This window comes from Bufo bufo, chromosome 2, assembly GCF_905171765.1.
Source record: "Bufo bufo chromosome 2, aBufBuf1.1, whole genome shotgun sequence".
Classification (NCBI taxonomy): Eukaryota; Metazoa; Chordata; class Amphibia; order Anura; family Bufonidae; genus Bufo; species Bufo bufo.
In genome coordinates, this window is record NC_053390.1 from 419,343,495 (window position 1) to 419,920,210 (window position 576,716).

General features: G+C 44.4%; 6 protein-coding genes and 1 long non-coding RNA gene across 10 annotated transcripts in view; 2 read left to right on the top strand and 5 right to left on the bottom strand.

Moving 5' to 3' along the window:
- Window positions 1–19,511: 19,511 nt before the first annotated feature.
- LOC120991568 lies at window positions 19,512–35,544 on the bottom strand. The gene is made up of 3 exons (XR_005776725.1): window positions 35,456–35,544; window positions 34,027–34,029; window positions 19,512–19,627 (listed from the first exon to the last, which is right to left on the bottom strand). It is a non-coding gene; the product is annotated as an uncharacterized LOC120991568 (long non-coding RNA).
- A 47,604-nt stretch (window positions 35,545–83,148) lies between these two features.
- Window positions 83,149–89,947, top strand: ZBTB5 (zinc finger and BTB domain containing 5). 2 transcript variants are annotated; one of them, XM_040417355.1, is made up of 3 exons: window positions 83,149–83,567; window positions 84,879–84,924; window positions 86,802–89,947. In XM_040417355.1, the coding sequence occupies exon 3, from the start codon at window positions 86,806–86,808 to the stop codon at window positions 88,825–88,827; it is 2,022 nt and encodes a 673-aa protein (XP_040273289.1). In that variant the 5' UTR covers window positions 83,149–83,567; window positions 84,879–84,924; window positions 86,802–86,805; the 3' UTR covers window positions 88,828–89,947. The 2 variants fall into 2 exon arrangements, with proteins under 2 accessions (XP_040273289.1, XP_040273288.1); XM_040417354.1 differs by lacking the exon at window positions 84,879–84,924.
- Window positions 89,948–90,596: 649 nt separating this feature from the next.
- Window positions 90,597–133,357, bottom strand: GRHPR (glyoxylate and hydroxypyruvate reductase). The gene is made up of 9 exons (XM_040417356.1): window positions 133,228–133,357; window positions 114,928–115,058; window positions 113,754–113,826; window positions 113,533–113,649; window positions 109,817–109,905; window positions 100,450–100,554; window positions 100,201–100,336; window positions 94,373–94,503; window positions 90,597–90,899 (listed from the first exon to the last, which is right to left on the bottom strand). Exons 1-9 carry the CDS (start codon window positions 133,311–133,313, stop codon window positions 90,778–90,780), a joined length of 990 nt encoding a protein of 329 aa, XP_040273290.1. The 5' UTR covers window positions 133,314–133,357; the 3' UTR covers window positions 90,597–90,777.
- A 2,320-nt stretch (window positions 133,358–135,677) lies between these two features.
- Window positions 135,678–215,459, bottom strand: LOC120989324 (glyoxylate reductase/hydroxypyruvate reductase-like). The gene is made up of 9 exons (XM_040417357.1): window positions 215,258–215,459; window positions 195,178–195,308; window positions 193,523–193,595; window positions 169,894–170,010; window positions 166,163–166,251; window positions 151,303–151,407; window positions 145,304–145,439; window positions 144,412–144,542; window positions 135,678–136,654 (listed from the first exon to the last, which is right to left on the bottom strand). Exons 1-9 carry the CDS (start codon window positions 215,422–215,424, stop codon window positions 136,530–136,532), a joined length of 1,074 nt encoding a protein of 357 aa, XP_040273291.1. The 5' UTR covers window positions 215,425–215,459; the 3' UTR covers window positions 135,678–136,529.
- Window positions 215,460–240,037: 24,578 nt separating this feature from the next.
- LOC120991569 (THAP domain-containing protein 1 B-like) lies at window positions 240,038–261,925 on the bottom strand. The gene is made up of 5 exons (XM_040420352.1): window positions 261,913–261,925; window positions 254,805–254,816; window positions 249,155–249,245; window positions 246,354–246,549; window positions 240,038–242,914 (listed from the first exon to the last, which is right to left on the bottom strand). The coding sequence occupies exons 3-5, from the start codon at window positions 249,220–249,222 to the stop codon at window positions 242,624–242,626; spliced, it is 555 nt and encodes a 184-aa protein (XP_040276286.1). The 5' UTR covers window positions 249,223–249,245; window positions 254,805–254,816; window positions 261,913–261,925; the 3' UTR covers window positions 240,038–242,623.
- Window positions 261,926–262,163: 238 nt separating this feature from the next.
- On the top strand, window positions 262,164–334,522 carry LOC120989325 (myoneurin-like). 3 transcript variants are annotated; one of them, XM_040417361.1, is made up of 7 exons: window positions 262,164–262,240; window positions 288,427–289,572; window positions 294,649–294,818; window positions 323,381–323,507; window positions 326,742–326,850; window positions 328,063–328,336; window positions 334,021–334,522. In XM_040417361.1, exons 2-7 carry the CDS (start codon window positions 288,500–288,502, stop codon window positions 334,029–334,031), a joined length of 1,764 nt encoding a protein of 587 aa, XP_040273295.1. In that variant the 5' UTR covers window positions 262,164–262,240; window positions 288,427–288,499; the 3' UTR covers window positions 334,032–334,522. The 3 variants fall into 3 exon arrangements, with proteins under 3 accessions (XP_040273295.1, XP_040273293.1, XP_040273294.1); XM_040417359.1 differs by lacking the exon at window positions 334,021–334,522 and adding an exon at window positions 328,669–329,484; XM_040417360.1 differs by lacking the exon at window positions 334,021–334,522 and having other exon boundaries at window positions 328,063–328,799.
- Window positions 334,523–572,173: 237,651 nt separating this feature from the next.
- ZCCHC7 (zinc finger CCHC-type containing 7) overlaps window positions 572,174–576,716 on the bottom strand; it is a 161,733-nt gene continuing 157,190 nt past the window's right edge. The window contains exons 7-9 of the mRNA XM_040417362.1: window positions 574,763–574,858; window positions 573,077–573,194; window positions 572,174–572,820 (exon numbers count right to left, since the gene is read on the bottom strand). Coding sequence (XP_040273296.1) covers window positions 572,396–572,820; window positions 573,077–573,194; window positions 574,763–574,858 — 639 coding nt within the window. The 3' untranslated portion in view covers window positions 572,174–572,395. The remainder of the gene's footprint in view (window positions 572,821–573,076; window positions 573,195–574,762; window positions 574,859–576,716) is intronic.

Consider the following 576,716-nt stretch of genomic DNA (forward strand, 5'->3'; position numbering starts at 1 on the left):
TAGGTGCAGGAGCAACACCCCCCCCCCCCCCCCTTTCCTCTCCTAGAGGCTCATTTACATATTATAAAAGTAAGGGTACTTTCACACTTGCGTTTTTCTTTTCCGGCACTGAGTTCCGTCAAAAGGGCTCAATGCCGGAAAAGAACTAATCAGATATATCCCCTTGCATTCTGAAAGGAGAGCAATCCGTTTAGGATGCATCAGGATGTCTTCAGTTCAGTCATTTTGACTGATCAGGCAAAAGAGAAAACCGTAGCATGCTACGGTTTTATCTCCGGCCAAGGAATGTTTTAGTGCCGGATGAAGGTGAAGGTGAAAAAAATAAATGCCCGATCCGTTTTACCGGATGACACCGGAAAGACGGATCCGGCATTTCAATGCATTTTTCTGACTGATCAGCATTTTTAAGACTGATCAGGATCCTGATTAGTCTTACAAATGCCATCATCTGGCATACGTTTTGACGGAACTGCTTGCCGCAAGTGTGAAAGTAGCCTAAGAATTCTACAGTAACGGGGGCACAGATAATCATTAGAATAGCAGAGTTAGGTGCGGCTGACATTAGCACATCGCTAATGTCAGCCAGTCTAATACTGAAAATTCTAGTGACAGAAACCCTTTAAGGTCTTTATACACTTATAAACTAAATAAACAGCAACAGTTTTTTGTGAAATAAAAAATATAGGTGCAATTGGACGTCCCCTGGGTGTGACAAAAACATACTCTATTACGTTGACACACTAAAATATGCTTATTGCGCATGTATAAACTGTAAGAAAAAATTGCAGCAGGTTTTGGGGGGAAAAAGCTGCTCCTACACGTAAAAACAAAGTGAACTGTCTATTTAAGGATCTATGTGCAACACTGCAGCCTGTAATACAGCTCCAGCCCTGGCTGTAACAGACACACAGCACTATCTCACCCTATCCTATCCCTAATGATAAAACCTGATATTTTACTTAGTAATTCAATGAACCTAACTAAATATATCTTCTTCACAATCCCTACAGTGCGGCTTGTGTGTCAGAGACACGACAGACATGTCTGAGCTCACAATAGTGTCTCTGCTTCAGAGCTAATACAGTGCTTGATAGACCCGCCAATATCCTCCCTCCGTCTGGCTGGCTGCAAGGCATTATGGGCAAGTCTCCCGGCCAGGGCCCTGCCTGGGGTCATGTGATTTTCCATCTTTATCTTTCCTGCCTTGCTTCCCTCACTAGTGTACTGAATTTTAAATGTAAAAATGCTGGGTGCTGTTTTGCGCAATTTGCCCGAAGCGAAAGGCCAAAATTTCGCAAATAGTTTACAATCGATTCACTTATCTCTTATAGATATCTGTTTGTTAGATTAATGACTGAACCTTTTCTCATATTTTATCTGGGAAATTGTATAGATAATAGCAGATATGAAAAGGTAATAAATGCTTTCTGTGGGTATGGGCCCTGTGTGCGGAGGAAGAATCCACAGCCGCAGTCACAAACATTGCAGGAGAAGCCTGGCTGTCTGGCCGTGCGGGCAGCAGTCAGGAGGTCTTCCCATTTTCTATGCCCTCCCCTCCCTAGGATTTCCTGTATGATAAGAATGAGGACATGTTTGGCTGCTTTATTATTGAGAGTGAAGAGAGGAATCATAGGCACAGACTTCTAACACACTTAAAAGGTACCTAAACCTCTGTAAAAAATAAAAATAAAAAATAAAATAAGAAGGGGCAAGATCCATACTCCACATGCAGAGGCAAGGAAGTTGCAGAGTGCTCAGAGCAGCACATTTGCTCCTTTCTGTGTGTCTGTGTGTTTTAACAAAGGTATAGTTAAATCCAAAATGTTAAAGTATTTGATTCAGTTGCCACCTTCATTGTGTTTACCTATCAACAATAGCACCTGCTGCAGTGGAAAGTATAATTTATTGCCGCAATCTCACTGCGTACTTATCTATCGACTGTGACATCACTGTGTAGCTGCATTTTGTACATTATCCCAGTACTATGACTAGGATGGCCAGTTGTCCGGGGTCCTCCATACAAAGGCATGCTGCAAAAATAGTATACTTTCTAAAGATGGGAGTCTATGGGCATCATATGCCACTATATGGCTATACAGCGGCATATATCGGCAGTAGATGTTGGGAGGTCCTCTATAAATACACCCTAGGTGGGACATACTCTATAAATACACCCTAGGTGGGACATACATACTCTATAAATACATTATCACGGTCGGCGTGGCTATCACATACGTGACACAGAGGGAGGGAACGAGGAAGGCCCTGCCCAAGTGAGAGGGAAGGTGGTGACCCCTGACTCATCTTGCGGCTGGCACCTGGCTGCCCTGACGTCCCTAGACGGGTTCCTCACCCGTACGCCGATCACGTGCCTAAAGCCCTGGCTTTCCCTGAGCTGAGCCCTAGATAGTGAACAGGGCGGTGGGAACACTAGTCCGCACCACTAGCTCTAAGGGAAAACACCAAGGGGAGGACAGACAACACAGACTCAACATATAATCCCAGGTGGGCGACAACAGGAGACAACAATAAGCCCAACAGGGATCCGGAGGGTAGCACTCTGGAACGACAACCAGGATTCACAACTCCAGTGGGTCAGTATAGATGTCCAGGCAGGAAGCTCTATAACTGGCAACTAGAGAAGTGTGAGGGGAGAATATAAGGAGGTTGGGAGTGGCAGACAAGAAACAGCTGAGGAGGAGAAGCTACGGATCCCTGAGTGAGACAAAAAGGATAGCAAGGCAAACACAGAAAACAATCACTAAGAAACAACGTGATCTTTAGATATAGAGCGCGCAGCCACCCGCTGCGACTTCCTGACCCCGGGTATAACGGAGTCAGACGTGGCTCTTGATACCCTCGTGACAGTACCCCCCCTTTCACGAGGGGCCTCCGGACACTCAGGACCAGGTCTCTCCGGATGAGAGGCATGGAAAGTCTGAATTAACCTGTTGGCGTTTACCTCTGACGCTGGAACCCACATTCTTTCCTCGGGACCGTAACCCCTCCAATGCACCAGATACTGAAGAGAGCGGCGGACCCGACGAGAATCAACAATTCTGGCTATTTGAAACTCCAGATTACCAGCCACAATAACAGGAGGAGGTGGCAGCGGCGATGGTTCTAGAGGTGGAACATACTTCTTGAGTAACGATTTATGGAAGACGTTATGGATCTTAAAAGTCTGAGGTAGCTCCAGGCGAAAAGCCACAGGGTTAATGACGGCTACTATTTTATAGGGACCAATGACCCTTCCCCCCACAGAAAAAACAAGCCCCCCCCTACGGCGAACCTCGGGAGGACGGACCTGATGAGAAGTTCCGCCTAGCTGCATAGGCTCATCTAAGTCAGTACAGGCTGACTGTTGCTTGGGAGAGGTAACCAATTGCTCAGGAATTTTCGATCTCTCCCTAAGACGTCTATCTATTCTGATAGAGAGGGACATAACAGCATCAAGGGAAAGGGGGGTCTCATACAGCGCCAGTGCATCCTTAACCCTTTCAGATAACCCAGAGCAGAACTGACTCCTGAGAGCCGGGTCGTTCCACTGAGTATCCGTAGCCCACCTACGGAACTCTGAGCAATATTCCTCTGCTGACCGATCTCCCTGTAGGAGTCTCCGTAACTTCGACTCAGCCAGGGCGACTCGGTCAGGGTCATCATATATGAGACCCAAAGCCCCAAAAAATCCCTCCACTGACCGAAGAGCCTGAGAACCAGGGGGTAACGAGAACGCCCAGGATTGCGGATCCCCCTGAAGCAGGGAAATGACAATCCCTACCCGCTGTTCTTCATGACCTGAGGAGTAAGGGCGCAACTTAAAATATAATTTGCAGGCCTCACGGAACGTCGCAAATTTGTCCCTTCCCCCAGAAAATCTGTCAGGAAGAGCAACCTTGGGTTCTGTAACAACCTGGTTACCCATAGCAACCGCTGGGGGTGCGGTCTGCTGCATTTGCTGCTGTTGTTGGAGAACAGACGCCTTCAATCCTGCCACCTCCAAAGACAGGCTTTGAAGCTGTTCTGCCAAGGCATCAATAGGATCCATATTGGATTCTAAGTAGAGAAAAAAAAACAACAAATAAAAAATTATATATATATATTTTTTTCTTTTCTCAAAAAGTAAAGGCCAGTTATAATATCACGGTCGGCGTGGCTATCACATACGTGACACAGAGGGAGGGAACGAGGAAGGCCCTGCCCAAGTGAGAGGGAAGGTGGTGACCCCTGACTCACCTTGCGGCTGGCACCTGGCTGCCCTGACGTCCCTAGACGGGTTCCTCACCCGTACGCCGATCACGTGCCTAAAGCCCTGGCTTTCCCTGAGCTGAGCCCTAGATAGTGAACAGGGCGGTGGGAACACTAGTCCGCACCACTAGCTCTAAGGGAAAACACCAAGGGGAGGACAGACAACACAGACTCAACATATAATCCCAGGTGGGCGACAACAGGAGACAACAATAAGCCCAACAGGGATCCGGAGGGTAGCACTCTGGAACGACAACCAGGATTCACAACTCCAGTGGGTCAGTATAGATGTCCAGGCAGGAAGCTCTATAACTGGCAACTAGAGAAGTGTGAGGGGAGAATATAAGGAGGTTGGGAGTGGCAGACAAGAAACAGCTGAGGAGGAGAAGCTACGGATCCCTGAGTGAGACAAAAAGGATAGCAAGGCAAACACAGAAAACAATCACTAAGAAACAACGTGATCTTTAGATATAGAGCGCGCAGCCACCCGCTGCGACTTCCTGACCCCGGGTATAACGGAGTCAGATGTGGCTCTTGATACCCTCGTGACATACATCCTAGGTAGTGGATGATTTAAAACAGGCACCCTCAAACTGCGGCCCTCCAGCTGTTGCAAAACTACAACTCCCAGCATGCCCGAACAGCCTACAGGTATCAGCCTACAGCAGGGCATTGTGGGAGTTGTAGTTTTACAACAGCTAAAGGGCTGCAGTTTGAGGATGCCTGGTTTAAGGGACCACTAAACCCTGAAAAACAAAAAAATAAACATAACCTGCAAAGTAGAGTTTATTTATGGCACTTTCTCCATGGACATCTGTAAACTGCAATTTTTGCAGATCTCCTGCCCTCAGATAAATGCCTTTTTCCTCCCAGCCCCTAAATCTTTGGCTGGAGATTGACTGTGTGCTCTAGCATGGGTGAGCTCACATCATTCAAAATCAGAAGTTCAGGAAGGGGATGGGGCTTAAAGGGGTATTCCAGTAGGTACAAGTAGGGGATAACTATCAGATCGGTGGGGGTCCTAGTATTGATGACCTATCCTCAACACCAGGCATCCCCGCCATTCAGCTGTGAGATGAGGAGGCAGTGCACCATGCAAGCGCCGCTTCCTGGTCATTACACTACACGTCGTCTCCTGTGGAGCAGTGGCGTAGTGTAATTACAAGTACTCGCTCCATTGACCTGAAGACGACATGTATTGTAATGAACAGGAAGCAGTGCTCGCATGGAGCACAGTCTCCTCTTCAAACAGCTGATCAGCGGGGTTTCATGGTGTCAGATATCAGATATTGGTGACTGTAAGGAATATTCTTATCTTTCCCTTACCCCAGGTACAAGACTTCGGTATTCAGCTTGATTTGATTCTTAATCTGGCCAGAGAGAGCGATAATGACACAAGACACACTTCTGTGCAGTTCAAAATCACTCTGCATCTTTATTGATCTCATGAGACATATATAGTCCTAAATGACATGATGTTTAAGTTAACCAGTAACACACATTTTAGCCAGCTACACATTTCAGTTATCTTATTTTATACCAGAGTCCAAGGCTATATGTGATATGTGAGCAAAACCACTTTAGTAGTAGTTATTTTAAGAACTTTGCCCGCTACGTGTTCCTGTGTGCGTAATGTATTAATGTATAGATCATGATGGAATATAAGCTTATATAAAAATAGGCTTTGGACTGTAATAGAATCTATCAATCATCTCTTAAAATCCATTTACATATATCTATATAATGTGTTTTTTTCATTTTGTTCCTTTCTAGTTTTTCCTTAGTTTGCTTATAAGCCTTTAGGTATTTCATATACCCTTCAGGAGTATAATCCTCAGGCTTTGTTGGGGTTGTGTTTGCCTCTTCTACCTCTACCGGAGTATAGAGGAATGTTGAGTGTACCCCTCTTTCGGCCACATTTTTACATATGGTAAGAAGGGAGGACACACACTGTAGACAACAGCAGAGACACACTATTGCAGCGACCACGGCAAGTGCTACTCCTAAAACATACCTTATTGGAAGCGCTCATCTCCACTCCTGCTGCCTCCGGACAGAAAGGGCCCCCCTCCGGCGCTGGGCCCTGCTGACGGCGCCCCCCTCTTGTGTCCTGAGGGATGCGCCCCGTATGGTCGCACCCCTCGCCCGCCTCTAGAATCGGCCCTGAATGTCGGACTGGGGTGCCTAGGGCCCACCAGTAAAATTAATTTTGGGGACCCACCGTACGGATACATTCAAATATTTCCTGCTCACACAGCAGCAAGATGCTACCAGATGATTGAATATGGGGGTCCCTGTAGCAACTTTGAGAAGGTAGGTCCTGGTGAAAAGAGGAAACTGGCAGCTTTCCTTTAAACCTAGAAGTCATCTCAGCTCTGATTGTGTCCATAATAATAAACTGGGGAGTTTCTTTAAAAATCAAGTTTTTATATGAACATAGGCTAAATTAGGTGCTGTACAGTGAATATACTGTATGTCTGTAGTGCAGTAAGTCTACTGTGTTATGTGCCACTTGTGCCGGGGTTGGGAGACTAGGGGCCCACCTTGCTCAGGGGCCCACCGGGGGATTCACCTGTACCCCTGTAGGCCATTCCGAGACTGCACAGACCCTTGTAATATCCCCCTGCTGATCTTAGCCTATATTACGGCTACAACAGTGACTGTTTTCCGTCCCATAAACAATTCTTTACCCGTGTGCCTATATTGCCCCATAGTCCATGCATTTGTAGCCTAAGCACAAGGCAGTTGTGTGGTACTGTATCAAATGCTTTTGCAGAATCTAGCTTTATCACATCAGCCACTCTTACACTGCAAAGCACACCCTCCTTGAGCTGCAAAGGCAGAATAGAATTCCCCAACATTGGCTGATATGCGACGTTTCCACCCGTTGGAACTCCACCCTCCATATGTTCACCAATTATATGAACAGAGAAAGGCCATAAACGATTTCTTGATGATACAGGCAGACAGATGTACTTCACTGTGTATGTGAAAAATGGATGGTTTTTGTACCCAGGAGAGGAGGAGCAGGAGCAAACGGAGGCGCTACAGGGCGATGAGGAAGACGAGGCAGATGACCCAGACACACCGTGGCAGTATGCAGTGGAGATGGAAGCAGGGAGTCCCTCCGAGTCACTTGCGCAAATGGCTTGATGCATGCTCAGTTGCTTGCGTAGTGACAGATGAATTGTCACCATTTGGCAGAGGGATGACTACTGGCTCTCCACCATGTTAGACCCTTGCTAACGGTCCAAAATAGGGGCCTTTTTTCCACCCAGTGAGAGGGAGGACAAACTGAACTACTATCGAGACAGCCTATGTAGGCAGTTGGCAGCTGCCTATGTGCACCATCGCCCATCCTCGTGCAGGTCTGACTGGGGGCAGCCCTCTGCACTCACGTTCCACTCCCATGGCTGCTGGGGGGGGGGCAGGAGCAGTGCTAGCTCCATCAGCAGCAACTTAAGTCTGATGAGCAGTTTTCTTCACCTGCCTAGTGAAGAACCTACTCACCAGCAGCAGCAGCTAGACATGAAGCAGGACCTAAACCAGCTGGTTGTGGCATACTTGGACTGCACCCTGCCACCCCACATCAAAGATCTCTTGGACTTCTGGGAAGCCAAAATTGATTTGTGGCCGCAACTGGCAAAGTTTGCCCTGGACAAGCTTTCCTGCCCGGCCAGTAGTGTGGCATTAGAGCGGGTGTTTAGTGCGGCGAGGGCCATAGTTACCACAAGGAGAACTCACCTATACACCCTAAATGTGGATAAACTGACCTTTGTGCACATGAATCAGGAGTGGATCAGCGAGGATTTCCACACAGCAGAGCCTGATGCATCAGACTAGATCATCCATGGTGCCACACCCAAACTTTGTCAAAAGAGACCTGTTTCTTCTGGTTACCTGCTTCAGATATTATTCTGATACTGCCACCCGCCTGATGCCACACACCTGCTGCCTGGTGCTCTTACTGCCCCCCACAATCTCTCAGCTTGTACTGGTATTGCCCCCCACCTCCCCACTCTGTCACTGGACCACTCTGTGGTCTCCTCATGCTGCTGCCACCTCAACACTCTGTCACTGGGCCACTCTGTGGTGGTCTTCTCATGCTGTTGCCACCTCACCACTCTGTGGTCTCCTCATGCTGCTGCCACATCACCACTCTGTGGTCTCCTCATGCTGCTGCCACCTCAACACTCTGTCACTAGGTCACTCTGTGGTCTCCTCATGCTGCTGCCACCTCACCTCTCTGTTACTGGACCACTCTGTGGTCTCCCATGCTGCTGCCACATCACCACTCTGTGGTCTCCTCATGCTGCTACCACCTCAACACTCTATCACTGGGCCACTCTGTGGTCTCCTGCTACCTCAACACTCTGTCACTTGGCCACTCTGTGGTCTCCTCATGCTGCTGCCACCTCACCACTATGTCACTTGGCCACTCTGTGGTCTCCTCATACTTTTTCCACCTCACCACTCTGTCACTGGGCCACTCTGTGGTGGTCTTCTCATGCTGCTGCCACCTCACCACTCTGTGGTCTCCTCATGCTGCTGCCACATCACCACTCTGTGGTTTCCTCATGCTGCTGCCACGTCAACACTCTGTCACTAGGTCACTCTGTGGTCTCCTCATGCTGCTGCCACCTCACCTCTCTGTTACTGGACCACTCTGTGGTCTCCTCATGCTGCTGCCACATCACCACTCTGTTGTCTCCTCATGCTGCTGCCACCTCAACACTCTGTCACTGGGACACTATGTGGTCTCCTCATGCTGCTGCCAACTCAACACTCTGGGGTCTCTTCTTGCTGTTGCTACCTCAACACTTCTTTCTTTTCTTTTTTTTTCCTCTAGGTCTTTGCCATGGCAGCGTGCACCTGCGCACTGGGAGGTGCTGACTAACCCTCTTTTTTTGCATACCTCAACACTCTGTCACTGGGCCACTCCGTGGTCTCCTCATGCTGCTGCCAACTCAACACTGTCACTGGGCCACTCTGTGGTCTCCTCATGCTGCTGCCAACTCAACACTGTCACTGGGCCACTCTGTGGTCTTCTCATGCTGCTGCCACCTCACCACTGTGTCAATGGACCCTTATTCTGATCTGTCAGAAGGAAATAAAAATGAGACACACAATGGATTCTGTCTGTGTAGCAGCTGTAAGGCCTGTATGACATGGTCCCTATTTTACATCAGAATTGGCTTATGACTTGGTAGCCAAAAGCAGGAGTGGGTACAAAACACAGAGGACATGCAAATATTCCATTCACTTGTCATCTCTGTTTTGGATCTACTCCTGGTTTTTTTTTTTTGGCCTTAGGCTACTTTCACACTGGCGTTTTGGCTTTCAGTTTGTGAGATCCGTTCAGGGCTCTCAGAAGCGGTCCAAAACGGATCAGTTTTGCCCTAATGCATTCTGAATTGAAAAGGATCCGCTCTGAATGCATCAGTTTGCCTCAGTTTGCGCCGTTCAGTCTCCATTACGCTTTGGAGGCAGACACCAAAACGCTGCTAGCAGCGTTTTGGTGTCCGTCTGACGAAACTGAGCCAAACGGATCCGTTTTGACACTCAATGTAAGTCAATGGGGACGGATCTGTATTCTATGACACAATCTGGCACAATAGAAAACAGATCTGTCCTCTATTGACTTTCAATGGTGTTAAAGACGGATCCGTCTTGGCTATGTTAAAGATAATACAAACGGATCCGTTCTGAACGGATGCAGACGTTTGTATTATCTGAACGGATCCGTCTGTGCAGATCAATGACAGATCCGCACCAAATGCGAGTGTGAAAGTAGCCTTAGCAATACTTTTTTTTATATAATTGTATTTTTATTGAAATACAACAAAACAATTCTGATTCAACTGTATACACAAATGTACAAGGTAAAGTAAGCTAAGCAGTACTCATGACATATGCAACGAATGAACATGTACTATAACTTCACATTTTATGTGCAATGTAAATCAAACAAGAACCCATAAAGGTTACATGAGAAACCTACGTCTTGTCGTATTCATAAATATAGATATATAAGAAACAAAAATTAAAAAAGAAAAGTAAGTGAAGAAAAAGAAAGCAATTATCAATGGTGTCCCGGCATATAAGGAACTCTCGTGAAGGAGTTGATCTAATATTAGGGAGTGTGTGGTCTAAACTGAGACCTATTTCAATATAACACTATAGTAACAGAACAAAGAGAGCCATAGACAATACAGACAATGACACATCAGGGGGAGGGGAGGGGGGGAGTACTCCATTCCCTCGGACTCTTCTCATGGTTGCCTAGTAGCCCAGTAGTTGTCCCAACCATCTCAAATAGCATGAAATAGATCTATTTTGTCCTGAAACATTGCAGTCGTATATTCCAGAGTTCCGATTTCCGACACCCTGGTATATAGGTCGGAGACCTTTGGAGGGTCAGGGCGTTTCCAGAAGCGGGAAATAAGGCAGCATGCTGCAGTCAGTACTTGTATTAACAGTTTAAGTGAGTGTTTTTTTATATGTGCTGGGGTGACATTGAGTAAAAAGAATATGGGGTCAGGTGGTATACTGCAGGAAAAAATGTCACTCAGGAGAGTGCTGACTCTGATCCAGAAGGGAAGTATTAGAAGCCAGTCCCAGAAGATATGGTGTAACGTACCCCCATGTGTCCCGCATCTCCAACAGACATTTGCAACTGCCGGGTTCAATCTATGAAGGAAATAAGGAGTATGATACCAGTACATCAGGATTTTATACTGGTTCTTTTGGCAGAGGACTGACAATGAGGATTTTGCTGCTCTCCTCCATATAAGGCACCACAGTGCGTCTGGTAGAGCTCTCCCCAAGTATTCCTCCCATCTGACCATGTCTTTGAATCCGTTCCGGGAAGGGGGTCAGTAAGATGGAGTATAGCTCAAATATCAGCCCTTTCATATGCACCCTTCTTCTACAAAGGTGTTCAAATGCTGTCGGAAGGGAAACATTGAGTCCCGAGAAGATAGATTTGGCAAAATGTCTAATTTGAATGTAGAAATAGTTGGTCGATGGGGGGGAAGGTCATATTTGTTCTGAATAGCTGTGAAGGGTAAAAGGTCCCTAGTGAATAGGTCTACAATGTCCGCATAGCGGCAGATGCCACGTTAAAACCATAGTCTCGTCGCTGAAGTGGTGAGACTTGCTGGGAGTAGTGGATGGTATAAAAAGGAGGTCATAGAAGAATGGCGAGAGACCAGAGGAAACCTACTACTACAGGTCTGCCAAAAGAATTTAGAGGAGGCCATGGGCCCCAAAACATCCCTAGTTAATGATGTACTATATGGAATAGACCATAGCAAAGAATTAGGGTGTACAGGATAGAATATGGTTGCAGTGATGCCCAAGCTGTGATGCAGCGTAACTTGGCTGCCCAATAATAATTGATCAAGTCAGGTACTCCCAGACCACCCTGAGACTTGCTAGACAGAAGTACAGACCTAGGGAACCTATGGCGTCTTTCAGCCCATATAAATCGAAGGAGCTGGGACTGAACAGATCTTAAGTCTTTGAGAGGGACCGGGACGGGTAAGGTCTCAAAGAGGTACAGAATCTTAGGTAAGATTTTAATTTTTACTGCTGCAATGCGGCCTAGGAAGGATAAAGAAAGTATGTGCCATTTGGTAAGGAGATCTCTAATTTCTTTATATATACGTGGGAAATTAGTCCTGTAGAGGTTCGTGTAACGGGGGTAAGGTCCACATCCAAATATCGTAAATAATCCTTCTTCCAACGGAATGGGAAGTTTGCCCGGAGGAAGCCAAGAGTCTCCCAATGTATATTGAGGGGGAGGGCCTCAGTTTTATGGGTGTTAACCCTATACCCTGACAAACGTCCAAACTTTTGTAAAATGGAATGGAGGTTTGGGAGGGAGATATGGAGTTTAGTGAGGGTGAGGAGAACATCGTCCGCATAGAGTGACAACTTAAACTCTTTATCCCCGACCATAATTCCCCTGATATCTGGGCAGGCCCTGATTTTAGCCGGCTAGAAGTTCAATACACATTGCAAATAGTAAAGGGGATAAGGGACATCCCTGCCTCGTCCCGTTGGCTATGCATATTGAGACTCAGCGTGTGGGAGCTTGATTGTCGCTGTAGGGAAGAAGTATAAGCCTCGAATGGCCTGAACAATGGGGCCAGAAAGACCGTGCGCCTTCAAGGTCGCAAATAAAAATGGCCAGCTTAAGCGAGCAAATGCTTTTTTAGCATCTAAACTAAGAAGCAATGTCTCCTCCCCCGAGACATCAAGTCGATGTTCCGTCTCGTGTTGTCACTGCCCTGTCGACATGGGACAAAACCATCCTGGTCTTTATGGATCAATGAGGGGAGAAAGGCGTTTAAACGGGAGTCTAGTATATTAGTAAAAATCTTGAGGTCCGAATTAAGTAGTGCAATGGGCTATAGTTTGAGCATTCGAGATGGTCCTTTCCGGGTTTTGGAATCAATGTAAGATATGAGTGGGACATGGGGGTAGGGTACGCATCACCAGCTAGAAATCGATTAAAGAGTTTTGCCATATGGGGGATCAGTTCTGTCTTAAAGATCTTATAATATTTATAGGAGAAGCTGTTTGGACCTGGGGACTTGCCCTCCGGTAGGTGGTCAATGACCTCCTCTATCTCTTCCACCGTCACGGGTCTATTAAGGGCATTAGCATCAGTAGTCGAGAGGGTGGGGAGGTTATCTGGTCCCTTCATTTGTGGGGAGGTCACTAGTCAGAATATAGAGGGATACATAGTAAGTCAAGACTTGGGGTCATAGTGAACTGTCTCATCCACTCCCTTAACTGCACAGGGACCAGTTTGTTGGGGGCGATTCCTAAGTTGTCTGGCTAACAGCGTGTGGAGTTTATTCCCCCATGCATAATACCGTTGTCGGGTATATAACATTAGTTTGTCAACTCTGCCCAGGGCTATTCAATGTAGGTGGGCTCTGACATCCACTATATGCTTTAGCGTGCGGCGGGTAGGGTAGTTAGGCATTGTCTCCTCCAGGGCATGCAAACGGGACTTCAGGGACCGTACTGTCGCTATCGAGTTCTTTTTTTAGTCTTGCGCCCAAGGCGATACAGTGCCCTCTCATTACCACCTTGTGGGCCTTCCATAGGGAACGTACATCCTCCACTGACCCTTCATTAAGCTCAAAATAGGATTTTAGGTGACCACGTACGGTAGTTCATCTCTTAAAAGTGGTCTCTTAAGGAGGGTGTCATTGAGACGCCAATGACATTGGCGAGTGTGACCGGATCCGGGGTCTATTCCAACCATTACTGGGGCATGGTCGGACCAGGTGATTTGACCCATAGGAGCCCCCTTTAACACACAAAGAGTGGAGATGGTTCCAAAAAAGAAATCAATTCAGGGCAAAGCAAAAGGAGAAGGACTTATCAGTGAGATGATTATTTCGTCAAAGGCCATATAAGGAGTATCGTCGGATTAATTTGCAAAAGTCCCTGGCTAGTTGCTGTTGTGTTGAGTGTAAAGACCTGCCCAGTAAAGCCTGGGACGTGTTCGAGGCATACAAATTGCAAAGCGTGATTGACTGACCTGCAAGTTTACCTCTTAGTTACAGATGGCCTTACTGTTTGCCCGGCGGTCATTTTGCTGCGAACTTTGCTCGTTTGCGGTTTGCCGAACAGGCAAACATATGGCGATGTCCGTCGGTGCCATATTCTTAGCATTGTGAAGAACTTTGACCCATGACACATCCATCAGGTGGGACAGGACAGCCAATTGAGATGTTTCAGCACATGGACACCCCCCTACTCTATAAATAAACCCAATCTGGCAGCCATTTTACATTCTGTTTTTTGCCAGTGTAGGGAGAGGTTGCTGTGTGGAACAGGGACAGACTGTTAGGGACACTAAACGCTAGCTAATAGGGCCACAAAAGTCCTTTTAAGGATTGGTATAAGAATAGTTGTGCTATCGATAGGTGACACATACAAAGGGGTGTGATATACTTATAATATACTTTCTAACATAGAAAGTACTGTATACTATAGTGCATTTGTATTGTGCAGCAGTTGTGTGCTGTTCTCCTGCTATACTGCAGCTAGATAGAGGGACAAACGCTACTGGAATAACTAATTGCAACTGGTGTGATATACCTGTTGCCACCCCCCAAACTTATTGAGGGGTGTGATAGAACATATATTATAGGTATAACATAGAAAGTATATACTATAGTGCATTTGTATTGTGCAGCAGTTGTGTGCGGTTCTGCTGAGATACCGCAGCTAGATAGAGGGACAAATGCTATTGGAATAAGTAATTGCAACTGGTGTGATATACCTGTTGCCCCAAAAAAAACTGATTCAGGGGTGCGATATACCTATAATATACCTTATAACATAGAAAGTATATTATAGTGCATTTGTATTGTGCAGCAGTTGTGTGCAGTTCTGCTGAGATACCGCAGCTATATAGAGGGATAAACGCTCTTGGAATAACTAATTGCAACTGGTGATATATACCTGTTGCCCCCCCCAAAAAAATCTGATTGAGGGGTGTGATATACCTATAATATAAATCACAGAAAGAATGCACCAAACGGATATGCCACTGACTATACAGGCTAGTCATAAATGCAGATATTAAAAGCTGAGACTTTCGCCAATATATTCCTGTCAGGAAAATATCGGAGCCCATCATGCACCACATCACGGTCACTCAGCATGGCAGAGGGTCCTACCACTGCTCTAACTATGGTGTGAACATGGTCTGAAGGTTATGTAATCCAGCTCACAGCCAAGCTTCCACACAACCGCCCAGCAGGAAAACTAGTGCAATGTGAACAAAGCCAGACTGTAAGCCACACCCATATCAGACCATGTGATGGAGGTTAACAGGTGCAAAAGAGTGTTTGAATGCCAGGTAAAGGCACACACACTACATATCAAACAAGACAAAAACACAGAAATATAGTGGCAATTCTGGAGGAGCTGCTCAACCCCTAACACTGTAGCGTGTTTTTCATTGGGGGAGCAGCCCCACCGCATGTGGACCGCAGCAATCGACTATCCCCAGCAAAATATGCATACAATGGAGGATGTCGGCGCGGTCCACATGCACCACAAAGGCATCCTACACAAAATGGAGCATCGTGCGGATGAAAATATAATCATATAAATCACAGAAAGAATGCACCAAACGGATATGCCACTGACTATACTGGCTAGTCATAAATGCAGATATTAAAAGTTGAGACTTTCGCCAATATATTCCTGTCAGGAAAATATCGGAGCCCATCATGCACCATGTCACGGTCACTCAGCATGGCAGAGGGTCCTACCACTGCTCTAACTATGGTGTGAACAAGGTCTGAAGGTGATGTAATCCAGCTCACAGCCAAGCTTCCACACAACCGCCCAGCAGGAAAACTAGTGCAATGTGAACAAAGCCAGACTGTAAGCCACACCCATATCAGACCATGTGATGGAGGTTAACAGGTGCAAAATATACCTTCTAACATAGAAAGTATATTATAGTGCATTTGTATTGTGCAGCAGTTGTGTGCGGTTCTGTTGAGATACCGCAGCTAGATAGAGGGACAAACGATATTGGAATAAGTAATTGCAACAGGTGTGATATACCTGTTGCACCAAAAAAAAAACTGATAGAGGGGTGTGATATACCTATAATATACCTTCTAACATAGAAAGTATATTATAGTGCATTTGTATTGTGCAGCAGTTGTGTGCGGTTCTGCTGAGATACCGCAGCTATATAGAGGGACAAACGCTATTGGAATAACTAATTGCAACTGGTGATATATACCTGTTGCCCCCCCAAAAAAAACTGATTAAGGGGTGCGATATACCTGCTTCCACAAAATACTGATTGAGGGGTGTGATACACCAGCTTTCACGAAATATTGATTGAGGGGTGTGATACACCAGCTTCCACCAAATATCGATTAAGGAGTTTGATTTGCCGGCTTCCAGCAAATACTCATTATTGGGTTCTATATACCTGTTTCCACAAAATACTTATACAGGGTATTGATATACCGGCTTCCACCAAATATTGATTGAGGCCTGCGATACACCAGCTTCCACAAATATCGATTAAGGGGCTTGATTTGCCAGCTTCCAGCAAACACTCATTATTGGGTTCTATATACCTGTTTCCACAAAATACTGATAGAGTGGATTGATACACCGGCTTCCACCAAATATTTATTGAGGCCTGCGATACACCAGCTTCCACTAAATATCAATTAAGGGGTTTGATTTGCCGGCTTCCAGCAAATACTCATTATTGGGTTCTATATACCTATTTCCACAAAATACTTATACAGGGTATTGATATACCGACTTCCACCAAATATTGATTGAGGCCTGCGATACACCAGCTTTCACCAAATATCGATTAAGGGGTTTGATTTTACGGCTTCCAGCAAATACTCATTTTTGGGTTCTATATACCTGTTTCCACAAAATACTGATAGAGTGGATTAATATACCGGCTTTCACAAAATTTTGATTGAGGCCTGCGATATACCTGCTTCCACAAATACTGCTCTTTAATAGGGACTTTGTCACAGGGTCATTTTGAAAATGACAGGCAGAGGAAGAGGCAGGCCATTCCGCAGGGTTGGTAGAGGTCGGGCAGGTGCACCAGGCCGGAGCCTAAGTGGGAAGTTGGAGAAGGTGCGTGCAATTACGTCAAAGGACGCACCAGAGTTGGTTGAGTGGCTCACTCAGCCTTCCGCTTCTGTACCATCTTCATTCTCTGTATAAGCACCCTCCTTACTCTCTGCTGTGTGCACCTCCAAAGACTCCACACCATAGCCCATCCACTCGAGTCAGAGGAATTATTTTCAGATCCATTCCCACACCTTACCGATGCGCAGCCATTCTTGGCATCGGATGAAAAAGAGGAGGTAGCAACGGCCGCCACCCAGCGGTCTGACGACAGTACCCAGATCAGCCTAAGGAGGGTGGTCCCCGCTGTTGCTGCCTACTCCGAGATCTCTAATGTCAGTGGCGATGAAGGTGACGATGATGTGTCGATGGACGTCACGTGGGTGCCCACAAGAGAGGAAGAGGAGGGGAGTTCAGAGGGAGAGACAGAGCAGCAGATAGGGAGAAGAAGCAGGCAGAACTCGCAGCGCATAGGAAGCAAAAAGCAGACTGCAAATGTATCTGGAGCAAGCCATCCACCATGCACGGTCATATCTGGCGCTCCCAGGACGCTGGCACATGGCTCCGCAGTGTGGGCTTTTTTTTAACGTGTCAGCTGCTGACAATAGTGTTGCCATCTGCAGCCTGTGCTGTCAGAGCATAAGTCCCAGTAAGCCCAACACTCACCTAGGAACGACCGCCTTAAGAAGGCACCTGGCCTCCCATCACTGAGCCCAGTGGGAGCAACACCGTCAGAACCCACAAAGCCACACTCCCAGCCCTCCACGTCCTGCCTCTTCTCCTTCTCCTCTCTCCTCCCATTTGTCCTCCACTCCACCTTCCACCGTGCCGTTATTGTGTTCATCGGGCAAAAGGCAGGCTTCCGTGGCCCAAATGTTCGAACGTAAAATGTTGATGACGCCGGATAACCATCTTGCCCAACGGCTGACCGCCGGCTTGTCGGAACTGCTAGCTCGCCAACTACTGCCTTATAAACTGGTTGAAATTTTTGGCCATTGGCACACCGCAATAGAAGGTCCCCGGAAGGAAATATTTCTCCCAGAAGGGCATCCCAGAGCTATATGGCCATGTTTAGCGGCAAGTGAATGTATCTCTGGCACACCGTGTCGGTGCCAAGATACATCTGACCACAGGCACGTGGTCTAGCAAACACGGGCAGGTAAGGTACATAACTTTTACTGCCCACTGGGTGAATCTTCTGACGGCTGTCAAGCATGCAACCCGTGGCACCCGTGTGGATTTGTTGTTACCGCCACGGATTGCACGCAGGCCTGCCTCTTCTTCTCCTCCCCTACTCCATCCTCCGTCTCCTCATCCTGCTACCGCCTCTTCCACTGCTACCGCCTCTTCCACTGCACCCCCCAGCTCCCCAGAACCTATTCTACGTGCCAGGTGAGAGGTTGCCATGCTGTGCTGCGGCTGTTGTGCCTAAAAAGCCAAAAGCCACACCGGTCCTGCACGTCTTTCAGCTCTGCGGTCACAGACCGATCAGTGGATAACCCCGCTCAATTTCACAGTTGGTAAAGTGGTGTGCGACAACGGTGCCAATCTGCTGAGCGCGCTGAAACGGGGAAAAAAGACATGTCCTGAACTTAGTTGTGCAGCGATTCGTTGCCAAGTACCCCAGGGTCCAGGACATCTTGCGGCAGGCCAGGAAAATCTCTGGCCATCTTTGAAGATCTTACATGGCCATGGCTCGCCGTGTAAGATCTTCATGCAAGAAGAGGGCGGTTCGAAGATGTGTTGGTCATTTCGGATATGAGATCATTCTTGCAGCCAACCCATTGACAGCCGCCCTCCGGATCCAGCCTCAGGGAACGCCTAGACTGACAGGTGTCCGACTACATCGTGTAAACGGCCAATGTGGACGCTCTGAGAAGCGAGGAACCCCTTGACTACTGGGTGTGCAGGCTTGACCTGTGGCCAGAGCTGGCACAATTTGCCATGGAACTCTTGGCTTGCCCCTTGTCGAGTGTCCAGTCCGAAAGGACGTTCAGCACAGCAGGCGGGATTGTGACGATAAGCGCACTCGCTAGCTCACGACAGTGTGGACTACCTCACATTTCTAAAAATGAATGAGGCATGGATCTCGGAGGAATTCAACACCTGTGACGACCACGTTTAATTGAATTTCCTAATTCCAGCCCACACATATCCGCCACCACCCAGAACAAATAATGGTCCCTGTCTTATGCTAATACAGCGGCATAAAAGGCCTTTTCTGTCTGGTGAATGCCTAATGTTTGGGGCCACGGAGGAATGCAAAACCTGTGACGACAACATGTTATCGAATTTCAACTATTATGATTAGTTTTTTTTTCCAGAGGGGGGATTTCGTTAGCCATGTTTTTAATCCAATTTTATATTTTTAGTTCTTTTAAACATATGTATTTGACATGTATTTGTACTGGCCTGCAGTAAAATTGATATACAATGACCATCTAATATACCTCCAGCCACATAATCACTTGATCTTTTATGTACGTTGAATGCATAATTTTTGGGGCCTGTAATCTAACTGGTCAACAGTAAAATTGTTATACGGTGACCGCCTAATGTACCTCCAGCTACATAATCACTTAATAATCCAAGGAGAAGAAATAAATGATAGCGGCACTCACCACTTTGCGGCAAAATTTTTCTTTAATTTCAATGAAGATAGAAGTTACAGAGGGCTGGGGCGGACAGTGTGTAGAACGCTGAGTGTTTCGCGCTCCTGCGCTTCTTCTGGACTCTGACAAAGTCGCGCTACCAATGCGCTCATTTAAATGCGTCTACGTTGCCACGGCAACCAAAGATGCTAAAAACATATACCCCGTCCGCTACGGAACGGGGAGGGTAGAAACATATCATTCCCTGACAACCAAATGTACCTGTATCGTGTGCGTGGTCCTCTATCTGTATAAACAAACACTAAGATCATTTCGATAATTTAGTCCCAATGGACCCATAGCAGCGGTGCGGATAATCCACTCTGCCTTGTTTATACAGATAGAGAGTGCCGCTATCATTTATTCCTTCTCTCTGGATTATTGTATGCTTTACTGTGGACTTTCAGATAGCAGAGCACCACTATACATTGCATCACCTGACTGGGTCTCACAGTTTATCATCCCGCACCTGTGATCTGGTACATTATTAGCAGTGCCGCCTCATATTTCTTCGTATACTGTATTTATCCGGTTCTTCAACTTGGGAGGCAGAGCACGCTTCATCACAGTCTGCACGGGTTTAAAAAGACGGGGTGGCTACTGAAGAGGAGATACCCAGTTTGAACATGAGCAGAGAAGGGGCGGACGCGTTTTTCACTGAGTGTAATTCCCGAGACACATTACAATCATTGAGCACCAAGGCTCTGGAAATGCGTGTCAACAATCTTGCTGATAAAGAGGTCCGACTGTTTTGGACAGTAAATTCACTCAAATCATACAACATGAGTGGCAGAGTTCCTAGAGGACTCAGGATCTACAAGGAGCTCCTCCAATATGAGGAGGACGAAAAATTTGCAGCAGAGTGGAAAAATCTACATATGAACTTCTCCTCCCAAATACTGGCCTTGGTAGTTGGTACTAAAACGGGAAGAACAGGAGTACAATAAAATCAGTGAAGACCTTAAAAATGCAAAAAGTGCACTTGCATTAAGATTAACTGAAAACCAAATGGCCACCTTTGAAAAAAGACTTAATAAGAAACTAGTCATTACACAGACTGACATCAAGGAAAAAAGATACATTTTTAAGAGACAAATGCGACTATGATAGTGGAAAAATATTTGACTGGAACAAAAGGAAACAAAGAAGGAGACGTCCGCAGAGGAAAATTAGAAGTGATTATTGGACAACTGATAGTGACTCTAGTATGTCTGATGATACTAATAATACCCGAAGCACAACAGAAAATGCACCCCGTTTAGACGCAGCACAAGAAGGGGAAGGAAAGAGAGAAAGAAGACCAGCGAGGAAATCCTACAAGAAGCATACAGACAGCTTAGAGATAACTCTGTTTATCTAAAGTTAGGGAATGATCCCACCCCGGCCATCCAAGCACAACTCTGTGAGTTGCTGACACGTTATATTGAGGTCGATTTTTTTACGGCACGTATCATGGATCGGCTTGTACCACCATCCCCCAAGAAACCTACATGGTACTTTGTACCTAAAATTCACAAATCACTGACCCAACCCCCTGGCCGCCCTATTGTGGCGGGGATAGAGTCAGTGACTGAACCATTGTCTAAATACCTGGACTGGCTTTTGAGACCGCTCTTGTCTCATGCCCCTACATATTTGCGAGACACCAATGCCTTCCTAGAAGCACTAAAGGATTTCCAGTGGCAGGAAGATTTTAACTTGGTGTCCCTTGATGTGGAAAGCCTCTACACCCGTATACCACACGGGGAGGGTGTACAGGCAGTCATCAAGGTGTTGAGCAAAACTGACAAGAGCTCTATCTATAGCAATGGCCGGACTGAGGGGGGGCGGAGCCCCCTTTAGGGGAGGCCTACATGACTAGGGTTTGGTTTAGTGAGCTGGAGGGGAGGGTGGGTCAGAATAGGGTAGTGGGAGGGCTATAGGTAGGGATGGAGGTTAGGATAGGTAGTTTGAGCTGGGGGGGTGGAGTTAAGGGGTTAAATAGGGTGAGAGGAGGGCCATTTTAGGTTGAGAGAAGAAGCTAGCTTACCGCAGGAATGGAGCAGCTGGAAGCCATGCTGGTGGAGTTGCGGGCGGCAGCGGAGGTGAGGGGCCCAGCGTGGGCTCAGGAGCAGATCCGGACGCTGCTGAGGGGGCCGCTGGAGGCGCCTGTTCTGCCTCCACATCCGGCGTTACGGCCGCGGCGGGCCAGGCCGCCGGCGCGCCTGTCGCCATCGGCTTCCCCCCCTCGGGCTCAGCGCCGCATTAGGAGCCCCTCGCGGGACCCTCCACGTCGGGCGCCTATGACTCCCGCTTCTTCCAGGCCCCGACGTGGGAGGAATCCTCTCGGTAGGCGGAGCCTTGCGGGTGGCCGGTCGCGGCCATCTTCGCCATCATGTGAGGTCGGCGTGGGAGCGGGACCTGGCACTGCGGGCGCCTCCGTAACTCCAGGCACGGAGGCGGCCCCTCGGCGTGGGAGGTCCGTTCGTCAGCGCGGGGCTGCTGCAGGAAGGTCCGTCGGTGGCAGCAGGCCTCAGGATGCCGGCAGTGAAAGCGGCTCCGCCCCCAGGAGTGCGTCAAACCCTGAAGTTAACCCCGGCGTCCCTGGTCCGTGTGGGGCCATGGGACAGGTGACAGCCAGTACCAGGAGCTGTTCTGAGGGGTCTTGCTGCGGGGTGCAATCCTGCCCTGCCGGGAGGCAGGGTGAAGAGGAGCGGTACGGCGTCTTGGTCTATCCGGAAGAGGACGTCCCGGGTCCTAGCGGGATCAGGGGACAGCGAGATGGGGACAGTTCGTCGCGGAGGAGTGATCGTCTGGAGTCCGGACTTGCGGCTGATGGGGACACAGCACCCAGGCAGCCAGGTGAGATTTCGTGGGGACCGCTTGTGCAGGTAGTGCAGGGTGTGGGGGCCGGGGTGGGGGGTGGCTCCCAGTTAGATTTGAGTAGGGGTTTGGGTCAGTTGTTGGGGGGTTTGGCGGGATTGGTGGCGAGTTGGGGTTTGAGTGGGGGGACTCCGTTACAGGCCTGGGGGGTGCACGGTGTGGCTGCAGGCGCGGGGTCGTCGGGGGAGCAGCAGCAGCGGGGGTTGCCGGGCGTGGGGGTGTCGGTGCAAACACAGGCGGGGACGGATGGGGAGGAAGAGGCTGTTCGGGTGGATGATAAAGCGAGAGGGGAGGTTTATGTTTGTTTCGAGGGCCCGTTGGGGGCGCATTTGAAGTCTGAGGTGAGGGAGAGGATTTGGAAGGGGGAGTACGTGGAGATTTTCTCCCTGCTTCCGTTAGAGCGCTTTAATTTGGATAGGGTGCGGAAGGAGGACGGTAAGAGGGAAGAAGAGGAAAAGCGCCGTTATAGGCTGATACCGTGGACGTTTGCAAATTGGCTGCAGGCGTTTGCGATATTAGCAAGTGTGATTGGGGAAAAGGCGCCGGAGGCGTGTTCAGGGTTGTTTTGCTATTTGGACGCAATCGGTGAGGCGTATAGGGTGTACGGGGGGGTTGCATGGTTGCGCTATGACGAGCAATTCCGGCAGCGGAAAGCGGTGCGCCCTGAGATGCGGTGGGACCATAAGGACATCGCCTTGTGGTTGAAGGTTACGGCCCCGGTGCGTGCGGTGCAGCCCTTTCGGGGGGACGGAAGTAGTGGGGGGACAGGCGGTACGACGGTTGCCTCGGCGAGGGGACTGTGTTTTGCCTTCAATGAGGGAAACTGTAGGTTCGGCGCTAAATGTAAATTTAAGCACGAATGTTCCGGTTGGGGAGGGACTCATGGGGCTGCGCGGTGTTTTAGGGGGGGCAGGCAGGCTGGAGCCGGTGGGAGAGGGGGAGATAGTGCTGGTAAAGGGGGTGACGCCGGTGCGGCTGGTAAAGATGCAGGCGTACTTAGATAGGTACCCCAATAGAGAGGCCGCGAGATTGTTGGGTTTGGGTTTTGCGGAAGGTTTTAGAATTCCGTTTGTGCCAGGGGAGGCGGTTTTGCTTAAGAAAAATTTGCGGTCGGCTAGGGAGCATCATGAGGTAGTGGGGGAAAAGTTGGGGAAAGAGGTGCTGCTCGGGCGGATGGCGGGTCCATTTTTGGCACCGCCTGTTAACAATTTGAGGGTGTCGCCGTTGGGGGTCGTGCCCAAGAAGGAGGTGAATAAATTTCGCCTTATCCATCATCTGTCGTTTCCGAGGGGCTCCTCGGTTAACGATGGGATTGACCCGGCAGTTTGTTCAGTAGTATATACGTCATTTGATGCGGCAGTGGGTTGGGTGAGGCGTTTTGGGGCAGGGGCGTTGATGGCGAAGACGGACATTGAGGCGGCGTTTCGGTTGTTACCGGTTCACCCGGAGTGTCAGCATTTGTTGGGGTGTTTTTAGGATGGGGGGGTTTTTGTGGATCGTTGTTTACCCATGGGGTGTTCGCTGTCGTGCGCTTACTTCGAAACGTTCAGCTCGTTTCTGGAGTGGGCGGTTGTGGACTCGTCAGGTTGTGATTCGCTGATTCATTACCTGGACGATTTTTTGTGTATTGGCCCCCCTGGTTCGCGGGTTTGCGCTTTGTTGTTGGAAACGTTGGGCTCTGTTTTTAGGAGGTTTGGGGTTCCGTTGGCAGAAGGTAAGACGGTGGGGCCGGTGACGGAATTGAGTTTCCTGGGCATAGTGATTGATTCGGTGAGGATGGAGTGTCGGTTGCCGGAGGATAAGCTGGAGGATCTGAAAAGTTTGGTGGCAAGGGCGATTCGGGTGAAGAAGTTGCAGTTGAGGGAGATTTAATCGCTTTTAGGGAAGCTTAATTTCTCTTGTCGGATAATGCCCATGGGTCGTGTGTTCTGTAGGCGGTTGGCGCAGGCGACTGCGGGGGTGGTAGTTCCGCATCATTTTATCCGGTTAGGAAGTGAGCAGCGGGCGGACTTACGGGTTTGTAATTCCTTTCTGGACCAGTACAACGGTCGCTCGCTGTTTATGGGGGGAGTGGTGGAGGCTTTTGATTTTGAATTATTCACTGATGCGGCGGGGGGATCAGGTTTTGGGGCTTTCTGTGGCGGTCAGTGGTGTGCTGGAGTTTGGCCGGCGGCTTGGGTTGAATGGGGTTGGGGGCGGAATTTGGCTCTGTTAGAATTGTTCCCCATTGTGTTGGCGGTTTTGTTGTGGGGGGAGCGTTTCCGGGACCGGAAGGTGCGTTTTCACTGTGACAATATGGGGGTGGTTCAGGCGATTAATGGCCTGTCGGCATCGTCGCCGTTGGTGGTGCGGCTGCTGCAGCGGTTGGTGTTGGAGTGCTTGTCGCTTAATGCCTGGGTTGTGGCGGTGCATGTGCCTGGGGTGGAGAATTGTATCACTGACGCCCTTTCTCGTTCGCAGTGGACTCGTTTTCGGCAGTTGGTTCCGGAGGCGGACGCGGTTGGTCTGGAGTGTCCGGGTTGCCTGTGGGAGCTGTTGGAGGAACGTTAATGGGGCTTGTTCGGGCGTCCTTAGCTCCGGGTACGTGGGATCTGTATATGAGGGCTTGGAGAGCCTGGGAGGATTGGTGTTCAGTGTTGGGAGAGGGAACTGAGGAGCCGGAGTTGGCGTTGTTAATGTTTTTGGGTCATGATAGGGAGCAGGGTTGGTCGGTCAGCAAGGTTAATGGTTACATGGCGGGGTTGGCTTTCGGTTTTAAGGCTCGGAAGATGGTGGATGTCACAAAAGCGTTTCTCGTGGTGCATGCGCTGAAAGGGTGGCGGAGAATGGGTGCGGGGGTGGACGGGAGAAGGCCGGTTTCGTTTGGGTTGTTGATTCAGTTGGGGGGTCAGTTGAGGGGTGTTTGTCGGTCAGAGGGGGAAGCACGGTTGTTCCGGTTGGCTTTCTCGCTGGCGTTTTTTGGGGCGATGCGGGTGGGGGAGTTAGTCTGTCCTTCGGTGAGTCGAGCGGGGGGTTTGTTAAGAGGGGATGTGGAGTTGTTTGTGGACAGAGTAGAGTTTGTCATCCGGCGGTCAAAAACGGATACGATGGGGAGGGGTCGGAAGGTGGTGCTTTTCCAGATTGACGGTTGCGATATGTGCCCGGTTCGCTGTTTACGGGAGTATGGGTTGGGGGCTGGGGGGGTGGCGTCCCCCTTGTTGGTCCATGCGGATGGCTCCTTTTTGTCTCGGTTTCAGTTCTCTGCGTTTTTTTCTAAATGTTTGATCCGGGCGGGGGTGGATAGGGAGGGTTATTCTAGCCACTCCTTTAGGATTGGTGCGGCGACGGAGGCTGCTAGGTGGGGCCTGGGCGAGGATGTTATTAGGCGGATTGGGCGTTGGGAGTCGGCAAGGTTTAAGTCCTATGTTCGTTTGGATCGATTATAGTCGAGTGTGCTGGGTTGGTGTGTCAGTGTAAGGTTGTGGTATTGTTCTTTTGTTTTCTTTTGTTGCAGGTGCGGCGCCCGCTCTGGTGTGGATTCTGGGGCATTCGTATGTCTTCTGGGGGGCCGTCCGGGCAGCGGTTCGGCCGGACGGTCAGCAGCTTGGCTTTGATAGAGAGTCTGCGGTGGTAAGGTGGATTGGGAGGCGGGGTATGGTGTGGAAGGGGGTGTTGCCTGAGGTTCACAGGTTTGTGAGGATGGATAGGGCGCCGGATGTGTTGGTGGTCCATGCGGGGGGCAATGATTTAGCGGCAAAACCGATCCGGGAGCTGATCAAGGAGGTTAAATAGGATTTTTTGCGGTTATGGTCATTGTTCCCGGGTATGGTGACTGTTTGGTCGGACATTGTTCCTCGGCAGGTGTGGAGGGAGGCGCGGTCTGTGGATGCGGTGAATAAGGCAAGGGTGAAGGTAAATAGGGCGGTAGGGCGTTTCATGGCTAGGAATGGGGCCGTGGTAGTTAGGCACAGGGAGTTGGAGGCTGGAGTGGGGGCCTATTGGAGGTCGGATGGTGTGCATTTGAATGCTGTGGGCTTGGACATGTGGAGTTTGGCGCTGCAGGAGGGCATTGAGGTGGCCTTGAGGTTGTGGAGGAACGCCCGGAGTTGAGGTGGTCAAGTCCGGGCGTTGGTGGCGGTGGGGGGGGTCCTTGGAGTTGGTCATGGTAGAAGCTGAGGACAATTGGGGGGGCCCCACGGTTGGGGCTGGACTCCCAGGTGGACCGAGAGGTTGTGGTGAATCGAGGGGGGGTCATTCGGTGGTGCCTTCGAGCTGGGCGTTATGGCTGGAGGCAAGAATGGCTCACCCTGGTTCGGCAGCTCGATGTTTTGGGGCTTCAAGGACCTCCCCCCATTGTTTTTTTTTTACAGTATTATGTATGTTATGTTGTATTTGTTATTTAATAAACGGCTGCTGTGGCCATTACATTTCCAGTCGGTGGTCCGTGTTTTATTGGTTATGGGGCTCAATGGTGGGGAAGTGTATTGGTGGAAAAGGGGTTGTTAGAAGTGGGCTATTAAAGTGAATAAGAGGTGGCGAACGGGAATTAACCAATACCCTCGTCATGCACCTTCGTCCAGGAAGCACTTAATTTTGTTCTAGCAACAACGTGTTTACTTTTGGGGGGTGCTGGTACAGGCAGATCTATGGTACGGCCATGGGCACACCTGTGTCTTGCACATTCGCCAATTTATACTTGGCATTCTTTGAAGACCGCTATGTATGTTCCACCTCAAATCCATTCTTGCGGCATATTAAGCTCTTTTTACGGTACGTGGATTATGTCTTTATGGTTTGGCAAGGTTCGCAGCAGGTGTGTGAGGAATTTGTCCAGTTCTTAAATCATCATAATGAAATGAATATGAAATTCACACTAAACTTCGGAGGAACCACTTTGGATTTCCTCGATGTACGTGTAACTATTGACGAGGGCACTTTTGTCACCACCGGCTTCCGCAAACCCACTGCCACAAATTCACTACTTCATTATGACAGTTACCATCCACGTAGTGTAAAAAGAGCGGTCCCCTTTGGACAATTTGTGCGTTTGAAACGCATTAACAGCACAGAAGCAGGGTACACTATGCAGGCCCAGGAATTGAAGGAGAGACTCCTACACAGAGGATACCCAGAATCAGAATTAAACGCAGCGCTAGAGAGAGCAGGCCAATTCACACAGGGTGAACTACTAAAAAAGAAGAAAAACACTTCTAAAAAAAGTGCCACAAATAGGTTCGCATTTGACTTTAAATACAGCCCCTTAGCAGACACCATAAAACAAGTTGTACTTAAAAATTGGGACATCCTCAAGAATGAAGAGGGGCTCCAAGATTTAACATGCAACAAACCTCTTATCACCTTTAAAAGGTGCCATACGATTAAAGATAAGTTGGTGAGGAGTAGACTTAAGGAGAATAAGGCTAGCAATTGGCTCACTGAACGTACACTAATAGGAAGTTATAAATGTGCGGACTGCTCATTTTGTCAATATGCTTTACAGGGCAAGTATTTTTTCTTTGCGGGTATTAGGCATAGAGTTAAGCAATTTACTACATGTAGAACAAAATACGTGGTATACCTGGTACTATGCTCCTGTGGATCCTTCTACATAGGGAAGACAATCCGCCCTATGTATGAGAGATTCAGGGAGCATATCAATTCAGTGAAGTCAGGAAAAGGTTGCCTCAGGCTCATTGACCACATCCGCACTAAACACTATTACAATACTAAATGTCTAAAATTCGCTGCACTTGAACATGTCCCCGCCCCGGTACTAGGTGGAGATAGGGACCGCCTCCTCTTGCAAAAGGAGGCGGAGTGGATTATCCGCACCGCTGCTATGGGTCCATTGGGACTAAATGATCGAAATGATCTTAGTGTTTGTTTATACAGATAGAGGACCACGCACACGATACAGGTACATTTGGTTGTCAGGGAATGATATGTTTCTACCCTCCCCGTTTCGTAGCGGACGGGGTATATGTTTTTAGCGTCTTTGGTTGCCGTGGCAACGTGGACGCATTTAAATGAGTGCATGGGTAGTGCGACTTTGTCAGAGGCCAGAAGAAGCGCAGGAGCGCGAAACGGCCGTCACCAGCTGATCACTCAGCGTTCTACGCACTGTCCGCCCCAGCCCTCTGTAACTTCTATCTTCATTGAAATTAAAGAAGAATTTTGCCGCAAAGTGGTGAGTGCCGCTATCATTTATTCCTTCTCCTTGGATTATTGTATGCTTTACTGTGGACTTTGCAGAAGAAGAAAAAAGATGAACCTTTGGATGGCGCTGTCAGCAGGAGTCGGAAGCAGGTAGGTATTGGTAACAATACTTTTTTATTTTTAGTCAACGCGTTTCAGGGGCGTAGAGCCCCCTTCATCAGGACAGTATATAATATAAAACAACATTCACATGTGGCGGTTATTTAAACTAAAAAAGGCGCGTGAGGCCAAACAAAGGTGGAGCAAGGGGAGGGGGGGGAGCGGGAGTGGGTGTGTATCTAAAACTATAGAGAATTGTCGCCGGGCACTCAGCTGTTTGCTGATCCTTTGGACATATATATAGAATGGATCCGATTTGTTTGTGAAACAAAAAAAAATTAGAGTAATTATATATTACGTTGCTCTGGGATATAACAATACTGTGTGGTTTAAAAATGGGCCGTATTTAGATTGGTTGTGGATGGATCAGTCTAGTTTTAATGATTTTTTGGGTGAATGGAGAACTCTGCATAAAATAGTATAAAGCATGGTGGTAGAAAATACATATATATAATGGGACACCTAAACCCAAAATTATATATATATATATATATATATATATATATATATATATATATAAAAATATATAAAAACATGCATATATATAGTATATAGAAAATACAGCAACACATATATATATAAAAAGGGAAATAAAACAAAATTATATATATGACAATATACATCTCATGTATAATTAAATGGATAAAATGTAATAGATGGTGCAGGTGGTAGTATAAAGCATGGTGGTTATGTTGATTATAGATAAAAGCATATATAAAATATGTATATCTCGAAAGATGAATAAATTATACTATATATTATCATGAATATATGTGTGTACATTCATATACACAAAATTTTCTCATGTATGTATATCAGCACACACATGAAATTCCACCATGATTTATATGAATATATATAAAAAAAATCCTACTGTACATAAAAATCCATGTATTGGTAGATAAAATGGGGGGTGGGGGGAAGGAAGGGGGGGGGTTTGTTAACTGATATGATTAAAAAGTTAGTGGGTAAGGTTTTTTTTGGGGGGGGTTTGGATGGGGGAGAGCAATATCAGGAGATTGACCTGAGAGGAATCGAGGGGGAAAAAAAGAAAAATAGCTACTGATACAATGTTGTAGTTATTTCCTAAGGCTGTATCAATTGTATATCATAGACACAGTATCACAATTGTAGCTAGCAGGGATTTTCTTGGCAGTGATGTAGGACTGCAGATGTTTGTTGCATAAAGATAGAATTGGGAATGTGAATCAGAGGCCGCCCTTAGGCCCGGTCAGGTCCAACATTCAGAAGGGAGTATAAATATAGTAACCTAAAATATAGTAACCTAAAATATTATAGAGTGTTCTGTTCTATGGGGCCCTTGGGTGAGAGGATCTTTTAATGTTCAAGGCGGACTACCAGGCAACGAGGAGATGTTCTTTGAGAATGTTTATACTAGAGGATGGTCTCGTTTATTTCATTCAGCCCTTGGGGCGCAAGGGTATCTAATTGATACATCCAATAGACTTCTCGTCGTTGTAATGTACTGAACCGATTGTATGGGTTTTCTGGTATAAAATCAATTGGTGTGATCTTGATGGGATGTTTTTCTTTATCTGATGTTGAGGCACAATGTCTGGAGAGGCTATGTTTTTGATAATGTTTTTTGATGTTGTGCCTATGTTGATTTAGCCTGCAGTGTAACTCCTGGGTGGTGCGGCCTATGTATTGGAGCCCGCAGCTACACTCGATTAAATAAATTACGTAACTAGACTGGCATGTCAGATGGTGTTTTATCATAAAGGTGGTCCCATTCTTATTGGACGAAAAATGTGTGCATTTATTGGTTATGGTTTTGCAGCATAGGCACCGACTCTTTCCACATTTGTAGCTGCCTAGTTTTTTGGGGGGGAACTGTGGTCCAGCCGAGCTGGCTTTTTTATGTTGTTTCGGCTTACTGGGCGCGAGTAGGTTCTTAACCGTCGGGGCTCTCCTGTAGATCATTCTAGGTTTAGGGGGCAGGTGTTTGGCGAGGTATGGATCCTGTAATAGGATATGCCAGTATTTAGAAAAAATTGTACGTATATTATTGTTTGATGTATTGAACTGTGTAACAAAGTTTATATTCATTTCTGTATGTGTCCCTTCTCTGTTTGCGGGCTGTAGGCAGGTTGCTTGTGTGTCAGTGATGGTTCTACTGTAGGCGTTTTTTATAAGTTTCCTTGGGTAGCCTTTCTCGATAAAACGTTTTTTGAGAATTTTTGCTTGGTTTTTAAAAACACTATCAAGGGTACAGTTTCGCCGGATTCGTTTGTATTGGCTATATGGAATGTTTTCCAACCATTTTTTATTATGGAAACTTGAAAAATTGATATAACTATTTGTGTCGATGGATTTGAAGTATGTTTGAGTGGCCAGTTGATTATTTTGGGTGGAGATAATGATGTCTAAAAATTCGATCTCACTTTTACTGTATTTCGGGGTGAATTTAATTCCCCAACCTGTGTTGCTTATATTATTGCAGAACTGTAAAGCAGTATTCTCATCACCGTCCCATATGATGAAGACATCATCAATGTACCTTTTGTAGTATACGAGTTGTTGGATATGAGGTGTAGTGTTTTGGATGTGTAGCCTTTCAAATTCCCCCATAAAAAGATTTGCGAAAGATGGCGCTACTTTCGTCCCCATAGCGGTACCTCTGCGTTGATGGTATATTACGCTATTATAGATAAAAAAGTTGTTCTCTAAAATGAAGCGGAGACTGTCTATAAGAAAAGTTACTTGGGGTGGTTTTAGGGTGGGATCTCCCTCTAAAACGGTTTTTATACACTGTATGCCCAGGTTGTGTTGAATATTAGAATAGAGGGCTGTGACGTCCATAGTGAATAGTGCGTATGAGTCTTTCCAGGTGATGTCTTTTAGTTCCCGAATTAGCTGACTAGAATCGTGAAGATAGCTGGGTAGTGTGCGCACATATGGTTGGAGGAAAAGATCTAGGTAGTGTGATAGGTTACTTGTGGCGCATTTCGTGTTTGACACAATTGGTCTGCCAGGCGGGTGTGTTGAATTCTTGTGTATCTTGGGAAGGTGATAGAAATAGGGGGTGCACGGGGCTCTTGGCATTAGGAAGTTTTTTTCTTTTTTGTTTATATAATTTCTATCATGGGCGTCCTTTATTATTTTTATGAGATCCTTATTGATACCTGGAAAGGGATTTTCTGACACTTTTTCGTAATAGGTCGTGTCGTTGAGGATATTTTTTGCCTCCTTCTCATAGTCCGCAAAATCTTGGATGACTATCCCACCCCCTTTGTCTGCTGGGCGGATAATTATATTTTCATTTTCACTGAGTTTTTTCAGGGCGTTTTTTTCCGGTTTACTAAGATTATCTTTTCTATTGGGCATGATTGGTATGGTAGTCATTTTTTTGATATCAAAAGATATAAGGTCAAAAAAAGTGGGGATATGGTGTCCCTGACTATGAAGGGGAAAGAAATTGGACTTTGGTCTAACGTCTTGGTGTGTAAATGAGGATAATTCTGTCTCCATTGGTTGGTCTATTTTTTCTTTAGGGGGGAATTTGGTATGTTCAACCTCAAAATGCCTTTTGATTGTGAGATTTCGCCTAAATTTCTGTATGTCTAAGAACAACTCAAAGGGATTAACATTATTGAGGGGGCAGAAAGATAGTCCCTTCTCAAGGACTTTAGTTTCTGTTGCAGTCAGTATGTGGGAAGAAAGATTAAAGATTTTTATGGTGGAGGTGGTGGCATGTTTATTTTTTTCTAATGCCTGGACGATTTTCCTTTTTTGGGTGCCTCCCCTACAGCCTCGTGTTCTAGTTTTCTTTTTCCAGGGATTGGTCTGAAGTATTGTGTGATCTGGTGAGCAGCTTTTTGGTGGTCTGGGAGGTGTGGAGGAGGCTGGGCCAGACTGACAGGAGGTGGGGTAGTTTTGGCATGCCCTAAAAAAGGTACTAGCGCGGAGGGGCCAGAATGTGAGTTGTCTATTGTAATGACCTGATTTTTTGCTGCTGTGGTTGCAAATGGTGATGTGTCATGCGTGGTGAGGTTACACAATGAAGAGATGTCCGTGGGGGGACTATCTATGGAAAGTGTTGGTGTACGGGGGGTGGGGGAGAGCGGATTGGTGCGTGTGGTGGGCAGAGGGTGGGGGGCCGGCCAAGGCACCAGGGGCTCTTGGGTGAGACTGTACCCTTGAAACTGTACCCTTGATAGTGTTTTTAAAAACCAAGCAAAAATTCTCAAAAAACGTTTTATCGAGAAAGGCTACCCAAGGAAACTTATAAAAAACGCCTACAGTAGAACCATCACTGACACACAAGCAACCTGCCTACAGCCCGCAAACAGAGAAGGGACACATACAGAAATGAATATAAACTTTGTTACACAGTTCAATACATCAAACAATAATATACGTACAATTTTTTCTAAATACTGGCATATCCTATTACAGGATCCATACCTCGCCAAACACCTGCCCCCTAAACCTAGAATGATCTACAGGAGAGCCCCGACGGTTAAGAACCTACTCGCGCCCAGTAAGCCGAAACAACATAAAAAAGCCAGCTCGGCTGGACCACAGTTCCCCCCCAAAAAACTAGGCAGCTACAAATGTGGAAAGAGTCGGTGCCTATGCTGCAAAACCATAACCAATAAATGCACACATTTTTCGTCCAATAAGAATGGGACCACCTTTATGATAAAACACCATCTGACATGCCAGTCTAGTTACGTAATTTATTTAATCGAGTGTAGCTGCGGGCTCCAATACATAGGCCGCACCACCCAGGAGTTACACTGCAGGCTAAATCAACATAGGCACAACATCAAAAAACATTATCAAAAACATAGCCTCTCCAGACATTGTGCCTCAACATCAGATAAAGAAAAACATCCCATCAAGATCACACCAATTGATTTTATACCAGAAAACCCATACAATCGGTTCAGTACATTACAACGACGAGAAGTCTATTGGATGTATCAATTAGATACCCTTGCGCCCCAAGGGCTGAATGAAATAAACGAGACCATCCTCTAGTATAAACATTCTCAAAGAACATCTCCTCGTTGCCTGGTAGTCCGCCTTGAACATTAAAAGATCCTCTCACCCAAGGGCCCCATAGAACAGAACACTCTATAATATTTTAGGTTACTATATTTTAGGTTACTATATTTATACTCCCTTCTGAATGTTGGACCTGACCGGGCCCAAGGGCGGCCTCTGATTCACATTCCCAATTCTATCTTTATGCAACAAACATCTGCAGTCCTACATCACTGCCAAGAAAATCCCTGCTAGCTACAATTGTGATACTGTGTCTATGATATACAATTGATACAGCCTTAGGAAATAACTACAACATTGTATCAGTAGCTATTTTTCTTTTTTTCCCCCTCGGATTCCTCTCAGGTCAATCTCCTGATATTGCTCTCCCCCATCCAAACCCCCCCCAAAAAAAACCTTACCCACTAACTTTTTAATCATATCAGTTAACAAACCCCCCCCCCCTTCCTTCCCCCCACCCCCCATTTTATCTACCAATACATGGATTTTTATGTACAGTAGGATTTTTTTATATATATTCATATAAATCATGGTGGAATTTCATGTGTGTGCTGATATACATACATGAGAAAATTTTGTGTATATGAATGTACACACATATATTCATGATAATATATAGTATAATTTATTCATCTTTCGAGATATACATATTTTATATATGCTTTTATCTATAATCAACATAACCACCATGCTTTATACTACCACCTGCACCATCTATTACATTTTATCCATTTAATTATACATGAGATGTATATTGTCATATATATAATTTTGTTTTATTTCCCTTTTTATATATATATGTGTTGCTGTATTTTCTATATACTATATATATGTATGTTTTTATATATTTTTATATATATATATATATATATATATATATATATATATATAATTTTGGGTTTAGGTGTCCCATTATATATATATGTATTTTCTACCACCATGCTTTATACTATTTTATGCAGAGTTCTCCATTCACCCAAAAAATCATTAAAACTAGACTGATCCATCCACAACCAATCTAAATACGGCCCATTTTTAAACCACACAGTATTGTTATATCCCAGAGCAACGTAATATATAATTACTCTAATTTTTTTTTGTTTCACAAACAAATCGGATCCATTCTATATATATGTCCAAAGGATCAGCAAACAGCTGAGTGCCCGGCGACAATTCTCTATAGTTTTAGATACACACCCACTCCCGCCCCCCCCCCTCCCCTTGCTCCACCTTTGTTTGGCCTCACGCGCCTTTTTTAGTTTAAATAACCGCCACATGTGAATGTTGTTTTATATTATATACTGTCCTGATGAAGGGGGCTCTACGCCCCTGAAACGCGTTGACTAAAAATAAAAAAGTATTGTTACCAATACCTACCTGCTTCCGACTCCTGCTGACAGCGCCATCCAAAGGTTCATCTTTTTTCTTCTTCTGCAACTTACTTCTCCCCGACGAACGCCTCCAAGGCACGGGGCTGGAACCTAGGCAGCAGCGCAGGCACCCCGCACGCTGATCGGGAAAATCAGCACAAGCTTCATATAGGTGTTGTGACTCTTCACAACATCTTCTGGTAAGAGTTTTTTATCTATCTCTTGCACCTATTACGAGACAATACCACACATGAGGCGCTGCCTCCTATCTCTCTTTTATCTTACTGTGGACTTTCAGATAGCAGAGCACCACTATACATTGCATCACCTGACTGGGTCTCACAGTTTATCGTCCCGCACCTGTGATCTGGTACATTATTAGCAGTGCCGCCTCATATTTCTTCATATACTGTACATAATCACTTAATGTTTTCTGTCCGGTGAATGAATAATTTTTGGGGCCTGTAGTCCACTGGTCTGCAGTAAAATTGATATCCAATGACCGTCTAATATACCTCCAGCCACATAATCACTTGATGTTTTCTATCCGGTGAATGCCTAATGTTTGGGGCCTGTACTCCACTGGCCTGCAGTAAAATTGATATTCAATGACCGTCTGATATATTTCTAGCCACATAATCACTTGATGTTTTCTGTCCGGTGAATGAATACTTTTTTGGGCCTGTAGTCCACTGGCCTGCGTTCGCGAATCGACCTGGCCGATGTTCGTCCATCACTACTCTTAGTATGATATAGCGCCCCTGCGGATCTAATATTGAGGACTCAATTCTGATGGGGCAATGGGTTAATATAAGAATGGCAACTCCCGCCTTACAGCGAGAATGGGTGGCTGAGTATGACGTGGGATATAGGTGAGATGCAAAGCGAAAGGAAGAGATTTCGTCGAAGTGGGTTTCCTGAAGAAACACAATGTCCCCTTTGAGGGATTTCAACTCCAAGAGCAAAAGTCTCCTCTTGGTGTTGGAGTTGAGTCCCTTGACATTTAGGGTCATACACTGCACCATGTTAGTGTAGGAGGGAGTGATGTGCAGGGAGAATACAGCTCACCAGTATTCACAGAAATTAATTCTGAGTGTTCCTTGTTCGTTAGTCGCGGAGCTTCACGTCTTATGAATTCTCGTCCAATGCCGAGGTCAGAGTCCGTAGGTGTTTTGATCGAGGAATGTGAGGTAGCTAGAAAGGGATGTGGAAACAAGAGGGAGAGAAGACAGGACAAGACAAGACTCGAAAAAAATAAAAAATAAATAACTAGCAGTGATTGACAATTCCCAGGGACTTGTTTCCCTGCCAGAGGCAGCTAATGGGGCCTCTTCTGGGGTTGTAGTGTCAAAGGTCAACTGACCGAGGTTCCTTGTGGATCAGATACTGACTAATAAGAACTTCTAAAGTTAACCGGTGCTCAGGGGGGCCTGCACCATGAAAGTAAAAACAAAATAACATTATATAAGTGGCTGGCTAAAAAGCAAAAAGTTATAACAAATAGGAGCATAAGTGGACGGGATGTCCGCAACAATAGAAGAAGGCGGGGTCCGCGTGGATAGGGATAGGCCCGCATTCAGGCCTGCTCTTCTCTTCCTACACGGGGCGGTGGTGGCACAGGAGGTTCAATCTCCCAGTCTGTCAGTGTAGGTACAGGAAGTCCCAGCGTCTCACATAAAGGGTGTAGGTCTGAGAAGGAGTGGAGGGTTGCTGTCTTTCCTTGTTGGTGTGCCGACAAGGCAAACGGAAATCCCCAGCTGTATGCTTTTTGACAATCTTGCAGCAATTTAAGGAGAGGCTGTAGGTGTCCTCGTTTTTGCAGGGTACTCCAGGAGAGGTCAGGGAAGAGCTGCACGGGGGCCCCGTCAAATTTAAAGTTGCATAGAGTCCGGGCCTTTGACATAATGGTTTAAGTTCCCTATGGGCCCTGTCCAGCTTGATTGTCACGACTGTGACTGATCCAGACAGGTCTGGGAGGAGAAGGTCGCAGCGACTTGCTACTCGCGATAGCTTGTGAGTTTGCTCCGTGGTTCAGGGTATGTCATCCGGGTTTTGCCTTGTGAACCTTTTTGTCCTGACTGGGAGGTTGTAGGCATCCTTCTCAGGTGAGTCCTATCTGCCACTCCCAGCTACTATATTAGTTTCGGTTTCACTTGCAGTCATTGCCAGATATAGTCCTTACTTCCAGTGCTATTCTGACCTTTGAAGGAGATCGTTTGACGGATCGCCTTCTCTGCTCGTGACTGGATAAGTCTATCTCTGCTGTAGATTGTTTGTTTGTTTGTTGCTGTCTTCCCCTGTTGTTCTCCTAGACATGAGTGATGGAGACTAGTGCTCCCATCTGCCTTTCCCCAGTCTAGACTTGTTAGGGTGACTGAGGGTTTAGGCATCCTGCTCGCCACACGGGTTCACACCCCGTCTAGGGTATCAGGGCAGACAGGTGCCAGCTTAGGGTTAGTCAGGGGTGGCCATTCTATTTCCCATCCGTAGATAAGGGTCCCCCTTCCCCTCTGTCTGGTGCGACACGACTGCTGCTGGGATAGCGGTCGTGACAGTATATCTGGCCTTTTATTTTTTTCTTCTTTTTTTGCTTGCTGTTTTGCTTTGTATTTTTTCTGTTCCACTATGGATCCGGTTACGGTTTTGGCGAAACAATTACAGGGGTCATCCCTTGAAGTGGCAGGATTAAAAGCAACAGTGCTGCAGCAGCAGCAGCAATCCTTGGGTTCCACCGTTGCTACGGGAAACCAAGGTACTCCTGAGCCAAAAGTGGCTTTACCTGATAGGTTCTCAGGAGGGAGAGACCAATTTGTAACCTTCAGAGAAGCTTGCAAATTGTTCTTCAGGTTACGCCCTAGATCCTCCGGCGGTGAGGAACAACGGGTGGGCATTGTAATTTCTCTCCTGCAAGGAGATCCGCAGGCTTGGGCTTTCTCCCTACCATCAGACTCTCCGGCCTTACGATCAGTGGAGGAGTTTTTTGAAGCCCTGGGTCTCATATATGATGACCCGGACAGGGTCTCACTGGCTGAGTCTAAGCTACGTAGACTTCGGCAAGAGAACCGGTCTGCTGAACTATATTGTTGCGAATTCCGTAGGTGGGCTACTGATACATTATGGAACGACTCGGCCCTTCGGAGTCAGTTCTGCCAGGGGTTGTCTGAAAAATTAAAAGACGCGCTGGCGGTATACGAGGTCCCTGGGTCTCTTGAGGCTGCTATGTCTCTGTCCATAAGAATCGACAGACAACTCAGGGAGAGACTATTAAATTTTACGGAGGCCTCTATAGGGCAGGGATCGGTTTGTTATGACCCAGTCGAACCAATGCAAATAGTGGGCGCCACTAGACGGGTGAATCCTCCTAAGGTCCGCCGTAGGTCAGAGGTTTGTTTTCGTTGTGGGGGGAGGGGTCATTTTGTAAAGGTATGTCCCTCAGAACCCAAGAGACCACAAACAAAGGAGCAGCCGGAAAACTAGAGTCCCCAGATTGTGCGAAGGATAACTGTCTGGGCGTATTCGTTTCCTCCATACGTATGTCTCAGTTTTTGTTGTCCGCTACCGTTGAGGCGGGCAATAAGACTGAGATCTGTTCCGTCTTTTTGGACAGTGGGGCGGGGGTCAACTTGGTGGATTCACGGTTTGCTCAGGCTCTGGGTTTTACTCCGGAACCGGTACGCAGAACTATTCCTGTTTTTGCCATCGACTCCTCCCCTCTTACTCAGAGAGAGTTAACTCAGATCATCCATAATATCCATCTGCAGGTAGGGGACCTCCATAAGGAGCATATCTCTTGTTATGTCCTGGACGGTCTTCCGGCTCCTATGGTATTGGGGCTTCCCTGGCTGGTGACTCACAATCCAGTGGTGGATTGGCAGGCTGGGGAGGTTGTGGAGTGGAGTGAACATTGTAAAGACAATTGCTTGAGTAGTAGGTGCTCTACACTCTCTGTAACATCTTTACCTGCCTTTCTGTCAGATTTTATGGATGTGTTCTCTGAGAAGGGTTGTCAGGGGTTACCACCTCATCGTCCATATGATTGCCGGATTAATCTATTACCTGGGGCAAAACTACCTAAAACCCGGTTATACAATCTTTCCAGCCCGGAGAGGAAGGCTATGCAAGATTATATTTCGGAGAGTTTGGCTAAGGGACACATCAGACCCTCTTCTTCACCCGTGGCTGCAGGGTTCTTTTTCGTTAAAAAGAAAGATGGGGGGCCTGCGTCCTTGCCTGGATTTCCGGGAAATAAACCGGAATAATAGCGTTCAGGTGTCCGCTTGCTGAGCGGAGCGGAGGCTGAACGCCGCCAGACTGATGCATTCTGAGCGGATCCGCGTCCACTCAGAATGCATTAGAGCTGGACGGATGCGTTCGGGGCCGCTTGTGAGCCCCTTCAAACGGAGCTCACGAGCGTACACCCGAACGCAGGTGTGAAAGTAGCCTAACCTGGTTCGCATCAAAGAGGGGGATGAGTGGAAAACGGCTTTTAATACTCCGGAAGGGCATTATGAAAATCTGGTCATGCCATTTGGTCTTACTAATGCGCCTGCGGTGTTCCAACATTTTGTCAACGATATTTTTAGTCACCTTATCGGGAGATTTGTTGTGATATATCTTGATGACATCCTGGTCTATTCCCCGGATCTGTATACACATAAGATCCATGTGAGACAAGTGCTGCAGATATTAAGGGCCAACAAATTGTTTGCTAAATTAGAGAAATGTGTGTTCGCCGTAAAAGAACTGCCATTTCTGGGGTATGTGTTGTCAGATTCAGGTTTCCGCATGGATCCAGAGAAAGTCCGGGCGATTATGGACTGGGATCTGCCTGAGAACCTGAAGGCATTGCAACGCTTCCTGGGGTTTGCCAATTTTTATAGAAAGTTTATAAAGAACTATTCCTTGGTGGTCAAACCACTGACGGACATGACCCGAAAGGGATCCGATTTTTCCAAATGGTCACATGCAGCCAAAACTGCCTTTACATCTCTGAAGGAGAGATTCACCTCGGCCCCTATTCTTGTACAGCCAGATGTCTCGCTTCCTTTTATTGTAGAGGTTGACGCATCAGAGGTGGGGGTGGGAGCGGTACTATCTCAGGGCCCGTCCCCTGGTGAATGGCGTCCGTGTGCTTTCTTTTCGAAGAAATTGTCTACTGCAGAAAGGAACTATGATATTGGCAACAGGGAACTTTTGGCTATTAAGTTGGCCTTTGAGGAGTGGCGTCATTTTTTGGAGGGGGCGGTTCATCCCGTCACGGTGATTACTGATCACAAAAACTTATTATATCTGTAGTCTGCTAAACATCTCACCCCTAGACAGGCTCGGTGGTCGTTATTTTTTACTAGGTTTAATTTTGTAATAACCTATCGCCCGGGGGCAAAAAATACTAAGGCGGATGCATTGTCTCTAAGTTTTCCTGGAGGGGGTGATGTTGATGTACCAGAGCCCATTTTGCAAAAGGGGGTGGTGGTCTCTGCATTACACTCAGGTTTAAAGGGGAGGGTGTTAGAAGCTCAGGGGGACGCCCCGGCCTCCTGCCCCTCAGGTAAACTGTTTGTGCCAGAAAATTTACACCTGGAGATACTAAAAGAACACCATAACTCCACACTGGCAGGACACCCAGGTAGTAAGGCAACCTCTGAATTAGTGTCTCGTCGGTTCTGGTGGCCTAAGTGGCGCCAGGAGGTGTGGAATTTTGTGTCTGCATGTGCTACCTGTGCTCGTTCTAAGGTAGATCATACTCGTCCGGCAGGGCGTCTTTTACCTCTGGCCATCCCCAACAGGCCTTGGACGCACCTATCAATGGATTTCATTACGGATCTACCAGTATCAGCGGGGAAGACTGTTATTCTTGTAGTTGTTGACAGATTCAGTAAAATGGTGCACTTTATTGCTCTTGCCGCATTGCCTAATGCTAACACACTGGCTCAGGTTTTTATTGACTACATCGTGAAGCTTCACGGGGTCCCTTCCGATATTGTTTCGGATCGTGGTACCCAATTTGTTTCTAAATTTTGGAAAGCTTTTTGTTCTCGTTTAGGGGTTCATCTGTCGTTTTCTTCATCTTTCCATCCACAGTCCAACGGTCAGACTGAACGTACCAATCAAAACCTAGAGACATATTTGAGATGCTTTGTTTCCGAAAATCAGGAGGAATGGTCATCTTATTTACCGTTAGCCGAGTTTGCCATTAATAATCGTCGTCAAGAATCCACCGATAAGTCACCATTTTTTGGTGCGTATGGTTTCCATCCTCAGTTTTGTACGTTTAGTGAGGGGGGGCCGTCTGGGATTCCCGAGGAGGAACGATTTGCGTCTTCACTTTCTTCAGTGTGGCAGAGTGTGCAAGAAAGTTTGAAGAGAATTGGTGGTAGATACAAACGTGTGGCTGATAGGAAGCGCTCTGAAAGTTCGGACCTTGGGGTGAATGACTTGGTGTGGTTGTCTACCAGAAATATCAAGTTGAAGGTTCCCTCGTGGAAATTAGGTCCGAGATTTATTGGCCCTTATAGGGTAATTAAGATCATTAACCCGATGGCTTTTCGTCTGGAGCTACCTCAGACTCTAAGGATCCATAATGTCTTCCACAGATCTCTGCTTAAGAGATATGTAGAACCTCCTGAACCATTGCCACTACCGCCTCCACCGGTGGTTGTTGATGGCAGTCTTGAGTTTCAGGAAGAAAAGATTGTTGATTCACGATATGTTCGCTGCTCTCTTCAGTACCTGGTGCACTGGAGAGGTTATGGTTCCGAAGAGAGAATGTGGGTTCCAGCATCAGAGATAAAAGCGGACAGACTCATTCGGGCTTTTCATAGCTCCCATCCGGAGAGGCCTGGTTTTGAGGGTCCGGTGGCCCCTCGTAGAAAGGGGGGTACTGTCACGACTGTGACTGATCCAGACAGGTCTGGGAGGAGAAGGTCGCAACGACTTGCTACTCGCGATAGCTTTTGAGTTTGCTCCGTGGTTCAGGGTATGTCATCCGGGTTTTGCCTTGTGAACCTTTTTGTCCTGACTGGGAGGTTGTAGGCCTCCTTCTCAGGTGAGTCCTGTCTGCCACTCCCAGCTACTATATTAGTTTCGGTTTCACTTGCAGTCATTGCCAGATATAGTCCTTACTTCCAGTGCTATTCTGACCTTTGAAGGAGATCGTTTGACGGTATTGCTGTGGAGCTTTTGTCTGGCGTGGACTGTCGTTATTGGGATCGCCTTCTCTGCTCGTGACTGGATAAGTCTATCTCTGCTGTAGATTGTTTGTTTGTTTGTTTGTTTGTTTGTTGCTGTCTTCCCCTGTTGTTCTCCTAGACATGAGTGATGGAGACTAGTGCTCCCATCTGCCTTTCCCCAGTCTAGTCTTGTTAGGGTGACTGAGGGTTTAGGCATCCTGCTCGCCGCACGGGTTCACACCCTGTCTAGGGTATCAGGGCAGACAGGTGCCAGCTTAGGGTTAGTCAGGGGTGGCCATTCTATTTCCCATCCGTAGATAAGGGTCCCCCTTCCCCTCTGTCTGGTGCGACACGACTGCTGCTGGGATAGCGGTCGTGACATTGATCTTGTGCGAGGGTGGCTCCCCTAAGATTATTGTAACTGGGAGCCCGCGACGCGCTTGCTCCCTGCAGCGCAGCCGGCATCCTATCCCTGAGGAGGAGTGAGGACGCAGCCGGTGTCCTCGTCTCCATTGTAACAAGGGGGCAGGGGGGACCTGACCGCGTGACCGGCGTCTTTCATCCCCTAGACAACGAGCAGGGGGGGAACTGAGCGCCGATGGCAATAAGTCAGCACTCAGGTGTTTAGATCTGATGGACATGGGTCACGTGATGCTGGCCACGCCACCTGACCCATCAATTAGACCTATTTAAACAGGTAACCTGCTGGCCACCGGTTGCCTGTGATTGGTCTTATTACCTCACTAGCGTTCTCTACATGTGTGACTTCGTTTGCTTGACTTTGGCTTGTATTTCACCTTGACCTGGTGTCATCCCTTGTACTGACGTGATCTCTTGGCTCCTGACCTCGGCTTGTATTGACTTTGATTTTGTATTACCCTTTGTGCCTGTGTTACCTCCTGGCTCTTGACCTCGGCTTCTAGTTCTTCCTGTTGTGGTACTTTCCCAGCCTGGGAAACTTTGCTTCTGTTTCTTCTGTCTTTGTCTTTTGTTTTCTTCCCTCGCTATTTCCTTCCTTTTGGCCTGTACGTACGTAAGCTAGGGACTGCCGCCCAGTTGTACCCCGTCGGTTAGGACGGACCGTGCAAGTAGATAGGGATAGAGGAGTGGGTGGAGTTTAGGGCTGCACTTATCCCTACCTTTTCGTGACAATTATATTAAATATAGCTTCCAAAGTGACAGAAAGGTCCTCATCCCCAGTTGCCTCCGGGAGACCTCGGACTCTAATATTATTCCTGCGGCCCCTATCATCCAGCTCCTCCAAGTGCCGACCCATATCCCTAAGAGCCGCTGTTTGAGATGTTACAGACTCGTGAAAGGCGGATATATACTTTCTGGTGTCATCATGCGCACTTTCTAATGACCACATTCAGCTCTCCTCCTGAAGAAGTTTTACTGCGAAACGCGCGTGGAGGGGAAGCCCGCCACATACACTTAGGTATGTTATTAATGTATCTGGCATTTCAATGTATTATATATAGGTTTTATGGATCTGTTAGTGGCCAAGTACACATGTATTTTGGAACGTCATTATTATGAAGGAATCAGGCCCCACAGTCATTTAACCTGGATAAGCATAGATTACTCTGTTGTTTACATTTATAATATGGTTGATGCCAAAAACACTGACACTTCTGAGTACTAAAACGGTGATTGAAGGTGATTGTATGTGACGGGACTTAGCAGTCTCCCTACAGTGACTTATGTATTTATGATTTTTTAGAAAACTTAATAAAGATTGTAACATTTTAAAGGACTGTAGCAGTACTCTTTAGTCTTTGGTGATGTATGTTAGTTAAATACAGTAGTCCAGTTACCAATAAGTGTGATTTATAGTGGATCGATTGTGGTATTAATTAGCACTTTCTAATGAGTCCACTCGGTCGACAATATGCTTTATATCAGTGCGAACTGCAGCAATCTCTACCCTGCAAGCTCCCTTAACTTCAGATATAAGCATCCAAAAGTCTTCTTTTGTAGGGAATTGGCTGGGGTAATTCTCCAAGGGTTGTGGGGGCTCAGGGGCAGCATGAGGAGACATAGCAGCCAGTGGAGGAGGACTTGGTGAACTATCCCAGGCGTCTATGGTGAATGGGGAGCTGCTGTGTACATTAGCCAGGGCAGGAGGGGTGCCCTTAGGAGGGGCAGACCAGGAGTCCCCAGAAAAGGCCATGGGTGGTCTCTGTGAGGAGGGTGGGGGAGCTGTGTTCTGCAGGGTAAGTAAGGGCACAGTACCTGCATCCGCAGACCCTTGCTGAGCGCCGTCTTCTAGGGCCGCCATATTAACCCCCAACTTCCTGGATGCGGCTAGTGCGAAGTCCCGCGCTGCGTAGGAGAGCTCCTGTCCAGTCCTCGGGGGTGCCTCCTCGGTGGTGGTGAGTGGCACGTCCCCCTGCTCTTGTGGATCTTCCCGCGCTCCCGCTCGAGCGCTTTGTCTGGGCGGTGAGAGGGAGCAATGGCGGGAGGTTCCTTGCAGCGTGGAGAGCCTCGCGGGGAGCACTGTCCAGGGAGCCCGCGTCCAGCACTCTTCAATTGTCCTGGGCGGTGAGAGGGATGGGGAGGAGGAGAGGACCTTCGGACACCAGTTTTTTTTTTCCATTAGAGCAAAATTGAAGGTGTCGCTGGCCAGAATGCGGTGGTGCAGGCGGGAGCTAAGCACTCAGGCGGCCATCTTCAGCCTTAGCAAAACTGATGGATTACTGACCAAATGCTGACCGAGTGAAGGCGGATGCTCAACAGACAGGATCCGTTTTTGGGGGGTTATTGTTCTGATGGATCAGAAGAAGGGCAAAATAATCAGTGACGTTAACACAAACTTACTGCTGACATCCTCTCCACTCTGTCGGGGGGCTCTACTTGTATAATCATTTATTAGAACAGGGTCTATAGAATCAGCTGACGGTGTAAAAGGAGTGCGCTCTTTCACGCTATAGTAGGATCTTGGGCCTCTGCACGGTTCTTTATACCTGGCGCTAACATAGACCTGTAAGGCTGAGTTTACACTTGAGTTATTTGGTCAGTTTTGCCCAAATAAGTGGTGTGAATTGATTCTAAGAGCGACACTTGTCATCTGAGTGTCATACTGACTCACAGTATTATTTCACTACCACAGCAGACTCCCTCCTGTTACTGCAAGGCACAGTGTTCTACACCACTATACAGGCATGTACAAGTCAATTGGGGTAATTTATTATTAGTATTTTAGACACCGGTCTTAATATCCCTATAGCTGGCAGTGGATCCGCCTGAGTTATGTAGAGGCACCGGCCTCTACATAATTTCAGCAATCCACCTCTGCTGTCTTACATTTAGACCATTTTCTATGCCTAAACCAGCCTTCCCTGCCCACACCACGCTCACTTTTTTAGACCCGGCGTGAGCAGGGAAAAGTTGCAGATTGCTGTGCAAAGGACCTTTGTTTTGCAATCTGCGCCAGAAATACGCCTAATATAGGCGTATTTCTGGTTAGTAAATGACCCCTAATATTTTTACTACGTAACTAGGCAAATTTACAATTCAACTGTATGTATTACAGCTGGTACTGTGTATATACTACAGCGGGTACTATATATGTAGAATGGTTGGTAATATGTATGCACTACAGCTGGTACTATGTATGTGCTATGGCTGGTACTATGTATGTACTACAGCTGGTACTATATATGTAGTATGGCTGGTACTATGTATGCACTATAGCTGGTAATGTATACAGTATGTATGTACTACAGCTGGTACTATGTATGCACTACAGATAGTACTATGTATGTACTACAGCTGGTACTATATATGTAGTATGGCTGGTACTATGTATGCACTACAGCTGGTAATATATATGTAGTATGGCTGGTACTATGTATGCACTACAGCTGGTACTATGTATGCACTACGGCTGGAACTATATATGTAGCATGGCGGGTACTATGTATGTACTACTGCTGGCACTATGTATGTACTACGGCTGGTACTATATATGTACTATGGCTGGTACTATGTATGTACTACAGCTGGTACTATGTATGTACTACGGCTGGTACTATGTATGTAGTACAGTTGGTACTATATATATAGTATGGCTGGTACTATGTATGCACTACAGCTGGTACTGTATATGCATGTACTACAGCTGGTACTATGTATGTATTACGGCTGGTACTATATATGTAGTATGGCTGGTACTATGTATGTACTACGGCTGATACTATATTTATACTATGGCTGGTACTAAGTGTGCATTACAGCTGGTACTATATATGTAGTATGGCTGGTACTATGTATGCACTACATCTGGTAATGTATATGTATGTACTACAGCTGGTACTATGTATGTACTACAGCTGGTACTATTTATGTACTACAGCTGGTACTATATATGTAGTATGGCTGGTACTATTTATGTACTACAGCTGGTACTATGTATGTACTATGGCTGGTACTATGTATGCACTACAGCTGGTACTGTATATGTATGTACTACAGCTGGTACTATATATGTAATATAGTTGGTACTATGTATGTACTACAGCTGGTACTACATATGTATTATGGCTTGTACTATGTATGTACTACGGCTGATACTATATTTGTAGTATGTCTGGTACTATATATGTACTACAGCTGGTACTATATATGTTGTATGGCTGGTACTATGTATGTACTACAGCTAGTACTATATATGTAGTTAGGCTGGTACTGTACTATGTATGTACTATGGCTGGTACTATGTATGCACTACATCTGGTACTGTATATGTATGTACTACAGCTGGTACTATGTACAGTATGTACTACAGCTGGTACTATGTATGTACAATGGCTGGTACTATGTATGCACTACAGCTGGTACTGTATATGTATGTACTACAGCTGGTACTATATATGTAATATAGCTGGTACTATGTATGTACTACAGCTGGACATATACTATTATACATGTGTTGTATCCTTGGATACTATATATCCCCACACAATGTATCTCTCTCCATTTAACAACATGGATAACATTTAAAGGGATTCTGTCACCAGTTTTCAACCCTGTCAGCTAAACATATGCTGCTGATCAGGGCCTCATCACGATTCCTAATGTGTGCTTATAAATGTCATCTGTGGGCTTATTTAGCTAAAAAACAGCTTTTACTAACCTGTCAGTCAAACAAATAAGGTGCCCAAGAGGATGTGAAGCGATGCCAGGTGCCGGCTGCACCCGCCGCCGTTTGTGCCCAGCGCCGCCTTTCCGGACTTCTGCGCCACCTCCTAATCCTCTGTGCCGCCTCTCGCTCTCCCTCCCTCCCCCTCCTCCTGCTGTAAGATCTCGCGCATAAAGGGGTTGAGCGAAGTGCCGGCGCATGTGCACTTCGCTGTAAGAAGCCAAATGGAGAAGTCCGCACGGGCGCATCAGGCAGAGGCCTGTGCGCACGCGCGAGATCTTACAGCAGAAGGAGGGGGGAGGGAGGGAGAGCGAGAGGCTGCACAGAGGATTAGGAGGCGGCACAGAAGTCCGTGAAGGCGACGCTGGGCACAAACGGCGGCGGGTGCGGCCGGTACCTGGCATCGCTTCACATCCCCTTGGGCACCTTATTTGTTTGACTGACAGGTTAGTAAAAGCTGTTTTTTAGCTAAATAAGCCCACAGATGACATTTATAAGCACACATTAGGAATCGTGATGAGGCCCTGATCAGCAGCATATGTTTAGCTGACAGGGTTGAAAACTGGTGACAGAATCCCTTTAAGTCTTAGGGAGCTAATCTGGGATATTTTGTAAAGTGAGTGCTATGGCAGGCGCAGCACTATGAAGTGCCTTTTGCACTGTGGCATTAGAAGAATTTTGATATCTCTGACTTTTAGTCTAACCAGACTGTCTATTACTCTGTAATTCCTCTAGCACTGTTCTATGGAAACAGTAGGTTTAAAGAGCACACCAAATGCTTCAAATAACTTCTTTATTAACTTCAATTTTTCTTCATATAACACTGCCGCCTCCGTAGCAGATAGTCCATGTACAAAACACGTGTTGAAAAGATATCACAAAATGGCGGTATGCATAAGATGGTGGTTCAACTGTTCAATCTTATCATTCAACAATAAATGGTGGATATATTTCTCTCTTGAGTATCTGTACTCTCACTTTAAGTTATTTAAGCACTTTATGATCTCTCTGAGAGGTACAGGGAGTGCAGAATTATTAGGCAAGTTGTATTTTTGAGGATTAATTTTATTATTGAACAACAACCATGTTCTAAATGAACCCAAAAAACTCATTAATATCAAAGCTGAATATTTTTGGAAGTAGTTTTTAGTTTGTTTTTAGTTTTAGCTATTTTAGGGGGATATCTGTGTGTGCAGGTGACTATTACTGTGCATAATTATTAGGCAACTTAACAAAAAACAAATATATACCCATTTCAATTATTTATTTTTACCAGTGAAACCAATATAACATCTCAACATTCACAAATATACATTTCTGACATTCAAAAACAAAACAAAAACTAATCAGTGACCAATATAGCCACCTTTCTTTGCAAGGACACTCAAAAGCCTGCCATCCATGGATTCTGTCAGTGTTTTGATCTGTTCACCATCAACATTGCGTGCAGCAGCAACCACAGCCTCCCAGACACTGTTCAGAGAGGTGTACTGTTTTCCCTCCTTGTAAATCTCACATTTGATGATGGACCACAGGTTCTCAATGGGATTCAGATCAGGTGAACAAGGAGGCCAAGTCATTAGATTTTCTTCTTTTATACCCTTTCTTGCCAGCCACGCTGTGGAGTACTTGGACGCGTGTGATGGAGCATTGTCCTGCATGAAAATCATGTTTTTCTTGAAGGATGCAGACTTCTTCATGTACCACTGCTTGAAGAAGGTGTCTTCCAGAAACTGGCAGTAGGACTGGGAGTTGAGCTTGACTCCATCCTCAACCCGAAAAGGCCCCACAAGCTCATCTTTGATGATACCAGCCCAAACCAGTACTCCACCTCCACCTTGCTGGCGTCTGAGTCGGACTGGAGCTCTCTGCCCTTTACCAATCCAGCCACGGGCCCATCCATCTGGCCCATCAAGACTCACTCTCATTTCATCAGTCCATAAAACCTTAGAAAAATCAGTCTTGAGATATTTCTTGGCCCAGTCTTGACGTTTCAGCTTGTGTGTCTTGTTCAGTGGTGGTCGTCTTTCAGCCTTTCTTACCTTGGCCATGTCTCTGAGTATTGCACAGCTTGTGCTTTTGGGCACTCCAGTGATGTTGCAGCTCTGAAATATGGCCAAACTGGTGGCAAGTGGCATCTTGGCAGCTGCACGCTTGACTTTTCTCAGTTCATGGGCAGTTATTTTGCGCCTTGGTTTTTCCACACGCTTCTTGCGACCCTGTTGACTATTTTGAATGAAGCGCTTGATTGTTCGATGATCACGCTTCAGAAGCTTTGCAATTTTAAGAGTGCTGCATCCCTCTGCAAGATATCTCACTATTTTTGACTTTTCTGAGCCTGTCAAGTCCTTCTTTTGACCCATTTTGCCAAAGGAAAGGAAGTTGCCTAATAATTATGCACACCTAATATAGGGTGTTGATGTCATTAGACCACACCCCTTCTCATTACAGAGATGCACATCACCTAATATGCTTAATTGGTAGTAGGCTTTCGAGCCTATACAGCTTGGAGTAAGACAACATGCATAAAGAGGATGATGTGGTCAAAATACTCATTTGCCTAATAATTCTGCACTCCCTGTATATCTGAGGTCTAACTAATAGTTCTACTTGCAGTTAGCAGTGACAATTTGCAGATTGGTTGAGTATAATCTGGTATGGTTGTATGCAATTTGGATTGCAATATGGAATTTGAATTTGGATTGTGAACTTTGTAGCAATTGGATGCAATATGCAATTGGATGCAATATGAAATTTGTAGCTTGCAATTTGTATTTGGTGGAACTGTAAGTATACACATATATAACTGGTTCAGTATACAGTTCTAATCACAATACTAACAATATGAACATTATATAACTGATTTAAATACCTATTTTGGCCTCTTGTTCCCATAAAACTGGACTCTGACTGAAACTGTGTGTCTGTTCAGCTCCTCTCTCTAGTGAGTAATGATTCCAGCAGCTCCTGCTAGGGGGATTCCCAGACAGGCTGTGTGTGAGGCTGGCTGTGATTGGTGAAAACTCTTGCTGTGTGAGAAACTGGCTGTGATTGGTCTACACTTCTGCCCAGCAACAACAGATTAACACTATGCTTTGTGTTGTTTCTGCTGTGTCACTGAGCTTACCTTACATTACAAAATGAATCTTAAAGGGAACCTGTCACCAGTTTTATGGTGTCCTAACTAAGGGCAACATAAATAAGTGACTGATTCTCTTAGCAAAATGCTGGGTCACTTTCTTTAATTGACCCAGTCAATCTGCCAACATCTTGAATTGAAAAGTTCCAGCTCATAATGATAAGTCCTAAATATTCATGAGCTCCTGACTCTCCTCGCCTACCTGCTGCTGATTGACAGTTATTTTCCATATAAATCAGCAGCAGGTGGGCAGGGGAGTGGCTATAGCTCTGAATAAAAAAAAACACTGGACTCACTGACGTCACGCTGGACTCAAATCAGCTCATTAGCAAGCGGCATGTGGCATCTTTGTGTGTATATTATGAGGTAACCATCTGTCACACCAGTAAGTGAATACATCTAAGGTACTTTTTAGTAGTTAATGATTGTATATAATTAGTGAGATTATAATCAAATATCCACATGACAGGTTCCCTTTAAAGGCATATTATCTTTTTCTGCTTCTGTGAACACAAAATATAACAGTTATATGACATCCAAAACATGATGTCACAGTAAATAACTCTGCATTTGTCTTTAACACATAAACATAGGAACTGCATTAAGGCTATTGGCAGGTTTAGCTGTATACACATATAAGGCATATTAGCAAACTAGGACAGGCCAGCTACAAGTGCTATTATTTTTCGCTCACAAAGCCTCCAGCACCCCTACCCATGAACCCCGATCACTCCCGCCACTACACTACTTCCACATAAGCCCTTGTATAATTCTGCGTCTGCTCAACGCATTTCTGTGCCCCCTGATTTTATGTTGCCCTGTCATCAGGAGCAGAAGAATTAAAGTACAAGGTTACGTGAGCGCTGCACGCCCATACACTTGGCGTGTAGCAGCAGTCAGAACAGAAGAAGAACGCTGCACGCCTCTGATGGTGGGTGTGCAGCAACAATAATGTGCAGCCTTCGGCGCTGTATTGGCTGTAGCGCGGCCGCAAATAGCCGCTGCTTATATAGATGCAGCCACGCCCACAGGGCAGAGCCAGAGCGGCTGGGAGTGAGTGCTTGATGAGGAGTGGTAAGTCCTCTATCCTCCCTGCCTTCTGTATATAGCGATGTGCCCCAGTGGGTACATGTTAGTTGGCATCACGTAGCTTAACTTTTTTAGGAATAACTCCTCCTATATCGGATTATCAATTCAGGAAAAGAAGGGGCACATTAAACATACTGGGGACATAGATGAATTTACAGATCATTAACATTTCTAAACGTCCCCTGAACCAAACAGAGATGGATTTATTATGTAAAGGCCTCTCATTTGTCCCAGACTGCCACTTTAACCCGTTAAATTGGGTAAAAGACCTGAATCTTTTTGTCAGAAAGCTAAAATGGCGCACGTTCTTCCTCACAAATGATAAGGAACAGTGTCAGAAATTAGGCATTGAACCAGAGGAACTGCGTGATGTTAGGCTTCTTGCTGACCTCCTTGAAGAGGGGGAGAGAAAATTAGGTTAAGGTCCTTTTACGGACCTCAGATTACGGAAGTTTCAGAACAATTAAACGTAACTGTACCATCAATCCATATGTTTTGGTCCTGTATGGAACTGGAGCATTTCTGGAGTGCAGTATATAAACAAATTGAAGGTAGTTATGAGGTTACCTTACCGAAAAGTGCCCTGCGCGTCCGCTGATCACAAATTAGCGGTTAACAAATTACAATATGTTGCTCGTAAAGCCATTGCTATGCATTGGATACAGCCAACCCTTCCATCTGAATCTGAGTGGATAAATATGGTTAATCATATGGTATCCATGGAGAGTGGTATTTTCTATTAAAAAAGGTACGGTGCAAAAATTCAAGAAGCAGTGGCAGATGTGGATGGCCGGACTTGGACTGATGCATATATGGAATGGTATGGTGGTTAGAGGGTTTGGAGAGTCAAGGTGAGGAGCACACAAGTTGGAGTAACTGTACCAACAATCCATATGTTTTGGTCCTGTACGGAACTGGAGCATTTCTGGAGTGCAGTATATAAACAAATTGAAGGTAGTTATGAGGTTACCTTACCGAAAGTGCCCTGCGCGTCCGCTGATCGCAAATTAGCAGTTAACAAATTACTATATGTTGCTTGTAAAGCCATTGCTATGCATTGGATACAGCCAACCCCTCCATCTGAATCTGAGTGGATAAATATGGTTAATCATATGGTATCCATGGAGAGTGGTATTTTCTATTAAAAGAGGTACGGTGCAAAAATTCAAGAAGCAGTGGCAGATGTGGATGGCCGGACTTGGACTGATGCATATATGGAATGGTATGGTGGTTAGAGGGTTTGGAGAGCCAAGGTGAGGAGCACACAAGTTGGAGTAACTGTCACGGATGGTGTTGCAGAAAACTGGAAGTTATAAATAAACATCCGACTGACTTGATCCCAAACTAAGGAACATATGGGTGAGCCCTATAAAACCCCTAGAGCTCTCCCTGACTGCTTTGCCCATGCAAAGATCTTTATGATAGATAAATGCATGCCCTCGTACCTAGACTGAGTGACACCTGAAAACCTTATAATAGTGAGGGGACACGACCACCGGCTCTCTGCACTTAATACGGAGGGAGTCAGGGTCACCTAGAATCAAGCCAGCACGGAAACACAAATAAAGGAAAAGACTTATCTGAGGAACCAGCAGTTGCAGCCTCTTGCAGTGAACACAATTCAGGAAGTAGTATAAACCGCAAAGTGAGGCAGTATGGGAGGGAATATAAAGGGAGGCAATCAGTGTAAATAGATGACAGCTGGGAGAAAGAAAAGAGATGACAAAGTGAAACCAAAACAAAGAACATCATGCAAGAGGTACAGAAGAACGTCTGCCACAGCTTCTCAGAGAGCTGGCGGTGACAGTAACGTTTAGAGGGATATTGAGTAATGATTGTGTTGTAGCATTTTTTTCTTTACTGAGGGAGTGTTCACACGGAGATGGGGGTATGGGATTGGAGGGATGGGAAGGGTATTGGGTAGTTCTTATTTGTTAGATAAATGATAATGTGCGTCTCTGTAACTGACGTTGCTATTCTGTCCATGATGTATATTCCTGCATGTAGCGGGATCCTGTTTGATGTTTACTGCTTTATTAATGCGCTTATTTGTTGTATATTAAACTTTAATAAAGAATAAATAAACTTTAAAAATAAAAATAAAATGTACCAACAATGAACAATCTTGAAAATGAAGCCAGAGAATTAAAACAGTTCCTGGCAAAGAATTACCCAAAAAAGTATTGGATAGGTCCCTAGATAAAGTCAGGGCCATGAACAGGAACAGTTTCTTCACAGCTACGAAAAGGGAAACAAATTTGGAGGATAATCTTCGCATTATACTACCATTTCATTCACAATATAAGAGGATTGAAAAAATAATTAACAAGCACTGGCATCACCTCTTAAGAGATAAAATTATAGGATCTATATTAACAACCACTCCCCAAATAGTACAGTATATACCAAAGCTCCCAACCTAGGTTTAAAGATTGTGCCAACCATAAAGAAAAAAACTGTGGGAATAAAACTAATTGGCTATCCTTAAGGCCTCTTTCACACGGGCGTTGCGGGAAAATGTGCGGGTGCGTTGCGGGAACACCCGCGATTTTTCCGCATGAGTGCAAAACATTGTAAGGCATTTTGCACTCGCGTGAGAAAAATCGCGCATGTTTGGTACCCAAACCCGAACTTCTTCACAGAAGTTCGGGCTTGGGATCGGTGTTCTGTAGATTGTATTATTTTCCCTTATAACATAGTTATAAGGGAAAATAATAGCATTCTGAATACAGAATGCATAGTAAAACAGCGCTGGAGGGGTTAAAAAATAAAATAAAAAATGTAACTCACCTTAGTCAACTTGATCGCGTAGCCCGGCATCTCCTTCTTTCTCCTTTACTGAACAGGACCTGTGGTGAGCATTAATTATAGGTCAAGGACCTTTGATGACATCACTCCAGTCATCACATGGTACGTCACATGATCTTTTACCATGGTGATTCACCATGGTAAAAGATCATGTGACGTACCATGTGATGACCGGAGTGACGTCATCAAAGGTCCTTGACCTATAATGAATGCTCACCACAGGTCCTATTCAACAAAGGAGACAGAAGGAGATGCCAGCTACGCGATCAAGTGGACTAAGGTGAGTTAAATTTTATTTATTTTTTTAACCCCTCCAGCGCTGTTTTACTATGCATTCTGTATTCAGAATGCTATTATTTTCCCTTATAACCATGTTATAAGGTAAAATAATAATGATCGGGTCTCCATCCCGATCGTCTCCTAGCAACCGTGCGTGAAAATCGCACCGCATCCGCACTTGCTTGCGGATGCTTACGATTTTCACGCAACCCCATTCACTTCTATGGGGCCTGCGTTGCGTGAAAAACGCAGAATATAGAGCATGCTGCGACTTTCACGCAACGCACAAGTGATGCGTGAAAATCACCGCTCATGTGAACAGCCCCATAGAAATGAATGGGTCGGTATTCAGTGCGGGTGCAATGCGTTCACCTCACGCATCGCATCCGCGCGGAATACTCGCCCCTGTGAAAGGGGCCTAAAAAGCTTCTAGAAATGTGGTAGATGCAATAACTGCAAAATTACAAATTTCCCTAAAAAAATCGTAGAAATACATTCAACACAAAATTATTTCCATTATGTAATTAAGGATAATCTCACTTGTGATTCAACTGATGTACAGTGGCGTACATATAGAAGTAAGGGCCCCATAGAAAGGATCAAACCAGGCCCCTCACACAGGACAGAAGGGTTTCTGCCTAAACCCTTTTCAATGACCCTTGGGCCATTTTTCCATTGCTTCATTTGCTAAAAGTTGTTCCTTTTGAGTCCAGACCAAGTAGCAGAACACATCACGAATATCAAAAATAGATTTGAACATCATTCTGTGTCAAAACATTTTAAGGATTATCACAACAAAGACCCCACCCAACTTACCTTTGCAGCCTTTGAAAAGATCAAAAGATCATGGAGAGGAGGCAATCGCATAGCCAATATGTCTAGAGTGGAGTCAAGAAGAATTTTTGAATTCGATACCATGATCCCTTCAGGTTTAAATGCAGAAATGGAACTGTTCGGATTATTGTAGAAACGGGATGGGTGCCACTCAGGGATGGGACATCGAGGTCTGGCTGTTTACCAGCACCTCTATCTCCCCTCCCTGGAAGGCCCCCATCCCCATACATCATCTTCTTTTTTCTTTACATGTGGGAAATACACCTATAAATAAAAAAATTAAAAAAAATAAGGAGAGAGGAATGAGAAGGAAAGAGAAAAGAGAAATGGAAAATACAGCCATTTATTAATAATATTTAATCTATTAGTACAAGGTATCATTAGAAAATAAGGTACAATCTCTCAGATACCTATTCATCCTGTACAGCTATCATTATACCAAGTGTGCATATTTCATTAATAGAATACATTGAAAACACAAAATGTCAAATACAGTCATTTATTAATAAAATTAAATTTATTAGTATAAGGTATTATTAGAATTGAGGCATAATCTCTCAGTAACCTATTTGTCCTGAGTAGCTATCTGTCACAGGTAATTGTATTGAATTTTCCACCAAATAGATGACAACGAAGAGGACAATATTTCCTCTTCCAGTATACCAGAAGTCTCAGTACCAGAAAATGTGCCAAACTGCGGATGGAACCCATATGCTCCGAAAAACAGCGACTTATCAGTGGACTCCTGCCTACGGTTATTTATGGCAAACTCAGCCAACGACAAAAATGAAGACCACTCCTCCTGATTCTCGAGACAAAACATCTCAAACAAGTCTCCAGATTCTGGTTAGTGCGCTCAGTCTGTGTGTTCAACTGAGGATGAAAAGCCGAGGAGAAGGACAATCGGACCCCCAGGCTAGTACAGAACGCCTTCCAGAATATGGAAACAAAGTCCCCCTATCAGACATCACATCAGAGGGAATATAATGTAGCTTCACGATGTTATCGACAAACACTTGTGCGAGAGTTTTGGCATTAGGTAAACCTGATAATGCTATAAAGTGTGACATCTTGCTGAAACGATCAACAACCACCAGAATCACAGTTTTCCCTGAAGAATTAGGCAAATCTGTGATAAAGTCCATGGGCAAATGAATCCACGGTCGGGACGGGATAGACAACGGAAGTGTCACAGTCGTTACCTCTGGCTGTGACCTTCTGTCTATGCTCTCGCTGCAGCTCCGTTCCTGTGTGTTATTTAGGGTTCTTTGTGGGTTAACTCCCCTGTGTGCCTATTAGGAGTTAATCCTCTCTGTCTGCTCCATGGGTGTGGCCTCTCTGCTGCACCCATGGAACCTGTATATAAGGCTGAGGTTTCCTCAGTTCTGTGTCAGCTCTCCTGGTGTGTGTTGTCTTGTCCTGCTCCTTGTTTGTACTCACTCTCCCATGCTCCTGACCCATGGGATCCGTGTCTGTCTGTGCTCTGTGGGTTTCCTACTTGTTCATTCCCGTCCTCTTTCCTGTGTTTTGTTATCTGTTCTGCCAGTTATGTTTGTTATGTTTGCCTATGTACCGCCGGTACCTTCTGGTACCTGTTGTCCGTTTGCTCCTGTTGTCACTGTCTAGTTCACGCTCCAGAGTGGACCCTGGCAACTCCCTGCGGCAAAGCCTAACCCTACCATCTGGGGCCCTAGTGAATACCAGGAGTTGCTTAGTCACGCCCCTCTGGAGTATTACTAGACAGTGGCGCAGTGGGGGGTTTTCTCCCACTGTGCGGACGGTATATAGAGCTCTCAATTTTCCCTGTGTTTCCCTCCTTGGATTCTGTTTGTGCAATAAACTCTTGTGTGTCTGTCAATAAACGAAAGTTTGTGACTCTGTGAACATTTTCATGTGATTTTTCGTGTCGATTTTTCCATCTCGTCTTATTGAACGAAAACCCAGACGAAAGTCTATATGAAATTTTGGGAATATATTCATAAGAATTAATTGCAGAGCATTTGAGAAAATATATGGACTGCATCGATAAGTTATAGCATATATATGTGTGCTGTTTCGCCATTGAGATGTATCAGATATCCACAAGGGTATTTATTTTAACTATTGTGATTTACAACAAACAATATGTTTATTTAGATAGTAGCTATAATTCATGTGCAACATAGCCGCCTGCATACCAGCAGAGTAGGCTATACCAAAGAAATATCCAGGGCACCTGCAACCCTTGCAGATACCTGTATATATCAGTATCTGCAATAAGGAAAGTTGAGCAACATTGGAAGTAACTGAATCTACTGTTTAATCCATTTTTATTTTTGTTATTTTATTCCATGTGCATTTTTATTGTATTTTATCAGATACAGTTATAATAAATTGTTTAGACTCCGTGAGGCTCTGCATGTATGAGTGTGGCAATCTTCTATTGACAGTTATTTAAATTGAAAGGGTGAATTCACAGATTGTGCACCTCCCGTGTCTGTAGGGTTAGTGAGCTATTTCCAAAGATATTTTATCTTGAGTGTCTGTACCTGTTTTCCGTTTGTTTTTGCTTGACGACGCAGAGGTCTCTCCTGGGACCTCCAACTCGTGACAGAATGAACAAGTGAACTTTCACAGAGTTTTGTGTTCTGTTTTCTGCTTAACTGTGGTGTGTGCTTTCTGTTTTTGTTTACCTCTTCATGGTGCCTTTAGGTATCGGATTTAGTTGCCTTGGTGTACTGGCTGCGGTGTTTTCCGTGTATGCTGGTTGCCAGGGGCGACGTCCGGTGTAGCCTTTTTAGCTTGCAGTTCTGCCTACGGCCGTGTTTTCCGTTATCGGCGCAGGTATCTGCTTCTGGTCCTGGTCCTCCGGAAGGGGGTGTCAGCATGTCTGACCAATTAGTCCTTGGCAGACATGTCATTCTCCGGAGGGAGAGTGGAGGGGGAGGTATTAGCACGCTGCAGTCCACCTCGACATGTGAGGCAGTGTAGGCTGGCTGCATTCCTCTTGGCGTACTGGCTACGTTTACCGTGTAGGCTGGTTGCTAGGGGCTGCGTGCTGGCTGCGGTCGTAGTATGTGTTCTGCTTGTGTACCTCTGTACCCCTTTGATTCTGATTTTCTTTGTATTCCAGTCTGGTTCCCGTTCCTGGTCCCACTCCTCCGGAAGGGGGTGTCAGCATGTCTGACCAATTAGTCCTTGGCAGACATGTCATTCTCCGGAGGGAGAGTGGAGGGGGAGGTAACTTCTTGGTGCGGTTCACTTGACGTGTATGCCATGTTGGCTGGCTATCTTCCCCCTGGCGTACTGGCTGCGGACCCTCCGTGTAGGCTGGTTTTCAGGGGTTGGTCTGGTTGCGGTCGTCGTGTATGTTCCTGCCCATGTACCTCGTCACCCTTTTGATTTCTGTCCCCTTGCCTGGTTCTGTTTGGTTTGTTGCCCCACTTCCTCTCGTTTTCTGTTTGGGGGAGAGGGGGGGGGCGGCTTTGAGGGGTGGGAGTGTCACAGTCGTTACCTCTGGCTGTGACCTTCTGTCTATGCTCTCGCTGCAGCTCCGTTCCTGTGTGTTATTTGGGGTTCTTTGTGGGTTAACTCCCCTGAGTGCCTATTAGGAGTTAATCCTCTCTGTCTGCTCCATGGGTGTGGCCTCTCTGCTGCACCCATGGAACCTGTATATAAGGCTGAGGTTTCCCCAGTTCTGTGTCAGCTCTCCTGGTGTGTGTTGTCTTGTCCTGCTCCTTGTTTGTACTCACTCTCCCATGCTGCTGACCCATGGGATCCGTGTCTGTCTGTGCTCTGTGGGTTTCCTACTTGTTCATTCCCGTCCTCTTTCCTGTGTTTTATCTGTTCTGCCAGTTATGTTTGTTATGTTTGCCTATGTACCGTCGGTACCTTCTGGTACCTGTTTTCCGTTTGCTCCTGTTGTCTTTGTCTAGTTCACGCTCCAGAGTGGACCCTGGCAACTCCCTGCGGCAAAGCCTAACCCTACCATCTGGGGCCCTAGTGAATACCAGGAGTTGCTTAGTCACGCCCCTCTGGAGTATTACTAGACAGTGGCGCAGTGGGGGTTTTCCTCCCACTGTGCGGACGGTACATAGAGCTCTCAATTTTCCCTGTGTTTCCCTCCTTGGATTCTGTTTGTGCAATAAACTCTTGTGTGTCTGTACCTGTTTTCCGTTTGTTTTTGCTTGACGACGCAGAGGTCTCTCCTGGGACCTCCAACTCGTGACAGGAAGTAGATATCCTGAAGGCTGAGTATGTGTCACCTTGGCACGCACACAAGTCTCACAAACTGACACATAGCCCTCAATACATTTACGCAATCCTGGCCACCAGAATCTCCGGGAAATGAGATAAACCGTGTCCTGTAAGAACAGTACTGTGATGTTCTTGAAACACCTTGGATCAAACAACTTCCCTGGAGGACAAGAATCAGGTGCATCTTCCTGGGCCTCCAACACCTCTGCCTTAAGTTCAGGATAAAGGGCGGATACAACCACCCCATCAGCTAATATTGGGCCAGGATCCTCCGAATCACCCCCTCCCTCCCGGGAAAGCTTTGACGTTCTTAACCCCAGGGCCGAAGGTGACAACAAAATTAAATCTGGTAAAAAACAATGACCATCTAGCCTGCCTTGGGTTCAGATGTTTAGCCGACTCCAGATAAGCCAGATTTTTGTGATCAGTAATTACCGCAATGGGATGAATCTCTCCTTCCAACCAATGACGCCATTCCTCAAAAGCCAACTTAATGGCCAGCAACTCTCTATTACCTACATCATAATTTCTTTCAGCAGTGGAGTGTTTTTAGAGAAAAAAGCACATGGGCGCCATTTGCTAGGAGAAGGACCCTGCGACAAGACTGCTCTAACCCCTACCTCGGATGCGTCAACTTCCACAATGAATGGCTGTGACACATCAGGTTGCACCAGTATAGGAGCAGAAGCAAAACATTCCTTTACCGCTGAAAAGGCATGTAATGTCTCATCAGACCAGACTGAGAAATCCGCACCTTTCTTAGTCATATCTGTTAATGGTTTAACAACAGTCGAGTAATTAGTTTTTTTTTTACAGTAGTAGTTGATGAACCCCAAAAATCGCATGAGCGCTTTCAGATTTTCGGGTCGATCCCAATCCAAGACAGCACTGACTGTTTCCGGATCCATACGAAAACCCGAAGATGAGAGTAGGTAACCCAGGAATTGCACTTCTGAAACCGCAAATACACACTTCTGCATCTTAGCATACAATTTATTCTACCTTAGGATCTGTAAGACATGTCTTATGTGATCCTGATGCTTCTCCATGTCGGGGGAATAAATTAAAATATTCTCCAGATACACCACCACAAACCTGCCCACCAGATGATGAAAGATGTCATTGATGAAATGTTGAAAAACAGCAAAAGCATTGGTCAACCCAAAAGGCATGACCAAATTCTCAAAATGACCTTCAGGGGTAATTAAAGGCCGTCTTCCATTCGTCCCCGTCCTTGATCCTTACCTGATTATATGCCCCCCTCAAATCCAACTTAGAGAGCACCTTGGCGCCGACAATCTGACTGAACAAATCTGGGATCAAAGGAAGGGGATAGGGATCACGGACAGTAATGCGATTAAGCTCACGGAAATCCAGACATGGCCTAAGAGTTCCGTCCATTTATTTAAAGGATAACTGTCATGTTTTCATCAAAAAATCTATTTTAGCATATGATGCTGCTGCAGCAGCAGAATTATGCATAAAGCAATCTTTAGTTTCTACACATACCACCGTTTTCCCCTTAGTTACGGCTGTCTTGAATCCTACAATATGAGGATCTTCTCAAGATGGCTCCTCTGCTAGTTCTCTGAGGCCAAAACTATCTTCCCTTACTTCCTATACACACTTGCTGTAGCCAGCAGTTTGCTGCCAGCCAATCAGATTAGATAACTAAAAGACACGCCTTCTCACTCTGAAGCCTAATGCAGGCATCCTGTGTGAAGGACCGCCCCTCTGTATTCTGTTTACATTAAGTTGGGAGACAGATGAGCTTTAGCAACGGTCTTTTAAGGGAGCAGTGGAAAGGGACAGGAGACATTAATGAAAGATGTTATTATAAGGTAATTACAGATCTTTTAGCAATCATTGACAGACTAACTCAGGTATACATGCCTAGCTCTAATAAACTAGCAAATAAAAAAAATATGACAGTTATACTCTAACAAAGAAGAACCCTGCAGCCACTGGTGATTTGGATGGTCTAATATGACCTTTAGCCAAACTCTCGGTGATATATTCTCGCATGGCTACTCTTTCGGGTTCAGAAAGATTATACAACCGAGACTTGGGCAATCTAGCTCCGGGAATAAAGTTGACGGGGCAGTCATACTCCCGATGTGGAGGTAACTCCTGGTCTCCACTTTTAGAGAATACATCAGAAAAATCAGAAATAAAAGAAGGTACTATTTTGGTGGTTAAAACAGAAAGCGAGTCCCTGAGGTGCTGGCAAACCCTGATTGGCACCAGTAGTTCCCCCTTTCACCGCCCAGTCTGGAGTTCGGGTTGAGACAGCTCAGATCGGATCGGCACTTAGGGTTTTTTGAGCTGTTCTTGACTGCGGAGCTCTTGGACTTAGTCGTGGCAGAAACAAATCGGTATGCCACTCAATTTATAGCCGCCAACCCGGGAAGCTTTTATGCCCAGTCTTTCCGGTGGAAACCCGTCCAAGTTTCCGAATTTAAAACTTTTCTGGGCCTTCTCCTCAACATGGGCCTGACAATAAAGCATGAATTGCGGTCATATTGGTCCACGAACCCAATTCATCACATGCCCATGTTCACTGCTGCCATGTCCAAGACACGATTTGAGACCATCCTGCGTTTCCTGCACTTTAGTGACAACAGCACCTGTCATCCCAGAGGCCACCCAGCTTTTGACCGGCTCCACAAAATTCGGCCCCTCATAGACCACTTCAACCAGAAATTTGCAGATTTGTATACCCCTGAGCAAAACATCTGCATAGACGAGTCCCTTATACATTTTACCAAGCGCCTTGGCTTCAAACAATACATCCCAAGCAAACGCGCCCGGTATGGGGTCAAATTGTATAAGCTCTGTGAAAGGGCCACAGGCTATACGCACAAATTTCGAGTCTATGAGGGTAAAGATCAGACCCTGGAGCCAGTCGGTTGCCCTGACTATCTGGGGAGCAGTGGGAAGACAGTCTGGGACTTGGTGTCATCCTTATTTGGCAAGGGGTACCATCTTTATGTGGACAATTTCTACACAAGTGTGCCCCTCTTCAGGCATTTGTTTCTAGAACAGATTGGCTGCTGTGGCACCGCGCGACCTAGTCGCCGGGGCTTCCCCTAACGGCTCATTACCACCCGTCTTGCAAGGGGGGAGAGGGCTGCCTTGTGTAACGAAGAACTGCTCGCGGTGAAATGGAGAGACAAGCGTGACGTTTACATGCTCTCCTCCATTCACACAGACACGACAATCGAAATTGAACGAGCAACTGGAGTCATTGAAAAGCCCCTCTGTGTCCACAACTATAATTCGCTCATGGGAGGGGTGGACTTCAATGACCAGATGTTGGTTCCTTATTTACTTTCCCGCAGGACCAGATGCTGGTATAAGAAGGTGTCTGTATACCTAATTCAATTGGCTATGTACAATAGTTTTGTTCTCTACAGTAAGGCTGGGAGAACAAGATCCTTCCTCAAATTTCAGGAAGAGATCATCGAGAACCTCCTGTATCCAGGAGGTTCCGTGGCCCCAACCACCAGTGTAGTGAGCCGTCTACACGAGCGACATTTCCCCAATGTCGTTGCTGGTACCTCAACCCAAGCGCCACCCCGAAAAAAATGTCGTGTCTGTAGCAGGAGTGGAATAAGGCGTGACACCCGCTATTTCTGTCCTGACTGCCCTGACCACCCTGCCCTATGCTTAGGAGAGTGTTTCCGGAAGTACCACACACAGGTACACTATTAGTATAGGGATTGCGTGACATAGGACAGGCATACAGGGGTCTTAGGGCCCTTTCACTCACAGCTGCTGCAAACCTCTCCTTTCACCTGGGACAAAGTGCATAATGTACTTCGCCACATCTCTGGGCGATTTGCGCTTTGCACAATGTCCCATGGGGAAGGAGAGGTTTGTCCTATAAAGGTAAAAAAAAAAAAATCACAGGTAAGCAAAAAAGTTAATGTTCCAAAAGTTCAATAAAGTTTAGAAAAGTTAATGTTCTGTTTCAAATGTTATATAAAGTTAATGTTAATAAATTGATTGCGTTGCGGCCTGTTTTTTTTTTTTTGGTTTTGTTTTTTTACCTTCTAGGTGGACCAACCGATCAACCAGCTGCAGCACTGATGTGCATTCTGACAGAAGCATTGCGCTGCTGTCAGATTAGGCTACTTTCACACTAGTGTTCAGAGCGGGTCCGTCTGATGTCTGCTCAGACAGATCCGCTCCTATAATGCAGACATTTGTATCCGTTCAGAACGGATCCGTCTGCATTATAGTTTAAAAAAAAAACTAAGTCTGAAAGTAGCCTGAACGGATCCGTCCAGACTTTACATTGAAAGTCAATGGGGGACGGATCCGTTTGAAGATTGAGCCATATGGTGTCATCTTCAAGCGGATCCGTCCCCATTGACTTCCATTGTAAGTCTGGACGGATCCGCTTGCCTCCGCACGGCCAGGCGGACACCCGAACGCTGCAAGCAGCGTTCAGGTGTCCGCTCGCTGAGCAGAGCGGAGGCTGAACGCTGCCAGACTGATGCATTCTCAGCGGATCCGCGTCCACTGAGAATGCATTAGGGCTGGACGGTTGCGTTCGGGGCCGCTTGTGAGCCCCTTCAAATGGAGCTCACGAGCGGACACCCGAACGCAGGTGTGAAAGTAGCCTTACACAAAAGTCGGTGTATGCGGCGCTGCAAGACGAGATTTCTCCTCTGCAGTAAAAAAGATACGTTTGCTGAGGCTTATGAGCTGAGGGGCGGTGTTCATATGCTTTGGCAAACACTTTGTATATAAAAAAATAATAATAAATTCCGGCAATGATTTATTCATCCACATCGATTGATGTGAATGGAGAAATCGGGTTTGTCAGGGCATACGGGCTGAGTGGGTTTGGATGTTGGGCGGAGCTCCTATGTCCTGGCAGACGCCTTTCCCCTCCTTTTTTTTTTTTGGCAGAGATTTTGTCATCCACATTGATCGATGCGAATGAAGAAATCTATGCCGTTCATTTTTTCTTTCAGCCCAGAGGCTGAACGGAAAAAAAAAATTACCCGTATGCTCAATATAAGGAGAATAGCAGAAACTCCTAATGCTGGCCATACATGTAATGATTGCGGAGACCCTCAAATGCCAGGGCAGTACAAACACCCCACAAATGACCCCATTTTGTAAAGAAGACACCCCAAGGTATTCGCTGAGAGGCATATTGAGTCCATGAAAGATTGAACTTTTTGTCCCAAGTTAGCGGAAAGGGAGACTTTGTGAGAAAAAAATGAAAAAATCATTTTCCGCTAAATTGTGCCAAAAAAAAAAAATTCTAGGAACTCGCCATGCCCCTCACGGGATATCTTGGGGTGTTTTCTTTCCAAAATGGGGTCACTTGTGGGGTATTTATACTGCCCTGGCATTTTAGGGGACCTAAAGCGTGAGAAGTAATTTGGAATCCAAATGCGTAAAAAATGCCCTGTGAAATCCTAAAGGTGCTCTTTAGCATTTGGGCCCCTTTGCGCACCTAGGCTGCAAAAAAGTGTCACAAATGTGGTATCGCCGTACTCAGGAGAAGTTGGGCAATGTGTTTTGGGGTGTCTTTTTACATATACCCATGCTGGGTGAGAGAAATATCTCTCTAAAATGACAACTTTGCATAAAAAAATGGGAAAAGTTGACTTTTACAGAGATATTTCTCTCACCCAGTATGGGTATATGTAAAAATACACCCCAAAACACATTGCCCTACTTCTTCTGAGTACGGCGATACCACATGTGTGACACTTTTATGCAGTCTAGGTGCGCAAAGGGGCCCAAATTCTAAAGAGCACCTTTCGAATTTCACAGGGCATTTTTTACGCATTTGGCTTCCAGACTTCTTCTCACGCTTTAGGGCCCCTAAAATGCCAGGGCAGTATAAATACCCCACAAGTGACCCCATTTTGGAAAGAAGACACCCTAAGGTATTCCGTGAGGGGTATGGTGAGTTCATGTAAAAAAAAAATTTTTGGTCACAAGTTAGTGGAATATGAGACTTTGTAATAAATAAATAAATAAATAAATAAATAAATCATTTTCCGCTAACTTGTGACAAAAAATAAAAACTTCCATGAACTCACTATGCCCATCAGCGAATACCTTAGGGTGTCTACTTTCTGAAATGGGGTCATTTGTGGGGTGTTTCTACTGTCTGGGCATTGTAGAACCTCAGGAAACATGACAGGTGTTCAGAAAGTCAGAGCTGCTTAAAAATGCAGAAATTCACATTTTTGTACCAAAGTTTGTAAACGCTATAACTTTTGCGCAAACCAATAAATATACACTTATTGCATTTTTTTTTATCAAAGACATGTAGAACAATAAATTTTGAGAAAAATTTATATAGAAATGTAGTTTTATTTGAAAAATTTTACAACTGAAAGTGAAAAATTTCGGTCAATTTCGACTAATAAGGAGGTTTAAGCTAGGGAAGCTGAGGTGGTTAATTTGGATTATACTTTGTACTCAATACATATATGTCTATTTTTTATGGTTTAGTTATGGTTTTTGTTCTATTTTTGTTCTATAATTGAAACACTATATATCTGAGCTGAGTTTGATGTATATGATAGGGCTGCAATGATTAACCCCTTAAGGACTCAGCCCTATTTCACCTTAAGGACTTGGGCATTTTTTTCAAATCTGACCAGTGTCACTTTAAGTGCTGATAACTTTAAAACGCTTTGACTTAACCAGGCCATTCTGTCACGAGTTGGAGGTCCCCGGAGAGACCACCGCGTCGTCATGCAATAAACGGATGGAAATCAGGTACAGACACATAAGAGAGTTAATTGCACAAACAAAACAGGGAAGGCAGCAGAGACAAAACATGAGCTCTATGTACCGTCAGCACAGTGGGAGAAAACCCCCACTGCGCCACTGTCTAGTAATACTCCAGAGGGGCGTAACTAAGCAACTCCTGGTTTTCACTAGAGCCCTAGATGGTAGGGTTAGACTTAGCCGCAGAAAGTTGCCAGGGTCCACTCTGGAGCGTGACCTAGACAGTGACAGCAGGAGCGAATGGACAACAGGTACCAGAAGGTACCGACGGCACATAGGCAAACATAACAGGGCAAATAATAACACAAGCAGGAGTTCATGCAAGGGAGCAGGAGTGGCAATGAGCAGAGAAGGACTTGCTCCACCAGTAGTAAACTGCATGGCCTTGTCATGCCACTCTGCTGCAAAGGCTTGCTGAACACAGACATATGAATACAAAACAGGGCAACTAATAATACAAACAGGAGTTCACGCAAGGGAGCAGGAGTGGCAATGAGCAGAGACATCAGAATAAACACAAAGTAACTAAAACATAACTGGCAGAATAGAAAGACAGGAAAAAGGACGCAAATGAACAAGTAGGGAAACTCACAGAGCACAGACAGACAGACACAGATCCCATGGGTCAGCAGCATGGGAGAGAGTACAAACCAGGAGCAGGACAGACAACACACACCAGGAGAGCTGACCCAGAACTGAGGAAAGCTCAGCCTTAGGCCTCATGCACACGAACGTTTTTTTTCACGGTCCGCAAAAACAGGGTCCGTAGGTCCGTGATCCGTGACCGTTTTTTCGTCCGTGGGTCTTCCTTGATTTTTGGCGGATCCACGGTCATGAAAAAAAAGTCATTTTGGTGTCCGCCTGGCCGTGCGGAGCCAAACGGATCCGTCCTGAATTACAATGCAAGTCAATGGGGACGGATCCGTTTGACGTTGACACAATATGGTGCCATTTCAAACGGATCCGTCCCCATTGACTTTCAATGTAAAGTCCGGAGTCCCTTTTATACCATCAGATCGGAGTTTTCTCCAATCCGATGGTATATTTTAACTTGAAGCGTCCCCATCACCATGGGAACGCCTCTATGTTAGAATATACTGTCGGATATGAGTTAGATCGTGAAACCTCATTTCCGACAGTATATTCTAACACAGAGGCGTTCCCATGGTGATGGGGACGCTTCTAGTTAGAATATACTACAAACTGTGTACATGACTGCCCCCTGCTGCCTAGCAGCATCCGATCTCTTACAGGGGGCCGTGATCAGCACAATTAACCCCTCAGGTGCCGCACCTGAAGGGGTTAATTGTACTATCATATCCCCCTGTAAGAGATCAGGGCTGCCAGGCAGCAGGGGGCAGACCCCCCCCCCCCCCCCCTCCCCAGTTTGAATATCATTGGTGGCCAGTGCGGCCCCCCCCCCTTCCTCCATTGTAATAAATCGTTGGTGGCACAGTGTGCGCCCCCCCCCCTTCCTCCCTCTATTGTAATAATTCGTTGGTGGCACAGTGTGGCCCCCCCCCCCCGCCCCCTTCCTCCCTCTATTGTAATAAATCGTTGGTGGCAATCATTGGCCCCCCTCCCTCTATAGCATTAACAACATTGGTGGCCAGTGTGCGGCCTCCCATCTTGCGCCCCCCCCCCCCCCCCCCGATCATTGGTGGCAGCGGGTTACTAGCAATAGTACAAGATTCATACTTACCTGGGAGCTGTGATGTTCGTGTCCGGCCGGGAGCTCCTCCTACTGGTAAGTGACGGTTCATTTAGCAATGCGCCGCACAGACCTGTCACTGTCACTTACCAGTAGGTGGAGCTCCCGGCCGGACACGAACATCGCAGCAGCAGGTAAGTATTAATCTTCTACTATTGTACTATTGCTAAGTAACCATGGCAACGAGGACTGTAGTAGCGTCCTGGTTGCCATGGTTACCGATCGGAGCCCCAGCGATTAAACTGGGACTCCGATCAGAACTCCGCTGCCACCAATGATGATGGGGGGGAGGGGGGGGGGAGATGGGAGGCTGCACACTGGCCACCAACGTTGTTAATGCTATAGAGGGGGGGGGGGGGGGGGCAATGGGGGGCGCACACTGTGCCACCAACGATTTATTACAATAGAGGGAGGAAGGGGGGGGGGGCGCACACTGTGCCACCAACGAATTATTACAATAGAGGGAGGGGGGGGGTGCCGCACTGGCCACCAATGATATTCAAACTGGGGAGGGGGGGGGGTCTGCCCCCTGCTGCCTGGCAGCCCTGATCTCTTACAGGGGGATATGATAGTACAATTAACCCTTTCAGGTGCCGCACCTGAAGGGGTTAATTGTGCTGATCACGGCCCCCTGTAAGAGATCGGGTGCTGCCAGGCAGCAGGGGGCAGTCTTGTACACAGTTTGTAGTGTATTCTAACTAGAAGCGTCCCCATCACCATGGGAACGCTTCTGTGTTAGAATATACTGTCGGTTCTGAGTTTTCACGAAGTGAAAACTCAGCTTTGAAAAAGCTTTATGCAGACGGATCTTCGGATCCGTCTGTATAAAAACTAACCTACGGCCACGGATCACGGACACGGATGCCAATCTTGTGTGCATCCGTGTTCTTTCACGGACCCATTGACTTGAATGGGTCCGTGAACCGTTGGCCGTGAAAAAAATAGGACAGGTCATATTTTTTTCACGGCCAGGAAACACGGATCACGGATGCGGCTGCAAAACGGTGCATTTTCCGATTTTTCCACGGACCCATTGAAAGTCAATGGGTCCGCGAAAAAAAACGGAAAACGGCACAACGGCCACGGGTGCACACAACGGTCGTGTGCATGAGGCCTTATATACAGGTTCCATGGGTGCAGCAGAGAGACCACACCCATGGAGCAGACAGAGAATTAACTCCTAATAGGAATACAGGGGAGTTAACCCATACAGAACCACAAATAACACACAGGAATAGAACTTCAGCGAGGAGCGCCGAATGAGCAAGAACGGAAGGTCACAGTCAAAGATAGTGGCTGTGACACATTCTGAGATTGTTTTTTCGTCACATATTGTACTTCATGACACTGGTAAAATGAAGTAAAAAAAAAAATCATTTTTATTTATAAAAAAATACCAAATTTACCAAAAAATTTAAATAAATTGCAAATTTCCAAGTTTCAATATCTCTACTTCTATAATACATAGTAATACCTCCAAACATAGTTATTACTTTACATTCCCCATATGTCTACTTCATGTTTGGATCATTTTGGGAATGATATTTTATTTTTTGGGGATGTTACAAGGCTTAGAAGTTTAGAAGCAAATCTTGAAATTTTTCAGAAATTTTCAAAAACCCAATTTTTAGGGACCAGTTCAGGTCTGAAGTCACTTTGCGAGGCTTACATAATAGAAACCACCCAAAAATTACCCCATTCTATAAACTACTCCCCTCAAGCTATTCAAAACTGATTTTACAAACGTCGTTAACCCTGTGGGTGTTCCACAAGGATTTATGGAAAATAGAGATGCAATTTCAAAATTTCACTTTTTTGGCAGATTTTCCATTTTAATAATTTTTTTCCAGTTACAAAGCAAGGGTTAACAGCCAAACCAAACTCAATATTTATGGCCCTGATTTTGTAGTTTACAGAAACACCCCATATGTGGTTGTAAACCGCTGTACGGGCACACGGCAGGGCGCAGAAGGAAAGGAATGCCATATGGTTTTTGTAAGGCAGGTTTTGCTGGACTGGTTTTTTGACACCATGTCCTAGTTGAAGCCCCCCTGATGCACCCCTAGAGTAGAAACTCCAAAAAAGTTACCCCTTTTTAGAAACTACGGGATGGGGTGGCAGTATTGTTGGTACTTGTTTAGGGTACATATGATTTTTGGTTGCTCTATATTACACTTTTTGTGAGGCAAGGTAACAAGAAATAGCTGTTTTGGCAACGTTTTTATTTTTTGTTATTTACAACATTCATCTGACAGGTTAGATCATGTGATATTTTTATAGACCAGGTTGTCACGGATGCGGCGATACCTAATATGTATACAATTTTTTTATTTATGTAAGTTTTACACAATGATTTCATTTTTGAAACAAAAAAAATCATGTCTGAGAGCCATAGTTTTTTCAGTTTTTGGGTGATTATCTTAGGTAGGGTCTCATTTTTTTGTGGGATGAGATGCCGGTTTGATTGGCACTATTTTGGGGTGCGTGTGACTTTTTGATGGCTTGCTATTACACTTTATGTGATGTAAGGTGACAAAAAATGGTTTATTTAGCACAGTTTTTATTTTTTACGGTGTTCATCTGAGGGGTTAGGTCATGTGATATTTTTATAGAGCCGGTCGATACGGATGCGGCGATACCTAATATGTATACTTTTTTTTATTTATGTAAGTTTTACACATAACAGCTTTTTTAAAACAAAAAAAATTATGTTTCAGTGTCTCCATATTCTGAGCCATAGTTTTTTTTATTTTTTGGGCGATTGTCTCAGGTAGGGGCTCATTTTTTGCGGGATGAGGTGACTGTTAGATTGGTATTTTTGGTGGGCAAACGGCCTTTTTAAATCGCTTGCTGTTGTACTTTTTGTGATTGTTTATTTAGCACAGTTTTTATTTTTTATGGTGTTCATCTGAGGGGTTAGGTCATGTGATATGTTTATAGAGCCGGTCGATACGGATGCGGCGATACCTAATATGTATACTTCTTTCCCTGTTTCTTACCAAATTTTTTTTAACTTTATTTGGGGAAAATTACGTTTTTGTTTATTTTTACTTGAAACTTTAAATTTTTTGGGGGGAAAACTTTATTTTTTCAACTTTTTTTTCACTTTATTTTTTGTCCCACTTTGGAAATTTAACTTTTGGGGGTCTAATCCTTTACAATGCATTCCAATACTTCTGTATTGGAATGCATTGGCTGTATGAGTTAGTTCTCATGCACACGACCATTGTTGTGTTCGGTTCCGCAAAATGGGGTTCCGTTGTTTCGTGATCCGTTTCCGTTTTTGTTTCCGTGTGTCTTCCTTTATTTTTGGAGGATCACCAGACATGAAGGAAAGTAAAAAAAAAATCTAAGACAGGTTTGCCATGCAAATGATAGGAAAAAAAAACGGACGTGGATGACAATCTTGTGTGCCTCCATGTTTTTTAACGGTCCCATTGACTTGAATGGGTCCACGAACCGTTTTCCGCAAAAATAATAGGACAGGTTATATTTTTTTGACGTACTGGAACCACGGATCACGGACGCGGATGACAAACGGTGCATTAGCCGAGTTGTTAACGGACCCATTGAAAGTCAATGGGTCCGCAGAAAATCACGAAAAACGGCACAACAGACACGGAATAAAACAACGGTCGTGTGCATGAGGCCTAATACTGTGTGTATTACTCATACAGGGGGCTGGATCTCACAGGCTCGTCACCGGAAGGCAGTGCGATGCCTTCCTTGGGCATCGCGCTGCCTTCCATGCCATCGGGTCCCCCTACAGCCGCATGGGGACCCGATGGCACCGCCGATTGCCGCCGCAAACCGCAGGTAAAGCCGCAAACCGCAGGTCTGAATTGACCTGCGGTTTGCTGCGATCGATGAAACGGGGGGGTCACATGACCCCCCCCCGGCGTTGTGACAGGATGCCCGCTGAATGGTTTCATCGGACATCCTGTTCCTATTTACCCCCGCCGTGCCGCAATCTAGTTTTTCAAGTTATGACGTACCGGTACGTCATGGGTCCTTAAGGACTCGGGAAACATGCCGTACCGGTACGTCATAAGTCCTTAAGGGGTCAATCAAAGTTATCGATAATATTCGATAACAGGATTCGTTGTCGACGAATCCCGTTATAGAATAATCGGCCGATTCGTTGCTAAGCGGGCGGTCAGGTGCTATGCCTGTGGGTCCTTAACCGGCAGTAACTTTTACTTGAACTTTAAATCAGCCCATCTTTATTACCTCACAATGAAGCTCCGGTAACAGGTAGAGCGGGCGGCGGCGTAACATCACTTACTCATGTGACGCGCCTGCTCCGCCTGCTTCATTCATAAAGTGGGCAGAGCAGGCGCGTCATGTGAGTGAGTGACGTTAAGCCGCCCGCTCTGCCTGTTACCGAAGCTTCATTGTATTTGTAAGGCAATAAAGATCATAGCGCTGATTTAAAGTTTAAGTAAAATTTACTGCCAGTTAAGGAATACTCTTTAGATATGAATACTGATGTGAGCAGTGGGGCTGGTATATTGGGAGACACTGTTATGGGGAAAATCTGTGGATGACACATATAGAATAAGATGCTATATAGTCTCATCCATAGATCCCCCATAGCAGTGTCATCCACAGATCCCCTTCCCCATAACAGTGCACAGATCCCACTCCCCATAACAGTGCCATCCACAGATACCCCTCCCTATAACAGTTCCATCCACAGATCCCCCTCCCCATAACAGTGCCATCCACAGTTCCCCCTCCCCATAACAGTGCCATCCACAGTTCCCCCTCCCCATAACAGTGCCATCCACAGTTCCCCCTCCCCATAACAGTGCCATCCACAGATCCCCCTCCCCATAACAGTGCCATCCACAGATCCCCCTCCCCATAACAGTGCCATCCACAGTTCCCCCTCCCCATACCAGTGTCATCCACAGATCCTCTATAATAGTGTCATCCACAGATCCCCCATAACAATGTGTCATCCACAGATCCCCTCCATAACAGTGCCATCCACAGATCCCCATAATAGTGTCATCCACAGATCCCCCATAAGTGTCATCCACAGACCCCCCTCCCCATAACCGTGCCATCCACAGATCCCGTCCATAACAGTGTGTCATCCACAGATCCCCTCCATAACAGTGCCATCCACAGAGCCTCCATAACTTGTCTTTTTTACATTGTAATGCAAAATTTTTATAATTATGTAACTCCTAAATTTGTTTTAATAAGGCCTTTGAACATAATTTTTCAAGTAAAATCATATAAACCCCTTTTTTTTGTCATTTTGGTGTTTTTCCTGATTAATCGATTAAATTATCGACAACTAATCGATTATTCAAATAATCTTTAGCTGCAGCCCTAGTATACGATAACCAAGGGTCGCTTAACTCTTTTTGAACATTTGATTGATATAATCCAGTTTGCATTTTTACGTAAACCTAGATTCACAATAAACACTCCCCTTCAATTAAGGAATACCTTTAAAAATAATTTGTGAACATGTTCACTATCACCCACTGAGGAAGGAGCACGAAGCTCCGAAACGCGTCTGGAAATAACCACACTGTTGGTGAACATCGAAGTGGCCACTTTTCATGGAAAGCTTTGGTGTCACTGAAGCAGATCGTTTTTTACCTAAATATTGGCCTTATCTATAAGGAAACAATACACGGTATTAGACACGATGCTTGTAAATATCCACTTAAAGAGGGTCAGCGGCCGGTCTAACCAATAACCTTAGACACGTGGCATTAAAGTTAATAAGCCGACACAACTTCAGCGCCCACAACTAACATAGCCACGTGGGAAGCTGAGAAACAGCGATCCGGCAAAGTCCAGCGCCCGCATCACCGCAGTCACGTGGGAAGCCGAAAACAGCTCAGCCTGCACTACTTAGGGCACTTTCACACTTGCGTTGCTGGATTCTGGCAGGCAGTTCCGGATCCGGCAATCTGTATGGAAACGGAAACCATTTGTAGACGGATCCAGATACGGATCCGTCTCACAAATGCATTGCAATACCGGATCCGTCTCTCCGGTGTCACCCGGAAAAATGGATCCGGTATTTTATTTTACATTTTTAAATTTTAATACCAGATTCGGCACTAATACATTCCAATGGAAAAAAAAATCCAGATGCGGCATTGCGGCAAGTGTTCAGGATTTTTGACCGGAGAGAAAAATGCAGCATGCTGCGTTTTTTTCCCCGTCCAAATACCGTAAAAAGACTGAACTAAAGACATCCTGATGCATCTTGAATGGATTGGTTTCCATTCAGAATGCATTAGGGTACTTTCACACTTGTGGCAGAGGATTCCAGCAGGCAGTTCCGTCGCCGGAACTGCCTGCCGGATCCGGCAATCTGGACGCAAACTGATGGCATTTGTCAGACAAATCCGGATCCGTCTGACAAATGCATTGAAATACCGGATCTGTCTCTCTGGTGTCACCTGGAAAAACGGATCCGGTATTATTATTTTTTTGCATTTTTAAAGGTCTGCGCATGCGGTCCGTTTTGCCGGAACACTTAATGCCGGATCCGGCACTAATACACTTCAATGTAAATTAATGCCGAATAATTCCGGCAAGTGATCAGTATTTTTGGCCGGAGAGAAAACTGCAGCATGCTGCGGTATTTTCTCCGGCCAAAAACATAAGAGGGACTGAACTGAAGACATCCTGATGCATCTTGAACGGATTGCTCTCCATTCAGAATGCATTAGGATAAAACTGATCCGTTTTTTTTCTGGTATTGAGCCCCTGTGACAATACTCAATACCAGAAAACAAAAACGTTAGTGTGAAAATACCATTAGGATAAAACTCATCAGTTTTTTTCGGTATTGAGCCTCTAGGATAGAACTCAATACCGGAAAACTTTGACGCAAGTGTGAAAGTACCCTTAGATGGCCGCACCATCAAAGCCTGAGTTTGGATTTACAGCTCCTTCACCATTCCAAAGGATTGGTAACGTACAACTAAATCAGTTACATTACGTTACAATTCATTGTATTATAGATTTAATTGAGACATTGAGTATCTGTCACGGAACCATGAACCAGACGTACAACAAGAGATAAATGAAAATAAGAAGGCTTTATTGAAAATAAAGCTGTAAAGCAAAAGTCCAAACGGATGGTGAAACCGAGCAGAGTCTTTGCGAAGCCAGAGGTCAGGAACCAGAAGGGTAGTCAGACGAAGCCAGGATCAGGAACCAGAAGGGTAGTCAGACGAAGCCAGGATCAGGAACCAGCAGGGTAGTCAGACGAAGCCAGGATCAGGAACCAGCAGGGTAGTCAGACGAAGCCAGGATCAGGAACCAGAAGCAGCAGCAGTCTTAGAAGCATGTGTACACAAGAGGACCAAGCAAGGAACTGAAGCCACAGACCTCCTATATATATGAGCTAGGCATCCAGCTCCTCCCAGGGGAAGGAGGAGCCGCAGGGTGGAAGGCTACAAGAAACCCAGGACCCAAGATGGCCGCCAGCACATGTCAAACGAAGGAGAGCAGCAAGCAGGTAAGACCATGACAGTACCTCCCCCTCAAGGGCCCCTCCTCCGCGGAGCACAAAACGGTTTCTGAGGGAAGCGTGCGTGGAAGGCTCGGAGCAAGGCAGGAGCATGGACATCTGCGGAGGGAACCCAGGAACGCTCCTCTGGACCATAACCACGCCAATGGACCAAAAACTGCAACCGACCGCGGACCAGGCGTGAGTCCAGGATATTGCTCACCTCATATTCCTCACGATTGCCCACTTGGACCGGACGAGGCCGAGGAACCGAGGAAGTGAAACGATTACACACCAGTGGCTTCAACAGGGAGACATGAAACACGTTGGAGATCCGCATGCCAGGAGGAAGCGCAAGGGCATAGGCTACCGGGTTTACCCTGCGAAGCACTCGGAAGGGACCAACAAAGCGAGGCGCCAGCTTGGGAGTGGGCACTCGAAGGTTGAGGTTGCGGGTGGACAACCATACACGGTCTCCGACCTGGTAGGAAGGAGCAGGCGCTCGTCTGCGATCAGCCTGGAATCTCTGGCGCTGCGCAGAGACCTCAAGGGACTTCTGGATCTGTACCCAAGAAGCACGTAGGACGGAAAGGTGATCCTCCACAGCCGGAATATCCTGGCGAGAGAATACCTCCGGTAACACGGCAGGTTGGAACCCATAATTGGCCATGAAGGGAGACGTCCCAGAGGAAGAGTTCACCGCCGTGTTCCTGGCAAACTCAGCCCAAGGCAGGAGGTCAACCCAATTGTCTTGGTGATCGGAGACATAGCAACGAAGGAATTGCTCCAAGGCCTGATTGGATCGTTCTGCGGCCCCATTGGACTGAGGGTGGTAGGCCGAGGAGAAGGAGAGATGAATCCCCAACTGGGAGCAAAAGGCGCGCCAGAACCTGGACACAAACTGACTCCCCCGATCCGACACAATCTCCTTAGGCAAACCGTGCAACCGGAAGACCTCCCTGGCAAAAATCGTGGCCAACTCTTGTGCAGAGGGTAACTTCTTGAGAGGAACACAGTGGCACATTTTGGAAAACCGATCCACAATCATGAGAATGACCGTATGGCCTCGGGATGCAGGGAGGTCCACAATGAAATCCATCCCCAGGTGTGACCATGGGCGCTCCCCGGTGGCTATGGGTTGCAGAAGGCCCAACGGAAGGTGCCGAGGGGACTTACTCTGGGCACAAACGGAGCATGCCGCTACATATGCGGCGATGTCGGAACGTAGGGAAGGCCACCAGAACAGACGTGAAACAGCCCAGGACAGCTGATTCTTTCCAGGATGCCCCGCGGTCTTGGAGTTATGGTAGGTTCGCAACAACCGAGTGCGCAACTCCTCAGGCACAAAACATCTGCCGTTGGGTCTCCCAGAGGGAGCACCAGATTGAGCCGCCAAAATCTGCTCACCCAGGGGAGAGGTCAGGCTGGTGCGAATGGCGGCCAGGATCTGATTCGGAGGTATGACCGAAGTCGGAATCGACTCCTCCCTGGACAGCTCGGAGTACTGCCGTGATAAGGCATCCGCCCTGATGTTCTTGGAACCGGGTAGGTAGGAGACCACGTAATTAAAACGTGACAAGAACAGAGCCCATCTGGCCTGACGTGGTGTCAATCTCTTGGCCTCAGAAAGGTAGGTCAGATTCTTGTGGTCCGTCAGGATGAGAACCGGAACCACCGAACCCTCGAGCAAGTGCCTCCATTCTTTAAGGGCCTGCACGATGGCCAATAACTCCCTGTCACCAATCTGATAGTTGCACTCCGCGGAAGACAGTTTCCGGGAGTAAAACCCACAAGGAAGCAGAGGACCCTCTGGTGTTCTACGCTGAGACAGAAGGGCGCCTACTCCCGTCTCAGACGCGTCCACCTCGAGGACAAAGGGCAACCCAGGGTTGGGATGCGACAGAATCGGAGCCGACACAAAGGCGGACTTTAGGGCCTCAAAAGCTCGGATGGCCTCGAGCGGCCAGACCTGGGAATTACTGCCCTTCCTGGTCAGATCCGTGAGAGGCTTGGCCAGCATGGAAAAGTCCCTGATGAACTTCCGATAATAATTGGCGAAGCCCAAAAAGCGCTGCAGGGAACGAAGACCACTGGGCTGGGGCCACTGTAAGACAGCCGAAACCTTCTCAGGATCCATGGAGAACCCCTCAGCGGAAATGATGTAACCTAAGAAGGTTACCTGGGATCGGTGAAATTCGCATTTCTCAAGCTTCCCGAACAGCTTGTTCTCTCGTAACCGTTGCAACACTCGTCTGACATCCAGAATGTGGGCCTCCATGGATTCAGAATATACCAAGATGTCATCCAAATAGACTACCACACACTGCTGCAACAGGTCACGGAAAACATCGTTGATGAATTCCTGAAAGACTGCGGGCGCATTGCACAACCCAAAGGGCATAACCAAGGATTCATAATGACCGGTCCTGGTGTTAAACGCGGTCTTCCACTCATCGCCCGCCTTGATCCTTACCAGGTTATATGCCGCCCTCAGGTCGAGTTTGGTAAAGACCGTGGCCCCTTTAAGGCGATCGAACAGCTCGGAAATCAAGGGTATCGGGTAAGCGTTCTTGATCGTGATGCGATTGAGACCCCTGTAATCGATGCAAGGCCTCAACTCACCGCCCCTCTTTTTCACAAAGAAAAATCCAGCCCCTGCCGGGGACGAAGATTTGCGAATGTGTCCGCGTGAAAGCGCCTCCCACACGTACTCCTCCATGGCCTCATTCTCCGCTACCGACAGTGGATAGACTTTGCCACGAGGAGGAACGGCACCAGATTGTAACTCTATGGCACAATCGTATGGGCGGTGCGGAGGTAGGGCAACCGCGCGCACCTTATCGAATACATCCCGGTACTCCTCGTATTCAGGAGGCAACAGAGAGTCCGAGGAAGTACACAGCAACTTGACAGGCCCATGGATGCAACTAGCCCCACACTGCGGTGACCACGAGAGGATCTCGACCGATCTCCAATCGAAAGTCGGATTATGCTTCTGGAGCCAGGGGTACCCCAAGACCACCGAGTAGTGTGGAGACGAAATAACCTGGAGACAGACCGACTCTCTGTGAACGGCACCAATGGCTATCCCCACTGGAAGGGTCTCATGAGTCACGTGTGGCGGCAGAAGGGGTCTGCCGTCTATCGCCTCAAGAGCCAGTGGGGAACCTCGAGCCTGCAGAGGAATGGAATTGGCGGCAGCGAACACACTATCAATGAACAAACCACCAGCACCAGAGTCCACCAACGCCTGGGTCGTCACCGAGCCCCCGACCCAGGAGAGGACAACAGTGATCAGTGGTTTGTCAACACGGGAAACCGGGGACGAGGAGACTCCACCCAAGATCTGCCCCCGACAGGATCTCAGGGTACGAGCGTTTCCCGGACGGTTCGGACATGCCAACCGAAAATGCCCACCGAGACCACAGTACATGCATCGGCCCTCGCGTCTCCGGAGTGCCCTCTCCCCCTCTGACAGGCGAGCAAACCCCAGCTGCATGGGTTCACCCCCAGACAAGTCATCCCCAGGAGGCGTGGGAGGAGAGGGAGGCACGGGTGGGACAGCAAACGTAGGCACCAATCTGTTAGAAGACCTCCGCAGGTTCTCCTTAAAGGAAGGTCTCTCCCTGAGTCTGGTGTCAATCAAAATCAGGAAAGAAATAAGAGACTCGAGCTCAACTGGTAGGTCCTTAGCTGCAACCTCATCCTTCAAGGCATCCGAGAGACCATGAGAGAAAGCAGCGACCAGAGCCTCATTATTCCAGCCCACCTCTGCTGCCAGGGTACGAAACTCAATGGCGTATTCAGCTACGGATCGTGAACCCTGTCTGATGGACATAAGGAGCTTCGCAGCAGAGGCAGCACGAGCCGGCACATCGAATACCTTCCGAAGAGAAGCAACAAAACCGGAAAACTCGGCAACCACCGGATTGTTGTTCTCCCATAAAGGGCTGGCCCAGGCCAAGGCCTTGTCCGAGAGCAGCGAGATCAAGAAGCCCACCTTTGATCTCTCAGTAGGAAAGGCATGTGGCAGCAACTCGAAATAAATGCCCACCTGGTTAAGGAAACCTCGGCACTGAGTTGGCTCTCCCCCAAAGCGCTGTGGAAGAGGGGCAGAACCGGTCATACCCCGAAACACCGCAGGCGCAACAACAGGTGTCGGGGTAGACTCTGGCGCAACAACCGGAGCGGCAGTAGGAGCGAGCCCAGGAGCGACAACCGACCCATCGGCAACGGGAGCGAAATGAGCCGTGCGTTCAAGCAGGGTTTGCAACGCCACAGCGAACCGACCCAACAGGTGATCCTGCTGATCAAGTCTGGCAACCAGCGTGGGTAGCGAGGATGGCCCTGTACCGTCAGAATTCATGGCTTGGTCCTAATGTCACGGAACCATGAACCAGACGTACAACAAGAGATAAATGAAAATAAGAAGGCTTTATTGAAAATAAAGCTGTAAAGCAAAAGTCCAAACGGATGGTGAAACCGAGCAGAGTCTTTGCGAAGCCAGAGGTCAGGAACCAGAAGGGTAGTCAGACGAAGCCAGGATCAGGAACCAGAAGGGTAGTCAGACGAAGCCAGGATCAGGAACCAGCAGGGTAGTCAGACGAAGCCAGGATCAGGAACCAGCAGGGTAGTCAGACGAAGCCAGGATCAGGAACCAGAAGCAGCAGCAGTCTTAGAAGCATGTGTACACAAGAGGACCAAGCAAGGAACTGAAGCCACAGACCTCCTATATATATGAGCTAGGCATCCAGCTCCTCCCAGGGGAAGGAGGAGCCGCAGGGTGGAAGGCTACAAGAAACCCAGGACCCAAGATGGCCGCCAGCACATGTCAAACGAAGGAGAGCAGCAAGCAGGTAAGACCATGACAGTATCCTTGTAGTATAATCAAATTGAGGACAGAACAGCAAGCTCGTTCTATCAATTACATTTAATAATGCTAGCTATATAATAACAACAAAGAACTTCTTTTACAAAAATAATACCAAAGATACCTAATTCAATACAAATATACTGATGTCAGTGGAACTGAGAAATACATTGGAACGATTATAATAAGCTCATTTGGATTTTCAAGACACTTATCATATCTCAATACTAAACTGGTCAAATATAAGAACATATATTAACAAGTGGTTTACGTTTATGATACTATATATATATATATATCAATTTTATCTTATTATATAAGGACGATATGTATTTATTTCTGGTATAAATTATGTGATGGTATAAAATAGGTATAATATGTAATTATTAGCTATATATAGTGATGAGCGAGCTCGGGTGTTCGGCCCGAACACATTGCTATATTCATGTGCTCGAGTGCTCTAAGGAGCACAATGGAAGTCAATGGGAGAACGCTAGGCACCCCTTGCTCGGAAAAGAAGAGGGTGTCTGGTTCACAAAAAAAGGCTAGAAATTGATGGAAACCAATAGAGGGTGCTATTGAGTTATGAACAGCGCCATCTATTGGTTTCATAGTATTCTGACAAGAATATTTGTCTTGTCATAAGACTGTGAAACCAATAGAGGGCGCTGTTCATAACTCAATAGCGCCATCTATTGGTTTTCATAGTCTTATGACAGCTGAAAAACAAGGCAGATTCTGCTCATTTGCATGTCTTTCCCATATGCCCATGTTTATGCAAATTCGTTTTAACATGACAAAACTGTATAGAAAGGTTATTGAATATTATGTTAGGACAATCAGAAAACTTTTTGTCTCCCTAATGATATTGATCTAGGTGTGCAGGTCCACCCAAGCCATCCAACAGATGCAAAATAACTTTAAGATTTACTGGTTCTCAGTCAGATGAGAGCTGGTTTAGAATATCTGATAGTGTACAAAGCTGCCATTGTAAGATGTACTGGCTTTTATCTGTCTTATGAACATATTGATGGCTTGCATATATATGACACATACCTGATGTGTGGTTGTCTATTGTATGCTATACATAATAGAAGACTAGGATGCATCTAGTTGTCTTTTTAAAGCAGTTTCCATAAATTTCTAACTTTTTTTTTTTATAAATCAGATACTCTTTTCTGAGCAAGGAGTGCCTAGGGTTCTCTCATTGATTTCCATTGTAATAAATTGTACTCAAGCACCTGAATTATTCGGCCAAGCCGAGCATAGCTGCTTGCTCATCACTACCTATATATTCTCTAAATCTCGTCTATTATCTAATCGATACCATCATTTGCGATCATATATTTATTTCTATTTTCAGTATTTTTTTTATTATTGCCTACCTATTGGGATTACTGGTGTTATTTGATGTGATTTTTTTTTTTTACTTTTTTTTATTGATTTATCTATATATGTACAAATTGTAGTAAATAGGTTATAAGCGTATATTTATAAGCCAATTCCCTCCAACTCTCTTTATATCTATAATTATTTATCGGCAGCGGGTGTGCACCTAAGGCCTCATGCACACGACAGTCTTTTTTCACTGTCAGTGATTTGACTTCAGTGGTCTGTGTCCGATTTTGCTTCAGTTGTGTTTCCTTGTGTCTTCCTTTTTTTTAATGTCTGACAGGGAGAAAAAAAGGAAGGTTAATGAAAAGTGTAATTTTATTGCATCAAGGTCTTGTAGAAAAAAACGAACATGGACGCGGACACGGATGACATACCAGTTGTGCATCCGTTTTTTTTTGACGGACCCATTGACTTGAATCGGTCCGTCCTCCGTTTTCCACTGACAAGAATAGGACGGATATATTTTTTTGACGGACTGGAATCACGGACGCGGAGAAAAAACGGAGGACTATCAGTTTTTTTTCACAGCTCCATAGAAATGAATGAGACCTCCGCTAAACTGTGAAAAATGACGGAACGGATGCGGATGCACACAACGGTCGTGTGCATGAGGCTTAATCCATAGATTCGGAGTGGGTGAGCCGCTGCAAGTCAACGGTTCTATTTACTCTTTTCTTCTAATACCTGCCTTGTTCCAGTCCTCTTCAGAGAAATTTATGAAAATTGACAACCGGGTGTTACCAGTTGGGGGCGTGTCCCTACACACAGACACTGTCCAATCAGTGCTCACACACCTCTTTGACAAAGCATAAAGGTAACACCCAGTTTTCAATCTTTTTTCATCCATTATAAGAACTCTTAACAGAAAAACAGCAGCCTTGAGAGAACAAGTGCCGCACAGGCGTGTGAGGAGCAGCACTCCGCAGTGTGAGGAGCAATGCGACGCACCGACCGGCTCTGCAGCATAAAGAATTAGACCTGATGACAGGAGGGGCGTGGCGACTACAGCACCGGGTGGGCGTGGTCTAACCTCCTCCTCACAATGGGCCATTGATATGGAGAAGCGCGCACACGCGCCAGGCGTGGCCATTGGATGCGGCTCTGTCTGTGAACGCATGACATGGCTGTGCAGCCAACCTTGCGTTTGTTTACTTGACACAACCGGCGACAACGACGCGAATTCCACTATCGCGGGAGCGCGCAAGTACCGAGCGGACAACAAGTGTAATCTCGCGAGCTCCCGAGACCAATCAGGGAGCGGCGTCGTCCCTGGCTGTCAGTGAACGGGAGGAGGAGGTCGCGCTGTCTGGAGCGCTGGTGTCTGCGTTCGCTTCCCGCCTCCCGCCGGCTCTCCTCCCCCTGTCTGCTGTGCTCTCCCTCCCCGGGTCGCTCGTCACGTCCGGTAGCCGGAGGTTGTGGAGGAGGCCGCGGCCAAGAACAGCAGCACCGGGGGAGCCGTGAAGCACAAAGAGGCCGCTGTGTGACCGAGGCCCTGGGCCTAAGACACAGGTGAGACGTGCCTGGGGTGACGCCTCCTGCTACCCAGAGCTCTGCCCCCTCCAGCCCCGTTATATGTTTACATCTCATGTATGTACATTGTGTGTAGTGGGTCATGTATGTGCTTGTAGAGATCATGGGTCATTTACATGTCTATTGTGTGTACAGGGGGTTATGTATGTGCTTGTAGAGATCATGGGTCATTTACATGTCTCATGTATGTACATTGTGTGGGGGGTTATATATGTGCTTGTAGATATCATGGGTAATCTACATGTCTCTTGTATGTACATTGTGTGTAGTGGGTCATGTATGTACTTGTAGAGATCATGGGTAATCTACATGTCATGTATGTACATTGTGTGTAGGGGGTTATGTATGTACTTGTAGAGATCATGGGTAATCTACATGTCATGTATGTACATTGTGTGTAGTGGGTCATGTATGTACATTGTGTGTAGGGGGTTATGTATGTGCTTGTAGAGATCATGGGTCATTTACATGTCATGTATGTACATTGTGTGTAGTGGGTCATGTATGTGCTTGTAGAGATCATGGGTCATTTACATGTCTCATGTATGTACAGGGGGGTTATGTATGTGCTTGTAGAGATCATGGGTAATCTATATGTCTCTTGTATGTGCATTGCATCTAGTGGGTCCTGTATGTGCTTGTAGAGATCATGTACACATATAGTGTAGCCGGGATCAGTGGGGCTGACGGATGTAGTATGGCAGTGTTCACATTTGTGTTGCAGGATTGTGTCTGTTATGTTAGGACTGATGGCCCCCACTGTTAGAAGTAACATTATTCTAAAAGGGACTTCAAGAGGTGACAGACAACAGTGGAGTTCGGATTGTCACAGAAAATAGCGCTGCATGCTGCGCAGTGTATTTCCAGTAAAGATAGTCACATGTCCATCAATGATTTCTTTCCATTGTTTTTTTGTTTTGTTTTTCCCCCCACAAAACTCCCCATGCTATTTTTAATGTGGTGGGTCCGCTCACTGCTTTAGCCCCATTCGATATCATGTCCTTTCTTGGTGCGGTTTATCAAATCCGTGTGGAAATAACCCATGGTGGTATGGGCAGCAGCAAAGCCTGACAACAATAGGAGGCGGATTCTGTGTGGCACTTATATAGCGCTACTATATACAGACATTAGCATCCAACTGACCCCAATGGGGCTCACGGACCCCAGCGCTGCAAGGCACCAGTGCTAACCACTGAGCCACCGTTCTGCCCACAAAATCCTAAGGCTAACCTGCATATGTTGTGCATTAGGCCCTTTTTTTTTTTTTTTTTTTTTTTTTTTTTTTTGCAGAAAAACCGCAGCACCAGCAAAGTGAATGAGATTTGACAAATCCCAGGTACACTATGCATATTTTTTTACATGTGGGAACTGACCTTCTGTGCGGATGTTAATATCTGCAGCATGACAATTGTGTGATTCTGCACCTTCTGTAGAGGGGTTTCCCCCTAGACTTCAATGGTTGTTAACAAACAGAAAATCCACAATGAATAATGCAGATTCTATGCATACAAATCCGATTTTTTTAAAATTTATTTTTTGCCTCTGATCTTGTCACATTTTCCATGCCAGAATCGGCACCAAAAAATAACTCCAAACAGCTTCCCATTCATTTTAATTAAAAACAGTATATATTATTTTTTCTGGTGCGCTTCATACTGTGCTGGAAAAAAGAAGCATCATGCCCTGTGTGTGCATCTCCCATTGAAATGAATGGGAAGTGGCAATAAAAACACAACAAATGCGGCGTACTCGTGTGCGGTTTTTACTGTGGATCCGAGCCAAAAGCTGCAAGCTGAAGATGCAATTTTGAAATAAAGTATACCCCCCCCCCCCCCCCCAAAAAAAAAAAAATGGGGCAAAGAAACTGGTTTAGTTGCCCATCTATTTTCTCTCATTGTGATCGCTGTGGATAGTTTTGTTTCTTGGCATAGAGGTGCCAGTCTTGTAGCGATCCTTTAGCGCACATATTATCTCTGTGGGGTTCCATCATGAATGGAAATGGAGTATTATACACTCAGTATGATTTTCATCTTCAGTTTCCCATCTGTGATTTGCTCCATCATCTGGTAAAATGTGGGGCTTTTTAAGACACAGGGTTGACAAAAAACAATTGCGAATAGCACGTAGTGCGTTTTGCCTTCTGTGGTTTAGTCATTTCCTCTGATCTGTCCTTTCCTTGAAGCGGCCTGCAGCTTTTTGTGGCAGTTCCTGATGCCAGAAGGGGGTTGGAAAGGAATGAGAAATATGAAGAAAGCACTAAACTGCTTCCTGGATCCTATTCTGGCTTTGGTTCAAAAAAACTGCCCAAAAAGCGGTGTATGCTACCATCCTTAGGCTTATTCCCACATTAAAAAGGTATTTAAGCACAAAAAACTTTCCCCAGTCTGTATTTTTTTTTACAGCATGTGAAGCCTGGGGAAGGTTTTTTTTTTTGTTTGCCCTGGCTTACCCCTAAAAATAGTTTTTTTTGTTCTATTGTACTGTTACGTCCATCCATTGACAAAGCAAATGCTGTCCGATACTTGTCTACAAAATGCAGACCATTCTAAAGTTAATGGGTCAGCAAAAATGCGTATGCAACACGGACTGCATCTGTATTTTGCAAATCCACGTTTTGCGAACCTCAAAACTGATCCAGTAGCGTGCATGGGAGCAAAGACTTAGGCCCCATTCACACGTCTGCAATTTCTGCGGAACAGAATTGCGGACCCATTCATTTCTATGGGGCTGCACGATGTGCTGCCCGGATACGGAATTGCGGACCCGCACTTCCGGGTCCACAATTCCGTTCCCGAAAAAAAAAATAGAACATGTCCTATTCTCGTCCGCAATTGCGGACAAGAATAGGCAGATTCTATTAGTGCTGGCGATGTGTGGTCCGCAAAATGCGGAACGCACATTGGCGGTGTCCGTGTTTTGCGGATCCGCAAAACACGCTACCGACGTGTGAATAGAGCCTTACTCTCACATTATAGGGGTTTAAAAAAAAATAAGCAGAATGTACACGCACCTCATCTGTACTTCGCCACTGCCATTCCACCAGTGCCTGGGTCCTCCCTGCACTCCGGATCCTTGTTTTATTATATTAGTATTGTGCCTTTTGCAATATTTTTTTTTATTTCTCAGAATGTAATGTTTTTTTTGCTTTTGAACATCCACGACATGCACCTCGCCTAAAGCTATGTACTGACTTTGCATTTCCTTTTTTTCTAGGAACATGGATTTTCCTGGACATTTTGAGCAGACATTTCAGCAGCTCAATTACCAGCGTCTCCAGGGCCAGCTTTGTGACTGTGTAATAGTCGTGGGCAGTAGACATTTTAAAGCTCACCGCTCTGTGTTGGCCGCATGCAGTACTCATTTCCGCGCTCTATTTACTGTGGCAGAGGGTGACCAGAGCATGAACATGATCCAGCTGGACAGTGAGGTGGTAACATCTGAAGCCTTTGCGGCCCTGATTGACATGATGTATACATCCACTCTTATGCTTGGGGAGAGCAACGTGATGGATGTCCTACTGGCTGCATCTCACCTCCACCTGAATTCAGTAGTGAAAGCATGTAAGCATTATCTCACGACGAGGACATTGCCCATGTCTTCTCCAAATGAGAGATCTCAGGAGCAGAGTGCAAGAATGCAGAGGTCTTTCATGCTTCAACAGCTGGGATTGAGCATAGTTAGCTCTGCCTTAAATTCCAACCAGGGTAATGAAGATCAGTCGCCGCAGCAACAGAATTCGATGAGCTCCTCAGTTCGGAATACTATGGTTGAGCAGAGGGCCACCTTTCCAATAAGAAGGCTTCATAAAAGAAAGCAAACCTCTGAGGAAAGGGCTAGACAGCGCATGAGGACCTCCATTGAAGAATGCCTCATAACAGATGTTACCAATGAAAGTATTCAGTCGATGGTTAATTCTCGTGAAGAATATTTTTCTCCTGATTCTATCAAAATTGCAGACAATTTAAAATCGGATTCTGCCCCTGACAACCAGGAGGATGGTGCTATCATATTTGATCAGTCATACAGTAACCAAGAAGACACACAAGTGCCCAGTCAGTCCGACAATGGTGGGGAAAACCTCATTTCAATGACATCTCAGACGGCCTCTGAAACGGGCTACGGCCAAGAGTCCTGTAATAAAACAATATATACTTCTGAGACTATTACAATAGATGAGAAAGACCACATGAGAGTTATTGTTAAATCTGAGCCTTTGAGCTCCCCGGAGCCCCAAGATGAGGTCAGTGATGTAACATCCCAAGCAGAAGGGAGTGAGCCTGTTGAAGTAGAAGGCGTTGCAAACGGTGAAAAGATTGAACTGAGCCCAGAAAGCAGCGATCGTAGTTTCTCCGACCCTCAGTCAAGTACTGATAGGGTGGGAGATATCCATATACTGGATGTGACTGCTAGCTTAGAGCACAAATCCTCTTATAGCATTTCTAATTTTCTTAATAAGAACAGAAATGGCAGCCTCAGCTTAAGTCAAAACAGCGATGATAACATTCCCAACACAACCAGTGACTGTAGAATGGATGGAGAGGTGTCCTACCTTATCAGCCCCGAGTCCGGACCCAGCGGTCATTCGTCTAATATGATGTCTCACATGGATAACCCTTTCGGTGATGGGCCTGACTCTCATTTTGCTCGTCCTATGCAGGATGTAATGAGTTTACCCTGTGTTCAGTCCTCTAACTACCGTGGAAATGACCCGTTTGGAGTGGAATTCCCAAGGTCCGGGTTAGGACTTCACTCTATGTCAAGATCTATCATGGGCAATGTTAGGGGCCGCGCATTTAACTTACCAAATTATCGCCGCATTGCCCCCAAAATGCCTATCGTAACATCAGTAAGGAGCGCTCAGCTACAGGATAACCCTTCCAATTCGCAACATATGATGAACGGGTCAAATTCCTCATATGATAATGGGAACACTTCCCAACAGGGTCCACCACAGTTGACCAGGGCTTCTGCAGATGTTCTGTCTAAGTGCAAGAAAGCTCTCTCCGAGCATAATGTGCTGGTGGTAGAGGGGGCCCGCAAATATGCCTGTAAAATCTGTTGTAAAACCTTCCTGACTTTAACAGACTGTAAGAAGCACATCAGAGTACATACCGGTGAGAAACCGTACGCCTGCCTGAAGTGCGGCAAACGCTTTAGTCAGTCCAGCCATTTATATAAGCATTCCAAGACTACTTGCCTGAGGTGGCAAAACAGTAATCTTCCCACAACGTTGCTTTAACTTTAGCACCACTTCTGCAAGACCAGTTGATCTCATGTTGTGTGATGTAGCAGCATCTCCTCGTACTTATCTAAAGTAGAAAGACTCAGCGTGTGTTGTGAACGAACAAGCAAATGACTTTTGGACAAAGTATCTGGTCTTGGAAGGGAAAATCCCCTCTCCTTGAGGTGCAAGTTCTTCATTTCTTTATGTATGTTTTATGTAAACTGATACCTGAATACTAACATACTGTTTTACCAGGCATTTCTGTACAACCATGTAAACCTATAATGCAGCTGAATGCATTTTTAGCCATTTTTTGGTAAGTATTGTTTCCTTCCTTCAAGTAAGTTATTGAAAACTACGTTTTTCAATTGAAGACAATATTTAAGTCCTTCCAATAAAGGATCTCCATTGCCAGTGTGTTTACTTGTGCGCTATAGCCTCTGTGGTTTCACTTGAGGACTTTTATTTTAATAGATGCAAACAGAAAACAGACAATTGTTCATGATGTATTTAATAAGTCTTAAACACTTCTATTCTCACCCCTTACAGGGATTCTCTGAGAATCATGACATTTTAGCAACTGCCAGCAGCTTGCCTCTCTAAGCTGAGGATTCATACTTGCCTGCTCCCGTTTTTTTTTTTTTTTTTTCATATTTTGCACCGTTTACATCCGGCACAACATGGGCTTCAGCAGTAAGGTGCCACTTGTGGTCATGTTACCGCTAAAGACAGTCATTGGCTGCAGCAGAGCATTTGACCATGCTGCGCCGGATGTGCAGGGAGTGGAGTATGGAAAAAAAAAAACACGCAAGCAGCGTGGAGCAGGCAAGCATGCATCCTCAGCTTAGTGAGGCAGGTTTATTGTGACAACTAAGAATATGTTTTGGGCCTCTTTCACACAAGCAAGTTTTCTGTCCGGGTGCGATGCGTGAAATGAATGCGTCGCATCTGGACCCATTCACTTCAATGGGTCTGTGCACATGAGTATTGTTTTTCATGCAGCATATTCTAGATTGTGTGTCTTTCCTCAGCCTGTGACCCATAGAAGTGCACGATGCAGTGTGTTTTACGCTGATGGTTGTTAGGAGATGTTAGATGCAGAATGTTATTCTTTACGCTTGTGAATGCATGCAATCCAGATGGGGAAAAAAAAAAAAAAACTGACTGAACTTGCATGAAAATCCATAGTTTTTTTTCCTGAACAGATCCAGACACAATCCATAATCGCTTTTGTGGAAGAAGCCTTAGGAGAAAGAATCTGAAACCAGGACAGGCCTGTAAAACCTGTTATGTTTAGGAATTATTAAAAGTGGTCACCTAATAACGGCAAAGGTACTTTTAACCACTTAATGACCAGGCGATAGGAAACTGTAAATTATGCCTTATTCACACAGTCAGTGATTGGAGGCCAAAACCAGGTGCAGGTCTATCCCTTATACCTTATGTCCATGGAGGCTCCAGTTTTAGTTTTGGCTCACAATCAATGATGGAAATCCCTGACCAAAACACTGATGTGTGAATAAGGTACGGATGCACGTTTGTGTGCAAGAGGCCTAACAGCTTAGTTTGTGAACCTGTTTAATAAGGGTCCATTCACACGTCCGTATGTGTTTTCCGCAAAACACGGACACCGGCAATGTGCATTCCTCATTTTGCGTACCGCACATCGCCGGCACTCTCATAGAAAATGCCTTTTCTTGTAAATTTAAGGTGTTTTTTTTCTTGTAAATTTAAGTTTGAAAATTGCGGACAAGAATAGGACATGTTCTATTTTCTTGCGGATGCGGACAGCACATTCTGGCCCCATTGAAAATGAATGGGTCTGCACAATTGCGGAACGGATGCGGACCCATTTTGCGGACGTGTGAATGGACCCTAAAGCTACAGATAGTTACTAAAAGTCATTACAGAAACGCGCTGCATCCAGTTGGTCTCTTTGTATACTTGTCTATATTTCATACAGCTTCAGATCTTGAGTTCACTAGGCATCTCCTCCCCAGCCAAGCCTTTCAGTAGATTATTTACCGCAAGTACAGCCATTGTGTTCCGTGTACTGTAGGTAGCACTTCCAATATGGGGTAAAATAACTGTAAGCATAAAAAGATTAATCTGCTTATCCTCAAGAATATATGTAATCTTTTAACTATCCACACATGAACAGACATCACAGATTTAGTGCGCAGTGCAGGATTAGAAAAACATGGCTACTTTCTTCCAAAAACAGCACCACACCTGTCTTCAGGTTGTGAGTGGTATTGCAGCTTAGCCCCATTCACTTCAATGGAGCTGAATTGCAATACCAGACACGATCCATGGATGGGTGTGGTGCTGGTATTTAGAAGAAAGACATATTTTTGTAATCCTGGACAGTTACTTAAAAAAAAAAAGTTAAAAAGCAGGGAAGGTGTTAAAAAAATTGCCCCATTCAAGCCAACATGGTTCAGACTCCCTGCCACAAGACTTATAGATTAAAAGTTATGTTTTAGAGGTATTATTCTGCAGTGACCCAGTTATTTTATCTTAACCCCTTCCCACATTATCATGTACATGAGCGAATGTGGCTCCTTGCCGCATCCTCATGTGCATGTACGTGATGGGATCGGGCGGGTGCAGGACCCGATCCGCAGCACGGGTCCAGCTGTTACTGATAGCCGGACTCCTGCTTTATCCGCCAGCATCGGTGTGTGCGGTGATGCCGGCGGATTAACCCTTTTACCTGCGGCAGTCAGCGCTGACCGCGGCACGTGCGGAGTATACAGAGGGAGGGGGCTCCCTCTGACTCCATCGCCCCCCCGCGCTGGCAGGGGGTTGATGGTTGCCATGGCAGCCCCGATGCCTGTGTAGCATCGGAGCTGCCAACCTACGGAAGCCCAGGAGATCCAGCATGAGCGCTGGGTCTCCTAGGCAACTGTCAGCGTCTCACAGTGTGAGACACTGACAGTTCAATTCAGTACAATACAGAATGTATTGTACTGAATTGAAACGGATTAAACCCTGAAAAGATGAAAAAAAATTTAAGTTTCAAATAAAAAAAAATAATAATAAAAAAAAGCATCCTTTTTCCAAAATAGTGTAAAAAAAAAATGAATGTAAAAAATAGGGAACAAAGTAGACATATATCGCCGTGTCCGTATAGACCGGCTCTATAAAAATATCACATGACCTAACCCCTCAGGTGAACACTGTCAAAAAAGCAAAATAAAAACTGTGCTAAAAAAAAAATTTCTCTGGTCAACTTACATCACTAAAAGTGCAACACCAAGCGATCAAAAAGGCGTATGCCCCCCAAAATAGTACCACTCTAACCATCACCTCATCACGCAAAAAATGAGCCCCTACCTAAAACAATCGCCCCAAAAAAATAAAAACAAATATGGCTCTGACTATGGAGACACTAAAACAATTATTTTTTTCAAAAATATTAGTGTATAAAACTTTAATTAAATAAAAGTAGACATATTAGGTATTGCCACGTCCGTAACGACCTGTTCTATAGAAATATTACATGATTTAAACGCCTCAGATGAACACCAAAAAAAAAGTGTAAAAAAAGACATTTTTGTCACCTTACATTACAACGCACCCCAAAATCGTACCAATCTATCAGTCATCTCATCCCGCAAAAAATGAGACCCTACCTTAGACAATCGCCCAAAAAAAATAAAATAAACTATAGCTCCCAGAATATGGAGACACTAAAAAAACAAAAAAAATTTCAAAAATGCTTTATTATGTAAAACTGAAACAACCAAAAAAAAGTAGTCATATTTGTTATTGTCGCGTCCGTAACAACCTGCTCTATAAAAATACCACATGATATAACCTGTCAGATGAACATTGTAAATAACAAAAAGTAAAAACGGTGCCAAAACAGCTATTTTTTTTTTTTATTACCTTGCCTCACAAAAAGTGTAATATAGAGCAACCAAAAATCATATATACCCTAAAATAGTACCAACAAAACTGCCACCTTATCCCATAGTTTCCAAAATGGGGTCATTTTTGGGAGTTTCTACTCTAGGGGTGCATCAGGGGGTCTTCAAATGTGACATGGCCCTCCAAAAACCATATGGCGTTCCTTTCCTTCTGCGCCCTGCTGTGTGCCCGTACAGCAAATGGGGCGTTTCTGTAATCTACAGAATCAGGGTAATAAATATTAAGTTTTGTTTGGGTGTTAACGCTTGCTTTCAAATAAAGAGGAGAAATTCAGCTTCCAAACAACGTGTTCAAACTTTAATAAATAAGTGCTTAAAATCCAACATGTATATCCAAGTCTACGCATTTCAGATCATTCCATACAGATCCTTACTCATTTGAACACGTTGTTTGGAAGCTGGATTTCTCTTTATTTGAAATTGTTCATCGCTTAGTTCCCGGCGTATGTCCGTGTCTATCTCCAACACAAGACCAGGTGAGCCTCAACAACCCTTTTCACGGATTAACCCTTATCTTTGTTACTGGAAAAAATAGATTAAAATTGAAAATCTGCCAAAAAAGTGAAATTCAGAAATTTCATCTCCATTTTCCTTTAATTCTTGTGAAACACCTAAAGAGTTAACAAAGTTTGTAAAATCAGTTTTGATTAACTTGAGGGGTGTAGTTTCTACAATGGGGTCATTTATGGTCGGGGTTCCACTATGTAAGCCCTACAAAGTGACTTCAGACCTGAACTGGTCCTTAAAAAGTGGGTTTTGGAAATTTTCTGAAAGATTTCGAGATTTGCTTCTAAGCCTTCTAACATCCCCAAAAAATAAAATGGCATTCCCAAAATAAATGAATAACTATTTTGGAGGTATTACTGTATTATAAAAGTCGAAAAATTGAAATTTGATAATTTTTCCAGATTTTTGGTAAACTTGGTATTTTTTTTTTTTATAAATAAAAATGAAATTTTTTGACTGAATTTTACCACTGTCATGAAGTACAATATGTGACGATAAAACAATCTTAGAATGGCCTGGATAAGTAAAAGCGTTTTAAAGTTATTACCACAAAGTGACATGTCAGATTTGCTAAAAATGGCCTGGTCCTGAAGGTAAAAACTAGCTTGGTCTTGAAGGGGTTAATTACCTTTTATTATTCAGTGACTTCTTACAAGCAAATTAACACCCTTTTACATGGGCCAAAGAGTGGGTCAATTATCGGGAACACATGTTTCTATAATTGCTCGTTCCTGTTAACTGGCCGATGTTTATGTGGCACATAGTCAGCAGCACATCACCCTGTATAAATAGGAATGTGCTGTCAACAAACTGAATCTGTAAGGGATGAGTTATTATAATAGTGGTCGTTCATCCCCATACAGTGAGGATGACTGCTGCATGTAAGTGCAGCTCACGCGAGCAGGCAATGCACGGTTTGTTCCCGATCACTGCCCCGTGGATTGGCCCATGTACACAGCTCCTTATTCCCAATTTGGAACTACATCTGCCACACTAGAAACTAAAGATGTTGGCGATGTCTACTTAACTCCTATAAACTGTTCTAAAGACTAGCACTACAGTTTATAAAAAAACACATTCTTAAGTATTGCCACATATAACAGGTATAAAAACATTACCACAGTTTTTTAGGTTGAGAAGCGGGTGGTTTGTTGGCAGTGGTTCAGGAGTTGTTACATCTAAACCAGCGGCTGCAATCTGCCCAGTGACCAGGGCCTGGTACAAGTCTTCTTGGTTTACAACAGAGCCTCTGCAAAGGGTGTCCACAAAGTATTAGCATGTTCATGGTCTAAAATTTACAGACTCTAACATTTCCAGAATTAGGCAAAGACTGGGGTGGATGTTTTTTTTTTTGTTATATAACTTCCATTTAAACTGTAGTTTTATGTGATATCATTGCCTACCTAGAAGTCCTCCACTACTATTACTAAATTATTTAATCTATTCTCGGTATAGGTCATGAATTTCAGATCAGTGCCAATCAGGGATTTTAAGAGATTGTGGCACTCATGCAAGCGCTGCATCCTCTTTTCACTGCGAGCAGTCTACATTGTAGTGGTGATGCAGTATAATTACAGCAGTTTATCCCATTCGAGGCGCAATTACACTGCACCACCACTATGACGTACACGGTGTGCAGGTAAACACTGAAGAGAATGCAGCTTGAGTGCTGCGGCCCTTCAAACAGCTGTGCAGAAGGTACTGAGAGCTGGAGCCATCATCATATATTAATGACCTAGTCTGAGGAAGTCCGAATAAAAGTCGATGTGAGATGCTGCTGATACAGTCTGCATTTATCTAGCCTGAGGATGGGTCATCAGTATTGTGAAACTGGAATACCCCTTTAAGGGTCTATTCACACGTCCGTATGTGTTTTGCGGATCCGCTAAACACGGACACCGGCAATGTGCGTTCTGCATTTTGCGGACCGCACATCGCCAGCACTCTCATAGAAAATACCTTTTCTAGTCCACAAGCAATGGATGTCATAGTACAGGCTCAGCCATGCATTAAATTAGAGTGGCTGATGTGTGATACTACTTTTCCCTCTGCGGCTGGGGAGCTGGACACACTACTGATAAAGCTTCTTTCTTTGGAGAAAACAATGCATATTTGGGATAGCCCTTTTATTGAAATAATTAGCTCTGGAAAACTTCTCATTTTAATGTACAAAAATAGCTTGGTAGCATGCATCAACACTTCTCTGCATAATGGGAACTGGGGCAGGAAAAACGTGGAGTTGTTACCCTAATCAGACAACTTTTTTTCTTGCTGAAATCCTTTCTCCCCTTTTATGTTTTTTCTTGTAAGAACCGGTATGTTAATCCTTTACATTCTCAACCAACAAAATGTGAAAGTTCAGGTTTGTGTAAAAATATCTCTCATCCAACTCCCCCACTCACATTTTAACTTGGGAAGTAGAGTGGAGACGAATGGAGGAAGCAACTTTAAAAAATGATATGAATAACTAAACCAGAAAAAATATCTATATATAGCAAACACCTTGCACTAAAAAAGTGCCCCTATATACTGCAAAATTGGCTGCAACTGGAAGGGGACTGAATTTAATTTATTTTTTATTTTAGTTGTGTTCATTCTCCTGAGATGATAAAAATGACCTGGTCATGAATATAGGCCAAGTCTTGAATTTATTCCTACCAAGACGAATTAAAGGGGTTGTCCAAGTTATATTTATTGATGACCTATCCTCAGGATAGGTCATTAATATCAGATCGGCGGGGGTCCGACACCCGGCACCCCTGCCGATCAGCTGTTTAAAGAGGAGGCGCGCGCCGTGCCAGTGCTGCCATCTCTTCACTGTTTACCTTCTAGCCGTTGCATCTGCAGTGGTGAGCAGGTGTAATTACACCCAAGCCGTCCCATTAAAATGAATCCTGAGGATAGGTCATCAATAAATATAACTTGGACAACCTCTTTAAGGAGTAAGTGGCTCTCAATTTAAAGGGGTTTTCTGGGATTAAACTTTTATGTTCCATTAAACATGCCCTCCCTGTGTTCACAGCCCTGCAATGCCTTTCCCTGCCTCCATTGATGCCCCCTCATCCTTGACTTGTTACCCCCATTGTGTTAGATGCCACTTGGCTGAGGTATGGGCCTCTATTAGCTGTCTCTGTGTACACAGGACGGAGAGACAGCTGACTGTAATGGTGAAGCAGGGAGACATCTGCTCCCCGCTTCACCAGTCACCTAAGCAGCCGGCGCGCCTCAGGAGTAGCATGATGTAGTGTCACACATCACGCTGTTGGTCTATGTAAAAGGAGCAGTGCCGGCTGGGAATCGGCTGTGCAGGAGCGCCACGATGTGAGACAGTTCACACATACCTCAGGCACGCAGCATTCAACAGTGTGTTACTACACCGTGGGGAAAACAAGTGAAGGATGAGGAAGGCGTGCACATACACAGAAGCAGAACCCCAAACGTGACATCACGTCGACGGGTAGTGCAGCATGTGACCCATCAACGTGATGCCAGCAAGACAAAAAAAAGGTCACATGATTGGCTTGTAAAGTGAGCAAAGGAGACAGAATAGGTAATACAACCATATTAGATGTGTGTTAGTATGGGCAGGACATGTTTAATGGAACATAAAAGTTTAATCCCGGAAAATCCCTTTTATTTTATGGAGAATCATAATCTATATGCTAAAATTAAAGAGATAAATGGAATAGACGGCTCTACTGTTCAAGCAAATGGTAGAGGTGCAGATACTGCTAGACCTGACTCACCCAGTCAGAGGAGAATAAAGCTGAAGAATTAGGATAAGCAGGCACACTCTTATTTGGGTCAATCTATTATATTTTATTTATAGTATTTAAATATTTAAAGTGATTGTATAGTAAAAAATCAACTAAGATCTTGAGTGTATAATATACGTGCTGGAAAGGTCATAGAATAAATGGTTCAAAAAATGATGATAAAGTGATGGTACAAAAAATAAAGATAAAAAATATAAAGATAAAAATAATAGATATATGTCCTTTTTAATAGATGATAAAATTGTAGAAAATAATTTAAACGTAAAAAATTGTAGTGGTGAGTGGGTGATCGCCACTAAACAGTCGCCACTGGGTAGAGGATAAATTATGCGCTTATTATGGTGGTTCTTCTTAATCATGGAATAGTCTTTCATAAAAAAGTAGCCGCTGAACAGCGGATGGATGGTGCGCTTTATATGTTTATGTCTCCATAGAGTGGTCTTTCATAAGACAGTGGCCGCTGGGCAGAGGATAAATATTGCGCCTTGTGTATTTATGTCACTATATATAAAGAACTGTCTTTCATAGATCAATAGTGATATATATATATATATATATATATATAAGTCTGTTGTTCAAGGCTTCAAAATATGTGACAGTATGTATAATGATCTCTGTATTCCTTGTGCAAGGCTGTGGGAGAAAGGGATGCTCTGGCTACAGAGGTCACTTACCCTTCACCCAGGAGTTCGACAGCGTGCCTCGTGGCTGCCTAGGACGCCAGGAGGCGTGGTTCGCACGTCTGGAGTGTGACGCGGGCGGTGACGTGATCGCAGTCTTTCTCAATGCTTGTTCAGAGCGATCCTTTTGCTCTGGTTGAAATGATGCGCTGTAGTTAGGGAGAGACTCAGTAAGGGAGAGACTCCTGAAACGCGTTTAAGAAGCAGAGGATTGCTAGAACACTAACTACAGCGCATCATTCCAACCAGAGCAAGAGGATCGCTCTGAACAAGCTTTGGGAGGATCGCGATCACGTGACTGCCCGCGTCACACTCCAGACGCGCGAACCACGCCCCCTGGCGTCCTAGGCAGCACGAGGCACGCTGTCAAACTCCTCTGAACGGCGCTGGATTCAACACACCTTCCCAGGAACCGCCGACCATCATTGGAGGACCTGACAACAGCGCTGTGTGAAGGGTAAGTGACCTCTGTAGCCAGAGCATCCCTTTCTCCCACAGCCTTGCACAAGGAATACAGAGATCATTATACATACTGTCACATATTTTGAAGCCTTGAACAACAGACATATATATATATCACTATTGATCTATGAAAGACTGTTTTTTATATATAGTGACATAAATACACAAGGCGCAATATTTATCCTCTGCCCAGCGGCCACTGTCTTATGAAAGACCGCTCTATGGAGACATAAACATATAAAGCGCACCATCCATCCGCTGTTCAGCGGCTACTTTTTTATGAAAGACTATTCCATGATTAAGAAGAACCACCATAATAAGCGCATAATTTATCCTCTACCCAGTGGCGACTGTTTAGTGGCGATCACCCACTCACCACTACAATTTTTTACGTTTAAATTATTTTCTCCAATTTTATCATCTATTAAAAAGCACATATCTCTATTTTTATTTTTTTATTTTTATTTTTTGTACCATCACTTTATCATCATTTTTTGAACCATTTATTCTATGACCTTTCCAGCACGTATATTATACACTTAAGATCTCAGTTGATTTTTTACTATACAATCACTTTAAAAATTTAAATACTATAAATAAAATATAATAGATTGACCCAAATAAGAGTGTGCCTGCTTATCCTAATTCTTCAACTACATGCTAAAATTACCAACATAAATATCTGCAATCTAAAAAAGTATATGTATATTAGGGATCGACTGATTATGTATATTAGGGATCGACTGATTATCGGTTTTACCGATATTATCGGCCGATATTCAGGATTTTGACTGCTATCGGCATCTATTTTGCCGATATACCGATAATGTATGGGGAACACAGATCGCGCTGCTGACAGCGCTCTCCGTGTTCCCTCAGCAGCACAGGGGAGAAGGAAGCAGTGTCTCCTCCCCCTGTGATGCCGCCAATGAAGAGACAGATGAGGAGGGGAGGGGCTGTGGCCACTGCGCCACCAATGATGTTAACTTACTCATTTATTCCAATTGAACAGGAGGCGGGAGCTGGCTGCAGAATCACATAGCGGGCTCCCGACCTCTATGAGCGGTAGCTACGATCCGCGGTAGTTAACCCCCTCAGGTGCCGCGGATCGCAGCTACCGCTCATAGAGGTTGGGAGCCGGCTATGTGATTCTGCAGCCAGCTCCCGCCTCCTGTATATGAATAAATGAGAGATTTATCTTCATTGGTGGCGCAGTGCGCCCCCCACCCCCCGTATTAAAAATATTGGTGGTGCTGTGCGCCCCCCCCCCCAGTATTAATCATTGGTGGCAGTGGCCACAGGGTCCCCTCCTCCGATCGGAGCCCCAGCAGTGTAAGCCTGGGGCTCCGATCGGTTACCATGGCAGCCAGGACGCTACTGAAACCCTGGCTGCCATAGTCAGTAACCTTGCTGCTGTGTGCACAAAGCACAGAGCAGCAGGGACAGTGTGAGATCCTAGTCACCCTGATAGAGATCTATCAGGGTGAATAGGACAAGGGTTCTAGTCCCTAAGGGGGCTAAAAGTTAGTAAAAAAAAAACACAAATATTAAGTATAAATGAAAAAGAAAGATTTACAAAAAAAACCAAAAACTACACATTAACAATAAACATTCATTTTCAGCAGATTTGTGTACGATTTTTTTATTTTTTTTTTCAAAAATGAAAATTCACAGAATATCGGTATAAATTATTGGCTATCGGCCTGAAAGGTCACAAATTATCGGTATCGGCCCTAAAAAAATCAATATCGGTCGATCCATAATGTATATGCTGAGTACAGTATTGTAGTAAAACGTTACCAGTCTTTATGCCACATACATTTTAGAGGATTTGGTCTAAACCAATGGTTCCCACTGCTAACTTGGAAAGCAGAGTGTAGACGACTGAAGGAAGGAACATATAATGCTGTATACTACCGCTTACTATACTAACTTAGTTATATGTAAAGTCTGCTTGGCCAAGAGACTGCCTGTAGTTCAGGTAGTGAGGTAAGCTAGCAGGCAAAACAGTTAGCTGTACGAACTTACCGACTTATGTTAATAAAAACTGAGGTTTTCTTCATCCTGCTAAAAAAATCCTTGTTGCACAACCCCTCTGTCTCAGGGGTTAAAGAGCAGGAAACAATGACAAAATCGGAATCCTCTGTAAGTTTTTCATGAGAAACTAAAAATATTTGAAAAAAACAGGATATTGGTATTTTCAAGCCCATTGAGAGCCAAGACCAAAGAAGAAAATTGTCCCATAGAGGGAAGAAAGATAAACTGTAATACAATTACCATATTCAGCATTAACCTCTGCAGCACATTCAGGTCGAGGCCGACGTCCTGTGTACAAGAACTTTTTCACTCCAAAAGGTTTAAGGCGTTGGGCAATAGCCAAACCTAGGGAGGGAGGAAGGAAACAAATTATACGTTCTTATTTTAACCTCTTCCCGACATCTGCTGTACATGTACAGAGCAGCGAGAAATGGTCATTGTGACACGCTAAGATGGTTGCCGTCTCTGGTAGCTGGACATCTTTACTAATTGCCCAAGGGGTTTCACGACCACCAATCACTGCGATTAGCCGGTCAATTCTGACCAGCCGGCCACAGCATTCTCACTGGAAAAACCAACGAGGGGGCTGCAGGTGACCTAACATGGAGGTGATTTGTGCTGTCCAGGAGGAGGACTGAAAGATTTTATTGTCAGGACCCCCTCATTAGTACACTGCTCAAAAAAATAAAGGGAACACTTAAACAACACAATGTAACTCAAAGTCAATCACACTTCTGTGAAATCAAACTGTCCACTTAGGAAGCAACACTGAGTGACAATCAATTTCACATGCTGTTGTGCAAATGGGATAGACAACAGGTGGAAATTATAGGCAATTAGCAAGACACCCCCAATAAAGGAGTGGTTCTGCAGGTGGTGACCACAGACCACTTCTCAGTTCCTATGCTTTCTGGCTGATGTTTTGGTCACTTTTGAATGCTGGCGGTGCTTTCACTCTAGTGGTAGCATGAGACGGAGTCTACAACCCACACAAGTGGCTCAAGTAGTGCAGCTTATCCAGGATGGCACATCAATGCGAGCTGTGGCAAGAAGGTTTGCTGTGTCTGTCAGCGTAGTGTCCAGAGCATGGAGGCGCTACCAGGAGACAGGCCAGTACATCAGGAGACGTGGAGGAGGCCGTAGGAGGGCAACAACCCAGCAGCAGGACCGCTACCTCAGCCTTTGTGCAAGGAGGAGCACTGCCAGAGCCCTGCAAAATGACCTCCAGCAGGCCACAAATGTGCATGTGTCTGCTCAAACGGTCAGAAACGGACTCCATGTGGGTGATATGAGGGCCCGACGTCCACAGGTGGGGGTTGTGCTTACAGCCCAACACCGTGCAGGACGTTTGGCATTTGCCAGAGAACACCAAGATTGGCAAATTCGCCACTGGCGCCCTGTGCTCTTCACAGATGAAAGCAGGTTCACACTGAGCACATGTGACAGAGTCTGGAGACGCCGTGGAGAACGTTCTGCTGCCTGCAACATCCTCCAGCATGACCGGTTTGGCATTAGGTCAGTAATGGTGTGGGGTGGCATTTCTTTGGAGGGCCGCACAGCCCTCCATGTGCTCGCCAGAGGTAGCCTGACTGCCATTAGGTACCGAGATGAGATCCTCAGACCCCTTGTGAGACCATATGCTGGTGTGGTTGGCCCTGGGTTCCTCCTAATGCAAGACAATGCTAGACCTCATGTGGCTGGAGTGCGTCAGCAGTTCCTGCAAGACGAAGGCATTGATGCTATGGACTGGCCCGCCCGTTCCCCAGACCTGAATCCAATTGAGCACATCTGGGACATCATGTCTCGCTCTATCCACCAACGTCACGTTGCACCACAGACTGTCCAGGAGTTGGCAGATGCTTTAGTCCAGGTCTGGGAGGAGATCCCTCAGGAGACCGTCCGCCACCTCATCAGGAGCATGCACAGGCGTTGTAGGGAGGTCATACAGGCACGTGGAGGCCACACACACTACTGAGCCTCATTTTGACTTGTTTTAAGGACATTACATCAAAGTTGGATCAGCCTGTAGTGTGTTTTTCCACTTTAATTTTGAGTGTGACTCCAAATCCAGACCTCCATGGGTTAAAAAATTTGATTTCTATTTTTGAATTTTTGTGTGATTTTGTTGTCAGCACATTCAACTATGTAAAGAACAAAGTATTTCAGAAGAATATTTAATTAATTCAGATCTAGGATGTGTTATTTTTGTGTTCCCTTTATTTTTTTGAGCAGTGTATATACATGTAGGGAACGGACGGAGTGGCTACCAGGCTTGGCCTGAGAGAGCTATCTCGACTAGCTACATTAGTAAGGGGTGCATGGGAGGACCCATTAAAACATTTGCTGTAGGGCCCAGTCACTTCTACTTATGCCACCAGCAGGAATGCTTTTCTTTTCATGCCCTTCTTGGCACAGTGTGCAGGAAGCCGCGATGGCTAGTGGCTTAGCTCCACTCAATGGTGCTAAGCTGTGAGTGGGTTCACGGCCTTAAAGGGCTTCTGTCACCCCCCATTGTGCAATTTTCATTAGCCGACATTAGCTATTTGCTAATGTCTGCTGAGTGCAATCATACATGCCCTACCTTTGTCTGTGGCTTATTTCTTGTAAAAATCATACTTTATCATATGCAAATTTCGTCACTACCAGCAAGTTGGGCGTGTCACAATCCGCCACGTGAACATGCCCTTAGGACAAAGGGGATGTTCTTGTACTGACCATATTTTACGGTAACAGCAACTCCCCTGCTCCTGTAGGAGGTACCGCTACACCCAAGCCCCATGGCCTACAGAACGTACATGGTAGTTGTTGATTTTTAAGACAACAAAGCTATGGTACCAAAAGCTGGTCATCCACACAATAGAGATAGCACTGTGCTATTTTGAGCTGCAGGCTAGATGGGAACATTCTTCAATTTCAAGAGATGGTGATCAAGGCTCTAATTTTTGGAAGCCAAAGAGAAGAGTGACCCAGTACTTCTAGAAGTGGCGCCACCCATATTGTACCCGGACAAGATTTCCCTGGTGAAGTCCCTCAACAGCAAAGAAAGGAAGGAACTAAAAATGATGCAGAGTCTGTTTCAAAAGTGGGATACAAAAGAACGCCATTTGTTATTGTGAGATCTGCCCTGAAAAACCTGGCCGTACATAAATAGTGCAAAGTGTACCACATCCATTAATTATTAATCTTCCGGGAGTTTGATACTAGTGAGGGACTGGGCATAGCTGCCGGAGCACGGCGGCCTCCTCAAAGTGATGATCTGCCGAGCGTTGGATCATCACCAATCAGTTATTGATGACTTAGGTCATCAATATGAAACTCTCGGAAAACCCCTATCACTTTTAACCAATCACTGCACATTAATTTCAGTGAAAAAAATACTCACTACATCCCTAGATAAATTACTTGAGTTTCCAAAAGGGGGTCATTTCTTGGGGGTCTTTCTGCAATTTTCAGCCAGTGCTGTGTATTACCAACTTAGATCTCAAATGCACATGGCACTCTTTCACGTCCAGTTTAGGGCTGCATGTAGAGTGTTTCTATGATGAGGAAACACAGCATAAGGGCTCGTTCACACAAACGCATGAAGCCCGTGCTGTGTTCCGCAATGCACGGGCACCTTCCGTTGGGTAGGCGCATGGGTATCGCAGACCCATTCACTTGAATGGGTCCCCGATCCCTCCGTTCCGCAAAAAGATAAAGCATGTTCTATCTTTTTGCGGTGCGGAGGCACGGAACAGAACCCCAGAAAGCACTCCGTAGTGCTTCTGTAGTGTTCCATTTCGTGCTTCCGTTCCGCATCTCCAGATTTGCGGACCCATTGAAATTAATGACAACGGAACGGTGCTGGTGTATTGCAGATTCGCAAATGCGGTCCGCAATACGGGAACAGGACACCAACGGTCATGTAAACGAGCCCTAATAGAGAGCTGACTTTTCACAGTGGCACAAGTTGGGCACTAAAATGACATATCTATATCCACTGCATATTAACACCTGTGGTCTTAAAATGCTAATGGCACAAATAAATTCCCTGAGGGGTGGATTTTCTAAAATAGTTTTTCACTGTAAGGGTACATCAGGGTCTCTGCAAAAGCAACATGGTGCCCAAAAACCATTCCAGCAAAATCTGCCCGCCAAATGGCACTCCTTCAGAACCCTGCATTGTGTGCCCATGACAGTTTAGGCTACTTTCACACTTGCGTTAGGAGCGGATCCGTCTGGTGTCTGTACAGACGGATCCGCTCCTATAATGCAAACGCTTGCATCCGTTCAGAACGGATCCGTCTGCATAACAGTTTTTTTCAGATCTGATTTTTCACCTCGTGAAAACTCAGATCCGACAGTATATTCTAACACAGAGGCGTTCCCATGGTGATGGGGACGCTTCAAGTTAGAATATACTAAAATAACCGTGTACATGACTGCCCCCTGCTGCCTGGCAGGTGCTGCCAGGCAGCAGACCCCCCCTCCCTCCCCTGTATTTAACTCATTGGTGGCCAGTGCGGCCCCCCTCCCTCCCCTGTATTTAACTCATTGGTGGCCAGTGCGGCCCCCCCCCCCCCTCCCCTATATTTAACTCATTGGTGGCCAGTGCGGCCCCCCCCCCCCCTGTTTTTAACTCATTGGTGGCCAGTGCGGCCGACCCCCCCCCCTCCCCCCCCCCCCGTTTTTAACTCATTGGTGGCCAGTGCGGCCGCCCCCCCTCCCCTCGTTTTTAACTCATTGGTGGCCAGTGCGGCAGGCCCCCCCTAATTAAAATCACCGACCCCCCATCATTGGTGGCAGCGGAAAGTTCTGATCGGAGTCCCAGTTTAATCGCTGGGACTCCGATCGGTAACCATGGCAACCAGGACGCTACTGCATTCCTGGCTGCCATGGTTACTTAGCAATTTTAGAAGCATTATACTTACCTGCGATGTCTGTGACCGGCCGGGCGCTCCTCCTACTGGTAAGTGAAAGGTCTGTGCTATAAGCAATGCGCCGCACAGACCTTTCACTTACCAGTAGGAGGAGCGCCCGGCAGGTCACAGACATCGCAGGTAAGTATAATGCTTCTAAAATTGCTAAGTAACCATGGCAGCCAGGAATGCAGTAGCGTCCTGGTTGCCATGGTTACCGATCAGAGTCCCAGCAAAACTGGGACTCCGATCGGAACTCTCCGCTGCCACCAATGATGGGGGGGGTCGGTCATTTTAATTAGGGGGGGGGGGGGGAGAGGGGGGGCGGCCGCACTGGCCACCAATGAGTTAAATACAGGGGGGGGTCTGCCTTCTGCTGCCTTAAAAACAGGGGGAGGGGGGGCGGCCGCACTGGCCACCAATGAGTTAAAAACGGGGGGGAGGGAGGCCGCAATGGCCACCAATGAGTTAAAAACAGGAGGCGGGGGGGGGGGGCGGCCGCACTGGCCACCAATGAGTTAAATACAGGGGAGGGAGGGGGGGGTCTGCCCCCTGCTGCCTGGCAGCACCTGCCAGGCAGCAGGGGGCAGTCATGTACACAGTTCTTTTAGTATATTCTAACCTGAAGCGTCCCCATCACCATGGGAACGCCTCTGTGTTAGAATATACTGGCGGATCTGAGTTTCACAATCTAACTCAAATCCGATGGTATATTCTAACATAGAGGCGTTCCCATGGTGATGGGGACGCTTCAAGTTAAAATATACCATCGGATTAGAGAAAACTCTGATCCGATGGTATATTAATAGTGACTCCTGACTTTACATTGAAAGTCAATGGGGGACGGATCAGTTTGCAATTGCACCATATTGTGTCAACGTCAAACGGATCCGTCCCCATTGACTTGCATTGTAAGTCTACTCCGCACGGCCAGGCGGACACGAAAACGCTGCAACCTGCGCTCGGGTGTCCGCCTGCTGAGAGGAACGGAGGCCAAACGGTGCCAAACTGATGCATTCTGAGTGGATCCGCATCCACTCAGAATGCATTGGGGCTGTACGGATCCGTTCGGGGCCGCTTGTGAGAGCCTTCAAACGGAACTCACAAGCGGAACCCCGAACGCAAGTGTGAAAGTAGCCTTACTAGCACATATGAAAATGCATAACACATAGTGGGTGCTTTTTCTCCTATTACCCCTTATGAAAATGAAAAATTTGTTTTTATAAAAACATTTTATTGGGAAAAATATATAAATTTATTTTCACAACCCAGTATTTATAAATTCTATTAAACACATGTGGGATCAAAACCCTCAGTACACCCTTAGGGCTTATGCACACGAAATCTGCAGTCCCCAAAACACGGGCAACACCCGTGCGGATTCCGCAGACAGATCCAGACCCATTCAACTCGAATGTGTCTGTGATCCGTTCGCACTGCAAAAAAGCTGTGCATACACTACTCTTTAGTGGTGCGGGGACACAGAAAACCTGTGTCTCCGTTGCGCACCGGACCTTCCGGATTGCGGACTCATTCAATTGAATTGGTCCGCATCTGTGTCGTGTGGTGCACACGGCTGGTGCCCGTATATTCTGGACCTGCTGTTTGCGGGCCACAATACGGCAACGGCCGTGTGCATGAGCCCTTGCATAAATTCCTTGAGAGTGTAGATTCCAATATGGGGTCTTTTGAGGTGTATTTCTCATGTTTTAGCTTATCAAGGGCTCTACAAACTTGACATTGACAGAACTGAATTGGTCCTTAACACCCTTTAAGGGGGTTTCTCAATGGCTTTAACTACCACATTTTTTGCCGCATAAGACACCCCCCCCCCCCCCAAATTGGGGGGAAAAAAACGTCACTGTGTCTTATGGGGCGAATACTAATGAGTGCTTCCATTATGGAAACTATCATTAGTACCGGGAAGCGGTGAAGGCTCTGTACTCACCGCTTCCTGGTCCTCTGCTGTCGGCTGTGCACAGCGTGAGGGCGCTCTGTGACCTCACGCTGTGTGCGTCGGGTCACAGCTGACGGCAGGAAGAAGACAGAGCGCTGGCGGTGAGGAGCGGCGGCGTCCGGAGCAGGAGAGGTAAGTGGATTTTTTATTTTGTGATCTGAGGCTGGTCAAATATGGCTGGGGGCTGATCTGAGGTCTTTCACATTGGGGTCTGAGCTGAGGTCTTATTAACATTGGGGGTCTGATTGGGGCTGTGGTCTGATTAACAATGGGGGTCTGAGCTGAGGTCTAATGAAAAATATTGATTTCTTCTTGTCCTCCTCTAAAAAGCATCTTATAGGGGGGAAAATACGGTAAATTTTATGTTTCAGCTAACCTTTTTGTCTGACAACAGTTTTTAGTCTTCCCTCTTACAGGACTGTTGATTGAGTATTATTGTTAAGTGTTCACTATGTCTAATACACTCACCTAAAGAATTATTAGGAACACCATACTAATACGGTGTTGGACACCCTTTTGCCTTCAGAACTGCCTTAATTCTACGTGGCATTGATTCAACAAGGTGCTGATAGCATTCTTTAGAAATGTTGGCCCATATTGATAGGATAGCATCTTGCAGTTGATGGAGATTTGAGGGATGCACATCCAGGGCACGAAGCTCCCGTTCCACCACATCCCAAAGATGCTCTATTGGGTTGAGATCTGGTTACTGTGGGGGCCATTTTAGTACAGTGAACTCATTGTCATGTTCAAGAAACCAATTTGAAATGATTTGAGCTTTGTGACATGGTGCATTATCCTGCTGGAAGTAGCCATCAGAGGATGGATACATGTTCTCATTCTGTTTACGCCAAATTCGGACTCATCAGACCAGGCAACATTTTTCCAGTCTTCAACAGTCCAATTTTGGTGAGCTCGTGCAAATTGTAGCCTCTTTTTCCTATTTGTAGTGGAGATGAGTGGTACCCGGTGGGGTCTTGTGCTGTTGTAGCCCATCCGCCTCAAGGTTGTGCGTGTTGTGGCTTCACAAATGCTTTGCTGCATACCTCGGTTGTAACGAGTGGTTATTTCAGTCAACGTTGCTCTTCTATCAGCTTGAATCAGTCGGCCCATTCTCCTCTGACCTCTAGCATCCACAAGGCATTTTTGCCCACAGGACTGTCGCATACTGGATGTTTTTCCCTTTTCACACCATTCTTTGTAAACCCTAGAAATGGTTGTGCGTGAAAATCCCAGTAACTGAGCAGATTGTGAAATACTCAGACCGGCCCGTCTGGCACCAACAACCATGCCACGCTCAAAATTGCTTAAATCACCTTTCTTTCCCATTCTGACATTCAGTTTGGAGTTCAGGAGATTGTCTTGACCAGGACCACACCCCTAAATGCATTGAAGACAATTAACAGACTTTGAAAAATGCAGAATAGTGGAACTTCAAGAAGTTGGGTGGTCCATCCATCAAATTTCATCAAGATTTGGATAAGAAGTTTCTGTAGTGCATCATGGATGTCAACAATGGTCAGAGGAGGGCACTCACACAAGTAGAGAGGATTCTGGATGGTCAAGGCAGATAGATGCATGCCAAGATCACCATATAAGAAGAGCTGCTGTATCTCAAAGGACAGCCAGGACATCACAAATCAGTTCTGCAGTAGCTTCTGCGGCAACCACCCAACCCAGAAGTAAGTCTCTTTGAAGCAGGACTGCATTCACACACTCCTTTCGCTTGTTTGCCAGTATGCTCTTATCATCGCCTAGAGCGCCTGCACTGGTGCCGCAAAAGAGCCCATTGGAGGCATGAATGGCAAATAATAGTATTCAGTGATGAAAGCAGGTTCTGCCTTGGAACAGGAGGGTGGGAGAGCACATACTGTCATCACGAGTAGTGCGAAGACACACAGGACCGACAGCACATGTCATGATATGAGGCCTTTCCCATCTGGTATTCAAAGGGAACACTGACTAGCCTTCGGTATGTGCAAGACCTCATGGAACCAGTCCTACTTCCTTTTTTGTTCTCAAGATACATAAATGGGGAGATTTATCAAACTGGTGTAAAGTAGAACTGGCTTGGTTGCCTATAGCAACTAATCAGATTTCACCTTTTATTTTCCAAAGCAGTTGTGAAAAATGAAAGGTGGAATCTGATTGGTTGCTATGGACAACTAAGCCAGTTCTACTTTACACCAGTTTGATAAATCTTCCCCTGCCCACTCACACACTGCCCGCAGTACTCTTATGTCCTTTTCAGGGTAACCAGCAGCTCCTCTGGCCAGCTCGATAGCCAGATCTTTCTCCCATCGAGAATGTCTAGGACTGGATGTGGCAAAAGATCTCCCATGCACAGCAGCCAACAACCACCTTGGCTAAACTATGGGTCTAAATTGAAAGAGCTTGGAATGACATACCACAGGAGGATATCCAGCATCTGTATGACTGTTATACCAGAGTGGTAGCATGTGTCACAGCAAGGGGAGATGCCACCCAGTAATGTGACCCTGCCTCAACATATACCCTGCTGCAGAACCCAAAATGGTGCACCACCTCGGCTGTGAGATCATTGACCAAGCACCTCTAGCAATTTATACTTTGTCAATCTCAGGTCAATTGCATTAAGTTTTCCAGGTGTTCATTTTCAATTTCTGCTAGTGTATATGCAATCAAAAATTCAAATTCACTCATTTATATTTAGAGTACAGTGTCAAAACATTACCAGTCTTTATGTCACATATGTACATTTTAGAGGATTTACCTATTCGGCCTAAACCAATGATTCCCACTGTGCTGTTAGATAGTCCGTAGCCACACATCCACATTGGTGACCATGACTTCCATCCTCCACTTAAAGAGAAATCACAACGATAATTAAAGGTGTATTACAGTTTCAGCAACACAATTTCAGTTATTTTCCAATATACTTTTTGTATCAATTCCTCATGGTTTTCAAGATCTCTGCTTGCTTGATTTTCTTGGACATATGATGATTGGGATGAGCGAATCGACTTCGGATGAAACATCCGAAGTCGATTGACATAACAGTTCGTTCCAATACTGTATGGAGCAGGAGCTCCGTACATTATCAGAATGTATTGGCTCCGATGAGCCGAAGTTATTGCTTTGCGAAGTCTCACGAGACTTAGCGTAATAACTTCATAAATTAATTTGTACTGTAAAAAAAAACATTTCCCGAACTCGGATTCGGTTCGAGGTGGTAATAACTTCGGCTCATCGGAGCCAATACATTCTAATACTGTACGGAGCTCCTGCTCCCTACAGTATTGGAACGAAGTTTTATGCAAATCGACTTCGGATGTTTCATCCGAAATCGATTCGCTCATCCCTAATGATGATCATACAGGTGCACTAAAATTTCTTAAATGTACACACAATTAAGATGCAACAGGGTGCACTTTCCTATAAAGCACAACCCACTTAGCATTATAAACAAGGGGTTTACAAGCTTCTGCCAAAGCTAATAAGATTATCGGATGCCCATAATGAGAACATCATCCTAACACTTTACAAATCACTAGTCAGACCACACATAGAGTACTGTGTACAGTTCTGGGTAGGGGTGGGCGATATAGGCGATATGCAATATAAATTTGTGCCACGATATGGATTTTGTGCATATCTCCGGACCACGATATGACCACGGAGCTACCCGGAAGTGATGTAGCTGCACCGGAAGTCACGTGGACGCGTTGGAATCAGCTGGAGGAGGGGGTGTGCGCGCTGCGCAAGCGCATTCGGCTAAAGTATAGTAATCTGGCAGAACACCCCCTCCTCCAGCTAATTCCAACGCGTCCACGTGACTTCCGGTGCAGCTACATCACTTCCGGGTATAGACTTGTCCGGGTATAGAAAAGTGGCAGAACACCGGCCATATCCGGCCCCTATGACTGCACGCTGCGATCCGCCGCAATTAACCCCTCAGTTGAGGGGTTAATCGCGCGGATCACAGCGTCCTGTCAGAGGTCGGGTGCCGGGAATGTTCTTCAGTCTCTGCATTGGTGGCAGTGGGCAGTTCCGATCGGAGTCCCAGCAGTGTAATGCTGGGTCTCAGATCGGTTACCATGGCAGCCAGGAGTCACGCTACTGAAGTCCTGGCTGCCATGGTATGTTAGTGAGCAGCATTAAACTCACGTGCGCCGTGGCCGCCGGTCGCTCCTTCTTCTGTCTGTGCGGCACATTGCTAATGCTTATAGCATTAGCAATGCGCCGCACAGACCTATGAGAAGAAGGAGCGCCCGGCGGCCACGGCGCACGTGAGTATAATGCTGCTCACTAACATACCATGGCAGCCAGGACTTCAGTAGCGTGACTCCTGGCTGCCATGGTAACCGATCTGAGACCCAGCATTACACTGCTGGGACTCCGATCGGAACTGCCCACTGCCACCAATGATGGGGGGGGGGGGGGGACCCTGTGGCCACTGCCACCAATGATTAATACTGGGGAGGGAGGGAGTGGGTTTCAGTTACCAGAGGGGGCTGATAAGAGGGAGAGGCTGGGGGGCACATGAGTGGCTGGGGGGCGGATCAGAGGCTGGGGGGCACATGAGAGGCTGGGGGGCACATGAGAGGCTGGGGGGCACATGAGAGGCTGGCTGCCATGGTCAGCTCCCTGCTGTTGTGTGCACAAAGCACAGGGCAGCAGGGAGAGTGTAAAGTCCTATTCACACTAATAGAGCTCTATTAGGGTGAATATGACAAGGGTTCTAGCCCTTAAGGAGGCTAATAGTTATTAAATAAAAAGTAAAAAAAAAAAAAAAAAAGTTTAAACATCCCCCCCAAATATAGAAAACAATATATTGCGATATATATCGCATATCGCACATGCTTAAAATTATATCGCAATATAGATTTTTGGCCATATCGCCCACCCCTAGTTCTGGGCTTCTGTGAACAAGGCAGACATAGCAGAACTGGAGAGGGTTCAGAGGAGGGCAACTAAAGTAATAACTGGAATGGGTGGACTACAGTACCCAGAAAGATTATCAAAATTAGGGTTATTCACGATTAAGGGAAGATCTGATAACTATGTATAAATATATCCGGGGTCAGTACAGAGATCTCTCCCATCATCTATTTATCACCAGGACTGTGACTGGGGACATCCTCTGCATCTGAAGGAAAGAAGGTTTGTACACAAACATAGAAGAGGATTCTTTACGGTAAGAGCAGTGAGACTATGGAACTCTCTGCCTGAGGAGGTGGTGATAATGAGTTCACTACAAGAGGGGCTTGGATGAATTTCTGGAGTGTAATAATATTACAGGCTATAGCTACTAGAGAGGGGTCGTTGATCCAGGGAGTTATCCGATTGCCTGATTGGAGTTGGGAAGGAATTTTTGTTGCCGAAAATGAAGAAAATTGGTTTCTACCTAACAGTTTTTTTTTTTGTCTTCCTCTGGATCAACGTTTCAGGATAATAGGCTTAACTGGATGGACGGACTTTTTTTCAGCCTTACAAACTGTTATTTTTTCCTCTCAGCATTTCAAAATCCATAACTTTTTTACTTTTGCATTCACATAGCTGTATGATGGATTTTCTTCTTTTTTTTTTTGGCGTAACAAGTGGTATACTTTCTAACGGCACTATTAAGTATTCTATAGGATCTATTGGGAAGCTGGAAAACAATTATTAATGGGTGGAACTGTACAAAAAAAAATATTTTTTGCATTCACTATGCGTTAGAAATTTCCTTCATTGTACATCGCTTATACCAGTGATGGAGAACCTTTTAGAGGCCGAGTGCCCAAACTGCAACCCAATACCCACTTTTTTATCGCAAAATGCCATAAATGGCATATTGGTACACCATAGACCTTTTCCAGGGTGCGACTGCCCACTGAGAGGGCTCTGATTGCCGACTCAAGCCATAGGTTCGCCACCACTGGCTTATACCATAGACTGCAATAGCATACTGTTGCAGTCAATGGTGCTATGATCATAGTAGGCAAGGATTAATAAAACCTCTACCATGGTAGGCCTGGTTCTAATCTAATCTTCTCACAAGCTGCCCATTTGATCATCGGATGGTATCGGAGAGGATAAATGTCCATGATCTGAGTTCTCTCCGATCACTGTCACTGCCGGCTGATGTCTGTTGTGTAAATGTAGAACAGCAGAGGCAACCACCAGCAATGGCGTCTGTTCAGCTCCTGAGCCGACACCATATTTAAAGACTCAACATCCGCTGTACATGTATGCTGAATGTCACCAATGGGGTTAAAAGTGCATAAAGTGGACAGCAACCTAGTGAACACCAAACAGGCTCACGAGGCTCTATGGACACGTTTGCCTAGGAAATATAAATGAACACACAGAATTCAATGTAAATACAGCCCAATTGTCCAATTATTCAGCTAAATAAATCGTAACGAAACAAACTGCAATCTGTAAACCAGTCACAGGTTCCCAAAGCCATGTTGGATGAGTGGCATATTGTTGTAAATTGCTTACCTTTTAACTTCTTGTATAGCTTCTGGCAGGCGACGGCAGGTGGCTAGCAGTAATGCTACGCTCAGTTCTGCTGTAGCCTCAGTTAGAACATCCGGAGTATAACCCACTCTGATACCTCTGTAGTAGACAAAAATCCTAGTTATCTCAGTGTTACCATCCACAAAAAGGAAACATCTCAAACCAAAACCTTAGTACACATCTTCAAATTACAAAGTACATACCGCTTTTTAATTTCATCCATTGCTAGGTGGTCAAAACCAACAGATAATGTACTGATAACCTTGAGGTTTGGCCCTACAAATTGTAACAGAACAGCACTGTGTTTAGTATTGTACTTCACAGATTGGAAATAGTCAAGATACGCAGAATAACTATGAATATTGAACATACATGCTGAAGAATAGATTGCCCATGCTGCATGAATACCACTGGACTAAGGGGTGGTGTTAAATGCTTTCTGACATCCCATTCGCCACCTAACATTATTCTGCATGCAGCGTATTTGTATGGCAGAAGGCCGTAATTCTACCTGAAACCTGCCGAAAACCCAACAGATCCCGGTGAACGGGGATCCAGCATGCTTTGCTATGTCTAGCTATCTCCCCCCCCCAGAACAGACTACTAGAGCTCAAAGCCATGTCATTTTTACACAATTACACTGATTTACTAATCCCGTAGACAGTGGTGTAAACTGGTGCGGCTGTTAATGCGGCACATGAAGTAGTCAGTTATGGGCAGCAGGTCATGCTGTGTACACACACAGTACAATCTGTATGAGGACAAGTGATTGCAGTACCCATACATGCAAATGCAGCTCTTACCTCCACTGGCGAGCAGGCAGTAGTTCCTTCCCGATAATTGCCTGCTCAGTCAGTGCCTGTAAATGCAGCTCTTACCTCCACCGACGAGCAGGCAGTAGTTCGTTCCCAATAATTGCCTGCTCAGTCAGTGCCTGTAAATGCAGCTCTTACTTCCACCGAGCAGGCAGTAGTTACTTCCCGATAATTGCCTGCTCAGTCAGTGCCTGTAAATGCAGCTCTTACTTCCACCGAGCAGGCAGTAGTTACTTCCCGATAATTGCCTGCTCAGTCAGTGCCTGTAAATGCAGCTCTTACCTCCACCGCCAAGCAAACAGTAGTTACTTCCCAATAATTGCCTGCTCAGTCAGTGCCTGTAAATGCAGCTCTTAACTCCACTGACGAGCAGACAGTAGTTCCTTCCCGATAATTGCCTGCTCAGTCAGTGGCTCAGGCTGGAAGAGAAATCTGGTGCATGGCTACACACTTCTGTCACCAACAGAATCTGATGCCAGAATTGTGGAGCAAAATGTTGCATCTTAGTTCACGCCCTTTTCCCCACTATATTCCATTTTCACACTACACAATCAAAACTTACCAGCAGTGTCTAAAACCTCTTTATCGATGGATTCTGATAAGAGACAAAACAAGCCATGGACCCCGGCAACTCCTTTCAACAGCTCTGCCCTTGGCACGGGATCATCTGAATCCCACTGCTGGATGGTACAGCTAGAAGATAAACGTGCTCATAAAGATCTAATATGCTGGCTGCTGAAAGGTATTTCACTTCCATTGTCACTTAAAAGGGTTCTCCCATGAGTAATGTAAAAAATGAAAATCCGACATCATATAGTACAAGACAATCTCTTTCTAATAAAGCTAGAACCAGCCCTGTACCTCACACGGATCCAGAGATCTCCCCATTCAATGCTGCAATTGCTCTGCTAGATTTATTTCAGGCTGGCAGCTCAGGGGGTGTGTCCTTAATCAGGGGGTGTGTCTGTTCTGCTGTAGCCTGAACTAAGCCTGTGCTTCCATCTCACTGAGCAGGACAGAGAAATTAGAAAAAGAGCAAAAAGCAGGAGGCGCTATACAGATAGATTTCAGTGACTAACTCAGTAGGTATACTACATTTTTAATTACAAGCAATTACAAAGGTATTCAGATCCAGGTGCTGGTTTGAAAACGGTAGAATATTATTTGTGGGACATCCCCGTATAGATAATCGTTTATAGAAGACCTGAAAAAATCTTATGCAGGTGGAGAAGCTAGAAAAAGCGAAAGCGTATGGCTGGGTTATACAAGGTTACAGTGCAACTGGTGCTATGGTCCACAACAGGGTTCAGCAACCTTCTGCACTCCAGCTGCTATGAAACTACAACTCCCAGCATGTAAACATGCTCTGCTCTCTTCTAACTCCCACAGAAGTGAATGAATCCTTTCTGGGAGCTGGGGTGCCGGGGGTTGCTGATCCCTGGTCTACAAGCTTATAGGGGAACCCACTCTTTTAGAACCCCCAAATGTAATTTATACCTCTACCAAGCCTGCTATAAAGACAGGTGAAGCATTCTACTGTAGAATGATTGATATGTTTGAAAAGAATCTGTGAGAAGCCTGACATCAGTTTGCCTTCTGTACTGTAAGGTCCAGATTCCCTGTACACCCTGGATGGGGAATCACTGGTCTATGTCGGGGGTTTAGGCTGTGCTCACACACTCTAGTTGGAGGACAGTCCAGAACATATGCCATTTACTAGATTATACTTCTCTTGCTTAAGGATCCAATCTGAAAAAAAAATATGTATTATTTACACTTGTTCCCAGTAATTTGCCCAAAAATCGTGCAGTGTAATCTGGGCTTAAGTGGTGACATTTCCTTCCATCCTGCATCCTATTCAAAAATGTAGAGAACGGAGCTTATTGGTTATTACTGCCTCCTGTCCCCCAGTTATAGGCGCCCTGCAATAACCAGCAAGCACTTTCCCTTACCAGCACTGTAATCCACTGGTTAACCCTTTAATGACCAGGCTGAAAAGGCATAAAAGGGTATTCCCATCTTGGACATTGGGGGCATATGGCTAGGATATGCCCCCAATGTCTGATAGGTGGGGGTCCCACCTCTGGGACCCCCACCTATACTTAGAACGCAGCCTGCAAAGTGCTGTAAGCCCCATAGAAGTGAATGGACCGGTAGCTGTGCTTCCGCTGTGTTCTTCCCATTTATTTCAATGGGACTTCCGCGCTCGGCTATTTTCGGCAGTCCCATAGAAATGAATGGGGGGTTGGCGCGCATGTGCGGTGCACCCTCTGGCCCTTTGCGGGCCCAGTTCTAAGTATAGGTCCCAAAGGTGGGACCCACACCTATCAGACTATGGGGTGTTGTGCCTTTTCAGAAGTGTAAACAGTTATATCTACTTATTCTAGCTATGAGGAAAAGTGTAAACAGTTATATCTACTTATTCTAGTTATTATAAATAGTTTATAATCACTATTTTTATATGAACTTCTGGGAATTAGACTTCGTTTAGAGGAAGTTGTGTTTTTGTAACCAATAGTCAATCGTCATTTAGACTGTTAGAAGATACACGCCACCCGTGGTAGTAGAGGCTAGGGTAGGGCGATATACCGGTATCACGATATACCGCGGTATTAAAAAAAACGGCGATATGGCCGTTTCCTAAATACCGCAGTATTTCGTGACGTCATAGAAGCGGTCATGTGCGCTGACCGCTTCTAAATCTGCGGCCGCCCGCCCCAGCATGAACCGATACGGGACATTTGCAGAGTACTTGTACTCGTGCAAATGTCCCCGATACCTGCTGGCCGCTTGCGGCGGCGCTCTCAGCAGTTCAGCCGGCGTGGGGGAGGGACGGAATTCTGTGACTCGCATTCCCTGCACTCGACCTCTGAGAGGACGCTGTGATCCGCGCAATTAACCCCTCATGTGATCACAGCGTCCTCTCAGTGGTCGGGTGCCGGGAATGTGGGCAGTGCCCCCCTCCTCCCTCCTTCCCCAGTATTAATCATTGGAGGCCACAGGATCGTCCCCCCATCATTGGTGGCAGTTTGCAGTTCCGATCGGAGTCCCAGCAGTGTAATGCTGGGGCTCCGATCGGTTACCATGGTAGCCAGGATGCTACTGAAGCCCTGGCTGCCATGGTATGTTAGTGAGCAGCATTATACTCACGTGCATCGTGGCCGCCAGGCGCTCCTTCTTCTCATAGGTCTGTGCGGCGCATTGCTAATGCTATAAGCCTTAGCAATGCGCCGCACAGACAGAAGAAGGAGCGCCCGGCGGCCACGACGCACGTGAGTATAATGCTGCTCACTAACATACCATGGCAGCCAGGGCTTCAGTAGCGTCCTGGCTACCATGGTAACCGATCGGAGCCCCAGCATTACACTGCTGGGACTCCGATCGGAACTGCAAACTGCCACCAATGATGGGGGGACGACCCTGTGGCCTCCAATGATTAATACTAGGGAGGAAGGAAGGAGGGGGGGCCCACTGCCACCAATGATGGGACGACGACCCTGTGACCTACAATGATTAATACTGGGGAAGGGGGGGGGGGGGCCCACTGCCACCAATGATGGGGGGATGACCCTGTGGCCTCCAATGATTAATACTGGGGAGGGGGGGCCCACTACCACCAATGATGAGAGGATGACCCTGTGGCCACTGCCACCAATGATTAATACTGGGGGGGGCGCACTGCCCACTGCCACCAATGATGGGGGGGGGGGGGGGGGAGACCCTGTGGCCACTGCCACCAATGATTAATACTAGGGGGGGGGGGGGGGGGGAGTTACCAGAGGGGGCTGATAAGAGGGAGAGGCTGGGAGGCACATGAGGAGCTGATCAGAGGCTGGGGGCTGTTTTTTGGACTTTTGGTTGGTCAGTGGTCACAAAATAAATATGTTATTTATTTAATTGTTATAATTGGTATCGGTGAGTACTTAAAGGGGTTATCCGAGTTATGGGAAAAAAAATAAAACCTAACAAAATTAATCAGGATATACATATACATTAGTCAAGCTTGATTTTTTGAAAAAAGAACGATCTTTACACCTTTTCTAGGTTCTGTTATTGCTGTGTTTACATGCAGCAGTAACAACAATGACTCATCTCTCCCTCATGAATATTTGTGGGAGGGGTTGATCTGACATTCTCCTCACCCTGCTCTGCACATAATGGCACTGTTTAGGGGGGAGATCTGTGTGGATGGCACCGTTTAGGGGAGGGGGGATCTGTGGATGGCACTGTAGGGGGATCTGTGGATGGCACTGCCTGCCATCCACAGACCACAGATCCCCCTACAGTGCCATCCACAGATCCCCCTCCCCGACGCTCACAGCAGCAGTACTAATCATTCACTTCATTTTTCAATGCAGAGCTATTTTATTATTATTTTGAAATCTATGAGTCTCTGACTCTTACTTTGGCTGAGCTCCGGTAACAACAGCAGACAGTGCAGGCAGCGTTCATTCACTGACGTCACGCGCCTGCTCCGCCTAGTGGGAGGAGCAGGCGCGTGACGTCAGTGACAGTGAGTGAGCGCCGCCCCCCGAACTGCCTGCTCTGCTATTACCGGAGTACAGAGCCAAGAATGCAAGTAAAGAGCTCACTACAGCGCCCTGTATATTCTAACCCCCAGGCAAGCGTCCCTGTCACCATGGGAACGCTTGGGGGTTAGAATATACCATCGGATTTGAGTTTTTTACGATCTCACTGAGCTCGAAAAACTCAGATCCGATGGTATATTCTAACCAGGCAAGCGTCCCCGTCACCATGGGAACGCCTGGGGGTTAGAATATTTTATACCATTGGATCTTCTGACTGTTACTCTGCTTGGCCAGCTCGGGGCCCCAACCAGTTCGGGGCCCCAAGCTATTGCTGGTTTTGCCTGGCATGATGATCGCGCATATGCGATCACCTATTAGCCGAAGGGAGGAACTTTGAGGTAGCCGCGGCACAAGTGAGGATCGCGCATGCGCGATCAACTCACAGCCGCACGGACTGTAATCCAGAGAGGTGGGGGCGTGGCCAAGGCTGATGACGTTCCGTTTACATGGCTTAGTCACTCCGACAAGCAGAGAGCTCCATGTAAACGGAACGTCACAGCTGATGACGTGGGCGGTCACATGACTGTTTAGTGTAGCAGAGAAACGGCACAAGATCGGTACTGCAAGTTATTTAGGAAAACTAATGTATAGGGGAAATAAAGCCATAGAGAGAAATTAAGTTAACTCGGATAACCCCTTTAAATAAGAGTATCGGTACTCGGTCTAAAAAAAAAAATTGTATCGGGACATCCCTACTATAAATGGCCACTGCCGCTTGATCCTAATAGGCGCACAGCCACTGCTCCAGGCGCCCGAACATTTCCTTTTCTCTCCCTGAAGAGCCAGGTTTTTACCTGGTGAAACGCGTCGGAGGAGGACACAGATCATATCAAGTAGGGAGGTAAGAGCATAGGGACATTTACTCTAGGCCCGAGGTTCCTGAGGCTGGGGGTCGTCCTTCTCAGGACGAGTGCCCCGACTACAGCCAGTGAGGCTACTCCATTGACCAGACTAGGCCAAGTAGGGTTAGCATACAGGGAAAGTTTACTGGTCCATCCAGGCCCACTTTCCACTTGCAGCAACTATCCCTTACAGTCTCTCCAGCAGGCCCTACCCTATTAATAGAGTACCTATCCTTCCTTCCCTAACTAGGCAGGAATTCACTAGATTCCACAGTCTCATTTATTTTATATATGAAATTAAAAGTTAAATCTTAATTTAAATACAATAAGGCACACTCAGTACAAGCTATATACATTTTGAGACTACTGAGGATTACTTATGAGAGGGTCTACCTATACTTAGACACCAATCATAAACGTATTGAATATTTACAATACCCATATAACGCTAATGGCAGGCTTCCTGTCTGCAAGTCCAAACCTGGAAGCGTGGGCCACAGAGGCTAAAAGCGTGTTTTCAGACACTGACTACATCCAGACTCACTCGACTACCAACATTAAAAACGTGTTCAAAGATCTAACAGGAGCATATAAAGACCTAATTGTATCATGGTGGGAAATACAATCTCTGGACCACTACCTTAAAGAAAACATTGTTCCAAAGGGGCTAAGAATTAACCTGACCCCTGCAGATAGACTGAGAAATACAAGCCTTATCAAAAAGTGGGAGGAGGAAGCCACAGCCAGCTCTCACAGGTTTATGCGCCTGCTTCTTGAGGAAGAAAAACTCAACCTTGACTGCAAGCAGAAAAGGGTGGATAACCTGAGAGAGCAGGCTCTTAGATTTAAAGACGAGGCCCAATTCGCCATCAAAGAGGAAACTCTGCAAAACACTATTGAGAGGTTTCACTTTACCTTTAGAGAACGTAAGCATCAGCAATACGTACGAGACTCAACAGAGTTTAAAGAAAACAGAGCTTATCTCTTCCTGAGCAAAACTCAACATAAAGAAACACCTAGTGAGATCTCCTCCTCAGAAGCAGAGGGATCTGAAAGTGAACAAGGCAGAATAAGAGGAGGCAGAGGACAGAGATACAGAGGGAGAGGGGGCAGGGGGAGACCCAGAATAGCTAGGAATACCTACGGGGAAAGCTATCAAACATGCAACACGGCAGGACCTTTACCTGCCCACTCATCTTCAGCTGCATCATCCTCTACTTTTTTGGCCCAGGCCCCCACACAGATGCCTTATCAACTAAGAAACAAAGTGTAGGGGGACACCCAGTGAACACACTAAACAAGACCCAAATCATCAATCTTTCATCCCATAACATGTCCTCCAGTGACATATCCCTCCTAAGCAAAGGCTTGTCATTTGTTCCCACAGTAAAACACGATACGTTTGAATGGAGCAAAGATCTAGCCCTGTTCACACGTAAACTACTGTGGCACAAACATTTCTGCCTACAGGACCGTAATATACTGGAAGAGCTTAACATGAACCCCCGAGAGCTGGAAGCTACACGCACTCTTGTAGAACTTATGGAAGAAGGAGATAAGGATAGAGCAGAGGGTCCATTCACTGAGTTAAAACTAAAAAGTACTCAGATGCCACCACCTCTACCAGACTCTAGTGTGTCCATATTCTACAAATTAGTATCAAGGGACCTTGAATCAATAAACATCACCAGGGGGGCATCAAACATGAACAATGAAGAATATCAAGCCTTAATCAGTCTAGAAAAAGATCGCAATATAATAATAAAACCGGCAGATAAAGGGGGAAATCTAGTCATAATGGATCAAGATGCATATAAAAATATGTGCCTAGACATCCTGCAGGATAGGGGAACCTATGAAATCCTATCACAGGATCCTGGACCACTTTTCCTCTCAGAACTGAGAGAAATACTAAACCAGGGACTAAGAGAAAAACTAATTGACCAGACAGAACTAGATTTCCTACTTCCAACATACCCGGTCACAGCCACATTCTACTCCACACCCAAGATCCATAAGGGCACTATACCCCTTAAAGGGCGTCCAATAGTGTCAGGGGTAGGAAGCCTAGGGCAAAATATAGGCATTTACGTGGATAAAATCCTAAGACCATTTGTGGAAACACTGCCATCATATATAAGGGATACTTCTGACCTATTGCTGAGACTGAGTGGTGTATGTATAGACAATGAAACCATGTTTGTGTCCATTGATGTTGAGGCTCTATATAGCTCGATCAAACACGATTTAGGCCTCAAGGCAGTGGAAAGTTACCTATCTATGAGAGATAAAAGACGATCCAGACACAATCAATTTGTGCTGGAGCTCCTGAACTTCAGCCTCACTAAGAACTGTTTTGTCTTTGACAACCGCCACTACCACCAGCTCAGGGGCACAGCGATGGGAAGTTCCTGTGCGCCTTCTTACGCTAATTTGCTCCTGGGCTGGTGGGAGGCCAATGTCATTGGTTCAGAGAAAATGGAGAAGTGGCAAGACATAATAGTTCTATGGCTGAGGTTCATCGACGATGTCTTTGTATTGTGGAGAGGGACCGAAGACTCTTTTGCGGAGTTTATGGAGATAATCAATGACAATGCTTTAGGTCTAAGGTTTACATCTGAATCTAGTCACGATTCACTACCATTCTTAGATGTACTCATTGAGCGAGGCCAAAGCAATAACATAGTTACCTCTGTCTATCGCAAAAAGACAGCTACTAACAGTCTACTTCGCTGGGAGAGCTCCCATCCCTATGCTCTACGTAAGGGCATACCAAAAGGCCAGTACCTAAGACTTAGGCGTAATTGCTCCACCATGAGCAAATTCAAAAGTGCAGCCAAGGACCTACGGTATAGATTTAGGGAAAGAGGATACCCAGACGGAGTACTCAGGGTAGCATATGAAGCAGCATGCTCGGAGAATAGAGACATGCTCCTCATACCCAAGAAAAGTAGGCTGGAACCTATTATGCCCTCAAAAATGACTCGTATCATAGGGACCTTTGATGATGCTCATCAGGAGGTCAGAAGGATACTATCTAAACACTGGGATATCCTTAGGACAGACCCGGATCTGGAGGACATGATAGGGCCATACCCTATGATCACCTATAGAAAGGGAAGAAGTCTCAAGGACAGACTAGTTAACAGCCACTACCAGCCTCCCACCAATCCTGGCAACTGGCTGTCAAGGAAACCCTTGGGTACCTACAAGTGTGGGAGATGTAGGGCTTGTAGCCAGGTGCTCAGGACCAAGACCTTCACGTGCTCACATACAGGCAGAGAGTATGTCATACGTGACTATGTGAATTGTCTAACTACTGGTGTAGTGTACCTGGCACAGTGCTCCTGCCCCCTTGACTATGTAGGGAAAACAAAAAGAGAGTTCAGGCGACGGATTAGAGAACACCATAATGACATTGAAAACAACAAAGATACGTCAGTGGCACGTCATATCAACCTCTGTCATGGCGGAAATTCTGACTGCCTCAAATTCATAGGTATCCAACAGGTGCCCAAGCCCAGGAGGGGAGGAGACTGGGACAAAATGATTTTGAGGGCAGAAACGAGGTGGATATACAAAATGAAATCAGTTACTCCAAATGGCCTAAATGAATACCTTTCTTACAAACCGTTCCTATGATGTGTGGAAGATGTACGTGTATGTACGTCTGGGCATTTGGCACATGCATGTACACGTTTATATGTACACACATATGTACTCCACATACCTTCACATTCACTACTCTGCCCAGTAATATATAAAGACAATATATACCTCTGATAATCCAGAATAGATACCTGTATGGTAGTCAGACATATATCCATCCACTTTTGACATGTTCTCCGATGTAAGGGTCTATTTACCCTGGAGAGCATGCCAATGGAGATAGTATAATGTCCTGAAATATAACACCAGACTAAGATCAGCTAGGGACGATGTAATGTCTGTCTGTATCATTGCTAATGACCTCTTCTCAATCTAATCTCATTTAGCCCAAGATGACACATAGTCAGCGCGAACCAGCATCTTGCAACACAGTGAGCCGGCCGGGGACACGGCGTGAGATCCCCATGACAACTAGCCACTCCCCAGTACCATGTCACTTCCGTCTAGCAGCGGAGAGCAGCGAGACCGCCGAAGTAAGTAAGCGGCACCGAGCTGAATCCCCGCCACGATCTGACAGGTACCTGGGAGGGAGGGCCACCATACAATGCGCAGCCCACAACCTGACCGATTGGTCAACTAGATTAGAGGTGGAGCGGGACGCAGATAAAAAGACTGAACTACATTACCACATTGCCACTGCCGCTTGATCCTAATAGGCGCACAGCCACTGCTCCAGGCGCCCGAACATTTCCTTTTCTCTCCCTGAAGAGCCAGGTTTTTACCTGGTGAAACGCGTCGGAGGAGGACACAGATCATATCAAGTAGGGAGGTAAGAGCATAGGGACATTTACTCTAGGCCCGAGGTTCCTGAGGCTGGGGGTCGTCCTTCTCAGGACGAGTGCCCCGACTACAGCCAGTGAGGCTACTCCATTGACCAGACTAGGCCAAGTAGGGTTAGCATACAGGGAAAGTTTACTGGTCCATCCAGGCCCACTTTCCACTTGCAGCAACTATCCCTTACAGTCTCTCCAGCAGGCCCTACCCTATTAATAGAGTACCTATCCTTCCTTCCCTAACTAGGCAGGAATTCACTAGATTCCACAGTCTCATTTATTTTATATATGAAATTAAAAGTTAAATCTTAATTTAAATACAATAAGGCACACTCAGTACAAGCTATATACATCCCTACTATAAACCACTCGTTCTGGTACAGAATTAACCCTGTAATGTTTTTGTTGTTACTAGAAGTCAATTGACTAGTTACAGATACCGGAAATGGTGAAAAATGACATATAAAAGTATAACAATTAACGTCTCCTTGTGGCTGCCCCCATACAGTATAACGTCTCCTTGTGGCTGCCCCCATACAGTATAACGTCTCCTTGTGGCTGCCCCCATACAGTGTAACGTCTCCTTGTGGCTGCCCCCATACAGTGTAACGTCTCCTTGTGGCTGCCCCCATACAGTGTAACGTCTCCTTGTGGCTGCCCCCATACAGTGTAACGTCTCCTTGTGGCTGCCCCCATACAGTGTAACGTCTCCTTGTGGCTGCCCGGCTGCCACCATACAGTATAACGTCTCCTTGTGGCTGCCCCCGTACAGTGTAACGTCTCCTTGTGGCTGCCCCATACAGTGTACATCTCCTTGTGGCTGCCCCCATACAGTGTACATCTCCTTGTGGCTGCCCCCATACAGTATAACGGCTCCTTGTGGCCGCACCATACAGTATAACGTCTCCTTGTGGCTGCCCCCATACAGTGTAACGTCTCCTTGTGGCTGCCCCATACAGTGTACATCTCCTTGTGGCTGCCCCCATACAGTATAACGGCTCCTTGTGGCCGCCCCATACAGTATAACGTCTCCTTGTGGCTGCCCCCATACAGTGTAACGTCTCCTTGTGGCTGCCCCATACAGTGTACATCTCCTTGTGGCTGCCCCCATACAGTATAACGTCTCCTTGTGGCTGCCACCATACAGTGTAACGTCTCCTTGTAGCTGCCCCATACAGTGTACATCTCCTTGTTGCTGCCCCCTTACAGTATAACGGGTCCTTGTGGCTGCCCCCATACAGTATAACGTCTCCTTGTAGCTGCCCCATACAGTGTACATCTCCTTGTGGCTGCCCCCTTACAGTATAACGGCTCCTTGTGGCTGCCCCCATACAGTGTAACGTCTCCTTGCGGCTGCCCCCATACAGTGTAACGTCTCCTTGTGGCTGCCCCCATACAGTATAATGTCTCCTTGTGGCCGCCCCCATACAGTATAATGTCTCCTTGTGGCCCCAAGTGTTTTTTTCTTCTAAATGGGCATTTATCGCGATATATATCGTTATCGCGATAAATTTCTTAATATCGTTATCGTGGGAATATTTTTGATATCGTCCAACCCTAGTAGAGGCTTCATTGTATTTCTTATCTGAACATAAATTCCACAACGTGAGAAGTGTCAAGATGTTCCTCCGAGTCTATATTATAGTTGGTTCATGTATCAAAGTTTGTCCCTCAGCTCTGAGATGAGGCTTCCAGATGTCAGGTATGTGTAGTGTTGAAGATATCAGGCATGTATGAGTTAACTCTTAATGGTATGATGCTTATAGCTTATACAACAGTGCCACCTAGGTATGAGCAGGTAACAATACACCAGTAGCAAAAGTGCATTCTGGGTAGTGTTATAATGTCACATTCCTTATCAATGTACACGCCTATCCGACAATGATTGGAGAGTTCCAAACTAGGAAGGTGTCTTTATCTGATAAGTTTTTGGTTAAGAAACCACATATCAAAAGGTAGAAAAAAAGAAAGAAAGAGGAGGAGGAAACAAAGAAAAAGAGTCGGGAAAAGGATCTCGATTATCAGAAAAACTCTTGAGAGCTGACTTCCCCGAGACTCTGCCTATCACCTACCTTCTCGGGTAATGTATGATTTTTATGCGTGTGTAGTATTGATAAATTAGTTGACTTGATATATAGCCACATTCCCGCTTATTGCAGTGCTATAGTGTTAAGGTGCTACATCAATATTGATGCTGTTCAGTTACGATGCATATAACTGAATAAAAGATCTAATATTGATACCACAAGCAAACTTCTCTGTTGGGAATCTTTATATTCCCTAGTTTGATATCAAGCCGATAAATTTATAAGCTTTATTGCAATACTACCAATACAATCTGAGATTGGTCATAGTTTTAGCAGAGCAAGGGCTCGTATCTGTCATTTTCTTGATTGAATTTCTGTGCATAATCAATTGATTGGATATGTCTCATAATTGAAAAAACAGTATTGCATAATATTCTTGTGTTGGTTGAATAGTGTTTTGTTGGCACCATCTAGTGGAATTCTGGGTACTGCATATCACTGTGTATCATTGAACTTTGCATTGATTAATTTTTTATTGTATTTTAAATTATTGTATAATAAATCATTTATATTTTTGCATAGATGCTTGTACCCTGTTCTAACTGATTGCACAAAATAATTAGGTCCTCGATCGAACTCTTTTGAGGTGTTTATATGTCCACCTCGCAGATCAATATCATTTGAATAATTTTTCTTTTGATCCATTAGTTTATTTTTATATAGCATTTGCTTTATATCCCCAACAGGGGGCATATCCTAGCAATATGACCCCAATGTCCATGATCGGAATACCCTTTTATGCCTTTTCAGCCTGGTCATTAAAGGGTTAACCAGTGGATTTCAGTGCTGTTAATAAGACCTTACAGGGAAAAACAGCCTCCTGTGGAGGCTTTGCACAAAGCAGAGTTGATCAAGGTCTACTAAGACCCAGCAGCACTGCTCCCAAGACACCCACTCCTGCCTTAAGTCCTCTAAGTTGCAAGATGGGGCCTCCATGGGTCGGACTTGTTTTACCAGCACATCCCACAGATGCCTGACTGGGCTGGGGAGAACCTGGAGACCAAGTCAACATCTTGAACTCTTTGTTGTGTTTCTGAACCATTCCTGAAGAATTTTTGCAGTGTGGTAGGGTACATTTATCCTGCTAAAATAGGTCACTAGCATTAGGGAATACCATTGTCATGAAGGGTTTACTTGGTCTTCAGCCAAGGTCGGTGGGTAGTACATGCCAAAGTAACATCTGCATAAATGCCAGGTCAAAAAAAGGACCCAAAACAGAAAATTGCCCATAGCATCATCATACCTCTGACAGTATGTCTTCTTATAGTGCATCCACCCATACCTGATCGTCCACATGATAGAAAAGAAAATGTGATTAATCAGACCAGTCTATCCTCTTCCTTTGATCATGTGTTCTGATGCTCATTGAAGACTACTTTGCAAGTGGAAAGGGGTCAACATGGGCACTCTGCTGGTCTATGGCAGGGGTGGGCAACCTGCTGCACTCCAGCTGTTGTGAAACTACAATTCCCAGCATGCTCCATTTATTTGTATGAGAGTTTTGTGAAGAGCAGAGCAAGTATGCATGCTGGGAGTTGTAGTTTCACAACAGCTGGAGTGCTGCAAGTTGCCCACCCCTGGTCTGTGGCTACCAGACTCATCTGCAGCAAGCTGTAACGCCCTGCATGTGCTGGCACCTTTCTCTTTGTAGCAAGCAGTAACTGTTTCTGCAATTTGTACTACAGGAGCTCTTCTGTGGTACCGGACCTCCATACGCATCAATGAGCCTTGGGTTCCCCCAACTCTGATGCTGGTTCACCAACTGTCCTTCCTTGGACTACTTACCATACCACCCTGCGACAGGTGCCATTGTCATGAGATAATCAAAGTTATTCACTTCACCAGTCAGTGACTTCAATGTCATGGCTGATCAGAAAAATGATTATTGTGCTGCACACTCCTGCCCTATAATGATGGATCCTGAAAGAAGACACCATGACACCACTGTGAACAGGGCTGGTTTTAGGCACTGCCTTTTCACTCAAGATAGTACACTGCTCAAAAAAATAAAGGGAACACAAAAATAACACATCCTAGATCTGAATTAATTAAATATTCTTCCTAAATACTTTGTTCTTTACATAGTTGAATGTGCTGAAAACAAAATCACACAAAAATTAAAAATGGAAATCAAATTTTTTAACCCATGGAGGTCTGGATTTGGAGTCACACTCAAAATTAAAGTGGAAAAACACACTACAGGCTGATCCAACTTTGATGTAATGTCCTTAAAACAAGTCAAAATGAGGCTCAGTAGTGTGTGTGGCCTCCACGTGCCTGTAGGACCTCCCTACAACGCCTGTGCATGCCCCTGATGAGGTGGCGGACGGTCTCCTGAGGGATCTCCTCCCAGACCTGGACTAAAGCATCTGCCAACTCCTGGACAGTCTGTGGTGCAACGTGACGTTGGTGGATAGAGCGAGACATGATGTCCCAGATGTGCTCAATTGGATTCAGGTCTGGGGAATGGGCAGGCCAGTCCATAGCAGCAATGCCTTCGTCTTGCAGGAACTGCTGACAAACTTCAGCCACATAAGGTCTAGCATTGTCTTGCATTAGGAGGAACCCAGGGCCAACCGCACCAGCATATGGTCTCACAAGGGGTCTGAGGATCTCATCTCGGTACCTAATGGCAGTCAGGCTACCTCTGGCGAGCACATGGAGGGCTGTGCGGCCCTCCAAAGAAATGCCACCCCACACCATTACTGACCCAATGCCAAACCGGTCATGCTGGAGGATGTTGCAGGCAGCAGAACGTTCTTCACGGCATCTCCAGACTCTGTCACATCTGTCACATGTGCTCAGTGTGAACCTGCTTTCATCTGTGAAGAGCACAGGGCGCCAGTGGCCGTTGCCAATCTTGGTGTTCTCTGGCAAATGCCAAACGTCCTGCACGGTGTTGGGCTGTAAGCACAACCCCCACCTGTGGACGTCGGGCCCTCATATCACCCTCATGGAGTCTGTTTCTGACCGTTTGAGCAGACACATGCACATTTGTGGCCTGCTGGAGGTCATTTTGCAGGGCTCTGGCAGTGCTCCTCCTGTTCCTCCTTGCACAAAGGCAGAGGTAGCGGTCCTGCTGCTGGGTTGTTGCCCTCCTACGGCCTCCTCCACGTCTCCTGATGTACTGGCCTGTCTCCTGGTAGCGCCTCCATGCTCTGGACACTACTCTGACAGACACAGCAAACCTTCTTGCCACAGCTCGCATTGATGTGCCATCCTGGATAAGCTGCACTACCTGAGCCACTTGTGTGGGTTGTAGACTCCGTCTCATGCTACCACTAGAGTGAAAGCACTGCCAGCATTCAAAAGTGACCAAAACATCAGCCAGGAAGAATAGGAACTGAGAAGTGGTCTGTGGTTACCACCTGCAGAACCACTCCTTTATTGGGGGTGTCTTGCTAATTGCCTATAATTTTCACCTGTTGTCTATCCCATTTTCACAACAGCATGTGAAATTGATTGTCACTCAGTGTTGCTTCCTAAGTGGACAGTTTGATTTCACAGAAGTGTGATTGACTTGGAGTTACATTGTGTTGTTTAAGTGTTCCCTTTATTTTTTTGAGCAGTGTATTTTTCATGGTGTTTTTTTAGTCTTTTTTCCCCAAGAACACAGTGGCCAGATGGTACTTTAAAGTCTATATTAAAATATGTGAAGTCTACATACAAAGAATTTTAGCTTGTTGATTTGTATATTTCTGGGTCAATGGAGTTTTTCTCAAAATGCAGCATGCTCTGGGTACGTATGAATAATTCCCCTCATGATAAATCTCCCAGTTTCTTTACGAAGGCTAGTTTCATACCTGCAGTTCTGGCAGAAAACTGCCTGCCGGAATGTGGCCGATCCAGCACTGCCGGATACAAAGGGAATGCCCGCCGGCCCCATTAAGTAAAATCGGGTCTGTTAGAGATGCGGCCGCATTCCGGCAGACAATGTGGAGAATCGGCCGGACACAAACTGCTGCACACTGCGGTTTGTGTCTGCCCAATTCCCGGCATTGTCTGCTGGAACAGCATGCCGGAAATCACACCGGAGGTGCTGAGCCTTAGGGGACGGACACACGGTCAGGCTTCCCAATGCAGTTTTTGAAGCCAAAACCAGAAGTGAATTAAAAATTGAGAAGTTGTATTTATCTCTCCTTTTATGATCCACTCCTGAATTTGACTTCCAAAACTGCATTAAAAAAACCTGACTGTGTAGCCGTACCCTTGGTGAACACATTGGGGAGATTTATTCGGGTATTATTAAGTTGATGGCTACTTTCTATATCTGATCGGTGGGGGTCTGATTCTCCGCACCCTGCTGATCAGCTGTTCTGCAGCTTCTCTGGCACCAGAACTACACAGCTCCATCCATCGTGAGGTGGTTACTGCTGGACTCCGTTCACTACACAATGGGGGTCATTTACTAAGACTTTTCTGTAAATTTTACAACAATGTTGCTGCAGCACCTAATTTATGACAGAGTGTGGGCCTCATCATAAATGAGGAGCATCTTTTCCAGCAAGCGCACTGACTAGCAAATCCACAGCAGCAACTGCAACTAAAATGAGTAAATTTGCCAGTCCCGACCCCTCCACTCCATCCCTGCCACTTCCTCATCACTCCTTTGTGGTGAACACGGCGCTTAAAAAGTTGCAAAAAAGGGGTCGTGTGACAAATTTACACCAAAAAGGTAAATGACCCCCAATGGATGTAGCTACTACAGAACAGCTGATCAGTGAGGGGCGGTGTGATCAGACGTTGATGGCCTAACCTGAAGATGGGCCATCAATATAAAAGTACTTAAAAACCCTTTAAAGGGAACCTGTCACCAGGATTTTGTGCATAAGGCCTCTTTCACACGAGTGTGTCCGGATGCGTTGCCGCGCGAGTAGGTACGCAATTGCAGTCAGTTTTGACTGTGATTGCGTTAAGATGTTCAGTTATTATCGCGCGGGTGCAATGTGTTTTGCACGCGTGTGATAAAAAACCGACTGTGGTACCCAGACCCGAACTTCTTCACTGAAGTTCAGGTTTGGGTTAGTTGTAGTGTAGGTTGTATTATTTCCCCTTATAACATGGTACAATAGGGCTGGAGGGGTTAAAAAATAATAATGAACTCACCTTAATCCACTTGTTCGCGCAGCCCCATTCGCTTCTATGGGGCCTGCGTTGTGTGAAAGACGCACAAAATAGAGCATGCTGCGATTTTCACGCAACGCACAAGTGATGCGTGAAAATCACCGCTCATGTGCACAGCCCCATAGAAATGAATGGGTCCGGATTCAGTGCGGGTGCAATGCGTTCAACTCACGCATTGTACCCGCGCGGAAAACTCGCCCGTGTGAAAGGGGCCTAAGGCTGAGGACATGGGTTGCTAGATGGCCGCTAGCACATCCGCAATACCCAGTCCCCATAGCTCTCTGTGCTTATATTGTGTAAAAAAAAAACGATTTGATACATATGCAAATTAACCTTAGATGAGTCCTGTCCCTGAGAAGAGTCCAGCGTGAAGGAAACCCGCATCCTCAGAATCTCCTCCTTGCTCCCCGACATCAGAAAGCTAGAGCGCCGTAATCTTGCAATGCGCGAGCTAGCGCATGCGCAGTGTCGTCATAGTGTTCCTTTCCTGTGCTGGCATCAGCCTCAGGAAATGAACTGCGCATGCGGCGCATCGCGAAATTACGGCGCTCTAGCTTTCTGACGTTGGGGAGCAAGGAGGAGATTCGGAGGATGCGGGGCGGTGCTGGGCTCCTTCACACTGGACTCATCTCTGAAGCATGGAGGAGACAGGACTAGTGTTGAGCGAACTTCTGTTTTAAGTTCGGCGTCTAAAGTTCGGCTTCCGGTTAGCGGAGAATCCCGATATGGATTCCGAATTCCGTTGTGGTCTGTGGTAGCGGAATCAATAATCGGCCATTATTGATTCCGCTACCACGGACCACAACGGAATTCGGAATCCATATCGGGATTCTCCGCTAACCGGAAGCCGAACTTTAGACGCCGAACTTAAAACAGAAGTTCGCTCAACACAAGACAGGACTCATCTATGGTTAAAGGGGTTCTACAGTTTGTTTTAACTGATGATTAGTGTTGAGCGAACTTGTGTTTTAAGTTCGGCGTCTAAAGTTCGGGTTATCGAAGTATCCATAACGGGATACTTCGATAACCTGAACTTGAACTTTAGACGCCGAACTTAAAACACAAGTTCGCTCAACACTACTGATGATCTATCCTCTGGATAGATCATCAGCATCTGATCGGCGGGGGTCCGACACCCGGGACCCCCACCGATCAGTTGTTTGAGAAGGCAGCGGCGCTCCTTAGGCATATCCATAAATGTCTGACAGATGCAGGTCTCACATAAGACCAAGAGCTATCTCCATAACTGTCACCCCCAACCTGGTGAGGTGAGGGACCTGTATTTATCAGACATACATGGCATAACTGTGTAACCTGGGAATGCCCCTTTAGGGCTCATGCACACAACCGTATGTATTTTGCAGCCCGCAAAAAACGGATCCTCAAAAAATACAGATGACGTCCGTGTGCATTCGGTATTTTGCGTAACGGAACAGCTGGCCCCTAATAGAACAGTCCTATCCTTGTCCGTAATCCGTTTTTTTTTGGCGGAATGGACACACGGAAACAGAATGCACACGGTCTGTGTGTCCATTTTCTGCCCTCCGTGTTTTATCCGTATCTTGCAGAATACGTTTGTGTGCCCTTAACATGATGCCAGGTCATCTCAAAGTCACAAGACTCTGACATGCCCTGCAGACACGTGCCCCAGATGCCAGGCGCGTGACTAGTGAAGTATAATGAGCATATGTATGTGTGTTCAGGCTGGCAGCTTCCCCCAAACAACACATATAAGGGCGCATGTCCATAGCATTACGACTGGCATAAGTGCCACTTACTTTTCGGCTTGGGCTAGCAGTTTTTGCCCTTCTGGGGGCAGCCTCCTACTTACGAACACCTTCATTATTCTCTGTGCTGCTTTCATTGCCAACTATGACAAGCATTGAGCGCGCCAGAAGGAGGAGCCCTACTGACTGGAAGGAGGCCAGCCGCACGGCGTTCCCATAGAATGAGGCGGCAGCGCCACCTAGTGCATATTCGAGGCAATGCAGAGAGACGGTGGGATCCCACAAAGAGGGAAATCTTGTCATTTTTACACCGAAATCATTTCTGCATTATTTTTGTTCTAAGACGTGAGCCTGAATAACGTATTATATATATTACTATATATTATTACTATATACTATTATATATTATTACTATATATTATCTATTATCATATATTATTACCACATATTATTATATATTATTACCACATATTATTATATATTATTACTATTTATTATTATAGATTATTACTATATATTATATATTATTAATATATATAATTATATATTATTAATATATATTATTATATATAATTAATATATCTAATTATATATAGTAATAATAACTATATCTATTATTACTAATAAAACTTGTGCATAGATTCTCCCTTAATATTGTACTGATTATGGTATCCTTTGCTAACAGACAAAAAACACATAACTTAGAATCAATGGTAAAGTGTCCTCTTCTTTTTGTTCTAAGTGTTTGCTCATTTTTTCCATAACTTGTTGTAATTTTACCTATTGTTTCCCAAATGGGAAAGCGTTACAGAATATGTTGGCGCTATATAAAAAAAAAAGTTATTAGCTATAATTAAATGCAGAGGTGGGTAGCTAAATTCAAATAATTCAGCATATAAATAGCAAACATCTTTATCTGATTTTATTGTGCAAACAATATTCAGTGACGGATCAAGTGAAGATCATGCCCCAGTGGATTATTTAATTTTTTTTAATTACATTTCTTAACATCTGCTTATATTTTTAGTGCTATAAACACTACAAATGGGGAGTAAGCAATGATTACAGACAAAATTCTTGATTAGTTGTGATTCTTTACTGCAAAGCTCTAGAAGTTTCCGCCTTTTATTGTATGTTCATATGGGCAAAATCCATCATGGATTCCACCAAGCAAAAGTTGACAGACCCCTCACATGGCTGGACGTGCGGAAGGAAGCAAATGTATCTGTTCCCCAACGCTGGGTTCCAGCTACTTCACATTGGCAAACTCCCTGTTGGAGGTGGTCACATGGCCGTTGCAGCCCATGGCAGCAATGTATCCCTCATAGCCACGTGACCCAGTGACATGACGAATGTCACCACTGCAGCCAGCCAGGATGAACAACCTCTTTAAGGGAGGTCTGGCTGAAAAGCCTTCTAAAGTTGGACAACCTCTTTAAAAGAACATAAACAGCCTCCTATTGACTTCAATGTAAAAAACAAACAAAAAAACATGACCATGTGCACATTGGGGGGGGGGTCTGTCACTGTTTTCAAATCCAACTGAGAAGTAGATTGTTACTTCTTACAAGCAGATTTTGGTAATTTTCCCTATTGAAGTGGATGGGGAAAGGAAATAGCTAGCGTTATTTTACACATTTACACCACCAAAAATGCACTTTCTCAGGCCTCTTGCACACACCGGGTCCGCAATACACGGGACACTAGCCATGTGCATTCCCAATCACGGAGATGCGGTGCGGAACAGAACAGAACCACGGAACGGAAGTACTAATCAGTGCTTTCGTGGGGTTCTGTTCCGTGCTTCCGTTCCGCAAAAAGATAGAACTTGTCCCATCTTTTTGCAGAACGGACGGATCGCGGACCCCATTCAAGTGAATGGGGTCGCGATCCGCATGCAGCTGGACCACGGTCGGTGCCCGTGCATTGTGGACTGCAACGTTCGTGTGCAAGAGGCCTCAGAGGTAGATCAGCCTACTGATCTGCCACTGGTTTGGCTCACATAGTTTTTACCCGTGTGACCCTTAGCCTAAGGCCTCTTTCACACTGGCGTGTGCGGCCCGTGGTCGTGCTGCGGCCCGCAAAATGCGTGCCGCAATGCACGAGCACAGTCCGTGGGGCAGCCGCAGCGGATCGCGGACCCATTCACTTGAATGGGTCCGCGATCCGGCCATTGCGTAAAAAAAATAGGACATGTTCTATCTTTTTGCGGGACGAAACCCCACGGAAGCACTCCGTAGTGCTTCTGTAGGGTTCCGTTCCGCACCATTCCGCATCTCCGGATTTGCGGATCCATTCAAGTGAATGGGTCCACATCCGTGATGCGTTATGCCAACGGAACGGCGCCCGTGTATTGCGGCCCGCAATACGGCAACGGGCCGCACACGCCAGTGTGAAAGAGGCCTAAGGCTTCAAACTTTGAGGCCTATTTGCAACTGGTTCACCTATTCAACACACCCAGGGGTGTCAACATGGAAAAAGTTACTGCAGGTGCCTAGTGCCAGTTTATAGTAACCGGGCACCAGGAAACTAGCCGATCACCTTGAATGAAGAATGATGGACATACATCTTAGGTCTGTTGGACCTCCCAAGTTGCCTCCAGAAAATACTCCACAGGTATCCTCCTCTCTATGCTGACAGTTGGTGGGTGGTATCTTCAAGTAGGCAACATGGAGAATTAAAAATACACTTATGGTCTGCAACAAAGCGTAAGTGTATGGCGAGAGGTGCGGAGATATGAGCCAACTCCCCATATGAGTCATCCTCCTCCAATGCAGCAGCCAGTGACTGACCCACCGGGCAGATTGCAGGACTGTCGTTCTCCACATCTACCATTTATGGCCAGAAATGTGGAAACACCCCTTTGATTGCATGAAGTGAAAATGATAATTACAAACCAAATTAAGGGTAAATTCACACACATTTTTGCTACTGTCTCCTTTATTAACTAACTGGAGCTTGCAGAATTCCATGTGGTTTATGGAACGGATTTCCAGTTGCGCAAAGTTCTGCAACAAATCTGCTGAGTGTGAATATACCCTAATTGTCCTTCAAATTATTTAACACGTACTGTATTCCGGTCTAAATGAAGGTCAAATGCTGTTTTTAGGACAAAAGAAGAACAAATAGAACAATTGCCGGCAGAGACCTCTGTAATGTCAGTGCAGTAAATGTAATGCTTTAGTTCAAGCTTTGCGTTTGCTTAGATGAAAAATTAGACATCAGTGTAACATATATATAGTTAATTAGTGTATATATATATATATATAGTGAGAACGGTTATTCAGTCTCATTACTGCAAGTACAGCCACATGCTTGCTGGATGCCACACTTAGAGAACCCACTACTCTTCGTTAATTCAGTGGTACTTCTTTGGGCATTGATTCTCCTTTCAGTCCTGCTAACAAGTTGTTTGCAGCAAGGGCCGCCATGGCATTCCTTGTTTCCACAGTGGCACTGGCAATGTGGGGAAGAATGACTAGAAAAGAAAGAGACGCTGAGTCAGCTGTGCTTTACTGGAGAAATCTGATGTCCATATACCTGACAGAGTCCATCCTATAGAACAGAGGCGACTGCATAGTCGTGTGGACTCCCAGTGTTCTGTATGTTGTCAGCTATGTGGGGTGTGAAGCAAACAGTCATAAAATAGTTAATAAGCAAGAGCATATGTTGGGGGGTTAAACAGATTTCCCCCAAATAAGGCCGCTTTCACACAGTAAAGCCTCATTCACAGGTCCGTGTCCGTGCTCAAATCCGTGAGCAGGTGGTCAGTGAAGCGTCCGTGTGTCAGTTTTTTGCTGTCCGTGTTCCATCCGTGTTTCACTGACACTGAACAGCTGAAAAATAATTTTCAAAGCATCTCTTCTTAATGATCCCTGAAATACGGACCCACAGACCCTGCTAAAACACTGATGTCTGAATGCACACATTAAGGCTACATGCACACGACTGTAGGTTTTTTGCAGTCCGCAGATTGCGGATCCGCAAAAAAAAACCGGATGAAATTTTTTTGCGGATCCATTGTAACAATGCCTAAAACAGACAAGACTAGGACATGTACTATATTTTTTTGTGCTGTTCGGTGTGTTCGCATTTTTGGCAGACCCATTGAAATTAATGGGTCCACATCCTATCCGCCAAAAAAAAACGAATGGACACGGAAACAAATAACGTTTGTGTGTATGTAGCCTAAGGCACCTTTCACACGGGCGAGTTTTCCGCACGGGTGCAATGCGTGAGGTGAACGCATTGCACCCGCACTGAATCCGGACCCATTCACTTAAATGGGGCTGTGCAGATGAGCTGTGATTTTTACGCATCACTTGTGCATTGTGTGAAAATCGCAGCATGTTCTATATTCTGCGTTTTTCACACAACGCAGGCCCCATAGAAATGAATGGGTCTGCGTGAAAATTGCAAGCAAGTGCGGATGCGGTGCGATTTTCACGCATGGTTGCTAGGAGATGATAGGGATGAGCAGCCCCATTAAAGTCTAATCACTGGATTATTTTCCCTTATAACATGGTTATAAGGGAAAATAATAGCATTCTTTAATACAGAATGCTTACTAAAATGTGGCTTGAGGGGTTAAAAAATAAATAAAATTAACTCACCTCATCCACTTGTTCGCGCAGCCGGCATCATCTTCTTTCTTCTTCTTTCAGGACCTGCCAAAGGACCTTTGATGACATAATCGATCTTCTATCTTCATTCAGCATGACCTGCGCTGACGTCACCACGTGGTGAGCGCGATTACGTCATCAAAGGTCCTTTTGCAGGTCCTGAAAGAAGAAGAAATAAGACGATGCCGGCTGCGCGATCAAGTGGATGAGGTGAGTTAAATTTATTTTATTTTTTTAACCCCTCATGACACATTTTAGTAAGCATTCTGTATTAAAGAATGCTATTATTTTCCCTTATAACCATGTTATAAGGGAAAATAATAAAATCTACAGAACACCTAACCCAAACCTGAACTTCTGTGAAGAAGTCCGGGTACCACATTCAGTTTTTTATCACGCGGGAGCAAATCCGGGACGCCCGTGTGAAAGAAGCCATAAGGCCTACTGCACATGACCGTATGGTTTTGCGGTCCGTTTTAAACTAAACAGTTTTTCAGTTTTTTTGTGTTTCCGTTCCCCTTCTGTTCCGTTTTGCCGTTCCGTTTTTCTGTGGGGTTTCCGTTTGTGATCCGTTTTTGCGGAACGGAAACAGAAGCATACAAGAATGTTTAAACAGTAAGTACATTATAAAATTGGGCTGGGCATAAAATCTTTAATAGATGGTTCCGCAAAAACAGAACGGATACGGAAGACATACGGATGCATTGCGTAAGCATTCCGTTTTTTTTGCTGATCCATTGACTTGAATGGAGCCACGGAACTTGATTTGCGGGCAATAATAGAACATGTTCTATATTTGAACAGAACGGAAATACGGAAACGGAATGCATACAGAGCACCCGCAAGAGGACTAAAGTGAATGGGGACGTGTGCTGTCCGTGGAGAACATGTACAGCACACGTCCGTGAAACACTGACGTGTGAATGAGGCTTAAGTGTGCTGCCACATGTTCAGGTTTTTTGATGCAGCGAAAACCAGGAGTGGATTCATAAAAGAGAAGTACGGTAATATCTGCCTTTTTTTATCCACACCTGATTTGGGCTTCAAAAACTGCATAAAAAAACCTGAACGTGTGGCAGCACTCTCAGGCCTTGTTTACAATTCTGTGTCAGTGGCGCGTACGTCTGGGAAGATGTCCATGAAGGATCCGTGGTAGGTCCGTGTGTATGTTTTTACGATCTGTGTGTCATCTGTAAGTTGCTCAGCTGAAAATTAATTTCCAAAAAATCTCCTATTAGTTTTCAGTGAAAAATGAATGCACCATGGGTGACATCTGTGGTGTCTCTTTTCACAGACCCATAGACTTTAATGGACGTGCTTTGTCCGCATTACGGATCAAAGTAGTGCATGTCATCGTGTACTGAGATGTGAACAGACACATTTAAATCAATGGGTATTTGTGCTGTCAGCAGAAAATGCCGATAGCACACGCCAGTAAAAAACGGAAATGTGAATGAGGTCTCAGTGTTTGGTCAGTGATTTCCATCAGTGATTTTGAGCCAAAACCAGGTGCAGGTCCAAAACACGGAACAAGTACAAAACTTTCCAGTATGGCTTATCTCTCTGGTTTTGGCTCACGATCACAGATTGAAATCACTGATCAAACACGGACCAAACACTGACTGTGTGAAAGCAGCCTAAGGCCTCATGCACACGACCGTTTTTTTTTGCGGTCCGCAAAACGGGGTTCCGTTTTCCCGTGATCCGTGACCGTTTTTTCGTCCGTGGGTCTTCCTTGATTTTTGGAGGATCCACGGACCTGAAAAAAAAGTCGTTTTGGTGTCCGCCTGGCCGTGCGGAGCCAAACGGATCCGTCCTGAATTACAATGCAAGTCAATGGGGACGGATCCGTTTGACGTTGACACAATATGGTGCCATTTCAAACGGATCCGTCCCCATTGACTTTCAATGTAAAGTCAGGAGTTAATATACCATAGGATCGGAGTTTTCTCCAATCCGATGGTATATTTTAACTTGAAGCGTCCCCATCACCATGGGAACGCCTCTATGTTAGAATATACTGTCGGATATGAGTTAGATCGTGAAACCTCATTTCCGACAGTATATTCTAACACAGAGGCGTTCCCATGGTGATGGGGACGCTTCTAGTTAGAATATACTACAAACTGTGTATATGACTGCCCCCTGCTGCCTAGCAGCATCCGATCTCTTACAGGGGGCCTTGATCAGCACAATTAACCCCTCAAGTGCCGCACCTGAAGGGGTTAATTGTACTATCATATCCCCCTGTAAGAGATCAGGGCTGCCAGGCAGCAGGGGGCAGACCCCCCCCCCCCCATCCCCAGTTTGAATATCATTGGTGGCCAGTGCGGCCCCCCCCCCCTTCCTCCCTCTATTGTAATAAATCGTTGGTGGCACAGTGTGCGCCCCCCCGCCCCCCCCCCTTCCTCCCTCTATTGTAATAAATCGTTGGTGGCACAGTGTGCGCCCCCCCCCCCCCCTTCCTCCCTCTATTGTAATAAATCGTTGGTGGCACAGTGTGCGCCCCCCATCGGCCCCCCCTCCCTCTATAGCATTAACAACATTGGTGGCCAGTGTGCGGCCTCCCATCTCCCCCCCCCCCCCCGATCATTGGTGGCAGCGGGTTACTAGCAATAGTACAATAGTTAAAGATTCATACTTACCTGTGAGCTCGATGTTCGTGTCCGGCCGGGAGCTCCTCCTACTGGTAAGTGACAGTTCATTTAGCAATGCGCCGCACAGACCCTGTCACTTACCAGTAGGTGGAGCTCCCGGCCGGACACGAACATCGCAGCAGCAGCCAGCAGCAGGTAAGTATGAATCTTCTACTATTGTACTATTGCTAAGTAACCATGGCAACCAGGACTGTAGTAGCGTCCCGGTTGCCATGGTTACCGATCGGAGCCCCAGCGATTAAACTGGGACTCCGATCGGAACTCCGCTGCCACCAATGATGGGGGGGGGGGGGGGGGGGATGGGAGGCCGCACACTGGCCACCAATGTTGCTAATGCTATAGAGGGAGGGGGGGCCGATGGGGGGCGCACACTGTGCCACCAACGAATTATTACAATAGAGGGAGGGGGGGGGGAGGCCGCACTGGCCATCAATGATATTCAAACTGGGGAGGGGGGGGGGAGGTCTGCCCCCTGCTGCCTGGCAGCCCTGATCTTTTACAGGGGGATATGATAGTACAATTAACCCTTTCAGGTGCCGCACCTGAAGGGGTTAATTGTGCTGATCACGGCCCCCTGTAAGAGATCGGGTGCTGCCAGGCAGCAGGGGGCAGTCTTTTACACAGTTTGTAGTGTATTCTAACTAGAAGCGTCCCCATCACCATGGGAACGCTTCTGTGTTAGAATATACTGTCGGTTCTGAGTTTTCACGAAGTGAAAACTCAGCTTTGAAAAAGCTTTTATGCAGACGGATCTTCGGATCCGTCTGTATAAAAACTAACCTACGGCCACGGATCACGGACACGGATGCCAATCTTGTGTGCATCCGTGTTCTTTCACGGACCCATTGACTTGAATGGGTCCGTGAACCGTTGGCCGTGAAAAAAATAGGACAGGTCATATTTTTTTCACGGCCAGGAAACACGGCTCACGGATGCGGCTGCCAAACGGTGCATTTTCCGATTTTTCCACGGACCCATTGAAAGTCAATGGGTCCGCGAAAAAAAAACGGAAAACGGCACAACGGCCACGGGTGCACACAACGGTCGTGTGCATGAGGCCTAACATTGATTCCATATTTAGTAAAGGTTTCATAAGTATTCCAAAGAGGCTTGTTGGGCCCGTCTTTCTAGCATCAGTGGGGTTCCTAATGAACTTTTGGTTGATAAGATATTAATGTTTATAATGGGAAAAACTCCTTTAGGCCTCATGCACACGACCGTTCCGTTTTTTGCAGATCTGCAAAAAACGGAAGCCGCCCGTGTGTCTTCTGCAATTTGCGGAATGGAACGGGCGGCCCATTGTAGACATGCCTATTCTTGTCCGCAAATCGGACAAGAATAGGACATGTTATATTTTTTTTGCGGGGCCACGGAACGGAGCAACGGATGCGGACAGTGCTCGGAGTGCTGTCCGCATCTTTTGCGGCCCCAGTGAAGTGAATGGGTCCGCACCCGAGCCGCCAAAACTGCGGCTCGGATGCGGACCCGAAACAACGGTCGTGTGCATGAGGCCTTATTACCCAAACCTGTGCTGTTGTAACTTTCATTAATGCAAATTATAATTGTCCATGCCTAACAGTATGTACATTATGAATCATACACTGCACAGCGCCAGGCATATCATGGGCATGACAATCAGAATATTTCAGACGGCTGCTTGAAGATAAAGAGCACCAGTCAGTAGGACCAACCCTATAAAATCTGGAATACTGCCTGGTAAAGTTTATTCTGCTGTTCCCTATAAAAAAAAAAGACTTTTACTCTTTGTGCAGACGAGGACTTCAGCGTGCCAAGGGGCGGCGCCTAGCCCTCGGTGCACCACAACTCCTCAGCTTCCCAGTGCTGACGGTGCACTGAAGACCTAGTTTGCATAAAGACTAAAAGTCTTTTTTCTCAGGAACACTGCAACCGATTTTTCACAAGACAGGTATCATTTTAATCAGCAGGATCATCATCATATTACGTACTATATATACTTCAGGGATCAGCAATCTCCGGCACTTCAGTTGTTCTTAAACTACAACTCCCAGAATCCTCCTTTCACTACGTTGGAAGTTCCAAGAACACCTGAGTACGTGTGCATGCTGGGAACCGTAGTCTCACAACAGCTGGACTACCAAAGGTTGCTGATCCCTGGTATACATACAGTGCATTCGGAGAGTCTTCAGACCCTTTCACTTTTTTCACATTTTAGTTATGTTACAGCTAAAATAAAAAATAGTTGTTTTCCCCCATCATTCTGCACTCAATATCTCATAATGACAAAGTGAAAACTAGAATGTTCAAAAATTTTTGCTAATTTATAAAAAAAAAGAAAGAAAATCCTGCACTGACATAAGTATTCAGACCCTTTTCTCAGCACTTTTACCCACAATTACAGCTTCCAGTCTTCTTGGGTATGATGCCACAAGGTTTGCACATCTGGACTTGGAGATTTTCTGCCATTTTTTGGTACAGATCCTCTCAAGCTCTGTCAGGTTGGATGAGGACTATTGGTGGACAGCTATTTTCAGGTTTCTCCAGAGATGTTCAATTGGGTTCAAGTCAAGGCTCTGGTGGGCCATTCAAGGACATTCACAGGGTTGTCCTTAAGCCACTCCTATACTTTGCTCCATTCAGCTGTCCCTAAATTTGATCAGTCTCCCTGTCCCAGCTGCTGAAAAACACCCGCACAACATGATGCTGTCACCATTGTGCTTCACTGTAGGCATGCATGGTATTGGGCAGTGCCTGGTTTTTTCCATATATGATATTTATAATTGAGGCCAAAAAGTTTAATCTTGGTTTTATCAAACCAATGAATCTTGTTTTTCACAGTCTGCAAATCCTTTAGGTGCTTTTTTTTGCAATCTTTCATGTGTCTTTTACTGAGGAGAGGCTTCTTTCTGGCCACTCTGCTATAAAGCCCAGATTGATATAATGCTGCAGTGATGGTTGACCTTCTGGAAATTTCTCCCATCTGCAAACAGGATCTTTGGAGTTCAGCCAGAGTGACCATTGGGTTCTTGGTCATCTTTCTTACCATGGCCCTTCTCCCTTGGTTCCCTCAGCCCTAGGAAGAGTTATGGTTGTTCTGAACTTTTTCCATTTAAGAATTATGGATGCCACTGTTGTCTTGGAAACTTTCAGTACAGCAGAATTTTTTTATACCCTTCTCCACATCTGTGCTTTCAAACAATCATGTCTCTGAGCTCTACAGGCAGTTCTTTCCTCCTCATGGCTTTTTGCTGTGATATGAATTGTCAGCTGTCCAATCAACTGAATTTACCAACTCCAGTCAAGGTGCAGAAACATCTCAAAGATGATCAAGAGAAATGGGAGGCCCCAGGAGCTAAATTTCAAGTGTTTATAGTTAAGAGTCTGAATACCTACGCCCCTGCAAAATTTTAGTGTTTGAGTTTTAATAAATTTGCGAACATTTCTAAAATTCACTTTTCACTTTCTCATTATGGGGTACTAAGTGCAGATTGATAGGTCAAAACTTGATTTTTTTTTATTTTAGCACAAGGCCGCAATGTGAAAAAAGTGAAAGGGTCTGAAGACTTTCCGAATGCACTGTAGTTTAATAGAGTTGATCCTGCTTTGCAGGTGCTCTTTAAAGGCTATGTCGACATTCACAACTAGTTTTATTGCTTCAATATATTTGAGATAAAAATGAACTGTACAAATGAATTTGATTAAAAGCGTCCTACCATTTTGTACCTATATCTTCTGGATATGCTAAGAGGGACTTTTTAACTGATGATTATACCAAGGTGAACTGGAATGTATAGTATCATTTATAGTAAAACACATTCCAGTAGATCAAGAATGGTCCTACCAAATTATTAAGCCCTATTATCGCCCCCAGTCATGTAGAATTAATTAAATGAAAGTGAATGCTCGGAGTTCTGATTTATTTAACATATTTCAATTCAAAAGAATGTAGATTTGAAATATGGCCAGAGAATACATACCACAGTTTTTGAGTGTGAAGAGAGGATGATCCGTAGGAAGCGGCTCAGGTACTGTTACATCAAGACCAGCAGCTGCAATCTGGTTAGACGCCAAGGCCTGATAAAGATCCTCCTGGTTTACCACAGCTCCCCTGAGTAGAGAAGAAGCTTTGTTTGTGTAGGATCAGACAAACATGGCTGTTTTTTCTCCAAAAAACAGTAGTACACCGGTCCACAGATTGTGTGTGGTATTTCAGCTCTGCGTTATTTACTTCAATGGAGCTAAGCAGGGATACCAGACACAACCTGTGGACAGAGGTGGTGCTGTTTCTGGAAGACAGCAGCTGTTTTTGTAATCCTGGACAAGCCCTTTAATACGTCATTTTAGGTCCTACACAAATCATTTTGGTAAGCAATATTATTAGGGTTACATCTAGAATTTTTGTTGCAAGACTTTTTTGATAGAGTAATCGAAACCTTAAAGGCAATCTGTAACCCCAATTTTGGACCATTATCTGCAGTAATACATGATTAGTACTGTAGATATGGAGTCCAGATCACAATTTTTTCTTTTCCTACTGCCCCTTGTTACCCCCTGTCGCTGCTTAGAGCTGCAATGAAATACATTGTCAGGACTGCTGTGGAGTCCTCTCCACTATGTTAGAACAGCACAGCAGTCCTGATAGGTTGAAGTGCTGACAGCATAAATTGACATGTGTGGTTTGAAAATCCACACCGCAGGTCAATTTACACCGCAGATTTTTCTCGCAGTCAGAGGAAGATTTTTTCATATCTCATCCACTTTGGTGGTACTATAAAATGCCGTAGATTTTCCGCACACAAATCCATGACGGCAAATCTTCAGCGTTTATGTCATGACAGTGCACATGACCTCTTTTATCATTCGTATCACCTGCTTGTATTTATGAAGATTGCGCTGCTTTTCATGTTGGAGAAGAGCTGTTTATTGCAGATCCCATGCGTTTCAGGTGTCAATGCACAACACACCAGAAGGAAATCGGACTGCTTGGCCAGTTCAAGCAAGGAAACTGTAAAAGTAACACAGTAGACTCAGTGCTTACTAATTTGCAGAGCTGGAAAAAGCATTGTTTCCTTTAGGGGACATTGACACGTCTGTAGTGTATTGCGGATCCGCAATACACCTGGCCGGCACCCCCCATAGAACTGCCAATTGCGGACAAGAATAGGACATGTTCTATTTTTTTGCGGAGCCGCGGCCCGGAAGTTCAGGGCCGCGCTCCGGAAATGTGGATAGCACACTTGTGCTCTCCGCATCTCTTCCGGCCCCATAGAGAATAAATGGGTCCGCACCGGTTCCCGATATTGCAGAACGGTTGCGGAACCCATTTGCGGACGTGTGAATGGACCCTTAGGGTACTGTCACATGATTAGCTGCAGTGCCGTACACCTGCATGTCAATGTGCATATCATTGACTCTGCGACGTGCAGCCAATCACTGTCCTTAGAGGTAGACCACTTAGGACAGTGATTGGCTGCAGTGGTCATGTGTCATATACTGACACATCACCTCTGCTCTTTGTAATCAAGCAATGACAAGAGGACCGGACCAGCCCCGCAGAGGTTGGCACTAGAGGGGGTGAGTATAAAAGATGATTTTTTTTATTTTTATTTTAGACTATTGCAGATCTAGTCCAAGATTTGTAATCATCACTGACACCCCTTTTAATTGCGAATGAATTTTAACATCTAGTATTCAAATGCATAACTTAACGTTATTGGTCCCTGATGTAAAGTGTACAACAGGGCCCTGGGATTTTACATGCAGTTTAATGTACTGGTTATGGGTTGAATCTGCCTTAGACACCAGTTACCAGGTACAACTGCACCCTCTTCACCTCATACACTAAGGCCTCGTCCACATTTCCGTGTCAGTGAAAAAAAGCGGACGTGTTTCATCCGTTAAGATGTCCGTGAAGTATCTGTGGTTGGTCAGTGTGGCCGTTTTTACCATCCGTGTGTCATCCGTAATTCACTGACTTTGCTCAGCTGAAAATTTATTTCCAGAGAATTTCCTATTAGTCTTCAGTGAAAAACGGGCACAACACGGATGTCTGTCAGTGATTTTCACGGACTCATGGACTTCAATGGGCATGCTTGGTCCGCATCATGGATCAAAGTGGTGCATGTCCCCGTGATTTTTTAACTAATAAAATTCTGAAATGTGAACATACACATTTAAATTAATGGGTATGTGTGCTGTAAGCGGAAAATGCGGACAGCACACGTCAGTGAAAAAACGTAAATGTGAACGAGGCCTAAGGGTGACCTCATACGCAGCGGATTTTGTTGCAGAATCTTCCACAACTGAAAATCAGTTCCATTCACCTGAAATCCATGTGCTTGCTGCCCCATTCAAATAAGGCCTCATGCACACGACCGTTGTGTGCATCCGTGGCCGTTGTTCCATTTTCCGTGATTTTCTGCGGACCCATTGACTTTCAATAGGTGCGTTGAAAACTCGGAAAATGCACCGTTGTTCATCCGCGGCCGTGATCCGTGTTTCCTGTCCGTCACAAAAAAATATGACCTGTCCTATTTTTTTGACGGACAACGGTTCACGGACCCGTTCAAGTCAATGGGTCCGTGAAAAAACACGGATGCACACAAGGTTGGCATCCGCGTCCGTGATCCGTGGCCGTAAGCTACTTTCACACAGACGGATCGCAGATCCGTCTGCATAAAAGCTTTTTCAGAGCTGAGTTTTCACTTCGTGAAAACTCAGATCCGACAGTATATTCTAACACAGAGGCGTTCCCATAATGATGGGGACGGTTCAAGTTAGAATATAATAAAAACTGTGTACATGACTGCCCCCTGCTGCCTGGCAGCACCCGATCTCTTACAGGACGCTGTGATCCGCACAATTAACCCCTCAGGTGCCGCACCTGAAGGGTTAATTGTGCGTATCATAGCCCCCTGTAAGAGATCAGGTGCTGCCAGGCAGGAGGGGGCATACCCCCCTCCCTCCCCAGTTTTAAATTCATTGGTGGCCAGTGTGCCCCCCCTCCCTCCCCTGTATTACATTCATTGGTGGCCAGTGCGGCCCCCCCTCCCTCCCCTGTATTACTGTACATTCATTGGTGGCCAGTGTGGCCCCCCTCCCTCCCCTGTATTACTGTACATTCATTGGTGGCCAGTGGGCCCCCCCTCCCTCCCCTGTATTACTGTACATTCATTGGTGGCCAGTGGGCCCCGCTCCCTCCCCTGTATTACTGTACATTCATTGGTGGCCAGTGCGGCCCCCCCTCCCCCTCCTAATTAAAATACCTCACCCATCATTGGTGGCAGCGGAGAGTTCCGATTGGAGTCCCAGTTTAATCGCTGGGGCTCCGATCGGTAACCATGGCAACCAGGACGCTACTGCAGTCCTGGTTGCCATGGTTACTTAGCAATTTTTAGAAGCATTATACTTACCTGCGATGTCTGTGACCGGCCGGGCGCTCCTCCTACTGGTAAGTGATAGGTCTGTGCTATAAGCAATGCACCGCACAGACCTTTCACTTACCAGTAGGAGGAGCGCCCGGCCGGTCACAAACAGCGAAGGTAAGTATAATGCTTCTAAAATTGCTAAGGAACCATGGCAACCAGGACTGCAGTAGCGTCCTGGTTGCCATGGTTACCGATCGGAGTCCCAGCGATTAAACTGGGACTCCGATCGGAACTTTCCGCTGCCACCAATGATGGGGGGGGGGGATTTTAATTAGGAGGGGGAGGGGGGGCCCACTGGCCACCAATGAATGTACAGTAATACAGGGGAGGGAGGGGGGGCCAACTGGCCACCAATGAATGTACAGTAATACAGGGGAGGGAGGGGGGGCCGCACTGGCCACCAATGAATGTACAGTAATACAGGGGAGGGAGGGGGGCCCACTGGCCACCAATGAATGTACAGTAATACAGGGGAGGGAGGGGGCTGCACTGGCCACCAATGAATGTAAAGTAATACAGGGGAGGGAGGGGGGCCCACTGGCCACCAATGAATGTACAGTAATACAGGGGAGGGAGGGGGGGCCGCACTGGCCACCAATGAATTTAAAACTGGGGAGGGAGGAGGGTGTGCCCCCTCCTGCCTGGCAACACCTGATCTCTTACAGGGGGCTATGATACACACAATTAACCCCTCAGGTGCGGCACTGAGGGGTTAACTGTGCGGATCACAGCCCCCTGTAAGAGATCGGGTGCTGCCAGGCAGCAGGGGGCAGTCATGTACACAGTTCGTAGTATATTCTAACTTGAAGCATCCCCATCACTATGGGAACGCCTCTGTGTTAGAATATACTGTCGGATATGAGTTTTCACAATCTAACTCAAATCCGATGGTATATTCTAACATAGAGGCGTTCCCATGGTGATGGGGACGCTTCAAGGTAAAATATACTATCAGATTGGAGAAAACTCTGATCCGATGGTATAATAGGGACTCCTGACTTTACATTGAAAGTCAATGGGGGACGGATCCGTTTGCAATTGCACCATATTGTGTCAACGTCAAACGGATCCGTCCCCATTAACTTGCATTGTAAGTCAGGACGGATCCGTTTGGCTCCACATGGCCAGGCGGACACCAAAACGACTTTTTCCTTCATGTCCGTGGATCCTCCAAAAATGAAGGAAGACCCACGGAAGAAAAAACGGACACGGATCACGGACCTACGGACCCCGTTTTTGCGGACTGCAAAAAAAAAACAGTCGTGTGCATGAGGCCTAAATGGAACTTATTTTCAGTTGAGGAAAATTCGGCAATAAAATCTGCAGCGTGTGAAGACACCCTTATGCTCCGGAAAAGCAGGCGACTAATAAAGCAGGGGTCTTTCTCCAGTTTTTTTCTACTGATACATCTCTGTATATTAACGTTAGAAATGAAGTACACTACAGTTGATAATAGAAAGTATATTACTAATATTAAAGGGAGTCTTTCACGCCGATTGACCCTATTAACCTATTAACAGACTTATGTCCACGGCATCCCCCCTATTAAAACTGTTCTTACCGTTAGTTCCCTGCTAGCATAGTTCGTCCGAAAAACATGATGCTGTGATCACGGCAAGAACGTAAGTTAGGCCGGGGCCGGCGCATGCGCACGGTAAACTGTGATGCCCCGGCCAGACTGTGGTCATTCAATGCGCACGCGCCGATATCGCGGTCATCGGCGCATGCGCGGGATTACGGACAGTAGGAGGAAGGATAGAGAAGAGACCAAGGGCGGGCAGACGCGGCGGATGGGCGGGCAGAAGCGGAGGAGGGGGAGTGAATTGGTATGAAAATGACCCAGGGGCCTGGGCACCGGCCGTTGTAAGGCCGCCCCTGGGCACCTTCACAGCCTAATTTGCATACTGAAATAAAAGTGTTTTTCGGACGAACGATGCTAGCAGGGAACTAACGGTAAGAACAGTTTTAATAGGGGGGATGCCGTGGACATAAGTCTGTTAATAGGTTAATAGGGTCAATCAGCGTGAAAGACTCCCTTTAAAGATTCCATGCTTCTGATAATCTTCATCAGAAAAATCATATTGAATAAATAGAGGTATTTTCATTGTAGTAACTGCTTTCAGTAAAAGAAGAAATGGGAGGATGTATAAATATTAAAGGGGTTTTCTGACATTTTAATACTGAAGACCTACCCTCCGGAGAGTTCATCAGTATCTGATTGGTGGGGGTCCGCCGATCTTCTGTAAGCGCTGTGGTCTTCTCACAGCTTACCAAGCACAGCACTGTACATTGTATAGCAGCTGTGTTTGGTATAGATTCATTTCAATGGGGCTGAGCAGAAAATCTGCAGTGTTTCATCTGGAAATCTGCAGCATTTGATTGCAGAAATGCTGCCAATTTGACAAAAATTTCGCTCATTGCATTGGAAAGGGCTAAATCCACAGCATAAATTGACATGCTGCAGTTTTAAAATCTGCACCACAGATCAATTTCTGCTGCGTTTCTGATCATTTCTACTGGTACTGTAAAATGCTGCCGATTTTCTGTGTGCAATTCTGTGAATGAAAATCTGCAGCTTTTCTGCAATGTTTGAAGTACCCTATGGGGTTTTTATAGGCTTCCTATTAAAGGGGTTGTCCAGGCTCAGAGCTGAACCCGGACATACCCTTATTTTCACCCAGGCAGCCCCCCTGAGGCTAGCATCGGAGCATCTCATGCTCCGATACGCTCCCTTGCCTTGGGCTAAATCGCGCAGGCCAAGGGCTCTTTTGTTTACAATAACACACTGCCGGGCGGTAACTTCCGCCCGGCAGTGTGTTCAGTGTCGTCACCGGCTCTGATGGGCGGACTTTAGTGCTGCCCTAGCCGTTTTACTAGCTAGGGAAGCGCTAAAGCCCGCCCATCAGTGCCGGTGACGTCACCGGGCTTCCTGGCAGCCCCATGGAGAGCCCAGTTCGTCACCGGAACTCCTAAAAATGCCTTTGCCCTGCACGATTTAGCGCAGGGCAAAGGAGAGCATCGGAGCATGAACTGCTCCGATGTTCTTGTCAGGGGGGCTGCCTGGGTGAAAATGAGAATATGTCCGGGTTCCGCTCTGATCCCGGACAACCCCTTTAAGCCCTACTGCAGGTACGGCATAATAGGCAGTTTCCTATGGCAGGCCTGGGACTCTTCATAAGGATGCGATTTCACAGCGTATTACTGATTGGAGGTCAGAGGGTGCTCCTCACTGTGTCTTACCTCTCAGATGCCATGGTCGCTATTGACTGGGTTAAAGGACTAGGATCAGAACTGTATTACACAGCTGCCCCCTGCTGCATATGGAGTGGGCTCAGCCTGTGAGCCTGCTCCATATATGCCTCCGGCACTGCTTACATATATTTATGTAGAATAGTTGGAAAGGGCATAACATACAATTATCATTCTAGAAGCCACTCTTACCATATTCAGCTGAGATCTTTTGGGCTAGTTCATGTCTAGGTGCAATATCATTGTATATGAATTTGCTGACACCAAATGGCTTCAAACGATGTGCAATGGCTTCACCTACAAGAAATACACAGTAAAGAAAATATTTATTTTACCATTATTGCTCCTATCTTCTGATCTGGGCTGTGGTCACATGACCATGTCCATACGGCTATTTCTGATTTCCTGTGATGTTATGTCCATGGGCGTGTCAAAGCCAGTGTTAGGGGAGTGTCTATGTAACTAGCTGGGTTCGAGGAGCTATAAACTAGCTGGGTGTTTTTAAGGGACGTGTCTATGTAACTTGCTGGGTGGGAGGAGATATACACTAGCTGGGTGTTTTTAGGGGCGGTAGAGAAAGAAGAAGTGCATCTTGGGTTTGGTTGGATACAGCAACAGGAAGTGCTACATACAGGATGGAGACAAACCGGAGTGATCTGGTAAAACTGAGTCAGGAGAGTCCAAATTGAAAAAAAAAAAAAAGCATGAGGAAAATGTACATAAGGTAAGCAACTACATAGTAATCCTGGAAAACCCTTTTAAGGACAGATAATACTTCTCTTTTTGTATCCACACCTGGTTTTGGCATCAAACACTGTATCAGAAAAACATGCAAGTGTGTCCATACCCTAAGTCTCTGGGATTGTGGATTCATTGACCGCATTGTATGTCTGTATCTATCATGTCCATGAAGTCATGCCTACATAGCTCTCTCGTAAAGAAACAGCAGCACTCTCTTGTCTTCAATATCCAAAGGTTTATTCACCCAAGCAATGCGACGTTTCGACCTGTGTGGTCTTTCTAAAGCAACTAACATTTTGAACGAAATCAAATACATATACCCTCTCAACAAGTCACATGACTCAATTGAGTATGCTAATTAGCTATTACAAATCCAAGATAAGCCCCACCCCTTTCTGTGTTCCCCAACAGTGTAAACTATTTATCATCTTATCCAAATCATAATCCTACTTAGTACATAATCTGTTATCACAAATATTAAAAATAGTGCTTACTATTGTCTCCGATGAGTTCCTGGAGGACATATCCCAGAAGAGGCCTTCATGTTAAAGTTCATGATATGGAAGAACACGCTCCATCTGGCGTTCCTCTAGTCTTAGGGCGCATGCATACATTCATTCCATAGGGGGGACGTTCCCCACACTGTTCATGGGCGGGTCGTTACCCTCCCCTAAAGAACCACTCTGATACCCTGGTGGGCACACCCCCCCCACATTGGATATATGGGGAGGACATACCCTTCACGGGCACCTTACAGTCAATTCACGGTGGGCGTATCTTCCATATTACAAGAGGACCGCCCCACCTATGTATCAACCACAGCTGACTAGCCTAGCCGGGTGGTTGGGCTGCCCGTCCCCGGGCTAACCCCCTAATCTCAGCCAGGCCGCCCCATTCGAACTGGCCCTTTTATACACCTTATAGGTAATGGGCTAAGTAAGTCCACCGAGAAGGGGTACATGACACAAAATTCCAATCATGGTATAGACTACAGGGACCATGTATTATAGAACAATAGTTCTCAGTTACTTTTTGGCCACAATAGAACCAAAATGGTTACGGACCATATTGGTTGTCCTTATAATAAAGGTCTATACGTGTGCCGGGCGCGCATGCGCAATGTGCACGTTTGGACGCCGGGACATACGTTCGGTTTCCATGATACCTGCCGGGGACACTCTGAGCAGGCGCCATGGGACGATGCTAACGCCGTATTGAACAGGCGAAGGCGCGCATGCGCCCTAAGACTAGAGGATCGCCAGATGGAGCGTGTTCTTCCATACCATGAACTTTAACATGAAGGCCTCTTCTGGGATATGTCCTCCAGCAACTCATCGGAGACAATAGTAAGCACTATTTTAATATTTGTGATAACAGATTATGTGCGACAATGTAGAGAAGATATAAAAAGACGTGCGGCACTCACCAAAGTTGTAAATGTGTATCTTCTTTATTATTCCTTCATCGGAAAAAGTTACATGCGGGACGCAGGAGATAACAGATTATGTACTAAGTAGGATTATGATTTGGATAAGATGATAAATAGTTTACACGGTTGGGGAACACAGAAAGGGGTGGGGATTATCTTGAATTTGTAATTGCTAATTAGCATACTCAATTGAGTCATGTGACTTGTTGAGAGGGTATATGTATTTGATTTTGTTCAAAATGTTAGTTGCTTGAGAAAGACCACACAGGTCGAAACGTCGCATTGCTTGGGTGAATAAACCTTTGGATATTAAAGAGACAAGAGAGTGCTGCGGTTTCTTTACTAGTCTATTCATGTTTGGGGGAGTGCAGGACTGACTCCCAACACGGCTGGCACCACCACATTAAGGAACGGTAATTTATTACTATTTTTTCCGTTGTGCTGCTACACTTTGTTTTTTCTATTACATAGCTCTCTCCTCATGGAGACAGAATTTGCAATTACAAACGCAAAATACAAATGCAATAGCACTCTGCAACCAGCATTCTGCCCTGCCTCTATGCTGGATGAGGCATTGGTGTACATTTTGGCCAAAGCATAATAAGCCACTCACCACGTCAAGGTCGCCTCTATGGAGTGGTCCCTAACACTAGTTCCTACCTGTTTATGGGCCATGACAGCCACACAAAGTCCAGGGAATGCAGGTGCAGGCTGGTGAACCCTCGAATTTAATAACCTGTACATTCCTTTATAGCAGCAGTTACCTATGGCAAATGTTCCCTATAGCTGCCAATAAAATGTACAACACTGAGAAGAGATTTTGGTCCATTCCTCCATGCAGATGTGTTTCAGGTCATCAATATTTCTGAGATGCCTCGCATTCACATACATCTTAAGGTGATGATGCCACAGCAATATGGTTAATGTAAGGGCCCTTACCCTCTCCTGTAAAATGTTTTGATACACTTTATAATTCATTGTTTTATCAAGGATCTCAAGGGGTCCAGGCTCTGTAGCAGAAAAGCCTCCACCATGCTTCATAGTTGGGATGAGGTTTTGATTCTGGTAATCAATGTTATTTTTCCTCCACGCACAGCGTTGTGAAGAAAGGAAGATATAGCTGTCCAATAAAAAATGTTTGACCAAAACTTCCTGAATGTTCCACAATGTTTCTAGGAAATATTTTATAGACAGATGAGACAAAGGTGGAACATTTTAGCACAAATGCACAGTGCTATGTTTGGAGGAAAAAGAACACTGAACACCAATACCAATACCTCATCCCAACTGTGAAGTATGGTGGAGGGAATATCATGGTTTGGTGCTGCTTTGCTTCCGCAGGGCTTGGACACCTTGAGACTATTGAGGTAACAATTCATTCTAAGGTGTAGCATAGCATTTCACAGGAGAATGTAAAGACAGAAGTTCATGACCTCAAGCTGAAGAGCAGGGCCGCACCGCCAATTAGGCGAGGTGAGGCGATCGCCTCAGGCGGCGTGGCCCTGGTGACAAGTGGGGGGCGGCGGCAGGGCACAGGTAGATGAGCGCTTCTGTCATGATCCCTACTCAATAGGTCACGTCACTGGGGTGAATTATACTAGTGAGCTCATCAAGTTACCACAGAAATTCCCACCCCTATTCTAGATGACGGAATTATGCTTACTTACTCCCCTAGATTCTAACACCCCAATATTTTCTATCACAATAGCTGCCACCACCTTTACTATAAGGCAATAGGGGCCTATACTCAGATTTCTCTCAACCCAAATTTAACACAGTAACACAGGTTATCTATATGGGACGTAAAATCCTCTGAAACACTACTGGTAACGTTATTCCCTCCGAAAGAGCAAGTTCTATAAGACCACAAGGAAGGGACTTATTAATGTTTAAATTGAATACACAATAGTGCAGTGCAATACAAAAAGAAAGTGTCAGATAAAAGATAAAAATATACATACAATAACAATGCAGTAAAACAGATAAAATAAAAGGGGTAAAATACAGAATATTGGCTTACTGAGATGCAGCAGTTATATTCCGGCTGTGGGGACAGTTGAAGATATGGGCACTCACTTCAAATGATGTGGATCCCCAAAACGGCTGAACATTACCTGTTCCCAAACACCCATTTTTATCCCCCCCTCAGCCAAGGGGTGGGCTGTGAGGGAACCTCCGTCCTTTCGGTCCGGCCTTCTGGGACTTCTGATATTATTCAGGTTTCTGCCCAGCCTTCCCAGAAGACTGACTGAGGTGGCAAAATGAATCACGGCGATTCCTCGCTGTATGACAGGGACTGCAGGTACAGGTATGATCCCATAATCTGAGTCGCTAGACAGCCACATGTCTAGGGTGGCTGTGCATTTTAAGTATCCCCCTCCCAGGTCTTCATTAAGATGCCCAAATGGTTTGCAATTAGCAGGCCAGTGCTAAATGGGGGCTTCCTCTGAGAATGTGGAGTGTCTCACCTAGTCTTCAGACGGGCTGGCATCTAGAGGTACAATTTGTATTTACTTAATAGATCCACAGCCACTGCTATACAATCAGCTATTGATAATACATTTAGGAAAATATGAAATCTATCTATCTATCTATCTATCTATCTGTCTATTTACCTTGGATTTCGTTACAGCTTCCATTGTGGAAGCGCTCATCTCCATAGTCATCTGTATCGCCATCCTCAGGACAGCAATACAAATGGATGCTGTGGGGCAGGGGAGAGGTGTCTCCCTTCCCCGTTCCTCTGATAGGCTGCAGGCACTATGACGTCATTGCATCGCCTGAGCCGTACAGCATGGGACACAGGCCGGAAGAGGCCTGCATCGCATCACTGCCAGTCTGATGAAGGTGAGTATGTGAGTTTATTTTTTTTAAATGTTACAATACAGGAGAGGAGCACTATGGGGGCACTTGTTACTGGCACATGATTGGGGGGGAACTTGTTACTGGCACATGATTGGGGGGCACTTCTTACTGACACATTATTGGGGGGCATCTATGGGGGCACTTCACACTGGCACATTATTGGGGGCATCTATGGGGGCACTTCTTACTGGCACATTATTCAGGGGCACTTCTTACTGGCACATTATTGGGGGTCATCTATAGGGGCACTTCTTACTGGCACATTATTGGGGGGCACAATGTGGGCACTTTTTACTGGAACATTATTGGGTGGCACTATGGGGGCATCTATGGGGGCACTTCTTACTGGCACATTATTGGGGGGCACTATGGGGGCATACACTGAGGCCACAAAGAAGGGGTATTTTAAATGGTGGGCACTATGGGGGAAGAGGGAGAAGGAGCACTATGGGGGCATCTACTGAGAAGGGGTATTTTATATGGGGGCTCTGTATAGGGGCATTTTGTGCTGGGACACATTATCATGGGTACTATGGGAAAGAGGAGTACTATTCGGTCATCTACGGGGGCACTAAGAAGGGGTATTTTATACTTGCAAATTATGGGGGACACTGAGGGCATCTACTGGGGCACTATATAGGGGCATTTTATAGTGATACATTCTGGGGGGCACTAGGAGGAAAGGGGCAGAGGAGCACTATGGGGAATTTACTGGGGGCACTATATAGGGGTATTTTATACTGGCACATTATATGGGCACTGTGGGGACATTAGCTCAACTGGGAGCATTAAAAGGGGGTATTTTTTGCACTGGCACACATTATAAGGGGGCATTTTTTGTACTGTCACATAATAAGGAGAATTATTACTACTGGGGAGCATTATGGTGGGCTTTATTACTACTGGGGGTCTATGGGAAACATGATTAATATTATGGGCACTATGGGAACATTATTACTTCTGAGGAACAGTGGGGACATGTTTGGGGCACTTTAGGAGCACTATTACTACCATGTATGCTCTATCAGAGAATTATTACTATAGGTGGGACTTTTGGGAGCACTATTATTGTGGGGGCACCTTGGCACAGTATCAGCTTACCACAATTATTTTTGGGGGATGTTATGTTTACACTATTAGTGTCAGGGGCACTATTTGTTGGGTGCAGTTATTTATAGGACACTTCATGCCAATAATTATTGAAGGGCACTATCTGTGTGGTACTAGTATTATCAGGGGGTTTATCTCTTTCTGCAGTATAGTATTGGAGAGCACAGCGGCACAGTATTGAGGGTGGTAGGATGATTTGTCCAGAAGATGGGAGAATAATGGAAAAGTAGTAAATAAAGATTTTTTTTGTCAAACTGCAGAGATGAGAAATGGCTGAAAAATGGTGGTCTGGTCTGAAGGTCTGAAAGGAGAACATGAGGAAAGAGAACATCTACATCAAAGGAGACGTCACTGGATGTAAGAGGTATGTGGCGCTGTATTACTGTGTATGTTCTGTAGTGATATATGTAATTTTAGGAGGGAAGGGGTTAGGTTGAGAATTTGGTATGGATGGGGGGCGCTTTTTCAATTTTTACCTCAGGCAGCAGAAAGGCTAGGTGCACCCCTGCTGAAGAGACATTGGGTGAAGCAAGACAGTGTCCCAAAGAACACCAATAAATCAACTAAAGAATGGTTGAAAAAGAAGATTTGTGTTTTGCAATGACCAAGTCACAATCCTGACTGTAACCCTATCGAGATGCTGGTGCATGAGCTAAAGTTGGCTGTGCACGCAAGATATTCCAGAAATATTGGAAGACATTTGCAGGGATAAATGGTGCAAAATTACTCCTCAACATTGTGAAAATCTCATTTGCAGTTGCAAGCATTTTGAAATAGGTGCCTGTTGCTCAAGGGGCATGTTATTAAACTGAAGGATCCGGGGGGCGTGGCTAGGCTGCTGAACGAGATGGCTGCTTGAGTACAGAGCTCCTGCACCTCAGCGACTATAACCTTGCCTGCCTGCCTTTGATCATACTACAGTACTACCTAAATTGTTCCCTTAGATGAACAACACCCCCGGCGACATCATGGGGAAAACGAAAAAGCATTTGCAGAAGCTGCAGGACGGCAATCTGGAGAGCTACTTTGACTGGGGAAAATTCAAAGATGGCGCCGACGACACTGACAGAGCGGCACTAAGTTCACCGATAAGTGCAATGTCACCAGCACATCCTGCACGGTCGCCCTCCCCACCGGACATCTCCGACAGCACTGTCCTCTTGCATCACTCACCTCCGTCTCTTCCACCGACACCGGAGGAGGCCAAAGCTACAGGACAAGCTCACCACAGGATTCAAGATGGCGCCCGTCCTCCTGCTCAGCGGGACCAGCTGCCTAATCCTCCTCACCCCAACTGCATATGGGACACACCGGGTGCAGAACCCAGCTGAGTGAGTACACCTCAAGTGCCAATACTACCCCAGATCCCTTCCAACTGCTCCCCATCTCTGACAAGCCAGTCACTGAGGATTCCTTAAAGAATATGCTATTAGCTCTGAAATCCTCTTTACAGACGGACATAGCAGGGCTGATTAACCCTCTCACTGCTAGACTGCAGAAAGCAGAAGAGAAAATCCAACATGTGGAAACAAAGATGGGCGATTTTGCTTTGTCCCAGAATACTATTATAGACGCCCACAACACCTTAGCTGATGAGCTAGAAGCCATTAAATTAAAAATGGCGGACCTAGAAGACCGCTCTAGGCGCAACAATGTAAAGTTCAGGGGTATTCCTGAAGAAGTTGCCCCTCAGGAGTTGCAAACTTATTTAAAGGGTTTAATAAAAGCACTCCTACCACAGATTCCTACACCGGACATGATTATTGACAGGGCCCACAGGCTTCCTAAGCCCCAACACCTGGGTCCGAATGTCCCGAGTGATACTTTGGCGCGCATTCATTTCTTCCACACCAAAGAGGCACTTATGGCTGCGGCGCGTAACATGAACTCACTACCTGCTCCGTATCAGAAAATTAAGCTTTTCACGGACCTCTCTATGGTCACCCTTCACCGGCGCAGATCACTGCTGCCCATCACGACAGCCCTCCGGGATAATGATTTCCCTTATAAATGGGGTTACCCCCTGAAGATTCTTGTCCGGAAAAATGGACAGACCCATGCTATTAAAACCCTAGAAGAGGGGAAACAGCTGCTTCATCTGTGGCAAATCCCACTATCTTCAAATACAGCGGACACAGACCCTGCTTCCGTATCCTCCAATGCCGCCCCTACAGCGGTGGGCTGATAACCCTGGATACCCCCGCAACAGAAGACATCATCTACAGCAGGACTGACACAAGGGTGAAGCTCTGATCACTCTTCCCCCTTGGCTTCCTTGGGACATTATATTCGGGCATCTCAAAAGCATCCTATGGTTATGGTGCAGGCCCTCTGATACCTCGTCTTTTTTCTTCTTTGTTTAGTTCACTTTGATTCTAGCACCGAACTCTCGCCTTACCTATATTTAGATGGTTACCACTGTCTCGTTTATTGCATACTAAGATTTAGACGGCGATCTCCGTCTTATCTGTCTTGTTTGTTATCTTACCCACCCTCCCTCCTTCCTCCCTCTCTTTCCCTCACTAGTGCCTAGTAATTGTAATCTTACGATTTGATATTGCATACTTTTACTGTGTACTTTTATCTTTGCAGGAGTTGGGATAATTGTACTCCTTTGACATCATGGGCCTCAAGATTATGTCCCTTAATGTCAAGGGCCTTAATTGTCCTCAGAAAAGGTCCTACATGTGGAAAGAGGCTCTGACAGCTAATGTTGATGTTTTATGTATTCAGGAGACTCACCTACTACAAGCAGACGCCGATAGAATACGTCACCGCCTGTTTCCTAATGTTCTGCATTCCCACTGTGACAGGAAGAAGAGAGGTACCCTGATTGCTGTCAAAAACACTGTTGCCTATACTCCCATCAAAACCAAAATTGACCCAAACGGTCGCTATATTATTCTAGTTTGCTCCATCAATAACATTACATATACACTAGTTAACTTATATGCCCCTAACTCCAGACAATTGACATTCCTACACAAACTGATGCGCAATGTGAATAAGCTCAAACAGGGGAAAGTAATCCTCTGTGGGGATTTTAATACCGCTTTACAACCTGACATTGATTCCACATCTCCTGCAAGGAGACTTGATAAAGGAGTTGCCTCCTTCCTGTGTTCTGAAGGCCTAAGGCTACTTTCACACTAGCGTTCGGGTGTCCGCTCGTGCGCTCCGTTTGAAGGGGCTCACGAGCGGCCCCGAACGCATCCTCACGGCCCTAATGCATTCTCAGTGGAGGCGGATCCACTGAGAATGCATCCGCCTGGCAGCGTTCAGCCTCCGCTCCGCTCAGTGAGCGGACACCTGAACGCTGCTTGCAGCGTTCGGGTGTCCGCCTGGCCGTGCGGAGGCGAGCGGATCCATCCAGACTTATAATGGAAGTCAATGGGGACGGATCCGCTTGAAGATGACACTATATGGCTCAATCTTCAAGCGGATCCGTTCCCCATTGACTTTCAATGTAAAGTCTGAACGGATCCGCTCAGACTACTTTCGCACTTAGAAAATTTTCTAAGTTTATAATGCAGACGGCTCCGTTCGGAACGGATGCGAACGTCTGCATTATAGGAGCGGATCCGTCTGATGACACATCAGACGGATCCGCTCCGAACGCTAGTGTGAAAGTAGCCTAAACGACGTATGGAGAGCCCAACATAGCCTAGAGAGGGACTTTACCTTCTTCTCCCCGATACATATGACATACTCAAGGATAGATATGTTTATGGTGGACCATTCCTCCCTACTCCACACAATATCTACCAAGATTAGTCTTATTAAATGGTCAGACCACGCCCCGATTGCTATTACCCTTGAGGAACAGTTTCAATCTCCAAGAGCCCCTATTTGGAGAAATAATGCATTTCTCTACAATAACCTGAAGCATGTTTTGGAACTTTCCACTCATTTGAACGAATACTTTCATTTTAACAATGGATCAGTTTCAAACCAATTTGTCTTGTGGCAAGCCCACAAAGCGTTTATACGGGGATCTTTGATTAAGCTGAACTCCACAGTAAGGAAACTTAGAGAGCGAGATATTACACAAACTCTAGAACACATTGCCGACCTAGAGGCCACAAATAAACCCTCCCCCACTCCCCAGACTTCTAATGAACTTAGGCTCGCACGGAATAAACTTAGCAGCCTACTACTCCAAAACTACCATAAATCCCTTTTAAGGCTTCGATCCAAATTTTATTCCCAAGGAAACAAAGCGGGCAGACTTTTAGCACAACAGTTAAAGGCCCAGCAATCAAAGTCAAGAATCTCCCATCTGATACACCCTACCACTAAGGCGAAATTAATAGATCCCAGAGACATTGCCAACCAATTTAAATCATACTACCAAGCGCTATACAACCTAAGGCATGGATCAGCAACCTTCGGCACTCCAGCTGTTGTGAAACTACAACTCCCAGCATGCTGCTTTCACTTCTATGGGAGTTCAGAGAACAGCCAAGCATCATGTGCATGATGGGAGATGTAGTTTCACAACACCTGGAGTGCCGAAGGTTGCTGATCCCTGACCTAAGGGATGACACTCCACTACCTGAGAACTACTCTGCTTTAGTAGAGGAGTTCCTCTTGCAAGCGTCCCTTCCTACCCTTTCCCAGCCACAATTACAATCACTTAACGCTCCATTTTCAATCACAGAAATCAAGAAAGTGATCACATCCCTCCCATTAGGCAAATCCCCTGCCCCCGACGGACTTTCTAATGAATACTTTCGCCACTTCCAACATATCCTGGCTCCTTACATGTTGGAATTATTTAGCGCAATACAAGAAGGACACTCTTTCCCCCCAGCCATGCTAGAGGCACTTATTGTCACCATCCCAAAACCTGGCAAAACACCAGATGTACCCCAGAATTTCCGACCCATCTCATTGCTTAACTCTGACGTTAAAATTTTTGCCAAAGTCATCGCTAACAGATTAGCTCCTCTCCTCCCATTACTGATCCACCCGGACCAAACCGGGTTTGTGCCAGGCCGACAAGCTTCTGACAATACCAGGCGAATTGTGGACTTATTCAATTACGCTGAGATGCGTGCCCTCCCAATGCTCGCGATCACATTGGATGCGGAAAAAGCGTTTGATCGCCTGCATTGGGACTATGCATTTTCGACACTCCGCCACATGGGTTTTTCAGGACAAATATTACAAGCCATCCACTGCCTATATTCCTCTCCCTCCGCGAAAGTTTGGGTCAATGGAGTACTGTCAGATTCATTTGGGATCACTAATGGATCTAGACAAGGGTGCCCCTTATCACCCCTATTATTTATTTTAGCATTAGAACCTCTAGCACAGACTATAAGAAACTCATCTTCAATAGCAGGGATGGAAATAGGGGGAAAATCCCATAAAATCACTCTCTACGCGGATGACATCATTCTCACTCTAACTGACCCCATCAACTCATTAGACACAGCCCTTAGAATGATCTCACACTATAGCTCCCTTTCCTACTATAAGATTAACAACACTAAATCCCAAGCACTGCCCATTAACATACCCCAGGAGGAAAGGGCCACCCTACAATCTTCCCATGAACTAGACTGGCAATCGTCAGAGATCCCATATCTAGGAGTAAAGATTACTTCACCTTGTTCCCTTCTTTATGATAGGAACTATCACCCCCTTTTAACCACTCTATCGCGCGACTTGACTAGCTTCGCCATGAAGGCATTGTCTTGGGTGGGTAGAGTAGCTTCTTTCCAGATGATGACCCTCCCCAAGCTCATATATATATTCCGCGCCCTACCGATCCCGGTCCCTGCAACATTCTTCAAAAAGGCACAGTCGATTTTGGGCAAATATTTCTGGGGTCCGACCAAACCCAGAGTAGCACGAGCATTATTGATTAAGAAAAAATATGCTGGAGGATTAGGCCTCCCTGACATTAAGGACTACTTCAGAGCCATAACACTCTCATTTGCTCGGGAATGGTGGATCCCTGACAATACAAAAGCCTGGATTCAGATTGAGTCCCACACAATCAAACATGCTACCTTAAAAGATTACCTGATCCACTCGTTATGGAACCCTTCCAAATTACACAATGAATTATTGACAGTACGGCATGTTGGCAACTTATGGTCCACAATTCACAGAGCGCAGGCAAACTCCAAATCCACCCTATTATCCCAAGCAGACATAAGCGTACTGGAACTCAGCATCACTGACATCAATCTGACAGTTTGGCGGAGAAAGGGGATCATCTCCTTATCCCAAATAATGACAGATGACTGCCTACTTCCCTTTGAATCACTTCACAGACTATTCGCATTACCGCACACAGAATTCTATAACTACTTGCGAATACGACACTTCATTGCAAACATTAAACAATCTCCCCCTTCAATAAATTCTTGCATTCTAAGACTATTTCAATTCCCATCCCTCTTCAGAAGACACACCACACGATATATATATGACATATTAGGAGACAAAACTACGTTCACTAAGACCTTACCTATAAAAAATTGGGAAACTGAGCTAGGGAAGACCTTCTTAGATGATGATTGGAACCTGGCTATTGGATTTCTGGCGTCTAATTTTAAATGTGTCACCCATTATGAGGCAGGGCTTAAGACCCTATTACAATGGTACCTCACCCCACAGAGACTACACACAATCTACCCCTCCTCCTCCCCACATTGTTGGCGAGGTTGCGGCGTCAGGGGCTCCTTACTTCATATTCTGTGGGATTGTCCGATACTCACCCCCTACTGGCACAGTGTTTTTGACTTGATATCGGGGCTGGCAACCCAAAAGATTAAACCTATTCCGGAGCTAGCTCTCTTGTTTCTGGGTATACACACTATCCCCCCGGTATTTAGGAACATCACAGGACATGTTTTACTTAGCGCTAAGCTGATTATTACTCGTCACTGGAAGCAACCAACCTCGCCGACCTTGGCTGAGGTCATACAAGAGGTTAACTCGTCGTGTAGATATGAAAATTCAATATTTTGCATGACTATTTCTCCTAAATCCAAGCAACTTACCTGGGGTCCTTGGCTCCACAACCCTAACTACTCACCCTAAATTTTAGATGACTATATACCACTCAATGCTGAAAGACATCACCAAATGTTACTTAAAGACCCCTCCTTCCCTTCCCCCTTTCTCCCTTCCCCCCTGTTCCCCTTGATTGTTATGGTCTTTTGTTGTAGACCTTAATATACTATGTTTATACTACAACAATCATATACATATTACGCTTTAGGAGCAAATCTATTGTATAAGCGTGTACAAATGCTATCTTGATTGAGAACTATCAGATGTATGACTTTATTGTTATGCTTTATTAAAATACCAATAAAAACGATTTACTCTAAACTGAAGGATCCATTTATATTTAATCAATGTGGTCAAGAAATTACATGAACAGTAAAACTGTTGTGTGCTATTGTAACGCCCCAGAGGAGCATTACCACTTCTGCACTCCGCTAATATCTTCTATGGTTAACCACGTGTCATCCTATGTATTTATTTCCAGGTCCTGCATAATGTGCATCTCCTATTTTGCATCTGTTTGTTTTTAAGTGTAATATACATGGTTTACCAGCAGGTGGCAGCATAAACAGCAGAGCTACAGGTGCATAGAATGGAGCTTTCTCTTACTTTCTAAAACCCCCCTCTGTGGTGTGGTGGGCGTGTCCCACTTGCTGCAGGAAGGGTGGAGTTCTAGTGAGAGTTAGTGCAGTTCAGCTTCCCCCTCTAGGGGAAGGTACAGTTTACCCAAGGGGTTAGGTATGCAGCAGGTGCATGTCCCTGTTGGACAAGCCCTGGCTAGGCCAGCTGGAGCACCTTCAGCTCGGCTGGACATGGAGGCAGAAGCATGAAGCCTCAGAGTAAAGTGTTCCCTGGACAAAGCTAGAGACATACCAGATTACAAAGTGAAGTACAGCATAAAGAAGAAGCTAAGTTCTATAGCCAGCCTGTCAGCAAAGCAGAACCAGAGAGCAAAAGACATAGCAGAGAGGAGTTTGCCTGCCACAGTTCATGCTAATGCCTGCTGGAACCAAGACAAAGTTTGAAGACTGTTTCTGATGAACATTTATGCGAAGTAAAGCTGCTGTTCAACTATACACTGGACTGAATTTATTTCTCCATCCCCTTCATCAACAATCCCCCTTTTCATTGCTGCGGAGCCAACGCCTGGGGTTCCAGCGTATCCAGGTAGGAGCACCGTGAAACATGCACCATCTTTAAGGGACATTCTAGGCTACCATACACCACTCTGGCATTCCCACACCTGGGTACCATCTACTACTTCACTAAAAGGGGCCCTGTGCCCTTGTTGCTTCATTGCAACTGGCGTCACGACAACAAACACTTATCCCATATTAAAGGGACCCCAGTGTGGACTGTGCCTCCGCTGCACTATTAGTTTAGTTAGATTGTTTGCCTAGAATTAGGTACATTTTTCTTGGGTACCTTCATAGTAAAAATGTTGGTATTTACTGCTATAGCAAGTGACATTTAACACAGGGATGCCCGACTTGCAGTCCTCCAGCTGTTGCAAAACTACAACTCCCAGCATGCCTGGACAGCCTACAGCTATTAGGGCATGCTGGTAGTTGTAGTTTTGCAACAGGTGAAGGACCGCAGGTTGAGAATCCCTGCTTTAACAGATAACTGGCTGAGCAAAAAAAAAGAATAATTACTGTATATTTGCTTCAGTCCATAATGCTCCATTTAGTCCCCAGTACGAGGCTTCCATGGTCATAAATTGAGGTGACTCCAACAGAGAGGATACAGAATGATCAATAACAGGCATGGATCATAGTAATGTTGTGGACTGGTTGAAGTCTTTAAAATAGTAATAGTTTGTTTATTTGCTTAAAATTTGTTAAAAATTTATTTTGTTACCTTAGATATATTACTCACCAATTCGGCCCATTCCAAGGATTCCAACAGTACTACCAGAGAGTCCACTTCCGCACATCCATAGGGGTTTCCATGTGCCCCATCCCCCACTAAGTAAAAAAGTCAAAAGGAAGCTAGTGATCTCTAAATTAAATTAAAATTCAGTGCAAAAAATGGTGGAACCTAAATGATACACAGCTTCTTGTGTTATTACAAGCAACATGGGCTCTACCCATTGATTTCAATAAGGGGCCAGTGAGAATGATCGGCGTACATCATCCCATCCAGCCAGACTATATTTAAAGGGGCAGGAAATTAATTCTCCTGCCGGAAAATGTGGAAGCCACTAGGCACGTCCACACGGTATCAATTTGAAGCTGAAAAATACAGATCTGATTTTAAAAGTCATTAGCCTCTGAAATCCAAAATGCTTTTTAGTGTATTCCTTTTTCTGCCGCATTTTCAGCTGCATAAGTGCCTGCAAACTACTTATCAAATGGCAAATAAGAATATTTGGGGTATATTTAGGAAAAATCAGCTTCTAAAATTCATCAAAGAAGCTACATGCTGCTTCTTGAAGCCTTTTTGAAAACAGCAGTTCATAATTCCCATTGTTTTTCTGTGGGAACATGGCCTCAAAGGGAAACTGTTTTAAGTCTGCTTTACATACACTGAACAAAAATATAAACTCAACACTTTCGGTTTTGCTCCCATTTAGCATGAGCTGAACTCAAAGATCTGAAACATTTTCTACATACACAAAAGACCCATTACTCTCAAATATTGTTCACAAATCTGTCTAAATCTGTGTTAGTGAGCTCTTCTCCTTTGCCGAGATAATCTATCCCACCTCACAGGTGTGGCATATCAAGGTGCTGATTAGACAGCATGAATATTGCACAGGTGGGCCTTAGACTGCCCACAATAAAAGGTTTCAGATCTTTGAGTTCAGCTCATGCAAAATGGGAGCAAAACCGAAAGTGTTGCGTTTATATTTTTGTGCAGTGTATATCAGTTGTTTACATATCCCAGCTATTTCAGGCCGGGAGCCGGACACAACATATACATGTGCACCGATCCAGCATCTGTACACCAATAGTGCCAGACAGAAAAACTGAGCATGCAGCGTTTTCTGTCCGGCGCTATTTGGCATCACAACTGATGCCCCAGATGTATGAGAACGATCCCACAGAAAACTATGTGATCAGCGCTGGCTTCAGTTCTACTTCATGCCAGAGGGGAACTAAGAGATCACAGGCATATGTGCAGGGGGCCTTACCAGAGAACCCCCCTTGCCAAACCACTGTCATGGTTAGATAGATGAAAAGACGCTGATTTTGAATATGACATTTTTATCTTAGTATTTACTGGCATCTGCAAAGAGTCTGTGTGCTGTATGCTAATGCATACTGGGGACCCTAAGCCCAGACATACAATGGAGAGGACTCCTAAACATGTCATTTCATAGACCTATTGCAGGCTGACTGCGGGACAATCAGAGAAAAATAAAGAAAAATGAGAAGATAAAATGACTAAAATTACCAGTATTTGGAATCAGTGTTGTTTCACCTATCCAGCAACTACTGGGGGTTAAATATGGTGACAAATTCCCTTTAAATAATATGTAAGATACCCCCCGGATGTATATGTTTACATGAAATAGCTGGTATAAAGGCAAGACAAATTGCTAAATTTAAAGATGTAATGTCATGGGACAGGCCATAGAAATGTCAAGTTTCCTTGTATGTTGCTGGTACAACAAGACAAATCTGGCAATGCTTTTGACATATTCGGGAATTATATGTTTAAATGTTTTTTGGGGGATTTGGAATATTGATGGTCTATCCTCAGGACAGGCTATCGGTATCCGACCATTGGGAGTCTCGGCACCCTCGCTGATCAGCTGTTGGGACTGCTTCTTTGCCAGTTCTACTTTACACCAGTTTGATAAATGACCCTAAATGTGTTTAGTATATTTTTTATACAGTAGGCTATTTAAATCTGTATGTCTAGAACAAAGAGACTTTATAGCTGAGTCTAAAATATGCTCTGTATATATCACAATGGTTGGTGTTAGAATTAGTCGTGGCCAAAAGTTTTGAGAATGACACAAATATTAGTTTTCACAAAGTTTGCTGCTAAACTGCTTTTAGATCTTTGTTTCAGTTGTTTCTGTGATGTAGTGAAATATAATTACACTCACTTCATACGTTTCAAAGGCTTTTATCGACAAATACATGACATTTATGCAAAGAGTCAGTATTTGCAGTGTTGGCCCTTCTTTTTCAGGACCTCTGCAATTCGACTGGGCATGCTCTCAATCAACTTCTGGGCCAATTCCTGACTGATAGCAACCCATTCTTTCATAATCACTTCTTGGAGTTTGTCAGAATTAGTGGGTTTTTGTTTGTCCACCCGCCTCTTGAGGATTGACCACAAGTTCTCAATGGGATTAAGATCTGGGGAGTTTCCAGGCCATGGACCCAAAATGTCAACGTTTTGGTCCCCGAGCCACTTAGTTATCACTTTTGCCTTATGGCACGGTGCTCCATCATGCTGGAAAATGCATTGTTCTTCACCAAACTGTTGTTGGATTGTTGGAAGAAGTTGCTGTTGGAGGGTGTTTTGGTACCATTCTTTATTCATGGCTGTGTTTTAGGGCAAAAATTGTGAGTGAGCCCACTCCCTTGGATGAGAAGCAACCCCACACATGAATGGTCTCAGGATGCTTTACTGTTGGCATGACACAGGACTGATGGTAGCGCTCACCTTTTCTTCTCCGGACAAGCCTTTTTCCAGATGCCCCAAATAATCGGAAAGAGGCTTCATCTGAGAATATGACTTTGTCCCAGTCCTCAGCAGTCCATTCACCATACTTTCTGCAGAAGATCAATTTGTCCCTGATGTTTTTTTTGGAGAGAAGTGGCTTCTTTGCTGCCCTTCTTGACACCAGGCCATCTTCCAAAAGTCTTCGCCTCACTGTGCATGCAGATGCGCTCACACCTGCCTGCTGCCATTCCTGAGCAAGCTCTGCACTGGTGGCACTCCGATCCCGCAGCTGAATCCTCTTTAGGAGACGATCCTGGCGCTTGCTGGACTTTCTTAGACGCCCTGAAGCCATCTTAACAAGAATTGAACCTCTTTCCTTGAAGTTCTTGATGATCCTATAAATTGTTGATTGAGGTGCAATCTTAGTAGCCACAATATCCTTGCCTGTGAAGCCATTTTTATGCAACGCAATGATGGCTGCATGCGTTTCTTTGCAGGTCACCATGGTTAACAATGGAAGAACAATGATTTCAAGCATCACCCTCCTTTTAACATGTCAAGTCTGCCATTTTAACCCAATCAGTCTGACATAATGATCTCCAGCCTTGTGCTCGTCAACATTCTCACCTGAGTTAACAAGACGATTACTGAAATGATCTCAGCAGGTCCTTTAATGACAGCAATGAAATGCAATGGAAAGGTTTTTTGGGGATTAAGTTAATTTTCATGGCAAAGAAGGAATATGCAATTCATCTGATCACTCTTCATAACATTCTGGAGTATATGCAAATTGCTATTATAAAAACTTAAGCAGCAACTTTTCCAATTTCCAATATTTATGTAATTCTCAAAACTTTTGGCCACGACTGTACACATATGTAGCCTGTTTCTTGAAACCATGGGAATCTGAGTGGTGTGAACTGGAATACAAGTTAGATTATGATCATTTATTGCTGCCCTCTATATAAGCTTGCTTATATCACCTCCTTGCTTCATCCACAGCCTCAATTAGCCTTCGAGATGTCGCTAGCAATAGCGCCACTGTAAGTTCAGCCACAGCTTCTGTTAAAACATCTGGGGTAAATCCAACTCGAATGTCTCTGGGGAGTAAAAGGTTCAAGATTAAAAATGACAGAAACTTGAATCCAACCCAGCCCAAAATGTCTAAGTGCCCGAAATGTAATCTGGATAATACAGATCTCATGGGCTATGGTCTTGTCTGGAAACAGTGAAGTACTGGTTGATTAGATCCCAGCTCAAATGTCATCTGGGCTCCATTAGTACCTGAGCTATTTTTGTTTCATGTTCACCCTGAGGGCCGTGTGGTACCATCTTTGCTTCACATTGTGTTACTAGCGGCGAAAAGGTGCCTCCTTAGGGAATGGCTACAACCACATGCTCCATCGGCATCTGATGTCCTTCACCAAATTAAAATATGCTTCACTATGGAGAGGGTTGAGACTGAGCAACAAAGGGGGAAATACTCAAAACATTGAGAGACGGAAGGAGTTTATTAGTGCTGTGCTTTTGGACGCTGACATAAGAACACTCATGCAACCCTTCATCACTTCTGAGTGGTATCTTCTGGCAAAACTAGAGAATACTCTGGGGAGGCTGCAGGTGGATTTAGGGACTTAGATAAGACGATTGCTACATCGGTGTGTGTGTGTGTGGGGGGATTTTATTTAGGTTACTAGTTGGACCTTTGTATTTATCTTTTCTCATGCTGTATCTGTTCTGATATGCTATGTAATAATTGGCCGACTCTTCATCAACAGTGGAATAACATTTAATCACAAGCATATAAATATATAACATACATATAACCCAGATAAAACACAAATAACTAAAATCTGTTGAAAATAGACTCTGTATATACTGTTATTTATCATACTATAAAATATAGTCACGGTCCCTGTTCATTGACAGTGTGGAGCTCTCACTCTGTCAGAAAGTATTTGTGTTACACAGCAATAATCACAAATATTAGCAAGGTATCCTGTTCGTGTTCATTTATTGGAGATCACATTCACATTTGATTGGCCCCGATCTTATTGTGGCTGTTTTAAAACTTGCAAAGTTACCAATTGTCATATAAAGCACGTAGTTGTTATTTTAAGTTCCTATTGTTGTTGTTCATTGGCACAGTTCCATAACTGGTGTAGATGATAATATATGATAATTTGATAGGTAGTGATATTGTTCACTTACCGAGATTCCCAGATTGTTATGGATTTCAATAGTACTTTATACATACATGGCTTTAGTTATGTAGATTGCTCTGTAATTCAAGCCGCTTGTATTCGCGCTCTGTGTGCGTGTTGGTGCCAGCACCCGATAGCTGGCGTTTGCGCGTTGGAAGTCTTGAGAAGCTGATGGTGTTTCGTGGACGGCTGGTTTAATCATTAATGCAGAAATAAATTGATAATTTAATCTTTGCTGTGTTTTGCTCTTTCCCAGATGCGTTTTGAAACCAGTACAGGTTTCTTCCTCAGTGGGCAAAAAAGTAATAAAGATCGGGGACAAATTAGCGATTTATATAGAGATGACATTCATCATTCATCTAGATCGGGCCGGTGTTATTATCAAACTCTGGACTGGACTATTAAATGTTTGTTACTCATTAAGCTTAGTTTAGACATTGCAATTTTCATGCACAGACTCTGTTTAGCAATTTAGCATATCATGCTCCCATATATATATATATATATATATATATATATATATATATATACACTGCTCAAAAAAATAAAGGGAACACTTAAACAACACAATGTAACTCCAAGTCAATCACACTTCTGTGAAATCAAACTGTCCACTTAGGAAGCAACACTGTGTGACAATCAATTTCGGATGCTGTTGTGCAAATGGGATAGACAACAGGTGGAAATTATAGGCAATTAGCAAGACACCCCCAATAAAGAAGTGATTCTGCAGGTGGTGATCACAGACCACTTCTCAGTTCCTATGCTTCCTGGCTGATGTTTTGGTCACTTTTGATTGCTGGCGGTGCTTTCACTCTAGTGGTAGCATGAGACGGAGTCTACAACCCACACAAGTGGCTCAGGTAGTGCAGCTTATCCAGGATGGCACATCAATGCGAGCTGTGGCAAGAAGGTTTGCTGTGTCTGTCAGCGTAGTGTCCAGAGCATGGAGGCGCTACCAGGAGACAGGCCAGTACATCAGGAGACGTGGAGGAGGCCGTAGGAGGGCAACAACCCAGCAGCAGGACCGCTACCTCCGCCTTTGTGCAAGGAGGAACAGGAGGAGCACTGCCAGAGCCCTGCAAAATGACCTCCAGCAGGCCACAAATGTGCATGTGTCTGCTCAAACGGTCAGAAACAGACTCCATGAGGGTGATATGAGGGCCTGACGTCCACAGGTGGGGGTTGTGCTTACAGCCCAACACTGTGCAGGACGTTTGGCATTTGCCAGAGAACACCAAGATTGGGAAATTCGCCACTGGCGCCCTGTGCTCTTCACAGATGAAAGCAGGTTCACACTGAGCACATGTGACAGACGTGACAGAGTCTGGAGACGCCGCGGAGAACGTTCTGCTGCCTGCAACATCCTCCAGCATGACCGGTTTGGCATTGGGACAGTAATGGTGTGGGGTGGCATTTCTTTGGAGGGCCGCACAGCCCTCCATGTGCTCGCCAGAGGTAGCCTGACTGCCATTAGGTACCGAGATGAGATCCTCAGACCCCTTGTGAGACCATATGCTGGTGCGGTTGGCCCTGGGTTCCTCCTAATGCAAGACAATGCTAGACCTCATGTGGCTGGAGTGTGTCAGCAGTTCCTGCAAGACGAAGGCATTGATGCTATGGACTGGCCCGCCCGTTCCCCAGACCTGAATCCAATTGAGCACATCAGGGACATCATGTCTCGCTCTATCCACCAACGTCACATTGCACACAGACTGTCCAGGAGTTGTCAGATGCTTTAGTCCAGGTCTGGGAGGAGATCCCTCAGGAGACCGTCCGCCACCTCATCAGGAGCATGCACAGGCGTTGTAGGGAGGTCATACAGGCATTTGGAGGCCACACCCACTACTGAGCCTCATTTTGACTTGTTTTAAGGACATTACATCAAAGTTGGATCAGCCTGTAGTGTGTTTTTCCACTTTAATTTTGGGTGTGACTCCAAATCCAGACCTCCATGGGTTGAAAAATTTGATTTCCATTTTTAATTTTTGTGTGATTTTGTTGTCAGCACATTCAACTATGTAAAGAACAAAGTATTTCAGAAGAATATTTAATTAATTCAGATCTAGGATGTGTTATTTTTGTGTTCCCTTTATTTTTTTGAGCAGTGTATATATATATATATATATATATATATATATATATATTTCCTTTGTGTACCATCAACTTGTTTTCTTATATATTACATGTTACCTAGTTCAAAATAAAGTATGACTTCTTTAAAGTTAATAATTCCTCCGAGATCCCCATATGTATCTATTTAGACATATTGTGCTATGTTGTTTTATATTCTAAGGTCCCAATCCACTTAGTCGCAATGGCCTTTGTCCTGTTCAGACCCTGCGGTTAATGAACAAAAAAACTAAGAAAAAATGTCTTTATTTTATTTTTATCCTATAGCTATCTATTTTATATAACTTCCACCACCATATATATATAGTGGATAGAGGACTTCATCACATTGAGTATGTCCCTTTGCCGTTCTATTCCACATTGTATAGTACACGGATATATCATTCCCCAGCGACACGTCATGTAAACCTACCAACGGCCCCTTTACAAAAAAACAAATACAGTTGCATGAATTATAGTTTACAAAAAAACAAATACAGTTGCATTTCCCACTTGAATGAATTCACTTTCGATGTTATGATGGTTGTTTTCCTATCAAATTTGGTGTTTCCACAATTGTGGCATATACCACACCTGTAAAATCCTTTGAGGTTTTCCCATGGTGTCGTTATGGAGCTTTCCTTTCGTCTACCTATTGGAGGGGCTATTTGTAGTCCTAAATTAGGAGCCCTAGTGTATATTATAGGCGGTCTTTTTGGGAGAGTTGTCGCTAGTACCTTGTCTTCTTGTAACAAGTGCCAATGTTTATTTATGATGTTGGATATCTTTTTATATTCCACATTAAAGGGTAATATTATTTTAGATGATTCCTCTATCTCTTCACTTGTTCGTTCTTTTGTTTAAAAAAATTTTTTTCTGACTAATTCTATTACTTTATTCAATGAATTATTTAACAGAGATAGAGGATATTTTTTCTCTAAAAATTGGGCCTTCAAGGACTCTACTTCTTTTTCAAATTGTATTTCTTGTGTACAATTTATTTTCAGTCGACGAAACTGACTGAATGGTACGTTTAACAACCAGCGGGGTAAATGACAACTGGTGTTCAAAATTTTCTGGTGAGTGCTGCATGTAAATTTCAGTTCCTTAACTTCAATATATAAATCTAAGAATTGTATTGATTCCTTACTGATACTAGATGAAAATCTTAAATTAACATGGTTATTATTTAATCCTTCTATGAACTGAATCAATTCCTCCTGTGTGTCTTGCCAAATTAAAATAATATCGTCGATATAACGTCCTCAGAGCACTAGACTCGTCCCCAGTCTAGGTGTTATCTCCTCCTGTTCCCAAGCGGCCATGAATAAATTAGCGTAACTGGGGGAGAATCTGGTGCCCATGGCGGTCCCGGTCTTCGGTAAATAATAATTGGATTTAAAATAGAAATAATTGTAAGAACATATCTTATGCTATCTGATATGAATCGAATTTGTTCCATTCTTAAATCATTCTTCTGAATTAATATTTTTGAAATTTCCTGTATAACTTGTTCATGGTTAATGCTAGTGTATAACGAACTGACATCCAATGTTGCCAGAATCCAACCCGGTTTATATGACAGATTTTCAAACAGTTGTACAACCATTGAAGTATCTTTTAGGCAGGAAGGAAAATCATTGACATATGGCTGTAAAAAATGTTCCATAGTTCCAAAACTATCGGTCTGCCTGGTGGATTTATTGAATCCTTATGCACCTTTGGGATAAAATAGAATATTGGTAATTTTTTGGGGGTACCCAATACAAAATCATACTCAGTTTTATTTATAAACCCTTTTTCTTTAGCCTTCATACACATACTTTTCAATTATTCCTCATATTTTTTATTGGGGCTTCCTTCAATTTCAAATAGGTACTTGTATCCGATAACTGTCTAATACATTCTTCTTCGTATTTATCAGTATCTATAATCACGATTGCTCCGCCTTTGTCAGCAGGACGAATGGTGACTTGTTGGTTACCCTGAAGCTCTTTCAGTGCCTGAATTTCTTCCTTAGTTAGATTGTTCTTCTTTTTGTTTTTAATCTCCAGCTTTGTAATATCAGCTTCCACTATTACCTTAAATGCCGATAATACCTTTCCCATTTCCTGTTTAGGATACATCTTCGATTTTAATTTTAAATCCACATGTTTATATATAAATGGAGATTTTGGGTTTTTTGTAAACGGGCCGTTGGTAGGTTTACATGACGCAACGCTGCCCGGCTGTTTTACCAGCGCAGCGAGGTGTCGTGCATCCTCCCACCAACTCCAAACCAGCACACTAACAGTGGTCGAGAAGAAGTCTGATGTGTACTCTACTTTAATTAATACTGAGGTTAGTTTTGATATAGTTTATTATTTTTTGACACAGTTCATTTTTAAATTAATTTTTTTATTTATTGTTGATTTTGTATTTTATTTTTAAATTTAATTTTTATTTTTATTTGCCATGGAAACCCCAATGTTTAAACGAAATATAGATAAATAAGATGGTGGAATAATATATCCGTGTACTATACAATGTGGAATAGAACGGCAAAGGGACATACTCAATGTGATGAAGTCCTCTATCCACTATATATATGGAGGTGGAAGTTATATAAAATAGATAGCTACAGGATAAAAATAAAATAAAGACATTTTTGCTTAGTTTTTTTGTTCATTAACCGCAGGGTCTGAACAGGACAAAGGCCATTGCGACTAAGTGAGTTGGGACCTTAGAATATAAAACAACATAGCACAATATGTCTAAATAGATACATATGGGGATCTCGGGGAAACTATTAACTTCAAAGAAGTCGTAGTTTATTTTGAACTAGGTAAGGCTACTTTCACACCTGCGTTCAGGTGTCCGCTCGTGAGCTCCGTTTGAAGGAGCTCACGAGCGGTCCTGAACGCAGCCGCCCGGCCGCAATGCATTCTCAATGGAGGCGGATCCACTGAGAATGCATCCGCCTGCCCGCGCTCAGCCTCCGCTCCGCTCAGTGAGCGGACACCTGAACGCTGCTTGCAGCGTTCGGGTGTCCGCCTGGCCGTGCGGAGGCGAGCGGATCCGTCCAGACTTACAATGTAAGTCAATGGGGACGGATCCGCTTGAAGATGACATCAAATGGCTCAATCTTCAAGCGGATCCGTTCCCCATTGACTTACAATGCAAAGTCTGAACGGATCCGCTCAGGCTACTTTCATACTTAGAAAATTTTCTAAGTTTTAATGCAGACGGATCCGTTCTGAACGGATGCGAACGTCTGCATTATCGGAGCGGATCCGTCTGATGAAACATCAGACGGATCCGCTCCGAACGCTAGTGTGAAAGTAGCCTAACATGTAATATATAAGAAAACAAGTTGATGGTATACAAAGGAAATATGTATGTGTATATATATATATATATACAGTGGATATAAAAAGTCTACACACCCCTGTTAAAATGTCAGGTTTCTGTGATGTAAAAAAATGAGACAAAGATAAATCATTTCAGAACTTTTTCCACCTTAATGTGACAAAACGAACTAAAAATTTTTAGGTAGAGGGAAGAAAAAATATAAAAATAAAATAATATGGTTGCATAAGTGTGCACACCCTTAACCACTTAAGGACCACAGGTTTATACCCCCCTAAAGACCAGGCCCTTTTTTACAAATCGGCACTACACTACTTTCACCGTTTATTGCTCGGTCATGCAACTTACCACCCAAATGAATTTTACCTCCTTTTCTTCTCACTAATAGAGCTTTCATTTGGTGGTATTTCATTGCTGCTGACATTTTTACTTTTTTTGTTATTAATCGAAATTTAACGATTTTTTTGCAAAAAAATGACATTTTCCACTTTCAGTTGTAAAATTTTGCAAAAAAAACGAGATCCATATAGAAATTTTGCTCTAAATTTATAGTTCTACATGTCTTTGATAAATAAAAATGTTTGGGTAAAAAAAAAATGGTTTGGGTAAAAGTTATAGCGTTTACAAACTATGGTACAAAAATGTGAATTTCCGCTTTTTGAAGCAGCTCTGACTTTCTGAGCACCTGTCACGTTTCCTGAGGTTCTACAATCGCCAGACAGTACAAACACCCCACAAATGACCCCATTTCGGAAAGTACACACCCTAAGGTATTCGCTGATGGGCATAGTGAGTTCATAGAACTTTTTATTTTTTGTCACAAGTTAGCGGAAAATGATGATTTCTTTTTTTTTCTTTTTTTTTTCTTACAAAGTCTCATATTCCACTAACTTGTGACAAAAAATAAAAACTTCTATGAACTCACTATGCCCATCACGAAATACCTTGGGGTCTCTTCTTTCCAAAATGGGGTCACTTGTGGGGTAGTTATACTGCCCTGGCATTCTAGGGGCCCAAATGTGTGGTAAGGAGTTTGAAATCAAATTCTGTAAAAAATGACCTGTGAAATCCGAAAGGTGCTCTTTGGAATATGGGCCCCTTTGCCCACCTAGGCTGCAAAAAAGTGTCACACATCTGGTATCTCTGTATTCAGGAGAAGTTGAGGAATGTGTTTTGGGGTGTCTTTTTACATATACCCATGCTGGGTGGGATAAATATCTTGGTCAAATGCCAACTTTGTATAAAAAAATGGGAAAAGTTGTCTTTTGCCAAGATATTTCTCTCACCCAGCATGGGTATATGTAAAATGACACCCCAAAACACATTCCCCACCTTCTCCTGAGTACGGCAATAACAGATGTGTGACACTTTTTTGCAGCCTAGGTGGGCAAAGGGGCCCATATTCGAAAGAGCACCTTTCGGATTTCACAGGTCATTTTTTACAGAATTTGATTTCAAACTCCTTACCACACATTCGGGCCCCTAGAATGCCAGGGCAGTATAACTACCCCACAAGTGACCCCATTTTGGAAAGAAGACACCCCAAGGTATTCCGTGAGGGGCATAGTGAGTTCATGGAAGTTTTTATTTTTTGTCACAAGTTAGTGGAATATGAGACTTTGTATGAAAAAAAAAAAAAAAAAAAATCAGCATTTTCCACTAACTTGTGACAAAAAATAAAAAATTCTAGGAACTCGCCATGCCCCTCACGGAATACCTTGGGGTGTCTTCTTTCCAAAATGGGGTCACTTGTTGGGTAGTTATACTGCCCTGGCATTTTCCAGGGGCCCTAATGTGTGGTAAGTAGGTAAATGATCTGTGAAATCCTAAAGGTGCTCTTTGGAATGTGGGCCTCTTTGCCCACCTAGGCTGCAAAAAAGTGTCACACATGTGGTATCGCCGTATTCAGGAGAAGTTGGGGAATGTGTTTTGGGGTGTCATTTTACATATACCCATGCTGGGTGAGAGAAATATCTTGGCAAAAGACAACTTTTCCCATTTTTTTATACAAAGTTGGCATTTGACCAAGATATTTCTCTCACCCAGCATGGGTATATGTAAAATGACACCCCAAAACACATTCCCCAACTTCTCCTGAGTACGGCGATACCAGATGTGTGACACTTTTTTGCAGCCTAGATGCGCAAAGGTGCCCAAATTCCTTTTAGGAGGGCATTTTTAGACATTTGGATACCAGACTTCTTCTCACGCTTTGGGGCCCCTAGAATGCCAGGGCAGTATAAATACCCCACATGTGACCCCATTTTGGAAAGAAGACACCCCAAGGTATTCAATGAGGGGCATGGCGAGTTCATAGAATTTTTTTTTTTTTGGCACAAGTTAGCGGAAATTGATATTTTTAATTTTTTTCTCACAAAGTCTCCCGTTCCGCTAACTTGGGACAAAAATTTAAATCTTTCATGGACTCAATATGCCCCTCACGGAATACCTGGGGGTGTCTTCTTTCCGAAATGGGGTCACATGTGGGGTATTTATACTGCCCTGGCATTCTAGGGGCCCTAAAGCGTGAGAAGAAGTCTGGAATATAAATGTCTAAAAAATTTTACGCATTTGGTTTCCGTGAGGGGTATGGTGAGTTCATGTGAGATTTTATTTTTTGACACAAGTTAGTGGAATATGAGACTTTGTAAGAAAAAAAAAAATAATAATTCCGCTAACTTGGGCCAAAAAAATGTCTGAATGGAGCCTTACAGAGGGGTGATCAATGACAGGGGGGTGATCAATGACAGGGGGTTGATCAATGACAGGGGGTTGATCAATGACAGGGGGGTGATCAATGACAGGGGGGGTGATCAATGACGGGGGTGATCAGGGAGTCTATATGGGGTGATCACCACAGTCATTGATCATGCCCCTGTAAGGCTTCATTCAGACGTCCGTATGCGTTTTGCGGATCCGATCCATCTATCAGTGCATCCGTAAAAATCATGCGGACATCTGAATGGAGCTTTACAGGGGGGTAATCAATGACAGGGGGGTGATCAGGGAGTCTATATGGGGTGATCACCACAGTCATTGATCATGCCCCTGTAAGGCTTCATTCAGACGTCCGGATGCGTTTTGCGGATCCGATCCATCTATCAGTGGATCCGTAAAAATCATGCGGACGTCTGAATGGAGCTTTACAGGGGGGTAATCAATGACAGGGGGGTGATCAGGGAGTCTATATGGGGTGATCACCACAGTCATTGATCACGCGCCTGTAAGGCTTCATTCAGACGTCCGGATGCGTTTTGCGGATCCGATCCATCTATCAGTGGATCCGTAAAAATTATGCGGACGTCTGAATGGAGCTTTACAGGGGGGTAATCAATGACAGGGGGGTAATCAATGACAGGGGGGTGATCAGGGAGTCTATATGGGGTGATCACCACAGTCATTGATCACGCCCCTGTAAGGCTTCATTCAGACGTCCGGATGCGTTTTGCGGATCCGATCCATCTATCAGTGCATCCGTAAAAATCATGCGGACATCTGAATGGAGCTTTACAGGGGGGTAATCAATGACAGGGGGGTGATCACCACAGTCATTGATCATGCCCCTGTAAGGCTTCATTCAGACGTCCGGATGCGTTTTGCGGATCCGATCCATCTATCAGTGCATCCGTAAAAATCATGCGGATATCTGAATGGAGCTTTACAGGGGGGTGATCAGGGAGTCTATATGGGGTGATCACCACAGTCATTGATCATGCCCCTGTAAGGCTTCATTCAGACGTCCGGATGCGTTTTGCGGATCGGATCCATCTATCAGTGCATCCGTAAAAATCATGCGGACATCTGAATGGAGCTTTACAGGGGGGTGATCAGGGAGTCTATATGGGGTGATCACCACAGTCATTGATCATGCCCCTGTAAGGCTTCATTCAGACGTCCGGATGCGTTTTGCGGATCGGATCCATCTATCAGTGCATCCGTAAAAATCATGCGGACATCTGAATGGAGCTTTACAGGGGGGTGATCAGGGAGTCTATATGGGGTGATCACCACAGTCATTGATCATGCCCCTGTAAGGCTTCATTCAGACGTCCGGATGCGTTTTGCGGATCGGATCCATCTATCAGTGCATCCGTAAAAATCATGCGGACGTCTGAATGGAGCTTTACAGGGGGGTGATCAATGACAGGGGTGTAATCAATGACAGGGGGGTGATCAGGGAGTCTATATGGGGTGATCACCACAGTCATTGATCACGCCCCTGTAAGGCTTCATTCAGACGTCCGGATGCGTTTTGCGGATCCGATCCATCTATCAGTGGATCCGTAAAAATCATGCGGACGTCTGAATGGAGCTTTACAGGGGGTTGATCAATGACAGGGGGGTAATCAATGACAGGGGGGTGATCAGGGAGTCTATATGGGGTGATCAGGGGCTAATAAGGGGTTAATAAGTGACGGGGGGGGGGGTGTAGTGTAGTGGTACTTGGTGCTACTTTACTGAGCTACCTGTGTCCTCTGGTGGTCGATCCTAACAAAGGGGACCACCAGAGGACCAGGTAGCAGGTATATTAGACGCTGTTATCAAAACAGCGTCTAATATACCTGTTAGGGGTTAAAAAAAACACATCTCCAGCCTGCCAGCGAACGATCGCCGCTGGCAGGCTGGAGATCAACTCTCTTACCTTCCGTTCCTGTGAGCGCGCGCGCCTGTGTGCGCGCGTTCACAGGAAATCTCGGCTCACGCGAGATGACGCCTATTGGCGTTAGTGTGACCTGGCAGCGCCGCAGAAATGACGCCTTTAGGCGTTAGCGTGACGGTAAGTGGTTAAACTAATACTTTGTTGAAGCACCTTTTGATTTTATTACAGCAACTCACATTTTGACTTGGCAAGATTTGCCCATTCTTCTTTGCAAAACACTCCAAATCTGTCAGATTGCGAGGGCATCTCCTGTGCACAGCCCTCGTCAGATCACCCCACAGATTTTCAATCGGATTCAGGTCTGGACTCTGGCTGGGCCATTCCAAAACTTTAATCTTCTTCTGGTGAAGCCATTCCTTTGTTGATTTGGATGTATGCTTTGGGTCGTTGTCATGCTGAAAGATGAAGTTCCTCTTCATGTTCAGCTTTCTAGCAGAAGCCTGAAGATTTTGTGCCAATATTGACTGGTATTTGAAACTGTTCATAATTTCCTCTAGCTTAACTAAGGCCCCAGTTCCAGCTGAAGAAAAACAGCCCCAAAGCATGACGCTGCCACCACCATGCTTCACTGTGGGTATGGTGTTCTTTTGGTGATGTGCAGTGTTGTTTTTGCACCAAACATATCTTTTGGAATTATGGCCAAAAAGTTCAATCTTGGTTTCATCAGACCAAAACACCTTTTCCCACATGCTTTTGGGAGACTTCAGATGTGTTTTTACAAAATGTAGCCTGGCTTGGATGTTTTTCTTCGTAAGAAAAGGCTTTCGTCTTGCCACTCTACCCAAAAGCCCAGACATATGAAGAATACAGGAGATTGTTGTCACATGTACCACACAGCCAGTACTTACCAGATATTCCTGCAGCTCCTTTAATGATGCTGTAGGCCTCTTGGTAGCCTCCCAGACCAGATATCAGATCAGATCAGATATTATCATCTACACCAGTTATGGAACTGTGCCAATGAACAACAACAATAGGAATTTATGATAACAACTACGTGCTTTATATGACAATTGGTGACTTTGCAAGTTTTAAAACAGCCACAATAAGATTGTGGCCAATCGAATGTGATCTCCAATTAAAGAACACAAACAAGATACCTTGCTAATATTTGCGATTATTGCTGTGTAACACAAATACTTTCTGACAGAGTGAGAGCTCCACACTGTCAATGAACAGGGGACCGTGACTATATTTTATAGTATGATAAATAACAGTATATACAGAGTCTATTTTCAACAGATTTTAGTTATTTGTGTTTTATCTGGGTTATATGTATGTTATATATTTATATGCTTGTGATTAAATGTTAGTACATTGTTGATGAAGAGCCGGCCAATTATTACATATTTTACTGAGTTAGCTAGGTGGTATAGCAGGCTGAGCTATATTCCGGTGAGCTCCCATATTTGTATTATTTTTTATCTGTTTTGATATGCTGCTTATACTGTGCAGTATTATGTATGGTCTGTTTTGTATGTTCTCCAATGAAAATAATATTAAAATAATATGACAGAAAAACCACAAACACTTATCTTGTCCTAATTCTAATAAATAATTAAACATGATCATCTCAAGATAATGCTTTCTGGTTGTTCTTCTTTATGTTCTTCTATACCAGCAAGCTGCCTAAGTGTAGACAGGTTTTGTGAATTCTATAAAAATAAAACTGCAATTCCGAATGCACATTCGACAGAACTGTACACCAATAGCGATATAACTGCAAGGCCAAAGAATGCAGGGAGACAGAGAAAGTGGCTTCCTAACATGTTGACTAAGGCCTCATTCACCCGTCCATGTCTGTGATGACATCTGTGACAAGACAGACAGTGGTTCATCTGTGAAGATGTCCGTGAAGAATACATGATTGGTTTGTGTGTCTGTTTTTTGCCCTCCGTGTATCATCCATATTCTATGGACACTGCTAGGATGAAAATTAGTTTCCAGAGAATCTCCTATCAATGGTCCATGACAACCATGGACCAAACACAGACGGCATCTGTGTTGTGTACATGGTTTTCACAGACCCATAGACTATAATGTGTGTGAGGGATCCGTAATCACAGACAAAATAGGCCATGGTGTCACCAGAGACCCACAGTCCATAGAAAATCACTGATGTGTTATACACACATTAATGTCTATGATGCACTGATGTGTGAAAGAGGACTTCTGTATCACTCATTCACATTAACCCTTTAAAAAAAAATCTAATGATTTTTTAATATGTGCTAATTAAACCTCTTTGACTTTTTTTTTAAAAACTCTTTGGTGTTTTTTTTTTTTTACCCTTGGAATGATTTAAAAAAGGGACTTTCATTTATAGCCCATCACCCTGTGTTTTTGCAGTCTTCTTTAGAACCTGAAGTGGGTCTTAAATGGAGCATTATAAAGAAAAGTTGTGTTCACTTTTTTTTGGGAACCAAACTCAAAACATGCAGTAACTGTACTAACAGTTCATCACATCCACACTGCCTTTGGGGGAATTTATCATGATGATAATATTTGAAGTCAGTTTTGTTTGAGTCTGCTTTGGTATACAATGTTGCATTTTTGTTAAATTTGGTAAATCCCCCCCACACCACTGGAGGGAGTTTGAGACTTCTAAATATGTCTCAGTGATAAATCTGGAGCGAAGCTAATTAACATAGCTAACCACACTCACTTTTCCACCTACTTTTCACAACTGGAGTGAGTGGTATAAAAATTAGCAAATTTGCAAATTAAAATTTTTTGCTTAAAGGGGTTGTCCGGGTTCAGAGCTGAACCCGGACATACCTCCATTTTCACCCCGGCAGCCCTCGTGACTTGAGCATTAGAGCAGTTTAGGCTCCGATGCTCTCCTTTGCCCTGCGCTAAATCGCGCAGGACAAAGGCATTTTTTGGAGATCCGGTGTCATACCGGGGCTCTCCATGGGGCTGCCAGGAAGCCCGGTGATGTCACCGGCACTGATGGGCGGGATTTAGCGCTAAAGCCCGCCCATCAGAGCTGGTGACGTCACCGAACACACTGCCAGGTGTGTTATTGAAAACAAAAGAGACCTTGCCATGCACGATTTAGCATGAGATGCTTCGATGCTAGCCTCAGGGGGGCTGCCTGGGTGAAAATAAGGGTATGTCTGGGTTCAGCTCTGAACCCAGATAACCCCTTTAAGTAAGCCCAAAAAGTCAGAAATCCCTTTATTGTAACTTTTCAAAGCCAGAATTCGGGAAAGCAGGACGTGATAAATTCCCACTTACAGTGTGTATTACAGATTTTGTAGACATTGTGGGGGGCATTTATCAACCCCTAATGCCACAATATTGGTGCCATCTTTCCAAAAAGTGGGCAGAACAGGCTGGGGAGTGGGTGGTACAGAACCAGGCATACCCAGCCAGGTACATTTATTATAATCAATACCAGTAAACTGGTATAGATTATACCTGAAATGTACACTAGTTCCCTTTCTGGGGTAGATTATAGTTCTGATGTACGGATCTGCACAGGGGCCATAATGTGCACAGGGGCCAAGTAACAAGCTGGTCATAACAAATGTCTCTCTGAATGCTGAAGTCAACTGCACTCAGTTTTCAACAGTATCACAACTGCTTTGTGACAGCACCCTTATACACAAATTAGAGAGTGTTCCTAATGGTCCCTTTACACGGGACGGCGATCTAGCAGATTGTCTGGAAGGAAGCGTTCCTTCCTGACAATCTTCTGATTGCTGGTGGAGGAGACCTATTCCCGGTGGTCCACAAAACCCTTCATTGCATCCTGCATGGAGCTAAGTATCACACTTAGTATCTCAATTGGTTTATCTGTTTTTGTATTGAGATCACCCCCTGATGAACCTAGAAGGTTCTAGGTGAAATACGTCGGGACTTTGTTTCTCCTTTGAGAGAGTGTCAGTGGCATCCATTCATTGGGATAACCATTGACACTCTATATGTAAATATCTTCCCCAGCCAGGGTGTATTAGGGACCGGATAGTACTAGGTTCGGGGACAGGGAACCTCCACCATCAGGGGGTTGCCCTGGGCTAAGTAGTCTATAGGGCAACTAGGGTAAGTCTGGTCTGCCCTGCCCTCTTGTTAAGACCTTGGTCCCTCCCTTTGAATCTATCCTGTCACTACGAATGTCTTCATAGGGGTTAAATCTTCCCTGTAAAGAAATTCCAGTATTTGCAGTGCACAATTTAATGGTATATATATACCTATACCCTTTCCATTATAATAAAGGTATTTTTAAAAGTCACTTTCTTTAGTTGATAAAATTCCCTTTGAAATTAATGTGACAGAGTATCTAAGTTAACCGCTTTACGTCCGCCCATAGGATATAAACGTCCTATGGGTGGACCTCTATTTCTGAAAGCACGTTTTAAAACGTCCTTTCAGAAATAGCAGCTGCACGCTAATCGTGCAGCTGCTGATCGGGTTGCCCGCTGTCAGTGACAGCAGGGCAACCCAGAGAGGAGGCAGGCACAGTGCCCAGGTGTCCCTGCCTTCAGGATCGCTGCAGACACAGCGCTCACCGAGATCTGTGTATGCAGAGAAGGAAGCCCTGCTCTGAGGCTGTACAGCGCTGGATTGCTGCTGTACAGTCTCTCTAGGGGTGTATTTGTCCTGTAACTGGGGCTACTATGTCAGCCCCAGTTACAGGAGAAATCAACTGTGAAAAAAAATAAAAAGTGAAGTAAATGTCCCCCAGAGGTCTTGTATGACCTTATGGGGGACGAAAAGTGTAAAATAAAAAAAATAAAAATAAAAGGTTGAAAATAAAAAAATAAAAAAAAGTTTCACATGTAAAAAAAAAAGTCCCCAAGTAAGGAATGAAAAAAAAATGTTAAAAATAGAAAAAATAAAATAAAATAGACATATTTGGTATTGCCGCGTCCGTAAAAACCAGCTCTATAAAAATATCACATGACCTAACCCCTCGGGTGAACACCGTAAAAAAAAAAAAAAACTGTGTCAAAACAAGCAATTTTTGTCACCTTGCATCACAAAAGGTGCAACACCAAGTGGTCAAAAACGCGTATGTCCCACAAAATGGTACCAATAAAACCGTCACCTCATCCCGCAAAAAATGAGCCCCTACATAAGAAAATCTCTCAAAAAATAAAAAAAACTATAGCTTTTAGAACATGGAGACACTAAAACATCAGTTTTTTTGTTTCAAAAATGCTATTATTGTGTTAAATTGAAACAAATAAAAAAAAGTATACATATTAGGTATTGCCGCGTCCGTAAAAACCAGCTCTATAAAAATATCACATGACCTAACCCCTCGGGTGAACACCGTAAAAAAAACAAAAAAAAAAACTGTGTCAAAACAAGCAATTTTTGTCACCTTGCATCACAAAAGGTGCAACACCAAGTGATCAAAAACGCGTATGTCCCACAAAATAGTACCAATAAAACCGTCACCTCATCCCGCAAAAAATGAACTCCTACATAAGAAAATCTCTCAAAAAATAAAAAAAACTATAGCTCTCAGAACATGGACACATTAAAACATAATTTTTTTGTTTCAAAAATGCTATTATTGTGTAAAACTTTAATAAATGAGAAAAAGTATACATATTAGGTATCGCCACGTCCGTAACAATCTGCTCTATAAAAATGTCACTTGACTGAACCCCTCAGGTGAACGCTGTAAAAATAAATAAATAGAAACTGTGCTAAAACAACCAATTTTTTGGTCACCTTGCCCCATAAAGTGTTATAATGAATGATCAAAAAATTATATGTACCCAAAAATAGTACTAATAAAACTGGCAGCTTATCCCCTAGTTTCCAAAATGGGATCACTTCTTGGGAGTTTCTACTGTAAGGGTGCATCAGGGGGCTTCAAATGGGACATGGCATCTAAAAACCATGTGGAGTTCCTTTTCTTCTGCACCCTGCCGTGTGCCCATACAGCAGTTTATGACCACATGTGGGGTGTTTCTGTAAACCGCAGAATCTGGGTAATAAATATTGAGTTTTGTTTGGCTGTTAACCATCGATGTGTTAAAGAAAAAAATTGATTAAAATGGAAAATCTGCCAAAAAAGTGAAATTTAAAAATTTGATCTCCATTTTCCTTTAATTCTTGTGGAACGCCTAAAGGGTTAACAAAGTTTGTAAAATCGGTTTTGAATACCTTGAGGGGTGTAGTTTCTACAATGGGGTCATTTATGGGGGTATCCACTATGTAGGCCCCACAAAGTGACTTCAGACCTGAACTGGTCCTTAAAAAGTGGGTTTTGGCAATTTTCTTAAAAATTTGAAGAATTGCTTCTAAACTTCTAAGCCTTCTAACGTCCTAAAAAAATAAAATGACATTTCCAAAATGATGCCAACATAAAGTAGACATATGGGGAATGTTAAGTAATAAATATTTTATGAGGTATCACTTTCTGTTTTAAAAGCAGAGAAATTGAAATTTAGAAAATTGCGAATTTTTTTAAATTTTTGGGTAAATTTGGGATTTTTTCATAAATAAAGGTGAAATATTTTGACTCAAATTTATGACTATCATGAAGTACAATGTGTCATGAGAAAACAATCTCTGAATGACTTGGATAAATAAAGGCGTTCCAAAGTTATTACCACATAAAGTGAGATATGTCAGTTTTGCAAAATTTGGCCTGGTCAGGAAGGGGGCAAATGGCCCAGATGGCAGGTGGTTAAAAAATCCTAATGTATGTGGAGACTGCTGCATTTACATGTACCAATCTCCTCCAAAGTATGGGGAGGAGCGATCACTAATGCTATTGCTCTTCCCAATACTGTCTGATTGTTTCCCAGCAGCAGATCGTGTTAAGGGTCCATTCACACGTCCACAAAATGAGTCCGCATCCGTTCCGCAATTATGCGGAACAGTTGCAGACCCATTCATTTTCAATTGAGGACAAGAAAAGGCATTTTCTATGAGAGTTCCGGCGATGTGCGGTCCGGAAAATGCGGACCGCACATTACCTGTGTCCGTGTTTTGCAGATCCGCAAAACACATACGGACGTGTGAATGGACCCTTACACAGCACGATCTCCTACTGGGAAAAGATGATCTTTTGTGCTGCACAAGAGTTACAATTACCCTATGAATGAGCGTCTTGCTCGTTCATCGGCTAATCGCCGTGCATTTACACCGCCAGATCATCGCTAACGAGCGTTACTAGTAATGCTGGTTAGCAATGATCTGTTCAGTTGTCGGCCTGTGTAAAGGGTCCTTAAGACATAACGAGGAACAGATTTTTCTATAATGCTGTGTTTTCCTGGTGTCAAGAGTATCTGTAAGAACAAAATGATTTTATTCAGTAAAAGCCATGTGCCTTCTAATATATTAAATGACTTTGATTGGGCCATAAATCAACTTAAGAGATTGTTTAGAAAAGGAAAGGGAGGGACTGGAGAAAGAGCCGTCAGACAACTGGTCTGATGGATTTTACCAGGAAAAGCATTCTGCAGCTGGCTATGTACTGTGAAACAAAGAAGCTGGAGAGGCTAAACAAAACAACATGTTTAACTCCTTCTACCTCGGGCCAGTTTTCACCCTCCTGTCCGCTGCCAGGCCATTTTTTCCAAATGTGACATGTGTCACGTAATGTGGTAATAACTTTTTCTCGTGACACATTGTACTTCATGACAGTCATAAATTTGAGTCAATATACAGTACAGACCAAAAGTTTGGACACACCTTCTCATTCAAAGAGTTTTCTTTATTTTCATGACTATGAAGGCATCAAAACTATGAATTAACACGTGGAATTATATACATAACAAACAAGTGTGAAACAACTGAAAATATGTAATATTCTAGGTTCTTCAAAGTAGCCACCTTTTGCTTTGATTACTGCTTTGTACACTCTTGGCATTCTCTTGATGAGCTTCAAGAGGTAGTCCCCTGAAATGGTCTTCCAACAGTCTTGAAGGAGTTCCCAGAGATGCTTAGCACTTGTTGGCCCTTTTGCCTTCACTCTGCGGTCCAGCTCACCCCAAACCATCTCGATTGGGTTCAGGTCCGGTGACTGTGGAGGCCAGGTCATCTGGCGCAGCATCCCATCACTCTCCTTCATGGTCAAATAGCCCTTACTTTCAAAGTTTTCCCAATTTTTCGGCTGACTGACTGACCTTCATTTCTTAAAGTAATGATGGCCACTCGTTTTTCTTTACTTAGCTGCTTTTTTCTTGCCATAATACAAATTCTAACAGTCTATTCAGTAGGACTATCAGCTGTGTATCCACCTGACTTCTCCTCAACGCAACTGATGGTCCCAACCCCATTTATAAGGCAAGAAATCCCACTTATTAAACCTGACAGGGCACACCTGTGAAGTGAAAACCATTTCAGGGGACTACCTCTTGAAGCTCATCAAGAGAATGCCAAGAGTGTGCAAAGCAGTAATCAAAGAAAAAGGTGGCTACTTTGAAGAACCTAGAATATGACATATTTTCAGTTGATTCACACTTGTTTGTTATGTATATAATTCCACATGTTCGTAGTTTTGATGCCTTCAGTGTGAATCTACAATTTTCATAGTCATGAAAATAAAGAAAACTCTTTGAATGAGAAGGTGTGTCCAAACTTTTGGTCTGTACTGTATTTCACCTTTATTTATGAAAAAATCCCAAATTTAACAAAAATTTTGAAAAATTAGCAATTTTCTAAATTTTTATTTCTCTGCTTTTAAAACATAAAGTGATACCTCATAAAATATTTATTACTTAAAATTCCCCATATGTCTACTTTATGTTGGCATCATTTTGTAAATGTCATTTTATTTTTAAGAAAATTTCCAAAACCCATTTTTTAAGGACCAGTTCAGGTCTGAAGTTACTTTGTGGGACTTACATAGTAGAAACCCCCCATAAATGACCCCATTGTAGAAACTACACCCCTCAAGTTACTCAAAACTGATTTTACAAACATTGTTAACCCTTTAGGTGTTCCACAAGAATTAAAGGAAAATGGAGATTACATTTCTAAATTTCACTTTTTTGGCCGATTTTCCATTTTAATCCATTTTTTTCTTTAACACATCAAGGGTTAACAGCCAAACAAAACTCAATATTCATTACCCTGATTCTGCGGTTTACAGAAACACCCCACATGTGCTCATAAACTGATTTAAGGGCACACAGCAGGGCGCAGAAGAAAAGGAGCGCTGTATGGTTTTTTGAAGGCAGATTTTGCTGGACTGGTTTTTAGATGTCATGTCCCATTTGAAGCTCCGCTGATGCACCCTTACAGTAGAAACTCCCAAAAAGTGACCCCATTTTGGAAACTAGAGGATAAGGTGCCAGTTTTATTGGTACTATTTTGGAGTACATATGATTTTTAATTGCTCTATATTACGTTTTTTGTGAGGCAAGGTAACAAAAAAATGGCGCCGATTTTATTTTTTATAACATTAATCTGACAGGGTAGATCATGTGCTATTTTTATAAAGCAGGCTGTTACGGACACAATGATATCAAATATGTCTACTTTCTTTGTTTGTTTGTTTCAGTTTTACATAATAAAGCATTTTCAGGCCTTGAAAAGGCCTACCTGAGAAGAGTCATGGTTATTCCTAATCTCCTACTCTCCCCTCCCCCCTGCTGATGATTGGCAGTTGTCTCCTAGAGAGAAAGAGAAAACTAGGTTTAAGACTGTCAGTCATCAGCAGGTGGGCAGGGAGAGCAGGACTTCATGAGTAACCATGACTCTTCTCAGGTGGCCTTGACTCTTTTCCAGGCCCAGTCTGCAATGATTGTGATGTTGGTTATCAGCAACCACTTACTTATAACTTATAAATGACAGACCGATGAAATCAACTCGCCTGTCTCTACTTTATGCTTCCATTAGTATGTGCAGCATAAAGTTGATGACAGGTTCCCTTTAATTACTGCAGCATGGAACACGTTTAGCCTAATGTATCAAAACCGTCTAAGGCCTCATGCACACGACCGTATTTTTTTGCGGTCCGCAAAACGGGGTTCCGTTTTCCCGTGATCCGTGACCGCTTTTTCGTCCGTGGGTCTTCCTTGATTTTTGGAGGATCCACGGACATGAAAAAAAAAGTCGTTTTGGTGTCCGCCTGGCCGTGCGGAGCCAAACGGATCCGTCCTGAATTACAATGCAAGTCAATGGGGACGGATCCGTTTGACGTTGACACAATATGGTGCCATTTCAAACGGATCCGTCCCTATTGGCTTTCAATGTAAAGTCTGGAGTCCCTTTTATACCATCGGATCGGAGTTTTCTCCAATCCGATGGTATATTATAACTTGAAGCGTCCCCATCACCATGGGAACGCCTCTATGTTAGAATATACTGTCGGATATGAGTTAGATCGTGAAACCTCATTTCCGACAGTATATTCTAACACAGAGGCATTCCCATGGTGATGGGGACGCTTCTAGTTAGAATATACTACAAACTGTGTACATGACTGCCCCCTGCTGCCTAGCAGCATCCGATCTCTTACAGGGGGCCGTGATCAGCACAATTAACCCCTCAGGTGCCGCACCTGAAGGGGTTAATTGTACTATCATATCCCCCTGTAAGAGATCAGGGCTGCCAGGCAGCAGGGGGCAGACCCCCCCCCTCCCCAGTTTGAATATCATTGGTGGCCAGTGCGGCCCCCCCCCCTTCCTCCCTCTATTGTATAATTCGTTGGTGGCACAGTGTGCGCCCCCCCCCTTCCTCCCTCTATTGTAATAAATCGTTGGTGGCACAGTGTGCGCCCCCCCCCCCTTCCTCCCTCTATTGTAATAAATCGTTGGTGGCACAGTGTGCGCCCCCCCCCTTCCTCCCTCTATTGTAATAAATCATTGGTGGCACAGTGTGCGCCCCCCATCGGCCCCCCCTCCCTCTATAGCATTAACAACATTGGTGGCCAGTGTGCGGCCTCCCATCTCCCCCCCCCCCGATCATTGGTGGCAGCGGGTTACTAGCAATAGTACAATAGTAAAAGATTCATACTTACCTGGGAGCTGCGATGTCTGTGTCCGGCCGGGAGCTCCTCCTACTGGTAAGTGACAGTTCATTTAGCAATGCGCCGCACAGACCTGTCACTTACCAGTAGGTGGAGCTCCCGGCCGGACACGAACATCGCAGCAGCCAGCAGCAGGTAAGTATGAATCTTCTACTATTGTACTATTGCTAAGTAACCATGGCAACCAGGACTGTAGTAGCGTCCTGGTTGCCATGGTTACCGATCGGAGTCCCAGCGATTAAACTGGGACTCCGATCGGAACTCCGCTGCCACCAATGATGGGGGGGGGATGGGAGGCCGCACACTGGCCACCAGTGTTGTTAATGCTATAGAGGGAGGGGGGGGCCGATGCGGGGCGCACACTGTGCCACCAACGAATTATTACAATAGAGGGAGGGGGGGGCCGCACTGGCCACCAACCTATTATTACAATAGAGGGGGGGGGCCGCACTGGCCACCAATGATATTCAAACTGGGGAGGGGGGGGTCTGCCCCCTGCTGCCTGGCAGCCCTGATCTCTTACAGGGGGATATGATAGTACAATTAACCCCTTCAGGTGCCGCACCTGAAGGGGTTAATTGTGCTGATCACAGCCCCCTGTAAGAGATCGGGTGCTGCCAGGCAGCAGGGGGCAGTCTTGTACACAGTTTGTAGTGTATTCTAACTAGAAGCGTCCCCATCACCATGGGAACGCTTCTGTGTTAGAATATACTGTCGGATCTGAGTTTTCACGAAGTGAAAACTTAGATCTGAAAAAGCTTTTATGCAGACGGATCTTTGGATCCGTCTGTATGAAAGTAACCTACGGCCACGGATCACGGACACGGATGCCAATCTTGTGTGCATCCGTGTTCTTTCACGGACCCATTGACTTGAATGGGTCCGTGAACCGTTGTCCGTCAAAAAAATAGGACAGGTCATATTTTTTTGACGGACAGGATACACGGATCACGGTCTCGGCTGCAAAACGGTGCATTTTCCGATTTTTCCACGGACCCATTGAAAGTCAATGATCCGCGAAAAAAAACGGAAAACGGCACAACGGCCACGGATGCACACAACGGTCGTGTGCATGAGGCCTAAGGCTGCTTTCCCACAGTCAGTGTTTGATCAGTGATTTTTATCAGTGATTCTGAGCCAAAACCAGGTGTGGGTAAAAAACACAGAACAGGTGCAGATCTTTCCCTTATGTCTGTGTAGGCTCTGCTTCTGGTTTTAGCTCACAATCACTGATCGAACATTGACCGAATACTGTTTGAAAGCAGCCTAAATTCAAAAATGTTCATCTTGATTATTGCATCCACACAATAATTTCAAATATTTCCATATATTGAAAATCTTACCTTTTTTTAATTTCATCCAATGACAAATGGTCATATCCCACAGACATGGTGCTGATAACTTTTAAGTTTGGACCTGTTGAAGTAAAGCACTGACTTAAGTTTAAAGGAGTTGTGCCAAGTTTTTTAAGTTATCCCCTTAGGGATGATAGGGGATAACGAAATAATCAGTTGGGATCCAACTGGTGGGCCCCCCACCGATCCTGAGAATCGGTGTCCCATTCCCCTCTTCTAATGGATTGGCAGATCGAGCATGCCCCTGCCACTCTATTCATTCTCTATGGGACTAGCTGGAGATAGCCAAGTCCTGATACCTTAACTTTAACCATTTGACTGCCCTAAACCACCATTAACCCTTTAATTGCCCCAGACCATCAGGTATACTGACAGTAATCCTGTTTGCAGAGTCACTCTGCAATACATTGCTAACTCTAGTCAAGGACGTTGCCCCATCTTCTTGGGAGACAGTGAGTTACACTGTGTAGTATACTCAGAGGCTGATTTGCAACGTACTCCATCAGGAAAATTCCCTGCTACTGTATGAAAATGAATTTAGGCAGCCACTATTTACATGTCCTCATTGCAGATTGTAACCTCGCACAGAAGCCATGTCTGTTGTGCAAAAAAATAGAACAGGCTCACGCACACGAAAGTATTTTTCTTCCGTTCCATTTTTTTACAGGTCCATATACGGAGCCATTCATTTAAAAAACGGAAATGACTTAGTGTGCATTTGATGTCCATATGTCCGCATGTCCGTTCCGCAAAAAATAGAACATGTCCTATTTTTGTCCATTTTGCGGACAAGGACAGGCATTGGTACAATGGATCCGCAAAAAAAAAAGATGCAACACGGACATCACATGGATGTCATCAGTTTTTTTGCTGATCCGTGGTGTTTTGCGGACAGCAAAATACATATGGCCATGTGCATGAGCCCTTTGTCATCAGTATTTTCAGATTTAAGTAGTGAATTAACCCCTTAAGAACCGGGCCTATTTTCGTTTTTGCATTTTTGATTTCTCCTCCCCACATTCCAATAACCATAACTTTTTAAAATTTCGGTCATCATAGGGTCTCAATACAGGGAAAAAAAAGCTTCAGTTTTATCCACATTTATTGTCAATAGGGACAAAACGTAACAGAACAGAATGGAATGCTCCAAAATGCAATCCGTTCTATTTGGTTGTGTTCCCATACCGGAGAGCAAACCGCAGCATGCTGCGGTTTGCTTTCCGTTCTGGGATGCGGAGCAAGGCGGATCCATCATGACCCACAATGCAAGTCAATGGGGACGGATCCGTTTTCTCTGCCACAATAGAAAACGGATCCATCCTCCATTGACTTTTAATGGAGTTCAGATGGATCAGTCTTGGCAATGTTACAGATAATACAAGAGGAACATATGCAAACTGTTGTAATTCCTACACCGTTTACCTGATTTGGATATAAAGACCCTCAAATTAAAGCTGGCAGTCTGCAGGTAAAGCACATCTTGTTTGTTTCATTTAAAATCCATTGTGGTGGGGTATAGAGCCAAAAATGTTACAATTGTGTCTATGTCCCAATATTTATGGACCTGACTGTAGATGTCATAACATGTTGTTAGGCTTTAATCCCACCATCTTCCAAGGAAAGGGCATTAACAAAAATCCTACCTGCAGCATCTAGTAACTCCTTGTCAATCTTCTCGGTCAAGAGACAGTACAATCCCTGAATTCCAACAACCTTCTTGAGAAGTTCAGAGCGTGGTACAGGATCATCAGAGTCCCATTGCTCAATATCGCAGCTGGCAGTAAAAATAACATATAAGTCAAAATAAATTCTACAAAGTGTATGTCAAATATGGGGAAAACCAAACAAGTTCTGCTTAGGCTAGGTTCACATCCGTGGTGGAGTTTCCAATGGGGGCTACTGTTGCAGATTCTGGCTAAAATGCAGGACAAAATAGAGCAGCATGAAGGACCAACACCACTACAGAAACCTGACTGACATCAATATGGTCAGTGGGATACATTGGGAGCCATTGCTGGCTGTCATACTTTCTTTTTCTTTTACTTTTTTGCTTTTAGGCCAGAACAGAAATTTTTTAAATATGCTGGAGATGTGAACCTTTGCCTGCAGTAGTCACATCTAAAATGAAATAAAAAAATAATCAAATCAATAGTTAATGGCCCTCGTGTATGAATATAAGTGCAGACCTAAATTGGACCAGTTGCTTATAGCAACCAATCAGATCTCTTCTTGCACCTACCAGTACAAAACCTAGGACCCCTGTGGTTCTTTTCAACAAACATATCTCTGTACAAAACACCATGGTGATTTAAAGGATAACTGTAATTTTTTTTAATTTTATTTGCTAGTTTATTAGAGCTAGGCATGTATACCTGAGTTATCCAAATAGTGAGAGAGAATTAAGGCGGCACTCACCCGACTTGGTATAAAATAAGTCTTCTTTATTGCTTCAATAACTCACCCATCCAGATAATCCATGTGCAACTTAAAGATCTTCTCCAGAAACATATAGGAGGTGGAGTACTCCCCCAAAAAATGATGGATAAGTTATACCCATTGTTCCCATCAAAACCTTCATGGTATTTTTTACCTAAAGTACATAAGTCACTGGACCAACCTCCAGGCCGCCCGATTGTGGCAGGGATTGGTTCTGTGACAGAGCCCCTGTCTAAATACATAGATTGGTTACTGAGACGATCGTTGAGTAGTATACCCTCATATCTACAGGACACCAATGATTTCCTCCTGGCGCTGAAAGATTTTCAGTGGCAGGAGGGTTTTATTTTGGTGTCATTAGACGTAGAAAGCTTATACACCCGCATACCGCAGACTAGGGGGGTGAGGACAGTGATGGAAGTACTCAAGGGTACGGATAAGAGTAGCCAGTATTGTGAATTCATTAAAGAGGGACTGGATTTTATTTTACCTAACAATGTATTTAGGTTTGGGAACCAATGGTACTGATAAAAGGAAGGTATGGCAATGGGGACCCCGGTCTCTTGGACATTAGAAAACATCTATCTAGCGAGGTTAGAAGATAGGTTTGTATTCTCGATTAACAACCCATTTTTATGTCATATAAAATTGTTTTTGAGCTACATCGACGATATATTTATGGTATGGTCAGGAACAGAGTCACAATGCAAAGAATTTGTCTCCTATTTAAATACCATAAATTATATTAATATGAGATTCACAAGTGTTTTCGGGGGGAACACCCTAGAGTTTTTGGATGTGTCTGTCAGGGTGACAGGCCACAGGTTGGTAACAAGGGGCTATCGTAAGCCCACCGCGACCAACTCCTTGCTGCACTACGACAGCTTGCATCCTATGAGTGTTAAAAAATCAGTCCCTTATGGTCAATTTATAAGATTAAGGAGGATTAATAACACAGATGAATATTTTATGCTGCAAGGGAAAGATCTTAACCCCTTTGGGACACAGCCTTATTTCACCTTAAGGACCAGGCCATTTTTTGCAAATCTGACCAGTGTCACTTTAAGTGGTGATAACTTTAAAACTCTTTGACTTATCCTAGCCATTCTGAGATTGTTTTTTCGTCACATATTGTACTTCATGACACTGGTAAAATGAAGTCAAAAATATTAATTTTTATTTATAAAAAAAAAAAAAAAATGTAGTAAAAATTTGTAAAAAATTGCAAATGTTCAAGTTTCCATTTCTCTACTTCTATAATACATAGTAATACCTCCAAAAATAGTTATTACTTTACATTCCCCATATGTCTACTTCATGTTTGGATCATTTTGGGAATGCCATTTTATTTTTTGGGGATGTTACAAGGCTTAGAAGTTTAGAAGCAAATCTTGAAATTTTTCTGAAATTTTCAAAAACCCAATTTTTAGGGACTAGTTCAGGTCTGAAGTCACTTTGCGAGGCTTACATAATAGAAATCACCCAAAAATGACCCCATTCTAGAAACTACACCCCTCAAGGTATTCAAAACTGATTTTACAAACTTTGTTAACCCTTTAGGTGTTGCACCTCATATGTGGTCGTAGACTACTGTACGGCCACACAGTAGGGCGTAGAGGGAAAGGTGCGCCATATGGTTTTTGGAAGGCAGATTTTGCTGGACTGGATTATTTACACCATGTCCCATTTGAAGCCCCCCTGATGCACCCCTAGAGTAGAAACTCCCTAAAAGTGACCCCATCTAAGAAACTACACCCCTCAAGGTATTCAAAACAGATTTTACAAACATTGTTAACTCTGTAGGTGTTGCACAAGAGTTATTGGCAAATGGGGATGAAATTTGAGAATTCAATTTTTTTGCCAAATTTTCCATTTTAACCCATTTTTTCCACTAACAAAGCAAGGGTTAACAGCCAAACAAGACTGTATCTTTATTGCCCTGACTCTGCCGTTTACAGAAACACCTCATATGTGGTCGTACACTACTGTACGGCCACATGGCGGGGCGTAGTGGGAAAGGAGCGCCGTGTGGTTTTTGGAGGGCTGATTTTTATGGACCGGTTTATTTACACCGTGTCCTGTTTCAACCCCCCTGATGCACCCCTGGAGTAGAAACTCCCTAAAAGTGACCCCATTTTGGAAACTACGGGATAAGGTGGCGGTTTTGTTGGGACTATTTTTAGGTTACATATGATTTTTGGTTGCTCTATATTACATTTTTGTGAGGCAAGGTTACCAAAAATTTTAATTCTGAAATTTCATCTCCATTTGCCATTAACTGTTGAGGAACACCTAAAGGGTTAATAAAGTTAGTAAAATTAGTTTTGAATACCTTGAGGGGTGTAGTTTCTTAGATGGGGTCACTTTTAGGGAGTTTTTACTCTAGGGGGCATCAGGGAGGCTTCAAAAGGGACATGGTGTCAATAAAAAAGGCCATCAAAATCGGCCTTCCAGAAACCATGTCGGTCCTTTCCTTTTGCGCCCTGCCTTTTACTGATACAGCAGTTTACGATCACAAATGTGGCGTTTCTGTAAACTGCAGTATCAGGGTAATAAATATTACGTTTTGTTTGGTTGTTAACCCTTGCTTTGTTACCGGAAAAAACGGATTGAAATGGAAAAGTGCCAAAAATAGCTGTTTTGGCACCGTTTTTTTTTTTGGACCGTGTTAATCTGGGGGGTTGGGTCATGGGGTATTTTTATAGAGGAGATTCTTACGGACGCGGCGATACCTAATAAGTCTACTTTTTTTACAATTATTTAGGTTTTAGACTATATTATCCGTTTTGATACCAAAAAAATCTTTTTGTATCTCTAAAGTCTAAGAGTCTTTTTTTTTTTTTTTTTTTTTTTTTTAGCCGATTATTTTATGTGGGGGCTCATTTTTTGCGGGATGAGAGGACGGTTTTATAGGCACTATAAAAAAAATTGTCCTTATATCTTACCAGCAACAGGTTTCCAGTGGTAAGGGCACGGGTCTCACCCCTGGGGATAGGTACCTAGAGGGGGTGGGCAGGGAGGCCGCATTGATTTTTCCGCATGGTCCCACAAGCGGACGTGAATCTGGCGGCGAGGGACTGGAACAAGGGGATACTAGTATAAAAGTTATCCACGTAAAGATGGTAACCCTTATCTAGCAGTGGGTGCAAAAGGTCCCACACAAGTTTCCCGCTAACACCCAGAGTGGGGGGACATTCTGGGGTTTGAATACGGGAATCTCGCCCCTCGTACACACAAAACTTGTAAGTATACCCTGAGGTACTCTCACAAAGTTTGTACAGCTTCACGCCATACCTCACCCGCTTTGAGGGAACATACTGGCGGAAAATGAGTCTCCCCTTGAAAGCAATGAGAGACTCATCAACCGCGACCTCCCTTCCAGGTACATAGGCCTGTACAAATTTGGCCCCAAAGTGATCGATGACCGGCCGTATCTTAAACAGACGGTCATAGGCAGGATCACCTCTGGGGGGGGGGGGACATGCTGCATTATCTGAATAATGCAGGCATTTCCGGATGGCCTCAAACCGGGAGCGTGTCATGGCCGTACTGTAAAGTGGGGTCTGGTAGAGGACGTCCCCACTCCAGTAATGCCTGACACTAGGTTTCTTGACTAGGCCCATATGCAGCACGAGGCCCCAAAATGTCCTCATCTCAGCTGCACTGACCGGCGTCCAGCCACCAAGCCTAGCCAAAAAGGAGCCCGGGTGTTGAGCAACGAACTGTTGGTCATTGTCACAGCCAGACAGTTGAGAAGCTCTGACAGGAGCCTTTCAGATCCTCCTCCTTGAATTTCTTTGTTTTGGTTTAGTTTCTCATCTCGTTAGTCTATCTCAGCTGTCATGCTGTTGGACTGATTGCTGCCCTTTAAGTTCCTCCCCAGAATGCAGTAGTGTGCGGCTTATACAACTTCCTGGAGTGTGTGTGCATGCTGTTCCTTGTTCCCAGTCCACAGTCCCCAGTCGTCTGCAAGATAAGTTCTGTTTATGTATTTATGATTTTCTGTTTTCTGGATCCAGGTGACCCTGACTCCCTCCGTGTCTGTGTAGGGAGCCGGTGGTCGTGTCCCCTCACTATTGTAGGGTCTTCAGGTGTAAGATAGTCGAGGTACGTGGATATGCGCCCATCCACCTTTGGGGTGGTCGCATAGGCTGAGCAATAAGGGAGAGCGGCAGGTCTCTTGCAGGGGTCTCCCCTTTTGTTCCTTAGTTGTGGATCCAGTGAGTCATTGTTTATATTATTGTCTTGTTTCCTGTACACCATCCGTGACATTATAAGCCGCCAAAACCGTCTCAAGCATGGATCCGGTTTCACTTTTGGCTGAGCGCTTCCAGGGTCTTTCATTGGAGGTAGCTGATCTCCGTAAGACTTTTTCTCAGTTTCAAGTGACCGGTTCAGCTTGCGTTCATGGAGTTTGTTCTGAGCCTAAGATCTCGCTCCCGGATGCGTTCTCCGGGGGTAGTGAGTATTTTGTGCGTTTTAGAGAGGCTTGCAAACTCCATTTTCGCCTTCTTCCCCATTCCTCTGGTGATGAAAAACGGAGGGTGGGGATCATTATATCGCTGCTCAGGGGTAACGCTCAATCCTGGGCCTTTTCGCTGCCGGAGGGGGCACGGCCCCTCCGTTCAGTGGATGAATTCTTTTTAGCCCTGGGTCAGATATATGATGATCCGGATCGTATTGCTCTGGCTGAGTCTAGACTACGTCTGTTATGCCAGGGTAAACAATCCGCAGAGATATACTGCTCAGAATTTCGGAGATGGGCAGCTGATACTGGTTGGAATGATGCTGCACTCCGAAGTCAATTTTGCCATGGTCTTTCAGAGAGATTGAAAGATGCATTTGCCTTTCATGAGAGATCTACCTCCTTGGATTCTGCTATGTCTCAGGCCGTTCGTATTGACAGGCGTCTTAGAGAGAGAGGAGAGATCTCTCCTTCCTGTCATACTCAGTCCCGGGACAGTGCAGCGGTCTTTTTCTGTGCGCAGGGGTCTCAGTCGCTGTCAGCCCTTTCTGAGCAGGAGCCCATGCAGCTGGGGTTGATTGCCTCTGACGATAGAAGATTCAGCCCGCATGGGAGGGTTTGTTTTTGTTGTGGAGGTATAAATCATTTGGCAAATGTTTGGCCCTCTAGGAGATTCAGGCAGTTTTCTGGGAGTAATAAAGAAACTAAAAGGAAAAAATCTTTTAAAAATGTTCCGTCTGTTACTATTGGCAGGGTTGAGGCGGAAATTGAAGGTTTTCCGTTTGCTTGTAGTTCCCGTTTTGTCCTGCCTGCTAGGGTGGCGCTAGAGAGCAAAAGCATTTTTTGTGAGATTTTTGTGGATAGTGGAGCAGCTGTCAATCTCATTGATAATCAATTTGCAATAACTCATGGTTTCCCGGTATGCACTTTGGGAAAGGATATTCCTGTTTTTGCTATTGATTCCGCTCCACTTTCTCAGAAATCATTAAAGGGCATAGTTCACAATATCCGTTTAATTGTCAGTGATGCTCATGTTGAGGATGTGTCATGTTTCGTCCTTAGCGGTTTGCCAACTCCTCTAGTGTTGGGGCTACCCTGGCTCACTAAACATAACCCCACCATTAATTGGCAAGCGAGGCAAATAAATGGTTGGAGTGACTTTTGCAGAGAGAATTGCCTCATGACATCTGTTTCTGAGGTTTCTACTAAGACTGTACCACCTTTCCTCTCTGAATTTTCGGATGTCTTCTCTGAGAGTGGAGTTCAGGATTTGCCCCCGCACAGGGAGTACGATTGCCCAATTAATCTCATCCCAGGCGCCAAGCTGCCTAAATCTCGTTTATACAATCTTTCCCAACCTGAGAGGGTCGCTATGCGTGCTTATATCTCTGAGAGTCTGAGAAAAGGACACATACGACCCTCAAAGTCACCTGTTGCCGCTGGTTTTTTCTTTGTTAAGAAAAAAGATGGTTCTTTAAGACCTTGTCCGGATTTCAGGGAGCTGAACAGTATCACTATTCGTGACCCTTATCCGCTTCCTCTGATCCCGGACCTGTTTAACCAGGTTGTTGGGGCTAAAGTCTTTTCCAAATTAGACCTAAGAGGGGCATACAACCTGGTCAGGGTCAGAGAAGGAGACGAATGGAAGACGGCTTTCAATACCCCTGAGGGCCATTTTGAGAATTTGGTTATGCCTTTTGGTTTGATGAATGCCCCAGCCGTTTTTCAGCATTTCGTGAACAGCATTTTTTATCATTTAATAAGAAAATTTGTATTAGTGTATTTGGATGACATTTTGATTTTTTCTCCTGATTTCAAGACTCATAAGGAACATTTACGTCAGGTCTTGCTCATCCTGCGGGAGAATAAATTATACGCAAAACTGGAAAAATGTGTGTTTGCGGTTCCAGAAATTCAATTTCTGGGGTTTCTTCTCTCCGCTTCTGGTTTTCGCATGGACCCCGAGAAGGTCCGCGCTGTGCTTGAGTGGGAGCTTCCTGAGAATCAGAAGGCGCTGATGCGTTTTCTGGGCTTTGCCAATTATTACAGGAAATTTATTTTGAATTATTCCTCTGTTGTTAAACCACTCACTGATATGACCAGAAAGGGGGTAGATTTTTCTTCCTGGTCGGTAGAGGCGCGTAAGGCCTTTTCTAATATCAAGGAGAGTTTTGCTTCCGCTCCCATCCTGGTACAACCTGATATTTCGTTACCCTTCATAGTTGAGGTTGATGCTTCTGAGGTAGGGGTGGGTGCGGTCTTGTCTCAGGGTTCCTCTCCTGCCAAATGGCAACCGTGTGCCTTTTTCTCAAAGAAACTCTCCTCCGCAGAGAGAAATTATGATGTGGGAGATAGGGAATTGTTGGCCATCAAGTTGGCTTTTGAAGAATGGCGCCATTGGCTAGAGGGAGCCAGACACCCTATTACTGTGTTTACTGACCATAAAAATCTGGCCTACTTGGAGTCAGCCAAGCGTCTGAACCCGAGACAGGCCAGATGGTCTTTGTTTTTTTCAAGGTTTAATTTTGTTGTCACGTTCTGCCCTGGGGTTAAGAATGTGAAGGCAGATGCCCTGTCACGTTGTTTTCCGGGAGGTGGGAATTTTGAAGACCCGGGTCCCATTTTGGCTGAAGGTGTGGTGGTCTCTGCTCTTTTTCCTGAATTGGAGGCAGAGGTGCAGGCAGCCCAGTCAGAGGCTCCTGATCTTTGTCCTCCTGGGAGGTTGTTTGTGCCTCTCGCTTTGAGACACAAGATTTTTAAGGAACACCACGATACGGTCCTTGCTGGGCACCCGGGGGCAAGAGCCACACTGGATCTCATCGCTCTGAGATTCTGGTGGCCTGCGCTTCGTAAGTCGGTTGAGGGTTTTGTGGCAGCTTGCGAGACTTGCGCTCGTGCCAAAGTCCCTCATTCACGGCCATCAGGTCCTCTCCTTCCCTTACCCATTCCTTCCCGTCCTTGGACACATCTGTCCATGAACTTCATAACGGACTTGCCTCGTTCCTCGGGGAAGACTGTGATTCTGGTGGTGGTGGACCGTTTTAGCAAAATGGTGCATTTCATCCCTTTTCCTGGTTTGCCCAATGCTAAGACGCTGGCGCAGGCATTTATTGACCACATTGTCAAATTGCATGGTATTCCTTCAGACATAGTCTCTGATAGGGGCACGCAGTTTGTTTCCAGATTCTGGAAGGCTTTCTGTTCTCGCTTGGGGGTTCGGTTGTCATTCTCTTCTGCTTTCCACCCGCAGTCGAATGGCCAGACAGAGCGCGTCAATCAGAATCTGGAGACATATCTGCGCTGTTTTGTGGCGGAGAATCAGGAGGATTGGTGTTCTTTTTTGTCCCTTGCTGAGTTTGCTTTAAATAACCGTCGTCAGGAGTCCTCTGATAAGTCACCATTTTTTGGTGCATATGGGTTTCATCCGCAGTTTGGGACTTTCTCGGGAGAGGGGTCTTCTGGTTTACCTGATGAGGACAGATTCTCCTCGTCTTTGTCATCTATTTGGCAAAAGATTCAGGATAATCTAAAGAGCATGAGTGAGAGATATAAGCGTGTGGCAGATAAGAGACGTGTGCCTGGTCCGGACCTGAATGTTGGTGATCTGGTGTGGTTGTCTACCAAGAATATCAGATTGAAGGTTCCCTCCTGGAAGTTGGGTCCTAGGTTTATTGGGCCTTACAAGATCCTGTCTGTCATCATTCCTGTTGCCTACCGTCTTGATCTTCCTCAGACTTGGAAGATCCATAATGTTTTTCATAAGTCCTTATTGAAACCTTATGTTCAACCTATTGTGCCCTCGCCTTTGCCTCCTCCTCCGATTGTGGTTGATGGAAATCTTGAATTTCAGGTCTCTAGGATTGTGGATTCTCGTCTTGTCCGCGGTTCCCTCCAGTACCTCGTTCATTGGGAGGGTTATGGTCCTGAGGAGAGGATGTGGGTCCCAGTGACGGACATTAAGGCCTCTCGTCTCATCAGGGCTTTCCATAGGTCCCATCCTGAGAAGGTGGGCTCTGAGTGTCCGGAGTCCACTCGTAGAGGGAGGGGTACTGTCACAGCCAGACAGTTGAGAAGCTCTGACAGGAGCCTTTCAGATCCTCCTCCTTGAATTTCTTTGTTTTGGTTTAGTTTCTCATCTCGTTAGTCTATCTCAGCTGTCATGCTGTTGGACTGATTGCTGCCCTTTAAGTTCCTCCCCAGAATGCAGTAGTGTGCGGCTTATACAACTTCCTGGAGTGTGTGTGCATGCTGTTCCTTGTTCCCAGTCCACAGTCCCCAGTCGTCTGCAAGATAAGTTCTGTTTATGTATTTATGATTTTCTGTTTTCTGGATCCAGGTGACCCTGACTCCCTCCGTGTCTGTGTAGGGAGCCGGTGGTCGTGTCCCCTCACTATTGTAGGGTCTTCAGGTGTAAGATAGTCGAGGTACGTGGATATGCGCCCATCCACCTTTGGGGTGGTCGCATAGGCTGAGCAATAAGGGAGAGCGGCAGGTCTCTTGCAGGGGTCTCCCCTTTTGTTCCTTAGTTGTGGATCCAGTGAGTCATTGTTTATATTATTGTCTTGTTTCCTGTACACCATCCGTGACAGTCATACAGGTTCATCTGCTCCACCATTAGATTTACCAGTTGGTCACTGAAAAAATGACTAAAAAAGTCATATTCAGTGAAGCCCACTGTGGAAATCTGGATTCCTGGTTGGCCTAAAAAATCAGGAATCACAGGCTCAAATCGCTCTGGGGTACACCAGACAAGTTCACCGGCAGGGGGCTCCGGTGGATTTAACTGGTGGGCTGGAAAACTAGTACGAGCCCCAGAGCTGCTCGTACTAGGATGGGCCACAGGGTCCCTAACATGGCAGTCCCCTTGCTCCGCCTGACGGTGTCTCCGCCGCCTTGGGGGCTCATCATCATCGCTAGATGATGAGGAGGACGCGGATGACAACAGGAAAGTGGGGTCATCCTCGTCCTCACTGGGACTCTCGGAGTCGGAGGCAAGCTGGGCATATGCCTCCTCGGCCGAGAACGTCCGGCGGGCCATAGGGGAGTGTGTGTCTGCGTGTGTATGTGCGTGCGTGTAAATCATTATTTGGTGTGCGTGTGTGTGGGGCACGTGTGTTCACATACTCACCCTAAGCCTAACGGACAAAAAAAAAAAAAGACTAACTACAAAAATGTGAAAAAAATGTGAAAAAAATGTAAAAATAAATTCAAAACAGCTGATCAACCGTCCGAAGTTGATCAGCGGTGGGGTGTGCGATGCGCTAACAGTGGCCGGAGGTTAAGAGTGCCGACCACAGTCAGCGTACGCACAAAAACAAAAAACAAAAACAAAACCGCCTGCGCCCCCCCAAAAATGGGGGGGGGGCAGGGGGGCAAGCAGCAGCACCCCTGGGGGGTCTAGCGTCACACAGCTGTGCTGTGGACCCCAGACACCCTACTTAGGGTGATGCAAGAAAACTTTTTTTTTACCACTAACTTTCCCTTTATTTTCCCTGCCTAACCCAACCTTTACCTATACTTTCCCTAATTACCTGCTGATAAAGATGGGGGGTGCTGGGGCACAGATCGGGTCCTGGGGGCAAGGATGGGTGCTGGGGCACAGATGGGGTGATGCTCCACACGTGCAGGCAGCGCTCCTCTCTCCTCGGGCTCCGGACACAAAAGGAGGAGGAGAGGAGCGCTGCTATCATTTGAATCTCCCGCCGGCCCGCCCTGCTACCAATCAGAGGCGATCCTGAGAGGTGATGTCACCATCACCACTCAGGATCGCAGGATGGTGATTGGTGGGGTAAAATCACACCACCGATCACCATCCTCTTCCGGGTTATCGGGTCCTCAGAGACCCGAATAACCCGGAAACGCAGAAAAACGCAGGTCTGAATTGACCTGCGGTTTTCTGCGATCGCCGACATGGGGGGGGGGGGAAATCTAGCCAAGGTGCCTGCTCAATGATTTGAGCAGGCACCGGGGGGGGGGGCAAATCTAGCCAAGGTGCCTGCTCAATGATTTGAGCAGGCACCGGGTTCCGATCACCGCCCGCCGGGCAGTGGTGATCGAAACTATACATGACGTACCTGGTATGTCATGTGTCCTTAAGTACCAGGACAACATGCCGTACCGGTACGTCATGTGTCCTTAAGAGGTTAAAGAATGTCTTAAAAAAAGGGGTTACCCCACAAAGATACTAGATGAAAAAGTCACTTACCTTTACCCAAGGAGATCTCCTGAAAAGGAGGAATAAAAATGTAAATGGAAAAGGAAGAGGGGAAAAAGAAAAAGAAAAACGATTTACCTTCTCATTTAGGTATAGTCCGATGGTTGACATCAGTCGGAAGACAATATTTAAAAACTGGGACATCTTCAAAAAAGATACTACCGTAGTCTTCAAGAATTCACTTCTGCTAAACCCATTATTACATTCAGAAGAAGTCACACACTAAGAGATCGTCTAGTAAGGAGAAGGATTGTTGAGGATAGACCCGTCACTTGGTTAAAAGATACACGACCAGTAGGTAATTACAAATGTGGCAAGTCTGTCTTCTGTAGCTCTTACCTCCAGGGAAAGGCATTGAAGTTTGGAGGATTAAATCACAAAGTAACGAGTTTGATTACATGTAGAAGCACCTATATGGTATATTTAGTGTTATGTCAGTGTGGCCGTTTCTATATAGGTAAGACTATCAGAACTTTATACGAGAGGTTCAGAGAACACATAACTTCCATTAATACAGGCAAGGGATGCCCCCGTTTGATAAAACATGTTAATGAAGCACATGGGGGAAATCCGAGAAACCTTAGATTTGCAGGGATAGAGACAGTTCCCCACCTCCCTCAGGGAGGAGATAGACATCGGGCATTATTAAGACAAGAAGCTAGGTGGATTATACGGTCAGGAGCAATGGGCCAGTTAGGACTTAATGATAAAAACGACATGAGTGTATTTTTATGAGTTATATGTAATGTTCTTGCTGATTTTATGACATAGCGTTACTATCAAGGGTTAACACCACGGAGATGGGGAGACGCAGTCTAGCGTCGTGAGGTCAGTGGCCAAGAAGAAGCGTGGATAGCGTGAAACGGCCGTCGCCGCAGTGTTACTGTGTGAAATGCATGTCCGCCCCTTACCTTCTGCTTTTATGTGAGTTTTTGAAGCAATAAAGAAGACGTATTTCATACCAAGTCGGGTGAGTGCCGCCTTAATTCTCTCTCACTATTTGGATGTTTAAAAGAGTATTGTGGGAAGAGCACCGCCTGCTGGATATACACCTGAAAACGGAGATTGCTGTACCTGGTAATTGTTATCAGGAACTAGAGTAGTGCCATCCTGCTGTTGACTTCTCATAATTTGCATGTATACCTGAGGTAGTCTGTCAATGATTGTCAAAAGATCTGTAATTACCTTATAATAACAGATTTCATTAATGTCCCCTGTCCCTTTCCACTGCTCCCTTAAAAGACCGTTGCTATGGCTTCTCTGTCTTTCTTTTAGTATAAACAGAAGACAGAGGGGCGGTCTTCCACACTGCATGCCTGCATTAGTCTTCAGAGTGAGGAGGCGTGTCTCTCAGTGATCAAATCTGATTGGCTGGCAGGGAGCTGCTGGCTACAGCAAGTGTGTATGGGAAGTGAGGGAAAGCAGTTTTGGCCTCAGAAAACTGGCAGAAGAGCCATGTTGAGAAGGTCCCCATATTGTAAATGTTTAAACAGCCGTAACTAAGGGAAAAACTCAAGGAAAACAGTGGTATGTTAAGAAACTAAAGATTGCTTTATGCATAATGCTGCTGCAGCAGTAACATATGCTAAAATTGATTTTTTTTTTATGAAAACATGACAGTTACCCTTTAAGTGTGAATCAGAAGAACCCTGGGGGTTCTGGGTGTTGAGGCTGTCATATGGATGGTACAATACAGCCTAGAACAAATACATATTTTACTATATAAACACTGTAAACATGTCTATTTTCTTGTTTATGAAAAAATGTCATCATCAGGTTTCCAATCATTAGGATTAGCTACACTACAGCATATCATGGGAGACCTTTAAAACAAATTACAATAAGATTTACATTAGAAGTGAGGGTTCATGCACACAACAGGCTGTGCATGAGCCGTTTATTTAAAGGAGTTTACTGGGATTTTCATATTGACAGCCTGTCCTCAGGATAGGTCATCGATATGTCATCACTTGGGATCAGACTATTAGCACCCCTGCCGGTCAGTTCTTTAAAAAGGCCACAACGCTGCATGAGCACTTAGGCCTCTTCCTAGGCCAGTGACCTCACATTCATCGGTCACATGACCTAGGCGCAGCTCAGTCCTATTCAAGTGAGTGGGGCTGAGCTGTAATGCCAAGCAAAGCCGCTATCCATTGGACAGCGATGTGCTTGGTAAGCTGCGAGGAGGCTGCAGCGCTCATCGGAGCTCCGGTGAGTCCGGCTGCTTCCTCAAACAGTTGATTGGTGGGAGTATCGAGAGTTGGACCCCTGCTGATCTAACATTGATTATCTATCCTGAGGACAGGTCATCAACATGAGAATCCTTTTGGCTCATACACAGAGCCATATACAGGTGCAGACAAAGTGTAAACTCTCAATCAATAATTAACTGTGCTTTCACCTTAATAACACAGTCTCGCAGATAAACCTGTGGCCTCATCTCAGCAACATATTAACAAAATTTTACCTAGCATCGGACTTTATACATTGCTGCTGGAGGGTAACAAACCCATTCCCATGTAGCGTGATGTTTCTAAGGCCTCATGCACACGACCGTGTAGTGGTATCCACATACCAAGGATTTGTAAAGTACAGATACCTTCCATATGTACTACACATTTTTCTCACTCCCATCAATGAAAATTACTGTTCTTAGATACAATGGCCTCAGAATACAATATTTTCAACTTACAATGGTCATTTCTGGGCCATCATAAGTCGAAACCAGATTCAACATACAATATCTCAGACTCAGATCCAACCAATCAACGTGGCCATTTCACTGGCAAAAGTACCTTCATTCCAGCATGTGTCCTCTTTCTTTTATTCAACTTTTCATTCAGATAAAAAAGCGATTTTTCTGATATGCAAATGAAGTCTCAAGGTGCCCAGAGGGGCGTTATTACTCTGCTCTAGTGCCCAGTAACGCCCCCCTGAAGTGCCCAGCCCGCCTTCCTTCCAAGCCCAGCATGCCTCCTAAGAAATAAATGTACTCCCACATACTTGCCGAACGGCGCCGCCCCCTCCACTACGTCATTTAATTTATTCATTGCACCATCGTGCTTCCTCCTCTCTTGGCCTACAGCGCCGCCCCCTCCACTACGTCAGGTAATTTATTCACTGCACCGTCCTTGCTTCCTCCTCTCTTGGCCTCCGAAATCCCGCGCAGGCGCCGTATCGCTGAGTGCCTGCGCCTGTGTCACAGGGCATGCGCCGAACCCAGTGACGTAATCAGAGCGCTGTTGCCTTTAGGAGCAGGAGTATCGTACAGGCGCAGGCACTCAACGATACGGCGCCTGCGCGGGATTTCGGAGGCCAAGAGAGGAGGAAGCAAGGACGGTGCAGTGAATAAATTAAATGACGTAGTGGATTTAGTATGTGGGAGTACGTTCGGCAAGTATGTGGGAGTACATTTATTTCTTAGGAGGCGTGCTGGGCTTGGAAGAAAGGCGGGCTGGGCACTGCAGGGGGGCATTACTGGGCACTAGAGAAGAGGAATAATAACGCCCCTCTGGGCACCTTGAAGCTTAATTTGCATATCAGAAAAATCGCTTTTTTATCTGAATGAAAAGTTGAATAAAAGAAAGAAGACACATGCTGGAATGAAGGTACTTTATTGCACATTGCTATGTTAACGGTTTTATATGGTCAAAATAGGTGACAGATTCCCTTTAAAACACAGCAGATTTTCCACATGCAAGTCCACATAGTTTACACCACATGTGGCTGCACCTTTAGGCACATTTTCCAATAGTGTCGTATAAAGGACAATGACAAAACAAGACAATGTTCATCAAAAATGGGCATACTAGACACACTTCTTTTCTTTTACTCACATCATTTATGTTATACATATATTCCAGTAGCGAAAACAGCAATAAGGAAATTTAGTACAAACATCACTATTTTATTTTATAAATTAAAAAAAAATACTTGGGGGGGGGGTGGGGGAGGAATTTTTCGAAACTGGCTTAAGTTACCCATAGCAACCAATTATATTCTACTTTTCATTTTCCAAAGGAGCTCCGAAAATTGAAAGGTGGAATCTGGTTGCCATGTGCAACTAACCCAGTTTTCCTTTACGCCAGTTTTGATAAATCTGTCCCTTAGTTTCCATGACTGTCGGAGAAAGTACAAACGCTGTGCTCGGCAGTCCTATAGAAGTGAATGGAGAGGTGGCCATAAAGCACACCACTCCTCCATTCTCATGAGACCTCAGATCTTGTGATCACTAGGGGTTCCAGTGGTCGCATATGGTATAAGTACTGTTAGTGGGATAAACCCTGAAAGTTAGGCTTGGTAGATGTAGCATTGTATACTGCTGGGTTGTTTTCCTTTTGTATGTGCTGGGTTTAAAGTGTAACTCTGTAAATGCATTGTATTACTTATGTTGATCTGGGAACTGCAACATTAACGGGGTTGTCCGGGTTCAGAGCTGAACCTGGACATATCCCCTTCTTCTCCCACTCATGAAATGCTGTGCTGTATCCTGCAGGGCGAGGGCTTTTTTGTTTACATTTTTACACTGCTAGGCAGAGGCTTCCTTTAAGAATGCATTCATAATGCTACTGACTTCAGACCTGAATTTTTTCAATAATACATGCAAGTGAGTTGTTCAGAATAATTAAAACGCAAATGACAGGTAGCAGTGTGTTAACAAACAACTCACCTTTTAAAACCCCCTTTGTTCCAGCGCAGTGGCTCCAGGTGGTCCCAGCCAGTCCAGCACTGTTCTTACACACATGACTGTAACATGATTGGCTGCAGCAGTCTTGTAACCAAGAACAGGACCGTCACTACTGGTCCAGCGGTTACATAAAAGTAGCATACCCACAAAAATTTTTATTCTCTGACCGGTTAGAAAGGTACATGATGTAAACTATAGTGAAGGTAATCTTCTTACCAGTGACTGTATTTGTGAGTTATAACCTCCCTTCTGATGCTCAGCTGTGTCATGTGACCAAGTCTCTGACTCTCCAACTGACATAGCATCTTATGTGTGGACAGGAAGTCAGTTTCTTTATGTATTTCTACGGAAGCCTCATTGTCAGTCTCATAGGAAAGAATAGAGAAGTAACTGGCTTTCTGTCCTGTGTCGGTTGGAGATCAAAGTGTTGGCCACATGACATAGCTGAGGATCAGAAGAGAGGTTATAGCTCATGAATACAATCACTGTTAAGAAGATTACTTTCACTACAGATTACATCATGTACCTTTCTAACTGGTCAGAGAATAAACATTTTTGTGAGTGAGTGCTTCTTTAACCCTTTCTACCTTGGAGGTTTTTTGTTTTTGCGTTTTCGTTTTGCGCTCCCTGCCTTCCTAGAGCCATAACTTTTTTTATTTTTCTGTTCACAAAGCTGTATGAGGGCTTGTTTTTTGCGGCACAAGTTGTACTTTCCAATGCCACCATTTAATATTGGATACAATGTAGTGGGAAGTGGGAAAAAAATTCCAAATAGGGTGGAATTGCAAAAAAAAAATCAATTCCGCCACAACTTTTTTATTTTATTTTATTTACGACATTCGATGTGCAATAAAGCTGATCAATAACTTTCATTCTACAGGTCAGTACGAATCCGGCGATACCTTATATGTATAGTTTTTCTTGCGTTTTGATAGTAATAAAATAATTAAAAAGTCGGAACAAAATCTGTTTTATTTTCTCGTGGCCATATTTTGACCCCTATTACTTTTTTATAATTATGTGTACGGAGCTGTATGGGGGCTCATTTTTTGCAGGGAGATCTGAACTTTTCAGTGATACCATTCTAGATGGAAGCACGGACTACGCTGGGAACAAGCATAACAATGTATGAGGAGAAAAAAGAACAAAATCCAGCTTCTAAAAAGTGACAGCCTTTATTCCAAGTGCTCAGTAAAAACCATACGCGTTTCGGATCATGTTGCTGTGATCCTTACTCATGACAAAGTGGAAATGCAAACCTGGGCTATTAAATTAAAACATATTAAAATAATCCATAAGGAATGAGGGGATCAATAATGTAATATCAAATCATGTTTGCTATTCAGACCTGCAGGCATACAGGATCCCATTTGAAAAATCCAAAATAACTCCCTGTTCAAAAGCTTGCGTTTGTAATCCCCACCATTATTGGGCGGATTAACCCTCTCCATGCCTTGAACAAGGAGGCCTGTAGTATTTGTACCTGCTATCACTTCATGCAAATGGCTTCTTCAGTTTTTTCCACAGCTAATGAACGTACTGTCACCGCCAGTTCTGTGAGAAGGTCTGGCAGACGTCCTTCTCTACCTCTTGCATGATGTTCTTTGTTTTGGTTTCACTTTGTCATCTCCTTTCCTTCTCCCAGGTGTCACCTATTTAGACTAATCGTCTCCCTTTATATTCCCTCCCATACTGCCTCACTTTGCGGTTTATACTACTTCCTGGATGAAGTGTTCACTGCTGGAGGCTGCTGCTGCTGTTTACTCAGATAAGTCTTTTCATGTATTGTGTTTCCTTGCTGGCTTGATTCTCGGTGGCCCTGACTCTGTCCGTATTAAGTGCAGGGAGCCGGTGGTCGTGTCCCCTCACTATTATAGGGTTTTCAGGTGTCGCACAGTCTTAGGTACGTGGGCATGCAATCGTCTACCATTGAGACCCTTGCATGGGCATAGCAGTCAGGGAGAGCTCTTAGGGTTTTATAGGGCTCACCTATATGCTCCTTAGTTTGGGATCAAGCCAGGACGTTTATTCATAAGTTCCAGCTATCTGCAACATCATCCGTGACAAGTACATTGCACTACGAATGATCTTAAAGTAAGGATACAAAAGCATTTGTCCGACATTCCTGATTTTTGTATGCAGTATGTCTCAGCCGTTAGTTTACATTATGCAGCTGTCCACCAAGGAGATACTACAGGCCTCCCTTTTCAAGGCTTCAAGAGAGTTACGCTTGTTCCCAGCGTAGTCCATGCTTCCATCTATAATTAATTCAGGTTAGCGCAGCTAATCGCATTTCTCTTTTTGTTCATTCTGGAGTGTGTATGACTTTTTGATCACTGTTTATTTCATTTTCTTTTAGAAAATGAGGTGACCAAAAATGGTGAATCGGCCATTTTGACGCTTTTTCCGTTTCGCTGTTTGCCGTATGGGGAAGATATTTTTATATTTTTATACTATGGGCGTTTTCACACATGAGGATACCCATGATGTGTATTTTTTTCTTTTTTTAGTTCTTTTATTTTTATTTTGGGGAAAGGGGGGTGATTTAACTTTTTATGTTTTTTTTTATTATTTTTAAAAACTTTCTTTTTTTTTTACACTTTTTTATAGTTCTTATAGGAAATTATAACAAGCAATCATTAGATTGCTAGTCTCATAGACCCCAATGCATTAGCATTGGAGTCTATGAGAAAATTGCTAGTTACCTATGAAGCTCTATTACAGGCAAGGGCTCCATAGAAAATACTATGCAGCAGCCTCCTGTCATTCACAAAGACAGGGGCTGCTGAGCACAAGCACCGACATCTCCGATCACCGCACGGGGGAGCTGGAGCATCACCGGAAGCACGCGCTTCCGGTGTTTCGTGCGCTCAGATGCCATGGTCAGGATTGACCACAGCATCTGCAGTGTGAAATGTCTGCGATCGGCATTACCGCCGGTTGCGGACATTAGCCGCGGGTGTCTGCTATAAGACGCTATGGCGTCCACTCTGCCCAGGAGAAGGTGCCATCTTTAAAGACCCGGCCAGCGCCGTACTAGAACGTCACTGGTTGGGAAGGGGTTAAACATATTTAATATCTTAATTGTGCATTTTTACCGTAAAGACACCCTGTCACCACTAAATTCAGTGCAGTCTGTAGTCACCATGTTATAGAGCAGGAGGAGCTGAGCAGACTGATACATAATTTTGTGGGAAAAAGTAATGCTTGCTATTTATTTATTTAAACCTCTCCTTTTTTATGCATTGGAGTGATGTGGGTGGACCTACTCGGTGATCGACAGACTTCCCCGTATGCTTAGGCCTCATGCACACGACCGTTCCGTTTTTTGCGGTCCGCAAATTGCGGATCCGCAAAACACGGAAGCCATCCGTGTGCCTTCCGCAATTTGCGGAACGGAACAGGTGGCCCATTGTAGAAATGCCTATTCTTGTCCGCAAAACAGAGAAGAATAGAACATGTTATATTTTTTTTGCGGGGCTAGGTAACGGAGCAACGGATGCGGACAGCACACGGAGTGCTGTCCGCATTTTTTGCGGCCCCATTGAAGTGAATGGGTCCGCACCTGAGCCGCAAAAACAGCGGCTCGGATGCGGACCCGAGCAAGGCCTAAGTCATGCACACTTAGCTGTCAATATCACAGAGTGACACTACCCACATGATCCTGAGCATAAAAAAGCAGAGTTAAGTGAGTAAATTATTTTAAATTAAGCTTTACGGAATCTTTTCCTACAATCTGCTCAGCTCCTCCTGCTGTATAACATGCCGTCTGCAGATTGTACTGCATTTTCTTGGTGACAGGTCCTCTTTAACAAAATCCTTATTACAAAATCAGATTATGTAAATGACAATAATGAATAATGATGGCAAGCAGAAACATACATAGCACTTTCATCGATATAATAGCACATTTTGGCTCACCATCCTGACTGACGGAGAATCTTCATACCATCTGGTGGAATCCTTCTGGTCACGTAAACCTTTGGGAAGTGTTTTCCTGAAGCCTTCATTGCTTGGGACCTACAACAGGTGTGGAGATCTACAACTAATGTCCTGAGAAGAACCTTCAAATGACTGGAAATCCACATTACATGTCCTATGATATTAACACGATTTCCAGAGGACTTTGGATCTCACTTTTGCCGAATGACCAGGTTTGGGGGCTTGAGTAAACAAGTGGGAGGATAGTGAATTTTGTAGCCAATGAATATTTTCCATGTGCCATGTACTCTCCCGACCTCTTTTCAGCACTGGTAGATGATTAATCAGTTATAGAACACAAGTCTGTTACAGTCCTAATTCTTTCCTGTAATATACAAGGTATATCTTGTAAGATGGGTGAATACTTTGTATGTAATGCATAGGTAAAACATTTTAAACAAGATTTCTTATGATATGTCCAAAAGAAAATGGTACTTGGTGTCCTGGTAGAAAGTCCTAGAAGTGTGCTCTAAATTGTCTATCAAATAGAGTTCCTTGCACCTTCTGGTTCTTGAGGGTGCCTTCACATATAGCCAAAAAATACACACTGAGATCCACAGGTGTGTATTTTTAGGGTCATACAGATTTTGGTGCTGTTCTTATGGTGGGTTTTGATCTAGATTTCATTGCAGAAAATGATTTCCCATTGAAATCTATGGAGAAATTGGGCTTCACAAAATCTGAACGGACGCACAGAATTTTAGAGTAGACAAATTTTAACTCCATAGGAATACATGGGGAACTTTTTATAATGTGGATTTTCCTGCAAAGGCATTCTAGCAGGTGTAAAGGCTCCCTAACCTGGAGATATAGAAATATTATCAGATATCAGAAAACCCTACAAACAGTAGTCTCACATCCTCAAGTCACCACGCATTCACTATACTGGCTATTGTATAGTGGGACTGCATGCCTCAAGTACCCTCGATATCTTACCTTCAGATCTAATGTAAAAGCCATGTGCATGGACTCTGTACTGTGGCACATACCGTACATTACCTATTAGTGCAATTCAGTGGCGTCTCTAGCTTTCAAATTTTGGGGGGGCACACTGGGGGCCAGGACAAAAGTAGGGGGGGCAGCTATAACAACGATACATTTACACAAGTATGCTTAGAAATGCTGCAATACTTTACCCAATACCTAAAACCGCAACAGGGAAGAAAAGTCTAGCTGTCTGTGGATGACACTTTTATAGAGAGGGGGATCTGTGGATGACACTGCTATGGGGGGGATCTGTGGATGCCACGTACCGTATATAGCATCTTATGCTATATGTGTCATCCACAGATCCACCCCATGACAGTGTCATCCCCATTTCCCCCTCCATAACAGTGTCATCCACAGATCTCCCTCCCCGCCTCTCACAGGAGTGTACATATATAAAATAAACATATTTTACATGAACACTTACAGTTACTTGGCTTGGCCCTTGGGGATCTCGGACACCACTTCAACACTTTGGCCGGGGGCTCGGCGGAGCTGATGTTGTGTTTTATCCTAATGAGAAAGATTTCATAATAAGGATTTGGAGAAGGGGCAGAGGAATAGCAGAGCAGGGAGAGGCTGGTCCTGCTACTAGGGGGTCATACCATGGGGGAGTAATAAAACCCACCATAATGCCCCCCAGTAGAAATAATTCTCCTTATAATGTGCAAAACATACCCCCTTATGCCCCCAGTTGAGCTAATGTCCCCCATAATGTGCCAGTATAAAAAACCCCTATATAGTGCCCCAGTAAATGCCTCCATAGTGCTCCTCTCCCCCCTTCCTGCTAGTGTCCCCCATAATGTACCAGTATAAAATGCCCCATATATCGTGCCCCAGTAGATGCCCTCAGTGTCCCCATAATTTGCAAGTATAAAATACCCCTTCTTAGTGCCCCCGTAGATGACTCCATAGTACTCCTGTCTCCCCTTCTCCATAGTACCCACCATAATGTGTCCCAGTATAAAATGCTACTGTACAGAGCCCCCCATATAAAACACCCCTTCTTTGTGGCCTCAGTAGATGCCGCTATAGTGCCCACCAATAATGTGCCAGTAATAAGTGCCCTCAATAACGTGCCACTGCCAGTAACAAGAGCCCCCCAATGTGCCAGTAATAAGCCCCCCATCACGTGCCAGTAATAAGCCCCCCATCACGTGCCAGTAATAAGCCCCCCAATGTGCCAGTAATAAGCCCCCCATTACGTGTTAGTAATAAGCCCCCCCATTACGTGCCAGTAATAAGCCCCCCCATTACGTGCCAGTAATAAGCCCCCCCCATTACGTGCCAGTATTAAGCCCCCCCATCATGTGCCAGTATTAAGCCCCCCCATCATGTGCCAGTATTAAGCCCCCCCATCATGTGCCAGTATTAAGCCCCCCCATCATGTGCCAGTATTAAGCCCCCCATCATGTGCCAGTATTAAGTCCCCCCCATCATCATGTGCCAGTATTAAGTCCCCCCCATCATGTGCCAGTATTAAGTCCCCCCCATCATCATGTGCCAGTATTAAGTCCCCCCCATCATCATGTGCCAGTTTTAAGTCCCCCCCATCATGTGCCAGTATTAAGTCCCTCCCCCATTGTAATAAGCCCCCATAATGTGCCAGTAACACTATTGTAAAAAAACAAACAAAAAAACCCCACTTATACTTACCTCAGTGTCAGCGATGCGATGCAGACTCTTTCTGTGTCCCGCGCTGTAAGGCTCAGGCGGCGCGATGACGTCATCGTGCCGCCTGCGCCGGCCTCTGATAGGCAGGCACGCCCCTTTTAACAGATACTGTAGTAGATCACCTGCAGTCCTATGTAACACCACTGATAACACAGTGATAACTGAGTACAGATAATGTAGTAGATGGGTGTGAGGCCCCAGAATTCAGAACACACACAGTGTGACCTGAAGTCTGGGGCCGAATGCGGCAGTGTGGGCCATATTCTCAATCTCCTCCCCCAACCCTACTGTGAAACAGATATGTGCATGGACATTATTATTACAGTATATCGCCCCATACCTGTTACATCCAGTGACGTCTCCTGTGATGTAGACTCTCCTCGACGTCTTCATTCAGAGATAAGACCGCCATGATACTTTCTTTCAGCCGCTTCTCGTCTCTGCAGAGTTTCACCGAAATTTTTTTAGGTTCCTCACTTTACTCTCATCCTCTCCTTCCTGGTGTCTCAACAACTCATCCTGCTGCCCCCCAATACTGTGCTAGAGCCAGATAGTCCCCCATTCCTCATAATATTATTTCCCCTGTATATTATAATGGCCCCCTCTTTGTTAATAATACAATAGCCCCCTCTTTGTTATTAATATAATGTCCCCGCTTTATTATTAATATAATGTCCCCCTCTTTGTTATTAATATAATAGCCCCCTCTTTATTATTAATATAATGGCCCCCTCTTTGTTATTAAAGAGGGGGCCATTATATTAATAATAAAGAGGGGGCCATTATATTAATAATAAAGAGGGGGCCATTACATTAATAATAAAGAGGGGGCCATTACATTAATAATAAACAGGGGGCCATTATATTAATAATAAAGAGGGGGTCATTACATTAATAATAAAGAGGGGGCCATTATATTAATAATAAAGAGGGGGACATTACATTAATACTAATGTATTGGCCCCCTATTTATTATTAATATAATGTCCCCCTCTTTGTTATTAATATAATGGCCGCCTCTCCCCTCCTCTCACCTAATTACACAGGGTGGGACTCTGCACTCAGGGACAGTCACTCACTCTGGGTCGCTTGAATCACTCTCTGCCTGGAGTCTGGACTTCAGTTCTTCATCTTCATTCATGCTCCGGCTACTGGCTCTGCACTCACTGCCTTTCCTGCCTGGAAGGTGGGCGGAGCCTATTTTTAGGGTCATACAGATTTTGGTGCTGTTCTTATGGTGGGTTTTGATGTAGATTTCATTGCAGAAAATGATTTCCCATTGAAATCTATGGAGAAATTGGGCTTCACAAAATCTGAACGGACGCACAGAATTTTAGAGTAGACAAATTTTAACTCCATAGGAATACATGGGGAACTTTTTATAATGTGGATTTTCCTGCAAAGGCATTCTAGCAGGTGTAAAGGCTCCCTAACCTGGAGATATAGAAATATTATCAGATATCAGAAAACCCTACAAACAGTAGTCTCACATCCTCAAGTCACCACGCATTCACTATACTGGCTATTGTATAGTGGGACTGCATGCCTCAAGTACCCTCGATATCTTACCTTCAGATCTAATGTAAAAGCCATGTGCATGGACTCTGTACTGTGGCACATACCGTACATTACCTATTAGTGCAATTCAGTGGCGTCTCTAGCTTTCAAATTTTGGGGGGGCACACTGGGGGCCAGGACAAAAGTAGGGGGGGCAGCTATAACAACGATACATTTACACAAGTATGCTTAGAAATGCTGCAATACTTTACCCAATACCTAAAACCGCAACAGGGAAGAAAAGTCTAGCTGTCTGTGGATGACACTTTTATAGAGAGGGGGATCTGTGGATGACACTGCTATGGGGGGGATCTGTGGATGCCACGTACCGTATATAGCATCTTATGCTATATGTGTCATCCACAGATCCACCCCATGACAGTGTCATCCCCATTTCCCCCTCCATAACAGTGTCATCCACAGATCTCCCTCCCCGCCTCTCACAGGAGTGTACATATATAAAATAAACAACCAGCCTATGGTCATATAAAAACTTGATAGATTATTTAAAAAAAACTCCCTAGTTTATTATTATGGACACAATCAGAGCTGAGATGACTTCTAGGTATGGAGGAAAGCTACTAGTGTCCTCTTCTCCCCAGGACCTACCTTCTCAAAGTTGCTACAGGGACCCCATATTCAATCATCTGGTAGCATCTTGCTGCTGTGTGAGCAGGTGAAATCTGACTGTATCCGTACAGTGGGCCCCAAAATACATTTTACTGGTGGGCCCTAGGCACCCCAGTCCGACACTCTGTAGGTACTGTGCCATCAGTATTACACGCAGTTGCAATTCATCGCCGTCTACATGACTGTGCAGGGCACCAAGATTCATAGCTAATCCCTTCTGTTAGCTGTCGAATTACTGTTGTCAGTATTACAGGTCAAGAAAAGCGTCAGGTCTAATTTATCACTATGGACTTAACTGTGCAGTGCACCAAGATTCAAGTCGTCAGCAGAAGTGGCAGTAACAGTATGCAGTGGCGTAGCCTGGGGGGGAAGGGCGGGGGAGACGTTGCCCCGGGCGCAAAATTGCAGGCGGCGTGGCCCTGGTGACAAGTGGGGGGCGGGGCCAGGGCCAGGGCACAGGGAGATGAGCGCTTTCATTGTGGAAGCGCTCATCTCCATAGTCATCTGTATCGTCGTCCTCAGGACAGCGATACAGATGGATGCTGCGGTACAGGGGAGAGACGTCTCCCTTCCCCGTTCCTTTGATAGGCCGATGACGTCATCGCGCTGCCTGAGCCATACAACGCAGGACACAGGCCGGAAGAGGCCTGCATCGCATCGCTACCAGCCTGATGGAGGTAAGTATGTGAGTTTATTTTTTATATGGTACAATACAGGAGAAGAGCGCTGTGGGGGCACTTATTGGCACTTGTTACTGGAACAAGATTGGGGGGCATCTATGGGGGCACTTCTTACTGGCACATTATTGGGGGCATCTATGGGGCACTTCTTACTGGCACATTATTGGGGGCATCTATGGGGGCACTTCTTACTGGCATATTATTAGGGGCCATCTATGGGGGTACTTCTTACTGGCACATTATTGGGTGGCACTATGGGGGCATTTCTTACTGGCACATTATTGGGGGCACTATGGGGGCATATACTGAGGCCACAAAGAAGGGGTATTTTTAATGGGGTCACTATGGGGGAAGGGGGGAGAGGAACACTATTGGGGCATCTACTGAGGCCACAAAGAAGGGGTATTTAAATGGAGGGCACTGTATAGGGGCATTTTATACTGGGACACATTATGGTGGGTACTATGGGGAGGGGGGAGAGGAGTACTATGGGGTCATTTACGGGGGGCACTTAGAAATGTTCTGAATTCTGGAGGCTCAAACCCATCTATTACGTTATCTGTACTCAGAGAGTTATCACTGTGTTATCTGTGGTGTTACGTATGACTGCAAGTGACATTTACTACATTATCTGTAAAAAGGGGCGTGGCCACAGGTTGGGGGGCGCAATACTTGGCATGCCCCAGGTGCTGGCAACCCACGCTACACCACTGACAGTATGCGCCAAGATTCGTAGCTAATCCCTTCTGTTAAAGAAAAGCATACAGCGCCCTTCAGTAAAGCAAAATATATATATATGGCGCCCCTGCAGGAGATGTGTCTAAATGGCTTATTAGTGGAACAAAATTGAACAAAATAACGAAATGAAGGATGAGCCAATAAAGTAGTGGAGAAAAAAATGTTCTTTTAATGCATGTTGTGGCAGTTCACAACATTAAAAAATCCCTTCTGTTAGCTGTTGAATCACTGTGCGTCAGTATTTCAGGTCACTGTTACCGTCAGTTTATCACCATAGACTTAACTGTGCAGTGCCCCAAGACAGCAGCAGCAGTAAGCATGACAAAACTGGCCTGATGACAGAGTGGGAATGGTGGGAGCAGCAGCTGTGGACCCATGACAGAGTGGGGAAGGCGGCAGTGACAGTGACAGTAGTGGCCCCATGACAGAGTGGGGATGGTGAAAGCAGCAGTAGTGGCCCCCTTACATAGTTGGGATGGTGGCAGCAGTAGCAGTAGTGGCCCCATGACAGAGTGGAGGAGGTGGCAGCAGCAGTAGGGGCCCATAACAGAATGAGGACATTGGCGGCAGCAGCAGCAGTAGTGGCCCCATGACAGTGTGGGGATGGTGGTGGCAGCAGTGGCAGTAGCCCCATGACAGAGTGGGGAAGGTGGCAGTGACAGTTACAGCAGTGGCCCCAGGACAGAGTGGAAAAAGGGGGGGCGGGGCAGCAGTGGTAGTATTGTTAAAATCACAGTTTATTTTTCTGTTTTTCTGATCCGTCAGAAGAACAGAAAACAAAAAAACTATCCTGTATTTTGAGCATCCATAAAGCCTCTTTCCGACAGTCAGTATTTGAGCAGTATTTGTAAGCCAAAAAAGGAGTAGGTCCAAAACAGAGATAAAATGTAATGAAATTATTTTCAGCTCATCTGTATTTTGGACATACTCCTGCTATTGACTTACATATTCTGACCAAATACTGACCGTATGAAAGAGGCCATATAGATGCTCAAAATATAGGATTCTTTCTGTTCTTCTGACAGTTTAGAAGAAGGGAAAAATAAACTATGATGTCAACACGGACCAAACAGAAACAATGGTGGCCCGATAACAGAGTGGGTATGGAGGCCAACAGCAGTGGCAGTAACAAGGACAATAGTGGCCCTATGACAGAAATAGGGAGGAAGGGGGGCAACAGCAGTGGCATAAAGCACAAGATGGTGGCAGATCACATTAGTAGCAGAACCCAACAACAGCAATTTAATAGCAAGGCCCAGTGGCATGCATATCCTTGTTTAAAAATCTAATGTGGATAGCCCGTAGTCATCCCTCTCCCGAATCCTGACAAAGCGGCTGTCAGTAAACATCTGGTCATTTGCGTAAGGAACTTGGAGGGACTCCCTGCCTCCATCTCCACTGCATACTTCCATTGTCTGTCAGGATCATCTGCATTTTATTAATTGTCTCCCTCCAGCATCTCGCCTGTCGCTTGGGCAAATAAACCACTTAGTTGTGTATAGAATTCCTGGGCGTTTATGTCCTCCTCGTCCTCAACCTTGTAAGGGCTTAGTTGGCAGTGAGATGTAGGTGCCAAGTCTTCTGCCCCCTCGCCAATCAGATTTGACAGCATCCCCTCTAGGACATGAAGAAGTGGAATGACATCATTCATTCCGTAATTCTACTGATAAATAGAGTGGCTTCCTCAAATGGCACGTGTCACGCATGAGCTGCCACTGGCTAACGTGGAAGTTACACTGGGGAGTAGACATGCTGCATTAAGAAAACGCTGACTGCCTTCCTTTGCAGCTTACATGGTTAGAGTAGCTGAAGTGCATGTACAGTTTCCTGGACCTTTTTAACATCTCTTGCAGTTCAGTGGAAGACTTGAGGAACTGGGTGACAATGAGATTGAAGACGTGCGCCATGCACAGAGCATGGGTCAGCCCTCCCTGACACAGCACAGACAAACTGTTCTTCCCGTTATCAGTAACCATGGTTCCTATCTCCAGTTGCCAAAGAGACAGCCAGTGCTCAAATTCTTTATTGATGACACTTAGCAATTCCTCCCCGATGTGGCTCCGCTCAACCAGGCTGACCAGAGGCAGAACTGTGTGACAATGCCTAACTTTGCATAGGTGATATGCTGGAGGACCATAGTTGCAACTCCATGCGTCAGCGCTGAACTCTGCCAGACACAGAGAGGCCCAAGGACTGTCTCACCTTCTTTTCAACGTACGTGTGCAGGGCTGGTACAGCTTTTTTAGAAAAGTAATGCCAGCTTGGGACTCTCCACCTTGGCTGGGCACAAGCCATCAGTTCTCTGAAATGTGCAAAGTCAACTACATGAAAATAAAGGGACTGTAGTACCAGCCTTGGTGATCGATTGCTGTCAAACCAAGTGACAAGGAGTAGGAGGAGCATCAGGAGCTAAACATGAAGTTGAGTTGATGGGAAGGAACAACAGCTTCTTTCTGCTGACGTTGGCAAGCCTTGACTGCTGGACAAGAGATGCGGGCCTGTGGGAGATGCAGTGGTTGCTGCATCAAGCTGTAAGACTAAATAAGTGGCACGATTTTCCTACGCCACTTTATGGTGACGCTCCATGTGTTGATGACGCCAGGCTGTCATGCCAACATTAGTACCCTGGCTGCATCTTACCTTCTGAGGTGAGGGCAGAGAGGCAATTCTTGGGCCATTCCAACTAAGCATGGTGTCAGAGAAACCCACCGATTCTTGGCTGTGTGTTTTTGTTGTCACCTAAGATGATGTTGAAGAGCGAATCAACCATTCCAGTACAGCTAGATTGTTGGTCAAAACACAACTGCTGGATGACAGTGGCAGCTCTGGCCTGTTGCTACAGCTGCTGCTACCACCAACCCTTCTTTAGCTGCTACTTATGCCGGATACAACAACATTTTTGTCACTGCCCATTCCTTTTGAGGGCACAGTCAACTGTCTGTTGGCCATAGTGTACAGTAACTGAATCAGTAAATGTAACAAATTAAGTATGGATGGCGCAGCAGGTGATCAAGAAAAATGCGGCAATATATTAGACCGCCTGTTAAGACTAAGTCTGACACACAGTAAATATATATAACAGATTAAGTATGACTGGCGCAGCAGGTTAAGAAGATAAATGTGGCAATATATTAGACTGCCTGTTAAGACTGAGTCTGACACACAGTAAATTATATATATATATATATAAAGATTAAGTATGAATGCTGCAGCAGGTGAACAAGATAAATGCGGCAATATATTAGACATCCTGTTGAGAGTGAGTCTAACGCACAATAAGTCTATGTATAACAGAACAAATGAAGTATGAATGGCGCAGCAGGTGAACAAGATAAATGTGGCAATATATTAGACTGCCTGTTGAGACTGAGTCTGGGGCACAGTAAGTCTACGTATAACAGATTAAGTATGAATGGCGCAGCAGGTGAACAAGATAAACATGGCAATATATTAGACTGCCTGTTAAGATGGCAGTACAGACCAAAAGTTTGGACACACCTTCTCATTCAAAGAGTTTTCTTTATTTTGATGACTATGAAGGCATCAAAACTATGAATTAACACATGTGGAATTATATACATAACAAACAAGTGTGAAACAACTGAAAATATGTCATATTCTAGGTTCTTCAAAGTAGCCACCTTTTTCTTTGATTACTGCTTTGCACACTCTTGGCATTCTCTTGATGAGCTTCAAGAGGTAGTCACCTGAAATGGTCTTCCAACAGTCTTGAAGGAGTTCCCAGAGATGCTTAGCACTTGTTGGCCCTTTTGCCTTCACTCTGTGGTCCAGCTCACCCCAAACCATCTCGACTGGGTTCAGGTCCGGTGACTGTGGAGGCCAGGTCATCTGGTGCAGCACCCTATCACTCTCCTTCATGGTCAAATAGCCCTTACTTTCAAAGTTTTCCCAATTTTTCGGCTGACTGACTGACCTTCATTTCTTAAAGTAATGATGGCCACTCGTTTTTCTTTACTTAGCTGCTTTTTTCTTGCCATAATACAAATTCTAACAGTCTATTCAGTAGGACTATCAGCTGTGTATCCACCTGACTTCTCCTCAACGCAACTGATGGTCCCAACCCCATTTATAAGGCAAGAAATCCCACTTATTAAACCTGACAGGGCACACCTGTGAAGTGAAAACCATTTCAGGGGACTACCTCTTGAAGCTCATCAAGAGAATGCCAAGAGTGTGCAAAGCAGTAATCAAAGCAAAAGGTGGCTACTTTGAAGAACCTAGAATATGACATATTTTCAGTTGTTTCACACTTGTTTGTTATGTATATAATTCTACATGTGTTAATTCATAGTTTTGATGCCTTCAGTGTGAATCTACAATTTTCATAGTCATGACAATAAAGAAAACTCTTTGAATGAGAAGGTGTGTCCAAACGTTTGGTCTGTACTGTATATAAAGATTAAGTATGAATGTTGCAGCAGGTGAACAAGATAAATGCAGCAATATATTAGGCATCCTGTTGAGACTGAGTCTGACGCACAGTAAGTCTATGTATAACAGAACAGATTAAGTATGAATTGGCGAGGCAGATGAACAAGATGCACAGGGCGATTACACTCAGTCTGCACTGTCCCTGCAGTCTCCCTATTCTCTCAAAAAACTCTCCCTACGATATCCTTGCACTCTCCCTCGAATATTCTTTTTTTAACTGGTTGTAGTAACACTGTCCCTATCGCATTCGCGCTTGTCACATGTTTCCCTAAGCGCAGCTCACAGTGAAATGGCGAATGAGGCTTTTATAGGGCTGTGACATCACAGGGGATGGCTAACTGCGGATTGGTTGGCTGCTAAGCATTTTTTTGTGATCTTGTGTTCCTGGGCTTCTTACTTTCACTTTTTAACAAGTGTAGCCGCCATTTTAGGGGGAAAATGATTTGTTGCCACAAAGGTTGAGGAAATTCAGATTTGTTTTGAGGGAATAGCAGAGGGAATAGTTGAGTCTCCCTGCAAACTACAGACTGACAATTGCTGCAGTCTACTTTGTGAATGCATCTAAGCTACCGACTATAGCTTGGCAACAGATTGAAGACTGAATTCGGGAGATGGGAGAGATTCAGATAATAATATTACGATATTACTATGAACTATTATTAGTATATACACTAGCTAATAACTGCAAATACAAACAACATGTTGTTATAATAGTTTCCTGTTTCATCCATATTGCAAGAGGCATAGTAACCATTCTCAATATTAGTATGCCAATGAGAGCCTCTCCTCGGTAATTATAGGCCAGCCATGTGCTTCCAAAGATTACATTCTGTACAAAGCGGTTTTTGTGATGGATACTATGGCAAGCATCCATGTGGCAACAAAATAATCACAATGGAAGTTAATGCTGTTATTGGCTTTTCTTACTTACTGAAACAAGAACAATTACAATTTTACACTTGTAAAACATAAATATCCTACATGTTCCCTTGCGATCTGCATGGAACTATGGCGCTCAACATCGTTTGTCAGGGTTTTCCACTTTCCATGATACAAACAATAACATTCAAGTGATTTATTCATGTTTTCCAGTGGGCCACGTAATAATTACAAATGAACAAAATGAGTGCAATAATCAAAATGTATGATTTTCAGTCACTTGATGCTATTACAGAAATGGTTTAAAGTTTCCCTTTATAGGTTCTGTTTGCAATTAACAGTTGGAATCGTTATTTTGCTGTTGCCAAAAAAAAAGACAACATTAAGAAGATGAAAATCCCAATTGGCCCTTTGCTGTATTTTTTTGCCTACTAAATATATAGGGGCACATTTATTAACAGCTTTGTGCCACTTTGGTAGAATAAAAAAGTCACAAATTTTGGTACATACTTCTTGACTCCATTTGAAAAGTGTCATTAAAAGTGGGCGGGGTTAACCAGGAGGAAACGGGGTCACCATTGGTCCTACAAAAGTATTATTAATGGTGATAGAAATTGGAACAAATCTACAAATGCAAGTGTCAAAGTTACATTTCTGTCATTAGAACAGCAGAAAATGCACACACACACACACACACACCTTTTTTTCTTCTTTTTTCTTTCTTCCTCTTTTTTTGTTCCTTTTTTTCTTTTTCTTTCTCTGTATTTATCCTGGTCTCCTTTGTGGTACTATATGGCTGGTCAAACTTTGACTGTCATACCCTGATCTTGTCAATAGTCTCCACACTCCTCCCCGTTGTTGCATGACAGCTAAGGCTACGTTCACACAAGCGTTTTTACTGGATCCGGCAGGGCTCCATTACTGATAATACAGCCGTCTGCACCCGTTATGAACGGATCTGGTTGTAATATCTATAACATACACAAGACCGGATCCGTTTTCTATTGTGTCAGATAGTGTCAGATAAAACTGATCCATCCCCATTGACTTGCATTGTGGGTCATGATGGATCCGTCTTGCTCCACATCCCAGGATGGAAAGAAAACCGCAGCATGCTGTGGTTTGCTCTCCAGTATGGGAACACAACTAAACAGAACGGAATGGGGAGACCCTCAACACTGGAAAATAGAAACGCTAGTGTGAAAGTAAGTGAGCTCCAAAGCAGTTTGAGCAGTTTATATCTTACTGCCTTTATCAGGCCTTATGTTAGCCTAAATAAGTTATGCTTATTCCTTGCTATATCTGCATTTCTCTTGTGAAAACCTAACAAATTACACAGGTTTTAAAAAAATAAATCAATTTGGCACATTAGTTTAAGACTGGTTTAAGAAAAGAAATGCATCTCCCCCATAGAGTCATAAAATTGGGCAAAAAAAATAAAAAAACATTGTGGAGAAAATCAAGTCCTGGACTCCTGAATTCTGTCTTCAAAAAGTCAGAAAGAAATTGTGAGGATATAAAGATGCAGAGAGGGTCGCTCCCATATTGACTGACCCTGATCTCATCTAATCAAAGTGAACACCCTAATAGTTGTGCCTCGACGGGATCACAATGTTCTTTTCGAACTCGTGACCACTCATCGAGTGAAACTTCTGCTGAGGAGCAGCTAAAAATCCTCCTCACAATCTTATGGGGACCAGCTTACCATGACTAGGGCGGCCAACATGGTGCCTGCATCTTCACCTCCTTCACCACAACTGTCTCCATCTCCAAGTGAAGATGGGCTAGCACCAAACACTACAATTGAGGGCTCATTCACATGACCGTATCTGTTTTTGCGGTCAGCAAATTGTGGATCCAGAAAACACGGATACCAGTCGCCTGTGTTCTGCATTTTGCAGATCGGATTGTTATTCTCCTGTGTAGACATGCCTATTCTTGGCCGCAATTACAGACAAAAATAGGACATGTTCTATCTTTTTTGCGGGGCCACGGAATGGAAGTACGGATGCGGACATCCACGGTGTGCTGCCCTTTTTCTTGGCCCATTTGAGATGAACGGGTCCGCATCCGCCCCGCTATTTTGAAATATACGGTTGTGTGAATGGGCCCTGAGTCAGACCTGGGCAGTAATGTTATGGACTATAAATAACCTAGCCATAGGAGTGGCAAAAGACACTGGAACACCCAATCCAGACATCTTTGAGCAAACTATAGGCTGGTATCTCATACTTTTGCACATGTGGAGGATGTAGAGCGAAGATTAACTGAGCTGGAAAATTTCAGTGAGAATCTGTAGGACAAATTGCAATTGGTCAAGAAAATGTAAAATTAGGAGACAGAATGGAGGATATTGAAAATAGGTTTTGTAAAAATACGTGCAGTGGACCTGTCGGAGAGCATTAAGGCGTCTGAGTTGCAAAGTCTTTGTGAGAGCTTCCCGATGCCCTAGGACACTACTGCACAGTGTAGAGAGTCCATAGGGCTCTTTCACATCTGTATTTAGCTTTCTGTTCTTCTGATCTGTCAGAAGAACAGAAAAAAAAAAAATCCTTTAGGCCTCATGCACACGGCCGTTACGTGCATTAATGCACGGGCAACATCCGTGCAGCAGGCCAGACCCATTAAACTTGAATGGGTCTGTGGTCTGTCCGCACAGCAAAAAATATGACATGTCATATTTATTTGCGGTGCGGAACAACGGAAAGAAACACCACAAAAGCACTCCGTAGTGCTTCCGGTGTTCCGTTCCGTGACTCCGTTCCGCATCTCCGGAATTGCGGACCCATTCAAGTGGGTCCGCATCCGTGATGCGTGGTGCACACGGCCGGTGGCCGTATTGCAGCCCGCAAACGGCCGTGTGCATGAGGTCTTATTTTGAGCATCAGTTATGATCAGTTTGTGTTACTTCCGTGAGAGATCAGTTATTTTTGATGGGAGAAAAAGTCCTGCATGCAGTGACACAAACTGATCATAACTGATGTGCAAAAAAAGATGGATCAGTTATTTTTAGTGCAAATTGATGCTAATGGAGCATAACTGATGTTCAAAATAAAAGATTCATTTATTCTGTTCTTCTGACAGATCAGAAGAACAGAAAGCTAAACAGTGATGTTAAAGAGCCCTTAACGAAAGCCAGGGGTGGTGCATGCCTCTGTAGGGCACCCATGCTCACTGCACATGTCCGGATCGCGGGAAGTGCAATGAAGTCTTCTGCGCTGTCGCGAGATTTCCCTCTGCTAGCGCTGACCTCAAGACACATCACGTGGCAGTGTGATACAAGCAGAGGGGAGGTCTTAGAGAAGGATATGGGTTGGAGAGCGGGAAGATGAAGTGTGACTCCCCTCATCCTGACCAACGCCCCAATGACTCCATCAGTTTCCTTTTGCTGACGTCAGATACAATTTAAAAGGAATCAATGGAGGATTTTCCATCGTGTCTTTTCTTCACTTTTACCCCACAAATAATTTTTTTCTTGTCTTTCAGTACAATATATGGTAAATGACATGGTGCTATTAACAGTAGGACTTGCCTGCAAAAAATAAGCCCTCATATGGCTATGTGAACAAAAAATGTAAAAAGTTGTGGCTTTAGGAAGGTAGAACAGAAAAACCAGAGAATGAAAAAACTAAAATTAGGCCCTGTCCTAAAGGGTTACCCCATCCCCCCAAGCCCTGCAGGACCTGTTGGGTGAAGCATACTTACCTGCTTCCTAACACTTGGTTTCAGCTCTCAGGCTCCAGCGCAGTCATCTCTGGTAAAGACAGGGGTCATGCGGGATGAGACAGAGATGACGTGTTCCCCCATGCAGTCTTTGGTTACATGCCGCTTAGAGGACATTTACAGCTTTGTCATTGGGTGTAGCAACTCACATGACCACGTCTATACCGAATGTTGACATGTGCCGCTGGACGGTAGGAGCTGGAACCAAGCATCGATGAGCTGGTAACCCCTTTAACCATTTTTTACTCCCCGCCCTTCCAAAGCCATAACGTTTTTATTTTTTCATTCACATAGCCATATGAGGTCTTGTGTTTTGCGGCAAAATATGCACTTTCTAATGGCCACCATCAATGTGGTGGGAAGTGGGGAAAAAATTCCAAATGGCATTCCACAGTATTAGTTTTTTTTTACACCGTTTCCTATTTGCTAATTTTTCCTTTGCATAGCCATATTCTGACCCCCATAACTTTTTTACTTTTATGTGCACGGAGCTGTGTGAGGAAATTTTTTGCCGGATGATCTGTACTTTTCATTGATACCATTCAATTTAGTGAGAGGTGAAGTAACCAAAATAATGGGCCATTTTGCCTTTTTTTTCGCTTCGCTGTTTGCCATATGGTATAAATATTTTTTTTAATATTTTAATAGTATGGGTGTTTGCGCACACTGTGATGCCCATGATGTAAATTTTTATTTTGGGGAAAGGTGGCTGATTTTAAAAATATATAAAAAATATATATATATAAAAATTTAAAACTTTTTTCTTTTTTACACTTTTTAATAGTTCCCCGACGGAACTATAGCAATCAATCATTAGATTGCTTCTTTCATAGATTTCAATGCATTAGCATTGGAGTCTATTAAAATAAGGGCTCCTGCATACGACCATTGTCAGCTGGTGCCCATATTGCGGCCTCCCAAACAGAGGGTCTGCAATATACAGGCACTGGCCATTTGTTTACCGCATGACAGATGCAGACCCATTCACTTAATTGGATCCTCAATCCGGAAGGTGCGGTGCGGAACGGAGGCACGGAACCCCACGGAAGCACTACGGATGTGGATCACGGACCCCATTCAAACAAATTTATTGTCCACAGCACAGGCCTGGCCGGCACACGAGCAAAGCATAAGTGTCACGAGTTGGAGGTCCCAGGAGAGACGTCTGCGTCGTCAAGCAAAAACACACAGCAATACGGTACAGACACAACAGAGTTTATTGCAGAAACAGAATCCAAGGAGGGAAACACAGGGAAATTGAGAGCTCTATGTACCGTCCGCACAGTGGGAGAAAAAACCCCACTGCGCCACTGTCTAGTAATACTCCAGAGGGGAGTGACTAAGCAACTCCTGGTATTCACTAGGGCCCCAGATGGTAGGGTTAGGCTTTGCCGCAGGGAGTTGCCAGGGTCCATTCTGGAGCGTGAACTAGACAGTGACAACAGGAGCAAAACGGACAACAGGTACCAGAAGGTACCGACGGTACATAGGCAAACATAACAAACAGGCAACTAAAAATACAAGCAGGAGTTCACGCAAGGGAACAGGAGTGGCAATGAGCAGAGAAGGACTAGCTCCACCAGTGGTATACTGCGTGGCCTTGCCCATAGCACTCTGCAGCAAGGGCTTGCTGAACAGAGACATATAACATAAACAGGCAAATACACTGCTCAAAAAAATAAAGGGAACACAAAAATAACATCCTAGATCTGAATTAATTAAATATTCTTCTGAAATACTTTGTTCTGCTGACAACAAAATCACACAAAAAAAAAAAAATGGAAATCAAATTTTTTAACCCATGGAGGTCTGGATTTGGAGTCACACTCAAAATTTAAGTGGGAAAACGCACTACAGGCTGATCCAACTTTGATGTAATGTCCTTAAAACAAGTCAAAATAAAGCTCAGTAGTGTGCGTGGCCTCCACGTGCCTGTATGACCTCCCTACAACGCCTGTGCATGCTCCTGATGAGGTGGCGACGGTCTCCTGAGGGATCTCCTCCCAGACCTGGACTTAAGCATCTGCCAACTCCTGGACAGTCTGTGGTGCAACGTGACGTTGGTGGATAGAGCGAGACATGATGTTCCAGATGTGCTCAATTGGATTCAGGTCTGGGGAACGGGCGGGCCAGTCCATAGCATCAATGCCTTCATCTTGCAGGAACTGCTGACACACTCCAGCCACATGAGGTCTAGCATTGTCTTGCATTAGGAGGAACCCAGGGCCAACCGCACCAGCATATGGTCTCACAAGGGGTCTGAGGATCTCATCTCAGTACCTAATGGCAGTCCGGCTAACTCTGGCGAGCACATGGCGGGCTGTGCGGCCCTCTAAAGAAATGCCACCCCACACCAATACTGACCCAATGCCAAACCGGTCATGCTGGAGGATGTTGCAGGCAGCAGAACGTTCTCCACGGCATCTCCAGACTCTGTCACATGTGCTCAGTGTGAACCTGCTTTCATCTGTGAAGAGCACAGGGCGCCAGTGGCAAATTTGCCAATCTTGGTGTTCTCTGGCAAATGCCAAATGTCCTGCACGGTGTTGGGCTGTAAGCACAACCCCCACCTGTGGACGTCAGGCCCTCATATCACCCTCATGGAGTCTGTTTCTGACCGTTTGAGCAGACACATGCACATTTGTGGCCTGCTGGAGGTCATTTTGCAGGGCTCTGGCAGTGCTCCTCCTGTTCCTCCTTGCACAAAGGCGGAGGTAGCGGTCCTGCTGCTGGGTTGTTGCCCTCCTACGGCCTCCTCCACGTCTCCTGATGTACTGGCCTGTCTCCTGGTAGCGCCTCCATGCTCTGGACACTACGCTGACAGACACAGCAAACCTTCTTGCCACAGCTCACATTGATGTGCCATCCTGGATAAGCTGCACTACCTGAGCCACTTGTGTGGGTTGTAGACTCCGTCTCATGCTACCACTAGAGTGAAAGCACCGCCAGCTTTCAAAAGTGACCAAAACATCAGCCAGGAAGCATAGGAACTGAGAAGTGGTCTGTGGTTACCACCTGCAGAACCACTCCTTTATTGGGGGTGTCTTGCTAATTGCCTATAATTTCCACCTGTTGTCTATTCCATTTGCACAACAGCATGTGAAATTGATTGTCACTCAGCGTTGCTTCCTAAGTGGACAGTTTGATTTCACAGAAGTGTGATTGACTTGGAGTTACATTGTGTTGTTTAAGTGTTCCCTTTATTTTTTTGAGCAGTGTACAAGCAGGCAACTAAAAACACAAGCAGGAGTTCACGCAAGGGAACAGGAGTGGCAATGAGCAGAGAAGGACTAGCTCCACCAGTGGTATACTGCGTGGCCTTGCCCATAGCACTCTGCAGCTAGGCGCGCTGCAGCAAGGGCTTGCTGAACAGAGACATATGAATACACACAAGGTAACTAAAACATAACTGGCAGAACAGATAACAGAAAGACGAGAAAGAGGACAAGTAGGAAACCCACAGAGCACAGACAGACACGGATCCCATGGGTCAGCAGCATGGAAGAGTGAGTACAAACAATGAACAGGACAAAAACACACACCAGGAGAGCTGACCCAGAACTGAGGAAACCTCAGCCTTAGGCCTCATGCACACGGCCGTGTTCCGCGGCCGAGAGCGGTGCGTGGTAACCCGCTGGGATTCCTGCTGACAGCAGGAGCGGACGGCGTCATTGGTTGCTATGATGCCGTGCACTTCATGCCGCCGCTGCACTACAGTAATACACTCGTATGATCTATACGAGTGTATTACTGTACAGTAGCGGCGGCATGAAGCGCACGGCGTCATAGCAACCAATGACACCGTGCGCTCCTGCTGTCAGCAGGAATCCCGGCCGGGTTACCATGGACCGCTCTCGGCCGCAGAACACGGCCGTGTGCATGAGGCCTTATATACAGGTTCCATGGGTGCAGCAGAGAGGCCACACCCATGGAGCAGACAGAGAGGATTAACTCCAGATAGGAACACAGGGGAGTTAACCCATAAAGAATCACAAACACACAGGAACGGAACTGCAGCGAGAGCATAGACAGAAGGTCACAGCCAGAGGTAACGACTGTGACAATAAGCACTTACACTAAGTTTCTATGGAGCCCTGCCACAGGCTTCCTATAGGAGCTAATGTTCGGCAGCCCTGTACCACTCCTGAGTACAGGGGCTGACGCACACACACACTCCTGCTCCCCTGATTCTTGCCGGGGGGAGCCAGAGTATGGCCGGGAGCGTGTTCTCCTGGTCTTTAACTTTCCAGATGCCGTGGTCACATTTGACCACGGTATCTGAAGGATTAAATGTATGCAATCAACAATAACATTAACGTGATTAGTCCCCAATTAGTTTAAAACAGCAGGCACCCGGTGGCTATGGTCCCACTCCGCTTGCGAGCGGCGCAGTTTTTAAATGCCGAATCAACGATGTAAACGTACGTGGGGTAGTCGGGAAGAGGTTAAGGTAGTCCTATCCCCGCAGCAGTCTCTGAGGCCGTACCGTCATAGGATTTTTAAGGAAATCCAATTACCAGTGACCAATAGTTATACCATAATATATATTTATTGAGCACACATAAACACCTCTTACAAGTCAACACAGTTGGAGACTGAACATGTATTTGTCATTTACCTTTAATGAAATTTGAGCATACAACCAGACAGCTAAATTAACTTCAGACATTAGAGAGGTCAATAACAATACAGTATATATAATACACTTTTGAAAGGCTAATACTTGGGTTTTAAATATAAAAAAAAAAAATCATTACATGTCATCTTATTTCCATTTGTAGTCCAATACTCTTTTCAATCTGAGAATGTAGAATTATTTCTAATAAGTTCTTCTTCATCGCGAGTATACTGAACTTTACTCACATAATGCTGTGACTACAGTTTAGCAGACGCGCAGTGAGATGGGAATACATAGCATCACAAATCATTATGTTCACAGAGGAGCAGTGTTCAGTCTGGGGAATACAGCTCCCATATGGAGTGCGTTTCCTGGACTCAATATGCTTGTGTGAAACTGGCCATTAGCAAACTTAGCAAAGTACTAAATGGAATGGGTGGACTACATTACCAAGAAAGATTACCACAATTACTAAGCTTAGAAAAAAAGTAGATGAGACCTAACAGCTATATAAAAATATATCAAAAGGTCAATAAAGAGATCTCTCCCATCATTTATTTATATCCAGGACTGTGACAAGGGGACATCCTCTGCATCTGGAGGAAAGAAGGTTTCTCCACCAACATAGAAGAGGATTCTTTACGGTAAGACTATGGAACTCTCTGCCTGAGGAGGTGGTGATGGGGAGTTCACTAAAAGAGTTCAAGAGGGGCCTGGATGTATTTCTGGAGTGTAAGAATAGCTCAAGTTATGGTTACTAGATTTTAAAGTCGAGTTATTGATCCAGGGAGATATTTTGACTGTGAGATTTGGAGTTAGGAAGGATGCTTCTAGGTCATTTTGCCTTCTGGATCACCTTCGCAAGATAAGCCTGATTTCACAACACTGGTGTTTATTAGGGTATATGCAAGCGGTGCGTATTACCCACAGATTTACAAGTACCAGTTAAGTAGATGAGATTTAAAAAATCTGATGTACACGGTGTGGAAATTTTCAGCACGGAAATGGACATGTGGTGTGGATTTTGACGCCCGCAGCATGTCAATAGTTTGTGTGGATTTTCAGTACAGATTTCGACCCTTGTAATGCAAGGGTTGAGATCTGAGGCAAATCCCTATTCAAATCTGCAAGTTATGCACGCAGAGTTTGGTGCGAATATGCAGCAAAAGCAGCACAAAAATCAGCATAAACTACACTGCTGTGTGCATATACCGTTACGGAATAAACACGCAGTAATGTAGTTTGCACAGATTTTCTTGAGGTTTTCACACCAAATCGACATGTGCTAGTTGTAGATTTTGATAAGGATTTTCCTGAGATCATCCCCTTTTCATCGCCATTGAAATTCTGCACAAACAACTGACATACTGAAGACTTCGAAATCCACACCACAGGTCAATTTTCACACCCTGTACATGAGATCCTGAAAATGTCACCAATTTAGCTAGTATTGTATTACGCTGAGGATTTTCTGCAAGGAAAATCTGAACATAAAACATACCGTGTGAATATACCTTTAGGTGTTTTTGGTGCATTTGTTTTGCAGGTGTTTTTAGGCAAAAAAATAAAAAATAAAAAGCCAACTCCAGATGTAATATGAAAGTCTATGGGAAATCTTAAACACAAGACAAACAGGCATTTTCTTGTCATGCCGTTTTTACCCTTGAGGTGTTTCTTTTATGTGAATGACATTTTTTTCCAAATTGTTTTTGTAGGCTTTATTTCGCAGTTTAAAAAATTTTAAAATAAAAAAAATAAGCAGTGTTTCAGTTTTTTTTTTTAATGCCGTGTTTGACTTTTCTTCTAGAACATGACAAAGAGGAAATTACATTACATGGGGCACATACCAAAAAAAAAAAAAAAAAAAAAATTGACATGCAAAAAACTGTATCTCATCTTATATCCAGACTACTGTTGCTTTTGTCAGAGTGTATTTCCGGAAGTCCCATAGCAGCGAAAGGAGAACGCAGCCAATACAGTGCTCTCCTTTCACGGCAAGGCCCCATTCTTCAGATAGGAGCAGGTCCCACACCCATTGGACAATTTTGGCTTATTCTAATCAGTATGCCATAAATGTCCAGATGGGACAAACCCTTTAAGTGAATGGTGATAAGCTGCAATACTATACTCACAGACTACCTACACACACACACACACACACACAAACAAAAGCAGCCCAGTTTCTATAAAAATATATATTTTTAAAAGTCTGCTTTCTTTCCCCCAATCTCATACAACTGCTTTAAATTTTGCATTATCCATTACCAGTGCTCTTTTTTTTTGTTCTGTGACCTCTAGATTGGCTGCCAGCTTCTAAGGCTTATTTCACATGAGTGATATGGAATGAGTCAGGGTCTATTCAGGAAAAAAAATGATGGTTTTGCACACGTTTAATTAGTTTCATCTGCGATTGCATTCAGTCTTAGTTTTTTCAGCGCAGCTTAAATCAGTTTTTGATGGATTTTCCCACGCAGATGAAGGAAAAAAAGAATATTCATCAGTGAAAAATGAATTGCATCTGGATGCCTACCGTTTTTTTACGCAAGCCCCGTTTATTTCTATGGGGCCAAAAATTCTGTAATTTTTTCCTGAAAGCAGAGAAGATCAGGGCTAAAACAACGCTTATGTGCACAGACCCATTTAAATGAATAAGTCAGGATTTAGTCCGGATGCTATGCGTTCACTACACGCAATGCATCCGGCTGGGAAAACTCCCTCATGTGAAAGAGGCCCAAGACTACCCGTATGCGCAGTGGAATTTGGCAGAGAAACTGGGAAGCAGCAAGTAAGAGGGAGGAGGACTAAAAGGAGATCACCAGGTACTTTAACTATACATTCCTCATATGAAGTAAAAGTTTTATGAAGAACATTATGAAAAACATTAAAGTGGCGATTTATCATAATAGGACATCAATTTTGCTTTGAGTTTGCATTGCCAAAAGTTGTGCCAAATTTATCAAAATGGTCCACATTGCTTGATAAACTTGGCAGATCTTTAAAGTGAACCTATCACTGGGATTTTGTGTATAGAGCTGAGGACATGGGTTGCTAGATGGCCGCTAGCACATCCACAATACCCAGTCCCCATAGCTCTGTGTGCTTTTATTGTGTAAAAAAAAACCTGATTTGATACATATGCAAATTGACATCAAAGAGTCATATCTTACTTGTGTGGCCAGAGAAGAGTCATATTTTCAAGCTCTGACTCATCCCAGGTTAATTTGCATATGTATCAAATAGTTTTTTTTACACAATAAAAGCACACAGAGCTATGGGGACTGGGTATTGCGGATGTGCTAGCGGCCATCTAGCAACCCATGTCCTCAGCTCTATACCCAAAATCCCGGTGACAGGTTCCCTTTAACCCTAACAGTTTTGGCATTTTGTTTACACCACATACTGGAGAATGTGATTTTTATTCGGCAGTGATAAATCTGGAGTAAAACTAAGCGACATAGGAAACCACACCCAATTTCCAAAATTGTGGTGACAAAATGCACCAAATTTTATAAAAGTTGTAACAAGTCAAGTCAGAGTTATGGAGTGCAGTGCGTGATAAATTGCCTCTATATATCCCCAAGTAGTAAAGCTTATACACGTCAATGAATCACAGAGAACATGGACAGATCACGTATCCAGTGATTTGAAGGATTTATTCACACATCCTTGGAAAAACAACGACATGCAGTATTTTAGTCCATGATACGGACCAAACGCTCCCATTGAAGTCTATGGGGCGGTGAAATCCACAGACAGAAAAGTGATGGGATTTGTGTTCTTTCAGTGGTCTTTACGGACCATTGGTAGGAGATGCTCTAGAAATCCCCTTTTCAGCCTAGCAATGCACATGGAATATGAATAACATATAGACAGCAAAAAAAAAAAAAAAAAGACACACGGACCAACAATGAACCGTTCACAGACATCTTCATAGATGAAACACTGACAGGCTTGTCAGGGACAAGGATGTGTGAATAAGTCCTAAGTCAGGGCAGACAGAAAATACACTGCTCAAAGATGTATTAATTATGTATACAAATTTGTTTTATATACCCAAGACATTCAAACAAATTAATAATTATTAAAAGAAAAGGAAAAACAAAACAAAACAACAGCTTTAACCCCCTAATAGTCACATTAAAATTGGAAAAAAACCTTCCCAAAAATGTCACTTTTTTTATTGTAGATTTTGAATTTAAAGGGAACCTGTCACCAGGATTTTGTGAATAGAGCTGAGGCCATGGGTTGCTAGATGGCCGCTAGCACATCCGCAATACCCAGTCCCCATAGCTCTGTGTGCTTTTATTGTGTAAAAAAACTGATTTGATACATATGAAAATTAACCTTTGATCAGTCCTGTCCCTGAGATGAGTCCTGTCCCTGAGATGAGTCCAGCATGAAGGAGCCCAGCACCGCATCCTCAGAATCTCCTCCTTGCTCCCCAACGTCAGAAAGCTAGAGCGTCGTAATCTCGCGATGCGCGAGCTAGCGCATGTGCAGTTCGTTCCGAGGCTGATGCCAGCACAGGGAAGGAACACTATGACGACACTGCGCATGCGCTAGTTCGCGCATCGCGAGATTACGGTGCTCTAGCTTTCTGACGTTGGGGAGCAAGGAGGAGATTCTGAGGATGTGGGGCAGTGCGGGGCTCCTTCATGCTGGACTCATCTCAGGGACAGGACTCATCTAAGGTTTATTTTCATATGTATCAAATTGGTTTTTATACACAATAAAAGCACACAGAACTATGGGGACTGGGCATTGCGGATGTGCTAGCGGCCATCTAGCAACCCATGTCCTCAGCTCTATACACAAAATCCCGGTAACAGGTTCCCTTTAATGTCTGAAGTAAACATATCTGGTGCACACCTCCGGGGACACAACGTAAGTGCATCTTAACTAATTGTAGCCTCAAGGACCAGTAATATTTTCCCCCTCTGTGTTCCAGTGGACATAACTATTTTTTTCTTCAATTTAGCTGTAAGAGACCTTGAATTTAGCATGAGGAGTTGTACGTTTTCGTTTAACTCCATTTTGGATTATATAGTGTATAAATAACCATTTTATTTTTAGAGTGGAAAATTTAAAAACAGCAATTTTAACATTATTTTGTGGGAATTATTTTTACAGCATTCACCATGTGGTAAAAGGACTATGAAAACTTTATTCTGTGGGTCAGTAGGATTATGACTGCCAAATTTATATAGTTTTTATTATCATATTACTTGCACAATAAAAGCACTTGTATGTGTGTCTCTGTATTCCAAGACATTTCGTTTTCTGAAAACATAACTATGTGAAAGCTAATATATTAGATTCCTCTCTAGTAATAATTATTGCTATTACTGTAGCATGTTGGTAAACATCTCGGTCATGGGGTCAATAAATGGCTTAAATTGGCGCAGATGGGTGACTAGATGGGCAAGCACTCATCTTCTCACTCCTTTCCTGGATAAAAACAAGACCCCCATATGTAACAGAAAAAAAATGCTCTCTGACAGAGGAGAGGGGGATAGGTAGCATGTACATAAGTCATGTTAGCTTCCCCCTGGGGGTCACGAGAAAGCATGTTTTCCCCTACTAGTGCAGGCTGTCGGCTTTCCCACTGCCCCACTCTCCTCCTCCAGGCTGGCTGAGGTTACAGCCAACTGAAGTGGGAGGGCTGCTTTAACCCTTCCTATCTTGGGCTGTGTAGCAGCTAGAGATGCAGGCCTGTTTTTGTTTGAAAGCTGACAATCTAAGCTTTAAAACAAGCCCATAGCATTAGCTGCTATCGGTAGGGAGTTATAACCTTTACATACCTAATTGGCAGCGAAAGCAGTTGAAACCTGCTTTCATTTTCAGCTGCGGTCACTTCTGACCCGATTTCTAAAGGCTATATCTCGTGATGTAGAGGAGATAATACTGTGATCCTGTCTTATTTTAAACCAGCCCTCCCCCCTCACCATGCTGCTCGGGCTGAACTGTTAAGTCCTTTTCCAAAAAGCCTGGTAAAACTATTAGGGGGTTTAAGGCAATGTCCACATTGGCATATGTTTTTTTTTTATTGATCCAATGCATCTACAATAGAACATGTAGCAACTGGCCCTGATTTATGGTCTTTTCATGGTGGGCATGCAGGTCCAGAACTTTTGGCATCACTGCAGAAATACTCCTGCAATCTAGCAGGAGCAGGTCAGGTCCCCCAACTGTCAGAGACATTTTCCCAGCATACATAGCGCTCAATTAGCACTATGCAGTGTACAGAGGAAATTACATGATTGCTGGGGGTCTCTGACATAACAGAGCTGCTGAAGACACAAACAAGCTCTGTCGGTGTAATATTCCTGCAAAAAGGAATGTTTTTCCCCATAAATACAAATTAAAAAACAAACAAAAAGCCCACTCCAACCTAAACAGTTGCCATAACCTCTCAGTTCACACAAGACTATAAATACATATTATTTATCAAACTGATCGCAAATTAGGGAAGCCAATTTTATTATTTGTGCTGTCAAATTGCAACTTTTAAAATATATAACTAAATTGATTTTTTTAATCCCAAATAAAACTAAAAAACAAAGAAAATAAAAATTTCTCTAAAAAAACAAAAAAAAAACAAACACATTCATAAACAGCCCTATGTTTATGCAGCTAAATAATTATGGTAGCCCAGAGCTTAAACCGCCACATATACAAAAATCTCAAGCTTCTATACATCTCCCTAGGACCTAGAGACACAAAACTGTAAGAAATTTTTCAACAAGCAAGGTTGATCCAATTTTCATGTTGGATACTTTGGACAATTATATAAAAATTTAACCTATGCTTTCACTGAATTAAATTTATCAGACATTGATTTTTTTTCCCGATACCACCAACTGCAAACATTGCAGGCCCTAAAAATCACACCTTGAAGCCCATACACTTTTCTCACTCTGCTGTCTGGGAAACCGAAGACAGAAAAATATTCTTGACTCTTTCCACTATTCACATTTTAGGCTCTGTTGTTCATTGCCGGTTTCATGGTACACAGTACTGCTTAAAAAAGGAGTTTAAAATGCCTTTACTTGTAAGATATATTTTTTAAGATGTATCCTTCTTCACACAGCCAAGATGGAAAACGTGGTTCAGAATCCATTGTAGCAGCAAAGGGGCATTATTAAATGGAGATCATGGAAATTAAACACTATATACCATTTTCTTTACTCTCCTTGAAGAAGCTTGACAGGTTGATCCACAGCGCAAATATTAAAGGGATAAAAAGTATAAAAAACTCTGTAAACACAGCCTTACTATGGCGCTTTTTCAACAAATGCATACAGATACATTTGAAACAGAGTATCAACTTTAACACTTTGTAAGGACAACTGAAAAATGGAATTGTCTCTACACGGGATCTTCAGTTAAGTCAAGTGACTGAACCTTGAATTTCAGCCTCCTGAACTTCTGCTGGGTGATCTTCAGCCTTCTTTTGACATTGTGAAGACTGCTTAAAGCTTCATCAAGCCTCCTTTTTAAAGCCTTAGGACTGTCTGTAATACAATAGTCATGTTCCACTGTAACACGTTTGTTCACAGGGTCTGGAGCAGGTGTATCCACGGTTATTGAATGAGTTGGAATGGAAAACTTGTCCTCAACATCTTCAAGCACTGGTGCAAAGATTTGTGATTTTCGATCCTGCAAGCAATAAGCAAAGATACAGAATCTGTGCTGAGTACTGAAATCAGAATACATGAAGAAACCTTTCATTTTAATTGGTGGAATAACATGTCATGGGACAGACACTAACATACATCTTAGTTAAATGGTCACTAACCTTTCAACAAACTTTTCATAAGGGAATAGTAAATACGAGTGAACATAAGAAACTTTGAAATGTATCTCATCAGAAAAAAAACGATTACACTTAGGGTAGGTTGACATGGGGTGCACTTGGTAGTTGTATGGGTGCCTGGCATGAGGTGCAGTAGTGCAATGGGTAGCGTATGGTGTGGTAGGAGTCAGAAGATAAGGCTCAAGGCAGAAGAATAAATACCAGAGTGCAAAATAAAAAATTCTAGTACATCCAACAATAATCGGTACACAGTATAAGGTGGCAAAGTAGCAAATAATGTCACTCTTCGTATGGTATCTTGCTAAAGTCTCTCTCTAGAATCTCTGGCAAGCAACTGTAATCTGGCAATTACAGCTGTAGTGCCCACAGCGGGATACAGGTTTTAGAGGCACATCACACAAATGTGATGGTGTTGTAACTGTAGTTTCTCACAAGGAGCAAAGTCTGGTTAGCTGAAGTCACAGTTACCTTGCTGACTCCTATGCTTTAGCCATGCAGATTCCGAGTTCTTGTCCTTCTGTCTTTCTTGCTGCAGCAGAAGCAATAACCTCCACAGAGATCAGTTAGTCTCTGGATCCTGAGACCTAAGGAGAAGGAGCACATCGACTTTCTTCCTCCCTAGTCTACACTAGAACCCCTCCTCTAGACAGGAAGCAGGACCAGCCCACTCCTGCCAAGAGGGGATGAACAGGGTGGTTAAAACTGTCCCCGACAACCACATACCAGGTCACGCTGAGTAATCTAGGCTCTTTCACATATTTAATATTCATAGTGGTTCTAATTGCTTTTAACAATATATCCAGATCTGCTTCCAGAAAACAGGGATGGTCAGCTTCTCCTTAGTCAGAAAAACAAGAGTCTTCAGAGTATATGTCATTCCCAAAGAAGGCTTCTTCCTCTGAACTGCATACAGCTGTATTATATACTTCTGAGGATGTACATGGGGCACCCCTATTATGCTTCATCTGCTTTAGAGAACTCCATAATTCCATCCTAAACACAGATTTCATAGCCTTATAAAAAAGCAAGGCTCTTTAGCTATAGTTGTATCAATCAAGGACTGGCACAGCATCTTGTCGGCTACCAGATAACTCAGTTTTACACAAAGCACATTTTTTATTCTCGTTTTTGGCTTCCCCTTTTTTTAGCCTTAGTCCTGGAACAAACAATCCTAGACAGTCAGCATGATGCACCAATATTGTTTACTGACCACCAATACAGTATTTTGTGAGATAGGACTATGTTTGTTAAAGGCAGATATACAAAAATTTAGAAAATTTCTAATTTTGCAAAATTTTCTATAAATTTTTGATTTTTTTAAAATAAATAAAAACAAAATATAGCAACCGAGATTTGCTGCTAACAAAGCACAAGGTGTCATGAAAAAAAACCTCAGGAACGCTTGGATAAGTAAAAGCATTTCAGGGTTATTACCACAAAGAGCCACGTCAGATGAAAAAAAATGGGGCTGCATCCTGAAGGCCAAAATAAGCATGGTTCTTAAGGGGTTAACTCTGTCTTCGCATTTTTGCTATTCACCGGTATATGTCATTTTAATGCGGTTTTCTGTTAAGTAATAAAGCTGATGTTATTTAATGTGAAGTGGGTCTACTGAATGACATTTCTTCTAGCTGGTTTTGCTACCAGGAATATGTCCACATGCAGGATAGCTGATGCTGATAGATCCAATAATGGATTTATTTGTATTTTATATACTATGGCTAGATGTACAAGCACATTCTTTTTACGATCGTATGAGTCTACAAGTAACCATACTAAGCCTGACGGGAAGGGAAAGGCAAGACTATCCACTAGGCCAGGGATGCCAAACTCGTGGCCCTCCAGCTGTTGCAAAACTACAACTTCTATCATAATCAAATAACCTACAGCTATCAGGGCATGCTGGGAGTTGTAGTTTTGCAACAGTTGGAGGGCCTTAAAGGGGTTTTTGGAGATTTAAATGCTGAGGACCTATCTTCAGGATAGGTCATCAGTATCTGATCGTGGGGGTTCGACACCCAGGACCAACACTGATCAGCTTTTTGAGAAGGCATCTGTGCTCCTGTGAGTGTCCCGGCCTTCCCACAGCTTTTCCTAGGCCAGTGACATCACGTTCATCTGTCATGTGGCCTAGGTGCAGCTCAGCTCCATAGAAGTGAATGGGGCCGAGGGTGATACCAAGCACAAACGCTATTCAATGTACGATGCTGTGCTTGGTAAGTGCTCACAGGAGCACTGGTGCCTTTTCAAACAGCCGATCAGCAGGGGTCCCGGGGATTGGACCCCCACGGATCAGATAGTGAGGATAGGTCACCAGTATTAAAATCTCAGAAAACCCTTTGAAGTTTGACATCCCTGCACTAGGCAGTACAAACAGCTGCCTCTTACATGTCAATAGCGTTATACTATGTTCAACAGGTAGACAAACAGAAATTTACAGTTTAACTTTAGTTCTGTACCAAGTTAAACACCTGAAAATTCTATACATCAAGGTGGTCATTCATCAAACTGGTGTAAAGTAGAACTGGCTAAGCTGCCCATAGCAACCAATCAGGTGCCACCTTTCATTTTTGACAGCTCCTTTGGGAAATGAAAGGTGGAATCCAACTAAGCCAGTTCTACTTTACATCAGTTTGATAAATCTCTCCCTAAGTGTTTAGTTATAGCTTTAAATATTTATTCGCTTTCTAAGTCTCTAAAAGTGTCTGTTTTTTCAATCATCTTCTACAACTAAACTTGATGTCTCCATCTTTGTATGTAACACAACCACCCTCCATAGACATCAAGGCTGATGCCTGGAGTTTTACTTGACTGTCCTTTCTGCCCTACATTCAATCCACTGGCAAATACTTCCCCCTTCTCCTAAAAGACATTTCTCATATCTGTCCCTATCTTACTGTTGTAATAATGAGCTGGAGTAGGTTTCAGTCTGACGCACAGACTACCGGAGGAGGCATTTCATTTATGACAAGGCACAGGCAGTGCCCATGAAGACTGGTAGCATATCCTGGTCTTGATAAATCAGGGCCTATGCACCTACTAGTTCACTCCTTCCATTCCATTTAGACTGAAAGACTTATCGGAAGGGTCTTCTCTGCTTCTGTCTCATGGTTTATCGATTTGTTTGATTACTTGTGTGTTACTTCCTTATTGTAAAGAACTGTGCAATATATATGTGCTATTAACATTTGTAGGAAGACTGTAAAAATCTAACTTTTCATTTTAGGTTTCTTGGTATGTATATTGGTTTGTTTGATGTGTTAGGTAAAAACTATTACATACCTTTCTTGCTTTCCCAGGGAAAGCAAACACAGTTGGCACAGCATCCACCCTCAGCCGAATGGTCTGACCAGTCCTGTCAAAGCAGCATTCCTCAAAATGGTCAGAGCACAGAACAGCTTTTGAAGATGGTTTAAAGGTATCACGTCGCATGTTTGTTACCCATTTTTTCAGAATTTCTGGCCGTCCATGTGGAAACCTAAAAAAATATATACATTTTAAAAAATTATTTAGCGGTCAGTTGCACTAAGCAGATATTCTGCAGATTTAGGAGAAATAATGGGGAACTTCTTTGAAAGCTGAAGCTAAAAGATTATACAATATTAATATGACTTCCTTCTACCAGAAACAGTGAGGCACCTGTTCATGAGTTGCATGTGGTATTGCAGCTCAGCTCCACTGACATAAAGGTGGCTGAGCTACAATACCAGACAATCTGCGTAAACATGCAGATCTCACACATGACTCCATTTCTAAAGGCTGCATCTCTGGATGTAGAGATCCTTCTTTTTTTTTTTTTAAGCTTAGATTGTCAGCTTTAAAACAAGACTCACATCTTTAGCTGCTATACAGCCTGAGATATTCCAGGTTAACCCTTTCGCTACCAGCACCATACATGTACGGCACTGGAGCAATAGGTAAACATGGCGCCCGCTCACACGTGCAGCAGTTTGAAACAGTAGAGACCTGCCGCTAATTACCGCGATCGGCAATAATGCCGATCGCGGTAATTAAAGCCTTTAGATGCCGTGATCTGAACTGTAGCTCCCCACAGCCGTCAGCACTCATGCAGCCCCAAACCATGACACTCCCACCACCATGCTTGACTGTAGGCAAGACACACTTGTCTTTGTACTCCTCACCTGGTTGCTGTGACACACACCTGACGCCATCTGAATCAAATAGGTTTATCTTGGTCTCAGACCACAGGACATGGTTCCAGTAATACATGTCCTCAGGGTCCATTCACACGTCCGTGGTTTATTGCAGATCCGCAATACACCCGTCCGGCACCCCCATAGAACTGCCTATTCTTATCCTCAATTGCGGACAAGAATAGAACATGTTCTATTTTTTTCGGAAGCCGCGGACCGGAAGATTGGGGCCGTGCTCCGGAAATGCGGATGCGGACAGCGATTGGCCAGCACTCTGGAGCTGGCCAATCGCAGCGCTCAACGCATAGCCTGGGAGAAAAAATAAATAAATTGCGATTGGCAAGCGCTACAGCCTGGGAGGAGACGCCGGCAGGCTCCACCCAGTTGAGCCAAAAATCTGAAGATACCGGAGCCTATACCGGGAGAACGGAGCGGCGCCCAGTGCAGGGAGATCCCTGGGCGCCGCTCTCCATGTCTGTATGCTTAGTTTAGATTTTTTATTGTAATGAAAGGTCCTCTTTAAGTATGATTTTTTAATTTTCTTATTTAGGTCTTATTTGTTCTTGTCAAAACTGCCCTGGCTACCAGAGGTGCAAAATTTCCAAACACCCCTGGTAGTGAAAGGGTTAAGGCGACTTTCACACGGTCAGTATTTAGTCAGGATGATTCATTGACATCTGTAAGTAAAAACCGGAACTGGGTCCAACACAGCAGAGGTATTATTGTTTTTCTCTCTGGAGGTTCTACTTGAGGTTCTGGCTAAAAATCACTGATGTAAAAGACTGACCAAATACGGAACGTGTGAAAGTGGCATTAGGATCCATTCACACGTCCGCAAAATGGGTCTGCATCCGTTCCGCAATTTTGCGGAACAGGTGCAGACCCATTAATTTTCAATGGGGCCGGAATGTACTGTCGGCATCCGCATTTGCGGATCCGCAAAAAAATAGAACATGTCCCATTCTTGTCCGCAATTGTGGACAAGAAAAGGCATTTTCTATGAGAGTGCCGGCGATGTGCGCTCCGCAAAATGCAGAATGCACATTGCCGGTGTCCATGTTTAAGGCTAATAAATACGAAACTCTATGCAAATTTAAATAAATCGCTCTGCACTTATTAGGTTGTACCTGCAGCTCTGAATGGATAGCTGACCGTTGACGGGCAGAAAGGAGCAATTTGCAAGTTACCACCCATTTGTATATAAGGTGGAAGTCGGCCTGTAAATACTTTGTTTTAACTGCTTAACGCAAAATACTGTACATGTACATCATTTGTGTATGTGACGTATGGAGCACGCTTACAAGCTAAGCCCATTCAATACACGGCATGTGCTGGCTGTATAATACAGTTGACACCCACTGGATGACTCTGATCTGGTTCATTAAACCCTTCCGATGCCAAGATCAATAGCGACTGAGGCATCTGAGGGGTTAGGCAGACAAAAGCGCTTTATACTTTGATCGCTCTATACAGATGAATGAAGATTTTCACAGGTATAATTTAATATATATAAACAGTGTCAGCTAAAACTGTTGATAGAAAATCCACTTGATGGGGGATGTGTGTTAGGTGGGAGTACAAACCGCCTGGACCACCACTGATCACAAGAATGCTCCCATAGGAAAGGGTTGGGAGCTCATCACAGCCTGCTGCATAAGAAACTGGCATAAGTTACACCGGCCCCTAGCTAGCATAGATTTGAGTTTCTGGCACATGGACTGCCAGAGATGTACCGAATTTATTAAGAGGCATCTTGCTCCAGTGCACAGAGGATCAAGACTGGCATATGGGAATGTCAGTCTAGGTAAATGCCCCCCACTGTTCTTGTGATTAGTGTGACCCCAGTGGTTGGATCTCCATGACCTGTCGTCCCCTATACAGTGGATAGAAGATAACTGAATTATTACTTTGCATCAATGTTTTACATACCGGTGAAATGACTTGCCACATCCACGGGTCTGTCGGCTTGTGCAATTGATGGCAGCACATGCGGGCATTGTTAGATGCCATATAAAGCAACCTGCAATGCAAATGTAAAAGACACTCAACATTTAGGCATAGTAAGACTTTTTTTATTTTATAGGATTTGAGGTTAAACAGATATGTACTGAGGGAAAGAATACCAATAATTAAAACACATGCAGTTAAAAAAAAAAAAAAAAAAAAAAAAAAATGAATGCAGGATGCATGTGACGTTAAAGGGGTTGTTCACACAGCGTCTTTTGAAAGCTGAATTTGGTGTCACTGAGCGGCTGCGCTGAACCTGCAAAAAAAACGAAGTTTATGGCCACAACTACCCCAAGAAAGCCTACCAACGGACATTATGGCCACATCCTGATGAGCTCTTCTCCTTCATTGCCAAAGGTACACTGCACAGACCCCTTTTCCTTTCATTACCTCTTCTTACAGATTCCTTCCTCCTGCTGCCTCCCCTGTTATCTTGTCTCTGATCTCACTGGATATTACCTTATCTTGTATATCTCAAGACTCATTGTGCTACATACCATCACACTTCTCATCTGGCTCCTCACATCTCCTTTAAATGACTTACAGCACTGAGTGTCTCTTTCTTTGATCAGTTATTTCCATCAGTTATTACGGAAAACGCACAATATAGAACATGCTGCGATTTTCACGCAACGCACAAGTGATGCGTGAAAATCACCGCTTGTGTGCACAGCCCCATAGAAATGAATCGGTCAGGATTCAGTGTGGGTGCAATGCGTTCACATCACGCATTGCACCCGCGCTGAAAACTCGCCCGTGTGAAAGGGGCCTAAGGTACTATAATGAGTATATTTAGGACAAAACCTGGGTAAGGTATTATAATAACTAAATTAACTAATGCCAACCAAGGCAATGAGACCTATCTTGACCCAGGTATTACTTAAAACTTCACTTTTATTTCTGAGTATACTAAAACCTAAATCGCAATAGGTAAATGAAAAAATGCTTGTCTTTATTAATTTTCTACAAATCAAAAGCCTAAAGTTAAAATTACAGTCTCAACTTCACAGGAATGGACTTGATGATTGAGGAGGACCGGGAGAGTGCACTATCTCCCACCTTCTCACTGACAGATCACAGTGTCGCAGTCTGCAGGACTGATATTAGCTCTGCTTCTGCTGTCCGTGGCAGTGTAAAGCAGAGGGGACTTATGCGACGTCAACCCTCCATAAAGGGAGAACAAGGACTCCCATACACACAGCTAATCAGCTAAAAATTAAAAAGCCAAAAGTACCACAGTACCGGCAAACACTCTAAGGCTACATTCACACGTCAGTATTTTTCTATATCCCGAAGAAGAAGTGAATATATCCCGAAGAAGAAGTGAATATATTTCTATATCCCGAAGAAGAAGCGAATAAAAGTTTATAAAATAAAAATTAAATTTCCAGGAACGGAATCCGCATAAAACGGATGACATACGTAATGACATACGAATGTCTTCCGTTTTTTTGCGGATCCATTGACTTTGTATTGTACCAGGATCCGATTTTTGCGGAAAAGAATAGGACAAGTTTTTTATTTTTTCGGACATGCGGAACGGAACAACGGAAACGGACAGCACACATTGTGCTGTCCGATTTTTTCCAGGACCCATTGAAAATGAATGGGTACAGAACTGGTCCAGATCTGTTCCGCATAAAACGGAACAGATCAGGAAAGAAAAAACGGACCCTTAGGCCTCTTTCACACTACCGTTTTTTTTTTTTTGTTTTGCGGTCCGTTTTATGCGTTCCGTATACGGTCCGTATACGGAACCATTAATTTCAATGGTTCCGCAAAAAAAAGGAATGTGTTCCGTATGCATTCCGTTTCCGTATTTCCGTTCCGTTGAAAGATAGAACATGTCCTATATTTGGCCGCAAATCACGTTCCGTGGCTCCATTAGGCTCCATTCACACGTCCGCAAAATGTTCTCGCATCCTTTCCGCAATTTTGCGGAAAGGGTGCGGACCCATTCATTCTCTATAGGGACGGAATGTGCTGTCCGCAAAGTCAATGGGTCCGCAAAAAAAACGGAACACATACGGAAATGCATCCGTATGTCTTCCGTTTCCATTCTTTTCTGAACCATCTATTGAAAATGTTATGCCCAGCCCAATTTTCTCTATGTAATTACTGTATACTGTATATGCCATACGGAAAAACGGAACGGAAAAACGGAACCGAAACAGAAAAACGGATCCGTGAAAAACGGAACGCAAAACACTGAAATGGACATACTGTAGTGTGAAAGAGGCCTTAGATGTATATCATAATTGATTGATTACTGTGCTACTATACTAGTCCTTTCGGACAGCCACTGCCCCCCCGACATGTTTCGCCAGATAACTGGCTTCTTCAGGGGAAATGCTGCCCATTTCCCCTGAAGAAGCCTGTTATCTGGCGAAACATGTCGGGGGGCAGTTTGTTGTTTTAATGTGCGGTCTCCTTCCTCAGTGTTTAAACTGTGGCTGTCCAAAAGGACTAGCATACTAGCACAGTTATCAATCAATCAATTAAGGCTTTTGATTTGTAGAAAATTAATAAAGACAAGCATTTTTTCATTTACCTATTGCGATTTAGGTTTTAGTATACTCAGAAATAAAAGTGAAGTTTTAAGTAATACCTGGGTCAAGATAGGTCTCATTGCCTTGGTTGGCATTAGTTAATTTGGCCTAGGGTACTTGCGACAGAGGATCCGGCAATCCTGACGCAAACTGATGGCATTTGTCAGACGGATCCGGATGCGCAGACCGGAAAACCGGATCCGTTTTGCCGGAACACTTAATGCCAGATCCGGCACTATTACATTTCAATGGAAATTAATGCCGAATCGGGCATTCCAAAAAACGTAAGAGGGACTGAACCGATGCATCCTGAACGGAATGCTCTCCATTAAGAATGCATTAGGATAAAACTGATCAGTTCTTTTCCGGTATTGAGCTCCTGTGACGGAACTCAGTGCCGGAAAAAAATAACGCTAGTGTGAAAGTACCCTTAGCTGCCTACGATATCCTCTGTCTCTTTCCTTTTCCTTTTTTCCATGTGACCTTCACTGTACATAGAATTACATATTGAATACATACTTACAGATTCCATTGAAAAAGGTCGTTTGGGAATTATTTAGTGGCTAATGTAATATATTTATCTGGATATGAACTACGTAATATAGTATATTAGTAGGATGCACAGGATAGTTTGTCCACCAAACAGGGTGCTCTCAGTCCCGCAGTGTCACCCCACTGCTGAAATAAGGACAGAAAATTTATACAAAAAGACTGGGCACACCTATGATATTGGGTCACTAACTTTATTTAATATATTTAAAATACATTGTTGAATAGAGTGTATTAGAGTAAAATATCTGACACAATATTGCTGGCAATTTCAAAAGGGTAGTGACTCGAGGACGTGATTGGGTTATTTATCCCCCGTGACTGTCCACATTAAAAATTCTCCCAGCGTAAAACCACAGATTTATCAGTTATAATACGTCCAGGGGTAGGCGCATACCATTAATTAATCCTTGATAAATATGATAAATACAATAAAAAATAGAAAATATATAATAAAAAAGCATCCAATAAAATACATTAATAACATACACCAATAAATTAGAACCGCATGATACACCAGTTGAATTTGTGCTAGATATTAGTATAAACACGGCATAAAGCAATCAAATATAGCCGTATCCTTCAATGTTAGCAGCATTGATGGCAACCAAAAAAAACAATCCAAATCCCTTGGTCAATATAAGTTAGTGATAATGATTTGCTATGAGAATTTGTAATAGCTCAAATTCATTTAAAATGTTTGTTGGACAGTGCAGGTGACTCAAGAGTAAAGTTTGCAATATTGTCCCCACAATTGGGCAGCAATGTATAGCTTTTAAATCTTCTGATATTGTCCCCAATATTAGGCAGCAGTAAGTAGCTTTTAAATCCTCTGATCGGACTTATATAGTAGTGAAATTGTAGCGGGCAGAGTCCTGCTATGTTACTGGCCTGGCGGCGTCCCACTTCAGGTCAGGATTAAGCATATAACAATGACACCGGCTTTTAACATTAAGCAATATTGTGTCAGATATTTTACTCTAATACACTCTATTCAACAATGTATTTTAAATATATTAAATAAAGTTAGTGACCCAATATCATAGGTGTGCCCAGTCTTTTTGTATAAATGGATATGAACTACACCGTACTTGTATGACACTATTGTGATTAAAAGCATCTAAAACGTATACTCTACGACATGTAGGGTTGTTGCGATACCAAAATTTTGATTCGATTTCGATACCATAAAAAAGTATTGCGATACCATGCGGAAAAAAATAAACCATCAAAAAAGCCACGTGCATTCCGCATTTTATGGAACATCCGGGACATAATCGAACAGTCCTATCCTATTTTTGGGGGGGGACAAGGGGGCAAAAAAAATGGCTAATCGTTATGGTGTTCACCGCATAGGAGATTTTTTTTATATTTTGATAGTTCGCAATTTTTTGGGCGTGGCGATATGTAATATGTTTATTTATTTATTGTTCATATATTTTATATGTAAAATTGGGAAAGGGGGTGATTTATACTTGGTGGGGGTTTTTTTACTTTTTTTTTTTTAAAAACTTAATAACCATTTTCCCCTTTAGGGGCTAGAGCCTGGGATCTTTTCATCCCTTGTCCTATTCCCCCTAATAGAGCTCTATCAGGGTGAATAGGACTTTACACTCTCACTGCTGCCCTGTGCATAGTACACACAGCAGCAGAGAGATTACCATGGCAGCCAGGGCTTCAGTAGCGTCCTGGCTGCCATGGTAACCGATCAGAGCCCCAGGATTACACTGATGGGGCTCTGATCAGAAGCTGCAACTGCCACCAATGAAGAGGGGTGACCCTGTGGCCACTGCCACCAATGAAGAGGGGGGACCCTGTGGCCACTGCCACCAATGAAGAGGGGGGACCCTGTGGCCACTGCCACCAATGACTTTTTTTTTGTATTGGGAGAAGGGGCACACTGCGCCACCAATGAAGAGAACTAACATTTAATACAAATACAGGAGGGGGTGCCAGCTGCAGAATCACATAGTCGGCACCCGACCTCTATGACAGGGCGCTGCGATCCGCGGCAGTTAACCCCTCAGGTGCTTCTGCTGAGGAGAACATGGTGCCCCTGAGAGCGCCGTGTGCGACATGATCTCTGATACTAGGCTGCGCAGTAGAATCGATACCGGTACAAAAAGTATCGATTGGGTATGGATAATTCGATACCCGCTACAACCCTAACCACATGTTCTTATTCTTGGAAAAGGTCACAGAAATAAACCACAGCTGCAATAAAACCAACTGAAAGTGGTTTCTTCACGGCCATCCGGTGGTTTTGGTGCAGAATTGTGGCAAAATTCAGCTGTCAAAAATGCTGTGTAAAGGACCCCTAAGACATACTAGAAACATCACATAACATCCGTTAATGGATTTTGACACCCATTAGGCTGTGGTTTTGCCACAGATTTCAACATGTACATTGAAAAGGTTTGCCAGGTCCGAGAAGACCTAAAACTATTCAACGGCCATTAAGTAAGAAAAGTCACCCTTTGGAGTGCCTGCAAAAAAAAATAAGAGGGAGATTTAGCAAAACTACTACAAAGGAATCCCCCAAATCAACCAATCAGATCACTTCTTTCATTTATAAAAGGACCTCTGAAAAATGAGAGCTGGATTCTGAGTGGTTACTCCAGTTTCCTCTTTCACATTCCAAGCACAACTGTGAATCATTGGGTTTTGATCAGTGTTGGGTGCGGCCCTAAAGGAGCACTTTAAAATGGCCACCAGCAACCTAGAATGTCACCACTTTCAGAGCTGCCTCACTACACTGCTTTGCAATAGATGGTAATGATGTGATCATGTCTATGATATGCCATCATGGCTGAGCAGCCTGACAGGAAACCTTACCAATATGTAATAAGGGCCAGAGTGCAGCACCCTGCAGCAATGTTCTGCACTCCAGCTGTTGTAAAGCTACAATTCCCAGCATGCGCCATTCATTTCTATGGGAGTTCTTGGAAGAGTAGAGCAAGTATGCATGCTGGGAATTTTACGACATCTGGAGCACCAGAGGTTGCCTACCCCTAGTGTAATGTGTAGTGAGACCCAGCCCTACCCCTAGGGAGCTCTTCAAGTAAAGGCAACCAGTCCAGGCTGCTGGTGGCCATTTTAATTCATTCGATAACTCCAAGATGACTCAATAAATCCTACCATGTGCCCATACACCAGCCTATGTCCACATGTATGGCATTTCCGTACCCAGTAGAACCTGCCTATCAATTCAAGAAAAGTGGTGTGAGCGTCACATGGCACCACGTACTGGGCACTGAAATGCCTCACCTGAGGGGCAGAATTTCCAAAATAGGGTCACTTCTCGGGGTTTCCATTCAGGATTTCAGCCCATAGCCTCTACAGTTGTCAGCACAAGCTGCGTAATCCCCACATTGGGCTTCAAATGTGCATGGTGTTCTTTTACTCCTAAACCCTGTTGTATGTCCAGGAAAAAGATTAAGGCCACATGAAGGGTATTTATAAAACCAAGAAGCACAGCAGTATTATAAGAGGGCTTGCTTATTACAATGGCATACACCGGGCACAACAAATTGAGCACTGAAATGACATATTTGCGTAAAAATTGCAGTTTTCACTTTGAACCATCTGCTGTAAATAAATATTTGCAAAACACCTGTGGGGTTAAAATGCTCACTACACCCCTTGGTAAATTCTGTGAGGAATGTGGTTTCCAAAATGGGGTCACTTCTTTACTTCACCTCAAGCCTCTACAGTTGTCGGCCGGAGCTGTATAAATTCCCAAGCTAGGCCTCAAATGCACATGGTGGTTTTTATCTTCTGAACCCTGCAGGGCGTCCAGACAGCAGTTTCCGACCACATATAGGGTATTGTCGTACTATGGAAAAAGCATGTAACAAAATGTGTCAGCCTTTCTCCTATTAGCACTGGTGAAAATGAAACATTTGAAGCTAAATGTACATATCATTGAAAAACAAATTAATTTTTAATTTCACATTTCATTTAGGGCTGCAACGATTAATCGACTATCGATAATATTCGATAACGGGATTCGTTGTCGATGAATCCAGTTATCGTATAATCGCCGATTCGTTGCTATACTTTACAATGAAGCTCCAGTAACAGGCAGAGCGGAGGGCGGCGTAACGTCATTCACTCACGTGACGCGCCTGCTCCGCCTCCTTCATTCATTAAGTGGGCGGAGCAGGTGCATCACGTGAGTGAGTGATGTTACGCCGCCGCCCGCTCTGCCTGTTACCTGAGCTTCATTGTAAGGTAATAAAGATGCGCTGAGTAAAGGTTACTGCCAGAATAGTCTGCTGTGAGCAGCGGGGCCGGGGCTGTTATGGGGAGGGGAATCTGTGTATGGCACCGTTATGGGGAGGGGGGTCTGTGCATCGCACTGTTATGGGGAAGGGGATCTGTGCACTGTTATGGGGAAGGGGATCTGTGCACTGTTATGGGGAAGGGGATCTGTGCACTGTTATGGGGAAGGGGATCTGTGGATGACACATATAGCATAAGATGCTATATAGTGCCATCCACAGATCCCCCTCCCCATAACAGTGCCATCCACAGATCCCCTCCATAACAGTGCCATCCACAGATCCCCTCCATAACAGTGCCATCCACAGATCCCCCCCATAACAGTGCCATCCACAGACCCCCCATAACAGTGCCATCCACAGATCCCCCCCCCATAACAGTGCCATCCACAGATCCCCCCCCCATAACAGTGCCATCCACAGATCCCCCCCCATAACAGTGCCATCCACAGATCCCCCCCCCATAACAGTGCCATCCACAGATCCCCCCCATAACAGTGCCATCCACAGATCCCCCCCCATAACAGTGCCATCCACAGATCCCCCCCCATAACAGTGTCATCCACAGATCCCCCCCATAACAGTGTCATCCACAGATCCCCCCCATAACAGTGCCATCCACAGACCCCCCATAACAGTGCCATCCACAGATCCCCCATAACAGTGCCATCCACAGATCCCCCCCCCCATAACAGTGCCATCCACAGATCCCCCCCCATAACAGTGCCATCCACAGATCCCCCCCCATAACAGTGCCATCCACAGATCCCCCCCCATAACAGTGTCATCCACAGATCCCCCCCCCCATAACAGTGCCATCCACAGATCCCCCCCATAACAGTGCCATCCACAGATCCCCCCCATAACAGTGCCATCCACAGATCCCCCCCATAACAGTGCCATCCACAGATCCCCCCCCATAACAGTGCCATCCACAGATCCCCCCCCATAACAGTGCCATCCACAGATCCCCCCCCATAACAGTGCCATCCACAGATCCCCCCCCATAACAGTGCCATCCACAGATCCCCCCCCATAACAGTGCCAATTTTATAAAACACTTGTTGGGTCAAAGCACTTACTATACCCCTTGATAAATTTCGTTATGGTCATTTTTAGGGATTTCCCCTGTAGCAGTACCTCAGGGTCTCTTTAAATGTGACAAGGTTCACAAAAACTAGTCCAGCAAAATCTGACCTTCCTTTCTGAGCCCTGCTGTGTGCCCATACAGCAGTTTATGACCCCATATGGAGTGTTTCTATAAACTGCAGAATTAGGCCTCCTGCACACGACTGTTTTTTTCCCCCGTTTACTGGCCGTTTTTTGCGTTCCGTATATGGTCCGTATACGGAACCATTAATTTCAATGGTTCCGCAAAAAAAAAAAAAAAAAAAAAACACGGAATGTACTCCGTATGCATTCCGTTTCCTTATTTCCGTTCCGTTGAAAAATAGAACATGTCCTATTATTGCCCGCAAATCACGTTCCGTGGCTCCATTCAAGTCAATGGGTCCGCAAAAAAAAGGAATACATACAGAAATGCATCCGTATGTCTTCCGTATCCGTTCCGTTTTTGCGGAACCATCTATTGAAAATGTTATGCCCAGCCCAAATGTTTCTATGTAATTACTGTATACTGTATATGACATATGGAAAAACGGAACAGAAACACAATGGAAACAAAAAACGGAACAACAGATCCGTGAAAAACAGACCGCAAAACACTGAAAAAGCCATACGGTCGTGTGCAGGAGGCCTTAGGGTAATAAATATTGCATGATCAAAAAAATTATATTTACCCAAAAATAGCACAAATTAAAACGTCTACTCTTACCACAAAAATTTACTCCTAGACAAGTCGATTGGCAGAGAAATAAAAAAAAATGGCTTTTTTTTTTAAATGCTTTATTATGTAAAACTGAAAAAAAAATATATATCGACATATTTGATATAGTTGCATCCGTAACGCTATGCTCTATAAAAATAATACATTGTCTTTCCCAGTGGTGGTGAACCTTTTACAGACCGAGTGCCCAAACTGTAACCCAAAACCCACTTATTTATCGCAAAGTGTCAACACTGCAATTCAATATGAATACCAATATAGTATATCTTCCATGTACTTTATCATTTAGCTATAATATCCTGCCTACATTCAGTGCGCTGCCTGTGCTGTTCATAGTGCGCCCTGCGCTGCCTGTGCTGTTCATAGTGCGCCCTACGCTGTTCATAGTGCGCCCTGTGTTGTCCATAGTGCGCCCTGCGCTGATGAATGGCAGGAAAAGTCTATGGCATATTGGTACACCATAGACTTTTTCCATGGTGCGGGTGCCCACAGAGAGGGCTCCGAGTGCCGCCTCTGGCACCCGTACCATAGGTTCGCCACCACTGGTCTATCCTGTCAGGTGAATACTGTAAAAAACAAAAAATAAAAATTGTACCAGAACAGCCATTTTTTGTTACCTTGTCTCACAAAAAGCATACTATTTACCAATCAAAAATCATATGTACCCAAAATAGTACAAATAAAACTGTCTCCTTATCCTGTAGTTCTCAAAATGGGGTGACTTTTTGGGGTACATCAGGGGGTCTTCAAATGCAATTGGGAACTTAAAATAATCCCAGTGAAATCTGCTCTCCAAAATCCATATGTTGCTCCTTCCCTTTTGCTCCCTACCGTGTGCCCATTCAGCAGTTTACGACCATACACTCACCTAAAGAATTATTAGGAACACCATACTAATACGGTGTTGGACCCCCTTTTGCCTTCAGAACTGCCTTCATTCTACGTGGCATTGATTCAACAAGGTGCTGATAGCATTCTTTAGAAATGTTGGCCCATATTGATAGGATAGCATCTTGCAGTTGATGGAGATTTGAGGGATGCACATCCAGGGCACGAAGCTCCCGTTCCACCACATCCCAAAGATGCTCTATTGGGTTGAGATCTGGTGACTGTGGGGGCCATTTTAGTACAGTGAACTCATTGTCATGTTCAAGAAACCAATTTGAAATGATTCGAGCTTTGTGACATGGTGCATTATCCTGCTGGAAGTAGCCATCAGAGGATGAATACATGTTCTCATTCTGTTTACGCCAAATTCGGACTCTACCACTTGAATGTCTCAACAGAAATAGAGACTCATCAGACCAGGCAACATTTTTCCAGTCTTCAACAGTCCAATTTTGGTGAGCTCGTGCAAATTGTAGCCTCTTTTTCCTATTTGTAGTGGAGATGAGTGGTACCCGGTGGGGTCTTCTGCTGTTGTAGCCCATCCACCTCAAGGTTGTGAGTGTTGTGGCTTCACAAATGCTTTGCTGCATACCTCGGTTGTAACGAGTGGTTATTTCAGTCAACGTTGCTCTTCTATCAGCTTGAATCAGTCGGCCCATTCTCCTCTGACCTCTAGCATCCACAAGGCATTTTCGCCCACAGGACTGCCGCATACTGGATGTTTTTCCCTTTTCACACCATTCTTTGTAAACCCTAGAAATGGTTGTGCGTGAAAATCCCAGTAACTGAGCAGATTGTGAAATACTCAGACCGCCCGTCTGGCACCAACAACCATGCCACGCTCAAAATTGCTTAAATCACCTTTCTTTCCCATTCTGACATTCAGTTTGGAGTTCAGGATATTGTCTTGACCAGGACCACCCCCCTAAATGCATTGAAGCAACTGCCATGTGATTGGTTGACTAGATAATTGCATTAATGAGAAATAGAACAGGTGTTCCTAATAATTCTTTAGGTGAGTGTATATAGGGTGTTTCTGTGAACTGAAGAATCAGAGTAATAAATATTGAGTTTTATTTGGTTATTAACCCTGGCTGTGTTTCAGAAAAAAAAGGCAATTCTGCACATAACAAAAAAATAATATTATTTCTAAATTTTGAAATTTCACCTCCATTTTGCTTCTATCCTCTAGATAGGTCATCCGTTTCTGATCAGTTGGGGTCTGACACCTATGAACCACGCCGATCAGCTGTTTGATAAGGCACTAATGCTCACAATTCACTTCAATAGGGCTGAGCTGAGTCTAGGCCATGTGACATCCGCGAGAAGGCCGCGGTGCTATTACGAGCGCAGGTGACTTCTTAAACAGCTGACTGAGTGCCGGACTCCCTCGGATCACATACTGATGACCTCTATCCAGAGGGTAGGTCATCAGTAGAAAATCCCTGTAATTCTTGTGGAACAACTAAAGAGTTAAAGGGAACCTGTCACCGGGATTTTGTGTATAGAGCTGAGGACATGGGTTGCTAGATGGCCGCTAGCATATCTGCAATACCCAGTCCCCATAGCTCTGTGTGCTTTTATTGTGTAAAAAAAACGATTGGATACATATGCAAATTAACCTGAGATGAGTCCTGTCCCTGACTCATCTCACGTACAGGACTCATCTCAGGGACAGGACTCATCTCGAGTTAATTTGCTTATTTATCAAATTGTTGTTTTTTTTTACACAATAAAAGCACACAGAGCTATGGGGACTGGGTATTGCGGATGTGCTAGCGGCCATCTAGCAACCCATGTCCTCAGCTCCATACACAAAATCCCGGTGACAGGTTCCCTTTAACGTTTGTAAAATCAATTTTGGTTACTTTGAGGGGTGCAGTTGCTAAAATGGGGTGATTTATGGTTCTACAATGTAAGCCCCCATAAAGTGGCTTCAGAACTGAATTAGTTCTTAAAAAAGTGGGTTTTTACATCTTTAAAAATTGCTTCTAAATTTCTAAACCATCTAACGTCCTAAAAGAATAAAAGTGACGTTTACAAAATGAAGCCAACATAAAGCAGACATATGGGGAATGTCAATAACTAATTTATGAGGTACCACTATCTGTCTCAAAAGCAAACATTTGAAAAATGTGATTTAGTAAATTTGGGATTTTTATTTATTTATTAGAAATAAAAGTAACACCATATTACCACTAACATGAAGATGTGTCATGAGACCCTCTCTGAATGGCTTGGATAAGCAAAATCGTTACAAAGTTATCAGCACAGAAAGTGACAGATGTCAAAATTAGGCTGTGCCAGGAAGGTGAAAACTGGCTGGGTATGGAAGGGGTTAATAGATGGATTTGTGATGTGGGGGGGGGGGGGGGGATAAAAGACGCATTTATCAGAGCCTGGTGCATGGGAAGATGCAGGGCTGTGTGCACACTAGCCAGATGAATACATTCTACACGACTACAGTTTCATCACTACCAACATAGCCCACACATCCTACTACACATTACATATGATACCTGTACAGGGGCCCGGACTCGCTGCCCCCAGGCACAGCTAACTCACCTCCGCCACAGCTGCCACAAGCTCGAATTTGAACAATCGCTTTCCCCCTGTATTACAACGAGAAATTGAATTCTAGGGAGCATCGGAGCAGGGTCAGGGTGTACCAAAATGGCGCCCGAGATCAACTAAAAAAGACCCAAATGAGACAGCAATGGCGTTACGAAGTCACGTGAAGAGACCAGCCAATCAGCTTTTCTTGCGACGTCACTCGGCAAAATACACGTTTTTTTCCCCCCACCAAACTTTATTTACAAACACGTTCTGGAACAACCTCCCACCTGATGAGGTCAGAATGTCTAGGGTGGGAGCGAGGCTGCAATGAACAGAGGTGAGTCTGTAACAGAGGCTATGCCGTGTGTACTTACCGTGTGTGTGGCGCTGCTGCTGTTCATATGCGTCTGAGTAGTTTACACACGGTATTCTATGTACAACTAGGTTTTTCCTCAAGAAACTCCATGCTTCTCAGGATTTAGCCATGTAAAAATATTTGAGAAATGAATAAAAGGGGGTATTTCATGGCGCCCATTGTTTTCTCTTTAGACTGCTTTCTGCAGGTTGTTGACAGAATTGCCCTGCAGCCAATCAGATTCCTGCTCTCTTTTTTTGGGGAGGCCGGTTGGAAAGTGAAAGTGCCGGCCTGATTGGCTGATATATTGGTGTCAGTGCTCCTTATTATTGTCTTTGATATAGGCTACTTTCACACTTGCGGCAGAGTGATCCGGCAAGCAGATCCGTTGCTGGAACTGCCTGCCGGATCAGGCAATCTGCATGCAAACGGAAAGCATTTGTAGACGGATCCGAAGTGGATCCGTCTTACAAATGCATTGCAAGAACGGATCCGTCTCTCCATTTGTCATCTGGAGAAACAGATTAGTTATATATTTTTCACACTTTTACCGATCTGCGCATGCGCAGACCGGAAGGATGGATCCGGCATTGCGCACTAAAACATTTCAATGTAAATTAATGCTGGATCCGGCAACTGATCCGGAATTTTGGACGGAGATAATACCGTGGTATTTCCTCTGTCCAAAACGCCGTTCAGTGACTGAACTGAAGACATCCTGATGCATCCTGAACGGATTTCTCTCATTCAGAATGCATGGGGATAAAACTGATCAGTTCTTTTCCGGTATTGAGACCAAAGGACAGAACTCTATGCCGGAAAAGAATAACGCTAGTGTGAAAGTACCCTAAGGGTACTTTCACACTTGCGTTAAACTTTTCCGGTATTGAGTTCAGTCCTAGGGAAAGAACTGATCAGTTTTATCCTAATGCATTCTGAAAGGAGAGCAATCCGTTCAGTATGCATCAGGATGTCTTCAGTTCAGTCACTGTACGGTTTTTGGACGGAGATAATACCGCAGTAGGCTGCTGTATTTTCTCCGGCCAAGATTCCGGAACACTTGCCCGAATGCCAGAACCGGCATTAATTTCCATTGAAATGTATTAATGCCGGATCCGGTATAAAGTGTTCTGGTAAAACGGATCCAGTTTCCAGAACTGCATGCGCAGACCTTTAAAAATCTGAAAAATAATAAATACCGGATCCGTTTTTCCTGATGACACTAGTGAAAACAGATCCAGTATTGCAATGCATTTGTGAGACGGATCAGGCTCCTGATCAGTCTGCAAATGACATGCGTTTGCATACAGTTTTCCTGATCAGGCAGGCAGTTCAGGCAACTGAACTGCCTGCTGGAATCAAACAACGCAAGTGCGAAAGTCCCCTTAGGGTACTTTCACACTTGCGGCAGAGGATTCCGGCAGGCAATCCTGACGCAAACGGATGGTATTTGTCAGACTGCTCCGGATGCGGATCCGTCTGACAAATGCATTGAAATACCAGATCCGTCTCGCCGGTGTCATTTGGAAAAACGGATCCGGTGTTTATTTATTTTTGCATTTTTTAAAGGTCTGAGCATGCGCAGACAGGAAAATCGGATCAGTTTTGCCGGAACACTTAATGCCGGATCTGGCACGAATACATTTCAATGGAAATTAATGCCGGATCCGGCATTCTGGCAATGCTGCTGTATTTTCTCCGGCCAAAAAACGTAAGAGCGACTGAACTGATGCATCCTGAACAGAATGCTCTCCATTCAGAATGCATAGGGATAAAACTGATCAGTTTTTTTCCGGTATTGAGCTCCTGTGACGGAACAATACTGGAAAAGAATAACGCTAGTGTGAAAGTAGCGTTAGCTGCCTACGATATCCTCTCTCTCCTTCTTTTTCCTTTTTTCCATGTGACCTTCACTGTACATAGAATTACATATTGAATACATGCTTACAGATTCCATTGAATAAGGTCGTTTGGGAATTTAGTGGCTAAAGTAATATATTTATCTGGATATGAACTACACTGTACTTGTATGACACTATTGTGATTTAAAAGCATCTAAACGTATACTCTACGACATGTAGGGTTGTTGCGATACCAAAATTTTGATTCGATTTCGATACCATAAAAAAGTATTGCGATACTCGATACCATGCAAAAAAGTTAATAAAAAATTAAATAAAACGGCAAAAAAGCTGCGTGCATTCCGCATTTTATGTAACGTACGGCCCATAATCGAACAGTCTGATCCTATTTTTTTTGGGGGACAAGGTGACAAAAAAATGGCGAATCGCAGATTTTTATTTATTTTTTCTGTTACGGTGTTCACCGCATAAAATATTTTTTAAAATATTTTAATAGTTCGCACTTTGTGGGATGTGGCGATATGTAATATGCTTATTTTATTGTTTATATATTTTATATGTAAAATTGGGAAAGGGGGTGATTTATACTTAATATTTTGTTTTAAACTTTATATATTTTTTCCTTTTTATTTGATAACTATTTCCCCCTTAGGGGCTAGAACCTGGGATCTTTTGATCCCTTGTCCTATTCACCCTAATAGAGCTCTATCAGGGTGAATAGGACTTCCGGCAAGTGTTCAGGCATGCTGCGGTATTTTCTCCGGCCAAAAAACATAAAAGGGACTGAACTGATTCATCCTGAACGGATTGCTCTCCATTCAGAATGCATGGGGATAAAACTGATCAGTTCTTTTCCAGTATTGAGCCCCTAGGACGGAACTCAGTGCCGGAAAAGAATAACGCTAGTGTGAAAGTACCCTTAATTATACTTTTCACATTTTAGAATTATAAATAAACTAGCAAAACAAATAATAAATAAATGGAATAGTCCTTGAGTTGTCCTATAAATTCCCATTGTAATGTGAGCTGAATCGACACAAGGTACCTAAAGCACACTTCACCTTCCATAAAACACAACCCAAGCTCAACTAACCTATTTCAATCAAAAAAGTTTCTAAGGGCTCTTATATGCCACTTTTTTCATTTTAGTTAGGGCTCACGCACACGGCTGTTGTTGGCCAGTGCCTGTATTGTGGTCCGCAATATACTTGAATGGGTCCGCAATCTGGAAGGTGCGGTGCGGAACGGAGGCATGGAACCCTACGGAAGCACTACAGAGTGCATCCGTGGGTTTTCTGTCCATGCCTCCGCACCGCAATATGTTCTATTTTTTTGCGGTGCGGACAGATGACTGACCCATTCAAGCTGCATCCGTCTGCACCAGCCACACAGATGGTGCCGGTGCATTGAAGACTGCAATTTGTGGTCCCCAACGCACGGAACGGGCGGCACACGTTTCACCGATACACAGGCTTCTGTAGAAAAATAAAAAAATGCATCCGTTTTGTCTATTTTGCAGTTTTGCCATTTTCTTTGTTTTGTTTACTGGATGGGAAACTACAGATATCTGAGCAGGCAAAAAAAACCTGATGTTGCAAAATGGGGTAAATTTTGGTGGGTTTCCACGGTACTTTAGGGTCTCTTTAAAGGAAATGTGTCACCAAAGGTTTTATCTGCTAGTTAAAACCAGATAGTAACACACAGCCTTTTTTTCTAATCCGTTTTTATTTTCTGATTATAGATTTATTGAAGGGGTTGTGTCACTTCAGCAAGTGGCGTGTATCATGTAGAGAAAGATAATTGTGGCGAAACCAACCTCGCCACTGGGTTTTGGAGAGGCCTGTTTACCAGCCTCTTGCCTCAGGATTATGGCCCATACTAACTTTTTAAAGGAGAAGACAGACACAGCTTAAATCTGTCTTTGGAATGGTATTTTGTTATGTGAGGGTACCCAGATAGCCCATTTTATTGTATTCGTGTATTCTGAGTGCCATTCACCTAATGATATGCACTCAGACTTGAGCTATCTGGGGCTATGTTAAATGTCTGTGTTTGCTGTGGGGGTGTGACATTGGGTGTTTGGGTGGTGATTTCTGTCCTATTGTCTCCACATGTGTATTGGCGATTTCCCTTTGTCCTGAGAGATAATTGAATTGCTCCTCAGGTGTCTCCAGGGCAGAGAGGAGGAAACCATGATGCATTGTGGGGATGTGTTGTGTCTGTGTATCCTGAGTGCTACGTATCTGTCCTGTGTCACAGTCTTCCTTCTGGTCCCCTAGGGGCGTGTCCACCAGATGGGGACCTGCATAAATACGGGCGGGTAGCCCTCAATAAAGTGTTTCTGTTTTATACCTTCATGAAGTCTTGGCTCATGTTTGGGGGATGGAATAACTACACTCTTGGGGATTGCTATATCACAATACTCCCCTGAGTATAAGTTCTTGTAAGAGCTTGCTCCTGGTTCCTGTCTCTGGATTTAGGAGAGGTTCACCCACTGGAGCCTTGTCGTAGGTCCAGGGTGGGTAGGAGACGGCGAGACCTCCACCAAGCTTCGGCGGTTCGTGGGGTCTGCAGTGCTGACGGTGTCAAGTGGAGTGCTTGGAGTCCTCTGGAAGCACTAGGAGCAACTATCGACGGAGGTACCCGGTCAGGGTGCTAGGCGTTCCGTTACATTGGTGGCAAGCAGGCGGATGGCGTCCTAGTGCGAGGAGAAGCAGCTCAGAGACACTGGTAACCTGTGGAGTTACAAATTGAGGGCAACGCTAGCACTCGTGCAGCGCCCCTGGGAGCCTAGGTATCCAGCGACTTGGCGCAGACAAGTATGGAAGGCTCTGAAGATGACTGGCTGGCCGAGGTGAGGCAGCGAGTGGCCCAGTATGGAAATAATGTGTCCATGGATATATACCAGGCCATCTGGAACCAGGTCACAGCCAAGCGACACGCAAGGATGGAACGAGAATTCCGACTGGCGAAAGAGAGAGAAATTGCCCAGCGGAAGGAGTGTTACAGCAGCCGAGCAGAGGCTGCATCCGAGGAGGTTAGCAGTCTCCCCCTGAGGCGGCCAGAGGAACCCGAAGTAGGGGTCCTCATAGACTGCTCCTGTGAGGAACCACAACAGGCAGGTGGAGACGGGACCGAGGTCTCTTCACCGGGATGCTGGGCAGCTGGCCCAGACCCTCAACAGCAGCCGGAGTTGCCAGGTGTGGACGCAGGTGGTCCTTACTCGCAAATGTTGAGGGACCTCACAGACTGGTCCTGGGAAGACCCACAGATGGCAGGTGGAGATGGGACCGAGGTCTCTCTACCAGTCCTACAGGGATGCTGGACGGTCGGTCCAGATCCCCAGCCATCTCCGCAGGGATACCAGGAGGAGGAGGTAAGCGAGCCCTCCCCTTCCCAGCTACTTCCCAACCGAGTTCTGGGGGCAGGGGATGAGCCTGCGATACCCACTGATCTCTCTCCCCAACCACAGGGGGACAGCACCCCTAACTCCGATGGTGCAGATGGGACCGCGGTCTCTGCCCCAGGCCTACCGGGATGCTGGACGGCCGGTTCAGATCCCCCACCAACCCTGCAGGAATGCCAGGAGGAGGAGGAGGTAAGCAATTCCTCCTCCCCACAGCCGATCTGCAACAAGGTCCTGGGGATAGGATTCCCTGACCACATCCCAGCGGAAGAGCTGGCATCTGGGCAGAGCGCAGTCGGCCTCTGGCCTCCCCTATCCTCTTATCCAGAGCTTGACTCCCCACAGGCTACCCCAGCAGAAGAGCTGGCATCTGGGCAGAGCGCAGTCGGCCTCTGGCCTCCCCTATCCTCTTATCCAGAGCCTGACTCCCCACAGGCTACCCCAGCAGAAGAGCTGGCATCTGGGCAGAGCGCAGTCAGCCTCTGCCCTCCCCTATCCTCTTCTCCACAGCCGATCTGCTACAAGGTCCTGGGGATAGGATTCCCTGACCACATCCCAGCGGAAGAGCTGGCATCTGGGCAGAGCGCAGTCGGCCTCTGCCCTCCTCTATCCTCTTCTCCAGAGGCTGACTTTCCACAGGCTACCCCAGCAGAAGCGCTGGCATCTGGGCAGAGCGCAGTCGGCCTCTGCCCTCCCCTATCCTCTTCTCCAGAGCCGGACTTCCCACAGGCTACCCCAGCGGAAGAGCTGGCATCTGGGCAGAGCGCAGTTGGCCTCTGCCCTCCTCTATCCTCTTCTCCAGAGGCTGACTTTCCACAGGCTACCCCAGCAGAAGCGCTGGCATCTGGGCAGAGCGCAGTCGGCCTCTGCCCTCCCCTATCCTCTTCTCCAGAGCCGCACTTCCCACAGGCTACCCCAGCGGAAGAGCTGGCATCTGGGCAGAGCGCAGTCGGCCTCTGCCCACCAAGTACCTACAGCTCCAAGCTAGAGAGCAACAAGGAAGCAAGGAGTAGCAGATGCCCCCTCAACAGCTGGGGACATACAGAACAGAGCCAGGCCCCAAAATTCAACAGGTCCAGTATTGGGTTGTGGGTGGACTGCCAGACTAACTCAGATACCGACCGGCATGAGGTCAGGTATCTGGTTAGTTTTCCCTGGGAGGGGGAGATGTGTGGCGAAACCAACCTCGCCACTGGGTTTTGGAGAGGCCTGTTTACCAGCCTCTTGCCTCAGGATTATGGCCCACACTAACTTTAAAAGAGAAGACAGACACAGCTTAAATCTGTCTTTGGAATGGTATTTTGTTATGTGAGGGTACCCAGATAGCCCATTTTATTGTATTCGTGTATTCTGAGTGCCATTCACCTAATGATATGCACTCAGACTTGAGCTATCTGGGGCTATGTTAAATGTCTGTGTTTGCTGTGGGGGTGTGACATTGGGTGTTTGGGTGGTGATCTCTGTCCTGTTGTCTTCACATGTGTATTGGCGATTTCCCTTTTATCCTGAGAGATAATTGAATTGCTCCTCGGGTGTCTCCAGGGCAGAGAGTAGGAAACCATGATGTGTTGTGTCTGTGTATCCTGAGTGCTACGTATCTGTCCTGTGTCACAGTCTTCCTTCTGGTCCCCTAGGGGCGTGTCCACCAGATGGGGACCTGCATAAATACGGGCGGGTAGCCCTCAATAAAGTGTTCCTGTTTTATACCTTCATGAAGTCTTGGTTCATGTTTGGGGGATGGAATAACTACACTCTTGGGGATTGCTATATCACAATACTCCCCTGAGTATAAGCTCTTGTAAGAGCTTGCTCCTGGTTCCTGTCTCTGGATTTAGGAGAGGTTCACCCATTGGAGCCTGGAGCCTTGTCGTAGGTCCAGGGTGGGTAGGAGACGGCGAGACCTCCACCAAGCTTCGGCGGTTTGTGGGGTCTGCAGTGCTGACGGTGTCAAGTGGAGTGCTTGGAGTCCTCTGGAAGCACTAGGAGCAACTATCGACGGAGGTACCCGGTCGGGGTGCTAGGCGTTCCGTTACAATAATACAAAGCACTTACTAATGTATTGTCATTGTCCATATTGCTTCCTTTGCTGGCTGGATTCATTTTTCCATCACATTATACACTGCTCGTTTCCATGGTTACGACCACCATATATCAAGAAGGGGAAAAGAAAGAGATAAAACTTAACTTTTACTGATATTAATAAAATTGATGCACTGCACCAGATAATAAACACAAACAAGACCATACAAACCCCTGGAATACGATGTAATAAGCCCAGTGACCCAATGGGTGATCAATATTGGGGCACAAATCACGTTGCAATGTAAAAATTGGTAAGTTCTTACCAATCTTGAAGTGCCTCAGCAAGGAAAAATGCGGTTCCACTGCATATTCAGGTGGCTAGTGAACTCCTGTATGAGATTAGTAGGGTATTCGTAGCCCCTTTCCCTCATCTAGGGTTTATTAGGGTCATTGGTTCCGGTTGCCTATCTATACAGAGCACTCGCCCTGAAAGGGACGACCCCGTCCGGATACCCGACACTAAACCCGGGTGGTATCCCTAACAAATCCTATAAACATATCCCGACGTGCCACGTTTCGTCTGATAACTTGTTAGGGGAAACATAAAAAAATAGGGTATCCTCCAGAATTCAAATGCAGGGTATATAGAATATATAATCCCAAGTCAGGCCTGTCAGGCAATGACCCAGTGAAAAATATAAAAAATAAATGGAGGGGTCTCTGGACCTTAAAGTCAAAGGACAAAAAGTGCGCTCCTCATCCCCTCGTCCAAAGCATGCCCGCCAGTGGGTACGGGCTGCAAAACGCCTGACAGCAATGTTTGGCGTCTGCTGCGGCAATTTAAAAGGCCGCACCAAGCGCGCCTACTCCCAAGGAGCGCCTTACCGGTCATGTGAGTGGAACGCGTGATCTCCGTGTCACATCACATGGGACATAGCACGGGGTCATGTGAGGCGGAACATCGAACATGGAGATAAGCAGGCCTGGTGCCTAGCAACCAGGACGCCCAGTGACTCACAAAGACGTCCTGGTTGCTGCGAAAGGGCATTATCAAATTGCCTTCAAAACAGAATATAAAAAGGAGCTTCTTGGGCTACTTTCACACTAGCGTTTTAGTTTACCGGTATTGAGATCCGTCATAGGGGCTCAATACTGGAAAAAAAATGCTTCAGTTTTGTCCCCATTCATTGTCAATGGGGACAAAACTGAACAGAACGGAATGCTCCAAAATGCACTTTGTTCCGTTTAGTTGCGTTCCCAGACCGGAGAGCAAACCGCAACATATTGTAGTTTGCTTTCCGTCCTGGGATGCGGAGCAAGATGGATCCGGCATGTCCCCTAATGCAAGTCAATGGGGACGGATCAGTTTTTTCTGCCACAATAGAAAACTGATCCGTCCTCCATTGACTTTCAATGGAGTTCATGACTGATCCGTCTAGGCTATGTTAAAGATAATACAACCGGATCCGTTCTGAACGGATGCAGATGGTTGTACAGTCCTGATCAAAAGTTTAAGACCACTTGAAAAATGGCAAAAAATCATATTTTACATTGTTGGATCTTAACAAGGTTCCAAGTAGAGCTTCAACATGCAACAAGAAGAAATGGGAGTGAGACAAAACATTTTTTGAGCATTCAATTAATTGAAAATAACGATTAAACTGAAGCAGGCTGTTTTTCAGCTGATCCAAATTTTAGGACCACATGGCTTTAAAAGGCCAAATCTGTGCAAAGATGTGGATTCATTGTCATTTTCTGTCAGGTAGTCACATGTTGTGATGGCAAAGGCAAAAAAACTCTCCCTTTTTGAACGTGGTCGGGTTGTTGAACTGCATAAGCAGGGTCTCTCACAGCGCGCTATCGCTGCTGAGGTGGGACGCAGTAAAACAGTCATTTGGAATTTCTTAAATGATCCTGAGGGTTATTTCATCAGCACTGAGCCGGAGGATCCAATTGGCTGTCCGTCAAGACACTGGACGATCCTCGACCCAAATTAAGGCCCTTACTGGTGCGGACTGCAGCCCCATAACCATCAGACGGCATCTGAAACTGAAGGGCTTCAAAAACAAAAAACGTCTTCAAAGACCTCGTCTCCTTGAACGCCACAGAACTGCTCGTTTGGACTTTGCAAGAGAGCACCAAACATGGGACATTCAAAGGTGGACGAAAGTTTTATTCTCTGATGAGAAAAAATTTAACCTTGGTGGTTTCCAACGTTACTGGCATGACAAGCAGATCCCACCTGAGATGTTTTCTACGCGCCACAGTGGAGGGGGCGCCATAATGGTCTGGGGTGCTTTTTCCTTCAGTGGAACAATGGAGCTTCAGGAAGTGCAGGGGCGTCAAACGGACGCTGGCTATGTCCAGATGTTGCAGAGAGCATTCCTCATGACTGAGGGCCCTCGTCTGTGGTAACGACTGGGTTTTTCAACAGGACAACGCTACAGTACACAATGCCCGCAGGACAAGGGACTTCTTCCAGGAGAATAACATCACTCTTTTGGCCCATACCTTTTTATTCTGTAGGTTTCCTGTCCCTGGAGGCAGATCCTCTCTCTGTGGTGCTGTCGTGGGGTCTGGAAAATCAGATTACCGGTATTCTTTGACCTCCAAAGGTTTGTATTATTTTTTTTGTATTAACGCAAGAAAAATTATGCAAGTGTAGTATCGTTGTAACCGTACTGACCTGGAGAATGAAGATAACAAATCAATTTTAACGCATATTGTACAGTGTAAAAAAAAAAAATAATATATATATTACAGTGCTGCCCATAATTATTCATACCCCTGGCAAATTTTGACTTAGTTACTTTTATTTAACTAGCGAGTAATTTTTGTGACTGGAAATGACATAGGTGTCTCCCAAAAGATAATAAGACGATGTACAAGAGGCATTATTGTGGAAAAAAAACATTTCTCAGCTTTTATTTACATTTGAGCAAAAAGTGTCCAGTCCAAAATTATTCATACCCTTCTCAATAATTAATAGAATAGTCTTTATTGGCTATTACAGCAATCAAATGCTTCCTATAATTGCAGACCAGCTTTCTGCATGTCTCCACAGATATTATTGCCCATTCATCTTTAGCAATGAGCTCCAAATCTTTCAAGTTGGAGGGTCTTCTTGCCATCACCCTGATCTTTAGCTCCCTCCACAGATTCTCAATTGGATTCAAGTCTGGACTCTGGCTGGGTCACTCCAAAACGTTAATGTTGTCTTCTAACCATTTCTTCACCACTTTTGCTGTGTGTTTTGGGTCATTGTCATGCTGAAATGTCCACTTGTGCCCAAGGCCAAGTTTCTCTGCAGACTGCCTGATGTTGTCGTTGAGAATCCTCATGTGTTGCTCTTTTTTCATGGTGCCGTTTACTGTGATTAGGTTCCCTGGTCCATTGGCTGAAAAACACCCCCAAAGCATTAGGTTCCCACCACCATGTTTGACAGTGGGGAGGGTGTTCTTTGGGTTGAAGGCTTCTCCTTTTTTACGCCAAATGAAGGAAACATCATTGGGACCAAACAATTTCAATTTTTGTTTTATGTGACCATAACACAGAAGACCAGAAGTCTTCTTTGTCCAGATGAGCTTTTGCAAAAGCCAAGCGAGCTTTTGTGTGCCTTATCTGGAGAAGTGGCGTCCTCCTTGGTCTGCATTATGCAGTGTCCGTTGGATTGTCTGCCTTGAGACATTGCCACCAGCAGAGCACAGATTCACCAGGATGGCCTTGGTGGTGATCCTTGGATTCTTTTTCACCTCTCTAACCATCCTCCTGGCCAGCACAGGTGTCACTTTTGGCTTCCAACCACGTCCTCTGAGATTTTCCAAAATGCGAAACATCTTGTATTTTTTGCTCAAATGTAAATAAAAGCTAATAAATGTTATTTTTTCCACAATAATGCCTCTTGTACGTTCGTCTTATTATCCTTTGGGATACACCTACCGTATGTCCTTTCCCGTCAAAAAATTACTTGCTAGTTGAATAAAATTTGCCAGGGGTATGAATAATTATGGGCAGCACTGTGTGTGTGTGTGTGTGTGTGTGTATATATATATATATATATATATATATATATATATATATATATATATATATATATATATATATATATATTATATATTTTTTTTTCCCCAATTCTACCCCATTTGGATTTTTTCCACTTCCTACTACATAGTATGCAACCATCAATGATGCCATTAGAAAGTATAACAACTTGTCCCGCAAAAAATAAGCCCTCATAAGGCTATGTGAATGGAAAAATAAAAGTTAGGACTATGGGAAGGTGGGGAGTGAAAAACTAAAATGCAAACATGGAACATCCCAGGGTCGTTAAGGGGTTAGGAAGTCTATGGGCCTATCTCTTGACTGTCTTCTCTCTCCTCGTTCTAGCGATCGGTGTGGTCCCAGCACTCGCATGACATATTGAATGTTTTCTGAAAACTCTGACCCATTAAATAAGGAAACAAGGTGCTTCTGATATCTGTGGAGTGAGCAGATGCCTCATCTGCTGGCAGCTGGCCCATGATGTCATGCCCTGACCAGCCTATCGGGATTTTACTCTGGTAGTGACAATGGTCAGTCTGCCCCTGAGTATATTGCCATACATCTGTCTGTCATCAAGGAACCCCAGCAAGCCATGTTTTTACTGATTTCCTCAATTTTACTGGTGTGATTTGATTAATTTAACTCTACCAATAATTAGCACATTGGGAAATCCTCAAGATATGGCCTGTTGGAGCTTCTTGAGGGCATGCTGGAAAACACTGACCTAGAGTGTGACAATGCTGTGACTATCATGATAGCCCAGTAAAGATCTGACATTTCTGTCACACTCAAAATTAACCCTGCCCGTGAGCCATATGTCCTGGAGCGGCATACATCGTGCGCAAGGGAGCGCACAGCATCATAGGTAATATCATATGAGTGCGGGACAATAGCCCTGCGGGTGGCCCGAGGCGCACAGCATCATAATAACCTATGCTGCTGTGCGCTCCCATGAGCACGATGTATGCTGATCCGGGACATATGGCACGCTCACGTATGTCTCTGAGGGCATACGGTCGTGTGCATGAGCCCTTACTCTGATCAGTGTTTTGGTCAGTGATTCTATCAGTGATTATGAGCCAAAACAAGGATTGGAGCCTCCATAGAAATAAGACGTGTACCTGTTCTGTATTTCGTTCCACACCTGGTTTTGGCTCACAGTCACTGATGGAAATCACTGACGTGTGAATGAGGCATAATAGATTATTTGGGATTAATAAACTCTACCTGAGAATTTAACAATTGATCTTTCACATCTATATTTCTCTTTTGTATGAGGCCACTAGAGGGCACAATAACTGTATGTTCGTTTGTGTAGTCCACAATCTTGCCGTATGATTTCATAGATCAGTGGTCTGTGTACATGCCCGTTGTAGGCCTCTGTGGATTCACCATTTACAAACATTTTTGAACATCTGTTAATGACAGCATTGCTTTGCTTGGTAAAAGTCTGTATTTGTAACTATCATGGTTACTTATATTACATGTAATAGTTTTGTGCCTCTATGTTTTGAATATTATAGGAAAGGCGAAAAGCTATAGAATAGTAGTATGTATTTCCAGCTTTGGGAGTTTCTATAAAACCCATGTGAGAGGGCCTGGCTTGGATTAGAATGGGCTGGACAGGTCCTTACTGCATTGAGTCACTGTAGGGCAGTGATGGCGAACCTTTTAGAGGCCGAGTGCCCAAACTGCAACCCAAAACCCACTTATTTATCGCAAAGTGCCGACACAGCAATTTAACCTGAATACTACAGTCCAATACTTCTATGTACTTTATCATTTAGCTGTAATAGTCGGCCTACATACAATGCGCTACCTGTGCTGTTCATAGTGTGCCCTGCATAGAGCCTCCTGAAGAAGCACTAGCGAAACGTACATCGAGGAGTACGCTTGTCAGAGAGAGCCCACACATAGACCACTGGACATCGGGTAGGTGAGCAACTTTGATCGATTTGGTGCATCCATTCTGAATGTATATTGAACATGCATTGAAAATTGTATCTACTCAGATAGGATGCAGCCTCACACATGAATGTCATTTATGCTCGCCATAGACCCATGCTCGACTTGCTCCATATCAAAAGTTATCACAGTATTATGGCTAGATATAGCCCTCAATAAGATATGCTAATCTAGATTCCAGATATAGGGTGTTTTGAAAGTGATTGCAGCAAGTCAAGCAATTTAATCTACCCACAGTGGATACATTGTGGACCATCTCTTCTAAGCATGCTGTATGGTCTCTACATTTATGTTTGTATGTATTTTATGTCGCAATAAAATTCAATTTTATTAGGTAAATACGTGTACCGATTCTCTTTGTTGATTTATATATTATGGAGGTACACCCTTGTTAACACAAGGCTGTTTTGATCCAGTTGAAGTATAGATTGGTATGCCTTAGACTTTTTCCAGGGTACGGAGTGGTGTAAAGTATGCCGCCACTGTAAACGTGTTCTGTGTATTAATGAATTGTGCTTCTATATCTGGCAAACTAATGGACAAGTCTGGGTTTTGCAAATGTCCGTTACATTCCTGACAGCATTGTGCCAACCGTAAAGTTTGGTGGAGGAGGGGTAATGCTATGGGTTTGTTTTTCAGGGGTTGTCCTAGGCCTTTTAGTACCAGTGAAGAGAAATCTTAGTATACGACATTTTGGAATATTGTATACCAACTTTGTGGGAACAGTTTGGGGAAGGCCCCTCTCTGTTCCCTCACAAAGCAAGGTCCATAAAGGAATGGTTGGGCGAGTCTGGTGTGGAAGAACTTGACTCTCCAACACAGAGCCCTGAACTCAACCCCATTGAACACCTTTGGGATGAACTAGAATGGAGATTGCAAACCAGGCCCTCTTGTCAGTGTTTGACATCACAAATCTTCTTCTGGATGAATCGGCAAAAATTCCCAAAGACACTCCAAAATCTGGTAGCAAGCTTTCCCAGAAAGAGTGGAAAACGTTTTATCTGCAAAGTGGGAACCAGCTCCATATCAGTGCCATGGATTTAGAATGGGAGATCATGAAAGTTCCTGTAGTTGTAATGTGTAATCTCAATACTTTTGTCACTATAGTATAGCTCCTTTGTTTCTGCAGTACCCAAGGTGGATTGTTATATAAGTGAGATATACTCTTGTGTCTATACACAATATAAAAAAGTGAACTCCTTTCTTCCTAGACCTCGTTAAGTATTTTTCCCTGATCCGGAAATACTATCCAAGGAAGTACTCTGTCTCATTTTGTATTCTGTTTATCGGGTGAACATAAAATGTATTCTGCCAGGTTATGCTGAAGGAATGAAGGTCAGAAGATATGGTATTTTCAAAGATTTATTTCAATATGTCATTTTGTATTCTGTATTTTGTATTCTATGACAGGGCCATGCTCCTGCTGTACCATCCAGTTCAACAGGATGGCAGATTCAACATACAGACTAGCGCCTTTGACCTCTAGTTTGGGAAGCTATGCAGTGTCCACTGGTTTAAATATGTTTTCCAGGGTACTGTATAAGAAACGTCAAATTACACGGTTTACCCAAAACAGTTTGATCAACACTTGTGGACACACAAGTTTAAAGGAAAGATTTGTACATCTCCTGTATTTTGGACCTTCTCCTGCCTTTGGGTACAACCACACAGCGCAGATGAAACACAGCCACACTGCAGTCTAGTACCGTGCAGCTGTACAGGCCAAAGCTGGCTTCTGTACGACCAATAACAATGCAGACTGACTAAACACTGAAGTCCTCATCAGTAGGTTAACAAGAGTCAGCTGTGGCCTGTACAGCCGCGCGGTACTTGACAGCAGTGCAGCAGCATTGTAGCCGCGACATAAGAAAAAACTGAACAGAACTGGTGGGTAACCTTAATTAAGACTTAGCTTTTAATACATCATTAAAATACCCAAAAAGGAAGCAGAAGGTCACCCGCCAGGGTGCAACACACTTGTCACAAATCACTCAGTGGTGAATGAATACAATGATATATTAGTGCCAAGAGAACTAGGAGGGAGAGGGGGGTGGGAGGGGAAGGGAAAACTGGGTCTATTCCTTCTAGTAAACCCTCCTCTATTAGTGCTCCACCTGGGGATCAACAAGCTGACCCTAAACAGGGCGATCCCACTGCGTGTCTACTTCCTCCTAGTATATCAATAGGGGTCCCTACGCCGCGCCATTTGACTGCCCAGCTTCGTCGAGGAAGGGAGCAAGCGAGGGAGCTAACACCTGGCACAATAAAGGATACACTGAGAAAAACTACATAAAGCAATTAAGCAGGTGTGTATATATAGTCCTGCCCAAGCACAAACATATAGATATGCACACGATAGCAAGCAGTGTATAGCTATATCCCAGTACCACTCTGCCCGACGCGTTTCATTGGCATGAGGCCAACTCATCAGGGGACTTGAATTAATAAAATACAGCAATGAAATAGCAAAAAATAATAAAGTGCAAAAAACTTGTGAAACTTGGCTTACCAACAACGGCAGAGGCTCCATCTGGTCAATCTATTGGAGTACTTTGTCCTCATGGCACATCCCTCTACTTTCTCTGAAGCTGATAGTCATCCAGCTGGGCTGCCGCGACATAACCAAATCCAGCCGCGACATACCGACAGTGTGTGGTCGTACCCTTTGGCTTAGGGCTCTTTCACACTTGCGTTGTTCTTTTCCGGCATAGAGTTCCGTCATCGGGGCTCTATGCCGGAAGAATCCTGATCAGGATTATCCCCATGCATTCTGAATGGAGAGAAATCCGTTCAGGATGCATCAGGATGTCTTCAGTTCCCGACCGGAACGTTTTTTGGCCGAAGAAAATACCGCAGCATGCTGCGCTTTTTGCTCCGGCCAAAAATCCTGAACACTTGCCGCAAGGCCGGATCCGGAATTAATGCCTATTGAAAGGCATTAATCCGGAGCCGGCCTTAAGCTAAACGTCGTTTCGGTGCATTACCGGATCCAACGTTTAGCTTTTTCTGAATGGTTACCATGGCTGCAAGGACGCTAAAGTCCTGTTTGCCATGGTAAAGTGTAGTGGGGAGCGGCGGAGCAGTATACTTACCGTCCGTGCGGCTCCCGGGTCGCTTCAAAGTGACGTCAGGGCGCCCCACGCGCATGGATGACATGATCGCATGGATCAAGTCATCCATGCGCATGGGGCGCTCTGACATCATTCTGGAGCGCCCCGGGAGCCGCACGGACGGTAAGTATACTGCTCCCCCACTCCCCACTACTACTATGGCAACCAGGACTTTAATAGCGTCCTGGCTGCCATAGTAACACTGAACGCATTTTGAAGACGGATCCGTCTTCAAATGCTTTCAGTTCACTTGCGGTGTTACGGATCCGGCGGGCACCTCCGGCAAATGGAGTACACGACGGATCCGGACAACGCAAGTGTGAAAGAGGCCTAAGGCAAAATGCTGATCACAAGGGTGGCCTAAAATGGATGGTCTCATTCTTACTTTAGTAAAGGGGTGGCATAGAACATGGCGTAACATCTCAACACAGGAGTGTTCGATACACCAAATTTTCAGATATCAGCGTCATTTGATACATTTGGCTCAAAGTACAGCAACCTACACTCCTAAGGGTACTTTTACACTTTTTCTTTTCCGGCATAGAGTTCCGTCATAGGGGCTCAATACCGGGAAAAAACTGATCAGTTTCATCCCTATGCATTCTGAATGGAGAGAAATCCGTTCAGGATGCATCAGGATGTCTTCAGTTCAGTCACTGAACGGCGTTTTGGACGGAGGAAATACCGCAGCAAGCTGCGGTATTCTCTCCGTCAAAAATTCCAGATCAGATGCCGGATCCGGCATTCATTTACATTGAAATGTATTAGTGCCGGATCCATTTTTCTGGTCTGCGCATGCGTAGACCGGTAAAAATGTGAAAAAAATATATAACTGATCCGTTTCTCTGAATGACATGCGGAGAGACGGATCTGTTCTTGCAATGCATTTGTAAGATGGATCTGCATCCGGATCAGTCTACAAATGCTGTCCGTTTGCATGCAGATTGCCGGATCCGGCAGGCAGTTCCGGCGACGGATCTGCTTGCCGGATCACTCTGCCGCAAGTGTGAAAGTAGCCTTAAACTGACTTTAATATTGCCCCTCATGATAAACCTCTCCCAGTCTTAATTTTGTAATACTGACTCAGAAATGCTTTTTTTTTTTTTGTAAAAATCCCTATCGCTGTTTCTCAGATTAAGGGCTCATGCATACGACCGTTGGGTGTTTTGCGGTCCGCAAATTGTGGATTCGCAAAAAATGGATACCGGCCACGTGCATTCCACATTTTGCGGAACCGAAGAACTGGCCCCTAATAGAACAGTCCTATCCTAGTACGTAATGCGAACAATAATAAGACAGGTTCTACTTTTGTGGAACGGCCATGCAGATATACGGACATGGAATGCACATGGAGTCATTTCTGTTTTTTTGCGGCCCCATTGAAGTGAATGGTTCCGCATACGGACCGCAAAAAACTGAACGGACACGGAAAAAAAATACGTTCGTGTCCATGCACCCTAAGACATTTAATAAGAACAATGTTTAACATGCCTGTCCTAATCTACCCCCTCCTGGTGTCGGATGCGCCACAATTATTAACCCCTAATATACATCGCTGTGGTGAGTTCCCAACATGCACCGTAATAGTATGATGCTCTGATCGGGTGAGCACATGAGACAGATTCTTTTAAAAAATTATTTTATTGTGTAAATAATAGTGCACACTTACACACAGCACATCCTGACACTGTTGGGACACAGCTTGGCGCCCAGAGTAGACCAAGAAGCAGGGACTAATACTGATATTTCCGCGCGAGTGCAAAACATTGTAATGCATTTTGCACTCGCGTGAGAAAAATCGCGCATGTTTGGTACCCGAACTTCTTCACAGAAATTCGGGCTTGGGATCGGTGTTCTGTAGATTGTATTATTTGCCCTTATAACATGGTTATAAGGGAAGCTAATAGCATTCTGAATACAGAATGCATAGTAAAATAGCGCTGGAGGGGTTAAAAAAAAATAAAAAATGATTTAACTCGCCTTAGTCCACTTGATCGCTCTGCCGGCATCTCCTTCTGTCTCCTTCTTTGCTGATTGTAGGAACAGGACCTGTGGTGACGTCACGCCGGTCGTCACATGGTCCATCACATGATCCATCACCATGGTAAAAGATCATGTGATGACCGGAGTGACGTCACCACAGGTCCTGTTGCTCCACACACTAAGATGAAGACAGAAGGAGATGCCGGCTCCGTGATCAAGTGGATTAAGGCGAGTTAAATTATTATTTATTTATTTATTTTTAACCCCTCCAGCGCTATTTTACTATGCATTCTGTATTCAGAATGCTATTAGTTTCCCTTATAACCATGTTATAAGGGAAAATAATAATGATCGGGTCTCCATCCCGATCGTCTCCTAGCAACCGTGCGCGAAAATCGCACCGCATCTGCACTTGCTTGCGATTTTCACGCAACCCCATTCATTTTTATGGAGCCTGCGTTACGTGAAAAACGCACAAAGAGGAGCATGCTGCGATTTTCACGCAACCCACAAGTGATGCGTGAAAATCACCGCTCATGTGAACAGCCCCATAGAAATTAATGGGTCGGGATTCAGTGCGGGTGCAATGCGTTCAACTCACGCATCGCATCCGCGCGGAATACTCGCCCGTGTGAAAGGGGCCTAACTCCTGCTCCTACTGTAATAATGAGCGCTTCCATAATGGAACCATGCAGTGTGCCTGTACAGCAGTTTATGACCACATATGTTATGTTGCCGTATTTAGTAGAAAATGAGAAAAAAATTGCGAGGTCCTTTTTCTCCTGTGACCCATTGTGAAAATGAAAAAAAAATGTAATTAAATCTTAAAATTTATTTTAAAATGTAATTTTCATTTTCACAGCCAAGCGTTTCTAAATTCTATTAAACACCCTTGTGGTCAAAGAACTCACTAGACCCCTCAATAAATTTGTTGAGGGATGTAGTTTATAAAAAAGTGGTTAGTTTTTTGGGGTTTCTCCTGTAGGGGTACAGCGCTCCAGACAAAAAAAAAATATATCAAAGAGCCATTGGCTCCTAATCTGAAAAATTTAGGAGCCAAAATAAATTTTTAGTCGCCAAATTTAAAATAAATATATTTACGGTATGATAAAAAAAAAACATGTCTTACCTAGGGTTGTTACGATACCAAAATTTTGGTTCGATTTCGATACCATAAAAAAGTATCGCGGCTGCGTTTGTATTCAGGCATAAACTATATTCATTGGTGGCGCAGTGTCCACAGCCCCTCCCCTCCTCCCTGCTATCAGTCCATTGGTGGCAGCAGCGGAACAGGGGGGGAGGGACTGCCTCCTTCTCCCCTGTGCTGCTGAGGAGAACATGGCACGCGCTGAGAGCAGCGTGTGCCATGTCGGTGCAACTCGCGTGTGTCTGCAGGATAAAAGCCCGTTCTTGTTAAAGAGGCAGAACAGCGGAGGGTCTAGGCGCAAATGGCGACAAGACTACAAAGTCTTATCATCATTTTGCAATTCTAAGTCGCATTGGCGACCATTTTGGTCGCCATCTGGAGCTCTGGGGTACCTCAGAGTTTCTTTACATGGCGCCTGAAAACCATTTCAGCAAAATCTTCCCTCCAAAAGCCATATGGCGCTCCTTCCCCTATGATCCCTGCGATGTGGCCATACAGCAGTTTACAGAAACACCCCTCATGTTGTTGTAAACTGCAGAATCAGGGTAATAAATATTGAATTATATTGAAATATTGTTTGTTGTTAACTCTTGCTGTTACAAAATAAAATGGATTAAATTTGAAAATCTGCAAAAAAAAGTTACATTTTGAAATTTCACCTCAATATTCCTGTAAAGGGGTTGTCTCATCTCAAACATATCCTAGTCATATGCCCCCATTGTCTTATAAGTGTGGCTCCCACCTCTGGCCCTGTACCTATATCGGTAATGGAGCCCTGCAAAGTGGTGGCTGGAGGAATCCGGTCCGGCCACCACCAAGCGCTCTACCAATAGAAGTGAATGGGAGCGCACCGCGTATGACGGGCCACTGCTCCCATTCACTTCTGTGGGCCCGACGGAAATAGCCGACTATTTTCGGTGGACCCATAGAAAATGAATGGAGGGTGGCTGCACATGCGCAGTGCACCCGCCACCACTTTCGGGGCTCCGTTCTCGATATAGGTGTGGGTTCCAGTGGTGGGACCCTAGCGATATGCCACCATTATCTGAGATGAGACAACCCCTTTAATTCTTGTGCAGCATGTAAAGGGTTAATAAAGTTTGTAAAATCAGTTTTTCATAACTTCAGGGGTGACATTTTTAAAATAGGGTCATTTATGGGTGGTTTCTATTATGTAAGCCCCTCAGTTACTTCATAACTGAATTGGTTGTTAAAGTGGTTTTTGGAATTTTAGTTGAAAATGTGAAAAATTGCTTCTAAGCCTTCTAATGTCCTAAAAAAATAAAATGACTTTTACAAAATGATGCCAACATAAAGTAGGCATATGGTGAATGTTAATAACTATTTTATGAGCCATCACTATCCGTCTTAAAAGCAGAGAAATTCCAGTTGACAAAATAGCTAATTTTTCAAAATTTTGTATAAATGTAGAATTTTTTTTAAAACTGAAAACATATCGACTCAAATTCACCACTAACTTGAAGTACGATGTTTCATGAGAAAACATTCTTAGGCTGCGTTCACACGGGCGAGATTTCCGCGCGGGTGCAATGCGGTAGGTGAACGCATTGCACCCGCACTGAATCTGGACCCATTCATTTCAATGGGGCTGTTCAGATGAGCGATGATTTTCACGCATCACTTATGCGTTGCGTGAAAATCGCAGCATGCTCTATATTCTGCGTTTTTCACGCAACGCAGGCCCCATAGAAGTGAATGGGGTTGCGTGAAAATCGCATGCATCCGCAAGCAAGTGCGGATGCGGTGCGATTTTCACGCACGGTTGCTAGGTGACTGTCTATACACTGTATTATTTTCCCTTATAACATGGTTATAAGGGAAAATAATAGCATTCTGATTACAGAATGCATAGTAGGTGATCGATTGAGGGTTAAAAAATAAAAAAAAATTAACTCACCTTCTCCGTTTGTTCGCGTAGTTCTCCCGGTCTTCAGTTCTTTAAAAAGATGAACTATGGGCTAAAGGACCTTTGATGACGTAAGATCACATGCTCCAATCACATGGTCCATCACCGTGGTGATGGACCCTGTGATTGGAGCATGTGATCTGACGTCACCAAAGGTCCTTTAGCCCATAGTTCATCTTTTTAAAGAACTGAAGACCGGGAGAACTACGCGAACAAACGGAGAAGGTGAGTTAATTTTTTTTTATTTTTTAACCCTCAATCGATCACCTACTATGCATTCTGTAATCAGAATGCTATTATTTTCCCTTATAACCATGTTATAAGGGAAAATAATAACATCTACACAACACCGAACCCAAACCTGAACTTCTGTGAAGAAGTTCGGGTCTGGGTACCACAGTCGGTTTTTTATCACGCGCGTGCAAAACACATTGCACACGCGCGATAAAAACTGAACATCGGAACGCAATCGCAGTCAAAACTGACTGCAATTGCATTCCTACTCGCGCGGGTTTGCCGCAACACACCGGGACGCATCCGGAACTAATCCGGACACGCTCGTGTGAACCCAGCCTTAGAATCCCTTGGAAAATAAATGGACATGAGGAAAGAGGGGAGATAAGGAGCAGGAAGGAAGTGTTTAATAAATGAATGAGAGATGAGTGAAATCCCCGATATGAGATCATGAAATCTATTTTTTCTGTAGAAACCATCAAGACAACCAAGGGGGGAAGGGGGGTGCGGAGGGAATGGGGGTGGGTTATAACTTGCCTTTATATATGTATGACATGAGAAAAGAAACAGGTTAAGGATAGATTCCTGATGATTATTGATAATTGCGTAGCAGATGTTTGTGCGTGTTTCGGAGGTATCGTTGTCTATGTTTTTTGATTCTTGTCTGTTGTCATGCTTTCTTGAATTTTTGTATGCTGAAAGGGAAAAATAAAAATATTCTAAAATAAAAAAAAAAGAATCCTTTGGAAATGTAAAAACATTCAAAAGTTATTACCACATAATGTCTGAAGGAGTTGAGAAGCACATACTTCTTAATAATTAGCTGGAGTAGATCTAAATCTAGGCGCAGACAACCAGAGAATGCGGTTAATTTATGAGAAGGCCTCTGCTTCATCATAAATTAAGCACATCCTCCAGAGGCTTATATCATAGACCAGCATAAGAGTGGTACTGTCACGGATGTTCCTGTGACAGGTGGCAGTAGATCTGTGAGACTGGCAACACGTGGTTTGATCTGTCATGTTTTCTGTTTGGATCAAATGACGTCTCTGTTTCTGGTGCTTGCCACACCTTCTTTCCCCATGTGTGGCTATTATGGTCATTTAACCTTCTCTATTTATTGTTGTTTCTCCCACTATGCTATGTGGTTTATAGCTTCAGTTTGAGTTGTGCATAGCTGGTGTGTGGATCTTGACTGAGTTCCTGGTGCTGCCATAGACATTTGAAGTTAAGTGTTTTTTCTTTCCCTTTTGTATTTTGTTTGGGTTATTTTGTGTGTTGCAATTCCCTGCCATTTGTATTAAGGTCTGAGGGAGACTCCTGTTCGCCCTTCCTTTTGGGGGAACAAGTTGTCTCAGTCCTGACATTAGTACCAGGGTTCTTTAGGGTGAGTTAGGACACTAGGTATTCCTGTGTATGAACTTGCTTACTTCTGGGGTCTGTTCATACTGGTAGTTAGTCAGGACTTTGATTAGGGTTTTACTAGGAGGTGACAATAACCAAAAAGGGAGCTCACTGGAATATAACTCGGTCTCCTATACCACCTGGCTTCTTAATATAGTTAATGATAAATGGACGGTTTTAGTTAAAAATTAATCCACATTTATTATTACCTAAAATACATGTATGGTACCTTACGATACTAATATAAAAAAAAATACATCAGGTATAAGCAAATAAATACAATGTATAAGATCATCCAGTAACGGTCCCTCTGTAAGTATATTGTGCGGAGCTCTCGCACTAAATAAAAAATCAAATGTTCCACAGCAGAGTAGATGCAGTATTTTAATTATGCATGCTTTTTTTATTGTAATGTCCTTGGCAGATTTTCAATTGCCACTTTTTAGACTGCTACTAGATATGGTATGTAGCGGTATTCAACCAGTTAAATTATTATTGTTTGGGTTGGCGGCACTGTTATAATGCAAGGTGTTCCAGCAATACGTCCATATGTGGCTACCTACTCCTTATCAAGTGCGTATCAATTATGGAGTGGTTACGCCACCGTCGTCTGACTCATCCACCCGGTTGTATAGTTGATACAGACGGTAGTTTGGTAAAGTATATTATTGGCTCCTTACCAGGTCTGTCGTTGCCCGCAATGTTTAAAGGGACACTGACAGGCCCAATAAGCATAATTAGCTGTATTTATGCATGCACAGGTCTTCCATTGAGTATTAAAAACATATAAGTCTAACCCCTGTCCACCTTATGAATACTGCAAAATGATGGCGTTTCAGCTTCACTTCTGCCCAGCCAGCCACCCCCCAACCGCCGTTTTGAAGCGCCGCCCAGCTCCTCAATATTCACTTCACTGGGCGACTTCTGCTGTCCCCGACGTTCCAAGATCCGGCGCATGCCCAATAGAAAGCTATGGGCATCGGACTCCATTTCAGCTTCAGCGCATGCGCCTGGCACCCTCACCCTCTGCTTCTTTGAGGCCGCTTCAGCCTCTGCGCCTGCGCCGGCCACTCTTCTGAGCAGCGCTTCAGAGCGCTGCTCTCAAACACATCTGAAGGGGTTAATACAGCAGAAGCCACCCAGCGAAGTGAATATTGAGGAGCTGGGCGGCGCTTCAAAACGGTGGTTGGGGGAGGCTGGCTGGGCAGAAGTGAAGCAGAAAGACGAGCGATTACATCAGGTTATAAAACATCATTTTGCAGTATTCATAAGGTGGACAGGGGTTATACTTATGTTTTTAATACTCAATGGAAGACCTGTGCATGCATATATACAGCTAATTATGCTTATTGGTCCTGTCAGTTTCCCTTTAATAGTACGTACATGGCTGTATTGTGCTTCGGGATATCTTGTGAAGCACCTGTTGATTTTCTTACGTAGGTGCTAGTGCCGGCACTAACTTCTAACGTACGTTGTCTCCGTGGATCGGGTTTTTAATTGTGGGATTCCCGCTGCAGAAAATCGTACTCTGTGTGAACTACTGTGTTTTCAATCAGCAGACGTGTTTTGAAACCGCTGGGGTTTCTTCCTCAGTGGTTAAAAATATAATGAAGATGAGGGACATAAAAAAACATTACCTATATAGTAATCATGTGACCTATAAAATCAGGACCGGACTGCCTCAAATAGGGATTGATATATGAATCTGGACTGGACTATGTTTCGTCTTAGCATTCGCATTCTGTTCAGACAATGTGGTAATGGGGTTACGCCTTTTTATATAACTCCTTCCTTTTTATAAACTGCATTTACAACCTACATATATCTCATATAGAGCTACAGACTAAACATTCCTTAATATATCTTGTATAGTATATTTCCATCTTGTTTTGATCGTATACATTTGTTCAGACCTTATATTATATTGCCGTCGGCATACTGTTTATAATTCAGCCCCTATACTACAAGTACAAGCAAAATATACAAAGTATATGAAAATAATAACTACAAAAAATTAAAATAAAAAATGAAATGTAATAAAAATAAATAAGTGAAATAGTGATCCATAGCATATATATATATATATATATATATATATATATATATATATATATATATATATATATATATATATATATATATATATTTATTGATAGAAGATGGAGGTCGTGCCCTATGATCCTTGCTGTCCTGGGGCCAGTGGGAGGATGCAGGACACGTCGCTGCGCTGGAAAACAGCCGGGCAATGACATGTCGTGTAAACGTGCCACCGACCCTATTCTAGAAAACCAAAAATCTATTTCTGCATTGAGTCCCCACTGTGCCAGCGATTCAAATTCGTATATCATTCTTGATTCGTATCTAGACATTTTGGAGATTAAATCTCCTCCCCTCCATTCCCTTTTTACTGATTGAATAGCCGCATATTTTAAACCTGCTGGATTCCTGGCATGATATAAATTAAAATGTTGTGAGAGTATGTTTCTCATGCCCTTTTTTAATATTATTGATGTGTTCCGCGATTCTGGTCTTTAATGATCTTCCTGTACGTCCCACATACTGTTTACTCTGCTGTGGAACATTTGATTTTTAATTTTGTGTGTGAGCTCCGCTCGATGTACTTACAGAGGGACCGTGACTGCATGATCTTATACATTGTATTTATTTATTTATTTTCTCTTTATTTATTGCTTATACCTGATGTATTTTTTGTTTATATTAGTATTGTAAGGTACCATACATGTATTTTATGTAATAATAAATGTGGATTCATTTTTAATAAAAACCGGCCATTTAACATTTTACTAGGAGGGGTCTATCTCCTTTCCCTAGTTTTCAGGCCTTATTCCCTCGCCCCTTTTCCTCCTATGTTCGGTGTGGTGTTTCCCTCCCACACCCGAACGGACAGGTACCTTGTTAGCCAATTATCTGATGTCAAATGCTTTTACACTATTCCAGACGTATGCTTGATAACCTTGAAGTTTTCTTTATATACAAAATCGGACATGTAGTAAAGTTTGTATGACACAAATAATTGAAATTTGGTTATTTTCTTTCTTTCCTGTAGGATTATTGTTTGTGTTAACTGACTGACAGTCTTCTATTCCATCCTCTTGAAATTGAGCGGAAAAAAAGACGGGATGGACCCTACATCTTCAGAAGCACATGGGTGGTCTATTCTCCAGAAACTAAATGAACAGAAGTCCATGGGCCTTTTTTGTGATGTCTCCTTGATGGTTGAGGGTAAAATATTTCTTGCCCATAAAAATGTTCTTTCAGCTTGTAGTGAGTATTTCTACGCAGCACTAAGCAGAAATGAGCAGCAGCAGTTTTTAGTTCTAGACAATGTTAGTTTGGAAGGTTTTAGTCATCTTCTAGATTTTATATACACCTACAAAATCCCTACTTGTCATGTCCAAGACTTTATGCAGGCTGCTCAGCTCTTGCAAGTTAGTCTCCCGCTCACAGTTCAAGTGGTCAGTGTACCCAGCAGTCCACGTAACGGTAGTCCAAAAGAAGAAATCTGCATCCCAGATGATGATGATTATCGTGTGCCGACTCAGGATTCAGAGTTGAGAGATACTGAGAGTCAACCAAAACGCGAGAGAAGCCGACAGGATAACCTTCAAAGTATTAGCAACAGTCTGTATAAAGGGGAAAGAAGACGGTTGGAAACCATGACACAGATAAAAGACAATGCAATGGTACACAAAAGGCCAACATTTTATAAAGAAACATATGTGGTTCGAAAGCCTGGATACTTTATGAGGACTCAACTTTCAAAGAGTGGAAGGTTGGGGAGAGAAAGTCCTGTGGATGACTGTATGGATAACTCCTTTATTAACACAGGTTATTCCAGACAGGTGCCTATTACAATTCACAATGATGGTTCTTCAGAAGAAGCAGATGACGAAGCAGCAGATATTTGCATTGATTTATGTGATGAGCCTGATACACCTGATAGTTTAGAACCAGTGAAGAACTTGAGATTACGTGGTGAGTCACTTAAACCCAAGATCTTCTCTACTGTAGTTGGATTGGAGAATTCAAATGTGATGGAAAGAGTCAATGGGAGTGAAAACCTTTCTGAAGTAGTCCACAAATGTGACAGATGTGAACTACTACTGACTTATCCAGAATTCTTAAATCACCAGGATGATCCAGGAGTAAAAATTCTCCAGTGCAGTTTTTGTGAGAAACAGTTCAATTACAGGTGAGAGCCATGTATTTTTGTCAGTTATGTTGATCTGTTGATATGATTATGGACATGTGTTGTGTCTTACTTCCTACAGGCTGTTAAAAAAAAATGTTACCCATAAGGCGAAAAGAGGATTTCACCACCAGGGTGTTGCTAAATCAACATGGCAAAATACCAGTTTAGCTCTGCTTACACGTTTTGAACAAAGTCTATAAAGGGTTGGCTCATATCAGATATTGATGGTATATCTCTCTCCATAGCAGGACCCCTAAAGCAAACATAGAGCAGCCACGCATGCACAACCTCCCTCTGTTCACCGCTATGAGTTCCAAAAATAGCCAAGCACTAGTTTGTCTACTACTGGCAGTCCCAGAGCAGTGAATGCAGTGGTGGCTGTGCTTGCTTGGTGCCCTCTGCATTCACTGCTATGGGACTTCCGAATACAGCCAAGCGCGTTAACTCTGCTGTTTTCAGAACTCCCATAGCAGTGAATGGAGAGCACACTGCACATGTTTTTCTTCCCTTCAGGGGCCACGTCCTGGAGATAGGTGTGAGCCCACCTCTGGAATCTGGTCCTATCTGACATTAATGGCATATCCTATTGATATGCCATCAACGTCTGAGATGCGCCAACTACTTCAAATATTGAAGTTATAGTAAAGGGTTGTCCAACCCATGATTTTTTTTATTTTTAATGATCTGTTTTACAATTAATAAGTACTCACCTTACCAATTCCCTGTTGCTCCCATGCCAGTCACCCGCTGGTCTTTGTTTACAAGTGATGACCTGTTGTGCTGACACGTGACCAGTGCAGTCAGTCACTGGCTCTAGCACTTACATATTGACACCACTGAGGTTACTGCTGCAGCCAGTGATTGGCTGAATATGTCATTGTTGGAGCAAGGTGAACAGAAAACGGTGGGGATTGTCGTAGGAGTGACAGGGTTTTACTCGGGATCATATAAAATTGGTGCAATTAAATATTTAATTGTAATTAAATCCTCCTTTTACTATTTGCTACTTTGGGACCTTGTGTTCTGACCATCAAAGCACAGGCATTCTAGTCCATGCTGTGTGGAATGGGGAGTTGACTATACCTGCTTGTACAAATGTTACCTATGTGGCAAACTGAATCAGTAGTAGAATTAGCCATCCTCTGCACTTCAACTCTTCCCTAAGAAGCTAAGGGGGAGATTTATCATAGACCAGCGTTTTACACCAGTCCCCTGCACTACCAGAAGATGCACTTAATTTAGAATAAGACGCATGCCTTATCTTGAATAAGGCGCATCCTCCGGCAGCCATTTGCGGCCGAAAAAGCATAAATTAAGAGAATTGGGCTGGGCCTGCTGGCTACTGATGACCTATCCTTAGTAGGGCTGCAGCTATTGACTTTTTTGTAATAGAGTATTCTGTCGATTAATCCAACGATTAATCGAGTACTCTAATAACAAAAAACTAATTAAAATAGTATTTTTCTTTTTATAAACTCAGTGCCACCAGCTTCCACCCAGTGCCATCATTTCCCCAGAGCCAGTGAAATAAAATACCTTTCCTGTAGGGGCGCCGCTCCACGGCTCGTCCATCTTCTCTGCGCTCTGCACTGTCGTCCTGATGTCGCACAGCGCCAGGTCATAGTGAACGCTTACGTGCACTATGTCCTGACGATGTGTCAGGAGGACAGTGCAGTGTGCGGCGGGTGACCACGGATCAGTGAGTAATAGCAAGCTCTTCACTCCCGCTTCGTGGTCACATGACACAAACAAATCCTCAATGCAAAAAACTTGCATCGAGGATTTTTTGCGTCGAATTACTCGATTCAATCGAGTTATCGTTTCAGCCCTAATCCTTAGGATAGGTCATCAGTTCAAAAAATCCTGGAAAACCCCTTTAATGCTTTAGCACACGAAGACACGTTGGACAGTTGTATGCTTCTAACTTTGTGGAAACAGTTTAGGGAAGGCCACTCTGTTTCAGCATGACTATGCCCCAGTGCACAAAGCAATGCCCATAAAGACATGGTTGAGTGAGTTTGGTGGCGAAAAACTTCACTGGCCTGCACAGAGTCCTGACCTCAACCGCATCAAACACCTTAGGAACAACCACTTGGACCTAACACAACTTCAAAGCCCAGTTAAAACATGGGTGCCCCATATTTGGACTGAACACGATAGTAGAAACGCCTAAATGATCATAGCTAAAAGGGTTGCCTCAGAGTGTGCACTAATGTACTCAACCCTCTGTCAAAATTGCTAAAACATTAGGCAGAAGTGTCTGATATATTTAAGATAGTTTGAAAGGTTTACAATGCCTGGTCCTCTTAAAAGGACATTATACCCTGCCTGGTAAGACAAATATTAATAGAGAACCTAGCAATACTTTCCACCAAGTTCTGCAGATTAAGAACAAGTTAACACGGATACTTAAACATCTTGCTCCCTTCCTATTTGGGTGATATATGTCAGTTTGATGTAAGGCAAGAATGCATCTAAGAAACAAAGCCTTTAACATCTGGGGATTGTGAATCAAGGTGCTCAAAGCACCTTGCGTCCCCTGGTGGTGAGTTTGAACCGCGCACCACCGCCCATTTACCATGTGCTTTTAATTAGATAGCTTGTACAGCTGTATTTGCCCATACTGCAGGCTCACAGCCTTAGAGAGGCATGTGTAGGATACAGCTGGGTACTACTTTGCCCAGATTGTAGGCTGTAAGCCCAGGAGAGGCATGTTAGAGTAGGACCCATCTGATTAGAAGCCACCTTGTCGTCTGGTAGATGAGCCCGACATCTGTTTGATCAATTATATGCGCAAAGAGCTTCTAACTGCACTTGCAGTAAGTATGGCCACCAAGCAGCTATTATTCTTTCAGTGTTTGCTTATATCTTTGTGCAATTGACTAGCAGTGTGCTGTTACCTGTAGTTCTACTAATCCAATGGTGCTCAAAGCTTGTCACCTGAGAGAGGGGCCTGAAGTTACTGGCTGGCACACCCACAAGATGCTAAAGTAAGAGCAGCACATAACCATCACGCATGGGCTTTGTAAAATAATTATTGGGATCTTGGTCCAAGTCTATCGACAAATTATTACAGATAAAAATTCTGTGATGAGAAAAAATACCTCCTAGCATCAAGCACAGAACGATTACATTCTTTTAAGTTCATTGCAATTGGCTTTTGTCTCCTTTATAGGCCATGTGACTGATAAGACTTCACAGGGCTAAGAAGAGGCCTTAGCACTCACTGGAACGCCGCAGCCTGTTCAAACAGCTGATTGGTGGGGGTGCTGAGAGTACTCACTGATGTCACGTGACGTGCCTGCGCCGCCTACTTTATGAATGAAGTAGGCGGCGCAGGCACGTGACAACAGGATCGGGAATTAAAGTTTAATAATATAAAAGGTTTAGGCATTAAGGAATTGAGTGAGCGGCGGGGCCGGAGTACAGTGACCGCACCGACCCCGCCGCATTTGCATGACACCGGCCCCTCCTCCCTCCCCCTCCAGCTGATATATCGGAGTCTGCGATGCTGCAGCATCGCAGACTGCGATGTAAAATGGCAGCATTCGCCCCATAAGACGCAGAGGCATTTTCCCCCTACTTTTGGGGGGAAAAAGTGCGTCTTATGGGGCGAAAAATACGGTACTTCTTTTTGGGTTAAAGCTTGTCTATTTTTTTTTTTTTTTTTTTTTTTTTTTTTTTTGCACCTCAGCCAAAGTTTTTCTATTACAACATCCAGCCAAATTCTCTGAAAAAGCCTTTTCATCATGTCCCTATTAGCTTTGTACTATTTTACTTTGGCTGTCCTGTTGATATGTCTTGGTTAAAGAAATTCTGCTTCAATCACATTTTCTTGCTAATTGATTTATGATGCTTGTTAAATGTGTACCTCTTCATTTTAAACATCTAATTGATCTTTTAATTTCACAGTTGAGCAATTGTCGCATTGGTATCATTCTGAGTATTTGAGGCTGGTTTGAAGATTTGACTCGTAGAAACGCATTTACTGAGGTCTCTTTTCTGAATAAGTCAGCAGTTATTGCCTCATTACACATAAGATGTTGATGCCAAAATATTTTGTTACAGCTATATTTAAGTTTAAAGGGTTTGTGCAGTGGCTTAATATTGATGACCTATCCTCAGCATAGGTCATCTCCATTTAGTTCACCATTATCAGATCAGTGGGGGTCTGGGACAGCCTCTTTCTTGAATAGTAACGATATGTTCATCTGTCATGTGGTCTAGGCTCAGCACAGTCCCATTCTAGTAGCACAGCCACTAACCAATGCACAGCACTGTGCGTGGTATGCTGTGAGGAGGCTGCAGCACTCGCTAGAGTGCCATAACCTCTTTTCAAACAGTTGATTGACGGGGGTACTGGGAATTGGACCCACAACGATTAGATATTGATGACCCATCTTAATGTTAGGCCATCAGTATCAGAATTTTGGACAACCCCTTAATAAAGCGCTAAAAAATCTGAATCCATAGCATTGCCTTGCCAAATAAACAGAATGTCATCTGTAAGTCTGGCCACATACCTTGAATGTTGCAAAGATGTGGAGGACAATGGAAGAGCAGTGACTCCTATCAAGACCTTGATGTACATGCAGTCTCTATAGTCGCAGACACAGAGGATGATGGAAAAGCTGATGGGCCGAACTAGTTAGAGGTATTAGCTGGAGATGAGACATTGTTGCAGAATTCAGTGTGAATAGCAAAGTCAGCGTCAAGCCGATTCAGTAACAGAAAATCAGAGAAATCGGGAAACACAATACCATGGGGGCCAAAACAGTACTTGGCCTGATTTGCCTGCTTCATTACCAGTTTTTGTTGCATCATTTGGCTTTGAATAACTAAGACGTAACCAAACTGTGTGTTACAGAAGAGAGATTTTCTTCAAAACTAGACTAAGTAGAATGGACGTTGGGTTGCTGAATGTATGCACGAAGTATGCATTCAGATGGGGATGATGAAGTAAAAGTATGTTACTGCAAATGCAATACCACAGCAAATTTCTGTTCTAGTATCTTTTATATTGTGGCATGGTTTATTCACTTTTATAAATTGTTTCTTTTCTTGCTCACTTTAAAGTTGTCAGCTGTCATTGCACCAGTCAAGCCACCATGACAAGAAGTTTTACCAATGTGACCAATGTGGGAAAGAACTAACTACACTGAAGAAGTTACATGACCACATTGCTTACCACTCTGATGCCAGGCCTCACAAATGCCAGCTTTGTGACAAGGCATATAAAGTAAAAAGTATGTATTCCTTGAGAGCTGCATTTACCTTATGTCCTGTGTTTTATTACTTGTACTATATATGGAAGAAATGTACATATGTGCTATAGCACAGGGATCAGCAACCTCCGGCACTCCAGCTGTTCTGAGACTACTACAACAACTTTCCCTTCTGTGGGAGTTACAAGAACAGCCGAGTAGGTTTGCATGCTAGGAGTTGTAGTTTCACGGCAGCTGGAGTGCCAAAGGTTGCTGATCCCTGATATTGAAGATAGTTTGTTTCTATAATATACTATTACACTACTCACAAAAAGTTAGGGGTATTTGGCTTGTGGGTGAAATTTCAGGATGAACCTAAAATACACTCTAACCTTTTCAGGTGAACTTAATGTGACTTTCTCTAAACTTTTGTATGCACATGTCTAACTTCAATTTTTCAGTACTTTTTGCACAACCTGCTGTATTTTAAGGAGATTAGCGGCAAAATTCACAACAGGTGTTTGATCCAAGAATCGCCTGAAAATTTCCTGGTTCAATTAGAATTGGTATTTAAACAGTCGTCCTCATCATGCTGTTAACATTTTGACATCATGAGACTAAGACGCCACCTTACAATTGATCAACAGTACCTCGCCTTTGCGAGGCTTCAAGCAGGGTGTTCTCAGATGGAAGTGGCCACTGAGCATAAAGTGTCAGTGTCATCAAAAGGTTGCAACAGAGATACAGAGAGACTGGAAGAGTCACATAAAGGCATAGAAGTGGACATCCTTTGGCCACATCCCACACTGATGACTGACTGCTTCATTGTGAACAATGCCCTGCGGAAAAGGATGATGAATGCCACACAACTCCAGGCATATTTAAGGGAGGTAAGAGGCACCCAAGTGACCATTCGAAACCGTTTACATCAGCGTGGTCTGGGTGCTAGACGACCTGCAAGAGTACCTGACCACAGGCATCATCATCTTGCATGGGCCAGGGAGCATTTATTCTGGACGAGGGACCAGTAGGCCTCAGTGCTGTTCACTGATGAAAGTCGATTCACGCTGAGCAGAAATGATGGCCGCCAATGATGTTCGAGACATCAAGGAGAGTACTGTGCATCAGCCACTGTTGTCACCAGACTGCCCTACACTTTCTGAATGGTACAGTAATATGCTCATACTACTTGAATAACATCATTAATCCAGTCATTGTGCTTCTACATGAACAACACATGCCTAATTTCAACTTCATGGACTGGCTGTGCTGTGACTGCGCACAACGTGAAAACGTTGGCTCTCTGTGACATCACACTGTGCGGTGTTGGGGCACAGCACATGGCATGAAGACCAGGAAGCGCACGGGATGTTAGGAGCGGCGGCGTCCAGAGCAGTAGAAGTAATATGTAATATATATATATATATATATATATATATATATATATAATTATTTTTTTTTCTCTCTGATCTGAGGTATGCTTCACAAGGGGGCTTATTTACAAGGACTGCTGATCTGAGGTCTGCTTAACATGGGGGCTTATTTACAAGGTCTGATCTGAGGCCTGGTTCAAATGGGGGTTTATTTACAAGGTCTGATCTGACGTCTGGTGCAAATGGGGGCTTATTTACAAGCAGGTCTGATCCAAGGTCACATGGGGGCTTATTTACATAGAGGTCTGATTGAGAGTCTTATGACAACTGGGCATCTGATCTACGGTTTGATTGGCGGTCTGATCTGAGGTTTGAATAGGGGCCTTATTAACATTGGGAGTCTGATCTGAGGTCTGATTGGGGGTCCTATTAACATTGGGGGTCTGAGCCGAGGTCTGAATGGGGTCTTGCTAACATAGGGGCTTTGATTGGAGGTCTGAGCTGCGTTATGATGAAAAATATTTTTTTCCTCCTCTAAAACCTAGTTGCGTCTTCTGGGCAGGTGCGTCTTATAGGGTGAAAAATACGGTAGTTATTTATAGCAATAGTATCCACATTAACTAGATTTGGTGCCATCTTTTGCTCATGGCCATTTATGTCGCCATCTGCTGTTGAACTAGGTAGATTACACTTAATCAGTTACAAAACAAGGAAATGGGAATACACATTTTGCAGGCCCTGGAAATCAATACAGGGGATGATATTAGGTTAACCATAGGAGATAGTAGAGGGGTGCAGAAGGTGGTAATGCACCTCTGGGGCATTACAATTGTATACATAAATATTAAGAAATCGAATGGATTTCTATTTCCAAACATGTTAGCGAAACAAGCAGAATATATGGCACACCATACAAAATCTGCTATGTCCTCCTGGAGCATAAAGCTGGCGTATTAGGTTGAACGACTGAGAACCTTGGGAGATGGCTTTGAGTTTTAGGATTAGTTTAAATGATTTTATAATTACATTTCCATTCTCTAATGACTGCAGTTTAATTTAGTTCCTGCTGCATCCCAATAGAACATCTGTGCAATGCTAGGAGTGACTCTGTGGCAGTCAGTACAGTTTTTGCAGTTCCATTTAAAAAGGAATATAAAGAGTGGCAGTATGCTGACAAATACCTATAAAATAAGATGGGAGATTAGAAAAATAGGTGTACTTGTTTTTCAGTGTGGCATTTCACTTTGACTGGTATACTTTTAAAGAGGACATTATACAGTTTATCTGGGAATCTAGAACTTATGAATCTATTTAAAAAAGCAATCCCAAGTTTGAGGCTGTTCTATTGCACCCTATAAAACTGGCAAGCCACAAAATCTTTTACTGGTTTCAGCCTTTTGCTTTTTTGGATTATTGCAGAATTGAACTCCTCATAAGTGTTTTATTTTTTGTCAACGAACCTGTGTCAGGGCTTGAATTTTGCAGAACAAGCTACTTTTCATTGGTACCATTCTGGGAGTACATGCACTTTTTATGCCGTTTTTGTATTACCTGAAGGCAAGGTGACCAAAAACAGTCATTCTGAAATTATTTTAGCTTTCTGTTGGCAGAACAGCCTGCCGGAGAGGCAGCTGCAGGTGTGAAACTAGCCTTATTTTTCTGTTCTTGTGACGAATCAGAAAAATGGAAAGCTAAACATTGATGTGAACACGGCCTTATACAGAATCTTTTCACACAAAACTATACTATATCAGTCTGCTCAGCTCCCCCTGCTCTCTGCAGTTTGCACTACATTTTCATGGTGACAGGTTTTCCTTAAAATGTAAAAAAATAAATAAATGTAAAAAAAAAAAGCAAACGTAAAAAGAAAAAAATTCACAAGTTCCCTTTACTAAAAAAAAAAAAATCTGTCCTTGTAAAGCTAAAATAGGGGTTTTGTTTGTAGTGTTATAATGATGTAATATATTACACAATGTACACATGGTCGATATCCCCACGCACAGGACAATTACAGGATTCATTTTTTGTGTACATATTATTTAGTGAACAAACTGTCTGTCTGAAAACATAGTTTTAAAAAGAAGGAAAAGTGTTTTTTTTTTTTGTTTTGTTTTTTCCTGTTTCTGACTATTTGTCCCTGAATAAGATCTGTCAAATTAATTTATATCCAAACAGAGTGACCTTATAAAAACATATAAAAACATATTCTGCTATAAAAGTATACAACCGGGTGCAAGTGGATTCCTACACAGTTGGCTCCTATTACTGTTGACTGTGTGTGTGTGTGTGTGTATATATATATATATGCAGAATTATTGGGCAAATGAGTATTTTGACCACATCATCCTCTTTATGCATGTTGTCTTACTCCAAGCTGTATAGGCTCGAAAGCCTACTACCAATTAAGCATATTAGGTGATGTGCATCTCTGTAATGAGAAGGGGTGTGGTCTAATGACATCAACACCCTATATTAGGTGTGCATAATTATTAGGCAACTTCCTTTCCTTTGGCAAAATGGGTCAAAAGAAGGACTTGACAGGCTCAGAAAAGTCAAAAATAGTGAGATATCTTGCAGAGGGATGCAGCACTCTTAAAATTGCAAAGCTTCTGAAGCGTGATCATCGAACAATCAAGCGTTTCATTCAAAATAGTCAACAGGGTCGCAAGAAGCGTGTGGAAAAACCAAGGCGCAAAATAACTGCCCATGAACTGAGAAAAGTCAAGCGTGCAGCTGCCAAGATGCCACTTGCCAACAGTTTGGCCATATTTCAGAGCTGCAACATCACTGGAGTACCCAAGGTGTGCAATACTCAGAGACATGGCCAAGGTAAGAAAGGCTGAAAGACGACCACCACTGAACAAGACACACAAGCTGAAACGTCAAGACTGGGCCAAGAAATATCTCAAGACTGATTTTTCTAAGGTTTTATGGACTGATGAAATGAGAGTGAGTCTTGATGGGCCAGATGGATGGGCCCGTGGCTGGATTGGTAAAGGGCAGAGAGCTCCAGTCCGACTCAGACGCCAGCAAGGTGGAGGTGGAGTACTGGTTTTGGCTGGTATTATCAAAGATGAGCTTGTGGGGCCTTTTCGGGTTGAGGATGGAGTCAAGCTCAACTCCCAGTCCTACTGCCAGTTTCTGGAAGACACCTTCTTCAAGCAGTGGTACAGGAAGAAGTCTGCATCCTTCAAGAAAAACATGATTTTCATGCAGGACAATGCTCCATCACACGCGTCCAAGTACTCCACAGCGTGGCTGGCAAGAAAGGGTATAAGAGAAGAAAATCTAATGACATGGCCTCCTTGTTCACCTGATCTGAACCCCATTGAGAACCTGTGGTCCATCATCGAATGTGAGATCTACAAGGAGGGAAAACAGTACACCTCTCTGAACAGTGTCTGAACAGTGTCTGGGAGGCTGTGGTTGCTGCTGCACGCAATGTTGATGGTGAACAGATCAAAACACTGACAGAATCCATGGATGGCAGGCTTTTGAGTGTCCTTGCAAAGAAAGGTGGCTATATTGGTCACTGATTTGTTTTGTTTTTGAATGTCAGAAATGTATATTTGTGAATGTTGAGATGTTATATTGGTTTCACTGGTAAAAATAAATAATTGAAATGGGTATATATTTGTTTTTTGTTAAGTTGCCTAATAATTATGCACAGTAATAGTCACCTGCACACACAGATATCCCCCTAAAATAGCTAAAACTAAAAACAAACTAAAAACTACTTCCAAAAATATTCAGCTTTGATATTAATGAGTTTTTTGGGTTCATTGAGAACATGGTTGTTGTTCAATAATAAAATTAATCCTCAAAAATACAACTTGCCTAATAATTCTGCACTCCCTGTATGTATATGTATATATATATATATATGTGTGTGTGTGTATGTATGTATGTATGTATGTGTATATGTATATATATATATATATATATATATATATATATATATATATATATATACACACACACACATATAAGCAAAAAACATAATTCTCTGTTCATATAGCCATGCAAGGGCTTATTTTTTGCGGGGCAAGTTGTGTTTTTTAATGGCCCCCTTTAATTTACCATATCTTGTATTGGTAAGCAGGAAAAAAATTCTTTGTGGGATGAAATTTAAAAAACAAAACATAATTCCGCCAAAGTCTCTTGGGTTTTGGTATTACGCCGCTGTGTGCTAAAAATGACATGACGTCCTTATTCTGTGGGTCCGTACAATTATGGCGATACTAAATCTGTATAGTTTTTATTTTGTTTTACTACTTGTAAAGAAAATAAAAACATTTGAAAAAATTATTTTCTTTACATCACCATTTTCTGACAGTTGTTTTATATGTCTATCTACAAAGCTCTATGAGCGCTTGTTATATTTGAGGGGACAGTGTGACCAAAAAAGGCAAATTGTAGATTTTTATTTTTCATTATAGCATTGACCGCATAAGAAAAAACATTTTTTGATAGTTTGGAGATTTTGGGACGCAGCAATACATGTTATTTTAATTTTTATTGTTTTTTATATATATATAAAATGAGAAAGGAGGTATTTGAATTTTCTTTTTTACACTGAAGCTTTTAGTCTCCTTAGGGGACTTTTAGTCTCCTTAGGGGATCTTGTGATCACTTGTCCCATGGAGTGCAATAGAATACTATTGCTGCCTATGGGATTCTGACAGCCTGCCTTAGAAGCTATGCCGTGCGCACGGTTTTCAGGCAGTTAGCTAGACAGGCCTGGGAACTTTCACAAGGCCCAGGCTGTCATGGTAGCTGATCTGAGCCCTGCGATTTGCCCACGGAGTTCCGATCAAAAGGCAGAGGTAACATTGCCCTCTGCCTAACTCCTCAGATGCTGCAGTCACTATTGACAGTGGCATCTAAGGGGTTCAATGACTGGGATTGGCATCATCTCCAATCCCAGTCATTGCGGCTGGGTGATGGCTGTATAATATATCATGTGAGCTTGCTCCATACAACCCCTTAATGTTAATGATGTACATCTATGTGATTATGCGTTAAAGGGGTTATCTGAGTTATGAAAAAAAATAATATAGCACTGAATATCTGATATATAACTGAGCTAAGCAAGTTTTATGCAAAAAAAATATATATATTTCCTCATTTCCCTGGTTCTTTTCTGGCCTTTTGTTTACATGCAATAAAAACAATCTCTGCCCCTCCCCCTGCTCTGCTAAGGGAGTGAATACAAGAGCTGCCCTGAGTGACCTGTCTGCCGGCTGGGAGACTCTGCAGCTTGTATGTGTAGGACTAAAAGTCCCAGCTGTATAATGACACTGCTAAGGGAGTGGATACAAGAGCTGCCCTGAGTGCTGGGAGAAAACAGCAACTTGTAAGTGTAGAACTACAAGTTCCACTTATATAATGACACTGCTAATACACACAGGATCTTCCCCCTACCTGTAATGCTTTGCAGAACTTCTCTTTCAGCTCCTGTGCCCAGCATTTGTCTCCTCACTGCCTGCAGCTACACAGTAAACACTTCAGCCCTGAGTCTGTGCAGCTGAAGGGGTTAAGATTCCTAGGATAGAGCACACAGCCAGCAGTGAAGGGGGCGTGGCCAGCACAGTGACGTTTTGTTTACAGGCTAACGACCTTTATCAGAGCAGGGAGAGAAGCTGACATCACAGGTCATGTGACCCTCAGTGAAATCTGAGAAACCAGCCACTGGAGATAAAGTGAGTGAATTGGAAAGCGGATACATTTGCCCAGTTAGGAACATAGAAAGAACGAAAAAATAACTCTGATAACCCCTTTAAGGGTTTATGAACAGGTTCCCTACTTGGCAGACAAAGTCCATTCACCCTTGACAATCATAACCACTTTTTCTAGCCTTGTCTTATCTCTGAGTTTGTTGCCCAGATGTCTTCTTTTTTCAGCAACACATGCCCACACTGTGCCCTAATTATAATAGTACTATACACTGTTCCCCCTAAATATAATAGTCCTGCTCATTGAACCTCCTGAATATCCTGCTCCCTGTAAATACCACACTTCGTAGCCACTGAATAGCTTAACACCGAGTCCTGAAAATAATAGTGCTACATAAAATGCTTTGAATAAAATAATGCCACACATATTGTCTCCTTTTAAAGGGCATATGTCAGCAGGATCAACCAAACATAACGCTTAGTAGGGATGGTCCTTCTGAGTAAAAGCATACCTTTGTTTTATAAATCTATTGGGCTGTTGAAGGTGAATCAACTTGGATGACTATGCAAATTAGGTTTTAGTACACCCAGGGGCTGGCCTGAGTCCCTTAGATCATCCGCTGTGTATCAGTTACCACTCCCCACAATTACTGGGTCTGGCCCAATAATTCTGGATCTGCGTGGTAGAATTACACCATCAGCATAAGCTGAGTACATCTGATTAGTCCTCCTCCACACAGAAGAGGGAGATGCTTAGCTTATAGATGTCCACTGCAATGGGGAGGATTGTGACCTTTGCCGAGCATTTGCTTCCAGATGGAGGATGACATTATCAGTACATGTGCAGTAGATGCCAGTAGTGTAAATCTGTGGCTCAGGTGCTGGATTACGGTGGTGGGCGAGATAACTGGCCCTGTCAATCAAGAGGTAAGGTGGGAAGGAAGTTAATTCACAATGGAAGAGCTAAGGTGCACCAAGGGCTCAGCCTTGTCTCATGGTACACCGAACACTTCATTGGCATAATCATTAAGATTTGTGTTCCTCGCAATTGAACCATTGGATTTACATAACAAAGGTGTGCTTTTTCTCAGCAGAATAAACCCTACTAGGCATTATGCCCCTTTAAATAGGATTGTTCCTGAAGACAAGTGCCCTTTAAATAGTGACAGGCAGCACTCTTTTGCACTTTTCAGTACCATTATCACACGTATTTGAATATGGGAAGAGGGGCAGGTTGGCATCCCATTTCTTCCCAGTTCTATGAACTGGTTGTTGTTTCAGATCCAGTTTGCATTAACTTTAGGGAACTTGCTGTATCCCAGCCCTTACTACTTTCCCTTTTATGTACTTCCAAGAGGCAGGGTGTAATAGGAGTCTCAACTTAGAAGGTGTTGGGGCTTCACAAGACCCCTAGCTGCCATGAGATCTGCTTGAAACACAATAATTACCTTGTCGGGCGATCAGGGGACAGATAGAGCCCCCTCCGTTCAACCGCTCCAATGTCGAGTCAATAGCAATTGACTGCTGCATCTGAGAGGATAAATGGCCAGATTGGAGTTATCTCTGCAGCAGGCAAGTGTCGTCTGTAAAACACAGCTTGCACCTGCACGTACAGAGCGAGCTCGTCTTCTGAGTCTGCTCAGTACACTCCTCAGGCACCTGTAACGTAAATTTACATCAGGGCGTGCAAAGGAGTTAGGCTAATTTCAGATGAGCGTGTCCACTGCTGGAAACACGATCTATGTGGGACAGTGATTTTCCATTATGGACATTGCTCCTTTCATAGGACTGCAGAGCATTATAATGATTTATAATGCTGGTTATCCCTGCCTCACCTTGAATCTACTGAATTATACCGACCTAATGCCACCAGTACAGTGCAATATATCCGAAGTCAAGCAGAGACACACTGCATTATAAATCATAACAATGCCAGTATCCATAACAGGAAATCATACTCCCACACAGAGCGTGTTTTCCGCAGTGGACATGCTCATCTGAAATTAGCCTTAAAGTGTTTTTCTTTTTCTCATATGTATCTTTACTGATACTGTATAGCTGCAGTTATTGAAGATGTCGGCTAAGCTTTTCAGCTTCCCTTTTCTTATGTACAACTTGACAGAAAATGAATAAACATTTGTGGTAATGTGTTAAGCCTCCCTCTAAAACTCAGTGATTTTGATTTAATGTCTCCGTACTTGTTCTCTATTCAAGGATTCCCAGGATGCAGAATTGTAATAGATTCGGAGACACACAGAAAAAATACCTCTTTTACATTGCTTTGGAAAAGCAGTCCAGCTTTACATGGCAAAGGGCAATTAGACACAGTCAAATATTGTCCAGGTTAAAGACTATTTATTTTCCCACATCTGTCAGTGTAATCTTTTTTTTTTCCTTGCCTATTTAAACAATAATTCATTGTTATACTCTGGCTGCTTTTTGATATTTAAGAATTAAATTTGCTTTGGTAATGAACTGAGAAGTTAATAATCATTTTGCATTGCAAAAAAAGGCAATTACAGGCTGTCAAGATGTTTAGTGTCGGAGTTCATCTGAGTACTGCAGATGTCTTAGAAGAACATTTGGTAGGTGAAAGGGTGAATTCTAATTAGAAATAAAAAAAAAAGGTTTTGCTTCAGACATTATAGAGTCTCAAAGACAAAGAAAGCACCTACCCCTCCCCAGTCCATTTGTCAATTGCATGGTATACGGTATTTATTTGTCATGAATGCAGTTCTTTAAACCTGCGGTTTGGGCATAGGAAAGAATCTGCTCCCTCTGTGTAATTCTGTGCAAATGGTGAAGGAAGTAAAATTCAGAGGAATTCCCCTCTCTAGTTTCTTATATGGCTCTCTCATGGGACTTTATATGACAGCCTCTTCTCGTATTAGAAATTGAAGCTGTTGAAGACACCACATCCGGACCTACAACCAAATAAAATGCCAAGTGTTTGTCTGGTTTCTAAGTAGTATGCTCTGGAAATGCTACTACTCGACTTAGAAAAATGCCTGCTTTTTGACCCATCAACACCAACTGCAGCATTACATGTTTGAAGGGGATCTGTTGTTTTTATATTGGTAAAGAGATAGAACTTTTGTTTGCATTTAAGGCTACTTTCACACTAGTGACCGTGTGCCTCCGGACTGCTGCTCCGTCCCCATTGACTATAATGGGGGCGGGGGCGGAGTGCTGGCGAGGCACGGCAAGAGGCTTCTGGAATAAAACTACGACATGTCCAACATTTTATTCCGGCAGCCTCTCGACGGAACTCCGCCCCCATTATAGTCAATGGGGATAGGGCGGCTTGTGTGAAAGTAGCCTTAATCTTTGTGTTTTTTGCAATTTAGTCTGTGTGGGGTGAATGGTGGGGAGTTTTGTTTCTAACCCTCGTCCATGTAGAGATGCCTACACTTTGTAACAACCAATACATACCTTTTCCCTCTCCAACTTTGTTTGGAGACCCATGAGGTATATCTGTCATAAAATCTATAATGTGTGAAATATTTTTTCTTAATATACTGTATAGGGGATTTGTTTTATTTGGAAGTCTCAGAGAATTCTTAGAGAATTTGTCACATCAAAACCCCCCTTCCCTCCAAACTAGTGGTTTGTAGTGTAAGTGGCGAAGAGTCTTGTTATGTAATTTATATCTTCATACTCCCTTTCATTCCGATGCTGTGCTCCAACAAACCAGCAGTAAAATGCATTGAGAGGACTCCTGAGCTCATGCACATAATGGAGAGGACTCAGAGGAGTCCTCTCAATGCATTTTACTGCTGGTTTGTCAGAGCACAGCATCGGAATGTGAGTATGAAGATAAAAATGAAATAATAAGGCGTCACTTATACTGTACACTGCTTACTCTATTTTGGGGGTGTTTTGAAGCTGACAAATTCCCTTTAAATAAGTGGGTCTGAGTTGCAATGCCAGACACATTCCATGGACAAGAGTGGCACCGAAAAACATATGGATCCTATTGAACAAATAATTTGTATACACAAATAATTTGTATATACAGCCAGGTCCATAAATATTGGGACATCGACACAATTCTAACAGTTTTGTCTCTATGCACCACCACAATGGATTTGAAATGAAACAAACAAGATGTTCTTTAACTGCAGACTGTCAGCTTTAATTTGAGGGTATTTACATCCAAATCAGGTGAACGGTGTCGGAATTACAACAGTTTATATATGTGCCTCCCACTTGTTAAGGGACCAAAAGTAATGGGTCAATTAGCTTCTCAGCTGTTCCATGGCCAGGTGTGTGTTATTCCTTCATTATCCCAATTACAATGAGCAGGTAAAAGGTCCAGAGTTCATTTCAAGTGTGCTATTTGCATTTGGAATCTGTTGCTGTCAACTCTCAAGATAAGATCCAAAGAGCTGTCACTATCAGTGAAGCAAGCCATCATTAGGCTGACAAAACTAAACAAACCCATCAGAGAGATGGCAAAAACATTAGGCGTGGCCAAAACAACTGTTTGGAACATTCTTAAAAAGAAGGAACGCACCGGAGTGCTCAGCAACACCAAAAGACCTGGAAGACCACTGAAAACAACTGTGATGGATGACTGAAGAATTCTTTCCCTGGTGAAGAAAACACCCTTCACAACAGTTGGCCAGATCAAGAACACTCTCCAGGAGGTAGGTGTATGTGTGTCAAAGTCAACAATCAAGAGAAGACTTCACCAGAGTGAATACAGAGGGTTCACCACAAGATGTAAACCATTGGTGAGCCTCAAACAGGAAGGCCAGATTAGAGTTTGGCAAAAGACATCTGAAAAAGCCTTCACAGTTCTTGAACAACATCCTATGGACAGATGAGACCAAGATCAACTTGTACCAGATGGGAAGAGAAAAGTATGGAGAAGGAAAGGAACTGCTCATGATCCTAAGCATACCACCTCATCAATGAAGCATGGTGGTGGTAGTGTCATGGCGTGGGGATGTATGGCTGCCAATGGAACTGGTTCTCTTGTATTTATTGATGATGTGACTGCTGACAAAAGCAGCAGAATGAATTCTGAAGTGTTTCGGGCTATATTATCTGCTTATTTTCAGCCAAATGCTTCAGAACTCATTGGACGGCGCTTCACAGTGCAGATGGACAATGACCCAAAGCATACTGCAAAACCAACCAAAGAGTTTTTTAAGGGAAAGAAATGGAATGTTATGCAATGGCCAAGTCAATCACCTGACCTGAATCCGATTGAGCATGCATTTCACTTGCTGAAGACAAAACTGAAGTAAAATGCCCCAAGAACAAGCAGGAACTGAAGACAGTTGCAGTAGAGGCCTGGCAGAGCATCACCAGGGAGGAAACCCAGCGTCTGGTGATGTCTATGCGTTCCAGACTTCAGGCTGTAATTGACTGCAAAAGATTTGCAACCAAGTATTAAAAAGTGAAAGTTTGATTTATGATTATTCTGTCCCATTACTTTTGGTTCCTTAACAAGTGGGAGGCACATATGCAAACTGTTGTAATTCCTACACCGTTCACCTGATTTGGATGTAAATACCCTCAAATTAAAGCTGATAGTCTGCAGTTAAAGCACATCTTGTTCGTTTAATTTCAAATCCATTGTGGTGGTGTATAGAGCCAAAAATGTTGGAATTGTGTCAATGTCCCAATATTTCTGGACCTGACTGTAACTGGATGAGAGATGAGAAAATCAATTCATGCTAATCAAAAAAGACTTCGGGTGGCGGCGCATGACCAGTTACTACTTCAGTAGCAGCAGCAGAGCCTATGCACGTACGCCTATACCCGGAGCAGTGGCACAGGCACAAGAATGTCAGGGCCAGGTAAGATGACTGGCGCTGTCACTCAAGAAGTTGAGTAGCCCCTTGCTGCTCAAGATGTCTTTTTGTTGAACTAATAAATTTATATGAATCGATTCACTTAACTCTAAACATTTAAAAAAAAAAATTGGGAAACTTGTCACTAGGTTTGAGGCCTTTGGCTGTGCAGGCATGCTGGGAGGTATAGTTTTGCAACAGCTGGAGGCACGCTGTTTGGGAAACACTGCTCTAAAGCACCACATGTTTCGCCAGCTGCTCTGGTGTCTTCAGAGGATCGGGCAGGGAGGTGGCCGGATATTTTATAGCTTCCTACTGTGATGTCATCTCTATTGTCCTATCATAAGTGGCTTAGCTTCTACTGGTCTATAATTTCTTATTAGCGCTCCTATTGGAGCTGATGCTTTGTCTCTCCTCCCATAATTACCTCCTCCTCCTTTTTATATATCGTCCCCACTTCTCACGTTATCTCTACCTAAGTTGCCACTTATGATAGGACAATAGCGATGACATCACAGTAGGAAGCTATAAAAGATATGCGCCACGCCCATCTAACGCTCACTGCCCGATCCCCTGAAGACTCCAGAGCAGCTGGTGAAAAATGTCGGGGGGCAGTGTTTGAGGGACTTTTTTTTTTAGCACAGAAGTGAGGCCAATATGTTAGGGAGGAAATTATTAACCTTATGTGGTAGAAAGAAAACAAATTTAGGGAACAAGAGCCTGGAGCCAGCGCGCAGCTACCAGACTCTTACCACACTTCTACAGTACTAAAGGCAATAAGTACTGAGATATAACGAGGCGACGCACTGATAATTTTAAAGGGAATTTAATGGTCTAGAAAGGAATTTAATAATCAGTTATTAAAAGTTAAGCTTACCAGAGATGTCTCACAGACTCATCTCAAGCAGCATTGGACATATGCGCTCTGCACAAATGAAGCAGAGGATGGTACACCTCATTACACCATGCAAGTGCAGGGAAACAAGATATACCGTCTTCTGCATTATTTTGCCTGGCTGTTTTACTACATAGTGCAGAAACTGCTGGTTTTGCTATGGACAGGTTTGGAATGCTAAACCCCAGCTACATAACAACATGCAGCTTGTTTGGTTGCCCCAAAATGTGGTGACAAATTCCCTTTAACTCTGAATATTGGATTCAGACTTCTATATAAAACAGAGCACTGACCCCTAATACAGTTGTTTAAGGAATACCCCTTTAATGTTTATTAAAGGGGTATTCTGGTAGGTAAATGTTATCCCCTATCCATCCGCTGGGACCCGATCACGAGAATGGGGGCCCAATACCCTCTGCAGGCACCCTGCTGCTCCCTTGAAATGACCGGCGGAGATGGCTCCATTCATTTCTATGGAAGTCCCAGAGATGGCTGAGCACTGTGGTCATAGAAATGAATGGAGCAGGCAGGCGCATGTGCGACCTGCCGCTCCGATCAATTCAGGGGAGCAGCAGAGGACACCTGGCCCCCATTCTTGTCATCGGTGGGGGTCTCAGGAGTAGGACCCCCACGATCTGATAGTTATCCCCTATTCTGTGGATAGGGGATAACTTTTACCTATCGGAATACCCCTTTAGACTATGCACTAGAATTATCTATTTTTTTTAACCAGTTGAAAGAAAAGGTCCACACAAAACAAACTACTGAAGTGTGCATCAGTTCCATCAGTCCTGTACTTCTTGTCAAAAATAACTGAAACCTGATGGAAATGATGCAGACTGAGCACACCTGATGCTCAAAATAAAATGAATCATTTTTCTTTTATTTATTTATTTGTGTTCATCTGATATCAGAAGAACAGAAAGCTCAACACAGATGTGAAAGAGCCCTTAGGCCGCTTTGATATGTCAGTGTTTGGTGATTTCCATCGATGACGATGAGCCAAAACCATGTGCGGGTCATAATAAAGGGTAGGTGAAAATCTTTCCATGACACCTTACCCCTGCTCCCTGATACGCCTGTCAGCAGGGCTGGTTGCTGTGGCAACTGAGTGACACCTACAATACTGTATCCCTAAGTGAAATAGATAGCAATGAAAAAAAAAACAATATGGTATCATGGAAAGTAAGATCATCATTTGAGGCAGTACTAACAAACTCTGAGTAGTCACATCTATAGATATACATAGCAACATTCTATAAATGGTGTAATATAATTATATTGCATAAGTCTGGTATGATGAGCAGCAGATTATTTATTAAAGTAAATGAAATAATACATAGGATGTGATATAAGGAGTTAGTAGCAATATGCAAGAAAATGCCTGGGGATAAAATGCAAAACTCTGGCAAGAACTCGCCATACAGAAGAGGACTAAAGGTGAAATTGGTATAGTCGTCTAGGAAAGCTTATAAATCATAGAAGGGTAGGACATTCCCAGGGATTAGTAGGTAAGTAGAATGCATAGAAGACACTTTCCGATGGCAGGGATCATCAGGTTTGTGGAAAAAGGAAATATGAATGAAGGCAAGAGAATGAGAAGAAGAAAATTTAAACAATGTTTCAAACTAACAAAACTACAGTGGACCAAATTCCCTATTTAGGCAATTGGGGTAAATTGTATGTAATTAATGTATCCAAGTATCCAATATAATGCTCTTTTGTTACAATATATGTACAGGTACTGCCCCAGCAGGCGTTAGGCACATGTTCTAGAACCTGGAATTGTAGTTGGGTGCGATGGTTGGTGATAAAGTGATGTGCTGTTGGTAGCTCCAGGCGGTTACATCTGATAGTAGATTTGTTTCAAGATGCAGTCACGCACACACCGGGTTGTCTTATCCACGTATACAAGACCTTACAGACGTTTGATCAAGTAAACTAATGATCTCTTGTCAGGACTGTAGCTGTACCATATTCTTTCCACTTTGTTATAATGATGCCCAGCGGGTTGGTCAAAGGTTGAGATTTTTATTTTATTTTTTATAACCCAGTCCTGATCTGTACTTCTGCACAACTTTGTCTCTGATCTGTTTGGCAAGCTCATTGGTCTTCACGGTGCTTGTTTAGTAGTGTTGTGGACTCGGGAGCCTTACAGAACAGGTGTATTTAGACTCCACTCATCTGACAGATCATGTTACACTGTTAGACTGTTCCTGTACCTCTATAGACGCACTGATGCTTCGTTAGCGCCGCAAGTTCATCCGCTTTGTTTTGGAGCAATCTTACATTTCCCATGATGATGGAAGGGATGGTGGGTCTGTTCCTTTTCCTCCGGTCCCAACGTCCTCTTCCAGCCCTGGTCCCGTGTCTCTTTCTCCTTAACTTGCAGGGAATATCATCTTGTTGTGTAATAAATGACCCAGCGAAGCTACGGAGCGCTAACAGCTGATCCCTGCTGTAAACAATAGCAGCTTGATCGCTCACTCTCTCGCCAGACACAAAACCCATTAAAAAAGAAAATATAAAACTGGGTTGACCAAAATGTAGTCCACTCCATCTTGTCACTAAGCAAAAACTAAGTAACAAGTAATTAAACATATACACAACAGGTCTAAAAAAGAAGTAAAAAAGGAAAAACTGAAGAATGAATGGAGTTGCTGAAATAGGCTGCCTGCAGGAGCGGCGCCTCTGTGTGTTTGTTAAATCTCCGGGTTGTGTCTCTGACAAGCTGATCTGCAGTACGGTACACCACAGGAAACTGTGCTGGCACCATTCCTCTTCACCCTCTACACTGCAGACTTTTCCATCAACTCCCCAGGCTGCCATCTACAGAAGTTCCCTGATGACTCTGCCATAGTCGGCCTTATCGCAGGTGAGGACGACTCAGAGTACAGACAGGGGACAGGATTTTGTGGACTGGTGTCAGCGGAACCAGCTCCAGATCAACACGGGCAAAACCAAGGAGCTGGTGGTGAATTTCTGCAGACACAGGCCCTCTGCTTTTGGTTCCGATGAATATACAGGGAATGGACATTTAGGTGGTGGAATTTTTTTTATAAGTACCTAAGTATTCACCTGAACAATAAACTGGACTGGAGCCATAACACTGATGCTCTTTTCAAAAAGGGTCAGAGCAGACTCTATCTGTTGAGGAGACTGAGTTCCTTTGGAGTGCAGGGGACGCTCCTAAAGACCTTCTTTGACTCAGTGGTGGCATCAGCCATATTCTATGGTGTGGTTTGTTGGGGGAGCAGCTTATCTGTGGCTTAAAGACAGAGATTAGATAAGCTGATTAAGAAGGCCAGCTTCTGTCCTAGTTTGTCCCCTTGATCCAGTGCAGGAGGTGGGTGACAGAAGAACTCTAGCAAAATTAACATCACTGTTAGACAATGTCTCCCACCCCATGCACGAAGCTGTTGTGGAGCAGGAGAGCTCCTTCAGTGACAGACGTCTGCATCCTAGGTGCACGAAGGAACGTTATCGGGGGTCCTTCCTCCCAGCAGCGGTTAGGCTTTATAACCACCACTGTTCCCAGAAATCCAGTAGTGAATTCTGTGTTATGTTTTAATTGTATTTTACTCTTTAATTTCTAATTACTCTTATTTTGCTCCTGTTGTGAATGTGATTGCTGTTAGGCCAAAATGTCCCCACTTAAGGACAATAAAGGGTTCTTCTTCTTCCTTCTTCTTTCCTGGCTCACCAAGAACAGGCCACTTTTGCTTGTAAAATAATTAAAATCAATACAGAAAAAGAAAGTATATTACAAAAATTTCATTGACAGTTGAATTTTTTTTTTCTTTAACCACTTAAGGACCACAGGTTTATACCCCCCTAAAGACCAGGCCCTTTTTTACAAATCGGCACTCCACAACTTTAGCGGTTTATTGCTCGGTCATGCAACTTACCACCCAAATGAATTTTACCTCCTTTTCTTCTCACTAATAGAGCTTTCATTTGGTGGTATTTCATTGCTGCTGACATTTTTACTTTTTTTGTTATTAATCGAAATTTAACGACATCCATATATAAATTTTTCTCTAAATTTATTGTTCTACATGTCTTTGATAAAAAAAAAAGGTTTGGGTAAAAAAAAAATGGTTTGGGTAAAAGTTATAGCGTTTACAAACTATGGTACAAAAATGTGAATTTCCGCTTTTTGAAGCAGCTCTGACTTTCTGAGCACCTGTCATGTTTCCTGAGGTTCTACAATGCCCAGACAGTACAAACACCCCACAAATGACCCCATTTCGGAAAGTAGACACCCTAAGGTATTCGCTGATGGGCATAGTGAGTTCATAGAACTTTTTATTTTTTGTCACAAGTTAGCGGAAAATGATGATTTTTTTTTCTTTTTATTTTTTTTTCTTACAAAGTCTCATATTCCACTAACTTGTGACAAAAAATAAAAACTTCCATGAACTCACTATGCCCATCAGCGAATACTTTGGGGTGTCTTCTTTCCAAAATGGGGTCACTTGTGGGGTAGTTATACTGCCCTGGCATTCTAGGGGCCCAAATGTGTGGTAATGAGTTTGAAATCAAATTCTGTAAAAAATGACCAGTGAAATCCGAAAGGTGCTCTTTGGAATATGGGCCCCTTTGCCCACCTAGGCTGCAAAAAAGTGCCACACATGTGGTATCGCCGTACTCAGGAGAAGTTGGGGAATGTGTTTTGGGGTGTCATTTTACATATACCCATGCTGGGTGAGATAAATATCTTGGTCAAATGCCAACTTTGTATAAGAAAATGGGAAAAGTTGTCTTTTGCCAAGATATTTCTCTCACCCAGCATGGGTATATGTAAAATGACACCCCAAAACACATTCCCCAACTTCTCCTGAGTACGGAGATACCAGATGTGTGACACGTTTTTGCAGCCTAGATGCGCAAAGGGGCCCACATTCCTTTTATGAGGGCATTTTTAGACATTTGGATCCCAGACTTCTTCTCACGCTTTAGGGCCCCTAGAATGCCAGGGCAGTATAAATACCCCACATGTGACCCCATTTTGGAAAGAAGACACCCCAAGGTATTCAATGAGGGGCATGGCGAGTTCATAGAAATTTTTTTTTTTTGGCACAAGTTAGCGGAAATTGATTTTATTAATTTTTTTCTCACAAAGTCTCCCTTTCCGCTAACTTGGGACAAAAATTTCAATCGTTCATGGACTCAATATGCCTCTCACGGAATACCTTGGGGTCTCTTCTTTCCGAAATGGGGTCACATGTGGGGTATTTATACTGCCCTGGCATTCTAGGGGCCCTAAAGTGTGAGAAGAAGTCTGGAATATAAATCTCTAAAAATTTTTACGCATTTGGATTCCGTGAGGGGTATGGTGAGTTCATGTGAGATTTTATTTTTTGACACAAGTTAGTGGAATATGAGACTTTGTAAGAAAAAAAAAATAATTTCCGCTAACTTGGGCCAAAAAAATGTCTGAATGGAGCCTTACAGGGGGGTGATCAATGACAGGGGGGGTGATCAGGGAGTCTATATGGGGTGATCACCCCCCTGTCATTGATCACCCCCCTATAAGGCTCCATTCAGATGTCCGTATGTGTTTTGCGGATCCGATCCATGTATTCGTGGATCCGTAAAAATCATACGGACATCTGAATGCAGCCTGACAGGGGGGGTGATCAATGACAGGGGGGGTGATCAATGACAGGGGGGGTGATCAGGGAGTCTATATGGGGTGATCACCCCCCCTGGAAGGCTCCAGGGAGACGCCTGTATGTGTTTTGCGGATCCGATCCATCTATCAGTGGATCCGTAAAAATCATGCGGACGTCTGAATGGAGCTTTACAGGGGGGTGATCAATGACAGGGGGGTAATCAATGACAGGGGGGTGATCAGGGAGTCTATATGGGGTGATCACCACAGTCATTGATCACGCCCCTGTAAGGCTCCATTCAGACGTCCGTATGCGTTTTGCGGATCCGATCCATCTATCAGTGGATCCGTTAAAATCATGCGGACGTCTGAATGGAGCTTTTACAGGGGGGTGATCAATGACAGGGGGGTAATCAATGACGGGGTGATCAGGGAGTCTATATGGGGTGATCACCACAGTCATTGATCACGCCCCTGTAAGGCTCCATTCAGACGTCCGTATGCGTTTTGCGGATCCGATCCATCTATCAGTGGATCCGTAAAAATCATGCGGACGTCTGAATAGAGCTTTACAGGGGGGTAATCAATGACAGGGGGGTAATCAATGACAGGGGGGTAATCAATGACAGGGGGGTAATCAATGACAGGGGGGTGATCAGGGAGTCTATATGGGGTGATCAAGGGTGAATAAGGGGTTAATAAGTGACGGGGGGGGTGTAGTGTAGTGGTGCTTGGTGCAACATATTACTGAGCTACCTGTGTCCTCTGGTGGTCGATCCAAACAAAGGGGACCACCAGAGGACCAGGTAGCAGGTATATTAGACGCTGTTATCAAAACAGCGTCTGATATACCTTTCAGGGGTTAAAAAAAACACATCTCCAGCCTGCCAGCGAACGATCGCCGCTGGCAGGCTGGAGATCCACTCTCTCACCTTCCGTTCCTGTGAGCGCGCGCGCCTGTGTGCGCGCGTTCACAGGAAATCTCGGCTCACGCGAGATGACGCCAATCGGCGTTAGCGTAGCCTGGGGGAGCCGCCGCGATGACGCCTTTCGGCGTTACAGTTGCGGCAAGTGGTTAAAGTACACTTTAATGTTTTAAACATAAGTAAACAGCTGTGTGTGTTGTATTTTCCGTATTCTACTTATATGTCCAACTTTATCCTCTTTCGACCCTCCGCCATACATGGACGGAGGAAGTTCGATCTTTAAAGATGGCACCTGGAGCGGAGCAGGTGCCATAGTTGCCAATGCCTGTTTTAGAAATGTGTCGGCAGATAAGAACCATTTGGCCCATCTAGTCTGCCCAATATACTGAATACTATGAATAGCCCCTGGCCCTATCTTATATGAAGGATGGCCTTAAGCCTATCCCATGCATGCTTAAACTCCTTCACTGTATTTGCAGCTACCACTTCTGCAGGAAGGCTTTTCCATGCATCCACTACTCTCTCAGTAAAGTAATACTTCCTGATATTACTTTTAAACCCTTGCCCCTCTAATTTAAAACTATGTCCTCTTGTAGCAGTTTTTCTTCTTTTAAATATTCTCTCCTCTTTTACCTTGTTGATTCCCTTTATGTATTTAAAAGTTTCTATCATATCCCCTCTGTCTCGTCTTTCTTCCAATCTATACATGTTAAGGTCCTTTAACCTTTCCTGGTAAGTTTTATCCTGCAATCCATGTACTAGTTTAGTAGCTCTTCTCTGAACTCTCTCCAAAGTATCAATATCCTTCTGGAGATATGGTCTCCAGTACTGCGCACAATATTCCAAATGAGGTCTCACTAGTGCTCTGTAGAGCAGCATGAGCACCTCCCTCTTTCTACTGGTAATGCCTTTCCCTATACACCCAAGCATTCTGCTAGCATTTCCTGCTGCTCTATGACATTGTCTGCCTACCTTTTAAGTCTTCTGAAATAATGACCCCTAAATCCCTTTCCTCAGATACTGAGGTTAGGACTGTATCATTGATTTTATATTCTGCTCTTGGGTTTTTACGCCCCAGGTGCATTATCTTGCACTTATTAACATTTACACTTTAGTTGACAGATTTTTGACCATTCCTCTAGTTTTCCTAAATCCTTTTTTATTTGGTGTATCCCTCCAGGAACATCAACCCTGTTACAAATCTTTGTGTCATCAGCAAAAAGACACACCTTACCATCGAGGCTTTCTGCAATTTCGCTGATAAAGATATTAAACAATATGGGTCCTAGACAGTGGCGTAACTAGAGTGTTATGGGCCCCAGTGCAAACTTTGGATCGGGCCCCCCCTCTCCCCCCCCCATTTTTACAAAGAAACGGCAGATTTTCTTACTAATGGCTCTTTCCCGTGCTGCTAGTCCGCTGTGTGAATGAGAGCCAAGCCCCATTCCGGACAGCAGAGACACGGAGCAGTAACATGATTGATAATGCTCCGTGCCTCTCTGTGACCTTTTTACTACAAAATCACAGTGAGATAAAGTTGTCACCGTGATTTTGTAGCAAAACGATCATAGAGAGGCAAAGAGCATTATCAATCATGTTACTGCTCAGTGTCTCTGCTGTCCGGAGCAGGGCTTGGCTCTCTTTCACACAACAGATTAGCCACACGGGATCCGCTCGTGTTAAAGAGCCCTAAGCCCATGGCTACACTCACCCAGTCCTAATAAAATCTGGTCCTACCTCATCCAGGGTGTCGCTGGCGTCGGTGTGATGTCCGCTGGATCCAGAACAAGGTCCCTGTGGTGATAGAGAAAAAAAGAATAATCATATAAGGAAGGGATGGTGACTGCCTCTGTGAAACTACCAGTAGGGGGCGCTGTGCTGGCCCGGTAGACTGAGCTATGCCAATGTATAGCAGGGTAATTTAGGACATTTCCCCTAAGTGCAACCACACAGTACTAATGTCCACATTGTGGCCCCTCACAGTACTAACGCCCACCTTGTGGCCTTTCACAGTAATTAAGCCCACCTTGTGGTCCCTTCACAAAAGTTTGGTCCTTCTTGTGGCCCCTCACAGCAGTTATGGCCGCCTTTTTTCCTGTCACAGTAGTTATGCCCAGATATGTGCCCCTCACAGTAGTTATGCCCAGATATGTGCCCCCTCACAGTAGTTATGCCAGATATGTACCCCCTCACAGTAGTTATGCCAGATATGTACCCCCTCACAGTAGTTATGCCAGATATGTACCCCCTCACAGTAGTTATGCCCAGATATGTGCCCCTCACAGTGGATATGCCCAGATATGTGCCCGCTCACGATGGTTATGCCCAGATATGTGCCCGCTCACAGTAGTTCTGGCCAGATATGTGCCCCCTCACAGTGGATATGGCCAGATATGTGCCCCCTCACAGTGGATATGGCCAGATATGTGCCCCCTCACAGTGGATATGGCCAGATATGTGCCCCCTCACAGTGGATATGGCCAGATATGTGCCCCCTCACAGTAGTTATGCCAGATTATGTGCCCCTCACAGTAGTTATGACCAGATATCCTACAGTGGTTATGCCAGATTATGTGCCCCTCACATTAAATATGCCCACATATGTGCCCCTCACAGTGGTTATGCCAGATTATGTGCCCCCCCTCACAGTAGTTATGCCTTCATATGTGCCCTCTCATAGTTATGCCTTTATATGTGCTTCCCTCACAGTAGTTATGCCAGATATGTGCCCCCCTACAGTGGTTATGCCAGATTATGTGCCCCTCACATTAGATATGCCCACATATGTGCCCCTCAAGTGGTTATGCCAGATTATGGCCCCCCCCCCCCTCACAGTAGTTTATATATGTGCCCCCTCATAGTTATGCCTTTATTTGTGCCCCCCTCACAGTAGTTATGGCAGATTAGGTGCCCCCTCAGTAGAGATGCCCACTTTTGTGCCCCCTCACTCTAGTTGTGCCCATCAACCCCCCCCCCCTTCCCCTTTGCCCCCAGTCTGCAGTGTTAGGAAAAGAAAAAAAAAAAAGAATAAAAACACATACTTACCCTCTTCCCTGATGTTGCGCTGCCACACTCACATCGCACTGCTGGCTGTACTGAAGGCAGTTTCCCGGGCCTTCAGAGCTCCTCCCACAGCCAGCAGCGCGATGTGCGGCCAGCAGAGGGAGCGCTAGAGCTCCTGCTTCACTGATGATCTGGAGACAGCCCGGCAGTGACAAGAACTGCCGGGCCGAGTGTATGTGAATGAGTGCGCGCGTCCCCCCTCTTCATCCTCCCCCTCTCTGCGCAAAACCTCCCCCACCTTGCGTCATATTAAACATGTAATGGAGTGCCCTGACAGGGCCCGACATTGTCACTGTACTTCATGCCGGGCCCTGTCACAGCGCTTCATTACATGTTAGTACAGCGGGCCCCCTCCCCCCGCCGGGCCCGGTCGCAGTCGCACTCCCTGCGACCGCGATCGTTACGCCCCTGGTCCTAGAACAGATCCCTGAGGTACCCCACTGGTAACAAGACCATGGTCTGAATATACTCTATTGACTACAACCCTCTGTTGTCTGTCCCTCAGCCACTGCCTAATCCATTCAACAATATGGGAGTCCACGCCCAAAGACTGCAATTTATTGATAAGCCTTCTATGTGGGACAGTATCAAAAGCCTTACTAAAGTCTAGATAAGTGATGTCTACTGCACCTCTGCCATCTATTATTTTAGTCACCCAATCAAAAAAAATCAATAAGATTAGTTTGACATGATCTCCCTGAAGTAAACCCATGCTGTTTTTAATCTTTCAATCCATGGGATTTTAGATGTTCCACAATCCTCTCCTTAAGTATGGTTTCCATTAATTTCCCCACTATTGATGTCAGGCTTACTGGCCTATGGTTGCCTGAATTCTCCCTACTACCTTTCTTGTGAATGGGCACAACATTTGCTAATTTCCAATCTTCTGGGACGACTTCTGTTGCCAGTGATTGGTTAAATAAATCTGTTAGTGGTTTTGCTAGTTCACCGCTGAGCTCTTTTAATAGCTTTGGGTGTATCCCATCAGGCCCCTGTGACTTATTTGTATTAATTTTAGACAGCTGACTTAGAACCTCTTCCTCTGTAAAGACACATGCATCAAAGATTCATTAGTCTTCTTTCCTAACTGAGGTCCTTTTCCTTCATTTTCCTTTGTAAAAACTGAACAGAAGTATTCATTGAGGCAGTCAGCTAGTTCTTTATCTTCTTCCATATAACTTCCTTTTGTTTTTAATTTTGTAATTCCTTGTTTTAGTTTCCTTTTTTCATTTATGTATCTGAAGAATGCCTTATCGCCTTTTTTTCACTGACTGAGCTAATTTCTCTTCTGCCTGTGCTTTAGAAGCTCTTATAACTTGTTTGGCCTCTCTCTGCCTAATCTTATAAATTTGCCTGTCATCCTCCGTTTGCCTGTCATTCCTAAATGCTATCTTTTTGTTTTTTAATGATTTTGGCCACTTCTGCTGAGTACCACAGTGGTCGCTTCCTTTTTTTGCTTTTACTGACAAGCCTAATGCAATTTTCTGTTGCCTTCAATAGTGCCACTTTTAAGTAGTCCCATTTCTCCTGGACTCCAATGAAACTGTTCCAATCTGATAGGGACTCGTATACCACTAATCTAATTTTAGAAAAGTCAGTTTTTCTAAAATCTAAAACTTTTGTTTTTGTGTGGTGTGATTCAGTCACTGTACTTATAGTAAACCACACTGACTGGTGATCACTAGATCCCAAGCTTTCCCCTACAGTAATATCAGATACAAAATTCCCATTTGTGAATACTAAATCTAAAATGGCCTCCTTCCGGGTTGGCTCCTAAACTACTTGCTGTAGAGATAATCCCAGTAGAGAATTTAGAATATCTGCACTCCTGGCAGAACTAGGTATTTTGGTTTTCCAGTTTACATCAAGAAGATTGAAGTTTCCATAATGATAACTTCCCCCTTCAATGTCATTTTAGCTATTTCCTCAACTAGTAGATCAACTAATTTTTTTGACTTGGATAGGTGGTCTATATATCACACCTACACGAGTCACTTATGATTATCAAGCTGCAAGGTAACCCAAACTGACTCTAAATTGTTCTCGCTAACTTGTATCAGTCATTACTCCCATTGAACCACGTCTCAGTAACAGCCACTACATCTATATTCTCAGATGCCATTATAGCCTCAAGTTCATTGATCTTATTCCCTAAACTGCGAGCATTTGTAGACAAGAATCTCAGCTTGTCGTTTCTTAACCTTTGTGCAACTGGCATCTTCTGGCATTGTTCGGGGGGCAGTTGGACTGCTGGATTATCACTCTTTTGCCCCCCTTTCCTAGTATTTGCTCCTTAGCAAATACTTGGAACTATTCACCAAGGACATTCGTTTCCTTGAGAGAAAGATGCAAACCATCTTTCTTGTACAGTTCTTTTCCATTCCAACAAGAGCTAACATGAGACACAAAGCCAAACCCTTGGTTCAGACACCATTCACCAAGCCATACATTGAATTCCTTAATGCGCATCTTCCTGTCATGCTGAAGGTTATGCACAGGCAAAACTGCAGAGAATGAAACAGTTGATGCAACCTCCCATATATCCTTTCCAAGTGTGTGAAAAGCTTCTTTCACCTTTGAAACCTCATTGCAAGCCAGATCATTTGTCCCAAGATGGACAATACCATCCACCTCCCTTTCCTGCTTTGCTTGCCTAACAATATTAAAGGGTTTCTACCACTTCGTTTTCACATAATCAGCTTTCAGACACTAGCGATCCGCTAGTGTCTGCTCTAACAAACAATCCTAATATAATAGCTTTTGGGGCAGCCGTTTCTCTAAAAAAAGAACTTTTATTGATATGCTAATGAGCCTCTAGGTGCTATGGGGGCGTCATTAGCACCTAGAGGCTCAGTCTACCTTCACAAAATGCCGCCGCCCAGCGCGTCCCTCCAGCCCGCCCATCTCCTCCGGAATGCGATCCTCCCTGTGAGCGTATGTATTCGGCGCATGCGCCGTGAATGTCTGACTGCTTCCCTGCTCAGACATCTCCACTGCGCCTGCGCCGATGACGTCATAGTGCTCCGAGGAACAGGCGCAGTGGAGATGTCTGTGCAGAAAGCGGTCAGACATTCACTGCGCATGCGCCGAATACATACGCTCACAGGGAGGATCGGCGGGCTGGAGGGACGCGCTGGGCGGCAGCATTTTGTGAAGGTAGACCGAGCCTCTAGGACAGGCATGCTCAACCTGCGGCCCTCCAGCTGTTGTAAAACTACAACTTCCACAATGCCCTGCTGTAGGATGATAGCTGTAGGCTGTTCAGGCATGCTGGGAGTTGTAGTTTTACAACAGCTGGAGGGCCGCACGTTGAGCATGCCTGCTCTAGGTGCTAATGACGCCCCCATAGCACCTAGAGGCTCATTAGCATATCAATATAAGTTCTTTTTTTAGCGAAACGGCTGCCCCAAAAGCTATTATATTAGGATTGTTTGTTAGAGCAGACACTAGCGGATCGCTAGTGTCTGAAAGCTAATTATGTGAAAACGAAGTGGTAGAAACCCTTTAAGGATCCGTCGTCTATCCCTGCTAGCGGTAGCACCAGGGAGACATCCCACAACACCATTCTCCTCAAACTTCACACCTCTTATGATGGAATCGCCCACCAACAGCTGCTTACTATCAGTCCTCACTTTCTCCTTTTTGTCTTTGGCTGCAGTCTTGCATACTTTAGGCATGGGAGATGATTGTTCCTCATCCATTGTGCTTGAGCCATCCTCCATGTTGCTCTTGCACTCTGAAAGTGCTGCAAATGAATTATGGAGAGCCACAGACTGTGGGACATGTCTTCTATCCACAACTCTCAGTCTACCAGAACCTGCAGTAACCCATCTTCCATTTCTAGGGGGCCTCTGTGGCAGTGGCATTGCAACGTTCTCAGCCTGAGTTTGTTTGTTTAACGGTTAATTTACAAATCTCAGATTTCAAAAATGCGCTTTCCTGCTGCATTATGGAGAGCTGTCTACAGATCAGACAGTATCCAAACCTCCGAAGAGTGGAACCTGAAATAAAAGCACAACAATTCCTGCACAGAACCAGGTCTGCCATTGTAAAGAGGGGAAAGATTTTAAACAAACAAATATTACTTGTTTAGATTGTATCCACCTCCAGATTACCTCCTGAATATCTCCAATGCACTTATAAAATCAGCACTTGGAAAATTCAGCAAGCTATAATTAGGCAAGCTAATACCTTGTTGCTATATATACACACACACTCCCACAAAAACTCCTCCCCCAACAGCAATTTAACACCTTACTCGCCTATGCTCATTTGCAATCAGACAATAGTGACAACCTGTCTAACAAATTCCTTACCTGTTTTGAAACAGTGTCTGAGTATCCACCAGAAACACCACTGAAGTTCTGCTACAGTGGAAAAGCTCTGAGTTAGACTAAGTTAGTCTCCTGAATATCTCCAATGCACTTATAAAATCAGCACTTGGAAAATTCAGCAAGCTATAATTAGGCAAGCTAATACTATGTTGCTATATATACACACATATTACTCAGCAGACACTCAGAGCTAATGTCTGTGATCCCTCCTAAAGGCATCGAGCCTACCACAGTGACAGTCCTTATGGTGCCCTGCCTGTGGCAGGGCTCTATCGGAACATAGACTGTAGTGGTAATTCATTGCAGTCTATGGCCAAAGCGATCTAATGATTGCATGTTCAAGCCACTCAAAAAAAGTGTGTAATTAAGTAAAAAAAAAGTTTTAAAAAATATTTTTAAAATCTATGATTCAAATCATCTTACTTTCCCCACAATAAAAATAGGTATTAAAAATAAAGATAATTTGCACCAACATGTCCCAAAACGCCCCTACTATTAAAATATACTTATACTTATCCTGCATGGCGAAAACTTTAGCTGAAAGTAATCAAAATGTCCAATTTACAATTTTTTTTTGTCACTTCGACTCAAAAAAATTCAATAAAAAGTGATCAAGAAGTAATACACACTACAAAATGGTAACAGGTTGCCCCTAAAAAAAATCCTTTCCTCACAGAGCTCCGAAGGTGTAACTATAAAAAAAATTATGGGGGTTAGAGTAAGGCAATGCAAAGTTATTCTTTTAATTATTAAAACACAGGAAAAACTATAAAAAAAAAATAATTGGTATAGCTGTAATCAGTATGATTACAGCTATACCAATTATTTTTTTTTTATAGAAGAATGAAGGTAGTTTATGGTTGTATAAAATTTGCTGTAATTTGTGTACAATATCTTTTCAACTTTTTTTTGTTCAGATGATCTCACTCAGCACATTCGAACAAAGCACATAGAGGCGTCAACAGGAAAACCACCACTGCTCCAACTTTGTGAATTTTGTGGCCAAGCCGTGAAGCATTACAAGAGCCACAAAATCTTTTGCAGGTACTGTAGAATTATCTATACTCAGACTCATTAAAGTGTGGCGGTATTAAAAAGTTTTAATATTTAGTTGTATTTGTTTTAAGTGCCATTAATTCCATGGATCTGTACATCTAAAAAGGCTATACGTACATAATATTAAACAATACAGGTACAGGTATAATAAACATGAAATCATTAACAGACTGATACAGTGGAAGAGAGGAGCCTGCCCACGAGGGCTTAAAATCTACAATAATATTAATGTTAACTGGTCACCTCTACTGAAAATGTATGCCTGAACCTGATGCCATCACCCAACAGTAATCCCCACTCTGAATGCACAGGCTCATGCAAAGTTATCTGCACCACTCTATTTAGTACAAAAGTATGAAAAATAAGTAGTTTTTTCATTTTGTGTCACCCCTATGGATAGTAAGACCTTGCGAGCAGGACCCTCAGTCTAAGGGTCCATTCACACGTCCGTTTTTTCTTTCCTGATCTGTTCCGTTTTTTGCGGAACAGATCTGGACCCATTCATTTTCAATGGGTCCTGGAAAAAAACGGACAGCACAATGTGTGCTGTCCGTTTCCGTTGTTCCGTTCCGCATGTCCGTTTAAATATAAAACATGTCCTATTCTTTTCCGCAAAATTCGGATCCTGGTACAATACAAAGTCAATGGATCCGCAAAAAACGGAAGACATTCGGATGTCATTATGTATGTCATCCGTTTTATGCGGATTCCGTTCCTGGAAATTACATTTTAATAATTTTTTTTTTTTTTTAAAAGAAATCCAAACAACTTTTTATTTGCTTATTGAAATTTATACATGTTTCCATTTTTTGCGGATCCGCAAAAAACGGATGACATACGGAAACATTTTCAGGAACAACGGATCCGCAAAAAACGGACCGAAAATCGGGATATCGAAAAATACTGACGTGTGAATGTAGCCTAAGGCTGAGTTCACACGGGCGAGATTTCCGCGCGGGTGCAATGCAGGAGGTGAACGCATTGCACCCGCACTGAATCCGGACCCATTCATTTCTATGGGGCTGTGCACATGAGCTGTGATTTTCACGCATCACTTAAGTGTTGCGTGAAAATCGCAGCATGCTCTATATTGTGCGTTTATCACGCAACGCAGGCCCCATAGAAGTGAATTGGGCTGAGTGAAGATCGCAAGCATCCGCAAGCAAGTGCGGATGCGGTGCGATTTTCACGCACGGTTGCTAGGAGACTATCGGGATGGAGACCCGATCATTATTATTTTCCCTTATAACATGGTTATAAGGGAAAATAATAGCATTCTTAATACAGAATGCATAGTACAATAGCGCTGGAGGGGTTAAAAAAAATTTTTTTAAAAATTAAACTCGCCTTAATCCACTTGTTCACGCAGCCGGCATCTCTTCTGTCTTCTTTGCTGTGTACAGGAAAAGGACCTGTGGTGACGTCACTCTGGTCATCACATGGTCCATCACATGATCTTTTACCATGGTGATGGACCATGTGATGACTGGAGTGACATCACCACAGGTCCTTTTCCTGTACACAGCAAAGAAGACGACAGAAGAGATGGCTTAAGGGATTAAGGGGAGTTAAATTTTAATTTTTTTTTAACCCCTCCAGCGCTATTGTACTATGCATTCTGTATTAAGAATGCTATTATTTTCCCTTATAACCATGTTATAAGGGAAAATAATACAATCTACACAACCCCGATCCCAAACCCGAACTTCTGTGAAGAAGTTCGGGTTTGGGTACCAAACATGCCGATTTTTCTCACGCATGTGCAAAATGCATTACAATGTTTTGCACTCGCGCGGAAAAATCGCGCATGTTCCCGCAACGCACCCGCACCTTTTCCCGCAACGCCCGTGTGAACCCAGCCTAAGTGTTACAATTGTATATTAGCCTGTAATTCTTTGATGTCTAATTAGTTTTGTTACATATACCCTCTAAATTGTAAAGTGCTCTGGAACTATATAAATTATTATTTTTTAACCCATTCCCCACCGTTGTCGTACATGTACTGCAGAAGTCAGTTCTTTAAATACGGTGCCCACTCGCAAGCGCAGCAGGTGCTGTTTTAATATGGTGATACGAAGAAAAATTGCAAAGATGCAAAGTTTAGATTTTTTTTCAGGATTAAAACACAAGAAAAGCTATATAAATGTGGTATCGCTGTAATAATACTGCCCCATTAAATTAAGGTAACAGGTCAGTGTTACCGCATAGGGAACGCTGTCATAACAAAAGCCATAAAACTGTGTCGGAATTGTTCTATTTTTTTTTATTTTTTTTTTTAAATCTGCCCCATTTGGGATTTTGTTCCGGCTTTTCACTACATTGAATGCAACAGTAAGTGGTGTCATTAGAAAGTACAACTTGTCCCGCAAAAAAAACAAGCCTTCATAGGGGTATGTGAATGGAAAAATAAAAAAGTTAGGGCTCCAGGTACATAGGGGGTGAAAAACAAAAACAGAAGAAATTGGAACTGGGGCTGAATGAGTGAAAGGAGTTTCCTTCAGTGGCCTGTCCTTAAAGGGTTGACCAATTTCCCATGACATTTGTTTTTTTTAAATGCCATACACATTCATGTATGCTCCATACGAGAATACATGACTATATACTATTTTCCAGATTTCCTAATTAAGGCTCCCAACTGCCCCGGTATCAGTGAAGTAAACATACTCTATCGTCCTATGCATCCATGGGCTTCAAGATGGCAGTGCTGCCTCCTCTGGCTATTCCTGGGTACCTGTAATTCAGCGCAGGTACCTAGAAACAGCTCAAGGAAGTGGCGCCACAATCTTTCAGCAAATGGATGCCGAGGTTTACTTGTAAGTATGTTTACTCCACTGATACTAGGGAAGCAAAGGGCCTTCATTAGGACAGCGGGGGGGGATAGTATACAGTCATGAATGCTTGTATTAAGTATAGATGACTGTTTGGCATTTTGAGAAATGCCATGGGAAATGGGCCTACCCTGTAATAATAGTCCATTGAAGCTTGATCAATGGGGTCCAACACCTGGTAGTCTTCCAATCAGCAAAAGAAGGGTTTATGAAGAGTGCAGAATCTGCAGATTTTATCAATGATATATCAAACATAAGTTGTAAGATGGGCACTTAAAACTGCCCATGACATTTTACCAAAAATGCATCTTATTATGTAAATGTATATTATTGTATGAATTGCTAGTTTTTTTTACTGTCATTTATTTTTCCCTTATGCCAACCTGCTTTACAGTGGAGTGAAGAAATTTAAGTGTGACTTTTGTGTACAGTCTTTCCATCGGATCTCAGAGTTAAAACGGCACACATGGACACATACCGGAGAACTTCCATATCGCTGTAAAGTAAGTAAGCCAAATGGTAAATGTTGACAAAATTCTGTGCCATTACTTTCATAATATATCTTTCGTAGCGCCCCTGCATAAACATATGTACTTCAGTACTGGGTGCCAGAAGGGGCACCAAGAGGCCAGGTTCACCGTTACCAAAAATATTTAGTTACATGGCTAGGGCCGAAAAATCTTGTTAAGGCTACTTTCACACTAGCGTTCGGGTGTCCGCTCGTGCGCACCGTTTGAAGGGGCTCACGAGCGGCCCCGAACGCATCCGTCTGGCCCCAATGCATTCTCAGTGGAGGCGGATCCACTGAGAATGCATCCGCCTGCCAGCGTTCAGCCTCCGCTCCGCTCAGTGAGCGGACACCTGAACGCTGCTTGCAGCGTTCGGGTGTCCGCCTGGCCGTGCGGAGGCGAGCGGATCCGTCCAGACTTACAATGTAAGTCAATGGGGGCGGATCCGCTTGAAGATGACACCATATGGCTCAATCTTCAAGCGGATCCGTTCCCCATTGACTTACAATGTAAAGTCTGAACGGATCCGCTCAGACAACTTTCACACTTAGCAAATTTTCTAAGTTTTAATGCAGACGCATCCGTTCTGAACGGATGCGAACGTCTGCATTATCGGAGCGGATCCGTCTGATGAAACATCAGACGGATCCGCTCCGAACGCAAGTGTGAAAGTAGCCTAAAAGAGAAACAAACCAGGACTCTGCAGACTGCTTTGTAGCTATTAGACGGAATTCCCAAAGTGTAATCCATAACCCACATATGTATCTCAAAGTGCCAACTCAGAAATTTAATCCGACTACTACAGTCCAATCTAGTATATCTTTCCTGTACTTTATCATTTAGCTGTAATAGCCGGCCTACATTCAGTGCGCTGCCTGTGCTGTTCATAGCGCGCCCTGCACTGATTAATTGCAGGAAAAGTCTAAGGCAGGTTGGTACGCCATAGACTTTTTCCAGTGTTTGGGTGCCCACAGAGAGGGCTTTGAGTGCCGCCTCTAGCACCCGTGCCATAGGTTCGCCACCACTGTACTAGGGTATAGCCGTATAGCAGGCCGTTACTATAAAAAAAAATATTATATATTGGCATTAAAAAGTTTCTCCTTTGTGAACCTACAGTTTAAATAATGGCTTTAGTTCCCCTAAAAATCTGACCTAGTCAGTGGATATCATACATATCTTGCTATTTGTTATATTTTTTTATTGCAGATCTGTGGGAAGGGATGTAGACATCCAAGTAACATGAAGAAGCACATTCGTACTGTTCACAAAGCAGATATGCGGGTGCAAATCAACAGAGAGCATGCATCTCCAAGATTCTTCAAGAACAGGAGGCCAGCAGCTAAATTTTCAGGGCATGTGCTCCCACAGGTTCTTCCTTCTAATCACTCATTGCCAGTTCCTGCCTCTACTGGGGATCACAACATCCAGACAGACTCCTCCGTATCTCCAGTATCACTTTCCTACATCTCCATCTTTACAGGTGATGAAACTGCAACCAGTGATTTTTCTCTGCGTAATTCACAGAACACGTCCCCTCAGACTGCTAGGTCTTAGTAATGGCAACTTCATTACTATTGTTCCTGTTTTATGTCTACTAAAAATATTGATTTCTGAGGACATTTTATTCCATTCATTATTCCAGGGCATTATCCAACACCTTGTGCTGCATACTGTGGGAGGAAATCTGGGACTTCTGTTATGATCGTGGGAAAGGATATTGTCAAAGAATATGTTCACTGCTGAACAGCATTTTATAGTTTATTTATTGATGGAATCTATATGGTAATCGTGTTAATATTGCATTTCTTGCAGTATCAAGTCTTACCTTGAGTCATACTCCAGAGCTGTATTCACAATTCTGCAGTTGCAAATATTTAAGATCAGTTATGCAATTTGCTGAGTTAGCAAAGTGCTTTACTCTAAGTATTAGCATAAAGATGACGTTTCCTACAGTACAAGCTTGGTGCAGACATGGAAATTCAGAATTACAGTATATACTGTACTTGTTTACATCTAGAGATAAGCAAATCGATTAGTCTCATCAGGAGTTCTTCACCTGCTGCTGAACATGCTTCCTATGCCACTTGATTGACTTGCCTGACCCTAAGAATCTTGCGTCTGCGCTGCTGCTTTGAATGACTGCACAAGCGCATAGGCTCTGCTTCTGCTCCTGGAACAGCAGAAGCAGAGGAAAGAAACTTGGCAGTCATGGTCGGAAGAGGGAGAGGCCACAAGTCTCATCGGACTAGACTCCCCTTGCACCACTAGCGCAAACTGCAAGGATCGCCCGGTCAGTACTGATAAAGTACTGAATGTTAGTCCAGAGGTGGCAGCCTGCTGGAATCAGTGGGTCTGTCACTATACCCTGCTGCCCTCAGTGTCTATAAAATGAAACACCCCCTTTGCAATTTTTATGTTTCGTTGTGTAACATTATACTACAGTGAATATAATAAGACTTTTTAACACCAATCAACAGGAATAGATTCTTTATTGTTGTAGTGAAACTACAGTTGCATCAAAAAGTAAGTGAACCCTTTAGAATTATCTGGATTTCTGCATTGATCACTAATAAATATATCCTGGTTGTTATCGAAGTCAAAATTTTAGACAAACACAATCTAACTAAACTGTTCATATCTCCTTGATCACGTCCCCAGTGCAGGGAGAAAAAGCAAACCCTTGAATTTAATAACCTCTAGACCCCCTTTAGCAGAAATCAACTCCACCGAATATTTCCCATAGCTACAAATAAGATTTGTACAACATGGAGGAGTAAATGTATTCATCAATATTTCTGGGTACCTTGCATACACTGCTCTCTTAAGGTCATGCCAGAGCATCTCAATAGGGTTAAAGGGTTTGTCGGGGTTCAGAGCTGAACCCGGACATACCCATAATTTCACCCAGGCAGCCCTCTGATGTTAGCATCGGAGCGTCTCATGCTCCGATGCGCTCCCTTGCCCTGGGCTAGATCGCGCAGGCTAAGGGTTCTTTTGTTTACAATAACACACTGCCGGGTGGAAACTTCCGCCCGGTAGTGTGTTCGGTGACGTCACCGGCTCTGATGGGCGTGCTTTAGCGCTGCCCTAGCCGTTTTACTGGCTAGGGCAGCGCTAAAGCCCGCCCATCAGTGCCGGTAATGTCACCGGGCTTCCTGGCGGCCCCATGGGGGAACCCGGTTCATCACCGGAACCCCTGAAAATGCCTAATGCCTCAAACCATGATTCAAACCATAATTCTCTCTTCATCATGCTTCATAGTTGGGATGTGGTTTTGGTCTTGGTGTACACAGCGAAGCTAGCAACTGCTCTGAACATTGCCTTTACCAACATTTACACTACAACTACTCAAACACGTGAAACACCTCAACGGCATGTTAACCCCTTAATGACCACCAATACTTAGACATCTTTTTATAGCAGTGGCTGGAAAAAATATTTTTTAATGGAAGACTAAGAAACCTCTGAGTATTTGGTATCATTAAACTATACAATTATCATGTTATTTATAGCACACTGTGAACATTGTAAAAAAAAATGTCAAAATGGCTGTTTTTGCTAATTCACCACCCCAAAAAAAACTGAATTAAGTGATCGAAAAGTCTCATGTATCCCAAAATAGTACTAATTTATGTAGATAATGTAGAAAGAAAAAAGGTTTGGGTCTTGGAGTGTGGTGATGCAAAAACATATTTTTCTGATCTCTCCAGTCCAGAGAGATGGTGCAATGCATCCAGACAATTCACAGCACAAGTCCAAAAATTGGTTTGATCCTTTCAAAGGGACCTCACTGAAAAAGGTATCTGTCAGATTGGGAACATTCTGGTTAGACAGCTGTTTCCTTACTGTTTGGAGAAGAAAATTGGTCACAGAAGATATTGGACTTGAAGGGAAATGGCCTCAAAGGGGTGTTCTTCTGGGGAGGTTTCACTGTATATAAGGAATCGGCACAGAATGAGGTTAAAAAAATGGTGTTGAAGTGAGAACATTCATTTTACGTTCTGTTGTATTAATGGTGCCAGTGGTTATGAATAGAGATGAGCGAATTTCCGGTTATGAAATTCGTTTGCGATTAGTTAACTGGTAAAAGGTGAATTGCGTTATTGATTCCGTTACTACGTTATGCAGGACAGTCCTCTCCTGCATAATGTAAATGGGATGGATCCGTTATGCAGCCCATAGACTTCTATTATGACGGAATGAATAACGTTATGCATTCCATCATGCAATTGCGTTATGGTCCGTGGTAACGGAATCCATAACGCAATTTACCTTTTACCAGTAAACTAATCGCAAACAAATTTCATAACCTGAAATTCGCTCGTCTCTAGTTATGAACCGAAAAGTTGTTGTACAGTATTTCTTGTATTTTTGCACTTGGCGTACAGATCTTGGGCAGCAGTTATGTAATATCATGATTTAGTTCAACATATTGGCTGAACGTAAATATGCTTAAAGGGGTTTTGCAAGAATGGGGAGATGGTGGGTTTTGTTAAGGGAAGTTTAATTACTAGCTTTCCAGTCCTGGCTCCTGGCTCCTTCTCCTCTCGGCCTGCAATGCTCCGCTGGGCTCCCTAGCTGAAAACATCTGGTTTGACGTCGCCTACAGCCAATCGCTGGTCGCGGCAGTGACCAGATCTCCTTGTATCATATGACCATTTGTCATGCATTGGTTTAGAGCCGGGAAGCAGGTAAGGCTACTTTCACACTAGCGTTTTTGCTGGATGCGGCAGGGTCCAGCAAAAACGCTTCTGTTACTGATTATACAACTATCTGCATCCGTTATGAACAGATCCAGTTATTTTATCTTTAACATACCCAAGACGGATCCGTCATTAACTCCATTGAAAGTCAATGGGGGACGGATCGGTTTTCTATTGTGGCAGAGAAAACGGATCCGTCCCCGTTGACTTGCATTGGGGGTCATGCCGGATCCGTCTTGCTCCGCATCCCAGGACGGAAAGCAAAATACAACATGTTGCGGTTTGCTCTCTACTCTGGGAACGCAACTAAACTGAACGGAATGCATTTTGGAGTATTCCGTTCAGTTCAGTTTCGTCCCCATTGACAATAAATGGGGACAAAACTGAAGCGTTTTTTTTCCGGTATTGAGCCCCTATGACGGAACTCAATACCGTAAAACTTAAACGCTAGTGTGAAAGTACCCTAAGTAAGCTTCCCTTTACAGGTTCGGCCAAGTGTGTGTGTAGGAAGGGAGTTGCCAAAACCCCTCATTCTTGCACAACCTCTTTAAAGGGTTGTCTGGGCCCTGAAAAAAATATAGGATGCCTGGGCGACTTAAAAAACAAACCAAAAAAAAACAAAAACACACCTGCTGGAGTCATGTCAGCTTCTGCACGAACTAGCATGGATCTGTGTAAAAATCTCACATGAACATTAAAGTTCCATAGATATTTAGAATTCTACAAACAAAAAGAAGGCCAGCAGCACACCAAGGTTTTCAACAAATTGTGAAGTTTATTCCTCCAGAGTCAGCAGCGACGTTTCAACAGCTTGTTGCTGTCTTTCTCAAGCTATGTGAAAGACAGCAACAAGCTGTTGAAACGTCGCTGCTGACTCTGGAGGAATAAACTTCACAATTTGTTGAAAACCTTGGTGTGCTGCTGGCCTTCTTTTTGTTTGTATACTACATTGGATCTCGGTGCTGATTCACACTGGCCTGACTTTGCACCCGCCATTGACAGAGTGCTGCATCCTCATTTTTTCATATTCTATTTAGAATTCTAGATAACCATATGGATAACCGGTCAGTAATTTTTCCATTTTTCGTTTGTTTTGTTTTACCTTCCAGGAGCCATAACTTTTTTATGTTTCTGTTCACATAGCCATATGAGGATTTGTTTTTGACCAGCCAAGTTTTACTTTTTAATGTCACCATTTAATTTTGCGCGTAATAGTAACCTGGAAAAAAAAACTCTAAATGGGGTGGAATTAGAAGAAAAAAAGCAATTACATCATTGTTTTATGGGTTTACTTTTTGCAGCATTGCCTGTTCAGTAAAAATGACATTTTAACTTTATTCTGAAGGGTAGTACTACAATGATGTCACACTTTAAGGCTAAGTCTACACGACGATATTTGTGGCGCGACATTTTGTTGCACCAATATCGCGCGACAATTTTTATAATGATAGTCTATGGTGTCACACGCAACTGTCGCAGTGCGACACCATAGACTATTGTTATAAAAATTGTCGCGCAACAAATGTTGCAGTGTAGTTGTGCCCTATCTGTCGCGCGACACATGTCGTCGTGTAGACCAAGCCTTATAGTTTTTCTTGTGTTTTAATGCTTTTAAAAAAAACAACTTTTAAATGTTGTTCTTGCATTTCCATATTCTGACATTCTGACCACCATAACGTTTTTATATTTACATCTTTGGAGCTGTGTGAGGGCTAAATGTTTTTGTGGAGGCCTTCTATATTTTTCATTGATACCATTTTGGGTTGTGTGTGACTCTGATCACTTTTTATTCACTTTTTTGGTGGGAGGTGAAGCATTCAAAAAACAGCGAATTGGCCATTTTTATTTTTATTCCTGTTACATCATTCACCATTCTGGCATTTTTGGACATGGCAATACCAATGATCTTTATATTTGTAAATATTTTAACTTTTTATTACCTTTTATTTTTAGTTCCAATATTATGGTTTAATAGGAACTTTGCTATGACAGGCCTTGGGGAGGGGACAACTAGTAAATGACCATGCTTATATCTACAACTCCCACAATGCCCTGCTGTAGGCTGATAGCTGTAGGCTGATCAGGCATGCTGGGAGTTGTAGTTTTGCAACAGCTGGAGGGCCGCTGGTTGAGCATGCCTGGTTTAAAGAGTACCAGCAGAAAATGTTGATTAAATATAGTGCAGTTAGAAATTGTATGCCTTAGGCTGGGTTCAGACTAGCGCTTCAATCTCTCTTCTGCTCCATAGTAGAGTAACAAAAATTTCCTTTAGAAAATCTGACATTACATGAATAACTGCATTGATTTCTACTAAAACATGGTCTCGTAGTTATGTCACAATTATAGACAAACACAATCTAACTAAACTAATGACACACGAGCAGTTTTACCATCCATGTCTTTTACTGAGCACATTGAGCAAACCTCTCCAATGACCAAACGTGAATTTAATATCCTGTAGGACCCGTTTAAGAAGCTGGAGCCTCCACCAGACATTTCCTGCAGCTGCAAATAGGATTTGTACGTAATTGAAGTGGAATTATGGACCATTCCTCCCTGCAAATGTATTTAAGTTCATCAGTATGAAATTAATACATAGTGTAAATGTTTGTATTTTACTCATCAGTGGTAACTATTTTAACTATGGCTAAAATAATCATATTTTCTAACTATTATGTGTGATGTTAAATTTACAGTGTTTTTGATAACACTTTGAAATAATTTATAGTGTTTGTGTTCTTTCTGGTCAAAACTGCCATGGTGATTGCATATCTGATTTTTAAAACTATTTTAATCATCTTGCCTCAGTCTAGATTGTTGCTTTGTATTATTGAAAATGGAAGTGTTACATGTGCTTTTGTACAGTATGTTGTACTATAAATGGGGATCACTCAGTTTTCTTCATACATAAAACTAAGTGAATTGTGTTTGGCATTCACAGATTTGATAAAAGTATTCATCCCCTTGGACAATTCTGTGTTTTATTGTATAACATTGAGTAACCGTGCATTTAAAGGATAGGTGATACATTTATGAACACTGGGGGTCCGACTGCAAGGATCCCCACTGTTCACGTGACTGGGGGTAGTGTATCCCCTATTTGCATTGAACAGTGGTGACGCTTGCATGTTAACATACCATTCAGTCTCAGTTCAGAATTGATAAAGCTGGCAGATAGCATTGGCTATCTGTCAGGTCCATGGACAGTGAATGCAGCAGTAGTGCACATGCATTACCACTGCTTCGATCAAACGGGGAACCCTCATCCTGTAATTGGACTTAGTCACACTCGTCAACAGAAAACTGCTCTGTATTGTATAACTAAAAGGAAATTCCTACAGATTACAATTATTAATGCAAATAATTGAATGTATAACTTAGTCCCCATTACTTTCTCACCATTTTCAGTCTGTGGACCAGTACCAGGCCGTGGATCATCTTGTACTGGTCCGTGGGGAACACCGGAGTTGAACGGCAGGGACGAGAACTATTGGCTTCTGTGCCCCTCCATTTACCCTTATAGGCTGAAGGCCACTAGGCCTGAGGCCTATAATGCAGTGCTAAGGTGCAGGATGGTCGCAATGACATCATCGCGACCTGCTGCGCCGGGTATCTGGTGGCATGATAACATTGTCACGCTGCCTTTGACAATGATGTTCGCGACTGTCTGTACCATAATGCAGGCGGAAGAGGCCTGCATCACAGACAGCTGGAGAGAGGTATTTATTTTATTTTTTGTGAACTAGTGTGGGCACTACGGGGGAGGGGTTGGTGCATTATTTACTGGGGGGAGGGGCTACATTTAAAGAGACCACTACTTGGAAGCGCTATATTTATAGAGGCCACTACTAGAGGGTCCACTATTTGGGAGAACTATATTTAAAGAGGCCACTACTAGGAGGCATTATATGGAAAGAGGCCACTATTGGGGGGGCACTATATGTAAAGAGGCCACTACTGGGGGGCATTATATATGAAGAGGCCGTTGCTAGGGGCATTATATGTAAAGATGGCACTACTGGGGGGCATTATATGTACTGGGCCATAAATGGGGATGATTACTAAGGGGCATAAAAAGAGGCATTAATACTAAATAGGTGTGTTCAATTATGCAGAAACAAGTATTCAGGAGGTGTCATCAGAGTCATCTGTGCAGGACTGAGGAAAAAAAAGGGAAGGGAATGAGGAGGCATCACCTGTAAGCCACTGAGTGGAGGTCTAAATGGAAGTATTAATTATTGTGTTTGGTTATGTGCGTGCCCACCAGTCCATGGGAAAATTGTCTTGTATGAAATCGGTCTCTGGTACAAAAAAAGGTTGGGGACCAATAACCTAAATGATGAAATGCTGAATATTCCTAGGCGTTCTATATAATGCCTAATGGCAAACTGACAAAGTACTCGCTTTGACACACAGCTACAGCGCCATAAAATCGCCCCTATACAGCAACAGCGCCATTACACAGGGGAGAACAAAACTGGTCTTTTTTGTTTTTCAGTAAGAAGGTTCTGTTCTTTTATTTTATAAAAAGTTTAGTTTCTTTAGGACATATGCATTTCTTCTGTGCACGAACAAGTGACAAACTATGAAGTGCTCTTGTGTGAGAGACAATTACCAGTAAGTGCAATTCAAAATGCTATTCTAGCCTTCCTAGTTGCAAGAAGTGAGGAAAATACTGATCTTTCTCTAGCTTAATATTTTAATGTATGTACATTATATACAACTAGACATTAAGCCCGTTACAATAACGGGAGCTAAAACATTAGTGCATAAACATTAGTAGGAACGGTCTATATTAAATGGCACTGGCACTGACTGTTGGCTGTGGCTGGTGGCCGAGACTGTTGGCTGTGGCTGAGACTGCTGGCACTGACTGATGGCTGAGACAACTGGCACTGACTGGTGGTGCTGTGACTGGTGGCTGAGACTGCTGGCACTGTGACTGGTGGTTGGTAGCACTGACTGATGGCTGAGACTGCTGGCACTGTGACTGGTTGCTGTGGCTAATGGCACTGACTGATGGCTGAGACTGCTGGCACTGTGACTGGTTGCTGTGGCTAATAGCACTGTGACTGATGGCTGAGACTGCTGGCACTGTGACTGATGGCTGAGACTGCTGGCACTGTGACTGATGGCTAGTGGCACTGACTGGTTGAGTCTGCTGGCACTGTGACTGGTGGCACTGACTAATGGCTGAGACGGCTGGCACTGACTGGTGGCTGAGACTGCTGGCACTGTGACTGGTGGCCGAGAAAGCTGGCACTGACTGGTGGCTAAGACTGTGATTGGTGGCACTGACTGGCTGAGACAGGTGGCACTGACTGGTGGTGCTGAGACTGCTGGCAGCGACTGGTGGCTTAGACTGCTGGCAGCGACTGCTGTCTGTGGCTGAGAGGGCTGGGACTGTGCGGCTGTGTGATGCACGAACAGTAATGGCGGTGCTCCGACGTGGAGAGCACACCATAACCTGCGAGCGGTGGCGGTGATTGGCAGGTGCGGGAGGCGTGCAGAGCGCCGTGTGATGATTGGTCAGTGCGCCGTGCGGGCTGGTGTGGGCGGCATGGTTGCATGTGGGGCGCGCTGGTGTGGGCGGTGCAGGCGTCGTGTGGAGCACCATGTGTTGACTGGGCAGCGTGCCGCGCATGCGCACTTCAATTATCAACACACATGCAAAGATACGCAGCCCTGAGCACGTGTTAAAGCAGCCCTAAATTAGGGCATTTTAGATACACTCTGGTGTTCCAGATCATTGTACCCCCCCAGGGGTTAATATCCACGCGTGGCTGAGAGACTGAACACTGACACAGAAGTTGGTCAAAGCAATCTCTAACTTTATTTAAATCAGGTAAGCCGTATTATACATCTTCAAAAGAGGGCAGTCCTCACTGAGGCTTAAACATTGTTTCATTGGTCAAAAAGGAAGAAGAGATAAGAGAGAGGAGATTATTCACCTGCATTTGCGCAGTGAATACTACTTTGGAATGTGAACTAATGTAAACATCTCGTTACCATCGCCATTTTGGAATGGCTTCTATTCTAACAATAATACTGCATACGTCATATGTGACACTTCAAAGAGGTGCTTCTCTATAGGCAGTGAATAATATATATCATCAAGCCATATGATTGGTCTATGCATCTCCACCACACTCTATGGGACACCTGCAAAAAGATGAGAAATCAGACACTGCCCGCAGCACTTTGCCCCCCCTTCTCTTCTACAGTCTTGAAACAAAGAGAGGGGTGGGGGGGAAGGCACTTGAAGAAGAAAAAGTTTAACTCATTACAGTCCTAGATATACAAATATAGAATAAAATTCACACATCTTTAACACACGCACACAGGGCTTTTATTGTAGTAGATATACACCCTCTATAATAAAATCCCTGTGTGGGTGCGCGTCCGTGCGTGTGTGCCGATTTGAGTGAAGTGTGCATGCGTGCTGTTCACAGGCAGGGAGCATTACACACGTATTACACTCCAACTCCATCACTGTACACATATTACACTCCAACCCCCATCATTACACTACAGCCCTCATTGGAGTGTAATGATGGGGATTGGAGTGTAATATGTGTGTAATGATGGGGGTTGGAGTGTAATATGTGTATAATACACTATATATAATTCAGGATGTGAAGGGTGTCCGGTGAAGGATACGCTGTGGCAGGCGGCAGTTGCAGGACCCGGATCCTGGGGTGTGAGTCGGCTGCAGACGAAGTTGGAGCTGGGCACAGCAGCAGGCCAGCGCGCAGGTGTGGGCGGTGCGTGTGTTGATTGGCCAGCGTGCCGCGCATGCGCACTTCATTAATCAGCACACACGCACGGATGCGCACACACAGGGATTTTATTATATGTAGATGTCTAGTTAAAGTATATAAAAGACTGAAATAACACAGACATTACAAAATTAGTCTAAATTTTATCCTAGGTATTTTATACAGTGTGTGCGTTTCACACATTGCCCGTAACATATGGAAGGATACACCTCTGAGTACAATTAAGTAATTATGTAACTGAGATTGAGCGGCTGTAAATCTGCCTGGAGCAGGTAATTTTAAGAAACTATGCAAAATGGGAAGTAGTGATACCAAGAAATCTATGACAAGAGAATGAGTGGATTGAAGCCTTCATAGCTGAGATGTTTGCTTTATGAGCAACGGCAATGTGAAGCCCATGTTTACCAATAGATTTAAAAAAATTGGTTTGAATGCTTTGCCAAATTTTTCCCAAAAATTCAGTTTGTTCTGAATTCGTCACGAAACATGTTGAATCGGCTATATTCCGTCCTGCAGGGAGAGTATCTCGGTGTACATCACTGTGCATTGCAGCAACATGCATAGCTAGTTCTTTCTGGTAAGGAAACAGTTACTGTGCGTAAGTATGACAGGCAGGTCACATACAATATATGGATGTGCGCATTGGCGTGTGTCACTTTTAGGCTCCATTCTTAATTATTTGGTCAGTTATGGGTCCAAAACACAGAACAGGTACAGATCTTTTCATAATACCTTATATTAGAGTAGGATTGGCTCCTGATTTCGGTTCAGCATACAGTACCTGCTGGAATTAAATGACCAAATAACTAAAGTGTGAACTCAGCCTTACAGGCCAATGTTTGCATAGTGTTTAATGTACTTAACCATGCAGTGGCCAGATTTACTAGTTATCCTGTTAGCCACTGATTCTACTAAATTCTTGAAGAGCGGTCTCATCTCACGGTTTGTGGGGTCCACATTGATTGATAAGGTATTGTGTTACGCACGGATTGTGCTATAGAGTGAAAGAGTGGTCTCATTTTACACCATCTGCTGTTTTCACATCGATTATTAGAGAAACTGTTCTGTTACCTACTGATACAAGTAGTGGCCCCATGACAGAGTGGGGACGGTGTCAGCAGTAAGTTTGTGTTGACGTCAGTTTATTTTTCCCTTATTTTGATCGTGACAAGAACAACCCAATCCTGTCTTTTGAGTATCCACCTTCATACGGTCAGTATTTGTTCAGTAGTTTTAATTGTAACTGTATTAGTAAGGCAAAAACAGGAGTGGGTCCTAAACAGAGATGACATGTGATGTAAATATTTGCATGTCTTCTGTGTCTTGGACCCACTTCTGCTTTTGGCTTCCAAATCATGATCAAATCCTGATACAAAATACTGACCATGTGATAGAAGCCTTATAGATGCTCCAAAGACCAGATCCATTGTGTTTTTCATTTTTTGGTTCTTCTGACGGATCAAGAGAACGGTAAAATAAATTGTGATGTCAACAAGGCAAACAGGGACACTAGTTTGACCACAACAACAGACTGGTGAGAGTGGCAACAGCATGGGAAGTCAACACAAGGGCTCAGTCACATAGTGACACGGATGTTCCCGTGGCAGGTACCAGGAGATCGGAGAGACTGGCAACTCGTGGGTTAAATTGACACGTTCACTGTGGATCTTATTGTGTCTGTGTTTTGGTGAATGCCACACCCCTTGCTTCAGGTGTTGCTTATTGGTAATTTACTTTTCCCATAAGTAGCCGCTTCTCACTGTTGAAGGTGCGGTTTATAGATTTTCTTCCTGCCTTCTAACTAGCTGGTCTGTTGTACTCTGCGGTGCTTCTGGAGTTGCCAGTTTTCTACTTTCAGGTAAGTCTTTTCTTTTTTGTTTTGTTTTGTGTTTGCTATATTCCCTGTTGTTTGTATCTGGGCCTGAGACAGAGACTTCCATTCCTCCATCTGTGGAGGAATGGGTTGTCTCTGGTCCTAACCTCATTCCAGGGCCTTATAAGGATATAAGGGCCTAGGTATCCACCATATGATTATTCCTACCTTCAAGCTCTATTCATATTGATAGGTAGTTAGGGCCCGGATTAGGGTTGTTTTAGGAGGTGACCTGTTCCTTTCCTAGTTTCCAGGCCCAGTTACTGTTCCTCTTCCTTCCTGTGTTTAGTGTGGAGTTTTTCTCCCACACTGATCGTGACACATAGTGGGGAGAGAGGTAACAGCATGAGGAGTCAACACAGTGGCCCATTCACAAAGTGGTAAGGGTGGCAACAGCATAAAGAGTTATTATAGGGGCCCAGTCACAGAGTGGGGGGGGACAGCACAAGATAGTGGCAGTAGGAGAAGATGGCATTAGGGGTGTGGCATCAGGCGGGTGGCTGCATCAGTATAGTGGCCAGAATTAACAGGCCATTTTTTATGTTCTGGTGTGGCAGCACACTGTAGTCAGAACATTACTGCTAGAATGATCTAATCTGATGCATCAGGAACTGATGTGTGGAAATCCTGGCTGATCCATGCCTCATTCATCTTTATAAGGGCTCATGCACACAAACGCGTTTCTTGTCCGTGTCCCTTTGGGTTTTTTGCGACCCTTATGCGGAACCATTCACTTCAATGGGTCAGCAAAAAAAAATAAAAAGAACATCCTATTATTTATTTTATGCACTTATATAGCGCTGATATTCCGCAGCGCTTTACAAACGTTACCATCATGCTGTCCCCAATAGGGCTCACAATCTAAGTTCCCTATCAGAATCTTTGAGTATTCTCATCCGTTTTGCAGATAAGGATAGGCATTGTTACAATGGATCCGCCAAAAAACTTATGCGATACAGATGTCACACGGACGTCATCCGTATTTTTTGCGGATCCATGTTTTGCAGTCCGCAGAATACATAGTCATGTGCATTAGCCCTAACGGTTAATCTCTTAGCATTAGGCAAGTTCTCTTTGGGATAACTATGCCCTATGTCGGACTAAACACCTGCTTCTTGTCCTGCTGCTGCTGCTGTCTGGTTTCTTCAGTAGGCAGGTGAAGAAACATGCTTATTAGAGACTGGAGACTCAAGTTACTGCTGACAGACCTGGTGCTGCTCCTACCCCCTCACCCCCCTCCAGCAGTCATGGCAGTGGAGCGTGAGCACAGAGGGTCTCCTTGGTCAGACCTTTGTGAGGATGGGCAATGGCGCACATAGGCAGTGACCAACTACATGCAGGATGTCCTTATAGTAATTGAGTTTATCATCCCTCTCAGCAGGTGTAAAAAAGGACCCCATTTTAGCCCAATAGCGAGGGTCAAACATCGTGGAGAGCCAGTAGACATCCCTCTACCGAATAGCAATAATGCTGTCACTACGCAGGCAACTCAGCATGCATGTGGCCATTTGTGCAAGGGACTTGGAGGGGCTTTCTGCCTCCATCTCCACTGCATACTGCCACAGTCTGTCAGGGTCATCTGTCTGGTCTTCCTCATCGCACTCCTGCTCCTCTTCTGTCACTTGTACAGATAAACCACCTAGCTCTGTATACATTTGCTCCTCCTCTACCACTTCAGGACTTAGATGTCCATGATATGTAGGTGCCACGTCTTCTGTCCCCTGGCCAGCCAGATTTATCAGCACCTGCTCCAGGATGTGAAGGAGTGGAATTACATCATTCATTCTGCAGTCCTGGCAACTGACAAATGAAACAGCCTATTCAAAGGACCTGAGCAAATGGCGGGTGTCACGCATGAGCTGCCACTGGCTAACGTTGAAGTTACCCAGGGGAGTACCCCTGTCCGCCTGAATTATCAAGAAATCGCTCATTTGCCTTCCTCTGCTCATATAGTTGGCCCAACATGTGGAAGGTGGAGTTCCAACATGTGGAAACGTTGCATATGAGGAGATGTTGGGGAATGCTATTCTGCCTTTGCAGCTTAGGGAAGGTGTGTTTTGCTAGGTAAGAGTGACTGAAGTGCATGCAGTTTCCTGGCCATTTTCAAGACTTGTTGCAGGTGGGTGGAAGATTAGGTGGGTTACAACCAGATTAAAACTTGTGCCATGCAGGGTGCATGGGTCAGCTCTCTTTGACGTGGCGCCGATAGAATGTTCTTCCATGGTTTCGATCTTCAGTTGGTGAAAAGATAGCCAGCATTCTATTTCTTAGTTGATGATGTGAAGTAGTTCCTCCCTGGTGGGACTCCGTTCACCTAGGCTGGCCAGGTGCAGAAGAGTGAAACCGCCGTGCTCTGCATAGGTGATATGCTGGAGGACTCTGAAATGTGCCTACAGTAGATGCTGAGGACAAGGTGTAGGATGAGGAGGACTGTAGTTCCAGAATTACAGCATAAGAACGCAGAGGTGGCATTCCCATCACCAAGTTGCTGGTGTGCCTGGGCAGGAACTACATTTACCCAGTGCGCCAGGAGCATGTTCAGCTTCTGCGCTGTTGGGTGAATGCACGCACACTTATCTTTTTGCAATCGCCTTGGTGATCGATTGCTGGTGAAATACATGACAAAGAGGAGCAGCATCAGGATCAGTAGACGATGGGAAAGAAACACAGCTTCCATCTGCTAGGGTGGTAGAGCCTTGACTGTTGGAGAAAAAGTGCGCGGCCAGTTGAAGATGCAGCAGTTGCCGCGTTAAGTTGTTCAACTACATTAGTGCCACGGTTTTCCCAGACCATTTTATGGTAACACTCTGTGTTGACACAGGACCGTGGTGCCAACATTGGCACCCTGGCCGTGCATCACCTTCTTCCCACAGATCCTACACATGGCCAGGCTGACATCCTCTGGTGATTTGATGAAAAATTCCCACACCAGCGACTGGCATTTTACCCCCACAACTCAGTGCTGACTGGCTGCCGCTGCCTCTATGAAGCCATGCACTGCTAGTTGTTTCCAGACAGGTAGGCTCCTGAGTAGCAGACGGTCTGCCCTGGGGACATTTGGCTCCAGATCTCACACTGTTGCCTCCCTGCTGGCTCATGGCCATGCTTGTACCCTGCTGGCTCAGCTGCACACTGTCACCTTGCTTCTGTCTCATGGGCAAGCTGCCACCCTCACTGACTGATGATGATGATGATGATGAAACACCCTCTTCACCCGGGTGTGATTGGTTATATCATCATCCACTACTGTCTGTTCCTCCTCCTTATGTCACTCTCCCCAATCTCATGGCCGCGTCCATGACCACTTGGAACACCTGCTCCCATGCAACTTGCATGCCTAAAGGAGGAAGCAGCAGACCTCTCTTCCAAATGTTGGCTGGGCAGTAGCTGCTAAATATCCTCAATAAGCTCATCCTCACTGAAAAGTGAAGCAGAGCTGGCAGCATACAATAGTTCCTAAGCAGAAGGAGCAGAAAAAGAAAGAGGCATGTTCAGGACAGGTGAGGGCATAGAGCTTGTTCCTGGGCCATGCCAACTAAGTGTGGTGTCAGAAGAACCCACCGACTCCTGGCTGTAGGTGTCTGATGTCAGTTAAGAAGATGTTGAAGACCGAGTCAACCAAGCAAGGACAGCTGGATTGCTGGTCAAAACACCACATCTAGATAGCAATGGCAGCTCTGGCCTTTTGCTGTGGCAGATGCTACAACCCCCCCCCCCCCCCTTCTGCTGCAACTGCCGGCTCCAGCGACATTTTTGTCACTGCCCGTTCCCTCAGAGGGCCCTGGCTCCTGTCTGTTGGACATACTCACCTAAAGAATTATTAGGAACACCATACTAATACGGTGTTGGACCCCCTTTTGCCTTCAGAACTGCCTAAATTCTACGTGGCATTGATTCAACAACGTGCTGATAGCATTCTTTAGAAATGTTGGCCCATATTGATAGGATAGCATCTTGCAGTTGATGGAGATTTGAGGGATGCACATCCAGGGCAAGAAGCTCCCGTTCCACCACATCCCAAAGATGCTCTATTGGGTTGAGATCTGGTGACTGTGGGGGCCATTTTAGTACAGTGAACTCATTGCCATGTTCAAGAAACCAATTTGAAATGATTCGAGCTTTGTGACATGGTGCATTATCCTGCTGGAAGTAGCCATCAGAGGATGGATACATGTTCTCATTCTGTTTACGCCAAATTCGGACTCTACCATTTGAATGTCTCAACAGAAATCGAGACTCATCAGACCAGGCAACATTTTTCCAGTCTTCAACAGTCCAATTTTGGTGAGCTCGTGCAAATTGTAGCCTCTTTTTCCTATTTGTAGTGGAGATGAGTGGTACCCGGTGGGGTCTTCTGCTGTTGTAGCCCATCCGCCTCAAGGTTGTGCGTGTTGTGGCTTCACAAATGCTTTGCTGCATACCTCGGTTGTAACGAGTGGTTATTTCAGTCAATGTTGCTCTTCTATCAGCTTGAATCAGTCGGCCCATTCTCCTCTGACCTCTAGCATCCACAAGGCATTTTTGCCCACAGGACTGCCGCATACTGGATGTTTTTCCCTTTTCACACCATTCTTTGTAAACCCTAGAAATGGTTGTGCGTGAAAATCCCAGTAACTGAGCAGATTGTGAAATACTCAGACCGGCCCGTCTGGCACCAACAACCATGCCACGCTCAAAATTGCTTAAATCACCTTTCTTTCCCATTCTGACATTCAGTTTGGAGTTCAGGAGATTGTCTTGACCAGGAGCACCCCCCTAAATGCATTGAAGCAACTGCCATGTGATTGGTTGACTAGATAATTGCATTAATGAGAAATAGAACAGGTGTTCCTAATAATTCTTTAGGTGAGTGTAGTGTACTGTAACAGTAACTGTATGTGTAAAATAAGTTATTCAATGTCATTGTGGACACCCTAATAGCAGTAGTATTAGGCTACTTTCACACTAGCATTTTTACTGGATCCGCCAGGGTTCAGCAAAAACGCTTCCGTTACTGATAATGCAACCATCTGCATTCGTTATGAACGGATCCGGTTGTATTATCTTTATCATTGCCAAGACGGATCTGTCATGAACTCCATTGAAAGTCAATGGAGGATGGATCCGTTTTCTATTGTGGCAGAGAAAACGGATCCGCCCTTATTGACTTGCATTGGGAGTCATGCCGGATCAATCTTGCTGTGTTGCAGTTTGCTCTCCGTTATGGGAATGCAACTAAACGGAACGGAGTGCATTTTGGACCATTCTGTTCTGTTCAGTTTTGTCCCCATTGACAATGAATGGGGACAAAACTGAAGCGTTTTTTTCCGGTATTGAGCCCCTATGACGGATCTCAATACTGGAAAACTAAAATGCTGAAAGTAGCCAATTTAAGAATCAAGGCCTATTGGGATTGCATATCTAAGAAACTTGGTGGGCACCCCAATAAATGTAAAAATAAACCGCTTATTCACCCCAATTTGAGAAAAAAGGCCTAATGGAATTGATTATCTATTTAACAAGGTGGGCACTCCAATAACAGTTAAATTACACAACTTATTCACCCCAATTTAAAAAATCAAGGCCTAATGGAATTACCTATGAAACAAGGTGGGTAACCCAATAACAGTAAAAATAGCTTATTCACAGAAATTTCCTGAATCAAGGCCTAATAGAATTACGTATCTATAAAACAAGGTGGAAACCACAATAACAGTTAAATTACACTACCCACAAAAAGTTAGGGATATTTGGCTTTTGGGTGATATTTATGGAAAAAGTTAATGCTATCATAAAAATAGGGCATTTAATTAGAAGCATGCAATGGTGATTTCCTCATCTCAAACAATTTATTGAAATAAAAGCCAACAACAGTGGTGGGTATACCCCCACAAAAAATGTCATTGTCTCAATAACTTGTCATGTGGCCTTGAGCATCAATTACAGCTTGACAACAACATCTCATGCTGTTCACAAGTTGAATTATTGTTTGCTGAAACATGGCATCCCACTCTTCTTGAAGGGCGGCCCTCAAGTCATTGAGGTTCTGGGGTACAGAGTTACGAGCCTCTACGCGGAAACTCAATGGGATTCATGTCTGGAGAAAGTACAGGCCACTCCATTTACGGCACCACAGTCTCCAGCAGCCATTCCCTAATGATAAGACCTCGATGAGCTGGCACATTGTCGTCCATGAAGATGAAATTAGGCTTGTGTTGTTCATGCAGAGGTACAATGACTGGATTAATGAGGTAATTCAAATTAGTATGGGCTTGTCACTGTACTATTCACAAAGTGTAGGGCAGTTCTGTATTGACTAAACACACCTGCCCACACTAACACCACCACCACCAAAGGCTTGTCTAGTGACAACAGTGGCTGATACATAGCACTCTCCTTGACATCTCCAACATTGTTAGTGGCCATTATTTCTGCTCAGCATGAATCGACTTTCATCAGTGAACGACACTGAGGCCCACTGGTCCCTTGTTCAGCAATAGATGCTCCCTGGCCCATGCAAGATGATGACTCCTGTGCCTGGTGGTGTGGTCAGCTACCCTTGCAGGTCGTCTAGTATGCATACCACGCTGATGTAAACAGTTTCAAATGGTCTGACATGACACTTGGGTGCCTTTTATCTCCCTTAAATGTGCCTGGAGTTGTGAGGCATTGTTAACAATGAAGTGGTCATCAGTGTGGGATGTGGCCAAAGGATGCCCACTTCTATGCCTTTCTTTGACTCTTCCAGTCTCTCTCTGTATCTCTTTTGCAACCTGCTGCTGACACTCTGTGACACTCTAAGCTCAGTGGCCACTTCCGTCTGAGAACATCCTGCTTGAAGCCTTGCAATGGCGAGGTACTGTTGATAAATTATTAGGTGTTGTCTTCGTCTCATGATGTCAAAATGTGAACAGCATGATGAGAATGACTGTTTAAATACCAGTTCTAATTGAACCAGGAAATTTATTGGGTGATTCATGGATCAAACACCTGTGAATTCTGCCATTAAGCTCCTTGTTAGAGAACAACAAGTTGTGTAAAAAGTACTGAAACATTAAACAGTTGGACATGTGCATTCAAAAGTTTAGAGAAGGTCAAAATAAGTTCACCTGCAAAGGTTGGACTGCATTTTAGGTTCATCCTGAATTTTCACTATGTACACTACTACTCCCCAATTTAGGCGTAATAGATCTGCTTATCTATTTAACAAGGGGGACACCCCAGTGACAGTTAAATTACATTGCTTATTTAACCCAATTTTAGAATTAAGGCCTAATGGGATTGCTTATCTATGAAACAAGGTGGGCACCCCAATAACAGTAATAATAGACCACTTAGACAGCCCAATTTGAGAATCAAGGAGAAATGGAATTACTAATCTATAAAACAAGGTGGAAACCCCAATAACAACCCCAATTTGAGAATTAAGACGTTATAGATCTGCTTATCTATTAAACAAGGTGGACACCCCAATAACAGTAAAAATACAGCTTATTCACCCCAATTTGAGAATCAAGGTGTAATAGATCTGTGTATCTATTAACCCCTTCCCGACTGCAATCCGTTTATATGCGTGCTATTTGCACATACCCCGTGCAGCTAGCACGTGTAAAAACGTCAAGCCAGCTCTTTTAATCCAAGCGCTGCAAAACGGATCGCGGCAGTGAAAAAATGCCCGTGCCAGGCTCTGATCTGCGCTCTGCAGATAAGAGCCTGAAATCAGGTAATGTGTCCTCGTGCCCCCCGATCTGTGCCCCCTTCCTGTGCGTCTCCTGTCCCCGCCTGCCCCTGATGCAGTTCCCCCTGCCCCCATCCATATTCATGCAGCCTGTCCCTGATGCAGCCTGCCCCCTCCCCGCCCCATCCTGTCCCCATTTGCTCCTGCCCCTCAATGCTGGCCGTACCTTCCCCCTCCCCCTTTCTTGCGCTGCCCCCTGCCCTTTGCCCCCGATGCGGTGCGGTCCCCCTGCTGTGCGGTCCCCCCAAAATAGTACCAATCAAACCGTCACCTCATCCTGCTAAAAATGATACCCTATTTAAGACAATCGCCCAAAAAATAAAAAAGCTATGGCTCTCAGACTATGGAGACAGTAAAACATCATTTTTTTGGTTTCATAAATGCTATTATTATGTAAAACTTAAATAAATAAGAAAAGGTATACATATTAGGTATTGCCACGTCCGTAACAATCTGCTCTATAAAACTGTCACATGACCTAATCCCTCAGATGAACACTGTAAAAATAAATAAAAACGGTTCCAATTTTTTGGTCACCTTGCCCCATAAAGTGTAATAATGAATGATCAAAAAATCCTATGTACCCAAAAATGGTACCAATAAAAACCTCAACTCTTTCTGCAAAAAAACGAGCCCCTGCACAAGACGATCGGCAGAAAAAAAAAAAACATATGGCGTTCAGAAAATGGACACACAAAAACATAATTTATTTTTCAAAAATGCTTTATTATGTAAAACTGAAACAAACAAACAAAGAAAGTAAACATATTTGATATCACTGCGTCCGTAACAACCTGCTCTATAAAAATAGCACATGATCTACGCTGTCGGATGAATCTTGTAAAAGAAACAAAAAAAAAACTGTGCCAAAACACACAAAAAACGTAATATAGAGCAATTAAAAATCATATGTACCCCAAAATAGTACCAATAAAACTGGCACCTTATCCCCTAGTTTCCAAAATAGGGTCACTTTTAGGGAGTTTCTACTGTATGGGTGCATCAGGGGGGCTTTAAATGGGACATGACATCTAAAACCAGTCCAGCAAAATCTGCCTTCCAAAAACCATACGGCGCTACTTTTCTTCTGCGCCCTGCCGTGCGCCCTTACATCAGTTTACGACCACATGTGGGGTATTTCTGTAAACCGCGGAATCAGGGTAATAAATATTAAGTTTTGTTTGGCTGTTATCCCTCAATGTGTTAAAGAAAAAAATGTAATAAAATTAAAAATTTGCCAAAAAAGTGAAATTTTTCTTTTCTTTTCCTTTAATTCTTGTGGAACACCTAAAGGGTTAGCAAAGTTTGTAAAATCCGTTTTGAGTAACTTGAGGGGTCTAGTTTCTACAATGGGGTCATTTATGGGGGGTTTCCACTGGGTAAGCCCCACAAAGTAACTTCAGACCTGAACTGGTCCTTTTAAAAAGTGGGTTTTGGAAATTTTCTTAAAAACTTTAAGAATTGCTTCTAAACTTCTAAGCCTTCTAACGTCCTAAAAAAATCAAATGACATTTCCAAAATGATGCCAACATAAAGTAGACATATGGGGAATGTTAAGTAATAAATATTTTATTAGGTATGACTTTCTGTTTTAGAAGCAGAGAAATAGAAATTTAGAAAATTGTGAATTTCTCAAAATTTTTGGTAAATTTGGGATTTTTTCATAAATAAAGGTGAAATACAGTCCTGTTCAAAAGTTTAAGACCACTTGAAAAATGGCAAAAAATCTTATTTAGCATGGCTGGATCTTAACAAGGTTCCAAGTAGAGCTTCAACATGCAACAAGAAGAAATGGGAGTGAGACAAAACATTTTTTGAGCATTCAATTTAATGAAAACCACGAATAAACTGAAACAGGCTGTTTTTCAGCTGATCAAAAGTTTAGGACCACACCTCAAAAAAACTCCTTAACCCCCCAAAACAGAAATCCAACTTCCAAACATGAACTCAGTAATGAGTAGTTCCGCCGTTCTTGTTTATCACTTCAAAATTTGTTTCGGCATGCTTGATGCAAGCGTTTCCATGAGGTGAGTGGGAACATTTCTCCAAGTGGTGAAGACGGCCGCACGAAGGCCATCTACTGTCTGGAACTGTTGTCTATTTTTGTAAACTTCCCTTGCCATCTGTCACGACCCTTGGTCATGGTCGTGACTCCTGTAACCGCATGCAGTTGCCTGCGGTCTTGGTGTTGTTGTCAATCACAGGTGAGGGCTATAGTATGTTGCCTCACCTGTGGTTGCCGCTGGCAACATTTTGTATGTGGCAGCAGAGCAGCTTGAGCGGTGCTAGGCAGCTTGCTGCAGTAGGCATGCGGTTGCACCTGGCAACCCCTCTTTATAGGTGTGCCTTTTATCGGTGTGCACGGGGTGTTATACGTGTTGTGTGCACTTCCCCTTTAAGTTGTTGTTTTCCCTTCCCTGGTGTTGGAAGGGTTAACTTCCTTCCTAGTGTGTGTGTGCACTGGGTGTGTCTGACTGTGGGTGTGGCTACTTGGCCCTATCAAGCCTCAGTGAATAGCAGTAGTCAGAGAGGGTGCTTCAGCCATGCTTGCTGGAGACATCTTCCTGGTTACTTACCATCTGCCAGTGAGGGCCACCCTGGTTGTCATAAACGTTATGTCTGGTGTTAGTTTATGGTTTATCTGTTATTGCAGCATATGGTTTACTGGGTTCCCGTGTGATGTCTGTTGTGTGCTGTGTCCTTTATGTTGGTTGTTGATAGCAGCACTTGCACGTGGGTTCCAGGTTGTGTGTCTGTAGCAGGTAAGTGTGGTACTTGTCTCACTTACCTGTCATTGCCATATGTCTGTTTATGTTTCCCCTTTCTATGTACCTTGGCCAGTGAGACTCCTGTTCCTCCGTATCTAGGAGGAACGGGTAGTCTTACCCTGCTCCTATTCCAGGGCCACCCTGAGGGCGAACAGGAATATCAGGTTCCGGAGTATGAGCCCTCCTACCTTCAGGGATGGCTCATACGGATAGGAGACAGGGTCAGAGTTAGGGATGTGTAGGAGGTGACCAGCTCCCTAATTCTCTGTCCTGGCCTTGCAGCGACCATCTCCTGATACCGCACGGCTGATGGTTTTCCCCATCCTCAGCCGTGACACCATCCATCCCCAAAGGTTCTCAATTGGATTTAGATCAGGGGAACACGCAGGATGGGCTAAAAGAGTGATGTTATTCTCCTGGAAGAAGTCCCTTGTCCTGCGGGCATTGTGAACTGTAGCGTTGTCCTGTTGAAAAACCCAGTCGTTACCACACAGGGGCCGTTTGTCATGAGGAATGCTCTCTGCAACATCTGGACATAGCCGGCGGCTGTTTGACGACCCTGCACTTCATGAAGCTCCATTGTTCCACTGAAGGAGAAAGCACCCCAGACCATTATGGCGCCCCCTCCACTGTGGCGCGTAGAAAACATCTCAGGTGGGATCTGCTTGTCATGCCAGTAACGTTGGAAACCATCAGGACCATCAAGGTAAAAAATATTCTCATCAGAGAATAAAACTTTCTTCCACCTTTAGAATGTCCCATGTTTGGTGCTCTCTTGCAAAGTCCAAACGAGCAGTTCTGTGGCGTTCAAGGAGACGAGGTCTTTGAAGACGTTTTTTGTTTTTGAAGCCCTTCAGTCTCCGATGCCGTCTGATAGTTATGGGGCTGCAGTCAGCACCAGTAAGGGCCTTAATTTGGGTCGAGGATCGTCCAGTGTCTTGACGGACAGCCAATTGGATCCTCCGGCTCAGTGCTGAAGAATTTTTTTTGGGTCTTCCACTTGACTTTTTTGTTCCATAACCCTCAGGATCATTTAAGAAATTCCAAATGACTGTCTTACTGCGTCCCACCTCAGCAGCGATGGCGCGCTGTGAGAGACCCTGCTTATGCAGTTCAACAACCCGACCACGTTCAAAAAGGGAGAGTTTTTTTGCCTTTTTTGCTACAACGTGTGACTACCTTACAGAAAATAACAATGAATCCACATCTTTGCACAGATTTGGCCTTTTAACCCCTTAAGGACTCAGCCCTATTTCACCTTAAGGACTTGGCCATTTTTTGCAAATCTGACCAGTGCTGATAACTTTAAAACGCTTTTACTTACCCAGGCCGTTCTGAGATTGTTTTTTCGTCACATATTGTACTTCATGACACTGCTAAAATTGGGTCAAAAAAGTGAATTTTTTTGCATAAAAAAATACCAAATTTACAAAAAAAAAATTAAAATTAGCAAATTTCTAAGTTTCAGTTTCTCTACTTCTGTAATACATAGTAATACCCCCAAAAATTGTGATGACTTTACATTCCCCATATGTCTACTTCATGTTTGTATCATTTTGGGAATGATATTTTATTTTTTGGGGATGTTACATAGCTTTGAAGCTTAGAAGCAAATCTTGAAACTTTTCTGAAATTTTCAAAAACCCAATTTTTAGGGACCAGTTCAGGTCTGAAGTCACTTTGCGAGGCTTACATAATAGAAACCACCCAAAAATGACCCCATTCTATAAACTACACCCCTCAAGGTATTCAAAACTGATTTTACAAACTTTATCCCTTTAGGTGTTCCACAAGAGTTAATGGCAAATGGTGTTAAAATTTCAGAATTTAGATTTTTGGGCAAATTTTCCATTTTAATCCATTTTTTCCAGTAACAAAGCAACCCTTGCTTTGGCTGTTAACCCTTGACAGCCAAACCAAATGCTATATTTATCGCCCCGAATCTGTAGTTTGCAGAAACACCCCATATGTGGCCGTAAACTACTGTACGGGCACACAGTAGGGCGTAGAGGGAAAGGTGCGCCGTATGGTTTTTAGAAGGCAGATTTTGCTGGACTGTTTTTTTTTTTTTTACACCATGTCCCATTTGAAGCCCCCCTGATGCACCCCTAGAGTAGAAACTCCATAAAAGTGACCCCATCTAAGAAACTACACCCCTCAAGGTATTCAAAACTGATTTTACAAACTTTGTTAACCCTTTAGGTATTGCACAAGATTTAATGGAAAATAGAGATACAAATAAAAAATTGGCAGATTTTCCATTTTAATATTTTTTTTCCAGTTACAAAGCAAGGGTTAACAGCCAAACAAAACTCATTTATGGCCCTGATTCTGTAGTTTACAGAAACACCCCATATGTGGTCGTAAACTGCTGTACGGGCACACGGCAGGGCGCAGAAGGAAAGGAATGCCATACGGTTTTTGGAAGGCAGATTTTGCTGAACTGTTTTTTTTGACACCATGTCCTATTTGAAGCCCCCCTGATGCACCCCTAGAGTAGAAACTCCAAAAAAGTTACCCCATTTTAGAAACTACGGGATAGGGTGGCAGTTTTGTTGGTACTAGTTTAGGGTACATATGATTTTTGGTTGCTCTATATTACACTTTTTGTGAGGCACGATAACAAGAAATAGCTTTTTTGGCACTGTTTTTTTTTTGTTATTTACAACATTCATCTGACAGGTTAAATCATGTGGTATTTTTATTGAGCAGGTTGTCACGGACGCGGCGATACCTAATATGTATACAATTTTTTTTATTTATGTAAGTTTTACACAATGATTTCATTTTTGAAACCAAAAAAATCATGTTTTAGTGTCTCCATAGTCTGAGAGCCATAGTTTTTTCAGTTTTTGGGTGATTATCTTAGGTAGGGTCTAATTTTTTTTGTGGGATGAGATGCCGGTTTGATTGGCACTATTTTTGGGTGCATATGACTTTTTGATCGCTTGCTATTACACTTTTTTACGGTGGTCATCTGAGGGGTTAGGTCATGTGATTTTTATAGAGCCGGTCGATACGGACGCGGCGATACCCAATATGTATACTTTATTTTTATTTATGTAAGTTTTACACAACGATTTCATTTTTGAAACAAAAAAAATCATGTTTTAGTGTTTCCATAGTCTAAGAGCCATAGTTTTATCAGTTTTTGGGTGATTATCTTGGGTAGGGTATGATTCTTGCGGGATGAGATGACGGTTTGATTGGTACTATTTTGGCGTACATGCGACTTTTTTGATCACTTTTATTACCTTTTTTGGGAAGTAAGGTGGGCAAAATTTCCATTTTCTCATAGTTTTTATTTTTATGGCGTTCACCGTGCGGGGAAAGTAACATGACCGTTTTATAGATCAGGTCGTTACGGACGCGGCGATACCTAATATGTGTAGTTATATTTAATTTTTTTTATTTTTATTCAGTGATAAATGTTTTTTTTTTTATCTTTACTTTTTTCACTTTTTTTTTACATTTTTTTTGACCCAGACCCACTTGGTTCTTGAAGATCCAGTGGGTCTGATGTCTGTATAATACAGTACAGTACACTATATAGTGTATTGTACTGTATTTTACTTACACTTTGTCTGAACAGATCTATGCCTTTAGCACAGATCTGTTCAGCACCATGGACAGCAGGTTGCCTGAGAAGGCGTCCTGTTGCCATGGGAACCTTCCCTGTCTGCGTCGATCGGCGATACGGGGGGGTCACTGAATGATTTCAGCCGGCATCCTGTTCGGATTAACCCCCGCAGCTCCTCAATCTCGATTTACCGTGTACCGGTACGCCCTGAGTCCTTAAGAATTCGGGAAATAGGGCGTACCGGTACGCCCTAAGTCCTTAAGGGGTTAAAGGCATGTGGTCCTAAAATTTTGATCAGCTGAAAAACAGCCTGTTTCAGTTTAATTGTTATTTTCAATTAAATGAATGCCCAAAAAATGTTTTGTCTCACTCCCATTTCTTCTTGTTGCATGTTGAAGCTCTACTTGGAACCTTGTTAAGATCCAACAATGTAAAATATGATTTTTTGCCATTTTTCAAGTGGTCTTAAACTTTTGATCAGGACTGTATATTGACTCAAATTTATAACTATCATGAAGTACAATGTGTCACGAGAAAACAATCTCAGAATGGCTTGGCTAAATTAAGTGTTCCAAAGCTATTACCACATAAAGTGACATGTCAGATTTGTAAATTTTGACCTGGACACTGGGGCATCAATGACCCTTGGTCATGAAATGGTTAAACAAAGTGGGCACCCTATTAACAGTTACATTACACTACTTATTCACTGCAATTCGTAATCAAGCCGTAATAGATCTGCTTTAATTTGAGAATCAAGGTGTAATAGATCTGTATATCTATTTAACAAGGTGGACACCCCAATAACAGTTAAACTATGCTACTTATTCACCCCAAATTGAGAATCAAAATGTAATAGTTATGTGTATCTATTTAGCAATGACAGTTAAATTAGACAGCTTATTCACCCTAATTTGAGAAGCAAGGAGTAATAGAATTAATTATCTATTGAACAAGGTGGACACTGTTCAATTAGATAGCTCTGGGCAGGGATTGATGCAAACTGAACTGTCTCGTAAGGATCCTTTAAAGAGGACCTTTCACCGATTCTTACCCTATGAACTAAGTATACATACATGTGGAGCGGCGCCCGGGGATCTCACTGCACTTACTATTATCCCCGGGCGCCGCTCCGTTCTCCTGCTATGTCCTCCGGTATCTCCGTTCCCTAAGTTATGGTAGGCGGAGTCTGCCCTAACGCTGGCCAATTGCATTGCAGAGCTCACAGCCTGGGAGAAAATAACCTCCCAGGCTGTGAGCTCTGCGCTGCGATTGGCCAGCGCTAGGGCAGACTCCGCCTACCATAACTTAGGGACTGGTATCTCCGCCTACTATAACTTAGTGAGCGGAGATACCGGAGGGCATAGCAGGAGAACGGAGCGGCGCCCGGGGATAATAGTAAGTGCAGTGAGATCCCCGGGCGCCGCTCCACATGTCTGTATAGTTAGTTCATAGGGTAAGAATCGGTGAAAGGTCCTCTTTAAGCTTCAGATTACACAGCCTGCACTGTCCCTGTACTTTCCCTATGCTCTCCCTACAGAGTGTAAAAACTCTTCCTATGATCTCCCTACACTGTCCCTGCAGTCTCCCTATCCAAGATTCTACAATTCAAGCTTTGATAAACACTTTCCCTAGCACTTGGCACATCTGTCCCTATGCTCAGTTTACTGTAAAACCGGGCGGGATTAGGATTTTCATAGGGCTGTGACATCACAAGGGATGTCCATCTGCTGACTGGCTGGCTGCACTACATTATGGGTGATCTCTTGTTCCCAAGCTTGCTTTCACTTTGTAACACATGTAGCCACCATTTTGGGGGGGGGGGGGGGGGGAATTACCACAAAGCACCAGGAAATTGGTATTTGTTGCAAATCAAGTTTTTCCTAAACTTAAGATCGAATTCCACTTCAGATGCTTCGATTTGCTCACATCTTGACTAATTTATAAGGAAAGGTAGGTTCAAACAGCAGTTCCCAGTAGGATGCAGACAAGCCACCAGTGTTGGACTGGGGTGCCTAGGGCCTACCAGTAAAAGTTATTCTGGGGGCCACTGTAAAGCTCATGCAAATATTTGTATGTAGTGCAATCACTCTACTGTGTAATGCACCACTTGTGCAAGGGGGAAGGGGGGGGGGGACAACTAGGGGCCCATAGGGGATTGACCTGTTCCCCTGTGGACTAGTCCAAGCCTGCAAGCCACAATGTTATATGAGGCACGACGCACAAGTGCAAAATACTGATGAACATAACTAGTATACTAGTAGAATTTCACTTAGATGAGGCTTCTATAAGGTTACAGTCACATGGTCATGTATAGTGTATCATGCCTGCCTATTGGTCACACCCATACCATTAGCTCATTAGTAGGGTTGAGCGAACCCGAACTGTAAGGTTCAGGTTCGTACCGAACTTTAGGATTTTTGGACCCCGAACCCAAACTTTTCAGTAAAAGTTCGGGTTCGGTGTTCAGCTATTTTATGGCGCTTTTTGAAAGGCTGCAGAGCAGCCAAATCAACAAGCGTTTAACTCTGTGCCCTTAGAAGCCATCACAGCCATGCCTACTAATGGCATGGCTGTGATTGGCCAGTGCAGCATGTGACCCAACCTCTATATAAGCTGGAGTCACGTAGCGCTGCACGTCACTCTGCTGTTACTAGTGTAGGGAGAGGATGCTGCTGCTGTGAGGGAGAGAATAGGAAAGAATCTTTAATCAGAAGTGCTTGTTAACTCAGCGATCTACCTAGATTTAGTTTTGTGGGTGCAGTGCACAATCTTTTTACCCCGCCCTGAGCCCAGTAACACAGAAAAATAACTTTTATCCATCTGTTAGTTAGGTGGGCGGCGGCGGCCATTTTATGCAAGCTCAGTGCACAGCACAGATGCTTTTGTGACATTCAAATCCAAGCTTGAAATACTGCAATAATAATCTGGGTTTAAAAAAACACCAATTTTTGGCAATATCCTACATCTGGTGCCTTTGCAGCATTTGCAGTGAAATAGAAGCTTGCAATACTTCAATAATTTTCTGGGTTTAAAAAATAACCCATTTTTTGCAAGACCCTACATCTGGGGCCTTTGCAGCATTTGTCAGTGTGAAATCCGATCTTGAAATACTGCAATAATTTTCTGGTTTTAAAAAACACCCATTTTTGGCAATACCCTACATCTGTTCTATTATGTTATTAAAAAAACACCAATTTTGGGCCAAATACTAAATTTGCGGCCTTGGCTGCATCTGTCAGTGTGAGATACAAGCTTGAAATACTGCAATAATATTCAGGGTTTAAAAAAAACACCCATTTTTGGCAATACCCTATATCTGGGGCCTATGCTGCATTTGTTAGTGTGACATACAAGCTATAAATACTGCAATAATATTTGGGGTTTTAAAAAAACACCCATTTTGGGCAAAAAACTAAATTTGCAGCCTTTGCTGCATCTGTCAGTGTGAGATACATGCGTTGGATACTGCTGTTCTATTCTGTTATTAAAAAAACACCCATTTTGGGCCAAATACTAAATTTGCAGCCTTGGCTGCATCTGTCCGTGTGAGATACAAGCTTGAACTACAGCAATAATATTCTGGGTTTAAAAAAACACACATTTTAGGCAAAAAACAAAATTTGCAGCCTTTGCTGCATCTGTCAGTGTGAGATACACACGTTAGATACTGCTGTTCTATTCTATTCTGTTATTAAAAAAACACCCATTTTGGGCAAGATCCTAAATTTGAGAAATATGAGGAGAGCGTCAAATAAGGGACGTGGTCCCGGTCGTGGTGCTGCTGGTGGAGCTCCTGTTGCAGGGAGAGGACGTGGTCGATCTGTGCCAGCTATAAGCACAAGTGAGACACCTTCCTCAGGTGCGAGTAAGCAACAGAACCTTCAGCGTTATTTGGTCGGGCCTAATGTGGCTCTACGAATGGTGAGGCCAGAACAAGTACAGGCGATAGCAGATTGGGTTGCTGACAGTGCCTCCAGTTCCTTTACATTGTCTCCCACCCAATGGGGTTCGGGTTCCGGGTCAAGTTAGAGTCCCGAACTCGAACTTTTTTGTGAGGTTCGGCCGAACCTGTCGAACCCGAACATCCTGGTGTCCGCTCAACTCTACTCATTAGATATAACATTGTGGCTTGTCTTCAAGCTTTTATATTTTGGCATTAGGGCAGTGCCCAAGAATCCATGTTTGAGAGGGAACTCACAGACCCTCTCATCAATTGATGGGCTCTTTTTAAAATTGAAGTGGAGGGCTTGCAAAAGAAAAAAAGTTGAATGCAATTGATAAATGCTCTTCAAATCCATTTAATTAACCTAAATCAAGTGTATGATGGTTATAGTGGTTGTCTGCATACCAGATGCATCATCTATACCTATTTGTACTTTGGGTAAACCACGGATCTGCAAAAAGCAGAAGCCGTCCGTGTTGCCTTCCGCAATTTGCGGAACGGGCGCAGGCAATATAAATGCCTATTCTTGTCCGCAGAGCGCGGACAAGAATAGGACATGTTATATTTTTTTTGCGTGGCCGCGGAACTAAGCCACGGATGCGGACAGCACAAGGAGTGCTGTACGCATCTTTTGCGGCCCCATTGAAGTGAATGGGTCCACATCCAACCTGCCAAAACGGCGGCTCGGATGCGGACCCATACAACGGTCGTGTGCATGAGGCCTAAAGAGGAGAGCAGTGACAGAGAAATTAAACTTTCCACGCCTGCTCACCTTGGCACTGCCATTAGAATTAATTAGGTTGTTACCCTACACCTGTGCACTACTGGTATTCGCAGGTACTGTATCAGGAGCTCTGGGGAATATGATTTATGGTGGATTCTTCCCTAACTTATTTCTGTGTATCATTAATAGGAGAATATTTGGGAACTGCTTGGTAACTTTTACTTTTAAATATGTGCATTGACCATATCATTCTACCTCTTCTGATTTATTTTTTTGTGCTATGTAGAACTGTGATTTATTCCTACCACTTTAGTTTGTCTTGACATGAATATATTTTATCTTGCTGTTGTTCCTTTTCTGTTACATTGTTGCTCAGTAGCATATCACCAAACTGCAGTGTGCTACAACATTTGTCTTGTTTCATACACAGCCATGAAAAGATTTTGACAGGACAACTGCTAATGAGCTGTTTGTATCACTTTACTTGTACATGGTCTCTTGGATTTGATGGGTTATTTAACTGTGTCCAGATTAACGGCAGTGCAGTAATTGACATGAAGTGTAATGAGGTGTATGTATGAAATACCTTGTACTGAATAGCCAGGCATCTCATTGCCCTGTTTGTACGCATAAGATAATAACTAGCGTGAATGCATAATTATGTTAGACTAAAATTCTGTGCAGAAGTCTTAGAAACAATTTATACAGGATCATTAATAATAGCTGCTAAAGGTGCTCAAACCTTGTAAATCAAGATTACCGTACACTCCCAGAAAAATAAATATGTCCTGCTTGTTGCTGCCACTAGTGGCCAATTTCAGTATAGCCAATATTGAAGTTAAAGGAGCTCTATGCAGATGAGCCTTCAAATCCACTGCAATAAAAGTCACTGGCCATACAAATGATGTTTTTTTTTTTTATCGAGACTTTTATTTATTACTTTCTTAAAGGAAATCTGTCACATGGATTATAACTACAGTGCCTTGCAAAAGTATTCACACCCCCTTGACTTTTTTAGTATTTTGTTACATTACAACCTTAAATTCAATGTTTTGTTAATCTGAATTTTATCAGAACACAATAGTCTAAGTTGGTGAAGTGAAATGAGAAAAATATATAAATAAAACGATTGCTTAGAAATAGAAAACAGAATTGGCATGTGCTTAAGTATTCACCCCCTTTGCTAGGAAGCCTATAAAATGCTCTGGTGCAACCAATTACCTTCAGTAGTCACATAATTAGTGAAATGATGTCACCTGTCTGCAATCTAAGTGTCATACTATCTGTCATTACATATACACATCTTTTTTGAAAGGCCCCAGAGGCTGCAACACCTACTAAGCAAGAGGCATCACTAACCAAACACTGCCATGAAGACCAAGGAACTCTCCAAACAAGTAAGGGACAATGTTGTTGAGAAGTACAAGTCAGGGTTAGGTTATAAAAAAATAAATAATAATATCCGAATCTTTGATGATCCCCAGGAGCACCATCAAATCTATCATAACCAAGTGGAAAGAACATGGCACAACAGCAAACCTGCCAAGAGACGGCCACTCCCCAAAACTCACGGACCGGGCAAGGAGGGCATTAATCAGAGAGGCAGCACAGAGACCTAAGGTAACCCTGGAGGAGCTGCAGAGTTCCACAGCAGAGACTGGAGTATCTGTACATAGGATGACAATAAGCCGTATGCTCCATAGAGTTGGGCTTTATGGAAGAGTGGCCAGAAGAAAGACATTACTTTCAGCTAAAAACAAAAAGGCACGTTGTGAGTTTGCGAAAATACATGCTGGAGACTCCCAAAATGTATGGAGGAAGGTGCTCTGGTCTGATGAGACTAAAATTTAACTTTTCGGCCATCAAAGAAAACGCTATGTCTGGCGCAAACCCAACACATCACATCACCCAAAGAACACCATCCCCACAGTGAAACATGGTGGTGGCAGCATCATGCTGGTGGATGGGACTGAGAAACTGGTCAGAGTTGAGGGAAAGATGGATGGTGCTAAATACAGGGATATTCTTGAGCAAAACCTGCACCACTCTGTGCGTGATTTGAGGCTAGGACGGAGGTTCACCTTCCAGTAGGATCATGACCCCAAACACTCTGCTAAAGCAACACTTGAGTGGTTTAAGGGGAAACATGTAAATGTGTTGGAATGGCCTAGTCAAAACCCAGATCTCAATCCAATAGATATAGAGCTGTGATTGCCGCAAAAGGTGGCTCTACAAAGTATTGACTTTAGGGGGGTGAATAGTTATGCACATTGACTTTTTCTGTTATTTTGTCCTATTTGTTGTTTGCTTCACAATAAAAAAAAAAATCTTCAAAATTGTGGGTATGTTCTGTAAATTAAGTGATGCAAATCCTCAAACAATCCAGGTTAATTGCAGGTTGTGAGGCACCAAAACACGGAGAAAGTCAAGGGGATTGAATACTTTTGCAAGGCACTGTAATAAAGTAAAACTATTCCCATGTAGAACATAACACCTCCTTCACTGATGTACCTTCCATTTGGCGTTTCTTGTTTTCTATCTTGTGAAAATCATCTTTGTATGATATGCAAATTGGGCAGTAAGGTGTTCAGAGGGGCATTATTTTCTTTCAATGGTGCCCAGAAACACCCCCATCCAGGAATATAGAATGAGCAGCAGTCCCAAAATTCAGAGTTAGTCCCTTCTCCAGTAAAATCAAAAGAGTACATACATATGGGTCCACGCTAAACTGGAATGGGGAGTTTTTTCATAAGAGGCAGTCTTCACAGAGATTTCGCAGCTTCACAGATGCATCCCCGGTATATGGTCTCGATATCAACCAGCAAAGCGACTTCCTTCAAGAGGAACAGATCATAGTGCAATACTCGAATCTTCTTTAAAAGGTATAATTTATTGTACTTACAATAAGACAACTTGCATATAGCGTGTAAACTTGCCCGACCCGAGTTTCGCCTTCTCTTCGTCTGGGGCATCACAATCAAATCCACCCGAACTCTGATTTAAATAATCCCTGATCACATGAGCTTAGGATAACAACATGTAATTTCCGGTTTTCCTGAATAAAAATTAATAAAATCACAAAATGTTCTCATATATAAAAATTTAATTAAAATAAAAAAAAACACGGCATATATTCAAAACTTACAGCGATAAATGTAGAAATCACTCTGTCACTAGCACAATCCCCACTGTCATCGCATAGCATATATACATGCACTAAAGCGACAACATTATCGTGAATCCGCCAGTTAGTACCCTGTACTCAAAGTGTATACAGATATTCCGGTTCGGGCGGTGGGCAGTACAATGCCTTGCCCTGTGTGATTATTCAAATATATGTATATAAAGGATATGGAAATATAAATCTTCTGCAGCTACCTTAAAACACCCAATATAACCCCTTTACCTTATACCATCTATTACCCCCACCCTCTACCATTCACGGAGGAAACCTATGAATACTAAAATGATAAACTAATGGACTGATGTTATATTAATCCATGCTGACAGCTTTCATGTCCCAATCAATATTGAGGCCTTTGGGATGTAGCGTATTTAATTCATAAATCCACTGTGCTTCCCTCTTATTTATTTGTTTCACCGCATCCCCACCTCTCCAATTTTTGTGTACGTGTTCACCACCCACAAATCTCAGTCCTGCAGGATTTTTTGGGTGAACTTTTTTGAAATGTGCGGATACGCTGTGTTTCAAGACCTCTTCTTATGTTTCCAATATGTTCGCTGATTCTAATTTTGAGTTTCCTCAGGGTTCTGCCCACATATTGTAACCTGCAGGGGCACTCCAACACATAAATTACCCCTGCAGACTTGCAAGATAGGTGTCCTCTCACTTTCATTTCTTTTTGGCTGGAACATGAAAATATTACATTTTGTGTCCTGCATTTCTTATCTGCCATCAATCTATTTTTGCAGCCGGAACAGAAACCACACCACACAAAATTATTCTTGGTGGTGGCCTTAGTCTTTATCTTCAAACACCCGGAAATGACATGTTATCCTAAGCTCATGTGATCAGGGATTATTTAAATCAGAGTTCGGGTGGATTTGATTGTGACTCCCCAGACGAAGCAAAGGCGAAACCTGGGTCGGGCAAGTTTACACGCTATATGCAAGTTGTCTTATTGTAAGTACAATAAATTATACCTTTTAAAGAAGATTTGCGTATTGCACTATGATCTGTTCCTCTTGAAGGAAGTCGCTTTGCTGGTTGATATCGAGACCATATACCGGGGATGCATCTGTGAAGCTGCGAAATCTCAGTAAAGACTGCCTGTTTTGAAAAAACTCCCCATTCCAGTTTAGCGCGGACCCATATGTATGTACCCCCATCCAGTGCCCAGCCTCCCTCCAGCAGATCCCAAGCACGCCTCTCCTGTGCTGAGACTCCACATCCCCATCAGCGCTGTTGCCGCCCTTCCCCCCGCTATGTCACTGACGCGAGGTAACCCCGCCCACAATTGCCTTCAGGGGGTAGGACGGCAACGGCGCTGATGAGGATGTGGAGTCTCAGCCCAGGAGAGGCGTGCTTGGGCTCTCCTGGAGGGAGGGCCTGGGTACTGGATGGGGCATTCCTGGGCACCATTGAAAGAAAATAACACCCTTCTGGGCACATTACTGCCTCATTTGCATATCATACAAAGATGATTTTCACAAGATACAAAACTAGAAATGCCGAATGGAAGGTACATCAGTGAAGGATGTGTTATGTTCTACATGGGAATAGTTTGACTTTATTAGTGATAATTAGAGATGGGCGACTTTTTTAAAAATTTGATTCGCTGGTTCGCCAATTTTTTTGCGCCGAATTACATTAAAAAACTGTTATTTCCTGGCTGCAGAGAGCCTTTATAGTGGTGTAGAACACTGTGCCTTGCAGTAACACACATAGGGAGTCTGCTTTGGTAGTGAAATAATACTGCGAGTCCATATGACATGCAGATGACCGATGTCGCTCTTAGAATCACTGCACACTTCACTTATTTGGGCAGTCACAGGGCCAAAAATAACCAAATAACTCAAGTATGAACTCCGCCTTATAGGTCGATGTTAGTGCCAAGAAGAAACGCACTCCTTTTACACTGTTTTCAGCTCATTCCACATTGATGTCAACAGAACCTGTTCTTTTAAACGCTTATACAAGTAGAGCCCTATAACAAAATAATAGCAAAGACAGGTGCACTCTGCTGTCTTACTAAACCTTCAAACTGATTTTAAAATTTAGAGATTAGCCAACATGTCCTACTGTGTAGGACATGTCTGAGCCCGAGCACCGCGCCAAGGTTTCTCAAGTAGCTCGGGACCTAACACTCACCTACCTGTGCCATGTGGGCAATACCAGGAGCCAGTGGGCAAATTACAGGAGCATGAGGCCGACTCACAAACAACTCACTAGTTACCTCCAGCATGTGACCATGCTAGCAATGTGAGGAGGGAGGAGTCTGCGAGTCCCACTCAAGACTGGCTGATATGGCCCAGGCCTCGCAGGTGCACCTAAATGTAGCCTGTAGATGGAAAGCAGGCATATTTAAATTGGAGTTTATACACCTCCAGGCATCTCTATATATACAAACTGAAAAGAATGGCGTGGTATTAAACAGGCAGGAAGTGCTCAAACCCACATGCAGTTGTGCATAGATATACAGGGGAGCAAATTCTGCACTTGTGTACCGTTGCTAATGACGATCCCCAGCAAAAATGCATACAGTGGAGGATGCTCGCAGCGAACCACAAGTACCACAATAGACATCCTAAGCAAGATAGCAATTATGTGGATGTGATAATCAATATAACAAAATAATAGCAAAGACAGGTGCACTCTGTGGTCTTACTTAACCCTCAAACTGATTTTAAAATTGAGAGATTAGCCAACATGTCCTATATATAACAATATAACAAAATAATAGCAAATTTGCCCACTGGTGCCTGGTATTGCCCACATGGCACAGGTAGGTGAGTGCTAGGTCCCGAGCTACTTGAGAAACCTTGGTGCGGTGCTTGGGCTCAGACATGTCCTACACCGTGGGACATGTTGGCTAATCTCCAATCAGTTTGAGGGTTTAGTAAGACCGCAGAGTGCACCTGTCTTTGCTATTATTTTGTTATATTGATTATCACATCCACATAATTGCTATCTTGTGTAGGATGTCTATTGTGGTACTTGTGGTTCGCTGCGGGCATCCTCCACTGTATGCATTTTTGCTGGGGATCGTCATTAGCAACGGGCCACAAGTTCAGGATTTGCTCCCCTGTATATACACTGCGTGCAGAATTATTAGGCAAATGAGTATTTTGACCACATCATCCTCTTTATGCATGTTGTCTTACTCCAAGCTGTATAGGCTCGAAAGCCTACTACCAATTAAGCATATTTGGTGATGTGCATCTCTGTAATGAGAAGGGGTGTGGTCTAATGACATCAACACCCTATATCAGGTGTGCATAATTATTAGGCAACGTCCTTTCCTTTGGCAAAATGGGTCAAAAGAAGGACTTGACAGGCTCAGAAAAGTCAAAAATAGTGAGATATCTTGCAGAGGGATGCAGCACTCTTAAAATTGCAAAGCTTCTGAAGCGTGATCATCGAACAATCAAGCGTTTCATTCAAAATAGTCAACAGGGTCGCAAGAAGCGTGTGGAAAAACCAAGGCGCAAAATAACTGCCCATGAATTGAGAAAAGTCAAGCGTGCAGCTGCCAAGATGCCACTTGCCACCAGTTTGCCCATATTTCAGAGCTGCAACATCACTGGAGTGCCCAAAAGCACAAGGTGTGCAATACTCAGAGACATGGCCAAGGTAAGAAAGGCTGAAAGACGACCACCACTGAACAAGACACACAAGCTGAAACGTCAAGACTGGGCCAAGAAATATCTCAAGACTGATTTTTCTAAGGTTTTATGGACTGATGAAATGAGAGTGAGTCTTGATGGGCCAGATGGATGGGCCCGTGGCTGGATTGGTAAAGGGCAGAGAGCTCCAGTCCGACTCAGACGCCAGCAAGGTGGAGGTGGAGTACTGGTTTGGGCTGGTATCATCAAAGATGAGCTTGTGGGGCCTTTTCGGGTTGAGGATGGAGTCAAGCTCAACTCCCAGTCCTACTGCCAGTTTCTGGAAGACACCTTCTTCAAGCAGTGGTACAGGAAGAAGTTTGCATCCTTCAAGAAAAACATGATTTTCATGCAGGACAATGCTCCATCACACGCGTCCAAGTACTCCACAGCGTGGCTGGCAAGAAAGGGTATAAAAGAAGAAAATCTAATGACATGGCCTCCTTGTTCACCTGATCTGAACCCCATTGAGAACCTGTGGTCCATCATCAAATGTGAGATTTACAAGGAGGGAAAACAGTACACCTCTCTGAACAGTGTCTGGGAGGCTGTGGTTGCTGCTACACGCAATGTTGATGGTGAACAGATCAAAACACTGACAGAATCCATGGATGGCAGGCTTTTGAGTGTCCTTGCAAAGAAAGGTGGCTATATTGGTCACTGATTTGTTTTTGAATGTCAGAAATGTATATTTGTGAATGTTGAGATATTATATTGGTTTCACTGGTAAAAATAAATAATTGAAATGGGTATATATTTGTTTTTTGTTAAGTTGCCTAATAATTATGCACAGTAATAGTCACCTGCACACACAGATATCCCCCTAAAATAGCTAAAACTAAAAACAAACTAAAAACTACTTCCAAAAATATTCAGCTTTGATATTAATGAGTTTTTTGGGTTCATTGAGAACATGGTTGTTGTTCAATAATAAAATTAATCCTCAAAAATACAACTTGCCTAATAATTCTGCACTTCCTGTATATATGCACAACTGCATGTGGGTTTGAGCACTTCCTGGCTGTTTTTTATACCACGCCATTCTTTTCAGTTTGTATACAAGTAGAGCCCCCCCCCCCCTCCCCGACAGAGTGGAGAGGGTGTCAGCAGTAAGCTTGTGTTGACGTCACTGATTATTTTGCCCTTCCTCTGATCCGTCAGAACAATAACCCACAAAAAACGGATCCAATCTGTGGAGCTTATGCCTTCACTCGGTCAGCATTTGGTCAATAATCCATCAGTATTGCTAATGCCAAAAAAACAGTGGATCCAAAACAGAGATGACATGTGAATGGAATATTTGCATGTCTTCTGTGTTTTGTACCCACTTTTGCTTTTGGCTATCAAATCATAAGCCATTTCTGATTGGACCATACACGCCTTACAGCTGCTACACACAGAGGATCTGTCAAATTTTTCCTTCCTTCTGACAGATCAGAAGAAGGGTCAAATAAATAATGATGATGTCAGCCAGGCCGAAAGGCAAACTAGTGGCCTAGTCATGAAGTGGGGAGAATGGGAACAGCGTGAGAAGTCTACAGAGTAGCCCTATGACATAGTAGTGGTGAGGTGGAAGAAGCATGAAGAGGCCACAGAGTGGCATAATGACAGTGTGGAGGTGGCAGCAGCATCAGGAGGCCACAGAGTAGCACAATGACAGTGTGGAGGTGGTGGTAGCATCAGGAGGCCACAGAGTGGCACAATGACAGTGTGGAGGTGGCAGCAGCATCAGGAGGCCACAGAGTGGAAACTTTACGGGTCATACAAGAAAGACCCTTCATCAGGCCACACTGTAGCGCTGTAATGGGGCATGCCGGCGGCCCCATTACAGCGCTACAGTGTGGCCTGATGAAGGGTCTTTCTTGTATGACCCGAAACGTTGCTTAATTATGACCGGCTGAATAATAACAAATTCACTGATTTCACAAGCATAAACGGAGTGCTGTCTGTCTCTGTAAAAATGTAAGTTCGAGTTCCTGAGGTGGAGCCGGGAATAAACTTAGACGTGCACCCGGAAGTGGCCGAACTATAGGTCTGTGCTGTGACCCGGCTAACTAAGACAAGGTAACATAGTGTGGAGGAGGGTGGCAATACCAGTACCAGCTGAAGATGGTGGGTGATAAAAGGAGCACTTGGCATCAGATGTGTGGAATCAGGCGGGTTGCAGCATCAGAATAGTAGCTGAGGCAGTTAGCCAGAAATAACCGATCTCTTTTGTCAAAGTGTTGGTGTGGCACCATGATGATCTAGTCTGATGTATCAGGCATTGGTGGGTGGAAATCCTGGCTGATCCACGTCTGATTCATCTTGACAAAGGTCAGTCTCTCCACATTTAGGGTGGACAGGTGAGTTCTCCTTGGGGTAACTATGGCCACCGCCGCACTAAACACCCGCCCTGATGCCACACTACTGGCTGGGCAGGACAGCTTTTCCAGGGCAAACTCGGCCAGTTGCGGCCACAAATCCAGTTTGGCTATCCAGTAGTCCAGCGGATCTTCAATGACTGCTGGCAGGGTGCACTTCAAGTATGCCACCACCTGCTGGTTCCGGTCCTGCTCGATTTTCAGTTGTCGCTGAGAAAGCCAGGATTTGATTTCTTGCTGAAGGACACGGAGCAGTTCCTCCCCTGTCTGACTCCATTTGCCCAGGCAAACCAGGTGCAGAACAGCGTGAGAGTGATGAAAGGGGTCGCACATGGCTTGTATACACTACATGTCTCCAACTTAATTCTTGGATCTCTACATGAAAAAAATTGTATTTGGTGTAAATCGTATGAGGGCATAGTTGGAGACATTGACTTCACAAGAGATACAGAGCGGCGGAGCGTGCTATGAAATAAAAAATTTCACCACTACGTAATTCGGCCCATACAGCAAAAGGAGGTGTACAATCACCCGTACATTTTTCAAAAAAAAGCCAGTGTCACATAAAGAATTTCACCACTATCTAAGTCGGTCCATACCGCAAAAGAGGTGTACAATCACCCATAAATTATCCGGAAAAAAAAAGCCAGTGTTACATAAAGAATGTCACCACTAAGTAATTCGGTCCATACCGCAAAAGGAGGTGTACAATCACCTATACATTTTCCAAAAAAAGCCTGTGTCACATAAAGAATTTCACCACTAAGTAATTTGGTCCATACCGCAAAAGGAGGTGTACAATCACCCATACATTTTCCCCAAAAAAGCCTGTGTCACATAAAGAATTTCACCACTAAGCAGGGGCGTTGCTAGGATAAAACATTCGGGGCCTGGGACCCTGATGTTTTGTCCCAGGCCCCGAATGTACTGCATGCCAGGTAGATAAAACTGTATTGCCGTCCTCAGGGCGGCAATACAATTGAATCTAATGCACTGCAAGATCTGAAGGACCTTTGATGACATCGCAGGTCATGTGATCAGTGCAGAAAGCAGCGTTTGAGAAGGACCTGCGATGATGTCACCATCATGTGACAGGTGCAGAAGGGGACGGCAGTGAAGAGGAGAAGAAGCTGTAGTGATGTCTGTATATGAGGAGAGGTAAGTGAAGGGAGAGGCAGAGCAATGCTGGGAGTTAGGGTTATTTACCTGGGACTGTATGTTATAGCTGAAGGGAGGGATCATCGGACTAAATGTTTAGTAGTGATGTTATTTACATGGGGCTGTATGTTGATTGCGGCTGTGGGAGGGGGTGACGTTATTTATATGGGACTGTATATTGGCGGTGGCTGGGGAGGGAGTGATGTTATTTACATGGCACTGTATATTGATGGTGGATGGGGAGGGAGTGATGTTATTTACATGGGACTGTATATTGATGGTGGCTGGGGGACGGAGTGATGTTATTTACATGGGACTGTATATTGATGGTGGCTGGGGGAGGGAGTGATGTTATTTACATGGGACTGTATATTAATGGCGGCTGTGGGAGGGAGTGATGTTTACATGGGACTGTATATTGGTGGTTGTGGGAGGGAGTGATGTTATTTACATGGGACAGTATGTTGAAGGTGGCTGTCTGAGGGAGTGATGTTTTTTACATGGGACTGTATGTTGATGGCGGCTATGGGGTGGAGTGATGTTATTTACATGGGACTGTATGTTGAAGGTGGCTGTGGGAGGGAACGATGTTATTTACATGGGACTGTATTTTGGAGGGGGCTGTAGACAGAGAGGGATGGTATTTACATGGGACTGTATATTGTAGGGGGCTGGAGAGATGGTGTGATGTTATTTACATGGGACTCTATGGCGGAGGGAGGGAAATAGTGTTATTTACATGGGACTGAGGAATTATAATTTGTGAGGACACTAAGAGGAGGAATATAACTACAGGGGGCACTTCAGGGGAGAGCATTATAACAGGAGGGGGCAATATACATACTGGGGGCACTGTAGGGGCATTTTAAATCCAGGGGACATTAGGTGTTCTTATTACTACTGGGGGCTCTAAAGGAAGGTCTTATAGATCCGCCATATTTCTACAAAGAGCACTATGGGGGCCTTATTAGTACTGAGGGGTCTGTGAGGGCATTATTAATACTGGAGGGCTCTTCTACCCTTCCACTAATGGAGGCACTCTTGGGGAGCATTATCACTGTTGGGGGCACTGTAGGGGGCAGCATAACTAAGATGGGCATTCTAGAAGGGAATTACTATTGGTGGGACTACGAGGAGCAATATTACTATGGGGGGGGCTATCTTTACAGCACTCATTTTTCTTCAGGATAGTATTTGGGGGTATTGGGAAGCACAGCGAGCAGCAGGAGAACACTGTGGGGACTTCAGATTGGGGGATGATGATAGAAAAGTGAGGAAGCTAAGATGTCTGTGTGTCACACTCTGCAGAGACAAGGCAGCTGAGAGAAGTTGTCAGGATTAAGTAACAATGACAGAGAAGATCTACATCAGAGGAGACGTCACCTGGGAGGCCCTGGATGTGAGAGGTACTGTATGTGCTGCTGTATAGCAAGTACAGCAAAATGTGATGTGCTCGGGGAGGGTCGACTTCTCCGGGAGTACGGAAAACATGCCAAGAGGTGGGCTGAAAAAAACTACAGCATGCTGCAGTTTTATTCCAGCCGCCTCTCGGCATGTTTGCCATGCTACGGCCGGATCTCCGGCCCACCCCATTATAGTGAATGGGGCCGGAGCGGACTTTCGGCGGCACAGTGCACTAGCGGTAGCACGCATCCAGAAGGCTGCTACCCCGCAGGAACAGCCTGCAGGAGAAAGCTACCGCAAGTGTGAAAGTAGCCTTAGAGAATTGGGCCATATTCATTGGGGCTTGGGCCCCGGATCCTTTGAGACCCTAGCAACGCCTCTGCCACTAAGTAATTCGGTCCATACCGCAAAAGGAGGTGTACAATCACCCATACATTTTTTTTTTTTTTAAAAGCCAGTGTCGCATAAAGAATTTTACCACTAAGTAAGTCGGTCTATACCGCAAAAAGAGGTGTACAATCACCCATACATTTTCCCCCAAAAAGCCAGTTTCACATAAAAAATTTCACCACTAAGTAAGTCGGTCTATATCGCAAAAGGAGGTGTACAATCACCCATAAATTTTCCAGAAAAAAGCCTGTGTCACATAAAAAATGTCACTGCAAAAAGGGCTTTACCACATATAACTGCACCACTGAACAGCAAGAAGGCCCTTAATTTGTTCAACTTTTACACTACACAAGGCTTTTCAACATATACTGTAAGTGCAACGCTGAACAACGAATATATTTTCTTTTGCCTACGGAGTCCTTTTGTTATGGCTTTGCACAGGGAGCAAGAATGTTACGCACAATTCTGATGGATCTCCTGATCTTAAGAAACTGACTTGGACTCCAAAGCAGAGGCTCTCCTGTCATGTCTTGTGTGCTGTGGAGATTGAATGCAGACAGAGAGCAGATAAAAACACATGAATGTTTTCAACTTACTGAAGCTGCTTGATTTAATTGTGAATAGCTGGTAAGGCAAAGTCTGCTGGTGTGTTGTCATCAGTGTCTTCATTATGTTTACTGCAGGACCCACGATGACGTAATTCGGTCCATACAGCAAAAGGAGGTCTACAATCACCCATCAATTTTCCCAACCAAAGCCTGTTTCACATAAAAAATTTCACCAATGAAAGGATAATGGAATTTGGTTAATACAGAAAAAAGTCTACAATCACCCATCAATTTTCCCCAAAAAAAGCCTGTTTCACATAAAAAAAATTCACCACTACGTAATTCGGTCCATACCGCAAAAAGGGCTTCACCAAATATAACTGCACCGATGAACGGCAAATAGGCCCTTATTTTTTTCCACTTTTACACAAGCCTTTCCTACATATAAGTGCAACGCTGAACAGCGAATATATTTTTCTTTTGCCACTAATATACAGCAGACAGGGCTTTAGAATATATAACTGCACCGCTGAACGGCAATTAGGCCCTCATTTTTTTCTACTTTTACATAACACAAAAGGCTTTTCAACAGATAAGTGCAACGCTGGACGGCGAATATATTTTTATTTCGCCACTAATACACGGCAAACAGGGCTGTAGAATATATCACTGCACAGCTGAACGGCAATTAGGCCCTCATTTTTTTCTACTTTTACACTACATAAAAGGCTTTTCAACAGATAAGTGCAATGCTGGACGGCGAATATATATATTTTTTATACTTACGTTTTTTATTAATAATTCCAAGTTACACTCACAACTGTAACATCACATGAAATTGCCATTATATTTACGATTCACACAGGAATCCAACAATACACAAGGTTTATTTTGCAAACTCTAAGTCTTGCCAAAGACCCAACAAAAATCATTCTATTAGAGAAAGAAATAACAATAGAACTATAAAGAAAAAGGTACATATCTTTGAGTGATTTACAGTAGCTTAAAGTGGCGGGTTGCTCGACGGGGGGATAGTGTGGAACATTTCATATACGGTAACTATATAACCTGGCTTAGAAAATTTAATCCATAGTTCCCATTTAGAAATTAACTCAGACCAATTATGAGTACGGACAACATAAAGTTTTTTCCATTTCAAAGTTTGCCTGCACAGAGGAGACCAGTTCGTCGCGAGTCGTCAACGGCGAGCTAGATTTCAATGTTTTTAGCAATCATCGCTCTTGCTGCTAAAATGATTTGACCACAGACTGTTCTGATCTGTACCGGTAACTCTGCCAACCCCACAAAGCACAAGGCTAGAGACGCTGGTTAGGAATCCGCCAACCCACAATGCGTTTGAGAAGAAAGAACACCGCTTCCCAGAAAGTAGATATAATAGGGCACTCCCACCAGACGTGTTTATAGGTGCCTACTTGACCACAATTTGTAGGGTATGAGTTTGTAGGGTATGAGTGATTAATTTTATGGATGTGAGCAGGTGTAAGGTACCATCTTAACAATATTTTAAATGCGATCTCCCAATGAGAAGCGCTCTTGTATACTTGTTTCACTATAGGAAAAACTGAGAACACATCCTCCGTAGCATGTGTATCCCCTAGCTCTTCTTCCCATTTAAGTATTGTTGTCGTAGGCATTATAAAGGTGTTGTAAAATTGGGTGATTCCTTTTATGGAAGGCCTAATAAATAATTGTGAGAATCAGTTAAAGCATGTCTAACCCTCAAGTATTTATAGAAATCTCTTTTTGAGATGTCATATTGATTAGTTGAATTTTCAAAAGAACACATGACTGTGCCTTCGAAAAGATGTTGGATTGTAGAAATGGCAGCCATCACCCAGATATCCAATTGAATATCAGGGATCCATACATTCAAATAATGCAACGGAAGGTTCCTTACTGACAATTTGGCCAGTGGACCCATAAGTGGCAGTAGGTTTTTCCAAGCTATACCTGATGCTTTGATACTAAGGAGAGGTTGTTGGTCTCTCGGAAGTTTTTTCGGTGGTGCAAATTGAATAGCGAGATAAGAGGAGTAGAAGACACAAACCTTTCTATTTCCTCTACCTATGGACATCTGACGAAGTACCTACCTGCTCCTTGTGACCTCCTCCTGTACTAACCCATTACATGTGGTTATTTAAGTGAGGCCCTCTTAAGAACTGGTAAGACCTTTCCATTTCTTAATTACTTGATTCCCTACTATCTCATAGGTTCCAGATACTAGGGATCACATGGTCCCTCCACCATAGGCCCTTGTGTAAACCACCATAGGCCTAGGGAGGACGACACCTGGGTTGGTGCGCAGCGCTACACACGAGGCGCAACCCTCCAGGGGTCTTGTCTGTCTTTTTGTGTTTTTTGTTTGTAAGGGGTCTTTTACTCCCTCCCTGGGAGAATAGACACATTAAAAGCTAAGTTTTAAATTGTTACTGCTCCCCTTCTTTGCATATACTTTACCTTCCTGAGCGGTACCTAGGCGAACTGCCCCTGCAGTCAAATATCCTGGGAAGACACCATTTATATTTTTCTACTATTTATCTCTAGGGACATGGCGGGTTTTCTTACGGCCGGCCTGGATAGGAAGACATGGTTAACAGAGGCTAAAACAATATTTTCAGATCAGTCCTTTACCCAAAAGAAATATACCCCTACACTTAACGGCGCCTTTTCAGAACTCACTCGCATTTATAAGGAACACATTAGCTCCTGGTGGGAGTTGCAGGGGTTAGAACACTACATTAAACAAGGAATAGTGCCCCGGGGTCTCCGTATTTCCCTCGCACCAGCGTATCGTATCAGGAACCCAGAACTCCTGGTGAAGTGGGAAAAGGAAGCAACCAGCAGCTCCCTTAAGTTTATGCAACTTCTCATAGACGAAGAAAGGGCCATACTTGCGCGGTTGGACATAAATTTTGTGGAACAGATAGAGATTGTCAAGAAATTCCACTCTGATACAGAATTCAGCATTAAGGAGAGTCAACTGCAAAATACAATAGAGCACTACCAATACCATCTTAAGGAGCGCAAGCACAAGCAGTTCACTAGGGACCTACAGGACTTCAAAGATAACAAGGTATACTTGTTTCTTACGAATCCAGGTACGTCCCAAAAAACTGATCTGTCCTCCACTGATACGGAGGCCTCGGATACTGACAGGGATAGATACCCCAGGAATAGAGGTCGGGGAAGGGGTGGCTATAGAGGCAGGAGACGGGGAGGAGGTAGATACAACACGGGCCAATTCTCAAATCAATCACAATGTCCCCCCTCTACCCAGTCGCCCTCCTCTACACAGCCCTCTTCCTCCTCTTCTTTTTTAGAACAAGGGACACATTATCCGCTGCGCAACCGAAACCCCACGTTACACAACGCGTAAGATCGGAAGACGACAGGCTAGTTATCAACTTGTCCTCTCGCCCCCTGACCACTAAGGAGAATAGCCTCCTGAGAAAGGGACTCTCCTTCGTTCCGACCCAAAAGTATGACGTTTTCCGTTGGCTCAAGGATCTCCACCTGTTTGCCCAGAAGCTGAAATGGCACAAGCACTTTAGAGTTAAAGATCATAAAGAAAGTCGCGAACTGGGCATCCCGGTGGAGATCCTTGACGATGTCCATCTTTTATACAATTTGGACACGGTACCCGCTGATTTGGAAGGGAGAGGTCCCTTTACAAATCTTAAGAAGAAGAGTACCAAAATGCCCCCAGTAGGTGAAGTTTCATGTATAGACGTCTTTATTAAGCAAACCGTAGCTGAACTCTGCTCTCTTGAATCCACTGCTACTAGGTTTAACTGTAGCAGAGAAGAAAGGGACATCATTAATTCACTTGAGGGTGATAAAAATATAGTCATAAAACCATCTGACAAGGGAGGAAACATTGTCCTCATGGACACTCTAGCATACAAATCAATGTGCTTGGCCATCCTGAATGATAAAGAGGGCTATGAAACTTTGCAGACTAACCCCACGCTGAGATTCCAGGGCGAACTATGTGCGATACTTGCTAGTGCCAAGACTGCCCAACTCATCAATGGAGATTAATTTTAATTCCTATATCCCCCCCATCCGGTGACAGCAACGTTTTACTGTCTTCCCAAAGTCCACAAGGACACTACACCGATGAGGGGACGCCCCATCGTGTCAGGAGTGGGCAGTCTTTCACAGAATGCGGCCATCTATGTCGACCGTCTCCTTAGACCATTTGTGCAAGCACTGCCCTCCTATATAAGGGATACTGGGGATCTTCTAACTAAACTGGAGGACATCTGTATAGAACTCGATTGGCTCTTGGCGTCAATTGACGTCGAGGCGCTATACTCCTCCATTCCCCACGACAAGGGCCTGGGGACTGCCGCACACTTTCTAAGAGCAAGGGGGTGCCAGCATTCGGCACATAGCGACTTCGTCCTGGAGCTCCTGCAATTTGTCCTCACCAGGAATTTTTTTCTATTCGATGGCCACAAGTACCACCAGCTCAGGGACACGGCTATGGGCAGTTCTTGTGCGCCCTCATATGCCAACTTGCTCCTGGGCTGGTGGGAGGAGACAGTGGTGTTTGGAGACACGCCTAGCGAGTCTACCAGACACGTTGCTCTTTGGTCTCGCTACATAGATGACATTTTCATTCTGTGGAGCGGGACCGAAGGGCAGTTTGACAGCTTCGTCCAAGAGTTAAACATCAACTCTTTTGGACTGAAGTTCACCTCCTCCATTATGAGGGATAACCTTCCCTTTTTAGATATCGCTATCTCTAGGGATGATGTGGGCGGGTTAAGGACAACGATATACCGCAAACCAACGGCAACCAACTCACTATTGAAGTGGGACAGTTGCCACCCTGCGCCACTCAAACGTGGAATCCCCTTTGGTCAATACATTAGTCTTAGACGTAATTGTTCTGAACTCAGTGAATTTAAACAACAGGCATCCATCATGAGAGCTAGGTTCTTAGAACGTGGCTACCCAGATAGAATACTGAAACAAGCATATGAAAAGGCCATGGGACGTAGTAGAACTACTCTTCTATATCCCACCACACCCTTTAATACAGACTCAATAAAAACAATAAGGATAATTGGCACCTTCGACTCGGCCGCAACCCAAGTAAAAGGTATTCTGGGTCGCAACTGGGAGACCCTTTTGATGGACCCCGACCTAGCCGAAATCCTGAGCCCGCACTCCTCGGTAACATTCAGAAGGGGGGCCAACCTAAGGGACAAATTAGTACACAGCCACTTCAGTCCCGCTGCGACCCAAGGGACATGGCTGGACAGAAATACTATGGGTTGCTATAAATGCGGCCACTGTAGCTTTTGTGAATGGTTGGTCAAGGGCAAATCCTTTGCGGCGAACCCTCCGGACAATGCCCACATGATCAAACAGTTTATTAACTGCCGCAGCGTAGGGGTGATATACCTACTTAGCTGCGAGTGCGGCCAACGCTTTGTGGGCAAAACCCGGAGGGAACTCCGCAAAAGGATGAGCGAGCACTTAGGAGATATCCGTAATGGACACGCCGGTAGCCAGGCACGTTCTTTCGCTACACGGTGGCCGTACTTCCGCCATTAAGTTTATGGGAATCGAGTTGGTGAATAAACCATTTCGGGGGGGGGGGGGGGGGCAATTGGGACAGACTGATCCTTCAGCGTGAATGCTGGTGGATCTTTAAACTTAATACATCCCACCCCCATGGCCTGAACGAACAACTACATTTCGGCTGCTATATTTTCCTCACTACATATTACTGCACCGGTCATGTGCAGTTTTATTCATAGTGTTTTACTTATTTATCTGGAGTTTGTAATACCATGTCCTCTTGGTTAGCTGCCTGTCTTTTTCCCCTTTCAGGCTAGTTAGTACTTTAGCCCACCAAAATGTCCCATTTTGTCGCACAATCGAGGGGTCAATCTCTCCCCTTCTGGGGATGAGTTGTGTAGTAGCTACTCGGTCTATAACCCTATTTTTCTTGTTCAGCTCCACCCCCTCTATCTGCAGTCTGTGCTGCAAGTGGCGCCTCGTACTGGGGCGGCTTGAGGATCTCTAGTCAACTCCCCCCTGAGTTGCGCCCATCGGGCGGCACCCGGTAGGCGTGATGACGCGGCTGCGTCACAATAGGTGCCTTCCTCTCGGCCTTACCCGCTATCGCCGTGTCTCTTGGCGCATGCGCCCTGTGGGAACGCCGCACCCCCGTTTGGCCCGATCATGTGACTTGGTCCGGTCACGTGGGGCAGCGTCATACATGGCGCAGGCGCACTGACCGGCGTCTCTCCCTTTCCTCTCATTCAAATACAGCGCGCCCCTGCACATATGTCAGGCGTGCAGTCTGTGACGGACGACGTGGTGAACCTCCATGCCGCCAACTCTGGACATTGGGTGACACCGCTCCAGTAGTTATGTGAGTACTTACTCGCACCCACCATTATGTGGGCAGCATGGGCACTTAGACTTAGATATTCATTTATACTGTTTTTGTCTATGTTTCTCTATAGGTACACCATCTCACATGCCTCACACTGTCAATGGTCTATTTTGATGTGGAGTAATTTCTCTGAATAAATACCCCCATATATTTGCTACACTGGGATACCTAATACAGTGGCAATAATTAGACTGACAGGAGCCATAACACTAAGCCCCGTGTCCCCTGATGACTTATGGGGCCTTTGGCTTAAATAAGTGTACTTAGGATATGTTATACTAAAGAAACGCGTCGGGACACGCTTACATATCATTAGACACACACTTTATTGTGCTTACTTTCTTCACTTTATGGTTTTTGAGACTTATGTAACTCAATATCTTTACCGGCCTTGATATATAGCATCCTGCCCTTAGTCACCCTGTGATAGGGTTACCTAGGGATTCCATATCAGGGCAAGGTTCCGGACGGGGCCACCCCTTGCGGGGCACGGACCCCGTGTTAGGTCACTAGGGCCAGGTTAGGTCAAGTAGGGAGGTACTAGGGTTAGTTTCTTTTCTGAGGCTACTCTAGTACTCGGCCGTCTGGATACCTCGGATGTCTGTTTTCCTCTACCTATGGACATCTGACGAAGTACCTACCTGCTGCTCCTTGTGACCTCCTCCTGTACTAACCCATTACATGTGGTTATTTAAGTGAGGCCCTCTTAAGAACTGGTAAGACCTTTCCATTTCTTAATTACTTGATTCCCTACTATCTCATAGGTTCCAGATACTAGGGATCACATGGTCCCTCCACCATAGGCCTTTGTGTAAACCACCATAGGCCTAGGGAGGACGACACCTGGGTTGGTGTGCAGCGCTACACACGCGGCGCAACCCTCCAGGGGTCTTGTCTGTCTTTTTGTGTTTTTTGTTTGTAAGGGGTCTTTTACTCCCTCCCTGGGAGAATAGACACATTAAAAGCTAAGTTTTAAATTGTTACTGCTCCCCTTCTTTGCATATACTTTACCTTCCTGAGCGGTACCTAGGCGAACTGCCCCTGCAGTCAAATATCCTCGGAAGACACCATTTATATTTTTCTCCTTTCCAATTCCACCCATCTCTTATCACTATCTCTCACCCACCAATAGTTTGATTGAGTAAGTATAGAAACATAGAAACATAGAATGTGTCGGCAGATAAGAACCATTTGGCCCATCTAGTCTGCCCAATATACTGAATACTATGGATAGCCCCCGGCCCTATCTTATATGAAGGATGGCCTTGTGCCTATCCCATGCATGCTTAAACCCCTTCACTGTATTTGCAGCTACCACTTCTGCAGGAAGGCTATTCCATGCATCCACTACTCTCTCAGTAAAGTAATACTTCCTTATATTACTTTTAAACCTTTGCCCCTCTAATTTAAAACTGTGTCCTCTTGTGGTAGTTTTTCTTCTTTTAAATATGCTCTCTTCCTTTACCGAGTTGATTCCCTTTATGTATTTAAAAGTTTCTATCATATCCCCTCTGTCTCTTCTTTCTTCCAAGCTATACATATTAACCACCTCAGCCCCCAGTGCTTAAACACCCTGAAAGACCAGGCCACTTTTTACACTTCTGACCTACACTACTTTCACCATTTATTGCTCGGTCATGCAACTTACCACCCAAATGAATTTTACCTCCTTTTCTTCTCACTAATAGAGCTTTCATTTGGTGGTATTTCATTGCTGCTGACATTTTTACTTTTTTTGTTATTAATCGAAATTTAACGATTTTTTTGCAAAAAAATGACATTTTTCACTTTCAGTTGTAAAATTTTGCAAAAAAAATGACATCCATATATAAATTTTGCTCTAAATTTATTGTTCTACATGTCTTTGATAAAAAAAAAATGTTTGGGTAAAAAAAAAATGGTTTGGGTAAAAGTTATAGCGTTTACAAACTATGGTACAAAAATGTGAATTTCCGCTTTTTGAAGCAGCTCTGACTTTCTGAGCACCTGTCATGTTTCCTGAGGTTCTACAATGCCCAGACAGTACAAACACCCCACAAATGACCCCATTTCGGAAAGTACACACCCTAAGGTATTCGCTGATGGGCATAGTGAGTTCATAGAACTTTTTATTTTTTGTCACAAGTTAGCGGAAAATGATGATTTTTTATTTTTATTTTTTTTTTCTTACAAAGTCTCATATTCCACTAACTTGTGACAAAAAATAAAAACTTCCATGAACTCACTATGCCCATCACGAAATACCTTGGGGTCTCTTCTTTCCAAAATGGGGTCACTTGTGGGGTAGTTATACTGCCCTGGCATTCTAGGGGCCCAAATGTGTGGTAAGGAGTTTGAAATCAAATTCTGTAAAAACTGACCAGTGAAATCCGAAAGGTGCTCTTTGGAATGTGGGCCCCTTTGCCCACCTAGGCTGCAAAAAAGTGTCACACATCTGGTATCTCCGTATTCAGTAGAAGTTGGGGAATGTGTTTTGGGGTGTCATTTTACATATACCCATGCTGGGTGAGATAAATATCTTGGTCAAATGCCAACTTTGTATAAAAAAATGGGAAAAGTTGTCTTTTGCCAAGATATTTCTCTCACCCAGCATGGGTATATGTAAAATGACACCCCAAAACACATTCCCCAACTTCTCCTGAATACGGAGATACCAGATGTGTGACACTTTTTTGCAGCCTAGGTGGGCAAAGGGGCCCATATTCCAAAGAGCACCTTTCGGATTTCACTCGTCATTTTTTACAGAATTTGATTTCAAACTCCTTACCACACATTTGGGCCCCTAGAATGCCAGGGCAGTATAACTACCCCACAAGTGACCCCATTTTGGAAAGAAGAGACCCCAAGGTATTCGCTGATGGGCATAGTGAGTTCATGGAAGTTTTTATTTTTTGTCACAAGTTAGTGGAATATGAGACTTTGTATGAAAAAAAAAAAAAAAAAAAAAAATCATCATTTTCCACTAACTTGTGACAAAAAATAAAAAATTCTAGGAACTCGCCATGCCCCTCACGGAATACCTTGGGGTGTCTTCTTTCCAAAATGGGGTCACTTGTGGGGTAGTTATACTGCCCTGGCATTTTCCAGGGGCCCTAATGTGTGGTAAGTAGGTAAATGACCAGTGAAATCCGAAAGGTGCTCTTTGGAATATGGGCCCCTTTGCCCACCTAGGCTGCAAAAAAGTGTCACACATCTGGTATCTCCGTACTCGGGAGAAGTTGGGGAATGTGTTTTGGGGTGTCTTTTTACATATACCCATGCTGGGTGAGAGAAATATCTTGGCAAAAGACAACTTTTCCCATTTTTTTATACAAAGTTGGCATTTGACCAAGATATTTCTCTCACCCAGCATGGGTATATGTAAAATGACACCCCAAAACACATTCCCCACCTTCTCCTGAGTACGGAGATACCAGATGTGTGACACTTTTTTGCAGCCTAGGTGGGCAAAGGGGCCCATATTCCAAAGAGCACCTTTCGGATTTCACTCGTCATTTTTTACAGAATTTGATTTCAAACTCCTTACCACACATTTGGGCCCCTAAAATACCAGGGCATTATACCTACCCCACAAGTGACCCCATTTTGGAAAGAATAGACCCCAAGGTATTCCCTGATGGGCATAGTGAGTTCATGGAAGTTTTTATTTTTTGTCACAAGTTAGTGGAATATGAGACTTTGTATGAAAAAAAAAAAAAAAAAAAATCATCATTTTCCACTAACTTGTGACAAAAAATAAAAAATTCTAGGAACTCGCCATGCCCCTCACGGAATACCTTGGGGTGTCTTCTTTCCAAAATGGGGTCACTTGTGGGGTAGTTATACTGCCCTGGCATTTTCCAGGGGCCCTAATGTGTGGTAAGTAGGTAAATGACCAGTGAAATCAGAAAGGTGCTCTTTGGAATATGGGCCCCTTTGCCCACCTAGGCTGCAAAAAAGTGTCACACATCTGGTATCTCCGTACTCGGGAGAAGTTGGGGAATGTGTTTTGGGGTGTCTTTTTACATATACCCATGCTGGGTGAGAGAAATATCTTGGCAAAAGACAACTTTTCCCATTTTTTTATACAAAGTTGGCATTTGACCAAGATATTTATCTCACCCAGCATGGGTATATGTAAAATGACACCCCAAAACACATTCCCCAACTTCTCCTGAGTACGGCGATACCAGATGTGTGACACTTTTTTGCAGCCTAGATGCGCAAAGGGGCCCAAATTCCTTTTAGGAGGGCATTTTTAGACATTTGGATACCAGACTTCTTCTCACGCTTTGGGGCCCCTAGAATGCCAGGGCAGTATAAATACCCCACATGTGACCCCATTTTGGAAAGAAGACACCCCAAGGTATTCAATGAGGGGCATGGTGAGTTCATAGAAATTTTTTTTTTTTGGCACAAGTTAGCGGAAATTGATATTTTTTATTTTTTTCTCACAAAGTCTCCCGTTCCGCTAACTTGGGACAAAAATTTCAATCTTTCATGGACTCAATATGCCCCTCACTGAATACCTGGGGGTGTCTTCTTTCCGAAATGGGGTCACATGTGGGGTATTTATACTGCCCTGGCATTCTAGGGGCCCTAAAGCGTGAGAAGAAGTCTGGAATATAAATGTCTAAAAAATTTTACGCATTTGGATTCCGTGAGGGGTATGGTGAGTTCATGTGAGATTTTATTTTTTGTCACAAGTTAGTGGAATATGAGACTTTGTAAGAAAAAAAAATAATAATTCCGCTAACTTGGGCCAAAAAAATGTCTGAATGGAGCCTTACAGGGGGGTGATCAATGACAGGGGGGTGATCAATGACAGGGGGGGTGATCAATGACAGGGGGGGTGATCAATGACAGGGGGGGTGATCAATGACAGGGGTGGTGATCAATGACAGGGGGGTGATCAGGGAGTCTATATGGGGTGATAACCACAGTCATTGATCACGCCCGTGTAAGGCTTCATTCAGACGTCCGGATGCGTTTTGCGGATCCGATCCATCTATCAGTGGATCCGTAAAAATCATGCGGACGTCTGAATGGAGCTTTACAGGGGGGTGATCAATGACAGGGGGGTAATCAATGACAGGGGGGTGATCAGGGAGTCTATATGGGGTGATCACCACAGTCATTGATCATGCCCCTGTAAGGCTTCATTCAGACGTCCGGATGCGTTTTGCGGATCCGATCCATCTATCAGTGGATCCGTAAAAATCATGCGGACATCTGAATGGAGCTTTACAGGGGGGTGATCAATGACAGGGGGGTAATCAATGACAGGGGGGTGATCAGGGAGTCTATATGGGGTGATCACCACAGTCATTGATCATGCCCCTGTAAGGCTTCATTCAGACGTCCGGATGCGTTTTGCGGATCCGATCCATCTATCAGTGGATCCGTAAAAATCATGCGGACGTCTGAATGGAGCTTTACAGGGGGGTAATCAATGACAGGGGGGTGATCAATGACAGGGGGGTGATCAGGGAGTCTATATGGGGTGATAACCACAGTCATTGATCATGCCCCTGTAAGGCTTCATTCAGACGTCCGGATGCGTTTTGCGGATCCGATCCATCTATCAGTGGATCCGTAAAAATCATGCGGACATCTGAATGGAGCTTTACAGGGGGGTGATCAGGGAGTCAATATGGGGTGATCACCACAGTCATTGATCATGCCCCTGTAAGGCTTCATTCAGACGTCCGGATGCGTTTTGCGGATCCGATCCATCTATCAGTGGATCCGTAAAAATCATGCGGACGTCTGAATGGAGCTTTACAGGGGGGTAATCAATGACAGGGGGGTGATCAATGACAGGGGGGTGATCAGGGAGTCTATATGGGGTGATAACCACAGTCATTGATCATGCCCCTGTAAGGCTTCATTCAGACGTCCGGATGCGTTTTGCGGATCCGATCCATCTATCAGTGGATCCGTAAAAATCATGCGGACATCTGAATGGAGCTTTACAGGGGGGTGATCAGGGAGTCTATATGGGGTGATCACCACAGTCATTGATCATGCCCCTGTAAGGCTTCATTCAGACGTCCGGATGCGTTTTGCGGATCCGATCCATCTATCAGTGGATCCGTAAAAATCATGCGGACGTCTGAATGGAGCTTTACAGGGGGGTAATCAATGACAGGGGGGTGATCAATGACAGGGGGGTGATCAGGGAGTCTATATGGGGTGATAACCACAGTCATTGATCATGCCCCTGTAAGGCTTCATTCAGACGTCCGGATGCGTTTTGCGGATCCGATCCATCTATCAGTGGATCCGTAAAAATCATGCGGACATCTGAATGGAGCTTTACAGGGGGTTGATCAATGACAGGGGGGTAATCAATGACAGGGGGGTGATCAGGGAGTCTATATGGGGTGATCAGGGGTGATCAGGGGCTAATAAGGGGTTAATAAGTGACGGGGGGGGGGGTGTAGTGTAGTGTAGTGGTGCTTGGTGGGACTTTACTGAGCTACCTGTGTCCTCTGGTGGTCGATCCAAACAAATGGGACCACCAGAGGACCAGGTAGCAGGTATATTAGACGCTGTTATCAAAACAGCGTCTAATATACCTGTTAGGGGTTAAAAAAAACACATCTCCAGCCTGCCAGCGAACGATCGCCGCTGGCAGGCTGGAGATCAACTCTCTTACCTTCCGTTCCTGTGAGCGCGCGCGCCTGTGTGCGCGCGTTCACAGGAAATCTCGCGTCTCGCGAGAGGACGCGTATATGCGTCCAGGAGGAATGAATCAACCACCTCCAGGACGCGTCTGTGCGTACAGCGGTCCGGAGGTGGTTAAGGTCCTTTAACCTTTCCTGGTAAGTTTTATCCTGCAATCCATGTACTAGTTTAGTAGCTCTTCTCTGAACTCTCTCTAGAGTATCTATATCCTTCTGGAGATATGGCCTCCAGTACTGCGCACAATACTCCAAGTGAGGTCTCACCAGTGTTCTGCACAGCGGCATAAGCACTTCACTCTTTCTACTGCTTATACCTCTCCCTATACATCCAAGCATTCTGCTGGCATTTCGTGCTGCTCTATTACATTGTCTTCCCACCTTTAAGTCTTCTGAAATAATTACTCCTAAATCCCTTTCCTCAGATACTGAGGTCAGGACTGTGTCAAATATTCTATATTCTGCCCTTGGGTTTTTACGCCCCAGGTGCATTATCTTGCACTTATCCACATTAAATTTCAGTTTCCAGAGTTCTGACCATTCTTCTAGTTTTCCTAAATCCTTTTCCATTTGGCGTTTCCCTCCAGGAACATCAACCCTGTTACCTATCTTTGTGTCATCAGCAAAAAGACAAACCTTACCAGCGAGGCCTTTTGCAATATCACTTATGAAGATATTAAACAAAATCGGTCCCAGTACAGATCCCTGTGGAACCCCACTGGTAACATGACCTTGTTTTGAATGTTCTCCATTGACTACCACCCTCTGTTGTCTGTCACTCAGCCACTGCCTAATCCACTCAACAATATGGGAGTCCATGCTCAATGACTGCAGTTTATTGATAAGTCTTCTATGTGGGACAGTGTCAAAAGCCTTACTAAAATCTAGATATGCGATGTCTACTGCACCTCCACCGTCTATTATTTTATTCACCCAGTCAAAAAAATCTATAAGATTTGTTTGACATGATCTCCCTGAAGTAAACCCATGTTGTTTTTCATCTTGCAATCCATGGGATTTTAGATGTTCCACAATCCTATCCTTTAATAGGGTTTCCATTAATTTGCCTACTATTGATGTCAGACTCACTGGTCTATAGTTGCTAGATTCCTCCCTACTACCTTTCTTGGGAATGGGCACGACATTAGCCAATTTCCAATCTTCCGGGACGACTCCTGTTACTAATGATTGGTTAAATAAATCTGTTAACGGTTTTGCCAGCTCACCACTAAGCTCTTTTAATAACTTTGGGTGTATCTCATCAGGCCCCTGTGACTTATTTGTCTTCACCTTAGACAGCAAACTTAGAACATCTTCCTCTGTAAAGATACATGCATCAAACGATTTATTAGTCATTCTTTCTAGTGGAGGTCCTTCTCCTTTTTCTTTTGTAAAAACTGAACAGAAGTATTCATTAAGGCAGTCGGCGAGCCCAGTAGTATTTCCTAAGGTCTGGAATACTCATTCCCCCTTATCCCATTGTATAGTCATTGTAGAAAATGTTATCCTGGGTTTTCTACCAGCCCAGGCACAATCAGTGAGCAATTTTTGAAGGGACTTGAAAAAAGATTCTGGTACGGGGACCACTACCATGCGGAAAACATACACTATGACCGGCAACATCATCATCTTGACAACTGCCACTCTACTTGACACAGCTTTTTGAATCCAGAGGGGAAACATACCAGGCTGGTGTAGTGAGCTGCATTTATATTTATATAAGGAGATATATAACGCGAGTTTGACCGCGACGCGTGGTTGATTAAGTGTGGTTGCGTAAGTGTGTGACTTAAGATTAAGTGACTTTAGATTCAGGGACTTCAGTGGGGGACTGCAATTAACCTGTTTCTTATTACTACATTGTATTGTATTTTTTGCTTTTGTGGTGTAATCCCCATTTAGTATGAGTTGCACAATTGACAACGCAGTCCAGTGCACATCTTGCATGATGTATGCAGTCCTGGAACAGCCGTTCAAGGGTGTATATCTTTGTTCAAATTACCCGTTTGGAATCGCTAATCGAGTCTCTAAATGGGCAAGTTGCAACACTGAGAGGCATTGACAATTTGCAAAAAAGTTTGCTTCTCACCGAGCAAGCACTCTTTGGGGTAGATGAGGGGGAGGGTGACAGAGAGGAGGCTGAGGAAAGTGAGGTAGCTAGCTGGGTAACAGTTAGAAAGCGGGGTAGAGGGAAGAGTGCCAGGGAGGCTAGCCCTCATCTGACACACCCCAACAAGTTTGCACGTTTGGCAGATGAGGTGGATGTCAGTCCAGGGACGGCACTGCCGCAGCCGGACACTTCCTCTGCCAGTCAGGGGAATGTTAGCTCCGGTAAGCAGGGGACCAGGAGAGCAGGGCAGGCCAGACAGGTGCTGGTAGTGGGAGACTCAATTATTGGGGGAACAGATAGGGAAATCTGTCACAAAGACCGTGATCGCCGAACAGTGTGCTGTCTTCCTGGCGCTAGAGTTCGACACATCGCGGATCGGGTTGACAGATTACTGGGAGGGGCTGGAGAAGATCCAGCGGTCATGGTCCATATCGGAACCAATGACAAAGTTAGGGGTAGATGGAGAGTCCTTAAAAATGATTTCAGGGATTTAGGTCAAAAGCTTAGGGCAAGGACCTCAAGGGTAGTATTTTCCGAAATACTACCTGTACCACGGGCCACACAAGAAAGGCAGCGGGAGATTAGGGAAATTAACAAGTGGCTCAAGAACTGGTGTAGGATGGAGGGGTTTGGGTTCCTGGAGAACTGGGCCGACTTCTGTCGGCTACAGGCTCTATCGTAGGGACTGGCTGCACCTCAATGGGGAAGGGGCAGCTGTGTTGGGGAAGAAGATGGCTAGAAGGTTGGAGGAGTGTTTAAACTAGGGACTGGGGGGGAGGGTAATTACACTATAGAAGGGGAAGATAGTGCAGATAGAGACCGGGGGCAAGGTAGTGGGACTGGGGGAGGAATGGAAGGAGGGACTAGAACAGTTCAGAAGGAAAGGTGTAGGGTAAAAAATATACATAAACCTCTCAAATGTATGTATACTAATGCCAGAAGCCTGACTAATAAAACTGGTGAACTGGAATTAGTGATGTGTGAGGAGGACTATGACAAAGTGGGAATAACTGAGACATGGCTGGATGATAGCTATGACTGGGCGGTTAATGTACAAGGTTACAGTCTGTTTAGAAAGGATCGTCAAAACCGGAGAGGGGGAGGGGTTTGCCTTTATGTAAAGTCCTGTCTAAAGCCCACACTCCGTGAAGATATAAGTGAGGGACATGAACATGTGGAGTCACTGTGGGTAGAGATACATAGAGCTAAAAACAACAATAAATTACTAATAGGAGTTTACTATAAACCACCTAATATACCAGAGTCCACAGAAAATCTACTACTAAACGAGATAGACAAGGCGGCAAATCATAATGAGGTGGTTATTATGGGGGACTTCAACTACTTAGATATAGACTGGGAAACTGAAACTTGTATATCTCATAAAGGAAACAGATTCTTGGCAATAACCAAAGACAATTATCTCTCCCAACTGGTTCAGGACCGACTAGAGGGACGGCCATACTGGACTTAGTATTAACCAATAGACCTGACCGAACAACAGACATGCAGGTTGGGGGACACCTGGGAAATAGTCCTCAAAAATAAAAATACAGCCACAAAATGGGATATCTTTAAAAACATCCTAAAATCTCATTGTGAGAGGTACATACCGTATAGGGATAAAAGGTTAAGGAACAAAAAGAAACCAATGTGGATAAACAGAACTGTAAAGAAAGCAATAAATGACAAAAAGAAAGCATATAAAACACTAAAACAGGAGGGTAGCACGGAAGCACTGAAAAACTATAAGGAAAAAAACAGAACATGTAAAAAACAAATAAAAGCGGCCAAACTAGAGACCGAGAGATTAATTGCCAAAGAGAGTAAAACTAACCCTAAAATGTTCTTCAATTATATAAATGTTAAAAAGTATAAATCTGAAGGTGTCGGCCCTTTAAAGAGTAATGAGGGGGGAGTCGCAGAGAGCGACGAGGAGAAAGCAAAGTTGTTAAATAATTTATTTTCTCCACTGTATTCACTGAGGAATATAAACTGTCAGATGAAATGCTGAATGTTGAAATAAATTCGCCATTAAAAGTGTCCTGTCTGACCCAGGAAGAAGTACAACAGCGACTTAAAAAGATCAAAATAGACAATTTGCCAGGACCGGATGGCATACACCCCCGTATCCTAAAGGAATTATGTAATGTCATAGCCAGACCCTTATTTCTGATATTTGCGGACTCTATACTGACAGGGAATGTCCCACAGGATTGGCGCATGGCAAATGTGGTGCCAATATTCAAAAAGGGTCCAAAAACAGAGCCTGGAAACTATAGGCCGGTAAGTTTAACATCTGTTGTGGGTAAACTGTTTGAAGGTTTTCTGAGAGATGCTATCTTAGAGCATCTTAATGGAAATAAGCAAATAACGCCATATCAGCATGGCTTCGTGAGGGATCGGTCATGTCAAACTAATTTAATCAGTTTCTATGAGGAGGTAAGTTCTAGACTTGACAGCGGCGAATCAATGGATGTCGTGTATCTGGACTTCTCCAAAGCATTTGACACTGTACCACATCAAAGGTTAGTATATAAAATGAGAATGCTCGGACTGGGAGAAAACATCTGTATGTGGGTAAGTAATTGGCTCAATGATAGAAAACAGAGGGTGGTTATTAACGGTACATACTCAGATTGGGTCACTGTCACTAGTGGAGTACCTCAGGGGTCAGTATTGGGCCCTATTCTCTTCAATATATTTATTAATGATCTTGTAGAAGGCTTGCATAGTAAAATATCAATTTTCGCAGATGACACTAAACTGTGTAAAGTAATTAACACTGAAGAGGACAGTATACTACTACAGAGGGATCTGGATAGATTGGAGGCTTGGGCAGATAAGTGGCAGATGAGGTTTAACACTGACAAATGTAAAGTTATGCACATGGGAAGGAATAATGCAAGTAACCCGTACATACTAAATGGTAAAACACTCGGTAACACTGACATGGAAAAGGATCTAGGAATTTTAATAAACAGCAAAGTAAGCTGCAACAAACAGTGTCAGGCAGCTGCTGCCAAGGCCAATAAGATAATGGGTTGCAACAAAAGGGGCATAGATGCCCGTGATGAGAACATATTCCTACTACTTTACAAATCATTAGTCAGACCACACATGGAGTACTGTGTACAGTTCTGGGCTCCAGTGAACAAGGCAGACGTAGCAGAGCTGGAGAGGGTCCAGAGGAGGGCAACTAAAGTAATAACTGGAATGGGGCAACTACAGTACCCTGAAAGATTATCAAAATTAGGGTTATTCACGTTAGAAAAAAGACGACTGAGGGGAGATCTAATTACTATGTATAAATATATCAGGGGTCAGTACAGAGATCTATCCCATCATCTATTTATCCCCAGGACTGTGACTGTGACGAGGGGACATCCTCTGCGTCTGGAGGAAAGAAGGTTTGTACACAAACATAGAAAAGGATTCTTTACGGTAAGAGCAGTGAGACTATGGAACTCTCTGCCTGAGGAGGTGGTGATGGTGAGTACAATAAAGGAATTCAAGAGGGGCCTGGATGTATTTCTGGAGCGTAATAATATTACAGGCTATCGCTACTAGAGAGGGGTCGTTGATCCAGGGAGTTATTCTGATTGCCTGATTGGAGTCGGGAAGGAATTTTTTATTCCCCTAAAGTGAGGAAAATTGGCTTCTACCTCACAGGGTTTTTTTGCCTTCCTCTGGATCAACTTGCAGGATAACAGGCCGAACTGGAGGGACAAATGTCCTTTTTCGGCCTTATGTACTATGTTACTATGTTACTTGACCAGGACAACAGTGGCAAAGAGAATCTGCTAATCATATTAGATATCTTCGACAGCAGCGGGGTGTAATTTGCTGAGTACAAGTCTTTGCTAGAATTGGTCAATGTGATCCCCAGGTAAGTAAAGCCTTTGTCCTGACAATTAAAAGGATATTGGGAGGTGAGTTCCGACCGTACCGAAGGGTCCACACCAACCGTAAAGGCCTGGGTCTTAAGTTAAGCTTATAATATGAGACATTTTGGAATATGTTGATGATCTGTTGCACACCTGGGAGTGATCTCTCCGGATGGGACAATGACAAAATGACGTCGTCCGCATATAATCCTAGAGTATGCGAAGTGCCCTTATCAAAAATGCCTGAAATATCGGGGGTATGCCTGATCCTTTCTGCCAAGGGTTCCATGAATAGGGCGAAAATTATGGGGGACAGTGGGCATCCTTGTCTTGTTCCATTAGAGATACTGAAACGATCTGACAAGAATCCTGAAGTGAATACTTTAGACGAAGGGGAGGAGTACAAAGCTAGTATTGCAGATTTAATGAATCCCTGAAAGCCAAACTTATCCAGTGTGGCCGAGGGATATCCCCAGTATACCCGATCGAACCCCTTCTCTGCATCCAACACCAGAAACAGAGAAGGCGTCCGAGTGCGCTCAGCCAACTGAACCAAATTGATGAACCTTCTTGTTCCGTCAGAGGCCTGTCTTCCTGCTAAAAATCCCACTTGATCTGGATGAATCAGGAGTAGAATGTATTTCAGGAGGCGAGTTGCGAGTATTTGTGCATAGATTTTAACGTCTTTACCCGATTTAGGAAGGGTAACTACATGGGCCATAAGCATCTCCTCCGGAAATTTAGTATCTGCGGCAGCTTTAAGTGTTGTGCTATCATGAGGGAGAAATGCTTATAATAGGCATTGGTAAACCCATCTGGTCCTGGAGCTTTATTTAATGAATGATAAGGATTTGATTGCCGATTTCTTCACTTGTGAAAGGGCCCGACCTGTTCTGAGGATAAATGAGGTAACTGGACAGAATCCAGAAAGGAATTAATGGCTTTCCCGGTGGGTTGTGGGGTATGTTCATCTTTTTGTAAGTTATAAAAGGATTCATAGAATTGCTTAAATTGATCTGCTTTTAGTCTAGGGTCTGTAATTTTGTTACCTTTTTTATCCAACAGACGATTGCGAGATGAAGCTGTAGCCTGTCTAAGACACTGTCATGTCCTGCTCAGACTATGTACGGAGGTCTGCCAGATTAGTAGCACGTATCTAGTCATTTGTTTTGTTTTGGAGTCGTGCTAGATCCACCTCCCTTCAGGTGCACTGGGTGGGGTCGTTGGTTTAAATTACTCCCCTCCCAGTGTTCTGTGCGGGTTATAGCTTCTGTCAGGCTGTGGAAGCAAGGAGTGAAGGATTTGCTTTTCCTGCTCAGATAAGATAAGTTGGTTTCTGATTTCTTTGGTTTGCTGTCTAGGCTGTTTGTGTGTCGCCTGTCCCCTCCTGGTTCTGAGGGAGCAGGCTGCCCTTTTTCCCCTTTCACCATCTCAGGGATTCTAGGGTATTCTCAGCCCAGGCACGAAGACACATTATTCCCACCTTTAGGGTCTGAATGTGGGCAAAGCAGAATAGGGAGAGCAATTAGGGATTTGCTAGGAGTTGACCTTATCCCCAGCTTCTCGTCTAGAAAACTTGTTTGTTTAGTTATCTGTGTATCTTATATCCTGTCTGCCGTGACATTATAACCCGCCATACTTTGACTGCCATTACTCAGCGGTTTTGTGATGGCGTCAATTGATGCGCTAGTTGACTGCATGCAGGGATTATCTCTAGAGGTTGCGGATCTACGTAGTTCGGTCACACGGTGTCAGAATGCTCTGGCATCAGGTGCAGGTCAAATTTGTGGGGAGCCTAAAGTCGCTCTTCCTGAGAGATTTGCAGGGGGTGCGGATGATTTTATCCCCTTTAAAGAGTCATGCAAGTTGTATTTTCGGCTGCGTCCATCTTCGTCAGGTGGGTTGGTATAATCATTTCTCTGCTTAAAGGGGAAGCGCAATCCTGGGCCTTTTCTCTGCCGCCCGGTTCTCTGGCCCTCCGGTCGGTGGAAGAATTTTTCAAAGCCCTGGGATTCATTTACGATGACCCAGATCGGGTCTTGATGGCGGAATCTAAATTGCGTAATTTATTACAGGGTGAACATACTGCAGAGGTTTACTGTGTTGAGTTTAGGAGATGGGCTACAGAGTCAGAGTGGAATGACCCCGCGTTACGTAGTCAGTTTTGTCAAGGGTTATCAGAGAGGTTGAAAGATGCCCTGGCTTTTCATGATTACACGGATACTTTAGAGAATGCTATGTCTTTGGCAGTACGGTTAGATAGACGTATTAGAGAGAGGTGTAAGGCTCCCTCTGCGCAAGGGATCCCTTCTGTGAGTGGTTTCGTCTCACCTGCTTCCCAGGGTGATATTACATATAACTCTGGGGTGGGGGAGGAACCCATGCAGCTGGGTCAGATATCTTTCCATTCCGGTAGTAGAGACTTTAGGAGATTGCATAAACTATCTTACTACTGTGGGAAAAGTGGTCATTTTGTTTTTGCTTGTCCTTTTGTTAAACTGCATGATGATAAGAAAGAGAAAAAAAAAACGTCCTGACTCTTGGTAGCGTGAATGGAGTGGTGGAGCAAGCAGGTATGCAAGCTCCCTGTAATACTAGTTTTCTCCTTCCAGCTATGGTGGCGCTAGACTCAAGACATTTTTTTGTTGATGTATTCATTGACTGTGGTGCTGGGGTAAACCTTATTGACTTTCTTTTTCTTCAAAATCTGGGTCTAAGTACTTGCACTTTAGAAAGAGAGATTCCGGTTTTTGCAATTGATTCCTCCCCTCTTTCTCAAAGGAGTCTCACTCATATTGCTCATGGTATTCAGTTAAGGGTGGGTGATTCACATGTTGAGATTATGTCTTGTTTTGTCATGAAGGATTTGCCTGCTCCTTTAGTCTTAGGGTTACCGTGGTTGACAAAACATAACCCAATTATAGATTGGCAAGCAAGACAGATCATTGTTTGGAGTGAATTTTGTTCGGATAATTGTCTTGGCACATCTATCTCTGGTGTGTCCACTACGGCTCTACCTCAGTATCTCTCAGATTTTGCGGATGTCTTTTCGGAGGGTGGGGCTCAGGAATTGCCCCCTCATCGTGACTATGATTGTCCAGTTAATCTCATCCCTGGGGCTAAGTTGCCAAAGTCTCGGCTTTACAATCTTTCTCAACCCGAAAGAGAGGTCATGCGGAAGTATATCGCCGAGAGTTTGGCAAAAGGTCATATTAGGCCATCTAAGTCTCCGGTGGCAGTAGGTTTATTCTTTGTAAAGAAAAAGGATGGATCGCTGAGACCTTGTTTGGATTTCCGGTAATTGAACCGTATTACGGTCCGGGATCCGTATCCCCTTCCTTTGATCTCTGACCTTTTTGATCAGATTGTTGGTGCCAAGGTGTTCTCCAAGTTGGATTTGAGAGGGGCCTACAATCTGATCAGAATCAAGGAAGGAGATGAGTGGAAAACGGCCTTCAATACGCACGAGGGTCATTTTGAGAATCTAGTTATGCCTTTTGGGTTGACGAACGCGCCAGCGGTATTTCACCGATTCGTCAATGACATTTTTCATCATTTGGTGGGGAGGTTCATGGTAGTTTACTTGGATGACATTTTTAATTTACTCTCCTGATCTGAAGACCCATCAGGATCATGTGAGACAGGTTTTGACGATCCTTCGGGAGAATAAATTATATGCCAAATTGGAGAAATGTGTGTTTTCTGTGCAGAAGCTTCCGTTTTTGGGATATCTGCTTTCTGACTCTGGTTTTCGTATGGACCCCGAAAAGGTCCGGGCGGTTCTGGAATGGGACCGACCAGAGAATCAGAAAGCTTTGATGTGGTTTTTGGGGTTTACTAATTATTATAGAAAATTCATTTTGAACTATTCTACCATTGTAAGACCTCTGACTGATATGACTAAGAAGGGCGCCGACGTCTCTGTCTGGTCGGATGAGGCATTGCAGGCCTTTTCGACTATTAAGGAGTGTTTTGCGTCTGCTCCCATTCTGGTGCAGCCCGATGTGTCTCAGCCATTCGTGGTGGAGGTTGATGCATCAGAAGTGGGGGTTGGAGCGGTGCTGTCGCAGGGTTCATCTCCTGGCAAGTGGGTCCCGTGTGCTTTTTTTTCCAAGAAGCTCTCGGTCGCCGTGAAGAATTATGATGTCGGAGATAGAGAGTTGCTGGCCATCAAGTTGGCCTTTGAGGAATGGCGTCACTGGTTGGAGGGGGCGTCCCACCCCATTACAGTATATACGGATCATAAGAATTTGGCTTACCTGCAATCTGCCAAGCGTCTGAACCCTAGACAGGCCAGATGGTCACTGTTTTTTACCAGGTTCAATTTTGTGGTTACCTTTCGCCCGGGGGTTAAAAACGTCAAGGCAGATGCGTTGTCTAACAGTTTTCCTGGGGGATGTGATTCAGAGGATCCTGCTCCGATTTTGGCTGATGGGGTGGTGGTCTCCGCTCTGTACCCCGAATTGGAGATGGAGGTGTTGGGAGCCCAGGAGGGGGCTCCTGGTTCTTGTCCCCCAGGGAGGTTGTTTGTTCCTGAAGAACTGCGATACAAGGTATTCAAGGAACATCACGATACTGTCCTTGCTGGACATCCTGGTGGTAAGTCCACCTGTGACCTTGTGTCCCGGAGGTTCTGGTGGCCCGGGTTACGTAAGAGCATTGAGGATTACGTGGCAGCTTGTGAAACCTGTGCACGGTCAAAGGTTGCTCATACTCGACCGGCTGGTTCACTTCTTCCTTTGTCGATGGACTTTATTACGGACCTGCCGAGTCCCTCCGGGAAAACAGTAATTTTGGTGGTAGTTGACTGTTTTTGTAAAATGGCTCACTTTATATCGTTAACTAGTCTGCCTAATGCCAAGACTCTTGCGCAGATTTTTGTTGATAATATCGTGAAATTGCATGGTATTCCTTCGGATGTGGTTTCGGATAGGGGCACGCAGTTTGTCTCCAGGTTTTGGAGGGCGTTCTGCTCTCGGCTTGGCATTCAACTTTCGTTCTCTTCGGCTTTTCATCCGCAGTCGAATGGACAGACAGAGCGTACTAATCAAAACCTGGAGACCTACTTGAGGTGCTTTGTGGCTGAGAATCAGGAGGACTGGTCCTCATTCTTGTCCCTAGCAGAGTTTGCTTTGAATAACTGTAGGCAGGAGTCCACGGGTAAGTCGCCATTTTTTGGCGCATACGGTTTTCATCCTCAGTTTGGTACCTTTTCTGGGACTAGTTCCTCTGGGATGCCAGAGGAGGAGAGATTTTCTTCTGCCTTGTCTTCTATCTGGCGGAGTATCCAAGTGAATTTGGAGAAGATGGGTGAGAGGTATAAGCGAATGGCTGACAAGAGACGTGTGACTGGTCCGGACCTGTGTGTGGGTGATCTGGTGTGGTTGTCCACTAAAAATATTAAACTGAGAGTGTCATCTTGGAAACTGGGTCCAAGATTTATTGGTGCGTAGAAAATATCTGTGGTGATCAATTCAGTAGAGTTTCAGCTGGATCTTCCGCAGACTTGGAGGATCCATGATGTGTTCCACAGGTCTTTACTGAAAAAATTTGTGAAACCGGTGGAACCATCGGCATTGCCTCCTCCCCCTGTTCTGGTTGATGGAAATTTAGAGTTCGAGATCTCCAGGGCTCCTGACTCTAGAGTTCTTCGGGGTTCCCTTCAGTACCTGGTACACTGGAGGGGATACGGCCCTGAGGAGAGGATGTGGGTTCCGGCGCTAGATGTCAGTGCCAGCCGACTGGTGAGGACTTTTCACAGTTCCCACCCGGATAAGGTTGGTCCGGGGTGTCCGGAGGTCACCCGTAGAAGGGAGGGTACTGTCATGTCCTGCTCAGAGTATGTACGGAGGTCTGCCAGATTAGCAGCACGTGTCTAGTCATTTGTTTTGTTTTGGAGTCGTGCTAGATCCGCCTCCCTTCAGGTGGGGTCGTTGGTTTAAATTACTCCCCTCCCAGTGTTCCGTGCGGGTTATAGCTTCTGTCAGGCTGTGAAAACAAGGAGTGAAGGATTGGCTTTTCCTGCTCAGATAAGATAAGTTGGTTTCTGATTTCTTTGGTTTGCTGTCTAGGCTGTTTGTGTGTCGTCTGTCCCCTCCTGGTTCTGAGGGAGCAGGCTGCCCCTTTTCCCCTTTCACCATCTCAGGGATTCTAGGGTATTCTCAGCCCAGGCACGAGGACACATTATTCCCACCTTTAGGGTCTGAATGTGGGCAAAGCAGAATAGGGAGAGCAGTTAGGGATTTGCTAGGAGGTGACCTTATCCCCAGCTTCTCGCCTAGAAAACTTGTTTGTTATGTTATCTGTGTATCTTATATCCTGTCCGCCGTGACAGACGCTTAGCTAAAAAGGCACCTGCTTCATTGTTATGTACATAACATTGCATTTTTAATTTTTTTAACCACTTCAACTCCGGGCCTGTTTTCAACTTCCTGCCCAGGCCATTTTTTGCAAATCTGACATGTGATACTTTATGTGGTAATAACTTTAAAATGCTTTTACTTATACAGGCCATTCTGAGATTGTTTTCTCGTCACATATCGTTCTTCATGACAGTGGTAAAAACGAGTAAAAAATGATTCATAAAAAAATACCAAATTTACCCAAAATTTGGAAAAATTTGCAAATTTTAATTTCTCTACTTTTATAATAGATAGTAATACCTCCTAAAATAGTAATAACTTTACATTCCCCATATGTCTACTTCATGTTTGGATAATTTTGAAAATGACATTTTATTTTTTGGAGACGTTAGAAGGCTTAAAAGTTTGGAAGCAAATCTTGAAATTTTTCGGAAAATTTCCAAAACCCACTTTTTAAGGACCAGTTCAGGTCTGAATTCACTTTGTGAGGCTTACATAATAGAAACTGTAACGGATCTCCTGGCACCCCGACCGGGTACCTCCGTCGAATGATGCTCCTAGCGCTTGCCGAGGACTCCAAGCACTCCACTTGACACCATAACCGCCACAGACCCCACGAACCGCCGAAGCTTGGTTGAGGTCTCGCCGTCTCCTACCCACCCTGGACCTACAACAAGGCTCCAGGCTCCAGTGGGTGAACCTCTCCTAAATCCAGAGAGCAGGAACAGCTCTTACAATAGCTAGTAGTTATAGCCAGGGGAGTATAGCAAATCTTCAGCATATAGCAATCCCCAGTGTCGATCAGTTACCCAAACACCAGCCTCAACATGCTGAAGGGTAAAACAGGAACTCTTTATTGAACACACAAGCATTGACTTATACACATTTTCCAACAAGGTTACCACCCACAGGGTTTTGTAAAAACCAACGAATAAACACGTACAATACAGTAAAACACTCCCACACAAAATCCTCCCCTCTGCCTGTGATACAATTACCCTACATGGGTTAATGTCATCATCACAGGCTGGAGAATACACAATGTCCTCTGTCCTGGAGACAACCGAGGAGTAATTCAATTATCTCTCAGGACAAAGGGAAATCGCCAATACACACATGGAGACAATAGGACAGACATCACTGCTCAAATATACAATGTCCCACCCTTTACAGTACACATAGATATTTAACATATCCCAAAATGGCATGAATTAGACGAGGGGTTCAAAAGTTTAGCATGGGCTGATGAGAGGGCCCATAATCCTGGGGCAAGAGGGTGGCAAACAGGCCCCTCCAAAACCCAGTGGTGAGGTTGGTTTCGCCACAGAAACCATCCAAAAATGACCCCATTTTAGAAACTACACCCCTCAACGTATACAAAACTGATTTTACAAACTTTGTTAACCCTTTAGGTGTTCCACAAGAATTAATGGAAAATGGAGATGAAATTTCTGAATTTCACTTTTTTATGGCAGATTTTACATTTTAATCCATTTTTTCCAGTAGCAAATCAAGGGTTAACAGCCAAATAAAACTCAATATTTATTACCCTGATTCTGCGGTTTACAGAAACACCCCACATGTGATCGTAAACTGCTGTACGGGCACACGGCAGGGCGCAGTAGGAAAGGAACGCCATATGGTTTTTGGAAGGCAGATTTAGCTGAACTGGTTTTTAGATGCCATGTCCCATTTGAAGCCCCCCTGATGCACCCCTACAGTAGAAACTCAAAAAAGTGACCACATTTTGGAAACTACGGGATAAGGTGCCAGTTTTATTGGTACTATTTTGGGGTACATATGATTTTTAATTGCTCTATATTACGTTTTATGCGAGGCAAGGTAACCAGAAATTTTTTGGCACCGTTTTAATTTTTTCTTTTTTCAGCGTTTACCTGAGGGATTAGGTCATGTGACTTTTTTATAGAGCAGATCGTTACGGATGTGGTAATACCTAATATGTCTACTTTTTCTTATCTATTTAAGTTTTGCACAATAATAGCATTTTTGAAACCGAAATAATAATATTTTAGTGTATCCATAGTCTGAGAGCCATAGCTTTTTTTATTTTTTTTACCGATTCTCTTAGGTAGGGTCAAAATTTTTGCAGGATGAGGTGAAGGTCTGATTTGTACTATTTTGGGGGGCATACGCCTTTTTGATCACTTGCTGTTGCACTTGTTATGTAAGGTGACAAAAATTGCCCTTTTTTTACACCGTTTTTTTATTATTTTTTTTATGGTGTTTATCAGAAAGGGTGGATCATGTGATATATTTATAGAGCCGGTCATTATGGACGCGGCGATACCTAATATGTGTGGGCTCTGTTTGTTTTTTCTATTTTTTATTATAAAATAAGGGGAAAGGGCGTTTTTTTTCTTTTTTACTTTATTAATTTTATTACTTTATTAAATTTATTTACTTTTTTTCTTTACTTTATTTATGATGTTCACTTTTGGGGGTCTGATCCCCTCTGCAATGCATTACAATGCATCTGGATTGTATTGCATTGCCTGTTAGTGCATGACACTGAGTGCATGACACCCGTAGAAGGCAGTTCCCGATGCCGTGCAAGGCATTGGGCAGCCTCTGCACAGCATTGGGTCCCTGCCGAAGCAGCGCGGGGACTCGATGTGATCACTCACCCGACACAAACCCCTTCTATGTCACGGTCAGCGCGGACCGCGGCATAGAAGGGGTTAATCCGCCGGCATCGGCTTTTACAGCGATGCCGGCGGATACAACAGGGGCCCGGCTACCATGGACTGCCGGGCCCCTGCAGTGATATTGTGCGCACCGCTCCGGTGCCCGCGCGATTACTATGACGTACTATTACGTCAAATTGCGGGAACGCAGTGGTTCCCATGACGTAGTAGTACGTCATAGGTGGGGAAGGGGTTAAGAAAGTATTCACGCTGGGATGCAAGGATTACTTGTAGGCGCTTTCTAAGGGTACTTTCACACTAGCGTTTTTCTTTTCCGGTGTTGAGTTCCGTCACAGGAGCTCAATACCGGAAAAAAACTGATCAGTTTTATCCTAATGCATTCTGAATGGAGAGCATTCCGTTCAGTATGCATCAGTTTAGTCCCTCTTACGTTTTATTGGCCGAAGAAAATACCGCAGCATGCTGCAGTTTTCTCTCTGGCCAAAAATCCTGAACCATTGCCGGGATCCAGCATTAATTTTCATTGAAATGTATTAGATCCGGCATGCGCAGACCTTTAAAAATGCAAAAAATAAAAAATACCGGATCCGTTTTGCGGGACACCGGAGAGATGGATCCGGTATTTCAATGCATTTGTCAGACGGATCAGCATCCGGATCCGTCTGACAAATGCCATCCGTTTGCGTCAGGATTGCCGGATCTGCCTGCTGGAATCCTCTGCCGCAAGTGTGAAAGTACCCTAAGATCCCTCAAGGTTATGGAATGAGAGGCGTGTATCGAGGCTTTATTTAGGGTTTCAATTTGATGAATACTGGAGAGAATATCATTAATCTCCTGGTTACGTTTCTTCTTCATCTGTGCACAGCACTGGATGAGAGTACCTCTCATCATTGCCTTGTGAGCATTCCACAAAATCTGGGGATCCATATCGGGGGTTGTATTAGTTTCAAAGTATGAAACAAGAGCTGACCTCAGTCTTTCTCTATAGTCTGGATGGGTAAGTATTACATAGTTTAGGTGCCATTGGGATGGGAGAGGCGACGAGAATTTTTCCAATAACGTGAGAGTAATAGGGGCATGATCAGACCACGTGATAGGCATAATATTAGAGGAGACTACTTGAAGTAGGAATATTTTATTCACTAGAAAATAGTCGATCCAGGAATATGAATGATGGGGAGAAGAAAAAAAGGTATAGTCACTACCATGCTGACAACGCCACACGTCATAAAATCCCTCTTCTGTTAGAGACTTTGCAAGTGAGGAGAGATGCCTCCCAGGAGCAGTAGTATCCAACTGATTATCCAAAATGGAGTTAAAATCCCCTCCCACCACTAAAATCCCTTTGCTCACCGACTCTATCCTGGACCAGAGAGACCCCCAGAATCTTGGTTGGTGTCTGTTGGGAAAATACACATTAAAAAGTGTATATGTAACATTACTTATATCACAGATTACCCCTATATAACGACCATGTGGATCCACTATTGTGTCATGTAGCGAAAAGGCTACAGTATTTTTAATCATTAAGGCTACCCCCTTACGCTTGGCAAGGCAGGAAGCCATAAAGATATGAGGTAACCTCCTGTTCGTGAATTTCGTTTAATGGAAGTGAGTTTCTTGTAGGAATAATATCTCACATCAGAGATTTCTGGCTTCCTTCCAGACCATACTCCGTTTGAAGGGACTATTAAGACCCTTCAAATTCAAAGAGGCATTAGTTACTACCATATTAGAAGCATATAGTATGGCGCCCTTGTTTCCCTCCTGCGAGCAGCCGTGCCAGCCCATATCACTTCCAAAAAGAGAAATGCAAAAATCTGAAAAATAATAACTAGTAGCATAAACTATTACTGAGAACCATCTTGCATAGCTCGCCAGTCTGAGACCAAATCTAAGCATCAAGGGGGGGGGGAGAATATCAGTCCCACAGAATATTTGGTGAAACGGTAATTAGAAACCTAAAGAGAAAAAAGAAAGAAAGAACACAAGTTTGTGTTGGTATCATCACAGACCCAGGCCTTGGGTCCCCTCGGCATAATTTTTGCATCCCGGCTTTTGTCTGACCGGAACTGTGGACCATTCGGCCTTGATTGTGGGCGCCGGATGATGGCGATAGTGTTGGGGTAATGTTCTTCCATCTTGCAGGTTCCACTTCTCCACAACTTTCATGCCCTCTGCCGCTGAAGAGATAATCGTGGTTGTTCCGTTCCGCGAAACCAGAAGCTTAATTGGGAACGATACTTGATATTATGTTCCCTGAGCAACTTAGCAACCGGGAGGAATCTGCGAGCTTGCAACGTGGCTGCTGATAAATCAGGAAACAAGGAAAGGGCAGTGTAAGGCGGTGGAAATGAGACGTATTTGCGTGCCTCAAATAGAATAAGCTCCTTAACATGGTAAAAATTTACTCAATGTACCAATGTGTCTCGCGGAGCTTTTCCTGGAGCTGCTTTAGATTTGGGGATCCTATGCGCTCTGTCCAGAGTGAGATCCATAGGGGTCAGATTGGGCACTAAGGTTTGGAAAAGGCGTTTAAGATAGTCCATAAGTTCAGTTGTAGAGAATTCCTCTGGAATGCCCCTAATTTTAATGTTGTTACGTCTGGACCTGTAGCTTTGGTTTTGAGCCATTTGACATCTTCTAAGGCATTATGCGCATCCACCAGCTCGTTGTGTGTGTTATAAAATTCTGCCATTTTACATTCCAGGTGGTCAGTACGTTCACCTATGGCAGAGATGTTGACTTGAAGTTTCCGGATGTGGGACGAAACAGATATATTAATTCCATTTTGCAATAGAAAAAGTGTCCAGTGTAACTGGAGCTGAGGACGCTGGAAATTGAGAGATATCATATTGAGGCAATACTGTAGAGATTATTTCCTAATCACTTTTCACATAGCTCTTTTTCTGTTAGGAGACAAAGATGGCGAAAGTTGCGGATCTCCTTTTCCCACTTTCTTCACCCTCTCCCCTCTTTATGAGGAGATTATCCTGTGTCAGAGAGGAGAAGGCGTCATCTCCTAGGGGGTCTGTGTTTGATAAAGTAGGGCTCGTGGGATGCGGTGAGGGTGCCGCTGATTCATTTTCTTCTACTCCGAAAGGGTCTGCCTTTTTTTTGGTCGATTTAGACCCTCTATTCATTTTTCCAGCCCCCTGGTTTGCGTGAAAGCCCTGAAAACGGTCCTCAGCTATATCCGAGGTGCTGCATGTGTCCAAGATGGCCCCTAAGACGGGGGATTAATATTCTATGTTTGCCCGCGATGCCTCTGTGCTTGAAAACAGCTCTTGCAGTTATTAGGGAGTGGGATTAATGCTGCTCTGACCTCCTCACCTTAACCCACGTTGCTCCATGTCTCCCCTGCACGATGAGCCGCCTGGATGCGCGCAGTGATGTGGGAGCGCTGCCTCGTGGTCAAAATGTCCCTCCCGGCCCGCCCACAGCAGTGCCGTTCTGGAGGTCAGATTCTGTAGTTGGTATGGAGCTGGAGTGTCAGCGCTGGGTCCCGCTGCTTAATGCTGCGCCTTCCTCCTCACCTCGAGCCGTGCAGCACCGGATCCCCCTTACACGCTGAGCCGGCTGTGTGCGGGTGGCGATGTGGACGCGATGTCTCCAGTGCACGCCCGATAAAGGAAGGATCTCCAAAAATGTCCCCCGACTCAGGATGAGGTAATTTCCCACTATGAGGTGCTTTACACCGGTTTCTTGTGCTGTGAGCCGCTGTATTCTATCTGTGGCTAGAAGAGCTGAGGACTAGGCAGCCATCTTTCTCAGCAGCCCGGCCCCGTGTCCCCGGCGAATATATTTTTATTTTGCCACTAATGCACGGCAAACAGGGCTGTAGAATATATCACTGCATTGCACAAGGGCAAATATATTTTTCTTTTGCCACTTATGCACAGCAAAAAGGGCTTTACAACATATAACTGCACCACACAAGGGCAAATAAGACGTACTGTAGAATTATTTCCTTGTAATAAACCCTGTTAATGGCTGTATCAAACAGCACTTGCACCCCAATAATAAGAACAGTTTGCTGGAATTACAGAGCTGTATAATGGCAATTTGCATCCCCAGTCAGTGTAGCAAGGTGTAATAGGATTTTATTACACGACACGGAGGCTCCTATTGCTTTTGCTTTCTCTTTCTTTACTAAAACTCACAGCAGCAAAGAAAAAAGCATCAATCAAACTGATAACCATGGCAACAAGCTCCTCCCCACTGTGCCTGTATAATAGTCTCTGGCTCTGTTGACTCCTCCTCTTTCTTTGCTGCTCCTCTCACAGATAAGTACTGTTTTTTTTCCATATATCTGTGGGGGATATTATTCTGACAATTGCGTTTGTTTTACTGTGATATTCAAGTTATCGGTTCTGTGATAGCTTAACCTCCTTGTGCTTGGGGGGGTTTTCCCCCCCCCTCCGCTCTGGAGGTAATATATATTTTTCCTTTATAGGTGTTTTATTTATTTGGCTTCCCTTTCCCCTTATTAGGGTTCAGTCTCCCCGTTTTTTCCCTCCCTGCTTGGCGTTTTTATCTGCTTTGCGGGCTCTTAGCCCTTACCTTGTCTGCGCCGCTGGTGCTCACAGTTTCTCCTCAGACGGCCGAAGTCTCGCGCGATTTCGGCCGCCATTTCGTCTCCTTCCTGCTGCGGCGTAGTTTCGCGCTCTCTGCGCTCAGAAACGCCGAGATCTCGCGAGATTTAGCGGGATTTCGGCCGTTTCTTATCTATGAACACCGGGATTTACTTCTGTCACACAGCATAGATACTGTCTGCTCTCCGGACCCTCATATTATAAAATTTCTTATATATTCTTATATATTCTTAACAATTAGCTTCTCCTTGCCCAGTACATTACCTGGGGAGTGATTAATATTAACTTTACTGAGGTAAAATAGCTTTCCTGTTGCCCCATTTTACATCATGTCTAGGGACAACGTACATGGGAGTAGCCCTGTCCCTGAGGGTTTGCATGTTACCCCTCATGTCCAGGAATCAGATACCATTTATTCTGAGGCGCAGTCCTTAGCGATTCAACGCTCTGTGGCTGCTGCTATTCAGACCGCTATGGGATCCATGTCCTCAGCCATTTCCAGCTCCATCTCTGAGGCCCTTATGGCTCATCCTTCCTCCTCAAAACCTGAAAAGGGGTTACCTGCCTCCAGAACCAATATGACTGGTGGAGTAATAGCCACCCAAGATGGCGCGCATCATTCGCGCAAGAGAGCCTACGCCCGCCAGGCAGAAAAGGCGAGGCAATGGAAATGCGCCAGAGCGCAATTTGAGAGTGGTTCGGTTTCCGAATCTGATGAGGAGGCTCTGTACCAGTCTTCGGACTTTATAGATATGGAGGAGGAGGATTCTTTGGATACGGACCATCCGGGTCCATCCTCAGTACCTAATACACTGCCTACTGCATCCATTGAGGTTCCTCTGGAATCCTCGGCCATTTTGGATCCCGCGGGTAAACCCCTTTTTGACCCTGATGCAATCCATCATCCGAGGTCGGCGGAGTGGCTCCCATCTCCCCATGTGGCCAAATACCTAGAGGCCCGTGTGCGCCAACCCCTTTCTAAGGAGGCGCGTAATAAGCTAAAAGCTGAATGCCCCAGACCTATTATTCCCAATAAGGTCTGTGAAACGCCCGTAGTAGATCCGAAAATGTGCCAATTCCTATCAAAATCGGGCTGGAACCCTAGAAAGGGCCTTGAATCGGCCTTGAAGTCCTGTCAGGACAAATTATTGGACCTTTTGGGCCCACTTACAAAAATATTTGAACTGGCGGAGTCGGCCAGAACCCAGAATACTCTGGTGGATCCGGAGGAACTCCGGGGAAACTCCGGGGATGGGTACAACGTGCCGTGTGCATCACGGGTAATGTGAATTCCTCACTCTCTATCGAGAGAAGAAAAGCAATCCTTTTCAAAATTGAACCTAAGCTCTCTAATTTAGCCCTGACAGAAGCAGGTAAAGAGGCTCAAGGATTGCTATTTGGAGATACCTTCATTAAGGATCTGTCCCGATATGTAGGAGCCTTTACTGCCCTTTATAAGGCTCAAACATCGATGAGGCGAGTCTTCCAGGGACGGGTCTCTAACAGGGCCGGCAGCTCTAGGGGCCGCCTGTCCGGCCGTTCATCATACCAGACCCGGGGTTCGGGTCGAGGCTCCTTCTCCTATCGTCCCTTCAACCAGGAATACCGACAGCCGCCCACCTTCTTCCCCACCCGCGGATCTTCATGGCGTTCACGTGGAGCCAGAGGTTCATCTTCTAGACGCCCTTTCGGTAAGTCACATACCAATGTCTTCTTTGATTCCTTGGGTGGGGGGCAGGCTCTGTCTTTTTTCCCATGTCTGGTCAACCATCACGGCCGATCCATGGGTCCTTGCTACCATCCAAGGGTTTCACATAGAGCTGGTTTGCTCCCAAATCCAGATCCCTCACCCATATCCTGTGATTCTCTCGTCCTCAATGCACCTGCTATTACATCAAGAATTGACTGCACTATGTCAGAAAGGCGCCATAGAGCGAGCTCCCTCCTCATCCGAGGGTATCATAAGCAGTGTGTTCCTTGTGGCCAAAAAAGGAGGCCAGATGCGACCCGTGATCAACCTCCGGGCATTAAACGCCTTCGTGCGATACCGGCACTTCAAGATGGAGGGCATTCATCTCCTCAAAGATATGCTCCTCCAAGGAGATTGGATGGTCAAATTAGACCTGAAAGATGCCTACCTGACAGTTCCGGTTGCCGAATCGTCCAGGGATCTCCTTTGCTTCCTCTGGGACGCGGAAATTTGGAGATTCACATGCCTACCCTTCGGCCTCTCCTCGGCCCCTTGGTGCTTCACCAAGATTCTGCGCCCAGTTATATCCTACCTCCGAGCTCGGGGGATTCGTCTGATTATATATCTGGACGATATCCTCATCATGGCCCAGGACCCTTCAGTCCTTCTTACGCATCTACAATGGTCCATGGATCTGTTGTCCCAGTTGGGATTCCTACTCAACCTGGAGAAGTCGTCACTGACTCCTGCCCAATCCATAGAATTCTTGGGCTTCACTATCAATTCGTCCACAGTGTCTCTCAGCCTTCCAACTGCCAAGGTTCGTGCCATCCGCAAGGAACTTCTTCATACTCTGTCTCTCCAGCAAGTTCCTCTGCGGCATCTTGCCCGAGTCATAGGCCTCCTATCCTCGTCAATTCAAGCAGTATTTCCGGCTCCCTTACACTATCGCTGCATGCAGCGTCTCAAGATTACTCACCTCCATGCGGGAGCATCTTACGCAGATTTAGTCACCTTGGACGAGGACACCAGAGAAGAACTAACGTGGTGGATCCACAACTTGGAGACCTGGAACGGGAAGGCATTATTGGATCCCCGACCGGACTTCACTATAGACTCGGATGCCAGCCTTCTCGGCTGGGGTGCTTACTGCGAGGGTGTAATGACCGGAGGACCTTGGTCACCAGAGGAATCCAAGCTCCACATCAACGCCTTAGAACTTCTGGCGGGTTGTTTTGCAGTTCGCAGTTTTGCGAGCGGCTTATCCAGAATTTGCGTCAGACTACGGATGGACAACATTTCCGCAGTTCGATATGTCAATGCCATGGGAGGCACACATTCTGCGGTCCTATCCAGATTGGCTCGGGACTTCTGGACATTCTGCCTGGCCAGAGAAATCACAGTTACGGCTGAGTATTTGCCAGGACTCCACAATACTCACGCAGACTGGAGCTCACGTTTCCTGTCGGACTCGGGAGATTGGAAGTTAGATTGCACAGTATTCTCATCCATATCCTCCCGTTGGGGTCCATTCTCTTTAGACCTCTTTGCGTCCCGTTTGAACGCCCAACTTCCACGCTTTTACAGCTGGCGTCCGGACCCGGACGCAGAAGCAATCGATGCGTTCCTCCAGGATTGGACCGGCCACCTCGCATACGCCTTTCCCCCATTTGCGATGGCATCTCGAGTTTTGTCTCAGATCCGCCGTCAGGGAGCGGATCTTGTACTCATAATTCCATTCTGGCCCACACAATCCTGGTTCCCTCAACTCATGGAATGTCTGATCCAATGCCCTCTACTTCTTCCGGTCTTTCCAGACCTCTTGTTGGATCCAGCAGGTTTAGGACACCCTCTCATCATCAACGGCTCTCTTCAGCTCCTGGCATGCAGAATTTCAGGGAACCCTGGGACATCGCTGGAATTTCGGAAACAGCTAGACGTCTATTGGACGAAGCTTGGGCACCGGGAACCAGACGAGCTTATCGATCAGCCTGGAGGTCTTGGACTGATTGGTGCCTGGCTAGACACCTGGATCCCATTTCAAGTTCTGTAACGGAAATTCTTCAGTTTCTTGCTTCACTTTTTGAAGAAGGAAAGGCTTACCGTACCATCAATTTGTACCGTTCTGCCATTTCCGCATTTCATCAAGGATTTGGCGGGTGTCCCGCTGGTCAGCACCCTCTAGTTTGCAGACTTCTCAAGGGTTCCCGTCTCTCTCGCCCTCCCAGGCCTCGTTTCTCTTCCACTTGGGATGTCTCTTTGATCCTTTCCTTATTTTCCTCATGGCCCTCTAATACGGACCTCTCCCTCCGTCAACTTGCAGCCAAACTGGTCTCTTTATTCTGTTAATTTCTTGCAAGAGAGTGTCAGACTGTCGCGCTTTGGATCACGACGCTCGTTCTTTCACTCCTGATGGGGTCGTGTTCAACATCACACGTCGCACCAAAACCAGTATTCGGTCGGTCTCATACCCCAGTTTCCCAGATTCTCCTGCTCTTTGTCCAGTGTTATGTCTTCAGGAATATGAGGCTCGTATGGCCTCTCATCGTTCCATGTCTTCTCCTGAGCTTTTTCTGTCCTATCGGCGTCCTTTCCGTCCAGTCTCCACGATCACATTAGCCCGTTGGGTGAAATGGGTTATGACATTAGCAGGAGTGGATACTGCAATCTTCACTGCTCATTCCACTAGAGGAGCCTCTGCGACATCTATGGCACTAGCTGGAGCGCGTTTGGAGGATATTATGAAGATGGCGGATTGGTCTCGTGTATCTACGTTTCGTGAGTTTTATTTCAGGCCTACGGTTCATGTTTTTTTCTTCTGTTGTAGGTCAGCTTTAAACTCGCAATAGGAGCCTCCGTGTCGTGTAATAAAATTACATGATTTTCCTATTTTATGACGTAAAGTCATGATTTTATTAAAGACACGGAGGCGAGTATTGCCCCTCCCATTTCATTTGCCCTCCCTGAGTCTTTTCTGTTTATACATTATCTACTAGTCTTTTTACATTATTCTCTCATCATCTGATTATGCGATATATTCATTACTGTACATTAATGACGATATTTTGTGAGATATTAGGATGTTTTCTACCTTTATCTTATTTCTTTTCATAGGTTAAATATACTGTCTTCTGGATACGGATGGTGTTTGATCTTCCGGTTTCTGTCTTCCATTGAAGAGTAGAATTGTTTTTCCGTTGGATTACAGTTTCCGTGGTTGGAGAAGTTGGTTCTAGCCTTCAGAGTTATAGACATCAGTCGTCACCAAAGAAAGAGGAGGAGTCAACAGAGCCAGAGACTATTATACAGGCACAGTGGGGAGGAGCTTGTTGCCATGGTTATCAGTTTGATTGATGCTTTTTTCTTTGCTGCTGTGAGTTTTAGTAAAGAAAGAGAAAGCAAAAGCAATACTCGCCTCCGTGTCTTTAATAAAATCATGACTTTACGTCATAAATAGGAAAATCATGTAATTGTTTCTTATTAGCCAGTCAGTAACCTCCCCTACTGAACCCTGTTCTACACAAATTCTGTGGAACGATTCCTCCCTATCCTTTCCCTGCACTCATAAATCGTTTTTTTCACCACAATAAAGTCTTTCAAAGCACTGTCCCTAGCGCCTGTAGACGTCTCTTCCTGCACTAAGTACACTGGAAAATGGCTGAATCCAAGATGGCTGAGGCTATTTATAGGGCTGTGACATCACAGGGCTGGCTGGCTGCTGATTGGCTGCATGCATGGCATTATGGGTGATCCCGCCTTCCTAGAGTTCCTTTCTCCATGTCCTCACACGTGCAGCAGCTATTTTAGGAAAAAATGTCACTCGTTACCACGAAGCGCAAGGAAATTCGCCTTTGGTGCGAAACAAATTTTTCCTGAAATTTGGAACTAATTCCACTTCGTCAGCTTCGATTAGCTCATCTCTAGTGATAATCCATGTGACAGATTCCCCATAATGCTGGGCACATTTGAAAATTCCTAGTGGCATCTGTCACTAGGGGGAGCTTACTGGAAACTGATATATGCAGCTCCCAATTAAGGGAATTGTATAAGCCTGTATGTAGTAAGCTCTCTCTAGTGGCAGCTACAGGCAGACAGAACTTTGCCATAACTTTTTCATGTATAAAGTGAATCATGTGATTGGAGATCAGCACAAGAAAAGTTCCAAACCTTAGGAATATATATAGTACATTTTGTCTGTGGACCCCCCTAATCTTATGATCCCTTGGACAGAGGCTGATCTGCGCTGACTAAATAATTGTTGCTTTATCCAGTATTGTAGATTATTTCTCTTAACTTTTAATACATGTAAAGTAGTGTTAGAAAGTTAACTTAAAAAAAGAAAATAAATCACAAAATCTTAACTATATTTCCATAAATGCAATGCACTGGATATACTACACATTCAATTCAAATCAAAGCAATAACAAATGTATCCAGTTTGTGTAAATCATTTACAGAAAGTAAAGAAAAAGGCATATTAGACTGTTCAAAAAATAGCAGTGCCAGCATTTTTCAAAAATTTTATGTATAAACTGAAAAAAACTTTGAGATTTCAGTTTACTTTGAATTACAGAACTAATGCTGTCATAACCATTGTTTCTGAGAACTGCTTGATATCTGTGCTGTATGGAGTCGACCAACTTCTGAACAGGTCCAGGACTACATTCCACAGTTCTACATTTTTTGGGTTTTGCCTCATAATCCACATTTTTTATACAAAACATCCCCATACCATGATTTTTGCACCACCTTCATAGTGTACTGTGGCTTGAATTCACTGCTCAGGGGTGTATGACATGCTGTCTGCGGCACTAAACCCAAAAGTACAATTTTGCTTTCATCAGTTCATAGCATGTTGCACCCTTTCTCTTAGGGCTAGTCAATGTGTTCCTTTGAACCTACTCTGAAACTTTTTTTAACAGGACTCTGTGGGAAGTTTTTTCTGATAACTTGGCTTCACGTAATCGTCTTCTGATTGTAGCAGTACTCACTGGTAACTTCAGATCTTCTCTGCTCATTCTGGAGCTGAGCCTTTGCCATTTTGGCTATTCTTCGAAGCATTCCGACAATAGTGCCCCGCCTTCTCCAGAGTTTTTCAGGTTTTAGTTGCCACTTCAAGGCATTTGAGGTCATTTTAGCTGAGCAGTCTATAATTTGCTGCATTTCTCTATATGTTGTTTCCTCTCCTATCAACCTTTTAATCAAAGTATGCTCTTTACCAGAACAATGTCTGGAACAACCCATTTTCCCCAGTAATTCAGAAGGAAATACACTATAGCCGACATGTGCAACTATTATTTTGAGCACGCCCATTTCAATAACTGATTCTGTTACTCAAAATGAGCTGCATGCCTGTCCTATATGTTGGATCTATTTTTTCCTATTATTCTACTACATCGATAAGTAAATAATTTTCTAGGTAGAAACATCACTTCTACCAAAACAGTGATCAGGTTAAAAATGGACATTTTTTTCAACACTACTATAATACCCTGAAATCAGAATGTTTTATATTATAACATTGCTTCCTAATGTTTTGGAGCTTTAGAAAAAAAATTCTACATATATGCCCAATCCATATCCTCTAGGTGTGCACAGAGTACATTTTCTCTGTGCAATATGAGTGTCCTTTTCTTCCTTATATAACCAAACACCCATTGGAACTAGTATTATCAGGCAGGACCATGACCCCAGGACTGAAGCTTAGTCCTTTATTTATTCATACTATGTATGCATCCTACAATTCCTCCAACAGCGTACATCAACTGTGACCCTGAGACATTGCTCCTCTCTGGAGACCAGAGTGCTTCTCAGTCCCAGGCATCTCTGGAGTGAAGACTGACAGGTCTTTAAAGATGAAAAGAAATATATACAAAACAGAGTGGAATAATATTTCTTGAATTTTTTAATAAGGTTAGATTGAGGCTGTCACATTTCATGTGTGATTTTGGATTGAAAGGTAAAAAGAAACCATTTCATTGTTTACAACCAGATATAGTGAAATTAAGGAAATTTAAGACATCCAAACCAAAATGTTTTATTTAAGATGGTCAATGACACTGTGATTTATAGGCACTTTTTCGACATGATTTCTGATAAAAGGCTGTTCTGTAGTATTTTACTATTATTGGCCTAAATCCCCCGCATCTGTACCTTTGCAATGCAATGTAGTTAAATCATGGCAAGATGTATGTTGAAGCTGTAAAAGTATCAAGAACATTTGTTGAACTGACATTTGAATGTAGCAAGTAAGTTCCAGCTATGAAGAAAATATGTGTGGTGTATAGATTCTGTTGTCCTACAAACATGCTCTGCACTGAGCACCATTACTGGCAGGAACACATATTGCTGTTCCTTCCTGTGTAAGCACTGCTAAAACCTATGCATAGCAAAACAGTTCAGGATACCCTGCACTGATATACTATGCCAGGCTTTAGCAGGAGCAGGAAAAGCCTGGTTTAGCACATCAGTCAGCCCCACCGTATTGACTCCAAGTGTTGCATCATAGCTTCAAAGTTCCCTTTAGATGGGACCAATGTCAACATTTCAGGAAATTCTTATCAGCAACAGGTTTGGTAGCTGGGAAATAATAGAAGACTTGTAGCTTGCCTGAAGTCAGGGACCTTAGGTGTTAAGCTTTTCCTCCAGTGGAGGAAGAAGAGAAGGTCAAAGATACCCTGCTTGACAGATTCAAGAGGACAGCGAGAGTGCTGGTAAAGCCAATCCCAGGGTTGACCACAGAGGAGGCTGAAATAATCTACAGCACTTAGGTTCTGACATAGATGTGAGTGCCAGTAAGATTCCGTCCCAGAACCAAAAGAGGGAGAAGGTGGCAGAGTGTAGGCAGGAGCCTGAGTGAGGAGCTGACTTGGTTTAGAAAAAAAAAGGGGTCCCCCTTGGGAACATCTGCAGACTGCTAACACAATGCGCTTGGTCTAGTGGTCTCTCTGAGCGACTGTGATACCCTATTTGGGACTGGGGTGGTGATGGTTTAGGCCGGGGATCTGCCTCTGCAATGGTAGGAATCTTCGTGAGCCTCATACTGCCCTAAGAAGGAATCTAAGCAAGGCCACATCTGCAAGAGTTTTTTTTTTGTGCTTTTGAATAGTATTATCTGTCGGTGTACAAGCAAGTGTACCTTTTATTCATAACATAGCTGTCTGCTCCCTTCTCAGAATACTGTAATCATGTGATGCATTTCTGCAGTTATAGTTTCTTTTTACATTTAGTCAGATGAGGCAGAGTTTACATATAGAATTGGCAATTAGTGCCTTTGATAGACTGTTACGTTCTATGTTTTTCTGTTGGGATTTCTACAATAACTTTTTTTTTAAATTTCATTTTGACTCTTTGGATATATTTTGGATTTATTCATTAAAGGGGTTATCCAAACCCTGAAATGCCCCCACATATGCCCAGGCCCCTCATATACAATGTACTTACCTTGCCCCCTGGCACCCGCATCACTTCCGAAGCGCGCACGGCAGACGCTGGTTCTCCCCGTGCACGGATGAAAACATCCGGCTAGCTGGACCCCTGCTGTATGCGCCGGCATTGGGGAGAACAACGATGCTGGCACATTAACCCTTGCACTGCCACAGTCAGCGCTGACCGCGGCACGTGCAGTATCCTGCCGTGTGCGGGGTGTCCATCGGGTCCCCGCGCTGCTGTGACAGTGACCCAATGGCTTGCATGGCAGCCCGATGCCTTCCTAAGGCATCGTGGCTGCCATCCCTGTCAGCCTGTGAGATCCAGTCCCGTGGATCTCACAGGCAGGAAGGCTGTAAGTTTATTACACTGGTAATACACTTACAGCCAATGCATTACAATACAGAAGTATTGTAATGCATTGTAAAGGGGATCAAACCCAGAGTAGGACAAAAAAAAAGTAAAAAAATAAGTAATAAAATAAAGTTTTAAAAAAAAAAATTAAGCTTCAAGTAAAAAATAAATTGTGTCTTTTTCCCAAGATAAAGTTAAAAAACTCAAAAAAATAAGGAAAAAGAGAAAAGTAGATCTACCAGCTCTATAAAAATATTACATGATCCACCCCACCAGGTGAATGCCGCTTGGTGAACACCAAGCGATCAAAAAGTCGTATTTACCTCAAAAGGGTACCAATCAAACCGTCATCTCATCCCGCAAAAAATGAGACCTACCTAAGGCAATAAGCCAGAAAATAAAAAATATAGGGCTCTCAGAAAATGGCAACACAAAAACAAGATTTTATTCTGTTCAAAAAGGCTTTCACTGTGTAAAACTTAACAAAAATAAAACTAATAGACACATTGGGTATCGCCGTGTCCGTAACAACCTTCTATATAAAAATATCACATGACATGGCCCCTCAGGTGAATGCTGTAAAAAACGAATTTAAAAAACTATGCCAAAACAGCAATTTTTTTCACCTTGCCTCACAAGAAGTGTAATACCAAGCAATCAAAAAGATTTATGTACCCCAAAATTGGTACCAGTGAAAACGTCACCTGATCCCGCAAAAAATTAGCCCCCACATAAGACAATCACTTAAAAAATAAAATCCAATGGCACCCGCAAACCAATCCATCAAAATCTGTGCTGCAAAAGCCATATGGTGCGCCTTCCGTTCTGAGTCCTGCCATGTTCCCCATAGCCAGTTTACCATCACATATGGGGTGTTGCCGTTATTCAGGAAAAAATGGGTAACAAATTATGGGGTGCTTTTTTCTCCTGTTACCCCTTGTGAAAATAAAAAATTTGGGGCTAAAGCAACAATTTATTGGAATAAATGAAAACTTTTCATTTTCACTGCCAAGGGTTTCCAAATCCGTAAACGCTTAGGGGGCGGTCCAAGTGGTCAGTACCCCCCCCCCCCTTATATATTCTTTACGGGTGAGTTTCAAAAATGCGGGACAAATTTTTGAGTGTTTTCACTGTAGGCATAGGTCAGGGTCTCTTCAAAGACAAATGGTGCCTAAAAACCATTCTAGCAAATCTGCCTCCAAAATCCATAATGGCGCTCCTTTCTTCTGACCACTGCCCCATCCCATAGAGCAGTTTACCACCACAATATGGGGTATTTCTGTAACCTACAGAAACAGAATAATGCATATTGAGGTTTATTTTGCTGTTAACCCATGCTGTGTTGCCCTGACCACCCTGATTAACATAAATATTACCAAGAAAATGAAATTTAGAAATTTCACCTCCATTATTCAAGTTTTGAATAATTTGAGGTGTGTAGTTTCTGAATGGGTCATTTATGGGTGGCTTCTGTTAGGCCTAATTTACTCTCTCGCCCCTAACGTGTGTCACTGACACATGATTTCAGTGATCAGCTTGATTAAGTCTAACCGGTACGGGAGACTGAAGAAGATAGACCACATGAACACATGTCTATTCCAATCCAATCTGGTTTATTCACAACTTGCAAAACAGTTTTACTAGAGGGGGTGAGCTTCCTTTACATCCAATCATATGTTAGCATTAGTATATTGACCAATAGTATGGTCACACATAAGCTCTCTGCATTAACATAATAGCTGACTCATAGTAACAGCATTTGACAATCAGGTATATACACATGGGCTAGCATACAGTTGAGCAGATGGCCTTTTATGGTAGGAAGGCTGTTCAAACTTACAACCTAAGGATGTATGGATTTCATGAAACAGTTTAAGGAAGTGTCTCACATTCATAGGGGGAAGGGAGGTTTTGTTAGTGCACTAACCAAATGTAATACACGTGCTAAATGAGACAAAATGGAGTCACATATATCATTCAAATCCCTATTAGAACCTTATATATATATATATATATATATATATATACTATATGGTTCTTTCTCTGCTCTTCCTTGGTTTGCTTATAGCCTTTAGGTATTCCATGTACCCTTCAGGAGTATAATCCTCAGGCTTTGTTGAGGTTGTGTAAACCTCTTCTACCTCTACCGGAGTATAGAGGAATGTCGAGTGTACTCCTCTTTCGGCCACCTTTTTGACATATGGCTAGAAGGGAGGGCACACAACTGTAGACAACAGCAGAGACACTCTATTGCAGCACCACGGCGAGTACACTCCTAAAACATATCTTGTTTGACCCAAAGTCAGGTATTCAGCCAAAAAGCCAGTCCACCGACCTTGGTCAACATTCTGTTTTATATGTTTTCTCATCTCCTCTAATTGGCCTATTTTATCTTTTATTCCACGGAGTGATCTAATAAATTGAAACAACACATCCCTGCGAACGCTGAGCATCCTTACACCATGTTGGAACAATAAATAGTCAATAGTTGCCCTATTCTGCAAGATAGCCTTTTCATACGATTGTATATCCAGCAGCATATCTTGCAGACTGCACTAGTGACATTTATCTGTTTTACCATAAAACAGGCAAGTTTTGATATTGTCCTGTGGTTATATATGGCCAACCATGGTACCCCTATCAAAGATACCCCTAAACTATATATTCTGATCTAGAGAGGAGATTACATTATAATCACAATTTTCTGGTAGCTGTAGGGAAGTGTCTCTCGTTGTTGTCGTGTCTGCATTGCTGGAAATAGTGGTATCATTGCTAATGTCTGCCTGGTATTGTACAGGGTCCCTTGTTATATTGGACCGGTATGTATGTGTAACTAGTATTCCCACAGGCCAATACCCATCCTGTTGGTAGAGGTACATGTTTGTCTAGGGATGGTATGTTTTTGTAATATTACATTGCATATTCTTTCTGATATTATCTTTTTACAATTACCTAAATCTCTATCACAAATATTTGGCTTAATCTATTCTGCATTTTTGCTTGTATGCAGGGAGGCAATAGTGTCTCATCACAGGTGAAGTATAACATATTTCTGCTGCTGTGACAAGACCTGTAATTACTTCTATCTATTACTCTGCAGATTCTCATATGTAGGACAGTCATAACAAGCATGATAAGGATTTACATATCCATATTTAACATCATGATCCTCCATATCTGCGTCATTCCATTGGGAACGTAGGAGCCCCGACCATACATCTACTGGGGTGGGGACGCTACCAGACATGTCTCCAAAATGTTAGATGCTGATAAAGTGGTTGGAGACAAAAGTCAGTTAAGTTCAGAGTTTTGGCCAGGTACAGCCATAAGTTCTCCTTTGTCTTGCATAGACTGTCTTCCCCTCTGCATTCTGTTTCCAGGTATATCTGTCTGTTCCACAGCCATGGGACAGTAAGTAGGAGACACAAAATTACAATTATTAAGGCACTACATCTCAGCCATCTCGAGGAATTTCCCGACTGCGGTCATCTCGTTGGGGGTCAAGGCTGTCTGCCTCCGTTAGTACCCCTCCTGTTTCCTTCTTCGAGGCTCAAGGCTGTCTGCCTCCGTTAGTACCTCTGCGGCCTCGTTGGAGGTCAGGGCTATCTGCCCCCGTTAGTACCTCTCTTTTCTTCACCACCTTAATCCTTGTGGCGTGGATCCACGTGGGCGATTGTTCAGTGAGGGACCGCTGTTCTGGTGATCACGAACTACCTCGGTGGGTTGTCCGTAGGTGAAACTTCCTGGTTCCTTTCCTTCTTTAAGATCTTGATTCATCACCTGGTCGCCTATCCGGAATGGACGGGTTGATTTCCTGTGAAAGAGAAGGAGACTTACAAGCCACTTTTTCTTCAGTTTTACTGAGGACTTTGATCAGATTAGTACTTCTCTCTGATCAGGTCCAAGTCCCCTTTCTGCACCACCAGGGGGTGTCTTGCCCATGGTGTGGGGAAAGGCCTACCCATGAGTATCTCAATGCTGTTTATGTCCTACTCTGTGGAAATGTGCTACTTAAGATGGAAGCACTGTGTTGGGGAATGCATAACTTCCCCTCTTCGCAGACTAATCCTATCTCAGGATTTTTCTGCAATACTGGATAACACCAGTCTTGCTGTTCCTGCTCAGTGGCATACCACTGAAAATCAGTAAGCATTTGCAACATCTCGGTGGTTGGAGGTGCCAAACATGGCATCTCCCAATGGTTATACAAACCTGTGAGGTTGCATTTGGCCACTCATTTCGCCACCTTAACTGCCAGCGCATTGCCCTGTGAGACATGATCCTTACCATCTGCTGCCGTGAATCCTCTCCTCTGCCAGATCATATCATGGTCCCACACTACCCCATGTGTGTACCTACTTCTCAGTATAAATGGTGACAGGTCTATCAGCATGTAGAATACATGTCCTAGTGAGTGCAATGAGCTCAGCTGCCAGCTGTGTTGAGTGCGGATGTCCTTGAGTAGGCCTACAACATCATGGTGTGCAAAATGGTGTAATGTCACATTGTGAAAGAATTTGTCAACTCTACCATCATAGCACAGGCTGCAAGAGAACACAGACATGCCGGCATCCCCTGGACAGAGGTGGGCATTACCTTTGAGAAAAATACACAAGGACGCAACTTGCTCCGTTTTTCTTGTGTCAGTACACCCGCCATGGTTTTACAATTTTGGCGTGCAAAACATGTGGAAGGGCTATTATAGTCAGGGAGGCCCAAGCCCTGGGCTCGACATGAGTAAACATTTCAAATAATCAAATGCATTGTACATTTCAGAAAACCATTTAATCAAATCTGGATTCCATCCAGAGTGGCTTGCCTCAAAACATTGTCAATAGTGGGAGCAATCAGTAATCCATTGTCTACGTTTAATCATACAAGGAAGATAACATTTCTTTCCTGGTGTGCGGGGCGACCAAACCCGCAATAGACTGGACTCTTTCTGTGCTGATTCTCCGTTCACCTTTTGTGAGGACAAAGCCAAATATTCAACCTGCATTTTACACCATTGCATTTGCTTAAGTGTCACTTTTGTGACAATCTGACACCATTATAACAGTGATAAACCATCCTGACAACCATATAACAGTGATAAACCATCCTGAATGCTGGCCTCCGCTGACATGCTACACAGTAATAAATCATCGACATATTGCAGCAGCACAGAACCTTGGGGGATGTACCATGACTCTAACATCGCTTGGAGGACTATGCTGTACACTCAGGTGAATCAGCTAACCCTGGGGCATTTCTGCACCAGGTCAGTTGGCGTTCTGTCAAAGGAAAAAGCAAAAAGTAGTCTGGTTATCTTATCAACTGGGATAGAAAAGAAAGCATTTTTCAGATCTATCACACTGAACCAAACAGCGTTCTGCTGGAATGCAGATAATAATTAAGTGACATCAGTACAACAGGGGCTATAGGCACAATGATGTTGTTGATGGCCTTAAATCCTGTACAAAGCGGGTAACACCATCTGCCTTTGTCACTGGATTCACGGGCGTGCTGTAGGTGAAATCACCTCTTCCAGGATTCCCTTTTGTAGGAATTCCTTTATCATTGGCCTAAGCCCATCAAGTTTCTCTTTTTACAGCAGGTATTGTTTCTGGAACACTGAGATGACACCTGGTTTCACAGTAGCTGTGTAATGTGTGCAATCCATTAATCCTGTGTCATATTCATTTGAGGACCATAATGCAGGGTTAATGTTATTCTGGGTGGTCCTGTATGTTTGCAAGAATCAGTGGCACTGGTGTAGAGACTGGAATGAGACCTGAGTGTACTCTTATGTCTGATTCTTTGCTGATACCTGCAAGTTAAGCCTAATGAACAAATCTCTCCCTAATAGGCTGACTGGGCAATCTAGTATAAAGCTAAATACATGACATGATGTATTCCCTGTCCATGGTTTCTACTGGTAAGGAATCTGTTCTGTATGTCCTTGTCGAACCCCATTTATTCCCATAGAGGGCTCACATTTCCTTCCTCCCATTCTGAATCACCTAAGACCACCCCTTTTAGTGGACGCTTTGGTCTGTCTTCTGTTCTGCATTAGTATCTTAGCTGTCCATACGAGCAGAGCTCTGATGTTAAGCACAACACTGAACATGTAACATGTAACTGCAAACATTGAAACAAACAGATCTGACAATACAGACATGAACACACAAAGGCCCCATAAAACTTTTCATTGAAATAAAAATGTACAGCTTGATCAATGCTGTTGGTTACCAATAAAACCCAAAAACTTCCAAGAAAATAAAATAAATTCTTAATGCGCCATTTTATATGAAAACAAATACCATACTCCATACGCATCATATACATTTTCAATGTACTCATCTTCACAAAACAGCTCATAACCACGCCCTTACACATAAATATGAATTGCACACACACTCTGCTACGTACATACAACTCAGAGCCACACCCATTCACATTCCACTGAATCATGTATCTTTCACCCAATCACCCAATCTCTTTGGTTACATCCCAAAACTTGCAGCACAGACAAACACAGCAATTGCTGATGGTCTGTCGCTGTAAAACAATATACATGTTAATCATACAGTCATTTTGTTAAAATTAACAAATCATCTTATATGCCATGTAGTTTTTTTGGTTTAGTGTTATACACATCGTTACTTATTCTATATAACTAACCCTTCCCCCATTTCCTCTGCCTTGCGTCTCCTATTTCAGGAGTGTTCAAACAGGGGAAGTAAAGCAATACATCAAGGACATTCAGCTGTCTCACATGTTTCTCAAACTTTTACTCATATCTGAATAAGGACTTAAAATGGGTGCAACCTTAGATTGATAGGAGTGGACACTTCCAATTAGCATCATCACTGCAGGCACATTTTAAACCATCGGAACATACAATTTGGAAAGATACAATTAATACTGGAGCCCTGTCTGGAATATCTTATAGATAACACAGGTTAGTATCTTCACATTGCTGCTTATGCATTACCAATTAGCAGCCCCCTCCCCCCCCCAACCCCATATGAAATTCCTGAGCAGAGGAGGGGGGTGAGATGGGAGGGAGTTCTCTCTGAAAACACATCTCAAACAGGACAGGAAGAAGTTCTTGTAGGACTACAAGTGACATTTTGGAATGTGGTGGGGGGAGGGATGCCTCATGGCAACCTTTGTTCTCTATAGGATTCAAAATCCTCCATCTTGAAATAAGAAATGCTGCTCATTTCATTTCTCTAACTTCAATTATCAATACACTTATGCATTAACTGTCCATCTTTTAGTGCTGTAATCTCTAATTCTAGGACTATAAATCGTCACTATTTAAACACACACAGATCATTAGGGCAACAAAACTTAACCAGTTCATTTCTGAACGTTTAACACAAGCCCTTTCTAATTGCAAACACTGAAACACTTTTTCCCTTGCCATGAATTAACTTCCTGACTCTGCTGTGTCTTGTCACTCACTATAGCCCAATTGTCTACTCATGTGTTAACTAGGAAATAATTTGTGGGACTAGACCGTGCAACAAAGTTTACATGTTGGCAGTGATAGAAACAGAATGATTTCAAAGCGGGATGCGACCGTAAACTTACCACCCGGCCAACATCTCACACAGACAGATAATCTTAATACTTCTAAAATACTTATACTATATATACATAAGAGTTAATTCAAGCTTGTATCCTTCTGTTCCCGGAACAGATATCCTTAGTGCACTATCTAACGATACGGACTCAAATGAGCCTCTTACAATCAACATTTTACAACGATATGGACTCAATGATATGAGCCGCTTACAATCAACAAGCTCCCTGAGCTTTTGCGCGTGTCCCAGACATCGCAATTCACCGAAATCATAAATAGATGGTTCGACTTACTTGGATGAGATTTTGGTCATTGCTCCAGGTCCAAGCAGGACAAAAATTGATGTCTTTCACTGTAGACCTGAAGAGTTGACCCTCCCAATCCCGGACTGAGTCCCCAGATCTGTTAGGCCTAATTTACTCTCTCGCCTAACGTGTGCCCTGACACATGATTTCAGTGATCAGCTTGAATTAAGTCTAACGGTACCGGAGATTGAAGAAGATAGACCACATGAACACATGTCTATTTCCAATCCATTCTGGTTTATTCACAACTGGTCAAACAGTTTTAATAGAGGGGGTTGAGCTCCTTTACATCCAATTCATATGTTAGCATTAGTATTTGACCAATAGTATGGTCACACATAAGCTCTGCATTAACATAATAGCTGACTCATAGTAACAGCATTTGACCAATCAGGTATATACACATGGGCTAGCATACAGTTGAGCCAGATGGCCTTTTATGGTAGGAAGGCTGTTCAAACTTACAACCTAAGGAATGTATGGATTTCATGAAACAGTTTAAGGAAGTGTCTCACATTCATAGGGGGAAGGAGGTTTTGCTGTATGCCTATCCAAATGTATACACGTGGCTAAATGAGACAAAATGGAGTCACATATATCCCATCAGCTTCCATTACATAAGCCCCTCAAAATTACTTTATAACTGAATTAGTGCTCAAAAAAATTGTTTTGGAAATTTTGTTGAAAATTTTAAAAATTGCTTCTAAACTTCTAAGGCTGGATTCAGACCTGAGCGTATTTGATATGCGCGTTTAACGCGCGTTTTTATGCGCGTTTTTATGCACGTTTTTTGCAATAGTAAACGCGCGTTTGACGCGCGTTTGTGTGATTGACTGCAGTGTCCTATGGCCACAAACGCGTGTCAAAACGCCCCAAAGAAGCTCAAGAACTTGTTTGAGCGTAGGGCGTTTTCAGCGCGTTTCAAACGCGCTGTAAAAACGCTCAAGTGAGAACCAGGGGCCATAGGGAAGCATTGGTTTTCATGTGTTGAGCGTTTTACAGCGCGTTTGAACGCGCTGTAAAACGCTCAAGTGTGAACCCAGCCTAAGGCTACTTTCACACTCGCGTTTGGTGCGGATCCATCATGGATCTGCACAGATGGGTCCATTCAGATAATATAAACGTCTGCATCTGTTCAGAATGGATCCGTTTGTATTATCTTTAACATAGATCCGTCTTGAACACCATTCAAAGTCAATAGAGGACGGATCCATTTTCTATTGTGTCATGGAAAACAGATCCGTCCCCATTGACTTACATTGTGTGTCAAAATGGATACGTTTGGCTCAGTTTCATCAGACGGACACCAAAATGCTGCAAGCAGCATTTTGGTGTCCGCCTCCAAAGCGGAATGGAGACGGTACGGAGGAAAATTGATGCATTCTGAGCGGATCCTTTTCTATTCAGAATGCATTAGGGCAAAACTGATCTGTTTTGGACTGCTTGTGAGAGTCCTCAACGGATCTCACAAACGGAAAGCCAGAACACGAGTGTGAAAGTAGCCTAAGCCTTTTAACGTCCTAAAAAATAAAATTACATTTACAAAATGATGCCAACATAAAGTAGACATATGGGGAATGTTAATAAATAAATATTTTATGAGGTATCACTTTCTGTTTTAAAAGAAGAGAAATTGAAATTTAGAAAACTTTGAATTTTTCAAAAATTTTGGTAAATTTGGGATTTTTTCATAAATAAAGGTGAAATATATTGACTCAAACTTATGACTGTCATGAAGTACAATGTGTCACAAGAAATCAATCTCAGAATGGCTTGGATAAATAAAAGCGTTCCAAAGTTATTACCACATAAAGTGACACATGTCAGATTTGCAAAATCAGCCTAGGATTTAAGGCTCTGTCTGAAGGGGTTAACATGTGCTTTTTTGTATTATTTGAAAACAGCATTCTATAGCAGAGGACATTTGAGGCTATTGTGCTTATGCTTGATTTCCACCCTGGCTTATTCTGTAGCTTGAGGATCCTTTCTGACATTATCTTATTGGAATATACACGACCACCGCAACACTTGGGTATTTGTCGCAGGCGTTTTGGGAATTTGACTTGGGTGCCATCTTTGCCACTGTCTGTGCTTATCTGCCAAACAATGGTGCACAATTCCATTTATGATTTTTAATTTACCTATTATATTTACAGGTGTATGCTATGTGTAAAGTGTTTATGATCATGCCTACAGTGACCCCTGTTGAAGCCACGCTTGTTGGCGATTTGTGTGTGGCTTTGCACCAGGCCCTCACTCCTGCAGGTCCAGCAGGAGTGAGGGCCTGGTGCAAAGCCACACACAAATCGCCAACAAGCGTGCTTCAACAGGGGTCACTGTAGGCATGATCATAAACACTTTACCACATAGCATACACCTGTAAATATAATAGGTAAATTAAAAAATCATAAATGGAATTGTGCACCATTGTTTGGCAGATAAGCACAGACAGTGGCAAAGATGGCACCCAAGTCAAATTCCCAATACGCCTGCGACAAATACCCAAGTGTTGCGGTGGTCGTGTATATTCCAATAAGATAATGTGTTTGTATTTCATCTTATTGCTTGTTACCTTCCTATTGTCACGGTATATTTAGGTATTATTTAGGTGCTGATTGTCTGTATCACTTTCCCTTATCATATAGTGGGACTGTTCGAAGGGTTTAAGGGCCCTGTAAATGGGCAGAGAATGCTAAAGATAATCGCTATTAGTCTCATAGAAATGGTCGTTGGCGATATCTGGCAGCAAAATGTTCGTCCATCTGGTAATCCAATGGTTTGTGCACATGAAAATTCATTGTTTTCCGGCAGCAGATCGTGCTGTGTAAACACTATTTGAAGCTGGCAAACGAGTCAGTGTGGGGAAGAGCGATAGCAATCATTCCTCTCATACACTGGAGGAGATTGCTTTATGTAAATGCCTAGTCTCCTCCACCAGTGAGCAAACAGATTGTTGGGGGAAGGAACACTTCCTTCCTGGCAATCTGCTGCTCTGTCATCCAATGAAAAGGGACCTTAGGCTTATCATGCTCTCCTCCCTAGTGTGTTGTGTATTTAGTGTTAACTTTTCTAGTTCTTGTTTTTATATTTGCGTAATAATGGTTTATATTTTGGGCATTTATTTTGGAGTGTTCACTGTCTATACACCTCTTGTGTACTTAAAAATATGGTTTCCCTTGGTGTGGTTGATTGCGCACCCTACTGCATCTGTGGGCAGAGCTCTAGTTTTTCTAAGTACCATTTTGAGGTACAGATGCCTTTTTGATCATTTGTTCAATTTTTTCAGCGGCAAGGTGACAAAAAATACAGAGATTTTGCGTTCAGGATAAATATGTTTAATAGTATATTTATATTTAATAGTTTGACATTTTCTGAAGTAGTGACACCAATCACCGCATTTTTCACTTTATAAGACACACTTTCCCCCCCCCCCCCCAAAGTGGGGGGACAGATAAAGCGAATCTGTCAAAAATCAAGCAGGCCAGCAGTATTACAGGGTTGCAGGAGCTTTTAATTAGCCTACTCCTGCGATTTAAGTGGGGGCGGGAGACGGCAGTTAAGCATCATTGAAGCTGAATGCGCCAGCCCACTTATCATAGTATGCAGCTGCTGTTGCTAGGGTCCACTCCATAGAAGAGGTAGGGGAGGAGAGCCAGTTCTCCTTCATCCCTGCACTGCTTGCCTGCACGTTACGTCTGATTGGTGGTGTGTGCCAGCGGAAACTGCCGTCTCCACCAATAAGCTTACCCCCTCCCCCCCAGTCCCCTTCAGACCATGAGCAGGACCTGGACTCTGCTTTACATCCTGCTTCTCAGCCCGCTGTGCTCCAGCACTTATCCAACTCTCCGGGGTGCCTCACCTCTTGCTTGGCCTCGTCGTGCCCGCTAGCCCCGCAGAATAGACCAATGTACTGCATTATATGGATGTAGTTTATAAAAGATGAGGGGAGTTATAGTGTACTTAAAAGTGTGTCATCCGTAATCCCCCCATAACAGTGAAACTATTATTGTTATATTATTTATTAAATAATTAGCACACCCTTTTTGGTATCAAAATTCCCCCCCCCCCCCCCCTATTTTTCCTACTCGAAAATAGTAAGCGGCTCTTATCATCAGGTGAGTCTTATAAAGCGAAAAATATGATATGTCTTTTTTTTTACATTTGTTTAGAAATGTCTAATTTGTAAAAGGTGATTTGAATGTTTAATCATTTTTAAATTTTAATATTATTTAAACCATTTTTAATTTGTTGATGCCCTATAGTGGACTTGAACATGCAATAGTAGACTGCAATAGTATACCATTGCAGGCAGGGCTTGACAGGCAGTTTGCTATGGAAGGCCTAGGAGCCTTCACATCTGAGAGGTTACATGACTAGGATTTGGAGTTCTCTGTTCTTGGTCATTGCGACCTGCTAAATACACCCCTTGAGCACCTTGGTCATATAGTTACTTCAAGTTGTGTAAACGGGTTAAGTTTGTAAGCAGACACCTCAGTGTATTCTTAATGTGATCTAGCCACCTAGCCAGATTGCATTTTTTTGCTACATTAGCCACACAATCAGATAATGCAGAGATACATGATTTCTTTGTGTCTTTGTAAACTAAATTCAATATTTATAATCCAAACATAAAGTTTGTTATCAAAGGATTCTTGATCCACAGCTGTCATCCCAGGACAGGGAAGAATGAGTGTTATCTTGAAGGCCATGTTGCCACTTACTGTCACTCAGCTTCTCGTTCACCTAGTAATGGTGCAGGCATGGTTGAAAATACAGTAAGTGCTGTGACCATTTGGCAAGACACGTTTCTTAAATGAGTACCTCTTAGTAGGCTCCTTTATCTGGTCTTTACAAACATTACCCATGATGACTGAGCCCAGATCAGGTATTGGGCAAACAGGACATCATGAGGTCCATTGATTTGCAGATGTACTTTTTATAACAGTGCAAAACAATAATAAAAGAACATTCACCACAGTTCCTTCTCCTTATGCAATGTGCTCTCCAGCAACTGCAGACCAATGGTCAGAAATCCAGGTTCAGAAAGCCAAATCTGGAGCCTTTTGTTAAAATCATCCAACTTTTATTTCATCTTCTGAATAAAATTAGTGGTACAGTAGAAGTTCACCCAAACCTATGCGTTTTGGACTCCTGTAGTCCTTGTACACGTACATGCAAAAAGGGTTACACCCATGCACCAGATCACTCCTGTTTTGTGGTACATAGATTAAAACCAGTCATTACAGAATCTGTCATTACAGAAAAGGAACCCAATCCAAATCATTAAAGCTTTCCCCACAGGTGAATATATAAGAGAAAAAACAGCCCGCAGCACGGCAGATACTTTTTTTGCAACATGTAATGATTATAAAAATATATATATATATATATATTATATATATATATTGTAGGAAGGCGCAAGGGGCCGTCGTTGATGAAAGGTAAGTGTCACTGAGTTCCTGGGCCTCGTGAGGTAAGAGACGGTAATTTCAAGGGTCAGCGGCAGCTAGTGCTGATTGACACTGTTTGCTGTTAGTATGGCTGTAAAGCTGATCCGGGCCGGCTCTTACTGGGAGTAGCCAAGTGCGGGTGGGTGGCTTCTCCCACGTTCCAGGCCGGGTCTTTAACTGGCCCCTATATCAAACCACCGGCCAGCAGTCTCAGCTGGGTGTGGATTACTCCTCTCTGACAGTGGAGCGCTGTCAGTCTCTTGGTTTTTTGGGATCTGAAAACTTGTGCCCGTGCAAAAGGGCTGAGAAACGCCTGCTGGGAAACAGGCCCTAAAGCCTGCTGTGGACTGCGGGTGGAGAAACTGCTGACCAGGTGAAGGCATTTGTTCTGTGGACTTTTTATGGTGTGAACAAACACTAAGGCCTCTTTCACACAGGCGTTGCGGAAAAAGTGTGCGGGTGCTTTGCGGGAACACCTGCGATTTTTCAGCGCGAGTGCAAAACATTGTAATGCGTTTTGCACTCGCGTGAGAAAAATCGTGCGTGGTTTGGTACCCAAACCCGAACTTCACAGAAGTTCGGGCTTGGGATCGGTGTTCTGTAAATAGTATTATTTTCCCTTATAACAGGGTTATAAGGTAAAATATAGCATTCTGAATACAGAATGCATAGTAAAACAGCACTGGAGGGGGTAAAAAAAATTAAAAATCTTTAACTCACCTTAATCCATTTGCTCGCGTAGCCGGCATCTCCGTTTGTCTCTTTTACTGTAATGGACCTGTGGTGAGCATTAACTATAGTTCAAGGACCTGGATGACGTCACTCTGGTCATCACATGGTACGTCACATGATCTTTTACCATGGTGAATCACCATGGTAAAAGATCATCTGACGTACCATGTGATGACCGGAGTGACGTCATCCCAGGTCCTTGAACTAATGTAAATGCTCACCACAGTCCTATACAGTAAAAGAGACAAACGGAGATGCCGGCTACGCGAGCAAATGGATTAAGGTGAGTTAAATGATTTTAAATGATTTATTTATTTTTTAACCCCCTCCAGTGCTGTTTTACTATGCATTCTGTATTCAGATGCTATTATTTTCCCTTATAACCATGTTATAAGGGAAATTAAATAATATCGGGGCTCCATCCCGATCGTCTCCTAGCAACTGTGCGTGAAAATCGCACCGCATCCGCACTTGCTTGCGGATGCTGCGATTTTCACGCAACCCCATTCATTTCTATGGGCCTGCGTTACGTGAAAAACGCACAAAGAGGAGCATGCTGCGATTTTCACGCAACGCAAAAGTGATTGCGTGAAAATCACCGCTCGTGTGCACAGCCCCATAGAAGTGAATGGGTCGGTATTCAGTGCGGTTGCAATGCGTTCACCTCCCGCATCGCATCCGCGCGGAATACTCGCTCGTGTGAAAGAGGCCTAAGACTGCAAACCGTTACTTTTTGTTTTTCCTTATGTGTGAAATAAACACATGAACTATTTAAGTTAAAGGACTTTGTGGTTGGCCTCTGTACTGCGTCCGCAAGGCCTGTCTACAGAGCAAATCTCCACAATATATATATATATATATATATATATATATCTCAAGAGGATACAAAAGATGGATGCTTGATGTAAGAAAAGACAGCTAGACGCAGGTCACACTGTCCGTTATTGCAGGACGCATCAGCGAAACCTAAGGAGATGGAAAGGAAGAAACGTTTGTTTTCCCTACAGCTTACAGTAATAACTTTAAGGCGATCAAGACCATTTTTTAGAAGTATTTACTAGTTTTGTGCCCAATAATGTGAAATGTGTGCAAACATGAAACAACTCTGGGTGATTAGGCTTTCGGTCCATTCTTTCCAATCTCTAGTGTCTAAAAAAAAAATATGGTTTAGCCAAAAAGGTTTTTTTCAGGTAGGAGGAAATAAATATAATGTATGTCCATATGTTCACAAAACTAGTACCTTTTTGCAATGCCAGCAACAGCAAGCAATATCAAAATGGAGACTTCATGAACTGAAACACAGATCATGTGGTCTAGAAAATAGACTAAACTTTTTGCAATAAATCGTATGTGGGATGTACCACAAGAAAATTAAAAGTTCACATAGCTGAGCATGTTGCTGACATTGCAATGATAAGAAGGGCTTGCATCGGGTGTGGCAAAGCACACATAATGGATCTTTGGGAGGTTCTAGGTTCTGTGGAATAGAATGGTGTGGTGTATAAACCCCTGAGAGGGGGTAATCATAATAAGACGTTTAGGTCGAGAAGCCTTCTGGATTTTATGTCTGGATAGTAGATTTCCTATGGTTCTAAACTATAAAACAGATTTATAACTTTTTCAATAAAGTGTCTTTTTACCTGTCTTTTTATGCCCCTGTTCACATTGTTGGTATATCAGCCACACTTCAACATCCATTTCATCTGATGCCTCATATGTTTCTTTACTTGTACAGACAGATCTTGATCCTTATGTCCTCTGTTCACACTGCTTGTGCTTCATTCACACTTTAAATATGTATTTTATCTGATGCCTCATGTGTCCCTCTATTGTAGTGACAAATCCAAAGCCATATATCCCTGTTCACAAAAAAGGAGGGGGTCTGAGTGTAACCCTTTTTGCTTTTAAATGGCATGAACAAGTATTAAGTATTATACAGTGAGCAAGGACTAAAGAAGGAAACGCGTAGGTTTATGGGTAAACTACTACTGTACTGCTAATTTTATACAGAAGATGAAATATAGGTTGGATGATTTTAACAAAGGCTCCAGATTTGGCTTTCTGAAACTGGTCTGCGGTTGTCGGACTGTACTTTTTATACCCTCAGAATGCCTTGAAGCAATTAATTATTCCCAAAAAGGAAGTCATGGTGGAACTAATGGGCTCCCTGCTGCTGGAAAAAAAAGGGCTTGATTTTCTGGGCATCTAAACTTCTTGCCCTTTAAATTCTATCCTGCAAATTGTCTCTTTACCTGATAGTAGACATGAAACCCTGATCATATCCAATACTCAAACCTGGGAAAGACCTGACGGACTATGGATTGTACAGGCTTTTTCATTATTGAATAGTGATATAAAATTCATGACTAAGGTCCTGGGTCACTGTCTCTTTTGAGTATTCCTAATATAATACATGCTGACAAATCGGGCTTCGTGCCTGGAAAAGGAGTATGGATATAATTTGCATAGACTCTATACCAATCTCTCCCTCACTCATGATAACTTCAGTATGTGCACTGTAGTCTTTATTGACCAAGCCGAGGCTTTTGATTCAGTAGAATGGGAGATATCTTTGGGCTGTAATGGGCTGCTTTGGTTTTGGTCCAGTATTTCTTCAATGGTTACAGGCTTCTTTATGCTTCACTTGTTACTATGTCAGAGCTAATACCCACATATCTGATGTTTCTTTTAGGGTAGAGGCACACAGTAGGGTTCCCCGTGTTTCCTGCTTTATTTGCTATAGCCCTTATAACTTTGTCTATCCAGGTTCGGGCATCCACAATTATTCATAAGCTTTAAATTGGGAATTAATGAGGACTAGGGGTGGGCGATATAGGCGATATGCGATATAAATTTGTGCCACGATATGGATTTTGTGCATATCGCCTATTTCGCCGGACCGCGATATGACGACGGAGCGGTAGTGAATGATCGCCGCTCTCTGCGCGCACCATGTTCTCCTGAGCCGGCACAGTGGAGAAGGAGGGAGTCCCTCCCTCCCCACTAGAGGCGGCTGGCCGCTGGCCACTAATAAGAACAGAGGAGGAGAGAGGGGGAGGGACTGTGGCCACTGCGACACCAATGAATGCCTGAATACCAACATAGCGTTCATGTGCCGGCCATATCCCGGCCCCTATGACTGCACGCTGCGATCCGCTGCAATTAATCGTGCGGATCACAGCCGGTTAATCGCGCGGATCACAGCCTCCTGTCAGAGGTCGGGTGCCGAGAATGTTCTTCAGTCTCTGCATTGGTGGCAGTGGGCAGTTCCAATCGGAGTCCCAGCAGTGTAATGCTGGGGCTCCGATTGGTTTACCATGGCAGCCAAGAGTCACGCTACAGAAGACCTGGCTGCCATGGTATGTTAGTGAGCAGCATATACCCACAGTGGCCCGTGGCCGCCGGTCGCTCCTTCTTCTGTCTGTGCGGCGCATTGGCTAATGCTATAAGCATTAGCAATGCGCCGCACAGACAGAAGAAGGAGCGACCGGCGGCCACGGCGCACGTGGGTATAATGCTGCTCACTAACATACCATGGCAGCCAGGACTTCAGTAGCGTGACTCCTGGCTGCCATGGTAACTGATCGGAGCCCCAGCATTACACTGCTGGGACTCCGATCGGAACTGCCCACTGCCACCAATGATGAGGGGGACCCTGTGGCCACTGCCACCAATGATTAATACTGGGGAGGGAGGGGGGGTTTTGAGTTACCAGAGGGGGCTGATAAGAGGGAGAGGCTGGGGGGCACATGAGAGGCTGGGGGGCACATGAGGGGCTGGGGGGCTGATCAGAGGCTGGATGGCGGATCAGAGGCTGGGGGGCAGATCAGAGGCTGGGGGGCAGATCAGAGGCTGGGGGGCAGATCAGAGGCTGGGGGCGGATCAGAGGCTGGGGGGCACATGAGAGGCTGGCTGCCATGGTCAGCTCCCTGCTGTTGTGTGCACAGGGCAGCAGGGAGAGTGTAAAGTCCTATTCACCCTAATAGAGCTCTATTAGGGTGAATATAACAAGGGTTCTATCCTTAAGAAGCTAATAGTTATTAAATAAAAAGTAAAAAAAAATAAAAAGTTTAAACACCCCCCCCAAATATAGAAACAATAATCGCGATATACACTGCTCAAAAAAATAAGGGGAACACAAAAATAACACACTCCTAAATCTGAATTAATTAAATATTCTTCTCGAAATACTTTGTTCTTTACATAGTTGAAGGTGCTGACAACAACATCACACCAAAAAAAAATAGAAATCAAATTTTTTAACCCATGGAGGTCTGGATTTGGAGTCACCCTCAAAATTAAAGTGGAAAAACACACTACAGCTGATCCAACTTTGATGTAAGCCCTTAAAACAAGTCAAAATGAGGCTCAGTAGTGTGTGTGGCCTCCACGTGCTGTATGACCTCCCTACAACACCTGCGCATGCTCCTGATGAGGTGGCTGACAGTCTCCTGAGGGATCTCCTCCCAGACCTGGACTAAAGAATCTGCCAACTCCTGGACAGTCTGTGGTGCAACGTGACGTTGGTGGATAGAGCGAGACGTGATGTCCCAGATGTGCTCAATTGGATTCAGGTCTGGGAACGGGCGGGTCAGTCCATAGCATCAATGCCTTCGTCTTGGCAGGAACTGCTGACACACTCCAGCCACATGAGGTCTAGCATTGTCTTGCATAAGGAGGAACCGCAGGGCCAACCGCACCAGCATATGTTCTCACAAGGGGTCTGAGGATCTCATCTCGGTACCTAATGGCAGTCAGGCTACCTCTGGCGAGCACATGGAGGGCTGTGCGGCCCCTCCAAAGAAATGCCACCCCACACCATTACTGACCTAATGCCAAACCGGTCATGCTGGAGGATGTTGCAGGCAGCAGAACGTTCTCCACGGCGTCTCCAGACTCTGTCATGTCTGTCACATGTGCTCAGTATGAACTGCTTTCATCTGTGAAGAGCACAGGGCGCCAGTGGCGAATTTGCCAATATTGGTGTTTTCTGGCAAATGGCAAACGTCCTGCACGGTGTTGGGGCTGTAAGCACAACCCCCACCTGTGGACGTCGGGCCCTCATATCACCCTCATGGAGGTCTGTTTCTGACCGTTTGAGCAGACACATGCACATTTGTGGCCTGCTGGAGGTCATTTTGCAGGGCTCTGGCAGTGCTCCTCCTGTCCTCCTTGCACAAGGCAGAGGTAGCGGTCCTGCTGCTGGGTTTTTGCCCTCCTACGGCCTCCTCCACGTCTCCTGATGTACTGGCCTGTCTCCTGGTAGCGCCTCCATGCTCTGGACACTACGCTGACAGACACAGCAAACCTTCTTGCCACAGCTCGCATTGATGTGCCATCCTGGATAAGCTGCACTACCTGAGCCACTTGTGTGGGTTGTAGACTTCGTCTCATGCTACCACTAGAGTGAAAGCACCGCAGCATTCAAAAGTGACCAAAACATCAGCCAGGAAGCATAGGAACTGAGAAGTGGTCAGGTCACCACCTGCAGAACCACTCCTTTATTGGGGTGTCTTGCTAATTGCCTATAATTTCCACCTGTTGTCTATCCCATTTGCACAACAGCATGTGAAATTGATTGTCACTCAGTGTTGCTTCCTAAGTGGACAGTTGATTTCACAGAAGTGTGATTGACTTGGAGTTACATCGTGTAGTTTTAAGTGTTCCCTTTATTTTTTTGAGCAGTGTATATTGTATATCGCACATGCTTAAAATTATATCGCAATATAGATTTAGGCCATATCGCCAACCCTAATGAGGACCATGTAGCTTTATATGCTGATGATACTTTTCTTTTTCTACAAGACCCACAGACATCTTTGACTGTTGTGCATACTATTTTTATACTTTTTGGGTCCTGTTCTGTTTGGATCCTGTACAGTGCTTTTGACGCCTTTTGTTACAAGCAGGGGGTGGGGAAACAGGCTGAAGCTGTGTCAAATAGGAATACACTGAAACTCTTGCAGAGTGAATTAGGGGACAGAAGTTCTACGATCGTTCTAAGATCTTATCACTTTACATTGCCCATACTGAGGACTTGAGCAGTGCAAGTGCAATATGAAACTACTCCCCCTCTGTCTCTACAAAGTCAAAAGCAAGACGGGAAATGTAGGCTACATTAAGGGAACTATAACAGAGGGCAATAAAGAGCCAACATGGCAGACAGCTCATTAATGGCATATTGACTAGCCTTATGTGTATGCCTTGTGAATATCAGTTTTACTTTTCTCACTGGCGTTTTGGTATCCGTTTGTGAGATCCGTTCAGGGATCTCACAAGCGGTCCAAAATGGATCAGTTTTGCCCTAATGCATTCTGAATGTATAAGGATCCACTCAGAATGCATCAGTTTGGCTCCGTTCCACCTCCATTCCGCTTTGGAGGCGACACCAAACACTGCTTGCAGCGTTTTGGTGTCCGTCTGACGAAACTGAGCCAAACGTTTTCACTGACACAATATGGCACAATAGAAAACGGATCCGTCCCCCATAGACTTTCAATGGTGTTCAAGACGGATCCGTCGTGGCTATGTTACAGATAATACAAACGGTCCGTTCTGAATGGATGCATGGGGTTGTTTTATCTGAACGGATGCGTTTGTGCAAATCCATGACGGATCCGCACCAAACGCGAGTGTGAAAGTAGCCTAAGTCGCTACTGCACTAAATATGCTTGTCCCAGTGTCAAAATCAATATCTTTACACATTTTCTACAACAGAGGCTTTGTTCACATCAGTGTTTTATTTTCATTACTCTGCTCAGTTTTAGGAGCAGAACAGAAAAAAAAATGTCAAATTCCTAAAATGAAGGATGCAAACAGAATCCAAAAGACCCAATTCATAATAATGGAGTATGTCAGGTATCCGTCAAAGGGGCCCTACATTTTACCTGACCAAAGCAGAGCAGCATGCTGTGCAATTTTGTCTGAGATTTTTAACGGTTAACGGAAGCAGCAACTAGATGACTAATAAAATTTCCAAACAAAGCCTACCTTAACAGAATTACAGTATTTCATCAATTTAGGACTATACAAATGATTTGACCAATTATTATACGATAAAGTCAGATTATGAAGTAAGAGTAGATAAAGTCATTCTGCATTTCAATTAGTACCGCATGAGGATACCAGCTGGTATTCCTGAAACTTAGCATCTGTTCTTTGAAATTAATTGGACCACACTCACCACTGTGCACAGATGAAAATGTAAATGTACACTAGCTTTTAATGAAAGCACACATTATAATTACCATAAACTGAACATCCAACATAGTGAAAATGATTCCAATATCATCCTTTACCTGCAGCAACTTAGAATGATAACATCTTATTCCAGTGGTGAAGTGGGCAACAAGGTCTTCTTTAGCAGTTGCTGAAATGTCCTGATATCGGTGATGTGATGTATGCATAACCTGTCGGGGGAACTTGAAGACTAGAAATGAGGAACACTGGTTTATCTGTAAAGGGGCAGTTCAATCAGATTTTATCACATATTAACAACCTATATGTGAATATTCTATGTAACTTTTTAATAAAAGAAAAGTGCTTTTTTTGTTTTCTGTAAATGATTTTTACAAAGTTATGGGGCACATATCTTGCCTGAACAGCATTTACACCATGTTTTAAATTAACTGCACATGCCATTGTTGCTTGTTTTTCCTAAACAGTCAGTATGTGCAATGATTTTTTTAAATCCTCCACAGTTCTATTACAATATGGATGTTATCGGTTGAAGGACTCATAACCACAATGACTTTAGTTATATATTAAAAAGAACACAAAATATGTTGTCCTAAATTATTATGCAGAATTCAGTTTTTGAAACCATTCAATGTGTCATAATTATATTCATATATTTTCCAACAGAAATCTGTGATTTGCTGCTTGCACAGATAATTTAGCAAATAATAATACAACTTTTTAAATCAAAAAGTTTATACGTCCAGATCAAGTTACATATGAATATATGTGCCCCTCTTTGAGAGTTTATTTTAACAACTCTCATCTCATCCATCGATTAGAAGATGCCAGTATTGCCTTCCTGAGCTGCTGGTTTGAGGTGTACTGATGGCAAAATCTTATAGATTTTCCTTTTAAGGATGCGCCACAGGTACTTAATAGGACTGAGGTAAGGAGATGATGGTGGCCAAAACATGATTTGATCTCCTTTTATGCCCTGGCACAAAATACTCAGTTAGGAACTCCTCATATGTTTCATTTTGACAACCTCAGGGAACCTAAAGAGACCTACCACTATCTCTTACCAGTATTCAGCCAAATCATCACTCCGCCTCCTTCTTGGTGATGTCACAGTCTTGTAGGAATTGGGGTGGCCGCTCACCAGCCATCCAGAACAACAATCCATCAGGACCATCCAGTGTAGCATTCATCAGTGCTTGAAAATTTGTGTTCATGTATTTCTGAGCCCCACTGCAAAACGCTTCTCTTTGTGTGCTTCGGATTGGGGTGGTCGAACTACAGGTATATGCACAACTGCAAGTCTGTGGAGGATCCTGCATCAAGAATTGTGTGCAGGCATACCTAGAACAATTGATGCTGTTTTGAAGGCAATGGGTGGTTTAGGATCCTGCAATAAGAATGCTTTCAATAATAGAAGTATTAATAGTTTTATTTAGTGAATGAGCAAAAGAGAAATCTAAATCAGATCAATATTTGGTGGACCACCCTTTGCCTTCAAAACAGCATAAATTCTTCTAGGTATGCTTGCACACAATTCTTGAAGGAACTCTGCAGGTTGTAACAAATATCTTATAGAACTAGCTACAGATCTGTGGATGTAGGCATGCTCAAATTCTTCTGTCTCTTCATGTAATTCCAGTCAGACTTGTTGAGATCAGGGCTCTGTGGAGGGCCATATCATCACTTCCAGTAATCCTTGTTCTTCTTACACTGAAGATAGTTCTTAATGATAATGGGTATGTGTTTGGGGTCATTGTCCTGCTACAGAATAAATTTGTGACCCCAATCAGATGACCCACTGATTGTATTGCAATATGGATAAGTATATTCTATATTTCTAAGCAGATACAGAACAAAGGCAACATTGGGGGTCTGTATAAGCAATGGTCAACCATTGAAACCTAGTGAGATAGATGAAAGACACATCATGCTTACTTCCCTTGAAGATGTCCAGCAGTGCCATCAGCTCAGAACTTGCAGAAAACTTGTGGGACCCTCTTATACCAATCCACTGTTTGGAGAAGTCTGGTCAGAAGTGGTCGTCATGAAAAAGCCACATGGTGGAAAAATTGTAACAGTTTTTTTGGGGAAAAAATATAGGCCCAGTTGAGATCCTCTGGCTGTGACCAAACTGTGTACCAAACCTGTGACATGTCATAGTTTGAATAGGCTTCATAAAAAAATATGGAATGGAAAACGATAGACTCTTTCATCCATGAATGAGAATGTGGGTGGCTAAAGTAGAGCAAACAACAGTAGCAGCACAGTTGGCATCATCCACCCGGCCAGTAGTAGTACCAACAGACCACAGTTCTCCTTTGCTTCTAGTAGGTGACAGGTTATTACTGAGGACAAAGGGGATGACCATTGTGGATTGGATGGCTCACTCATCCTTTCAGTAACAGCGGGATGATGTTGATGTCAACTCTGAGTCTTACACTGTGCCTTTCAGCCAGGGTTCACTGCATTTATCCTGCTCCTCCTCCTTGAGGCCCCAGAAAAGCCTTTAATTTGCATCATCACTCTCTCTTCGCTGCCCTCTCCTGGTGGGCGCCATTTGTGTTTCCTTAGAAAAGACAACACTCCATGCACTATGGAAGATACTCAAGAGAGTCTTCCTGTTGTTGAGTTGTGTGAGAACAGCAATTGGACTGCCATGAGGAAGAGGTTCCCTTGGAGGTAGGGGACCCGATGACTCAAATGCATAGCTGCACTGGTCGTGGTGGTAGTAGCAGTGGCACTTATAGCCATGGTGATGATGGTAGGGGCACTGGTAGCCGTGGCAATAGTGACACTTGAGGAAAATACAGAGTAGGGAATCATGAGGGGAGCCAAGTAGCCCATGATGACATATAACAGCGTGAGAAATGTGGCAGAGAGGGTAAGGACTATGATGATGATGATTGTGTATTTGACAGGACCTGGGAACCGAATCATGTTGCTTGAGGAGGGAGGCGACATTAGAAGGAACATGGTGGCTGTGGCGACAATAAAGAGCAGAGGCAATGTATGGCCAAAATATCCAAAAAACTGCCAGGGCCAGATCTGCTTTTATTGTGGTCAGCTTGGGAAGTAGTGATTATACCGCTGATACCCTGAAAGGGTGATATTTGAATATATATATATATATATATATCCATAGAAAAGGTCAGGCAGCACTCCTTCATATGCAGCTGTAGTTGTATGGGTGCCCGCGGCAGTCCCCCGATGCAGGACAGGATTAATAACAAAGAAAATCCGCAGCACTCCTTGAAGTAAAAAAATGTGCAATTTATTCACACATGTCAAAAAGGACACCGTTTCGGTTCTCTCACAGAACCTTTCTCAAGTCAAGTGAACATAAAAGTGGCATGGTGCATGTATAAATACATCTTTACACTCGTGACCAATTAATTCATCAGCCAATACAGCAACAGTGCACTCCCATTCCTGGGTGAGCTACAATTCATATAATTAACTCCACATGTTAACATACGCACCATACTAAAGAAAATTGAGCTTAAGTGGATTTTTCGGCTGGATACTTTGAAACCTAAAGGGTTAAAATGTCGAATTTAGGGTGACAGGAGGAATGGTTAGCTAATATCCAGTCTATAGGGCTTGTGATCTGATGTTGTCCACATTCTGTATATGGTGAATTTCAATGAAGCTACAGGGATATGTCTATGTTTATACATGACACATTTGTATGCATGTACTGTTTGAATTATACCCAGACTTTATGCCTGTGCCGGGTAATAAGTAGGAATGATAAAATATAGGGAGATATGGAGGTTAATAGTATTGCCCAAATATATGCCCGAAACTAATATGGCGGATATAGACCTGTGGTGGGGCGCGGACGAGGAGTCAGCGCGCTGACGCATGCTTGATGTGCGAGGTGGACGTTGACGCGATCGATCGGGCGTCACCACGTTGGTTTTCTGCCTAGGGGTGACGCGTGAAGGTTATGTACTGCGTCACAAGGGAAGTGGGTTAGATACATGCGCACTAAGGAGCAGTAGACGCGGATGAGTGGCGCGCTCCCATACAAGCACGGACGCCTTCTCCCTATACTTTTTCTCCATCAAGTTCCCGGCAAGGTATTATAGTCAGGTTTTTTTAACTGCACTGTTCACTTTATTATATGCACTTTTGTACACTTATGATTATTGATCACCATTGAAGGTATCACTGATATGCACTGACATTTGCTGGTGCGTATGTTAACATGTGGAGTTAATTATATGAATTGTAGCTCACCCAGGAATGGGAGTGCACTGTTGCTGTATTGGCTGATGAATTAATTGGTCACGATGTAAAGATGTATTTATACATGCACCATGCACTTTTATGTTCACTTGACTTGAGAAGGTTCTGTGAGGAGAACCGAAACGTTGTCTTTTTGGACATGTGTGAATAAATTGCACGTTTTTTACTTCAAGGAGTGCGCGGATTTCTTTGTTATATAGATATATATATGTGTGTTATATATGTCTATATATACATATACAGTCAGGTCCACATCGATCCAATACTAACATTTTTGGCTCTATACACCACCACAATGGATTTGAAATGAAACGGACAAAATGTACTTTTAACTGCAGACTGTCAGCTTTAATGTGAGGGTATTTACATCAAAATCAGGTGAACGGTGTAGGAATTACAACAGTTTGCATATGTGCCTCCCACTTGTTAAGGAACCAATTACAATGAGCAGATAAAAGGTCCAGAGTTCATTTCAAGTGTGCTATTTGCATTTGGAATCTGTTGCTGTCAACTCTCAAGATGAGATCCAAAGAGCTGTCACTATCAGTGAAGCAAGGCATCATTAGGCTGAAAAAAACAAAACAAACCCATCAGAGAGATAGCAAAAATATTAGGCGTGGCCAAAACAACTGTTTGGAACATTCTTAAAAAGAAGGGAACGCACCGGTGAGTCTCAGACACCACCACAAGACCCGGAAGACCACGAAAAACAACTGTAGTGGATGACCAAAGAATTCTTTCCCTGGTGAAGAAAACACCCTTCACAACAGTTGGCCAGGATCAAGAACACTCTCCAGGAGGAAGGTGTATGTGTTCAAAGTCAACAATCAAGAGAGACTTCACCAGAGTGGAATACAGAGGGTTCACCACAAGATGTAAACCATTGGTGAGCCTCAAAAACAGGAAGGCCAGATTAGAGTTCGCCAACGACATCTAAAAAAGCCTTCACAGTTCTGGAACAACATCCTATGGACAGATGAGACCAAGATCAACTTGTACCAGAGTGATGGGAAGAGAAGAGTATGGAGAAGGAAAGGAACTGCTCATGATCCTAAGCATACCACCTCATCAATGAAGCATGGTGGTGGTAGTGTCATGGCGTGGGCATGTATGGCTGCCAATGGAACTGGTTCTCTTGCATTTTTTGATGATGTGACTGCTGACAAAAAGCAGCAGGATGAATTCTGAAGTGTTTCGGGCAATATTATCTGCTTATATTCAGCAAAATGCTTCAGGAACTCATTGGGACGGTACTTCACAGTGCATATGAACAATGACCAAAGCATACTGCAAAAGGCACCCAAAGAGTTTTTTAAGGGGAAAGAAGTGGAATGTTATGCAATGGCCAAGTCCAATCACCTGACCTGAATCCGAGTGAGCATGCATTTCACTTGCTGAAGACAAAACTGAAGGAAAATGCCCCAAGAACAAGCAGGAACTGAAGACGTTGCAGTATAGGCCTGGCAGAGCATCACAGGGATGAAACCCAGCGTCTGGTGATGTCTATGCGTTCCATACTTGCTGTAATTGACTGCAAAGGATTTGCAGCCAAGTATTAAAAAGTGAAAGTTTGATTTATGATTATATTTTTGTCCCATTACTTTTGGTCCCTTAACAAGTGGGAGGCACATATGCAAACTGTTGTAATTCCTACACCGTTCACCTGATTTGGATGTAAATACCCTCAAATTAAAGCTGACAGTCTGCAGTTAAAGCACATCTTGTTCGTTTCATTTCAAATCCATTATGGTGGGGTATAGAGCCAAAATTTTTAGAATTGTGTCGGTGTCCCAATATTTATGAACCTGACTGTATGTGTATATACATGTATACCTAAGTGCCCCTAGGTTGTGTGGATATATAATCCCCAGGCTTTGTAATATATAAATATATATATATATATACAGTACAGACCAAAAGTTTGTACACACCTTCTCATTCAAAGAGTTTTCTTTATTTTCATGACTATGAAGGCATCAAAACTATAAATTAACACATGTGGAATTATATACATAACAAACAAGTGTGAAACAACTGAAAATATGTCATATTCTAGTTCTTCAAATTAGCCACCTTTTTGCTTGATTACTGCTTTGCACACTCTTGGCATTCTCTTGATGAGCTTCAAGAGGTAGTCCCCGAAATGGTCTTCCTAACCGTCTTGATGGAGTTCCCAGAGGATGCTTAGCACTTGTTGGCCCTTTGGCCTTCACTCTGCGGTCCAGCACCCTAAAACATCTCGATTGGGGTTCAGGTCTGGTTGAGGCCAGGTCATCTAGTGATGTTGAGGCCAGGTCATCTGGCGGCAGCACCCCATCACTCTCCTTCATGGTCAAATAGCCCTTACTTTTAAAGTTTTTCCCAATTTTTCGGCTGACTGACTGACCTTCATTTCTTAAAGTAATGATGGCCACTCGTTTTTCTTTACTTAGCTGCTTTTTTCTTGCCATAATACAAATTCTAACAGTCTATTCAGTAGGACTATCAGCTGTGTATCCACCTGACTTCTCCTCAATGCCACTGATGGTCCCAACCCCATTTACAAGGCAAGAAATTCCACTTATTAAACCTGACAGGGCACACCTGTGAAGTGAAAACCATTTCAGGGGACTACCTCTTGAAGCTCATCAAGAGAATGCCAAGAGTGTGCAAAGCAGTAATCAAAGCAAAAGGTGCTACTTTGAAGAACCTAGAATATGACATATTTTCAGTTGTTTCACACTTGTTTGTTATGTATATAATTTCCACATGTGTTAATTCATAGTTTTGATGCCTTCAGTGTGAATCCACAATTTTCATAGTCATGAAAATTAAAGAAAACTCTTTGAATGAGAAGGTGTGTCCAAACTTTTGGTCTGTACTGTATATATATTCATCCTAGTTATTATGCTCTTCCCACCTTACATGGGTGTGTGTGATGCCATGGTGTATTTCTCATTTACACCTTGGGCAGGAATTCCTTTGATTCCTTTGTCTGTACAGATCCTGAGCCCTCAGGGGCCGACTGGCAGTCATCTGTTACAGTCTGAGTGCATGCATTCTGTCACATGCACACAATGATGTCATATCCCGACACCTTAGGTTGAGGAGGGGGGAGGTGGTTTGCTTTTGGGCCAAGCCAGGACAAAGGCTCTTTTTCTTGGGACTGGCCAGAAACAGGGACACACATGGGAGAGAAAGAGATGGAGCTGAACAGCTCCATGAAGGAAGAGAGGGCAGAGCAGCCCCACGTGCCCCTGGAGATGGCTGAGTAACCCTTTCCCTCCTGCATTGCAGTGCCACATACCCTGTGTCTGCAATTAACCATTTCCCTCCAGCATTGCAGTAACCCCTTTACTGCTGCCACCAATATTAACCCATGAGGTACCCCTAATACCCCTGCCCTGATTTACCCCTATTCACCCCTGGCCTGTATTGTGTTCCCTGTAGTATATCTCTGGCCTGCATCGTATATTAACCCTTGCAGTTCCACTATTGTGTTTACCCCGTAGGGACAGAGTGTGTTGCCAGGTTGGGTGGGATGCTGGTATAAGTACCGTATGTGTGTATGTAAATGTAATGTTTAGGTAGATTTGTGGGGTGGAATTGTGTATTGTACTGTGTGTAGCGTAGTTTAGGATTGTGTTTATTGTAGTGCTATTGTATTGCGGTGTGTGCGTCTATATGTATATATATTTATAACCATTGATATATATAGATATAGCGGAATGTTAGACTTCTATATTTGTACTGTGTTATAAATATTTTATTATTCATTATACAGTGTATAGTGGTTTTGGTCGCCACCCGTAGTAATATCGTAGTAGCAGCAATAGTCGCATATAGTTCAGTAAATAGGTAAGGTAATAGAGTTTGTTCCTTTTATAGTATAAATAGGTGGAGTCATCACTAGACGACTCACGTCTATTTATGAATATTAATTATTGATATTAACCAAAATATCAATAATTAATTATTCCTTTAACATAGGCTCATGGAGTATTTAGTGTTAGGTCCTGTCCTTAAGAGATCGCCTTGACAACCGCGGACAGGCACAAATAATTTGTGCAAAATATATTTGCCAAGATCTCACATTTACAACACAGCATTAGCATTTTATATTCCTACAGTGACTATGGCACTGAAAGTGTAGTTTTCTTTCTCAATGCACCTTGATTCCTTCCCTTGTCCCCGAAAGACAGGCCTGGAGAACTTATCAGTGACACATGCAGTATGACGTCAGTAACAGTTCTATTTATCCCTTGCCGTACAGGGCCCTTATATACATTCATGCATACATACAAGAACAGCTGCAGCTCTCATTATAATAATGCTGACTAGGAACATTTCCTTATACAGACAGAAGGTCAATGTAAATATAGTCACCCTTTAATATGATGTCACTAAACCTCCTATCCTTCATACAGATCATACAGCTCAATCTATTTAACCCTTCAGGCACTATTGTATTTACTTTATTATTTGTGTTTGCAGAGTGCTGTTGCATTGTTTGTTTTTTGCTAGATTGGAACAGTGTCCGACACTGGCCCAGTATGATATAGCTGTACTTTACTGTCCAGACTCCAGTGTTATCTCAGAGAGGGTATTCAGTGTGGCAGGTGACATTGTCACACCAAAATAGACAAAATTGTCCAGTGCAATTTTACAAAACATCGCACTATTACGACTACCCCTACACAGACACACATCTATTGCCTGTCTGTTAGCCTCCACACTGTGCTGGCTACCGCTACTATTGCTGCTATTATTACCTTTTACACAGTCACATATCCCATGCCTTGTAGATTTTGTTCCACATCCACATTGTACTGCTGCTGTTTCCCAAAAAAAGGATCATTTTTGGATGCTGATTCAGAACAAGCTACTGCTTCATTCAATACTAGCGTGTGTATGTATAAGCACATGCAGGTATTTGTCCCCATTAAGTCATAATTTTTTAATGTTTTGTTCAGAACAAGGTACTGCTTCTTTCTTTAACTAGCGTGTGTGCTTATAAACACATGCAGCCCTCTGCCCCCTCTAAGGCACAATTTATGGACCGGTTGTTCAGAACAAGCCACTGTCTTTTTCAGATACCACCATGTAGGTTTAAAAAACCGACTGGCATTTGCCCCAATAGGGACAAGTATAAAACATTTTTTAATTAGAAAAAATATGAATTCTCAGAGTGTCCTACACCAATTTTCAAGCCAGTTGGAGCACATTTGATTCAGCTAGAATCGATTCAGAACCAATATAATTTTGAAGGATTCATTAGAATCGGACTCAAAACTATTTAAGAAATTTGCTCATCTCTAATTAAGATCTATCTTCAGCATAACGAAGAGCAAGGAGTCCTGGAAGTAATGATACAGCCCTTCCAAAGCCCTGATCTCAACATCATCAAGTCTGTCTCGACTGCATGGAAACAGAAGGATTTCTGAGGAAGCCTACATCACAGAGATCTGTGGTTATTTCTAAAAAATGTTTGGCACACCTTCCTGAAAAGTTCTTCAAAAACTGTGCAAGTGTGCCTGGAATCTTTTATACCCCCCTGCATGCACAATGAAATCTGTGAAAATTTTAGGAATTTACTGTAGGATCTTGGATATTAAAAATCACCAAAAATAAAAAATATATATACTCAACATAAAAACTTGACAAACAATAGTTATTCTCTGATGACACATTCCCTTTAACTTCCTCTGTCTGGAATTTTAGCACAGTACACAGTCTCACTTATACCCTCTGCAGTGCTCCAGACTAAAAAAAATACCTAGTAACCATTGGCTCCTGAACTGAAAAATTTAGGAGCCATAAAAATTTTTAGTCACCAAACCGAAACCGAATCGAAATTTTGGTATCGTGACAACGCTACGCCGATCAGATTGGCGTAGGGTTGTTTCAATACCAAAATTTTTTATTCGCTTTTCGTCAACATCAAAAAGTATAGCGATACTCAATACCACGCGAAAAACAAACCCCAAAAAAAGCCGCGTGCATTTCCAGCTGTAAGTTTGCAGAAGTATGATGTACCATTTATCCAATCAAGGATATGGTGACTATTAAAGGTCAGATTATATCCTCTAATATCAGGGAAATTGAGTCCTCCACATTCCCTTCTCAGCTTCAACTTCCCCAAAGAAATTCTTGGTCTGTTTCCCTTCCATATAAACCTGATAAATCCTCGTTCTAACAGTTGGATGTCCGCATGTCTTAGTAGTGGCATAGTCTGAAGGGGATACCATAGCTTGGATATATATATCATTCTGAGCAGGTGACATCTCCCCACCAAGGAAAGGTGGCAATCCATGCCACCTGTCCAAGTCACTAAGTATTTTAGAGATCGGAGGGAAAATTCAACTAAGGTTATAATGTAGTAATGAGCGAGCATGCTCAGCCGAATACCTGTTCGGCTCGAGCATCGCTATGCTCGGCACATGGCGGTACTCGGCCCGAGTACCACATGTGCCGAGCAGCATGCTCGAATCTCCTCCCCGCACGTTTTGTGGCTTCTAAGCAGCCAATAAACGTGCAAGTAAGTAGTGCCATCACTGATAATGCCAGTATCCCTGTTGGCTGCTGGAATTACAGTGATTGGTTGGCTGGAACGCGTCATTGGGTGCTATATAGCACCCGATGACGCGGGTTCGGCTCATTGCGAGTCAGGGAGAGCTGCGCTTAGGAAGGGACAGATAGTATAGGGAAATTGTTATCCGCAATATATTCCACTGAATAACGTTTCAAAGACCCAAAAGTCCTTTTAAGGACTATTGTGTATGGCGGCAGCAATTTAATTGTGCAAAGTTGTACAAATTTTTTTTTTAATACTTTGCGAAATAGCGATTCTTTTGCTATATAGAAGGTGTCTGCAGTGACTTGTGACATCTGTGCAGCAATACCTTCTGTGTGTCAGGGGCAGAGATAGAAAGAATATTAGTGAAAACAATAATTTTTTTCCCATAATCCACATTTTTGCTGTCAACGGTGTAATTGTGTGATCTGCGCTTCAACACCTTGTGTGGTGTCACACCCAGATATAGTAAAAAATGTAAATATAAACTACATCACTGTCTGTAACCGCAGATTCCAATAATCTGGGCCTAAAATAGTGTCCATAATCTGTGGTGTTCTGTGACATATACAGTACGCCATCCGAAAACTGTTTCTTTAGGGCAAATTCCAATAATCTGGGCCTATATAGTGTCCATATTCTGTGTTTTCTGTGACATATACTGGTCCTGCATCCGAAAGCGGTGTCTTTAGCAGACGGGTAAAACAATCTGTGCCACATCTAGTGACAAAACCATTAATATGAAGAAGGGCGAGCACTAAGGGACGGGAAGTGGCGTGATGCTGATGGTGCATGCAGAGGCCGTGGCCCTGGGCGCATGAAACCGTACCCAGCTTCATGTCCAATTTATCTGGGCGCGCAGGACAAGACTGTCCAAGTCAGACCAGTGCGAACAGTTGGTCGTTGGATTGCTGAAGATAATGCTTCTAGTCGGTTAAGCACCACCCTCTCTTCCACCAAGTCCATCTCTGTAGCCAAGAGTTTGGTTAACCGAATCCTCTCTCTGATCATCCTTCCTCCCACCATGGAGAGGCTTGCCAAACGAGTGATCCCACACTCGGATATTCCGAGGAGCTCTTTCCAGCGCTACTATTACATTTGGCCCTCGCAGCTAGCACGCTTGAAGAGGGACCTGAGATATTGTGCCCTGAATCCCAACCTCTTGAGCCTTCACAGTCTCAAGAAGATGACGGTGGTGAACGGCAATCATTCGTTCACAAGCTGGATGATGATGAGACACAGTTACCATCACTGAGGTTGTGGTTAGGTCAAGTCAGGAGGATGAGCAGAATAAGAAAGTGGAAGAGGAGGTGGTTGACGATGAGGTCACTGACCCAACAAGGAAGGTGAAAAGCCGAGCGAGGACAACAAGTACAGAGGGGAGGGATCCGTAGCACCACAACAGGCTGGAAGAGGCAGTGGGGTTGCAAAAAGGAGAAGTCGGCCCACACCAAACAGGCCGGCAACCGTTACACCGAGCACCCCTATGCGTAAATCTACATTGCCAAGGGGTAGGTGTTCTGCAGTATGGCGCTTTTTGAGGAAAGTGCAGACGACCAAAAGTGGTAGTTTGGCAACCTGTGCCGTACCAAAATGAGCTGTGGCGTGAACACTAGCAACCTCACCACCACCAGCATGATCCGCCACATGGCCTCCAAGCACCCTAATAAGTGGGCCGAATGCCTGGGTCCACAATCTGGGTCTGTGGGTCACACCACTGCCTCCTCTTCCCCTGTGTTACGCACTGCTGGCCAATCCCCTGTTGAAGGCGCAGGCCCGGATGCCCCTCGCCTTGCACCTTCGCATGAACCATCAGCAACAACATCCACTTCCCTGTCCCAGCGCAGTGTCCAAATGTCCATAACACAGTCATTTGAACAGAAGATCAAATACCCACCCACAGGCTATAGCACTAAATGCGCAACTTTCGAAATTACTGGCCCTTGAAATGTTACCATTTAGGCTTGTGGACACTGAGGCCTTTCTTGGCCTGATATCGGCGGCTGTCCCTTGTACGCAGTCTCCAGCCGCCACTATTTTTCACGGTGTGCCGTGCCCGCCTTACACCAGCATGTGTCCCAGAACATCACCCGTGCCCTGACCAACACAGTTACTGTTACAATTACTTTTATATTCAAATTAATCACTTTTGCCCAGTCCATTTTTTCGGGGGTTACAGTCTCCCTCCCGACTGCCTTTGAACGCCTTTGTAGGGAAGGGGTACATGCGAAGGGTCTAATTTCTGAAATCTACTCCATATTGCTGACCCCCTTTCCTGAGCAGGTCCAGAGACACTCCTACATGGTACGGTGGGAGGAATACTTGGGGAAGACCTTACCGGACACACTTTGGCGCCTTATATGGAGGAGGGCAGCGAAATCCTCAATGTCGGTGCTACACCAGGAGAACCAATATAAAATTTTGATGTACTGGTATCACACTCCTGACCTCCTCCATAGAATGAACCCAGTAGATCCAAGAGAGTGCTGAAGGTGCGGGTTACAAGGGGTACATTTGCCCCATATCTTCTGGGACTGTCCCAAGATACGCTTCCTACTGGACTGAGTTAGGCACCCTTCTGAGTGATATTTTTTGCAGTGGAAATCCAGCCTGACCCTCTGTCCTTCCTGCTTAATGTGGTTCCTCGCTCAGGTTAAAAACACTCACTTAAGTTATTACTAATGATACTTACGGCAGCCCGTTGTCTAATACCCCGATGTTGGAAAAGCCTTGAACCACAAGGGTCTCCGATTTGTATGCTAGGGGTGACAGAGGTCCGAACACTGGAATACTCCACAGCTATGTTTCAGGACAAAAGTGCACTCTTCAATGCCATATGGGATCCCTGGGACGACTACTGGGCTACAAGACATCCTTAGAGATCTTGCGAGAATGATGTGTCTCCCCCCTCCTCCCCATTGTGTCTTTGTCTTTGTTGTTTGTCTTGTCTCTTTGTTATTAGTTTGACAAAGCATGTCTTCTTGAGAGGCATTGGGCTCTTGGGTCCTTGGGGTGCCCTCCCACTGCCTGCGGCCTTCCTGTTCTGAGATATACTGCTCAATGGTCCTATTACTGGACTGATTATAGACAGACATAGTTTATTCTTTTTCTGTGCACTTTATTGCCAAATTATTGCTCGACATTTCTCTTTCTATCATTGAATGCTATTAGTGCTCAGTTACTGTGAATACGATGCTTTACATGTTTTACCTCTTACTTTGTACTAATGTGCATGAATCTGTTGTGGATATGCTTTGTCATTTCTTTACTCTTTAATAAATATACAATTATATTAAATAAAACATGGTAGGCGCAGAAAAGAACATCGAAAGTTGATAGGGAAGATATTAAAATGGATCGTGGACGTCACGGGGACGTGCGATCAGGCAGAAGGTTATCTGGAGTCAACAAAGCGGCAGCAGGGCCTCTCCTGTATAACGTTTCCTCATCCAAAATACCGCAGTGACATTCCCTGTAATTTTTTATTACTCATTCCAATAACAGGGCATCTTAGGAGTCCTGTATTATTATTTATCGTCACTACCTCCCAAGTCGGGAGTGGGTAATTGCCGTGCGCCTGCTGCCTTCCTTGCAATTTTGTGCTTAATAACTTGACCCACCCTCTCTGGGTGGTTCACAATTTGGAAAAAAAAGGGGGCAAGGCAACAACAGCCAATCAGATTTCAGCTATTGACCTCCCTTGGATGTGGTATCCCTTTCCTCAAGCTCCCTCTCCGGCATCGAACCCTGAGTTCCCCGTTACCTGTGATCACCATGGTAGACACAGAAAAGAACAGCGAAAGTTGATAGGGCAGACATCCAAATGGATTGTCACCGTCACGGGGACGTGCAATTGCCCAGAGGTTATCTAGAGTCACCAATGCGGCAGCAGGCCCTCGCCCCTAATGTTTTAGATGGTCAGATCAGCAGGCCCTTGCTCCAATGTTTTTGAGGGTCACCAGCAGGCCATCAATAATAATTTTTCAAGACTGTGTTGATGCCCTCCTTTATGTGTAACAAAGGATGTTTTGGAGTGCCGGTTCCTTGTAATTTGTGGCAGCCCTTTCACTTAGTGCATAGGCTTTATGAGTGTAGGAGTCCCACTACCTGAACAATAGTACCACAAACCAAAATAGCAAGTTCTACCAGGAGTACAGATATTCTAAATTCCCTACTGGGGTTATCTCTACAACAAGTGGTCGAGGAGCCAACCCGGAGGGAGGCCATTCTGGATTTGGTATTCACAAATGGGGATTCGGTATATGATGTAATTGTAGGCGAAACCTTGGGATCTAGTGATCACCAGTCAGTGTGGTTTAATATAAGAACTGTGAAAGAGTCCCACCACACAAAAACAAAAGTTTTAGATTTTAGAAAAACAGACTTTTCAAAAATGAAATTAGTCATAAATGAGTCCTTATCAGACTGGAACGGAGTACATGGAGTCCAGGAGAAATGGGACTACTTAAAAGGTGCATTATTGAAGGCAACAGAAAATTGCATTAGACTTGTCAGTAAAAGCAAAAAAAGGAAGAGACCACTGTGGTACTCAGCAGAAGTGGCCCAAATCATTAAAAATAAAAAGCTAGCATTTTGTAATTATAAAAAAACCCAGAGCAATGAAGATAAGGAAATCTACAAGATTAGGCAGAGAGAGGCCAAGCAAGTTATAAGAACTTCTAAAGCGCAGGCAGAAGAAAAACTAGCTCAGTCTATGAAAAAAGGGGATAAGACATTCTTCAGATATATAAATGAAAAAATGAAATTAAAACAAGGAATAACTAAATTAAAAACAAAGGACAGAAGGTATGTAGAAGAGAATAAAGGGCTAGCCGACTGCCTTAATGAATACTTCTGTTCAGTTTTTACAAAAGAAAAAGGAGAAGGACCTCCACTAGAAAGGATGACTAATAAATCATTTGATGCATGTATCTTTACAGAGGAAGATGTTCTAAGTTTGCTGTCTAAGGTGAAGACAAATAAGTCACAGGGGCCTGATGAGATACACCCAAAATTATTAAAAGAGCTTAGTGGTGAGCGGCAAAACCGCTAACAGATTTATTTAACCAATCATTAGTAACAGGAGTCGTCCCGGAAGATTGGAAATTGGCAAATGTCGTGCCCATTCACAAGAAAGGTAGTAGGGAGGAATCGAGCAACTATAGACCAGTGAGTCTGACATCAATAGTAGGCAAATTAATGGAAACCCTATTAAAGGATAGGATTGTGGAACATCTAAAATCCCATGGATTGCAAGATGAAAAACAACATGGGTTTACTTCAGGGAGATCATGTCAAACAAATCTTATAGATTTTTTTGACTGGGTGACTAAAATAATAGACGGTGGAGGTGCAGTAGACATCGCATATCTAGATTTTAGTAAGGCTTTTGACACTGTCCCACATAGAAGACTTATCAATAAACTGCAGTCATTGAGCATGGACTCCCATATTGTTGAGTGGATTAGGCAGTGGCTGAGTGACAGACAGCAGAGGGTTGTAGTCAATGGAGAACATTCAAAACAAGGTCATGTTACCAGTGGGGTTCCACAGGGATCTGTACTGGGACCAATTTTGTTTAATATCTTCATAAGTGATATTGCAAAAGGCCTCGATGGTAAGGTTTGTCTTTTGCTGATGACACAAAGATATGTAACAGGGTTGATGTTCCTGGAGGGAAACGCCAAATGGAAAAGGATTTAGGAAAACTAGAAGAATGTCAGAACTCTGGCAACTGAAATTTTATGTGGATAAGTGCAAGATAATGCACCTGGGGCGTAAAAACCCAAGGGCAGAATATAGAATATTTGACACAGTCCTGACCTCAGTATCTGAGGAAAGGGATTTAGGAGTAATTATTTCAGAAGACTTAAAGGTGGGAAGACAATGTAATAGAGCAGCACGAAATGCCAGCAGAATGCTTGGATGTATAGGGAGAGGTATAAGCAGTAGAAAGAGTGAAGTGCTTATGCCGCTGTACAGAACACTGGTGAGACCTCACTTGGAGTATTGTGCGCAGTACTGGAGGCCATATCTCCAGAAGGATATAGATACTCTAGAGAGAGATCAGAGAAGAGCTACTAAACTAGTACATGGATTGCAGGATAAAACTTACCAGGAAAGGTTAAAGGACCTTAACATGTATAGCTTGGAAGAGAAGAAGAGACAGAGGGGATATGATAGAAACTTTTAAATACATAAAGGGAATCAACTCGGTAAAGGAGGAGAGCATATTAAAAGAAGAAAAACTACCACAAGAGGACACAGTTTTAAATTAGAGGGGCAAAGGTTTAAAAGTAATATAAGGAATTATTACTTTACTGAGAGAGTAGTGGATGCATGGAATAGCCTTCTGCAGAAGTGTAGCTGCAAATACAGTGAAGGGTTTAAGCATGCATGGGACAGGCATAAGGCTATCCTTCATATAAGATAGGGCCAGGGACTATTCATAGGATTCAGATATATTGGGCAGACTAGATGGGCCAAATGGTTCTTATCTGCCGACACATTCTATGTTTCTAATGTAAATGACGCGCTCCTTTATGTGATATACAGGCTGTTTCGGAGTGCCTTTTGCTTGTAATTTTTTTTACCACTTGCACTTTATATACAATTGAATATACAGGAAAGAATGTTTCCTAACAATTTTCCTGTAAAATAGATTTTTTGGGGGGTTTTGTGCGTATTTTTGCTGTAAAAGTCTGTAAAAGTGGCGTACAACTTGGACAACATGGTTCCCAGCAGCGACCTGGGAGTCCAAGATGCATCCAGACATTGTCCCCATGCTGTTCCCGATCCATTTCGGTGGTGTTTCTGTCACTTTCTGACTTTTTCCAATGGACCAGGCACCCTCCCCTCTTCAGAGTAGGGGGTGCCTGGTTGTCTCCTATTGACTTCCATTATACTCGGGTGCTCGGCCGAGCACACAAATATAGCAAATACTTTGGTGCTCGATCATCACTAGTTATATGAGATTTAGCATGTGAGGTGCAATTTGGGTGACTGTTCTCCTACTGGAGACAGGAACAGGAGTTCAAATTTCGAAGTGTTTACCCGGTAACCCGAGTATTCTCCTAACCTTTTTGGCGCATTAAAAATATTGCCAATGTGTTCCGTTGGTTTGGCAGAAATAGTACCACATCATCAGCAAACAAGGCTGCTTTAGGTTGTTGGTTACCCACTGATATACCTTAAATTACGCTAGATTCACACAGATATCTAGCTAGGGGTTCTAGAGCTAAGTTAAATAAAAGGGGCGATAGGGGATATCCCTGGTGTGTTCCCTTGTGTAATTGGAAAGGAGGAGAAAAAAACCCGGAGTGTATAGTCAGGCCGAGGATTGCTATACCGGTTAGAGAGAAAAAACCGGAACATTCTGTCAAATCCCATCTTGTCCACGACCGCATCCAAACACCTCCATCACACATTATCAAAAGCCTTTTCACCAATGTGAGCGAGGCAGGCGTTTCCTCCATTTTTGGGAGGTGTTGCACGTGGCCCAAGACCGTTAGCACAGTTCTGATGTTCATCACAGCTGACCATATCTGGACAAATCCCGATTGCTCTGGGGCTATCAAAGAGGGTAGAAACGCGGCCAAACAATCAGCCAAAATTTTAGATAAGACCTTGGTATCCACGTTAATGAGTGATATGGGTCTATAGGACCCCGGCAGTAGAGGGTCCTTCCCGGGCTTGGGGAGTAATTTGATACATTATTCCTATCTGGGTATGTACTTCCTTTCAGTACGTAATTAAACAGTTTCAATAGGGGAGGAGTAATTTGGGGCATCAATGCCTTGTAGTATTCCCCACTGAGGCTATCGGGGCCTGGGGCCTCTAAGTTCTCCAACTGCTTAATGACGGACTTGAGTTCCTCTGTAGTGATGGACGAACATCAGCCGGGATGGTTCGCGAACGCGGGCCCCATTGATTTTAATGGCAGGCAAACCTGAAAAACCTTCAGGTTATATTTGCAGCCACCAAATACAAACTAGAAGTGCACAAATAGTCCCACAACATGGACAGTGACATACCAGAGGGGGATCATTGGCAAAAATTCCCACAAAAAATATGTATTTTAATCAGGGGCCATTTTTATGCATCTTAAAGGGAAACTCTCAAAAATGTGCCCTGCTTGAGCCTAGAAACATTTTATTTTAGTCCATGGGAGTACAGGCCCAAAAAATAAGGCATTAACCTGACAGAAAAGAACTTGTGATTATGTGGCTTAATGTACATTAGGCGGTCACTGGCTAAAAATTTTACTGTAGGCCAGTACAGGTCCCAAAAATTAGGCAATCACCTGACAGAAAAAAACATGTGATTATGTGGATGGAGGTACATTAGGTGGTCACTGGATAAAAATGTTACTGTAGGCCAGTACAGGCCCCAAAAATTAGGCATTAACCTGACAGAAAAGAACTTGTGATTATGTGGCTGGAGGTACATTAGGCAGTCACTGGATGAAAATATGACTGTAAGCCACTGGAGTACAGGCCCCAAAAATTAGGCATTCACCTGACATTTATTTTAATGGCAGGCGAACCTGAAAAACCTTCAGGGCATATTTGCAGCCACCAAATACTTACTAGAAGTGCACAAATAGTCCGACAACATGGACAGTGACATACCAGAGGGGGATCATTGGCAAAAATTCCCACAAAAAATATGTAATTCAATCAGGGGCCATTTTAATGCATCTTAAAGGGAAACTCTCAAAAATGTGCCCTGCTGGAGCCTAGAATTTTTTTTATTTTAGGCCATGGGAGTACAGGCCCCAAAAATTAGGCATTCACCTGACAGAAATGAACTTGTGATTATGTGGCTGGAGGTACATTAGGCGGTCACTGGATAAAATTTTTACTGTAGGCCAGTACAGTCCCCAAATATTAGGCATTCACCTGACAGAAAAGGCCTTTTATGCCGCTGTATATACACAAGGACCATTCTTTGTTCTGTGTGGTGGCGGATATGTGTGGGCTGCCATGAGGAAATTCAATTACACGTGGTCGTCACGGGTGTTGAATTCCTCCGAGATCCATGCCTCATTCATTTTTAGAAATGTGAGGTAGTCCACACTGTCGTGAGCTAGGCGAGTGCGCTCATCGTTCGCGATCCCCCCTTCTGCGCTGAACATCCTTTCGGACAGGACACTCGAAGAGGGGTAAGCCAAGAGTTCCATGGGAAATTGTGCCAGCTCTGGCCACAGGTCAAGCCTGCATACCCAGTAGTCCAGGGGTTCATCGCTTCTCAGCGCGTCCACATCGGCTGTCGATGGGTTGGCTGAAAGAATGATCTCATATCTGAAGTGACCAACACATCCTCAAACCGCCCTCTTCTTGCAAGCGCTGTAGGATTGGTACCCGCACCCGTTTCGCTGTGGGTGGAAATTCCTCTGCCAGCGCCCGCAACAGCAGAATGCAGCATCTCTCGCAGAAAGGCCTGGAAATGCTGCATTCTAACATGTCCACCATTTTGTGTTTGTACTGGGGGTCTAAGTACGTTGCCACCCAGTACTTATGGTGGTGGTGGTGGTGTATTTGGGGGTGCACACAGCAGAGAGGAGGGTGCAGATACAGAGAATGAGGAGGGTGCAGAAGCAGAAGGCTGAGTGAGCCACTCAACCAACTCTGGTGCGCCCTTTGAAGTAATCACACGTGCCGGCGGTATCGCAGCAGAACTGCAAACAACTGCTGCACAATACAAATGCACTATAATATACTTTCTATGTTATAAAGTATATTATAAGTATATCACACCCCTCAGTATATCACACCTATCGATAGCACACCAAAACCAGTCCTTAAAAGGACTTTTGTGGCCCTATTAGCTAGCGGAATGTAAAATGGCTGCCAGATCGGGTTCTTTGATAGGGTGGTGGTGTGTCCATGTGCTGAAACGTCTCATTTGGCTGTCCTGTCCCACCTGATGGATGTGTCATTGGTCAAAGTTCGGCAAAATGCAAAAGAATATGGCGCTGGCGGACATCGCCATATGTTTGCATGTTCGGCAAACCGCGAACGTGTAAAGTTCGCTGCGATATGACCGCCGGGCGAAATGCAAGGCCATCAATATTCCTCTGCCATAATCTCTGCATTCAGAGATTGAAACTGTTCAGGGCTAACCTTTGGAAGTGAAATTTTGTCTAGTAACCTGTCAGCTAAGTTGATATGGACATCATCTCTATATAGGGACTCATAGAATGATCCGAGAATCGAGTTAATGATAGCTGGATCAGAGACTACCTTGCCCTCGGTGTCCCTCAGGCTTGATATACAGTCGTGGCCAAAAGTTTTGAGAATTACATAAATATTGGAAATTGGAAAAGTTGCTGCTTAAGTTTTTATAATAGCAATTTGCATATACTCCAGAATGTTATGAAGAGTGATCAGATGAATTGCATAGTCCTTCTTTGCCATGAAAATTAACTTAATCCCCAAAAAAACTTTCCACTGCATTTCATTGCTGTCATTAAAGGACCTGCTGAGATCATTTCAGTAATCGTCTTGTTAACTCAGGTGAGAATGTTGACGAGCACAAGGCTGGAGATCATTATGTCAGGCTGATTGTGTTAAAATGGCAGACTTGACATGTTAAAAGGAGGGTGATGCTTGAAATCATTGTTCTTCCATTGTTAACCATGGTGACCTGCAAAGAAACGCGTGCAGCCATCATTGCATTGCATAAAAATGGCTTCACAGGCAAGGATATTGTGGCTACTAAGATTGCACCTCAATCAACAATTTATAGGATCATCAAGAACTTCAAGGAAAGAGGTTCAATTCTTGTTAAGAAGGCTTCAGGGCGTTCAAGAAAGTCCAGCAAGTGCCAGGATCGTCTCCTAAAGAGGATTCAGCTGCGGGATCGGAGTGCCACCAGTGCAGAGCTTGCTCAGGAATGGCAGCATGCAGGTGTGAGCGCATCTGCACGCACAGTGAGGCGAAGACTTTTGGAAGATGGCCTGGTGTCAAGAAGGGCAGCAAAGAAGCCACTTCTCACCAAAAAAAACATCAGGGACAGATTGATCTTCTGCAGAAAGTATGGTGAACGGACTGCTGAGGACTGGGGCAAAGTCATATTCTCCGATGAAGCCTCTTTCCGATTGTTTGGGGCATCTGGAAAAAGGCTTGTCCGGAGAAGAAAACGTGAGCGCTACCATCAGTCCTGTGTCATGCCAACAGTAAAGCATCCTAGGACCATTCATGTGTGGGGTTGCTTCTCATCCAAGGGAGTGGGCTCACTCACAATTATGCCCAAAAACACAGCCATGAATAAAGAATGGTACCAAAACACCCTCCAACAGCAACTTCTTCCAACAATCCAACAACAGTTTGGTGAAGAACAATGCATTTTCCAGCACGATGGAGCACCGTGCCATAAGGCATAAGTGATAACTAAGTGGCTCAGGGACCAAAACTTTGACATTTTGGGTCCATGGCCTGGAAACTCCCCAGATCTTAATCCCATTGAGAACTTGTGGTCAATCCTCAAGAGGCGGGTGGACAAACAAAAACCCACTAATTCTGACAAACTCCAAGAAGTGATTATGAAAGAATGGGTTGCTATCAGTCAGGAATTGGCCCAGAAGTTGATTGAGAGCATGCCCAGTCGAATTGCAGAGGTCCTGAAAAAGAAGGGCCAACACTGCAAATACTGACTCTTTGCATAAATGTCATGTAATTGTCGATAAAAGCCTTTGAAATGTATGGAGTGCGTGTAATTATATTTCACTACATCACAGAAACAACTGAAACAAAGATCTAAAAGCAGTTTAGCAGCAAACTTTGTGAAAACTAATATTTGTGTCATTCTCAAAACTTTTGGCGACTGTACACTGTGGCGATCTTTGTCCCTTTGCGAGGTTTGCCAGTTAGCGTCCCGACTTGTTCCCAAATTTGTGTAATCCCGCCTCGAAAAACATTTGTCTTAATGGCTCCCTCTCCCTCTCACATTGGTGAAAGACTGTATAAGCTTGCTTGACTTTTAGACTCACCTGATCTAGCTGATATAGGGTCATGCCAAAAACACAGGTCGACCTCTCATGACTGCCGTATAGGCGTTCCAGAAAAAGTCAGGAGAGTCTACATGGGCAGCATTATCACCACTGTATTCCTCCCACCATCCCCTTACTTTACTGACAAAATCCTCTGGGGTAGGTGTCCTTCAATTGTAGTACAACTGGGGCATGGTCATAAACAACAATATCCCTAATCTCAGTCTTGTCTACTTTGCCCTGTAGGGAATGATGTACAAAAATATAGTCAATCCAAGACTATGAGCCCTGAGAGTGGGAATAAAAGGTACAATTTCTATCATCTGGGTTTAAAAAATGCAACAGATCGAATAATCCCACACGAGATATAAGCGGGTCAAGAACATTTTTCTGGGCTCCCCCTGCTCCAAGCGACAGTGTACTTTGGAGTCACCTACTTGGACTACCAAGTTGAAATCTCCCCTCACTATTTTATGAGCACATGGGTCTGCTAACAAGATATTTTCTGGGTCTTGAAAAAAAAGGGGTATTGTTCGAATTGGGACCATAAACATTGTAAATGCTGTAGCGAGTTCCCTGTACCTGTAGGGATATTTGTACCCATCTTCCCTGGCTAACAGCGGAGGAACCAAGGTTCTGACATCCCTATTGTTTACTCATTAGGATCAGGACTCCTGCCTTGTATTTTTCCGATGTGGAACCAATCACCTGGCCTACCCATAATCTCTTCATGCGTTCAAAATCACTAGACTCTAAGTGGGTCTCTTGTAGTAGAGCTATATCAGGTTTATATTTCTTGAGGTGCCAGAGCACGATCCATGAGATTAACTTCATATATTAGTAAGAATTGTGGCTTATCCATGACGGTCGGCTCTAAACTAGCACCCGTATCCCGGAGAGGCTGCATTACCCTGAAGACCCTAATCAAAGGGTACTCCCCAATACTCCCAAATACTATCCTGAAGAAATATGAGTGCCTCCATAGTAATAGTGCTCCTCATAGTCCCACCAATATTAATTCCCTTCTAGAATGCCCTCATTAGTAATACTGCCCCCTACAGTGATAATGCTCCCCAAGAGTACCCCCATTAATAAAAGAGCCCTCCAGTATTAATAATACCCTCACAGAGCCCCCAGTAGAAATAAGGCCCCCTATTGTTCCCCCCAGTGATAATAAAGCTCTCTATAGACCTCTCAGTAGTAATAAGGCCCCCCATAGTGCTCTTAGTAGAAATAAGACGGATATAAGTCCATCCTATAGAGCCCCCGTAGTAATAAGAATGCCTATAATGTCCCCTGGATTTATAATACCTCTACAGTGTCCCCAGTATTTATACTGCCCCCTACTGTTATAATGCTCACCCTGAAGTGCCCCCAGTATTTAAAATGCCCACTGCAGTGCCCCCTGTAGTTATATTCCTCCCTCGCGGGTACACGGCCTCGTGCCTGGATGTCATTGCCGTCTTTGGTTCCCCATGGAAGGATCCCCGAGAGCATCTGGCGCAGGTGCTCGGGCAGACCCGTCAGGCAGGCTTTACCATTATGCCAGGAAAGTGCCAGCTGGGCATAAGCGAGGGGCACAGGGTAGGCGGGAAAGCCTTGGAACCGGAGCAGGGGAAAGTGGAGGCCATCACATCCTGGATCACCCTCAGGGCCAATGACCAGGTGATCTCCTCTCTGGGCACCGTCGGGTACTATAGGAGGTTCGCGCCCCACTATAGTAGCCTGGCGAGGCCCTGACGGACCGCACCAAGAAGAAGCTGCCCTTCACAGTCGATTGGACAAACAACTGCGAGATGACTTTCCAGGCGCTGAAGGCCCCCCTTTCCAGCTGCCCTGTACTACAGACAGCTGACTTCACACGGCCATTTATAGTACCAACCGACGCCAGTGATTTTGGTCTCCGTGCCATGCTCGGTTATGTCGACTCTGTGGGTCAGCAACGAATGTGAGGTGGCTACGCGGGAGCCTTGAGCTCCAGCAGTATCACTTTGCCATTCTCTCCAAGAAGAGCTGTGACCGCAGGGTTGCAGGAAAGAGAGGGTGCGGACGGGTGCACAGGGAAACATAGGAATGTGCTACCCCTAGCGCCCTCTAAAGGGAGGAGGTGTGAGGAATGTGGAGTTCTGATTTAATTCATGGCATTTTTTCCAGGAGTGGGCAGAGGAAATAAAACTCCACAGGGGGACTCTGCTTCAAAGGGCGGCCACGTGTTTATCTTTCATACCCCACTCAGCCACACTGGCAACTCAACTGCTCTGGCAGGATGAATGCAGGCGGGCAATTGAGTTGGTTAACAGAACAAAATAATCCATCAGACATCATGGAACTGAGAGTTCATAAGGGATTACAAATTGGCCATTCATCACAGGAATAAAATGGTTACATATCTGCAACCCTGGGATCAAGGCGGACATGCCCCTGGTCGTCGTTTGGGGGTCGGGTGCCAGGAAGGGAAGATAGAGAGATCTCCCAGTAGGAACCTAATAACAGTGCTATGTTTGGTCTCCACTTGTAGCCGGAACCCAGCCGGATACAGTGCTACTAGAAACATCTCCCTGTGATCTTCTGGTGAGGAGCTATGATCCATAATTGGTTTTTGGATTCTGAGTAGCCACACAGGGAAAGGAAGGGGAGTGGCCGACTACAGGTGAAAAGGGCCAGAGGCCAGCATCTTTCTCTGAAGGGGGCCACCTCGTGTTATGTGTTTGGGTAGAGCTGGAACTGCTGACATCACTGCACCCATGAGACTACAGCTAAGGATTATAGCAACCAAGAATTCATCCTCATAACACAAAGGACTACTCATCCACCTGGTAACAGACTTTTTCTCTTTAACCCTGTTTGCACCACATCATTTGAATTTGCACGCCCAACCATTGTATATATTCTGTGTGTATATAGTGTTATGTCTAGTGTGCCCTTAAGGCAATTAAATATATAATTCAATCTTGCGCTGTTCTTGTATCTCTTTTTTGCAAAACACTACTGCCTAACTGGCTACTAACCACTCTTGTCCCAGGCAATAAAACTTAACTTTTACTTCTTTTATTAAAACAATTGAGAAAAGTAAACTTATGTGAGCTACCTAAAGAGTTAAAACTAGCTATACCTCACTGGATGCTATTCCAGAGTGATAAACACCATAGGACTGCCGATGGGAGTTACCTTGTGACCCGCTGCGCAGTGGGTTGCAGCTCCCGGACTTAGTATCTGTATCTGTAAACGCCGACGGCCTTCACTGCGCATGTGCCGATACTTAGCATTCGCAAGCCGGCACCTGATGGTACTGAGGCTGCGCCCACACTTAGTCGTCCTACTCCCCGCCGCTGCAACGAGATGCGCATGCGCTTGGTCTTCTTCTCTCCCTCTCTACATCCGAGTGTTCTTGTTACTGCGCCTGCACTTAGAAACAATGCATTATACCTATGTATGGCAATGTGTGGGTCTCAATTGTCACCTATTTTATATGTTACACTTGTCATCTATTGCTTAATGTATTGCACTATTTCAACCTGGGTAGTTACCAATCTGGTTTAATAAAAGTAACTGCTGATATTAAGTATTAAATAGTATGTAATATAGGGTTCAGGTCCCACAATATGATTTATCATTATTGACTATTTACGAAAGCGGGTCACAAGATAACTCCCATCGGCAGGGGACGAGGGAGTTAATCACAAGTATAATCTTTACACTTATAGGGCAGTCCTGGCATGCACATGTAAACCTGGGTGGGATTAGTTAATTTCTTCATAACTGTGAGGAGGTGGCCTATAAAGGTCCCACACCAGTGTTTACTATTCAAGTCTGCCCAATACCCCTGATGAAGCCAGATTAGCTGGCGAAACATGTTGGGGGGCAGGAATTAGGTTTTACGTTGTTGTACCTCACCGGTGCCAGACCAATTCTATGTGCTTAGTGCAAATTGTCAATGTGAACAGGCCCTTGCCTGTCAACATATGCCTCAAATCATGGGGGTTAGGAATAACTAGGCACAGAGTAATACTTTAGCCATTAGAGCAGGAAGCTAAGGAAGCAGTGCGGGTTAGTGCACCCCCACCTGCAATCCTATGGTGTTTATCACTCTGGAATAGCATCCAGTGAGGTATAGCTAGTTTAAACTCTTTAGGTAGCTCACATAAGTTTACTTAAGTAAAAGTTAAGTTTTATTGCCTGGGACAAAAGTGGTTAGTAGCCAGTTAGGCAGTAGTGTTTTGCAAATAATAAAAAACCCTTCCCGGACAAGGTCCTTTTGTGATTTTGTTCTTGTATCTCGATCACGAATACCCACGTCAGTGTTTTGGCCTAGTTATAAGTTTCTTGGGGTTGATTTCTGACCTGATATAATCCCGATAGCGGACCGAGCTTATATCTAATGAGGAACTGGTGGCAGTCTACGGGGCTGACAGAGCGATCTTTTACTGGGGTAGTGAAAAGGCCCTCTCAGCTTGTCAGGGTTGTAAGCAAGTGTGGAGTCACGTCGGAGGTGCCTTCCTGTGCCTGCGTGAATAGGAGGTCCAGTGTAAACTGTGCCAAGCTGACCTTACGTACTCCCAGGGAGAGCGTAACGTCACGTCTTGGTAACCAGTGACGAAACCGTACCACGTGAGCTCAACGTAGTTGAGGTCAGGCGGGGCTGCGAGGTGCGGTATTCGTCACACTTACTTTTCTCACATAGCTGTATAGGGTGGGGAATTTCTATTGGCCGCAAGTTGTTAGCACATAGTTGCTGCCCTTGTCAAAATATAATAAAAAACACAAAGTTCAACAGGAAGAATACTTAGTATTTTGTAGATGTGGGATGTGTAGACTTTGTAGATGATGCTTTTCTGGTTTAGAAAATATGAATTAAGTGTAAAATATCTATGGAGTGGAGCTTGTAGAGTAATTTAAACATGGCTCTGACCGCACAAATACAATTCAGGAGGAATGTAACAATGTAACTCAGACCTTTATTCTCTCTGAGGGTTAATTCAGAGAGGTTCCAAATGTATGTAAATTAATTCTCTTCACACCCCAATATGCTTTGTTTTATCTCATGAGATGTTTGCAATTTACCCAAGCTAACAGGAAACTTAACAGTTCATTATCAGAAAATTACTGGTTGCTTTGTCAATCATATATTGTATTAAAATCAGAGGTACACTCGTGATATTTAATTTGCGACAAACAGGAAAATCCGAAACCATTGAAAATAATTAATGGAATTAAAATGCAAGTTGATTTTTTTTATTCATCTCAGAACCTTCTGAAAAGCATAAAATTAAGAAGGTGTTATCTAACAATAGTAAAAAGAGCACGCGATGAACACTGGATTAACACCACTTACAGTTTTCTTAATATATGTCGTTTTTTGGCTTTGTGATAATTTTGTTTTCTTAGTGGGATTGTATTTAATAGGATACATTCCAATGCTAAAGTCTAGTCACCTAAGGGTCCATTCAGACGTCCGTAGAATGGGTCCGGATCCGTTCCGCAATTATGCGGAACGGGTGCGGACCTATTCATTTTCAATGGGGCTGGAAAAGATGCGAACAGCACACAGTGTGCTGTCCGCATCCGCATTTCCGGTCCGTGGCTCCAGAAAAAAAGCTGGGGACAAGAATAGGAATCCTCTATCAAGTGCCGGCGATGTGCGGTGTCAGTGTTTTGAGGTCCGCAATATGCGAACTGCAAAACACTACAGACGTCTGAATGAAACCTAAAGAACAAGATAAGCATATGGGATAATTCATTTTCAATTTCACCTTGGGGTTGTGCACCTTTGTGGGGGTTTTGCCCCCTCTTGGGCAGACCCATAATGGGAAGCATACTTACCATCTTCCTGGCACCGGCTCCTCGCTCCTTCTCTTTCTGGCCTTGGCTGCTCCTCCTTGTTCCCAGGATGTAAACTTCCGTTCTCACTCTGCTGCAGCCAAGTGCTGGCCATATTTGTGAACTGTTCCCCTTATGTCACTTGACCATTTGACATGATGCAAGGGGAGCAGGTCACCCGTGATTGGCCGCAGTGGCGTCAAAATGGAAGTTTACATGCTGGAAGAGCTGTGGAGTAGCCAAGGCAGGGGAGAGAAGGACAGGGGAGCCAGCTCCGGGAATCAGTAAATGCTTCCCTTCACAGGTTGGCCTAAGAGGGAGGGGAAGGGATGTTGTCAAAACCCCTTTAAAGATCATCTGTCATCATGATTGACCCTATTAAACCAGACATACTTGTAGGATTAATCATGGTGACTGAAATGACCCCTTTTTCTCTGTATTCGTTATTATGCAGAGAAATTCTCTTTAGCCATTGTAGGAAGGAACAAGGGGTCGTCATTGATGGGCGGTATGTGTGACCGAGGTTCCTGGCCTCGGTGAAGTCAGAGCAGTTTTTCTTTTTCCTGAAATGTCATTATTGCAGTCTGACACTTTAGCTGGTTAATATGGCTGTAAAGCTGATTCGGGATGGCTCTTACTGGGAGTGGCCTAAGTGCTGGATGGGTGGCTACTCCCCACGTTTCAGGCCGGGTCCTGGGAGGCTTATAAAAGCAGTCAGCACTGTCAGGTGGGGTGGATTATCCTCCATCTCACAGTGAAGCTGTGGAGTCTCTGTGTTTTGGGATCTGAAGCTGTGTGCTGTGCTAAAGGGCTGAGAGCCGCATGCTGGAAAACAGGCCCCTAAAGCCTGCTGGGGACCGCTGATGAAAAACTGCTGACAAGGTGAATGTTTTGTTCTGTGGACTTTCCATGGTTTGAACGAACACCAAGACTGCGAACTGTCATTTTGTTTTGCCTTCTGTGTAAATAAACACTGAACTGTTTAAGTTGAAGACTTTGTGGTTGCCTTTATACTGCATCCGCTAACCTGCCTACCAGAGCAAATCCCCTTTATTGGTGTCGGATACGGGAAAACTCAATGAGGCAGGCCTGAAGGCCGAAAAGCTTTTGTTTTTTCCCAGGCACTGGTGTATGTCCTATATTAAACCGGCAAGGTTACGACCCATGTCCCCTGACAAAATGGAGGTGGTCATGAAAGCCCTCATGGAGGCTAACTTGCAGCAGCAGGAGGCTAACAAGCAGCAGCAGGAAACCAACCAGCTGCTATTGCAGCATGTGAGGGCGTTACAAGCGCAAGGAACGTCTCAGAAAGTCCATGATGCCCGGAAAGCTGTCCGTGTGGCGATCCCCAAGATGACCCCTGCAGACGACGTCGAGACCTATCTGGATGTGTTCGAAAAGGTGGCCGTGAGGGAGAAGCTACTCCGAGACCAATGGGCTGAAGTCTTCGCTCCGTTCCTGGCATCCGGACCCCAGCAGGTGTATTTTGACTTACCAGATGTGCAAGCGGCCGACTACCTGGCCGTAAAAGGTGAGATTCTGGCAAGACTAGGTGTGAATGTATTGGACCGGGCCCAGCAGGTGCATCAGTGGGAATTTAACCCAGATGAACCCACCAGAGCGCAGTATTATGATCTGCTACACCGGTTGCAAAAATGGCTGTAGCCTGACGTACTGAGTAGTGTTGATCGAGCGAGTAGTGCTCGGGTGCTCTGGCTGAACACATCGGGATGCTCGGGTGCTCTACTGAGCACCCGAGTATAATAGAAGTCAATGGGAGAACCCGAGCATTAAACCAGGCAACCCCTGCTCCGAAGAGGGGAATGCGCCTTGGTTCATAGGAAAAGGTCAGAAATTAATGGAAACACCACCGAAATGGTTTTGGAACAGCATGGGGAGGATGTCTCGATGCATCTTGGACTCCCAGGTCGCTGCTGGGAACCATGTTGTCCAAGTAGTACGCCACTTTTACAGACTAACAATAATATGCACAAAACCGAAAAAAAAAAAAAAATTTTTAGAGGAAACATTTTTTCCTGTATATTTACTTCTATATAAAGTGCAAGTGCTACCAAAAATTACAAGGAAGAGGTATACTCCGATACAACCTGTATATCACATAATGGAGGGCCTCATTTACATTGTGGTACAATTGTTCAGGTAGTGGGACTCCTACACTCATAAGTGAAAGGGCTGCCAAAAATTACAAGGAACTGGCACTCCAAAACACCCTTTGTTACTCATAAAGGAGGGCATTATACACACCCTTGAAAAATTATGATTGATGGCCTACTGGTGACCCTCAAAAACATTTGGAGCAAGGGCCTGCTGATCTGACCATCTAAAACATTAGGGGCGAAGGCCTGCTACCGCACTGGTGACTCTAGATAACCTCTGGGCGATTGCACGTCCCCGTGATGGCGACGATCCATTTGGATGTCTGCCCTATCAACTTTAGCTGTTCTTTTCTGTGCCTACCATGGTGATCACGGGTAACGGGGAATCAGGGTTCGATGCCGGAGAGGGAGCTTGAGAAACTGCTACCACATCTAAGGTAGGTCAATGGCTGAAATCTGCAATCGGCAATTGCCTTGCCCCTTTTTTTTCCTAATTGTGAACCACCCAGAGAGGGTGGGTCAAGTTATTAAAGCACAAGCGTCCAGGGAAGGCAGCAGTGGCGCGGCAATTACCCACTTCCGACTCGGGGTGTTAGTGAAGATAAATAACAAGAGGCTCTGTTATTGGAATGAGTACACTTTCCGTTAACGAGGATCTATTGGAGGGCAAGTCTGGTGCCAGCAGCCGACTTGCTCCCGACCTCCACAACGTTCACCCAGTGTGCCGTCATGGTGAGGATTGTGTTGACCAGACTCTTGGCTACTGAGACTGGACTTGTAGGCGAAGGCCTGCTGCCGCTTTGTTGACTTTAGATAACTTCTAGGCGATCGCACGTCCCTGTGATGGCGACTATCCATTTGGATGTCTGCCCTATCAACTTTGGAGCAATTTTTCAACAAGGACCTTCTGGTATAGCATCTTTTTGCTTGTCCTCTCCACCAGAGGAATGAGAGATGAGAAGTTCTCTTTGTAGCAGGGGTCGAGAATGGTGAACAACCAGTATTCCGTGTTGTCTAAAATGCGTATAACGCGTGGGTCGTGGGAAAGGCAGCCTAACATGAAGTCAGCCAGAAGGTGCGGTCATCAGAAGGTGAGCTGACCCTGTAAAAGATTGTAGGTGAGGGCACGCCGGTAAGCTGACCCTGCAAAACATTATATGCGAGGGCCTTCAGGTGAGCTGACCCTGTAAAACATTATATGCGAGTGCCTGTTGGTGAGCTGACCCTGTAAAAGATTATATGCGAAGGCCTGCAGGTGAGCTGACCCTGTAAAACATTATTTGCGAGGGCATGCAGGTGAGCTGACCCTGTAATAAATTATATGTGAGGACATATATGCGAGGGCATTATATGCGACGAATAAGCATGTTGATATGATGGAAGAGGAGGAGGAGGATGAGAAAAGGAAGATTTAACCATATACCCTTTTTTGTGGTGGAAGGGGTGCATGGGAATACAGTGTATTGAGTACATTAAACAACACATTTAAAGTGTCTTTGTTCATCAGGTCTTCTGGTATTGCACCATTTTGCTCGTCCTCTCCACCTCAGGAATGAGAGATAAGAAGTTCTCTTTGTAGAGTGGGTCGAGAAGGGTGAACACCCAGTAAACCGTGTTGTCTAAAATGCGTATAACGCGTGGGTCGCGGGAAAGGCAGCCTAACATGAAGTCAACCATGTGTTCTAGAGTACCAACAGGCAAGACTTTTCTGTCATCATCAGTAGGATCACTCTCAATCTCCTTATCCTCTTCTTCTGCCCACCCAAGCTGAACAAATGGAATTAAACTTCCATGGGTACTACCCTGTGTAGCGGAGGCAACTGTCTCCTGCTCCTCCTCCTCTTCATCGTCCTATTCGCGCTGAGAAGACGGACGAAGGGTGGTCTGGCTATCACCCTGTGTAATGTCTTCTTCCCCATTTCCACCTCTTCCACATGCAAAGCGTCGTCCTTAATTGTGAGCAGCGAGCGTTTGAGTAGACACAGAAGTGGGATGGTTACGCTGATAATAGTGTTATTGCCGCTCACCATCTGTGTTGATTCCTCAAAATTTCTTAAAACGTCACAGAGGTCAGACATCCATGCCCACTCCTCGCTTCTGATTAGCGGAAGCTGACTAGAAAGGTGACGACCATGTTGCAGGTGGTATTCCACTACTGCCCTCTGCTGCTCACAAAGCCTGGCCAACATGTGGAACGTTGAGTTCCAGTACGTGCTCACGTCGCACAACAGCCGGTGAGCTGGCAAGTTAAAGCGCTGCTGTTGACAGACAGGCTGAAGCTGTCGATGACTTGCGGAAATGTGCACACACATGTGCACCTTCACCAGTAGCTCAGGAAAATTGGGGCAGGTTTTGAGAAACCGCTTAACCACTAAGTTTAAGACGTGGGCTAGGCATGGGATGTGTGTGAGCTTGCCGAGCTCCAAAGCCGCCACCAAGTTACGGCCATTATCACACACAACCAGGCCTAGTTGTAGGTTGAGTGGCGAGAGCCACAGCTCAGGCTGGTCTCCTATCCCCTGCAACAGCTCTGCAGCGGTGTGCTGTTTGTCCCCTAAGCATATCAGCTTCAGCAGGGCCTGTTGACGCTTCCCCACTGCAGTGCTACACTGCTTCCAGCTACCGGCTGATGGCTGACTGGTGCTGCACGCGGATAATTCGGAGGTGGAAGTGGAGGAGGAGAAGTGGGGGTTGGAGCCACTAACGTAGGTGCTGGCGGAAACCCTGATGGAATTAGGGCCCGCAATCCTCGGCGTCTCTAGCACCTGTGCCATCCCAGGGTATGACTCGCTCCCGGCCTCCACAATGTTCACCCAGTGTGCAGTCAGGGAAATGTAGCTTGTCAATGTGTCCGTGGTTAAGTGGACCTTCCCAGTAACTGCATTGGTCAGGGCACGTGTGACTTTTCGGGACACATGTTGGTGTAAGGCGGGCACGGCACACCTTGAAAAATAGTGGCAACTGGGGACAGAGTACCGCTGGACGGCCGCCGACATCAGGCTGCGGAAGGCCTCAGTGTCCACAAGCCTAAATAGCAACATTTCCAGGGCCAGTAATTTTGAAACATGCGCATTTAGTGCTATGATCTGTGGGTGGGTGGCTGGGTATTTGCACTTGCATTCAAATGCCTAGGGTAATGACATTTGGACGCTGCGCTGGGACAGGGAAGTGGATGTGGTCGCTGATGGTGCTTGCAAAGGTCCAGGTGCAGGGCGGGAGGCATCCTCGCCTGCGCCTTTCGACAGGTGATTGGCCAGCACATACCATAGGGGAAGGGGAGGCAGTGGTGTGACCCGCAGACACAGATTGTGGACCCAGGTGTTTGTCCCACTTATTACGGTGCTTGGATGCCATGTGGCGGATCATGCTGGTGGTGGTGAGGTTGCTAGTGTTCACGCCCCAGCTCATTTTGGTGTGGCACAGGTTGCAAACTACTATTCTTTTGTCGTTCACACTTTCCTCAAAAAAGCGCTATACTGTGGAACACCTACACTTGGCAAGGCAGATTTAGGCAAGGGGGTGCTCCGTGGAACAGTTGCGGGCCTGTTTGGTGTGGCCCGCCTTCTCCCTTTTGCCACCCCACTGCCTCTTCCAGCCTGTTGCGCTGCTGAAGATCCTTCCCCCTCCGTACTGTTGCCCTCGCTCGCTTTCCACCTTCCCAGGTTGGGTCAGTGACCTCATCGTCCACCACCTCCTCTTCTACTTCCTTACTCTGATCAGCCTCTTGATTTGTTGACCTAACCACAACCTCAGTGATTGACAACTGTGGCTCATCCTCTTCATCAACCTCTTGAGACAGTAATTGCGGTTGACTCATTGGCAACTGTGTCTCATCATCATCCACCTCATTAAATAATTGCCGTTCCCCACGTCATGTTCTTTTGACTGTGGATGCTCAAGAGGTTGGGAATCAGGGCACAACATATTATTTCCCTCTTCAAGCGGGCTTGGCGAGAAGGCCAAATCAAGTAATGGCGATAAAAAGAGCTCCTCGGAATTGTGGGAGTGTGGGATCACTTGTTTGGCCAGACTCTCCATGGTGGGAGGAAGGAGGATCAGGGTAAGGATTCTGTTGACCACACTCTTGGCTACTGAGACTGGACTTGGTGGAAGACGGGGTGGTGCTTAACCGACTGGATGCATTATCTGCTGCAATCCAACCGACCACCTGGTCGCACTGGTCTGACTTCAAGAGTTTTGTCCTGCGACGCCCTGCAAACTGAGACATGAAGCTAGGTATCGTGGATGATTGCTTTTCTTGTGCTCTGGCAGTAGGCACAATTTCAACCCGCCCAGGGCCACGGCCTCTGCGTGAACCATCAGCATCACGGACACTTTCCTGTCCCTTAATGCCCGCCTTCTTCATATTAAATGTTATATGCATGCTTAACACACAAGATGTGGCACGGATTTCACAGTTCACAGCAAGCACAGTATATGGAAAAAGTACATAAAAGTATGGAAAAAGGAAAATAGATTTCACTTATATTTTTACTCTCTCTGGCCCTGACACGCAGAAGGTATTGGACAGATGTCACAAGTCACTGCAGACACCCTCTATAGAAAAAGTATTCAAAATAATGGAAAAAATATACTAGTTTTCACTTATATTTTTCCTATCTCTAGCCCTGACACACAGAAGGTATTGGACAGATGTCACAAGTCACTGCAGACACCCTTTATAGAAAAAGTATTGAAAATGATGGAAAAAATATACTAGTTTTCACTTATATTTTTCCTCTCTCTGGCCCTGACACACAGAAGGTATTGGACAGATGTCACAAGTCACTGCAGACACCCTCTATAGAAAAAGTATTGAAAATGATGGAAAAAATATACTAGTTTTCACTTATATTTTTCCTATCTCTGGCCCTGACACACAGAAGGTATTGGACAGATGTCACAAGTCACTGCAGACACCCTTTATAGAAAAAGTATTGAAAATGATGGGAATTTTTTTTTATGGCTATATTATATTGCTGCCACCACACACAATAGTTCTTAAAAGGACTTTTTGGTCTTTGAAACGTTTTTCAACTAAATAGATTGCAATCACACTCCCTAAACTATCTGTCCCTTCCTAAGCGCAGCTCTCCCTGACTACAAATGAGCCGAACATGCGTCATCGGGTGCTATACAGCATCCGATGACGTGTTCCGGCCAGCCAATCACTGTAATGCCAGTAGCCAACATGGCTACTAACATTACAGTGAGGGCAGCACTTACCTGCACGTTTATTGGCTGCATAGCAGCCACGAAACGTGCGGTGAAGGAGACTCGAGCATGGTACTTGAGCACAAGCGGTACTCGGCCGAGTACCGCCATGTGCAGAGCATAGCGATGCTCTAGCCCAGGCATCCTCAAACTGCGGCCCTCCAGCTGTTGTAAAACTACAATTCCCACAATGCCCTGCTATAGGCTGATACCCGTAGGCTGTTCGGGCATGCTGGGAGTTGTAGTTTTGCAACAGCTGGAGGGCCGCAGTTTGAGGATGCCTGCTCTAGCCGAAAAGCAGTTCAGAGGAGCATGTTCGCTCAACACTAGTACTGAGTCCCACTGCTACGCTGGACCATCTGTTGGCTGATGTGTTCTGGAGGGCTTTGCCGTACCCTCTCCAGCACTGGATCGGTCAGGTGTCTCCTGGTAATGCCTTAGAGATGGTCGACCTGGTGGAGCACCATGAGGCCACCAGAAATCTACAGGGGGGTTCTGTTGGGAGGGGGCCAGTTAAACCCCAGAAATCTCCACCCTCGACCAGGTGGTCAGTGCCAGCAAGGCCCGATCGGGATGTAGTCCCTGCAGACCCAGCTCCGATGGTCTGTTGGTACTGTCAAGAGCCTGGTCACATCAGGGCTGACCGTCCCCATCGGGGGGAACCTATGGACACTAACTATGGCTACCGGCCCTCAATGTGAGCCAGGAGGCTGTGTGCAATCGGTACCCCCGAGACAATAGACAATAGTCACCTGTGTCAGGTACAAGTGGAAGATACTCTGGTGGTGGCACTGGACTCAGGGAGCCTGATTTCCCTGGTAAGAGCTGCCCTGGTGCGGCCCGCGGAGTATACTGGCCGAAAAGTCGGCGTTGTGTGCATCCATGGAGACTTAAAGGACTATCCCACCGCCCTGGTGTCTCTATCCACGGTGGCCGGCAGGTGGACTCATGAGGTGGCCGTCGCCACAAAGTTACATTATGAACTAATAATTGGGAGAGACTTCCCTGGTTTCCCGTCACTGTGGCCTGAGGCGAGAGTCACCAATACATATGAGACAGGGATAACCCTAGCAGAGTGGCCCGGCTCAGGGGGGAGACCAGAACCCTGGGAACCTGAGACCAAAGGGCCAGCGGTAGGGGTGACCGCCACTTCGGTGGAAGAGGAGGAGACAACCCCGCTAAGTGTGATGGTGGGAGACGTGAAGGACTTGCCGCCGGGTCCGGAGTTTGCAGACCTTAACATCTCCAGAGATAATTTTGCTTCTGGTGCCGACAGTGGGCAGTAAGTTCCTGGCTAGGTGGCAGGGTCCCTACGAAGTGCTCGAAAAAGTTGGGGAGGTAGCCTACAAGGTACTCCAGCCTGGGCAGAGAAAGCCGGAGCAGGTGTACCATGTAAACTTATTGAAACCGTGGAAAGATAGGGAGACCAGCCACCAGCCGGGTTTTCTGGGGGTAGAGTTTCCAGTTGCGCGGTCTGATACAAGGGAAGCAGTTTCCACAGTAAAGATTGCTAACAACCTTTCCTCTAAATAGATTTAGGAGGCCAGGGAGTTCGTCATCAGAAACACGGATGTGTTTTCAGACCTCCCCGGACGCACTTCTATCATCCGACATGACATTGTCACTGAGCCTCAGGCCAGAATCCGGTTGAAACCATACCAGGTACCTGAGTCGCGGCGACAGGCCATCTCGGAAGAAAAGCAGCTGATGTTACAGCTACGTGTCATCGTGGAGTGAAAAAGTGAATGGGCCAGTCCGATAGTCTTAATACCCGGACGGGACATTACGATTCTGTAACGACTTCAGCAAACTTAATGAAGTTTCCAAGTTTGACGCATATCCCATGCCCAAGTGGATGAGCTTATTGAGAAGTAAGGCCAAGCCCGGTATTTTTCTGTGTTGGACCTCACCAAAGGGTACTGGCAGGTACCCTTGATGGAGGCTGCCAAGGAAAAAATGGCTTTCATCACACCAGAGGGGCTGTATCAGTACAAGGTATTACCCTTTGGTCTACATGGCGCTCTCGCCTCGTTTCAAAGGCTAATGGACATTGTACTCCGTCCACATCGTCGGTACGCTTCGGCATACCTGGACGATATCGTTATCCACAGCACCGACTGGGAAAGTCACCTGCCTAAAGTACAGGTGGTAGTGAACTCCCTTAGGAAGGCTGGCTTAACCGCTAACCCAAAAAAGTGCGCGATAGGGTTAGAAGAGACCAAGTACCTGGGGTATGCAATTGGGCGCAGAATTATCAAACCTAAGGTGAACAAAATTGAGGCAATTCGGAATTGGCCCTGACCTGTCACTACTCGGCAAGTAAAATGGTTCCTGGGAATGGTGGGGTACTATATGAGGTTTGTCCCCCACTTTGCTACAGTCGCCGCACCATTGACAGGCCTTTTGAAGGGACACAAGTCACTGACGGTCCACTGAAATGAGCAGTCGGAAAAGGCTTTCTCCGCTTTGAAGTCGGCCCTGTGTGGGTCCCCGGTTTTGGTGACACCTGACTTCAAAAGGGAGTTTATAGTGCAGACTGATGCCTCCGAGGTAGGTCTCGGTGCTGTACTGTCTCAGGAAGTCAACGGGGAGGAGCATCCAGTTGTCTTCCTTAGCCGGAGGCTTACCCCAGCCGAGTCCAGGTATAGTATAGTGGAGAGAGAGTGCCTGGCTATCAAGTGGGCACTCGAGTCTCTCCGCTATTATTTGTTGGGGAGAAAGTTTAGTCTGGTGACTGACCACTCCCCTCTCAAATGGATGAGCCAGGCCAAGAACAGAAATGCCTGCGTCACCCGGTCGTTTTTGTCTTTGCAGAATTTCAAGTTTTTGGTGGAACACAGGGCAGACCAGTTACTAGGAAACACGGATACCCTGTCCCGGGTACACTGTTTAATGTGTGTCCACCCCCTCAGGGTTGAACAAAGGGGGGAGGTATGTAGGAAGGAACAAGGGGTCGTCATTGATGGGCAGTATGTGTCACGAGGTTCCTGGCCTCGGTGAAGTAAGAGCAGTTTTTTTCCCCTGAAATGTCATTATTGCAGTCTGACACTTCAGCTGGTTAGTATGGCTGTATAGCTGATCCGGGACAGCTCTTGCTGGGAGTATGATTTTGCTGCCTGAATAAACGCTTAAAATAACTTTATTAATGTCTATTTTCTGCCAAATAAAATATTACCCACTATAGCGGTTAGCATGTATAGAATGGGCAGAGCGGAGGAGGTTGACTTTCCACTCCCCCAAGTGACGTATCGGCATGCCGATTAGCTCCGCCTAGTGGGAGTGACTACCTTTATATGAGAGCGGCTTTTAGCGGCCGCGCAACGGCCATAATAGAGCTGGAGGCTGTGTATCTGTGTGCTGCACGCGCGCCAACAGGAGCGTGCAGCGTCCTTCACCTGCAGGCAGAGTGGCATTATTCGCTTAAATACATGGAGCGAACTGCACTTATGCCAATGTACTACTCTGCTCCTGAGGACATATCACTGTCACCAAAGTGATATAGAAACGCGTCGAGCAGAGGCATGAATAGGCAGGGAATTTCATGTTCATGTAAATAGCAATCAAGTTCAATGTAGGCTGGATTGGAAAAGCAGGTTATAGGGTAGAGCTTTATAAACATAGCTCTCGCCTGCACCATATCCATCCCACCTTGCTATCTACATATGTTGATGGTGTGACGCACTGTTGCAAGAAAGTATCTAGTTGCAACTAAGTGTATAGCTGTGGTAATAAGTGTATTCAGCGCACCTGAGCAACTACTACAGAGTGTTATTAGGTGTGGAGGACTAGGCTGTACCCATACAATTGTGGTGTGAGCCACTCCTCCAGACTTAGCCTGATAAGTTTTTCATGTGGTGGGTTGCCACTATTTTAATATAGACATTAATAAAGTTATTTTAAGCGTTTATTCAGGCAGTAAAATCATATAACAGACATATACGCAAATAATTCCTTTTATAGTTAATCCTCTTACTGGGAGTAGCCAAAGTGCTGGGTGGGTGGCTTCTCCCAACGTTCCAGGCCGGGTCTTGGAAGGCTTTTAAAAGCAGTCAGCACTGTCAGGTGGGGTGGATTATCCTCCATCTTACAGTGAAGCTGTGGAGTCTCTGTGTTTTGGGATCTAAAGCTGTGTGCCGTGCTAAAGGGCTGAGAGCCGCATGCTGGAAAACAGGCCCCTAAAGCCTGCTGGGGACCGCTGATGAAAAATCCTCACTGCTCCAATACCTGGCCCTGAAACCTCATGCATGCTCCAACAGCAGTTCTTTTGGCGTATGAGCAGAGAAGACCTCAAAGCTTTCAGGGCCAGGCATCGGAGCAGGGAGGATGCCTGGCCTTTTCAATCTCACTTGGAGGGGTCGTGACAATGGGAAGAGACAGAGTTGAAACGGTGCTCCAATGGGCTAGGCCAGCTCCTCATTCTCTGAACATCTCATTCGCATATAACTAAAAAGAATTTTTCTGCATCAGTAATACAGATTGCAGATAGAAACAGCTCATTTTAATCACTATGATCAACCCTACCAGGCTATATGCTTGGTTTAACCCCTTCAGAGCCCTGGGATTTTCCGTTTTAGTTTTACTCCCTGCCTTCCCGAAGCCATAACTTTATTTTTCCCGTTCACATAGCTGTATGAGGGTTTGTTTTTTGCAGAACAAGTTGTACTTTATATTGGCTCCAATTAATATGGCACACAACATAGTGGGAAAATACAAAACTGGCAATTCTGCCACAGTTTTATGGGTTTTGTTTAACAGCATTCCCTATGTGGTAAAACTGACCTGTACCCTTTATTTACTGGGTCAATGCAATTACAACTATACCACATTTATAGTTTTTCTTGTGTTTAAATAATGAAAACAAAACCTTGGAAATAATAAATTTCTTCTTTTCATCGCCATATTTAAACCCCCATAACTTTTTACCGTTAAGCCTATAGAGCTGTGTGGGGGCTTATTTTTTGTGAGACGATCTGTAGTTTTTATTGATACTATTTTGGAATATCTATGATGTTTTTACAACGTTTTATTTTAATTTATTTCCCGTTACACTGTTCGCCGTATGGGATAAATATTTTGATATTTTAATTGTATGGGCATTTTGGGATGCAGTGATGACTATGATCATTTTTTTATATATTTTTTTTTTTATTCTGGGGAAAGTGGGGTGATTAGAATTTTTATAGTTTTTTTTTATTTTTGACCACCAAAAATACATTCAAACAGTCATCAGATTGCCATTTCTATTTAGTAATGGATTTAAATACACTGCTAAATAGAAAATTCTGTATATTACAAAGTAGTGCTGCCACCTGATAGATTTGAAAAGCATCGGAGCCTCCAACAGGCTTTCCGGTTCACCATGTAGGGGAGCCATTCTAGGCCTGGATGCGCAGCGCATCTGGGTTTTTGGTTCTCCTATGCCATGGTCCTGTTCAACCACAGTATTTGAGGGATTACATTTATGCGATTGCCATTATCGCCGATCGCAGACATTAGTCCCAGGTGTCTGCTTTTTAAAACGTCAGAAACCTGGCAGCTGCGCTCGCTATTTAAGACCATACCTCTGCCGTACATGTAAAGGTTTAACAGGGTTGCTCATGTGACAGATACTTTTTAAAAGAGGCGATAAGTATAATGGAACTTATATGGTTCCTTGCTGGTTGCCTCTTTATATGACCATATGCCTACCAATAGACAAACTCAAAGTAAACCCTATTAGACATAGGAGTCAGAAAGCAGTACTAAATAGACCATTATCATTTAAATCACTACATTATCTGTAAAGGTCACTGGAAGAAGAGTGACAGCCAATGCCAACTTCCTCCAGCAAAATAAGCTCATATTAAAGGGTTTTTAATCATGGAAACAATACAGAGTACAGGTATGTTAACTTGGGTGAATACCCAGGACAGCTTGATTACCTCAGGTTTATTAACATTAATATTTTAGTAGTGTGAAAAATATATGAAAGACATTGGAGCATCAAAAGGTTGAATCATAACTTGTGACTCCTCAAGTTTCTTGCCACTTTAGAAAGGGGTATGGCTTATCAGTAAAGGGCAGACAGCGCCTCTGCAGCCCGCCGGTTTTACCATAATTTACACCGGCAACTGGCATGAATTATAGCTTGAGTCTATGCCATCCCCTAGCTGCCGCAGATCTGAATTTCTAGCGCACGGAGGTCCAGAGATGCGCAGAAGAGGCATGTGTCTCTAAATAATTTAGGAGCACATAAGATCAAGATGGAATGTCAGTCTTGATAAATGTCCCCATAAGCTCCTCAGCACCTCCTAACCAGTCAAATAACTGGGCAGATGCACATCTTATGTGACTGCAATGCAAAAGCAAACAAACATATCTAACCCCTTAACAATGTAGACTAGTTGGGCATTTAACTCCTTAATAACCACAGATACGCCTTTTTACTGAGGTCATTAACGGGCCTTATTCTAGGCAACCACCTTTTTACGGCAGCCTAGAATAAGTGTTGCACGGGTCACGTCTTCATTATATAGGGCGCATAAGCGCTTTATTATAATAAAAAAAAAAGGTGAAAAAAGTCCAGCTTCCAATAAAAAGCGTTGCATCTTTATTCTTCAAAAATCATGAATAATAAAATCCAAGAGTGATATCAAACAGACAGGATAGCGTTGTAGTCTGCGCGTTTCGGATACCAAAATACGATCCTTACTCATGACATAAGCTATGTCATGAGTAGGGATCGTATTTTGGTATCCGAAACGCGCAGACTACAACGCTATCCTGTCTGTTTGATATCACTCTTGGATTTTATTATTCATGATTTTTGAAGAATAAAGATGCAACGCTTTTTATTGGAAGCTGGACTTTTTTCCCTTTTTTTTTCGCATGCTACGGTTTTATCTCCGGCGAAAAAAACTGAAGACTTGCCTGAATGCCGGATCCGGCATTTTTTCCCATAGGAATGTATTAGTGCCGGATCCGGCATTCAAAATACCGGAATGCCGGATCCGTCCTTCCGGTCTGCGCATGCGCAGACTGAAAAAAAGGTGAAAAAAATAAATGCCGGATCCGTTTTGCCGGATGACACCGGAAAGACGGATCCGGCATTTCAATGCATTTTTTAGACTGATCAGGCATTTTTAAGACTGATCAGGATCCTGATCAGTCTTACTAATGCCATCAGTTGGCATCCGTTTCGCCTGATCCGGCAGGCAGCTCCGGCGACGGAACTGCTTGCCGGATCTCTCTGCCACAAGTGGGAAAGTACCCTTAGTTGTATTGCACAATAAGATTGTGTTTTTTTTATTCAGGCCAGTAGGAGTACAGCTGCCCAGCCAAAAACATCCAAAAAGACTCCCGGCTGAGCAGTTTCTTCCTACGGTCCCCTCCTCTGATCGGGGCCATGATTCGCTCGACTACCTGAACTACCAAGGAGAAACCAAACAAGATATTTCGAGTTTGGCTATAATGAATATCGGATGTGTCTTTCCGGATCCTCAATTTAATATCCACCATGGTGCAGCTGACATATTGCACACTGCAGCTCTTGCAAGTAATCACATAAATTGCATAGCTAGTATTGCAGTTTATATATTGTCTAATAGAAAACGAGTTACAAATGATAGTGGAAGTTACACATTTGGTATGTTTCATGTATTTACAACAGATGCAGATTTTATGACCACATTTGTAACTTCCAATGTGGCGCAACCATATGGGTTGGGAAGATGCGGTATCTCTAAATAAACTGGGACTGATACTTTGTGACATGGTGGGCTATTGTGTAGTAAGCAAAATGCCATCTTTTGTGCAATTATTGAGATTCCTCTTAGAGGGAAACAACAGGTGTTGTCTGGATTTTTTTAATTTTTTCGTGCTCTGACCATCACACCTAAAGGAATGTTATGTATGACGTGATGAATGGCATGAGGTTGCTAAAAGAGTTGCTAACAGAGGCCAGACTTGAATCCCCAAACAGGGACAAATCTAGGAATGCAATTTTGTGTGGATCATAGTTGACAGTGAACCTTAAATTGCATGCATTATTATTGAGATAATCTCCAAAAAGGGGCATAGTCACCATATCTCCGTGCCAAATAAATAGCAAATTGCCAATGTAGCGACCATACCACCTTAGATTATCCCAAAATGGGTTTTCCATTGTGAAAAGACACTGGCTTTTCCATTATGCCATATAGTTGTTTGCAATAGAAGAGGAGAATTTAGCCCCCATAGAAACTCCTGATAATTGTAGATAATAATGGTCACTGTTAGGAATATGGATTAATATTTACTGTCAGCCATGTCCTCACACCCACCATTTGCTGAAATATGGCCGAGGAAATCAAGCTCCACAGGGGGGTCCTGCTTTAAAGCCGCAGCCAGATAGCAGAAAACTCCTAGCAGGCCACATTTGGTTACATTTCACACCTCCAGTCAGACAGCATGGATCCTGCAGGAAAACCCCCAGCAGGATGTATCAGCCCTTGCCAGGATCAATGATACCTCCCAGACATGTTGGCACCTACATTTCATAAGGAATTATGAAATGGCAGGCGCAAACCGGATACATATTTGTGTCCCGGTGGCCACGATGAACATGCCCATTGTCTTTGTTTGAGGGTGGGATGCCAGGGAAGAGAGATATCCATATCTCCCCACAGAATGTTTGGACTCTAGTTGTAGCCGGAACCCAGGCGGATTCGTTGGTCCCAGAACCATCTCCCTGTGAACTTCTGGACTGGAGCTATAAACCCTAAAGGGTTTTGTGGGTCATTTGCAGCCAGTCCAGCAGAGGGCCTCCCAAAGGCCATGAGGGGATGGGCCGGCTACAGGTTAAAAGCCCTTGCAAGCCAGCGGGCGGGGTCTTTCTCTGAAAGGGGGTCACATCGTGCAATGTGTTTGGAGGGACCTGCAACCGGCTGATATCACTGCCTCCAACGTGAATGCAGCTAAGAACTCATTGCTACCTAAAGGACTCATATATCTGGTAAACTGGCTTATTGTTCTGCTTAACCCTGTTGTACCTATATCACCTGTATTTGTAACCTCAGACCACTGTATATTCTCTGTGTGTATGGTGTTATATATAGTGTGCCCTTAAGGCGATTTAAATATATAATTTAATCTTGTGCTATCTTGTATCTCGATCACGAATCCCCACCTCCGTGTTTCGGCCTAGTTATAAGCTACCCCGGGTTGGTTTCTCATCCTATATAAGACCGGGCTTATATCAAAGAAGAAGCTGGTGGCAGATACCCGGGCTGAGAGAGCGTTGTTTTCACTGCGGCAGTGAAAAGGCTCTCTCAGCTTGTTGCCTCTCTGTACCCGCGTGGACAAGAGGTGTCTGTGTAACCTGTACCAAGCGACCTTACCTGCTCCTCTGGAGGGTGTAACGTCAAGCGGGCATGAGGCGTGGTATTCGTCACAGTCACTAAAGCTGAAGAAAATTGTGCTTCAAAAGAAACCAGACAACCTGACAGATGTAATCCTGTAGACCTAGTGTGTAGTCACTGTAAAATGTTAAAAACCATTTTAAAGCATCAATTGCTAGTTTATGTGGTATTGTAGTTGTGGGGATTCCCTCTAGTAGACAGGGTGTGCAGACCCAGTACAGAGGCAAATTACCAGTTCTTAAATCAAACTGCTGTGTTTATTCACACATAAAGCAAAAAACAAAACGTCACTTTGCAGTCTTGGTGTTAGTTCACACACAATGGAAATCCACATAGCAAAAATCACCTTGTTGGCAGTTCTGCCTCCAGCAGTCCATAGCAGGCTTTTAGGGGGCCCGTTTCCCTTACAGACGGGTCTCAGCCCTCCAGCACGGCACAAGCCTCAGATCCCAGCACACACACCTCCTGAGCTCCACTGTCAGACTCAGGTAATCCTCCTCACCTGGCAGTGCTGGCTGGTTTTTAGGCCTGGCAAAACCGGCCTGGAACATGGGGAGTAGTCACCCACCCATCACTTTGACTACTCCCAGTAAGAGCCGTCCCGGATCAGATATACAGCCATACTAAGTATTAAGGTGTCAAACAGCAACTGCTGCTGACACATAAAAAACGTCTCTTACTACACCGAGGCCAGAAACCTCGGTGAAACGTACCTATCATCCACGATGATTCCTTGTACCTTCTTACATAGTGTGTAAAGAAACCACATCTGCAGTTACTCACACTGAGTCATCCTGCCAAGGGAAATCTAACCGAATGGATATCCTGTAAAAAACAACAGGGATAGTGTGAACTAGTGGCTGCAATAGGCTATCCACCTATTCCGAGAGCTGATGACCACCTCTATTGGGCGCATAGGAGGAGGAAAACCTTCCTTATATATTTTTGGCAAAGAGTGGAAAATCGGTTTTATAGGAAACTCCACATAAATATAGTCACATTGTTTCTTACTGATATAACCACTAGAAAGGTCCTAATCCAACAGAATCTGAAGCTTCTTCTGAAAAGGAGGGGTGGGATTGTCGCAGAGTGGCTGATATACATTAGTATCACCCAACATATATAGATTTTGCTTCAGTTGCCGATCTAGGACAACAACCGCTCCCCCCTTCCCCTCTTTATTATAATATCCTGGAGATTTATAAGACATCAGACTATGCTAATACATGATTATCAAATAACATAATAAATATTATAAAGGAGTCCAGACTATGACATGCTCTTCTTCCTCTTTACAGACTGAGGCCTAGTTCACACGAACATATGGCTTTTATAGTTTTTCACGGATCCGTTGTTCCGTTTTTGAGTTCCGTTGTGTTTCCGTTTCCTTTCCGTTTTTCCGTTCCGTTTTTCCGTATGGCATATACAGTATACAGTAATTACATAGAAAAAATTGGGCTGGGCATAACATTTTCAATAGATGGTTCAGAAAAAACGGAACGGATACGGAAGACATACGGATGCATTTCCGTATGTGTTCCGTTTTTTTTGCGGACCCATTGACTTTAATGGAGCCACGGAACGTGATTTGCGGCCTAATATAGGACATGTTCTATCTTTCAACGGAACGGAAATACGGAAACGGAATGCATACGGAACACATTCCGTTTTTTATGCGGAACCATTGAAATGAATGGTACCGTATACGGAACACAAAAAAACAGCCCGTACACCCGCAAAAAAAAACGTTCGTGTGAACTAGGCCTTATACAACTGACAAAGGTCTGATTAGACCAAAATGTTCAACCAACCTGTATGAAAATTACTGGAAAACATGATAATTCTCTTGTCTGGACTTAACGGAACTGATGTGCATTAATAAAATTATCTTCTGAATATAATACTTGAGTGCCGTGGTACAAGCTTTTTATCATATTTGGCTCCAGCCAACCACTGACACCACTACCACTTTTTGGAGTGCAGATGTCAAACTATTGATCTGGATTGATAAGTATGATGCACTTTATTTCATTATGTTATTTGATAATCATGTATTTGTATATTCTGATGACATCACTGGCCCACCCTATATAATGAAGCAAATGTCAGTATTATAATTGCTTGAAAAAGGTACCTGGGATAGGACTGAGATGTTATGTCTGTTCACATGAGTGAATAAAAGTTGTTAATATTTTTCATCATTGTGGATTGCTATAGATTTCTTTTTTTATTGTGAAGATTAGAGATGAGGGAACTTCTTGAAAGTTCGATTCGGCTGCTTCATCGAATTTCACCCAAAAATTTTTTAGTGACGAATTACTTCGCCACGGAGCACATTTTTTGGGAAGTAGCGGGTGCAATGACAGGGAGCTGCGATAGCCGTCATTGTACCCCTCAGATGCCGTGTTCATATATGATCGCGGCATCTGAGTGTAAAATGAACAATAAAAAAAAAAAAAATTAAATCAAACTTACCACCTCTATTTGCTCACACGTAATCTCAAGCCACACAGGATTTCGGCCGAGATCTTCAAGCAAGATGGAGGCTGGCGGCCAGTCGCGAGCAAATGGAGGATGTAAGTTTGAATTTTTTAGTTTTTTATACTATTTCAGGTTAAATCGATTCGCTGACACGAAGCATGAGGAAATTGGACTTCTAGGCGAAATTAATTAATCCTGAAATTCAGATCGAATTCCTCTTTGTGGGATTTGATTCGCTCATCTCTAGTGAAGATCTTACATCGGGATCTACAAGCGCTTGCAACCATTACATCTTATTTTGGGGACTAGTGCATCTTTTTTTCAATTCTATATACTGTATATACACTATATACAGACACACACTGTATTTTTCGCTATATAAGATGCACCGGATTATAAATTGCACATTGGTTTTAGAATTTTTTTCTATTATATATATATATATATATATAATAGAAAAAAATTGGACTGCACTCCAGACGGTTTCTTCAGTAAAACAACAGGTAGTGTTTATTCACTCATGTGGTAGCAGCAAAAAAGCGACGTTTCGGCTCAACATGAGCCTTTCTCAAGCATTGATAAAAGTGCAAAGACAGGCATATATAGGTGAACCAATCAAATCATTGGATACATCAACATAATTGATACTTAATAAAAAACAGTGTACAAAGTTTACATACAATCCTAAGGAGGTCATCCCAGTGATCATGAATAAAGTGACTAGCGCTATCTTTAAAACAAGTGCATAATAGAGCTGACTAGCATATGATAATACATAAAATCCATAAATCTTGTCAGCTGTTCCTTATACATACATTGTAATTAATAATACTTTAATTGTGCACATATGTAGCGGGGATATAATGATGAATTAGTACCTGGGGGAGTGATGCAGCCCACACATACCATCGCGTTGTTGAGCGCGTCTCGAGGGTGCAAATGCGCATGTCCCGGTCGCATATACCTAATCAGTCAGCGTCCGAGCAACACCATACTATTCCAGTGATGACGCTCTCGAGTTACGCAATGGACGCACATTTGTGACTCCTATTGAGTCGCGTCCGCTGACAGCAGGAGAAGAAAGCGCATGCGCACTCCCATCATTGAAGCTCGGAATCACCATGTTGCTAAAGGGAGTTTGGCCAGTATATATATTTCGTACTGAATTACATGCTGCAGGCCTGCTGGATTCAATATCAGGTCACAGTGGATGATTTCCACTAGTTGCAACCTAGAGGAGCGTCCCCACTTTTCCAAGATAGGAAACTATCCCCTATGTGCGGCCCCAATGCTGCATGCACGCCAGTGCCACCAGCATCGCGGGCTGCATTTTAGTTGCGGCTCGTGACCTAGAGGGTTCTCCTCGTCAGTATATACCAAAACTATAATCTACAAGCAGTCAGCATTGCCCATCTACATACTACCCGACCTTATATGTGATCGGGACAAGAACACTACACCCCAGAGAGAAAAAAAACAACATGCACAACATGGTATCACATGATCCTAAATTTCAAATTTCACGGCTGATCGAACAATGTGTCTCTGATGCTTTGACTGCAGGTATTATAGATCAAAAACTCTCTGAATATTTGATTGTCTCTCACCCTATTACCCCGGTGATCTATGTACTACCTAAGGTCCACAAAACATTGGTGGACCCACCGGGGCGCCCCATTGTCTCGGGGACGGATTCAGTATTTGGGCACGTTGCAATCTTCTTAGATAAGGTGCTGCGTGACTTTTCTACTGGAGGACAGTCTTATATTAGGGATACATCCGATTTCTTGATCAAGCTGAGGGAGACCAACTTGGTGGAAGCAGATTCCATCGCTTTGGTCTCTTTTGACGTTGTATCTCTATATACCTCAATCGAGCACCAAAAAGGTATTTCTGCAGTACAGAGCATGCTTGAGATGTCCTCGTTGACGCCTGAAGCCTGCTCTTTCATCATTAGACTCCTCACTATTGTTCTTGAGTTCAACTATTTCCTTTTTCAGGACACCTATTATGTCCAAAAACGAGGCGTGGCGATGGGGTCCAATGTGGCCCCCACGTACACCAATATTTATATGCGCCGATTTGAGGAAGATGTCGTCTATGGCTCCCGCCACACCCAATACATCAAGGGGTGGTGGAGATACATAGACGACATCCTCCTCATTTGGACTGGAACAATGCAACAACTACAAGACTTTCACCGATATCTGAATAGTGTAGACGAGGAATTACAATTTACTATCACCTACTCGGATGTTTCTGTTCAATTTTTGGACACTAATGTCATTTGGTCCAATGGATCTTTAAGTACGCAATTGTACATAAAACCTACGGACAGGAACACGACATTGAGATATGAGAGTTGTCACCCTCGCAGTATGGTAAAACATTTACCGTTCTCGCAGTTTTTGAGGGCAAGGAGGATAGTCACTGATAGGGACACCCTAGATAAGACTGTTGAGGAAATGATCTCCAAATTTAAGGTACGAGGGTATCCCAGTACATTACTGGAGATACAGAGAGATAAAGCATTAGCTGTGGACAGAGATCTCTTGTTACAGGCTATTAATAAAAACAAGAAGACAGATAGGAGAGTTACATTTGTATCCACCTACTCTGAGTATAGGAATGACATCAACAAGATCTTGAAACGACATTGGCCCGTGTTAAGTGGTTGTAAAAAAGTTGCGCCAGAATTTAAGATACTTCCCCTTTGTGCATATCGGAGGTGCAAAAATATCAGAGACCAATTAGTCAGAGCAGATGTGGGACCCAAAAGTGTTACCAGACAAACCACATTGGCACCATCGGGCACTGGATGTTTCCTGTGCCTGCATTGTGTCAATTGCCGTTTTATTAGCAGATCTAGGTCTTTCATACATCCCAATACTGGTATATCATATCCCATTAAAATTCATCTATCTTGTGACTCCACTTTTGTAGTATATGTTCTTTCTTGTCCCTGTCCGCTTCTGTATGTAGGGGAAACCTCCACTGACTTAAAAACCAGGCTTAACAATCATAGGTTCTGTAAAGGGGGAATATTAATCATCAATATTTATGCAAATATCAATAATTAATATTCATAAATGGGAGGAGCCGTCTATTGATGACTCCGCCCATTTATACCTTTATATAATAATAACACAATACTTTCGCTATGCTTTACACTGATCGCTACGCTAGCTGCATGCGCCTTACTAACTCGCTACCGCTAACAAGTACACGCTACACAAAGGGTATAAATATAACGGTATTTATTAAAACACTACGCACGCAATACACTAACAATACAGCACTAAATATACAATCCTAAACTACACTACACGTTCCCAAATTCCACCCATCAACTATCTATACAATTCACACATACAAGTATATAACAATAACCCACCCGTCTGTCTACTCGCTGTCCCTACGGGGTTAACGGTGGCACTGCAAGGGTTACCAGGGGAATGCAGGGGTTAACCAAGGCAGGGACCGGGGTAATCACCAGGGGTTAATCAGGGGATGCAGGGGTTAACTAAGGCAGGGACCGGGGTAATCAGGGCCACCAGGGTAAATCAGGGCAACAAGGGGTGTCCAGGGATAATAGGGTTGACAAGGGGTGTAGGGTTGTAGGATTACCAGGGGTAATAGGGCTAACAAGGGGTGTGAATAGGGCTAACAAGGGGTGTGCTAGGGTTACCAGGGGTGTATATGGACAGGGTAGGGAACCAGGGGATGCAGGGGTAGGGGTAACCCAGGGGATCGTTGGTGGGATAGGGGTTTGGGCTCAGGGGTGTAAGGCTTAGGGGGTTTAGATAAGGGGAGAATCGTTGGTGGGATAGCGGTATATATAGGGGTTAATAGGGGGGCGATACTTATGCTCGCGTCCAGGGGTCTGCTCGTTCGTCCAGGGGGGGTCCCGATCCTCTCTCCTCCTGGGGAGGGCAGCCTTGAGCGCCGATCGCACTCTCCTATCTGAAGGGGGGGTCCAGTCCGGTCGGCCGCCACGTGGGGGGCCCTGATCCTGACTCCCGGAGCGCAGGACGCGCTCCTCTTCCAGGTGGGGGCCCAGATGTTTTGACCCCGGAGTGCCGGGGCCGCCGGATATTTATCCCCGGCGGCCCGCACTCCCGCGCACCAGGGGGCGCGCGCGCGCCCATCCGAGCCATGAGGGCCGGCGCAGCGATATGACGTCACTGGGCTGGCCCGCGTGCTCACATCGGGGATGCGCTTCTGGCAGGCAGGCGGGAGAAGCCTTTGATCTCCCGCCTGCTGCACCTAGCATTCCGGACAGTGCGATAGTAATCGCACTGTCGGAATGCACATAATAGAAGGAGGAGAGGCTTCTCCCCTTCTTCTATCATGCGTAATTATCTCCAGCGGCGCTGGGGATAATTACAACAAAGGGCTCAGATTCTGTTGAATCTGAGCTCTTTGTATCCATCAGGATGACCGGACCCTTGTCCGGTCATTCTGATGCAATTAGCCAGATTGATGGGTGCGGTTCTCCCGTGGACAGATTAATAGGTCTTTACCAGGCAGGTCAAACTCTTAAGCGGTGATGTCATAGTACCTAAATTCTACTGCGGAGAACACCTCCGCCACACTACACATCCAGCCCTTCCCTTAAGAACTTCACCGTTCCAGGGTTCAAGGTGGCAAATGGCAAACAAAGGATGCCTGTCCCTATCGTGACCTAACCTTATCCCCATTCACACAAAACACATGTCACATCCCTCCCAACACCACCAAATTCCATTAAATGTGTGTACCCATAGAGACTCATGCAACCTGGCATAACTCTACACCTCCAAAGACACTGGTAGGTCGCAGACCCCCGTATCAATGGGAAACGACTATAGGATGCAAATGTGTACAGTCAAATATAGGCTGTCACACATTTGCACCTAGAGTGTCTATGGGTACGCAATCAACCGACAAACAAAATCAATAAATACAATACAATGTGCTATGGGGTTTCGGGGTAGTACAAGTTATACGTCCCGAACCCTCATAGGAAACAAAGTGTGTCCATACAATATTTGGCTACAGGAACAATGTTTGAGTTATGTCCTGAGCCTCCTCCTCCGGATAGTTCTGTAAAGTTCTGTCTGGTTCTGGTGTATTTGGTCACTAAGTCCCTTGACCCTCCGATACACAGTCTAATGTAGATGACGATGACCAGAACCAGAAGAAGTTTCACTGGGTGAAACAAGTGATAATAAGTTCTTCCACCCGAACGTCTCCCAAGTCTTCCTCCAGAGCCTTAAATAATGCTCCCGCTGGATTGTGGCACAGTCTTCCATCTCTAGAACACCTCTAGGCAGAGGTCGCTTAGTTGCCAAAATCCAGTGGGATTCTCACAAGAGTGTCAGGGGGAATAGCTGGCCTCTTCTGTGGCATCTCCTGGGTTTTTCTTCCGCTCCATATAAAACCACACCTATGGCCGAAGAAAATACCAGGCGCTCCCGGGGGAATTTCTCCCCTGACAGTGCAATTAAATGTAAAAATTCACAGCACCAATACCTTTGACCCATGGGTAGAGAAAGGTATTGGGCTGCCCTTTATCTCACATGACCCCTCGTTATCCAAACACTGGTGTCTGAACACCCTACCTTCAGAGGATAGCGTCCTCTGCTGCTCATCCCTCTGCACCAACAGATAAGGATGGCCACCCTACTAGGTTAGGATAACTGGAGTTCTGTGGACAAAGCACCATCTTGTTATTGATGGCACCGCATCCCCGTCCACCCATGTGTACCCAGGCTGATTTCCCCCTGTGATCCCATCTTGTGGAGGCCCGCAGAACCAATGGCATAGGCATGCCCTGGCTCCCCAGGACCCCACAACACAAGAACACAGTCCACACTCTGCTGCCAAACACTCTGCGTCCAATCCCTATCAGAGCTGTGCTGCCTGCTCGGACTAGAATTAAATGCGCAGCACAACATTACACCAATGTTGTCTGTCCGCCCCAGTCCCCAGCGCAACACAGCCCTACCGAAAACCTTGAGCACAACAGCGCTATCTGTATCGATCTGAGACCCTGGTTGCCCAGAATAATATCACATCATCCTTTGTGTGCTGCATGGAGAAGGTCCTTATGCCTTCTCCCGACCAGCAGGATTTTCCGTGTGATATTATCTGCTCGTGAACCTATACGTTCTCGATCCACAGTATAACACTGTTCCACTCCAAGGGGACACAGAATGAAACAAAGACAGCAGACGGGACTTACAACACTACATAAATCAGCATGGTAGAACACACCCGTAGACAAGGACTACCACCATCAACATCAAGAAAAACTTACCAACAGATAACAAAAACACACAACATGGACATACACAGGGAACAAACTGTAACAAATAGTACAGGGGTGTCAAGTGTTGCCTAGCCTAGCTTGGCCACTCTGACCCCTCAGCAGCTGGTGATGCTGCCGAGAGGTAACCCCGTTATGGCCAGGCTGACTAGACCCCACTGCACAATTTGTTACCTGGCTGATACTGTTGGACACATTGCAATTACTTGCACAAGGGCAATTCCTTGCAATGTGTCCTTTGTTCCCACACCTGAAACACGTGACTTGGTTTCCTGTCCTGTGTGTTATGTTCCTATCTGTTTTGCAGTGTCTCGCTATGTGACCTAGGCCACCACATGCAAAACATCTGTAGTTTGCTCTGCATGGCCCAGGTCCATCTACACTGCAGCCGTGCTCCCTTCTCCTGAATTGTTCCATCCTCAGGGACGCACTCTTCACGACAGTTCTTTTTCCCAAAGTCAGGGAAAAATCTCTGTTAGTCTGGACTGGCTTGACCTGATGGTTAAACCGGTCACAGACTACTCTCCCCCCTTGTGGCCCTGCACAGGGCAACGTTTTGGGAGATTTCGACCCTGACTTTACGGAAAAAGAAAGGGCCGGCACCAACTTGGTGATAACCTGTTGCATGCCAGACATTAGCTGGGAACTTACAGCAACCTCAGCCTTCAATTTGGCTACCGTCACTTCAGTAGAGGCAGTCCGCTCCTTGAAGGCCTTGACCTCAGTATAAGACTGAGTCAACTTAGCCTCAATTTCCTCCTTCTGCCTCTGCAGCTCTACTAACTGTGACTCTATCCTGGCCACCTGCGCATCTCGGTCAACAGTAGACTGCACATTCTCTGCCAGCTGTGCCTGCAATGCCGAAACCTGGTCCGAATTACTGGCACAGCACTGGCAGTGAATGGCCGGAGGAATTGTCTCCGTTGACTGAGACACCAGCGCCACTTCCTTTGGCTTACAGATGCTAGCCTCAAACGTATGAACGAGTTTGGCTAGCATCCGAAGCCGTTTGGTGGCCTTGTTCAACACCGTCCGTTTGTTCACACAAAGCTTGTCATAACTACAAGCCTGTGCCAACAAATCGGACCACAGCATTTCTGCTGACTTGGATGTAGTGGGGAGGATGGGGTTAAATGTGCTGTGTCTGCTCAAGTGTTGCAGTGTGGGGAAAGGAAGTCCATACTCACCATTTGATGAGCGTCCATCTTCTCCTTGGGGCCGTACCTCTTTGTCCTCGCAGCTGCTTGGAAGAGGTCCATTTTCCCGGATCGCCTCTTCCCGACCAGCCGGACTTGTACGCTGCTCCCACGAAGATGGATCTCCTTCAGTGACGTGTCCTCTTCTCCCTTGCAATCACTTGAGCGATGCAGTGACATTTTTCTGAGCCTCCATCTTCTTGTTGGTGCTGTACTTTTCCGTCCCTTGCAGCTGCTTGAAAGAAGTCCTTTTCTTCCGGATCGCTTCTTCCCGACCAACTGGACTTCTATGTACCTCCAACGAAGATGGATCTCTTTCCGTGCCTTCTTCTCTTACCCCAGCGACGGTGACCGTGTAAAGCTAATACAAAAATATTAATACACAGATATATTATAGATTCTCTGCAAAAGATTTTGTTTTATTTCTGGTACTCTAAGGGAAGTATCGCTTCTCCTGTACGAATTATCGGGTCCTAGACGCTCAGACACTCCGCTGACCGCGTCTCTCCTGCCCGCTAATTCACAGTACCAGCGACCTTCAGCCTTAAGACCAAAAACAAACGCAAAATCCACGCAGTGAGCCTGGCTCGCCAATGTAAAGGGGGAATATTAATCACCAATATTTATGCAAATATCAATAATTAATATTCATAAATGGGAGGAGCCGTCTATTGATGACTCCGCCCATTTATACCTTTATATAATAATAACACAATACTTTCGCTATGCTTTACACTGATCGCTACGCTAGCTGCATGTGCCTTACTAACTCGCTACCGCTAACAAGTACACGCTACACAAAGGGTATAAATATAACGGTATTTATTAAAACACTACGCACGCAATACACTAACAATACAGCACTAAATATACAATCCTAAACTACACTACACGTTCCCAAATTCCACCCATCAACTATCTATACAATTCAAACATACAAGTATATAACAATAACCCACCCGTCTGTCTACTCACTGTCCCTACGGGGTTAACGGTGGCACTGCAAGGGTTTATGCAGGCCACCAACACAAATACAGTATTGCAGGGCTACACAGTATACCCTGCAAATGTAGTTACCAGGGGAAGGCAGGGGTTAACCAGGGGAATGCAGGGGTTAACCAAGGCAGGGACCGGGGTAATCACCAGGGGTTAATCAGGGGATGCAGGGGTTAACCAAGGCAGGGACCGGGGTAATCAGGGCCACCAGGGTAAATCAGGGCAACAAGGGGTGTCCAGGGATAATAGGGTTGACAAGGGGTGTAGGGTTGTAGGATTACCAGGGGTAATAGGGCTAACAAGGGGTGTGAATAGGGCTAACATGGGGTGTGCTAGGGTTACCAGGGGTGTATATGGACAGGGTAGGGAACCAGGGGATGCAGGGGTAGGGGTAACCCAGGGGATCGTTGGTGGGATAGGGGTTTGGGCTCAGGGGTGTAAGGGTTAGGGGGTTTAGATAAGGGGAGAATCGTTGGTGGGATAGCGGTATATATAGGGGTTAATAGGGGGCGATACTTATGCTCGTGTCCAGAGGTCTGCTCGTTCGTCCAGGGGGGGTCCCGATCCTCTCTCCTCCTGGGGAGGGCAGCCTTGAGCGCCGATCGCGCTCTCCTATCTGAAGGGGGGGTCCGGTCCGGTCGGCCGCCACGTGGGGGGCCCTGATCCTGACTCCCGGAGCGCAGGACGCGCTCGTCTTCCAGGTGGGGGCCCAGACGTTTTAACCCCGGAGTGCCGGGGCCGCCGGATATTTATCCCCGGCGGCCCGCACTCCCGCGCACCAGGGGCACGCGCGCGCGCCCATCCGAGCCACGAGGGCCGGCGCAGCGATATGACATCACTGCGCCTGCCCGCGTGCTCACATCGGGGACGCGCTTCTGGCAGACAGGCGGGAGAAGCCTTTGATCTCCCGCCTGCTGCACCTAGCATTCCGGACAGTGCGATAGTAATCGCACTGTCGGAATGCGCATAATAGAAGGAGGAGAGGCTTCTCCCCTTCTTCTATCATGCGTAATTATCTCCAGCGGCGCTGGGGATAATTACAACAAAGGGCTCAGATTCTGTTGAATCTGAGCTCTTTGTATCCATCAGGATGACCGGACCCTTGTCCGGTCATTCTGATGCAATTAGCCAGATTGCATCGGTGCGAATGCTTGGGGCACATTCACACCGATGCACCTGGTTTCAGGTGTAGGAGGGGGGGGGGGAATATATATAATATACATGCTTGGGGCACATCCATACACATGTATACATTAATATTAGGGACAGACATATCTAGAGGGGGCACATTATTATATGAGGGGGCACAAGCCCCTACATTATAAGGGGGCACAAGCCCCTACATTATAAGGGGGCCCGGCTCCCAGGGGGCACATATTTCCCACAGGGGCCACCATGAGCCCCTGGGGATCACCATGGGCACATCGTCCCATGATGCTGTGGTTAATGTATGCACATATATACCATACATGCCGCACGTGTTTGCAGGCATGCATGGATATATGCATACGTCTCAACCGTTCCTCAACAGGTTCACTATTAGGAAGGGCCGGACAGATCTTCCAGTACCAAGGCATTTTTCACTTAAAAAACACAGTGAAAAAGACTTGAGATGCTGGATCATTGACCAGATACAAATGCCCCGCAGGGGTGGAGACCGTGTAGCATTACTTAAAAAGAGAGAATCATATTGGATTCAGACTCTTAATAGTTTACAGCCTAATGGTTTGAATATTGATTATAGATATGGAGGCGGACTGTGAGATGAGAAGTTTGCCCTCTATATATGCGGTTGATTTTGTGTTGAGTATTTTTCCTACGGGGGATATGTTCATTGATAAAAATATTTTGTATAAAAAATGGAAACTGTAAAAAACAACAATAAAAAACATCAACAAAAAATAATAGAAATAAGTAAAACAAGGGCAATGGGTTTTCTGAGTGTCACTTGTATCACTAATTCTGTATATCATTTCAGATTCACTGGAATTTCGGGGAAAGAAATGAAAGAACAATGATGAGCCTGGACGGTGGATGAGGAGCCCACAAAGTATTCGGTTTTCCTTTATTATGTAAATTGTTGTGTTTTTTTTCTCTCTGGGGTGTAGTGTTCTTGTCCCGATCACATATAAGGTCGGGTAGTATGTAGATGGGCAATGCTGACTGCTTGTAGATTATAGTTTTGGTATATACTGACGAGGAGAACCCTCTAGGTCATGAGCCGCAACTAGAATGCAGCCCGCGATGCTGGTGGCACTGGCGTGCATGCAGCATTGGGGCCGCACATAGGGGATAGTTTCCTATCTTGGAAAAGTGGGGACGCTCCTCTAGGTTGCAACTAGTGGAAATCATCCACTGTGACCTGATATTGAATCCAGCAGGCCTGCAGCATGTAATTCAGTACGAAATATATATACTGGCCAAACTCCCTTTAGCAACATGGTGATTCCGAGCTTCAATGATGGGAGTGCGCATGCGCTTTCTTCTCCTGCTGTCAGCGGACGCGACTCAATAGGAGTCACCAATGTACGTCCATTGCGTAACTCGAGAGCGTCATTACTGGAATAGTATGGTGTTGCTCGGACGCTGACTGATTAGGTATATGCGACCGGGACATGCGCACTTGCACCCTCGAGACGCGCTCAGCAACGCGATGGTATGTGTGGGCTGCATCACTCCCCCAGGTACTAATTCATTATTATATCCCCGCTACATATGTGCACAATTAAAGTATTATTAATTACAATGTATGTATAAGGAACAGCTGACAAGATTTATGGATTTTATGTATTATCATATGCTAGTCAGCTCTATTATGCACTTGTTTTAAAGATAGCGCTAGTCACTTTATTCATGATCACTGGGATGACCTCCTTATGATTGTATGTAAACTTTGTACACAGTTTTTTATTAAGTATCAATTATGTTGATGTATCCAATGATTTGATTGGTTCACCTATATATGCCTGTCTTTGCACTTTTATCAATGCTTGAGAAAGGCTCATGTTGAGCCGAAACGTCGCTTTTTTGCTGCTACCACATGAGTGAATAAACACTACCTGTTGTTTTACTGAAGAAACCGTCTGGAGTGCAGTCCAATTTTTTCTATTATCTACAAGTGGGTAAGATCCAGTTACCGTACTTGGACTTTGCACCCGCCTTCAATTGCTTCCAAGGTGGTGCTGTCAGTAGTTTTTTGCATCATTATATATATATATATATATATATATATATATATATATATATATACAGTCAGGTCCATAAATATTGGGACATTGACAGAATTCTAACATTTTTGGCTCTATACACCACCACAATGGATTTGAAATGAAACTAACTAGATGTGCTTTAACTGCAGACTGTCAGCTTTAATTTGAGGGTATTTACATCCAAATCAGGTGAACGGTGTAGGAATTACAACAGTTTGCATATGTGCCTCCCACTTGTTAAGGGACCAAAAGTAATGGGACAGAATAATAATCATAAATCAAACTTTCACTTTTTAATACTTGGTTGCAAATCCTTTGCAGTCAAATACAGCCTGAAGTCTGGAACGCATAGACATCACCAGACGCTGGGTTTCATCCCTGTAGATGCTCTGCCAGGCCTCTACTGCAACTGTCTTCAGTTCCTGCTTGTTCTTGGGGCATTTTCCCTTCAGTTTTGTCTTCAGCAAGTGAAATGCATGCTCAATCGGATTCAGGTCAGGTGATTGACTTGGCCATTGAATAACATTCCACTTCTTTTCCTTAAAAAACTCTTTGGTTGCTTTTGCAGTATGCTTTGGGTCATTGTCCATCTGCACTGTGAAGCGCCGTGCAATGAGTTCTGAAGCATTTGGCTGAATATGAGCAGATAATATTTCCTGAAACTCTTCAGAATTCATCCTGCTGCTTTTGTCAGCAGTCACATCATCAATAAATACAAGAGAACCAGTTCCATTGGCAGCCATACATGTCCACGCCATGACACTACCAACACCATGTTTTACTGATGAGGTGGTATGCTTAGGATCATGAGCAGTTACTTTCCTTCTCCATACTCTTCTCTTCCCATCACTCTGGTGCAAGTTGATCTTGGTCTCATCTGTCCATAGGATGTTGTTTCAGAACTGTGAAGGCTTTTTTAGATGTCGTTTGGCAAACTCTAATATGGCCTTCCTGTTTTTGAGGCTCACCAATAGTTTACATCTTGTGGTGAACCCTCTGTATTCACTCTGTTGAAGTCTTCTCTTGATTTTTGACTTTGACACACATACACCTACCTCCTGGAGAGTGTTCTTGATCTGGCCAACTGTTGTGAAGGGTGTTTTCTTCACCAGGGAAAGAATTATTCGGTCATCCACCACAGTTGTTTTCCGTTGTCTTCCGGGTCTTCTGGTGTTGCTGAGCTCACCGGTGCGTTCCTTCTTTTTAAGAATGTTCCAAACAGTTGTTTTGGCTACACTAAATGTTTTTGCTATCTCTCTGATGGGTTTGTTTTGTTTTTTCAGCCTAATGATGGCTTGCTTCACTGATAGTGACAGCTCTTTGGATCTCATCTTGAGAGTTGACAGCAAAAGATTCCAAATGCAAATAGCACACTTGAAATGAACTCTGGACCTTCTATCTGATCATTGTAATTGGGATAAGGAGGGAATAACACACACTTGGCCATGGAACAGCTAAGAAGCCAATTGTCCCATTACTTTTGGTTCCTTAACAAGTGGGAGGCACATATGCAAACTGTTGTAATTCCTACACCATTCACCTGATTTTGATGTAAATACCCTCAAATTAAAGCTGACAGTCTGCAGTTAAAGCACATCTTGTTTGTTTCATTTATTATCCATTGTGGTGGTGAATAGAGACAAAAATGTTAGAATTGTGTCGATGTCCTAATATTTATGGACCTGACTGTATATATATATATATATTTTTAAATCAGACTCCTAATCTTCATCAGACCCCAAAATCAGACCTCAGATCAGACCCCCTTATCATACCTAAAATAACTAAATGAACTTACCTGTAATTTTACGGATGGCGCCCCCACTCTGCATATCCAGCTGCTCTTCCTGCACTCACAGCTCACTGGTCTTCTCAGGGCCCACACTGCACTGTGACCTGACATCACACAGTGGTCCTAATGCTGTGCACAACGCTCACTAGTACTCGCTTTATAAGCAGGGCTGGTGCAAGGATTTTTGCCACCCTAGGCAAAAGCAAATTTTGCCGCCACCCTTGACTCTGCCCATTGACCGCGCCCTTTGACCTGCCCCTTTTTTGTTGGCCACCTATTTAATGATTGTTAATTTTAGATATTCTACAGTAGTCCTGTTACAATCCCCCCTCCCCCAATCAGCCTTTCGACCAAATAATAAAAATAGTAAAATAGAACATTTAATTAAAACATTTTAATTGTAAACATTTTCTCATATGCAAAACATAAAATAGCAGCATTGCACATATACAGCAGCACGTGCCTCTCACATCCAGGGCCTCCAGGTGACGTCTCCTCCAATGTAGATCTTCTCTGTCATCATCTTCTCCATTCGGTCCGGACACTTCTCTCAGCCGCCTCGTCTCTGCAGAGTGTGACACACAGACATCTTAGTGTCCTCACTTTTCTATCATCATCCCCCAACCTCGAGTCCCCACTGTGTTATCCTGCTGCTCGCTGTGCCCTAGCCCAAATACCACAAATACTATCCTGAAGAAATAATAGTGCCCCCATAGTAAAAGTGCTCCTCATAGTCCCACCAATAGTAATTCCCTTCTAGAATGCCCTCATTAGTAATACTGCCCCCTACACTGCCCCACATTATGTAATATGCCCCCACACTGCCCCACATTAAGTAATTTGCCCCCCACACTGCCTCACATTATGTAATTTGCCCCCACACTGCCTCACATTATGTAATTTGCCCCCACACTGCCCCACATTAAGTAATCTGCCCCCCACACTATGTAATTTGCCCCCCACACTGCCTCATATTAAGTAATTTGCCCCCCACACTGCCCTTTATTATGTAATTTGCCCCCCACACTGCCTCACATTAATTTGCCCCCACTCTGCCCTCCATTATGTAATTTGTCCCACTAAGTAATTTTGCCCCCACCACTGCCCTCCATTATGTAATTTGCCCCCCACGAAGTAATTTTGCCCCTAAACTGCCCTCCATCATGTAGTCCCCCCCCCCCCCCATACTTGTGTCGCTGATCCTGTACAGTCTGTACTTGCCGGCTGCGCGAGCATGAGTTCAGTTAAGTTCAGTGTCTTCGGCGTGCAATTCCGTCCTGCGGCGCATGATCTCGCAAGACCCACCTCGGGAGGTCACGGGTCTCGCGTGACTGCGCGCCAAAGTGACTGAACTTATGCCCGCGCAGATGGCAAGTACAGGATGAGATCAGCGACACAAGTACAAGGGGCGGGTGCTAGTGGTGTTGGGAACTTGGGTCAGACGCGTGACACCCCATCAAACTGGTGTCACTCGGTGCGGCCTGCACCCGCCTCGCAACGCCACTGGCGGCCAGACTCCAGAGCGCCCGCGCCCCCAGCAAGAGTGGCGCTCTACATGGTGGCCTACTTTGCTTATGGGTGGCGCCAGCCCTGTTTATAAGACACGTTGCAATTTTTTTAGGAAAAACTAAAAATACGGTATATATACCATTATGATGTCAGTTATCCCCAAAGTAACTGTCACAAAATGTACAATGTAAAAAGCCTGTTATCCCCCCACAAACTGTTAAAGGGAATCTGTTGGGGCGGAGCTTGCTAATGGCGGAGTGAGCAGCGCGAGTCTTTGGCTCCTGAACATCTCCAGCATACTTACTTCCTACAGGAAATCTTCCGCTGCTATCTATCAGCGATGGTCCCCCTCCAACACCTCCGCCCACTGATCGGGATTTCGGCTCATCCAGCCAGCCTGCTGGGCCCGCCGAGGGCCGTGCGTCCAATATGGCAGCGTGTGGAACTGTGTCCTTGACCTTCTTCACAATCGCTCTACAAAACTATGAGTGGAGATAGAACATGAAACAGCACCGCACTTAGCATCAGGTATTTTTTGGCTATCATCCTCCCCACAGACCCAAATGCTCTAGCCTCAACCTTCTCCACTCATACTTTCTCTGGCAAAGTCTTGGTGCAAGTTCCTATCTAAACTAGTACATGGATTGCAGGATAAAACTTACCAGGAAAGGTTAAAGGACCTTAACATGTATAGCTTGGAAGAAAGACGAGACAGAGGGGATATGATAGAAACTTTTAAATACATAAAGGGAATCAACACAGTAAAAGAGGAGAGAATATTTAAAAGAAGAAAAACTGCTACAAGAGGACATAGTTTTAAATTAGAGGGGCAAAGGTTTAAAAGTAATATCAGGAAGTATTACTTTACTGAGAGAGTAGTGGATGCATGGAATAGCTGCAAATACAGTGGTAGCTGCAAATACAGTGAAGGAGTTTAAGCATGCATGGGATAGACATAAGGCCATCCTTCATATAAGATAGGGCCAGGGAGAATTTATAGTATTCAGTATATTGGGCAGACTATATGGGCCAAATGGTTCTTATATGCCGACACATTCTATGTTTCTAAACTTAAACTGGTCACAACACCAGGTCCTCTCACAGTCCTGACAGACCACTGACGCCTCAAATCTCTCCTGACCTTCCGACGCCTGACCTGGAATTTAACCATGGTTATAGACCTACACAACAGTAATGGCCTACACCCCATCAATGGCTTTTCGCATCTTCTACCTCATTCCCCTAGGCGTTGATTTCTTTATTACCAACTTCACAGCCCCCCCTATCAAGCTTCGAAAAACTGTGTGTTGCGGATTTGGCGCCTGGAGATGCGATCTCACTTATTTATAATCTACTAAACATTGGGGAAATTGGGGATAGGGCAATTAATGCCTCGCCGACAGCCCCTAGGTTCATTGCCGCTTGGGAGGAAGAAATGGGCATCACTCTTACAGTGGAGCAATGGAGTAGATCTTTATTATTTACTCATAAATTCAGTGTCATATAGACTGCAGGAACTTAACTACAAGATATTGACCCGGTGGCAGGGGCATTGCTAGGTTAAAATATTCGGGGCCTTGGCCCCTGATGTTTTGTCCCAGGCCCCGAATGTCCTGCCTGCCAAATAAATATTGCCATCCTCAGGAATTGAATCTAATGCACTGGAATAACTGAAGGACCCGTGGTAACATCACAGGTCATGTGACCAGTAAAACAGGCAGTGGTTGAGAAGGACCTGCGATGATGTCACCATCATGTGACCAGTGCAGGAGAGGATGGCAGTGAAAAGGAGAAGTCCTGGGGGAAGTAGCTGTGGTGATGTTTGCTACATGAGGAGAGGTAAGTGAAGGGGGAGGCAGAGGAATGCTGGGAGTTGTGGTTATTTACCTGGGACTGTATGTTCAGGCGGAAGGGAGGGATGTTATTTACATGGAACTGTGTGTTGGAGGCGGCTGGGGAGGAGGTGATGTTATTTACATGGGACTTTATTTTGGAGGAGGCTGTATCTAGAGAGGGATGTTATTTACATGGGACTGTATATTGGAGGGGGTTGGAGAGATGGTGTAATGTTATTTACTTGGGACTATGGTGGAGGGAGGGAAATAGTGTTATTTACATGGGACTGTATGTTGGAGGGGCTGAAGGGAGGGGAGTGATGTTATTTAGATAGGACTGTATTTTGGAGGGGGCAGGAGAGATGGTGTGATGTTATTTACATGGGACTGTATGGTGGAGGGAGGAATATAACTATAGGGGGCACTGCAAATCCAGGGGACATTATAGGCATTCTTATTACTACTGGGGGCTCTATAGGAGGGACTTATAGATCCGCCTTATTTCTACTAAGAACACTATGGGGGGGGGGGCTTATTACTACTGAAGGGTCTGCAGAGAGCTTTATTGCCACTGGGGGAACAATAGGGGCCTTATTTCTACTGGGGGCTCTGTGAGGGTATTATTAATACTGGAAGGCTCTTCTACTAATGGGGGCACTCTTGGGGAGCGTTATCATGGTTGGGGCACTGTAGGGGGCAGTATTACTAATGAGGGCATTCTAGAAGGGAATTGCTATTGGTGGGACTATAAAGAGCACTATTACTATGGGGGAACTCATTTTTCTTCAGGATAGTATTTTAGGGTATAGGGGAGCACAGCGAGCAGTAGGATAACACTGTGGGGACTCCAGGTTGGAAGATGATGATAGAAATGTGATGAAGCTAAGATGTCTGTGTGTCACACTCTGCAGAGATGAGGCGGCTGAGAGAAGTTATACGGACCAAATGGAGAAGATGATGACAGAGAAGATCTACATCGGAGGAGATGTCACCTGAGAGGTACTGGATGTGACAGGTATGTGCTGCTGTATAGCAAGCACAGCAAACTGCGGTGTGTGGGAGGAGGGGGGGGGGTCGACTTAGAGAACTGGGCCATGTTCATTGGAGCTTGGGCCCCGGATCTTTTGAGACTCTAGCAACGCCCCTGCCCGGTGGTATGGGACACCGGTAAAGCTCCACCAGTTTTATCCTTCTGTGTCTGACACCTGTTGGCATTGTTCGGCGGTGGTAGGTACAATGCTACATGTCTAGTGGGATTTCCCAGGGTGGCTCCTCTGTGGCAAGATGTATTCACCCTATATAACTCTCTTTACCGGTCTTCTATACCTCCCTCATCTACAGGGTAATTAGAAAACAACAGTCACAGAAAACACATAGATTTGGGTTCACTATTTAGTGATCCTATGTGATGGGAAGTGCCCTATATAGTGAGATACCCACTCAGTGTACATAAGCATACACGAACAAAGGATAAACTGAGACGTGATGGGTATAGTAGAAAAAATATACATATACTTTATTAAACAATACATAAAAAAATAATTATTTAATTGGGTGATATATCACATCAGATAAAAAGGTGGACTACACCTGAGGGGACATAACATGATTACATACAAAGAAGGGGGCAAGGAGGTCAACACTCAGCTATACCTCAGCTAAGATTCACAAATAGCTAGAAAAAGTGCAAGTGCATATCTCAAAGCTTGCAACATATATATACATATATAAGACCTGTTTCACATACAGAGAAGTTCTCCACATATTCACAATTTATGCTGATATATACACATGTATCTCCACTGCCAGTGCATCAAATTAGGACATACATGTGTATAGCGCACAGACCCAGCCCCACATGGGAAAAGGGACTAGTGCCTTAAACTCAGCAAAAAAGTGCATGTGTGCATGTTATCATCTATTATAAAGAATAGAAACAGAGTCCCATAAGGATGCATGAACGTGCATGTGCATGTCGCCTCAGGGGCAGATGGAAATAACTACTAGTGCCAAAGTGGAGCAATGCAAGGACACGCACATACAAATATATGCACCCTAGAAATCAATCAATTGAGTGACCATATCTAGATAGATACAATCAAGATATCAGAAACAGTCACTAAGCGATTCCTGCACTAAAAAAGACATAGCTGAATCATGCTGCGGAACCGTTAGCTGACAAAGCAAAGAGGAGCCTCACACTATAACATTGCGTACCCATATAATAAAGACAGTCCAAACTCAGGAGAGCCACGTACCCCGGCGCGCGTTTCGGCTAGGATGCCTTCTTCTACAGTAGCCTTGTTATCTGTTTTTCAGGGCCGGATACAACAGACCAAGAGAGGAGCACTTAGACTCTTTGTTTTGGCCATGAAACAAATAATACAGTGGGATGCGAAAGTTTGGGCAACCTTGTTAATCGTCATGATTTTCCTGTATAAATCGTTGGTTGTTATGATAAAAAATGTCAGTTAAATATATCATATAGGAGACACACACAGTGATATTTGAGAAGTGAAATGAAGTTTATTGGATTTACAGAAAGTGTGCTATAATTGTTTAAACAAAATTAGGCAGGTGCATAAATTTGGGCACTGTTGTCATTTTATTGATTCCAAAACCTTTAACTAATTATTGGAACTCAAATTGGTTTGGTAAGCTCAGTTACCCCTGACCTACATACACAGGTGAATCCAATTATGAGAAAGAGTATTTAAGGGGGTCAATTGTAAGTTTCCCTCCTCTTTTAATTTTCTCTGAAGAGTAGCAACATGGGGGTCTCAAAACAACTCTCAAATGACCTGAAGACAAAGATTGTTCACCATCATGGTTTAGGGGAAGGATACAGAAAGCTGTCTCAGAGATTTCAGCTGTCTGTTTCCACAGTTAGGAACATATTGAGGAAATGGAAGACCACAGGCTCAGTTCAAGTTAAGGCTCGAAGTGGCAGACCAAGAAAAAGCTCTGATAGACAGAAGCGACGAATGGTGAGAACAGTCAGAGTCAACCCACAGACCAGCACCAAAGACCTACAACATCATCTTGCTGCAGATGGAGTCACTGTGCATCGTTCAACCATTCGGCGCACGTTACACAAGGAGATGCTGTATGCGAGAGTGATGCAGAGGAAGCCTTTTCTCCGCCCACAGCACAAAAAGTGCCGCTTGAGGTGGGCTAAAGCACATTTGGACAAGCAAGCTTCATTTTGGAATAAGGTGCTGTGGACTGATGAGACTAAAATTGAGTTATTTGGCCATAACAAGGGGCGTTATGCATGAAGGAAAAAGAACACAGCATTCCAAGAAAAACACCTGCTACCTACAGTAAAATATGGTAGTGGTTCCATCATGCTGTGGGGCTGTGTGGCCAGTGCAGGGACTGGGAAACTTGTCAAAGTTGAGGGACGCATGGATTCCACTCAGTATCAGCAGATTCTGGAGACCAATGTCCAGGAATCAGTGACAAAGCTGAAGCTGCGCCGGGGCTGTATCTTTCAACAAGACAACGACCCTAAACACTGCTCAAAATCCACTAAGTACAACGTTCTGGAATGGCCATCTCAGTCCCCAGACCTGAATATAGTTGAAAATCTGTGGTGTGACTTAAAGAGAGCTGTCCATGCTCGGAAGCCATCAAACCTGAATGAACTAAAGATGTTTTGTAAAGAGGAATGGTCCAAAATACCTTCAACCAGAATCCAGACTCTCATTGGAACCTACAGGAAGTGTTTAGAGGCTGCAATTTCTGCAAAAGGAGGATCTACTAAATATTGATTTCATTTCTTTTTTGTGGTGCCCAAATTTATGCACCTGCCTAATTTTGTTTAAACAATTATAGCACACTTTCTGTAAATCCAATAAACTTCATTTCACTTCTCAAATATCACTGTGTGTGTCTCCTATATGATATATTTAACTGACATTTTTTATCGTAACAACCAACGATTTATACAGGAAAATCATGACGATTAACAAGGTTGCCCAAACTTTCGCATCCCACTGTATCTCATAGATGGAGATCAACTGAGTCTTCAGAGACTAACTTGGGTATCTGCACTCAATATCCTTGTTCGCATGGAGGAACTCAGAGCAGAAGATCATGACTTAGTATCTGCCTTTACACAGGCTTGGGCTCCTTGGTTTCAGTTCCGCAAGTCTTTGCTTTTCTTGGATTGGTTGATCAATTGTGTTGTTCCTTCACAGGTCATCTAGATGGTCAGTAAGGTATACACTCTTAGCCATCCTAACCTTGTGTATCTGTCCAGTCTCCCTTGTAAGTCTGTCTATATGTATATACCCCCCTGTTTTCACATAACTTGCATAATGGTTTCTACATGATTTACCTTTTGCACTTTACAACAAATAATAGTGCCTTACTTTTATGTATCTACTCAGGTTACATTACTGTCCCTACTATACATGCTCTTGGTATTCCATCGTATTAAGCAGCTACATATGCCTATGATAATGCATTATGCCAATCTTTACTGATTGGAGACACAATGTTTTCATGCTAATATTACTCTGTCAAATGTATATTGAAACCTGTTTAATAAAAAGAGATTAAACCATAAAGGGAATCTGTCACCAGTGACTTCCCTATCAAACTGTTTGTATAGATACACAGCTGTAGTTCACCTGATTAAAATGCTGTTATTCTTTAGTTTTTCTGAGCTTTCATTCCTGAGTTATGATACCTTTTCTTAATACGCAAATTAGGCCCTTGGTGCAATGAGGGCATCACCATTGCTCTTCTGGCACCCAAGCTCCCCTCATTTTTGTGGCCAGCCCCTCCCTGGCTGCCTTGCTTGACAGGTTTAGGCAGGGGCTGACAACAGAAAGAAGTGGAGCTTGGGTGCAACAAGAGCAACGGTGATGCCCTCATTGCACTATAGGCATAATTTGCATATTAAGAATAAATATAACTCAGGAATGGTGCCTTGGATCAACAAAAAAAAAAAAGCATTTTAACAAAGTGAACCACAGCTATGTGTGTATGCACACAGCTGTATAGGGAGGTCACTGGTGACAGATTCCCTTTAATAATAGTTAACCAGTAAGTTATGTTACCCGAAAATTGAGCCATTAAAACTACAACTTGTTCTGCAAAAAACAACAGCTAGGGCTACACTAACAGAAAATAAAAAGGTTATAGCTCTTGGAATGTGACAATGAAAAAATGAAAACATTGTGTGGTCAGTTATTTTTTAGACTGAGTTACAAACTGGTACAGAAGGAGAGAGGGCCCTGCCAGCGAGGGCTTACAATCTACAAGGTATGGAGGAAGGACACAGTAGGTGAGGGTAAAGATAGTCATGGAGGTATAGCAGAAGCAGGGTCACTGGTTGTAGGTTTGTCTGAAAAGGTGGATTTTCAAGTTTCTTTTGAAGGATGTCACTGTAGGTGAGAATCTGACATATTAGGATAGAGAATTCCAGAGTATGGGGGATGCACGGGAGAAATCTTGGAGGCAATTGTGGGAAGAGGCGATAAGAGGAGAGGAGAGAAGGAGGTCTTGTGAGGATCGGAGAGTGCGTGTGGGGATGTATCGGGAAAGTAGCTCAGAGATGTATGGATGGAACAGGTTAGGGGCAGCCTTAAAGGGATTCTGTCACCTGGATTTTAGTGACAGAGCTTTTAACATCATCACATCAGTCTGCTCGTTTTGTATTAAAATATACTAGTATTACTACCCTAAGTGTTGTCATTTGTATAGAAAATCGCTTTTATTAATATGGTAATTACCTGAGTCAGGTGCCCAAGGGGCTGTCCCTCCGGCCGTTGGTGCCCAGCCGCGCCCACTGCTAATTTATTCACTCCTCATTGCCGGCTGGCGCATGTGCAGTGCGTCCTGTGAGGCCGATTCCAGGCGCTGACATGTGTATCCATGGCGCATGCACGAGCTTATGGCTCAGTGAACGCATTCCGTGGATACACATGTCAGCTCCTGGAATCGGCCTCACAGGATGCACTGCACATGCGCCAGCCGGCAATGAGGAGTGAATAAATTAGCAGTGGGGCGGTGCTGGGCTCCAGGAGAAGGGGCGCGTCTGGGCACCAACAGCCGGAGGGACAGCCCCTTGGGCACCTTACTCAGGTAATTACCATATTAATAAAAGCGATTTTCTAGACAAGGGACAACACTTAGGGTAGTAATACTAGTATATTTGAATACAAAACGAGCAGACTGATGTTATGATGTTAAAAGCTCTGTCACTAAAATCCAGGTGACAGAATCCCTTTAAGTGTATTTGTTAGTAATTTTAAACTGAATTTGCTGGGAAATGGGGAGCCAGTGAAAGGACGGGCAGAGGGGAGAGGCAGATTAGTCGGGCAGAAGAGTTGAGGATAGACTGGAGGGGTGCGAGAGTGCTAGATGGAAGGCCACAGAGGAGGATGTTACAGTAGTCTAGGTGGGAGATGATGACAGCATGTACAAGCATTTTTGTAGACTTCTGGTTGAGGAATGCACGGATTCGGAAGATATTTTTGAGTTGGAGGCAGCGGAAAGGCCTTGGATGTGCAGTTTGAAGGACAGGGAAGAATCCAAGGTTACTCCAAGGCAGCGGACTTGGTTGACTGGGGAGAGTGTGCAGCCATTGATTTGCGCAAGATGGGAGAAAGATGATAAATTCTTTTTTATCCATATTAAGTTTCAGAAAGCGAGAGGAGAAGGATAATATAAAAGATAGGGATTCTGGATAGTAAGGTGGTTATTTCGGCCGTTAGCAGTTTGTCGGTGACTTTAGTAAGGGCAGTTTCAGTCGAGTGGTGGGGTCGGAAGCCAGACTGTAGCCTGCCAGCTCCATTTTAGGGTACATCAGGTGAATTTTATAACATTGTACAAAATTATATAAAACATTTTGGGGGTGATAGTGTTTTATTTTAACAATTGAAAAGAGGCTCTAGTACCCTATTTGGCCACCTCTAGCCTGGACACAAGAAGAGATACAGTTGGGCATGGAGCCATACAGGTTCTGTATGGTATCCTGCAGCCCTTTTTCCCCACAGATATTGCAGCTAGGCCTAGAGATCCTGCACACTTGTAGGTTGCCAAAGCTAGTGTCCCTGTTAGTTCCATAAATGCTTGATTGGCAATAAAACTGGCAAACAGGCAGGCTACAGAAGTGTGCAACCCTTGATGTGTATGTGGGCAGGCATTATCCTGCTGAAAAATGCCACTTGAAAGCCCTGCCATGACATGCACATTTCTATCTGGTGCGTTATATATTTATTTTTGACAATGAGTGTATATGGCTTGCTTATGTCTTACTACTTTAAAAAAAATTGCTTTGTGTTGCTATATTCTGACACTAGTAACTTAAATTTTTATGCCAACAGAGCTGTGAGAGGGCTCATTTTCTGCGGCGTGAGTTATAGTTTTTTATTGATACAATTTTGGATAGGATCTTTTAATAATTTTTATTCATTTCTTGGGGGGGGAGACAAGGTGAGTAAAAACAATTCTGACATTGGGAATTTTAGTTTAGAACTTTCATCTTCTGGGTTAAATAATTTAATAATATATGATTATTTAATAGACTGAACTATTGTGGATGCTGTGAGACCAAAAGTTTTAGGCAAATGTGGAAAAAAAATCTTATGAAGTAAAAATGCTTTCAGAAATAAAAGTGCTAATAGTTTTGCTTTTATCAATTAACAAAATGTAAAGTGAATTAACAAAACAGAAATCTAAATCAAATCAATATTTGGTGTGCCGACCCTTTACTTTAAAAACAACATCAATTTTTCTAGGTACACTCAGGGATTTTGTAGGATTATAGTCAGGTGTATGATTAACCAATTATACCAAACAGTTTATAATTTCATTTTCATATGTAGTCATTAACCATTAACTGAAAATGAAACAGCTTGTTAAGAGGCTTAAAACTGGGTGAAAAACAGCCAAACTGCTAGAATATTGAGTTTGTGAAAGTTTCATGTCACAGGTCATACACCATGGCAAAACAGAACAACAAGACAAAATGTAACTATACTGCATAAACAAGGTCTCTCGCAGGCAAAGATTTAAAAGCAGACTGGGGTCTCAAGATGTGGTGCTCAAACTCTTTTGAAGAAGTGCAAAGAAACAGGCAACGTTGAGGACTGTAGACGTTGTGGTTCACCAAGGAAACAGTGCAGAAGATAAAAGAGAGATTATATTTATATTTCCCTTCAAAAATGGAAAATATTCAGCAGTGACATCAGCTCAGAACAGGCAGAAACCAGTGGGACCCTGGTAATCCTGGTTCAGAGAAGTCTGCCCAGAAGTAGTCTTCATAGAAGAATTGCGTCTAAAAATCGATAACTTTGACATGGAAACAAGGCCAAGAGACTCAAGTATGCACAAAAACATAGGGTATGGGGTGATAAGTCAAAACAGAAGGCAGTTTGTTCTTCAGGCATCTGTAAAGTATAATGAAGATCCCCTGCAAGTTTGGAACTGTATTTCAGCCAATGGATTTGGGTATTTAGTCAGGATTAATGGTGTCTTCAATGCTGAGAAATACAAGCACATATGTAGCCATCATGCAAAATCATTATAGAGGAATCTGATTGGCTCCAAATTTATTCAGCAGCAGGACAATGAACATTTGGTCCTTGGAAACTCTTAAAATTAGATAAATTAGTTAAAGGATAGGTCATCAATATCAAAGTGGCGGGGTCCGACTCCCGACGATCAGCTGTTTGAAGAGGCCATGGAGCTCCATGAGTGCTTAGGCCTCTTCCTAAGTCTGTGATATCACAGTACATAGGTCACATGGCCTAGGCGCAGCTCAGTCCCATTCAAGGGAATGGCCTGGAGTAACAATACCAAGCACAGCTGCTATGAAAGGAACGGAGCTTCGATGATCGCCGAGGCCTTTTTAAATGGCTGATTGTGGGGGAGCCGGGAGTTGGACCCCCGTGGATCTGATATTGATGACCTAAACTGAGGATAAGTCTTCAATATAATATTCTTGGAAAACCCCTTTAAGTTCCTACCTTAGCATTTTAATTGGGTTGAGGTCTGAACTTTGACTTGGCCATTGCAACACCTTGATTCTTGATTTTCAGCCATTCTGTTGTAGATTTGCTAGCGTGCTTTGGATCATTGCATGCATCATCCTGTTGCATAACCCAGTTTCAAAAGATATACTCTTTCAGAATTAACTGGGAAAAATCTGTCTACATGCCTCTGGGTAAGTCAGACTGGAAAGGTCCGTCCCATGTAGCTCAGTTAAAGGTAGTGGACACATTTGAATATTTAGTTAAGATCACTAAATGATACTTCCGGGCTATATCACTCAATATTTGCCCCTTAATTGACCACATACAGCACAAATTTAAAAGTTGGAAACCGCTGCCCAGATCAGTGGAAGGGCGCATTAACTTAATCAAAATGATAATACTCCCTAAAGTTCTGTATGCAGTTCAGCACTCAGAAACACACATACCCAAATCGATATTTAAAGAATTAGATACCATGACTAGAACCTTCATCTGGGGCAGTTCACGGGCTATACTCAATTTGGATACACTGAAACGTCCCAAAACAGAGGGAGGTATGGCTTTACCAGATTTTTTTATATATTATTTAGCCGGTCAACTAACAGGCCTATTAATACATGCTATACAACAGAAGACCTGCCTACCTCAGAGTACTTTTTAACACTATACCTAAATTGTATCACCTTGTGGTCGGGTTTAGAGGGATCCCCAAAATTCCAGAGACCACTGTTGCCTATACACAAACTGGGCCAGACGGTGTGGAAGGAGGCTAAAACATTGGCTAAATTCACTGAGGTAGTTTCTGACATACCTTTATGGGATAATCCATCTCTGCCGCAGATGCAGATGGCAATGGGAGCAGACAGATGGAAAACGGCAGGGGTAAAAACCCTTGGCGATGTATATAATCAAGGAGTAATAATGATGTTTGAGACTTTGTCACAAAAGTACAAGATCCCTCGTACTCATTTCTTTTCATATTTACAACTTAGGGCAGCCTTACAGAGTAAGTACCCAACCAACAGCACTAGAATCTCCAAATATCCACTTATACAGGGAGTGCAGAATTATTAGGCAAGTTGTATTTTTGAGGATTAATTTTATTATTGAACAACAACCATGTTCTCAATGAACCCAAAAAACTCATTAATATCAAAGCTGAATATTTTTGGAAGTAGTTTTTAGTTTGTTTTTAGTTGTAGCTATTTTAGGGGGATATCTGTGTGTGCAGGTGACTATTACTGTGCATAATTATTAGGCAACTTAACAAAAAACAAATATATACCCATTTAAATTATTTATTTTTACCAGTGAAACCAATATAACATCTCAACATTCACAAATATACATTTCTGACATTCAAAAACAAAACAAAAACAAATCAGTGACCAATATAGCCACCTTTCTTTGCAAGGACACTCAAAAGCCTGCTATCCATGGATTCTGTCAGTGTTTTGATCTGTTCACCATCAACATTGCGTGCAGCAGCAACCACAGCCTCCCAGACACTGTTCAGAGAGGTGTACTGTTTTCCCTCCTTGTAAATCTCACATTTGATGATGGCCCACAGGTTCTCAATGGGGTTCAGATCAGGTGAACAAGGAGGCCATGTCATTAGATTTTCTTCTTTTATACCCTTTCTTGCCAGCCACACTGTGGAGTACTTGGACGCGTGTGATGGAGCATTGTCCTGCATGAAAATCATGTTTTTCTTGAAGGATGCAGACTTCTTCCTGTACCACTGCTTGAAGAAGGTGTCTTCCAGAAACTGGCAGTAGGACTGGGAGTTGAGCTTGACTCCATCCTCAACCCGAAAAGGCCCCACAAGCTCATCTTTGATGATACCAGCCCAAACCAGTACTCCACCTCCACCTTGCTGGCGTCTGAGTCGGACTGGAGCTCTCTGCCCTTTACCAATCCAGCCACGGGCCCATCCATCTGGCCCATCAAGACTCACTCTCATTTCATCAGTCCATAAAACCTTAGAAAAATCAGTCTTGAGATATTTCGTGGCCCAGTCTTGACGTTTCAGCTTGTGTGTCTTGTTCAGTGGTGGTCGTCTTTCAGCCTTTCTTACCTTGGCCATGTCTCTGAGTATTGCACACCTTGTGCTTTTGGGCACTCCAGTGATGTTGCAGCTCTGAAATATGGCCAAACTGGTGGCAAGTGGCATCTTGGCAGCTGCACGCTTGACTTTTCTCAGTTCATGGGCAGTTATTTTGCGCCTTGGTTTTTCCATACGCTTCTTGCGACCCTGTTGACTATTTTGAATGAAACGCTTGATTGTTCGATGATCACGCTTCAGAAGCTTTGCAATTTTAAGAGTTCTGCATCCCTCTGCTAGATATCTCACTATTTTTGACTTTTCTGAGCCTGTCAAGTCCTTCTTTTGACACATTTGGCCAAAGGAAAGGAAGTTGCCTAATAATTATGCACACCTGATATAGGGTGTTGATGTCATTAGACCACACCCCTTCTCATTACAGAGATGCACATCACCTAATATGCTTAATTGGTAGTAGGCTTTCGAGCCTATACAGCTTGGAGTAAGACAACATGCATAAAGAGGATGATGTGGTCAAAATACTCATTTGCCTAATAATTCTGCACGTAGTGTAGGAGTTGTCAAAACTCAGGGTCCCAGAAGACTAGTATCAGCAATCTACTCACATCTAGTATGCGAAAAGATCAGTACAAATCCTCTTCCAGTCATAGATAAATGGAAAAGATTGATACCCACACTCACAGAAGAGTCCATAACGACTTTATTAGAATCACACTTACATGTGTCACCAGCTGTTAACAACAAAATAACCCAACTTTATATCATGCATCAGACATATTTAACACCAACTAGGATGTTTAGAATGGGCAGAGCCACATCCACGGCATGCCCGCGATGTGGAGAACTGTAAGTGGATTTTTGGCATATGATGTGGAACTGCAATCCAATAGCTAAGTTTTGGAAGGAAGTTACAGATTTTCTTTCTTCTTTGTTGCCGATGCGGGTGGATTGCACCCCTGAGATCTCCTTGATGGATATTGAATGAAGAAAATTGGAATCACTACAAGACAATATTTTTGAGGGAGGCACTGTTTATGGCAAGGAAATGTATTGCTCTGAGATGGTATAGTCCCAATACACCAATTCTGACCATGTGGAAATCACAAATTAACCAGATCTTACCATATTTAGTACTAGTGTTTAAACACCATAACAAGCCACAAAAGTCTGGGGCCTCTGGTGCGAGTCAACACACACTATGTAAACAACCTTGAGAATGCGACAAGTCCTGTTGTCGGCTCGGGGTAACATGGGTCAGATGGTTTAGAGGGGCTGTCTGATTATACTATTTGATGCTATGCTAGACAGAGAGCTTAGGGGTTTGGGAAAATGCATCAGCTGATTAGAAATAATGGCAAAATTGTTTCTGTATTAAGTTTATTATGTACTAAGGAACAAAAGAAAAAAATTGAGAATATGTAAATGGCATGGAAGTTTACACTGTATTTGACAACAAGAATGTTTGCGATCATTGTTAAATCCACTTTTGTCAATCAAAAAGAAGGAAAAAAAAAGATATACTCTTTTTCGCACACTGCTTAATGGTGCTTTGTGTAGGGATCCAACACCATTTTATAATGAATGATAGAAACCACAGCACGTGATCTTGCTCATAGATAGTAGGATTTTATTCAATATGCAGCATTCAATCGTGTAACGTTTCGGCACACAGGCCTTCATCAGACACTAGCCGTGAAGAAATTAGAACAAAGGAAGTGTTATGCTCTAAGTCACACAAGGTCATTGTAAAACTGTAAGGCCTCATGCACACGACCGTTGTGTGCATCCGTGGCCGTTTTCAGTTTTTTTTCGCGGACCCATTGACTTTTAATGGGTCCGTGGAAAAATCGGAAAATGCACCGTTTTGCAGCCGAGACCGTGATCCGTGTATCCTGTCCGTCAAAAAAATATAACCTGTCCGTCAAAAAAATATGACCTGTCCTATTTTTTTGACGGACAACGGTTCACGGACCCATTCAAGTCAATGGGTCCGTGAAAGAACACGGATGCACACAAGATTGGCATCCGTGTCCGTGATCCGTGGCCGTAGGTTACTTTAATACAGACGGATCCAAAGATCCGTCTGCATAAAAGCTTTTTCAGATCTAAGTTTTCACTTCGTGAAAACTCAGATCCGACAGTATATTCTAACACAGAAGCGTTCCCATGGTGATGGGGACGCTTCTAGTTAGAATACACTACAAACTGTGTACAAGACTGCCCCCTGCTGCCTGGCAGCACCCGATCTCTTACAGGGGGCCGTGATCAGCACAATTAACCCCTTCAGGTGCGGCACCTTAAGGGGTTAATTGTACTATCATATCCCCCTGTAAGAGATCAGGGCTGCCAGGCAGCAGGGGGCAGACCCTCCCCCCCTCCCCAGTTTGAATATCATTGGTGGCCAGTGCGGCCCCCCCCCCTCTATTGTAATAATAGGTTGGTGGCCAGTGCGGCCCCCCCTCCCTCTATTGTAATAATTCGTTGGTGGCACAGTGTGCGCCCCCCCCCCTCCCTCCCTCTATTGTAATAATTCGTTGGTGGCACAGTGTGTGCCCCCCATCGGCCCCCCCTCCCTCTATAGCATTAACAACATTGGTGGCCAGTGTGCGGCCTCCCATCTCCCCCCCCCCCCCATCATTGGTGGCAGCGGAGTTCCGATCGGAGTCCCAGTTTAATCGCTGGGGCTCCGATCGGTAACCATGGCAACCAGGACGCTACTACAGTCCTGGTTGCCATGGTTACTTAGCAATAGTACAATAGTAGAAGATTCATACTTACCTGCTGCTGGCTGCTGCGATGTTCGTGTCCGGCCGGGAGCTCCACCTACTGGTAAGTGACAGGTCTGTGCGGCGCATTGCTAAATGAACTGTCACTTACCATTAGGAGGAGCTCCCGACCGGACACAGAAATCGCAGCTCCCAGGTAAGTATGAATCTTTTACTATTGTACTATTGCTAGTAACCCGCTGCCACCAATGATCGGGGGGGGGGGGAGATGGGAGGCCGCACACTGGCCACCAATGTTGTTAATGCTATAGAGGGAGGGGGGGCCGATGGGGGGCGCACACTGTGCCACCAATGATTTTAACTTGAACTTGAACTTGAAGCGTCCCCATCACCATGGGAACGCCTCTATGTTAGAATATACTGTCGGATATGAGTTAGATCGTGAAACCTCATTTCCGACAGTATATTCTAACACAGAGGCGTTCCCATGGTGATGGGGACGCTTCTAGTTAGAATATACTACAAACTGTTTACATGACTGCCCCCTGCTGCCTAGCAGCCCTGATCTCTTACAGGGGGATATGATAGTACAATTAACCCCTTCAGGTGCGGCACCTGAGGGGTTAATTGTGCTGATCACGCCCCCCTGTAAGAGATCAGATGCTGCTAGGCAGCAGGGGGCAGTCATGTAAACAGTTTGTAGTATATTCTAACTAGAAGCGTCCCCATCACCATGGGAACGCCTCTGTGTTAGAATATACTGTCGGAAATGAGGTTTCACGATCTAACTCATATCCGACAGTATATTCTAACATAGAGGCGTTCCCATGGTGATGGGGACGCTTCAAGTTAAAATATACCATCGGATTGGAGAAAACTCTGATCCGATGGTATAAAAGGGACTCCAGACTTTACATTGAAAGTCAATGGGGACGGATCCGTTTGAAATGGCACCATATTGTGTCAACGTCAAACGGATCCGTCCCCATTGACTTGCATTGTAATTCAGGACGGATCCGTTTGGCTCCGCACGGCCAGGCGGACACCAAAACGACTTTTTTTTTCATGTCCGTGGATCCTCCAAAAATCAAGGAAGACCCACGGACGAAAAAACGGTCACGGATCACGGACCTACGGACCCCGTTTTTGCGGACCGTGAAAAAAAACGTCCGTGTGCATGAGGCCTAAATCTGACACTTTCTTTGTTCTTTGTTCTAATATCTTCACGGCTAGTGTCTGATGAAGGCCTGTGTGCCGAAACATTACACGATTGAATGCTGCATATTAAATAAAATCCTACCATCAATGAGCAAGATCATGTGCTGTGGTTTCTATCATTCATAACACAGTTTCAGCCAAACTTTAGCTGTGGGATAGATGGCCTTAAAGGGCTTCTGTCACCCCCCATTTAGCAATTTTCATTATCGGACATTAGCTATTTGTTAATGTCAGATGAGTCCATATATATCACTGTTACCTGTCTCTGTGCTGTAAATTCAGTAAAAATCGTTCTTTTATAATATGCAAATTACTTCACTACCAACAAGTTGGGCGGTTACTTGCTGGTAGCCGCCGCATCCTAGGACTATAAACACGCCCCCTCCTCCACTTGATCGACAGGGCCAGCGAGCGCTCTCCTCCTCTCGCTGGCCCTCTCTGCCCATAAAATCCCGCGCCTGCGCCGTACCGGTCCTCATTCGGTGCAGGTGCTCAGAGAAGGATGCTCGCTTGCCCGCTCCTTCCTCAGTGCGCCTGCGCCGATGACGTCAGCCTACACCTGGAAAAGAAGCGATGCGAGATGAGAAGGGGATAGGAGAGGAGAGAACAGAAAAGAAAAAAATTGTTTGTGGTGGACGGAGAAACTCCAGTTCTATGAAGCAAGTAAAAATCTGTACAGGAAGCCCTGAAATAGGATCCAATGTCACCATGTTTTATGAAACTTGGCGTGCGTTCCCCTCACCGATGCGGTGAGTTTTTCTATTTACATAACCTCCAGTATCTTACTAAACTAAAGAGCTATAGAGGGAGAGGAAAACTGCTTCCACAAACAAGGAATACATGCTCTCGCAGTCAGTGGCGTCGCTAGGTCAAAACATCCGGGGCTTGAGCCCCGGATGTTTTGTTCAGTGCCCCGAATGTTATGCTGCCTGCCTGCTTGGTAGCATTCCAAGGCGGCAGCTGGCAGGGCTCTTAATTGATTGGTCCCTAGCCTGGGCAGCCAGTGGCGAATCCTGCAAACAACCAAACCACCCCCCACATCCCTCCTCCCTCCCCCCTCCTCCCTCCTGACCAGTACCGCGGCGCGCCCGCACTTACCTGCGGGCTAATGGCGCCGGGCGGAGGTTTACTCATTCAGGACTCAGCAGCGCAGCGCACAGCCACTGACTGCATAGGGGAGGGGCGGACCCGGTGGAGGCAGAGCGTGCAGGCTGGTGGCAGAGTTGAAGACTCACGTCACGCTGCGTGCCTGCCTGCGCGCCTGCTGGACCTGATAGCAAGGTGAGGCCGGCAGCGCGGCAAACTTCAAGAGTGTGTGTGTCAGCCAGAACTGTGCCCTCTCCCTCACCCTGGCCCAGTGCCCTGCTGAGCCTGTGACTGGAATAAAAAAGTATGTACCTTACACAGCGGGGGATCTGTGGATGGCACAGTTATGGGCAGGGGCATCTGTGGATGGCACAGTTATGGGCAGGGGCATCTGTGAATGGCACAGTTATGGGCAGGGGCATCTGTGGATGGCACAGTTATGGGCAGGGGCATCTGTGGATGGCACAGTTATGGGGAGGGGGCATCTGTGGATGGCACAGTTATGGGGAGGGGGCATCTGTGGATGGCACTGTTATGGGGAGGGGGCATCTGTGGATGGCACTGTTATTGGGAGGGGGATCTGTGGGGTTGCCCAGACGGCTAGGCCCTTCACTGTAGTTATTTACCCCATTCAGCAGTCCCCCATTCACTGAAGGGGGGGACTGCTAAAAGGGGTTAATAACTACTGTGAAGGCCCCCCCCCAGTGGTGATGAGGGCGTGGCTTCATGGGGTGGGGGCGTGGCTTCACGTGGGCTCGTGCCCCGGATGTCTTCAGACCCTAGCAACGCCCCTGCTCGCAGTGTTAGGCCGGGTGACCCGTGCCTGTGAAGCGGCCCGCAAACAGCGGGCCGCAATGCTCGATCGCCGGCCGTAGGTCTGCCGCATCGGATTGCGGACCCATTAACTTTAATGGGTCCGCGATCCGGCCGTTCCGCTAAAAGATAGGACTTGTTCCATCTTTTTACGGAACGGAAGAACGGGACGTAACACCAGGAGGCACTCCGTAGTGCTTCCGAGGGGTCCCGTGCGGTCGTTCCGCGATTCCGGATTAGCGGACCCATTGAAGTGAATGGGTCCGCATCCGTAATGCGGAATTCACACGGAACTGTGGCCGTGTATTGCGGCCCGCGATTTGCGGGCCGCAATACGGCCACAGATCACACACGTTCGTGTGAACTTAGCCTTAACCAGATGTCGTACCACAGATTTTCTATAGGTAGATAAAGGGATCTCACTGTGGTAGGGAGAACATGAGAGGTGAATTCAGAGATTATTCTCCACACCTCTGACCAGTAACTTGCTAGCATAGGACATTCCCAAAAGATGTGAAGAAATGTGCCTCAATCCCCTTCGCATCTCCAGCATAAAGGGGAGACAGCTGGGAAGAAGAATATAGGTTATGAATACAAGTAAACACCATTTCGCCCAATCCACATGATGCTTCAAACATAAAGTCCCAATAAACTCGGTTGAAAGCTTTAGTGGTGTCAGTGATAAGGAGGAACATGGCCGTTTTGTGGCTTCTTAGAGAATCACTGCAGTATTCTGTCATGGATTCTGTTGTGGATCCCAAACAATTCACAGAACGGCTTTGTTTTATTAGTAACGAAATGGCTCAGGTCTTTTTCTTCAAAAACTAGGTTTTTACCCTCTAATCATTTCATTTCCTTTTTCTTTGCAGGTTTGGTTTCTAAACTTTTAGTGATATTTTCCTTAACAGCCTGAATAATACGTTCATCCAAAAAAGCCAATCCTACGTTTGTTTCTGACAGATACCAAAGGTGTCTCTTAGCAACTGTGAGAGCACTTCTTTTGACGTCTGCATCTGGGTAAGTGCTCAGAAGCTGTAGCATATCCAAATCATTCTTTGGAGCTTTGGACAATTTTAAGTGCATATATTGCCTTTGCCATCCACCTTGCTTGATGCAGAACCCCTGGGATCCTGAAACTAAAGTTGTTTTTAGACCAACCTCCTAGGTACAGAAGTGAGAGTAGTAATAAAAGTGATCAATGTGTGTGTTCTGCTTCGCGTTATTGAACTGTTGTATAACACTAGTCAGACAGCTTAACAATAATTCAGAAGTCAAGAAACGTGAGACATCAGATCTGTATGTATTCTCTTTTCTGAATAACTTTGTAAAACTACAATATAAACATAAACAAAACATATGTGTCAGTACATTACATATAATACAGCAGCCTCACTCCATCAGTGAGAGTACTCACAGACAATTCCATCATTAGTCCAGGAATAGATCAAGAGCTCCTCTGCATGCAGCCTGCCACATCCAGGAGCAGTGATGAAATGGAGGAAATACAGTTCCAGGTTAAAGGTTACTGCCTCTGACAATACACTTCCTGTAAAGTTCTGGCGAAGTAGAAACTAACTTTGACCACTAGATGGCAGCAACGTCAAACATAACATTTCAGTATAATCTTTACAGCACATTACATCCATTTATTATGCACAAAATGAGCAGAACACTCCCTGTCTGGCATAATTATTATGTCACTACCTAAATAACTACTGCTATGCAGGAAAAACATATAAACAGGAAATGGAATCCTAGCTAATCGGAAACTAAAACTATAATGTCAGTTATAGGTCTAAGATAGATTTTGGAAGTCCCATTCTTTGCAATCTTGACCTCCACCTTCCTAACCTTGCCATCCCTGCTTGGTAGAGCTTTGACAATAAGTCCTACAGGCCACTCGTTCCTGCTCTCTTGGCTGTCTTTCAACAGAACAACATCACCCACTTTTACATTTGGGCGATCCTCAGTCCATTTCCTATGGCGTTGCAGATTGGACAGATACTCCCTCTTCCATCTTTTCCAAAAGGTGTCTGCCAAGCATTGTACTTGCTTCCATTGTTTCGCATGAACTTGTGTTGTACTTATGGTTCCGGATGGAGCAAACAAAGAGTTCACTTTTTGAGTCAACAACATTGCTGGGATAAGGACCATAGGTGTATCTGGGTCTGAGGACACAGGAACTATAGGCCTGGCATTCATAATAGCTGTAACCTCTGCCATAAAGGTGCTTAAAGTCTCATGGGTCAAGTGAGCGGTTTTAGTTTGTAGCAACATAGCGTCCAAGATTCGCCTGGCAATACCTATAAGTCTCTCCCAGACACCACCCATGTGTGAAGAGTGTGGAGGATTAAAGACCCATGTACATCCTCTGTCTTGGAGAAAGTCTTGCAATTGTGATTTGCTGTCACAAATGTTAAGTTCCTTGCAGGCTCCTACAAAGTTTGTTCCTCTGTCAGAACGGAGCAGTTTTGCTGGGCCACGAATTGAGAAGAATCTCCTTAAGGCATTAATAAAGCTTGATGTTGACATGGTTTCAAGTAGCTCTATGTGAACAGCTCGGGTGGACAAACAAGTGAAAAGGACTGCCCATCGTTTACTGTCTGCGCTGCCTCCTCTAGTGCGGCGGGTTAAAACAGACCACGGACCAAATACATCTAAGCCCACATTGGTGAAAGGTGGTTGAGCAATTACTCTGTCCTCTGGTAGCTCTGCCATCTTTTGACTTTGTAACCTTCTTCGCAGCTTGCGACAGATGACACATTTGTGTATGACAGCTGATACCAAGCGTTTGCCACCAAGAATCCAGAAACCTGCGGATCTAATTGCACCCTCTGTGATGTGTCTCCCTTGGTGAACTACTTGTTCATGATAGTACCTAACAAGCAGTGTCGCAATGTGGTGATCATAAGGTATAATGACAGGCTGTTTCTCTTCCTCTGTAAGTTTTGCAAGAGACAAACGTCCACCTACTCTCAACAACCCATTTTTGTCTAAAAAGGGGCTAAGCTTCCTAAGACGGCTTAGTTTTGGGAATGTCTTTTGTTTTTTGATGCAGTCAATTTCCTTCTGGAAATGTTTGTTTTGAACAGAAGAGATTATAACAGACTTTGCCTGAGTAAGTTCTTCTAGATTGACCTGTTCATGGAAACTTTCCCACCTTCTGACCTGATTGCTGCTGGTTCCCCTCTGGAAGGTTCTAGCGACATGGATGAGTCTGGCTAGGGTCTTAACTAATATCTTCCAGCAAGAAAATCTATCAAAGCAATGTGAGTGAAGTGTGGCTTCAGAAGCTCTGGTGCTGAAGCTTGTAATTTCAAATCTGATTTCAGGGTCAGCTTCAGGCTCTATGAGTGGAAAAACATTAGCAGTGTCTATCTGCTCACAGTGTGGTTGGTACAGAAAGGATGGGCCTGAGAACCATATAGAGTTCTGAAGGCATGCTGCTTGAGTAGGCCTAGTAGCATAATCTGCAGGGTTTTGATCCTCTGTAGAGAGGGCCTGTTTATCATCATCTTTAGTTTTCTGAAATACTGTAATCCCTAGATTGTCCGTCTCAATGTTGTAATTGACTTCTTCTTTACCATATAGTGTAGAAGAGTCACAGTGTTGTGTTGACCTGCCAAAGCTTTCCTTGACAATGAAGTTGTTGTAACAGGGACTGAGAAGGGATGTGCGTCCATTTGTTAACACAGATGTCTTCAAAGTGCTAATGTTGTCAGGCTGGTGCACTGTCCCCAGGCAAACTTCTCCTACAATGACCCACCCCAGGTCCAGTCTCTGTGCATAGGGGGCGTTATAAGGTCCATTGATTTTCTGGCGTACCTTGTGTACTTGCAGGATATCTCTTCCAAGAAGTAGAAGGATAGGAACATCTGGCTCAACAACTGGGATAAGGTGAGCAATTGAGCGGAGGTGAGGGTGGTGATGAGCCACTTCTGGAGATGGAATCTCAGTTTTGTCGTCAGGTATCATGCCACACTCTATTAGGGTAGGAAGTGGGAACTGCACTTTCTTATTGAAGGATTCAATGGTAAAGTCAGTAGCTCTTCTCCCTGTGGTTTCAATTGTCCCTGCACATGTCCTTAGAGTGTATGGAACTGCACTTGCCTTAATGTTAAAGATATCAAAGAAATCTGACTTTGCAAGGGATCTGTTGCTCTGTTCATCTAGCACTGCATACATTTTCACTGCCCTTTCTCTCTTGCCAGTGGGATACACAGTCACTAGACAGATTTTAGAGCATGATCGTGCACTCTTGCCTTGTCCACATACTTCAGTGCAATTAGACATTACAGAGGAGAGTGGGGTCTCTTGTTGCGCCCTGCCCTGATCTTTCCTGGCTTCTACAGTCTCTAGTGGGGCAGGAGCAGGGCCAGGGTGTAAAGCTGCAATGTGTCTCTCACTGCCACATTCTGCACATTCTACTGGTATTTTGCAGTCTTTGGCAATGTGATAAGTAGATCCGCAGCACTTGAAACAGATGCCGTTTTGTTTAAGGAAGAACATCCGCTCTGCAATGGGTTTGCTTCTAAAGCCTTTGCATTTCTTTAGTGGATGTGGTTTTTTGTGTATTGGACAATGTCTATCAGGGTTTTCTATGGTGTGTACCTTGTGTGTGCTTTGGTAGTCAGTGACTTCTGAAGGTACAGCTGTTTTGTGTGTGGATACATAGGTCCTACCGTGAGGTCTGTGAGGTCTCTCAGGTCTGTGTGATTGATTGCCGCTGGTGGTGAAGGCGAAACTGGGATCACTTCGGATTTTCGCTTGCTGTCAGACAAACCTAGAAAACACAGAGAAAGGGGGAAAGGCAACTCCATAATCTTCTTTGAATTTGCCTCCTACAGACATCCACTTGTCTTGCAGATTTGAGGGTAGTTTCTCTACTATGGGATTAGTGCCTCTAGCTGTATCTAGATACGAAAGTCCTTGCAAGTAGCCATCCTCTTTGGCATATTCTATCTCTCTAGTAGAAGATCACTTAGTTCTTGTAGCCGCACGTTGTCTCTGTAGCCCACCTTGGGAAAGACTTCAAGTTTTTTCAACAGTGCTCCTTCTATTACCTCTGGGGATCCATACGTTTCTTCTAGTCTTTTCCAGGTCATATTGAGTCCTGCTCCAGGGTTGAACAGGTTTGCTCTTCTCATCCTCTTAGCATGCTCTGCTGACTTAGTACCAAGCCATTTTATCATTAAATTAAGCATTTCTGCTGGTGATAAGTTCAGACCTTCAGTGGCATTCAGAAAGGAAGATTTCCATGCCCAAAAGTTTTCAGGACAGTCATCAAATTGGATAAAGCCTGAGCTAACCATTTCTTTGCGGATGAGATATTTGGTGACATCCACTGCACATTGTTGTTCGCGTATGTAATCTATAGGTTGAGGTGATGGGAACACTTGTTTTTTGTTCTTAGGGGTTTCTGGTGCTTCCTTCTTGGTTTGCTGGCAGCCGCTGACCTCATGTGGTTTATTGGGCCTGCTCAGGGGGTATGTTGATCTCGGCCTGAATTCCTTTGCTTTAGGTTTAAGAGACTGTTCCTTTGTATGCGCATCAGTAAGGCTCTGGACGTACTCACTTGTACGATCTGCAGAGAATAGAGGTTTTTCTGGAACCTCTGAGTCTTTATATGATTTTACACTTCCTGACCGACTTGTTCCCATGTAGGCAGCGGCCTCTGCTTCAGCAACTGCAACTGCAGTCTGTCGCTGCAGGATGAGCAATTTTGATTCTAAAACCGCTTCTTCTTGTGCTATGGCAGCTTCCCTAGCTGCTGTCTCTTGTGCTATGGCAGCTTCCCTAGCTGCTGTCTCTTGTGCTATGGCAACTTCCCTAGCTGCTGTCTCTTGTGCTATGGCAACTTCCCTCGCTGCTCTCTCTTGTGTTATGGCAGCTTTCTTTGCTGCTAACTCCTGCATCATCATGGCTTATTTTTCTGCGTGCTGTAGCTGGACGCGGGCAGCTTCTGCCTTGGCACGAGCTCTAACTGCTGAGGAACTTGCTGAGGACATCTTGCTAGCCCGTGAAGTTCTGGAGACATGCGACTTTGCATCATCTTGCTGGGCACTGGGAATGTTCTCCCTGCCTTGCTGTGTCGGTGGTAGCGTGGCATCAGCCTGGTACTTTGTTCCTGATCTTAGACTCATGCTGCAGTAATGGCGTCTCAGTTTATTCCAGACCGCCACGTGGGTTGTCTTTTTACTGTTCTGCTTCGCGTTATTGAACTGTTGTATAACACTAGTCAGACAGCTTAACAATAATTCAGAAGTCAAGAAACGTGAGACATCAGATCTGTATGTATTCTCTTTTCTGAATAACTTTGTAAAACTACAATATAAACATAAACAAAACATATGTGTCAGTACATTACATATAATACAGCAGCCTCACTCCATCAGTGAGAGTACTCACAGACAATTCCATCATTAGTCCAGGAATAGATCAAGAGCTCCTCTGCATGCAGCCTGCCACATCCAGGAGCAGTGATGAAATGGAGGAAATACAGTTCCAGGTTAAAGGTTACTGCCTCTGACAATACACTTCCTGTAAAGTTCTGGCGAAGTAGAAACTAACTTTGACCACTAGATGGCAGCAATGTCAAACATAACATTTCAGTATAATCTTTACAGCACATTACATCCATTTATTATGCACAAAATGAGCAGAACAGTGTGCAACCCCTAAATATTATCCAATCTTCTTGAAATTTGGCATATATATCTTTTACATCACTGAGACTCGTGGGCGTAAGCAAAGTCATATGAAAATCACATCTTTGGAAAAATTAAACACCCTATGGTACCATCACGAACGGGTTGGACTTTATACCCTGTTTTTATGGATATTCAATAAAGAATCTTGATTTTAAGAAGCACTGGAGAAAGTATACTTTTTGGATAACTTCAGGATAGGGTATTATCACATTGCTTAGGGTCTTGGCACCTACACAGATCAGGTCACTGAAGGGGCAATGATGCTTGGGCGAACACAATCACGTACTTTCAGTAGTGGCTGTGCTTGGTATGGCAGCTTGGCTCCCTTTAAACAGCTGATTGACTAGGGTGTAGAGAGATGTACTCCCTCTGATCTATCATGGCCTATCATAAGAATAGGCCATCTGTTTTTATAAATGGCTAACCCCTTTAAGAATTATAAAGATTATTTTCACTATGAATAGTGAAAGACAATTACAGATGTTTACAATTTTACCTATAATGTAGTATGACAATAGTAATTGATCGGCATTTGGTTCACTTTTGGAAACATTAAGAGTATACAGTGAAATGTATTCATATACTGCATGCTATGGGCTGGCCAATTAGACTGATGAATTCACTCATCTCTAATTATGTAGATTCCTTCTCATTCTTGTTGTCAGTAGTAATGGTATACATTTGTTGCAGAAAGAAGACTTGTCACAATTGAACAATGTCTCTAAACTTTTTTATCTTTGAAAAATGAATGTTACAAGGAGAAGTTGTTCAATACTGGGGCAGAAAGAACAGATTTTGGGCTTATTTAAAGGTGACTATAGAATGCCAGACTATAGAGTATATGGCTACCAATTGACTTCTACAGTTTTTTTTAAACTGGGTAGCACACCTAATACATCCCCATTCACTCACGGAGTAGAGATACCAGGAGCAGTAGAAAACAAGTAATCTGGGTAGTTTTATTTTTTATTTTTATTTGCAATATCTAAAGTAATTGAAATGACTAAGAATGATTCCCCCCTCCCCTACTAATAGGCAAATTACCAACCTATGGCATTGGTTAGTAGCAACTACTGCCCTTTTATACATAGGGGGTCATTTATTAAACATAAAAAAGACTAAATGAGGCATATTTCTGGTGCAGATTGCGGTGCAAAGGTCCTCTGCGCCACAATCTGTGACATCTCCCCGCTCATGGTTAGTAATAATATAACAGGCACTCTGGAATTGTATAAAAAAAATATAAAAATCTTACCAATCTGATATATCAATGCTTTAATAACACAAATGCCCCAAATATTAGGATTACACTTTTAAAAGAATACACATAAAATAAAAAATACCCAATAATTGATATAAGATAAGCTTCTCTTGGAAGAATATAAAGGTATGAAAATAGATGGATGATCAATAATTCATAATGGGTTATGTATACATCCTCCTTATTAATAGTCTCAATTCATATATAGTTGAAAAAAATAGTTAAAGGGTAGTTGCTCCAAATTCTTTCAAATGAATGTGCAGTGTTCCTCTCCGTGCTAGTAGTGAGTCCCTAAATCTTTAATAATGTCATTTCATGCTAATGTCTATTTTGTCTCTATTAAGCTGCACATCCCTAACAACGGGCTGGTCATTGCACTACATTTTTGTCACCACTAGATGGTGCCATAACATCATATATAAGTAACAGGCCTTTCACAGGAAGTCAGGTTGAGGTTAGTTGTTGAGGAGTGGAGTGAAAGGAACACCATGATATAGCTGATGTGTGTCCCTTTGGCACTTGCCAGCCAGGGGAATCAAAGAAGGAAACCAGTTCTCAGAATCCAGGATCATATTGCCGTACCACAGTCCAGAAAGGGACATAGTGGACTTTTGTGTGTAAAGGTAACCTTCCCAAAGAATGGAGCAGAAAATTGATGCCTGCCGCTAGGGAGACCGCCCTGTAGGTTGCCGAATTCTGATAAAGATCCAGGTACTTGAAGTCTAGTTTAGTGGAGAGGAACCACAGCTAAGAAAGACATCACTTCCACACCAGCTAAACCAAGCCTGTTGTGAGGAATTGCAGCTCTTACCTCATCACTGTGAACCAAAGCACTTCCCCTCTAATTACAACTACCTCAAGGCAATTGGAAGTAAAATTCCAGTTTTGTTCATCAGCATTTGATTATCCTTATTTTTCATAATCTTCAATTGCACCTTACGGTGCTGGAGTCACCAACAACAGTGACCCTGCCTCCATGGCACCTTAAAAACCACACCACCAAGGGCACCTCAACCACCATCTGGCGGGAGTCCCTGGATAACAGAGTGTGCCCCGAACGAACTGGTGCTGTCCTTCTATTCACTGCATGCCAGCCCAGGGAGCTCTATAGAACTGTGAGTAAACTACTACTACCCCCATTGGCCCACCATAACTCACATATTGCCCTTGCAGCCCAGTCACTGCAATTGTTATTCACAGTAGAATTAATTTCTGTGTCCATCCAAATTCATATAGATCATTAAATGGTCCGAGTTAATCTGGCAATTGGTGTTTGTTGCTCAATGATTAATAAAAATCTTCTTGTTAAACATAAACATATATAGACATGTCTAATGTTGCCAACTTTAAAGGGACACTGACAGGCCCAATAAGCATATTTAGCTATATATATGACTGCACAGGTCTTCTAAAGTGTATTAAAAACATATAAGTATACCCCCTGTCCACCTTATAAATAAAGTAAACTGATGTTTTATAACCTGGTAGAATTGTCTTCTTTCTGCCCAAGGGGCGGCGTTTCAGCTTCACTTGCGCCCAGCCAGCCGCCCCCAACCGCCGTTTTGAAGCGCCGCCCAGCTCATCAATATTCACTTCGCTGGGCGGCTTCTGCTGTCCCCGACTGCTCTGAAGAGTGCCAGGCGCAGGCGCAGAACGCAGAGGCTGAAGCGGCCTCTAAGAAGCAGAGTGGACGCAGGCGCGATGTGATCCCGGCCAGTGAGGGTGCCGGGCGCATGCGCTGAAGATGAAATGTCCGATGCCCATAGCTTTGTATTGGGCATGCGCCGGATCTTGTAAAGTCGGGGACAGCAGAAGCCGCCCAGCGAAGTGAATATTGATGAGCTGGGCGGCACTTCAAAACGGCGGTTGGGGGGCGGCTGGCTGGGCGCAAGTGAAACTAAAACGCCGCCCCTTGGGCAGAAAGAAGACGATTCTACCAGGTTATAAAACATCAGTTTACTTTATTTATAAGGTGGACAGGGGGTATACTTATATGACTTTAATACACTTTAGAAGACCTGTGCAGTCATATATGTAGCTCAGGGCTCGACAAATCCCAGGCGCCAGGTCGCCATGGCGACCAGGAATTTGGTCCTGGCGCTTGGGTATTTGTCAGCCCGTTTTCAAAGATGCGCTCTCGGCGCGCACCATGGTTTCCTGAGCCGGCACAGTGGAGAAGGAGAGGAGTCCCTCCCTCCCCACTGTGCGCGGCTGCCGCTGACCACCAATGAGAACAGAGTAGGAGGAGGAGGGGAGGGACTGTGGCCACTGCGCCACCAATGAATGCCTGAATACCAATGTGCCGGCCATATCCCGGCCCCTATGACTGCACGCTGTGATCCGCGCGATTAACCCCTCAGTTGAGGGGTTAATCACGCTGTGATCCGCGCGATTAACCCCTCAGTTGAGGGGTTAATCGCGTGGATCACCGTGTCCTGTCAGAGGTCGGGTGCCGGGAATGTTTGTCTGCATTGGTGGCAGTGGGCAGTTCCGATCGGAGTCCCAGCAGTGTAATGCTGGGTCTCAGATCGGTTACCATGGCAGCCAGGAGTCACGCTACTGAAGTCCTGGCTGCCATGGTATGTTAGTGAGCAGCATTATACTCACGTGCGCCGTGGCCGCCAGACGCTCCTTCTTCTGTCTGTGTGGCTCATTGCTAATGCTTATAGAATTAGCAATGCGCCGCACAGACCTATGAGAAGAAGGAGCTCACGGCGCACGTGAGTATAATGCTGCTCACTAACATACCATCGCAGCCAGGACTTCAGTAGCGTCCTGGCTGCCATGGTAACCGATCGGAGCCCCAGCATTACACTGCTGGGACTCCGATCGGAACTGCCCACTGCCACCAATGATGGGGGGGGGGGGAGGAGGAGGGGGACCCTGTGGCCACTGCCACCAATGATTAATAATGGGGAGGGAGGGGGGGGGTTTACCAGAGGGGGCTGATAAGAGGCAGAGGTTGGAGGGGCTGATCAGAGGGGGGGGCTGATCGGAAAGGCTGGAGGGGCTGATCAGAGGCTGGAGGGGCTGATCAGAGGCTGGGGGGCACATGATAGGCTGGCTGCCATGGTCAGCTCCCTGCTGTTGTGTGCACAAAGCACAGGGCAGCAGGGAGAGTGTAAAGTCCTATTCACCCTAATAGAACTCTATTAGGGTGAATATGACATGGGTTCTAGCCCTTAATGAGGCTAATAGTTATTAAATAAAAAGTAAAACCCCCCCCCCCCCCCAAATATAGAAAACAATATATCGCGATATATATCGCATATCGCACATGCTTAAAATTATATCGCAATATAGATTTTATGACGCGGCTCCGCCTGGCTCCTAACTTTTTTAGCTGGCTCCTAGATTCCAAGGAAATTTGTCAAGCCCTGATGTAGCTAAATATGCTTATTGGGCCTGTCAGTGTCCCTTTAAATCACCACTCAGCCGTCTTTCACTTGTCAAGCAGGAGGAAACATTGGGCTGTACTTCGTTCACTATATATAGTATCTCCTGATGTAGCCCAGGTTCCCCTTGCACCGCACGGTGTGTGTTCGTCTCTCACAGCTCGGCGTCCCACGTGGTGTCTGCTCCTTCACTCACCGGCCTGATGCGCTGCTGGATTAGCGCTACTCACCTAAAACAAAACACTGTTTGCTGCTCCCATATATATAACATAATTATGTTATTGAGATGGAGATGTGTTTATTGAGAGTTTTCATTGGGGAAAATTACAAATATTTATATTTTTAGGGGGAAATTATTAGTGTTTCTGATGATATCAATGGTTGAGTATGATTATATCAAATATAATATAAAGAGAAACAAGAGATGTCTTTATAAGAAAAACGGCAAGAAAACGCAAAGTGCATTTTTGGGGTTTTTTATGCTTTATAAGTCAGTATTGTCTGTGTGTAGATAGTATCAGTAGACATGGAAGATAAATGGTTAAAAATGGAGTGGGAAGTGAATAGTGAAAAAATTTCAAAAAAACAAAAATGGATATATATATATATATATATATATATATATATATATTGATACTGGATTACATACGGACAATAGATGGACACATTGAGAGTATATGCAGATGAGGAATCTTTTTTTCATGTTTTATTTATAGTATTTTTTTAATGTTTTGATATATGGTATATATAAAATACTAGCAGAAGGACCCGGCTTTGCACGGGTATATTTTATCTATTTCATTTCATGTTTCCATGTGTCGTGAAAAGATATCAACAGTATCCCCCATAAGGCCCCTTACAGACGAGCGTGTCCGGATTAGGTCCGGGTGCGTCCCGGTGCATTGCGGCAAACCCGCGCGAGTAGGAACGCAATTGCAGTCAGTTTTGACTGCGATTGCGTTCCGATATTCAGTTTTTATCGCGCCGGTGCAATGCGTTTTGTATGCGCGTGATAAAAAAAACTGTGGTACCTGTATTCAGAATGCTATTTTCCCTTATAACCATGTTATAAGGTAAAATAATAATAATCGGGTCCCCATCCCGATCGTCACCTAGCAACCCTGCGTGAAAATCGCACTGCATCCGCACTTGCTTGCGGATGCTTGCGATTTTCACGCAACCCCATCCATTTCTTTGCGGCCTGCGTTACGTGAAAAACGCACAAAGAGGAGCATGCTGCGATTTTCATGCCACGCACAAGTGATGCGTAAAAATCACCGCTCATGTGCACAACCCCATAGAAATTAATGGGTCCGGATTCAGTGCGGGTGCAATGCGTTTACATAACGCATTGTACCCGCGCGGAAATCTCGCCTGTGTGAAAGGGGCCTAACAGTGACTTCTACAGTGCCCGCCCCTTTAACATTGACCTCCACAGTGCCCGCCCCTTTAACAGTGATCACCACAGTGCCCACCCCTTTAACAGTGACCTGCACAGTGCCTGCCCCTTTAACAGTAAACTCCACAGTGCCCGTTCCTTTAACAGTGACCTCCACATTGCCCGCCCCTTTAACATTGACCAAACTTTTAACAGTGACCTTCATAGTGGCAGCCCCTTTAACAGTGATCTCCACAGTGCCCACCCCTTTAACAGTGACCACATCTTTAACAGTGACCTCCACCGTGCCCGCCTCTTTAACAGTGACCCCCACAGTGCCCGCCCCTTTAACATTGACTTCCACAGTGCCTGCCCCTTTAACAGCATCCTCCGCAGTGCCCGCCCCTTTAAAAGTGACTTCCACAGTACCCGTTCCTTAAACAATGACCTCTGCAGTGCCTGCACCTTTAACAGTGACCTCCACAGTGCCTGTCACTTTAACAGTGACCTCCACAGTGTCTGCCCCTTAAACAGTGACCTCCGCAGTGCCTGCACCTTTAACAGTGACCTCCAAAGTGTCTGCCCCTTTAACAGTGACCTCCACAGTGCCCGCCTTTTTAACAGTGACCTTCACAGTGCCTGCCCCTTTAACAATAACATCCACAGTACCAGCCCTTTTAACATTGACCACTCCTTTAACAGTGACCTTCATAATGCCCGCCCTTTAATAGAGACCTCCACAGTGCCCGCCCTTTTAACAGTGACCTCCACAGTGCCTGCCCCTTTAACAGTGATCTCCACAGTGCCCGCCCCTTTAATAGTGACCTCCACAGTGTCCGTCCCTTTAACAGTGACCTCCACAATGCCCGCCCCTTTAACAGTGACCACCCCTTTAATAAAGATCTCCCCAGTGCCAGCCCCTTTAACAGTGAACTCAACATTGCCCGTCCCTTAAATAGTGACTGCCCCTTTAACAGTGACCTCCACAGTACCTGCCCCTTTAACAGTGACCTCCACAGTGCCCGCCCATTTAACATTGACCACCCCTTTAACAGTGACCTCCACATAGCCCACCCCTTTAACAGTGAACTCCACAGCAGCCGTCTGTTTAATAGTGGCCCCATCCCCCCATGCATGTAGCAGTGTAGTTGTGCCGTCATATGTCATATGACTGAATATTTAAGGACCTGCGAACTGCTAAAACCTGTGATCAGTTGTTATGGCAACCTGAAGTAGTACCTGCGAGCTTTTATTGGCTAATAAGAGACATGTGACCGTATAAATGTGAAAGGCTTGCTGGCTTCTATTGGCTAATGCAGGTCATTTTTTGGGAATATCTCAGGAACGGTAAGTCCTAGAAAGCTGGTCCTAAAAACCTTCCCGGACACCCGATGTGAAGATCGGTCCAGCCGTTTTGTCACGCATAAAGAACGTCCAAACAGACAGACGTCTAGACAGACAGACAGACAGACAGAAACTCATTTTTATATATATAAGAGACTAGCAGAAGGACCAAACTTCGCACAGGTATATTTATTCTATTTCATTTTATATTTCTGTGTGTCGTAAAAAGATATCGCAGTTTCCCCCATAACAGTGACCTCCCCAGTGCCCGCCCCTTTAGCATTGACCTCCACAGTGGCCGCCCCTTTAACATTGACCTCCACAGTGCCCGCCCCTTTAACAATGACCTTCACAGTGCCTGCCCCTTTAACAGTGCCTGCCCCTTTAACAGTGACCTCCACAGTGCCCGCCCCTTTAGCATTGACCACCCCTTTAACAGTGACCTTCATAGTGGCCGCCCCTTTAACATTGACTTTCACAGTGCCCGCCCCTTTAACAGAGACCTCCACAGTGCCCGCCCCTTTAAAAGTGACTTTCACAGTGGCCGTCCCTTTAACAATGACTTTCACAGTGACCCCCCCTTTAACAGTGACTTTAACACTGACCACCCCTTTAACTGTGACTTTAACAGTGACCCCCCCCCCTTTAACAGTGACTTGACAGTGACCTCCCCTTTAACAATAAAATGGGAGGGGATGGGACCCATGAGAGGGTCCGCACCCTTGGTCGAGACACTATCGTCTATGATACACTATTTTCTATGATACACACTTTTCTTTATTTCAAGGTAGACAACGTGTTTCGGAGCAGACAGTGCTCCTTTTAATAAGTCTAAAAGGACACATATGTGCGTAAAACAAACATTTGGAAAAAATGTAGATACAGAGCATTAAAAGTAACTGACAGGGTTAATATAAAAAAATAAAAAAAATAAAAGCAGTTAACAGGATAAATGATCGTGACATGATGCTTGGTCATAGTTACAGTAAAACAATTCATAATAGTTTATTATTGCTTGTAGCTAATAATGGAAGGAAGGACTGAGGGTATATGGATATTAATATGAATTAAATTGTATAGATACGTGAGAGGAGAGATGAATAAATAAATAAATAAATATACATATACCTATCAATCTATGGCTAAACGTAAATTAAATAAAATCAATTGGATAAAAAATCGGCTATTGAACAAATATACGTATAAACGCACACACATACAGTACAGACCAAAAGTTTGGACACACCTCATTCAAAGAGTTTTCTTTATTTTCATGACTATGAAAATTGTAGATTCACACTGAAGGCATCAAAACTACACATGTGGAATTATATACATAACAAACAAGTGTGAAACAACTGAAAAGATGTCATATTCTAGGTTCTTCAAAGTACCCACCTTCTGCTTTGATTACTGCTTTGCACACTCTTGGCATTATCTTGATAAGCTTCAAGAGGTAGTCCCCTGAAATGGTTTTCACTTCACAGGTGTGCCCTGTCAGGTTTAATAAGTGGGATTTCTTATAAATGGGGTTGGGACCATCAGTTGCGTTGAGGAGAAGTCAGGTGGATACACAGCTGATAGTCCTACTGAATAGACTGTTAGAATTTGTATTATGGCAAGAAAAAAGCAGCTAAGTAAAGAAAAACGAGTGGCCATCATTACTTTAAGAAATGAAGGTCAGTCAGTCAGCCGAAAAATTGGGAAAACTTTGAAAGTAAGGGCTATTTGACCATGAAGGAGAGTGATGGGGTGCTGCGCCAGATGACCTGGCCTCCACAGTCACCGGACCTGAACCCAATCGAGATGGTTTGGGGTGAGCTGGACCACAGAGTGAAGGCAAAAGGGCCAACAAGTGCTAAGCATCTCTGGGAACTCCTTCAAGACTGTTGGAAGACCATTTCAGGGGACTACCTCTTGAAGCTCATCAAGAGAATGCCAAGAGTGTGCAAAGCAGTAATCAAAGCAAAAGGTGAATACTTTGAAGAACCTAGAATATGACATATTTTCTGTTTTTTCACACTTGTTTGTTATATATAAAAATTCCACATGTGTTAATTCATAGTTTTGATGCCTTCATAGTCATGAAAATAAAGAAAACTCTTTGAATGAGAAGGTGTGTCCAAACTTTTGGTCTGTACTGTATATAACAATGCTCTAGCATTAAGTGCATTTGTGTCGGTGTGAGGGCTACCCATGGGAAACAGTGGCTGGCTGTTAAAACCACGAATAAGTGAACGAATGAAATAGAATAGAAAATAAATAAATACATTTTTAAAAAGGTCGTACATTTATTATTTAATGTTTTGGCTCCAAAAAGAAATTATTTAATGTCTGATAAATCAGCTGGATATCAATAATGATTGAATTTGCACAACACCATGCATACTGGGGAAAGGGGGGGGGGGGGGGGAAGAGCACAGGCTGTAGGATCGGTGCCTGTGTGGTTTACCTGGTGTGCCGGCGGCTGATGATGGCTGGTGCGTCCTGCTTGGAGCGGTGTCGGGCATGATAACCGGCAGGATAATGTGCGCTGATTTTTAAAATGGGGGGAAGGGACTTGGGAGGAGTGAAGGTGGAAGGGGAGGGGACAGATACCATGATTGGTGGATACAGGACAGGGGGAGTGCTAAGTGGTGCGGGGAGGGGGATGGTGAGTTACAGGTGTTTGAATGAACAAGTTATGAAGGAGATAACTAAGCTGAGGGATGATGTTAGAAGCGTTTGGCATAGCATATGTAAAACAGCTGTGGTTGTAGGCTGGAGGGAGGTATATAGATGACCTTTTAATCATATGGAACGGAAGCGCCAAAGAAGCAACTGAATTCAATGGACATCTTAATAACAATTCCTTCGGTCTTTCTTTTACAGCAAACCACTCTAACACGAGCATCAAATATCTAGACCTTAAGCTGTCCTCCAGAAATGGTTCAGTAGAAACTAAAACGTTTAAGAAAGTCGATGGGAATAGTTATCTTGACTATAAGAGCTCACACCACAAAAAGTGGCGAAACAACATTCCCTTCAGCCAACTCAAACGTATCCGAAGGAACTGCACCAACCATGAAGACTTCATAACCCAAAGCCAAATCCTAACTCGCCGGTTCAAGAACAAGGGTTATCCTCTCAACATCGTCAATGCAGCATTCGAAAGGGAGAACAAACTCACCCAACAAGAATGCCTAATACCAAAAGGAAAAAAACGAGAGGCCCCACAAAAAATGGAAAGCTTCAGAACTTATAACACAAATCAAAAAGCTTTACGTGACATTCTGACCAAACATTGGCCGATCTTGCTGGCAGATCCTTTTCTGAAGGACCACTTAAAGTTTAGGCCCCAATTGACATTCAGAAGGGCCCGAACACTTAAGAATATTTTAGCGCCTAGCCAACTGCGCAGAAAGAAGAAACGAATTCCATTTATGTCTCTCTCCCCGAAACTCTGTGGCAGCTATAAATGTGGCCACCGTTTGTGCAAATGCTGCCTGAATATATCATCACGGAAGTCGTCATTAGTAACGTTACCGGGCGAACACTTTTTTCCTCCCACAGGTGAATTACATTATGTTTAATTTCTGGGATTTACTTTTGCATATAAATGACATACTCACATTAGGCTCATTAGAAACATAGAAACATAGAATGTGTCGGCAGATAAGAACCATTTGGCCCATCTAGTCTGCCCAATATACTGAATACTATGGATACCCTCGAGGAAGCCGGACTGTGCCGGCGATACGCGTTGGGCATCTCTCATTTTCTCCAGACCCACTGCACCAGCTGCTTTCACAGGTTTTGGCCTTTACTCTTTGACCTTATTGCGGTCTTCTCTCATTTATTATTGGTCATACCTTATTCCAACATTTTCTACATGTAGTTTACATGCTGATATTGTGTATAGCTGGTATATATTTTATGTCCTGATCTTGTGGACATTAAGTGGATTCTGTATGTGTGGGTCTAATTTAGTTACCGACACGTCTGTTCATATTGTATACAATTTTTTAATGTGTCTGTTTGTTTTAGTTGTCTAATAAACTTTATATCAATTTTTATTACCTATGGTCATTGTTGGATGTGCATTTTATAGGGTGATTCTTTTGGCTCTTCATTGAGTCTATTTGTCTTTGCATCATACTTTAAACCACTCCTTTGCACTCCCTGCACTATTTGTATTTATCGGTGTGCCCCCTCCATCTACATTGTATACCGGCGAACGCTTTGACATCAAAATTTTCTTTAACTGTTCATCCTCATATGTTATTTACCTACTCGAGTGCACATGCAGACTTCAATACATAGGCCGCACCACCCTCAGCCTGAGAGAAAGAACGAACAAACACCGTTGGAACATCTCAAATGGCTATACTAAACATGGTGTCTCCAGACACTTTCTTCAATATCACAATAAAGACTCCACCATAACACCCATTGACCACATACCTGACACTGTTCCATCCAGTTTACAATGTCTCCGTAAAAAGGAAATGTACTGGATTTACAAAATGCAGACCCTGGAACCACTGGGCAACTGCTTTTGAGTCTCCCATCCACCCACCCGTTCTCCACCCCCCCCCCCCCCCCCCCCCATCTCCTTTCCTTTCCTCCCCTTCCATTTCAACGTGCTGTCAATTAATATAATATTCATTTCAAATTTTTTATTTTTATCTTTGCCATATTGCTCCCTCAGCTTAATCATCTCGCTTACTGTTTGCCCATTTGAATATTTTCACCCATCACTCGTTCTATTTCCGCCCCTTTCCATCCTCCATTTTCCTCCCCTCCCTCCAGCCTACAACCACAGCAGTTTCACTTTTGCTATGCCAAACGCTTCTAACATCATCCCTCAGCTTAGTTATCTCGTTCATAACTTGTTCATTCAAACATCTGTAACTCACCATCCCCCTCCCCCCACCACTTAGTACTCCCCCTGTCCTGTATACACCAATCATGGTATCCGTCCCCTCCCCTTCACCTTCACTCCTCCCAAGTCAGTGCACATTACCCTGCCGGTTATCATGCCCGACACCGCGCCAAGCAGGATGCACCAGCCATCATCAGCCGCCGGCACACCAGCTAAACCACACAGGCGCTGATCCTACAGCCTGTGCTCCCATTCTTTCCGTTTACACCCGCAGAGCAACGATCTCCCATGGCGGCATGGCCGCCACTGCGTGCCTTGGGCAGCTTAAGCAAACAGTTTTAGTCACCATTTATCTTCCCACACTAGCCCCGTTCCTAGTGTCCATGTTCTCATATTTCCCCCTCCACACCCACATTGTCACCCCCTTCTACTGCGGCACGGCCGTCACCACTTCAATCCTCCCATGTCCACTCCCTCCCCATGCAGTTCAGAATCAGCTACCTGTGGCACCATTGCCACCAGTTGAGAGACCCTGCAGTCTCTCCTTCTGCGCTCATTCCCCACCGATCACAACTGGCCCTCCGCACCATTTTCCTTCTCCCCCGTATCTCCCCCCCACCCTTTCCCCAGTATGCATGGTGTTGTGCAAATTCAATCATTATTCCAATATTAATTTTTCACTCTCAAATGTGTACCCCATCCAGCTGATTTATCAGAAATTAAATAATTTCTTTTTGGAACCAAAACATTAAATAATAAATGTGTTTTTAACAGCCAGCCACTGTTTCCCATGGGTAGCCCTCACACCGACACAAATGCACTTAATGCTAGAGCATGGTTATATATGTGTATACGTTTACACGTATATTTGTTCAATAGCCGATTTTTTTATCCAATTGATTTTATTTCATTTACGTTTAGCCATAGATTGATAGGTATATGTATATTTATTAATCTCTCCTATCACGCATCTATATAATTTAATTCATATTAATATCCGTATACCCTCAGTCCTTCCTTCCATTATTAGCTACAAGCCATGATCAACTATTATGAATTGTTTTACTGTAACTATGAACAAGCATCATGTCACGATCATTTATCGTGTTAACTGCTTTCATTTGTTTTTTATTTTTTATATTAACCTTGTCAGTTACTTTTAATGCTCTGTATCAAATTTTTTTCAAAATGTTTGTTTACGCACATATGTGTCCTTTTAGACTTGAAAAAGGAGCACTGTCTGCTCTGAAATGCGTTGTCTACCTTGAAATAAAGAAAAGTGTATCAAATACTGACCTGGTCGCTCAGTTGCGCCGATAGTGTCTCTACCAAGGGTGTGGACCCTCTCATGGGTCCCATCCCCTCCCATTTTATTGTTCACCTCACAAGGGCTGGCAACCCATCCAAGTGAGGACCAGACGACACTGGCAGCACCGACCTCCCACTATCACCGGCGTACACTAGTGTTGTGCCTACGATAGCACAATCACACAAGGTGAGCCTGAATTCCTCCAAAACAACCCTCTCCATCACGTACATACCACCATTTGAGCGCCTTTTCCCTTCTTATTGCCTTTTTTACTCCCCTTTAACAGTGACTTTCACAGTGACCGCCCCTTTAACAGTGACTTTCACAGTGACTGCCCCTTTAACAGTGACTTTCACAGTGACAGCCCCTTTATTCCGTTGTTATGGAAACCTGGAGTAAAACTGTGTTTATGGCAGTTGGGATTTGAAGAGAAAGACTTGCAGGCTTGTATTGGGTAATGTGGGTCATTATTGCGGAATATCTCAGGAACAGTACGTCCTAGAGAGTGGGGCCCGGTCTAAAACCTTCCCGGACACCTGATGTACCTGTGTGGCAAATTTTGTGAAGATCGGTCTAGTCGTTTGGTCGCACATAAAGAACGTCCAGACAGACAGACGTCTAGACAGACAGAAACTCATTTTTATATACATAAGAGATATGAAATAGAAATCCATTCCAGATTTTTGTTGCCCCAAAGTAATTGGATGTGAAAATCACCACCCTATACAATGGAGGGTTTAAATAGAACATACCTAGTGGATCACATACAGAGCCCCTGATGAAGGAGTATGTAAACTCCGAAACAAGCGTTTGATTTTAAAAATAATGCAATCTAAGTAATACAAAAGGCAGTGAGGACCCCCGTGGAATATACAAGTCGATAGACCTAACTGAAGGCTAAACCAAAGAAAGTAAGAGCCAGATCAGTAGCACTAATCCAGCAGCGCATCAGGCCGGTGAGTGAAGGAGTCGGACACCACGTGGGAAGTCAAGCTGTGAGAGACAAACACACACCGTGCAGTGCAAGGGGAAGCTGGGCTACATCAGGAGATACTATATGTAACAAACGAAGTACAGCCCTGCTTGACAAGTGAAAGACAGTTGAGTGGTAATGTAAAGTTAGCGGCATTAGACATGTCTATATTAGTGATGAGCGAGCATGCTCGGCCGAATACCATGCTCGAGTCTCCTTCCCGCACGTTTGGCGCCTGATAAGCAGCCAATAAATGTGCAGGTAAGTATTGCCTTTACTGTAATGCCAGTAGCCATTATTTCTACTGCCATTACAGTGATTGGCTGGCCGGAACACGTCATCAGGTGCTATATAGCACCCGGTCACGCGGGTTCGGCTCATTGCGAGTCAGGGGGAGCTGTTGTTAGGAAGAGACAGAGAGTGTAGGGAGAATTTGATCGCAAACTACTCAATATAAAGACTGTAACGGGGTGCCGAAGGCGCACTCGGTCTCCCATCAGCCGCAGACCCGCTGCTTAGCTTCGGGAGCGAAGATCTGTGTTTGGCCTCGTTCCCAGGGCAGCCTTGCTAGCTGGCAGGCTCCCTGCTCCTAGGTCTGCCTTGAGCGCCGAGCTGATCACTCGGTGCTCGACTTGTTTGTCTGTTGGTCATGTGACGCTGGCCATGTCACATGACCCTCACTCCCCACTATAAATACAGGCGGCCTGCTGGCTACAGGTTGCCTTTGATTTTCGTCCTATAGGCTGTGTACTTTATTGCTATTAAGCTACCTCTGGAATTGAACCTCGATCCGCCTCTTCAAACCTCTTCTGCCTGCTCCCTGTACCTTGACGCTACCTCTCGGATTTTGACCTCGGCTTGTTTACGGATTTGTCTTTGCCTCTTCCCTTGTTCTGACGTGACCTCCTGGACTGACCTCGGCTAGTTGACCCGCCTCGCCTTCCGTTTTTGTTCTACCTCTTGTCCGCTTATTGTAACTTCTCAGTGGCTGTCCTCTTCTCTGCTGTCTCTTTCTCTCTGCTTGCCCTTAGTAGGTTAGGGACTGTCGCCCAGTTGCGCTCCGTCACCTAGGGCGGGTGGTGCAAGTAGGCAGGGACAGGGGACCGGGTGGCAGCTCAGGGGGTGCACCTCCGCTCTATCTTGATTCCCGTGACTCTACCCGTGACAGAATCACAGGCCCAAATTCAGCATGGACCCTATACAGAGCCTCACTGAACATGTGCAGGGTCTTGCTCAAATAGTACAGGAACTTGGGGAGAGACTACAAGTTCAAGAGACCGTCCGAACTCCCCCTATTCTTGCTCCCGCCACTGTTCAGGTGGAACCTCACATTAAATTGCCCGATCGGTTTTCGGGTGACCGCCGAAGTTTTTTAGCTTTCAAGGAAAGCTGTAAACTTTATTTTCGACTACGACCCCACTCCTCCGGCCCTGACCCACAGAGGGTTGGTATTATCATTTTCTTGCTTCAAGGGGACCCCCAGGAATGGGCCTTTTCTTTACCACCAGATTCCCCTTGTCTTATCTCTGTGGACCTCTTTTTCCAGGCGTTAGGGGTTCTTTATGATAAACCTGACCGAGCCTCTGTGGCAGAATCCAATCTTAAGGCCCTCACTCAGGGAAATCGTCCCGTGGAGGATTATTGTACACAGTTTCGCAAGTGGTGCGTTCCTTCGGGCTGGAACGAACCAGCGCTCAAATGTCAATTTAGGGCAGGCTTGACTGAAAAGTTAAAGGATATGTTGGTTTGTTATCCCTGTCCTGAGGAGACCATGACGCTAGCCATCAGACTAGATAGACGGATCAGAGAGAGACAGCGGGAGCCCTACTGAACCTACTGTTTTCTCCTCATACCCTTCTTCATCCTGAGACTCTCCCCCTTGAACCCAGGATGGAAGCCCACTCGGACGAGCCCATGCAACTCGGGATGACGCGAAGAAAACTACATCGTCGTCGCGGTTCTTGTTTTTATTGTGGGGATCCTGAACACTGGATCCATCAGTGTCCTAAAGCTCCGCCTTCTGGAAAATCATCCAAGTCTGAGGGATTCAAGGACAAGGTACTCCCGGAGGTGGTAAGAAGTAAACTATTGCTGACGGTTTCTATTGCCTTTGGGGTCTTAAAGGGGTCAGGAAATGCCTTTGTGGATTCAGGGTCAGCTTTTAGGTTTATTGATTACAAATTGATCAGATAGGAATTCCTATACTAGAATTACCCACCCCGATCCAGGTTGTCGCCATCGATTCTACCCCCCAGCTAGGGGGCACAGTAAAACTCTGTATTCCGGAGGTTACCCTATCTGTAGGGATCTGCCACTCTGAGAAATGTTCCTTTTTTGTTTTAAAGAATCTTCCAGTTCAGGTAGTCCTTGGTATGCCCTGCTTCAGCAACACAATCCGGTCATTAACTGGAGTTCGGGCGAGTTAGAGAGATGGGGGCCTAACTGTAATTCTTGCTAAACCGTAGTTCAAGCTGGGGTCTCATCAGATATTCCTCATTTTATTGCTGATTATTCAGATGTTTTTTCCACCTCTGAGACAGATACTCTCCCTCCCCATATGTCTTATGACTGTGTTATTGACTTGATACCTGAGTCTAAATTTCCTAAAGGACGGATCCAGGAGAGTCTCAAGAAAGGACATATTAGGCCCTCCACCTTTCCCCTGGGAGCAGGATTCTTTTTCGTTAAAAAGAAAGACGGTGGTCTCAGGCCCTGCATTGACTACAGAAATTAGAATACAATTACTATTAGGAATCAGTATTCCATCCCGTTGATTCCTGATTTGTTTAACCAGATTTTGGGTGCTTCTTGGTTTTCTAAATTTGATTTGAGAGGAGCTTATAACCTAGTTCGTATTAAGGAGGGAGATGAGTGGAAAACTGCTTTTAATACTCCAGAGGGGCACTTTGAGTATCTGGTTATGCCATTCGGCCTTTGCAATGCCCCAGCTGTGTTTCAGAATTTCATGAATGATATTTTTAGAGAACTTATTGGCAAAGTTATGATTGTTTATCTCGATGATATTCTTGTCTTTTCACCTGACTGGGATTCTCACATCAGACTGGTTCTTAAAATCCTCAGGGAGAACCATTTGTCTGTTAAATTTGAGAAATGTGTATTTGGAGTTCAGGAGATCCCCTATCTTGGCTATATTCTTACTCCTCATTCATTTAAAATGGATCCCAGTAAGGTTCAGGCTATCCAAGACTGGGTAAGACCATCCTCCTTAAAGGCACTCCAACGTTTTTTAGGATTCGCCAATTTTCACTGTAAATTCATAGAGAATTTTTCTGTTATTGCCAAACCCCTCATGGATCTAACTAAAAAAGGTTCGGATCTAGTTAACTGGTCGTTGGAGGCCTGTCAAACCTTTGATACCCTAAAAAAATGTTTCCAAATGGCTCCAGTCTTGGTTCAGCCCGATACCGAGGAACCTTTTGTGGTGGTGTGGGGGCCGTCCTTTCACAGGGTTCCTCTAACCTTACTAATTGAAGGCCATACGCCTTCTTCTCTCGCAAGTTATGATATTGGAAACCGCGAGTTACTGGCCATTAAATGGGCATTTGAGGAGTGAAGGCATTTTTTAGAAGGGGCTAGACACCGTATTACTGTTCTCACTGATCATAAGAACTTAGTGTTTCTTGAGGCGGCCAAACGCCTTAATCCTAGACAAGCCAGTTGGGCCCTATTTTTTACTCGTTTTAACTTTTCTGTTACTTTCAGATCAGGAAGTAAAAATGGTTTTAATGCCGTCCAACCTCCTGATACCCCCCCGGAACCCATCTTGCCAACAAACATCTTTGTGGCAGCAGTTTCTGCGGATCTTTCCTCTGAGATTCAACAGGCTCAGCAACTTGCTCCTCCACAAACACCGGCAGATAAGTTGTTTGTTCCTGAATGCTTTCGTGTTCAATTATTGGGTGAATGTCATGACTCCGTGCTCTGTGGTCATCCAGGTATTGCTGCCACTAAGGAATTGCTGCTGAGGTCTTTCTGGTGGCCCACTTTGTCTAAAGATGTACGGTCTTATGTTTTAGCTTGCGTTGTTTGTGCCCGGTCTAAGACCCCAAAAACACATCCCGCTGGTGAACTACAACCACTACCCATTGGATTTTATTTCTGATCTGCCCCTCTCTGAGGGGAAGTCAGTGGTGTGGGTAGTGGTTGACCGTTTTAGCAAGATGGTGCACTTTGTTCCTTTAAGTAAGCTCCCTGATGCAAAGACATTCGCATCCTTGTTCATTGAACATGTGGTACGTCTGCATGGTGTCCCTGAAAATATCGTCTCTGATAGAGGCATTCAGTTTGTTTCTAGCTTTTGGACGGCTTTTTGTAGAAGATGTGACATCTCTTTGTACTTTTCGTCTGCTTTCCATCCACAGACCAATGGGCAGACGGAACGGTTAAATCAGGCAGTGGAGCTTTTTCTAAGGTGCTATGTATCGCATAATCAACTCCTATGGGTGAGATACCTCCCGTTGGCAGAATTCGCCATCAACATTTGGGTTAATTCTTCCATGGGGGTGTCTCCTTTTTTTTGTAACTGGTTTACATCCTCGCTTTAGTTCTAATCCCTCTGTATCCTCACTCAACCCGCAGGCAGATTCTTTTACCTCTAGACTGTGCACAGTCTGGGCACAGGTTCAATCAAACCTGGAAAATGCCCAGGAAACCCAGTGTAAACACGCCAATAAGAGACGTTCCGGGGCAGAGCTAGCGCCAGATCGTGATGGTAGCATAGTCAGGAGCTCTCCGTAACAGATCCCACAAAGCACCAGCTTACGTTAGCTGACAGCGGGAGAAATGGTCAAGATAGGCAACCCCAAGTCTGGAGACTCATCCAGCTCCAACAAAGCTGCTAATTCTGGTGGAGATATGGATAAATTTATCCAAAAAGCGCCCGCCTCGGTCGCAGCGCGTGAGCCCAAGATAGCGCCGACACCCTCGCTTAAGGTCAGTGAGCGCGCTACAGACCTCTCTGAAGGGGAGTTGGACACTGAAGACTCTCACAGCAGAACAACGCTCCCGATTACTCGCAGGTTTCTGATGCAGACACTCAGCAAAGCTATGGAGCCAATTCTGACCGAACTCACGGCGCTCCGCCATGACATGCTACATGTCGGTGACAGAGTGGTGACACTAGAGACCCATCAGGCTGCGATCCTGGCCCACCAAACAGCCACAGTGTCCTCTTTACAAAAGTGCCATACTCACTTAAATGACCTCCACAGTGCTATGGAGGATCAAGAAAATCGAGGACGTAGAAATAATCTTCGGTTCAGGGGGATACCCGAATCAGTTCTAGCCACAGATATACCAACTACGGTGATGGCGCTGTGCAAGTCCCTACTAGGCCCGGAACAACTGATGGACATTACTATCGAACACGCTCACAGAGCGCTGCGGCCTAAACCAAAGCCCTCTGAGCCCCCCAGGGATGTAATTTGCCGTTTTCTCAACTTCCAGGTTAAAGCAGCAGTGCTGGAAGCGGCCAGAAATCAACATAATATAAAGTGCGAGGGATCGCCTGTTTAGATTTTTCAGGACTTAGCACCTTCAACACTAAGAAAACGCCGCGCCCTGAAACCCCTGACCGATTGGCTTCGGTCCAACAAGATCTTATATTGGTGGACTTTTCCATTTGGTCTCACCTTTGCTCATGCCGGACGTCGTCTCACCATCTCCGCATTTGCTGATCTAGCCGGAGTGTACGATCGCCTACAGATATCGCCTATGGAAATAGAGAACTGGGAGTTATACCAGGACATCCTGGAGTTACCGGAGCTCCCCGTGATCGTACCTTTCAAGCCTCCTCGTACTCCAAAGTCGCAGAAGGCCAAGCGGAGGAATATACAGTTCACCCCATAGGGACTGGTTCAGTAATATTACCTTCTTCACTAACTGTAATGTAGCACGCTAATTTTGGGCTACTCCCTATCCATCCTTTCTGAACCACCTCTTTCCTCAAGTGTTATACCGCTTACTCCCCTCTATCTCTCACCAATCCCTCTCTCCTTTCCTTACCTATTATGTCTGTTCATATTTTGTCCGTCTTTGACATTTCTCTTATGTCTGTCTGATAGCCTCTTCTCTGAGGCCCTATTCGGGGCGATGGGGATCGTAACTGGGTTGATTAACCTTTCCCCCCTTACGACCCTCACTCTATATATTGTTATGACCCGCCTTAAAGGGTTCACTCTGTTGATAGTCTTTATCTATGTTTCATTTGATGTTGTTTTTATTTTGTTTTAAGGTACATATCTCAGCTTCTCTGAGAATTCGGAAAATATATAGGACACCTCTGACATCCAACCGGCCCAGCCTGAAAGCTCAGTTCTCTTACGAGCGCGGTGCATCTCCTGAGGGAGCGGACGTGCCCCAGCAAGGTAACCCCCATCGATTAAGACATAATGGCTGACTTATCAATTGCCTCCTACAACGTTAGGGGCTTCAACTCCCCTTCTAAGAGGAGTCAGATTTTCACATTGTTGCGCAAATCTGGGGCCGGTGTCTTGCTTCTTCAGGAGACGCACTTCAAATTCAACCACTACCCTAACTTATCTTATGCTCACTACTCCCAGTGGTATCACTGTGGTGGTGATTCATCTGCTTCTGGTGGGGTAAGTGTTGGATTTCAGAGGAAAATACCGTTCAAATATGCATCTCATTTACAGGATCCAGAAGGGAAGTACATCCTGGTCAAGGGTAGTATAGGCCCTCAATTATACACTATCTTTAACCTTTATGACCCCAATTCGGGCCAAGCCAAATGGTTTTCTGTAGTTTTCCCCATTATTGAGAGCTTTGCCGAGGGTCTGGTGATCCTGGGAGGAGACCTTAATGCTACCCTAACTCCACAAATTGATTCATCCACCCAGAGCTCCGCTTTATCAGCCAGCGCATTACGCTGGATAAGGGAAGGTCTTTGGAACCTACATCTTGTAGATGTATGGCGTACATTGCATCCTAAAACAAGAGACTATAGTTTTTATTCTCATGTCCACGGGACATATCAAAGGTTAGATTACCTATTTATTTCTAAAACACACTTGGAGTTATGCCGAGAAGCTAAACTGGGCTCCATCCATTTATCCGATCATGCTCCCATTTTTCTTTCTGTCTCAGCCCCCACTCCAAATCCGAATAAATTTAGATGGTGACTGAATGAGTCCCTTTTGGGTAATAATATGGCCAAAGAAAAAATATCTGACCTTCTGAAAGAATAAATGCCCAGAAACATCAAACCAATCCCTATGGGACGCCCATAAACCTTATATCAGAGGCCATTTCATTAGCTTGGGCTCGTTCCTCAAAAAAGAGAGGGGAAAAAAGCTAGATGTCCTTTGCCAAAAAATTAAATCCCTTGAGTCTATGCATAAACGCTCCCTATCAGAATCCCATTTGCAGGAACTCTCCAATCTTAGAGCAGAAATAAAATCCCTTCTACAATATTCGTCAGCTAAGTACTTCCTTAATTCACAACACAAGTTTTTTGCCCATGGCGACAAAGCGTCAAAGTTCATGATGCGTATAATAAAAAATAGGAAAGCAGAAAATTATATTCACCAAATAGACTCCCCCCAGGGTACCCCCCTTTACTCCTCCACATCAATAGCAACCCGTTTTAGGGAATTTTATGAATCCTTATACAACTTACCTTACAACCACCTCAGAATTAGACTCCTCATTAACAACCTCCTTTTTGAGTTCACTCAACCTTCCAACTCTTTCCGCAGAGTCCAAACGAAAATTATCCTCACCATTTACACTTGAAGACCTAAAGTTGGCATTGAAACAAGCGCCTTCTAGCAAATGCCCAGGCCTAGACGGACTGACTGTTTCATATTACAGAACTTTCCAACAACACATTCTACCTCACTTGCTTTCAGTGTGCAATTCGACTCTTTAAGGGAAACAACTCTCGAGGGACATGACAATGGCCCATATAACATTGATACCCAAGGAGGGAAAAAACCCTAACCAGTGTGCTAACTACAGACCTATCTCACTTCTTAACATTGATCTTAAGTTGCTGGCGAAGATGTTAGCGAACCGCTTATCTACGGTCCTCTCATCCTTGGTACATGGGGACCAGGTGGGCTTCGTCCGGGGCAGGGAGGGTAGAGACAATACTTCTAGAGTTCTCAATATTGTTTATTATTCTGCTCTCCGATCTAAACCTCTCCTCCTTCTAAGCACAGATGCGGAGAAAGCGTTTGATAGGATAAATTGGTCCTACCTGAACCAAGTCCTGCTGGGATTCTGCCTACCTGGTCCCTTTGTTCAAGCTACCTTCGCCATGTACTCCCAAGCCTCTGCCTCGGTCTTAGTTAATAGCGACTTATCAGAACCCTTTCGTATCCGAAATGGCACTCGCCAAGGATGCCCTCTTTCACCCCTACTCTTTGTACTAGCCCTTGAACCTCTTTTAATCCAATTGAGAGTAGACCCAGATATAAAGGGTGTCTTACTGGGGGGTCGGGAGCATAAGTTGGCTGCATTTGCGGACGATATTATGATCATGACCTCAAACCCAGAAACATCCCTTACAGCTGTCCAAAATCATCTAGATAAATATAGTGCCCTTTCTAACTTTAACCACTTAAGGACCACAGGTTTATACCCCCCTAAAGACCAGGCCCTTTTTTACAAATCGGCACTACACTACTTTCACCGTTTATTGCTCGGTCATGCAACTTACCACCCAAATGAATTTTACCTCCTTTTCTTCCCACTAATAGAGCTTTCATTTGGTGGTATTTCATTGCTGCTGACATTTTTACTTTTTTTGTTATTAATCGAAATTTAACGATTTTTTTGCAAAAAAATGACATTTTTCACTTTCAGTTGTAAAATTTTGCAAAAAAAACGAGATCCATATAGAAATTTTGCTCTAAATTTATAGTTCCACATGTCTTTGATAAAAAAAAAATGGTTTGGGTAAAAGTTATAGCGTTTACAAACTATGGTACAAAAATGTGAATTTCCGCTTTTTGAAGCAGCTCTGACTTTCTGAGCACCTGTCATGTTTCCTGAGGTTCTACAATGGCCAGACAGTACAAACACCCCACAAATGACCCCATTTCGGAAAGTACACACCCTAAGGTATTCGCTGATGGGCATAGTGAGTTCATAGAACTTTTTATTTTTTGTCACAAGTTAGCGGAAAATGATGATTTTTTTTTTTTTTTTTTTTTCTTACAAAGTCTCATATTCCACTAACTTGTGACAAAAAATAAAAACTTCTATGAACTCACTATGCCCATCACGAAATACCTTGGGGTCTCTTCTTTCCAAAATGGGGTCACTTGTGGGGTAGTTATACTGCCCTGGCATTCTAGGGGCCCAAATGTGTGGTAAGGAGTTTGAAATCAAATTCTGTAAAAAATGACCTGTGAAATCCGAAAGGTGCTCTTTGGAATATGGGCCCCTTTGCCCACCTAGGCTGCAAAAAAGTGTCACACATCTGGTATCTCTGTATTCAGGAGAAGTTGAGGAATGTGTTTTGGGGTGTCTTTTTACATATACCCATGCTGGGTGGGATAAATATCTTGGTCAAATGCCAACTTTGTATAAAAAAATGGGAAAAGTTGTCTTTTGCCAAGATATTTCTCTCACCCAGCATGGGTATATGTAAAATGACACCCCAAAACACATTCCCCACCTTCTCCTGAGTACGGCAATACCAGATGTGTGACACTTTTTTGCAGCCTAGGTGGGCAAAGGGGCCCATATTCCAAAGAGCACCTTTCGGATTTCACAGGTCATTTGTTACAGAATTTGATTTCAAACTCCTTACCACACATTCGGGCCCCTAGAATGCCAGGGCAGTATAACTACCCCACAAGTGACCCCATTTTGGAAAGAAGACACCCCAAGGTATTCCGTGAGGGGCATGGCAAGTTCCTAGAATTTTTTATTTTTTGTCACAAGTTAGTGGAAAATGAGACTTTGTATGAAAAAAAAAAAAAAAAAAAAATTTTCCACTAACTTGTGACAAAAAATAAAAAATTCTAGGAACTCGCCATGCCCCTCACGGAATACCTTGGGGTGTCTTCTTTCCAAAATGGGGTCACTTGTTGGGTAGTTATACTGCCCTGGCATTTTCCAGGGGCCCTAATGTGTGGTAAGTAGGTAAATGACCTGTGAAATCCTAAAGGTGCTCTTTGGAATGTGGGCCCCTTTGCCCACCTAGGCTGCAAAAAAGTGTCACACATGTGGTATCGCCGTATTCAGGAGAAGTTGGGGAATGTGTTTTGGGGTGTCATTTTACATATACCCATGCTGGGTGAGAGAAATATCTTGGCAAAAGACAACTTTTCCCATTTTTTTTTATACAAAGTTGGCATTTGACCAAGATATTTCTCTCACCCAGCATGGGTATATGTAAAATGACACCCCAAAACACATTCCCCAACTTCTTCTGAGTACGGCGATACCAGATGTGTGACACTTTTTTGCAGCCTAGATGCGCAAAGGTGCCCAAATTCCTTTTAGGAGGGCATTTTTAGACATTTGGATACCAGACTTCTTCTCACGCTTTGAGGCCCCTAGAATGCCAGGGCAGTATAAATACCCCACATGTGACCCCATTTTGGAAAGAAGACACCCCAAGGTATTCAATGAGGGGCATGGCGAGTTCATAGAAATTTTTTTTTTTTGGCACAAGTTAGCGGAAATTGATATTTTTTATTTTTTTCTCACAAAGTCTCCCGTTCCGCTAACTTGGGACAAAAATTTCAATCTTTCATGGACTCAATATGCCCCTCACGGAATACCTGGGGGTGTCTTCTTTCCGAAATGGGGTCACATGTGGGGTATTTATACAAGTTAGCGGAAAATGATGATTTTTTTTTTTTTTTTTTTTTTTCTTACAAAGTCTCATATTCCACTAACTTGTGACAAAAAATAAAAACTTCTATGAACTCACTATGCCCATCACGAAATACCTTGGGGTCTCTTCTTTCCAAAATGGGGTCACTTGTGGGGTAGTTATACTGCCCTGGCATTCTAGGGGCCCAAATGTGTGGTAAGGAGTTTGAAATCAAATTCTGTAAAAAATGACCTGTGAAATCCGAAAGGTGCTCTTTGGAATATGGGCCCCTTTACCCACCTAGGCTGCAAAAAAGTGTCACACATCTGGTATCTCTGTATTCAGGAGAAGTTGAGGAATGTGTTTTGGGGTGTCTTTTTACATATACCCATGCTGGGTGGGATAAATATCTTGGTCAAATGCCAACTTTGTATAAAAAAATGGGAAAAGTTGTCTTTTGCCAAGATATTTCTCTCACCCAGCATGGGTATATGTAAAATGACACCCCAAAACACATTCCCCACCTTCTCCTGAGTACGGCAATACCAGATGTGTGACACTTTTTTGCAGCCTAGGTGGGCAAAGGGGCCCATATTCCAAAGAGCACCTTTCGGATTTCACAGGTCATTTGTTACAGAATTTGATTTCAAACTCCTTACCACACATTCGGGCCCCTAGAATGCCAGGGCAGTATAACTACCCCACAAGTGACCCCATTTTGGAAAGAAGACACCCCAAGGTATTCCGTGAGGGGCATGGCAAGTTCCTAGAATTTTTTATTTTTTGTCACAAGTTAGTGGAAAATGATGATTTTTATTTTTTTATTTTTTTTCATACAAAGTCTCATATTCCACTAACTTGTGACAAAAAATAAAAACTTCCATGAACTCACTATGCCCATCAGCGAATACCTTGGGGTCTCTTCTTTCCAAAATGGGGTCACTTGTGGGGTAGTTATACTGCCCTGGCATTCTAGGGGCCCGAATGTGTGGTAAGGAGTTTGAAATCAAATTCTGCAAAAAATGACCAGTGAAATCCGAAAGGTGCTCTTTGGAATATGGGCCCCTTTGCCCACCTAGGCTGCAAAAACGTGTCACACATCTGGTATCTCTGTATTCAGGAGAAGTTGAGGAATGTGTTTTGGGGTGTCTTTTTACATATACCCATGCTGGGTGAGATAAATATCTTGGTCAAATGCCAACTTTGTATAAAAAAAATGGGAAAAGTTGTCTTTTGCCAAGATATTTCTCTCACCCAGCATGGGTATATGTAAAATGACACCCCAAAACACATTCCCCACCTTCTCCTGAGTACGGGGATACCAGATGTGTGACACGTTTTTGCAGCCTAGGTGGGCAAAGGGGCCCATATTCCAAAGAGCACCTTTCGGATTTCACAGGTCATTTTTTACAGAATTTGATTTCAAACTCCTTACCACACATTTGGGCCCCTAGAATGCCAGGGCAGTATAACTACCCCACAAGTGACCCCATTTTGGAAAGAAGAGACCCCAAGGTATTCGCTGATGGGCATAGTGAGTTCATGGAAGTTTTTATTTTTTGTCACAAGTTAGTGGAATATGAGACTTTGTATGAAAAAAAAAAATAAAAAAAATTTCCACTAACTTGTGACAAAAAATAAAAAATTCTAGGAACTCGCCATGCCCCTCACGGAATACCTTGGGGTGTCTTCTTTCCAAAATGGGGTCACTTGTTGGGTAGTTATACTGCCCTGGCATTTTCCAGGGGCCCTAATGTGTGGTAAGTAGGTAAATGACCTGTGAAATCCTAAAGGTGCTCTTTGGAATGTGGGCCCCTTTGCCCACCTAGGCTGCAAAAAAGTGTCACACATGTGGTATCGCCGTATTCAGGAGAAGTTGGGGAATGTGTTTTGGGGTGTCATTTTACATATACCCATGCTGGGTGAGAGAAATATCTTGGCAAAAGACAACTTTTCCCATTTTTTTATACAAAGTTGGCATTTGACCAAGATATTTCTCTCACCCAGCATGGGTATATGTAAAATGACACCCCAAAACACATTCCCCAACTTCTCCTGAGTACGGCGATACCAGATGTGTGACACTTTTTTGCAGCCTAGATGCGCAAAGGTGCCCAAATTCCTTTTAGGAGGGCATTTTTAGACATTTGGATACCAGACTTCTTCTCACGCTTTGGGGCCCCTAGAATGCCAGGGCAGTATAAATACCCCACATGTGACCCCATTTTGGAAAGAAGACACCCCAAGGTATTCAATGAGGGGCATGGCGAGTTCATAGAAATTTTTTTTTTTTGGCACAAGTTAGCGGAAATTGATATTTTTTATTTTTTTCTCACAAAGTCTCCCGTTCCGCTAACTTGGGACAAAAATTTCAATCTTTCATGGACTCGATATGCCCCTCACGGAATACCTGGGGGTGTCTTCTTTCCGAAATGGGGTCACATGTGGGGTATTTATACTGCCCTGGCATTCTAGGGGCCCTAAAGCGTGAGAAGAAGTCTGGAATATAAATGTCTAAAAAATTTTACGCATTTGGTTTCCGTGAGGGATATGGTGAGTTCATGTGAGATTTTATTTTTTGACACAAGTTAGTGGAATATGAGACTTTGTAAGAAAAAAATAATAATAATTCCGCTAACTTGGGCCAAAAAAATGTCTAAATGGAGCCTTACAGGGGGGTGATCAATGACAGGGGGGTGATCAATGACAGGGGGGGTGATCAATGACAGGGGGGTGATCAGGGAGTCTATATGGGGTGATCACCACAGTCATTGATCACGCCCCTGTAAGGCTTCATTCAGACGTCCGGATGCGTTTTGCGGATCCGATCCATCTATCAGTGCATCCGTAAAAATCATGCGGACATCTGAATGGAGATTTACAGGGGGGTAATCAATGACAGGGGGGTGATCAGGGAGTCTATATGGGGTGATCACCACAGTCATTGATCATGCCCATGTAAGGCTTCATTCAGACGTCCGGATGCGTTTTGCGGATCCGATCCATCTATCAGTGGATCCGTAAAAATCATGCGGACGTCTGAATGGAGCTTTACAGGGGGGTAATCAATGACAGGGGGGTAATCAATGACAGGGGGGTGATCAGGGAGTCTATATGGGGTGATCACCACAGTCATTGATCATGCCCCTGTAAGGCTTCATTCAGACGTCCGGATGCGTTTTGCGGATCCGATCCATCTATCAGTGGATCCGTAAAAATCATGCGGACGTCTGAATGGAGCTTTACAGGGGGGTAATCAATGACAGGGGGGTAATCAATGACAGGGGGGTGATCAGGGAGTCTATATGGAGTGATCACCACAGTCATTGATCACGCCCCTGTAAGGCTTCATTCAGACGTCCGGATGCGTTTTGCGGATCGGATCCATCTATCAGTGCATCCGTAAAAATCATGCGGACATCTGAATGGAGCTTTACAGGGGGGTGATCAGGGAGTCTATATGGGGTGATCACCACAGTCATTGATCATGCCCCTGTAAGGCTTCATTCAGACGTCCGGATGCGTTTTGCGGATCGGATCCATCTATCAGTGCATCCGTAAAAATCATGCGGACGTCTGAATGGAGCTTTACAGGGGGGGTGATCAATGACAGGGGTGTAATCAATGACAGGGGGGTGATCAGGGAGTCTATATGGGGTGATCACCACAGTCATTGATCACGCCCCTGTAAGGCTTCATTCAGACGTCCGGATGCGTTTTGCGGATCCGATCCATCTATCAGTGGATCCGTAAAAATCATGCGGACGTCTGAATGGAGCTTTACAGGGGGGTAATCAATGACAGGGGGGTAATCAATGACAGGGGGGTAATCAGGGAGTCTATATGGGGTGATCAGGGGCTAATAAGGGGTTAATAAGTGACGGGGGGGGGGGGTGTAGTGTAGTGTAGTGGTGCTTGGTGCTACTTTACTGAGCTACCTGTGTCCTCTGGTGGTCGATCCAAACAAAGGGGACCACCAGAGGACCAGGTAGCAGGTATATTAGACGCTGTTATCAAAACAGCGTCTAATATACCTGTTAGGGGTTAAAAAAAACACATCTCCAGCCTGCCAGCGAACGATCGCCGCTGGCAGGCTGGAGATCAACTCTCTTACCTTCCGTGCCTGTGTGCGCGCGTTCACAGGAAATCTCGGCTCACGCGAGATGACGCCTATTGGCGTTAGTGTGACCTGGGAGCGCCGCAGAAATGACGCCTTTCGGCGTTAGCGTGGCGGGAAGTGGTTAAAATTAATCAGCAAAAATCACTTGTCATCTGTTTTGGAATCCCACTAGCAAAGCAACAATGCTTAAAAACTAACTCATCATTTGATTGGTCATCTCCCTACCTTACCTATCTCGGGATCAAGATAAGCTCCAATATATTTGATCTCTTCTCCCTCAACTACTCCCCATTACTACAATCGATATCCTCCAGTATAGACAGATTGAATACCCACATATTTCGTGGGTAGGAAGGAAAAACCTTCTTATGTCCTTAATAATCCCTCGCCTCACGTACTTGCAACAGGTCCTACCCATACCTATACCTAACACTTATTATGAATCACTAAGGAAAATCTTCCGCAAATTTGTATGGAACGGCAAGAGACCTAGATTGTCTTATGACACTTTATCTCGCCCTAAAAGGTCTGGAGGGATGTCACTACCGGACCTTGAGTTATATGGGAAAGCGGTCCTTGTATCCAGGGCAGTAGAATGGCTCAGAAATTCCAATCCTAAACCATGGTTGGTGATGGAGCAAGAGCTCCCAGGAAAACCATTACGTTCTTTACTATTAGGTAACTCCAGTCTTATTAATATTCCTTCCTCACCATACCCCATCATCCAAGCCACATTGAAGGCATGGAAATGGTTTCAAACCACACATTGTTCAATACCTTTCCCATCCCCCCTTCTCTCTCTGAAAGACATATTAGGTACGGCTCTCCCCCTGGTGACTGAATGCACCCCTCGAACCTTGAAAGAATTAGATATTCCTATTTCTTCTCTATTTTACTTAGATGGCCAAGGCTTGTCCATTTCAGAGCTCCAAAAAAAGTTTTCCCCATATCAACATTATATTTCTCCCCTATCTTACCTACATTCCTATCTCTCGCAACATATCCCTAGAAGTGATTTTTTTCCGACCATTTGTTTGGACTGAGGCTCTTATTAACAACCCCTTTCCACCAAAAAAGTTGATCTCCCAACTATTTCATAGGCTGAATTCACCCCCACTAATCACTAAACCTGCCTTCATAAGGCATTGGGAGCGAGACCTGGGTCAGGATTTTCCCATCACCAAACTACCACACATACTTTTAACTCCGCATATCATGTCTTGTTGTGTTACCATACAAGAAAATGGATACAAGCTATTAACCAGATGGTATAAAACTCCAGACGTGACCTGTCTTTTCTCTGATTCAGCCTCGGATAGATGCTGGAGGTGCCTAGATAATAGAGGATCCTTCCTTCATATTTGGTAGGACTGTCCAATTATTAAAAGCTGGTGGAAGAAAATTTTTCGCCTCAGCAACCAGATATGCCAAACCTCAGTATCAATCTCTCCCCTCAAAGCTTTACTTAACATATATGATACAAAGGAGTCCACTGACTCTCACCTCCCCCTTTTCTGTTTAGACAACTGCTTATTGCAGCACGTTTGTTGGTCCCGAAATATTGGCTTTCTACTACTCTTCCTTCAATGGAACAATGGAGGCAGAAAGTGGATCAATTATATAGTTTTGAGGAACTTTCTGCATGGGAGGCTAGGAATTATCAAAAATTCGCAAAACAATGGAAACTTTGGCGGGAGTTCAGGTTTTCTCACTGACCAGCATTCCTACTATATCTCGATTTAAGAGAGGGATATGTCAACTGTATCATTCCATATTTCCTTGGATCTTGAGATAGTTTTTCTGAATATGTAGTGATTTTCCTATATTGGTTATCATTCTCAGATTGTTAGAATACACCTGTCTACAAAGTCTTCTGGAATTGTGATGCGTATTGTAGTCCTCATTGTCCTATTTCTGCTTACAAATTGTATGATCTCTGTATTTACTGCTGCGTCATGTCAGACGCTTTGCATATTTAATATGTACCGTGAACTGTTTTTCTCTTTTTTGAAAATGAAGGGGGTAAATTTTGTACTCAGCGTTAAGGTGTGGTTGTCGACTAAAAATCTTGCTTTGAAACAATGTTCTAAGAGATTCTCGCCGCGTTTCATTAGACCATGTAATATTATTGAGCTTATTAACCCAGTATCTTTTAGACTTAAGCTACCCGACTCCCTTCGTATTCATGATGTGTTCCATAAGTCGTTACTTAAGAAATATGTGTCACCAGTGGTTCCGGTTAAAAAACCTCCTCCACCCGTGGAGGTTGAGGGTCAGGAGGAATTCATTATTTCTAAAATAATAGATGTCAGAAAGATTAGAAATTCCTTTCAATACCTGGTCCACTGGAAAGGTTTTGGACCTGAGGAGAGGTCCTGGATACCTATGTCTAGGATGCATGCTTCCAGGTTAATTACAAAATTTCACCGGGAACACCCTGAGAAACCTCGTCCACAATGCTTGGGTCCGGTGGCCCCTCGTAAAAGGTAATGTAACGGGGTGCCGAAGGCGCACTCGGTCTCCCATCAGCCGCAGACCTGCTGCTTAGCTTCGGGAACGAAGATCTGTGTTTGGCCTCATTTCCAGGGCGGCCTTGCTAGCTGGCAGGCTCCCTGCTCCTAGGTCTGCCTTGAGCGCCGAGCTGATCACTCGGTGCTCGACTTGTTTGTCTGTCGGTCATGTGACGCTGGCCATGTCACATGACCCTCACTCCCCACTATAAATACAGGCGGCCTGCTGGCTACAGGTTGCCTGTGATTTTCGTCCTATAGGCTGTGTACTTTTTTATTAAGCTACCTCTGGAATTGAACCTCGATCCGCCTCTTCAAACCTCTTCTGCCTGCTCCCTGTACCTTGACGCTACCTCTCAGATTTTGACCTCGGCTTGTTTACGGATTTTTCTTTGCCTCTTCCATTGTTCTGATGTGACCTCCTGGACTGACCTAGGCTAGTTGACCCGCCTCGCCTTCCGTTTTTGTTCTACCTCTTGTCCGCTTATTGTAACTTCTCAGTGGCTGTCCTCTTCCCTGCTGTCTCTTTCTCTCTGCTTGCACTTAGTAGGTTAGGGACTGTCGCCCAGTTGCGCTCCGTCACCTAGGGCGGGTGGTGCAAGTAGGCAGGGACAGGGGACTGGGTGGCAGCTCAGGGGGTGCACCTCCACTCTATCTTGATTCCCGTGACTCTACTTGTGACAAAGACGGTTTCAAAGACCCATAAGTCCTTTTAAAGACTATTGTGTGTGTTGGCAGCAATTTGAAAGTGCAAAGTTGCAATTTTTTTATTTATTTTTTATTTACATATATTTCCCAGAATCTGACCACATTTTTGCGGTCTACGGTTTAATCCGTTAATCTCAGTGCTCTGCATTTGAACACCGTCAGTGGTTGTTGAGGGCCTTATCTTGGGAAAAAGTGAAAAAAAATATATACATATTTCACAGAATCTGAACACATTTTTGCTGTCTGCGGTTTAATCAGTTAATCTCAGGGCTCTGCATTTGAACACAGTCTGTGTTTTTCAGGGCCTTATCTTGGGAGACAGTGAATAAAAATATATATACATATTTCCCAGAAACTGAACCCATTTTTGCTGTCTGCGGTTTAATCGGTTAATCTCAGTGCTCTGCATTTAAACACCGTCAGTGGTTGTTGAGCCATATATTGGTAATAATATAGTTATAAATATAAACAACATCATAAAACAGTGTCTGTACTGCAGATTCCAATAATCTGTGGCTAAAATAGTGTCCACAATCTGTGCTGTTCTGCGTCATATACTGTACTGCATCTGAAAATGGTGTCTTTTGTGGACAGTAAAAAAAACGGCGTCACAAGTAACAAATCCATAAATATGAAGAAGACGAGCACTAGAGGACGGGGAAATAGGCGTGATGCTGATGGTTCACGCAGAGGCCGTGGCACTGGGCGCAATGCAACTGTGCCTGATGTCAGTGCACCACAAAAAAAATTAAGAAAACTGTACCCAGCTTCATGTCCAACTTAGCTGGGCGGCGAACGACAACACTGTCTAAGTCGGACCAGTGCAAACAATTGGTCAGTTGGATTGCTGAAGATAATGCTTCCAGTCGGTTAAGCACCACCCTCTCTTCCACCAAGTCCAGTCTCTGTAGCCAAGAGTCTGGTCAACCGAATCCTCACTCAGATCATCCTTCCTCCCACCATGGAGAGGCCTTGCCAAACGAGTGATCCCACACTCGGATATTCCGAGGAGCTCTTTCCAGTGCCACTATTACATTTGGCCCTCGCGCCCAGCACGCTTGAAGAGGGACCTGAGATATTGTGCCCTAATTCCCAACCTCTTGAGCCTTCACAGTCTCAAGAAGATGACGGTGGTGAACGGCAATCATTTGTTCACGAGGTGGATAATGATCAGACACGGTTGTCAATCCTTGAGGTTGTGGTTAGGTCAAGACAGGAGGATGAGCAGAGTGAGGAAGTGGAAGAGGAGGTGGTAGACGATGAGGTCACTGACCCAACATGGGAAGGTGAAAAGCCGAGCGAGGACAGCAGTACAGAGGGGGAGGGATCTGCAGCACCGCAACATGCTAGGCAGTGGGGTTGCAAAAGGGAGAAGTCGGCCCACACAAAACAGGCCCGCAACCGTTACACCGAGCACCCCCATGCGTAAATCAACCTTGCCAAGGGGTAGGTGTTCCGCAGTATGGCGCTTTTTTGAGGAAAGTGCAGAGGATAAAAGAATGGTAGTTTGCAACCTGTGCCGTATCAAAATGAGCCGGGGCGTGAACACTAGCAACCTCACCACTACCAGCATGATCCGCCACATGGCATCCAAGCACCCTAATAAGTGGGCCGAACGCCTGGGTCCACAGGTCACACCACTGCCTCCTCTTCCCCTGTGTTACGTGATGCCCAATCCTCTGTCCAAGACGCAGGCCCGGATGCCTCTCGCCCTGCACCTGGACCTTCACATGAACCATCAGCAACAACATCCACTTCCATGTCCCAGCGCAGTGTCCAAATGTCCATAACACAGTCATTTGAATGCAAGCGCAAATACCCACCCACCCACAGGCCATAGCACTAAACTGCCAACTTTCAAAATTACTGGCCCTTGAAATTTTGACATTTAGGCTTTTGGACACTAAAGCCTTCCGCAGCCTGATGTCGGCAGCAGTCCCTCGGTACGCAGTCCCCAGCGCCACTATTTTTCACGGTGTGCCCTGCCTGCCTTACACCAGCATGTGTCCCAGAACATCACCCGTGCCCTGACCAACGCAGTTATTGGAAAGGTCCACTTAACCACAGACACATGGACAAGTGCTGGAGGCCAGGGACGCTACATTTCCCTGACCACACACTGGGTAAATGTGGTGGAGGCCGGAAGTGAGTTGTACCCTGGGATGGCACAGGTGCTACCCACGCCCAGGATTGGGGGCCCTACGTCCATCAGGGTCTCCGCCAGCAGCTATGTTACTGGCTCCAACCCCTACTTCTCCTCCTCCGCCTCATCCTCCTCCACCTCCAACACCAGTCAGCCATCATTCGCTAGCTGGAAGCAGTGTAGCACTGCTGTGGGTAAGCTTCAACAGGCCGTGCTGAAGCTGATCTGCTTAGGGGACAAAAAGCACACCGCCGCAGAGTTTTGGCAGGGTATAAGGGACCAGACCGAGCTGTGGCTCTTGCCACTCAACCTACAACCAGGCATGGTTGTGTCTGACAATGGCCATAACTTGGTGGCGGCTTTGGAGCTCGGCAACCTGACACACATCCCATGCCTAGCACACGTCTTAAACTTAGTGGTTCAGTGGTTTATCAAAACATACCCCAATTTGCCAGAGCTACTAGTGAAGGCGCACCGCGTGTGTGCCCATTTCCGCAAGTGGTCCACAGCTTCAGCCGGTCTGTCAACGTTGCAGCAGCGCTTGCGGCTTCCAGCTCACCGACTGTTGTGCGATGTGAGCACACGCTGGAACTCTACATTCTACATGTTGGCCAGGCTTTGTGAGCAGCAGAGGGCAGTTGTGGAATACCAGCTGCAACATAGTCGTCGCCTTTCGAGTCAACTGCAACTATTCACAAGCGAGGAGTGGGCATTGATGTCAGACCTGTGTGAGGTTTTAAAAAACTTTGATGAATCCACACAGATGGTTAGTGGTGATAACGTTATTATCAGCGTAACCATCCCACTGCTGTGTCTACTAAAACGATTGCTGCTCACAATTAAGGACGATGCTCTGAATGTGGCAGACGAGGAAATGGGGGAGGACATCACACAGGGTGATACCCAGACCACCCACAGCTTGTCTTCTCAGCACAAATTGGACCATGAAGAGGAGGAGGAGCTGGAGACAGTTGCCTCTGCTACAGAGGGTAGTACCTATGGAACTTTAATTCCATCTGTTCAGCGTGGATGGGCAGAAGAGGAGCAGGAGGAAGAGGAGAAGGAGAGTCATCCTGATGTCGACATCGACGTCTTGCCTGTTGGTACTTTGGCACACATGCCTGAATTCATGTTAGGCTGACTTTCCCGCGACCCTCGCATTATACGCATTTTAGATAACACAGTTTACTGGGTGTTCACCCTTCTCGACCCCCGCTACAAAGAGAACTTCTCATCTCTCATTCCTGTGGTGGAGAGGATGAGTAAAATGGTGCAATACCAGAAGGTACTTGTTGAGAGATTGCTCTGGAATTTTCCATCTGACAATGCTGGAGGCAGAGTCCGTGTTTCCTTAGGCAACCGGGGAAGGGAGACAATGGGAACACACAGCAGTTCTAACAAAGCCAGGGCAACACTCTCCAAGGCATGGGACACTTTCATGACACCCCGCCAGCAACCTCACCCTAAAGCGCGGTCTAGTGGTACAAGGGCGGAAACGTTTTGGAAGATGGTAAAGGAATATATAGCAGACCGTGTCAGCGTCCTAAATGATCTCTCAGTGCCTTACAACTACTGGGTGTCCAAGCTGGACACGTGGCACAAACTTGCGCTCTACGCCTTGGAGGTGCTGGCCTGCCCTGCCGCCAGTGTTTTGTCTGAGCGTGTATTTAGTGCTGCTAGTGGCATCAAAACAGATAAGCGTATCCGCTTGTCCACTAGCAATGCTGACAGGTTGACTCAGATAAAAATGAACAAGGCCTTGATTGCCCCAGATTTCTCAACTCCACCTGAGAGCTGAGCTGAGGATGAACATAAAGGAAATGTCAATCTATCATTTATAATGTACTCAATCTACTGTAGTGTATTCCCATGCACCTTTTCCACCACAAAAAGAGTGTATGGTTGAATCTTGTTTTCTGCTCCTCCTCATCCAGATTGTATATATTCCCTCCACTCAAATTTTTTTATAGGGTCTGCTCAACAGCAGGCCCTCAACTGTAATTTTTTTACGGGGTCTTCTCAACTGCAGGTCAACTCAAATTTTTTTTTTAAAGCGTCTGCTCATCTGCAGGCACTCGCATATAATGTTTGAGAGCGTCTGCTCATCTGCAGGCACTCACATATAATGTATGAGAGCGTCTGCTCATCTGCAGGCACTTGCATATAATGTTTGAGAGCGTCTGCTCATCTGTGGGCACTCGCATATAATGTTTTAGAGCGTCAGCTCACCAGCAGGCCCTCGCATATAATGTTTTAGAGCATCAGCTCACCAGCAGGCCCTTGCCCCTAATGTATTAGAGGGTCAGCTTAGAGGGTCAGCTCAGCAGCAGGCCCTCACCCCTAATGTATTAGAGGGTCAGCTCAGCAGCAGGCCCTCGCCCCTAATGTATTAGAGGGTCAGCTCAGCAGCAGGCCCTCACCCCTGATATTTTAGATAGTCAGATCAGCAGGCCCTTGCGCCTAATGTTTTTGAGGGTCACCAGCAGGCCATTAATGATAATTTTTCAAGGGTGTGTATGATGCCCTCCTTTATGTGTAACAAAGGGTGTATTGGAGCGCCGGTTCCTTGTAATTTTTGGCACTCCTTTCACTTAGTATATAGGCTTTAAGAGTGTAGGAGTCCCACTACCTGAACAATTGTACCACAATGTGAATTAGGCCATCCTTTATGTGATATACAGGCTGTTTCGGAGTGCCTCTTCCTTGTAATTATTTGCAGCACTTGCACTTTATATACAATTTAATATACAGGAAAGAATATTTCCTAACAATTTTTACTGTAAAATAATTTTTTTTGGGGGGGTTTTGTGCGTATTTTGATCAGTCTGTAAAAGTGTGGTACAACGCAGACAAAATCCCCGTGGTTCCCCGCAGTCCAAGATGCATCCAGACATCGTCCCCATGCTGTTCCCGATCCATTTCGGTGGTGTTTCTGTCACTTTCTGACATTTTCCAATGGACCAGGCACCCTCCCTTCTTCAGAGCAGGGGGTGCCTGGTTGTCTCCCATTGACTTCCATTATACTCAGGTGCTCGGCCGAGCACACGAATATCACAATATGTTCGGTCCGAACACCCGAATACTTTGGTGCTCGCTCATCACTAGTCTATATACACTGCTCAAACAAATAAAGGGAACACAAAAATAACACATCCTAGATCTGAATTAATTAAATATTCTTCTGAAATACTTTGTTCTTTACATAGTTGAATGTGCTGACAACAATACCGCACAAAAATAAAAAAATGGAAATCAAAATTTTCAACCCATGGAGGTCTGGATTTGGAGTCACACTCAAAATTTAAGTGGAAAAACACACTACAGGCTGATCCAACTTTGATGTAATGTCCTTAAAACAAGTCAAAATGAGGCTCAGTAGTGTGTGTGGCCTCCACGTGCCTGTATGACCTCCCTACAACGCCTGTGCATGCTCCTGATGAGGTGGCGGGCGGTCTCCTGAGGGCTCTCCTCCCAGACCTGGACTAAAGCATCTGCCAACTCCTGGACAGTCTGTGGTGCAATGTGACGTTGGTGGATAGAGCGAGACATGATGTCCCAAATGTGCTCAATTGGATTCAGGTCTGGGGAACGGGCGGGCCAGTCCATAGCATCAATGCCTTCGTCTTGCAGGAACTGCTGACACACTTCAGCCACATGAGGTCTAGCATTGTCTTGCATTAGGAGGAACCCAGGGCCAACCGCACCAGCATATGGTCTCACAAGGGGTCTGAGGATCTCATCTCGGTACCTAATGGCAGTCAGGCTACCTCTGGCGAGCACATGGAGGGCTGTGCGGCCCTCCAAAGAAATGCCACCCCACACCATTACTGACCCACTGCCAAACCGGTCATGCTGGAGGATGTTGCAGGCAGCAGAACGTTCTCCACGGCGTCTCAAGACTCTGTCACATGTGCTCAGTGTGAACCTGCTTTCATCTGTGAAGAGCACAGGGCGCCAGTAGCGAATTTGCCAATCTTGATGTTCTCTGGCAAATGCCAAACGTCCTGCACGGTGTTGGGCTGTAAGCACAACCCCCACCTGTGGACATCGGGCCCTCATATCACCCTCATGGAGCCTGTTTCTGACCGTTTGAGCAGACACATGCACATTTGTGGCCTGCTGGAGGTCATTTTGCAGGGCTCTGGCAGTGCTCCTCCTGTTCCTCCTTGCACAAAGGCGGAGGTAGCGGTCCTGCTGCTGGGTTGTTGCCCTCCTACGGCCTCCTCCATGTCTCCTGATGTATTGGCCTGTCTCCTGGTAGCGCCTCCATGCTCTGGACACTACGCTGACAGACACAGCAAACCTTCTTGCCACAGCTCGCATTGATGTGCCATCCTGGATAAGCTGCACTACCTGAGACACTTGTGTGGGTTGTAGACTCCGTCTCATGCTACCACTAGAGTGAAAGCACCGCCAGCATTCAAAAGTGACCAAAACATCAGCCAGGAAGCATAGGAACTGAGAAGTGGTCTATGGTAACCACCTGCAGAACCAATCCTTTATTGGGGGTGTCTTGCTAATTGCCTATAATTTCCACCTGTTGTCTATCCCATTTGCACAACAGCATGTGAAATTGATTGTCACTCAGTGTTGCTTCCTAAGTGGACAGTTTGATTTCACAGAAGTGTGATTGACTTGGAGTTACATTGTGTTGTTTAAGTGTTCCCTTTATTTTTTTGAGCAGTGTATGTTTCTGTTTAACAAGAAGATTTTTATTAATCATTAAGCAACAAACACCAATTGCCAGATTAACGTGGACCATGTAATTATCTATATGAATTTGGATGGACACATATATTAATTCTACTATGAATAACAATCATTTGAAAAAATATGGAGCAACTAACCTTTAACTGATTTTTAACCATATATGAACTGAGACTATTAATAAGGAGGATGTATACATAACACATTATGAATTTTTGATCATCCATCTATTTTCATACTTTTATATTCTTCCAAGAGACTATCAGCTTATCTTTTATCAATTATTGGGAATTTTTTATTTTAATTTTTATATTCGTATGTATATTGGGCCAAATGGTTCTTATCTGCCGACACATTCTATGTTTCTATATTCTTTTAAAAGTGTAATCCTAATGTTGGGGGCATTTGTGCTATTAAAGCATTCGATATATCAGATTGGTAAGATTTTTATACAATTCCAGATATTATATTATTACTATCCATTTTGAATAATTGAGTGGCAGAGGGCAAGCCGAGAACAGCGCACCTAAGTCCAGAAATTGAGATGGGTGAGCCACTATAGTTAGAGATGAGCGAATCGAAGCTGACGACGTGTATTTCGTTCCGAATTTCAGGAAAAATTTGATTAACACCGAAGGCGAATTTCCTCGCGCTTAGTGGTAACTAATCGCATTTTTGGCTGTTGCACATGTGAGGACATGGAGAAAGGAACTCTGGGACGGCGGGAAAACCTATAATGCCACCCATGCAGCCAATCAGCAGCAAGCCAGCCAGCCCTGTGATGTCACAGCCCTATAAATAGCGTCAGCCATCTTAGATTCTGCCATTTACCAGTGTACTTAGTGCAGGGAGAGACGTCTGCAGGAGCTAGGGACAGTGATAGGAAAGACTTCATTGTGGTGAAAAAACAATTTATAAGTGCAGGGAAAGGATAGGATAGGATAGGGAGAAATCGTTCCACAGCATTTGTGTAGAACAGGGTTCAGTAAGGGAGGTTGACTGGGTAATAGGAACAATCCTATTACACCTTGGTGCACTGACTGGGGATCCAAATTGCCATTATACAGCTCTGTCATTCCAGCAAACCGTTCTTGTTTTTGGGGTGCAAGTGCACTGCACAAGAACAAATAAGACGTACTGTAGAAATATTTCCTTGTAATAAACCCTGTTAATGGCTGTATCAGCCATTAACAGGGTTTATTACAAGGAAATATTTCTATAGTACGTCGTCTTTGTTCTTGTGCAGTGCAGTTATATGTTAAGCCCTATTTGCTGTGTATTAGTGGCAAAATAAAAATATATTCACCTTTCAGCGTTGCACTTATATGTTGAAAAGCCTTTTGTGTTGTGTAAAAGTATAACAAAATTAGGGCCTAATTGCCGTTCAGAGGTGTAGTGATATAATCTAAAGCCCTGTTTGACATGTATTAGTGGCAAAATAAAAATATATTTGCCGTCCAGCATTGCACTTATCTGTTGAAAAGCCTTTTGTGTTGTGTAAAAGTAGAAAAAAATTAGGGCCTAATCGCCCTTGTGCGGTGCAGTGATATATTCTACAGCCCTGTTTGCTGTGTATTAGTGGCGAAATAAAAATATATTCGCAGTTCATCACTGCACTTATATGATGAAAAGCCTGTTGTGTTGTGTAAAAGCTGAAAATAATTAGGGCCTAATTGCCGTTCAGCGGTGCAGTGATATACTCTAAAGCCCTGTTTGCCGTGTATTAGTGGCAAAATAAAAAATATTTGATCTAACATTAGATTATTTGATCTAACAGTATGTCAGACAGAGAAGTGCCAGGCCCTGCACAAGGGAGTGGAAGAGGCCTAAATTTTTCTGGCGCAGGCAGAGGTCGCAGCAGAGTAACGGGGCGTTGCAGCAGGGGTCGCAGTGAGAGGACTGAGCTCCCGATGTCATCTAGCGGTCGTGTCTTGACCAGCAACCCAGCGGTTCTTGAATGGTTGACTCAGTCATCCACTTCGTCCCAAGTGACATCAGACACTCCCAGTCAAAAGTCGGTGGGTTCCTCTGACACGACGCTGTGCCCCCACCTGTCCTGAACCTTCCTGTGTGATTTTCTGTTCCCTCACCGCGAGAAGTATTATATGCCGTAGGGTCGGCTCACCTTTTCAGCGAGGAAGAGCTTCCAGAGGAGAGTCAGCAGCTACTGCCCAGCCAAGATCTGGAGGAGACATCCGCCGCTTCCTCTGCTAGGCGGGCAAGTAGTGATGAGGAGAGTGGCGTGGGAGCTGGTTTTGCGAGCGGTCAGGCTCCTGCCCCAGAGACGGTTGAGGAGGACATCAGTGACATGCAGACAGTACTCGTTGATGATGATGTAGCTGATCGCACTTGGGAGCCAGGTTACGTCTGGGCTTCATCGTCATCGGGAGGCAGCTTGCCCGTAAGCCAGCAAGTCGCTAGCATGGGCAGGAGTCAGCAGGGTGGCAGCAGTGAGAGGTCGGGAGCCAAACGTGCCCGGAGTAGATCACCTGCTTCGCGGGAACCTACCCGCCCGAAAAGTAGTGATGTGGTGGTCAGGCAGTCAAGGCTCCACCACCTCAGCCAAAGGGAGCTGTCTGTCCTTTCCATCATCTGTTGGACCTGATGCTCCTGCTTCATCTGCTCGTCACTCATTCTGTTAGCAATCAATCACTGAATCGATTGCCAAGAGACATCAGTATGCGTGCACTCATCCAACAGCGCAGAAGCTGAACGTGTTACTGTCCAAGTTGCTGGTGCTGCAGTCCCTGACTTTCCAAGTGGTGGACTCTGCATCTTTCAGAGAACTGATGGCTTGTGCCGAGCCGAGGTGGAGAGTCTCAAGTCGTCATTTCTTTGCAAAAAAGGCAGTACCAGCCCTGCACACACATGTAGAACAGAAGATGGGCCAGTCCTTGAGCCTGTCGGTGTCTGCCAAAGTGGGCGGCAATGCCGACGTGTGGAGCTGTAACTACGGTCAGGGACAATACATGTCCTTTGCGGCCCACTGGGTGAATGTGGTTCCTGCAAAGCCACGCCAGCAACTTGGCCAGGTGACGCCGCTTCCGCCTCCATGTTCTCACGCCGTTGGTCCTGCGACAATGTCCGCCTCTGGCTCCTCATCCTCCACCGTGTCCTCAGCCTCCACTGCAGGGACAATTCACAGTGCCCCTCCAGCATAGCACATGTGCAGGGCACGGCGGTGTCACACTGTTCTGCACCTCGTTTGCCTGGGCGAACTGAGTCACACAGGGGAGGAACTGCTCTGTGTGTCCTTCATCAAGAAATGGAATCCTGGCATTCTCCACAACTCAAAATCAGAACCATGGTGACCGACAACCAGAAGAACATGGTGTCAGTGCTGTGTCAAGGAGGGCCGAGCCATGCGCCCTGCATGGCACACTTATTCAATCTGGTTGCTAAGTGGTTCCTGAAGTCTTCCACCCATCTGCAAGACATCCTATAAATGGCCAGGAAACTCTGCATGCACTTCAGCCACTCGTACACCGCAAAGCACACCCTCCTTGAGCTGCAGCGGCAGAACGGTATCCCCCAACATAGGCTGATATGCGACGTTTTCACCTGTCACAGAGAAAGTCCATAAACGATTTCCTGATGATCCAAGCGGACAGGAGTACTCCCCTGTGTAACTTCGATGTCAGCCAGTGGCAGCTCATGCGTGACACCTGCCGTTTGCTCAGGCCCTTTGAGGAGGCCACGTTATATGTCAGTTGCCAGGACTACAGGATGAATGATGTCATTCCACTGCTTCATGTCCTGGAACAGATGCTGGTAAATATGGCTGGTCAGGGGACTGGAGATGTGGCTCCTTCATCTCACGGCCACGAGTCATGTGGGGGCTGAACTGGAAGAGGAGGAGGACATGGGAGCACAAGCAATGTATAGTGAAGTGGGTGATTTTTCTACACAGGTGACAAGAGAGGAGGAGCAGGACCAGCCAGAGGACCCAGACACACCATGGCAGTATGCAGTGGAGATGGAAACAGGGAGTCCCTCCGAGTCACTAGCGCAGATGGCCCATTACATGCTCACTTGCTTGGGTAGTGACAGCTGAATTGTCACCATTCGGCTGAGGGATGACTTCTGGCTCTCCACCTTGTTGGACCCTCGCTACTGGTCCAAAATGAGGGCCTTTTTTACACCGGCTGAGACTGAACTACTATAGAGACATCCTATGTAGTCAGTTAGCCGCTGCCTATCTGCGCCATCGTCCATCCTCTCGCAGGTCTGACCGGGGGGGGGGGGGGACTCTGCGCTCACGTTCCACTGCCATGGCTGCTGTGGAGGGGTGGGGTGGCAGGAGCAGTGCCAGCTCCATCAGCACCAGCCTGAGTCTAGAGTCGCTGATGAGCAGCTTTCTTCACCCGCATAGTGAAGAAACTACTCACCAGCAGCAGCTAGACCTGGAGCAGAACCTGAACCAGCAGGTGGTGGCATACTTGGAGTGCACCCTGCCAGCAGTCATTGAAGATCCGCTGGACTACGGGGCAGCCAAACTGGATTTGTGGCCACAACTGGCCGGGTTTGCCCTGGAAAAGCCGTCCTGCCCAGCCAGTACTGTGGCATTAGAGCGGGTGTTTAGTGCTGCGAGGGCCATGGTTACCCCGCGAAGAACTCGCCTGTCCACCCAAGATCTGGAGAGACTGACCTTTGTCAAGATGAATCATGCGTGGATCAGCCAGGATTTCCACCCACCAATTCCTGATGCATCAGACTAGATCATCCATTGTACCACACCAACACTTTGACAAAAGAGACCGGTTTCTTCTGGCTTCCTGCCTCAGCTACTATTCTGGTGCTGCCACCCGCCTGATGCCAAGTGCTCCTTCTTTCACCCACCATCTTCAGCTGCTACTGGTATTGCCACCCACCTCCACACTATGTCACCTTGCCACTCTGTGGCCTCCTGATGCTGCCGCTACCTCCACACACTGTCACCTTGCCGCTCTGTGGCCTCCTGATGCTGCCGCCACCTCCACATTGTCATTGTGAAACTCTGTGGCCTCCTCCTGATGCTGCCGCCACCTCCAGACTCTGTCATTTGGCCCCTCTGTGGTCTCCTGATGCTGCTGCCACCTCCACACTATGTCACCTTACCACTCAGTGGTGAGGTGGAAGCAGCATCAGGAGACCACAGAGTGGTAAGGTGACATAGTGTGGAGGTGGCAGCAGCATCAGGAGACCACAGAGTGGCCAAATGACATAGTGGTGAGGTGGAAGCAGCATCAGGAGACCACAATGTCATAGGGCCACTCTGTGGTCTCCTCATGCTGCTGCCACCTCCACACTATGTCACCTTACCACTCTGTGGTCTCCTGATGCTGCCACCACCTCCAGACTCTGTCATTGGGCCACTCTGTGGTCTCCTCATGCTGCTTCCACCTCACCACTATGTCATTGGACCACTCTGTGGTCTCTCCTCATGCTGCTTCCACCTCACCACTATGTCATTGGGCCACTCTGTGGTCTCCTCATGCTGCTTCCACCTCACCACTATGTCATAGGGCCACTCTTTGGACTTCTCATAGTGTTCCCACCCTCCCCACTTCATGACTGGGCCACTATTTTGCCTTTTGGCCTGGCTGACATAATTTATTTGACCCTTCTTCTGATCTGTCAGAAGAAAAATGAGATGCACAATGGATCCTCTCTGTGTAGCAGCTGTAAGGCTTGTATGGTCCCATCAGACTTGGATTATGATTTGGTAGCCAAAAGGAGTAGTGGGTACAAAACACAGAAGACATGCAAATATTCCGTTCACGTGTCACCTCTGTTTTAGAGCCACTCCTGTTTTTTTGGCATTAGCAATACTGAAGGATTACTGACAAAATGCTGACCAAGTGAAGGCGGATGCTCCACAGACGGGACAGGTTTTTGTGGGTTATTGATCTGACGGAGCAGAGGAAGGGCAAAATAATCAGTGACGTCAACACAAACTTACTGCTGACACCCTCTCCACTCTGTCCGGGGGAGCTCTACTTGTATACAGTGGGGGAAATAATTATTTGATCCCTCACTGATTTTGTAAGTTTGTCCAATGACAAAGAAATGAAAAGTCTCAGAACAGTATCATTTCAATGGTAGGTTTATTGTAACAGTGGCAGATAGCACATCAAAAGGAAAATCAAAAAAATAACTTTAAATAAAAGATAGCAACTGATTTGCATTTCATTGAGTGAAATAAGTATTTGAACCCTCTAACAAAAAAAGACTTAATACTTGGTGGAAAAACCCTTGTTTGCAAGCACAGAGGTCAAACGTTTCTTGTAATTGATGACCAAGTTTGCGCACATTTTAGGAGGAATGTTGGTCCACTCCTCTTTGCAGATCATCTCTAAATCCCTAAGGTTTCGAGGCTGTCTCTGTGCAACTCTGAGCTTGAGCTCCCTCCATAGGTTTTCGATTGGATTAAGGTCCGGAGACTGACTAGGCCACTCCATGACCTTAATGTGCTTCTTCTTGAGCCACTCCTTTGTTGCCTTTGCTGTATGTTTTGGGTCATTGTCGTGCTGGAACACCCATCCACGACCCATTTTCAGTTTCCTGGCAGAGGGAAGGAGGTTGTCGCTCAGGATTTCACGATACATGGCTCCGTCCATTTTCCCGTTTATGCGAATAAGTTGTCCTGTGCCCTTAGCAGAAAAACACCCCCAAAGCAAAATGTTTCCACCCCCATGCTTGACGGTGGGGATGGTGTTTTGGGGGTCATAGGCAGCATTTTTCTTCCTCCAAACACAGCGAGTTGAGTTAATGCCAAAGAGCTCTATTTTGGTCTCATCAGACCACAGCACCTTCTCCCAGTCACTCTCTGAATCATTCAGGTGTTCATTGGCAAACTTCAGACGGGCCTGCACATGTGCCTTCCTGAGCAGGGGGACCTTGCGAGCCCTGCAGGATTTTAATCCATTGCGGTGTAATGTGTTTCCAATGGTTTTCTTGGTGACTGTGGTCCCTGCTAATTTGAGGTCATTAACTAACTCCTCCCGTGTAGTTCTAGGATGCTTTTTCACCTTTCTCAGAACCATTGACACCCCACGAGGTGAGATCTTGCGTGGAGCCCCAGAGCGAGGTCGATTGATGGTCATTTTGTGCTCCTTCCATTTTCGAACAATCGCACCAACAGTTGTCACCTTCTCTCCCAGCTTCTTGCTAATGGTTTTGTAGCCCATTCCAGCCTTGTGCAGGTCTACAATTTTGTCTCTGACATCCTTGGACAGCTCTTTGGTCTTTCCCATGTTGGAGAGTTTGGAGTCTGCTTGATTGATTGATTCTGTGGACAGGTGTCTTTTATACAGGTGACTAGTTAAGACAGGTGTCCTTAATGAGGGTGACTAATTGAGTAGAAGTGTCTAACCACTCTGTGGGAGCCAGAACTCTTAATGGTTGGTAGGGGTTCAAATACTTATTTCACTCAATGAAATGCAAATCAGTTGCTATCTTTTATTTAAAGTTTTTTTTTCGATTTTCCTTTTGATGTGCTATCTGCCACTGTTACAATAAACCTACCATTGAAATGATACTGTTCTGAGACTTTTCATTTCTTTGTCATTGGACAAACTTACAAAATCAGTGAGGGGTCAAATAATTATTTCCCCCACTGTACGTGTTTAATAGAACAGGTTCTGTAGACATCTATGTGGAATCAGCTGGCGACGATGTAAAAGGAGTGCACTTCTTCTTGGCGCTAACATCGACCTATAAGGCGGAGTTCATACTTAAGTTATTTGGTCAGTTTTGTCCCCGTGACTGCCCAAATAAGTGAAGTGTGCAGTGATTCTAAGAGCGATGCCTGTCATCTGCATTTCATACGGACTTGCAGTATTATTTCACTACCAAAGCAGACTCCCTATGCGTGTTACTGCAAGGCACAGTGTTCTACACCACTATAAAAGCTCTGTGCAGCCAGGAAATAGACTAACGTAATTCGCAGCGAATAAATTCGGATCAAATCAAATTTTTCCCCAAAAATTGGGCGAACCGGCAAATCGAATTTTTGAAAAATACATCTCTAACTATAATACTTCATATTCATCTCCCCGCTCATGCCAGATCTTAAAAAGTGGTCGTGGCGTGGGTGGGGATGGCCAGTCTCATTTTGTATGCCTGTTTAAGGCTCCATTCACACATCCGCAATTCCATTCCGCATTTTGCGGAACAGAATTGCGGACCCATACATTTCTATGTGCGGCCCTGATCCGGAATTGCGGACCCGCACTTCCGGGTCTGCAATTCCGATCCTGAAAAAAATAGAACATGTCCTATTCTTGTCCGCAATAGCGGACAAGAATAGGCATATTCTCTTAGTGCCGGCAATGTGCGGTCCGCAAAATGCGTAACGCACATTGCCGCTGTCCGTGTTTTTCGGATCCGCAAAACACACATGGATGTGTGAATGAACCCTTAGGCGTAGAAAATTGTCTAAATGTAAGACAGCTAGGAAGCCGGTGCCTCTACATAACTGTGGCAGATCCACCGCCAGTGCAAGGCTATATTAAGACCGGCGTCTAAAATGTTGTGATAAATGTGCCCCGTAATTTCCAAAGTTTCACCTTTTAGAGTTGTCTATTATTGTCTGTGGTCTTGAGTTTTGTATGCGCTCTACGTGTCAATGTGGATTTTCTCCTAAGGTTTCCTTCAACTCTACAAAAATATACTGGAAGGTTAATCAGCTTCCTATGAAATTACCCCTGGTGTATGTGTGTTCCACTAGAGACAGCATAAGATAATCACTGCATAGTGTTATAGAACCTGATGGTTCTCTATAAGCAAAAGGAAATAAATCTACCAATGTATTTATGCGAGACATTCAAAGATGGCCTGTCCAAGTTGAACACCATATTTTTGAAGCCCCAAACCTCTTTTCATCACATACAAAGTATGACTCCTGCTAACTATCTCCATCACGTACAGCAAGTCTCGGTTTAGCCTGATATTTTTAGTCTATTCTAGATTTATAGGGCATGTACGGTAATTTGTTTATATGCCTTTGTGAAAAGGTATGGTATGCAAATAACTTCTCATGACCTTGGGAACTAAATTGTGACAGTATAACTAGATGTCCATATAATACAAATGGCATTTCTGCCTAAAGATTCAGTAAACATCAGTTCTTGAGATCCTGACCCTAAAGACATGCTGATTTACATGTAAACGTTAGATACTTTTGCAGTTACTTCTACAATGATTTGCATTCTATAAGTGTTACTTAAACATTTTTGTGTTTTTTGCAATCGTTAGATGCACTGGAAGCAAAAAGATTTAAAAAAAATAAAGACAACAGAGCAATGCTTTATATTTAGATTTTATAAATTTTATAAAATTTTATTTTAATAGGTAACTGTCATTCAACAACATAGCTGATTTTCCCTGAGAGTGAAAAATATTACTTCTCCAAAACAGGGGTACGGAACGAAGGGAAACTTTTATGGCACATGTTAAATACAAATATCAGAATTTTAGATCAGTAATTTTGCTATGTAAAAAGTCTTCTCATAATGTTCAGCAGCTATTTAACAGGTTTGGATTTTTTTTTCCTTTGCTTAATTATAAGTAAGCTCTCATCTACAGCACAATTTTTTAGTTTCTTGCGCTTCTTTTTGCCTTTTTTCAGCTCACCATCTACTCCCTCATTGTTGCTGAAGTCTTTAAACAATAAATGTGTAGGCTTTTTTCTTTCATGGGCTATTCTAACTTTTTTGGGCTTTTCTGATTCTCCCCTGGGAAAATATTCTTCAGCTTCTAGATGTTGCAGAAAACTTTTCCTTTTTTTCTTTTTGAACTGCATGCCAAGACGATTGTCCGCTTTCTTTTGCCTTTTGTTCTTTCTCTTACTCTTTTTGCTCATTTTATTTGGAAGTTGTGTATTATGTACAGTATCTTCTATGCATGGCTCTCCAGCCTCTAATATCACCAGTCCAGCTTCTTGAAGCTCTGTTGAGGGACCAAATGAGAAAAAATTATTTAATGTGGCTACATAAGCATTCTGCTGCATTCAATTTTTTTTTATAAATTACATTTGGTTTCTCAAATCAATACTCCATTAACGCGAACCCTAGAGATCCCCTTAAAACCCATATCCTATAATAGGCGCTTGGTTAATATACTTATATAAAGTCTGTAAAAACACAAATATACCAGTATATAACAGTCACAGTTTACATGTATTTTGTTACCATGATAAATGTACCTTTCAACCTCCGTTTTGCCCTCTGATCCCTTTTCCAGATGTCGTGTTTCTGATCATAGGTGAACACAAGCTCACAGTTGGGGTACACTGTGCTATACATTCTCCGTTGGTTGCACTCCTGGAAAAAACATAAGTCATTATTTGAATCATTATGGGGGTGAATAAACATCATCTTCTTCAGAATGGTACTATAATGCTGCAAGTAAAGTGGAAACACAAACATCAACTGTGACAATTCAATATTTTCCAGCAGACTGAATTAAAATCAATAATGCCTTAAAGAGAACCTGTCATGTGGATATTTGATTATAATCTAACTAATTATATACAATCATTAACTACTAAAAAGTGCCTTAGATGTATTCACTTACTGGTGTGACAGATGGTTACCCTTATAATATACACACAAAGATGCCACATACTAATGAGCTGATTTGAGTCCGGCGTGATGTCATTAAGTCCAGCATATATTTAATTCAGAGCTATAGCCACTCCCCTGCCCACCTGCTGCTGATTCATATGGAAAATAACTGTCAATCAGCAGCAGGTGGGCGGGGAGAGTCAGGAGCTCATGAATATTCATGACTCATCATTATCAGCTGGAGCTTTTCAATACAAGATGTTGGCAGATTGACTGGGTCAATTAAAGAAAGTGACCCAGCATTGTGCTAAGAGAATCAGTCACTTATTTATGTTGCCCTTAGTTAGGACACCATAAAACTGGTGACAGGTTCCCTTTAAGTATATTTTTGAAGATTTTTGCACTAGATATTTTTCGGTGCTGTTCTGGCTCTTCCTGTTGTATTCCTGGGGAGAGAAATATTCTGCCATTGTGGAGTTAAAAGGGTTGTCTCAATTCAGCAAATACCTCAGGGTCTCTTTAAAGGAAATGTGTCACCAAAGATTTTATCTGCTAGTTAAAACCAGATAGCAACACATATCTTTTTTTTTTCTAATCCATTTTTATTTTCTGATTGTAGATTTATTGAAGTGGTTGTGTCACTTCAGCAAGTGGCGTGTATCATGTAGAGAAAGATAATACAAAGCACTTACTAATGTATTGTGATTGTCCATATTGCCTCCTTTGCTGGCCTGATTAATTTTTCCATCACATTAGACACTGCTTGTTTTCATAGTTACGACCACCCTGAAATCCCTCAGTGGTGTTCGTGCTTGCATAATTATAGGAAAAAGCACTGGCTTCTCTGGTGGCTGGGACCGTAGGAGCGCACATAGGCTGGTGCTTTTTCCTATAATTATGCAAGCACGACCACCACTGAAGGATTGCAGGGTGGTCTAACCATGGAAATGAGCAGTGTATAATGTGATGGAAAAATAAATCAAGCCAGCAAAGGAGGTAATATGGACAATCACAATACATTAGTAAGTGTCTTGTATTAACTTTCTCTACATAATAAATGAAATTTGCTGAAGTGAGACAACCCCTTTAAGGAATTTTGTTGTCATTGATCTGTATATGGTGAAAGTATACACCTCCTCCGCCTACTAAACTTGTGTATGTCACTACTATAGTCCAGATAACTATATCGCATCACAGTATTTTTGTCATTGTGGTGCTAAAGATAACTATTTAGAGAAGACTGTACTGTAACCTTGCATTTAGTATTGATTTTATTTACTAAACTGTAGCAGTTTCTTTCATGAACATACAAAAAAGATACTCACATAACCGCAATGTCCTTTCCTGCCACAATTACAACAGTAGACAATCTCTTTTGGGGTAGAAGCAGAGTTGGATATCTTCACTGGTCCCCGTACCACCTAAAATATATATGTTATAAATAATAATAATACATATGAAGCTCAAGCACTTCTCTAACACTGAGCAGCAAAGCAACATAAAGAAAACAGTAAATTGCTACACAGTTATAAGTTGCGAAGACCAAACAGAAACTATTCCAAAATTCGCTGGGCATGATTTTAATGTCTAAAATTAATTCTATCTGAACTATTCTAATTATATGAGGAAACATGAGCGCTCCTGTGCATAGACTGGGCAGATTTATTATTAGTGTGGAAATGTGCACCAAATCCTAAATCCTGCACCAGATTTACACCAGAATTCTGGTTGAGCTCCAAAAATTTGTCAATGCACCAAAAATTTGTCTGACAAATTTATTTTCCAAGTTACAGAAATGTGGAATTTTTGCCGCTGAGGAGACAGTGGGGAAATAGACTGCTAATACTGTCTAACAGTAAGGGTCCATTCACACATCCGTGTGTGTTTTGTGGATCCACAAAACACAGACACCGGCAATGGGCTTTCCGCATTTTGCGGACCGCACATCGCCGGCAATTATTAGAATCTTAATCGCCGACACTTAATGTTCTATTTTTTTCGGGATCGGAATTGCGGACCCGGAAGTGCAAAGAAATGAATGGGTCCGCAATTCCGTTCCGCATAATTGCGGATGTGTGAATGGAGCCCAAGACAGAGTGTGCTTAGTCTTAGGGTGCATTCACACAATTGTATTTTGGTATGCATCTGATGTGCATTTTTGGGACAAATCGCACACAAAAAATGGTCTAGACAAATCTGCCCCACTGTACTTCATATAGCAGCTAAGCTCACACCCCTCTGAAGGACTGCTAAATGTTAACTGTCACTAAAACAGCTGAAGCCCATAGAAAGAGCTGCTACTATAACACACACACACACTCCTTTTTCAATCACGTTACCAGTTTACACATTGTTTACAGCTATTCCCACAGCAAACTGGCACAATCATCTACTGCAGAGATCAGCAACCTCTGGCACTCCAGCTGTGACGAAACTATAACTCCCAGCATGTCTCCTTGCTCGGCTGGACTTGGAACCCCCATAGAAATGAATAGAGCGTGCTGGGATTTGTAGTTTACCAACAGCTGGAGTGCTGGAGGTTGCTGAACCCTGACCTACTGTATTTTTGTCTTCTCTTAATACATGCTCCCCTTTCCTCTGACCCGTTGTCACTCATTGTAAAACTGACAAGCCTTGGTCGCTCACTAAGGACTGCATAGAAAAAGGTTAGAATTGCGATTAGTAAGGTGCCCCCTGAAGTGGATGTCACGGTGAGGAAGCGCAATCGGACTTTCTACCTGCTTAGACTGAATTTCTGTTATTGGACTATCTATTATGGTTGTGAGGAATATTAGCCCACACTGAAAATTCTTTGATATGTTCCGTGGATGATCTGCTCATTTCAGGTCCTATCACAGCACCTCTGTTCTATTCAAGGCCATGTTCACATGTTCAGGATTCGGTTTCCAATTTTGCACAAAAAATCTTAAGACTAGCTCCAGTAAATTAACATATGCCTAAACTATGCTGGCCAATAGATTGTAGAAATCAGTTTCAGTTCAGATTTGCGTAAGGCAAATATGTCCCATGTGAACATGCCCTTAGGCCTCTTTCACACAAACTATATGGATTGGCTCAGGATGCGTTTAGGGAAACTCGCACAATTTTCACTGAAGCCCCATTCACTTCTATGGGGCCAGAGCGGCGTGAAAAACGCAGAATATAGAAACGCAGAACTGATGCGTGAAAAGAAACACTCAAGTACATAGACCCATTGAAATGAATGGGTCAGGATTCAGTGCGGGTGCTACGCGTTCACGTCACGCATTGTACCCGTGC

Excerpts from the sequence above, each read along its gene's own strand:
- ZBTB5 (XM_040417355.1), top strand. The coding sequence starts at position 86,806 with ATGGATTTTCCTGGACATTTTGAGCAGACATTTCAGCAGCTCAATTAC.
- GRHPR (XM_040417356.1), bottom strand. The coding sequence starts at position 133,313 with ATGAAAGCAGCACAGAGAATAATGAAGGTGTTCGTAAGTAGGAGGCTG. Across the intron at positions 115,059-133,227 it reads CTGCTAGCCCAAGCCGAAAA|CTGTACCATCCAGCAGTGGG; the intron begins GTAAGTGGCACT and ends TTTATCTTCTAG. Across the intron at positions 109,906-113,532 it reads GCTATACAAGAAGTTAAAAG|TGGAGGATGGAAGTCATGGT; the intron begins GTAAGCAATTTA and ends TTTCTCTTTAAG.
- LOC120989324 (XM_040417357.1), bottom strand. The coding sequence starts at position 215,424 with ATGTGGATTTCCAGTCATTTGAAGGTTCTTCTCAGGACATTAGTTGTA. Across the intron at positions 195,309-215,257 it reads ATTCTCCGTCAGTCAGGATG|CTGCGATATTGAGCAATGGG; the intron begins GTGAGCCAAAAT and ends TTTTACTGCCAG. Across the intron at positions 136,655-144,411 it reads CTTCACACTCAAAAACTGTG|TCATTCTTCCCCACATTGCC; the intron begins GTATGTATTCTC and ends TTTCTTTTCTAG.
- LOC120991569 (XM_040420352.1), bottom strand. The coding sequence starts at position 249,222 with ATGCCCGCATGTGCTGCCATCAATTGCACAAGCCGACAGACCCGTGGA. Across the intron at positions 246,550-249,154 it reads TGTGGCAAGTCATTTCACCG|GTTTCCACATGGACGGCCAG; the intron begins GTATGTAAAACA and ends ATATTTTTTTAG. Across the intron at positions 242,915-246,353 it reads TCCCTGGGAAAGCAAGAAAG|GATCGAAAATCACAAATCTT; the intron begins GTATGTAATAGT and ends TATTGCTTGCAG.
- LOC120989325 (XM_040417359.1), top strand. The coding sequence starts at position 288,500 with ATGGACCCTACATCTTCAGAAGCACATGGGTGGTCTATTCTCCAGAAA. Across the intron at positions 289,573-294,648 it reads GAGAAACAGTTCAATTACAG|TTGTCAGCTGTCATTGCACC; the intron begins GTGAGAGCCATG and ends CTCACTTTAAAG. Across the intron at positions 328,337-328,668 it reads CTACATCTCCATCTTTACAG|TATCAAGTCTTACCTTGAGT; the intron begins GTGATGAAACTG and ends CATTTCTTGCAG.